General features: G+C 39.8%; 2 protein-coding genes across 2 annotated transcripts; both read left to right on the top strand.

The window, feature by feature from the left end:
* Positions 1 to 22759: 22759 nt before the first annotated feature.
* On the top strand, positions 22760 to 365698 carry LOC149154492 (uncharacterized). Its single transcript, XM_089438702.1, has 11 exons — positions 22760 to 23122; positions 23216 to 23310; positions 23709 to 23766; positions 39868 to 40062; positions 135196 to 135272; positions 205262 to 205344; positions 231765 to 231816; positions 300080 to 300148; positions 364836 to 364922; positions 365045 to 365109; positions 365206 to 365698. The coding sequence occupies exons 1-11, from the start codon at positions 22834 to 22836 to the stop codon at positions 365468 to 365470; spliced, it is 1335 nt and encodes a 444-aa protein (XP_089294828.1). The 5' UTR covers positions 22760 to 22833; the 3' UTR covers positions 365471 to 365698.
* A 206014-nt stretch (positions 365699 to 571712) lies between these two features.
* On the top strand, positions 571713 to 572435 carry LOC149154493 (uncharacterized). Its single transcript, XM_089444158.1, has one exon. It carries the CDS (start codon positions 571713 to 571715, stop codon positions 572433 to 572435), a length of 723 nt encoding a protein of 240 aa, XP_089300284.1.
* The last annotated feature ends 4281 nt before the right edge of the window (positions 572436 to 576716 follow it).

Below are 576716 nucleotides of genomic sequence, written 5' to 3' on the forward strand. Positions count from 1 at the left end.
CGGATAGGGAATCATATGGAGACAATTCTCTCTCATTAATGTATTGGGCATCAGACTTACTGAGGTTCGACACAGTAGCATTATTCTCGATTGCATGTGAGGAGTTGGGCCACTTAGGTGTATCTATGTAGATGAGGAGGTGTAGATCACATCATGGTGGGTGTACTAGTAGAGTGGTGGATGCATGAGCATATATGGGATGCCCTATGGTATATGGTGGCATGGCATTGAGTGTTGGTATTAGGTGGTTCATGGAGTTGTGCCACAGAGTTCAGTGCTATGTAGAGGAGTGTAGGGGTATGTATTTGTGTGCAACAGAGCATGGTGATGCTCAACAGGTTGTTGGAGTGTTGCTGCCAGAGAGATCTCTTGACGAGGGAATCAAGAACACCATTGGGTTTGGCACACTCAAATTTGGAGAGTGAGTTGATCATGTGGCTAGCCATGAGCTTCCATTTATCACTATCCAACATTACACACTAACACAAGGGACCTGGATATCATCTCTTGATGCTTTCGTTGCAAGCAATAGGACCCAGAAGGTTCATCTGAGATAGTTGGATGGGACACGGTGAATTGGGAGAGAGGCTTTCTAGCTGTGGCATATGGTCAAGGCGCAAGTTAGTGGATGCAGGCTTGGGGGCAATCCGATCTTCTGCAGAGGTGACGCTTGCACCACCCTTGAGCCCACACTCAAGGAGATGCATGATCCCTTTTGGCAAGACATTATAAGGTGTCTCAAGGTCATCTAAAGTGGTTGGTGGACCTTACTGTAGGCAGATGTTTAGACTCTAAGCAGTGTTGTGGAGCACTTTCTGGAGGCAGGATGACATATCCACTACATGGTATGGCCGACGCAGGACGGTTTCACATGCACCAAATTGGTTAGTGACGTATGGAGTACATATATTGATTTCACACAGGGACCGCATACATGGTACAGGTTGGAGCCAATAGTTATTAAGACTATGTCATATTCGTTATCGCTGTGGGATCTAGGGATTTGGTTGGTTGATTGGACACCATGTTTCGTGGTGAGAGGGACCAAGAAAGAGGATGACCCAGATCACACTTGGTTTGACATGTAGGGGAGCATTGAGACCTTTGTCGCATGGCAAGGTTGGTTTTCCTTATTGTTGCTACATATCAAGATGAGTGTTGGATGGGTAGGTCGTGACTTCGTGGAGATGCCTAGGCTAGATGTGTTGGGAGCCTATAGATATTTTTCCATTAGTTCCTAGGAGAGGAGGATATAGCTTGCACATGATGGGCATACCGTCATGGTCAAATTTGTGCAACAACAACATGGTGGCACCCTTTTTAGACTATCATGGGATCCAAGCATCATAGGACTTGGCAGTACAACTACCCTTGGGGATGAAATGATTTCTACAGGGGAAGATCATTCAGGTCTTCCATTAGGATTTTGTGTCTCGCTGATGGCATGAGGGACTTCATCAGCATGGCTAGCAGGAGGATATTAGGGGAAGCCCATGCAGGACAGTCATCCCTATGGGGATTGGGTTGTATCTTCGGGAGTTTACCCTTGGAGTGAAAGAGGTGGACTACTTGATAGGGAAAATTCATGGGGAGTTGGATAGAGTCCTACATTATCATGATTCTCTACTTATTGATAGTATGCAAAGAGCTTCTTGTACCTATACCTGGTTGGGCAGTGAGCGAAGCAAGGGGTGATTCATAGTTATCAGGATGGCTTAGGATTCGGGTATCGAGGGATTCCTTCATGGCCAGACAGTGCAGAGATCATGGATGACTAAGTGGCACATTTGGGACCCTAGTATTAGAGGTGGTGATAGTGGTCATCAACAATCAAAGGGAGTGCTTGTTCATGCATTGCTTGAGGATAAGCAATTTTTGGTGGGGAGGATTGTAATATCCCTAATTTTGATTTTCTACATTAGAGATGATTTTTGGAAGAGGAAGCAATTCCAACATTGGAGTTAGGAGGAAAAAGGGAAATCACAGCTCTAGTGGAATGTGGGGCCCACAAGAGAGAGAAATTTGGCCCAAGAAGGGAACTTGCACTCTTGGAGGGGAGAGAGAGGAGGGGGTGTGAATTGGGAGAGAGAAAGAGTGGGGGCAACCAAGGTAGAAAAGAACGCAAACAATTATAAATAAGGAGAAGAGGCCTTCATTTGTATCTTTTGTCAACTTTATTTTTGAACACAAGTTCTCTTGAGTTGTTTAGCCAATACAACTAGTATTGTTTAGCACAAGGGATTCCTAAGCAGGAATTCCACCTCTACCTTCGGTGAACTTCGAGTGTCACCTTAGGAGAGTATGGGGGAGTTTGTTTTGGGTGTTTGAGGATCTAATTTGTAGATCATTCATAAGCTTGGGCATGTTTTTGTTAGGGCGCAAAAAGGGGATTCATGGCTTGATAGGAGCCAACAGGAAGTGGAGATTGGGCAGAAGATTTTGCAGGAATTTATCCATTAGAAGAGCAAGTTTCCTCTTGGTATTTTGTAAGGTTGAGAGTGTTGTATCTTGGAGGGTCGAATTGTCTAAAATTTGGACCTGCGCAAAGATCACTAGACATCTACTACGCAACCATAGAGAGCAAGGAAATTTCATGGGAGTTGGGAAGGAGAGATAAAGAGATTTGGAGGAGTGGTTGCAGGGGTTGAAGGAGATTTTCTAGGAATTGATTTGGCTACCTACAACAAGATTCTTTCTGCATGGCATTTTTCCAGCCAGTTGGAGCCATACACACTTCTTGGGGGTCACTAGGGCATGTTGGATTCAACCCAAACCCTTTCTGGGTTTTTGTGGGCTTGGTGAGAGAAGGTTAGGATTAATTTTTAAAAATTTTCTGAACACTTTTGAGGGCAAAATTCCTAGTTTCGTTCAATAGTTAGCAACAAAAATTGTTGGAGGAGGGTGCAGTTTACCCTGGGACCATTTCCACCACTTGGGCTTGTGTGGTATTTCTGGGTTTGGTTGGAGCTGGTGTGGAGAGACTACATTTAATGTTGTAGAATTTTTGGAGTAGATTTGAGGTCCAAAATCTTAGTGTGCCTACAACAGCAGTGGCAGTTATTTTCTGGGTCAGCACAAAGGTTTTTTTTTTAGTGGAGTCATTCCAACGCTTGGGCATCATAGTTCCAACTTGGGTTCTTACCATAACTTGCAGTAGCAAGCCCAAGTTCCTCCGATATCATTTATTGTACTCATGTTTACTAGAAGTAATACAACGAGTTTTTGCCCATATTTTCGTGTTAAAATGTGTACGGTTGTGTATTTTTTTAATTTAGTAGTTGTAGCGAGTTCATTGCTTCTGTTATCTACAATATTTTTCCATTTGGAATATTACAAGAACCTACACACCCAGACCTAAGAGTTTCTTATTATAGAAAGAAAGTTGGCCAAGGAATTGCAACAAAGAATTATTTCCAAAGAATTGAATTGGTTATCCTAGTCTGCGACTTTCTTCCAAATTTCCTTCTTAGCTTGATTTTAAATACCTCAAGAAAATCACTTCAACTTTATCCTCTAAATTAACAAACAATCACTTAAACCAAAAAATTCAAATGTGAAAGGAGGAGTAATTCCAATTATCAGTATATTTCCTTTCCCATACATTCCACTACTTGTATCTACTCAATCGATCTCCACCATATCTGTCATGATTCCCAAGTTGCCACTGCTAATATTGGCAAAAAAAGGTATTGAGCACTAAGGAGGCCATCGATTAATGGATCCGAACACCAACCACCATAAAAACTACCATAAATGCACTTGCATGAACCATTTCTCAATCAATCTATTAAGTGTGTGGGATGTTAAGTCTGCAATCATCACTTCCTTGAACACTATTAAACCACTATTAACCATGACATGACTTAAAGTCACCCCAACAAGTAAACTTGTTTTTTATTTATTTAAAGAAGATAAGTTTTCAATTAATTAAAACTAAATCATTCCAATAACTAAAATATAATAGTTACTTTTCAATGGACAAAAAAACCAAAAATTAAGAGATTTTTTTTTAATTATATATATATATATATATATATAATCTTTAAATTATGATAAAATCTTTACCATTTCATAATAAGAGTGTCTTGCATTAATAAATAATAAAACTATTTCAAATAAAATCATATATCTGTTATAATATTTAACCTTAATACAATTTAACTTTATATGAAAGTAAAAAAAATTATTATATCATTATATAACTTTAACATTAAAATTACTTTTCTTTACATACACTTTTTTTAAAATTTTATATATGAAAATTTAACCCATTATTAACATCATTAAAAAAATGTTTAATAAGAAGCTTGTTGTCGTGAACTTTGAGAACACTCTATAGTGCCAGAATCTTTTTCTTTAATTTTGTGGGTGTCCACATGTTAAAAATCAATCTATTTAAGAACCAAAGTAAAGCACAATTTTGTATTGTTTGTAACTTTGACGTGCAAAAGTATTTATATTATTTTAGGCTTTGTCTTTTTTAATGTATTTTAATGATAGAAATTTAGTGAATTGTTAACTCAATTCAAAAGGGATTGCAACGCTATACTAAATGCTGGAAAGACATTGCAATTTTAATATTAAATGCTAAATCTTTGGCCCATTTTAAATGTTCAATCTTTTTCCGCATCTACAATTTAATTTATTTAAATAATTAATATTAAATTTATTTATTTTTGAATTTTACGCATTATTGTATTATTATTTTTTAAATTTAAAGAATTAATAAATTATTATTTTTTAAGAAATTTTGATATAATAATATATTTAATGAAAAATAAGATTATAAATAAGAATATTTTTCGGATTAATCACATCAATAAGATATAATTGACAATCACACTTATATTTAATAATATTAATAATGATTATCAAGTTAATTAAATTAGTAATAAAATATATATTTTTAAACTTCAAAAACTAATTATATTTTAATTATTTTAAATAAAAAAATAATAATTGATGCATAGCCAAAAAAATCAATACATATTTTTATTTTTATTTTTATTTTGGTTAAATAAGCATGGTAGTTATTAATTTAATTTAAGAACAAGCATGATAGTTGTTGGTTTTAGTTTAAGAATAAAAATGATATCTATGGTAAGAAAAATATAAAGATAATGAAAGTTATTTTTAAAAAAATTAAAAAGTTATTTTTTAAAAATTTGAATATATATTTATATTATGGTTTTAAGTTTAAGAATAAAAATGATATCTATCGTAAAATAAAATACAAGGATAATGAAAGTTTTTTTTTTTTTTTTTAATTTGAATACATATTTAAATTATTAAAGAAGGATTTATAATTGTAGAATTTTTATATTTAATTAATTTGTATTTATTAAATATTGATGATGATGATGATGATGATGATGATGATGATGATGATGATGATGATGATGATGATGATGATGATGATGATGATGATGATGATGATGATGATGATGATGATGATGATGATGATGATGATGATGATGATGATGATGATGATGATGATGATGATGATGATGATGAGAAACAATGGTCTATCGGACCTAGATGATGATGAACAAACAATTTATTTATTTATTTTGATTTAAGATTTTATTCCTATGCTCAAAAAGCTTGGAGAGAAGCCTCCCGAGCTCACTATAATTTTGACATTGTAAAAGGCTAAAAAGATCAGTGTTGTTACAAAGATTTAAAAAAAATTATTTATAAATTATTTATATATATATTTTATTTAGTAAAATTAAATTTAATATAAAAAATAATAATAATATATTAGTTTACTTTTTATATATTTCAATTTATTTAAGAAAATTTTTTTTGAATTTCACAAAATATAAATATTATTATATTATTATTGTTGTCATTTTAACTTTAAAAAAAAATATGAAACCATTGACACAGATTCAATTTAATGATATTAGTGATGAGTACAACGTTAATATTTAATGATAAAATATATGTTTTTAAACATTACAAGGTATTTGTATTTTAATTATTTTAAATAATTACATTTTAATTAACTAATACTATAATTATTGAAATATAAGTGTATGTAAAGCGAAGAAATAAATAGATGGAGACATGGTGGTAATTAAAAAAATGGGTTAAATACGCATGGTAGTTGTTAGTTTAATTTAAGAATAAGCATGGTAAAGTTTGGTTTTAAATTTAAGAATAAAAATTGTATTTTATTAAAATTGATATATATATATAAAAGGATAATGAAATTTATTCTTTAAAAAATTGAATTCATATTTATATTATAAAACAGATTTATAATTGCATAATTTTTATATTTAATTATTTCTTAATTTATAAATGTAATGTATTTTTTAAAATAAAAATTTATATTAAGTTTTTTTATTTAATAAATTTAAATTTAATATAAAAATTTATAATAAGATTGATTTATTATATAATTTTTATATAACTTAAAATTAAATGTTTATATCACTGGGGATGGATGGAATCAAGCGAAAGAAAATTGGGTTTTGATACAGGACCATGATTTTTGGAAAATTCAAAATGGATGTAAGGCTAGATTTTGGGATGAGGCATGGATGCAGCACCCCAAATTAAGCTTGGAGGACATTCTTTGGGACATTCAAGCTTTCACCACTCACTTAGGAGCGGAGAAAATAAAGGACTTCTGCCACGACACTAACTAGATGGCAAAGTGGCGACATTGGAAGTCTTCAGAGAACTGGTCAGCTCGCGATCCACCCTTCGATTGGGAGGCTCTCACTCTGATCCTTCGATAATGCCCTATTCTCAACAATGGGGAACCTTGCAAACTGTGTTGGGGTCATCTCCCAAAAGGTATGTTTTCTCTTAAAGAAGCTTATTCGATTCTATCCATTTGGTGATCACGCTTTGGACACCTTATGGAAATGAATCTGGTACTCAAAGTTGTGGCCAAAGGTTTCATTCTTTCTCTTGTTGATCAGGCAAGGTAAACTTCTTACATGGGATAAAATTAGGAAAAAAGGGTTTTGTGGTCCTTCTTAGTGCCCTCTATGCAGTAATGAGGAGGAAATAACTGACCATTTACTGAACTTTTTCTCAAAAGCACGAGAGCTCTGGGACCAGATAACCTCTTTGTTTGGGGCAAGCGACTGGTTGGAAAACAGTTTGAAAGAATTGCTTGAGATGTGGCATTGGACATTCTTTAAAAATCCCATCGTCAACAGGGCGTGGTGTATTTCTCAAGGATTTTTCCTCTGGAATATTTGGAAAGCAAGAAACTGAGTAGTATTCCACTTTAAAAACATACAGATTGACCAGGTGTAGCAAACGGTAATGAGAAATATCAAGGAAAATGTTTCTACTTCCTGCTGGACAGAGGAAGATTGGAAAGTGGAAAGTGGGGAACACGAAATTTTGACAGCGTTAGATATAAGTCCATACTCCACTGCTTCGGGACCTGCAAACCTCCAACATAAGAGGGATCAATCACCTAATTCCTTCCTTCGACTTCCTCGAGGATTTTACAAACTCAACTTTGATGGTACCTCCAAAGGCAACCCGTGACTGGCAGGTCTTGGGGGAGTAATCCATAATGACAGGGGGCAACTGGTGAAGTTATACACAACCTCGTGTGGAAGTTCCACCAATAATGTGGTTGAATTCCTGCATATGGAGAAAGGATTACAATTTGTTGTGGAATTAGGACTGACAAATCTACAAGTCACAGGCGATTCAAAAATCGCAATCACCATGCTGCAAAAATTAACCAATGGATCTCCCCCAGAAAGAGTGATTAATAGTTGGTGGCATGAGACTATTGGCGAACATATTCGCTCTAGGCTCCCCTCCTTTGAATATGTAATCACTGAGGACGTAGATCGAGAAGGTAACAAAGCAACATACAAACTTGCAAACTGGGTTAGTGTACAACAGGATCAGGAACTCATCCAGGGTTAGCCCCCACCCCCACAAGACGCCACCCTAGAGGAATTTAGAAGGATTGTGGCTTCAAAAGAGGCCTCCCCCATGGGGGTGATTAACCAAGTGGATATTGTTCGCGAAGGAACGTGTGGGCATTCATGAGGGGCGTGTGGCCACATGTGTGAGGATCTGTAACCATGCTAGTCATCAAAGGTGATGGAGGTTGGGTTTTCCGGAGTTGTTCCTAGAGGAGGAAGAGGACGAAAGGAGCATTGAACGTGCTCTTCAAAATGGGTCATCCAGGCCTCCAACTTCTCTACTTTCTCGGATAACATGTTCTGGCCCCGCTAGACCACCATTATGCGCTCTTAGACACGACATTGAAAATAGTGCATTTTGTTCAAAGCAACCATTAGCTCAGTGTGTTCCTCTTGCCTCACTCACTCTGAGGTTTCCAGGCATTCAAGAACTGATTGAAACAAATCCTGACAATGCTCAACATAGCAGGTCTGTCGTTACCCATGTGCCACATGATGAGCCATCCCTTGTCTCCCCAAACCACCGCGACGAGCCGACCCACCACGCTACTGACCCTGTAGTGTGCAACCCCCGTGTCCAATTATCAAACCACCTCGACTACTACCACCACAAACTTAAGAACCCACCCGACTAGAGCGGCCCACCCTGCCACCACCTCAACCACCAAGGATTACCTTACCCGAGCGACCACCTCTGTTACCTCCTCGCCTGGAGCTATTGGGATGGGACACCAATTCCAACGGTGAGAGACTCTCACCACCCACATAGTTGCTTGAATTGGGCTTAATTTGGGATGAGGAGTGGGCCAAATGGGGAATTGGACGCATGATGATCAACCCAACACCACAGGGATGAACAAAGGCTGACCAACGACGAGCTTTCCAAACCGTAATTATCATTGAGGAAAAACACACCACCCCCACCGATGTGATCACCGCCAACGGTCTAGAATGGACGCAGAGGACCACAATTTTACCACAACCACGTGCAATTCACCATCCCTCTCCCTGAGAAGAACCCACGCAGACCAGACCACCCATAAACTAATGTTTTGTTTGTTTACTGGTGTTTTTGGCCTCTCAAGTTATGGACTGTCTCTTGATGTTTTTATGTTTCTTTGTCATAAGTTGACAACGTTAGTCAATAAACCTAGTCGGGGTGAGACTACCTGCGCTCTACTATTGATGTACTCCTTTTTGGAAGAATGAATAGAATCTTGATTTACAAAAAAGAAGATTCAATTCGTCGTTAATTAAGTTAACTAAAAAAATTTACCTGATATCCAAAAACATTTTATAAAATTATTTTTAAATTTACTTTTAACAAATTTAATTCCAGTGAATTATAATTATATTTATTTATAAACATTAATGAAAAACTAGATTTTAATATATATTTTTAATTATTTAATTTATGAAAAATAAATTTGAAAACATATTGTTTATTTTTCTTAAAAGTTTATGGAATTTTAAATTGATGATTTTAATATAAGAAATTTGTTAATAATACATTTTATCAACAACTATTTTATATTACATCAATAAATATATTATATAAGTATTTTATATTAGATAAATAAAATATTATATAACAACCTTTATAGCCACATTATTGGTGGATTTGCCACATGAGGCTGTGTAAACTTCAGAACTTGCCCCTTGTCATTGCGGATTACTCCCTCAAGACCTGCTAGTCTCGGGTTGTCTTTGGAGGTGCCATCAAAATTGAGTTTGTAGAATCCCCAAGGAGGTCGAAGGAAGACATTGGGTGATCGATTCCTCATATGTTGGAGGGTTGCAAGTCCTAGAGCAGTGGAGTATGGACTTAGATCTAACACTATTAAAATGTCGTGTTCCTTGCCTTTCGCTTTCCAATCCTCCTTCATCTAGCGGGAAATAGAAACAATTTTTTTGATATTTCTCATTACCATTTGCCACACTTGGTCAGTCTCTATGTTTTTCGAGTGGAATACTACTCGGTTTCTTGCTTTCCAAAGATCTAGAGGATAGATCCTTGAGAGATACACTACGCCCTATTGACAATGGGGTTTTTAGAGAACGCCCAACGCCACATCTCAAGCGATTCTTTCAAACTATTTTTTGACCATTCACTTGCCCCAAACAGAGATCCTATTCGGTCCTAGAGCTTTCATGCTTTTGAGCAGAAGTTCAGTGAATGGTCATCTCTTTCCTCCTCATTACTGCACAGGGGGGCACCGAGAAGGACCACACAACCTTTACATAACACAATGCCATGTGGATAACTTTTTCATATTTTCTTGCCATAATTTATGGATACAGTTGTAATATTTGTTGACACCTAATCCTCTGAGATTGGGTGAATTTGGAATGTGAACAGTCATCAAGAAGATGAACTGATCAGTCACATTCATGTATATAACAATAGCTACCTAATGAAATCTATGAATCACTTTTTCTGCCAAGTCTGGAGTTACTCCTGGTCTGACATGGTACCAGAGCCAGTCCTAAAATAGTCGTAACTCCCTGCCACTGCCTCTGTCCTGCGTCTCTGCCAAGCCTGTGCTGCCCTGACGCTCTCTCACCTAACGTTCTCTCACCTAACGCTCTCACCGTCCACCAGTAGTTTCTTCACCCAACTCACTTATAATACTAATATCAATATCGCTATCACCGCTGCTCATTTCATGGCCGCTGTGATGAAAGACGCAATTTATGAATTTGTGGACCTTCCTAAGACAATTGTCACATAACAAATCAAAGCGAAAATCGACATGCATGTGCCTGCCTTCCTCGCCTGATATATTGAGGGCACGGAGTAGCCTCGACTTCATCACCCCGTTGCTCGAATCTAAAGCTCTCTGCAATTTTTTCTCTCAGCCTTATTTTCTCCTGCAAAGAATAAGGGTGATCACGTGGTGGAGAATAATCAGGCTGCGACTCTAACGGAGCTGTCAACTTCTCCATGGTGGGCTGCACTTTCTGGAGTTCTTTGAGATCAGGTGTTTGTATATGCATTGTTTATGTTTTGAACATGCTGTTTGTATATGCCTTGGACGCCGTCGGTTCAGCTATTGGATACATAATGTATACAACGTTGCTTGTATTGAATTTATAATGTATACAACGCTGTTTGTGTTTGCCTTGGACGGTGTTTGTGTCTGCCACCCGTCGCCATAAAAAATTTAATCCATTCTGCTGAGAATTGTTGCGGATTTCTAGTCTCCGGTTGGAACCGTCCGTGGCAAGAAGATCTCTCACTTGCTCATTATATATCTCTATCATTTGAACTCCAACCTGATACGTGAATACATCCGTCCTCTTTTTAGAGATTTCAAATAAGTCGTTCAGTGCTCTGTACTTCACTCCCCAAGTCTCTTAAGTAATTACATGTGGACCAGTCATGCGGCTTCTTGTGTTGGCAATCTGAGTTTTAATCAACCAGAGCGACGGTAATATCACAGCATATTGTTTGCGATCTATTTGTTCCAGTACCATGTCCCGCAGACGTTTGGGCAGCATTTAACACAAGCACTCAAATTGTTTATGCGGTGATATATATATATATATATATATATATATATATATATATATATATGTGGTGATATATGTTACAGTGGTAGTATGTTATCAGCATTTGTTTCAATGGTCAATAATATATAAATGGCGTAGCAGAATCAGAATCATTCTTTTAGCAGCAAAAGTTTTTTTTCCTCAAAAGCACATTCTTTTTGCCATTAGAAGTATTATTCTATCAGCAGAAGTAATTTTTTACAGAATGCATTCAATCATCTCTATGGTAGGAATAGTTCTCACTGGCAAGGAGAACTATCCTGAATGGTCCCGGATGATAAAACACACCCTCATCTTCAATGAGTTGTGGAAAGGAGTCTGTGTCGGAGAAGGAGAAAATGACCCAGTGCAGCCTACATCAGACAAAGAGCTCGTCATTTGGGAAAACAAGAACAGCAAAGCCTATGCATTAATCGCAGCATCTGTAAATGAAGAAGTAAGTCGCCATATTTCATCATATTCAACTGCCTTTGAAGCTTTACAAAAGCTGAAAGAACTCTATGACTCACATTCTGCACTTGAAGTTGTTCAGCTCATGATTAAACTCTTCACTCTTGAACTGAAAAATAATGATCCTCTTGCTCTTGCATCTGAAGTAAAGTCTATAATGCATGATATTAAATCCACTAAGGTTGAGCTGGATATCCCTCTTATTGCTTTTCTCAAGGCACTCTATCCTACTTACTCCAATTATCTTGAGTCTCTACAAGCAAATGGAAATCTTAAAGATATAACCTTTGATTCTCTTGTGAAAAAGTTTGTTGAAAGAGAGAAAGCCTTTGGAAAGAAGACAATCCCTGAATCTTCTGAAGAGACTGTTTGCCTTGCTCATAAAGAAAAGCATCATGCTCAAGACTCTACAAGAGGAAGAGGTGGACGAAGAGGAAGAGGAAGATATTTCAGAGGCAGGGGGGGCAGACATTCTCAAGGAGAAAAGGCAGATCTGCATTGCATTCACTGCAAACGAAATGGATCACATGATGCTTCTACATGCAAGCTACCATGGGACAAAATTGAGCAGAAAAGAAACCAACAGAAAGGTAAAACTGATGATACAGACAAAGGTAAAGCACCTGAATCCGCTCACTATATTGAGGCACAATGTAACATTGGAGTAAATGAAGATTTGTTTAATGCTTCACTTGCTTCTTCGAAAAATGATTGGTTGCTTGATTCAGGAGAAACCTGTCATATGACTCATAGGAAAGATTTTTTTGAAGATTTCACTGACAATGTTGATGGAGCAGTATACTTTGCAGATCAGTCAAAAATCAAGCCATCAGGGCTTGGCACAATCAGGCTTAAACTGCATGGTCTTCCAGACTTTCTTCTGGATCATGTTCTATATCTCCCACAGCTCAAGAGAAACTTGTTGTCCTTGGTCCACATCCGCCAGCAAGGTCACTCCATTCATATGTTTGATGGCAAGCTTGAGGTAAGAAAAGCATCTGACCACTCACTTGTCATGAGGGGAATAGAAGAAGAAAGGCTTCTCAAACTGCAAGGAACCTCTGCTCATGCACAACATTTCTCATATATTTCTCATCATGAAGAAGGTACACTTCCATCAAGTTTATTATGGCATGCTAGATTTGGACATTTAAACTATGACAGTCTCCGCTTATTGAAGAAAAATGGTGTTGTCGGTTTGCCTACAATTCCTAGGAAACATAAGCAATGTGATGCTTGCATTCTAGGAAAGCATAGCAAATAGTCTTTTCATGATTCACATTCAAGAGCACATAGGAAGCTTGAACTCATTCATTCAGATTTATGTGGTCCAATGCCTGTTCCTTCTGCAAATGGAAATAAATATATCATGACATTTATTGATGATTACACCAGAATGTGTTAGGTTTATTTATTGAAAAACAAATCTGATGCTTTTCAAACATTCAAGAATTTTCATAAATGGATTGAAAATGATGCACAATCTCATATTGGGTCTATTCGCATTGATAATGGAAAAGAATATACATCAAATGAATTTGAACACTATCTTCGCCAACATGGGATTAAACATCAAACAACTGTGCCTTATAATCCCCAACAGAATGGTGTAGCTGAAAGAATGAATAGAACAATCTTGAATATGGTACGATCCATGCTCTTTTTCAAAAATGTAAAGATAATGTTTTGGGCTGATGCTGTTCTATGTGCTGCATATATAAAGAATAGATGTCCATCTAATGCTATAAGAAACAAGACTCCTTATGAATTGTGTTATGGACATGTTCCTTCAGTAAAACATCTCAGGATCTTTGGTTCCACCTGTTATGCTTTGATACCAAAGGTACATAGAAACAAACTTGGTGCTAGAAGTCGTAAGTGTATCTTCCTGGGGTATTCAAACACCTCTAAAGCATACCGCCTCTATGATGAAGTAAATAAAAAGTTTGTTGTATCTAGAGATGTCATTTTTTTGGAATCATCCAAATCTGACAATGTTGTTGAGCAGCAACTTGATCGCTTGGATAGATTCGCAAAAACAAAATCATTTCAAGAATTTGATAATCAGATTCCACATCTTGAAAGGGGGATTCCTATACTAGATCAACATGTCGAATCTTCTTCTGAAGAACAATCTCCCCTGCATGAAACTCCAACAACGGATGATGCTTTAAGTGATGTAATTGATAGAATTGGGAGACTCAATCTTGATTCAGTCCCAACTCAATCAACAGAGCAACCTGGACCATCTCAGAAAGGTCCCCCAAAGTGGCTGACAAAGACACTTGAAAGTGTTCATCCTGATGAAATTGGAAAAACAGGAACCAGAAATACAAACCGACAAGATGGAGGTGATGTAGATGACTCTAATTCACTTGTTGATATGGATGTTACTTATGATTGTGAATTAAACTTGTCTACAGATTTTGAACCAACTTCCTTCAAAGAAGCTGCTTCTCATGATGAATGGAAAGAAGCGATGCAAAAGGAGTATGATGCCCTCATAAAGAATGGCACTTGGAAGCTGGTTGATCCTCCATTTGGAACCAAACCAATTGGCTGCAAGTGGGTCTACAAGAACAAATACAAAGCTGATGGCTCACTTGACAAGCACAAAGCTAGGCTTGTGGCAAAAGGCTTTGCACAGAAGGAAGGGGTCGATTATGAGGAAACTTTTGCCCCCACAGCAAAATGGGCCACCATCCGGACACTCTTTGCACTAGCTGCTCAGAACGGTTGGAAAGTCCATCAAATGGATGTAAAAACTGCATTCTTGAATGGAGATCTAAAAGAGAATGTTTCTATGTCCCAGCCTGAAGGATTTGCTGTGAAAGGACATGAACATAAAGTATGCAAACTTGTGAAGTCCTTGTATGGCCTCAAACAAGCACCACAAGCCTGGTATGAAAAACTAACTGAGCATCTTCTGAAACTCAACTTCAATCATTTTGATCTTGATGATGCAACTTTATTTGTCAAGAAAGTTGGCAAAACAGTTGTATATCTTATGGTATATGTAGATGATCTTTTAATGACAGGGAACAATGAAAGCTATATTGCATCCATAAAGAAAGAATTTGGAAAAAGTTTTGAAATGACTGATTTGGGCTATGTTCATTACTATCTTGGCATTGAAGTAACCCAACATTCAAAATCCATATTTCTTTCTCAAAAGAAATACATTGGAGATTTGTTAAACAGATTTGGCGTGACAGAGTGCAATCCTCTTTTTACTCCAATGGAACAAAACTTAAAGCTCACATCTATTGAAGGAAAGGAATTTGAGGATGCAACAAGGTATAGACAGCTTGTAGGAAGTCTCATCTACCTCACTACTACCAGACCAGACATTTCATTTACTGTTGGAATCCTCTCCAGGTTCATGCAAAAGCCTTGTGAGGGACATTGGTCTGCTGCAAAAAGAGTTCTAAGGTACTTGAAGGGAACTCAAGACCTTGGAATCAAGTATACACAGGTGGACGACTTCAGCTTGATTGGATACTCTGATTCAGACTTCGATGGAGACAAAGAAACTGGAGTATCTACTTCAGGATATGCTATGAGTCTTGGATCAGGAGCTGTCTCTTGGAGATCACGCAAACAATCAATTCCAGCAGATTCCACAACAGAAGCAGAATATGTGGCAGCAGCTGAAGCAACGAAATAAATTGTGTGGCTTAGGAAAATTCTTGAAGATTTGCAGGTAAAACAAGTACAATCAACTCCACTCATGATTGACAACACCTCTGCAATAAAGTTGGCCAAGAACCCAAAGTTCCATGATCGTACAAAGCACATCAATACTAAATATCATCTGATCCGACATCATGTTGAGGCCAAAACAATCCATCTCCGTCATTGTTCCACAAATGAGCAAATTGCAGACATCTTCACCAAAGCGCTTGGAAGAGAAAAGCTTGAAAGATTCAGAACGATGCTTGGACTCACCAACATCCCTTCAGATTAAGGGGGGGAATGTTGACACCAAATCCTCTGCGATTGGGTGAATTTGGAATGTGAACAGTCATCAAGAAGATGAACTGATCAGTCACATTCATGTATATAACAATAGCTACCTAATGAAATCTATGAATCACTTTTTCTGCCAAGTTTGGAGTTACTCCTAGTCTGACAATATTCATGTCATAATATTTAGATATTCGTGTATTGATTTTCATTGTTAAGCTTCATAGGAAAACCACCCAAAATTCAAATCCTTGAAAAGTCGTAGTCTAATGAGGCCACACTTTTGCCTGAAAACAATAGAAATTTTGGCATGATTTTGAGAAAATCCTACATAATTTTTTGGAAATTTGGGTTATAGTTGTTAAGCTTGAGGATTTTGGATGTCCAAGGGGTTCTTGAAAAATAATTCAAATACTCCCACGATTGGATTTCTTGAAAAAATTCTTGTCAGATTTCAACAAGAATTTCGTTGTGCAAAATTGTGGCCTCGTTAGACAATGCCCCTTGAAAATAGCTCATACTCATGTAAACAATAACATATTTACCATTACTTCCCACCATAATTTAAGCAAGTGTTTACGGGAAAAATGGATAGGAACAAAATGTATGCAAATAAGGCCTAGTTTGACTTATAAACTAAATGACTTTTTTATGAATTTTTTTTTTGTTAATTTTAATCAAAATCCATCAAATATTTTTAAAAGCTTGTGTCTGACTTATAAACTAAATGACCTTTTTTTTATGGTTTTCTTTTGTTAATTTTAATCAAAATCCATTAAATATTTTTAAAAGCTTGAGTTTAAGTTGTTTAATCTATAGAATTCCAGTGCCCCTGGCTTTTTTAGTGTGCTAAATCCATTTATGCACTCAATAATGTATTTTAAATAAAAATAAATCAATTTACACTTTTTTTGAAAGCATAAATTGTAACTTAAGTGGCAGGGACTAGGCTACCTTGGACTTATTTCATTATACATCTCACTACTTTTGAATTATACATCTCAGGTTGCTAAAATTAAAAAAATCATAAAAACTAACTAAACTAGTGCATATGCATTATCTATGATAAGCATCAAAACACTTACTTATGATACATATGACTATATCAAAATTAAAAAATAATAAAAATTAACTAAATTATTACTCCATTTAAATCATTATTATTATTCATCATAAAAAAATTAATATATAAATTAAATATTTATACATTTAAAAAAAGACATGCAACAAAATTCTTAACCATGGAGATTAACCCTCACATTACCATAGAGATTCCTAATTTTAAATAATCTTTGTTACAAGCCCCATTCCAAAATAGACACACGAGGAATTTACTCCACAAGTGTGGGGGAGTCTACTACTTGAGCCTTATCACAAGGGGCTAAAGATGTTATCCCTTGGGATTTGAAATAAAGTAGAGGGGATGATGTCCCATTGTGGCAACCACTCACTCATCCCATGAGGAGACAAAGATTGAAATTTATGAAATAAAAAAAGGGTGGCAGGAGGGGGAAGGGTACTCTATTACCTTGAGGAGGTTAAAGTGTTCAGGTACTCATGGGATCTTGGTCATATGCCAAAATAATCAAGCAGAAATATATGGTCTCTACTAGGGACTTTTGTTAACCAAAGAACATCAAGTGGACACACTTATGATTATGGGAGATTCTCTCATAATCCTAGATAAACAAGTAAAAGGTTCCTTCCCAAAGAATAAATATATGGAAAACATCATGAAAAGAATCAAGAAATTTGTGAAACATATACCATCCAAAGTATATTTCCATGTCGTAAAAGACTTCAAAATAGAACGAGACAAGTATGCTAACTAGGGGTGTAAATTGAAAATATGTGAATTAAAGATTAATGGCCAAATCAAGCCCATATAAAGTATGTATTATTTTTTCAAATTAAGTATATCAATAGAGCATTTTTTTTCTTTCAAATTAAGTATATCAATATAATAATGTTTGATCAAATAATAATCTTGAAATTAGATTATATTTTTTTATGATTATTAAAAAATTAAAATAAATTGAAAGTTGCAATAAATTTTGAATTTGAAATGGGCTTGGAGTATGCCCTAAAACTGCTTCTCCTTGGCGAAGAGCTCGTCTTTCTTGGACGTAAGGAAACAGGTTAATGACCCAAGACCCAAAGACTTCTGGTAGGAGTGAAAACCTACCCCCTTACACATCACCAACATGTTATTCTAGGTGGCGTGGTTTTCCTTGAATAATGGTGATGAGTCAGCTTGTATTCGCGAATAGTAGCCAGAGATGGTTGTCCTCAGTGTTGGTTTGACTACTAAATTATGATTTATTTTCCCACTTTATAAAAAAAAATTAAATTTGAAATATTAATTTTGATAATTCTATTAAATTTTAGATTTATTAAATTTCAATAATAAATAATTAAAAAAATAAACTTAAAATAATAAAATAAAATAAAATTTATAATGTGAAATTAAATAATTATAATTATAAAAACCCATCTAAATATAAATATATTTAATCTTTAATAATAATAATAAAAATTTAAAATAATAAAAAAATTATTTGTGCTTTGAGATATTTGATCTATATTTAAGATTAAGATAAATTCAAATCAATAAATGTCAATATAATGGCAATGTATATGTAAAAACTCAATTATGTTGAAATATAATAAATAAGATTAAGAATATTGTATTTTTGTTTTATTTTAACAAATATATAACTAAATTATATCAATATTGAAATGGCGATTTATATAAATGAATCTAAGAGGTTCTAACTTGTTTTATGTTAACCTTTTCTTTTCTTGTCTTGCAAGAATCTAGAAACATATTCATTGTAAGGAAACATCGAGGGTTAAACTTTGTGAAGAAGCATCAAGGGTTGAACTTAACATGAAGCGACTTTAAAAAAACCTCACACTAATTACTTCACCGAGTTAATGTATTTAGTTAGTGATTCTCCACTCCTTTCCACTTGAAAGGACAAAATTAATTAGATGAGAACATGTATATATAAAATTCTTAGTAGCTGGATATATATTATCCCTTTTTGACTTCATATATAATTCTTTTAATTAGATATATGGAGTATCCCTTTTAAACTTCCTATATAATTCTTGTTAATTGGATATGTTCACGTTGTTATCTACTAGTATTAGGTTTAATTTATATTTAAAATATCATTTTTTTTATTTAAAAAATAATTCATAATATTATTGTATATATATGTGGAAAAAATATATATATTTGTTTATGTTCAAATAAATATATTAAATTAATTAATATAAAATTGTTTAATTAATTTTTTATTTTTATATTAAGAGAATCAATAAATTTGTTGTTTATTATTAAGGAAGGGTGGGGTCGAGTTAAAGGGATTATTCTATATTTTTTGATCTAACGTAATCTCCCACAAGTACACTAGGTGAGTTAACTAAATTTCAAATATAGGCAAGACTCTAATATTGATAAGGAAACGATTTCTAGTGCAAGATGTCCAACATTCAACTTAGCTTGGTGGGAGAGAGTGGGTCCTTGTCCCACAAATGAAGCATGTGCTTCCTTATAAGAGGTCACAAGTTCAAACCAAAGCGGGGTAAAGTTTGTACATGTTGATAAATTAATATTGGCACATTATGATGAGACTCGAGAGGTAGACATCCTCATGGAGTGAGACCTATTGTCTTTAGATGTCTCAACCCTTTTCCAAGTCACAAATTATTACTAGTATTGGTTTTCAGTTTGTCAATACTAGCTCCACCCAATTTAATGGTTTTAAAAAAATGATCTTTGATTTGGTCATGACCTTAAAATTAAATTATTATTAATAAATTAAACATATTAAATTAATTAATATAAAATTATTTAACTATTAAAAATTATAATCTTTATTTTTTTTAAACTGGTAGAATCAACAATTGGTTTGGTCTTGTACTTATGTGGCATGATATAGATTTTGATCCTTATTGTTATAATCTCTAAATATACCAATATGACCCCTCACATGGTACACATGACTAATTAGGGGTTTGAACTAATAATGTCGAAAAGAGTACCTTCACAATATATTCTATCACTAAATTATCCACACCTTGATGACTTTAAAATTATAATCTTATTAAATTAATCAATATATAATTATTTAATATACAAAGTATTAAAAAAATATTTGTATTTTGAAATATTTAATCTCTATCAATATTTGATGATATATTTAAAATTAGGATGACTCTCTTGCATTAGTATACAAAACATTATTTAAATAGTATTGTATTTTTTTGTCAACTAAATTACATTGCATTATATTATATTATATTTAACATATATATAATTACATTATATTATATTTAACATATATCTATATATACTTACATTATATTATATTTAACATATATATAATTAAATTATATTTTTTTCATCAATTAATCTAAGATGTTATAACTTGCTAATATTAATTAAATCCTATATTACATCCAAATTCATCTTTATTTGAAAATAATTTTCAATGTTGTAATTAACTTAAGCAAATGCCTTTGGAGGACGGAGGAAAAAGCATAGAGCAAGAATCTAAAAATATATCCTTTATAGAAAAGCATCAAGGGTTGAACTTTAACATGAAGCAAGTTTAAGAATTTCACATTAATTAATTCGTAAAATTAATGTTTTTATTCAATCCATTTTCACTCCTTTCCAATTGAAAAAGAGAAAATTAGAATATTTATATATATACACTTTGTCCCATTTTCACTTCATCTATAATTTAATTCTGGTTAACTTCATCTTTAAACATCATTTTTACATGAAGAAGATCGCAAAGGAGTCCCCTTCCCAGAGCAAAAAACACTATTGTCATAAGAAACTTATTAATCCATTGAAGATGCCCACCTTCCACTACTCAATTGCCAAATAAGAAAGATCAAAATGCAAGGCTTAAAGTAGGGTGGCAGTGTGAGAACCAATAGCTGACTCCACAGTGAAATCCCACATTCAATGGGGTCCTTTACACCATAACACTTCATAATTGCTCCCTCCCTAATGATAATAATAAAGTGATGCAACCATATCTGTAAGGTTGGGTAGATGTACTTTGATTGTCCTTTACCTTGGTCGCCATGGTTTGTGAAATAAGGGGTGGCTTCTTTGCATGCATGCGTTTCCTTGGGGTTTCCACGAAGTCATTTGGGCCCCCCAATTTTCCATTTTTATATTTTCTTGTATCAAGCAATTTAACTAATTTTTTTAATAGACTTCATCCACCATTAGGGAATTATAGCAGGTCTGATTTGACCATTAATTTTTAATTCACCTATCTTCAATTTATACCCCTTGTTAGCATACTTGTTTGCTTCTCCGTTGAAGTCTCTCAGCGCATGGAAATATGCTTTGGATGGGATATCTTCCACAATTTTCCTAATTCTCTTCATTATGTTTTCCATAGGTTTCTCCCAGGGATGGAGCCTTTGACTAGATGATGTGGGATTAGGAGAGAATCTCCCATAATTGTAAGCATGTCCACTTAATGTTCTTTGGCTAACAAAAGTCCTTTATAGAGATCATATATCTTTGCTTGATTATTTCTCATGTGACCAAGACCCCATGAGTACTTGAACACTTTGACCTCCTTGGGACCAAGAGTACCCCTCCCCCTTCTAGCACCCCTAATTAGTTAGAATTAAATTAAATAATTAAATAAGACAAATTTCAACTTAAATTATACTTGTCAAAATTATTTTACGATCTTTAAAATACTCTCACAAAAATTATTTTTCAACTTTATATTTATTTTTGGATATGTGATATGTAAAATAGTTTCAAAATTTCACTGTAAATTTTATTATAACCTATATTTTTCAAATACAATTTTATATTAATAATAATATATATAAATATATTTTTTCCAAACTACTACTCTTTTTTTTTTTTTTCTATGGCTAATCTATGGAGATTTGAACCAAATATTTTTGTAACGAGTATTTTAATATAGACCCATTCATGGACACTTCAAAACATCTCCATTGTAACGAGTATTTTAATAATATACCCATTCATTGACACTTCAAAACATTGTGAACTAATATATATAAATAAGCGCAGTCTAACTATGAAATGACCTTTTTTCACTAGAATTTGACGATACAATTTCAAGCAAGATTGTGATTTTTTGTTGTTTAAAATACAAATTTTGAATGCCTAAATGGATTCAACGCCGTGACAAACCTTCGAAGCACTAGAATTCTATAGATTAAACAACTTAAAAAGTCAAGTTTTTTTATTTTTTATTTGCTAGATTTTGATTAAAATTGAATAAAAACAATATCTTAAAAAAAACTATTTCATCTATTAATTAAACTATACCTATATAAATATCTTCTATTATTAATATAATTATTATAAATGATATAATTAATACCCAATAAACCATCAATAAATTAACATAATAACTATTAAGTATATAATTAATATCAAACCATAAATGAACATAATAATTTTGAAATTATATAACTAATATAAGGTAATCATTAGATAACTCACCTACCTTTGACTTCTTATATATTATTGGAATATGCATTCCATCTTTTAATGGGGAAGTCTATTCATGGCCGGCCTTCACATAAGTCGTCACCACAGTTAGTCAATGGTGAGATTAGGGAGTTGTATTAGGGATTTGAGATGGATTAACAAAGTGACGTCACCTTAAGGCTTCCCACATCATCTAAATCTTAAGTAGAGAATGGTGAGGATGTATGTTTTGACATAAAATTAGGGAGTTGCAGAAGGGATTTGAGGTGGATTAACAAAGTGACGTCACCTTGAAACTTCCCACGTCATCACACCATAAAAATAGAAAATGGTATGATTTCACAGTCTAATTCTCGTCATCTCTGAGTTTCAATCACATCCAACGGCAGTTAACCCCCATAGAATTTCAACGTGGATCGCCCCGCCGTCCAGATGGACGAAGAAGCACTTCTGTTAAACACGCCTACTAAGGAATGCCCAATATCGCTTTCGGCCTCGGCTCAGAAATCTGCTTCAAAAGCGGTCCGTGTCGCAGGACCGGACTACGAATTTGATGAATTGCACTGCGAGTTTAGCAGAGTTTTTCGAAATTTAGAGCGCAGAATGGAAATTTGGAATCAACTCTGCTCCAAGAAGACATTGATAGCCCTTCTTCTGGGTCAGGTGGCTTCTCTGCTGATAACATCCACTGGATTCTCCTCGACTGAGCTTAGCAACAGAGGTTTACATAATTCTAGCTTATGCTTTTGGCTCCGCGTTTGGTAGAAAAACATCTACTTGAATTTCAATTTTCTTAATGCCGATTATACTGCAGGAATTGTTGTACCGACCTCACAGTCCTTCTTGAATTATCTTCTTCTGTCAATTGTGTTTGGAAGTCAATTAATATATCGCAGGAGACGGCTTCGGGTAATGCATTTCTCATCTTTTAGTAAATTTTCAGCTTCTTGACTTTTGTTCAATTTTCTTTTCTGTCAAAACTCTGACTGCATTGACAATTGACAATGCACTACAAAGCTTCTTGGATTTCTACAATAAATGATGTTCCTTATCTATGGAGAGTCCATGCAGACTCCATGCATAGTAAATGCTTGTATTCTCATGTTGAATTTCCAGGCACTTTGTAGACTTATTGTTCCTATATCTGCAGGGTTGCAACATTAGAGATTGCCAATAAATTTGTTTGATTTTCATTTTCCAGAACAGAAGAAATCATTTTATTGTAAAAAGAAACCTAAACAAGGTTCTGGTTAATGGTTGTTAATGTATCTGATAGGTACTTACCCTGTACAAGTTTCGTGTTGCAGGCTCGGTGGTACTACTATGTTTTGTTGGCTTTCGTGGATGTTGAAGCTAACTATGTCGGTACGTAATCATATTTCCATCTGTTTTTCCGTTTTCGAAGTGCTTCCTTTAAACTCAACAGAACCATTACGACTCGCCCCAAGAGGTCTACAAGCGCTTCTGGAAGGCTAAGCTCTCACAACAACAGGATACTATCGTGTTTAAGTCGCCGAGTACTTGCACTTGGACTTGCCTCCAAGCACATATTTGTGTATAGGGGAATTTAACTTTGGTGGGTGCCCTGGCATGCCATTGCCTTCACTGCTGAATCGCAACCCCATTGATCACATTTTTATCTTCAGTAACATCTCTTTCTGTCTTCTGGATATGTCTGGAAAACATGACGAAGCTATAAAGCTTAATCTCATGCTTTCGTTCATTTTAAAAACTTAAAACTTTTTGAATTTTTAGGGAGATAGCTATCAAAGGAAACTTTAACTACAGCGAAATGCTGGCTACTCAAATTTTGGTATTTTTTTTTCCTTTGAAAAATATGTTTTATTGAATCTCTTTAGCTAAGCGGCTGTGCTAAGAGGGGCGTATCTGTGCCGTCAAAGTGACCTAGGACTTGCACCTGGCTTCATCCATTCCCACTTGGGGGGTTTTGAACACAGGTCTCCCGATTAATGCAAGGCCATTCACCTTGTTGCTTGCTGCTAGACCACACTCTCATTGGTGGATTTTGGTACTTAAAGTTTCTGATTGAATTTGCTCCAATATGACATTTATAGTGTACAAACATGTCGAGTTCTTTGAATTTCTAGGACGTTATGCAACCTGGATTGTGCGTCTGAAACGAAGAGACTGAAGGTTGCCTTTATTCTAGAAAGATTTGATAAAATGCCTCCCCTTTCAATGAGCTTGGATTCCCGTGATTTTGCAACTGATCGCGTCCAGTTCTTTTCAACTGTGATTGGTTTGAAGATTTTAATTGTTATATTTAATTGTCTGTACCGCTTTGGAATGCTAGGTAAGTGGTCAAAGATTGTTTTCCACCACAGTTAGGCATCTCCTCGCCATAATATAAATTTTCTCTACTTGAAGATGCATCTAACTTGAGATGCTTATCTATGAAAAATTGAGCTACTATTTCAATAATGGTGAGATAGTAATTTTTTTGTTGCCAAATTGCAAGGTATCCTGAATTAGCTGAATATTGCTAATCTCAATCATGTGGGTACTGATCACAATGCTGATTTAGCGTTTCTGTTCTTCTGCTTTTCTGATTTATAATTAAACCATAGGATTGTTCTATTAGCTAAATTTTTGAATGAGATGACTCCTTATAATATAAAACTTTCATAAAATAGTTAAAAAATGTTCTGACGGCACCCCTTGTCACATAATGCTATCAATCTCTATAGTAAAGATTTCTTTCGTTTAGAAATAAATTATATGTTAATGACAATAGAAGCAATGTAAGAACAATAGATAATGTTAAAAGGGACTTTAGAAACATGCTATAACATATCATCCCTAAGCTTTATTAATGTTTTGGAAGATACGAAGCTCTATGGAAGGGGGTTCTCCCGATCCATCAATAGATTTTGTTGTTTAGGCAAGTTCTGCATTTGGGAGAGTCCTTGTACGTCTCCCACCAACTAAATGCATTCTTCTTCTACTCCTAGACATGTTCCATTATACATTATAGAGTATCATCATGTGTTAAAGCGAATTAGTATACATCTCGAGTTATGTTGTATGGAAAGGTTTTCAATCTTAATCTTTTCCAGTTAGTCATTTTTATAGCATTGGGCATTGATTGGCCGAAAGCCCTGAACAGCTTCCTGTAGGGTCTGTTAAAGAACTGTTTCAGTGCCCAGCCAGCCAAACCTGGCCCCAAAAGGCCAAACTTGACATGTCAAACTCAAAACATTGATGAAAAATCCCAAACCCTAATTTTTTCCATAAGAATTCTGCCATTCTGTTTTGTTGCTTGTTTCTTTCATTCTAAATTTATGTTTTCTTTGGCAATGAAGTGGAGAGCTGAAGACTATCTTTGAGCAAAGAGGAAAGCTGAGGATACTCTCTAGAATTTGTGCTGTAAGTGTGTTTTGAAGGAATTATAAGAAATGTTATCAGTACCATTGGACTGGATCAGAACTGGCCAGTTTAAAGCAGTTCACAAAAAAATAATCTGAGAACCTGTTGCCAAATCAGAACCTGATGCTGAATTTGCCCATTGGCTGGTTTGGGACAGAACTGTCTGAACTAACTGGTTTGACCCGTTCCAATCTGGACTGACCCTCAAAAGCCTGGGCCCCACCTGTTTGCCATCATGCCCAAAAACCTGGCTCTTGGACCCAGTTTTCTGGCTGGTTTTACCGCCATGCCTACAAATTTGGTTCTTCATCTTAGTTTCTTGACTGGTTTCATTCTGGTCTGTTTCTGGTGTTACCCTTAGCCAGTTCCAGTTCTGATCACATTGATTTTACGTGTTGTCTCTGCTTTTAAAAGTTGTGGACTGATGAGATAAGTTCCCAAATCAAAGCTAAAGGTCTTTTACTAGTACAAGATCCAAAAAATGTGTATTAGTGCATATTTAAACCTTATTGCAGCGCTGTCTGCATTAAGGTAACTGCACTTTAATTCTGAACATATTTGATTTTCTCAAAAAAGCATATTAGTACCACTAGTGGCCTTGGCAAAGAATGGGATGCCAGGTTGAAATTGCACATTGATAAGGAGACTTCATGTTAAGGGCATGATGCAAATGCTCCATTGACAACTATGCCTTCGAATTCCTTCATTAGTTGAACAGTATTAATATATTGAGATTTTGGTTTTCTTAAAGTTGATGAAATTATGTGCTACTGGTATCAGTCCACACAATGAATGGTTGGTCTTTCATCTTGTTCACCTATTGGGGCGTGAATGGAAATTTTCAATGGTTTGTCATGCTTTACATTTTTCATAGTTGCCTTTTTTTTGGAAAATACATCTCATATTTATAGAAAAATATTTACATGTATAGTTTAAGCCTTAAGGTCATTAGGAATATCTTGAACCTGCTCATCAAATTGTATAGTTTCATTCTCTCTTCTTACCCGTGCATTCAATACAAATCTATTATGCCTTTTTCCTGCCATCTGGGAAAGAAAGCGTTTTGACAACCATCCAAAGTGTTTATGCTATTATCATCCAATTGAAGAAACCATTTACGTGCATCTTTCTTCAAAGGTAAAGTAAATATAGCATTATCTCCATGGAATATAGAAAATTTATCAAGTGATTTAGGGATATTATGGGGTTGACCAGCAATAGCAAAAAATCAAAGGGCCTATAACAATACCTTAACCAAGTAGCAGTGTAATATTCCTAGTGGGAAATATTAAGTGATAACAACAAATAAAGCATAAACATGTAACCATAAAACTAACACACCAACATAATGACAAATTGCACCAGAAATTGTACCAAGAGCTGAGCCATTTTATTAACTAAGAAAACAAGGTACATATAAATGAAGAAGAGGAACCTGGGCTTGCTACAACAAGCTAGTCAAGTCCCAAGTGAAAATGGAGCTGCCCAAGTGCTGGAAACTGCTCTCCCCAAGTCTTTGCGCTGGCCCAGTAAATTCTGCTACTGTTGGATGGAATGGAATTGGTGTTTCGGCCCTCTAAACTGCTCGGAAAATTCTAGGAAATTAACTGGAGCCTCCTCACAAGGAACCCAGAATAACCCAGAAAAATCTCATGGACCCAAGTGGTGGAAATGGTCCCGGAGTGAACTGCGCCCTTCTCCAATAATTTCTGCTATTGACTGCTGACTAGAACACTGATTTTTGCCAGAAATACTGCCCAGAAAATTCTATGAAATTAACCCCAGACTCCTCTCACCAAACCCACAAAAACCCAGAAAGGGTTTGGGCTGAATCCACTGACCCCTGGTGACCCCCAACAAGTGCAAATCGCCCAATCTGGCCAGAAAATGCCCCACAATTTGATATTACGGAATTATGCCTAAATCTACCACTGGCTAAATTCTCCCTTGAGGTATACCTCCAATCTTCGACCCTTATCTCTCCACAATTCTTCTCGCTTCTTCCCTTGTGTAGGCTAAGCTGAAAACTCCTACGCACTTTTAGATGAAGAGAATTTTGTCCCACAGATTTGTTGCTCTATATCCTTGCAAAATCACCACAAAATTCTTGGGTTCAACTAGGAAAATCATCCCGCAAATAATGCAGACTCCAACTCGCTGTATGTTAGACCACAATGAATAACTTGAATTGCCTCTACGCTTAGGAAATACGCAGAGCAGGGAATACTATTGTCAATGAAGCTCTATGAAAGCCCAACAATGGACTCTCTGAATTCCCAACTAGGGAGGCACTCGAAGTCCTTCGAAGATGGGGTGGATTTCTGTCTGGATTCCTGTGCTAAACAACACTCTACCCTTGCGCCAAACAACTCCAAGAGAAGATGAAGTGTTAAGTGTAATAGTCAAAAGATGATCCACAAAATGAGTCCCTCCTCTTTTTATATTTTCTCTCTATCCTTCTAAACTATTTTTAATATAATTTTATTGGTGGGGGCCATTTTCCACTTAGTTACTTTTTCCACCATTTTAATAAAATAATAATTTGCCGCCAATCTGCAATACAATAATACTTGCCACCTTTCTCCAAAATACTAGTTGCCCCTTATAATTAATATTAACAATATTGGGCAAAATTCCCATGCTTACAAAATTGGGGATATTAACGTCCACCCTGCCAAAAATTGCTTGTCTTCAAGCAATGCCCGAACAAGCACTCTCTCTATCAATCGACCCAAATGGCTACTGCAAACACTACCCAGGTCCCAAATGTGACACTGAGTCATCCCTATCCCCAACACTATCGTGTTATGAAGGAGTCCCTCGATACCAGGGTCCCAAGCCATCCTGATCAACGTGAAACACCCCTTGCTCCACTCACTTTCCAACCTAGTACAGGCACCCGAAGCCCTCTGCATACTGTCAGTAAGTAGCATCATGATAATATAAAGTCTTGATCAGCTCGTTGTGCAACTGCTCTACTAAGTCATCCATCTCATGCACCCCAAGGGTGGACTCCTGAAGATACAATCCAACCCCGGTGGAGATGAATCCTCACTCGCATGATCCTTTCCTTATCTCCTCCTCTTGGTCATCCCTCCATGCTGGTGAAATCCCCCATGCCAACAACGAATCACTAAAATCCAATGGAAGGTTGGAATGATCTCCCCCAATCAAAACCAACTCATCCCTAAGGGTCGCTGAACTGTCAAGTACTGTGACGCCAAGGTCCCATTCCCATTGTAGGAAGAAAATGTCCTGCTGACCCTACCCCACTTAGGTCATGACTGATTGCCCAACGTCTTCGTACCAAAGCCTCCTGTCCTGTAACTCTTGGCCATAATATATGTGATGATCGAGGTTATGCCCAACCTGCCCAAGCGACTCAGCAATGCCAGAGCCTATCACTCCATGGTTGGCCCAAATCCTAAGCAACAACTTGCCTCGCCATATGATGAAGACCTCGGTGATCCCCCATGTGTCAGTCTGAGAATGAACCAAATCACCGACTATCCTGACCATACTCACTAAGAAATGGAGTGTCCCACCAATCAACTGGATCCCTAGATCCCATAACCATACTAGAGGTCCACAACTCCCAATCCTCACTTCCTATTGTAGTGACATGAAACTAGCTATTGGGACTCCTCTGTGCCTCGTATTTGACCCCTGTATGTATGCAATAGATGGGCACCAAGCATCAAGAATCTGTCCCGTGTATGACAAACTGCTATGCTCTTGCTAGACCACACAACGAAACTTGCTATCCCAACTCCTGATGTACTTGGATACTGCCTGGAGCCTAGGCATCCTCCTGCCAATGAGGACTACCATCCCCTGTACCTCATGCTCACATAACACCTCGGGCTGCCTGCCAATAGTGCACCTTGCAACTCCCTCACGATCACCTCCCCAAGCCTGCACCCATCAACTTGTGTCCTGACCAAATGCCACCACCAAGAAGTCTCTCCCCGGATACTCTCTGTCCCAACTAACTGTCTTGAGCGAGCCTCTCGTGTCCTGTTGCTCGTGATGAAGGTGTCAAGGGACAACATCCAACTCCTCTGTGCCTACAAATAATGTAGAAGTGAGAGAGGCATGCGAGTCCCCATGGATATCATCAAATGATGCTCATCCACGTCCTCATCGATCCTAGGTGATCGATACCCAATGGCATGCTTGTCGTCTCTATTAGGCGGTCTCCCTGGTGGTAATGCTCCAAAATCCCAATGGGAAGCATCACACATCACTACATACAACCAAGCATCCTGGCGCTCCCCAGCATAAGAACATGTATCTTCATGCCCCTTGGCACATGAATGCACCCAATTGCACACCTCTGTGCACTGCTGGACACCACTACCAGCTGCCATAACATCCCAAATCATCTGGTATCCCTCCTGTGACGAAGTAGCTGTCACTCCATGTGAAACCTCAAGGTGATGTGAATTGCTCCTCCTACTCCACAGTGCAAGCCCGCACAACACGACACTCCTCTGTGCACCTCAGTAGAACATTGAACTCTGTGGCACGACTCTATGCACCACCGAACACCTACGCCAACCGCTGCACCACCCTGCATCCTAGGCCATCCCACATGAGTCCATGCATTTGCTACTTTGCTAGTGAATCCACTACATGCTAACGGAAATGATACTACTGTGCCTAGCCTTAGTAGCTCCTACGTCCAATATGCCAATAAGAGAGCACAATCTCCATACAATGCCCTGACTGATGGCCTACTGATGGCACTTCCTCCGACTAGCCCCTGCTAGAGTATGTTGATCATCCTACAATCCCATGTACGCCCAACATCCCTGGACAACCCGCAAAGTCTGCCTGCCCCCCTGTCACTCCAACCCGATGCTAGTGCTGATGGAGAGCTGAAAGTGTGTGGGTGCTCGGTCACCGGATCCATCACACTGCTAATATATTCACTAACCAAGCCCATGCTGTGATGGGGAATCCCACTTGGATCCCAACAACAATCTGGCCCTCGTACTCCTCTAGTAATCCACGACCTCTATTGAAATGCGGCCATGGATGTACCCGACCACCTAACCTACCCCATCGGGTACCAACTCAGTACGTCTTGCCATCCAATCCTAAAGGAGGGATTGAATGTATAATCTCTCGTGTATGGGACAAGCCCTCCATGCCGACATTGTGCCATACTCAACTCAAGTCGTTGGCCCTTGCTGACTCGATCATCCCCTATGCACTGTCTCGACAACTATGCCTCTCTCAATCCAATGCATAAGGGTGAGATAATAATGTTGTGGACCCCATCAACGTGCCTCTGAAGCGAACTCTGTTGAAATCCCAACTTGTGCTGTCTACGCTGCCCTTTGTCAATGTCTAGCTCCAAGGATGGCTGCACATCCTCCTCCATCACGACCTCAACTTGAGCCTCCAACTGCTCCTCCATCGACAACCCATCATATAAAACATCCTCACTGGTCAACTGTAGATGACTGTCATCTGGCAACTCTCTCATAGATCTAAATGCCTCTATACCTATCGACTCCTCATCAATAATGGAGATGTCTCCCAGCACCTCATCAACCTGTGATGCGCTGCTATCACCTAAAAACTTGGTCACAACACTGGGTACTTCATCAACTGTCGACATCTCATCAACAAGTGTATGCTCAACTGTCTCCTTGCCATCCATGGCCCCTTCAAGTACTTTTCCATCTTCTGCCTTGATCCTCCTCATCATCCCTGCATAATTCCATTGAATTCCCGCTGATTTGTGCAGGTCTCTTAGTTCACCGAACTCCCAAAAGGAGAGGGATGCCTAAATGTCATGTCCCAATGTTTGGTATTCCCTCCAATTTGCTGCCAATAACTCCAAATCAGTTGCAATCATGTCTTACCATCTATTGATGGTGCTAGACCCGCCAACATTCAGGGGATCACCCCGGTATGAAGTCCCAACTAGACCTCACACCATTTGGTGTGGGAGTCCCATCCGGTATGATGGCCCGGTTGCCATTATCTTAAGGATTTGCCTCAACTCTTGCTTGTTAGCACAAGAGAGTGGTTCACTTTGTCTTCGAGAAGTGAGGTTCGTGTGCCTGGTGAGTGTAAGTGTACTTGTGTCAATGGTTCTTTCACTGTGAGGGGAAGAAGGTGAAGGTGAGTTCTAGGTTGAAAGGGATCAGTCCCAACTCGGCTAGGAACACACAACACAAAGGACATACATAGCTTCCGGTGGAGTAGTCCACTCGGATGCGGCAGTCACAACATACAAGGTAAGATAACACGTACAACACTCACGGAACAGTCCGAACGAGTGCAACGGTTGTTACAACAAGGTTCATGTGAAAGGTCTGTCTAATGTTCGGCAGAGTAGTCGACATGGACGGGACAACATTAATAGCATATACAACACATTTCCATTAATAGATTATGCATTACAACAAATGAATCAGTTCAGATGTAGAACACAGGTTAAATCAACATGCATTACAAGTGTTAAAGATCAGTCTTACAACAAATACAATACATGTGTGAAAATGTGCTGGCCTGTTAACAGGCTTCTGAATTAAGCGAAAGTTCCAAGACACATTGTTACACCATACATCACTAACCCCGTTAGCGGGGCGTTGGAGCCACTACTTACTCCTCAAAGAAAAGATTACAGACTCTCTTGGCTATGTGGGAGGAGCTGAGGTGAAAAGTCCTTTCATGTACAAATGAGGGGGGTATTTATAGCCAAGGGTGAAATTGACCCTTGTGGTTGTTCGACTACCCTCATGACCATTCGACTTCCATGACTTTTCGACTTACATGACTCTATGTTCAACAAGTGGGTCTCTTGGACTTCCACGTTACATCACATTGATTGACAACAAGCCCATAGTGGAGATGTGGGCAACATGACTCATGACTTGACTCGACATGACTTGACATGACAATGCTGGTACATTCGTGCTGCTGTTGGAGTGCATGTCGAGCTATAGTGCTGTTGAGTGATGGATGTCTTCATGGTGTATCATAGCTTCACCTCCGCATGGCGAAGTGCGCGGAGTCTTCGATGGTCCTTGGTTCGCTTGATGAAGCTTTAGCATGTTGTTCCTTGCTTTCATGCTGGAAGGCTTGACAGGCTCACTTGTTCGCGAAGGTGCATGTTCGTTGCGTTCATCTGCTTCGCATGCTTCATTTGTTCGTCTGTTGGTGAACTTGTCCATCTGCATGTGCTCCCTTTGTTCATCCCGTTCGTCATCTTGACATGTTTGTTGGTATACTGGTACCTGTAGTCACTCATGACACGACGACATCAAATCCAAAACCTCCTAGTCTACAAGGACACATGATCATTCAGATGCAGGTGACTGGGAGAGGATGATGGCTCCGAGCAACTGCGAATGAAAATTGTGCAAGAGTCACTGAGAGATGAAGACAGACAATCTGAGTCGACAGTGACTGTCTGCAAGGTCTGGCTCGGCTGGGAGGCAAAATTGTGCAAATTTTGGGAGGGATAGTCTGGGTTGCAGGAGGGCAAGGCAGGCATGCTTTGCGCATTTTCCGGAACGAACAGTCAGCAGGGGCTGGACAACTAGTTTTGTGCAATTTTCCAGAGGAACGGGCCGAGCTGCATGAAGGGTCAACAGGCAGGGATTGCACAGTTTTTCTGGGGAACTGCCTGAGAGATTGGCAGCTAGAAATACGCAATTCCCAGAGGAAACTGCTAGTTGGATGCTGGATCACTGGGAGATAGAACTACGCAATTCCCAAAGGGAACTGCCAGTTGGATGCTGGGTCATTGGCAGCCAAAACTGCGCAATTCCTATAGGGAACTGCCAGTTGGCTGCTGGGTCACTGGCAGCCAGTTTTGCGCAATTCCTAGAGGGAACTGCTAATTGGCTGCTGGAGTCACTGGTAGCCAAAACTACGCAATTCCCAAAGGGAACTGCCAGTTGGCTGCTGGGGTCATTGGCTGTCAAAACTTCGCAATTCCCAGAGGGAACAGCCAGTTGGCAGCAGAAATTGCGCAATTCCTGGAGGGAACAGACAGTCTACTGCTAGGAGCTGCTGGCTGGGAAAAACTGCACTGAGGCCGAGGCCAGCCTGTTGATCATCTCTGTGCAATTTCTGAGTTGAGCTGACTGATGGGCAGCAGAAGGCATGCTCATGAGCACTGCACAATTTCTGAGATGAACAGTCGATCAACTATCCGGATGGCCAGCATGAGAGTTGATTGGGTTGCTTGCGGGCAACACAACTTGAAAGGACTAGCTTGGTGCTTCTGCGCTGTTCTGGTTGACAGTCGATCGAGTCGAAAGTAGGGTGATGGTCCGGCTGTCAGTGAGGAGTCTGGTCATCAAAACTTCAGCAAAAATGACTAAGTGTGTGAACAGTCGAAAGATGTATAGGTGATCATATGAACACACACTTGCATGACTTGACGACGAAACGACCAAACCATCTAGACACACATGTTCAACATGACTGACCGACGGTGCAAGCGACAAGCGCGACACTCGTGATTGATCGTTCATGATCGAGACGACGCTTGTGCGACAGTGAATGTGACTCCGTGTGTGAGTGCGACAGATGCTTTCATGCGAACACAACAAACACATACGAAGCAAAGACTTTGAGCATAACCAGAACACGGTCGCAAGCATGACTTAGACATCAACATGCAGGGACTTGAATGCAATAAACAAGCAAGGCAAATGTAAAGACTCACACAAGCTCACGGAGTGAACCCGAGTGCGTGCAGTCATCAAGTGAAACTCTTCAGGGGAGGCTCCGAAATTGGTGCAGGCCAAAATTTTGGAGGGTGGTTGTAGCCGCTACAACACCATCTTGATGCATTAGTGGATTTGTTGTATAATTAGAATGGTCTTGATTCCCAATTGTGGTATGAGTCAACTACTCCCCCACATCAATCATCATTTGTTGCATCCTAATCACCTCATTCAAGGCTACTGCCATGTTGTTTGATTTTAACCTTTCTTTGGATCCCATGATTTCTTAGCTTTATATTCTGGTCTTGTCATCACTTGGCTTAAGGCCCATCGCCAGCGAAGATCATGGCTTTGATACCACTGTAATATTCCCAGTGGGAAGTGATAACAACAAATAAAGCATAGACATGTAACGATAAAACTAACACACCAACATAATGACAAATTGCACCAGAAATTGTACCAAGAGCTGAGCCATTTTATTAACTAAGAAAACAAGGTACATATAAATGAAGAAGAGGAACCTGGGCTTGCTACAACAAGCTAGTCAAGGCCCAGGTGAAAATGGAGCTACCCAAGTCCTAGAAATTGCTCTCCCCAAGTCTCTGTGCTAGCCCAATAAATTCTGCTAATGCTGGCTAGAATGGAATTGGTTTTTCGGCCCTCTAAACTACTCAGGAAATTCCAGGAAATTAACTGGAGCCTCCTCACAAAGAACCCGGAATAACCTAGAAAAATCTCATGGACCCAAGTGGTGGAAATGTTCCCGGAGTGAATTGTGCCCTTCTCCAATAATACCTACTATTGGCTGCGGACTAGAACACTGATTTCTGGCAGAAATATTCCCCAGAAAATTCTACAAAATTAACCCCAGACTCTTCTCACCAAACCCACAAAAACCCAAAAATTGTTTACGCTGAATCCCCAGACCCCGGTGATCCCAACAAATGCAAATTGCCCAATTTGGCCAGAAAACGCCCCACAGTTTGATATTACGGAATTATGCCCAAATCTACCACTAGCTAAATTCTCCCTTGAGGTATACCTCCAATCTCCGACCCTTATCTCTCCACAATTCTTCTCCCTTCTTCCCTTGTGTAGGCTAAGCCAGAAACCCCTACGCACTTCCAAATGAAGAGAATTTTGTCCCACAGATTTGTTGCTCTCTATCCCTGCAAAATCACCACAAAATTCTTGGCTCCAACTAGGAAAATCTTCCTGCAAATAACCCAGACTCCAACTCGCTGTATGCTAGACCACAATGAATAACTCGAATTGCCTCTATGCTCAGGAAATACGCAGAGCTGGGAATACTATTGTCAATGAAGCTCTATGAAAGCCCAACAATGGACTCTTTGAATTCCCAACTAGGGAGGCACTCGAAGTCCTCCGAAGATGGGGTGGAATTCTGCCTAGAATTCCTGTGCTAAACAACACTCTACCCTTGCGCTAAACAACTCCAAGAGAAGATGAAGTGTTAAGTGTAATAGTCAAAATATGATCCACAAAATGAGTCCCTCCTCCTTTTATATTTTCTCTCCATCCTTCTAAACTCTTTTTAATATTATTTTATTGGTGGGGGCCATTTTCCACTTAGTTACTTTTTCCACCATTTTAATAAAATAATAATTTGCCGCCAATCTGCAATAAAATAATACTTGCCACCTTTATCCAAAATACTAGTTGTCCCTTTTAATTAATATTACCAAAATTTGGCAAAATTCCCATGCTTACAAAATTGGGGATATTACAAGCAGCCATATTTTTTCGAGGATTAAGGGGCCCCAAGTTACTTGCAAACAAATACCTTATGTCTTGGATAGATTCAAACCCCAAATTATCTTTAACTTCTTTAACCTCAGGAATTTGCTCGTTCAATCTTCTTCCATAAACTCTTTCTGGTTTAGGGATTAGATCAACAAGTCCTTCATATGAACATCTTTTAGAATATCTTTTAGGTTAATTTTCTTTAGGTGAAGTCACTAGGTGAGATATGCAAAATTAATTTAAGGATTATGCTAATCAAAATAAAACACAAATTTAACTTCTTCAAACTTTTGGGAGATGGAATTTATCCCTAGCAACAATACCAAAATATTACCTCTTCAAATTGCATCTAAATGGAAAACTCCTACTCCTAATCCAAGGATGCAACCTAGAATTAAGCCTCAGACAAGTATCACTGTCACATCAATACACTCCTCTCATTTTTGGCAAGCTCTCTAAAGTCCAAGTGGGGTAACATTCTTTGTTGGATGATTAAATGTAAGCCTATAAATAATATATCAGTGAGAGCCTTGGACTTAAGATGTAAATCTGATTTATGATGAAATATGATGTGCAGGTTTATCCTTAGAAATATCACCAGTAAGCTAAACCTAAATAAAGATAAGACTTGCAAAGTAAAGAGGATTAACACTTAGAAGTATAATGGTGTGATGCTTCATAGAAGTAAATTCGGGCATTAAGAAACTAAAACATACACTAGTTAAATCCAATTATTTATAAGAAATTATATGTACATTGAACCTGTAACTCAAATCTGGTTTATGATATTTTTGAAGGTAATTTATAGATTTAAACGGGTGGTGAAAACCACTTGTTAAACCTATTTAATTATATGCAATAAATAATCAATAGGTAACTTGTCGAAGGAACTTAGCTTGAGTGGTATGGCACATGTTTTGTGTCCCCAGCTGTGTGGGTTCAAGTCTCCGGAAACACGCTGTAAGCTGGTCCTTGTGGCATTTATGAAATTGTTGTTCCACTTGGTGAAATAGTGGCAGCTGTATGTACGAAGTTGCCGATTCCACTAAGGGGAATGTATTCATTCCTGTTTGAAAAAAAAACCATGCAATTCTGATTTGTAGCATAGAAATTTAATTTACAAATTTGCTCCTCAAAATGGTGCAATGACTATGTAAAACCCTCCAACTGTGGCATGCATGGTTCCAAGGGTGAGACATCTCATCAAAACAGTGATAAGGTGATCCAAGTGTGGAATCCAATGTGTAATCAGCTCTCTAGAAAGTTGCCAATGATCATATACCATATAGTGAGGGGTCAAATTCTCCTCAAAACATATGTCTGTGTGCAAGAAGGGTCAATGACCTCATGAAGAAAGGGGATTGACCCATGAAATCTAGCAAAATATCCATGAAATATGATATGTGCCTCAACATGTGTGCCAAGAGAGGGAGTGCTCCACTTAGGATTATAAGTCATCCTCCCTCTAACAAACTACAATACAAGGGCAAAAGCTCTCGAAAAGGCTAGGTGCTCCTTGGTAGGCCCCCTCAACCATATAGATGCATCAAAATATGTAGAACAGGGAGGACGCTCCACATGAGAGTTTGTTTTATGATTTTTATGTGTCAACATGTTGCAATTAATACCCAAAGTGCTAGGGAACTCTTCACCCAAGCCAAAATGTGACATACATACATGGATCCATGCTTATTTCTAAAGGGGAAGTCTGCTCTAGGTACATAATATTTACAACAACATAAAACAAGCTTTAGAAAGACAAAGTGAAAAAACTTGGGGGAACTCTAAGCCATATGTCCCAGGAGACAGATCCCAAGAGTCCTACACACCCACCTTGCCCATAAATGATCACAATGAGATGATTAGAATGATCCATAAAGGTAGGTCTAACCTTGAAATAGAACCTAGAATGATGCGCCATGACTAACCACAAGGGTCTAGAGAAGCACCGAAGTGAAAAAAAAAACACTTTATGTAGTCCAAAAAGCATGGTTTGGCAAAATATACAACTGGTACATCATCACAACATTTGGCTCATCATGCCACACCAAATGACCCTTTGAAATCAGATAGGCACAATTGATCATGGATCCCTAGTCTTGGACATCTGCCAAAAAAGGACATGCAACAAGATAAACTCTAATGAACTGTGCAACAGGATTACCCTTATGCATTTTGATAGTTAGCAGATGCCATGTGCAAAACCACATGAAACCAATCCAAAAATGCTTGAACTTGAACCACACCACTTTGCAGATTGAACCAGGTATACACCATATGCTTCTAGAAACTTCTTCTTGTGTTTGATATTTGAGATACTCAAGCACATCCAAGATAGGGGAATGTGGATAGGATATAGTAGGTAAGAAGAAAGGAAAACATGGACATCAAAAGGAGTGTAAATTGGTTTATGAAAGCAGCCAATATTAATATATAAAGTTTTGGATTCCCATTCATATAAAAGCTGGTCTATTACAGAGACACAAATATTACCTCGTGGGTCAATGCAAGGAAGTTGGAAGGCTTTAATGGTCCTCTGAGATATGTAACATGGGATTCAAAGACTCCATAGACATCAAATGATCTTTTTGTGGCACCTGAACCGTGTTAAAGTCTTCAGATACTTGTTTCCCACCTTTTCACATGGTATCCATGCACATAAGGTAGCAATAAGTGACAGTTTTGCAGCCATCAAGAAAGGGATTGATAAAGCGTGGTCATGAATTTCAGCTTTTTATCCTAGAATACTTGAGGTGCCTCATGAGATGGAAGGCATGTTGTTATCTTATACTATTTAGAAAGTAGTATTTCTGATGTTCAGTTTGATATTCTGTTTCTCTGAGAAGTGAAAGTCACTGGGTTTTGGCTCTATTTGTTATTACATAGCTGTTGGAATGGATAATTTTGCCATCTAGTGCCCATGAGGAAGGATGGGGAAGAGTCAATGGCAAGATGGATTTCAAGACGGCAAGAATATGGGAGATGGGTAATGCTAGGACTGAAATCAACTAGACAAAGTGCATGCATGGTACACTCTTAAAGAAATAATTGGGTAGTTGTATGCCAAGATTTATTTACGATTATATTTAATATCAAATGTCATAATGTTTGCGTATTTGAGATACTTGGAGTTGTATGGATCAGTTGGCCCTCATGCATTCAATTCTATTCTCTCATTCTTCCTGCTTCAAGCATAGGACATTCACTACCTCAGTTTTTATTTGCTATTCATTCCTTGTGCACATTCAAGCATCAATATTTTGTTTCTTGCATATGCCTAACTATCCATTCTTGATTGGTCACCTTTGTGCACCATTTATTTCACATGCATCTATTATCCTTTAAAATTCACCTACTTACCCTGATTGATTTGTACCCTTTGTAGGACGGAAATGGTAAGATATGCCTAAAACTGAATATATTCATGTAGCCTTCTTGGGTTTTCACGGTTGCTTTATATGGATTGGAAGTATTACGTAGTTCCTCTGCTAACTTTTGTTGTGGTATTGAGTAATAGCTCTTATCACATAAATTAAAAATTTGCAAGTGCAATTAAAAATGATCTTATATTTCAGACACACCATTTAATATGTTGTCTTCAATCTGCATGCAGTGGTGAGGGCATATGACTATACATCAATAACAAGTGTCATGTTGCTGGACTGCTGGACAATTCCTTGTGTCTTGTTCCTTACATGGATATTCTTGAAGACAAGATACAAAATCGGACAGTTTATTGGTGTAGGAATATGTGTTGCTGGGCTTGTTCTCGTTGTATTTTCAGATGCGCATGCCTCTGATAGACAAAGTATGCCTCATACTTACTTTTGCTATCTGTTTACTTTAAACTATTCTGTGAATTGATTGTGGCACTTTCACTATGTTATTTAGATCATATTGTAAAGCACAAGATATGTAATCCTTTTGTGTAAACAGTTAAAGGTAATAACTCTATCAGCATACTGAAATGAAATTGTTAATTAGGCAAATAAGTTGTTATCACAATAGGAAACTATCAACCCTTTCTCTTCAACTTTAGGCTGGCTTTCTGTCTCAACGAGGGTATCCCTAGTAGGATTACTAAAGCTAAGCAATGAAATACAAGGTAAAGTGAGAGTAGCCTTAGTAAAACAATGTGTTGGGGTTTTTAGGGTTTTAGAATAGCTGATGGAAGGAGGTAGAGGTTAATGCCAAATCCAACGAGGGGAATGGAGTCAAGGTGAATGAAAGAGGCATATGGATCTGTAAGCACAAATTTCTGCACTGTATCTAGATTGGAATATTCAATAGCTTTCTAAATTCTGCCATGGAAATTAGTGAAACATTTAGGAAAATCTGTCTTTTGTGTCACATGCAAATTTCCCTCTCCATTTCAGCCGATGCTTGCTAGTGACACAGGGCTGTCCCCAGCCTCGCATGCATTGTTTCAACCTTTAAATCTGTAAATTAACAGAGAAAAACAAGCATGCAATGGTTGTTTTTGGCCAGCAATTTAGTGGCCAAATAAGTTGTAAAATGATTTGTGTTTGAAGTGGTGGAATTATCTCTGAAGTTAGCTTTCAAATGAAAAATAAAATAGACAAGGAATGCTTTAAATGGAGGATTTTTAACTAAAAAAGGTCTCAAAATTTTTACAATACTGCACAAGAAAACCATCATAATATTGACAAATTCAGAGAGACAGATTAGATCAAAACTGAGCTTTACTTTGCAAAGTCCAGGAGGCTGGATGTGCCAAGAAGATTGTAATATAACTGAGACACTGATGTTTCTGGTCAATAGAATAGCAGCTAGAAGATAGGAGGAGAAAGAAATCGAGAGTTAAAGAAGTAATCTGTTGCTGTCAAAGCCACTTGAGCCAATAGCCAATACCTGTATTTAATGATCCCTTCATCCTATGCACATTTGGGAAAGAAAGAGGTTGAACTCCTTATGCAAGACTAACCCATGCACATTGATTAGTGAACTGACCATCCAACTGCAGCTGCTTATAGTCCAAGTAAGTGTGAATTCTGTAATCCCAGAGAAAAGTGTCAAATGCTCCGAGTTAAAGCTGGGGATTGGTTGAGTCAATACAAGCTGAAGTGTCCTTGAGTACAGTTTGAGTGGAGTCAAGCTAGAGGAAGAGTGTTAATATGCATTAGTTTGATTAGGAGTCTGTTGACCATGTAATGTCAACAGTTCCAAGCAGCAGAGCACACAACAGTGGACAATTTTTTTGAGTGATTATCATCTTTGTAATCCCAAATTCTGCAGTTTTATTGTAAAAATGGTTCTAGTATGACTATGGAGCCATGTAACAACACCTAGGTAAGCCTTTGATTCTTAACAAAGGGTTTCACTCTAGGGAGTTTTTTAACCTCACTAAATTATTTGTGTTTCTGAACACGAATAATTTGCAGAGTTTTTCTCCCAAGCATCCTCCAAAGCTAGGGTGGAATCCTTTGTTGAGGTCCTAGTGTTATCGAGTCTATGTATTTTTATCATACTATATCACGTGTCTTGTGTTGCAGAATTTGGTTGAGTCTAAGAGGTTGCGTCTATTGTAAAATTCCCCTTCTATGGGTGATTATTGTAATATCTTGATGTAAAAAATACTTTGATGAATGGTTACTCATAGTTAGACACCATTGCCAAAAATATTTTAGAGGGTGAAAAAAACATATGTAATCCCCTCTTGAGTCTTTTATTTAATTTTCTGGCAAAAATAAAAATAAAATTAGCTGTAAATTGTCAAAAATTAAAATGAGAGAAAACTAATTTTTCTCCAAGTGGAAAAATTATAAAAAATTATTGAGGCCCTGTGCCAAAGGGAAAAATTCAAGTCAAAGTTAGAATGCCTCATTTCCAAGGCAGAAGGACCCAGTTCAGAAATTTGGTGGACCAGGGAGACTATTTTTCTAGCAAATCGATTTTTTTGGACCAAGTGGTCAACTATTTTGCACAAGTTACAATGATTCTATTTTTGAAGATTCTCTAAGGGACCAGATGCACCTAAAAATTTGATTTTGGCTCATCTAGCTCATTTCTCAAGGGGATTGATTTTTTGGAGATTTGTGCAGCAATTTGTGATATTCCCGCTTAGCAATTATTGCTAGGTGAGAATACAATTTTGCTCAATTTTGATACTTTTGATTTCCAACTTAAGAGAAGTGGGTTGGAGGACCCCACTTCCAATTTGTGGCTAAGGAAAGCACTCACATAGGGAGAAAAAGGCAAATCGAACACTTAGTGGGTTGTGGGGGCCACCCAAGAGGGAAATATGCACCCCTTGGGCAATTCGTGCTTTTTGGGATGAAGGAATTCGATGTATGGGTCCCACATGAGGAGGAGGCAACCCAAGGATAAATAGAGGAAGCACACCTCATTTTGCACCTTTTTGACACTTTGACAAACTCACTTACCAAGCACGCTTGAGCTGTTGAGCCAAGTCTGCAAGTGCTATTCAGCACACGAGATTCTCAAGCGAGTTTCTCACCCTTTGCTTCGGTGGACTTCGAGTGCCAGCCCAAGGAGGGAAATCGATACCATTTGTGAGCCAATTCCAGCGTTGCATGAGGCATTTCGTGGGGCTTTCTTCAACAATCTAGGCGTGGGAGAGGAACATGTATTTCTTGGGGAAGCTAGTGAGGGAGCATCAAACTTATTGAGTCTATCGAGGAAGCATTGGGCCTCTTATTGCTGAAGATTCAGGGTGATAGGATAGAAAATTTTTGTAGAGCCTTTGCTGTTGCAGAGAGACCATTCAGGAGGTACTTCTAGGCTGCACGTGGAAGCTGAGGGGGTGGCCATTTGGGGCTGGATTGAGATGGGAAATTGGGGAGTTCTCTGGAGGGGAAATTCACCAGCATTTAGCATCATTTTGGAGGGTCAAAACAATGCCATTTCCAGGAGGGCTGAAATGCCCAGCCAGTGGAGGAGCATGTAGAAAATGAGGTAAGTTTCGGGGATCAAAACTAGGCCAAACCCTTTCTGGGTTTTGGTGGGTTATTTGAGGGGAGTCCGGGATTAATTTCTCGGAATTTTCTAAGCACTGGAAGAGGGTAAAACAACAATTTCATTCTAGCAGGCAGTGTAGTTTTTTCAGGGCAGCGCAGGGCTTAGAAGAAAGCACATTTCAGCATTCAGGCATCTCATTTTATCACCTGGGACTTGTTTAGCTTGCCTTTGGCAAGCCTAGGTGCACTCACACCATACTCTCATTGTACTTTCATTGCATTATAATAAAATGGCTCAGTTGGGTGCAATTTTTGGAGAAATTTTGGGTGTTATGTGTTTAAATCTTATGTATGCATGTGTTGCAATCTATGTTGCAGGAAATGTGGGGGGGGGGGGGGGGGCGTTTCCGGCTGGAAACTGGGACGAAACGCGGAAACGCGTTTGGTACGGTCGGAAACGCGTTTCCCGGCCGTACAGCCCGCGTTTCCCAATTGAATTGTGTTTTTTTTAATTTTTTTTTTCAAATTTGTTTTTTAATTTTCTAGATGGGTGTCTAAAGCTATAAAAGTGAATTTTTGCCCTAGTGTTGATATGCAGTTCATGGTAATGTTAAATTCTTAAAGTAAAAGTGATATTCTCCTTTATTTTTCATTTTCATCCTTTTACTTAAATTTTTAACATTACCATGAAATGACTCAGGATGTTTGAGAGTGGTTTCGCCCTCATTGGATTTCATATGGAGAAAGTAGAATTTTAGATCTCACTCAAAATCCAGCAGACTTATTTGTTTTTCAGGATTTCAGGATTGGGGGGATTGCAATGTTTCCATTGGATTTTATCATGTACTAGGGTATGGAACTTGTATTTAATCAAGAAAACCAAGCCCTCTATGCAGGGGAAACTCCCAATAATCAAGATCATGTAGGGTACTAGGGTATGAAACGTGTATTTAATCAAGAGCACTAAGGTCGTTCGACTATGTAGGAGGAGACTTCCAATACAACAGTGGTCCTTCTAAAGAATGGGATGTGGATGTAGAAAATCCTGATTTGGATCTCTCTCTTGCAGCCTTATAGTCTTTACTGTACTTGCAGCCTCATATATTAATATAAATAAAGGCTGATTTTGAGATTTGGATATCTAATAAAGGTTGCTTTTGGATATTCCGATATTTTTATTTTCATTATGTGATCATTCATGAGTAAATGTGATGTAAATTAAATCTTAATGTTTAAGTGTAATAAATTATAATGTATCATTTATGTTTTATGATTGCACACACACACACACATATATATATTTAAATATTTTCTATATATATATATATATTCGCGTTTCCCCGTTTCCAAAATTTGGGGAGGTCGCGTTTCGTATCGCTTCCCGTTTCGGAAACTCGTACTCGTTTCGTGCAACTTAGGTTGCAATTGCTTAGTATCATTGTAAATTTTCCAATGAGAATATTACAGTGGTATTAGAGCTCTTATCTTGGCTCAACCGTGGAAATATTTCTATGACCTTGGAGGACAGACAGAACGTGAGCTATTGGAGGCAGAGGTACCGAAGTAGGGAAAGAGAGCTAGAAATCACCCCCGACACTGAGACCCCAAAGCAGGCAGTGGAGGGGGTAGATATGGAGGAGGCAACGTTTGATAGCCTCTTAAAGGCCCTAAATGACTTGGCCAGAGGGCAGAAGGAGATGTTGGAAGAAATCAAGTAGCAAAATCAGGACAAGGGCATACATGGAATTCCTATTTGGGGAAACTTCTGGGGCTTCCCACCAGTACGACCACCATTCACTAGTGACTCACCCACATGCTTTCAATGGGCCAACCAAGACCACTTTTCCCACGTTTTTCCCTCAGGACCAGGTGAGCAGGGTGGGCAGGACGAGAAGGGTAAGTGCACAGGGGGTTCCAATGCGCAAAACATAGAGCTACAACGCACCATAGGGAGGATGTACCTCCCCACATTCGATGGGTCGTTCAAGTGCACAACTAATGCTTGGGTGGAGAAGCTGGACACATATTTACAACTTAGCTGGAGGACAGAGGTGGAGGCCATCAAGATGGCCACTTTACACTTGGAGGCAGAAGCCCACGATTGGTGGTTCCACAGGTTGACTACGCTTGCACATGCAAGCGTAACTTACGAGGATTGCATAAAGAGGGGTGTGGAGTGTTTTGACAGGGGGTTCCAATGCGCAAAACATAGAGCTACAACGCACCATAGGGAGGATGTACCTCCCCACATTCGATGGGTCGTTCAAGTGCACAACTAATGCTTGGGTGGAGAAGCTGGACACATATTTACAACTTAGCTGGAGGACAGAGGTGGAGGCCATCAAGATGGCCACTTTACACTTGGAGGCAGAAGCCCACGATTGGTGGTTCCACAGGTTGACTACGCTTGCACATGCAAGCGTAACTTACGAGGATTGCATAAAGAGGGGTGTGGAGTGTTTTGACAGGAGGGATCCAGAGGCACACTTTAGAGAGCTCACACAACTCAAATAGACCGTCACCCTCAAGCATTACATATTAGAGTTTTTGAGGGTATCCGTGATGGTGCCATACCTATCCGAGGCTAGGAGGGTCTACACTTTTGTAGAGGGTTTGATTGAGCCTTTACGTGGGTTGGTGAGATCTTGCAAACCAACCACGCTGCAGGAGGCTGTGACTTGCACCTGGGACTTGTTGGACGCAATTCCCAAGTCTAGGGCACCGATTCCACTAGGAGCTCCCTTTCCTCCCAGGGGTCGTGGCACCAGGGCCCCACCACTGAGAGGTAATCAGGGGCGTGGACAGTTGGATGAGGAGACTAGGAGAGATCTCCAGAGGAGGAAGCTATGCTTCACCTGCTAGGAGCCTTGGGCACTAGGCCACAAATGCACTGCGGGCAAGGCCCATTACATTGAGGTCTTCTCTGATAGTGACCAAGACGCTGACGTAGAGCAAGAGGTAGATGGGGGTGACAGCGAGGCACGTGGGGCAAGGGAACCACCACCACCAGCACACTTGGGGAGCACCTTTCGCACCTGCTAGGGGAGTGCTTGCTTCATTGCGTGGGGTTCCTAAATTTTCGACCCTAAGGACCTGAGGCACAGTGTAGGGGCAGTGTGTCTCAATTTTGGTAGACAATGGGGCTACCCACAACTTCATTGATGCACAAATGGTGCAGAGGAGGGGCATTACTACAGAGGAGTTTGAGGGGTTTTCTGTCCTTGTGTCAGGGGATAGGACCATGCAGTGCACCTGATATGTCCCCTCTTTGACGGTGACCATGGGGAATTACTCAGTGACCGACCACTTTTTCGTGGTGGATGCACTGGACACCAACGTGGTGATGGGTGTCCAGTGGCTCTACTCTCTTGGGCGAGTGATTACTGATTGGCGGAAGTTGGAGATGGAGTTAGTGGGGCTGGATGGGAAGTTGGTTGACTTGAGGGGCATGCACTCATACCGACTGCAGACAGTCTTGGCACACAGGATGGTGGCCGACTTGAGGCATGGGGACATCGAGTGGGTAGTGGAGCTGAGGATTTCAGAGGGTGGGGGCCAACCCCACCTACGCCATCTAGATATTCAAGCCATTTTAGATAGGCACCCTGTAGTGTTTGGGGACATCCCACCAGGATGACCACCTGGTAGAGGGTTTGAGCACACCATTGAGCTAGAGCCAAGGGTACATGCATTCATCAAGCCCTTATGAGGAGAAGATCAGGGCCATTCGGGATTGGCTAGTTCCTTGGAATGTGACTGATATGAGGGGATTTGTGGGCATCTGCACATATTATAGGAAGTTCGTTAAGGGTTTCTCACAGCTAGCGGCCCCTCTCAGAGATTTGACTTAGAAGGGGGCATTTGCATGGACAGACAAGGCACATGAAGTATTTGAGGACCTCAAGGAGGTGATGAGCAGTTGTCCGGTGTTGGCACTACCTAATTTTACATAGCCTTTCACCTTGGAGTGTGATGCATCAGGTGAAAGCATTGGCACTGTTCTGTCACAGGGAGGCCACCCTATAGCTTTCGAGAGTCGGAAGCTCCTTAGTCATGAGAGGTTGTACTCGATCTATGACAAGGATATGTTGGCCATCATGCATGCATTGGCCAAATTCTGACAATACTTGGTGGGAAACAGGTTCAGAGTGAAAACTGATCACAACAGTCTTTGCCACTTTCTGGGGCAGAAGGGCCTCAATGATAGACAACAAAAGTGGGTCAGCAGGATCCAGGCCTACGACTTTGACATAGAGTATGTCAAGGGCAAGCATAATGTGGTGGCAGATGCCCTATCCAGGAGGCCAATGACACTTTCACTCATGAGCATCTGCCAGGATTGGAAGGCACAACTGTTGGTAGAGTACTCCAAGGATCAACGGGCGTGTGAGATCCTGGAGGGTACCCATGGAGATGAGCGTTACAGGGTGATGGCTGATGTCATTTATTACAAGGGCCACATATTCTTGGTACCTAGCTCGTAGTTGAGGGAGAGCATTCTCCATGCAGCACATGACTCACCACTGTTAGGACACCAGGGGTTCCTGAAGGCTTACAGGACAGTGAGAGAGCGTTTCATGTGGAAGGGCCTCAAGGGGGACATGTTGAGGCATGTGCAGGAATGTGAGGTCTGCCAGAGGAACAAGGGGGAGTTGACCCATCTTGCTAGACTACTGCAGCCGCTCCCCATTGTGGAGGGGAAATTGGAGAGCATCTCGATGGACTTCATCACAGGACTACCCATGGTACAGGGCCGTGACTGCATATACGTGATGGTGGAAAGATTGACGAAGTATGGCCATTTCTTCTCTATCCCCTTGAGGTACTATGCTTTGCAAGTTGCAGAGCTATTTTTGAGGGAGGTTTTTTGTTTGTATGGTCTTCCCAAGACCATAGTCAATGATAGGGACAATCGTTTTATGGGGGAATTTTGGCAAGAGCTCTTCATATTGGTGGGCACAAAGCTCACTCCCAGTACTAGCTACCACCTTAGACGGATGGGCAAATCTGTTGCTCCTGATGCCTACACCTACCTACAAGTTAGTGAGAAAAGCCTTCAACCCTACAAGGTGTGGTTTGTTAGTTTTTGGTAGCATCGAAAGTCCTCTAGCCTTGAAAATTGGTGGAGAGGCTAAGGCACATGAGTTCTAAAGAACCCAGAAACCATTTGGTGAAATTCCACCTGGATTGTATTTTATTAAAATAATTAATATTTTAAATGGAGTTCCTAAGTCTAAATTTAGGGAAATTAAAATATTAATGGGTATTAATCAAAATATGGGTGAGAATGATCTAGAAGGAGAATCAAGTCATGTTTTAATCTTAGTCATTAGTTAGAGACTTAATCTCGGTCGTTGAAGACTCAACAAGAAAAGTATAAAATGGAGGCTTGGGGTTCATTTGGAGATACACAGAGAGGTTGAGGAAATCGATTTTCTGAGGTGAGAAGTTCTCAGGAGGAAAATCGATTAGGGAGATCTTGCAGTTGAGTAGAGAGAATTTGGGAGAAGGACTTTCTAGAAAATACAGAACAGAGAGGCGGAGAGAGCTTGCAGAGAGGCAACGCAATAGCTGAGAGAGATGACGCTAGGCCAATTTGGGTCCACGCAGTCCTGACGCAGAGTCAGAAGGGCCAGCATAAAGCAAAAAAGTTGCCTGTCACGTAGAATCCAGAACTGTCGAAATTGCTGGGAACTGCCGGAACTGTCGGAACTGACGAGATCTGCCAGAACAGCCGGGAGAGTTGACACAGAGGGTTGAGAAGGTGACACAGGGCTGACACAGAGCCAACGCAAAAATACCCAGGGTTAGCCAGTCTTGTGCCGGATCAGCCGGAATTCTGTCGGGTGAAGTGAGGTAAAGCTCACTCAGATTTTCCACCAGTATTTTCTTTGTAAAGGATTGCTAGATGAACATCCTAGATTGTATTCGAATATTTACTGCCAATAATAAGAATCCTCAGATCTCTTGCACCAGTTTTCCCACATTGGGTTTTTCCCGGGACGATTGTCCAAAAACTAGTGTGTCAATGTGAATGTTCATATGCTGATGTTTCTCTTGCTGTTTAATTTTCAGTTCTAGTTTGTGAAGTCTGCAACTGAATTTATTTTGGTATTTACTGAAGTATTGGTAAATAAATTATCATAAATAAGTAAGATAAATAAATCAATTATTGCAACAAATTTTCACATGGTATCATAGCAAGGTTCAAGCAAGATGGAAGCAAAGAAAAAGGCATGGAGAACAATAGGGATCAAAATATTTCCAAATTAGCTTCCAGGCTAGAAGAGGAGTTTGCTTGCCTATCAAGTTCTGCATTAGCCGAGGATTGGTACATTGATAGCAGGGCTTCAACTCATATGACTGGAGAACGAGAATATTTCTCGAGCTATCAGGAGGAACAAATGAACTTTCAAATCACAATGGGTAACAGGACGAAGTGCACCCCAGTAGGAAAAGGAACCATTATATTCCAGACAGCAGCAGGAGATAGTCTTCAGGCCACGAATGTACTGCATGTGCCAGGTATGGGAATGAATTTGATTTCTGTCTCTCAATTACAAGATAAGGGATATGATGTATACTTCATTGGTAATAGAGTATATGTCAAGCATCCAAGGTGGAAAAAGAGGGCCCAGATTGGAACTCGAAGCAACAAATTATACAAGTTGCAACTCGAGTCTCCTATGGCATTGATAAGCAGTAATGTCGATGGAGAAAAATAATTAAATGAGTTGTGGCATAGGAGGATGGGACACTTACATCATGGGGCGTTACAGATGCTCAAGGAAACTATTACAGGGGTTCAAGTGCTTACTACCAAGCATTATGATACATGTAGAGGCTGCGTGCTAGGTAAGTATGCCAAAACAGCATATTCCAAAAGCAACAATAGAGCTAAGAGTGTATTGGGGTTAATACGCTTAGACATTTGCGGTTTGATGTCTAGAAGGGCCATTATTGGCGCTGAATATTTTGTTACCTTCATAGATGACCATTCTAGGAAAACTTGGATCTATTTTTTGAGAACCAAGGATGAGGTCTTTGATCGGTTTAAAGAGTTTAAGGCTCTAGTGGAAAACCTGATAGGAAGGAAGATCAAGATATTGTGCTCAGACAATGGCGGAGAATACACGGATAAGAACTTCATTGATTTCTGTGCAAGAGAAGGGATCCGAAGAGAATGGACAACACCCTATAATCCAAAACAGAATGGAGTCGCAGAAAGCGAGAACAGAACTATTGTTGGAGCACGAAAGACGATGTTATATGATCAGAATCTACCCAAGTTTTTATGGGCAGAAGCATGCAGCACAACTGTACACATTTAGAACAGGACTCCTCATAGGGATTTAGGAAAGAAGACACCAGAGGGAGTTTTCACAGGAAAGAAGCCAGAAGTAAGTCACCTCAGGATATTCGAAAGTGTAGCTTATTTCCATATTCCAGAAGAGAAGCAGAGCAAGTTAGAGCAGACTGCTGAAGTTGGGTATCTAGTAGGTTATAGCGAGACTTCAAAGGCGTATCAGATCTACATTCCGAGCAACAGAAAGATTGTAGTAAGGCGGGATGCGAAGTTCATGGAAGATAGAGCCTTCAGGAAATCTCGTGAGATGCCATTTGAAGAACAGGATGAGGATGCTCCTCTAGTCCAGCAACAGGGATCAAATCTGGCAGGAAGACAAGCATCTAGTTCAAGCACAATAACCAGTACTAGCATCTCCTCAAGAGAAGAGGAGCCAGGAGTGTCACAGCAGGTACAGGAAGAGGAACAGATGGAACCTCCCACCACCAGTGGAAGAACTAGCCGAGAAGTACGACAGACTCTGAGGGACGCAGAGGAATTCGTTGGAGCTCCTAGAGCCGAGAAAAGGCAACGTAGACAACCTGACAGGTACCAAGCATTGGTAGCTTAGGTCGAAGAACCCTCTAGTTTTCAAGAAGTCGTACAACACCAGGTATGGGTGGATGCCATGGTAGAAGAGTACAGTTCTATCATGAAAAATGATGTCTGGGAAATTGTACCAAGACCAGAGAATAGATTGTTTGTAGGTTCGAGATGGATCTACAAGATCAAGTATGCTGCAGATGGCAGTGTAGATAAGTACAAGGCTAGGTTTGTTGCAAAAGGATATACGCAAAAGGAAGGAATAAACTATGAGGAAACCTTTGCCCCAATAGCTCGATATACCTTTATCAGATCCATTATATCCCTTGCAACATAGATGGGATGGGAGATTCACCAAATGGATGTCAAGACAACGTTCTTGAATGGGGTGATAGAAGAAGAGGTATATATCGAACAACCAGAAGATTTTGAAACACATGAAAAGAGAACTCATGTGTGCAGGTTGAAGAAATCCTTGTACGGGCTAAAACAAGCACCCAAAGCCTCGTATGGTTGAATTGACAACTACTTGCAACAGTTGGGATTCATCAAGAGCGATGCCGATCACAATCTTTATTATTTGCTGGTAGAAGTGGAGCCGTTGATTTTGGTATTGTATGTGGATGATCTATTTTTGACAGGATCATCTAGACTCATAAAGGATTGTAAGAAGAACCTGGAAATTGAGTTTGATATGAAGGATTTGGGGTTAATGCACTATTTTTCTGGGATTGGAAGTTTGGCAACAAGATGGTGAGATCTTCCTTGGCCAAGGAAGATATGCATCATAAATTCTGAAAAGATTTAGAATGCAGGATTGTCGACCTATGGCTATGCCTATGATTACCAATTGGAAGAAAATGGATGCTTCGGGAGACAAGGAAGTGGACCCCACCTTATACAGACAACTCATTGGGTCATTTATGTATCTGATCAACACCAAGCCAGACTTGTGTTATGCTGTCAACACCCTTAGTCAGTTCATGGTGGAACCAAAAAGGGCACACTGGGCAACATCAAAGCACATTCTCAAGTATGTGCGTGGAATAGTAAATTTTGGATTAAGGTACACCAAGGGTAATGATATCGAAGTGAGTGGATTCACTAATGCAGATTGGACAGGTAGTTCAGTAGACAGGAAAAGTACCACTGGGTATTGCTTCGGTATTGGATCTGAGATGACTGTAGCTCTGAGTTCTGCTAAAGTTGAGTATATGGCAGCTAGCAAAGCAACATGTGAAGCTATATGGCACAAGAAACTGCTTATAAATCTATCCAGGAGAAGGATGGAAGCGACAAGGATCTTTTGTGATAATGAGAGTTGTATCAAGCTCTCTGAAAATCCAGTATTGCATGATCGCTCCAAACACATCGATATTCAGTGTCACTTTATCAGAGACCGTGTTCAACGTGAAGTGATACAGTTGGAGTACACTCCCACAGGAAATCAGGTGGCAAACATACTCATCGAGGCTCTAGGAAGAGCCAAGCTTGTTCAATTTCGGAAACATATGGGTATGTTGGAAAATCCCTTTCAATAGAACGATGCAGCATTTGAGAGGGAGCTGTAGTACAAATGTAGTAGTGGCAGTGGCAGTGTCATGGACAACAGTACAGTAGCAACAATAGCACAGTGTTGGTTGCAGCAACAGTGCAGAAAGGAGATGCTTCAGAAACAGAGCAGCATGAAGGTAGACATTGTTGCTAGAGCACTTTCCTCGCTAAGAGAGAGTGTTAGTTTTTGGTAGCATCGGAAGTGCTCTAGCGTTGAAAATTGGTGGAGAGGCTAAGGCACATGAGTTCTAAAGAACCCAGAAACCATTTGGTGAAATGCCACTCGGATTGTATTTTATTAAAATAATTAATATTTTTAGTGGAGTTCCTAAGTCTAAACTTAGAGAAATTAAAATATTAATGGGTATTAATCAAAATATGGGTGAGAATGATCTAGAAGGCGGATTAAGTCATTTTAATCTTAACTGTTGATTAGAGACTTAATCTCGGTCGTTGAAGACTCAACAGGAAAAATATAAAATGGAGGCTTGGAGTTCATTTGGAGATACATAGAGAGATTGAGGAAATCGATTTTCTCAGGTGAGAAGATCTCAGGAGGAAAATCGATTGGGGAGATCTTGCAGCTGAGGAGTAGAGAGAATCCGGGAGAAGGACTTTTCGAAAAATACAGAACAGAAAGGCGGAGAGAGTTTGCAGAGAGGTAGTGCAGTAGCCGGGAGAGATGACGCTGGGCTAGTCTGGGCCCACGCAGTCCTGACGCAGAGCCAGAAGGGCCAGCGCAGAGTAGAAAAGCTGCCTGTCACGTAGAATCTAGAACTGCCAGAACAGTCGGAACTACGGGGATCTGCCAGAATAGCCGAGAGAGTTGACACAGAGGGTAGAGATGGTGACCGAGGGATGATGCAGAGCCAACGCAGAAATAGTCGGGGTTAGCCAGTCTTGTGCCGGATTAGCCGGAATTCTGCTGGGTGAAGTGAGGTAAAACTCACTCAGATTTTCCGCCAGTATTTTCTCTGTAAAGGATTGCTATATGAGCATCCTAGATTGTATTCAAATATTTACTGCCAATAATAAGAATCCTCAGATTTGTTGCACCGATTTTCCCACATTGGGTTTTTCCGAGGACGATTGTCCAAAAGCAAGTGTGTCAATGTGATTGTTCATATGTTGATGTTTCTCTTGTCGTTTAATTTTCAGTTCTAGTTTGTGAAGTCTGCAACTAAATTTATTTTCGTATTTACTAAGTATTGGTAAATAACTTATCATAAATAAGTAGGAGTAATAAATCAATTATTGCAATGAGAAAAGCCTTCAACCCTACAAGGTGTGGTTAGTGGCAGGGAACTCAGAGAAGGGGTTGTCACACTAATCCCGACTCTCTTCGTTTAAGCTATCTCCTAGGTTAGCTATGGAGGGTGGCCCCTAAATGGAAAACTAAGTTAAAGAAATGTGAGGTTCTAGGAGAAGTGTTAAAGTGAAAGTGGATTACTTTTAAGAGATATGAGCAAAATATGATATGAGCAATAAAAATCATTAACATGATAAAACCATAAAACTAGTGCCTTAAGATAAATTGCTCAACAGAAATGAAAGATACATTTGCTCAAAACAAAAGTATAATGCTTTCAACAATGAAAGCAAAGCAATCCTGAAATGAAAAATGAGATGTTAGCACGATAATTGATACAAGATATAAAATGCTTTCAAAATATAATCAAAGCCTAAATCAAAGCATATAGAGATATCTTGCAAAAGGAAAAACAATTAGTGTTCTACTTGCAAAAGGAAAATGCTATAATGCTTGCCAACATAAAATACTCAACAATGACAAGTAGAATAGACAATTGCAAATAAAATCATAAGATGTATTAGCATGAGATGCACTTATAATAGATTTGGATGTAATTAGTCTTGGTTATTTTTAATCTAAAATGCCTAATCTAAGTGAGAAGTCCTCCTCTTGAGCTCTTACATGAGGGTAAAAATTGGGGTGACTGTAAGAAAGAGGGGGTGAGGACACGGAGGTGTCATTAACGATACCCATCCTCTGAGTCTTACGAGCCAGCATGTGCCTTTGTTCCTACAAGGGGACTAGCCACCTTCATAACTGCAGGGTCACACACTCTTACCTTACTTCATACCAGATGGAAGAACTTTTCAAGAAATCCTTTTTCCCTATACTTTCTATCAACCAAGCTTATGCTTGGAGGTTAATTTTAGTGAGGATGCAACTATACCAAAATGCCTAATATGGTATGCAAATAAGTTTTCCAAATAGAGATTTGCAATGCATTCAATATAATGGAAATAGTGCTCAAAGTAAATTGCAAAATGTAAACTCAATTGGAAAAGGAAATTAGTTTGCACATGAATTAAGTAAGATTACTAAATGCTTTGCTTCAAGAAAATGGAAATGTGCTCAAAAAGATAACTTGGATAGTTGCTCAAGATAATGCAAAATACATAAGCTTCATGAACATATAAGATTGTAAGTTACTCAAAATAATTATTTTGACAAATGATAAACCACCAAATAGAGCAATGAAGCTTGCAATTTATGTGCTTGCAAAATGAGCAAATAACTCAAATAAATGAGCATGTAAACAATGACCCTATTGTGAGGCCAACATGAAGCAAATGGTTAAACTTTGCTACTTGAAATTAGATGTCTTGCATAAAATAAATTGCTTCCAAAAGTAAGATTTAAAATTTTTACTTAAAAGCTAAACTTGAAATGGAAAATCATGAAAATAAGCAACAAAAAACCAATTCAGAAAATTAGCTTGTGAAGGTGATGTTGTGTTAATTTTAAGGCACACAAAATGAAAAACTTATAAAACAAAATCAAAGTCAAACCACCCACATGTTCCTCCTTTTGCCAAAAGGAGAAAAGGATGCCTTGGGTGAAAACCTAAGCTCCCACAAGAAAAACTAAGCTTTTATTAGATGTTACAAGATGAGAAACCTTGAAGAGGTCTCAAGTAAATTTTCAAGAAGAGTCTTTACAATTAATGTGGCTTCTCAAGTTCTAGATCTCCTTCTTGAAACTCAAATTCAGAAAATGAAGTAAGTATAATGAGGAAGCTATCAAGATTGAAGAAGCTAAGTGTCTGTTGGTGCCCCAAGGCTTGGCCTCCAAAGGTGAATGAAATGTTGCACAAAACAAGGAGTCAATCCTCCTCAAAAGCCCACGGCCTTGTCAAATATCAGCCCTCCTCTTTATGCACAGCTTCCTCAAAAATATCAACTTTGAAAGGGTAGAGATGTCCTGCAAGAAAAAGTGTTAGAGTTTGTGTGATTCTTTCTTGATGCTCTTATCACCAACACTCTACCTATGGGCTGCAAGATCAAGAAACAAATTATTGTAGAGAGAATATGAAAAAAATTAGATAAAATACAGATAATGTACAAGAAACCAAATCAAGTGATGGGAGTGAACCCCATCACTTGGTTTAGTTTAGAAAAACTCTCAAATTGTTACTATGAATCAATGAAGCATTATGCCATTTTTTTTTAAAATAATTGCTTATATACAAGCTATGCGCAAATTGTGAAAATTTGGAAGACCCAAATTTCTACTGCAGCAACTGATTAAGTATCTTCTACTGAACAAATTATTTACTGCATGTTATAACAAATACCAAAACTAATACACTGCAACCTTCACCAATGAAATTAAATGTGGAAACAAGAAACTGAGCAAGAAAGAAATACACAACACATGACACCGTTATTTTTGGACAAATGTCCTCGAAAAAACCCAATGTGGGAAAACCGGTGCAGCAACTGAGGGTTTTAATTATTATGCAGTAGTAAATCTGAGTACAATTTGTTGGATGCCCAACTGGCTATCCGATACAGAGAGAAACTGGCAAAAAGGTTAGTGAGAGAAATCTCACACTGTTCTGGGAGATTTGATTCTGATTAGGGGCTTGTTGACTGGCCCCACACTGCCTCTGCACAGCTTCTACGTCAACCCTATGCAAAACTGCATCACTCTGGCTGGGCTCTGCGTCAATCCCTCTACTGACCTCCTGCTGACTAGAAATTCGATCTCTAGGCCTTCTGGTCTCACACCCCGGCTTCCTGCACTGAATCTCGTCTCTCTTAGTTGGAATTCAAACTCCCTCTGAAGCTCTGTGTTGCCTCTGTGTGGCATTGTGCTGCCTCACTGAACTACTCTTTGCCTTCTCTACCTTGCACTCTCCGGATCTGGAAAGCTTCCTCCGGTCTACTATCCCTGCCCCTCACTGCAAGAAATCACCTTGATCGATTCTCTAGCAGCTGTTGTGCTGCCCTCTTTGAGAAATTTGATCTCTTGATCTCTCTCTGTTAAAATTGGCAACTAGGGCCAAACTCCATGTGGGTCATCTTATTTATGGCAACTGATATTTTTCTTGGATTCCTCTCATTGAGAGGTGTAGGATTGATCTAAAGATCACCCGATCCTGACATGTATTCATGGAGATATGAATTTATTTGTGTTATGTGACAATTCGTCAAGGTCAGCCAACAACCAAATTACCCCAACTTATCCTCAACGTTTTATTATAAATAGAAGAGGTCTTCAAGTCATTTTGACACTCATCTCTTGTGATCTCATTCTCCACTTGTTTGGATCTTGGTGGAAGGTAAGGTCTAAAGGATAGCCCTATATGCAGTCCTAAAGGAGGAGACATAGCCGCAGTCTTGGAGGTGCCCTAGCTGCAGTTAAATGTGCCCTAACCACAGTCAAGGAGGAGGCCTAATTAGCAGTGAAGTGCAAGCTCTAAACGCTGTCAAGAGAAGGCTTTGCTGTCTAAGGGAGCTTCAATGCAGATCAAAGGAGGCCCTAATTCTCTGTCCTAGAGGGAGACCTAGCCGCAGTAAAGGAGGCCTATTCACAGCTGAAGGAGAAGCTCTCTTACGCTGTCCTAAATGCCCTAGCCGCAAGTCATGAAGGGACCTTAACTCGTTGTCACAAGAGACCCTCAAACGCAGCAAAAAGGAGACCCAGATCCACACCACAGAGAGGCATCTATTTAGGGTTTGACTGCTACCTCAGATGGGTATAAGGAGCAAAAGAACCCGGGCTAGTCTCATGGCAATACGTATGATCTCAGATCTAAGGAACGCATGGCAAGAGGATGCAAGGAATTCTGTGCTAGTATCATTCTCGGCATACCTGTAAATTAAAGGTGCAGTCAAGATAGATCTCGAATGGATGGAGCAGAAAAGACTTCGGATGAGGACGCTGTATTAATATGAATTCTGGGCTCGATTCATTCTCAGCACAGTCATAATTCTTGTGATGTAGATCTCGACATTTCTGTGAATGGAGTTTTATCGTCTTGGCACAATTAGTCTCACAATATACGGATCTGCCTCCTTGCAATCTTGATATGTATATCAGTGATATCACAACAACTCTGCTAATAGTCTCTCTATATATGTGTGTATCTATGCTTCTTCCTGGTTAAAATATTGGTGAAAGTAAAGTCACAGTCCTAATCTCATTGACCATCACAATCTCAGTGCAATGAGAGGGAGCAGTATCATAGTCTGCTCCATAGATCAGTATTCTTACACGGTTAAGATGATTGCTCCTGTTGTTGTGTTGGTGATGTTTTGAAGACATTCTCTTCATTATTGCTATGTGTTAGGCCACAGGCCATAGCACCATAGCAAGGGTTACCTTGGGACTGCTGTCTTAGGACTTTTTAGAGATTGTTCAGATCAACCATTCATAACAGTCAAGGGAGTTTGGGGCTGCAACCAAAATTGTTGGAGCAGCTAGCAATTTGAGGAATGCTACATCATGATATGCTTCAGCATGATTGAAGACTGTCATAATGATGTACCTTCTACTGCTGTCATAAAATCTCAGATTTATGTATTTGTAGTATCTCTCTCTGCTGAACTATTGAAGAATATAAGAAGAATTGATCAAGGGTTTCCCCACATTGGGGTTTGTCCTTGGTTGGTGCCACATCTTGTGTCCTCGTGTCTTGGCTTGTCTTGTATTGTTTATGTTTATGGTCTATCTGCACTTTACAATCATGCTGACGTGATTGCTAATCTGGATATTGTCATTGAGCTAATATGAAAAATTGAAGTAAACTGCTCTAAGCATAGAACATACCTAAATTTAACACTCTTCGATGTGTTTTCCAAATGCCGATTGAAGTCCTTATTATAATTCTCCAGTTGAGTAATCAACGACCTTGATTAGATTCTAATCAATGGCTTAGATCATTTGGACTCGATCTTTGTCTTCTCCTAGAAGTTTCATCCTCAGTTTGATTAATACCCTTTAATTATTTTAATTTCCTAAGTTTAGACTTGGGCACCCATTAAAAATAATTAATTATTTTAATAAAACTGTCTCCAAATGGAATTTCCCAAAACAATTTTTGGGTATTATGGAATACATGTGTCCTAGCTTCCCTGCAAATTTTGAGGCTTAGAGGCTAGAGCACATCCGATGCTAGCAGAAATCAACACTCCCTCTTAGTGAGGAATGTGCTCTAGTAATGAAACCTGCTGAAGCATCACCTAGACTCTGTAACATCTCCCTTTGCGCTGTTGATGTCTGACATCACTGCCCATCGACCACTGCGTAAATGCTGCATCTGTACTATTGCTGACCCTACCATTGCCAACACTGCATCTGTATTGCAACCCTCATAAGTTCTACATCTGTGCTGCTGTTGGCACTGGCATTGCCAACACTGCATCTACATTGCACCCTTCTCCAACTGCTGCTGCTACTGCATCAGCAACGGAAAAGCATCCAAAATTACAGAACATGTGTTCAACATGATGCATATGTTGCTGGAGTTCTGACTGCTGCTAGTTTCTACACTGTCACTGAAGTCACTGCGTTGTCGCTGACTCTGCTTTGTGCCAAATGCACTGCTGCCAACTCTAGCTCTGCGCTGCTCAGACTCTGGCGCTCCTAGCCATTGCAGCTGTCACTTCGACACTCCTCTGCACCAACTGTCACTGGTCCATCCTGCTACTTCTAATCTGGGCTCCCGTAGCAAGGTATTGATTCGAGAGGTGGACTCCTCAAAGATCTTGCCCATCTGCAATTCTTTCGAACTACAGTACTAGATCACCCCACCTCTCCCCTGGAGGTATCCGGGCAATCATGGCAAACTCCTCCTCGATCTTTGCGGATGCAGCCTTCGGATCATGCTTCTTGTCCTTGTCCTTCTTCTTGAGAGGACATTGTGTAGTGTAGTGACCAAATTCAGCACCCCGAAAGCACTTTATCTTCGAGACGTCCTTCTTCTCCCTCCGCTGTTCTCGCTACTCCTTGGATGTAAGGGCTGCATTCTTTTCCTCCTCCTTGGGCTTCTTCCCACTGCTGCTGCAGCTATCAAGTTTGCATTTGACTAAGTCTCTCCTCATCTCTTCCTGCTGAAGAGTAGCCCACATTCCTTCCCAATTCGACAATATTTCTCTACCCATGATGCTCTGGACAAATACTTGCCATTCTTTTTTTAACAAAATTTAGGGCCAGCCTCACCATCTCAGTAGGTTGAGGTGTTGACCCCACAGCTTCCAACGAGTCTCGGATTTCCTGAAGCCTTGTCAGGAATGGATCAATGCCTTCCCCCTTCTGCATCTGCGTGGATCTCATCTTCTGCTCCAAGTAGATCTTCCGCTATTCGGAAGATCCTTCATATAGCGTAGCCAATTCTTCCCACATCTGCCGGGCAGTATCCTTGCTGGCAATGTGACACACTACGTGATCTCTCACTCCGTCGAGGATCAATCGCTTGGCCTTTGCCATCTCACCCTTGTACTTCTTGAGTGGATCTGGATCTGCGGGTACAACTACCACACTGTCGACATAGGTTTTGAGATCGTGCTCATCCAGAAGGCATGAGATCCTTGCCTTCCAGATCACATAGTTGGATGCACCATCCAACCGATCCTGATCTCTTAACCCACTAGCTGCCATCTCTGCCAACGAAATGTCAAACTGCCTCCTCTCTCCTCTGCGCAACACTAGGCTAGCCTACGCACTCCCTGCTAGAGTTAGTAGATCTGCTCCTCTCTGCTGCTGCTCAGCAATAGAGAAATCAAATTCCCTGGCTAGGAATTCTCGGAGGAAGAAATTCCCTCAACAATGTGTCCTTCTTCCTTCTGACGCTTTTTTGTCCCAGCGACTGCTGTAGAAAACTGCGTCTCACCAGAAAACTACTTTGCGCTGATGCCTTTGACATTGGAAAACTTCAATCGGGAAATCTTTTCTTTTTGTCGACTCACTCAGAGAGATATTTTCCCACAAAAATTTTGCCCTCCTGGCTTGGACTGCGCAATCCCTCTAGGGATTCAATTTGCTGCCTACACAACACTCCGAATTTCCTCCTTCTCTTCAGCGCTAGGCTCTTCCGGCTCTGTTGTCTTGCTTCACTTGTGATCTGATACCATGTGAAAATTTGGAAGACCCAAATTTCTACTGCAACAACTGATTAAGTATCTTCTTTTGTTAATTTACTGAATAAATTATTTACTGCATCCTACAGCAAATACCGAAACTAATACACTGCAACCTTCACCAATTAAACTAAATGCAGAAACAAGAAACTGAGCAAGAAAGAAATACACAACACATGACACTTCTATTTTTGGACAAATGTCCCCGGAAAAACTTATTGCGGGAAAACCGGTGCAACAACCGAGGGTTTTAATTATTATGTAGTAGTAAATCTGAGTACAATTCGTTGGATGCCCAACTGGCTATCCGATATAGAGAGAAACTGGAAAAAGGTTAGTGAGAGAAATCTCACACTGTTATGGGAGATTCGATTCTATTTAAAGGCTTGCTGACTGGCCCCATGCTGCCTCTCTACAACTTTTGCGTCAACCCTACGCAGAGTTGCGTCAATCCCTCTGTTGACCTCCTGTTGACTGGAAATTCGATCTCTAGGGCTTCTGGTCTCACACCCTGGCTTCCTGCACTGAATCTTGTCTCTCCTAGCTGCAATTCGAGCTCCTTCTGAAGCTCTGTGCTACCTCTGCATGGCACTGCACTGCCTCACTGAACTGTTCTCTGCCTCCTCTACCTTGCACTCCCTGGATCTGGAAAGCTTCATTTGGTCTACTATCCCTGCCCCTCACTGCAAGAAATCACCTTGATCGATTCTCTAGCAATTGCCGCGCTGCGCTCTCGGACAAATGCAATCTCTTGATCTCTCTTCGATATGTTTTCCAAATGGCCATCAAAATCCTTCTTATAATCCTCCAGTTGAGTAATCAATGACCCAGATTAGATTCTAATCAATGGCTCAGATCATTTGGACTCAATCTCTATCTTCTTCTAGAAGTTTCACCCTCAGTTTGATTAATACCCTTTAATTATTTTAATTTCCTAAGTTTAGACTTAGGTAGCCATTAAAAATAATTAATTATTTTAATAAAACCGTCTCCAGGTGAAATTTCCCAAAACGATTTTTTTGTATTGTCGAATACATGTGTCCTAGTCTCCCTACAAATTTTGAGGCTTAGAGCACATCCGATATGTAGAAAATCTTGTAGATTCACAAGCTTATGCAATTTACTAAAGCACAGGACAAGAATCTACTTCTACTTTCAACCAACGGAAGCTAATAGATCGATGAAAACAATAAGAACAAGAAGAAGATAAATCAATGGCACATAACACAAGATGTATATAGGGAAAGCTCATGCTCAAAACTCCGCTATCTGTATTGCATATATAAAAAATGTTAGTAAAGATACAAAGCTTGTTCTACTAGAACAATTCTGCACAAGTATGCTCAACTCTCTTAGCTCACAAGCAAGCTCTTGGACAACACTTAGCCAATTTTGCAGCTCTCCAAGCCCCTAATCTCTTGCATAATTCCTAGGATGAATAAACTGTATTTAAAGGGAATTCATGCTTCCAAAACTGCGCAATCCAAACATAGGTCCTTCTTTGATTGTATGCATGATCTATACAACTCAGTAAATCATACAACTGATAGTACATTGTTCCTGCACTCTAGTCTCAACTGGGCCTTTCTCAGAATCGAGATGCATGAGTTTCTGATGAGGGAATCTTCAGTTAACTAGAGTGACACTTGTGGATGCACTAGTGTATCAACTGACTGTTAACTCTGTATTAGTTCCACAAATAGTTTGGAACTAATTTAATTGAACATAACTCAATAAACTGAGTGATCTAATTTACAACTCACAATTAAACTCATCCTGGACCCCTAAAACTTAGGGAGAACATATACATGACTTTAGAAAGACTTCCAACTCAAAATTCCTAAGCTAATTAAGTTAATTAAACTTAATTAACTATTTACAAGTTGCTATGAGAATAGAATTCGATTTTAATTCACAGTTTAAATTCAAAGACAAATTTACATTGGAATTTCTTGTTGCCATTTCTCAACACTCCCTCTCAACAAGAAAGGGATTATCAGCCGCCTCGGTCCTGTCTCTGTGAAACTCGAATTTATATCTTGACAATGCCTTTGTCAAAATGTCAGCATCTTGCTCCTCCGTGGGAATGTACTCTAACAACATAATCTGCCTCAATACACAATCTATGAGATGATGATATCGGATATCAATATGCTTGGATCGATCATGAAAAACTGGATTTTTAGAGAGTTTGATACAACTTTGATTATCACAGTAAATCACAGTTGGATCCATCTACTGACCAAACAAACCAACCAGGATCTTCCTCATCCAGATGGCCTCACATGTTGCCTGACTCGCAACCATGTACTCTGCCTCTGCCGAACTGAGTGAAACCGATCTCTGTTTCCTGCTGTACCAAGAAACTGTCGCTGACCCAATACTGAAGATCCCTCCTGATGTGCTCTTTCGGTCAGATGGAATCCCTGCCCAATCTGCATCGGTGAAGCCTTGAAGCTTCACTCCCTTTGTCCGTCTGTACCATAATCCATACTGAGAAGTGCCCCTGAGGTATCTCAACACATGCTTTGCCGCCTTCCAATACAGCTTGGTAGGCCTAACCATCGCTTGACTAAGTTGGTTAACTGCATAGCACATATCCGGTCGTGTGTTCACCAAGTACATGAGTGAACCCACAAGCTGCCTGTAAACAGTAGCTTCCACTACTTCCCCTGAAGTAGCATCCTCCTTCCTCCAGCCACCTGCTAGAGGAGTCTCCATAGATTTGCTGCTCTCCATGTGGAATCTCTTGAGTATCTCATTGGCAGACTTGCCCTAAGACACAAACAACTCCTCATCTCCTTGCCATACCTCCATGCCAAGAAAGTAATGCATAAACCCCATGTCGTTCATCTCAAACTCTCTTGCAAGGTCCTCTTTGCAAGACTTGATCAGTTTATCACCACCTGTCAGTATGAGATCATCAACATAAAGTACAATGATCAACAACTTACCTTCCACCACTATGTGGTACAGGTTTGCATTCGCTTCACTCTTCGTGAAGCCCAACCCGGTGAAGTAGCTATCTATCTTGGTGTACCAAGCATGGGTTGCTTGCTTCAACCCATACAACGCTCTCTTGAGACGACACACATGCAACTCACGGTCAAAGGTCTCAAAACCTTCAGGCTGCTCTATGTACACCTCTTCCTCAATCATGCCATTAAAGAAGGCTGTCTTCATATCAATTTGATGTATCTTCCAACCCATCTATGCTGATAGTGCCAATATAGATTTGATTGACGAGTACCTTGCAACAGGAGCAAAGGTCTCATCATAGTCAATCCCCTCTACCTGTGAAAAGCCACGGGCCACAAATCTAGCCTTATGCTTCTCCACACTACCATTTGCAGCTTGCTTTACCTTGTAAAGCCAACGGGAGCTCACCATAGACTTATCCTCCGGTCTTGGGACCACATCCCAAACACTGTTATGAACTATGGAGTCATACTCCTCCACCGTGGCATCAACCCAAACCGGCTACTGCACTGCTTCCTTAAAGGAAGATGGCTCTGTCACAACACATTCGCCCATAAGAGCCATGTATCCAGTGTACCTCTCAAGTGACCTCCTTTGCCTACACTAAGAAGTGGGTCCTCCCACATTCTCTCGTGCATCATCAAACAATCTGTCAGCCTCTCTGGTGCGCTTTCTTCCCTCTCTGGAAGACTCTGCCTGTGTGGATGTCTCCACTCTCGGATCCTCTGCATGTGGCTGCTCCACATCAATCCGAGGCTCCTCAACCTTAGGAGGTAAAATCTCCTCATTCGCATGTAGCTCAAGCTCCCTCTCAAGGGAAACTCGCATGGCCTTCTCCTAATCAAATCTGACATCCTTGCGAACCACTATCATCCTACTGGTTGGCAAGTACACCCGATAGTTGTCAGGTGTATTAGTGTACCTCACAAATATCCCCAACTCTGCTATCGGCTCAAGCTTCTTCCGTTCATCTTTGGTCACATGGCAATATACCGATGACCCAAAAATCCTGAAGTGACCAACATCTAGCCTCTTACCGAAATAAGCCTCCTCAGGTGTCTTCATCTCAAGTATCTGATGTGGGCTATGGTTATGAACATAAACCACTCAGTTGCATGCCTCAACTCACAAGTGTAGTAGTAGGCCTAGATCATGCAACATCGCCCTTGCTGCCCCTACTATGCTTCTGTTCTTCCTCTCGGCCACCCCATTTTGTTGAGGGTTATGGGGTGCCGTCAACTCCCGTTTAATCCCTTCCGTTGCATAGAGGTTCTTAAACTCGTTTGAGACATACTCACCATCGTCATCACTCCATAAAGCTTTAACCTTCTTGCTGGACTCTTTCTCCACCAATGCTTTAAACTCACAAAACTTTGTGAAGGTTTGATCCTTTTTCTGCATGAAAATATCCAACATTTTCGAGAAAAGTCATCAACAAATATAACATAATACTTGTGTTTAGTCGTGGATGTTGTTGAGAATGGTCCACACACATTTGAATGGACTCGCTCTAGAATAGCCTCTGCTCGACTGTCTCTGTCGTGAAAGGAAGACTTGGTGTATTTTCCCAAAGTACACCCCTTGCATGTATCAACTTGCTCAAGCGTACCTTTGGGAAGACCGGTAGAGATCTGTTGCAATATCTTCAAAGCCCCATGATGCAAGTGGCCCAATCACCTGTGCCACAACTCGCCAACGTCTCGGCTTTGCACCCTTTCGGCTTTTGCGCTTAAAGCAGCACACTCTTCTACCTCCACCTTATAGAGATTCTTCACCCGAATCCCTATCTTCTTTGCTTGACCCGTGGCTATGTGTTAAAAGAACGCCTTTCCTTTCGAGAAGATCACATCATAGCCTCTATCCTCAAGCATGGCAACGAATACCAAGTTCTTCTTCAATCTGGGCACATACATAACATTCTTCAAGGTGAGTGGAGCCCCATGCTACCTCTAAAAAGTAATTGTGCCCAATCCAATAACACTATACTTCCCGTCGTCACCCATCTCGATATGCAACTAGAAATCTTTCTCCTACAGGGCACTGAATAACTCTTTGTCGCTAGTCATGTGGAATGAAGCTCCACTGTCTAAGTACCATACGCTTCCCATTATTGATGACACCATGCATGTAATGAGGGAAAAGTCCAATTTGAATTGAGAGGCCAAAGCCTCACCTGTCGCTCCTCCTGAGGACTTCTTCTTGGACTTCTTGAGTGGACAATTTGTAGCAAAATGGCCCAGCTCATGACAATGAAAACACTTAACTTTCGTCATGTCTTTCTTCTTACCTCCGTGATAAGAATCTGATCTAGAATGGAAAGCTTTTCAAATCGCTAAGGCACAATTCTCTTCATCATGTCTTTGATGAAGAGCCATCCCTGGTGTTCCTCTTGATCTCCTTCTACATCAAATCCGACCACAGTCGTTCCCAATCCGGCAACTTCTCCTGACCATTGACAGAGTCCTGATAACTATGCCAACTCTTTGGGAGTCCTAAAAGAGCAAGACTCACCATATCATCCTCGGGAATCATGATTCCAACACTTCCAAGTTCATCACAAAACTGAGTGAACTTGGTCAAGTATTTTGGAATCGTCTCGTATTTCTCCATTTTGATTTTTCGAAGTTTGTCCTTTAGTGCCAATTTCCTATATACAAGTTGCTATAAGAATTGAATTTGATTTTAATTCACAGTTTAAATTCAAGGACAAATTTAAATTGAAATTTCTTGTTGCCATTTCTCAACACGATGCTACCAGAAATCAACACAAACGAATCTTTGCAAGACACTTTTTGTTGAGGGTTATGGGGTGCCGTCAACTCTCGTTTAATCCCTTCCATTGCACAGAGGTTCTTAAACTCGTTTGAGACATACTCACCATCGTCATCACTCCATAAAGCTTTAACCTTCTTGCCCGACTCTTTCTCCACCAATGCTTTAAACTCACAAAACTTTGTGAAGGTTTGATCCTTTTTCTGCATGAAAATATCCAGCATTTTCGAGAAAAGTCATCAACAAATATAACATAATACTTGTGTTTGGTCGTGGATGCTGTTGAGAATGGTCCACACACATTTGAATGGACTCGCTCTAGAATAGCCTCTGCTCGACTGTCTCTGTCGTGAAAGGAAGACTTGGTGTATTTTCCCAAAGTACACCCCTTGCATGTATCAACTTGCTCAAGCGTACCTTTGGGAAGACCGGTAGAGATCTGCTGCAATATCTTCAAAGCCCCATGATGCAAGTGGCCCAATCACCTGTGCCACAACTTGCCAACGTCTCGGCTTTGCACCCTTTCTGCTTTTGTGCTCAAAGCAGCACACTCTTCTACCTCCAACTTATAGAGATTCTTCACCCGAATCCCTATCTTCTTTACTTGACCCGTGGCTATGTGTTAAAGGAACACCTTTCCTTTCGAGAAGATCACATCATAGCCTCTATCCTCAAGCATGGCAACGAATACCAAGTTCTTCTTCAATCTGGGCACATACATAACATTCTTCAAGGTGAGTGGAGCCCCATGCTACCTCAATCCAATAACACTATACTTCCCGTCGTCACCCATCTCGATATGCAACTAGAAATCTTTCTCCTACAGGGCACTGAATAACTCTTTGTTACCAGTCATGTGGAATGAAGCTCCACTGTCTAAGTACCATACACTTCCCATTATTGATGACACCATGCATGCAATGAGGGAAAATGTAACAACCCATCTCAAATCACGAACAACATGGCAATATTAGCATGCATGTGAGGCATGCATATGATAGCTACATATGCATGCATCATATACATTGCACTAGTATATGTATATATATATATACATCGACTATTCATGGAGAATGTCTAAATATAAGATAAATGAATTAATTATCAAAGGTGTAAATTAAATACCTAATTCTCGTAAATAGAAGAAATATACACTCAGTAAGAAATATAGTTGAGTTTATTCATATGTTTACATATATAACCCAAAATGTGTACTAATAAAACTAAACCCATAAACCTTATGATTAAACTTGATATTTTATAAGACATAAAATAATATGTAATATTTAAATCATCATGGTTTTATACTATTTAAATTAAAGTACCATCTGTCATAAATTAAAGTGACACCATCCGATGTGTGAAGATCTGATTCTATTAAAGGCAAATATCTTGACAAAGCGGTCACCGCCTAACAAAATCTTATCCTTTCATAAAGGCGGTGAACTGATGCGTAGAGAGGGAGGAACCTCTGCTATAAAAGGGGGGGTGTTCTATGTCTCAAGGGAGGAACAAGGTTGTATTGACTGTGAGTGGAAAAACTGGAAAAACTGAACCGGGGGCTGTTGAAGGAAGAAGGAGAGTGCTGTTGAAGGAAGAAGGAGAGAAAATTTATCCATACTGCTTATAATTCGGAACTATTGAGCCTTACTTGTTTGAAGTCTCTGGGCACGGGGGAACGGTATGCTTCGGTTGAGAGGCATACTGGATTGAGTATCCAGGTATACTTGGTTCGGCTGGGTGGTTTGGTCATTCGGTAACAAGAGAAGTTCTGCAGCATCCTCATCGCAACAGTCGTAGCAGATCATCGCAACAGCCGTAGCAGATCAGGTAAGTACTCCATCAAATCAATTAATACAGTTTCACAGTTTCAGTAATCTTTACAGTTTCGGTATGGACTCTTTAACTTAGGACAGTCATTACAGAAAAGTCCAATTTGAATTGAGAGGCCAAAGCCTCACCTGTCGCTCCTCCTGAGGACTTCTTCTTGGACTTCTTGAGTGGACAATTTGTAGCAAAATGGCCCAGCTCATGACAATGAAAACACTTAACTTTCGTCATGTCTTTCTTCTTACCTCCGTGATAAGAATTTGATCTAGAATGGAAAGCTTTTCAAATCGCTAAGGCACAATTCTCTTCATCATGTCTTTGATGAAGAGCCATCCCTGGTGTTCCTCTTGATCTCCTTCTACATCAAATCCGACCACAGTCGTTCCCAATCCGGCAACTTCTCCTGACCATTGATAGAGTCCTGATAACTATGCCAACTCTTTGGGAGTCCTAAAAGAGCAAGACTCACCATATCATCCTCGGGAATCGTGATTCCAACACTTCCAAGTTCATCACAAAACTGAGTGAACTTGGTCAAGTATTTTGGAATCGTCTCGTGTTTCTCCATTTTGATTTTTCGAAGTTTGTCCTTTAGTGCCAATTTCCTATATACGAGTTGCTATAAGAATTGAATTCGATTTTAATTCACAGTTTAAATTCAAGGACAAATTTAAATTGAAATTTCTTGTTGCCATTTCTCAACACGATGCTACTAGAAATCAACACAAACGAATCTTTGCAAGACACTTTTCGTAAGATAAACTAATTGAATCCGAATAACAAATGAGAGTTCCTTTGAATGATGCTCCAAGAGTGGGTTGGGTTCCCAAAGATTTCCCCACGCTTGATCCAACAAAAAATCTTCTACAATACTCAAATCAAACATTAGTCCATATATATTTAGATAAACAAACAATGAATTGAAACTTCTAGAAATTCCTTTGAAAATAAACTAAAACTTTCAAACTCTAGAGTCTACTTTCAAATCAAATGCTAATACAAGATAGATGTGCACTAGCAAGTTTACAAGAATATATGGAAACTGAAATAATTCAAAGCATAGAAAGATTATAACAATAGCTCACAATGCATCATGCTCAAAAGGAAGAACATCCATGAATGTGCCCCCAAAGTCTTTTTATTGATATTCTTGAAAAGTGCACAAGGTAGCAGCGCTTCTGCAAGCATAAGAGCTAGTAGACAAGTATACAATATGAGAGCCCATGGCTCCATTATATAGAAAGTTGGGAGCAAATCCCAGAAGTGGTTAAACAAGTGACATGAGGTGACAATTCCAAAGAGAAATTCAAATTTGTTGAATGGAGCTTCAATGTCAAGTGTACAAATCGATTTCTGGCAAGTGGACATCATTTTCTTCTTCCCTTATGTGCCAAATTTGAATTTTATGATGAAATAACAAGTGTAGATGGGTGGTAACCCATGTAGGGACAATTTTTCACAAAAATCCCCACCAAATATTCTCTCAAATCCTACCAAATGTACATTAACCTCACAAATTCGAATTTCCAAGTAAGCAACTTTCTCATTTAATGCCAGAAATTTTATTTTATTTGACCACATGTCCTTTCCTTGATTTTGGAAGTTCACATCACCTTGGGACTTCACTTTAACTCTTCCATAATTTTCCACCTCATTTCCACAACATTTAGCATGTGTGGATATTTATTTTCCTCCATTTATTTAATTTCTGGCTTAATCAATTGCTAGATTTCCCACTAAACTTAGGAAAAGTGGGTTTTGAGGGTTCGAAACACATTTTTAACCCCTCAAAGTGTGTCATAATAAAAATTTGAGTGTGAGAGGTGCAAATTTTATTACTCATACCCCATACAACTTCTCTAGACATCACTTATTACATTACAAATACAATTTTTATTGCAATTTCTGCCAAGGTTACTTGGTAGCGGGAGTGAAAACGGGGAGTGGGAGTGGGAACGACATTTCAGAAGCTCGCGTTTGGGAGCGATTCCAGGAGCGTTTTTATATAATATATATTTTTTATATTTTGATGCATATATGTCAACAAAAGCATGTAGAATGATGAATTAGATATAAAAAACATAGAACACATAGATTGAACCTGTTGACCACTACGTGTCAACTACCCATAGCAGTACACCCCCTTTTTTCGCAAAAGGGATAGTGCTTGATCGACATGTCCGTGCCATTCGACTGTCATCATCAGCCCGATCATGTTATGTTGTAAACCTAGTCTGCATGTGTAAATTGTAAATAATCAGAGCAGATCTGAGTCATGTATGTAAATTGCCTAGGCAAACCTAATTTTCTAGTGATAATCTATGTTCCGGAAGGTTTTTTGTCTCACCGATCCATGATCGGCAGAGTTTTCCTTCAACTTAACCCCAAAGTCGGAATGAATTTTGTCATTAGAATCTTAGGGGAATCCTAGTGTGTTAATCTGCTAGATTATAGTTGTGTCGCAGAATTGGGTGGTCTATGAGGGTCTATGTCAAATGGGTTTTCTCCCTTGAGATGTAAAATTGTAAAAGTCATGATGTAAAGTGTCTTGAGGGTTAGAAAATGTTTTAATCTCCTCATAAGTCCTAAGTCCTAGATCCTAGGTCCTAGGTGATTTTTCCGAAGGCTAAGTTTGAGGATCCAAAAATAAAAATATAAAAAACTAAAAAAAAATAAAAAAATTTAAAAATAAATAATAATAATAATAATAAATTTAAAAAATAAAAAATAAAATAAAATTTATAAAATAAATTAAAAAATAAATAAAAATTTATAAAATAAATTAAAAATAAATATAAATTAAAAAATAAAATAAAATAATAATAAGTCAAATTTTTGAGTAAATAAATGCAGAATTTTAATTGTTTAATATATTAAAATGCATTTAAAAATTCGACGGATGAGATTAAAAGAAATCTTGATCCTTATCGACGGTCGAGATTAGTTTGACATGGATCACTCGAACTAGCCGTTGGGAAATTTTCCTTTAAATAGGGTGCTAGGGGTCATTTGCGATCAGATTGGATCTGAGAGTCTGGTGCTAAAGAAAGCTCTCTTGTAGTCATCTTTTGTGCAATAAAGAAAGACTTTGGAGTTAAAAAATCTTGCGAGTGTTACTCTTCTGAAAGCGCTGTAAGATGATTTATTTTTCTGCATAATTTTATTTTCAGCCATTGATAATAGCTTGATGAAGATTGATTTAGGCACAGGTATCTTGTTTGATCTCTGGGGTTTGAATGATAGTTTAGATTCTGAAATATAGTGGCAGGTATCTCCATTTGATTTGGATTTCACTATTGTTGTCTCCCTTTATGTTAATGGTTGATTTTAAGCTGTGCGGGAAATCTTAGTTTTGAGTTTATCGGGCGTTAGGGGAAGTTCTCGGCTGAACCAGCCAACTTCCGGACTACATTTTCTGAAAGAGCCCAGCTAGTTTTACTTTCGGTCTTATCATCTGAAATTTTTATGAATGCATGCAGGGTTTTTCTGAAGCATCTCACATTAAATTAAATTTCTGAAAATATTTATGTGGCATAACGAGAAATCTGGCTATTTTAGAGCCTGCAGTTTGTGAATATTGTAATTATTTAGTTAGGGTTTTCAGTTTCGTTTCTTGCACATATTATTTTTTGGGTTTTCTGTTCTTTGTCATTGCAGGTTGCAGGTACAAGCTTTGAGAATTTTTTTAGGGTTTCCATCAGGCCATTTGGAGCAGGAAAGATTTAAAATTTTGGTCAAGTTTCTGGACTTCGGGTTTGCAAACTGCATTTTCATTTTTCACCGCTGCCTGGGGTTTTACTGTTGCAGAAAAATTTTAAATTTTTTTTTAGAGGCTGCAGTCATTGCTGCTCCCTTCAACCCGCACAAGTTTGGCTTATTCACCTCTCCACGTGACTCCCTCATCTGCCAACAACCTGAGCTTCATCACGCCCAAGCAATTTCTCTCTTCATCTTCACGCAACTCTCTCTGCGTATTCATTCCAGCACCCTCGTCCTCCAGCCAGCTAGCAGCTCTTTCAATTTGCGTCCAATTTACCCTCAAACGCAACACCATACCTCTGCTCTGCATTCTCTTTCTGCCGTCGAGCTTCTCTTCCCACTTGCGTCCTGCCTATCACATGTGTTTTCTATTTTTTCGCTGCTCCTCATCGCTTTTCCTCTGGCCTGAGCTATCACCATCTTTTTCACTATCCACGCATCCTTCTCCTCTTAAACCTGCAAGCCAAAACGCGCAAACAACAAGACAAACTTGGGTTTCTTCTTGTATTTACGCAACAAACAGAACCCAAAACGCTGCCATTCCTGTGTTACTTCCACGCGTAGCTCAAACGTCCTTCCTCCATTTCCTGCACCTGCAAAAAACGCTGCCAGAACTGCACTCAAATCCACTCCAGCTCCTCTGGCCATCGCTGCCCACGCTGTCTCCTCTTCAACCTGTAGACTCTAGTCACTCCACACACCTGCAAACAAATCAGTCGTCGAATGCCCTCCAACCTGCGTATGACAACAACAAGCAAAAAACTAAAAGAAAGAGGGATTGAAATTTTCTTTATGCGTTGTTTAGTTTAGGGTTAGAATGGTCAGATTCTTAGGTGAGAGTTTTACTTTTTTTTTTTATGAAGCGTGTTTTTAATGTGCACAAAGTAAAAAATAAATAAAAAATTTCGATTTTTTTATCTTTTGAATAGTAAGCATTAGATTTTTTAATAGTTTAGATTTATTTCTTTGCAATTTTAGTTTTGGTTAAATTTTGATTTATTTTTATAAAAAATTAAAAAAAAATTCATAAAAGATAAAAAGTTCAATTTTTATTTTTGTTTTTCATAAAAGATAAAAAGTTCATTTTTTATTTTGTTAGACTTTAGTTTAGTTCACGTATTAAAATTTTTGATTGGTTTAACATTTTGTTTAGGATTTGTTAGGTTCTATTTTCATTTAGATTTTAGTTTAGTTTTATATTAGTTTTAAATTTAAAATTTTAAAATTATAAAAATTATAAAAATAATAATATCATAAAAAAATTCTTTTCCAGGTCTTAAATTTAAGTTGTATTTAGAATTAGATTTTATATTGTTTCATTTTTGTTTTTTTTGTATATAGATTAGGTGTTAAGTTTTAGTTTAGATTAAATTGTAATTTTAGTTTTTTTGATTTTAAGTTCTAGAATTTTATATCATAATAAACTTTTAAAAATATAAAAAGATTCTTTTAGGATTTAGTTTAGTTTAGCATTAAAAAAAAATGCATAAGGAGTTTTTTTTTTTTTTGGTTTAGTTTTGGAATTAAATTTTAGTTTAGTTTAGGACTTTGATTTTAGAATTAGGTTTTAATAATCTTAAGTTTTATTTACTTTAGTTTTTTTTGCTTAGTTTAGTTCTGTTTTATGCAAAAATATAAAAATATATAAAAATTAAAATATTTAAAAAAAAAGCTTAACAAAAACTCAAAATTTTCATATTTGATGTCTTTATGTTCCATTTCTCTATAGTTAAACGCACTTAATGTTTATTTTGAAATTAACTATGTGAAAGTAGTAACTAGTCAGCATTTAAATTTTATGATCATTTAAAGCATTTAATTTTTCTTGAAGTTCAATTGCTGGATCATCATTAAAGCATTGTGAATTTACTGGACATCTTGCATCGCTTGAGTTATTTGACGATAAATGATTGTTAATCATGGAATTATAAAGTTCATGTTTTTGCAGCTTTTGATAAACAATCATTTAATCATTAACTCCATAAGGCACTGGTCTATTAACTTAATAAAATCAATTAAGTGCTTGTTTCCCCTCGTGTCTCCCAACCCAACTGGTCCACAGTTGGTCATCCATTGTCCCATAGGGTCTACCCCCCTTAGCCGCGGGAGACAGGCTTAAATGGAGAGATCGGGGATCAGGGTGACAGCCCCCAGTCTGAGCGTTGTCGTGACAATCTGTGCGACAACATTTTTTGGCGCCGTTGTCGGGGATACTTTATTCTCGGTGTTTCAACGACTCTTTATCTTTCATCGTTCATCTTTCTATCATTCATTTGAGCCGGCAACGCCAACATTTTTTGGCGCTGTTGCCAGGGAACGAGTTTTTCTATCCCTGGCGTTTCAACGACATTCATCTTCTCATTTCTCATCATTCTTTCATCTTTCTTATCTCTCATTTGAGCTGGCAGATTCAACATTTTTTGGCATCATTTGGATCTTATTTTTCGTCATATCGGTACCTACTCTTCGGTTCATTTTTTTGTCTTGGTGGCGACTCCATTTCTTTTCATTTATTTTTCCCAAACAAAGAAGCCTCTCACATATCAGCTTGTTTGTTGCTTTTTGGATCCTTGAATTAGATTCATTGTTCAAGTGGCGACTCCACTTCTTTCATTTCTTGATTTTCTTGAGCAGAGATCTCTTTCTATCATCCATTTGGTCCCTCGTTATTCATCATGGATTATTCATTTAAACCATGTCATTTTACTGATCATCTCCATGATATTCCGGAAGTGGCCATTTCTAAATTACCTTTGTTCTCAAGTGGTGATTCAGTCGTTGTTAAAAGACATCTAGGCTTGTTTACTCGTATAATGATCATATATTGTAGACCTCCTCAGTATAATCATGAAGATGTCAAAATGCGTCTTTTTGTCCTTTCTTTAGAGGGTGATGCTTTGAATTGGTTTAACAATTGTCCTAAGGATTCTTTCACTTCTTTACAAGACATTGTCAATGCTTCTAAAGATAGATATGGTGATCCAGATAGCTCGCCTTGTGTTCCTAAAATTGTGCAAAAGAATGAAAGTAATCTTATGAAAGGTTCAGCTGTCGGTGAAAGATTCCAAGACAATTCTTCATATCAGAATGTGCCATCCACCTGTACCATTACAGATCAAATCCATGATAGTGGAAAAGCAGGGACAAATAACAGTGAAACGGAAGATCAAAGCCAAATTATACAAGAACTAATGTTGCTGGTAAAAAATATGGAGATAAATCAAACTAATTACGCCAATGATGTGAGAACTTTATGCACCCACCTGGAAAAATGTAATAGGGAGATGGAGATCATGCAAAATCAGCATACTAAGGAAATTGAGGCCATGAAGACTAATCATGACACAGAAATTAATTTTATGCAAAGCAAGTTATCAGGCTTAGAGGAAAATATGACGACCATGAAAGCTAATCATGATAGAGAAATTAATTCTATGCAAAATAAGTTATTGACCATGGAAGAAGACCATGCCAGGGAAATCAGTGCTATGAAGGTTGAACACTCTAGTCAGATAGATGCCATTAAAATACAGGTTCAGAAGTTTCAACAATGGTTAGAAGATGAGAGAAACTAGGGAACGTCAATAGATCAGGAGCCTCCTTATCTGTTACAGCAAGCTCCATCATATTATGAGGTTCTTTGTTCCATTGAAAAGTGGATAAATGAAGGTGACCTGGATAAAAAGGAAATTAATAATCAGATTGTTGCTCACACGGTTAATCCACCAGTCATTGAAGATCAAGTTATAACTCATGGCACCTGTGAGATTGATCCATCATCCATGGCAAGGCAGATGAAGAATGAAGAAAGATGTGTCATGCATATCTTACATACTTCATCTGAGAGCTTTGAAGCAGAAAGTTCCACGTCATCAGTAATACAGCGTGCCATGAAGAAAAAGCGCAAGAGAAAGAAAATGAGAAAAAGATTTGATGCATCAGACGGCCGCGAGTGACTTGATTTTCGGATAGGGAAAAGTCCTACCGTATGCAGAATTGGAAATGGCACATCCAACAAGCAGCCAACAGATTTGCCTGAAAGTAGGCAAATGCTTAGTATACACTATATTGAACACTTCGGATGCCATGGGGCATCCTTTGTATTTCTAACCTTACTCCTTTTTTCAGCGTTTTCATTTCTGTTTTAGGATTAGATTTACTTTTCCAGATAGTTAATAAATGAAGAGCTTATATCTTTCATGTGCTTAATGTTATATGATGATTTTTTGGACGGATGCTACTTATATTTTGTTGTGTGTTGCATGGATGCAGATTTTGGATTCTCACATTCCTACAGTGCAGCAACGTGTCCCCAAGTAGAACCAGATGTTGACCACTACGTATCAACTACCCATAGTAGTACACCCCCTTTTTTCGCAAAAGGGATAGTGCTTGATCGACTTGTCCATGCCATTTGACTGTCATCATCAACGCAATCATGTTATGTTGTAAACCTAGTCTGCATGTGTAAATTGTAAATAATCTTAGCAGATCTGAGTAATGTATGTAAATTGCCTAGGCAAACCTAATTTTCTAGTGATAATCTACGTTCTGGAAGGTTTTGTCTCACCGATCCATGATCGGCAGAGTTTTCGTTCAACCTAACCCCAAAGCCGGAATGAATTTTGTCATTAGAATCTTAGGGGTATCCTAGTGTGTTAATCTGCTAGATTATAGTTGTGTTGCAGAACTGGGTGGTCTATGAGGGTCTATGTCAAATGGGTTTTCTCCCTTGAGATGTAAAATTGTAAAAGTCATGATGTAAAGTGTCTTGAGGGTTAGAAAATGTTTTAATCCCCTCATAAGTCGTAAGTCCTAGGTCCTAGGTGATTTTTCCGAAGGCTAAGTTCGAGGATCCAAAAATAAAAATATAAAAAATTAAAAAAATAACTAAAAAAAAATAAAAAAATTTAAAAATAAATAAAAATAATAAATAATAATAATAATAAATTTAAAAAATAAAAAATAAAATAAAATTTATAAAATAAATTAAAAAATAAATAAAAATAAAAAAAATAAAATAAAATAATAATAAGTCAAATTTTTGAGTAAATAAATGCAGAATTTTAATTGTTTAATATATTAAAATGCATTTAAAAATTTGACGGATGATATTAAAAGAAATCTTGATCCTCATTGACGGTCGAGATTAGTTTGACATGGATCACTCGAACTAGCCGTTGGGAAATTTTCTTTTAAATAGGGTGCTAGGGGTCATTTGAGATCAGATTGGATCTGAGAGTCTGGTGCTAAAGAAAGCTCTCTTGTAGTCATTTTTTGTGCAATAAAGAAAGACTTTGGGGTTAAAAAATCTTGCTAGTGTTACTCTTCTGAAAGTGCTGTAAGATGATTTATTTTTCTGCATAATTTTATTTTTAGCCATTGATAATAGCTTGATGAAGATTGATTTAGGCACATGTATCTTGTTTGATCTCTGGGGTTTGAATGATAGTTTAGATTCTGAAATATAATGGCAGGTATCTCCATTTGATCTGGATTTCACTATTGTTGTCTCCCTTTATGTTAATGGTTGATTTTAAGCTGTGCGGGAAATCTTAGTTTTGAGTTTACCGGGCGTTAGGGGAAGTTCTCGGCTGAACCAGCCAACTCCAGGACTGCGTTTTCTGAAAGAGCCCAGCTAGTTTTACTCTCGGTCTTATCATCTGAAATTTTTATGAATGCATGCAGGGTTTTTCTGAAGCATCTCACATGAAATTAAATTTCTGAAAATATTTATGTGGCATAACGAGAAATCTGGCTATTTTAGAGCCTGCAGTTTGTGAATATTGTAATTATTTAGTTAGGGTTTTCAGTTTTGTTTCTTGCACATATTATTTTTTGGGTTTTCTATTCTTTGTCATTGCAGGTTGCAGGTACAGGCTTTGAGAATTTTTTTAGGGTTTCCATCAGGCAATTTGGAGCAGGAAAGATTTAAAATTTTGATCAGGTTTCTAGACTACGGGTTTGCAAACTGCATTTTCATTTTTCACCGCTGCTTGGGGTTTTACTGCTGCAGAAAAATTTTAAATTATTTTTATAGAGGCTGCAGTCATTGCTGCTCCCTTCAGCCCGCACAAGTCTGGCTTATTCACCTCTCCACGTGACTCCCTCATCTGCCAGTAGCCTGAGCTTCATCACGCCCAAGCAATTTCTCTCTTCATCTTCACGCAACTCTCTCTGCGTATTCATTCCAGCACCCTTGTCATCCAGCTAGCTAGCAGCTCTTTCAATTTGCGTCCAATTTACCCTCAAACGCAGCACCATACCTCTGCTCTGCGTTCTCTTTCTGCCGTCGAGCTTCTCTTCCCACCTGCGTCCTGCCTATCACATGCGTTTTCTGTTTTTTTTCGCTGCTCCTCATCGCTTTTCCTCTGGCCTGAGCTATCACCATCTTTTTCACTATCCACGCATCCTTCTCCTCTTAAACCTGCAAGCCAAAACGCGCAAACAACAAGACAAACTTGGGTTTCTTCTTGTATTTACGCAGCAAACAGAACCCAAAACACTGCCATTCCTGTGTTACTTCCACGCGTAGCTCAAACGTCCTCCCTCCATTTCCTGCACCTGCAAAAAACGCTGCCAGAACTGCACTCAAATCCACTCCAGCTCCTCTGGCCATCGCTGCCCATGCTGTCTCCTCTTCAACCTGTAGATTTCCTCCAGTCACTCCACACACCTGCAAACAAATCAGCCATTGAACGCCCTCCAACCTGCGTATTACAACAGCAAGCAAAAAACTAAAAGAAAGAGGGATCGAAATTTTCTTTATGCGTTGTTTAGTTTAGGGTTAGAATGGTCAGATTCTTAGGTGAGAGTTTTACATTTTTTTTATGAAGCGTGTTTTTAATGTGCACAAAGTAAAAAAAAAATAAAAAATTTTGATTTTCTATCTTTTGAATAGTAAGCATTAGATTTTTTAATAGTTTAGATTTATTTCTTTGCAATTTTAGTTTTGGTTAGATTTTGATTTATTTTTATAAAAAATAAAAAAATTAAAATCCATAAAAGATAAAAAGTTCATTTTTTATTTTTGTTAGACTTTAGTTTAGTTCACGTATTAAAATTTTTGATTGGTTTAACATTTTGTTTAGGATTTGTTAGGTTCTATTTTCATTTAGATTTTAGTTTAGTTTTATATTAGTTTTAAATTTAAAATTTTAAAATCATAAAAATTATAAAAATAATAAAATCATAAAAAAATTCTTTTCCAGGTCTTAGATTTAAGTTGTATTTAGAATTAGATTTTATATTGTTTCATTTTTGTTTTTTTTTGTATATAGATTAGGTGTTAAGTTTTAGTTTAGATTAAATTGTAATTTTAGTTTTGTTGATTTTAAGTTCTAGAATTTTATATCATAATAAACTTTTAAAAATATAAAAAGATTCTTTTAGGATTTAGTTTAGTTTAGTATTAAAAAAAAAAAAATACATAGAGTTTTTTTTGTTTTTGTTTTTTTTATTTAGTTTTGGAATTAAATTTTAGTTAAGATTAAAGTTTTAGTTTAGTTTAGGACTTTGATTTTAGAATTAGATTTTAATAATCTTAAGTTTTATTCACTTTAGTTTTTTTTTTGCTTAGTTTAGTTCTGTTTTATGCAAAAATATAAAAATATATAAAAATTAAAATATTTTAAAAAAGCTTAACAAAAAATTGAAAATTTCATATTTGATGTCTTTATGTTCCATTTCTCTATAGTTAAATGCACTTAATGTTTATTTTGAAGTTAACTATGTGAAAGTGGTAACTAGTCAGCATTTAAATTTTATGTTCATTTAAAGCATTTAATTTTTCTTGAAGTTTAATTGCTGGATTATCATTAAAGCGTTGTGAATTTACTGGACATCTTGCATCGCCTGAGTTATTTGGTGATAAATGATTGTTAATCATGGAATTATAAAGTTCATGTTTTTGTAGCTTTTGATAAACAATTATTTAATCATTAACTGCATAAGGCACTGGTCTATTAACTTAATAAAATCAATTAAGTGCTTGTTTCCCCTCGTGTCTCCCAACTCAACTGGTCCACAGTTGGTCATCCATTGTCCCATAGCGTCTACCCCCTTTAGCCGTGGGAGACAGGCTTAAACGGAGAGATCGGGGATCAGGGTGACAGCCCCCGGTCTGGGCGTTGTCGTGACACTCTGTGCGACAACAGAACCATATAAAAACAATCATCTAGAAGTTATAATCCTCATCAACCACGTCCACAAGTTAGTAACATAGTAGCATACAACATGTTGAGTCTCATGATTCATCAATCTTAAAGTTTCAAGCTTTCAAAATTCAATATATAACATTTATCATCATTGATCACCAAAGTTGTACTTGTAAGCTAAGTGTAACCATTACAACAAAAAATATCTAACATGAAATGAAATATTATAAAATGAAATGAAACAACTTTCAACTTTCACGAAGCATCATATTCATAATTCATCACCAATGAGTTATAATTGCCAACTTCAAACTTCAAACTTATATTGTCATATATTGTTTACGAAAAATATCATAATAAATATGAAAGAGTCAACAATTATAAAAACTACTAGAAACTAGAAAAGACAAGTAAATCTATCATCTACATCTTCCTCTTGCCGCCACGAATAATGTCTAATTTTTGAGCAGGTCGTGGTGGCCTTCTAGTAGTTTCCTCCCGCACAATCTCACGACCAGAACCAAAAGGCAAATGCCTTCCACGTGTAGATGTACATGGAGGCGGCGACAACAAAGGAACAAGACTTGGAACTCGAGCACTGCCACTGGATGGTGGGGGTGGCATGGTTGTTGCTTCATCTTCATCTCTCATAACTTTTGCTTCCAGTTCTTCAAGATGTATAGTGCCATCCTCCAAATTGTTGACCTCTAGGTGGTTGTCCCAAATTTTATATGTTGGATCCTCATAAACCTGATCACAGTAATGACTCAACAACCTCAAGTTGTAGTGCACATAAACCAAGCTTTCTGCCCGGTTTCATTGAGTGTATTTCTTCTCATATTATGTATGAAGTTGTAGGTGCTCCAACACCTCTCTGCAGAAGAAATATTTACAGCCTGTGAGAGAACTTTTTTTTTCCAATTTTGGCAAAAGTCCCATGCCGCCATATGCTTCCACCATGTGAGAGCATCAAATCTGTCTCTATCTTCCATTGCATGCAAAGAACCAAACAAACCAGTGCAACTAAAGTATCTGCCTAATTCAAGACGCAGATTAGCACACTCCTCCCTGTCAGGTACCAACTTGTCTAATGCTTCCATATATCTTGTAGGTACCTCTGGATCTGTATGGGGTTTGACCCTAACCCGACCCCAGGTGCAGGTTGGCCCAACCAAGTTGGAGAGTAGTATTTTGGCATAAGGATATATGCCAAGGCATGTAGTGGAACATTAAGTTTATTCCACCCCGTACACACACAATTGTGAATCGGTGTATACAAGTTGGGATCACCTTTCTGAACAATATCTTTTATTTGCCCCAACATGGTATCCATCTGCTCATACACCTCCCCAATCACTGGTTTATTTGTATGGGCTTGGTGAATTCCAATACTTGCCTCACATGTGCCCAAAACTGACCATCAAGAGCGGTCTCCTCCACCTGTTCAAAACCTTGCTTGTCAGCTGCATTTGTAGCCCTTTCCTTTAATACCTGCCAGTGTGGACTTGATACCATGCTAGCCAATGACTCTCTTACCTTCAAAAGGTGCCTGAAGGTGAGGTAATAGCTAGCAAATCTAGTCTTCGCAATCTTCAACAACTCCAATCTTGAGTGACTGCGGAAAAGCCCATGGGTATTGCTATGATTTGTAATAAATTTTATCATTTGTTTTCCTCTCTTCTACAAATCACCAATCCGTTTGTATTGTTGGTTTTTGTTCTTAATAATATCATGCATCAAAAGGTTCATTGTGTGAACCAAACACCCAGACCAAAATATGTTGGGGTATTTATCCTCAATAATTGCTCCTGCTGCCTTACAATTCGCAGCATTATCAGTGATGAATTGGATGACATTGTATGGCCCAATATGTTCAATTGTTTCAAGTAATGGTTTTTCAAAGTTGATGCCGGTCTTGAACTTGTCTAAGTAATCATATGCTGAAAGAAAGATGGCACCACTAACAAACACATCAAGAACACTTATCAATGGCTTGCCTTTTACATTTGTCCATCCATCAGATACAATGGACACTCCATGCTCAGTCCAAGAATTTGTCATTCTACTCAAAGAATGTGATATTTTTGCTTTTTCATGGTCAAGTCCAACAGTTCTAGCCTTGTCATACCCAGGGCTCTTGTATCCTTTAGGGGCATCATTTATGGCAGAAACCATTTCATGTTAATAAGGTGAGCGAAGAACATTGAATGGTATCCCACATTCATAGAGAAACCGGTAAACTTTTGAATCCACATCATTTCTACACCCTTCATCAAGGAAATCTGATATGGTTCTATGCCTTAAAGAGATGTTTGGTGACCCTGTGCCTCCATATCCACTGCCATGGGAGGATGCTGAAGGAATTCTTTGTGCATGTGATTGTGAGCTTCGTTCAAAGAAACCCTTTGATTTTTTAGATTTGTATTGGGATTCCTCCTCTTCCCTTGTGTATTTGGCTCTATTTGCTGCTGACACACTCGCACAAGTTTTGATTCCTATTTGTTTATCTCCATCCCATGGCCTTTCCCCACAGAGGTGCCTTCTGGCACGAGTGTATGAACCTGTGTAATTATTGTTGCAATTGGGGCAGTGAAATTTAGTGGTTCCACCCCCCTTCCCTGCTTCAGGCCTATTAACATATTTCCACAATGGGGTTTGGTCTTGTTTATTTTTTTGGGTTGAATCATGTTCACTCTCCTCCTCCTCACCAAGGTACTCCTCTCCGGGGTTTTCATCAAATCCACTATAACCCACTTCTTCATGTTCGACCCTCCTTTTTCTACTCTCCAACACCATAATAACCAAAAAAGGAACCAAGAAGAAGAAAATGCCAAGCCATATAACCATGATGTTTGAAATTTGAAGTTTTGAATCTGCAAAAAAATGGAGGAATGGGAAATAGAGATTTTTATTTATTTAGCAATGAACATAAAAACAATGCTAGATTAGAGTGTAGATCCTACCTCTTTGGCTTCCAATCCCAAGTTCCAATCTCCCCTTGCAAGCTCCTCAAACTCCTCCAATCTCCTTTCTCACCAAGCTCCTCTCCTTGCTTCAAACTCGCTCCAAAATCTCTCTCAATGGGATGAAGTGAATAATGGGAGGGGAGAGGGTCTATTTATTCCCCCCCTTCCCTCTCTCATCTCCCATTTTCCTTACCTCTCCCCCTCTCTCTAAGCCACCGTCGCCCTCCCTCTCTGTCGCGCAGGCATTCCTTCTCGCCGGCCTAGGTTAGGTCTAGGTAGTCATTTTTTAATCTTTTAGATTTTTCGCACTGCGGAAATCAGGGTTGTAGGGGACCGCCCCTCCCCCCCTCACGATCCCACTCCTAATTCGCGCTCCCGACAAAAAAATTTCGCTCCCGACCACTCCCGCATTGGAAAAATCGCTCTTGGAGCGGCGAGAGCGACGCTCCTGACTTCGTTCCCGAAAAAACCAGGGAGCGAAATTTTTTTGTCGGGAGCGCGAATTAGAGTGGGATCGTGAGGGGGGGAGGGGCGGTCCCCTACAACCCTGATTTCCGCAGTGCGAAAAATCTAAAAGATTAAAAAATGACTACCTAGACCTAACCAAATTCCATAATTTTTTTTTTGTGATCTAGAGTGGTATATACATTAACTCTAGACCTTAATATGCATTAGGGGCTCAACCCTCAAATCGTCACTCTTGCTTTGGGGTAAAAAGTGAGTGAAAAAACCTAGAAAATTATCCGCCTCTAAAAAAGAAGGGATAATTAATCAGATGAAAAACACTCCAAGGTGTACTCGTTTGCTGATCAAGTCCCAACATTCTAGGCCTGTTACAGACTCAAAACTCATCATTACTAGTATCACTTTTTACAATTCCCCGCCGGGTGTGGACTCTGGGTATAAGAAAGATGATGAGAAATAGAAGTAGAGTTTAAAAAATCTGTTGACTGATGATATCCGATGGTACAAGTGTCCTTCGGATCATCCTTAGGTATGGAGTCTTCATATAATCATTAGGTGCCACTTCTGTGGTCAACAAGACCGAGATAGTCAACAAGTGGCTAGAGGGGTATTTGAGGAACTACGTGATAGGGCAACAACAAGCTTGGATGAGATGGTTGCACTTGGGGGAGTATTGCTACAACATGACCTATCATATGTCCCCTTTTCGTGCTTTGTATGAGTATGATGCTTTGTCTTTTGCTGACCTTGTTTTTGGACACAGATGGGCCCCAAAGGCTAAGGATTAGATTCAGGAGAGCCAAGACTTACTTGAGGCTCTCAAAGACAACCTTCAGATAGGTCAGAACCAGTAGAAGATGTACACAGACAGACACAGGATCAAGAGACACTTTGAGGTGGGAGACTTGGTGTTCTTGCGTCTTCAGCGATATAGATAGTCCACATTGAAGCAAAAGGGGGCCGAGAAGCTACAACCACGTTTTTATGGGCCCTACAGGGTGGTCAGGTGGATTGGAGAGGTGGCATATGCGCTGGAGCTCCCACCTGGGACCAAGGTTCATAAGGTTTTTCATGTCTCATGCCTCAAGAAGGTATTGGGACAACATGTGACAACGACCACTAAGCTACCCGCACTAGATGATGAGGGACATTTGGTACTTGAGCCGGAGGCCATTCTGGGGACGAGGGAGAGAAGGCTGAGGAGCAGTATTATTAGAGAGTATTTGGCCCAGTGGAAGAATTTGCCAGAGGAGGATGCCACATGGAGGGTGAGCACATCTTACAACATCCGACACTGCAGTTGCTTGGGGAAAACAACAATTGGGAGGGGAGGACTGTGATATTCCTACTTAGCAATTATTGCTAGGAGAGAATACAATTTTGCTCAATTTTGATAATTTTGATTTCCAACTTAGGAGAAGTGGGTTGGAGGACCCCACTTCCAATTTTTGGCTAAGGAAGGCACTCACATAGGGAGAAAAAGGAAAATCGAACACTTAGTGGGTTGTGGGGGCCACCCAAGAGGGAAATACATACCCCTTGGGAAATTCGTGCTTTTTGGGATGAAGGAATATGTATGGGTCCCACATGAGGAGGAGGTAGCCCAAGGATAAATAGAGGAAGCACACCTCATTCTGCACCTTTTTGACACTTTGACAAACTCACTTACCAAGCACGCTTGAACTGTTGAGCCAGGTCTGCAAGTCGAGTGCTAGCCCAAGGAGGGAAATCAATACCATTTGTGAGCCAATTCCAGCGTTGCATCAAGCATTTCTTGGGGAAGCTAGTGACAGAGAAACAAACTTATTGAGTCTACCGGGGAAGCATTGGGCCTCTTATTGTTGAAGATTCAGGGTAATAGGACAACCAAATTTTGTGGATCCTTTGCTGTAGCAGAGAGACCATTCTAGGGATTGTGTGTACCTGTGTAGGAGGTACTTTTGGGCTGCACGTGGGAGCTCATGGGGTGGCCATTTGGGGCTTGATTGAGTTGGGAATTTCGGGAGTCATTTGTAGGGGAAATTCACCAGCATTTAACATCATTTTGGAGGGTCAAAACAATGCCATTTCCAGGAGGGCCGAAATACCCAGCCAGTGGAGGAGCACATAGAAATTGGGGTCAATTTTGGGGGTCAGAACTAGGCCAAACCCTTTTTGGGTTTTGGTGGGTTATTTGAGGGGAGTGCGGGATTAATTTCAGAATTTTTTGATCACTGGAAGAGGGTCAAACGATAGTTTCATTCTAGCAGGGAGTGCGATTTTTCTAGGGTAGCACAGGGCTTAGAAGAGAGAGCACATTTCAACATTTGGGCATCTCATTTTATGACGTGGGACTTTTTTAGCTTGCCTTTGGCAAGCCCAGGGGAACTCACACCATACTCATTGTACTTCCATTGCATTATAATAAAATGGCTTAGTTGGGTGCAATTTTTGGAGAAATTCTAGGTGTTTACTTATGTGTTTAAATTTTATGTGTGCGTGTGTTGCAATTTCTTATTATCACTGTAAATTTTCCATTGAGAATATTACACAATTATCAATGGAATAAATTAATTTGGCAAGGATCAAGCCTTGGATCAGGTCAAACTAGTCATTTTTCCACTTGGAGAGAATCTAGAGCTCTCATTTTTCTAAGGAAACCTAGGGCTCCTCATTTAAGCATGATGAATTGTCTGGGTCTTGTAACGAAAAATCTGAAGCAAGCTATGAGTCAAGTTGCTGGATGTAATTTTATTTTGCAATAATAAAATCACAGACTTTGGGGGTTTATCTTGCGATGATGTTCCTTTTCTGCTTCTTGTGGTAATGTTATTCTAAATCGTGCTTTAATGCTCTATTGAATATAATTTCTGGGTTGTTATTTTATTTGCCAGTAGTTGGATCACCTATTTGCATAGGTATCTTGCATTAGTTACTGGGTTTAGAAAACCATTCTAGCTCACTCAACCTAGCAGTTATCTCTAGATCTTGAGGGTTTTAACGTGTATCTGGCCCCTTATGATCTAATAACCTCATTTCAAGTTTGTAGAGATACTTTAATATTCGAATCTTGGGTGTGAGGGGAAATCTTCGGTTGGACCAGCCGAGTCCCAAGACAAGAGGTTTAAAAGCCCATCATGTTAATTTTTCAAAGGCTTTGTTACCGCTCAAACTAGCACGGGAACTAAACGGGGCTTTTAAAGGGACAACTGCTAGGCCAAGGGCAACGATGGAGACTTAGCCCACTGTCACTTCAACTAAGACTCCCTACTCTTTACAGACTTTCATTGATGGGAGGAGACCTGATATATAGAAAGTCATTTGTGAAGGATGAATCAACAAATGGATGTGAAGTGACCCTAATGACCCTTTTCTTAGAAGAAGATTAAGAATGGAGCTCGCTTGCTCTTCAAGCAAGGTAAAAAGATTTATAGGAGGAGGTGAAGATTTGAGGGCTAGCTTTAGGGAATATTCCTTGTAAAGGAGTTTCCCATCCCTAAAATCCTTATTGAACTTTGTTTCCTAAGTGGTTCTTGAAGAATTAACTTTTCAAAGTTATGGGACCACACGGGACCATGTGGATCGAGCCTAGGTTAAGGGGAGGGAATTTAGCAAGCAATGATAATCTTAACCCAGACAAGGAAGGGGAAAGGATCAAACAAAAGTTTTCACTTAGAGGTGTCAAATTGATCCTATGAGGTACTGGCCTAGGGAAGACCAGGCCAAAGTTTGATCTCAGAGCTAGGGCTTGGGGTATATCACAATCCCATTGTCGAAATTTCTTCAAATTTGGAGGAGACTTTGAGGACACACCAACACAATAGAGGCTAGGAGATCAAACTTTTTTTATGGCTACTTTGTAAGGAAAGTGATGCCCTAGGTGGCCCAGCGTGGCTAGACCTAGAAAAGAGGGGAAAAGGTGAAGAAAAAGGTTTTAAGGTGATCACCTTATGGTGGATCAGTGCCTAATTCCTTTTGGGGATATGGAGTCAGGAAGAATTATGAAGAAGGATCTCGTTTCTAGCTCAAGGAGGCTCTAAGGGAAACTTCGTCCAATGTTAGGGCAAAAAAGAAAGTGACCTTAAAGCGTTTATACTTCGCTTGCAAATGAAGATGGCTTATCAAGATAACTTCGATCTCTAGGACAATTCGTTCAACAAACATGGCCCATACATAGAGATATGCTATATAGAAACATAATTCCACAATGAAGCAGTAAATGCATGCAACAATTAGCCCTAAAATAGCGAAAATCCCATGATCAATGTATGTGACAAAGTAAAAGAAAATAGCATCAATATCATACTTACATGTAAGAGAATATATCCAACCATCAATACATTTGCCAATAAAGAAGCTCCAAGATAAGAAAATCCAATCCAAACATCAAAATTCATCCATGCTCCAATTCGTCCTCCAAGAAAGAAATGCGAAATTCTCAAGAGAGAGAATGATCCAATCCAAGTGATGATACAAATGAATTCATGTCTCTCCTATTTATACACTCATTAGGAGTTCGAATTACCTAATTTGAGCCTACATTAGCCCATCAACTAAAATAATGTGCAAATAACTATCTATTGGTGACAAGCCCACCAAACTAGCTCATAAATAAAATAATAAGCCTCCCAAGAGGTCAAATGATCAATAATGCATGTCGTTGGGCTCTCTAAGGAGTCTGATGAAGTCCATAAGTGTAAAAATGATGAGTTGGACTTCCGAAAGTAATGGACAAGGGGTTGGCCCCTTATTCTCCACATAATAACCCTATGGTGCTCCCAATGGCTGTGAGGGCACACAAGTGACCTCATCTGTCTCCAAGTAAGTCAAATATTCCTCTAGACCATCGGTAAGGGCTCAGATGATGTTGTAAGTGATGCGACATCAACATACAAGTCTTGGGTCATCTGCCAAGTGCATGGTACAATTGTGGGGCAGGCTGGACAAAGGTGAACTAGGCGCATCTTCCTCCTCTAATAGGTGAATCTCGAGCAATCTCTGAACATCTCTGGGGATCCATGGAGTGTTGTCTACTGCTGTGGATGCCCATGACTCTCAACACACCCTACATGTGCCAATGTAGCCCTCTAGCATGTTAGGACCTTTTATAGGGAGACCAAACCCAAGATGGAGATAACCTACAATCTTGCATAAGATCCAATGCGTCCCCTAGCCTTCCAGTACAACAAGTCATCAAGGAAATCGAGTAAAACAACTTACAAACCATGGACAAGAAGTGGGGACTTCATAATGGCATGCCCTTCCATAACGGGCTTTGGTATGTGCTAATGTCGGCAAGCTTCGAATGGGGTTTACTAAGTATCCCATTAGGTGGTTTCTACTTCTAAAGGGGATAATATGTCTAGGGTACATCCTTTTAAAGGTGGTGGCAAGTGATAAAGAGATGAATGGAGTAGAGAATGAAAAGTGGCAGCCTTGGGCCACATGTTGGGGTACAGGGGTAGCTAGTAAAAGGGAAGCCCACAATTGGGTATATAATGTATAGGAGGAAGCAATCGTGGTACATGAGGTGCCCCGACCTTGACTTTTCCACCCTTCTTTATATGCCTTTTTCCTTTTATGATTTTTCTTTAACTAACTGCTCGGGGCTCAAGGGGTAAGAGCATGATGTGTGAGATATAGCAGTGGATATCTCTTTTAACATAGGGTGGTTCATTTCCCACCAATGTTTAGGACCATCATGGGATCCTAAATGATAAAGGAGGCTCATTTAGGGCCTGTAGGAACTAAGGTGATGACCATGAAGATGGAGTTGAGCTCATGTATTGGATTTTTCCCATGTGCTAAATGTGTTTGTTCCGTCCATCTTTTGCATTTTGTGGTACATTTTTCTGTTGAATGTGGCCAATTATGCTTTTACTTTTCTTTTTTAGTTGCATCAACCTCTGGGGCATCATTCCAAACCCAACCCAAGGTGTGGGCAAGGGGAGGGGGAGGCTAACCCTATGTGGACCCAATGGAGGAATGTGGACCCAGGTGGGAGAAATAATGAGTGGGGTTATAATGAGTGGAAAGGGGGCAATATATGCAGATGAGGGAGCGGGACCATGTAACCAAAATCAGGGTTTTCCATGAAGTACCATCCCTAAAGCCAAATGGTCAGTAAAAGAGATCCCATGAGACTAGAATCCAAGGTTAACATCCAAAAGGGGTCTAGGGGACAAGAGCACAAACCTAGCCCATTCTTTCCACCGAATCCCCCATTAATCCATGCCCAAAAGTATCCATGATAAGCAAACTACAATACTTAATTATCAAATGACAAGGCATACCTTTAGGTTTGGGAGACCCACCTTCAAACATACGATCATGGCAGATGGGTGAGGGACCACATGGCTGGCTTAGGTGGCGGAGAAGTGGCACAACGAGTTAGTTGGTGGCTGTTGGGGCTGCTGGCTACTGGTTGAGGACCATGTTGGAGAAAAAAATTCTCCTAGGGATATCACCCACAAAATGGTGGGTAACAGGCTTATCTGACGATTTGTGTGAAGAAACTTGGCCATGGCATTAAATTAAAAATCTCTTTTCCTCAAATTATTTACAAAATTAAATTGGGCAATAAAGATAGATCCGCTTATCTAGAGCTTGTGAATTTAATTTGCGAATATTGTAAATAATTTTGTAAAATTATTTTAATAACCCTTGCGTTTTATTTTTCTAGTGTAAATAATTAGAGGGGTCTTATTTTCTCAAATATGAATTGTAACTATAAATTTTGGAGGATGGCTAGCCTTTTCTGACTTTGTAGGTGTTCCATCATAAGATCAAAGGCTAATTCAAATTTGTGGAAGGATCAAGCCCTCACATAGCCTTGACGGCTAGGGTTTGGGCACCTATTCATCTTCAAGGTAGTCATCTAGCTGATTGGATGAGGCCGTCCAAGTTTTGAGGCCATATCTAGCCTCTAGAGGCCTAGATTCATTAGACCGAGGTCTCAATTCCTCAACTTCCAACCATTTTATGGAGACCACAAGCCCTAGAGGGGCTAACTTCACTACAAAATCAACATTTTAGCAAAGATTTATAACTTGAGGGTTTTACATGCTAGTATTTGTGGATTAAACTATATTTTTGTGGCTAAAATCTCACCTGAGTGCTTGTTAAGGGTGGTCGCAGGGGTTTTGGAGCTTATTAGGCTTCGCTGTAGGCATAATAGGCCTCTTCTAGCGTAGCTGCGGGCCTAAGAAGGCCTAAGAATCCTAGCTGCAATCCTTGTTGGCTCTTCAAGACCCTAATGCAGGCCTTGGAAACTTGATAATTCCATGTCTATTAATTTTTGGCACTAATATTTTGTGTTTGCAGGCCTAATCACAATTTTTGTAGGGGGTTTGAAGTGGTTTTTCTCATTGAAAGTTTGTCATTGCCTTAAAATTCTTGTTTTGTGGGCTAATCACTTGTTTTGCATGCCTAGTATTCATTTGGATGGAGTTTGTGGGTTTGAATTTCATCAATCTAGCCTCCTAGCCTTGGTTGTAAGGCCCAAAGGCCTTTTCCACCTTAGCCGCTAAGCCCTAAAGGCTTTCTAGCCCTGGCCGCAAGCATTTGAAGGTTTAATTCATTATCTAGGGCTAACACTTTTTTATTGCAGGAGTATTGTAAAGGATTAAAAGGGTTTTCGCACTTGTTTCTAGCCAAGACATTGCAATTTGGGACTTAACCTTGACACTTCAGTCATCTTAGCTTGGCCGCAGCCTTAGAAGGCTCTTCTAGCCCTAGCCATGAGGGTTTGAGGGTCTGGTCATATCATTTCAGAAGCTAACTATTGTGGTTGTAGGTGTTTGGAGGAGCTACATTGCATTTTTGGAGCCTAAACACTATCCTTTGGTGTCTTAACTTGGCATAAAAATGATCGGAGGAAGGATGCAAGGCCTTGTGGTTTTGTGTTGATCCTATCACCCATCTTTGTTAACTGCCAAAACATAATATGATCTGAAGCAAAATATACAATGGTCTAATCACAATAATATATAACAATAATAAGCCTAAAACACCTAAAGACATCACATATTAACTGTAAAGGCTTAATCATTGTTCTAGCTCTTGTCCTTGTTTCATTTGTGACTAATTTCTTGTTGACAGTTGGCTGATTGCAACATTTTAGAGGTCTGGTTTGAGGTTGCAATAACACTTCTATAATCTAGCAAAAGTCTTCTTAACATCTAGATTACTATTGTGCATTGGCTCCTCTATATTTGCATTGGTATCTAAGTGGACCATCATATATTGGTAAATAATCTATAGCAGTTTAATCTTTTGTTGACAGTGGGTTGATCTAATTGGGAGTAATATCTCTCAAGGTCTAGTGCATTCATCTTATCCCTAATTTGATCACTGTGTGCTAAGAAGTGTGTTTGCATTAGTCTTTCTCTGAGCCTGAGGATAACGTTGTTAGTTTTTGTAGCATCGGATGCGTTCTAGCCTTGAAGTTTTGTGGAGAGGCTAGAATGCATGAGATCTCCAAAACTTAGAAATTGTTTATGGAAATTCCGCCTAGAAATGACTCAATTAGATTATTAGTCAGTTTTTAAATATTTCCTAAGTCTAAACTTCGGGAATATGACTAATTAATCAAAATTAATTAAGGTGTGAATGTTCTAGAAACTCACACGGATCGACTTCAAGTTAATCTTAGCGATCGATTAAGATCTAATCTTGGTCGTTGAAGTCTTAACAGAGGATTATAAGAAGAAGTCGATGGGGCTTGGAGAAATCACTTTAGCAACTCGATTTCATGAGTAAATCGATTTCCAAAGTAGCAGCAGTTAGTTGCCAAAGAGAGACAAAGTGAGATTGAAGCAGTGATTGAGGGGCAGGGACAGTGAGCCAGAGGAAAGATTTTCTAGATCCGGGGAGGCAACAACAAGTGAGTCGAATTATCCTAGAGAGGCAGTGCTGAGGGACTGCGCAGTGCTTTAGTCAGGCAGATCGATTTGGTGAGGAGAAAAATTCGTTCTCAATTCCAGAGGTCGGGAAGGAGTCCCAAAGGGCTGGAGAGGCGATTTTCTCAGCTTCCAGAGGCAGAACGACTTCATTTGAGCCCAGTCTAGAGCAAGCCGTCCAGCCAGCTATGCAGAGCAGCGCAGAGGCTAATGCAGTGCTCCAGGAGGCCGAGTTTTGATAGGGAAAGTCTAGCCAGAGATTGCCTGTGGGAGAAGGGTAATTCCCTTCAGTATTTTACTAAGATTTTCTTGCTGTTTGGATTGCCAGTTGGGCATCCATAGATGTACTTAGATTTCACTGCTGCATAATAAAATAAACCCTCACTACTGCACTGGTTTTCCCAAGTTGGGTTTTTCCAGGGACATCGGTCCAAAAATAACTGTATAAACTTATGTGTGTGTGCTAGTATTTCTTCTAGCGTTTATTTTTTCTGCAGTTTTATTTGTGTAGGTTGTAGTGTGATTGATTCAGTATTTGCTATAGCAAATAGTAAATAAATTGTTAGAATTAATTTAACAATTAGGAGAATTATTTCCAGTTGCTGCAATAGGATTCGAGTTTCCAAATTTTCACATGGTATTAGAGTGTAGATGATTACCTGAAGAGCTCAATAGCGAAGGAAGGAGTTTCACTGTTTAGTGTGGGTAGCAAATCGAAACCCCAGAGGCAACACAGTCACCTTGGCGAAGAGGCCGAATTTCTTGAGGAGATCGATTTGTCTGAGTGTGAGGCAAAAAAATTCGATCACTCCAGATCGAGGGATTTTAGAAGCAGAGGGAGCAGCTAGTATTTTTCGCAGCGCAGATCTCTAGCTGGATGCAATAGTTTTGTAGCAGTTTGTTAGTGCAGAGCTAGCATCGGGTGGAAGAAGAGCACACACTGAGGGAAAATTTTCCTCAAGGAACCTCTAGTCTCAAGAAGTTCGATTTCCCTTGCAGATCAACAGTCGTTGTGTGCAGAGTTTCTCACTCCAAAAGGGAGTGCGAATAGCTGAGCAACAACTGAGTAGAAGGGAAGAGGAGATTTTCGACATTGTTTGAGATGGCCACTGCTAGTCTTCAAGATCAGGACATGTTGGATGGTGCTTCCAACTATGCCATATAGAAGGCAAGGATGCCCTTCCTTCTAGATGAGTATGGCTTGAAGACATTTATAGATGTAGTGGTAGCTATCGCCACAGATGTATATCAGCTGAAGGAGTACAAAAAGGAGATGGCATGGGCGAAGTGGTCGATCCTTCATGGTGTTCGGGATCACATTGTTTCACACATAGCTGGCAAAGGCACTGCCACAAAAATGTGGGAGACTCTCACCAAGCTGTACCAGGGCACTTTCGAGTAGCGGAAGATGTACTTAGAGGAGAAACTGAGATGCACCAGGATGCAGAAGGGGGAAGGCAGAAACCCCTTCCTCACTAAGGTTCAGGAGGTTCGAGACCAGTTTTCAACTGTTGGGGCAACACCTCAACCCACAGAGCTTGTCAGATTGGCACTAACAATGTCTCTGAGGAGTGGCAAGTCTTTGTCCAAAGCATATTGAGTAGAGACAAGCTACCAAAGTGGGGTAGGATGTGAGCTGACTTGCAGGAGGAGGAGTTGAGATGAGCTCTAGTGAAGAGCTTCATCAGTGGCAGCAATAGTGGATCGAAGCAGGTGAAGGAGGAGGAGAATGTGGCCCTCGCATCTAAGGGTCCTAGTCAGGGACGGGGGGAGCAGAGAAAGAAGAAGAAGGCCCTGTCAAAGGTCAAGTGCTTTAGATGTGGTGAGCTTGGTCACTGTTACTCCTGCCGACTACAGCTACCTACAAGTTAGTGAGAAAAGCCTTCAACCCCACAAGGTGTGGTTGGTGGCAGGGTAACTAAGAGAAGAGGCTGTCACACTAAATCCCTTCTCTCTCTGTTTAAGCTATCTCCTAGGTTAGCTATGGAGGGTGGTCCCTAAATGGAAAACTAAGTTAAAGAAATGTGAGGTTCTAGGAGAGGTGTTAAAGTGAAAGTGGATTACTTTTAAGAATTATGAGCAAAACATGATATGAGCAATAAAAATCATTAAAATGATAAAACCATAAAAACTGATGCCTTAAGATAAATTGCTCAACAGGAATGAAAGATACATTTGCTCAAAAAACAAAAGTAGAATGCTTCCAATAATGAAAGCAAAACAATCCTAAAATGGAAACAGATATGTTAGCATGATAATTGATACAAGATATAAAATGTTTTCAAAATATAATCAAAGCCTAAATCAAAGCATATAGAGATATCTTGCAAAAAGAAAAGCTATTAGTGTTCTACTTGCAAAAGGAAAATGCTACAATGCTTGCCAACATAAAATATTCAACAATGACAAGTACAATGGACAATTGCAAGTAAAACCCTAAGATGTATTAGCATGAGATGTACTTATACTAGATTTGAATGTAATTAGTCTTGGTTATTTTTAATCTAAAATGCCTAATCTAAGTGAAAATTCCTCCTCTTAAGCTCTTACCAAAGGGTAAAAATTGGGGCGACTGTAAGAAATGTTGATTTGGGGTAGCATCGAATGTGCTTTAGGCCTCAAATTTTGCAGGGAGGCTTGGGCACATGCATTCCAAAAGAACCTAGAAACCGTTTTGTGAAATTCCACCCAAAGATGATTTTATTAAAATAATTAATATTTTTAATGGAGTAACTAAGTCTAAACTTAGGAAGGGGCTTGAGGGTCATTTGGAAAACACACCAAGAAATCAAGAGATTGAATTTCTGAAGTGAGAAGTTCTCAGGAGGAAATTATGATCGAGGAGATTTCTTGCAGAGAGGGGCAATGCGTATCCGGAAGAAAGAAGTTTTCCTGGGCTGGAGAGTACGAGGCAGAGAGAGGGTAGAACAATGTCCAGAGAAAGGCAGATGCTGGTCCACGCAAAGCTAACACAGTGGCAGCGCAGGCCTTAGAGGGAAATCGAATTCCTGCTGAGGAAATCGAGTTTTAGTAGCCGGGAGCCAGGGTATAAGACCAGAGGTAGAGATTCAACTTTTCCAGCCAGCAGACTTTAGAGAAGGAACAACATGATACCCAACAGGGGTGACGCAGGAATTGCGTAGGAGTGATGCAGTTCTGTGTAGAGGCTACGCAAAGGCTCCAGTTCAGCGTGATCAAACTCAGATTCTCCTAGTGACAGGGTGAGATCATTTCACCATTCATTTTATCTAGTTTCTCTCTGTATCGGATTGCTAGTTGAGCATCCAAGAAATGTACTCGATATTCTCTTGCACAATAATAAAACCCTCAGATTTGTTGCACCGCTTTTCCTGAATTGGGTTTTTCCGGGGACATTTGTCGAAATTTAATGGTATCAATTGTGTTGTATTTTCTTTGTTGCTCAGTCTCTTGTTTCTACTTATAATTTAATTAAGTGAAGGCTGTAGTGGTATTTACTTCGATATTTTCCATAGCACACAGTAAATAACTTGTATGGATTAACAAGTAGGAGAAGTAACATCAGTTTGCTGCAGTAGGGGTTCCTGTTGTGGAATTTTCACAAGAAAGAGGGGGCAAGGGTACGGATGTACCATTAACGATACACGTCCCCTCAGTCTTACGAGCCAACGTGTGCCTTCGTTCTTACAAGGGGACAAGCCACCTTCATAACTGCAGGGTCACATGCTTTTACCTTACTTCGTACAAGATGGAAGAACTTTCCAAGAAAGCCTTTTTCCCTATACTTTCTATCAACCAAGCTTATGCTTGGAGGTTAATTTTAGTGAGGATGCAACTATACTAAAATGCCTAATATGGTATGCAAATAAGTTTTCCAAATAGATATTTGCAATGCATTCAATATAATGGAAATAGTGCTCAAATTAAATTGCAAAATGCAAACTCAATTGGAAAAAGAAATTAGCTTGCACATGAATTAAATAATATTACTAAATGCTTTGCTTCAAGAAAATGGAAATGTGCTCAAAGGATAACTTCGATAGTTGCTCAAGATAATGTAAGTTAATTGCTTTGACAAATGACAAACCAATAACCCACTAAAGCAAGGAAGCTTGAAGTTTATGTGCTTGCAAAATGAGCAAATAACTCAAATAAATGAGCATGTAAACAAATGAGCCTATTGTGAGGCCAACATGAAGCAAATGGTTAAACTTTGCTACTTGAAATTAGATGCCTCGCATAAAATAAATTGCTTCCAAAAGCAAGATTTAGAATTGTACTTGAAAGCTAAACTTGAAATGGCAAAACATGAAAATAAGTAACAAAAAACAAATTCAAAAAATTAGCTTTTGAAGGTGATGTTGTGTTAACTTTAAGGCATGGAAGATGAAAAACTTATAAAACAAGCTCAAAATCAAACCACCCACATGTTTTTCTTTTTACAAGAAAAAGGGAAAATGATGCCCTGGGTGAAAACCCAAGCTTTCACAAGAAAAACTAAGCTCTTATTAGATGTTACAAGATGAGAAACCTTGAAGAGGTCTCAAGAAAATCTTCAAGAGGAGTCTTTACAATTAATGGGGCTTCTCAAGCTCTAGATTTCCTTGAAACTCAAATTCAGAAAATGAAGTATGTATAATGAGAAATCTCTCAAGATTGATGAAGCTAAATGTCTCTTGGTGCCCCACGGCTTGGCCTCCAAAGGTGAATGAAATGTTGCACAAAACAATGAGTCAATCCTCCTCAAAAGCCCACAACTTTTCCAAATAACAACCCTCCTCTTTATCCACGACCTCCTCAAAAATATCAACTTTGAAAGGGTAGAGAGGTCCTACAAGGAAAAGTGTTAAAGATCGTGTGATCCTTCCTTGATGCTCTTGTCACCAACACTCTACCTATGGGTTGCAAGATCAAGAAACCAATTATTGTAGAGAGAATATGAAAACAATTAAATAAAATACAAATAATATACAAGAAACCAAATCAAGTGATGGGAGTGAACCCCATCACTTGGTTTAGTTTAAAAAAACTCTCAAATAGCTAATATGAATCAATGAAGCATTATGTCAAAGATTTAAAATTTTTAAAATAATTGCTTGTATACAAGCTATGCCCAAACGAATTTCTGCAAAACACTTTTCATAAGATAAATTAAGTGAATGCAAATAACAAATTAGAGTTCCTTTGAATAGTGCTCTAAGAGTGGGTTGGTCTCTCAAAGACTTCTCTTCATGTTTGATCCAACAAAAATTCTTCTACAATACTCGAATTAAATATTAGTCCATATAGATTTGTATAAGCAAACAATAAATTGAAACTTCTAGAAATTCATTTGAAAATAAATTATAACTTTTAAACTCTAGACACTACTTTCAAATCAAATGCTAACACAAGATAACTGTGCACTAGCATGTTTACAAGAATATATGGAAAATGAAATAATTCAAAACATAGAAGATTATACCAATAGCTCACAATGCACTATGTTCCAAAGGAAGAACACCCATGAACGGATCCCCAAAGTCTTTTTATTGTTATTCTTGAAAAGTGTACAAAGTAGCAGCGCTTCCGCAAGAACAAGAGCTAGTAAACAATTGATACAATATGAGAGCCCATGGATCTATTATATAGAGAGATGGAAGCAAATCCGAATGTAGAGTTATTAAACAAGTGGAATGAGGTGCAAATCCTAAAGAGAAATTCGAATTTGTTGAATGAATCTCCAATGCCAAGTGTAAAAATTGATTTATGGCAAGTGGACATCATTTTCTTCATCCCTTAGGTGCCAAATTCGTATTTTATGATGGAATGATAAGTGTAAATGGGTGGTAACCCATGTGGGGAAAATTTCGCACAAAAACCCCCACCAAATATTCTCCCAAATCCTCCCAAATGTGCATTAACTTCACAAATTCGAATTTCCAAGTAAGCAACTTTCTCATTTAATGCCATAAATTCGATTTTATTTGAGCACATGTCATTTTCTTGATTTTACAAGTCCACATTACCTTGGGACTTCACTTTAACTCCATAATTTTTCACCTCATTTCCACAACATTTAGCATGCGTGGATATTTATTTTTTTCCATTTATTTAATTTCTCGGTTAATTAATTCCCAGATTTCCCACTAAACTTAAGAAAAGTGGGTTTTGAGGGTTCAAAAGACATTTTTAACCTCTCAATGTGTGTCATAGTAGAAATTTGAGGGTGAGAGGTGCAAATTTTATTACTCATACACCATACAACTTCTCTTGACATCACTTATTACATTACAAATACAATTTTTATTGCAATTTCCACGGTGCGGAAAATCTAAAAAATAAAAAAACGACTACCTAGACTTAACCAAATTCCACGATTTTTTTGTGTGATTTAGTATGGTAATATACATCGGCTCTAGACACTAAGATTTTTTTAGGGGCCCAACTTTCAAACTGTCACCCCGACTTTGGGGTTAAAAATGAGTGAAAAAACTTAGAAAATTATCCGCCTCTAAAAAATAAGGGATAATTAACCAAATAAAAAAAACACTCCAACGTGTACTCGTTTGCTGAACGAGTCCCAACATCCTAGGCCTGTTACAGACTCAAAACTCATCATTACTAGTATCACTTATTACAATTCCCCGCAGGGTGTGGAATCTGGGTACAAAAAAGATGATGAGAAATAGAAGTAGAGTTTAAAAACTCTGTTTGCTGATGATATCTGACGGTACAAGTGTCCTTCAGATCATCCTTGGGCATGGAGTCTTTATATAATTATCAGGTGCCACTCCAGTGGTCAACATTTGGCTCCATGTGGGGATGCATGCTAGATACAAAATGATAGTGTGCAAGAACCTGGAATCTGCATCCACCGACAAAAGACATATAGTAGCAGTATCTATTGAAAATATCATCAAATGAAATCAAGTACAGAAAAGAAGAAATGGAAATTTATTCTAAGAGAATAAATGACCATTTATTCATGAAATAAAACTACTTAAACAAAAATGACAAGGGATAAGGTTAGAAATATGATACAAAAAGATGCTCCATGGCATCAAATATCCTCTATGAAATTCACGTTGAGAACCTGCTTACTTTCAGGGAGATCCATGGGCTACTTTTCTAATGTGCCCTGTCCAATTCTGAATATCTTAAGACTTTGATCTGTCCCAATGCTGTGTTGTACATGGTTATTAGATTTAACAAATCCTTTCCGCTTTTTTCTTTTCTTTTTAATAGATTGTGATGTTGATGTTGATGCAATCAAAGTAGACCTTTCTGCTCGATCTTGAAAATGCTTATATGAAAAATTTGAAGTATCCACGACTTCTTTGACCTTCCTTTCTCCATTTTGCATCTGCGCTAACATGGATGATGGATCACTCTCACAAGTATTAACTTGATTCCCATCAGTTTCCTTTTTATCCAGGTCACCTTCAATCAACCATTTTCCAATGGAATAAATGACTTCTTCATAATAAGATGAAGATTGCTTCAGTGGATTGGGAGGCTTATGATTTGTTTATTTGTTCTTTTTCCATCCGTCATCTGTCCTACGCTGGAATTTGAAAACTCCGTCATCTCATACGGTCATCCCTGCAGAGATGCAAAATTTGAAAACTCAAAACTAGAGGAAATAAACCTAAAAAATCTCCCTCCTTCCCTCTTCTCGGTCGTTGAATATGCTACTTGCACTCCCTTCTGGAGTGAGAAAATCTGCTAACAACAACTACCAATATACAATTGGAAAAATTTAGTTTTCGTAGCTAGAAACCCTCTAAGAGAAATTTCTTTTTGTGTGTGCTTTTCTCTTCCACCCGACGCTGGTTCTGCAACTGCAAACTGCTGCAAAACCCTCTGCATCCAACCAAAAATATGCTCAACGAAAATCTGAGTTGTTGCTGCTCCCTCTGCTTGCTGGAATCACTAACTCGGGCAACTCAACTTTTCTGCCAACTTGCAACTGAAAATCCAACCCTAACCCCAGTAATTCAGCTTGCCTGTCTGGTTATTACACAAATTCTGATAATTTCGGCCTGCTGCTCCCTCTGAGCAGCGAAATTCTCTTCCCCGCTTCTGAGCTTCCCGAATGACCACTCTTTCTCTGATACCTTGTGAAAATTTCATCTATCACAACAATTGGAAATTATTTCTAATTGTTAATTTATTTAACAATTTAACTGCTGTCTGCTACGATAAGTACTAAATGGTTCACACTGCGATTTTCACAAATAAATTGTGGAAGAAAATAACGCAGTAAACTGAGAAAATCTAGCACACACACACACATAAATTTTACATAGTTATTATTGAACAAATGTCGCCAGAAATATCCAACTTGGGAAAATTGGTGCAACAGTGAACTTTTGAGTACAATTTGGATTCCTGAAACTGACAATCCACAGCAAAAAAATCTGCCCGAAATTATCTAAGGGAATTTCCCTTCCTCCATAAGCAACCCCAGCAACTCGCATTGCCTGCGCTCGCACGACTGCCTGTTCCCACGCTTTTGCCCGTACTCGCGCTATTGCCCGTACTCAGACTTCTGTATGTACTCGTGCGACTACCCGTACTCAGACTTCTGTCTGTACACGTGCAGCTGCCTGTACTTGGGCTTTTGCCTACACTTGCGCTACCTACACTCGAGCTGCCTGCACTGGGAATAACTCGACCTCTTGCTGCTACCTCTCCGGATTTGGAAATCTTCCTTTGGATCACTATCCCTACACCTCACTGACAATGCGTCCCTCTCTGGCTCAAACTCTATTGCTACTAGCTCGATCTTTTCAAGAAACTGTTGCTCAAGTGTCTCAGGTGTATTCTCCAACTGCCCATCGACTTCTTATAATCCTCTTTTGGGACTCCAACAAGCAAGATTAAATCTTAATCAAGGGCTAGGATCATCTTGAAGTCAATACATGCGAGTTTCTAGATTATTCTCACCTTGACTTAATTAATTGTAATTAATTAAACAGTGTTCCCAAGATTAGACTTAGGAAACATTAAAAAATAGGCTAATAATCTAATTAAGTCATATCTAGGTGGAATTTCCAGAAACAATTTCTGGGTTTTGGAGATTTCATGCATTTTAGCCTCTCCACCAAATTTCATGGCTAAAACACATCCAATGCTACAAAAAATAACATAATATTGATTGAGCCTCCAAAACTAAACTGATCAATCAATATGCTGCAACCTGTGAATCTTGAGTGGATTCACCAAGGGAGAGAACTAGGTTCTCGCGTACTCTCATTGAATCACCCGAGGGTTTTTTTCCTAGGGCTACTATAGCAGAGAATTGAATTCTCTGATTTATACCAAAGACAAGAACTCCAAACCAAGATGTATCCAAATGGTCTCCTCCTCTTTTATAGATATGATGGACCCCTCTAGAAGCCTTTTTTTATTATTATTTTAATCACTTAGTACTTTTCCCCTCCTTTTATTCTAATTAAAACACCTTTTTATTGGGAAAATGGTAAATTGGCCACCATCCCTCCTCAGGCCACTGAAAGTCATTTCCCACCATCTCATATTGTAGATCTTCTCGTTCTAGTTCCAACGAGCTATTACACTAAGGTGTTTTGTTAATTATTCCTTTCAAAATGCCACCTTAAATGTAATTAATTGAGTTAGTCCCATTAATAACTCTGTTTTTTTAAAGTTGTCGGAATGCAACGGAACAAAACACAAATTGTGCGGATGAGGAATATGCCAAGCGAATGCCATAAGATCCCATAAAACTCCTCAAAACTCCTTCGCGACCTTGCTGACATAATCCTGCTCCTCTGACCTAGCCATCATGCGCCTTGGAAATCCACCCTTGCTGTACTGTAGAGGAAAATAAAAATAGGGACATGACAAAGAGTTTATGATACTTTATTAATGTACTTTTCATCTTCAATAACAATACAACTAGAATAAGTAGTTTCTTTATAATATGACATTTCCTTATCTTGTGGAAGATTTGTTGCAAGTCTTGTTGTAAATGCCTTTCTCAAGTTAATTGGCTTTATCTTGCTTTATAAAAGTAAAATTTGACTAAATTTGTTGTCTTCTAGGACAGAGAAAACCCATTCTTAGGGATATACTTGTTCTTGGGATATCCATGCTTTAGAAGAATTAACATGCTCGACTTTGTGTCTGAGTTTGAGCTTATAAATTGGAGCCTTTCCTATGATAAACATTTTTGTATATTTTCTTTTGTTAACATTCACGAGAAGAAGAAAAAAAAGAAGCAAGAGTGAGAAGAATTTTCTTTTACATACTGATAATATTTTGTCACATGACAGTACCAACACAAGACAAAAAGCTTCCTCTTATCCAAATAAGCACTTTATCCTGTACGGGCCCTATTACCGCTCAAACTAGCAGGGGACCTAAAGGGGATCCCTAAAGGGAAAATGCTAGACCAATGGAAACAAATGGAGACTCATCCCACTGGGTTCGTTGGGTGAAACCCACGAGGTCAGGGTTCAAATCACATTGAGTATATTGTCCTGCTATGGTGTGCAGCTCAAGGAGTGGGTTCCCTCGTTAGCGTCAGTCTTGGCTCTTGCCAAAATCATAAGAAATTAGTATATCTGGCTTGCAGGTTGTTGGATGTACTCTTGGTGTTATAGTGGCAGCTACGAGAATTGATCCCGGTCTTCCTTAAATTAGGTCTGGTAGTTACCGATTCATCACATTGTAAAAAAAAAAAAACAAATGGAGACTTGGCCAATGTCACCTCAGCTAAAGATCCCTACTATTTACGAACTTTCACTGATGGGAGGAGACCCGGTATATTATGGAGTCACTGATGAAGGATAAGTCAATGAAAGAATGTGGTTTGACTGAAATAATTTCATTCTCGGAATAGTTAAAAAGATAGAGCTTGCTTGATTTCTAAGCAAGGTACAATGTCTTCTAGGGAAAGCAAGGGAGAATTCAAGGGTTAGGTTTATGGGATATGACTTGTGAAGGAATTGCCCAATCCCTAAAATCCTTATTGAAATTGGTATCCTAGAAGGTTCTTGAAGAATTGTCTTTTCAAAGGAACGAGACCACACGGGACCAAGTGGAGCCAGTCTAGGGTAGGGGAGAAGAGTATGGCAACTAATGATTTTCCCTAACTTGGACAAGGTATGGAAATGGGTCAAAGAAAGAATATCCACTTAAAGTTTTGAATTGATCCAATAAGGTACTAGTCTTTTGGGATGCTAGGGCAAGGTTTGACCCCGAAGCTAGGGCTTGGATTTTCTCACAACACCATTGGAATGGGCTCAAAATTGGAGGTCTTGAGGAAACACCAGCGCAGAAGACCCTAAGAGATTGAACATTTTGGATGGGTAGTTTGCCGGGCAATGATGCCTTAGGTGTCCCAACTTGGTTAGACCTGGGGAAAGGTGAAAATATATGATTTTAGGTGATCACCTCTTGTTGATTTCGGGTAGCATCAGATGTGCTGTAGCCATGAAAATTGGTGGAGAGGCTAAAGCACATGAGATCTCCAAGTCCCATAAATGGTTTGGGGAAATTCTACCCGGTTAAGGAGATATTAAAATAATTAATATTTTTAATGGGTTCCTAAGTCTAAACTTGGGAAAATAAAAATATTAATGGGTATTAATATAAAACTGGGTTAGAAGTTTCTAAATGACATGGATCAAGCCAAATCTAATCTTCGCTGTTGATTAGAGATGTAATCTTGGCTGTTGAAGATTCAACAAAAAAAGTATAAGAGGAGGCTTGAGGGTCAGTTGGAGATACACCAAGATTGATCAGTCAGTTCAATTTTCTGGAGCGGGGTTTGCTGAGAAAATTCGAATAAGTGATTTGAGTTGCAGCGAGGGGCAGTGAGTGCATATCAGAGAGGGAGAGATAGTGCCAGAGGGCCAGCGCAGTGATTGAGGAGGCTACGTAGAGCCAACAGGAGCCACGCAGAGGGCTAGAGAGCTACGCAGAGGCTAGCAGTGCTGACGCAGAGCCTTGGAGAAGTGCTGGAAGGATTTTTGTGGGGCAGACTTGCTGAATATCTGCGTCCGAAGAGAGGTATTACTTCCAGATAGAAATCTCTGTTGGGTGAACCAGTTGGCACCCTAGTTGTACTCAAGAAAAGTTGTTTAATAATAAAACCCTTAGAACTGCTGCACCGGTTTTCCCAAGTTGGGTTTTTTCGGGGACAATTGTCCAAAAATAACGGTGTCTCTTATGTGTTTGTCTATTTCTTTCAGCTGTTAATCTGTAGATGGTTGAGACTATATTGTGTTTATTTCAGTGTTTATATGGTTAAATAACTTGTTTTTTTTAGACAAAGTTCGGGTGCTGTTCATTAACTGAAAAAAGATGAGGCTAAAGCCTTTACATAGGATGCTTCTGGAGCATTTTTGGGCCAAGGAATTACAAAAAGGAATTTTCCCTTGGTCCTTGCCTTAACTGGATTGCTACTAATGCTACTTAAGCTACTATAGATATTGACATACTGCTGTCCCCAAAATTTACATTTACAAAGCATGATTAGTCAATCTCAATGTGACTCATCTTTCTTGCTGTTGATCCTTCTGGGTCCATATCGACATCAATTGGCTTGATACTTGAGGAGGAGGTGGCTTCTTTCTTTTCCAGCATCTTCTTGAGTGCTTCAATCTTTTCTTCAGCATGGATGCATCTTTCTTCAGCATGGATGCATCTGTTGTGCAGATCGCTGTACTGTTCATGGAGGGTGTGGACCCTATGCAGAAAAAGGTTCATTTCTGCTCTATATTTATCATGGAGGATTTTAACTTGCTCTTCAAGCCTATTCTCCAAAATGCGGACTTTGTCTTCCATCCGATTCTCCATGCTGCGAACTAGGTCCTCCAATGCTCTTTGCTGGGCTCGGACTTCATTGAATTCCATGTTCAGGTCGCGGCAGTGAAAGCAATCCTCTGGGCGCTCCATATTTTCCTTTGTCTGAGTATTAACTGTATTCTTTTGCTTTTGTCCTTGGTGTTGTCGATTCGCTTGGCTGATGGTATGGATTCTGCTAAGACTCTCTGTGATGATGAGAGCACTTAGATGACAGCACGTTGAGTGCCTGAGACTGCCGCTAATACCTTTTGAGGATCGTTGAACATCAACAGCGCTCCCACTGTATAACAGAGTGAGAGCGAGACTTCTAAAATGCTCCACAGTCTCGCTTCTGTTCTGCTTACTAAGATGGCCTGCAAATTCGGCTTCTCTCTCGAAATTACAGTGGAAATTTTCAGATGTGAGTTGAAGCTTATGAGCTGAGGGGGTACTTAAAGAATTTCTGCGGTTACAATGGCGGGAGAGGGATGTACTCTTCCCGATGCTCCTCTGGATATTTCTGCGCATATCTTGACTGAGTTCAACATTCCTGAGACAAGGACGATTTCCTGGGCTGTGAATCTTGGTTCCCCTGCTTTGAAATGTGCTTCTGTGCCGCCTGCTGATACCAATGCTATCATTCTTATCTGTGCTGACCTGTGATCCATTGATTTGGTTGCTGTGGCAGGTTCTGTTGGATGGGATACCGCGCGAGTTGATTAGATGTTTGTATTTCATGGCAGCAGTTGGATGGATACGCGATCATTGCAGCGTAGCTGGCCTTTGGGTTGGTTACATGCTTGGTTGGCGTGGTGGTCCGCCTTTTTGTTGAGGCCCCTTAAGATATGAAAATAGTGGGCTTCTTCCAGCGTTCTGTGTAAAATTTGATTTCTATTATTGATTTGTTGCAATAGAATGTTTGGTGAAGTTCGCTTTTGCTCCATGAGCCGGATGATAATTGCTGAGTCACCAAAGACATTCACTTTCTTTATGCCCAGCTTGATCACCTGATTTAATCCTTGGAATAAAGCCAGCCCTTCAGCCCGATTGTTGGATAGGTCACCCAATCCCCATTCAAAATACAAGATAGTCTTGCCATTTGCATTGCATATGATACCTCCGGCGCCTGCGAGACCAGGATTAGATTTTGAGGCCCCATCGAAGAAGAGACAATATTTGTTGCAGTTGCCCAGCCAAAGGGCGAATTCCTCCTCCTTAGGCCTCAGCTTCCAGGCTGTAGCTGTCTCTTTTGAGTTTGAGTTATCTTTTTCTTGTTCATGGGCACTGATTACGCTGCCATAATTAATCAGATTTCTCTCTTCAGCACTGAAGCTGTTGAGATTGATTTTGCTGTGGGAGCGAATGGTCACAGCTTCTACAGCTAAGTTTATAGCTTTGTGACACATGTATCTAGAGTTGTGTCTTTTGTCTTGGAACACCTTCTTGTTTCTGGCTATCCAAATGCTCCAAAGCAGTGTTAATGGTAAAGTGCTCCATATCCTCTGAGATAATTTGATCTTCTTGCTCTTCCATGGGCAGAGTTTCTTCCAATTTTGGATTGCCTCTGCTATGCTTGGCTTAGGATTCCATTCTACTCCCCCTACAGATGCTATTTCTTTCCAACAATTGGCAGCCACTTGGCAGTCCATGAACAGATGCTGTATAGTCTCTTCTGCTTGGAGACAAATTGGACACCTAGAAGGGCCTAGGATGCCCCTTTTTTTGAGGTTTTCAGCTGTTAAGATCTTACCTTTCAGAAGGAGCCAGCAGAAGAATTTAACTTTAGGAGGGGCTTCCGCTTTCCAAACCAGTCTCCAATGACTCCATGTATCCTGTGGAAAGGTATTGGCGCATAAATGGTGGTATCCTACTTTGGCTGTGTATTCAGTGCCTGAGGGATCCCATCGAAAGCTATCTCTGTCTCCCTTATGAATAGGAGCCTTGCTGTGCAATTGGTCTTTTAGAGCGATGAAACTTGTTTCCAGATCCCTTGGGTAGTTCGGCAAAGCCCAGCCAATCCAAGCTTGGGAGGAGCTTCCCCACTTGGAGATTTGGGCTAAATTCCAGATTCCTTTGTTATTTAACCAATTTATAGCTGGGATTACTTCTGCTTTGGATTCTATGGGACTCTGGCCTAGGATTCTATCTTTAGAAATGCTGATGTTGCTTCCCTCTCCAGGTACTTTGGAGATGTGCTGGGTCATGATAGGGATAATTTTCTTGCACAATTTCCAGATGTTGGAGCTGTCTCTATTGGGTATGCTTACTTCCAGGAGCTTGTGCCTAGAACTGCTGAGGTACTTGGCTTCTAAGACTGATTTCCACCAGGCAGAGTCCCCAGTGATTAGTCTCCAAACAATTTTAGCCCCGAGAGCTAAATTCAAGAGATATGGAGACCTTATTCCGAGACCTCCTTTTTCTTGGGGCTGAATGACACTTTTCCATCCAACCAAATTGAATTTCTTTTTCTCTGATTTCCCTCCTTGCCAGAGGAAAAAACGAAGGGCCTTTTCCAATTTGTGATGGAAGTTCATTGGAGCTTGTAACAAAGAAAAACGATAGATGGGGAGAGAGATCAAACCTGATTTGAGAAGAACAAGACGGCCTGCTGGGTTCAGCCACATGGTTCCCCATTGTTGAATTTTCCTTTTGATTTTATCGAGAATTGTGTTCCAAGTTTCAGTCTTCAGAGGACCTTTGCTCACCGGCATCCCTAGATAGGTGAAATGGTTCCATTCAATCTTGTAAGAGACCTCTAAGATATTTGCAATACTTTGAATGGTGTGGGCTGGTGTATTCCATCCGTATATGCAGCTTTTGCCTTGGCTGATTCTTCCTCCAGAGCAGTCCATAAATTGGTCCAGGATCCTTTTGAAGCGCCTGGCAATGATAGTCGATGCACCACCCATCAGGAGGGTATCATCAGCGAATTGGGAGTGGTTGATATTCTTTGTGCCCTGCTCGAATTGGATACCTGTAATTAATCCTGTTCTTCGATTGTAATCCAATGCTTTGCTGAGGGATTCAGCTATGAGAATGAAAAGGTAGGGAGAGAGGGGGCAGCCTTGCCTGAGTCCTCGGGAGGATTGAAAGGCTGCACAGGGTCTTCCATTCACTAGGGGCGAGATCCAAGGATTAGAGATACAAGCTTTGACCATGTTAATAAAGGAAGCATTGAATCCTAGTTTGCTCAAAACAGCAAAAAGGAAGGAGTGTCTGACTCTATCGAAAGCATTTGCTAGATCAAGTTTAAGGATAAAACCTTTTTCCTTTCGACTTAGACTAGAGTGAATGGCTTCTTGTACCAGAAGGATAGAGTCGGAGATGTGCCTGTTGGCTAAAAAACCGCCCTGATTTTCCGAAATTAAGGAAGGGAGGAGAGGCTTGAGTCTTGTAGATAGGATTTTTGTGATTATTTTGTAAGCAGAGTTGCACAGGGATATTGGCCGGAATCTAGAGAAGGAGATTGGCCTATTTTCTTTAGGGATGAGGGCTAGAAAAGTTGAGTTGGTATAGCCTCCTAGTTTGCCTTTCCTGAGGACCCAGCGAATCATCTTGAGAATGTCCTTTTTAATCATTGACCAATATTCTCTATAGAAGCTGATTGGGAACCCATCTGGGCCTGGGGCTTTGTCCGGATGAAGGCTCCATATCGCCTTTTTGACTTCATCCTCGTCGACTTCTTGGGTGAGACTGATATTCATTTCTTGGGTGACTTCTCTGCTCATGTGTTGGAGGAAGTTTGAGAAGTCCTCCTCGTTGTTGTCCTCTGTCAAGAGAGATTTGAAGTGGGCGGTTGCAGCAGCCTTGATAGAGTCTTGAGTTTCATGATTGTTCCCTTCTCCATCTCTGATTGTATTTACTGTGTTTCTTGCCTTCCTGATTGTGGCTTGTTTATGAAAGTAAGAGGTGTTTTTATCACCTTCACGCAACCAGGTCTGCCGAGATTTTAATCTCCATTTGGTTTCTTCATCTCTGACTGTTTGGGTTAACTCTGCATACAGTCTGATCTCTTTTTGTCTTGCTTGCTGAGTGAGCCCTTCCGCTTCAATGCTTTGCTGTAGTTTTTCAAGGTTCTGTTTGATATCTTTTTTAGCTGTCTCGGGTTCCTTGTAATTGGTTTTTGCCCATGTTTTTAGCGCTTGCCTCGTTTGCTTCAGCTTTGACTCCCAAATGAATATAGGGGAGCCCTCCACGTGCTGTGACCATGCATGCTTGACTATGTCACGGGCTGCTGGAATTTGGTTCCAAAGGGAGGAGTATTTGAAGGGGAGGGGGCCGAGATGGCTTTGACTTTGCAAGGTAAGAGTGATGGGGAAGTGGTCCGAGGCGGAAGAATTGAGGATGTCAGACTGTCCGTTGGAGAATGAGGACAGAAAAGCGATATTGACAAGGAAACGGTCAAGACGTTCCATAATGTTTCCTGCTCCCAACCGCCTATTGCTCCATGTATATTTGCGGTTCTTGGGCTTTAAATCAACCAGATCTTTTTCTTGCATAATGCGTTCCAGCCGGTTTCGAAAATGATCAGCAGTGAAGTTTCCTCCCCTTTTTTCATTTGAGTGTAAAACCAGATTTAGGTCCCCTGCTAGGATGAGGTTGTTGTCACGATCTTCATCTAATTCTTCCTCTAAGGTGGTCCAGCAGACCTCTTTTTCCCTGAAGTGGTTGGGAGAGTAGATGTTGTAGATTTTAACTTCTGTGCCATTGTCCTTGTTTTCCAATTTAATACTTATCCAATGCTGCTGTGTTTTGACCACGCTGCAGCTCCATTTGTTGACGTTCCACATCGTTAAAATACCCCCTGAAGCTCCTCTAGCTTCGCTGGTGCAACCATCGTACTGTTTTTGTTGGCCAATGAGTCTGCTGATTTCGGACTGATTTAATTTTGTTTCTTGAACAAGTAAGATATCTGGTTTTTCGCTGTGGATTAACTCCATGAGGGCAGCTTTTTTGGAGGGGTGCCCTAGTCCCCTGCTGTTCCAAGACAGCACTTTCATCATGATTTACCTGTGGTATGCAGAGGTGCTCGCCTCTCTTTGCCTTTGATGTTGTTTTCCTTGTCCGAAATTCCTAATATGAAGGTTTCAATCGGTGTCTGTGATCCCATTGCTATGTCCTTTTGCGCACTTTCTTCTCTATGCTGTTTTGCCGACTTCCTTCCTGGTCCATGTTTTTTTTGAATCTCACTAGATGCTCCTAGATCCTTTGATAGGCTTCTTGTGATTCTTGTTGAGGTATTGTCCGGGGAAGGCTGAGTGGTATGGGGGGGTGAAGGGATATGCTGCTCAGATTCTTGAATGGGATCTTCTTCGGAAAGGGATGCAAAAGGGTTTGAGGACGGAGGGATGGAGGGGTCTGAGGACCGCGGGGGAGAGGAGGGGGAAGGAGGAAGTACTTGCTGAGAGGAGGAGGGTGGAGGCCCCGAACTGGATGGATGCATGGAGGGGGAGGGTGTTTTCGATGAGGGATCAGCTGAATCCAGGGGAGGGTTTGCCTTTTTTTTTTTCCGGACTATTTCCCATGCTTCCTCAGGAGCTTCTTTATTGCTATTATCTTCTGATCTAGATTTGCTGCATCTGTTAGCAAAGTGACCGTATTCATGACATACCTTGCATTTGAAAGGGAGCTGCTCGTAGTCTACTTGCTGAATGTGCGTCCACTGGTCAACTTTTAGTTTGATTGCCTCTGGTAAGCCTTTGCCTAGATCCACTTCTACGCATATCCTCGCACAAGCATACATATTCTCCTTTGGCTCCGATCTGTCTACATATTTCCCTACTGCATTTCCGATAGCGCGAACGGATTCATCTCCCCAACAGTGGAGTGGGAGATGTGGCAGACGAACCCATACCGGAACCGCGTTAGGGACATCCATTTCTGGATCAAAGTCAGGAGTCCATCGATTGAGATAAAGTCCTCTGGTGTCCATGAAATAGGGTCCGTTTCTAAAAATGAGGTTGCGATCTTCTACTGATTCAAAGAGGAAGGTAAAGAATCCCCTTCCACAAAATCTTATAGCGATTTTCCCTTGGACCATCGCATTCCAGTTTCGTTCCACCCAGCGTTGAACCGTGCGGGGGGAAGGCCATAACCCTGTGAACTGTCCGACTAATCCACGATCTGCAAGAGCCACAGCAGCTCTTCTTGGAAGTGCGGATGGAAGAGGGACCTCCGGAATTTCATCCAACTTTTTAACAAACTTTGAAGCTGTAGGACGGATCCTTTCCTTATTGGTCTCTGGAATGAGAGAAGCGAAAGCTTTCTCCATTTCTACTTGCTCTTGAGAAGGCTGAGCCATATTTCCACTCAGAGGCGCAGGAGGACAGCTAGGAGGACAAGCGGCTCGAGGGTGAAGAGGGCAGAAGGCCTTGGGGAGGAGAAAGGTCAGCAGAATACGCAGCCAGCCTCAGGGCTGCCGCGGGGAGGGCAGGAGGCCCGAATAGAGCGCCAAAGCCGGAGACTCGGGGAGTGAGCAGGAGGCTCAGGCCGAAGGAGGCCAGAGCAGGGAGCTGCGGCCCAGCAGCAGGGCTGCCAGGCACTGCGTGCTCAGGGGATCAGGGGCGAGCCAGAGGCGGGGGGATGCTGTCCATCGCCGCAGAGTTCTCAGCTAGCTAATTAGATTATCTCTATATGGTTAAAATAACTTGTTAGTAATTAAACAAATAGGCGAAACAAACCAGAGAATATAGATAAAATTTCTAACAGGTAATACTTAGAAATTTCAACATGGTATTAGAGGGTTGCAGATCACAGAAGAGCTGAAGGCACCAACTAATTCAGAGAATTTGCAGCAGAAACAATTGTCCTGATTGACAGAAGTTGTTCTTAGGCAGAAAGCAGCAGAGAAGGGTTGACGCAGAGGGCCTGCGTCATCAGCTCGAGCTAGAGAAGGGGCCAGCGTAGAAGTAGTGAGAGGCCCTCGAAGAGCCGCATCATCCTACTCTGCCAAGTAGGAGTGATGCAGTTGGCTAGTGGAGCGGATCAGTCACTGCAAGGATTGCGCAGAGCCTAGAGGCTCAGTTCTTGAGTTGCTGGGGCGTAGGAAGATGTGGACAGTTTGCAGAGAGCGAAGATGGTGGGGTTCTGTTGTTGTTGAGTCAAAATAGTACCTAACGGGATAGAACCAAGGTAGAGGGAGTCGCTACCTAGGCGTATTTCTAGCCAAGAAATCCAGATCAGTATTGCAGGAGCATAGGAGATCAGAAAGGTGCGATTCGATGGTTGGCAGGAGGATTTCTAGGAGGGAAATCAAGACTCAGAGGGAGTCTAGAAAAGAAGTTCCAGGAGGGAAGTAGAGACTTAGAGGGAGTTGAAGAAAGAACTTCTAGGAGGGAAGTAGAGACTCAGAGGAGTCGAAAAGAAGAGCATAGAGATGGCCATGAATGGACTGAGGGATCAGGACAGGCTGGACGGGGCATCCAACTTTGTCATCTGGAAGGCCAGGATCCTGTCCATTCTAGATAGACATCGCATCAAGGCCTTCGCCTTGAGAACTGTGGCTATCCCAGTCGACCCAACTGACAATGAAAGGTATGAGGATGTGATGGCCAAGGCAAAATGCATAATCCTTGATGGGGTCAAGGATCATGTGGTCCAGCATATTTCCGAGAAGAATACAGCAAAGGAAATGTGGGACACCTTGACGACATTGTATCAGGGCACTTCCGTGCAAAGGAAGATGCTAATGGAGAATCAATTGCAGTCGTATCAGATGCAGAAGGGGGAGCAGGTAGATCACTTTCTTAGCAGATTGAAGGAGATTTGGGACCAACTAACTTCCATAGGGGCCATGCCGGATCAGGGTTAATGGTAAGGACTGCCCTGAACGCAGTCTCGGAGGAGTGGGAGACGTTTGTCCAAAGCATTTTGGGCAGAAAGCATCTTCCAGATTGGGAAGAACTATGGGCAACTCTTCTTCAAGAAGAGATCAGATAGCTGACCAAGGTGGGAAGTAGTAGCAAAGGAGCCCGGGTCAAGAAAGAGGAGGAAGAGGATGCAACTCTGGTATTTGCAGGACAGCAGGGGAAGAGGAAGAGGAAGAAAAAGGACCTCTCCAGGATAAAGTGCTTCAATTGTGGGGAACTGGGCCATTATGCAAACTAGTATTCGAGGAAGAAGAATAAGGGAGAGGTGTCTGACTCCAAGGCAGTGCCAACAGAGGTGGAAAAGGAGGTAGAGAATGATGACGATTGTACCATGAGTGCTCATGTACCTCTAGAGAAGAGGTGGGGAGACATCGAGCTATAGTCAGGAGGACTACAGGAGATGAGGGGTAGGATCCTTGAGGTACCCAAACTCTTAGATCATACCTAGCTACGGGAGCCCCGAACTAACAGTAGCAGGATGACGGATGTCGGTGGAAGCGGATGTGGATGAAGCGACTAAGAGTGCTAGAGTGCAGTAGTCCCTGGCAGTGCAGAGAGGCTTGCAGCAGTGCGAGAGGCACAGAGGAGGTTGCAGCAGTGCAGGAAGGCACAGAGGAGGTTGCAGCAGTGCGAGAGGCACAGAGGTGTTGCAGCAGTGCAGAGGCAACAGAGGGAGCACATGATAGCGGTAGAGAGAGCTTCAACGTCGGGAGGGTTTCTAGCCTGAAAAGGATGTCAGTAGTTGGGTGGATCAGTAACTTACTTCTCAACTAAGTTGCAGGAAATGTTGGAGAATGTCACTTTTACTTAAATTTTTAACATTACCATGAAATGACTCAGGATGTTTGAGAGTGGTTTCGCCCTCATTGGATTTCATATGGAGACAGTAGAATTTTAGATCTCACTCAAAATCTAGCAGACTTATCTGTTTTTCAGGATTTCAGGATTGAGGGGATTGCAATGTTTCCATTGGATTTTGTCATGTACTAGGGTATGGAACTTGTATTTAATCAAGAGAACCAAGCCCTCTATGCAGGGGAGACTCCCAATAATCAAGAGCACGTAGGATACTAGCTTATGGAACTTGTATTTAATCAAGAGCACTAAGGTCGTTCGACTATGTAGGAGGAGACTCCCAATCAAGCATGAGACAAGAAATTAGAAATTTCTCGTGGCTGATTTTGGATATTGCTATTTTCATTATGTGATCATTCATGAGTAAATGTGATGTAAATTTAGAGACTTATAGTTTATGCATTGACAATTTAATCATAGTGTAATAAATTAGAATGTATCATATATGCTTTATGATTGCACATATTTCTTAAATGTCCTAATATATATATATATATATATATATATATATATTGCGTTTCCCGTTTCCAAAATTTGGGGGGGTCACATTTTGTATCCGTGCCCGTTTCAGAAACTCGTACCTGTTTCCCCGTTTCGTGCAGCTTAGCTTCTCAGTAGCTGAGTTGCAGTGCAACAATAGCAGTGGTAGTGCTATGGGTAGCATGATGCAGCATGATGAGAGAGAACTGCAGTGCAGATGCAGTGTTGGGGGAAGGACCAGCAGCAACACGGATGCAGAGGGAGTTGCCGTACAGATGTAATAGTGGCAGTGGTAGGGCCATGGGCAACAGTACAGGATGCAATAGTGCAGAGGATATTGGGCAGGAAGGCCTAGCATCAGCATAGGTACCAGTGTCGTATAATCAGGGTGATGCTCAGTGGTGGAGTATTACTAGAATACATTCCTCGCTAAGAGGGAGTGTTGATTTGGGGTGGCATCAGATGTGCTCTAGCCATGAAAATTGGTGGAGAGGCTAAAGCACATGAGATCTCCAAGACCCAGAAATGGTTTGGGGAAATTATGCCTAGGTGAAGGAGATATTAAAATAATTAATATTTTTAATGGGTTCCTAAGTCTAAACTTAGGAAAATAAAACTATTAATGGGTATTAATATAAAACTGGGTTAGAAGATTCTAAATGACATGGATCACGCCAAATCTAATCATAGTCGTTGATTAGAGATGTAATCTCAGTCGTTGAAGACTCAACAAAAAAAGTATAAGAGGAGGCTTGAGGGTCAGTTGGAGACGCACCAGAGTGATCAGTCAGTTCGATTTTCTAGAGCGGGGTTTGCTAAGAGAAATCGAACCAGTGATCAGAGTTGTAACGAGGGGCAATGAGTACGAGGCAAAGAAGAAGAGATAGTGCCGGAAGACCAACGCAGAGGCAAAGAGGAAGACGCAGAGCCAGAGGGAACCACGTAGAGGCCAGCAGTGACTGTGCAGAGGCCAGAAGGGCCTGCGTGACCCACGCAAAGGCTGCAGAAGTGACGCAGAGGGCCAGAGAGGCCACACAAAGCCTCAGAGGGCTGACGCAGAGGGTTTCAGGCTGACACAGAGGCCAGGAGGGTTGACGCAGTGGTTCAGATTGTGATAGAGAGGGTTTCGTGGGGCAGACTTTCAGAATATCTGCTTCCGAAGAGAGGTATTATTGCCAGATTATTTATCTCTGTGGGGTGAGCCAGTTTGGCACCCAGTGTACTCAAGAAAAGTTGCTTAATAATAAAACCCTCACAAATGCTGCACCGGTTTTCCCAAGTTGGGTTTTTTCGGGGATGATTGTCCAAAATAACGGTGTCCCTTATGTGTTTGTATATTTCTTTCAACTATTGATCTATAGATGGTTGAGACTGTATTGTGTTTATTTCAGTATTTATATGGTTAAATAACTTGTTAGTAATTAAATGTTGATTTGGGGTAGCATCGGATGTGCTCTAGCCACGAAATTTGGTGGAAAGGTTGGAGCACATGAGATCTCCAATACCCAGAAAGGGTTTGGGCAGATTCTAAACAGATTAGGATATATTAAAATAATTAATATTTTTAATGGAGTCCCTAAGTCTAAACTTAGGGAAAATAAAATATTAATGTGTATTAATATGAATCTGTGTTAGAATGGTCCAAAAGACATGGATCAAGCTAGATCTAATCTTAGTTGTTGATTAGAGACTTAATCTCGACCGTTGAGATGTTAATAGGAAAAGTATAAGAGGAAGCTTGAGGGTCACTTGGAGGATACACCAGATGATCAGTCATTCTATTCTCTAGAGCAGGGTTTGCTAAGAGAGATAGAATCAATGATCGGGAGAGCAGCTGAGGGGCATTGAGTACAAAGGAACAAAGAAGGCAAAGATTGTGCTGGAAGAGCAGAGCAGCAACTAAGGAGGGTGACACAGAGGCAGCCAAATGCTGCGCAGAGCACTAGAGGGGCCAACGTAGCTAACGTAGAGGCTCCCAGAGTTGACGCAGGGCCTACTGGGGCTGACGCAGGGCCAGCCTGAGACAGAGGGGCTGATGCAATCCAGATTGGGCAGATGCTGGGGTTGCAGGAGCAGTTTTGTGCTGAGGAGCTGCCGGAAGGGTTTTCTGGGGTTTCAGGCAGGGGATTTCTCTTAAACTGTGAGGCATAGCTGCTAAGGAAATTCTCTGTTGGGTAGTCCAGTTACGACACCTAGGTTGTACTCTGATATTGCTTAATAAGAAAACCCTCAGATAGTTGCACCGGTTTTCCCGCATTGGGTTTTTCTGGGGACATTGGTCCAAAAATAATGGTGTCATGTGGTGTGTTTGTTCTTGTTTCTTTTAGTTGATGGTCTGTAATATGTTGAGCATGCACTGATGTTTATTTTCAGTGTTTACTTTGTAAATAACTTGTTAAAGTAAAATAACAAGTAGGTAGGAATAAATCAGAAAAAGTGCATGAAGGGTTTCTAAACTAAGTAAACTTAGAAACTTCAACATGGTATCAGAGTCCCGAGACAGCGCGAGGCTAGCAAGCTGCAACAGCGCGAGAGGCACGAGAGTGTTGAACCAATGCAGGATGGCACAAAGAGGTGTGCAACGATGCAAGATGTAGGGAGTTTTGTAGCGGCACAGAGGTCAAAGAGGAAGCACTTGTCAGTGGCAAAGGGAGTTTCAACATTAGGAGGGTCTCTAGCCCAACAGGGAGGTCAGAGTTGGGAGATCAGTTACTTACTTCTGTTAAAATTGGCAACTAGGGCCAAACTCCATGTGGGTCATCTTATTAATGGAAGCTGATATTTTTCTTGGATCCCTCTCATCGAGAGGTGTAGGATTGATCTAAAGATCATCCGATTCCGATAAGTATTCATGGAGATATGAATTTATTTGTGTTATGGGACAATTCATCAAGGTCGGCCAGCAACCAAATAAACCTCACTTGTGTTCAACGTTTTAGTATAAATAGAGGTGGCCTTCAAGTCATTTCAACACACTTGGTATCTCTTCCTCTCTACTTGTCTTTGGATTTTAATAGGAGGAGAGATCCTAAGGGATAACGCTGCCCTAATCCAGAGGGCAGACGCCGGAACTGCCAGGAACTGTCGGGAATAGCCGGAACTGCCTGGAAAAGCCGGAATTGCCGGAACTGTCGGGAACTGCTGGGAAACACCGGAATTGCCGGAACTACTAGGAATAACCAGAGCATCTGTCTTTGAAGGAGAGAAGCATGCAAGGGACAACTAACTAACATTGGGACAGTTGTATGGTACTTAGTAGCAAATACACCAAGCATGCAATGTTATAGCTAGCATGCAAGGGACAGCTAGCATGCAACAGCAAGCATGCAAAGGACAACAAGCATGCTAGGGACAACAAGCAAGCTAGGAACAACAAGCAAGCAAGATGGAACTAGCACATAGGTCAGTATGGCACATAATGTAGTACAATGATGGGTACAGTCATGATTAATGAAGCATGATGAGATGCAGCATAGTGATGATGGGTGCAACATGGTGAGGTGTAGCATGATGATGAAATACAACACAATGATAGGTGAAGGAGTCACCTTGGAGAATCAGTTGAAGCAGCATGTTTTCAACTGATCTCATGTATAATCTTCTTAGAGATGATTTATGCTCTTATCTAGATAAGTCAAAGTGTTGACTTCTATTGTAAACGTACTATCTCTGTCTCTGCTGAACTATTGAAGAAAATATAAGAAGAATTGATCAAGGGTTTCCCCACATTGGGGTTTGTCCCTGGCTAGTGCCACATCTTGTGTCCTCTTGTCTTGGCTTGTCTTCTGCGATTTATGTTTATGTTCTATCTGCAGTTTACTTTAATGCTGATGTGATTGCTAATCTGGAAAAGATATTGAGCTAACTGTGAAAATTGAAATAAATTGCTCTAAGCATAGAACATACCTAAAATTAACATGGTATCGGAGTTAAGGTGAAGGAAATGCCCAAGCAAGAGTGAAAGAGTAATCACCGAAGATAGTTGGGAAAAAAAGGATCAATGTATTCCTCATCCCTCTTCCAATTCACCAAAGGTGAAGTCGAAGTAGAGAATATTATCAGAATGGCACAGCAGAAGTTTCTGATGGCCTACCTAAAGATCACTTCAATGTGAAGTCCGGATCTAAGGGTGGAAGGAAAGGCAGATGCCTTGGTTGTAATAAGTTCGGCCACTATGCGAAGGAGTGTCTGAGGTAGGGACACATCACTTGATGATGATAACAATCATTCCAGGGACATCTTCAATGATCAGAGGAATGACAGGTAATGCAGGTCATCAAGGAAACAGTCGACTCTTCAGAGAAAGCAAGGAACCCCAGGTATGAAGAATCAAATGTTGTCTCTGATAAGATAAATAAGCGTTATCTTGTATTGGCCCTCTCCTTAAGATTCTTTGGAATCTGGCTTATTGATCATAGTGCTTCAAGGCACCTCATCGGATAGAAGGGTGCTCTCTTGAATTTGGTAGAGACGGAAACAACTGTGGGATTATACTTGGAGTCGATGCCATCCATCTTGGAAAGGGTGTAGGTAATGTTACCCCTCAATTGAATGAGGGTAAACTCTATTCATTTACAAGAATATCTTTTATGTACTTAATCGCAAGAAGAACCTGGTGTCCATCTCGGAAAGGGAAGTCAAAGGTTTCAGGGTGGCATTCATCAATGGAAAGGTACGTGTTAAAAAATAGAATTTTCAAAGATGTTTTTTTCTCATGGGTTCAGGGTTGGCAATTTGTATCAAGTTGCAGGATGGTCCATTGGGGATCATGTCAATTGACATATCACATCTATAACACTGGAGGTCTACCTATGGGGCCCTACCTGATGTGAGTCAGATGGAGATAGGGATGCCTGAATTCAAGAAGAGCATGAAGGTACATGTCTGAGATGTACCGAAGGAAAATCTTATAAGGGGACCATTCCCCTCATCCAGCAGGTCCACAGGTTTGGAACAACCCGAGGAGTTTGAGATTCATGATCGAGAATCTCATGTATACAGGTGGAAGAAATCCCTCTATGGCTTGAGGCAAAACACCCCGGGCATAGTATGGGAGGATTGATAATTGTCTGATGAAGCTGAGATTCACTAGGATTGAAACAGATCCAAACCATTACCCGAAGGTTGTGGATGATAGACCTCTCATACCGACACCTTATGAGGACGACCTATTTTTGACAGTTGCAGACCCTCTCATTTGTAGAAGTAAGAGGGAGTTGGATTCTGGATGTGGAATGATAAACTGCAAGCATGTGACTACCTCGAGGATCTTAACTTTAAGAAGTTATATGGTAGTGATGTCGAACCAGATTTGGGAAATGCCTCTGAGTTTCATAAACTCATTCGCATTGATGTTCTTGGTGAACTTCCATCCGAACATATGTTTTGCAGTTAGCATGGTGAGCTCATATTTGGTTGAGCCTCACTGGATTGGTGCCAAGAATCTTCTGAGATATCTTCGGGCACAATCTCTCATGGATTGAGATACACTGCTAGAAATATGAAACTGCATGATTATTTGAATGCTGACTAGGCAGGCAGTGTGGAGGATCACTAGAGCACTTCTCAGTGTTGGTTCTCTTTGGATTCTGCTTCGATATCATGGATGAGTAGGAAGCAGAAGTCGGTTGCTATAAGCATCGCTGAGACCGAATACATAGCTACGAGTATGATCTCATGTGAAGCTGCATGGTTGCAGAAGCTCTTAAGTGAGCTGTTTGTACACATGATGAATACCACTGTGATTCTCTATGACAACCAGAGGGGGCATTCGATTATTGAGGAATCCCATATTCGATGATTGCTCCAGCAGATAGACATCAGATACTGCCTTATCTGGGATATGGTAAGTCGATGAGCGAGGAGGCTCCATCGCATTGAGACTGATGTACAGTTTGCAGACATTTTGTCAAAGCCCCGGGGAAGGGTCAAATCTGTGACTTTCCCGAACGACTTGGAGTCGTTGAGAGACTTTCTTATAAGGGTCCTGCATGTTGCATGCATTGAGCTCTGGGAGCTCTGGGGGGCTTGAGGTACTTACTGGAGCAACATACGACCACAGGGCAACTCACCCAACCCTGGTGGTGCGCTATGTACAAGATGACAGGTTCAACCTTCCCCTGTGATAACCCTTGGCGACTGTGGAACAGGATGATTAGTTCTCCTGTGGGTTGGGATGATTAGTTCTCCCGTGGCAACTGTGGAACAGGATGATTAGTTCTCCTGTGGGCCGGGATGATTAGTTCTCCTGTGGCAACTGTGGAATAGGATGATTAGTTCTCCTGTGGGTCGGGATGATTAGTTCTCCCGTGGCAACTGTGGAATAGGATGATTAGTTCTCCTGTGGGCCGGGATGATTAGTTCTCCCGTGGCAACTGTGAAACAGGATGATTAGTTCTCCTGTGCGCTGAGATGATTAGTTCTCCCGTGGCTACTGTGGGGCAGGATGATTCGTTCTCCCGTGGACAGGATGATTAGTTCTCTTATTGAGGCATCCTACCCATGCAATCTGGGACTCATGGGAAGTACCTCTCATCTGATCAATGAGCAGGGAAATGAGGTTAGGGACCATAGTAGTACTATCAATGGACGCATCGATGTATCTACCATACTCCCTATGCTAGGATGACCTCCATTGATCTGGGATCAATGACACTGATCTGGGATCAGTATGAGTGGTTTAAGACACTCTCTTGTGATATTGATTTGGGATCAATAAAACTGACTTCAGGCCAGTAAGAGTGATGTGACACACTCCCTTCAGATGAAACTAACTTCGGGTCAGTAGAGAATGGTATGAGACATTCTCGATCAATTCTTCTTCTTCATGGTTCAACGGAGCAGAGCAGAGCAGAGCTAAGTAGAGCTCGGTAGAGCAGAGCAGTGCAGGGCACTGATGGCAGAGATAGTACAGTCAGACATATGGATTAGCGGATAGAGTTCTCCCTAGTTGAGAGGGAGTGTTAAAATTGGCAACTAGGGCCAAACTCCATGTGGGTCATCTTATTAATGGAAGCTGATATTTGTCTTGGATCCCTCTAATCAAGAGGTGTAGGATTGATCTAAAGATCATCCGATTCTGATAAGTATTCATGGAGATATGAATTTATTTGTGTTATGGGACAATTCGTCAAGGTCGGCTAGCAACCAAATAGACCCCACTTGTGCTCAACATTTTAGTATAAATAGAGGTGGCCTTCAAGTCATTTCAACACACTTGGGATCTCTTCTTCTCTACTTGTCTTTGGGGTTTAATAGGAGGAGAGATCCTAAGGGATAATGCTACCCTAATCCAGAGGGCAGAAGCCAGAACTGCCGAGAATAGCCGGAATTGCTGGAACTGCCGGGAACTGTCAGAACTGTCGGGAATAGCCGGAATTGCCAGGAAAAGTTGGAACTATCGGGAACTGCTGGAACTGTCGGGAAAAGCCAAAACTGCTGGAACTGCCGGGAATAGCAAGAATTGCAGGGAATAGCCAGAGCATCTGTCTCTGAAGGAGAGAAGCATGAAAGGGACAACTAACTAACATTGGGATAGTTGTATGGTACTTAGTAGCAAATACACCAAGCATGCAATGTTATATCTAGCATGCAAGGGACAACAAGCATGCAACAAGAAGCATGCAAAGGACAATAAGCATGCTAGGGACAACAAGCAAGCAAGATGTAACCAACACATGGGTCAGTATGGCACATAATGCAGTACAGTGATGGGTACAATCATGATTAATGAAGCATGATGAGATGCAACATAATGATGATGGGTGCAACATAGTGCAACACGGTGAGGTGCAGCATGATGACAAAATGCAGCACAATGATAGGTGAAGGAGTCACCTTGGAGAATCAGCTGAAGCAACATGTCTTCAACTGATCTCATGTATCATCTTCTTAGATATGATCTATGCTTTTATCTAGATAAGTCAAAGTGTTGACTTCTGTTGTAGACGTACTATCTCTCTCTGTGCTGAACTATTGAAGAACATATAAGAAGAATTGATCAAGGGTTTCCCCACATTGGGTTTGTCCTTGGCTAGTGCCACATCTTGTGTCCTCTTGTCTTGGCTTGTCTTCTGCGATTTATGTTTATGTTCTATCTGTAATTTAGTTTAATGCTGATGTGATTTTTAATCTGGAAATGATATTGAGCTAACTGTGAAAATTGAAATAAATTGCTCTAAGCATAGAACATACCTAAAATTAACAACTTCTCAGTAATTGAGTTGCAGTGCAGCAGTGGGTAACACGATGCAACATGATGGAGGAGGTGCAATGCGGATGCAGTGCTGGGAGAAAGGACCAACAGTAGCATGGATGCAGAGGGCGCTGTCGTACAAATGCAACAGTGGCAGTGGAAAACCATGGGCAGCAGTACAGGATACATCAGTGCAGAGGATGTTGGGCAGGAAGGCCTAGCGTCAGCACAGGTGCCGATGTCGGATGATTAGAGTAATACTCAGTGAGGAGTATTGCTAGAGCACAGTCCTTGTTAAGAGGGAGTGTTGATTTGGGGTAGCATCAGATGTGCTCTAGCCACGAAATTTGGTGGAAAGGTTGGGGCACATGAGATCTCTAATACCTAGAAAGGGTTTTTGGGCAGATTCTAAACAGATTAGGAGATATTAAAATAATTAATATTTTTAATGGAGTCCCTAAGTCTAAACTTAGGGAAAATAAAATATTATTGTGTATTAATATGAATTTGTGTTAGAATGGTCCAAAAGACATGGATCAAGCCAGGTCTAATCTTAGCTGTTGATTAGGGACTTAATCTCGGCCGATGAGAGGTCAACAGGAAAAGTATAAGAGGAGGTTTGAGAGTCACTTGGAGGATACACAAGATGATCAGTTATTCTATTCTCTAGAGCAAGGTTTTCTAAGAGAGATAGAATCAATGATCGGGAGAGCAGCTGAGGGGCATTGAGTACAGAGCAACAGAGAAGGCAAAGGTTGTGCCGGGAGAGCAGCGCAGCAGCTAAGGAGGGTGATGCAGAGCCTGCAAGGGCTCATGCAGGGCTACGCAGAGGCATCCAAGTGTTGCGCAGAGCACCAGAGGGGCCAGCGTAGCTGATGCAGAGGCTCCCAGAGTTTCGTAGGGCCTCTTGGGGCTGACGCAGGCCAAGAAAGGTTGACGCAGGGCCAACGTGAGATAGAGAGGGGCTGACACAGTCCAGATTGGGCAGATGCTGGGGTTGCGGGAGCAGTTTTGTGCTGAGGAGCTATCGGAAGGGTTTTCTGAGGTTTCAGCCAAGAGATTTCTCTTAAACTGTGAGGTATAGCTGCTAAGGAAATTTTCTGTTGGCTAGGCCAATTACGACACCCAGATTGTACTCTGATATTGCTTAATAAGAACCCTCAGATAGCTGCACTGGTTTTCCCGCATTGGGTTTTTCCGAGGACATTGGTCCAAAAATAATGGTGTCATGTGGTGTGTTTGTTCTTGTTTCTTTTAGTTGCTGATCTGTAATATGTTGAGCATGCACTGGTGTTTATTTTCAGTGTGTACTTTGTAAATAACATGTTAAAGAAAAATAACAAGTAGGTAGGAATAAATCAGAAAAAGTGCATGAAGGGTTTCTAAACCAAATAAATTTAGAAACTTCAACATTAAACAAGTAGGCGAAATAAACCAGAGAATACAGATAAAATTTCTAACGGTTAATACTTAGAAATTTCAACATTTGCAACCCAAAATAATAGTACTTGAAAGTGAAATCAACCATTCATGACAATATGCAATTAAACCAAAAGATGAATCAATTTCCAAGTACAAGAAAAATTATGTGTTGCAAAATTAAAAGAGATTACAATGTTTGCATCCAAAGTGCCTCTTGAAATAAGATTTGCATGTGAGACTTTAAACCAAAGCAAATGTGATGGAATGTTGTTCTTGGTTCATTTTATTTTGTTAGTGTTAAGGCAAAGTTACAATTGAACTCTAGTCCTTAGATCTCATCCTCGCCCAAATATTTGGATCTCACAATGAGGAGTCAATAGAGGTAGAGGGTCCCTAAAAGTCTATTCAACCAACTTAAGTTGGAGGTAAGTTTTAGTGAGGCTTGGGGCTTTCCTATACTAAAATGCCTAGATGAAGTGCAAATTGTGTTAATTCCCCAAATTAAACTAATGCTTCAAAGAGAAATAGTTTGCAAAATTTGAGAGCGTATGCATGTGGGAATTTAAATACAAGATTAGTAAAATTTGCATGTGGAGTGAAATGTGTTGATTTTAAGCATGCACAATATGAAATTAAAAGCTAGAAAGCTAAGAAAAATTAAAAGCAAGATTATGCCACCCACAAGAATCTCTACTCTAAATGAGGAAGGGGGATGCCATGAAAAAAATCCCAAGCTCCCTTCAACAATTTCTTTTTTATCTTTTATTAGCGCTTAACGCGGGTAAAAATGTCTTTAAGAGGGAAGCCCACAATACAAGAGAGATCTTTACAAATATGGGACTCTAACAGAGCTAGACTCTCTCCCCAAAAAATATAACAACAACAAACTTGAAGATGGAAAAAACTCTCCAAAAGAGATTCACATGGCTGTAAAGGTCCACGGCCTAGATGAGTTTACAAATCTTTCCCAAGTGCTTATGGCCTCCCTAGAAATCAGTCTTTGGATAGTGTGAGGGGGTCCTGCATACAAACAAGTGAGTAGTTTTCCAAAGTTTCTCCTGCAGCTCCTTGTTGCCCAATGCTCAAGCCTATGGGCTGCAAAACACAAAAAGAACCAGTTGTTAGTGTGAAATTAGGAAAAAGAAACCAAAACTAAACTTAGAATTTAATTTACAAAGTACTGGCTCAAGTAATGGGAAGTGAACCCCCATATTTGCCTAGCTTTAGAAATGACTCTTGAATAGAAGATATAACTTTAAAAGAACTAGAATCAAAGAAGTATTTTGAATTTTAAATGGATGATCAAGTAGCTATAGAGTAAGAAAACTCCTTTTTGCTCTTCGTTGGATGGAAAACTTGAAGTGAAAATATGGCTGAGTCTTGGATCGTTGTGACTCAGGAGTGAGTTGATCTAATTGAGATTTCTCCCACTTCTAGATGGATTCCTGCACACAATACGAAAAATCTTTCCTACACACTTGAACACGTGTTAGTTTGCCAAGATTAGACAATATAATGAATAAGATAAACCAAACATTCCTCCTAAAATGAATTGGCAAGCTTATTCCTAGAATACTACTCTAAATCAATGATATGTGCAAGATAGCTTGTACACATCAATCCAAGTAAGATGACAAGTATAAACTAATATTAATTCAATATGCGAAAGAAATTAAACACAATAGCAGTAGCATGAAAGGACATCACCTCATAACGCCAAGAGAACACCAGCCAGATAGCCCCAAAGTCCTGATTGTATTAAGAAAGTATGCAAGTACAAAATGATAGAGTTTCCTCAAGCCCAATAGCATATTACAATGATGCTATATAAGACCAAAGGCTCATTTAAATAGAACTATGGGAGCCAATTCCAATGAAAAATGAAATGACAAGTGTAACTTGATGACAATCCCAAAGACCAGTCAAGTTTCAAGTGGCAATGTGACTGCTCCATGTGTTCCCAAACTGCTGGTGTGAATTCCTTGCTGGCTAGTACATACTTCACTTGTGTATCAAGTTATCAACGTGCTAGTTCAACTGCTGGTCAAGTGTAGACTTAACTGAAGAGTGTGGTAGACAAACTTTCTCAAAAATATGTGTTGGCTGCCACCACAGGCAGCGTATTTCCTTTTCCCATGTGCAAATCTATTGAGGCTACCATGTGCAATCGAGTGGGTAAGAAGGGGAGACACACTCCCAATGAATCTTCAACAAAGAACCATGCTCTGCCACCTCTAACAAACTGCTGTTCATAATCTCTATAGGCTGCTGTTTCACTGTGGAAGCTGAAAGGTCTGATTTGTTTTATTTCGCTAGCACTATTTAGTGGGGGACAAAGTCTGTCATATGTGTCTGTGATGTCTGCTAAACTCTGCGTACATTCCTAACTGCTGGTTGAGTGGAGTATTTAGTGGGCAACATATAATATAAAATGTCCACCACGTACCTTTAACAAATCCTTTCCAAATCTGCATATATACCTTTGACAGTTGCGTTAACAACGTGTAATCTGATTCCGCATATGAGTATTTGTTGTAGGAGACTGGCAATGTTGAGTTGTTAACTGACACATTTTTTTCCATCTGATTGGTGTAGAAGACAACTGCATATTAACTGAAGCAATTGGCCATCATGGAGTGTTCACTTTCTGCCCACAAATCTGCGTGGAATTTCCTCTTGTTGGACTGTGTAACATGTGAAACTTTAATTATAAACGTTTGATTTATGGCATATGCATATTTATCTCCTTGTTGAGTTATACGTATTCAAAGAAATGAGGTGAAGTGGGTCCCCTCCATTTCTTTTTGAACTTTTCACTTTAGATTTTAATTAACATTTGATTTGAATTAAAAATTTAAATCAAAGTCACTTCAAACATTTGCTTGTACGTACTTCTCATGAGCTCAATGTGGGCCCCTTTGACTTTGACTTGAAACTTTGACTTTCTTTGTGGCTTCATGTGGTGGGCCCCACATAATTGCCACATCATCTTTGAATTTTATTTGGAACTGCCATGTCATTTGGTTGACTTTCTTTGACTTTGGAAAAATTTAGAAAATTTCCCAATTATTGAATTTTTTTCTCATTTTTTGCCATTGTCACTAGGAAAATCGGCTTTTGAGAGACTATAAGTTGCCTTTTGACCCTCAAAGTGGGTACTAGGATAATGTTGGGCTTCTGAAGATGAATTTCGAGTAGTCACACACCCTAGACATTTCCTAAGGCCACTTATTTACATCATTGCATAGAAAATAATAAAAAAATTCCATTTTGCGGAAATTTTTAATTATTAAAAATCTTACTTAGACCTAGCTAAATTCCACAAATTTTTTTGTGTGATCTAGTATGGTAATATACATCGACTCTAGACATTAAGATGTGTTAGGGGCTCAACTTTCAAACCGTCACCCCGACTTCGGGGTAAATAGTGAGTGAAAAAACCCAGAAAATTATCTGCCTCTAAAAAAGAAGGGATAATTAACCAGATAAAAAAACACTCCAAGGTGTACTCGTTTGTTTATCGAGTCCGAACATCCTAGGCCTGTTACAGACTCAAAAACTCATCATTACTAGTATCACTTATTACAATTCCCCGCATGGTGTGGAATTTGGGTACAAGAAAGATGATGAAAAGATAGAAGTAGAGTTAAAAAACTCTGTTGACTGATGACATGTGATGGTAGAAGTTTCCATTGGTACATCCTTGGGCATGGAGTCTTCATATAATTATCGGGTGCCACTCCAGTGGTCAACAGGCCCAACTTGACTTTCCCTCACCAACTTCGCTCCAATGAGAGTGTGTTGCTGATGTGGGCTACAATTCTCTATGAGTGGCCCTCACGTACCACTAGTGGCTCGATTTTCTCCTCCATCCTCTAATGTTTGGGCTTACATTTGATCAAAAATATATGTGGGGCCTCTAAACCCACACTTCCTAAGTGTTAATGTGAATTAATTCAAAACTAGCAAAAAATTGATATTTCCCTTAGCAATGTTGCTAAGTGGGAATATCACAGTCCTCCCCATCAAAAATCGCTTGTCCACAAGCAATAGTTGAACACGCATCCTCTCTAGCTGCTGCTCTCCACTGTCACTACAAAATGTGCCACGGTCCCAAATGTGCCACTGAATCGCCCTTGACCTCGGTACTGTCCTAATGTGAAAGAATCCTCCAATACCAGGATCCCAGGTCATCATGTCCAACGTGAAGCTCCTCTCGCTCCACTCACGATCACGCCCAATGCAAGTACCAGAAGTCTCTTGCATACCATCAATGAGTAGGGGATCGTGATAATGTGGCACTATGCTCAACCCCTCGTGAAGCTGTCCTACCATGTAGGCCATCTCATGCACTCCAAGAGTATACTCTCGAAGATACCACCCAATCCTTGCACAGATAACATCTTGCTCACGTGAGCTTCTCCTGATATCATCCTGTTGGACCACATGCCATGCTAATGAAGTCCCCACTCCATTAGTGACTCGCTAAAGCCCAATGGAAGATCTGCGTGATCTCCCCCTATAATAGAAAGCTCATCCCTAAAGGTTATTAAGCTGTGAAGAGTTGTGATGCTCCAGTTCCCTGCTAGTCCTAGAGTGGTGTCACCATGCTGACACTACGCTACTCTGAGTATGACATACTCCCCATCCTGCGCTGATTGTATCCTCCCCTCTTGAGGCCTAGTGGCGAAAAATATGTGAGAGCCAAGCTCATCCTGCCCAGACATCTCCATGATGCCAATACCTACCCCTCCACTGCCAATCTCAACCCTTAGCCATAACAGGATAAGTCTGCCTTGCAATGCAGTGGAGGTCTTAGTGATCCCCCATGTGTCAAACCCAAATTGAATTGGATCACCTCTGCCATGACCTTGCTCATCACAAAATGTAGTGATCCACCTGCCAACCGGATCCCTGGATACTGTAAGACCCAGATTATTAATTTAGCCAATCCAAACAGTGAAATTTGATAATCGATTTTAACTAGAATGCAGAAGTGTAAGACCCAGATTATTAATTTAGCCAATCCAGACAGTAAACTTTGATATCTTAAATTAAATAGAATGTAGAAGAATACTTGAAAGGGTTTTGGACTGTGGTTGTTTCGACTATTGCAGTTACCAAACCTCCTTTATACCTCCCAGCTTATCTGAGGTCTACTTGTACGGTCCCCAGACCTAGAAGACAAATCTTTTGGCTCCCGTGCCCAAAATTCCAAGAATAACCAGGCTCAATGTCTCACTCAATTAGAATTTCTTGTCCTCTGCAAGATTCACCCTTAAACCTCCTCCCTGTTTCTCATAATTCTTTCTAACTTTCTAAAAAAAAATGCCCTCCTGTTATGGTCTTCTTCCTTCCCTTATATCCTCAACTCTACTGTCTCTCTACCTCCTCGATGTCGGCTTGCTTCCTCCACCATTTCCCTTTACTACTTGCTGTCCGCTTCCTTCTAATTTTCTCGACTCTTCTCCTCCTTTTGGATAGGGGCAGTTGTCCCTTTATTTAGATTTTGATAATATTGGTATTAAATTAAGTCTCAATTAATTAACTTGATTCCTTTATAGTTTTAATAAAGATTGATTTATGTTAATATTTAATTAAATGATTTTATTTAATTTAATTAAATAAAATTTCATATATATATTTTATTATCTTTATCCTATATATATATAGATATGTTTAATTTAAAGGATATATATATATATATATATATATATATGGGTATATAAGAATGGTATACATATCAGGACTCCACTTGATATATTTATCATATTCTGATGAGATAGGAATTAATTTTGATAATCACTTCATTAACCTAACTTAGGCATTTCCCAATGTTATCCAATATGTATACTAGTGCAATACATGTGGGCCCATGCATATGTAGCTATCATATGGATGCCCCGTATGTATGCTAATATTCATATTTTGTTTCTAATTGTAGGTGGGTCATTACAGATCCCCCAAACATATGGGGAGCTCATAGCTCCCACTCCTCATGGGATGTCGTTACGTAGCGCTGCTACCTGCTAGAACCCATCTATCCCTCATCTCTGACCCCTGTATGTATCCCTTGGGTGGACCCCAAGTATCAGGAGTATGTCCCATGCATGTGAACCTGCCCTGCTCTTGCCCGAGCACGCAGTGAAATCCGCTATCCCAACTCTTGATGATACATGTGGACACTACTCAGAGTTTGAATACCCTCCTGTAGACAAAGTCTACCATCCACTGTCCCTCAAGTGTGAGCCCAAGGGTGGAACATATGCTACCTCGACAATCAACCACGCCATCCCTAAGCCTGTATCCGACAACTCATGCACCTACCAAGTGTCTCAACTGGAGAGTCTCCTCCCAGCTCATGACACGCGGTGTTTCATCCACTTGTCGAGGGTGAGCCTTCCATGCCTTGCTGCGTGAATGGAGAGTGTCAAGGGGCAACAACCAAACACTTTGTGATTGTAAGCAACACTGGAGGATGATGGGTGGGTATGTCCCAAAGGGTATGATCAAAAGTCTGTCGGAATGCTCAAGAGTAATCCTACAGATGACACTCTCTTCACCTCGGATTTGCTGATAACCCCCTCGAAGCCCTATCTCCGCTAAACATGGTGTCCCCAGATGCTCAACAATGTCCTCATTGATCCTAGGTGAGCTGCATCCAATGGTACACCCAATGCCCCGGTCCATAAGTCTCCTTGGAGGCAACGCTCCAAGAGCCTGCTGTGCTGCATCATGTGTCACTGCATACCACCAAGTATCACTGTACTCCTCGACATGCCACTGTATGCCGCAACTTGTCCCTGTACACCACTGGCTACCTCGGCTATGCCTATAGCATCCTGAACTGTCCTGCGTCTTATCTGTGTCAAGGCACTAGTCACTCCCCGCGTGTACTCAATGTGATGTAAGGCACTCCTACTCCACAACGCAATCCAACACACAACGGTACACCATTATGCACCTCCATGCCCACCTGTAGTCCACTGCTCAATGTTAGATTCTCCCACACATCCTTGGATGTGATGGCCTAGAGCTGTGTCTCTACGTGTTGGCCCACACCTGATCTGTATCATCACCTCCAGCGTCGCATCACCATACTCATCGATGAATGGATCTTCACTCCAAATCCTCCATCAGGGATCTGAGAAGTGAATCTCCCTATGTGTCAGCAGTGATGCCACCACTGCTCTGCTCCTTTGCGTCCTCTGTGCCCCACACAAAAGTGAAGAGTCCCGAACTCCATACAAGGCACTGTTTGGTGGCCTACCAATCCCACCTCCTTCGATAAACTCCTGCTAGAGTATGTTGATCACCCCGTGATCCCGTGTATAGACGTCGTACCAAGACAACCAAACGCGTTTGTCCATAAACTGTTTGGTCACTGGTGTTGACCGAGACTCCCCTAGCGAATGTGCACACTCAACTGCTAGGTCAATTGTACCATCCAGGTTGTAGTCAACAGACATACCTAGGAAACGATAAGTAGTCCCACCCAGATCCCAATGGTAGTCTTGGCTTCCGGTATCCCTAGTGCCTCGAAGCTCCTGCTGAGCTACACCTAGGTCCACCATCATCTCCATAGCCCACTCCACAAGGTACCAACTCAAAATCTCTTGCCATCCAACCCCAAGAGAGGGATCGAATGCACGAACTACTGCACATAGAACAACCCCAACATGTGGATGCTGCACCCTATGCAACTCCGATTGTCTCATCCCACTATCTGTGTCAACACATGAGATCTGATTAGGTAGCTCTGTCTCTCTCTCTCCAATGGGCAAAGATGACCCAACAGTGCTGCTAACCTGGTCATCCCCTCTGGTATGTCTAGACAAATTTGCCTCTCTCAATCCAGTGCATAGGGGTGGGTTGATAACGTTGTAGACCCTGTCAGGGCGCCTCTAGAGCGAACTATGCTGAAATCCCAACGCGTGGTCTCTATGTTGCCCCTCATGGATGGCTAGCCCAGAGGATGGCTGCACATCATCCTCCATCATGGGCTCGACATGAGCCTTCGACTGCTCCTCCATAGACAAGTCAGCATGCACGACATGCTCATCAGTCAATGACAGGTGGTTGTCGCTCTGAAGCTCTGTCATAGACCTAGGTGCCTCATCAAGGGATACCTCAACAATGGATGTGTGCTCAACTGCCTCCACCATTCTGTCTACTGGGGCTAGCAAAGGAAACTCCAATAGAGATAACTCCCACGTCACACTAGGTGTATCCTCGTGCTCCTCCTACGTGCCATTAGCCTCATGCTCAACTGGCTGGAATGTATCTAGATGAACTCCCTCCTCAATGGGTATGTTCTCTCTCATCTCATCACTACCTTCGCCTCCCATCTTCATCTTTGCAGTATTGATACCCACATTTCGTTCAATAGTCATGCTCCTCTTATTTTCTTCATATGCAGGTCCACAACTACTTTTTCTTCTTGCTGCCCTTGCTGATATCCACTCTTCGAGCTGCCCCACTAGTCTCTCGAGGTTCTTGGTAACATTTTCAAATTTCTCCCGCTGAGACATTTTTGGGCACAAGTTTGATCTAAAGAATAATGTGGGACTAGTGTTTTAGCCTTTGGAATTCTAGCCCACAATAGCACTTGAGCATTAGCGTGATTTAGACCCACAGCTGACCAAAATCATGCTCTGATACCACTGTAATATTCCTAATGGAAATTTACAATGATAAACAAAGCAAACATAGAAAAAACACACATAAAATTACTCAAACAACAAAGCACCATTTTAAAGCCGAAAACTGCGTTGCTGAGCCATTTTATTGATAAATCATGAAGTACAATAGGTGCTTGGAAAGTATGCACCTGGGCTTGCCCTAGACGAGCTAGCTAAGCCTAAGTGATGAATATGGGATCTCTTCCAAGAGGACTAGCTGGTTCTCCTTGGCTCTGCGCTGAGATGCGCAGAAAGTGTGTTGCTGGCTATGTAGAATGGTTGCTAGGGCCTTCTCCGGTGCTCAGAAAATTCCGGGAAATTAACCCCGGGCTCCCCACCAATAACACACAAAAACCCACGAAGGAATTGGCCAAATGTTGACCTCGGAATTTCAACCCAAATTTCTCCTAGCTCCTTTAGCTGGTGGCTGAATTGGGATCCCTGTTAGACCTCTCAAATCTGCCCAGAAAATTCTGCCAAATTATTTCTATGGTCCTTGTCAAAAACCCAAAAAAACCCAGAAAGGGCTTGTTCTAGTTTTGATGCTCCAAAATTGACCCCAAATGCTTGGCCCTCTTCCACAAGCAGAAAATGTAACTTGCGGCAATTGTTGTGTTTGCTTCTCCCCCAAAGTGCTGGAAAATCCAACAAAATACTTCCCCGGACTCCACCTCAATTCTTAGCTGCAAAAATCACTTCATTCCTCAACCTCCCAGCATGCCTCCTCCAAGAACTGCGCAATCCTTGTGCTGCTGCTATTGAGCCTCTCCACAAACTCGCACTCCTTGCTGTTGGTATGAATTGGAATAGATGGAACTCCCTCCTTGGGCTGGCACTCGAAGTCCACTGAATCAAGGGTTGAGATTTCCGCTCAGAAACACTCGTGTGCTAAACAACACTTGCAGATTTGGCTTCCATTCAAGCGTGCTATGTCAAAGACAATTTTCTCAAAGATGAATGAATGACCAAAATGAGTGCCTCTTGCTCTTTTTATCAAAGAGCCTCCAAGATGCCCATGTGGGCCCAACTCAACTTTCCCCCACCAACTTCACTCCAATGAGAGCGTGTTGCCCATGTGGGCCGCAATTCTCTATGAGTGGCCCCCACCTACCACTAGTGGCTCGATTTTCTCCTCCATCCTCTAATGTTTGGGCTCACATTTGATATAAAAAAACTTCCTAAGTGCTAATGCGAATTAATTCAAAACTGGCCAAAAAATGATATTTCCCTTAGCAATGTTGCTAAGTGGGAATATTGCAGAAAAACACACAGCTTGAGGACAATAATCAATAAATACTTTCAATGCATCATAGTTCTTAGAAGTTAGAAGGCATTCAACAACTTCACTATTGCCTAGAGCCGACAAAAAACAAGTTTTGAGTAGTTAGACATTGTTGCATAGACACAAGATATACAGAAGAGAGTTGGAGACAATCTCTCCCCCTTTGGCTCACATTCAAATGAGAAACCCGACTTTTTGTTGCATGGATATTACTGTTAAAATATCAAAATAATTAATCCACCTATTTCTGTCTTTCGCTAACACAACTCTCCAAGTAATCGACAAGTCATTTTTTTATTAATTAGTACACAAAATAGTTCATCTATTTAATACCTAAAGCATTATCTGTGCACAAATATACTGAAAATGTTGATCTCCTCTCAATTCCCTGTACAATTCTGTAATATGAAAATCTCAAGGCCCAAGAGCCATGGTGCTTCAGTTCTGCCAGTCATAATTATGAGGACTAAGACTTTTCAGCTGTTGTGTTACTGCTATTGGCATTCTTATGAGATCTCTCCCAGGATTCGTTTTGTGGTCAGATGTAGATTAATCTCTGGTACTTATATAAAGAGTCATACATTTATACCAGGTTCCGCATAATTGATGAGATTTTGTGATGCTTTATACATGTATTTTGTATCTTCAATAACAATACAACCAGAATAAGTAGCTTCTTTATAATATAACATTTTCTTATCTTGTGAAAGATTGGTCGTAATTCTTGGTGTAAATGCCTTATCTGAGTCAATTGGCTTCATCTTGCTTTACAAAAGTGAATTTGATTGAATTTGTTGTCTTGTAGAGGGGAGCAAACCTATTCTTGGGGATATGCTTGTCCTTGGAGGATCCATGCTTTATGCAATAAGCAATGTTTGTGAGGTATGCAAGTCTCTTAGCCCCACAGTAGGAAACTGTAATGAGACTGATTTTTCTTCTGTACATTGCTGGTAAAAGTTCAGCAATCAAAATTTCAGTTCAATTTCATTGTCATTACATAGTGAATCAAAATACTTATGCACCAAGCATCATTTGTATACGTGAATCTGAATAAACCAGTTCAAAAACCAAAGAGAACTCCTTCCTACCTGATTCAGTGTCTCGCATGCATTAAGTCCTGTTTTTGAACTTGATTTTGGAAAATATTACATGCCTAAATATTCATGTTATAGATCTTTGATAATATATGTACAGATATATATAAGTTAGGTAGAAAGTCCTTTTCCCTTCTAGTCTGTTTATCCCTGTTACCACTCACCAGCAGGGGACCTAAAGGGGTTCCTAAGAGGGCAACTGCTAGGTTCAGGACAATGGTGGAGGCTTAGCCCACTGTTACCACAGCTAAGTCTCCTTGCTCTTTACGGACTTTCACCGATGGGAGGAGTCCCGGTAGTGTAGGGATCACTTGTAAAGTATATCTCAATGAATAGGTGGAAGGTGACCCTAGAAAACCCTTTCCCGAGGATGGAGTGAAGAATGGAACTTGCTTGCTCTTTAAGCAAGGGACTTGGTCTTCCAAGGGTAAGGGGTGAGGATTGGAGGGTTGAGGGAGAAGGAATAGACTTACGGACGAGGTTCTCAATCCCTATAATCCTTGGGAAACTTGGATTCCCAAATGGTCCTTGACAAATAATCTTTATTGAGAAGTGGGACCACACGGGGCCAAGTGCACCCAGCCCAGGGTCAGGGATGGAATGCAGCACCCAATGATATTCCTATCCTGGACAAGGTGAAGGGAAAGGACCAAACAAGAATATTTACTTCAAAAGGTTGAATTGATCCTGTTGAGGTCTAGCCTTGGGGATGCCTGGGCAAAATTCGATCCTAGAGCAAGGGCTTGGGATTCTTGGAGATTCCACCGCTAGAATTGCCTCAAATTTGGCGGAGAGGAAAGGGACCCACCAGCGCAGTAGCCTGTAGTAGATCGAAGTTTTTCCTTGGGTCAATTCCCGGGAAATTGATACCCTAGGTAACCTTTGAGGGCTAGACCTGGGAAAAAGTGATAAAAGGTGAGAAAGGTGAAGGGGATGACCACCCTTTTTAGGGATCAATGCCTAATTCACTTGGGGATATGGAGTTAAGGATGATGATGAGTAAGAACTTGGTTTATTGATCAAGGAGGCCGAGAAAGTCAACTTCATCCAATGTTGAGAGAAAGAAGAGAAAAGTGACCTTCAAGCATTTATACTTCAAAGCAAGCGATGCAAGCTTATTGAGACAAATAATCTCTGGACATTCCATTCATATAACATTGGCCCATACATTAAATTAGCTAAAACATGCTTAATTCCACATTTCAATAATGCAGCCACGAGCCCTAATTTTAGCAGTATGCAACAACAAGAATAATAACATCAAAATTTACATACAACGTTATAGAGTATATCCAACCAACATTTCATTTACAAGACAAAGCTCCAAGACAAGATAAATAGCCCAAATCCATACGTCAAAATTCATCCATCTCCAAAAAAAGATCCTCTAAGGAAAAATGCTCAGTATGCCCATAGGACAGCAGACTTTGACAAACTTCTCTCAGTTTTCTTCTCTCGACCTCGGATGTTAGGAGTAGGAACTGGACAGGAGACTCCTTCCCTGCTTCTTCTTGTTCTTCTCCTTCTCTGCTTCATCGCAGTGCTTTGTTTCAAAGCCGAGAGCTTCTAGCTTCTTCATTTACATTTACTTAGATTATAGATGTATTTTCTTCTTTTTAAAAGAAATGTTGAAAGTGACTGTTTGGTCCACCGGCTTGGCATGATGTAATCATTGTAACCGATTGTCTCGTTGACCTATTATGGTCATTTGTTGGACATTAATAAAATTATCTTATCTTATTTTATCTATGATTAGAGAGATCCCAAGTCAAGTGATCATCCAAATGAATGTCTAACATCAATATATAGCCTCCTAAGGAGTTCGAATTAGCCTATGGGCCTACATTAGCCCCTGATGATAAAATAATGTGCAAATAAAACCCCTATTAGTGACAAGCCCACCAAACTAGCTCACAAGTGTAAAAATAAGCCTCAGAAGGGGCCAAATAATAATATGTACATGTCATGGGGCTCTCCAAAAGCCCAATAATATCTTGAAGTGCCATATTGAGGAATAAATACCTTGGAATATGATGGACAAGGGAGTGGCCCCTTGTTCTCCAAGTAGTAGACATATGGTGCTCCCAGTGGGTCTGAGGGCACATAAATGACCCCATGGGTCTCCATATGAATTGGAGATGCCTATAGATCCTCTGCAAGGGTCCGAGTGGTGGAATGAATGCTGCCATGACATCGTACAAGTCCTGGGATACCTGCCAATAGTGTGGGGCTCCTGTGGGGACCTGCTGGGCATAATGTACCAAGCATATCACCATCATCCCAAAAGTGGATCGCTAGTAGTCTCTGAGCATCGATGAAGATCCGTGGAGTGTCGTCTGCTGCTATGGAGGCGAATGGTTCTCTATGCACACCTTATATGTGCCAAGGTAGACCTCTAGGGGTTAGGATCCCCTATAGGGAAACCAATCCCAAATGGAAACCACCTGCAATCCTGCATAAGATCCAATGCGTCCCCTAGGCTTCCAGTACAACCATTCATTAAAATAATCGGGTAAAAGAGCTTACAAATCATGGATAACAAAGTGGGCACTTCATAATGTTATGCCCTTTCTTAGTGGGCTTTGGCATGTGCTAGTGTCTCCAACTCCAATGGGGCTTAGCCAAATACCTTATTAGGTGGCTTCAACCCTTTAAAGGGGAGAGTATATCCAAGGTACATCCCTCTAATGGGGGCAGTTAGTGACAAATAAATGGAATGGAATAGGGAATGAGAGGGATAATCCTGGTCACATAGTGGGGCATATGGGTAGCTAGATAAGGGGAAGCCCACACCTGGGTATGTAATGTATAGGAGGGAACAATCGTGGTACATGAGGTGCCCCAACCCTGATCTTTCCACCCTTCTTCATATACCTTTTTCCTTTTATGAATTTTCTTAATTAACTGCTCGGGGCTCAAAGGACAAGAGCATGATGTGTAAGATATAGAAGTGATTACCCCCTTTAGGTAGGGCGGTTCATTGCCCTCCAGGGGTTGGTACAATCATAGTTTCCTGAATGATAGAGGAGGCTCATCTAGGGCCTATAAAACCAGGGTGATGGCCATGGATTGGGGTAGAGCTCATGTAATGGCTTTTGCCCACGTGCCCAAATCCATACGTCAAAATTCATCCATTTCCAAAAAAATATCCTCTAAGGAAAAATGCAAAGTTCTCTATGATTAGAGAGATCCCAAGTCAAGTGATCATCCAAATGAATGTCTAACATCAATGTATAGCCTCCTAAGGAGTTCGAATTAGCCTATGGGCCTACATTAGCCCCTAATGATAAAATAATGTGCAAATAAAACCCCTATTGGTGACAAGCCCACCAAACTAGCTCACAAGTGTAAAAATAAGCCTCACAAGGGGCCAAATAATAATATGTATATGTCATGGGGCCCTCCAAAGGCCCAATAATATCCTGAAGTGCCATATTGAGGAATAAATTCCTCGAAATATGATGGACAAGGGGGTGGCCCCTTGTTCTCCAAGTAGTAGACCTGTGGTGCTCCTAGTGGGTCTGAGGGCACATAAATGACCCCATGGGTCTCCATATGAATCGGAGATTCTTGTAGATCCTCTGCAAGGGTCCGAGTGGTGGAATGAATGCTGCCATGACATCGTACAAGTCCTGGGACACTTGCCAAGAGTGTGGGGCTCCTGTGGGGGCCTGCTGGGCATAATGTACCAAGCATATCACCATCATCCCAAAAGTGGATCGCTAGTAGTCTCTGAGCATCAATGAAGATCCGTGGAGTGTCGTCTGCTACTGTGGAGGCGAATGGCTCTCTATGCACAGCTTATATGTGCCAATGTAGACCTCTGGGATTTAGGATCCCCTATAGGGAAACCAAACTCAAATGGAAACCACCTGCAATCCTGCATAAGATCCAATGCGTCCCCTAGGCTTCCAGTACAACCAGTCATTAAAAGAATCGGGTAAAAGAGCTTACAAATCATGGATAACAAAGTGGGCACTTTATAATGTTATGCCCTTTCGCAGTGGGCTTTGCCATGTGCTAGTGTCTCCAAGCTCCAAAGGGTCTTAGCCAAGTACCTTATTAGGTGTCTTCAACCCTTAAAGGGGATAGTATATCCAAGGTACATCCCTCTAATGGGGGCGGTTAGTGACAAATAAATGGAATGGAATAGGGAATGACAGGGATAATCCTGGGTCACATAGTGGGGCATAGGGGTAGCTAGATAAGGGGAAGCCCACACCTGGGTATGTAATGTGTAGGAGGAAACAATCGTGGTACATGAGGTGCCCCGACCTTGATATTTCCACCCTTCTTCATATACCTTTTTCCTTCTATGAATTTTCTTAATTAACTGCTTGGGGCTCAAAGGGCAAGAGCATGATGTGTAAGATATAGAAGTGATTACCCCCTTTAGGTAGGGTGGTTCATTGCCCTCCAGGGGTTGGGACAATCATAGGTTCCTGAATGATAGAGGAGGCTCATCTAAGGCCTATGGAACTAGGGTGATGGCCATGGATTGCGGTAGAGCTCATGTAATGGATTTTTCCCAGGTGCTAATTATTTTTTGTGCCGGCTATCTTTTGCATTTTGTGATACAATTTTCTGTTAAATGTGGCCAATTATGCTTTTCTTTTTCTTTTAATTGCTTCAACCTCCGGGTGTAAAAATTGATAACTAGGGCAAAACTTCATGTGGGTCATCTTATTCATGGATGATAATATTTTTATTAGATTCCTCTCGTTGAGAGGTGTAAGATTGATAAAAAAATCATCTGATTCCGATAAGTATTCATGGAGATATGAATTTATTTTGATTATGGAATTATTATCAAGCCGACCTACAACTCATGTAGGCTCAGAAGCCCCACAGTCGCATCTATTCAAACACCAACATTGTGTATAAATACAGGACGACTTTTCCTCATTAGGACTCACTCATCTCATCACATCTCTCTCTCTCTCTACTGCGCAGAAAAGAGTCTCTTCTCTACTGTGCATAAAAGGGTCTCTCTCTCACACATGTGAAGCCAGAAGCTGTTGAACCTGAAGCTGCAACTGCAAATCCAAAGTTTGACTAGCGTTGACCATCAGATCTCCTCCTTAGAACTGCGTTGTAGGTCCATCTGGATCTCCTCTGAAAGTTGCAACTTTTGGTGGTGGAATCAAGTCAATCTGACGGACGGTTTGCAAGATATCCACTGCCCTAGTTTGAAGGAAGCTGTTGAAACTGACGCTGCAACTGTAGAAGTAAAGTTTGACCTGCGTGGACTAGAAGATATCCTCATTTGAACTGTGCTGTAGGTTCATCTGAACTTCCTCTGAAAGCCACAACTTTTGGTGGTGGAATCAAGTCAATCCGACGAACGGTTTGCAAGATATCGACTGCCCTACTTTGAAGGAAGTTGTTGAAACTGAAGCTGCAACTGCAGAAGTAAAGTTTGACCTGCGTGGACTAGAAGATCTCCTCATCTGAACTGCACTATAGGTTCATTTGAACCTCCTCTGGAAATCGCAACTTCTGGTGGTGGAATCATGCCGATCCGACGGTCGGTTTGTGAGATATCGTCTGCCCTAGTTTGATGATGAAGCCGCTCATGCTGATGCTGCTGATCTAGGGTTTTCTACTGCTGATATAAAGAAGATTTATTGTACTATTTCTCTCTGTTGAATTATTGAAGATAAAAGAAGATTTGATCAAAGGGTTTCCCCACACATTGTGGGGTTTTTCCCTGGCTAGCCGCCACATCTTGTGTCTCTTGTCTTGGCTTGTTTTCTGTCGATCGTTTAATGTTCTATCTGCACTTTACTTTATGTACATGTGATTGCTAATTTGTGGAATATAATAAGAAAAAGAAGTAAATTGTTATAAGCATAGAACATACCATATCTTAACATGGTATCAGAGCTGAGGTGAAGACAAAGCCCGAGCAAGAGCAAGAGCAATCACCGAAGAGAAGATTGGCGAGGCTATCCTAAAAGAACTATGGGGTCCTCAACACTCTGCCGAAGGCAAGCTTCGTGAGAAAGCTGACTATCACGGATGGAAGATGTCTATCGATCTAACCCTAGAAGATCAAGGAGTGTTGGACCATGTAAAAGGCAATATTGTTGAGCCTCCATCAAATGCATCCGCTGCTGCATGGAACAAATGGAAAACTGGAGAAGTCAAAACAGAAGATCATCCGGGACTCTATCGACAAGCACTTGGTGGTCTACATCTCTGACCTGAACACCTCCAAGGAAATCTACGATAGACTGGTGAGTTTATTTAAAGTTAATGATGCAAATCAAGTTTTGTTTCTTAGAAATAAGCTGAGGGAAATCAAGAAGGGTAAAGATGAGAGTATGCAAGCATACTTCTTAAGAATAACCGAGATCAAGAACGATCTCCTATCTATTGGGGAGGCTATTACTGACAGGGAAATGGCACTCACGACTCTTGGAGGATTACCATCCAAATGGTATGTGTTCAGGACTACTCTTCTGAACAATAATGTAATTCCTGGTTTCGAGGAATTAATGGCTAGATGCATTCAAGAAGAAACAAGGGAAGAAGAGCAAGAAATGCCCATGCCTAAAGGTCCTCCTGCTGCCTTTTCTTCTCATGCTAAGAAAAGAAATAATTCTGGGACTAAATAAAAAAGAAAGGCTGGATCTAAGGGTGGAAGAAAATGACGATGTTACATTTCCGATAAAGCAAGTCACTATGCAAGGGAGTGCCCTGATAGAAAGGACTCACACCGGGACGATGATCAAAATCCCTCTGATGGCAATCAAAGGAATGACAAATTCAATAGCAAAGGTAAGAGGAGAGCTGGGAATCAAGGAAGAGGACAACCATTCAAGAAGGCTAGAATTTCCAGGATGTACTAATGCACCTGACCTCCGAAAGAACCTGGTGTCCATCTCGGCAATGGAAGACAAAGGCTACAAGGTAACCTTCAGCGATGGCAAGGTACGTGTATCGAAAAATAATGCTAAAGATGCCTTTACTCTGGGGTTTCATGTTGATTCATTATATCAGGTCAATGGAAGTCCGCTAGGTGTCATGTTTTATGACACATCTCTTCAGTCTGAACTTTGGCATCGGAGGTTTTCCCCCCTTCATTATAAAGCTCTACCCGATGTAAGACAGATGGTAACAGGGATGCCCGAATTCCAAGTAGAAAAAGAATGTGTATGTTCAGGATGTGTCGAAGGAAAGCTCAAAAGGGGACCATTCCCCTCAAGCCTAAGCAAGACCTTCGATATATTACAGTTGGTTCACTCAGGCATACCTGAGGTTGGCATTAAGAGAGAGACTACTACACCACATACTCCAGAGCAGAATGGTGTGGCACCGTACGATTATGGAAGCTGTCTCTATGGGTAGATGATGTAACAATGCCTGATGTGGAAGAACCGATGGATCCTATTTATCTACTTGAGCCTTCCTCTTCCAGGAAGAGGCCTTCATGGCTTAGGGGGATACTTGATGATGCTGAAGGACATGCTGCACCCCAAGGAACCTTTCGTGAAAGTAAGAAACCTAACAGGTATCAGGGATACCTGACCATCATGAGCACGATCATACAAAATGAGCCTTCATCATTCTCAGATGTCGTCAAGCATCAAGTATGGAAGGATGCTATGACCGAAGAATATGAGTCTATTATGAAGAATGATGTCTAGGAAGTAGTTCCCAGACCCCAGGACAAGACAGTTGTTACTTCCAAATGGCTTTATAAGATAAAGCATGCAGCAGATGGAAGTACGGAAAAGTATAAGGCTCGTTTTGTTGCTTGTGGTTTCTCCCAGAAGGAAGGTATAGACAATGATATTTGCACCTGTTGCCAGATATATGACCATCTGCTTGATCATAGCCCTTGTGGCTTCACAAGGATGGAACCTACATCAGATGGATGTCAAGACCACGTTCTTGCACGGTTCGATCAAAGAAGAGGTCTGTGTGGAGCAACCCGAAGGATTTGAGATTTATGATTTAAAATCTCATGTATGCAGGTTGAAGAAGGTTCTCTATGGGCCGAAGCAAGCACCCCGAGCATGGTATGAGAGGATCGATAGCTACTTGATGAAGTTGGGATTCACTAGGAGTGAAGCCGATCCTAACCTTTACTTTCAGGTTGAAGATGACAAACCTCTCAGACTGATGTTGTACGTGGATGACCTCTTTCTAACAGGTGCATACCCTCTCATTCACAAATGTAAGAGGGAGTTGGCTTCTGAATTTGAAATGAAGAGCAAGGACTTGAAGTGTGGTAGAAGCCAAGGGAAATTTTCCTATCTCAAGTAAAATATGTGGTGAAGATTCTGAAAATATTTGGTATGATGGATTGCAAGCTTGTGACTACCTCGAGGATCTTAACTTTCAGAAGTTATATGGTAGTGATGTTGGACTAGATTTGGGAAATGCCTCTGAGTTTCAAAAAAACTCATTCCCGTTGATGTTCTTGGTGAACCTCCGTCCGAACATATGTTTTGCAGTTAGCATTGTGAGCTCATATTTGGTTGAGCTTCACTAGATTGGTGCCAAGAATCTTCTGAGATGTCTTTAGGACACAATCTCTCATGGATTGAGATACACTGCTGGAAATATGAAACTGCATGATTATTCGAATGCTGATTAGGCAAGTAGTGTGGAGGATCACTGGAGCACTTTTAGTGCTGTTTCTCTTTGGATTCTGCTTCGATATAATGGATGAACAGGAAGCAGAAGTCAATTGCCATAAGCATCGCAGAGACCAGATACATATCTACGAGTATGATCTCATATGAAGCTGCTTGGTTGGGAAAGCTCTTCAATGAGCTGTTTGAACACATACCACTGTGATTCTCTGTAACAATCAGAGGTGGGATTCAATTACTGAGGAATCCCGTATTCGTCGATTGCTCCAGCAGATAGACATCATCTGGGATATGGTAAGTCGATGAGCAAGGAGGCTCCATCGCATTAAGATGATCTACATGTCGATACACCTTGTCAAAGCCCCAAGGAAAGATCTAATCTGTGATTTTCCCAAACGACTTGGAGTCGTCAAGAAACCCTTGTACAAGGGTCGTACATGTTGCATACATTGAGCTCTAGGAGCTTTAAGGGCTTGCGGTTCTTACTAGAGCAACATACGACCACAGGGTGACTCACCCTCCCCTGGTGGTGCGCACTGGAACAAGATGATTCGCTCTCTTGTGGGACAAGATGATTCGCTCTCTTATGGAACAGGATGATTCGCTCTCCTGTGTAGCAGGATGATTAGTTCTCCTGTGAGGTCTGGATTGATGTGTTCTCCATGGCGATTGTAGCCTGGATTGATGTGTTCTCCTGTGAGGCCTGGATTGATGTGTTCTCCATGGCGATTGTAGCAGGATTGATGTGTTCTCCTGTGAGGCCTGGATTGATGTGTTCTCCATGGTGACTGTAGCAGGATTGACGTGTTCTCCTGTGAGGCCTGGATTGATGTGTTCTCCATGGCGATTGTAGCAGGATTGATGTGTTCTCCTGTGAGGATAGGATTGATTAGTTCTCCTGTCGAGGCATCCTACCCATGCAGTCTGGGACTCATGGGAAGTACCTCTCATCTGATCAATGAGCAGGGAAATGAAGTTAGGGACCATAGTAGTACCGATGGACGCATCGTTGTATCTATCGTACTCCCTACGCTAGGATGACCTCCATTGATCTGGGATCAATGATACTAGTCTGGGACCAGTGGTAGGAGTTGTACCATACTATGACACTAACTTCGGGTCGGTTGAGACTGGTCTGGGACCAGTGGTACATACTCTGAGACTGACTTCGTGTCAGTGCAGTACTGGTCTAGGACGAGTGAGAGTGGTACATACTATGACGTTGTCTTCGGGTCAGTTGAGACTGGTCTGGGACCAGTGGTACACTTTCTGAAACTGCGATACTGGTCTGGGACCAGTGGTACACTTTCTGAAACTGCGATACTGGTCTGGGACTAGTGGTAGGAGTGGTACTTATTATGAAGCTGACTTCGGGTCAGTTGAGACTGGTCTGGGACCAGTGGTACACTCTCTGAGACTGCGATACTGGTCTGGGACTAATGGTACTTACTATGAAGTTGACTTCGAGTCAGTTGAGACTGGTCTGGGACCAGTGATACGCACTCTGAGATTGACCTTGAGTCAGTGGAGGATGATACTGGTCTGGGACCAGTGGAGTTGTACTCACTATGACGCTGACTTCGGGTTGGTTGAGACTGGTTTGGGACCAGTGGTACATACTTTGAGACTGACTTTGAGTCAGTATGATACATCCTCGATCATTTCTTCTTCTTCATAATTCAGACAAAAGTAGAGCAGAACAGAACAATGCAAGAGCAGAGCAGAGCGAAGCAGAACAATACAGATCAGTACAGGGCAGAACAAGACAAAGTAGAACAGGCAGAATAGAGCAGAGCAGGGCAAGGGTCAGGCTGTACAGGGCAGTGCATTTGATGGATGAATAGTAACGACCGATAGACAGATTGCAAATGAAGTTCTCCCTAGTTGAGAGGGAGTGTTAAAATTGGCAACTAGGGAAAAACTTCATGTGGGTCATCTTATTCATGGCTGATAATATTTTTATTAGATTCCTCTCGTCGAGAGGTGTAGAATTGATATAAACTTTAAAGATCATCCGATTCCGATAAGTATTCATGGAGATATGAATTTATTTTGATTATGGAATTATTATCAAGCCGACCTACAACTCATGTAGGCTCAGAAGCCCAACAGTCGCATCTATTCAAACACCAACATTGTGTATAAATACAGGACGACTTTTCTTCATTTGGACTCACTCATCTCATCACATCTCTCTCTCTCTCTATTGCGCAGAAAAGAGTCTCTTCTCTACTGTGCATAAAAGGGTCTCTCTCTCACACATGTGAAGCCGGAAGCTGTTGAACCTGAAGCTGCAACTGCAGACCCAAAGTTTGACTAGCGTTGACCATCAGATCTCCTCCTTAGAACTGCGCTATAGGTCCATCTGGATATCCTCTGAAAGCCGCAACTTTTGGTGGTGGAATCAAGTCAATCCGACGGACGGTTTGCAAGATATCGACTGCCCTAGTTTGAAGGAAGCTGCTGAAACTGAAGTTGCAACTGCAGAAGTAAAGTTTGACCTGCATGGGCTAGAAGATCTCCTCATCTGAACTGTAGGTTCATCTGAACTGTAGGTTCATCTGAACCTCCTCTGAAAGCCACAACTTTTGGTGGTGGATTTAAGTCAATCCGACGGACGGTTTGCAAGATATCGACTGCCCTAGTTTGAAGGAAGCTGCTGAAACTGAAGTTGCAACTGTAGAAGTAAAGTTTGACCTGCGTGGACTAGAAGATCTCCTCATCTGAACTGCACTGTAGGTTCATCTGAACCTCCTTTGGAAACCGCAACTTCTGGTGGTGGAGTCATGCCGATCCGACGGTCAGTTTGTGAGATATCATCTACCCTAGTTTGATGATGAAGCCACTCATGCTGATGCTACTGATCTAGGGTTTGATACTGCTGATATAAATAAGATTTATTGTACTATTTCTTTTTGCTGAATTATTGAATATAAAAGAAGATTTGATCAAAGGGTTTTCCCACACATTGTGGGCTTTTTCCCTGGCTAGCCGCCACATCTTGTGTCTCTTGTCTTGGCTTGTTTTTTGTCGATCGTTTAATGTTCTATTTGCACTTTACTTTATGTACATGTGATTGCTAATCTGTGGAATATAATAAGAAAAAGAAGTAAACTATTATAAGCATAGAACATACCATATTTTAACATCGGGGCATCATTCAAGGCCTGACCCAAGGTGGGGACAAGGGGATAGGGAGGCTAGCCTTATGTGGACCCAAGTGGGGAGTAATGATGAATGGGGTATAATGAGTGGAAAGGAGTAATATATGCGGGTAAAGGAGTAGGACCACGCACCCAAAGTCGAGGTTTCCAAAGTAATACCTCCCTAGAACCAAATGGTTAATAAAGGAGATCCCATGAGACTAAGACCCAAGGGTAACAACCAAAAGAGATCAAGGAGACAAGAGTACAAACTAAGCCCACTCTTTCCACCAAATCTCCCCATCAATCCATACCCAAAAGTATCCATGATAAGTAAACCGAATACTCAATTACCAAATGACAAGACATACCTTTAGATTCGGGAGGCCCGCCTTCAAACATATGATCAATACAAGTGGGGGAGGAACCACATGACTGGCTTAGGTGACAAAGAAATGGCACAACGAGCTAGTAGGAGGCATCAAGGGGCTGTTCGCTGCCGGCTGAGGCTCATCATGGAGAAAAATTTCTTTTGGGGATATCACCCACAAAGTCATGGGTAACAAGCCCTAGATATTTATTTATTATATTTCTATTGTTATATTAGTATTTCCCTTATTGGTCGGTTGGGCCCTTTAACTGTAATTGTGCTTTGTCTTCTAAATATACCAAGAAGACCTAGTTTTATAGATCATCTCATTTTGTGCATTTGTTATATCCTAAAAGGAGGTTGCCCCCCCTCAAAAGGCTTCTCATTTGTTCTTTCTCATTCTTTGTAATGTCCCTAATTTCTTGAGCACAGAGTTATCATTCCCGCTTGCATAACTGTCTCCTTTAGGTTGGCACGAGGGGAAAATTATCAAGGAGACTAAGGGAATTTTGCCCAACTCACCTTGATATTATTATTACAAATAAAAAGGGGCAAAATTATTAATAAAAAGGGGGAAACGATCACTTAGAGGAAATAAGTGACTTCATCTTTAAAAAAATTAAAAGGGAGAATTATAGAAGCTTGGAGAAGATCCAGTGAAGCCTTTTAAAAGGATCTTGAAAGTCATTCCTCAATCATTCTATTTTGGTGATATTCTCATTGTGATTAAGTTTGAGCTCAAGCGAGTTTCAACTGGAGGGTTTCAAGCAAGATCCTCAAACTAGTTTTAATGGACATCTCTTGCCACCCTATCTAGTTCTTTTTAGATTTTGGGTAGCTTGGAAGGTATATTTGAGAGAGGAAAACCCACCGATAAGATGTTTGTTGGGCGATTTACCCAAAAGTGGCATTTTGGACCCAAGGTGTGTTGAAACTTGATGTTCTATGCTGAAGCAATTACCTAAAATTGAAACTCCTTCAAGCTCCAATATCAATTAAGCAATTGAAGATTGAACAAACACCATATAAACCATATGCAAAATAGAAGACAACCAAGAACACAATGAGACAAAGAGAATTCAGGTCCAATGACTAGGGCAAAATCCACAAGGGGAAAACCCAACCAAATTCTTCTTCTATTAGAAATCAATTGTTCAACAAAGAAACAAAATACAATGAGAGAATGGATACGTTCACTCAAATCTGAAGAAGATCTCTGATAACAACAGTTGATGCAAACACTTAATCACTTTGGCTCACCAAGTTCAACTCTTACTCTCCCTGTCTCTTTATCTTTCTCTCAATCCTTCTCTAGTCTCTCCAACTCTCTCTTTCACAAGTTTGAAGTCTCCTTTCACAATGCACAAGTGAGGAAGTAGTGAAGATGAGAGGCATAAGGAGTTTGAGCCTTGGAGTAGTAACTCGCATGCCATGAGGGAGAGTTGCATATGCCATTTAGGGAGGTACACATTCCTTTGTAACTCATGCCATTAAGGAGGTATGCATGCCTTTGTAACTCATTCCATAAAGAGCCGTACGCATGCCTTGAAGGAGAGAGTGTAACCTATGCATTGAAGAGTGCGTAAGAGGAATCTTTTATGACGAGTGTTTAATGCACGTAAGAGTGTAAGAGGAGTGCAACGAATCCATTAAGAGAGAGAGAGAGGGTAACACATCATTAAGTGAGTGAGAGAGGGGTACAATTTCAATCAAGTAGAGAGAGAGGTGTGAAGTGGCATGATTGAGTGCCAAGTAGGAAAGGTGACATGTATTTCCTTTTTAATAATAATATTATTGTATCATAAGGATAATAATAATAATTTTAATGATAATATGGATGATGAAGTAAAAATTGTGCAATTAGGATTGATTAAGGATAAGCAGGTGATTTTCCATCATCTATACTTGATTACCAATTGAAGCAGGGTGATTTACTATTTTTGGAAAGTCATGCTTGAAATGATAGACATGACATTCTATTTTTATAAAGTCACTCTAGAATAGTTAGAAATGAGATTTTATTCAAGGAAATTCATCCCTTATGTTATCACAAAATCATGTACTGATGGCTGCTATCAGTTAGACTCTATGTAACTATTTCAGACCAGACTCTTGACTAAGGATTAGCCTCCCTAGTCTGAGAGGGCTCTCTCAAAACAAACTATTGATTATGATTAACACTAAGAGGGCTAACTCTTGAAATGAAGACTTAATAAACATGCTGGTTGGACAGACAACATAAGATTTCTTCCATTGGGCTCATGGAGTCAAACACCATTTCAGTAAACCATAAAACTACTCATTCATGGAAGTCAGGGCATGTAATGTTTAAACACTCAAAACATTTCTCAAATGAACCTCAACTCATAAATACACACAGGAAATCTGAGCAGCTAGGTGAATTCAGAGTGATTGTGTATCTATAAAGCTGTAAAACATAAAGGATAAAACAAAGCCACATACATCTTGAGCATCTGAACAAAGTATGAATCCTGAGAAGAAAAAGTAGTCTTTTATATCACTGTAACAAGTCTTTACATAAGCCAATATAAACTCTGTTTCTTCAAAAACATCCAACCCCTTTTACATTCATCTTTCAGCTCTATATAGAATGCTTACTCTACCTGATTCGAGCTCCCTCCTCCAGCGTGAGGGAAGCTCAATAATTACCTATGATGACACCTACTAACTTTTAACTAACTAATAATTACAGCTGACCACTAATTGACAGCGCTGGAATCCTAAAGCAAATAAAATCCTAATTCTACATCATGCTAGACATAGCATTTATTACAATTAAGACTCGTTCTCTGCCAAGTGGATTACTACAGCGGTAGCTTTGATGGCTTTAATTACAATGAACTTCATTCTTTGACATCTGCTCTCTTTCTGTTTTGGTCGAGATATCTTGAAGGAGAATACACTGAACATGCTGGCTTTGGATACTGGCTGCGTAGATGGCTCATTAATTAACAAGATAAGTGCCCTGTTTTCACGGTCCTTGTCTCCCAACATTCTTCACTACTTAAAGAACATGTTCCCAGCTCTTTAATTCTTCAAAAACAACGAATATCACCATATTCCCCAATGAGCTGGAAGCCTTGTGGACTGAACAGGTGTGCAAACCAAAATCTCCGGTAACCTTAACCAGAACCCTAATAATTCGGTAATAAAGTACCTTTAACAAAGCTTTAGCTAAAAAACAAAATATTTCACCTTTTCCAAAATGCACACCTGTCATTCTCTGAATAGCTAGGAGAGTCTTATGTAGTTTCCCTTATGTTCTTGAGGCATTTCCTTCGAAAATTTGCTGATCCCATCATTAAACTCTTTGTTTTCCTTATAAAACAGCACCTACAGCAGTTTCGTAGCGCGCTACGAAACTGCTGTTTAATTTCAAAAACACAGTCTTGTAATATGCATAATAAATTCTACTGTATCTGTATACCTTATCTTCAGTTTCATTTCCTGAAAAAGGAGCACCAGATTTGTCTTGTCTTGACATCTGAACGAAACACTAAATTATCCACATTGGCCTTTCGCTCAGACTTCTGGTCTTCACTTATATCTATGAAAGCAATCTGTTGGTGTTTTGCTTTTACTTCACGTTCCTCTGCAATTAGCACAGCGAAAGATGAAGGAATGAAAGCAAAAGCAATGTTGACAATAATTGGAAACTCCACATCAATGATCATTTTTCCATGGAATGGCAATTCCACTTGCCAAACAAAACCCTCGCTGTTTTTGACCACCTTGTCAATTACTTCTAGATGTGTTAAAATCTGATGATTTCCTCCCACGGTCTGAATTTGAACCATAAATGATGCTATTGGAGGTTGCTCCTTCAACAGCTTTGAAGGTTCTGGAAAACATTGTACATATGATAACTTACTTCTTTCTATTGAAATGTGCCAATTCCACATCCCTATCTTGAAAGGATCAGACTTCCTGTAGAAAGTATAAGAAACCAAATTTTCTATTCTCCATTGGGCAAGCCTGGCTGCTTCACAGGTGCTAGACTTCGAAATACATCAATATCAACCTCTTCAAGTCGCTGAGAGAAATTCTTGAACACAAAGCGTTTTCCACTAGGCCCTTTGTTAAGACTCTTGATAGGCTGATTTTGTGAACATGCCATTCTATTTGATGAAAGAATCCAAACTTTTGTTTCAATCTTGAAATCCAAACATAATACCTCCAAATCTGACTCTTATCATGACACTTATTGGTAGAGATAGAGTAAGTAGATCTATCCAACAAAAAGGTGAATGGCTTGCTCTGCTCTCGAATGAAATTTTAATGCTGGACCCTTCAGAATGTGCCACAGTAAAGCGTCCTTCACGCTGCTTCATGTTTTCTTCCTTTAGTGCAGTCTCACAGCCACACTCTGTACTGTCTTCATTTTTTGTCTTCATAGATTTGTTCTTTGTAATCTCCATCTTTCTTACAAAAGTGAGGGTTATTATTCACAAGATTTTTCTTTGGCTAGTCTTTAAATACAATGAAGACATTACTATCGAAAAATCCGAAGGCAGAAATATGCTTATCATCGATGCACCATGACTAGCGGCATTACTTCGAGTAGCTTGATATTTCTCTTCATCATGACACTCGTGCCACTGCTGTTTTGGAACACCAAGCACATCGTTATGATGTGGATCTTCATTCCATATATTATTTTCTTGATTTTTGCTATTGTGTTTAATAGGGAAGCTGACGGAAATATCATCAAAACAGAGTCCATCCTCCCGTCTCCAAATGCTCTGTCACCTTTTACATGGTAGAACTTTTTAGCATTTCATATAAAACCTCATCCATTTCACTTATCCTTTTGAATGACCTTACAGCAATGGTTAACACTTATATAATTTTGTCCCTTATAAGCCTCTTCAAATTGCTAGGCGCCCTTCGAATTTTGAATTTGATCCTCAATACTCAATGCATGTCTTCAAATCTGAAAATAATCCTCTAAAATCACTGGTATTTCTGGACACCCATAAAATGTAGTATGCGATATGCTTCGGGTAATATTGGCTGTCCTTCTCGGCAAACTACATGATCTGCTTTCACATGCTGTTTCTTACGATGCTTTTGTTCATTGTGACGTAGGCCTTCAAAAGAGCTCAACACAAGCCGTCTAACCAATCTTTCAAATAGTAATCTGTCAAGCAAAAAGCGGGCCATTGAAACCTGATTGGGGCACTCTGTCAAGCCGGCCATAACCGGTGCCTTCATAGAGCGGAGCACCAGCACTAACATCGTAGTCTAGGTGTGCCCTCGAGTGCCTTAAATCTAGTTCTGTATACCTAGGAACATTATCCAGAACAGAATATGGACGTTTTGAACAAGAAACTCCACCATAAGCACGGCTAGGCGCATCCAAATAGCTATGCACTCGTTCCAGATGTCGACTATATCTATCATTAACTATCTTTGCATAAGATTGCATGTCACCACGTGCTCTTTTAATGTTTTGATGCTGTCGAAGTTATAAATCCACCATTCGACCGTTTTGCACCAACTGTAACTACTCCAGGTTCAATTGCTTGTTCAAGGATACTACAGGAACCTTTAAAAGGCGCCATAGAACAAAACCATTCATCTGATAGATTTTCACTGTTGTAACTTGGATCCAAAAGTCGCCAAATCACCTCCATAAAATCACGTCGGTAGCCCAGAGCTTGAGAACCAACATACAGTTTCCGCTTGGATTTGAACTTCTCAGAGTCTAGCTTAACATTCATTTTGGCATCTTAAGATTCTAAATCTCCTTCAACTTTGACTGTGTTGACCCCTACTGGTCAACTACCCACGCAGTGCACCCCGTCTTTTCTTGACAGAAAGAAGCAGCACCTGATCAGCATGTCCGTGCCATCCTGCCATCATCAGCAGTTTGATCTTTCTGATTGTAAACCCAGTCTGCATGTATTAACTGTAAATAATCTTAGCAGACATGAAGTCATGTATGTAATTTGCCTAGGTGTACCTAACTTTCTGATGATAATCTACGTCCCGGAAGGTTTTTTGTCTCACCGATCCACGGATCGGCAGAGTTTTCCTTCAAACCTGACCCCAAAGCCGGGATTGATTTTGTCATTAGAACTTTAGGAGAATCCTAGTGTGTTGATCTGCTAGATTATCGTTGTGTCGCAGAGCTGGGTGTTTTGTGAGGGTCTGTATTAAATGGGTTTGTCCCTTAAGATGTAATTTTGTAAAAGTCATGATGTAATGTGTCCTGAGGGTCGAGAAATGTTTTAAATCCCCTCATGAGTCCTAAGTCCTAGGTCCTAGGCGATGTTTCCGAAGGCTTAGTTCAGTGATCCATTTTAAAATGAATTAAAAAATTAAAAAATGAATAAAAATAATAAAATAATAAAAATTAAAAAATGAAGCAAAAACCCTAACTAATAAAATAATAATATTTTAAGTTAATAAATCGACGGATGAGATCAAGAGATGTCTTGATCCTCATCAACGGTCGAGATCATTTCTACATGGATCACTCGAACTAGCCGTTAGGATCATTTCCTTTATATAGGGTCTTAGGGGGTCATTTCAAATCATTGGATCTGTGAGTCAGATACTGAAGAAGCTCTCTTGTAAATCTGTTTCTGGTTAATAAAGGAAGACTTTGGGGTCCATATCTTGCTGGTGTTACTCTCTTGAAATGCTGTGAGATTGTTTTAATTTTCTGCATATGTTGTTTTCAGCTGTTAATAATAGCTTTTGTAGAGTATTGTGGGTACAGGTATCTTGCTCACTTGCTAGGGTTTGGGTGCTGTTAGGGTTTCTGAAGTAATGGCAGGTATCTCCATCACTTCCTGAGATCTAGCAGCATTCTTGCCCTCTTTACTGATGGTTGTTTCTGAGCTGTGCAGAAAAACCCTTGCTGAAGAAGATTTGGTGGGCGTTAGGGGAAGTTCTCGGCTGAACCAGCCAACTCCCACAAGCATTTTTTGCTGAGCCCAGTGGATTTGATCCTGGGTCTATCATTCGGTTTTATTTTTCTGATCTGCATGAGAGAATTTCTGAAGTTTTTTTACAGTGACAATCTGAAATTTCTTCTCTTTAAAATTTTCCTGTTCTTATTGTTAAATCTGGCAGTTAAGGGGCCAAAATCTGTACATTAATTAGCTGTTCTAGGGTTTCAAATTTTTGGATCTAGGGTTTCAAATTTTTGTACAGTTTTTATTAGGGTTTTGTCTTTTTTGTAAATGGCAGGATTGCCATCAAGGTTGACACGCCGACACACTCTGCAATAAGCTGCCAACAGGTGATTTATATCAAGCACAAGGCAATTTTGCCGTCATCCGAAAGCAGCTGGGTCATCCTCCGTCCATGGCTGAATATTGTCTTAGCCTGTGAAATTAGCGTCGGTTGCCAAGATAACGGGTGGAGCCGGCAGTCTAATCTGATATGCTGGTGTGTTAATTCTGTTTCATTGTGAGGCGTTGCTCTGTCCGCTGTCGAGATTGCCAGCTAGCTCCTTTTCACGCAGGGTATTTGCAGCTTCATTGTTAATCGTATCTCAGGCAAACTGCGTTTCAAATTCAATATTTAAAGGGGAGCCACCGCAGAATTCATATCGTGTTTATCGAAACTGCAAACAGAAAAGGGTGAACCCTTTCCTCCTGCTATCAAATGGTCAAGATAGCTGACTGCGTGTGATCGACGGCTATTCACCAGCATACCTGGCATCAATCCGAAGGCCAAGCAGCGAAACGTTCATATGGATCTGCACTCAGCATTCGAGTTAAAGAGTGGTAGCTAGTCTGCGTGGAGGCTCCAAGTATCATAGCAATAATCCAGGCCATCAACGCAGGTAAAAACGCTTCTATGCAGTCACAATAACCTGCAAACTCTCACCGAAACCCGCAGGTGAAATCAATTCGTGAACAGGTAATCAAAATCGATCCGGAACAGGTAATATTTCGCTGTTTTATTGTGTCACGATTTCATTGCTGTGGTTGATTTGCCATTTAATATCGGCGTTAGCGTAGGGTTTTCGATTTCGATATTTTGTGGTCATAGTAATGTGTAAGCTAGCGTAGAATTTTTTTAGGATTTCATTTTAGTTACGTATTTTAATTTATTAGATTTTAATTCTTTTTTTTATATAGTTTCATTTTTATGTAGGTTCATAAAATTAAAAAATTAAAAATGTTTAATTGTTTAGATTTAGCTTTGTATTAGATTTTTGTTTTAGTTTAGTTTAAAGTTCTTTTTTTTATATAGGTTCGTTGTTTTAAAAAAATCATAAAAAATATAAAAAATGTTTTGTATTTTAGTTTTGTTTAGTTATTTTATTTCATGTGTTAGTTTTTGTTAGATTTTAGTTTTATAAAAAAATAAAAAAATACAAAAAAAATAAAAAATCAGTTTATTTTTGAAGTAAATTTAGTTTTAGAATTTTAATTTTTAGATTTTTTAAATTTCCATAGCATCGAAAAATAAAAATTGAAAAAAGATTTAAAAAAAAAAAAAAAAAAAAAAAATTTCGAAATTTTTTTTGTGGGAAATTTTATTTTGGCCAGTTTCAGTCCTTTTATTCACGTTGTATCCTTCATGCTGAGATCTGGACACGAAATCCAATGTCTGGTTAACAATTCATGATGCTCATGGTGGTTTAAGGCATTTATCTCTTCAAAGCTTTCAGTTGCCGGATATCATTTTGGTTGCATGATTTAGCTGATGATAGATGGTTGCTGTTCAGGGTCCATGTTTCTTTATCATTTAAAAAGTAATCATTTAAACATTGACTCCACAAGGCACTGGTCTATTAAATCTCTAAATCCATCTAGTGCTTTTCATATCGTGTCTTGTGTCTCCCAACCAACTGTTTGGCAGTTGGTCTTCACTATCTCGCAGGGTCTACCCCCCTTAGCCGCGGGAGACAGGCTTAAACGGAGGGATCGGGGATCAGAGTGACAGCCCCCGGTCTGAGCGTTTTCGTGTCAATCTGCGCGACAACAGACTGCATCAGCCATCCCTGTTTGCTCAATAGATCCCACAACAGCAGGAAAAACTGCCTTTGGGGCATCTTCGCCTGCATAACCAACTTTACAAGTATGAGACCCCGGATCAAGAACTATAGCTGCGACTTCATCACCTCCATACATAGTGCCGAGCGCCTATAGATGAGATACACCTCAGCAGTTGTTTCAGCAGTATATAATTTCTAACCATCCCATCCCGCAATGCTTAACTTTGCATCCATTCGTTGATGAAGCTATGAAGATCCTTATGCATCAATTCTGTCACCAGACAGCACTACTTCTGTCTTTATCTACAAACGAGCTTAATGCCTGCAAAAGATTTGAGTGCAAAAGTTTAGACATTGCAGAGACCACCGCTTCCTTGAAATCACTGTCGCTACTCTCATCTGCAGAACTCTGTACAATAGGCATGCTAGGATTTAGGCCTCCACTGAAAACTCGAACAAATTCCCAGTTTCGTAGCGCGCTACGAAACCACCTAAACATGTAGCGCTGCGAAACTGCTAAAGGATTTCTGCGCTGCGAAAACACTTTGTCCTTAAGCTAGTCTGAGCAATTTTTGGAAACAGAATTTTCAGTGATAACAGTGGCTCCACTTGGGATAGTGTGCCCTTGTGGTACACTAAGAACTCGCAGTTCCAGTGCCTTATAAAATTTATTTGACAAACATCCTCTTTCAGCTTCTTGGGCCTTCACCTCGGGCTTTAGCTGGATGATCACTGTAGGAGAAAGAAAACTACATCTACTAAAAACAAAATGCTCAGTCAACCTTGAGCTTATTTGCATTTACCTACCTACCTACCCTAACAATTTCAACTTCTTTCTGCTCAATCAATATGAAATTTCCAATGTAGCCAATCCTCTGTTTTATCTGACATTTGAGTCCTTTGGCTGTGCTTGAAACAAAAATAAACCAGATACTGAAGTAACCGAGGCAGCATGAGGTGTAACTGTTCTTCAACATGAAAATATAACTGGAAGCCGCCTGAACAGTAAATCTTTTCCATGTATTCAGCTATAGGGTCAAAAAACACATGGTTAGTTTGCTGATTCTCAAAACTTTCTGTATCTTTAGACAACTTATCTTCAGCCACACCAAATTTATTTGATTTGCTATCCAACTGCCTAGCTGAAGGATGCTCACAAACAATGTAATTTTCCTCACTATTATGATTATTATTTGAAGACAGCTGCTGCAAGGAATTACAAAATTGAACAAGCTTATCCTCTGCCTGAGGGTCGTAAAAGCTATCTTCCAGTACTTCTTCTTGCTGTTTGCAATCAATTTCATCTTCAGAATACTACTGCATCTCTTCATTCATATCAAGGGATGAAACACGGTTTTCACAAGTGAACCCCTGCTACTCCTCATGCTGCGTTTCATGGGATGATATACTTTCTCCTTGGTGCTGAAATGCATTGTTATGGAGAGCCTCTAAAATTTCTTCATCCATAAATTCATCATCACCATAACAATCCTCCAAGTACTGAATAAGATTTAAAGAATGCCTACAACAATCTTTGAGCAGCAACAAAGAAGGATAACATTCTTTATACATTTCACAGAACACATCATGGAAATCAGCAAGAGAATATATTGAACCATTTTCCAGATTTTTATACCAAGACCATGCTTTTCCTTCTAAAGTGGTTATAAACATCTTCATGAGACAATCTTCAGGGAAATGAACCTTAAGACTGCGTACATGCATATGGAATTTAACCAAATGGAGAGCAGCATCATCCTTCTTTTCATCTTTGAATATTGGAAGATCATCTAACCAATCAACCTTTGGCATAGGATTTGGAAAACCAGGGATATGAGACCGATCCATAGGAGCATACCTGGCATTCATTCTTGCAGTAGAATCCATCTTGAAACTTCATCAAGCTACTGACCTTCTAGCAGTGGAGTCACCTTCTAATTTGTTATTTGATGTGTGGAGTCGCCAAGGTAGTTTTGCAGCCTCAAAAGATGTCTGAGCTCCTGCTACCTTCAAAAGTTCCGCTTCATAATTTCGGGAATGAGTAATCTTTAGGCTCCCGGCAGACACACCAAAATGTTATCACAAAATCATGTACTGATGGCTGCTATCAGTTAGACTCTATGTAACTATTTCAGACCAGACTCTTGACTAAGGATTAGCCTCCCTAGTCTGAGAGGGCTCTCTCAAAACAAACTATTGATTATGATTAACACTAAGAGGGCTAACTCTTGAAATGAAGACTTAATAAACATGCTGGTTGGACAGACAACATAAGATTTCTTCCATTGGGCTCATGGAGTCAAACACCATTTCAGTAAACCATAAAACTACTCATTCATGGAAGTCAGGGCATGTAATGTTTAAACACTCAAAACATTTCTCAAATGAACCTCAACTCATAAATACACACAGGAAATCTGAGCAGCTAGGTGAATTCAGAGTGATTGTGTATCTATAAAGCTGTAAAACATAAAGGATAAAACAAAGCCACATACATCTTGAGCATCTGAACAAAGTATGAATCCTGAGAAGAAAAAGTAGTCTTTTATATCACTGTAACAAGTCTTTACATAAGCCAATATAAACTCTGTTTCTTCAAAAACATCCAACCCCTTTTACATTCATCTTTCAGCTCTATATAGAATGCTTACTCTACCTGATTCGAGCTCCCTCCTCCAGCGTGAGGGAAGCTCAATAATTACCTATGATGACACCTACTAACTTTTAACTAACTAATAATTACAGCTGACCACTAATTGATAGCGCTGGAATCCTAAAGCAAATAAAATCCTAATTCTACATCATGCTGGACATAGCATTTATTACAATTAAGACTCGTTCTCTGCCAAGTGGATTACTACAGCGGTAGCTTTGATGGCTTTAATTACAATGAACTTCATTCTTTGACATCTGCTCTCTTTCTGTTTTGGTCGAGATATCTTGAAGGAGAATACACTGAACATGCTGGCTTTGGATACTGGCTGCGTAGATGGCTCATTAATTAACAAGATAAGTGCCCTATTTTCACGGTCCTTGTCTCCCAACATTTTTCACTACTTAAAGAACATGTTCCCAGCTCTTTAATTCTTCAAAAACAACGAATATCACCATATTCCCCAATGAGCTGGAAGCCTTGTGGACTGAACAGGTGTGCAAACCAAAATCTCCGGTAACCTTAACCAGAACCCTAATAATTCGGTAATAAAATACCTTTAACAAAGCTTTAGCTAAAAAAACAAAATATTTCACCTTTTCCAAAATGCACACCTGTCACTCTCTGAATAGCTAGGAGAGTCTTATGTAGTTTCCCTTACGTTCTTGAGGCATTTCCTTCGAAAATTTGCTGATCCCATCATTAAACTCTTTGTTTTCCTTATAAAACAGCACCTACAGCAGTTTCGTAGCGCGCTACGAAACTGCTGTTTAATTTCAAAAACACAGTCTTGTAATATGCATAATAAATTCTACTGTATATGTATACCTTATCTTCAGTTTCATTTCCTGAAAAAGGAGCACCAGATTTGTCTTGTCTTGACATCTGAACGAAACACTAAATTATCCACATTGGCCTTTCGCTCAGACTTCTGGTCTTCACTTATATCTATGAAAGCAATCTGTTGGTGTTTTGCTTTTACTTCACGTTCCTCTGCAATTAGCACAGCAAAAGATGAAGGAATGAAAGCAAAAGCAATGTTGACAATAATTGGAAACTCCACATCAATGATCATTTTTCCATGGAATGGCAATTCCACTTGCCAAACAAAACCCTTGCTGTTTTTGACCACCTTGTCAATTACTTCTAGATGTGTTAAAATCTGATGATTTCCTCCCACGGTCTGAATTTGAACCATAAATGATGCTATTGGAGGTTGCTCTTTCAACAGCTTTGAAGGTTCTGGAAAACATTGTACATATGATAACTTACTTCTTTCTATTGAAATGTGCCAATTCCACATCCCTATCTTGAAAGGATCAGACTTCCTGTAGAAAGTATAAGAAGCCAAATTTTCTATTCTCCATTGGGCAAGCCTGGCTGCTTCACAGGTGCTAGACTTCGAAATACATCAATATCAACCTCTTCAAGTCGCTGAGAGAAATTCTTGAACACAAAGCGTTTTCCACTCTTGATAGGCTGATTTTGTGAACATGCCATTCTATTTGATGAAAGAATCCAAACTTTTGTTTCAATCTTGAAATCCAAACATAATACCTCCAAATCTGACTCTTATCATGACACTTATTGGTAGAGATAGAGTAAGTAGATCTATCCAACAAAAAGGTGAATGGCTTGCTCTGCTCTCGAATGAAATTTTAATGCTGGACCCTTCAGAATGTGCCACAGTAAAGCGTCCTTCACGCTGCTTCATGTTTTCTTCCTTTAGTGCAGTCTCACAGCCACACTCTGTACTGTCTTCATTTTTTGTCTTCATAGATCTGTTCTTTGTAATCTCCATCTTTCTTACAAAAGTGAGGGTTATTATTCACAAGATTTTTCTTTGGCTAGTCTTTAAATACAATGAAGACATTACTATCAAAAAATCCGAACGCAGAAATATGCTTATCATCGATGCACCATGACTAGCGGCATTACTTCGAGCAGCTTGATATTTCTCTTCATCATGACACTTGTGCCACTGCTGTTTTGGAACACCAAGCACATCGTTATGATGTGGATCTTCATTCCATATATTATTTTCTTGATTTTTGCTATTGTGTTTAATAGGGAAGCTGACGGAAATATCATCAAAACAGAGTCCATCCTCCCGTCTCCAAATGCTCTGTCACCTTTTACATGGTAGAACTTTTTAGCATTTCATATAAAACCTCATCCATTTCACTTATCCTTTTGAATGACCTTACAGCAATGGTTAACACTTATATAATTCTGTCCCTTATAAGCCTCTTCAAATTGCTAGGCGCCCTTCGAATTTTGAATTTGATCCTCAATACTCAATGCATGTCTTCAAATCTGAAAATAATCCTCTAAAATCACTGGTATTTCTGGACACCCATAAAATGTAGTATGCGATATGCTTCGGGTAATATTGGCTGTCCTTCTCGGCAAACTACATGATCTGCTTTCACATGCTGTTTCTTACGATGCTTTTGTTCATTGTGACGTAGGCCTTCAAAAGAGCTCAACACAAGCCGTCTAACCAATCTTTCAAATAGTAATCTGTCAAGCAAAAAGCGGGCCACTGAAACCTGATTGGGGCGCTCTGTCAAGCCGGCCATAACCGGTGCCTTCATAGAGCGGAGCACCAGCACTAACATCGTAGTCTAGGTGTGCCCTCGAGTGCCTTAAATCTAGTTCTGTATACCTAGGAACATCATCCAGAACAGAATATGGACGTTTTGAACAAGAAACTCCACCATAAGGACGGCTAGGCGCATCCAAATAGCTATGCACTCGTTCCAGATGTCGACTATATCTATCATTAACTATCTTTGCATAAGATTGCATGTCACCACGTGCTCTTTTAATGTTTTGATGCTGTCGAAGTTATAAATCCACCATTCGACCGTTTTGCACCAACTGTAACTACTCCAGGTTCAATTGCTTGTTCAAGGATACTACAGGAACCTTTAAAAGGCGCCATAGAACAAAACCATTCATCTGATAGATTTTCACTGTTGTAACTTGGATCCAAAAGTCGCCAAATCACCTCCATAAAATCACGTCGGTAGCCCAGAGCTTGAGAACCAACATACAGTTTCCGCTTGGATTTGAACTTCTCAGAGTCTAGCTTAACATTCATTTTGGCATCTGAAGATTCTAAATCTCCTTCAACTTTGACTGCATCAGCCATCCCTGTTTGCTCAATAGATCCCACAACAGCAGGAAAAACTGCCTTTGGGGCATCTTCGCCTGCATAACCAACTTTACAAGTATGAGACCCTGGATCAAGAACTATAGCTGCGACTTCATCACCTCCATACATAGTGCCGAGCGCCTATAGATGAGATACACCTCAGCAGTTGTTTCAGCAGTATATAATTTCTAACCATCCCATCCCGCAATGCTTAACTTTGCATCCATTCGTTGATGAAGCTATGAAGATCCTTATGCATCAATTCTGTCACCAGACAGCACTACTTCTGTCTTTATCTACAAACGAGCTTAATGCCTGCAAAAGATTTGAGTGCAAAAGTTTAGACATTGTAGAGACCACCGCTTCCTTGAAATCACTGTCGCTACTCTCATCTGCATAACTCTGTACAATAGGCATGCTAGGATTTAGGCCTCCACTGAAAACTCGAACAAATTCCCAGTTTCGTAGCGCGCTACGAAACCACCTAAACATGTAGCGCTGCGAAACTGCTAAAGGATTTCTGCGCTGCGAAAACACTTTGTCCTTAAGCTAGTCTGAGCAATTTTTGGAAACAGAATTTTCAGTGATAACACCTTAGCTGCCAATTTTCAACACTCCCTCTCAGCTAGGGAGGAATTTCTTTCTAAAACAAGGATCTCTGCTCTAGAACAATGATGTTACAATCTAATGAAGAAGAATCATCATAGGGGAGATTCATCCATCACCCTATATTCACTTGGGGGGATTACCACTTGCCAACACATGGTAAGGATCTCGCACAAACAAGTTTGATCTCTGCTTGGGGGGATTACCACTTGTCAAGGATCACACACAACCAAGTCTCATCTCTGTGTGGAAATTTACAAGTCTAGTTGCAGCAACTGGAAATTTATTCTTCTAATTGAAAATTAATTATGCAGTTTATTTGCTACGACAAATATCGTATAAATCACACTTCAATTTTTCACCATAAAATTCAGAGACAATTTGGATGCTGAAACTAGCAATCTAATCTGAGAGAAATACTAGGAAAAATCAACTGAGGGAAATTACCCTTTCTCTAATGAGCATTCCCAAAACAAGCTGCCTCAGAAACTAGCCGTCCAAACTCTTGCGCAGGCCCTCTGTGTTGCCTTTGCGCAGGCCAACTTGCACTGCTCAGAATCCGCCTCTAATGATGACGTCTTGCCTGTTGTTGCCTCTGGAATTGTTCCTCTCAGCCTTCTGGAAATTTTCCCGGCCACTATAAGATGAATTGACCTCACCACTAGCTGAATCGAACTGCCACTTGAGGTTCTTGCAGAGTCCCTACGCATCCTCTTGGAGAAATAATACAACCTCCTCTCCTGACTCTTCGAAACTGGAATTCCTCCTCCAGAATCACTGTCTTTGCGTCCCCTCTCTGGATCAAACTTCTCTCTTCTGAATCATTGCAGTTGGGAAGCTTGATCTCTGCCAAGGAATTCGCTCTCCAAGTGTGTTCTCCATCAACCCCATCGACCTCCTATTATAAATTTATAATCTCTAGTTGAGACTTCAACAACTAGGATTAAATTTTAATCGATTGCTGAGATCATCTCCAAGTCAATCCATGTGAGTTTCTAGAGAATTCTCACCTTCTCAATTAATTCTTATTGATTAACCAGTTTTCCAAAGTTTGACCGACGAAAAATTTAAATGATGGTCAATTAATTTAATTGAGCTCTCTCTAGGCAGAGTTTCCAGAAATGATTTTTGGGTTTTGAATATCTCCTTTGTTTTAGCCGCCACAAAGTTTGAGATTAGAACACCATCTGATGCTACAAATACTAAAACTCTCTCTTAGCAAGGAAGGTGTTCTAGTGCTGCACTTGCCACTGCTACAACACCCTGTCTCTGCATCATCCTCCCATACACGTTGTTGATGTGTGACAATTGTAGCTACCTCCCACTGCCCATCAACCACTACGCTAACTCTTATTCATCTGCCACTGACTGTTGCTAAACTATGTTGCGTCTGTTGATTTGGGATAGCATCGGATGTGCTCTAGCCACGAAATTTGGTGGAGAGGCTGGGGCACATGGGATCTCCAATACCCAGAAAGGGTTTAGGCAGATTCTAAACAGTTCAGGAGATATTAAAATAATTAATGTTTTTAATGGAGTCCCTAAGTCTAAACTTAGGGAAATTAGACTTAGGGAAATTAAAATATTAATGTGAATAATGAAACTATGTTAGAATGGTCCAAAAGACATGGATCAAGCCAGATATAATCTTAGCCGTTGATTAGGGACGTAATCTCGACCGTTGATATGTCAACGAGAAAAGTATAAGAGGAGGCTTGAGGGCCACTTGGATAAGACACCAGAGTGATCAGTCATTCTATTCTCTAGAGCGGGGTTTGCTAAGAGAGATAGAATTAGTGATCGAGAGTTGCAGTTGAGGGGCATTGAGTATAGAGAAACAGAGAGGCAGAGATAGTGTCGAAAGAGCAGTGTAGAAGCAAGTGAAAGTGACGCAGAGCCAACCAGGGCTCACGCAGGGCCACGCAGAGGCAGCTGGGAGCTGCGTAGAGCCTCATAGAGGCCAGCATTGCTGACGCAAAGGGCCATAAGGCTGACGTAGGGCCTCCTAAGGTTGATGCAGACCCATTCAGGGTGACGCAGGGCAGCGCTGGGCAGAGAGGGGCTGATGCAGTCCAGAAAGGGTAGAGGTTGGGGTTTCTAGGGCAAATTGGAGCTGAGGAGCTGTCGGAAGGATTATCTGGGGTTTCAGTCAGGAAAATTGTCTCAAACTAAGAGGTATTACTGCCAAGGAAATTCTCTGTTGGGTAGGCTGGATTTGACACCCAGATTGTACTCTGATATTTCTTAATAAGAAAACCCTCAGATAGTTGCACCAGTTTTCCCATATTGGGATTTTCCGGGGACATTGGTCCAAAAATAACGGTGTCATTTGGTGTGATTGTTTCTGTTTACTTCAGTTGTTGATCTGTAATATGTTGAGCATGCACTAGTGTTTATTTTCAGTATTTACATTGTAAATAACTTGTTAAGTAACAAAACAAGTAGGTAGGAATAAATCAGATAAAGTGCATGGAGGGTTTCTAATTGGTAGACTTAGAAACTTCAACATGGTATCAGAGCGTGATTGCAGATCATAGGAGCACTGAGGACATCAGCCGAACAGAGCAATAGCAATGGAAAACAATTGTCCCAAGGTGAAAGAAGTTGTTTCTAGTAGAGCAGCAACAAGGGAAGGGTGATGCAGTGCATGCGTCATCAAGGGTGAGTCAAGAAGGGGCAGCAGAGAGGCTAAGGAAGGCTAAGGGAGCCTCACGCAGAGCCACGCAGAAGCTAAGAGGGCTGACGCAGTTGGCTGAGGAGGTCGGGTTGCTGGTGCTAGGATTGTGCAGAGCCTAGGAGCTCTCACCTTCAGGTTGCTGGGGTTTAGAAGGCTGTGGGGATATTGCAGAGTGGAGCTGGTGAGGTACTGTAGTTAGAACAGTACCTGACACGACAAGGCCAAGAGGAGGGAGTTGCTACCGAGGCTTTCTAGTCGAGAAGCCCGGATCAGTGGTGCAGTTGCACAGACGATCAGAGTAGGGGGCATCTCGACATCGGCAGAAGGATTTCCAGGAGGGAAATCGGGACTCAGAGGGAGTCCAGAAGAGAACTTCCAGACAGGAAGTAGAGACTCGGAGGAGTCGAATAGAGAACTTCCAGGAGGGAAGTGGAAGAGCATCATGGCACTACACGGAGTAAGAGACCAGGACAAGCTGGATGGAGCGTCGAACATCGTAGTCTAGAAGGCCAGAATCTTATCCATACTTGACAAAAATCGTTTCAAGAACTGCACCTTGAAGGTTATAGCTATCCTAGTCGACCCAAATGACAACGACAAGTACGAGGAGGCAATGGCGAGGGCCAAGAGCATCATCCTTGACGGGGTCAAGGACCATGTAGTACCACACTTTCCCGAGAAGGAAACAACTTATGAGATGTGGGAGGCCTTCAAGAAATTGTACCAGCATACTTCTGTGCAGAAAAGAATGTTACTAGAGACTCAGTTGAGGTCATATCAGATGAAGAAGGGAGAACTGATTGACACCTTCCTCGAAGGACTGAATGAGATCCGAGATCAGTTGACTGCTATAGAAGCCATGCCGGATCAGGAATTGATGGTGAGGACGACCCTGAATGCAGTCTCAGAAGACTGGGAGGTATTTGTCCAGAGTATACTAGCAGAGGTACACTTCCACCTTGGGATGAGATGTGGGCTGCTCTTCACCAAGAATAGATCAGATGACAGTCGAAGACGGGTAGCAGCAACAAGGGGATCAAAGTCAAGCAGGAGGAGGAAGATGTTGCTCTAGCATCTGAGGGAATGCAAGAAAAGTGGAAGAAGAAGGATCTCTCCAAGATCAAGTGCTTGCACTGTGGGGAGCTGGGTCATTATGCGAACCAGTGTCCAAGGAAGAAGAGTAAGGGAGAGTCTTCCGAGACTAAGGCAGCGCCAGCAAGGGCATAGAAGGAAGTGTTGACAGACGATGACTGTGCCATGAGTGCACATGCACCACTTGAGCGGAAGTGGGGAGACATCGAGCTGTAGTTAGGCGGACTACAAGTGATAAGGGGTAGGATCCTCGAGGTACCCAGCCTCTTGGATTAGACCTTGCTACAAGAGCCCCAAAGAGGAGTAGCAAGACTGGCTGAGTCGGGTAGAGATGGATGCGGATGAAGCGATAGAGAGAGCTATAGTGCAGGAGTCTCGAGACAGCGCGAGGCTAGCAGGCTGTAGCAGTGTGAGAGGTACGAGAGTGTTGAACTAGTGCAGGATGGCACAGAGAGGTGTGCAATGGTGCGAGACGCAGGGAGTTGTTGCAGCAACGCAGAGGTCAAAGAGGGAGCACTTGTCAGCGGCAGAGGGAGCTTCAACATTAGGAGGGTCTCCAGCCCAACGGGGAGGTCAAAGTTGGGAGATCAGTTACTTACTTCTCAGTAACTGAGTTGCAGTGCAGCAGTGGGCAGCACGATGCAACATGATGAGAGGAGGTGCAGTGCAGATGCAGTGCTGGGAGAAAGGACCAACAACAACTCAGATGTAGAGGGAGCTGTCGTACAAATGCAATAGTGGCAGTGGCAGAGTCATGGGCAACAATACATGATGTAGCAGTGTAGAGGATGTTGGGTAGGGAGGCTTAGCATCAGCACATGGACCGATGCCAGATGATCAAAGTAATACTTAGTGAGGAGTATTGCTAGAGCATAGTCCTCGCTAAGAGGGAGTGTTGATTTGGGATAGCATCGGATGTGCTCTAGCCACGAAATTTGGTGGAGAGGCTGGGGCACATGGGATCTCCAATACCCAGTAAGGGTTTGGGCTGATTCTAAACAGTTCAGGAGATATTGAAATAATTAATATTTTTAATGGAGTCCCTAAGTCTAAACTTAGGGAAATTAAAATATTAATGTGAATTAATATGAAACTATGTTAGAATGGTCCAAAAGACATGGATCAAGCCAGATCTAATCTTAGCCGTTGATTAGGGACATAATCTCAGCGGCTGATATGTCAACGAGAAAAGTATAAGAGGCGGCTTAAGGGTCGCTTGGAGAAGACATCAGAGTGATCAGTCATTCTATGCTCTAGAGTGGGGTTTTCTAAGAGAGATAGAATTAGTGATTGAGAGTTGTAGTTGAGGGGCATTGAGTACAGAGAAACAGAGAGGCAGAGATAGTGCCGGAAGAGTAGTGCAGAAGCCAGTGAAAGTGACACAGAGCCAACCAGGGCTCACGTAGGGCCACGCAGAGGCAGCTAGGAGCTGCGCAGAGCCTCAGAGAGGCCAGCATTGTTGACGCAGAGGGCCAGAAGGCTGACATAGGCCCTCCTAAGGGTGACGCAGGGCCATTGCTGGGAAGAGAGGGGCTGACGCAGTCCAGAAAGGGTAGATGCTGGGATTTCTGGGGCAGATTGGAGCTGAGGAGCTGCCGGAAGGATTATCCGAGGTTTCAGTCGGGAAATTTGTCTCAAACTGAGAGGCATTATTGCCAAGGAAATTCTCTGTTGGGTAGGTCGTATTTGGCACCCAGATTGTACTTTGATATTGCTTAATAAGAAAACCCTCAGATCGCTGCACCGGTTTTCCCACATTGGGTTTTCCGGGGACATTGGTCCAAAAATAACGATGTCATTTGGTGTGATTGTTTCTGTTTCCTTCAGTTGTTGATCTGTAATATGTTGAGCATGCACTAGTGTTTATTTTCAGTATTTACATTGTAAATAACTTGTTAAGTAACAGAACAAGTAGGTAGGAATAAATCAGATAAAGTGCATGGAGGGTTTCTAATTGGTAGACTTAGAAATTCCAATAGTGTCTGTGTTGCTACTGCCAATGCACTGTACATCCTGTACTACTTCCAAATTTACATTTGCACTGCAACTAAACTAACACTCCCTCTCACTGTTGTTGTTGTTGCTGCTGCAACTACTACAACTGAGAAGCATACAAAATACTGAATCAACTGTATCACTGTGTTGCAACTGTCTCCTAAGTTTTTGATTGCTACTAGCCTTTGCACTGTCCACTGGGAAATCTGCATTGTTATTGACTCTGCATTGTGCCTCCTCCATTGTTATCAGCACTGCTTTGCGCTTTTCAATATGTGACTGTAACTAGTCTGCAACTATCACTCTGGAATTGACTGCACCAACTAACACTAATCCTCCTGCTACTGAATATTGTGGGCCCCTGTAGCAAGGGTAATGATCCATATGAGTAAATTGCAATTGCTGCTCCTCTATGGACCGTGCCCAACGTTGTGCAACTCTGGAGTCTACAACTCGATGTCTCCCCACTGCTTTCCTAGAGGTATAACTGCATACTAGGTGAATTGTTTCTCCAACCTAGAAGACAATTGATCTATCTCTGCCGAAGCTGTTGTTTGCTCCTGCTTCTCCTTCTTGTCCTTCTTCCTTTGAGGACACTGAATACTATAGTGGCCAAACTCGCCACACCTGAAGCACTTGATCTTCGACAAATCCTTCTTCTTCTTCTTCTCTCCCTGTGAGCCTTGTCCCTGACTGGGACCTTTTGCTTTGCCTTTCGATGTAAGGGCCACATTTTCCTCCTCCTTCACACCCTTCGACCCTTTGCTACTATTGCCGCTGATGGAGCTCTTCACTAGAGCTCACCTCATCTCCTCTTGTATGAGATCTGCCCACATTTAGTCCCACCCCGACAATTGATTTCGTTCTAGAATGCCTTGGACAAAGGTATCCCATTCCTTGGTGACATTGTTGAGGGCCAAACACATAAGTTCTATAGTTGGAGCCTGGAGGTGACTCTCCTATGGCTGCAAGCTCATCTCGGATATCTTGAATCTTGGTGAGATAGGGGTTGATGCCTTCACCCTTCTGCATTCGAACATTTCTCAGCTTTTCCTCGGGAACATCTTCCGATGCTCGGAAGGGTTCTGGTATAGTGAGGCAATAACATCCCACATTTCCTAGGTCGTATTCTTGGCCACAATGTGTGAGACTATATGATCTCGAACTCCATTGAGGATCAACTGCTTTGCCTTTGCCATTTCCTTATTGTAATTCGCTAGTTGATAAACATCTATAGGTACAACTACAACTCTTTTACGCCCATCTTCAGACCATAATCATCTAGCAAGAATGCCATCCTGACCTTCCAGATACAATAATTCGTTGCACCCTCTAATCTGTCCTGATCTTGGAGTCCTGTTGAAGCCATTTCTACAAAAACTCGACCTGGGACAAAATTCTCCCTCTTTCACCTGCTTGGCTGCAAGCACTAATACTCACACTCCTTCCTGAGGTGAGAAAATTTTCTTGCTGCAACTAGAAATTTTGGATTTCTGAAACTAGAAACCCTTTGAGACAAACTCCCTCAGTGTGTGCGATTTCTCTTCCTCGTGTTGATTCTGCTACTGCAAACTACTGCAAAACCCAACTACAACCAAACGAGGAATCTGCTCTGCGAAAAATACGGGTTGCTTACCTTCTGCTTTCTAGAATCACTTCCCGGACAAATCGACCCTCCCTGCACTCTACAACTGGAAATTCAACCCCCTGTACAACAATTCACACTGTCTGGCTAGGCACTGCGTAGCCTTTGGAAAATTCGTGATGCTGCTCCCTTTGAGCCACGAAATCCTCCCTCTTCGTCTCTAAGCCTCCTGTCTGTCAACTGTGCTTTGATACCATGTGAAAATTTACAAGTCTAATTGTAGCAACTAGAAATTTATTCTTCTAATTGAAAATTAATTACACAGTTTATTTGCTATGACAAATATCGAATAAATCACACTGCAATTTTTCACCATAAAAATATTGTGGAAATAAAATGCTGGAAACTAAGAAATATGCTAGCGCACATAAAAATGACAATTATTTTTGGACAATTGTCCCCTGAAAAGCCCAATGTGGGAAAACTAGTGCAACAGTTGAGGGTATTATTATTATGCAGCAGTGAAATTCTGAGTACAATTTAGATGCTGAAACTAGCAATCCAATTTGAGAGAATTATAGGAAAAAATTGACTGAGGGAAATTACCCTCTCCTGAGCAATCCCACAACAAACTGCCTCATAAACTATCCATCCAAACCCTTGTGCAGACCCCTTTGCACTGCCTCTGCGTAGGCCAGCTCACACTGCTCGAAATCTGCCTATGATGATGATTTCCTGCCTGTTGCTGTCTTTGGAAGTGATTCTCTTGGTCATTTGGAAATTTTCCCGACTACTAGAAGATGAATCAACTTGACTGTTGGCTTAATCAAACTGCCTCTTGAGGCTCTTGCGCAGCCTCCTGGAGAAATAATACGACCTCCTCACTTGACTCTCCGGAACTAGAATTCCTCATCCAGAATCACTTTCTCTGTCCTCCACTGTGTCTGTGTCCCCTCTGGCTCGAACTTTTCTCTGTTGAATTGTTGTAGCTGGGAAACTCGACCTTTGCTAAGGAATTCACTCTCCAAGTGTGTTCTCCATCAACCCCATCAACCTCCTCTTATAATCTTCAGTTGAGACTTCAACAACCAAGATTAAATCTTAATCGATGATTGAGATCATCTCCAAGTCGATCCATGTGAGTTTCTAGAGAATTCTCACAATTTCTCAATTGATTCCTATTAATTAACCAGTTTTCTTAAGTTAGACTTAGTAAAAATTTAAATGATGGTCAATTAATTTAATTGAGCTATCTCTAGGTGGAATTTTTAGCAACATTTTCTGGGTTTTGAAGATCTCATGTGTTTTAGCCTCTCCACAAAGTTTGAGACTAGAACACCATCTGATGCTACAAAAAGTAACACTCTTCTTGGGGGGATTACCAGTTGTCAAGGATCATGCACAACTTAGTGTCTACCTGGGGGGATTACCACTTGACAAGGATCATGCATAACGAAGTCTCATCTTTCCATGGGGGGGTTATCACTTGTCAAGGATCACGCACAACCAAGTATCTGCTTCGGGGGATTATCACATGACAAGGATCACACACAACCAAGTATCTGATTTGGGGGATTATCACATGACAAGGATCACGCACAACCAAGTCTCATCTTTGTCATCCATGACCCCCCTCGAGGAAGGGTCACATCTGTTAGTCCAAGCTGCTCTCTTAAAACCAAGATCTTCCCTTTCGATAAAGGCTTGTCAAGTATGTCAACTATTTGATCATCAATCGCAATATGATGGAGTCTCACTGCTCCTCTCTGCACCATATCCCGGATATAGTGATACTTGATCTCAATGTGCTTGGACTTGTCATGGAACACGAGATTTTCAGCAAGTCAAATCCCACTCTCATTGTCACAGTAAATCACTGTCGTATCCAATACATGCTCAAACAACTCTCCAAAGAGCTTCCTTAGCTATACTGCCTCACAACTATCCATGCTAACAACAATGTACTTGACTTCAACCATGCTAAGGGCTATAGACTTTTGCTTTCTCTTATCCAAGATATCATGGCACAAGCGTACAACTTCTTTTCCAGAGGATCATGGAGATGAAAATGATAGGACTACATCTTCAAGATTATCACTATGGGTTGAGGAAGGCCTACCCTGCTATTGTTCTGGTCGAAATCTAGACGGGGATTGGTAGATTATGCCTTTTGTCAGTATGCCCTCGCAGGATAGACTTCAATGCTATAGAGTTGTGACGAAGCTTTATGAGAATGGATGAGTCAACAAGAGCACGAGAGGGTCACAGTTATGACCAGATTGACACAGAGCCCACATGGTGGTCTCACTTCGAGATAGTATGGGACCGTGGAGCTACAGGGATGAGTAGTTGGGTCATAGATTAGGGAGAGTGGGTTCCCACAAGGGAAGATCACCCAGATCTTCCATTGGGCCTCCATTTGGCAACAAGCATTTCACTTCTTAGGGACTTGTTGAGATGGGATAGCACTACGCTTGGGTGGCTATATGGCTAGTAGTAGATGGTTGTGATTGACTTGCGAGGATGAGGGATCTATTTTATGAGACTTGGGTTGTATCTTCAGGAGTTCATTCTTGAGGTACCCAGGATCGATTTCTCAACGGGATAGCTTCCGAGGAGTTGATAGGGGCTTGGCAGTATCAAGGTACTTTGCTTGTTAGCAGTATGTGGGAGGTCTCTTGCACCCATACATTTTTGGATTGTGCATGGAGCGAGGGGTGCTTCACATTGAGCAAGATGACTTGGGATCCTGGTATCGAGGGATTCCTTTATGAGAGGATAGTGCACAGATCTGGGGTAACTCAGTGGCACATTTGGGACCCCGATATTGCTTGCAGTGACAGTTTGGGTTTGTAGATAGAGAGAGCGGTTGTTCGAGCATTGCTCGAGGATAAACAATTTTGGGGAGGGAGGACTGTAATGTCCCCAATTTTTAATTTACTATCTTCTTTCCTACTAGCAAATTTTTGAAACTTATACCCCACTGAGCACCATAATTAGCCTAATATCTAAGTGATTGAACATTTTAAATAGAGAGAGCCCTCTCTAAAGCTAGAAGGGTTAGATTCCAGCTTCAAAGTGGTTTGTGGTTACCTCTAGATTTCCTTCCTACAACCTAAGGAAATTACATAGAGCTAACACAACCAACATGCCAGGACAACTCACGGAGTCTACATACTCCCCTGTCAACCCAAGTTGTCGTTAGTGTTGTCCAGAACTTGATGGAGATCTGAAGGTGAGTGTGTGCTTAGTCACAAGATCCATCACAGAGCTACTACCATCACCGCCCAAATCCATGATGTGATGGGGAATCCCACTTGGATCCCAATAATAGTCCGGCCCTGGAGCTCCCCTGGTAACCCATGACCCCTGCTGAGCTATGGCCGTGGATATATCAAGATACCTTGCCCGCTCCACTAGGTACCAACTCAATAGCTCTCACCAGCGAACCCTATGAGAGGGATCGAATGCAATAATATGAAAATTCCTAAACCCAGAATCCTACTGCAACAACTGATAATATTTCTTCTATTTGTTAAATTAATTAAACAAATTGTTTGCAGTTTCCTACGACAAATATTGAAATGTATATGCTGCAACCTTCACAAAAAAAATACTGCGGAAAGTAAATGCTAGAAAATTAGAGAAATTCTAGCGCACATAAAAATATTGACACAGTTATTTTTGGACAATTGTCCCCGGAAAAACCCAACTTGGGAAAACCAGTGCAGCAAATGAGGGTTTCTTTATTAATTCTTCAGCAGAAATTCAAGTACAAGAATTCAGACATCAGAACAGAGAAAAAACACTAAGAGAAATTTAGTGACAAATTTCTCACTCTCCACAGCGACTCCCTGACCCCGAGATGAACCCTCTGTCCATACGTTGGGTTTCTGTGTCACCCTCGGCGTAGTGACTGCGTAGAGTGCTAGTGGACTGCGTCTCTCCTCCTCCTGTCTCTTCCGAAACTTGATCTGCACTTCCCGGATCATTGTTGATACCCTCTCTCTCTCCCTTGCAACTCACCCTCTGGCTCTATCTCCTCTACGGAACTTTAGCCACTGAGAAAATCGATCTACCTAGGCAACTGCGTAGCTGCTGGTGTGTATTCTCCGAGCCCCATCAAATTTCTTCTAATAATCTCTCGTTGAGACATCAACGGCCAAGATTAAAAGATAATCGATGGCTAAGATTAACTAGAACTTGATCCATGTCAACTTCTAGAATATTCTCACCGTAACTTAATTAATACCCTTTAATTAATCATATTTCTTAAGTTTAGACGTAGGAAACATGATTAATTATTTTAATTAAGTTGTCTCTAGGTGGAATTTCCAGAAACAATTTCTAGGTTTTGGAGATCTCATCTATTCTAGCTTCTCCACAAAATTTCAAGGCTAGAACACATCCAATGCTACAAAAAACTAACAGTCCCTCTTAGCTAGGAATCTGTTCTAGCACTGCAACCCATTGAAGCAACACCCTGTCTCTGCACCACCTCCTGTCACTCTGCTGATGTCAGGCTGCTCTGCCCATCAACTACTGCGCAATTCTGATATGCACTGCATCTGTGTTGTTGCTAACCCTGCTGTACTGCTGTCAACCACTGCATCTACACTGCAACTCCCTCTCCTCTGCTGCTGCTGTCACTGAGAATCCATCTGTTTCTGCTACTGAAATGGGTTCTCCACCATACCCATTTGTTCCCTGAACTGGATGAATTTAGCTCTCCCTAGAGCTTTCATGAGTATGTCTGCTACCTGATCTCCACTCTGAACACTGTCTCTGATGAAATTACATCTGATATCAATGTGCTTCGACCTATCATGAAATATTGGATTCTCAAAGAGTTTTATGCAACTCTAATTATCACAGTAAACATTGGTCGCTCCCATATTCTTCTTGAACAAACTCACAAGCAGCTTCCTAAGTCATATAGCTTCACACATAGTTGTGTTGGCTACCATATATTCAGTTTCTGCTGAGCTCAGTGCTATTGACTTCTACTTCCTGCTGCACCAAGAGACCACCCCTGATCCAACACTGAAGTAGTACCCGGAGGTACTTTTCTTGTCCACTGAATTACCTGCCCAATCTGCATCTGTGAATCCACATAATTTGACGTGATCTCCTCAAGTGTATTTCAACCCTAATCCCATTGTTCCACACACATATCTAAAAATGTGTCTAGTTGCTGCCCAATATACCCTTTTTGGTTCTACTATGAACTGACTAAGGGTATTGACAGCGTAAGGGTATTGATAGCGAAACAAATGTCTGGCCTAGTGTTAACTAGATACATGAGTGTCCCAATGAGTTGTCAATATAATGTGGGGTCAACTTTCTTGTCCCCTAATGCATCTATCTTCTTCCAATTGTTGATCATGGGCGTCGTCATGGGCCGACAATCCTACATTTTGAACATCTTAAGAATATCTGTGGCATATCTCCCTTGCCCAAGGAAGATTTCCCCATTATTCTACCATACTTCTGATCCTAGAAAATAGTGCATCAACCCCACATCCTTCATGTCGAATTCTGCTTCAAGGTTCCTTTTGCAGTTCTTTATGAGCCTTGATGATCTTGTCAGAAATAGGTCATCTACATACAAAACCAGAATGAGAGGCACATTCTCCACCATCAAATAGTAGATATTGGGATCTGCATCACTCTTGATGAATCCCAACTGCTGTAAATAACTGTCAATCCGAACATACCATGCCCTAGGTGCCTGTTTGAGCCTGTTGTCGCACAGAATATCTAGGCACCGTGACAACGGCTCAGATCAATGGCTATCACAATGATCCCCAATCACTCCATTTGAGTTGTCTCCCAATAGTAGACTAACGGGGGTAGACCCTATGTAAATGGAAAAAGGAAAGATTAGTTGGGAACCAACTAACCTGGGAGACACAACTAAGCAACCAATACTTGTTTTAGATTGCACAAGATTTTAACGATTCAAAATGATTTGAAGAAAGTGATACCAGTGCCTTGTGGAGTCAACTATCTTGCAAAGAAAATAAGGTTCAAGTAAAGGATGTGAAACTATTGTTGAAAAGACTCGACTGTCTCACATGCAAATGCAAAATTTAAAACTTGTGAAATGCAGGGACTTGGTTAATTTTAGTTAAATGAGGGCCTCAAATTATTTATAAAATATGTCTTAAATGTTACTTAACTTAAGGCTCAGAAAGGTGGTGATCTAAATGTGAAAGTAGGTACTTATACTAGCACTGCAAAATGTAAAATCTGCACAAACAATCACTGAAATGCACAATTGTTAATTTTAGGTATGTTCTATGCTAGAGCAATTTATTTCAATTTTCACAGTTAGCTCAATATCTTTTCTTAAAGTAAATTGCAGATAGAACATAAATATAAATCACAGAAGACAAGACAAGACAAGAGGACACAAGATGTGGCGCTAGCCAGGCACAAACCCCAATGTGGGGAACCCTTGATCAATTTTTCTTTTATGTTTTTCAATAGTTCAACAGAGAAAGAGAGGAAGAGATGGTACATTTACAACAGAAGTCAACATTTTGACTTTCTATATCTATATGAGATCAGTTGAAGACATGCTGCGTCAACTGATTCTCCAGGGTGACTCCTTCACCTATCATTGTGCCGTATCTTGTCCATGCGCTGTAGCTCACCATGTTGCACTGTGCTGCACCCATCATTACAATGCTGGTCCTCATGCAGCTGCTGTCCCAGTGTTCATCATTGCTGTACATGGTGCCACTGCTGCATCGTGCTTACTGCTGTCCCAATGTCCTAGGTGCACTGTACTCGCTGTTGTCTCAGTTTTGCCATGCTAGTTACATAAACATCATTAATGCAACAACATTTAGGAGCAGCCTTCAATGCTTTCTTTCACTGTATCACTGTGGCTTACCAAACAGTCCTTAAGGCATATGATAAATACCTTCTTTTATCACAACAAACTAGCTGTCCTAAGGACTCCTATAAGTTGCCCATCAAGCTGTCTCAACACATACAAGATATTCTCCAGAATGTGTGCATTAGCTCACCGTTTGAGGGTAATTAGGCTGCTGCAATTCTGGACTGATTAGGGCACCCAACCATAGTCCCTAACAACCCTTAAACTGACCCAGAATTGCTTTCTCTTACTGCGGCTGTCCTCCAATAGGGTGCTGCCCTCCATGCTACTCTTTAAGGGAAGTTTCAAACCCAATGCACAAACCTTTCACCCCAGAAATGGCTGCGGCTTTCTCTTAACAGAACTGTTCACCTTTCAACAAGGCTCTGAGACAGTCCTTTCACCCTCAGCCTTCAAGATCAAGATTCTAGCCCGCAAGACAACACCTCAGCCTACCTAAAACAACGTTCCATTCCTCGCCGTCCTATCCTTTTCTTGTTGTGCGTATAGGGGTCTATTTGCTGTGGGATTAGAGCCTCCCTCTGGTTATGGATTAGAGCCTCTTTAGCTGCGGATAGGAGCCTCTAAGATCTGCGGCTAGGTCTTCTTTTGCTGTCTCCTTAGCTGTGTCTTTAGGCCTCTTCTAGAATTGCGACTAGAGCTTCTTTTGCTGCATATTAGGGTCTCCTCAATGGCTGCGGATCTAGCCTTACCCAAGCCTTTGTTGCAGATAGGGCCTTCCCTTTAGTTGCGTATGAGGCCTCCTTTACTGCGGCTAGATCTCCTTCAACTGCAAATAGGTGTCTCTCCCTTCAACTGTGGCTAAGTGACCTTAGTTGACTGCGTCTAGGGCTCTCTTAGAAGACCCTTTCCACTACGTCCTCCTTGAGAGAGGACAACCCAAACGAGTGGAGAGGAGAGATCAAGAGACATGAGTGTGTCTCAAATGACTTCAAGTCCTCTTCTATTTATACTAAAACATAGAGGTTGAATAGATATGACTGTTGGGCTTCTAAGCCTACATAAGTCACTGGCCGACCTGACAATTTTTCCATAATCAAAATAAATTCATATCTTCATAAATACTTATCGGAATCGGATGGTCTTTAGATCAATCCTACACCTCTCAATGAGAGGGATCCAATAAAAATATAAGCTGTCATAAATAAGATGACCCACATGGAGTTTGGCCCTAGTTGCCAATTTTAACACTCCCTCTCAACTAGGGAGAACTCCATCCGTTGATCCATGTGTCCGACTGTACTATCTTTGCCATCAGTGCCCTACACTGATTTGCTCTGCTCAGTTCTGCTTAGCTTTGCTCAGCTCTACTCAAACTATGAAGAAGAAGAAGTGATCGAAGATGTATCATACCATCCTCCATTGACCCGAAGTCAGTCACAGAGTGTGTACCACTTTCATTGGTCCCAGACTAGTCCTTTACTAACCCGAAGTCAGTTTCAGAGGGTGTGCCACTCTCATTGGTCCCAGACCAGTGTCATTAATCCCAGATCAATGAAGGTCATCCTAGCATAGGGAGTATGGTAGATACAAAGATGCATCGATCGGTACTACTATGGTCCCTATCCTCATTTCCCTGCTCATTGATCAGTTGAGAGGTACTTCCCATGAGTCCCACACTGCATGGGTAGGATGGCTCGACAGGAGAACTAATCATCCTATCCACAGGAGAGCAAATCATCCTGTCCACAGGAGAGCGAATCATCCTGTCCAGTGGATGCCACGGAGAACTAATCATCCTAGCCTACAGGAGAACAAATCATCCTGTTCCACAATCGCCATGGAGAACACATCATCCAGGCCCACAGGAGAATTAATCATCCTGTTCAGCATGCGCCACCCTGTGGTCGTATGTTACTCCAGTAAGAACCCCAAGCCCCCAGAGCTTAATGTATGCAACATGCAGGACCCTTTTACAAGGGTCTCTTGATGACTCCAAGTCGTTTGGGAAAATCACAGATTTGATCTTTCCCCCAGGGCTTTGACAAAGTGTAGCGACCTGTACATCATCTCACAGCGATGGAGCTTCCTCGCTCATAGACTCACCATATCCCAGATAAGGTAGTATCTGATGTCTATCTGTTGGAGCAATCATCGAATACAGGATTCCTCAATAATCGAATCCCACCTCTGGCTGTCATAGAGAATCACAGTGGTATTCATCATGTGTACAAACAGCTCACTGAAAAGCTTCCTCAACCAGGCAGCTTCATACGAGATCATAATCATAGCTATGTATTCGGTCTTGACTTCTACTTCCTAAGTGTCCATGATATCAAAGCAGAATCCAAAGAGAACCAACACTGAGAAGTGCTCTAGTGTTCCTCCACACTGCCTGCCCAGTCAGCATTTGAATAATTATGCAGTTTCATATTTCCGGCAGTGTATCTCAATTCATGAGAGATTGTGCCCTGAAGATATCTTAGAAGATTCTTGGCATCAATCCAGTGAGGCTCAATCAACTATGAGCTCACCATGCTCACTGCAAAACATATGTCTAGACCGAAGTTCACAAAGAACATCAACGCGAATGTGTTTATGAAACTCAGAGGCATGTCCCAAATTTGGTCCGACATCACTAGCATATAACTTCTGAAAAGGTAAGATCCTTGAGGTAGTCACAGGCTTGCAGTTTATCATTCCACATCCAGAATCCAACTCCCTTTTACTTATGCAAATAAGAGGGTCTGCACCTGTCAGAAATAGGTCGTCCTCATAAGGTGCCAGTATGAGAGGTCTATCATCCACAAACTTCAAACAATGGTTTGGATCGGCTTCACTGTGAGTGAATCTCAGCTTCATCAGACAGCTATCAATCCTCTCATATTAGGTCTGAGGTGTTTTACTTCAAGCCATAGTGGGCTTTCTTCCACCTGCATAGATGAGATTCCCGATCATGAATCTCAAACTCCTCGGGTTGTTCCAAACCTGTGGACCTGCTACATAAGGGGAATGGTCCCCTTTTAAGATTTTCCTTTGGTACATCTCAGACATGTACTTTCATGCTCCTTTTGAATTCAGGCATTCCTGTCACCATCTGGCTTACAAACCTTCGGTGCTATGTGTCAATAGACATGGTCCCCAATGGACTTCCTGCAACCTGAACTCAAAAACATCTTTGAAAATTCTATTTCCAAACACGTACCTTTCCATCGATGAGTGCCACCCTGAAACCTTTGACTTGCATTGCTGAAATGGACACCAGGTTCTTCTTGCTATCAGGTACATAAAAGAGATTCTGTAAATGAATTGAGTTACTCTCATTCAATTGAGGGATAGCATTCCCTACACCCTTTCCACGATAGGTGGCATCGGCTCCAAGTATAATCCCACGATTGTTTCCATCTCTACCAAATTAGAGAGTGCACCCATCTATTCGATGAAGTGCCTTGAAGCACTATAATCAAAAAGCTAGATTTCCAAAGAATCTGAAGGAGAGGGCCAATACAAGATAATGCTTCTTTATCTTATCAGAAACAACATTTGATTCTTCATACCTGGGGTTCCTTGCTTTCTATGAAGAGTCAACCATTTCCATGATGACCTGCATTACCTGTCATTTCTTTGATCATTGAAGATGTCCCTGGAATGATTGTTATCTTCATCAAGAGATGTGTCTCTGCCATTCGGACACTCCTTCGCATAATGGTCGAACTTATCGCAACCAAGGCATCTGCCTTTCCTTCCACCCTTAGATCTGAACTCCTCGTTGAAGTGATCTTAAGGTAGGCCATTAGAAACTTCCGCTGCGCCATTCTGATAATATTCTCTGCTTCGACTTCACCTTCAGTGAATTTGAAGAGGGATGAGGAATCCACTAATCCTTTTGTCCTTTCCCAACTATCTTTGGTGATTGCCCTTTCACTCTTTCTTGCGTATTGTGACTATTGTCTTCACCTCAGCTCCGATACCATGTTAATTTTAGGTATGTTCTATGCTAGAGCAATTTATTTCAATTTTCACAGTTAGCTCAATATCTTTTCTTAAAGTAAACTGCAGATAGAACATAAATATAAATCGCAAAAGACAAGGCAAGACAAGAGGACACAAGCTGTGGCGCTAGCCAGGGACAAACCCCAATGTGGGGAAACCCTTGATCAATTCTTCTTTTATGTTCCTCAATAGTTCAGCAGAGAAAGAGAGGGAGAGATAGTACATTTACAACAGAAGTCAACATTTTGGCTTTCTATATCTATATGAGATCAATTGAAGACATATTGCTTCAACTGATTCTCCAGGGTGATTCCTTCACCTATCATTTTGTCGTATCTTGTCCATGTGCTGTAGCTCACCGTGTTGCACCCATCATTACAATGCTGGTCCTCATGCAGCTGCTGTCCTAGTGTTCATCATTGTTGTACATGGTGCCACTGCTGCATCGTGCTTACTGCTGTCCCAATGTCCTAGTTGCACTGTACTTGCTGTTGTCTCAGTTTTGTCATGCTAGTTACATAACCATCATTAATGCAACAACATTTAGGAGCAGTCTTCAATGCTTTCTTTCACTGTATCACTGTGGCTTATCAAACAGTCCTTAAGGCATATGATAAATACCTTCTTTTTATCACAACAAACAAGCTATCCTAAGGACTCCTATAAGTTTCCCATCAAGCTGTCTCAACACATACAAGATACTCTCCAGAATGTGTGCATTAGCTCACTTTTGAGGGTAATTACGCTTCTGCAATTCTGGACTGATTAGGGCACCCAACCATAGTCCCTAACTACCCTTAAACTGACCCAGAATTGCTTTCTCTTACTGCGGCTATCCTCCAATAGGGTGATGCCCTCCATGCTACTCTTTAAGGGCAGTTTCAAGCCTAATGCACAAACTTTTCACCCCAGAAATGGTTGCGTCTTTCTCTTAACAGAATTGTTCACCTTTCAACAAGGCTCTGAGACAGTCCTTTCACCCTCGCCCTTCAAGATCAAGATTGCAGCCCGCAAGACAACACCTCGGCCTGCCTAAAACAACGTTCCATTCCTCGCCGTCCTATCCTTTGCTTGCTGTGCGTATAGGGGTCTATTTGTTGTGGGATTAGAGCCTCCCTCTGGTTATGGATTAGAGCCTCTTTAGGTGTGGATAGGAGCCTCTAAGATCTGCGGCTAGGTCTTCTTTTGTTGTCTCCTAGGTTGTGTCTTTAGGCCTCTTCTAGAATTGCGACTAAGGCTTCTTTTGCTGCGTATTAGGGTCTCCTCAATGGCTGCGGATCTAGCCTTACCCAAGCCTTCCTTCGTTGCGAATAGGGCCTTCCCTTTAGCTGCATATGAGGCCTCCTTTACTGCGGCCAGATCTCCTTCAACTGCGGATAGGTGTCTCTCCCTTTAACTGCGGCTAAGTGACCTTAGTTGACTGCGTCTAGGGCTCTTTTAGAAGACCCTTTCCACTACGTCCTCCTTGAGAGAGAACAACCCAAACGAATGGAGAGGAGAGATCAAGAGAGACGAGTGTGTCTCAAATGACTTCAAGTCCTCTTCTATTTATACTAAAACGTAGAGGTTGAATAAACATGACTGTTGGGCTTCTGAGCCTACATAAGTTGCTGGCCGACTTGACAATTTGTCCATAATCAAAATAAATTCATATCTTCATAAATACTTATTGGAATCGGATGATCTTTAGGTCAATCCTACACCTCTCGATGAGAGGGATCCAAGAAAAATATCAGCTTTCATAAACAAGATGATCCACATGGAGTTTGGCCCTAGTTGTCAATTTTAACAACAATGGACTGAAATGTAAAATGCTAGAATAAAACACCTTTAAATTCAAAAATTCATTTGTATGAAATACTCAATCAAGATCATTAGATGCATAAGTAAAAATAGATTAGTCCTACTTGCATAAGCATGTAAAAAACAAATGAACTTTAGAAATTAAACTAAATGTTTTAAACTCAGATCAGATTAATGAAATATCAATCTAGTAATCTGCTCTTACATGCAATGTTAAAATCAACAATATATTCTAAAACAATAGTTCTGTAACCATGCAATATTTAGAAATTTCTATGTATAACAACAGAAAATTTCAAATGACAAATTGGTAACTACAATTCAGAAAATTTCTGAGTTTAATTCTTTCTGATCTATTGATGTATTTGATCTAAAAAACTTAGAAATAAACTACTGAACATCAGTAAAACAATTTTCAAAAATTTGTTTGCAAAAGTTACTGAAGCTAATTTCTATTTCTGCAATTATACAACAATAAAAATGTAGATTAAATTTGCTGCTAAATTCAGTAAATTTCCGAGTTTAATTCTTTCTGATCTATTGATGTATTTGATCTAAAAACTCAGAAAATTATGAAAAAAACAGTGAAATAATATTCAGAAAATAACATGCAAAAGTTTATGAAAGTATTTATATTTCTGAAATGTAATGCAGTTAAAGATGAAAACTAATTTGTTGCTAAATTTCAGAGAACTAAAATTTTATGTCAGTGTTAATCTTACTTTCAATTAGATCAATGAAAAATGTAAGAGTTTAGAGGGTGTGCACTAGTCAGCCCCTAGGGGCTTGAAGACACTTGAAGATGCGTTGCCCAAGTCACTGAAAATTCTCTAATGCAAATGCCAAACTCATAAATTTTGAGAAAAAAATTGTTAAGTTTTTTTGGGGGGAAATCTTAGGAAAAATTTAGTGAGAAAATTATGGTGAAGGCGGCTACAAAGATGAGAGGCCTGAGGGTGGAATGATAAAGGCTGAGAATTAGGCTGGAGATGGCCAATGCTAGGCCTCAAGACCCTAAAAAATTTGCCCACGATCCTTATGAAATTTCTCCTCAACGTGCAAACAAAATAGAGATGCCCTCTGGGGCCCAGATCTCTCTTTGGAATCTACAAAAATCACCTACAATTTTCAGATTTTTCCTTGCACAAATAAAAGACAGAAAACCCCAAAGCATGTAATGAAATACCCAGAACCCCAATGAATTAGAAATTTGCTATTTACAAATCTACAATAATATTCTATAGATCTAGCAGATCTGCAGATCAAAGCCCTCTATGAGCCAGATTTAAACAACTTTTGCACAATATTTAAAAATAAATTTGAAAGTTTAAAGAGGCACAAGCCCAAGAAAAACCCTGTAAGTAAGATATTCTATAAAATGACTTCAGAAATTAAAAAGACAGTGGGCTCTTTTAGATTCTATAAATTGAGAGTCAATTTATCAAGCTGAGGACTTCCCCAAACGCCCAAATTCTGAATGATAACTTCTACACACTTAAATTTGCTTGTTATATTGATAGAGATTTAAAAAATGATCATAAAATTATCAAGAAATAGAGATACCTGTTACTTCTATCAAATTAAAATGATATTCTAAAAAACCCAGAAATCTGTGCAAGATACCTGTACACGAATCAATCTTCAAAGGCTATTAACCAAGAAATGCAAATAAAAGCATCAAAGTATTAAGAGCAATATTACCACATAAATCTGAAAGAGGAACACCACGATCTGAATCCCCAAAGTCTTTGCGTTTTATTAACCAATAAAAAAGTTACAATATCTTTTTTAGAGCAAGTACATGATTCAAAAATCGGATCCAAATAATGGAGAGAGGCCTCTCATTTATAGAAAAATTCTCCAACGGCTAGTTGGCTTGATCCCTGTCAAAGCAATCTCAACCGTTGATGAGGATTAAATGATCTTTTAATCATCACCGTTGAAATAAAGTTACTTTTTAAGGAAATTCGAATTTCACTTTTAATTAACTCAAAAATGATTATTTTGAGTTAATTTCTGCAAAAAGTTGACTTTGTCTTAACTACTATGGCCCAAGGTTTCAAATATTTTTGAAATTTTCAATATTCCCTTGGCCGGAGACTTCCAAAAATTAAAAACTTTAAAACCCACGAATTTTAAATGTTGGAGAATTTAATTTTTCCTAGGACCTAAATTAATTAAATTTTTCGCTTTAGCATTTTAATTTATTTTAGCTAGAAATTTTAATTAATCGACTCATGAGGGGATTATTAATTTTTTCAGCCCTCTAATATTTAGCCATGGTGTTTAACTATGAGGGACCATGCACTAAATATTTTATACATGAAATATTACATTTCAAACCCATGAAGGGGGAACACCCATTCGTTATAGACCGTCAATAATTACCCATTTCTATGCCACAAAATATGATCTAGTAGACTAAGTGACTTGTAATAAAATAATCTAATCAAATAGTTAGAATTATTCCCAAATCATTTTTACAGAGACTCGATAAATAACACTGGGACTTATTGTTGGCATTATGATGCATGTGTTGTATTTGATGGCAACCCGCTCGTAGAAGAACAACTCACTTATATATAACTAGATAAATCTACAGAAGAGATATCAGATGTGACAGAATACATGGGATGCAAGACAGCTCAAAGGAATCAGATGACAAGTTAGCTTTGCCATCAAGTCCAAAGGGGGAGATTGTTGGCATTATGATACAATTGTTGTCCTTGATGGCAACTCACACAGATGACAGATCATAGTGCAGTAGGTCAGTAGCAAAGAGTTGATGATCAAACTACAAAGAATGAAGAAAGGAGAGTAACTATGTACCAAGTCGCATACATATGCAGGTTATACGCAGGTTCACTATGTACCAAGTCGCATACATATGCAGGTTATACGCAGGTTCACTATGTACCAAGTTGCGTATATACGCAGGTTCACTATGTACCAAGTTGCGTATATACGAATGTTCGCTATATACCAAGTAGGGTATACACGCAGGTTCACTATATATAAAGGCGCGTATACATGCGGGATTGCTGATCAAAAGTCACGTATGCGTATGCACGCACTTTCATGCATGGAAAAGCGCGTACATGTGGGAAAGCTTATTTTTCGGTCCGTGGTATTTAGACCTATGGTTTTGGTCCTTGGTATTGCGTCCGAAGTGTTGAACCCAGGTATTGGGTCCCTAGTATTGGTTCTCAATGGTTTTGGACCATGGTATTGAGTAAGGCCTAAGACTATAAAAGGAGAAAAATATCATTAGGCAAAGGCATTGAGAAAGTCTTGAATATCTGATGAAGTATGAGATCCAGTATGCAGGTTATGGGTTCATGATGCTTTGCTTGATCTAAGCTAAGGAGGAATCTAAGCGGTTGATGGTGAACAAGATCTAAGGATAGATCGGGATCTAATGGCTTGGAATGAATCATCTCTATACGGTTTGATCATGCTTATTCTAAATCTGTATACTGACGCATGTAATGTTCTGTAAATGTTATGATCTGGGTATAACTCAAGTTTGGAATAGCTGCAAATCATGAATGAATATTTACAGACATATACGCTAGTTGACTATGATAAAAGCGTGCACATACGCATGTTAGAAACATCTAAGTAGCATATACCATATGAGCTATGATGTTATAGGTGTTTCTGGTTGTTGATGAGTTCTGATCACTGTTTATTGGTGTCAGTATTCTGCATATTCAGATTGGTTGATTATGTTTAGCTTCAGTGTTGATGGATGTGATCTATAATGGATTAGGATCAGAATGACTTATCTTTATGTGATCTGATGGACTAGATCTGGTTGCTAACATATGTATTATTCTTGTACATGTAATGATTTGGGTATGTCTGAAGTCAGGAAGTGCAACGAAGTTATAAGTAAGTATTTGATGACATATACGCTGGTTCGCTTTGGTGAAGTTGCGTATACACGCCGGTTCAGCTCTTCCAAGTAGCGTATGCACTCTGATGCATGATTTCTGATGATACAGTTGGTTCTAAATATTGTTGCAGAGTTCTGTGTTCTGCTCTGTGTTCTGGTGACTGCATTTTGTTGACAGGGTTTTAGTGATTCAGTATTGGGTGATTCAGAGATTGATGATGCTAGTGTTGATTGATTGTGTGCTTCAATGTTGTTGATGGGTCCAGTATGAAAATTGGATGAAACGTGGCCTTTTAGATTATGGTGTTGTGCTTCAGGAGTATCCAGTCTGAAAATTTATGAAACGTGGTACCTGGAGGAAGAAAGAGAAGGTTGTAGCCTTCTGTAGGTCAGCACCTACGTACTAGTACATCAGCTAGTACAAGAGCTAAGGGGGTGGTAGCTCCCTTCCAGTAGCAGCTGGAAAACGAGTAAAGGTTGGAGCATTTCAGTAGGCCGGCACCTACGTACTAGTAAATGGATCGGCTAGTACAAGAGCTAAGGGGGTTGTAGCTCCCTTCCAGGAGAAGTTGGAGAACAAGAGAAGGTTGTAGCCTTCTGCAGGTAGCAGCCTGTGTACTGGTATAAGATTGCACCAGTACAGAAACATTGTAAAAAGAAGTTTCTTATTAAAAAGAAGATTGAGACGACTTGCAACAGGTGGTTTTCACCCACATTGGGTTTCCACCTTACATCATGGTGTTCATGTGTGCTTCTTGTGTGTGATGATCTGTTCTATTTTACTGCTCCTGTTTACTGTTCATATGGTTAATAATGTTCTGATGCACTCATTAAGGATCAACTAACTGAATCATAAGTTTACTGGATATACGCTTGTTGCATTACACACAGTTGCGTATACACGCGGTTTGCCTTAACTGAAGTAGTGTATATGAATCTTAATATGGAAATGAAAAAGTTATATTGATTTGATAATACTGATTCACCCCCCCTCTCAGTATTATTTCCAACAATTGGTATCAGAGCAGGTCCTTTGGTAGAAGCTTGATCACTTGAAGGAGATCCATAGGTCAATAGGAAAGAAGCTTAAGAAGAAAGCGCCTAAGAAAAAGAAGACATCTCAGAAGAGCTATGACAATGGGAGAATTGATTGGGGAATATGTGGAAGAAGCACTTCAGATTCAGAATCACTTCAGAATGAAGATGAACAAGCAAAAGAACTATCAGGTATGAATTTGTTATCCTCTGGTGATACATTTATCCATCCATTTGAAAATGATGAAAGTGATAGCGAAACAACTGAATTTGCTCTTATGGGTGAGCAAGAAAGATATCAAATAGAGGCATAATTTGAAAGGCTTACAGACAAAATTAGAGATCAACAAAATCTATTGAACAAAAGGGAATGTGTCTTCAAAGAAGAAACTACCAAACTAAAAGCTCAACTAGAGGAAGGAAACAAGGTAAGGAAGTTATTTAAGGACAAGGAAGATCAATGTCAAAAGTTGCAGGATGAAGTGACATCATTAAGAAATGAAGTCAATGAAAGGAGCACAACAATCAAGAAACTCAGAGATAGATCCAGTTACTATGAAAGTCTTGAAGCTACGATCCTCTCGCTAAAAGAATATCTTGAAGAATCAAATAAGCAGAACAAAGAACTACTCCAAGCTCTTGAAAAACAAGAAAACGAAGTTATTGAACTAAGACATCAGTTGGAAGAAGGAAGAAAAGCTGAAGAAAACATGAAGAAGCAGTATCATGAAAAGGAGGAGCAACATCAGGTTGAGGTAAATATTCTAAAAGATAACTTAGAAGAAAAGGATAAGCTCTTACGATTTCAAGATAGTACTAAGATCTTGGATGATATTCTTAGTAGTCAAAAGTCTCCTGCTATCAAAACTGGTCTTGGTTTTCATGAATCTGTTGAAGGTGAATCTAGTTCACAAAATAAGACAAGGAACTCTAATGAGAAATCTAAAATAATCAACAAGGAGATGAGAGGACAACCCCATCAACAGCCAAGGAAAGAAATTCTTCAAAGAAAATCTTTTACTCCTCCGATGTATAATGTTGAATGTTATGTATGTCATAATCTCGGACATGTTGCAACCATATGCAAAAGAAGAATGGTTCAAGACCGTCACACAGAAAGATCATCACATTCCAGGCACTTTAAGGGATATTACTTTGCTTGCAATATGTTTGGTCACAAAGTTGTTGATTGCTACAGAAGCAATATGAAACATGTAAGATGTTATGCATGTAACAAGCTTGGACATACAGCAAAGGAATGCAGGAACAAAGTACGAGCACCATACCAAAAGGAGAAAACATCATCACACTTGAAGATATGGAAGAAGAAGGAAGTACAGTCAAAAAGATGTGGCACAGCACAATATATAGACATAACAGACTTAGGGGGAGCTAAAAGTGTAAAACTTCAGTGTCCTAAATCTCATACGCAAGTTTCATAAAGGGAAGTCGCGTATATACGCGAGTTAGACACTGCACAATCGCGTATATGTTAGTTTGAGGAAACGTAGTGAGACAAACTCAAGAAAAAGGGTCTGATATGAGTCAGTCCATTATTTGCTCTGTTTGATAATGATGTGTGGAAATGTCTTGATACTCGTAAGATGTTTAGAAGTGTTTTGATCCTAACGTGATGATGATAATGCCTTGATACTTCTTGCTGATATATGCATGATCAGATCTGACAATAAACAGATGGCGCAGGTTCAGGGGGAGCATATGCTTTTAATAATGCATTGTTGGCATTATGGTTAGTAGTCTTTGATGATGATGCTTATATGGTTAAATGATATATCTTGCTATGATATGGTTATGAGTTGTCCATGACAAAATCTCATATGATTCTTGGGGTTACATAGTTGATGTTCAGATCAGATTTGTGATGATGCATATATGGTGCTTACATGGTGATCTTTATAAGGATAAGGAGAAGTACAAAGCTTGAATACACATCTTCATTACTTGATGATGAGTCACTCATATGCTGCTATCGTCATATGCATAAAGATCATATAATACACTTATGATGCAGGATTCCTATAGTTCTTGGCGCTCATGTGGATGAGGATTACTGTTGTTGTTGATATCAAGAAGTCTTGACAAATGATCTTGAGCTCAAGATGCATAGTGCTGGATACATGAGTGATTACTCAAAGTTGCATTGTTGGAGACATGATGATGATGAGTTCTTACCTATATAATGATAGAATTCTGTTCAAAAGGATGAGTAGATGTAGACATACCTGTTATAGGTTATGAACATATACAGGTTGCTGGTCTAGATGTTGTCAGATGATTATGGAGCAGATCATACATTGTGTATGATAGTTGCTGATGACTATCATGATCTACTCAAATGTTTGGTCTCTGTTATAAATGTCATGTAAAGGTTATAACAAGTCTCATGTTGTAATAGCTTGTCTCTATCTATTGTAGTCATTTGATGAATTCCTTTTGGTCATATGATGTAATTTGTAACCCCACTATGCATGGGAAGGATGATGTAATATTTCAGTCATGTACAAACATTTGGTATCTGGTGTATCCCCACTTGGTTGGGTGGACGAGTCAATATTGTATATCCCCACTTGATTGGGATATGGATGTATGTATGAGTCCTTGGTGATAGGAAGGTCATTTATAATAGAGTCATGTTGTTCTTGTAGAACATCTTTGTGCAGACCTTGTTTACAGCCAGGGGGAGCATGAACAACACACTTCAGCAGAGCAGAGACTTCAACATGTACTCAGAGGGAGCATGGACAGATTGGTACACCTTGGCATATACAAAGGGGGAGCTCATTCAGAGATTTCAGCAGGTACTCAGGGGGAGTATGGACAACGGAATGTTTATCAAGGAAAGAGAATATCTTGGTCCGCCCTTTGCCCTTGATGTCAAAGGGGGAGAGTGATTTGGTGTTGTTGCCATTAAGTCCAAAGGGGGAGATTGTTGGCATTATGATGCATGTGTTGTACTAGATGGCAACCTGCTCGTAGAAGAACAACTCACTTATATATAACCAGATGAATCTACAGAAGAGATATCAGATGTGACAGAATACATGGGATGTAGGACAACTCAAAGGAATCAGATGACAAGTTAGCTTTGCCATCAAGTCCAAAGGGGGAGATTGTTGGCATTATGATACAAGTGTTGTCCTTGATGGCAACTCACACAGATGACAGATCATAGTGCAACAGGTCAGTAGCAAAGAGTTGATGATCAAACTACAAAGAATGAAGAAAGGAGAGTATATACGCAGGTTCACTATGTACCAAGTCGCGTATATATGTAGGTTTGCTATATACCAAGTAGGGTATACACGCAGGTTCATTAGGCAAAGGCATTAAGAAAGTCTTGAATATCTGATGAAGTATGAGATCCAGTATGCAGGTTATGGGTTCATGATGCTTTGCTTGATCTAAGCTAAGGAGGAATCTAAGCGGTTGATGGAGAACAAGATCTAAGGATAGATCGGGATCTAATGGCTTGGAATGAATCATCTCTATACGGTTTGATCATGCTTATTCTAGATCTGTATACTGACGCATGTAATGTTCTGTAAATGTTATGATCTAGGTATAACTCAAGTTTGGAATAGCTGCAAATCATGAATGAATATTTACAGACATATACGCTGGTTGACTATGATAAAAGCGCGTACATACGCAGGTTAGAAACATCTAAGTAGCGTATACCATATGAGCTATGATGTTACATGTGTTTCTGGTTGTTGATGAGTTCTGATACCATGTGAAAATTCCTAAACTTGGAATCCTACTATAGCAACTGATAATATTTCTTCTATTTGTTAAATTCATTAAACAAGTTGTTTGCAGTTTCCTATGACAAATATTGAAATATATACGCTGCAGCCTTCACAAAACAAATATTGTCGAAAATAAATGCTGGAAAATTAGAGAAATTCTAGCACACATAAAAATATTGACACAGTTATTTTTGGACAATTGTCCCTGGAAAAAACCCAACTTGGGAAAACTGGTGCAGAAAACGAGGGTTTCTTTATTATTTCTTTAGCAGGAATTCAAGTACAAGAATTCAGACATCGAAACAGAGGAAAAATACTGAGAGAAATCTAGTAACAAATTTCTCACTCTCCAAAGCGATTCCCTAGCACTGCGATGAACCCTTTGTCCATACGCTGGGTTTCTGCGTCACCCTTTGTGCAGTAACTGCGCAAAGCTCTAGTGGACTGCGTCTCTCCTCATCATGTCTCTTTCGGAACTCGATCTGCACTTCCCAGATCAGTGTTGATACCCTCTATCTCTCCCTTGCAACCAGTGTGGAAAAAGTTTGCAAAAAATCCCGATTTAATCCTTAAAATGCAATTTTTAAAACTAAACGATTTAATCCCCCGACTTTTTGGCGACTTTTTCAGAAAGGAAAAAATCGCGATTTAATCGTTATACTCCCGATTTAATCAGGAGTCGACCCAAAAACTCTGCCTCCCTCCCAGGCCGCGGATAAAGAGGCCGCAAAGGCGAAAATGATATAATTTTCTCCTGTTTAATCTTAAAGCAGAGAGTGGAATCTTTCAAACATAGCCCTAGAAATTTGGTGATAACGTTGTGCTATGCAATTTGTTTTGTTGTTGAATCTTAATTTCAAGCATTATATTTGGTTGGTGTTACTGAGAAAATTAATTGCTTGGTTGCTATATTCTGTTGAATGTTGAAACATATACGGCTATTATTGGTTTGCTCTTGCTGGATGTTATGTTTGCAAAACAATAGGGATCTATATGAGATGTGCAAAAAAATACAGAGAAGAGACATTAGCCAAAGGCTAAGCTATCAGAAGGCTGCTATAAGAAACTGAGAAGACTATGAAAAAGAAGTGCATACCTACCTCGACGAGCATGATTGTGAGACATAAGAGAAAGACGACAAGGAGTATCCAGACTAGCAAGCAAGGAAGTGTAAATAGCTGATGAACATTCCCAAGGATCAACACTGTTATGATCATATTTTTTGTGGATAATGTTGGAAAACATTGGTGATAAAATGCACTTAGAATGCAAACTGCAAGAGTGTAACATCCTTTTAGGGATCGAATTCACATGTAAAGAATGACATTGTAGTAAAACATTGAAAACACCTCTAAACTATGACTTCGACTCTAGATGTTAAAAAAAATAAAAAAATAAAAGAATAATTTTGTGTTTTTTTAATTTTGCCGACTTTTTCAAAAAACTCCCGACTTTAACGAGTTTTTCAACTTTTGGACCCTTGCCGAATTAATCCCGACTTCGACTTTTTCCACATTGCTTGCAACTCACCCTCTGGCTCTATCTCCTTTCTTGAACTTCAGCCACTGAGAAAATCGATCTGCCTGGGCAATTGAGTAGTCGCTGGTGTGTATTCTCCAAGCCCCATCAAATTTCTTTTTATAATCTCTCGTTGAGACATGAACGACCAAGAAAAAAACCAATCGCTAAGATTAACTAGAACTCGATCCATGTCTTCTTCTAGAAGATTCTCACCATGACTTAATTAATACCTTTAATTAATCATATTTCTTAAGTTTAGAGCTAGGAAACATTAAAAAAATGATTAATTATTTTAATTAAGTCGTTTCTAGGTGGAATTTCCAGAAACGATTTCTGGGTTTTGGAGATCTCATGTATTCTAGCCTGTCCACAAAATTTCAAGGCTAGAACACATCCGATGCTACAAAAACTAACAAAGAACACTTGTACATGCAACAAGCCCACCATGCCAATGTGGTGCCCTGTGCAATTCATGTCGCCTTGTCTCGCTAGCCTGGGCAACACATAAGGTCTGTCTAGGTGACTTTGCCTCTCTCTCTCCAATGTGTAGAGGTGTTTTTCTTCTCTCTCTGTCCAAGGAGTTCCACCAGTCACTCCTTTGCCATCCATGTGATCTTGGGGAAAGCTATAAAAAAGAGATCAATCCTCGTCCCAAAACAGTGTGAATTCAGATCACATCTCTGTGGTTTTTTTTTTGGTGGCTCACTTGTCACTCTCATTAATTCTCAGAAGTTCACATAACTCATGTATCTCTGAAATGCTAGGGCTCTGTGGTTCATATATATATTTGAGGTTATATTCTTTGTGGCAGGCTCACTATATTCTTTGTGATGGAACTCACTCTTATTATGTGATGGGTCTCGCTCTTACCATGTCACTTTGAATGTGACTCACATTCACTATGGCATCGCTCATCACTTTGGCTTGTGGTTTGTTTCTATGGCATATCCTAGCATCACATTACGTAATGGTGGCTCATTCTCTTTACTGTAGCTCCCCACCACACAATGGCTTGTATATATTAGAGGCTCGCAGTCTCATCCATGGTTCCAATTCCATGTGATTGGATATATTTTATGTGGCTCGCTATCAATTACAGAGACTTGCATTATCTTCTTTGGCTCGGGGTTGCATTCCTATGGCTCGCTCTATTTCTGTTTGATAGTGGCCCACATATTTTCTATGGTGACATGGATTAGTGGCTTGGGTCAATGTGGCTTGGATCAATGTGACCTGCATTAGTTTTCCTGATCACCGCATCAACAGTGTCATCAGTTGTATTGCAGTGGCATCCATCGTATTGTTGTAGCATCATTATGGCGTAACTATACTCTATCTCTATGCATCGTATTACAGTGACTTCGCCCTATATTATGCAGTGACTCATGTCGTCTGCATTGTCTACAGTGGACTCTTTCCTTGGTAAGGCTAGCATATTATGTTTTTTCTTGGTAATATTGAATGATTATAAGCGCTGCAATAAGGATCTGGGCATATGGCAATAACCTTGATATTATAACAACCCTGTTGCATATACATATGGTAATGACATTGATACACGACTAGGACAAGATCTATGACAAATATATGACAGTGATAGAGGCTAGCAATATGTTGGATATCAATGCCCTAATGTCATGTGACAGTAGGGCTGAATATATGGAAGTGACCAGATATGGCAATATTTGGATAACAGTGAACTCCACACGAATATGACAGTAGTAACCTTGATACAAGTAATGCCATTTTCGAGATGACTGTGACTTGGTTGTATGCCCACAACGATGACCTTGAGACAGTGTTATATGTGACAGTTTATGACTGCCTTTAACAATGAGACAGTGTTCTATATGACAGTAACCTTTGATGATTGACATGACAGTATGGCTGTGACAGTAACCTTAATGATAACATATCCTTGATGACAGTGATATCATGATGGATGACAAATGTGACAGTGTCTCTACAACAGATGTAATTTTGGTTTATGACAATGATATGATAGCAGCTCTCTTGGACTTGTCTTGTTTAGTTCACAAATGAAGTTGTGTACTGACATGGGTTGGCTCTAGGAGGCCTGATGTGATTGTTGTATCTTATTCTTATTGTACTTTGAATCTCAGCTGAACAATTGATGAATATCTAGTAGAAGAAGAATCTGGTTGGGTTTTCCCCTTTGTGGGGTTTTGCATTGCTCTCTGACCTAAATCCCGCTATCTCTCTTGTGCATGCTTTCCTTCTACTGTTCTTTATTATTCTGCTGCATTGTTGATGTTATTTTTCTCTCTAGATAATTGCTAACACTGATACGATGCAATGCAGTGAATGTAATGTGTAAATGATAAAAAGCTTTGAAAATGCAATTATCTATAGCAAGGAACAATCGAGCCCCAAAAATTAACACCCTTTAGGAAATACCCAAATTTTCACTGAATTTTTCCTGAGTTTAATGGATACTTTCTATAAGAGATATCGTCAAACACATTAAGAGAACACTGCTGTTGGTGTAGTTTTTGGTTTGTTTATCTTAGGCATAGAACATACAATGGGACAAGCGTACAACCAAACTTCAACCAGCAATTAATATACCATACAATACTCAGAAATAACACCATATATTGATAAACATGTACATTGTCAACAAGTTGGAAATATAGAGTCTTCACATACACTTCAGCAGATAAAATACATAGCAATAAATGCAACAGAGGAACCTGATATAAAATGTAGTAGTGAATCTCCCCTTTCAGTGTTCAGTCCTTTGAGGAATATCAGCAATAGAAGCTACAGGAGTTCGATCCCTTTATCATTAGTCAACAACCTCTGCTACAAGCATGCATATGCTACAGGAAGCTCACTGGGTGACTGATTTACATGCGCAGTAACACTGGTAACCAGAACTCATGTCTTTGGGCACAAATATATACATATAACAATTTCAACGCAGAGAATGTGTGAGCCACAGTCCAACAAATGCAATGCTTAGATGTGAAAAACACAGCCAAAGAAGGAAATGCCTCCCATGCACTTGCAGACAAAGGTATACAACGCAACCAGCCAGGGAATACGACCCAACAAAAAAATGATTCTCTGTCTTCAATACACAGTCCAGTCTTCAGTTAAATAAAGAGATTTGTGCCTCTTAAACTAGCCACAAGTACCACTAAAAGAGTATTAAGCTCACCCTTTATTACTGGAAAATACGTTGTCTTCTACACAGGGAATGACCAGCTCTCTAGATGACATTCCAACACCAAAACCCAGCTACAGACAGTCAAAAGAGAGAGGGAACTCGTGCTACAGTAGTTCAGATTCATCATTCCTTTCTCTTCCAGATTCGATCCTCATTCCAGTGATCTCGTCCAACACAATGTAATATCCCTAATGGAAATATTAAGTGATAACAATAGTGAAATCATAAACATGCAATAAAAATTGTACACATGCAGAAAAATCAGATTACACTAGAAATAACACCCAAAACGCTAAGCCTTTTTATTATATTAACTGGATGGAGTACAATGAGTAGGAACAAAATAACTTGGGCTTGTTACAGCAAGCAAGGCAAGATCCTAGGTGAATATGATGGTACCAAGCACTGGAAATGGCTCTGCTACACAATCTGCGTCCACCCAGCAAAATTATTGCTGACGCTAGAAAGTAACCACTGATTTAACCCTCCAAACTACTCCAAAAATTCTGAGAAATTAGCCACAGGCTTTACTCCACCCGCTCAACAAAACCCAGAAATATCTCACGAACCCAAGTGGTGGAAATGATCTCAGAATAAACTGTGCCCTCTCCAACAATTCCTGTTGTTGCCTACTAAACGTAGCTAGGAATTTTTCCCTCTGGAGTTCTCAGAAAATTCTGCTAATTAACCTTGGCCTTTCCTCAACAACGCTAGAAAAACCCAGTAAGGGTTAGGCCTATTTCCAACCTTCGAAATTACCCCCAATTGTGGCATGCTCCTCTAACTAATTCGACCCTCCAGGAAATACTCCTACTTGCTGCCTCCAAAATGCTGAGTATTCTCCCCCAATATCCACCTTATGTCCCTAAGCCAACTCAACCCCAAAATCATTGATCAACCCTCCACAATGAGTGGCTTTCTCCAATGATTGCGCATGCCCCAAACCATTCACTTCTGCGCTAGCCCAGAAGAGAAGGATTCAACCGGTAAAGTAGCCCCTCAAACCACCTGACAAAATTCTGCAAAAATGCTGCTAAACCCTGAGGGAATATGCTCCTAAATTCTTAGAAATGCTACTGCTATGTAGCTCGTTCTCCTCGGGAAAGCGTGGTACCTCTCTGCGCCCAAACTGTTATAAAATGCCACAAATTAGCTTGTAGAATTACCTCTCGAACAACTCCACAATAAAGCAAAGGCTCCTCTAGGGTGGCACTCGAAGTCCACCGAAGGAGTTGAGATTTCCCCTCGGAAACCTCGTGTGTTCAACAACACAATGTTGACTTGGCTCAAGAGCTCAAGCAAACAGTAGTATAATTTTCAGATTGATAAAAACTCCCAAACGATGGCCCCTCCTCTTCTATTTATGCTTATCCTCTTCCTTTTCTCGTGGGCCCCATTCTCCACTAGTATGCCTTCCTTCTCCTTCCTTCTCTCTCCACAAGTGTGTTTTCCTAAGGGAGTGCATATTCCTTTTGTGTGTGGCCCCCACAACCCACTAAGAATTCGATTTTCTCCCTCTCCTAAGTCAAAATACCCAAAATTGTTGCTAATTCCAAATTTGTCAAAAAGTGTAATATTTCCTAAGTGGCTTAGGAAAATTGGGGATATTATAGTCCTCCCCACGAAAAATTGCTTGTCTCCAAGCAATGCCCGAAAAAGTGTTCCCATATTTGATGGCCCAAACAGTCACTGTAAATAATACCAGGGTCCCCAATGTGCCACTGAGTCATCCCTGTCCCATTCACTATCTTGTCACAAAGGAATCCCTCGATACTAGGATCCCAAGCTACTCTGATCAGTGTGGAGCACCCCTTGCTCCACTCACTATCCAGCCAGGTGTAGGTACCAAAAACCTTTTGCATACTCTCAATAAGTAGAGCATCATGATAATGCAAGACTTTGTCCAACTCCCCATGAAGCGACCCTACCGAGTAGTCCACCTCATGCACTCCAAGAGTAAACTCTTGAAGATACACCCCCACCACTGTGGGGAGGAAGTTTCTCCCACATGAGCTTCCCCTGATATCCTCCTGGTTACCAACCTGCCATGCTGATGAAGTCCCCCATGCTATCAACGAGTCATAGAAGCCCAATGGAAGATCTGGATGATCTCCCCTTGTAGTAGCTAGATCACCCCTAAAGGGCGCTGAGCTGTCTAGTACTGCGATGCTCGAGTCCCATGCTCATATCAGGAAAGCACCATCACGTTGTTGCTGCGCCACTCCGACTTTAATAGGTTGCCCGTTGCCTGTCATGTGAACACTGCATCCTCCTCCCCTGAAACCCACTGGTGAAATATCGTCGAAGGCCAAGCTCATCCTGCCCAGGTATCTCTATGATGTCAATATCTACCCAACCATTGCTAATTTCAATCCTGAGCTGCAACTGGAAAATCCTGCCTCGCTAAACAATGGAGGCCTCAACGATCCCCCATGTGTCAACCCCAAAGTGAGCTAAATCATCCTCTGCTATGGTCCTGCTCTTAACAAAATGGAGTGGTCTCTCAACCAACTGAATCCCTAGATCCCCTAGTTCGACTTGTTGCGGCATAACTCTAACAACTGCTGGAGTCCATCTATGCCTCGTCCCTAGTCCCTGCATGCAATCAATATATAGGCCCCATATATCATGAACTAATCTGATGCATGCTAAACTTCCCTGTGCCTTCCATTGCGTAGTACTGATGACCGTTGGAAGCGACATGTGCCAAATAGTTATCCCCTGAATGCAACCAATAGATGGGTATTCGATACTCGCAATCGACTCCGTGTATGCGGATCCGCCTTGCTCCTGCCAACCATCATCACTGAGTCTGCCATCCGCCATCTCGATAATGCGCCAATACAATGTTTGGAGCCGGAACACATATTGGAAAACTGCCTCAGTCATACACGGTATCCTTTGCTCATGCATGGTCCCGACAACCCTATGGAAAGAGTGACACACGTCTCCGTTGTGACCAACTCCCCAAGCATAGGCTCAGTGATGAACAATATGCCACCCCTGTAGACGATCACCTCATCTCCCAACCTGTGGCTGTCAACTCGCGCACTGACCCAATGCCACCGATGAGAAGTCTCTCCCCTAGTGTGCTGAGTGTCATCCGAATATCTTGGGCGAACTCCCCGTCCCCTGCTGCTTGTGCTCAAAGTGTCAAAGGACAACAACCAAATCGCCTGTGCCTAAGTGATGTAGAAGAGGGACATGCATGTGGGTCCCCATGGATACCATCAAGTGTTGCTCATCTAGGTCCCTTTCGATCTCGATTCTCGGGTGAACTACACCCAAAGGTATGCCTGGTGTCTCCATCCATAAGTCTCCTTGGAGGCAACAATCCAAGACCCTGCGGTGCATCACCATACACCCCTGCATACCACCAAGCATCCCTGTGCTCCTCGGCATGCCACTGTATATTGCGGCCTACCCCTGTACAACACTGAATACCCCCTACTATTGCTGTACCATCCTGTACCGTCTCATGTCCTGCCTATGTCATTGTACCTGACACTCCTCGCGGGTACTCAATGTGATGCGAGTCACTCCTCTTGCTCCACAGTGTAAACTGACATGCTATGGCACACCATGCATCTCCATGCTCCTCTGCAGGGCACTACTCCTCTACAGGTCACTACTTCTCGCTGCATAGCCCTACACACCACTGGATGCTATGGTCTAAAATTAGGTCTGTATGCATTAGGCCACATCCCTCTATATAACACTAGACCCTACGACATAACTCTGTGCAGTCTTGTGTACCACTGCCTACTGTTGTACCACCTTATAACATATGGTATCCCGCATGTGCCAAAGTATTCGCCACTCTGCTAGTGAACCCACCATGACACGCGTCATGTCTCCTCATCCATCCTGGTAGACCTGAGTGACCTAACTCCACACCTGCTAGAGGGGATATCTCTGTTGTGCTGATCCTCGGTGACCCTTGAGCCCAATACCTCAATGGGAGAACATCGTCTCCATTCAATGCCCAGTCCGATGGCCTAGCCATGCCACCTCCTCCATCCAACTCCTACCAGAGAATGCTAATCATCCTGCTACCCCATGCGAAACCAACATGCCAAAACAACCCATGGAGTCTACTCACAAACTGCCTGGCCACTACTGTCGAATGGAACTCCCCTAAAGAATGCATGCACTCAGTCACTGGGTCGACTACCTTATCAATGCCATAGCCCCAATTGGATCCCAATGCCAACCTGTTTCTCCATTACCCTCAGTGTCTGAGAGCTCCCACTAAGCTTCACTTCGGACTACAACCATATCCATGAGTCCAACCCACTCCACCGGGTACCTACTCAGAATCTCTTGCCATCCAACCCCAAGAGGGATCGAATGCACTAACTCCTGCACATAGAACAAGCCCTCCATCCTGTGATTGTTGCACCTTGTGCAACTCATGTCGCCTCATCTCACCATCATGGTCAACACATAAAATTTGTTGAGGTGATTTTGCATCTCCCTCTCTGTTATTCAAGGGTAGCCTAGCAATGTTGCAAGCCCCATTATATAAGCCCAAAGAGCATTGCTGTCTGGAAGTACTGCAACTCTGTTGACGGTTTGTGCATCTGTCTTCTCTAAATTGGTAGCTGGCCCAAAAGATGACTACTCATCCTCCTAAACCATGGGCTCAACATGAGTCACAAACACTCCTCTGTTTTCTCCATGTTGCTATAGGTGGTTGCCATCTGGGAACTCAGTCATGGCTCCGAGTACCTCTGTGTCTCCTGGAACCCCATCTAGGAACGACACCTCATCAATAGATGGCTTTATGGGTGTATGCTCTATTGTCTCCGCCAAGGTGTCATTAGTGCTATCAAATAGGTCTCCAAAAATGATGAATCCTGTGCTACACTGGGTATATCAATGTGCTCCATACACTCCTGCGTGTCCTCTACCTCATGCTCAACCTCCTCCTCAAGCTCCTTATATCTAAAGCTATGTCTCCACCAGCAGAAGCGCCTCCTGGTCTCACCCTCTAACTGCACCTATCCTGCTTGCTCCTTTTGAGGAGATTTGGTGCCCTCAGTCGCTCGACTTTCCCCACATGGTGTAGATCGCTGCACCCCCACACCTTGTGCACCTCTAGTGTCTTTGTTGTAAGGATGAGGATGGGTCTAGTCTATCACCCTCCTCAATTGGGCCAACCTCTCATCGTTCCAATGAATTCCACCCCAGAATTCTTGCATATTGAATCTCCCTTGAGCCATGGGTTTGTCTACAATTTCACCTGTCATTGTGCATACATACCCAAATCTTCCATGATCTTGTTGGCTACCCATAACTGGGCCAAGATCAAGGCTCTGATACCACTGTAATATTCCAAATTGAAAACTTACAACAAATAACAGAAACATGTACAAGGAACAACAACCACAAACAGATACCACACATGCATATCAAAACACTAGGAAAATAAAGCAGAACACTGAGCCATTTTATTAATCTCGAGAATGATGAGTACAATGAGTAAGGAAAATGGAACTTGGGCTTGCTACTGCAAGCTATGCAAAAACCAGGTGATTTAACTATGATCTGGAGGAAATACTGGCCCAAATTGGTGTTGCGCACTACCCAGGAAATTATTGTTGCTGCTGCTACAATGGGACTGAGGATTTTTCTCTGAAGAATGCCCGGATCACCCTCAAATTGCAGCCACAGACTCCACTCCTCATACCCAAAAATACCCTGAAAGGGTTTGGCCCAACTCCAAGCCAAAACTGAACCCACAAAGTGATGCAAATTTACTAGCTAATCAACAACACACCAAGCTATAAGAATAAGGATTTCAAGCTTGAATATTGCCCATAAAATTCTGTAAAATTAGCCAGAGACTCTCAATAAACCCACAAAAACCGCTTCTTCACCACAAAATTTCCACTACCTCTTCAAGCCAAGTCGAGCAAATCACGGGTTGAGTCGTTGCACGATTTCTTTCGCTGCTCTACGACACAATGTTGTCGTCACCTGTTCAACTATCAAACCTGATCACGTGTTCGACTCTCGTGTTGGTCAGTTATTGATCGTCGACCTATGAGCAACTCGAATCACTGTCCACTGCCCGTTCCAACTTTCAGCCCTATTTCCTAGTATCGACCCGATCCAGTGTTCATGTGGCCTGACAATTGCGATCCCCGTGATCTACCTTTACTCAGTCACTGACCACTCTCTGACCTATGCACACCCTAATGGTGGCTCTGCAGTTGCCGCGATCTGGTTCATTGTCAGCCTTCTGCCTTGACCACACTTTCTCTTGGGCCTTGCTGGATTGTTGCCTTCCACAACTCAACTTGAGCTTTGCGGCGATCTGGTGGCTCGACCTTATGTTGGCTCGTCTTTGTGCAACCTGTGGGTACCATTGGCGTGCCTCAAATCTACTTTATCCTTTGTGGTTTTTGTTGGCCGTCTATCCTTGCTCAGTGTGAAAATTCCTTGAAATGTAGCCATTGGTATTAATTCTCCTAACTGATTGTTTAGTTTATTAATTTTCTGATTAATATCGAATTAATCACACTGCAATTTCTTCACAACATAAGATAAATGTTGTGGAAATAAAAATACTGGAAACTGAGAAACGTTAGCACAAACACATGAAAATTGACAATTATTTTTGGTCAAATGTCCCCGGAAAAACCCAATGTGGGAAAATCGGTGCAACAGTGAGGGTTTTTATTATTATGCAGTAGTAGAATTATGAGTACAATAAAATGTCGCCAAACTGGCGATTCTGTCCAAGAGAAATACTGGCAAAAATATATTGTGGGATTTTACCCTCTCCAAACAATCCCGACACCTGACTGCCTTTGAAAAGCAAGTCGTCCACCCTGCTCTACGTAGGCCCTGCGTCACTTTTGTGCAGACCCTCTAGCGCTCAACTCGAAACTCCTGCAAATCAAGCTGTCTTGCTTGCTGCTGGCTGGGAAATTGTCTCTCCGACTCTCTGGAAAATCTTCTCGACCTCTGGAACTGAAAACAAGCGTCTCCTCAGCCAAATCAAACTGCTTAATTGAGGCTCTGCGCTGCCCTTGCGCAGCCTCCTGGAGATAAATTGTGGCCTCCCCTTTTTGACTTTTTGGAACTGGAAACTCCTTCGGAACACTGCTATGTTGCCCCTCATCCACCTGCTACTCATCCATTGGCTCAACTTCTCATGCTGAATCACTTGCACTGCAAAATAGAATAGCCTAGGCAACTGAGTATCTGCCCTGGAAAATCGAATAGCCTAGGCAACCGAGTATCTGCACTAGTGTGTTCTCCATCTACCTGTCGACCTCTTCTTATAATCTTCAGTTGGGACTCAATTAATTAATTAATTAACAATTAATTACTATTAATTAACCATTTTTCCTAAGTTAGACTTAGGAAATTTTTAATTATGGCCAATCAGTTTAATTGAGCCTTCTCTAGGTGGAATTTCCAAAAACGATTTTTGGGTTTTGGAGAACTCCTGTGTTTTAGCCTCTCCACAAAGTTTCGAGACTAGAACACCATCCGATGCTACAAAAACTAACACTTAGTCGTACTCGGCAACCCACACTGTCACCTTGGTGCCGCTGCTACAGTTGGTCGGTTGGCTGGGCTATCGGCCACCCATGTCATCTCATTTTATTTATTTATTTCTCTTAAAAAACAACCCCTTATGTTTTTTTGCCCTTAAAAAAGAAAATTTTGCCCATAAAAATATTCCTTGGCATGAAAAAAAGAAGCATTTCAGCCTTAAAAAATTCCGATCCATATGACACTAGCCAACCTGGCTTCGACGATCCGATACAAACCTGAAACCTGCGATTTTGAGATCAATTCAGAGTTGGGGCTCTAATACCATGTTAGAAGTTTACCGTACACAACACCCAATATTTGGTTCGTAGCCATTATTAACTAAACAAATACATGGCCAGATTCCTAACACAAAAAATATAGCGAAAGCAAAATTACTCTATCTGAATCACAACGAGATACAAACAAATTTCTTCCTGATCGACAGTTCTTCATTAATAAATTAATCACAAAACTTACTTGGGTTCTCATCTTGGGATAATGGCCCAATTGAGAAAATATAGATTACAAAACTCTAGATCTGATCTGGAAGATCTGCTCTCTCTCGCAATTCTGGATCTCCAACCTCTCTACACTCTCTTGGACCCAATGCATGCTCACTGAGAAGCTGCTCTCAATCTTGTGCTGTTGTTGTGTGTGCTCTCCTCACCTTAGCCTTGCCTTTATAACTATGGAAATGACATGAATATCAATGGAACTAGGTAAATGCATCACCATATTAGATGTTAAGCTTGCAACACTAGGTAAAGGTGACTAGGATGTTACCCACATGATGAAGATTTGTGAAGGAAAAGATATATCCCTGAAGCAACCTCCACCAACATTGCAACCTTTGGAATAGAATGATTGCATCAATTTTCCCAAGCTCATGTTTACCATTCATGTCAAATACGATGGGTAACGATAGCCTTCGTTTCCTATATATACCAAGGAGACCTCTAGTTTTAGAGATCATCTCATCTTGTGCATTTATTATTTTGGAAAACGAGGTCACCCCCTTGAAGAGGTATCTCAATTATTCTTCTATCTCATTCTCAAGGTGTGGAATTACTTTTCCTTTTATTTTTATGCTATTTGGTGTTTGTTGCATAACATAGTAATCCCATTTGTCTTTCTTACAATGTTGAAAATCTCTTTCGCATCTGATAGCTTTTGTCCAGATTAATGTATTGACCCATTGTAGAAGAATATAGGCATGCATTGAACCCTATAACTTTCGAAAATTAATGTCATAAGTTGAGACACTAAATGTTATTTCTTTGTTTTTTTGTGCAGGAATTTTTTGTTAAAAAAGTTGACCGAATTGAGCTCATGGCCATGCTAGGAACATTTGGAGCTGTAATAGGTGCTTGTCAAGTGTATCCAAATATATATATGTTGACTATGCTTTGCCTCCTACGAAGCATTTTAAAAAATTACATCTACCTTTTAACTTGTGTGTTAAGATATCTTAGATCATTCTATGCAGGTATTTTTGCTTGAAAGTTGTCTCATTGTAAAAACATTTTTTTCATATTTGGGGATCCATATTCATTTATTAAAGCAAAATATGCTGTAGTTGGCATATGAAACCTTTCTAGTTCTTTGATGCTAAGATGAGCACATCATTACTTACATGTGTGTACATGATTACCAATATATTGGTTAACATGCTTAAAATGGAAGTATTACAGCCTTACCTTCAATGTATTTTAGTCCTACGTGAAAATAAAATTTTCATTGTATTAGAGAGAGAGAGAGAGAGAGAGATTAAATATCATTGTTTTCCCGATTTCTCAAATTTTCAGTGATATGTTTTGAAAACTTATGCCTGTTTCAGAAAATATGTCCATTTCCCTATTCCAAGTTACTTAGCTTGGAAGATTGTTTCTTTTCAAGTAAGACTAAAAATACATTGAAGGTAAGGAAAGGTTTACATTCAATACATTATTCAAAAATATAAAGGAAAATGTAAGAAGGAGAGATCCATAATGTGTCACAAAGAGTTTTGGACTATTCATCTTGATTTGACCTTCTTCTTTCTATAGCTAGATTTCATAGCCTTGTTGGATTGGCCTTTAGTAACTTAACTCTAAGATGCATCATCCTTGAGTATCTCTTGTTTATTTCTTATACCTTACCTAACCCTATTTGAGTGGGAAAGATCCATAATGTGTCACAAAGAGTTTTGGACTATTCATCTTGATTTGACCTTCTTCTTTCTATAGCTAGATTTCATAGCCTTGTTGGATTGGCCTTTAGTAACTTATCTCTAAGATGCATCATCCTTGAGTATCTCTTGTTTATTTCTTATACCTTACCTAACCCTATTTGAGTGGTAACTGCCAACTGGTTGTTCGCTAATATTCCCCCCTTCTTGAGAGAGAGAGATATGATATGATATGAATTTTATTAAAATGTCCACGAGGCCCACTTGCATATGGGATAGAAGGCTTACATTGGATGCAATGTTCCAATATAGAAAAATAAATGGAATGTAAGGAGGCAAAACCAATGTGTAGTTAAAAGAATTTTTAGGAAAATCATCTAGATTTGACCTTCTCTCTGAGGGTAGGCCACCTAAGCCCACTAGGTTGGCTTTTAATGCATGAGAAAGAGAGTTTGACTTTTTATTGAAGTCCATGAGACCAACTAGTCTATGTGACAAAATGTTACATTCCAATGGTGGAAGCCTTTTGCATGTAATAAATAGACACCCACAATATGAAGATTTCAAATTTATTAAATAAAGGGGGTGGACTAATTCCTGCTCTTGTAGAATTACTTATTTTTATGGTCCCCGAGGGGTGGGATAGATCTCCCTATTGTGTCTCTTAAATATTTGGTTTGGCGGCACATCATTATTGTCTCTCTTATTGTATTGTCCTATAGTTGGTTTGTTAATTTTTAGGATAACATATTCTTTGCTTAGGACAGTTGCTTCAATTCTCTTATAAGCCTAATTATTAAACCATCAAAAATCATGTGAAACATTATCATGTAGACAGTAACTGAAGAAAGAACATGTACAATAAATAATGAAGACAAGCCAAGACAAGAAGACCAATGTTGCACGAAGCGAGGACGTTTTTTGGAAGCGGGGATGCGGAAGCGTCATTTTCCAAAAATCCAGGAAGTGAAGCGTCTGCTATATATATATATATATTTATTTTTTTGCATTTATACTAGAAACAAACATCCCAAATACCAAATTAGTTGTAAAAGACATGAAAACATGCATATTTTTGCATAAATCAAGATAGATATAGCATCCATTGTACATTAATGATTAATTATTCGAGCATCAACCATTTAGATGCATCAACCATCTAGAATCTAGATTCTTCTCCTCTTGTCTAGCCTTTGCCTCTACCTCGATTGTCTAGGGATATTAGTCAACATTGCCCAATTTTGATCAAACTACCTAATTCGAGACTTAAAATATGGTAGAAAAAGCTTAACATGCTTGATTGATGATTTTGACTTGATTGAAAGGTAATTTTTTGCTAAGGGTGTGCCGCATGACAAAGGAGTTCAAAAATTAACACCACCAACACTAGGGTACATATAGGGCTTGGTGCTCTTGATTAAATGCTAATCACATACCTTCATACTTGATATAATCTAATGAAATGCCACAATCCCATTGATCCTGAATTCCTGAAAACTGTTAAGTCTGCTGAATTTTGAATAGGATATGAAATTCTATTTTCTCCATATGAATTGCAATGAAGCTGGAACCACTCTCAAACATCCTGAGTCATTTCATGGTAATGTTAAAAATTTAAGTAAAAGGATGAAAATGAAAAATAAAGGAGAATGTCACTTTTACTTTAAGAATTTAACATTACCATGAGGGAGCATCTGCTATATTTATATTTTTTTTGCCTTCATTCCTCACCCTAACCCAAGGTGGACCCACCCCCAACAAGCAAACTCACCTAAAAAAAAAATAAAAAATGATTTTCTAAACAATGCGACGCTTTTTCGGAATCGTACGGGGAGCGCCACACTTCGTACTGCCAGAGCGCCGTACAAAGGGAGATTCGGAAGTGCGCTTCGGAGGAAAGCTTCCGAAATTTTCAGGAAGCATCCAAAACAGGCGGAAGCGCGCTTCCGGGGATGCTTCCTAGACACATCCGCACGGGACGTGCTTCGGGCCTTGGAACCGTGGGGGGGGACACTTCTTGCAACATTGAAGAGGACACAATAAATTGGCTCAAGCCAGGGAAAAACCCCAAGATGTGGAAAACCCTTGATCAAATCTTCTTATTATTAATATAGAATGTTCAACAGAGAGAGAGAGAGAGTACATTAACTTGGAGTCAAAATGACTTGACAATTAGAAGATCCAACCTTCGACAAGAAGATGGCTCAAAGGGCAGTGATTCCAACACTTTGACATCGGTAGATACTCAAGGTCTGATTAGGGCTTCTTACAATATACGGCTGACTTGCTCAACTGTTCCGAAGCACCTCTAGATAAGTGCAGTTTACCTTGGCACACAAGGAGCTCCCCTTCGCTGGTCTTTGTGGCTGATCTGGGCTAGATTCAGCCCTCAAGCTTACCTTAAAACCTTCCTGATGTTAGCAGACTTGTGACCTCAGAACAAGCTTCTTTAGGCCTGAACCAAACTCTTGGAGCTGCGGCTCACCTGCACAGGATGGTTACAATACAAGACAACCCTAAAATGTCCTCCAAACAACCCTCAAATTTGCGACTACTCTCATGATGGATCTCGGTCAGCAAAGGATGAAAAACACAGCACAAAATTTCCCTTAAGGCCTGTAGCCTAACTTCAGGTTGGATCTCGGACAGCAAAGGTTAGAGAATTCTACCCAGAATTCCCTTAAGGTCTGTGGCCTACCTTATAGAAGAATCTCAACGAAGATGAAGAAGGGAGCCCCAAAACAAATAGCCCTTTTTCTTTCTCCAAATGCTCTGCTGTCTCAGACATAATGAAGCCTTTCAATGTGTGAAATGAGGGAGACGACACCTCAATATATACAATTTGTTGGGGTCAAGAGACATGACTATTGAGCTTATTGAGCCAACATATAGGTGAGGCTGACCTTGATAATTTTACGTGAGAGAAACATAAATTCAAAATCATACTTCTGCTTAACCAAATTTGATGACCTTTAGGTCGATTTTGGTCCTCTCAAAAAGAGGAATTCAATGCTACAATTATCTTCCCTAGAGGAGCTGTCCAAAGTGGAATTTGGCCCTAGTTGCCAATTTTAACACTCCCTCTCAACTAGGGAGAATTTCACTTGCTAATCCATCCATCATCATCGATCATCATGCCATTCTGTCGTCATGAACCATCTCTGAATCTCATCTCTACTTTGCTCTGTTGAACACTGATATGAATAATAAAGAAGAATTGATCGAAAGTGAGTCACAAGACCTTGTCACTCTCCACTGGCAGAAGTCAGTCCACATAATCAAAGGGGACTTGATCCCAAGTGATCAAGTTGAAGAATCATCATTCATCCTAGACATAGGGAGTACGACAGTACACAATGCGTCCATCGGTAGTGCTATGGCTTTTGAGAACTCATTGGCCAGATGAGAGGTACTTCCCATGTGTCCCGGACTACATGAGTAGGATGATGCAAGAACATCAACAGGGAAAGAATATATCACATCCTACTTACAACCACTCATAGGGAAAGGAGAAACCACATCCTACAAACACATGTCATAATCACACGTAGGGAAAGGATGAACCACCTCCTACAACCACATATCTCAACCATCATAGGGAAAGGATGATCCACATCCTACACGCATGCAAAACACTGAGAGTAGGGAAAGGATGAACCACATCTTACACGCATGCAAAACAACGAGAGTAGGGAAAGGATGAACCACATCCTACACGCATGCAAATCAGTAATAGTAGGAAGGATCCTTCACGTGGGGAAAGGATGAACCACATCCCACTGATATGTCAACCACATATCGTAGGGAATGAGCATCCTACATGTGGGGAAAGGATGAACCACGTCCCATCAACGTGTCAACGGATGCCTGTAAGCATCTCTCACTGGGGTATCCGCAAAAGAAGGTGAACCACTCATCCTATGCATATGTCATCAACAGTAGGGGAAGGTGAACCACTCACCTTGTACATTGCACACCTATAGGGGAAGGTGAACCACTCACCCTATGGTCGCTCATATCTCAATAAGTACTCCAAGTCTTCCAGAGCTCAATATACAGTCGAGACCCTATTAGTAGGGTCTATCTATGACTCCCAGCCTCTTTCTGAAGAAAGATAATCTTGATCTTACCAAGATAGTAGATCTGCTCACTCAATCAATAATGATGAAGCTTGGTGGCTCTTCAATGTACTGAATCAAAAATAGATCTTTCAATGACTTCCTCCCTTTCTTTAAAGGAATATATCAACTTCCTCTTATATGAGAGGATCATTATCTGTCAGATTTCATAAATAAACACGAACATCAAAAATGTATGCTTGTTCGGAGCATATACATCAAGCTATCTGCACCCTGCTATTCATCCTTCGGTCTATGCACCAAAGTCCGCCAATGCTGCTTCTTACGTAACACAAATGTCATCTTTAGAGTCATAAGACATCATATTATAATCAACTGTCATGAATCAACACCCTTTGACATGGATATATTTCTTGAAATAATTTATAGCTCACTCTGAAGCCTTACGTCAGATGGTCATCTAGCTTTCAATGATGAGCTGCTAAATGATTTCTGCCACGTGTATGAAACTACTCAATCTATTATAAGGATGATCATCTCATCTAGGCATTTATATCCGTATGACCATGACAAGTGACGTTTCTCCGCCTTTTGAATTGCATCATCTTCCTTCGAATTCTTAGGCCTAGAGGAAGTATAACATTAACTACTTTACGAGGAATAAATAATGTTGCTATAGTTCTAAATCATCTTCTGAGATGGGCAATTTACCATAACCTTTCCTAACCTGCTTAGCAACAAGAGTAAGCCTATTTCTTTGTCATAATGGTGATAGATGGACTATCCAGATCAGAAAGATTAGTAGTTGTTGAAGCCATATCGTTAGTACCAAGATATTCCTTTATGTTGTATTCCTCCAAAGACTCTCTGAGAAGGTGATATTTCTTTTTTCTATTAAAACTTGTCATACAACTACTTTTGTACTTCATCAAAAGTGTTGGAATATATCTGTCCTTAAATACACCAAACTGTCTAGAACTTACACATCTTGTTCACAACTTCGTTTGTGAACAAGATCCATTGATAATGCTTCTGTTCTTGATGACCTTCCATGCTTGATGTGCTAATGCTGAATTAAAATGTCAAACATACTATTGTTGTGATAATTGTGAAAATTCCTAGACTGAAATCCCTACTGCAGCAAACTGATGTTACTTCTCCTACTTGTTAATCCATTCAAGTTATTTATGATGTTCTACTGTAAATATCGAAGTAAATACACTGCAGCCTTCCCTCTTTAATTATTATATGCGGAAACAAGAAACTGAGCAAGAAAGAAATACAAAACACATCTACATAGTTATTTTTGGACAAATGTCTCCGGAAAAACCCAATGCAGGAAAATCGGTGCAACAACTGAGGTTTTATTATTATGCAGTATTAATTTTTGAATATAATCTTTGGATGCCTTCTTGGCTATCCATAACAGAGAATATCACTGACAGAGAGATAAGTGAGATTACCTCACACTATCACTGGAGATCCTGACTGATCCAACCACTGAATGAACGGCCCCTGGCTGCCTCTGTGTTGTCTCTGTGCAGTCACTGGGTCAGCCCAGAATCACACTGTTTGGGGTCTGCGTCACTCCTCCCGGTTGATCGATTTGCCTCTGAGATTCTGGCTTTTGCTCTCTCGGTCTCACATCCCGGCTTCCAGCGACAAAAATCAATCCCTTTAGCAAATTTCAGATCTCCTCAAGGCTCTGCACTGCCTCTGCGTCAGCCTACACTGCCTCTGTGTGGCCTTGCGTCAGCCTTGTTCGGCTCTGCGGTGCCTCTCCCAAATCTCTCTTTGCCTCCTTTGCTGAGTATTCCCGGATTAGGATAAATCTCCAATCGGAACTATCCTTGCCCCTCACTACAAAATCTCACTTCGAATTTCTCACCGACAACTGCTCTGCTTCAGAAATTTGATCTTCTGTACTCTACTTGATGTGTTCTCCAAGTGCCCATCGATGTCCTTCTTATAATCCTCCAGTTGAGAACCAACAACCTAGATTAGATTCTAATAAATGGATCAGATCATTTGGACTCTATCTCCGTCTTCTTCTAGAAGTTTCACCCTGTTGACCCAGCCACCTACACCTACCTACAAGTCAGTGAGAAAAGCTTTCAACCCTACAAGGTGTGGTTGGTGGCAGGGAAATCAGAGAAGGGGCTGTCACACTAATCCCGACTCTCTCCATTTGAGCTATCTCCTAGGTTAGCTAAGGGGGGTGGTCCCTAATGAAAAGTTAAGTTAAAAGATGTGAGTTTCTAGGAGAGTGTTATAGTGAAAATGGATTAATTTTAAGGATTTATGGGCAAATATGAAGTGAGCAACTTGAAATAACAATGCCAATCATTAATATGATTAAAAACCATAAAACCAGTGCCTTATAAGGAATTTGCTCAACAATTTAAAGATATATTTGTTCAAAGTAAAATGCAATGCTCTCAAAAGAGAAAACAAAGTAACCCTGAAATGTAAATAAGAATTGTTAGCACAAGATATGTAAGATACAAAATGCTTTTGAGATAATCAACTTTATAAATCAAAACATGTGAAACATATCTTGCCAAAACCCAAAAATTAGTAATTAACTTGGAAATGTGAAAGAAAGGAAGTGCTAAACCAAGACATCAATATGCAATTAGACTTTGAAACATGAAAATAAAACACTTGTTTGAAATGATTACAATACTTGCTTTTGGAATAGACTTTGCATATGAAAACTCAAACCATCAAGAGACAAATAAAGTAAATGTAATGAAAAGTGCTATTGCTTAATTTTATTAATTAACTCTACAACAAGATTACAATTTAATTCTCCAATCCTCAGATCTCACCCTTGCCCAATGATATGGATCTCACAGTGAGGAGTCAATAGAGGAGTAGAGGATCCCTAAGATGTCTACTTCAACCAACTTATGTTGGAGGTAAAATTTTAATGAGGTTTGGGGCCTTCTTACACTAAAATGCCTAAATGAAATGCAAATTGTGTTAATTCCCCAAATTAAAATAATGATACATGCAAATGCTTCAAAGAGATTGATTTGCAATGCTTGAAAATGAAATAGTGTTCAACATAAGTTGCAATTATAACTTCAATTGGAGGAATAAAATTAGCTTACAAGTGTTGCATGTGTTTCATCAATGAATTAAAATAATACAAGTAATTTGCTTGAAAGTAAAATTTGTTTCAAATAGACAATGACAATAAATTGCTCCAAGATTCAAGATAACAATGTAGCATAAAATTGAAACATGTATTCAAGTGTTCATGAAACAATTTACCAAGGTAAATGGAAACGAATCAAAATTTGTTAAGAATATAAAATGCTTGCATGTAAAGGATAAATTGCCCAAAGTAAAATGTAAGCTTGTAGCTCCAAGCAACAATGAGAAAGAAAATGCAAAGCTCAAATGAAATTGTAACAAACTTTAGCTTAATGAAATGTAATAGTGAGGTTGTGTTAATTTCCAATTAAAGCATGCAAGTGAATTAAGTATGAAAGCTTAAACCATGCAAATGTCAATCCACCCAAGAGAAGCCTCCCTCTAAATGGGGAGATAGGATACCATGGGAGAAATCCCAAGCTCCCACAAACAAGTTAGATCTTTTATTAATATTACAATGAGAAGAGGGCCCTTCAAAGTTCTCAACTATACTTGAAGGAGAGTCCTCACAAAAATTGCTTGAAACTTGGACACTAGACCTCCTTTTTTGAGAAAGTAGTGACAAGATATCACAAAACTTATGCAAGGGAAACAAGGTGTGACTTTCCTCCAAATGCACACGGCTTAAAGAAGAAAATGGGAAGCCCTCTAGTGAACTCGACTTGGCCAAAATAAGCCTCAAAAGGGCTCAAGACATCCTTGGAAATCGAACCCCCAACGCTTGCTGAAGGTCCTGCAAACACTTGTTAGATGTTGTGGGAAGTTACTCTTCAAAATCTGCCACACAAGGGTTAGCAAACAATCCAAACAATGGCTGCAAAATAAGTTAAGTATTAATGGAAAAATCAGCAAGATAAAATGTATATGTACAATTATAATTTACAAAAGGCTAAGCTAAAGAGTGAGAGTAAACTCTCGTTTTTGCTTAGCCATCTTCAAGCTATTAGATAGCAAATGAAAGAAATAAAGTACAATGTTTTTTTAAAAGAGATTTAAATTTAGAACTTCTCGGCTTGTGTATAAGCTATACGCCGAAATCCTTGCAAAACCACTTTGTAAGATAAGACTATGAAGGTTCAAAGAACAAATGGGAGCTCCTTTAAGAATGTATCAAGAGTGGATTGGTCTCTCCAAAGACTTCCCTTCACGCTTGATTTTGTAATCCCAACAAGATGTTCCCTCTACAAAATTTCAATCAAGAATTAGTTCCATATAGATTTAGCAATAAAGAATGATAAGAAACTCTAGAGATTTATTTAAAACCAACTAGAGCATTCTATACCTAGAGCATACTTCTAAATCAAATGTCAATGCAAGATAGCTCTACATTAACAAATCTACAAGAGCATATGGAAACAAATTAGATCAAAGCATGAGTAAAAAGAATTATACCAATACTCAACAATTCATCACACTCGAAAAGGAGGAACACCTCATGAATGAAATCCCAAAGTCTTTATTGATATTTTTGAAAGTGTACAAGGCAGCAATGCTTCCGCAAGCACAATAGCTAGTAACAATCTTATACAATGTGAGAGCCCATGGCTCTATTATATAGAGAGTTGGAAGCAAATCCCAATGAAGAATGACAATGACAAATGGCATTGGAGCCAATCCCAATGTAGAAGTGATTAAACAAGTGGCATGAGATGACAATCCTAAAGAGAAATTCAAATTTGTTGAATGGAGCTCCAATGCCAAGTGTAAAAATCGAATTTTGGTAAGTAGACATCATTTTTCTTCTTCCCTTATGTGCCAAATTCGAATTTAATGGTGGAATGACAAGTGTATATGGGTGGTAACCCATGTGGGAACAATTTTCCACAAAAATCTCCACCAAATATTCTCCCAAATCCTCCCAAATGTGCATTAACTTCACAAATTCGAATTTCCAAACAGCTTTTTCATTTGATGCCAGAAATTCGATTTTATTTGAGCACATGTCATTTCCTTGATTTTAGGAGTCCACATCACCTTGGGATTTCACTTTAACTCCTCCATAATTTTCCACCTCATTTCCACAATGTTTAGCATGTGTGGATATTTATTTCTCTCCATTTATTTATTTATTGGCTTAATTAATTGCCAGATTTCCCACTAAACTTAGGAAAAGATGGTTTTGAGGGTCCAAAACAAATTATTAACCCCTCAAAGTGTGTCATAGTAGAAAGTTGAGGGTGAAAAGTGTAATTGTAACTAATCATACCCCATACAACTTCTCTAGACTACACTTATTACAATTTAAATACAATTTTATTTGCAATTTTTGACCTGCGGGAAATCTAAAAAATTAAAAAATGACTACCTAGACCTAACCAAATTCCACGAAATTTTTTGTGTGATCTAGTATGGTAATATACATCAACTCTAGACACTAAGATGTGTCAGGGGCTCAACCTTCAAACCGTCACCCCGGCTTTGAGGTAAAACGTGAGTGAAAAAACCTAGAAAATTATCCGCCTCTGAAAAAGAAGAGATAATTAACCAGATTAAAAAAGCACTCCAAGGTGTACTCGTTCGCTGATCGAGTCCCAACATCCTAGGCTTGTTACAGACTCAAAACTCATCATTACTAGTATCATTTATTACAATTCCTTGTAGGGTGTGGAATCTGGGTACAAGAAAGATGATGAGAAGATAGAAGTAGAGTTAAAAAACTCTGTTGACTGACGATATCTGATGGTACAAGTGTCCTCTGGATCATCCTTGGGTATGGAGTCTTCATATAATCATCAGATGCCACTCCAGTGGTCAACACACACACTGTTTAGATTAATACCCATTAATTATTTTAATTTTGCTAAGCTTAGACTTAGGGACCCATTAAAAATAATTAATTATTTTAATAAAACTGTCTTCAGGTGGAATTTCCCAAAACGATTTCTGGGTTTTGGAGAATGCATGTGTCTAAGCCTCCCTGCAAGTTTTGAGACTTAGAGCACATTCGATGTTACCAAAAATCAACACTCCCTGTTATCGAGGAATGTGCTTTAGCAATGCACCCTGCGGAAGCGTTACTCTGTTCTATAACATCTCCTTCTGCGCTGCTGATATCTGACATCCTGCCCACCAACTACTGCGCAAATGCTGTATCTGTACTGCTGCTGGCCCTACCACTGCTAACACTGCATCTGTACTACAACTCCCTCTCAACTTCTGCATCCGTGTTGTTGCTGGTACTGCCACTGCCAACATTTTATCTGCACTACAACCTTCTCCAATTGTTGCTGCTAGTACATCAACAATGGAAAAGCATCCCAAATTACTAAACTAGTGTTCAATATGATGCATCTCATTGCTAGAGTTCTCACTGTTGCTAGTCTCTATGCTGTCCTTCTGAAGCCTCTACGGTGCTGTTGACCTCTGCTCTGTGCCAACTGCACTGCTGCTAACTCCAGCTCTGCGCTTCTCAGTCTGTGGCGCTCCTAGCCACTGCAACTGTCACTGCAACACTCCTCTGCATCAACTGACCCGGTCCATCCTACTACTACTGATCTGGGATCCTGTAGCAAGGTATTGATCCGAGAGGTGCGCTCCTCAAGGATCCTGCTCATTTGCAGTTCTTTCAATCTACAACTCTAAATCAGCCCACCTCCCTCTTGGAGGTATCTCCGTTGTCATGGCAAACTCCTCCTCCTCGATATTCGTGGGTGCAACCTTTGGATCATGCTTCTCATCTTTGTCCTTCTTCTTGAGAGGACATTGTGTTGTGTAGTGACCGAATTCACCACACTTGAAGCATTTAATCTTCGAGACGTCCTTCTTTCGCCTTTGGTGTTCCTGCTGCCCCTTGGATGTGAGAGTTGCATTCTCTTCCTCCTCCTTGGGCTTCGACCCACTGCTGTTGCTTCCATCAAGTTTACACTTGACCAAGTCTCTCCTCAGCTCCTCTTGCTTAAGAGCTGCCCACATTCCTTCCCAGTCCGACAAGTTCTCCCTGCCCAGGATGCTTTGGACAAATACTTGCCACTCCTCTGAAATTGAGTTGAGGTCTAGTCTTACCATCTCAGAAGAATGAGGAACTTGACAATAGAGAAATTATTTACCACGAAAAGAAACTAAGGAACTTTAGATGAACAATTTAATTATTCCTTAGGAGATGAATTTAATGTCGTAAAATGAAGAGACTAAATTTTTAATGTGACAAAAGTAAATTAAAAGGGTTAATAAATTGAAATTTTAATGGGCAATGGGCCACATTAAAATTTTTAATGTATTAGCGCAAATCCTCTTTTAATTTAATTCAATAGTAATCTCAAGTCACGGAAATGAAGATTTTTTAAACTTTAGATTTTTTTAATTTTTTAATTTTTTAGGCTTTTAAATTTTTAGATTTTTTAATGTTTTATATTTTTAAAATTTTTAAATAAAAAATCAAAGTCAAAATCATAAAAATCTTGAAAAATTTGTAAAACAAAATAGAATCAAATCAAAAATAAAAAAAAAATAAAAAAAACAACAGCCCAAACAAAAAAATCGAATCTTTGAATTAAAATGAAATTAATCTAACCAAAAAAAAATAAAAATCAAACCCAAATTTCAAATGAAACTAAAAAAAAAAACTATGCTAACCCTAAAAAAGTCTATGCATAAGAAATCAAATGAAAAAAAGAAGAAAGCGTTTGTTCTTTTTGCAGGTCTGGTGGCGAAATGGAAGTGCAACGAGAGGAGGCCGTGGATGGTAGCCAGCGAGAAGGACGCAGGGGCAATGGAGCAGCGGGCGTTTGATGGTAGTGATGGAGGGATAACGGGCTGGGATAAGGGAGCTATAACTGCGGACTACGTAGAGGATAACAACAGACAACGAGGAGGTGTGGGCAATGTTGGAAGAGATGAGGAGCTGGATCGACGACGGAAAGCGTATGGAGAGGAGAGAGTGCAAGGGAAGGTAGCGGGAGGAGAGGGAGTAGAAACAACGGAAGCGAGAGAGCTGCATGCAAATGGCAACAAAGGGATGGAGAAGAGGGATGCGGATTTGAGAAACAAATCGTAGGAAAAAGGGAGCATGATGACAATAATAAAGGATTACACATGGTTTGCAGCAAGGGTTTAGGAAGTTCATTTTTTGTAGGAAGGAGGCCATGAAGAAAATGAAAGCAGAAAAATGACTGCGGGAATGCTGCAATAGAAGGGTTTTAAAAAAAATTCAAAATTGCACAGTGAACCCCAAAAACCAGGCAAAAAATCAAAGAAACCAATTAGAAAAAATGTTAGCCCAGGAACTCTTTGAAAAAATCCCGAAAATCTTAACTAAAATGTTGAATCTACTTGCTTCAGATTTAACCCTGAAACCCTCATGAAAATTTCCAGATCTAAGAATTTTGGAACCTTTATAAAAAATTTCTAGATTTAAAACTCTTTAAACCCTTGGACTGCAATTTTTTTTCTTTTTTTGATAATGTCCTGGGAAAATTATTTTGATAAACCCCAGAGATCCAGATCTTACCCTCTAGGGCCTAGATCGGATTCTGCACAAATTTTCTCCTCAGATTTGTAGCTGCAAAACAACAAGAAAACACCCAAACGATATATACAATGATAAAAACTAAAACCCAGAAAAAACCCAAGTCAGAAAACCCATTTTTTTTTATAGATCTATGCACAAGAATGTTAGATCTATCAGATCTAAGGAGTATGAGTCCAACTCCGCTCCCAGATCTTGATAATCTAAGGCTCTCAACAACCAGATCTATCAGTTTCCCACATAAAATTTTTTTTTTTTAAATTTAAGGAGATACTAGCTCGAAACCTTTCATGCATCACCAAAAAAATCCTATGATAAGCCCGAGATTAATTTTACTAGGCTCCTCAGAAAACATGAATCAGGAGTTGGCTGATCCAACTGAAAACTTCCCCTAATGCTCGAGGATCTAAAAATCAAGATTTTCCTGCAACACTCAATCAAACCATTAAAATAGAGCGAGAAAATGATAACAAAATTTAGATAAATAGAGATACCTGCTATTACATTCAAAATTTAAATTATCACATAAACCCCAGCGACTGAGCAAGATACCTGTACTCAAATCACTCTTCAGAAGCTATCATTAATGGCCAAAAAAATTTTATGCATGAAAACAACACATCTTACAGTATTTCCATGAAGAGTAACACCAACTAAATTAACCCCAAAGTCTTTCTTTATTATCCGAAAAAAATTACACAAGAGTTTCTTGCTAAGCACACGACTCAAAGGTCGGATCGATTGACTGACAAATGACTTCCTATTTAAAGATAAATCCTCTAACGGCTAGTTCGAGTGATCGTCGTCAAAGTAATCTCGACTATTGATGAGGATTAAAATTTCTTTTAATCTCATTTGTCGAAATATTTAAATATTTGGGGAAATTTGAAATTTTCAATTAAATGCATTTTAATTAATTCAAAAATTAAAATTTTGAATTAATTTCCCCAAAATTTTGACTTTGACTTAACCCCAGGGATCAAAGGCTTAAAATTGATCAAAATAATTAATTTACCTTAGTCCCTGGACCCCTTAAAATTTAATTTTTAAGGATCGACAAATTTTGCCTTTGGAGAATTTAAATTTACTTAGGACCTAGAATTAATTAAATTTCTGGCTTAGGATTTTAATTAATTTTTGGTCAGAAAATTTAATTAATTAACCTATGAGGGGATAAATTATTCTTCCAACCCTCAAGACACTTTACATCATGATTTTCATATTTTTTACATCATAAGGGGGAAAACCCATTTGTAATAGACCCTCACAGACTACCCATTTCTGCGACACAAATATAATCCAACAGACCAAACAATTTGTAATAAAATAACCTAACCAAATAGTTAGGATTATTCTCAAATCACTTTTACATAGACTCAATCTAGAACACTAAGATTCGCCTAAGATCCTAGTGACAAAATCCATTCCAGCTTTGGGGTAAGACTGAAGGAAAACTCTGCCGACCATCCAAGAATGGATCGGTGAGACAAAAAACCTCCCGAATGTAGATCGTCGCCAGAAAAGTAGGTTTACCTAGGCAATTACATACATGACATAAATCTGTTGAGATTATTTACATCATATACATGCAGAATGGGTTTACATTATAACATGATGATCTGGCTGATGATGATAGCTGGACGGCACGGACACATCGATCAGGCGCTATCCCTTTTGGGGAAAAAAGGGGGTGTACTGCTATGGGTTGTTGACACATAGTTGTCAACATCTGGCTCTACTTGGGGACACGTCGCTGCACCGGAGGAATGTGAGAATCTAGAATCTACATCCACGCAACACACAATATAACATAAGTAGTGTCCATCCAAAAATCATCATATAATGTTAAGCACAGGAAAGAAATAAGCTCTTCGTTTATTAACTATCCTAATAACATGAAAAACATCTACCTAAAAAATTAAAATACTGAAATAAAAAGGGTGTAGGTTTAGGAATACAATACAAAGGATGCCCCATGGCATCAGATATGTTCAATGTAGTGTATGCTGACATTTGCCTGCTTTCAGGCAAATCTGTTTACTGTTTCTCAGATGTGCCATGTCCAATCTTGCACATGGTAGGACTTTTTCCTATTCGAAAATCAAGCTGCTCGTAGCCATCAGATGGATCAAACCACTTCTCATTCTCTTTCTCTTGCACCTTTTCGTTGTGGCAGGCTGTGATGTTGATGATGATGCAGTCGACGTACAACTTCTTTCTTGATCCGAAAAATGCTCGTATGGAAATTTTGGAATGTTCAAGACTTCTGTGACCTACGCTTCTTTATGAACTTGATATGTTATGACTGGTGGATCAAACATGTAAGCATCAACCTGATTCTTATCAATTTCCATTTTATCCGGGTCACCTTAAGTTAGCCACGTTTCAATGGAACAAATGACCTCCTCATAATAAGATGGAGCTTGTTGCAGCAGACAGGGAGGCTTATGATCTCTTGACGTTTCCTTGTTTCTTTCATCCTTTGACTGATGCTGAAATTTCTGTACCTATATTGTTATGGCATCCATCTGGTTAGAGTGTTCAACCTTCATAGCACTGATTTCCTTGGCATGGTTTTCCTCCATGGTTAATAACCTATTCTGAAGACATATCTGACCAGCTTCCATGTCATTTATAATTTTATCATTTTTTGCTTTCATGCCCATGAAGCAGTTTTGCATCTAGTTTATCTCTTTCTTATGATTTGCTTGCATGATAGCTAACTGATTATTATAATTGAATGTCATGATGGTCATTTTCCATCCATAGTTGTCAATCTGCTCTGAATCAAACTTATTTCTTCTTGATAACTTGCTTTCATGGTAGTTACTTGATTTGAATGATTGAATTCCATGATCGTCATCTGATTTGAATGATTGAATTCCATGATCGTCATCTTTTCCTTTAGGGCTAATAACTTTCTTTGCATAGAATTAATTTCCCTGGCATGATCAACCGTTAATGTTGCTTAATTAAGTTCCATATCTTTAATAAGTTGAGCCTCATTAACTTTTGCATTCTTGCTTACTTGAGCCTGATTTAACTGTATGTTTTTAACCATTTGAGTTAACTACTTGAAACCATTTTCAACTTCTATAGTTTTCTTTACTTCAGCTTTCTCTTTCACTTTGTCTTTATCTCCATATTTATCTTCAAAGGCATCAATGATTGATTGTAGAGAATCAAAAGTGTTATTAGGGAAATTAACATACCAATCAAAAGCATTTCCTGATAAGGTAAGAATGAAAATCTTCATCTTCACATCTTCATATTTAGAATATGGGAGACACTTGTTTATACAGACGCTGGCATTTTGAAGGTGATCTTCGGCAGTAAAAACATTGTTAACTTGAAAAGGAGGAAATTCATCGATGGCTTCACCAAAAAAGGAAGGACAACCATGCGGAGCTCCCTGAATATTAGTAAAATCACAAGGAGCAAACAAGTCATATTCCATTATGACGGGAAAAAGATGGGCCAAATGGATATCAGAGAGAGAGATCCCTACTCGAGAAAATCAAAACATCTACAAGAAGCGAGCTTCTAGCAAAAATTTTTGTAAGAAATGGAAGAAATGGAGTCGCCACTTGAGCATGAATCTCTCACAAGAGACTAAAGGTGAAACCGAAAAAGTTAGTGGATGGAGGCAGAGGGATATTCAGGGAGGGCTCCTTGTCTGGGATTAAATGAATGAATAAGTGGAGTCGCCACCCAAACAGGAAACCAACTGGAATGTCCAGGTGTAGAAAGTGAAGATGGGAGACGACGAGAGTTAGGATGGTGAGATATGAAGAGACGAAATGATGCCAGAAAAATGATATTAAAAGTTGTAAAGCCAAGGTCCAATAAATAGGTCCTTGGTGGCAATGCCAAGAAGTGTTGGCTTTGCCGGCATGAATGAGAGATGAGAAATGAGAAAAATGATGAGGAAATATCGTTGAAATGCCAAGAATAAAATATCCTCGGCAACGACACCAAAAAATGATGGGTTAATCAATGGTGGAAAAGATGAGATGAATAGAAAAATGTTGTGAGGACCAAGGATAGAAAAACTCTATCCTCGGGTCACCCGTGTGACAGGTGAGAATACTCACCACTATACTACAAAGTGTCTAGGCACCACGACAACGCTCAGAGTAAGGGCTGTCACCCTAATCTTTACTCACTCTGTTTAGACTCTCTCATAGACAAGTGAAAGGGGGTAGTCCCTAAGGTGAATGAACGAGAATAGCTTGTGAAACACAAGCTCTAGGAGACTTGAAGCTGGACAACCTGATGAATTTAGGACAAATCTTGGTCAGCTGAGATGAATAGTTTAAACACAAGACACAACCACATGATAAAAATGATTATAGACCAGTGCCTTAGTATTTGGTTAACCATAGATTAAGTAAAAAAAACAAGTTATACGGAGCAATTTACAAATGTTGGGAATAGTGACAATCATGAACGATTAAATGTAAACACCCAAAACTCTATCATGCAAGAGATTCTAGATTTAAAATGATTTTCATTAATGATCTAGATCTAGAATTAATTAACTTTCTCCTCTAGCCAATATAATTTTTAAAACATTAGTCGCACTTGACAATAGAGAAATTATTTACCACGAAAAGAAACTGAGGAACTTTAGATGAACAATCTAATTATTCCTTAGGAGATTAATTTAATGTGGTAAAATGAAGAAACTAAATTTTTAATGTGACAAAAGTAAATTAAAAGGGTTAATAAATCGAAATTTTAATGGGCCATGGGCCACATTAAAATTTTTAATGTATTAGCGCAAATCCTCTTTTAATTTAATTCTTTAGTAATCTCAAGTCACAAAAATGAAGATTTTTTAAACTATAGATTTTTTAAATTTTTAAATTTTTTAGGCTTTTAAATTTTTAGATTTTTTAATGTTTTAGATTTTTTAAATAAAAAATCAAAGTCAAAATCGTAAAAAAATTGAAAAATTTGTAAAACAAAATAGAATCAAATTAAAAATAAAATAAAATCGAAAAAGCAACAACCCAAACAAAAAAGTCGAATCTTTGAATTAAAATGAAATTAACCAAACCAAAAAAAATAAAAATCAAAACCCACATTTCAAATGAAACTAAAAAAAAACTATGCTAACCCTAAAAAAGTTGATGCATAAGACATCAAATGAAAAAAAGAAGAAAACGTTTGTTCTTTTTGCAGGTCTAGCGGCGGAATGGAAGTGCAGCGAGAGGAGGCCGTGGATGGTAGCCAGTGAGGACGCAGGGGCAATGGAGCAACGGGGGTTTGATGGCAGCGATGGAGGGATAACGTGCTGGGATAAGGGAGCTATAGCTGCGAGCTACCTAGAGGATAGCAGCAGATAGCGAGGAGGTGTGGGCAACGTTGGAAGAGATGAGGAGTTGGATCGACGACGGAAAGTGTATGGAGAGGAGAGAGCGCAAGGGAAGGCTGCGGAGAGGGGAGGGAGCAGGACTGAGCGGGAGGAGAGGAAACAGAAACAACAAAGGAGGGAGAGATGAACGTAGATGGCAGCAAAGGGATGGAGAAGAGGGATGCGGATTTGAGAAATAAACGTAGGAAAAAGGGAGCACGATGATAGCAGTAAGGGATTACGCAAGTTTGTAAGCAACAAGGGTTTAGGAAGCCCGCTTTTTTGCAGGAAGGAGGCCATGAAGAAAATGCATCAAAAAAATGACTGCGGGAATGCTGTAGCAGAAGGTTTTTTTTTTTTTAAATTCGAAATTGCACAGTGAACCCCAAAATCTAGGCAACAAATCAAAGAAACCAATCAACAAAAATGGTAGTCCAAGAATTCTTTGAAAAATTTCTGGAAATCTTAATTAAAATGTTGAATCCACTTGTTTCAGATTTAACCCTGAAAACCTCATGAAAATTTCCAGATCTAAGAATTTTGGAACTGTGAAAATTCTATCACTGCAACAATTGATTTATTTTACCTACTTATTTCTCAATAAGTTATTTATGAAAACCCTTCAGTAAATTTTAAAATAAATTCTGTTGCAAATATCACACCATAATACAGAAACAAACACATGCACAAGAATCAACACATCAACATAGATATTTTGGACTATTGTCCCCGGAAAAACCCAATGTGGGAAAACCGGTGTAGTAGAGGAGGATTTTATTATTCAGCAATTCTTCAGTACAACTGGGTGCCAAATTGTCTTACCCAACAAAGAAAAAATTCTCTAGCACTTCTCCCAGTCTCAGCGTCAGGCTTGCTGGCCTCTGCGCAACTCCCAGACCCTTTGCGTCAACTTCTGCCTCTCTGCGTCACCCATTCAGGCCCTCCAGTGACTATGCAGTCTGCCTCTCCAACCTCTGCGTCTGCCTGAGAGGTTCTGCATCTGCCTCTCCAACTTCTGTGCTGGTCTTTTGGTGTTGTTCTTGACTTTCTGTTCCATACTCGCTGCCTCTTGCTGCTCTCCAGACCACTAGTTCGAATTTCTTAGCTAACCCCGCTCCAGAAATCGAACTGACTGGTCTCCCTCAGTGTGTTCTCCAACTAACCCTCAAGTCTCTTCTTATACTTTTCCTGTCGGTCCTTCAACGACCGAGATTAAATCTCTAATCAAGGGCTAAGATTAGATTTGGCTTGATCCATGACTTTTGGAAGCTTCTAACCTAGTTTTATATTAATACCCATTAATATTTTATTTTTCCCAAGTTTAGACTTAGGAACTCCATTAAAAATATTAATTATTTTAATATCTCCCAAACTGGTTAGAATTTGCCCAAACCATTTCTAGGTCTTGGAGATCTCATGTGCTTTAGCCTCTCCACCAATATTCATGGCTAGAGCACATCCGATGCTACCACAAATCAACACTCCCTCTTAGCGAGGACTGTGCTCTAGTAATAGTCCATACTGAGCATCACTCTGACTATACGGCACTGGTACCTGTGCTGATGCTATGCCTCCCCGCCCAACATCCTCTGCATTGCTGCCCATGGTTCTGCCTCTGCCACTGCTGCATCCCTACGACAACTCCCTTTGCATCTGTGCTGCTGCTGGTCCATTCTCCCAACACTGCATATGCACTGCAACTCCCTCTGCATCTGTGCTGCTGTTGGTCCTTCTTCCCAACACTGCATCTGCACTGCAACCTCTTCTCATCATGTTGCATCGTGCTACTGCATTGCAACATCATCCCCATTTCTGCTACTGAAATGGATTCTTTATCATCCCCATCTTTTCCCTGAAATAATCAAACTTTGTTCTTCCAAGGGCCTTGGTGAGGATGTCTGCCACCTGTTCTCCTGTAGGAGTGTAGCTCAACTGTACTGCTCCTCGTTGGACACAGTCTCGGACAAAGTGACACCCGATATCAATATGCTTTGATCGATCATGAAACACTGGATTCTCAGAGAGCTTGATGCAACTCTAATTATCACATGTGATCTTGGTCGCCTCCATCTTTCTTCTGAATAGGTTCACAAGTAGTTTTCTAAGCCATATGGCCTCGCACGACGCTGTGCTTGCAACCATATATTCTGCCTCAGCTGAGCTCAGAGCTTTAGTGGACATAGGTCCGCAGATATCTGAGTGTATCAATCCTAGTACACTCTTGGCCCTGTTTTTACTTCTAGGAAATGCTGCTTTAGCATACTTTCCCAGAGCACATCCTCTGCATACATCATCTCGTTTCGTACTAAGATCCAGAACTCTTGTTACAGTGTTCCTGAGAATTCTTAGAGCCCCATGGTGCAAATGTCCCATTCTTCTGTGCCATAGTTCGTTCAAATCCTTGTCTCCATGATTGCCTATTAGTGCCATTGGTGATTCTAGTTGTAGTTTGTACAACCTGTTACTTTTGATCCCGATCTACACTTTCTTTTTCCAGCTCGAGTGTTTGACGTATACTTTCTCCTTGATGAAGAAAACGTCATAGCCTTTGCCTTGAAGTTGTGACACAGAAAGTAAGTTCATCCCCAATCCTAGTACATGCAACACATTGGTAGCACGGAACCGCTCTCCCGTTCTGTTTGAAAAACTATGGTACCCCTCCCTACTGGAGTACACTTTGCCTTGTTCCCCATGGTAATCTGAAAGTTCATCCTCTCCTGATAATCTGAGAAACATTCCCGGATTCCCGTCATATGCCAAGAGGCTCCATTGTCTATATACCATACGTCTGATGATGCAGAGCTAGTCACACAAGCCACTTCTTCTTCTAGCCCGGAAGCCAACATAGAGAAATCGAAATTACTGTCTCTTGTGCAATTTTCTAAAAATCTGTGCGAGTCTTCTGACATAGATGCCTCTGCATCATGGTCTCGACCCATAATTGATTTTCCCTTCCTATCTCTTATTACTCGCTTTGATACCATGTGAAAATTCTATTACTGCAACAACTGATTTATTTTACCTACTTATTTCTCAATAAGTTATTTATGAAAACCCTTCAGTAAACATTAAAATAAATTTTGTTGATATCACACCATAATACAAAAACAAACACATGCACAAGAATCAATGCATCAACACAGATATTTTGGACAATTGTCCCTGGAAAAACCCAGTGTGGGAAAAACAAAGCAACAGAGGAGGATTTTATTATTCAGCGATTCTTCAGTACAACTGGGTGCCAAACGGGCTTACCCAACTGAGAAAAAATTCTCCAGCACTTCTCCCAGTCTCAATGTCAGGCTTGCTAGCCTCTATGCAGCTCCTAGACCCTCTGCGTCAGCTCCTGCCTCTCTGCATTAGCACTAGGCCTCTCTGCGTCACCCACGCAGGCCATCCAATGACTGCACAGTCTGCTGCCTTTGCGTCTACCTGAGAGGCTCTGCGTCTGCCTCTCCAACCTCTACGCTGGTCTTTTGGTGTTGTTCCCGACTCTCTGTTCCGTATTTGCTGCCTCTGGCTGCTCTTTAGACGACTACTTCAAATTTCTCAGCTAACCCTGCTCCAGAAATCGAACTGACTGGTCTCTCTCAGTATGTTCTCTAACTGACACTCAAGCCTCTTCTTATACTTTTCTTGTTGGTCCTTCAACAACCGAGATTAAATCTCTAATCAACATCTAAAATTAGATTTGGCTTGATCCATGACTTTTGGAACATTCTAACCCAATTTTATATTAATACCCATTAATATTTTATTTTTCCTAAGTTTAGACTTAGGAACTTCATTAAAAATATTAATTATTTTAATATCTCCCAAACTGGTTAAAATTTGCCCAAACCATTAATGGGTCTTGGAGATCTCATGTGCTTTAGCCTCTCCACCAATTTTCATGGCTAGAGCACATTTGACGCTACCACAAATCGACAGAAACCCTTATAAAAAAATTCCAGATTTAAAACTCTTTAAACCCTTGGACTGCAATTTTTTTATTCGATAATGTCCCTAGAAAGTTATTTTGATAAACCCCAGAGATCTAGATCTTACCCTCCAGGGTCTAGATCTGGATTTTGCACAAATTTTCTCCTTAGATCTGTAGCTGCACAACAGCAAGAAAACACCCAAACGATATATACAATGATAAAAACTAAAACCAGGAAAAATCGAAGTCAGAAAACCCAATATTTTTTTACAGATCTATGCACAAGAATGGTAGATCTATCAGATTGGAGGAGTATGAGTCCAACTCCACTCCCAAATCTGATAATCTAAGGCTTTCAACAACGAGATTTATCAATTTTCCACATAAAAATTAATTTTTTTAAATTTTAAGGAGGTGCTAACTCGAAACTCTTCAGGCAACACCAATTTTTTTTTATGATAAGCCCAAGATTAATTTTACTGGGCTCCTCAAAAAACATGGATTAGGAGTTGGTTGGTCCAACTAAAAACTTCCCCTAATGCACGAGGATCTAAAAAGTAAAAATCAAGATTTTCCTGCAAAACTTAGTCCAGCTATTAAAATAGAGTGAGAAAATGATAACAAAATTCAGATAAATAGAGATACCTGCTATTACATTCAAAATTTAAATTATCACTTAAACCCCAACGACTGAGCAAGATACCTGTACTCAAATTACTCTTCAGAAGCTATCATCAATGGCTAAAAAAATTTATGCATGAAAACAACACATCTTACAATATTTCCATGAAGAGTAACACCAGCAAAATTTAACCCCAAAGTCTTTCTTTATTATCCGAAAAAAATTACAAAAGAGCTTCTTGCTAAGCACACGACTCAAAGGTCGGATCGATTGACTGACAAATGACTTCCTATTTAAAGATAAATCCTCCAACGGCTAGTTTGAGTGATCCTCGTCAAAGCAATCTCGACCGTTGATGAGGATTAAAATTTCTTTTAATCTCATTCGTCGAAATATTTAAATATTTGGGGAAATTCGAAATTTTCAATTAAATGCATTTTAATTAATTCAAAAATTAAAATTTTGAATTAATTTCCCCAAAATTTTGACTTTGACTTAACCCCAGGGATCAAAGGTTTAAAATTTATCAAAATAATTAATTTACCTTAGTCCTTGGACCTCTTAAAATTTAATTTTTAAGGATTGACAAATTTTGCCTTTGGAGAATTTAAATTTACCTAAGACCTAGAATTAATTAAATTTTTGGCTTAAGATTTTAATTAATTTTTGGCCAGAAAATTTAATTAATTAACCTATGAGGGGATAAATTATTCTTCCAACCCTCAAGACACTTTACATCATGATTTTCATATTTCTTACATCATAAGAGGGAAAACCCATTTCTAATATATCCTCACAGACTACCCATTTTTGTGACACTAATATAATCCAGTAGACCAAACAATTTGTAATAAAATAACCTAACCAAATAGTTAGGATTATTCCCTAATCACTTTTACATAGACTCGATCTAGAACACTAGGACTCGCCTAAGATCCTAATGACAAAATCCATTCCAGCTTTGGGGTAAGACTGAAGGAAAACTCTATCGACCATCCGAGAGTGGATTGGTGGGAAAAAAAACCTTCCAGAATGTAGATCGTCACCAAAAAAGTAGGTTTACCTAGGCAATTACATACATGACATGAATCTACTGAGATTATTTACATCATATATATGCAGAATGGGTTTACATTATAACATGATGATCTGGCTGATGATGATAGTTGGACGACACAGACACATCAATCAGGCACTATCCCTTTTGCGAAAAAAGGGGGTGTACTGCTATGGGTCGTTGACACGTAGTGGTCAACACGACCCTAAGTCTAAACTTAGGAAATTAAAATAATTATTGGGTATTAATTTAACTGTGGGTGTAACTTCTAGAAGAAGACGAGTATCAAGCAGAAATGATCTTAGCCATTGATTAACTTCTAATATGGGCAGTTGAATGTCAACGAGAAGATTATTTAAGGAGGCTTGAGGGTCTTTTGGAAGACACAGAGAGAGTTGATTAGTTAGATCGAATTGTTGAAGCTAGAGGCAGCGTAGTGATTTGTAGGGATCACGTAGTGAGCAGCAGAGGAAGGTTTCGCTGGAGGATCTTCTCTAGAGCCAAGAATACTTAGCAGAAAGGCTGAGAGACACATGGAGGAGGCAACGTAGAGGCCAGAGAGGGTGACGCAAAGCCAGGAAGGGCTCACATACGCCCCACGCAGAGCTTCCTAAGCAGAAGTCCGAAATTTGTTGCGGAGCTGGATATTCTGAGCCGAGAGGGTTGGGATCAACTCTAAAGGGCAAATCAATTCCCAGCAGAGGTGACACAGTGCCTTAGAGGCTAACGTAGGGGTAGCGCAGAAGTAGCCGGGGACTTGTTGGTTCCACTGCCGGATCAGCCGGGACTTGCAGTGAGATATAGACAAAAAGGTAACTAGACCCTTCTCTTAGTCATTTTCATTTTCAACGTAGTATTAATTTATGCATCTTAGATTATCAAATAGATATTCCAACTCCTAGGTTTATAAAGAGTTACAACAGATTGATATTTTGTCCCATGGATCTTAACTGTATTCTTTTATCCACTATTGAGAAAATATAAGCTTTATGGTTTATTTTTCATGTCCATGTCACCTGGAACAGGGAAAGCAGTATGGATTTTAGAAACAACATTTCCAAGTTTTCAAGAAAGAGGGAAGCCATACAAACACATGTATGCTTATAATTTTTTAAATACTTACTATAAAAATCATGAAAATGGTTGTAATAATGAATTTAATGATATAAATGTTGCATTAATAATGTACGGATATGATGATGCATAGCTTCTTCCTCATTTATACGGCTTCATATGTACGACTTCTAATCTAATAGTCAATTTTATACTTCTTGGAGCAAAATGTGAAAAGGTAGCTCCCTATAGGAATCTAAATGTGAGCGTATGAATTTATTTGACTCTATTATTATTTTTTTAATGCCCATATGGATAAAAGGAAATGACATTTTCAGGAAATGCTTGTGAAAAGTTTTCAGGCATTTCTCACACATTTTTGTATAAAAAATTGTTTTGATTACATTGTTTCCTAGAAATAGAAAAAGTACTGCGAATCACTAGCTATTATTGTAGCAAGCAAAATAATTTTGGTGCACTTACATTCTTGACTCCCTTTTTTGCCCCCTCTTCATTTTCAAGGTCGATGCAATCTCTAAAAGTAGAATGCATCATGAAAATCCCTTGTTGAAATTTATAGTGGTGTGTGATTTATTCAAGTTTAGATCCTTAATATTGGATGTAAATCTATACATGTTCCATTTGAAATTTTTTGACAATTTTCACAACATAATTTTTTATCATTTCTTAACCTTTCTGAATTAGTTTTCATTTTCTTTGCAATATTGCTTTTCATCCATGTTCAAGATGGCATATGCTGGTAATTTGTTTTTATTAGTCTCTGTACAAATAAAAAATGACAAATGTTAAGAAATGACTATGCATTAGATATTATTGGCTCTAAAAATAGTAAGAGTGCTGTTTTGTTTTTGGTATATGAAGCAGTCAAATTTCTCTTAACTTTTATTCAGAAGCATTTTTGAGCGTAATGCTCTTAGGTCAATTAACTGGAATGCAGGCGCTGTGAGTTTGTTTCTTACCTTTGGCTTACCCTTTTAATTAGAGATTGATGTCTTTTGCAATTGTATCACATGTATAAAATATTGAAACAATGAAGTTATTATGCTTGTTACTTCATGCTTGGAGATGAACAACGATTCACCCAGTAGTGTAGAACACATTTGAAGTTTTGTGGTAATGATTCTATTAATAATTCTTTATTATTGACAAAAAGATGCAATGCCTTTCAATTACGTACATTTTCTAGTAATAAAATGGTCAATAATAAGTTTCATTTGAAGTAGTAAGCAAAAGATTACAAGTAAAGATCCTATTATTATTTAGGAGAATGAGTACAAAGCATAGCTTTAATGTCATAGTCTACCTTCTTAAGTTCGAAACACAGATATAAGAAACTTGAATAATAAGGCTAGCATGAACCTAGATCTACTAGACAATCTAAAAAATTAAAGTCATCTAATGGTCAAGCACATAATATATGTGCAGTAGAAGGCTCCCTTGCTTAAAGAAAATATTATATGGTCAGTTAAAACCTCCTATTACCCCTCATAAAGCATGAGGAATTCAATCAAGATTGAAGAACGTACCCAAGCATGTTTTGTTTGAAGTATGATGACCTTTGAGCCATATTTTTGGTATTTGGAATATGTATGGAGTACCATTCAATTGGCATCTTGATCACACATGTCAAAGAGGTACAAGTAGTTTGATGGAGCACTTGACTTGAGGAGGGGCATGCTACTAGTACACACCTTTCCTAAACACTTCTGTTGTGATAGTATTTGTTGAATGCTAAGTGGGTGCTGAGGTGTTCTAGTGAGAATTGTCAACTTACACTCTTGTTCATCTCTCATTGTTGTCTCTAAAGCATGCTACCTTGGAGATGGTATGTTCATTTGATTATGCTAGAGCTCCTTCGTTAGAGGAGGTCTATTTCCCTCATTAGTGGATTCTTAATCATGTTTAATGGCTTGTCTAGTGGAGTCCTCCCTCATTTGCACATTTTCCCAGGTTGTTAGCCTTCCAATGGCTATATTGGTGTACATTTCATGACATTCTTTTTCTTGTTTGAGAAGCACTATAGTGTATGCGGGTATTCATAGCATTGGATGGTATATTTGAGGTGGTGGGGTCCTTGTTTGATGGAGTTTTCCTTGGATCATCACATATTGCCATATTTATGGAGGAAGCCTAACTACCTTAAACATTCTATTAAGTCGCTCTATTGTTTTCCCATGGTTTTTAAGAGGATTTGTTGGCTTTTTGCACATGGTTTCACATGGTGGTACATGGTTTTAATTACTTCATGCTTATATTTGAGGGCATGCCACCAGTCATGTTCATTCTACTTGGTTGCTCCACTTGTTGAGCATATTTTTGAGGCATAGCACCCTTGTGCACATGACACTAGAATGCCTACCTTATTTCATGAACTTGGGAGTTGGTTATGAGGTGGATACACATGGATTTTTGTTTTGGGCAAGTTACCCACTCGTGTGTAACCTCTAGAAGAAATTTTCCCCCTATTGTTTTAGCATGCCAGCCAGTAGCCCTATCATGTCCATTGATAGTCAACCTCATATGCCCCTCATCCACTCTCTGATTAATGCATTCTTTCATCTAACCTGTTCATCTGATGAAGGCATGCCATCTATTATGAGGCATATTAACCATTTTTGTATTCAAGTTCTTTCATTTCATGTTTAGGGAAATTCAAGCATGTATCATAGGTTGAACTGGATGATAGACTGCATTTGATTGTATATGTGTTCCCTTGCTTCAACTTGGTGGTTATAAATTGCCCCTAGTCAAATGTGACATTCCTTGAGGCCTTTGTTGCATTGTCCAGTAGAGGCACAAATAGGAGTCTTTAATGATGGTTGTTGAAGTTTCTAAGTTTACTTAGTTAGAAACCCTTCGTGCACTTTATCTGATTTATTCCTACCTACTTGTTATGTTACCTAACAAGCTATTTACAATGTAAATACTAAAAATAAACACTAGTGCATGCTCAACATAATACAGATCAGCAACTAAAGGAAACAGAAACAATCACACCATATGACACCATTATTTTTGGACCAATGTCCCCGAAAAAACCCAATGTGGGAAAACCGGTGCAACTATCTGAGGGTTTTCTTATTAAGCAATATCAGAGTACAATCTGGGTGTCGAAACTAGCCTACCCAACAGAGAATTTCCTTGGTAGTAATACCTCTCAGTTTCTGACAAATCTCCTGGCTGAATACCCGAATAATCCTTTCGGCAGCTACTTAGCACCAATCTGCCCCAGAAACCCCAGCGTCAGCCTCTCTCTGGATTGCGTCAACCCCTCTTTGACCAGCGCTGGCGCTGTGTCACCCCGGATGGGTCTGCGTCAGCCTTAGGAGGCCCTGCGTCAGCCCTCTAGCCCTCTGCGTCAGCAACACTGGCCTCTCTGAGGCTCTGTGCAACTCCCGGCTGCCTCTGCGTGGCCCTATGTGAGCCCTGGTTGGCTCTACGTCACTCTCTCCAGCTACTGCGCTGCTCTCCCGGCACTCTCTGCCTCTTTGTCTCTCTGTACTCAATGCCCCTCAGCGGCAACTCCCGATCACTAATTCTATCTCTCTTAGCAAACCCCGCTCTAGAGAATAGAATGACTGATCACTCTGGTGTCTTCTCCAAGTGACCCTTAAGCCTCCTCTTATACTTTTCCTGTTGACATATCAACGACCAAGATTAAGTCCCTAATCAATGGCTAAGATTAGATCTGGCTTGATCCATGTCTTTTGGACAATTCTAACACAGTTTCATATTAATCCACATTAATATTTTATTTTCCCTAAGTTTAGACTTAGGGACTCCATTAAAAATATTAATTATTTTAATATCTCCTGAAGTTGTGTGCCCCAACCTCTCCACCAAATTTCGTGGCTAGAGCACATCCGATGTGACCCCAAATCAACACTCCCTCTTAGCGAGGACTGTGCTCTAGCAATACTCCTCACTGAGTATTACTCTGATCATCCGGCATCAGTACCTGTGCTGATGCTAAGCCTTCCTGCCCAACATCCTCTACACTGCTGCATCCTGGACTGCTGCCCATGGTTTTGCCACTGCCACTGCTGCATTTGTACGACAACTCCTCTGCATCTGTGCTGCTACTGGTCCTTTCTCCCAGCACTGCATCTGTGCTGCCGCTGGTCCTTTCTCCCAGCACTGCATCCGCACTGCACCTCCTCTCATCATGCTGCATCGTGCTGCCCACTGCTCTGACCTCCCTGTTGGGCTAGAGACACCCACTGATGCTAAAGCTCCCTCTGTCGCTGACAAGTGCTCCCTCTTTGACCTCTGCGCTGCTGCAACAACTTCCTGCATCTCGCACCGTTGCACACCTCTCTGTGTCATCCTGCACTGGTGCAACACTCCTGTGCCTCTCACATTGCTGCAACCTGCTAGCCTCGCGATGTCTTGGGATTGTTGCACTGTAGCTCTCTTTGTCGCTCCATCCGCATCTGTCTCTACCCGACTCAGCCAGTCCTGCTACGCCTCATCGAGGCTCCTGTAGCAAGGTCTAATCCAAGAGGCTAGGTACCTCGAGGATCCTGCCCCTCATCGCATGTAGTCCTCCTGACTACAGCTCGATGTCTCCCCACTTCTGCTCAAGTGGTGCGTGTGCACTCATGGCACAGTCATCGTCTGTCAACACTTCCTTCTCTGCCCTTGTTGGCGCTGCCTTAGTCTCGGAAGACTCTCCCTTAATCTTCGTCCTTGGACACTGGGTCGCATAATGACCCAGCTCCCCATAGTGGAAGCACTTGATCTTGGAGAGATCCTTCTTCTTCCGCTTTTCCTGCTTTCCCTCAAATGCTAAGGCAACATCTTCCTCCTCCTGCTTGACTTTGATCCCCTTGCTGCTGCTATCCATCTTCGATTGCCATCTGATGTCTTCCTGGTGAAGAGCCGCCCACATCTCATCCCAAGGTGGAAGTGTCCCTCTGCGCAGTATACTTTGGACAAATACCTCCTAGTCTTCTGAGACTGCATTTAGGGTCGTCCTCACCATCAACTCCTGATCCGGCGTGGCTTCTATAGCAGTCAACTGATCTCGGATCTCATTTAGTCCTCCGAGGTTGGTGTTAATCGGTTCTCCCTTCTTCATCTGATACGACCTCAACTGATTCTCAAGTAACATTCTTCTCTGCACAGAAGTATGTTGGTACAATTTCTTGAGGGCCTCCCACATCTCATATGCCATTTCCTTCTCGGCAATGTGTGGTACTACATGGTCCTTGACCCCGTCAAGGATGATGCTCTTGGCCCTCGCCATTGCCTCCTCGTACTTGTCGTTATCATTGGGGTCGACTGGGATAGCTATAACCTTCAAGGCGAAGTTCTTGACACGATTTCTGTCAAGTACGAATAAGATTCTGGCCTTCCAGACTGCGAAGTTCGACGCTCCGTCCAGTCTATCCTGGTCTCTTACTCCGTGTAGTGCCATGATGCTCTTCTACTTCCCTCCTGGAAGTTCTCTATTCGACTCCTCTGAGTCTCTACTTCCCGTGTGGAATTTCTCTTCTAGACTCCCTCTGAGTCCCGATTTCCCTCTTGGAAATCCTTCTACTACTGTCAAGATGCCCCCTACTCTGATCGTCTTGTGCAACCGCACCACTGATCCGAGTTCCTCGGCTAGAATCCTTCGGTAGCAACTCCCTCCTCTTGGCCTTTCTTTGTCAAGTACTGTTCTCACTACAGTACCTCACCAGCTCCACTCTGCAATATTCCCACAACCTTCTAAACCCCAGCAACCTGAAGGTGAGAGCTCTTAGGCTTTGCGCAATCCCGGCACCAGCAACCCAACCTCCTCGGCCAACTGCGTCAGCCCTCCCAGCTCTTGCGTGGCTCTGCGTGAGGCTCCCTTTGCCTTCCTTAGCCTCTGTGCTGCCTCTTCCCTGCTCACCCTTGATGACACAAACACTGTGTCACCCTTCCCTTGTTGCTGCTTTGCTAGAAACAACTTCTGTCACCTCAGGACAACTGTTTTCTGCTGCTATTGCTCCACTCGGCTGATGTCCTTAGTCCTCCTGTGATCTGCAATCACCCTCTGATACCATGTTGAAGTTTCTAAGTCTACTTAGTTAGAAACCCTTTATGCACTTTATCTGATTTATTCCTACCTACTTGTTATGTTACTTAACAAGTTATTTACAATGTAAATACTGAAAATAAACACTAGTGCATGCTCAACATATTACAGATCAACAACTAAAAGAAACAAAAACAATCACACCATATGACACCATTATTTTTGGACCAATGTCCCCGAAAAAACCTAATGTGGGAAAACCGGTGCAGCTATCTGAGGGTTTTCTTATTAAGCAATATCAGAGTACAATCTGGGTGCCGAAACTGGCCTACCCAACAGAGAATTTCCTTGGCAGTAATAACTCTCAGTTTCTGACAAATCTCCTGGCTGAAACCCCGGATAATCCTTCCAGCAGCTATTCAGCACCAATCTCCGCCAGAAGCCCCAGCGTCAATCCCTCTCTAGACTGCGTTAGCCCCTCTCTGCCCAGTGCTGGCCCTGCGTCACCCCGGATGGGTCTGCGTCAGCCTTAGGAGGCCCTGCGTTAGCCCTTTGGCCCTTTGCGTCAGCAACGCTAGCCTCTTTGAGGCTCTGCGCAGCTCCCAGCTGGCTCTGCGTGAGCCCTGGCTGGCTCTGCGTCACTCTCCCCGGCTATTGTGCTGCTCTCCCGGCACTATCTTTGCCTCTTTGTCTCTCTGTACTCAATGCCCCTCGGCTGCAACTCCCGATCACTAATTCTATCTCTCTTAGCAAACCCCGCTCTAGAGAATAGAATGACTGATCACTCTGGTGTCTTTTCCAAGTGACCCTCAAGCCTCCTCTTATACTTTTCCTGTTGACATATCAACAACGGAGATTAAGTTCCTAATCAACGGCTAAGATTAGATCTGGCTTGATCCATGTCTTTTGGACCATTCTAACACAGTTTCATATTAATCCACATTAATATTTTATTTTCCCTAAGTTTAGACTTAGGGACTCCATTAAAAATATTAATTATTTTAATATCTCCTGAACTGTTTAGAATTTGCCCAAACCCTTTCTAGGTATTGGATATCTCATTTGCCCCAACCTCTCCACCAAATTTCGTGGCTAGAGCACATCTGATGCTACCCCAAATCAACAATGGTAACCTCCATGATTTCTATACTTAACACTTCCATCTTCCACCATATATCCACATCCCATCTTCAGGGTGATTGCTATTTGTTGCTAGTGTTGGTTCCCTGTTTTCATCATCATGTGAGTAGGGGCTTGGAAACTTTGTCCTAAGAGGTCAATGTATGTAGTAGAAAGAAAAGAAAAAGCATGAGCCAAATATTAGAATGCGAAAATGTGGCAGGGATAAAAGAAAGTGCATGGACAAATGCCTAGCTTGAGCTCTACCTTCCTCATTAGCCCTCACCTAGTTCCTCACTAAATCATGAACTATTTAAATGAAAGGAACTTTGGATATCCCAACCCCAATGAACAAAGAACTTTTTCATCTTTAAGGGGTTGATAATGAATGAAAGCTTGTAACCCAAGTTATATATGTAAAATAATGATGAGAAAGGTGCAAAAGAGGGGTGGTAAAAATAATCTGAGGAAAGGGGTAACTCAAGCCCCCATGTTTGGTCCCTCTTCACATTATAACACTCAAAGATGTTGTGAACTTCATAGCTCAATATAAGACAATGACACCCTCCATGAAGTATACCTTAGTTCATGACACTTTTACACGTATCTTCTTAAACCATTGGCCTATCAATTGTTCGTCCTCTTAAGGTTGACAACACCTAATAGGGCCTTGTGATATACCTCCCATACTTAAACAAGGTAACATGTTTACAAATCATAAGTTAGAACGACATTTGAGGATGATGCTTGTGTAAAGCACTTTGATGCCTTTTACATTAAATATGGCCTCCTCTGATAATCTTATGGTTCTTGCACCCATAGTGTTGGTCTCACTTGATTTTGTGAGTATGTGTTAGATGTTTACTCCTGCGTATAGTTGTTGTCTCATGAGTCATGAGGGATTATATGATGCTTCTTCGACATTTTAGAGAGCACAACCTACCCACTTGATGATTGCACAAGGAACCTTGATAGAAGACTTTGGACTCTTATTGAGGAACATTGACCATGGGATGCTTGAGCATAGTGGATGACACTGCCACCGACCTCCAAGACATTGGATGTTGCCCACTAGAGCTAGGACGTTTCCTTGAGCATTGATGTACTCTAGAGTTGATATGATGCTCCTAGGTTGGCATTGTACCTACTTGATGGGCGTTGCCCGTTTTTGAGGATGTTTGATGATGATGATGACATGAGACCCCTTTGGAGGGGATGGTACACTGTTATCCATGATAATGCCATGCCCTAGCATTATGGCATCCTCTTCATGATGCTGGGATTTGTTGGAATTTCTAAGTCTAAATATTAGAAGCCCTTCATGTACTTTTCTCATTTATTTCTACCTACTTGTTCTGATTAATTAATAAGTTATTTATCATGTAAATATTGAAAATAAATACAAGTACATGCTCAACACATTACAGATCATCAACTGAAGGAAACAAAACAAGAACACAAGTGACATTGTTGATTTTGGACCAATGTCCCTGGAAAAACCTAATGCGGGAAAACTAGTGCAACTATCTAAGGGTTTTAATTATTAAACAGTTTCTGAATACAATATGGGTGCCAAAACTGGCTCACCCAACAGAGAATAATCTCTGCAGTAGTACCTGTCAGTTGGAGACAGATGTTCCTGCTGAAACCCCGGATAAACACTCCGACAACTCTCAGCTCCAATCTGCCCCACGAAAAACCCAGCGTCAGCCTCTAGGGACTGCGTTAGCCCTTTTTGTCCCAATGTCTGCCCAGCGTCACCCTAGCTCGCCCTGTGTCAGTCTCTGGAGGCACTACGTCAGCCCTTAGAGCCTCTGCATCACCCATGCTGGCTCTTTGAGGCACTGCGCAGCTCCTGTCTGCCTCTGCGTGAGCCCTAGCTGGCTCTACGTGAACCTCTGGCTGGCTCTACGTCCCTCTCCCCCAGCTTCTGTACTGATCCTCCTGGTACTATCTCTGCCTCTCTGCTTCTATATTCACTGCCCCTTAGCTGCAACTCTGATCACTCTTTTGATTTACTCAGCAAGCCCTGCCCCCTAAAATCGAATTCTTGATCAACTCAGTGTGTTCTCCAAGTGACCCTCAAACCTCCTCTTATACTTTTCCTGTTGACAATTCAATGGCCAAGATTAAGTCTCTAATCAACAACTAAGATTAACTCTGGCTTGATCCCTGACTTTTGGACCCTTCTAACACAGTTTTATATTAATTCGCATTAATATTTTATTTTCCCTAAGTTTAGACTTAGGGACTCCATTAAAAATATTAATTATTTTAATATCTCCCAAACTGTTTAGAATCTGCCCAAATCATTTATGGGTATTGGAGATCTCATGTGCTTTAGCCTCTCCACTAATTTTCGTGGCTAAAGCACATCCTATGCTACCACAAATCAACACTCCCTCTGAGTGAGGACTGTGCTTTAGTAATACTCCTCACTGAGCATCACCCTGATCATCCGACATCGGTCCCTGTGCTGATGCTAGGCCTGCTGCCCAAAATCCACTGCACCGCTGCATCATGTATTGCTACCCATGGCTCTGACTGCCACTGCTGCGTCTGTACGTCAGCTCCTCTCATCACGCTGCATCGTGTTGCCCATAGCACTGCCAATGCTAACTGCTGCACTGCAACTCAGTTACTGAGAAGTAAGTAACTGATCTCCCAACTTTGACATCTCTGTCAGGCTAGAGACACCCTCAATGCTGACACTCCTTCTGTCGTTGACAAGTACCCTTTCTCTGACCTCTGCGCTGCTGCAACAACTCCATGCATCTTGCACTGTTGCCTCATGTTGTCCTGGGAATCCTGCACTGTAGCTCCCTATATCGCTCCATCCGCATCCATCTCTACTGACATTCGCCAATACTGCTACTCCTCTTCGAGCCTCCTGTAGCATGGTATAATCCAAGAGGCTGGGTACCTCGAGGATCTTGCCCCTCATCGTTTATAGTCAGTCTGACTATAGCTCGATGTCTCCCCACTTCCGCTCAAGTGGCGTGTGAGCACTCATGGCATAGTCATCATCTGTCTCCACTTCCTTCTCTGCCCTTGCTAGCGCAGCCCTGGTCCCGAAAGACTCTCCCTTGCTCTTCTTCCTTGGACATTGGGTCGCATAATGACCCAGTTCCCCACAGTGAAGCATTTGACCTTGGAGAGGTCCTTCTTCTTCCATTTCTCCTGCTTTCTCTAAGATGCTAGGGCAACATCCACCTCCTCCTCTTTGATTCTAACCCCCTTGCTGCTTCTTCCTGCATTGGTCAGCGTTTTGATCTCTTCTTGGCGAAGATCCACCCACATTTCCTCGCAATCTGGAAGGGCCGCCTGCGTGGCCCCTATGGAAGTCAGCTGATCTCGGATCTCCGTTAATCGATCGAGGAAGGTGTCAATCTGTTCTCCCTTCTGCATCTGGTATGACTGCAGCTAATTTTCTAGTAGCATCTTCCTCTGCACGGAAGTATGTTGATACAACTTTGTTAGGGCCTCCCACATCTCATTTGTTGTATTCTTCTCGGAAATATGTGGTACCACATGGTCCTTGACCCCGTCAAGGATGATGCTCTTGGCCCTCGCCATTGCATCCTAGTACCTATCGTTATCAGTCGGGTCAACAGGGACCACTATTGTCCTCAAGGCGAATTTCTTGAGATGGTTCCTGTCTAGAACAGATAAGATCCTGGCCTTCTAGACTACGAAGTTTGAGGTTCCGTCCAATCTGTCCTGGTCTCTTACCTCGTTCACTGCCATCTCGCTGCTCCTCTACTTCCCTCCTGGAAGTTCTTGGTGTGACTCCCTCTGAGTCTCGATTTCCACTCCGATCGTTAGTGCAGCTGCACCACTGATCCAGATTTCTTGGCTAGAAATCCACAGTAGCAACTCCCTCCTCCTTGGTCTTGCCCTATTAGGTACTGTTCTGACTACAGTGCCCCACGAGCTTCACTCTGCAACTTACCCATAGCACCCTAAGCTCCAACAAACTGAAGGTTTTAGCTTCTAGGCTCTGCGCAATCATGACACCAACAAAATCCGCACCTCCTGGACATGGGCGCCAATCCTTCTTGACTAAGAAAGATGACCGGGCACTGCGTAGGTCGAGTCTGCTCCCCTCTACCACTACGTCGATCCCCTTCCCGGCTCAAACTTGATGACGCAGGCACTACGTCACCCCTTCCTTGCTGCTTCTCTGCTAGGAACAACTTCTGTCACTCGAGACAACTGTTTTCTGCTGCTGTTGCTCTGCTCGGCTGATGTCCTTTGTTCTCCTGCGATCTGCAACCACGCTTCGATACCATGTTGGAATTTCTAAGTCTAACTATTAGAAACCATTCATGTACTTTTCTAATTTATTTCTGCCTACTTTTTTTGATTAATTAACAAGTTATTTACCATGTAAATATTGAAAATAAATACATGCTCAACACATTACAGATCATCAACTGAAGGAAACAAAACAAGCAAACAAGTGGCACCGTTGTTTTTAGACCAATATCCCCGGGAAAACCCAATGCGGGAAAACCAGTGCAACTATTTGAGGGTTTTAATTATTAAGCAGTTTCTGAATACAATCTAGGTGCCAAAACCGGCTCACCCAACAGAGAATAATCTCGGCAATAATACCTCTCAGTTGAAGACAGACGTTCCAACTCAAACCCTGGATAAACACTCCGACAACTCTCAGCTCCAATCTGCCCCACGAAAACCCCAGTGTCAGTCTTTAAGGACTGCGTCAGCCCTTTCTGGCCCAACGTCTGCCCAACATCACCCTAGCTTGCCCTGCGTCAGCGTCTGGAGGCACTGCATCAGCCCTTAGAGCCTCTGCATCACCCATACTGGCTCTCTTAGGCACTGCGCAGCTCCTGGCTGCCTCTGCGTGAGCCCTGGCTGTAAAAATTTTCTGTTTTCCCACCCCGGTTTTCAGTTTCACCTTATTTCTCCCATGTAGTTAAATGCCCATTCCCATAGCCATACATTTAACAGACTGAAAAAATAAATATTGCTGAAAACACAAATTCTGGAAATTTTTCAGAGTGCTGGAAATTGCAGAAATAAAAATCAACAATTAAAAACAGCGATTAAAACACATTTAAACTCAGTGATTTTTGGTCAACTTGACCCTGGAAAAACCCCCTACAACTCTTGGGGAAAACCAGTTTGAGAGCTCTTCTTTATTTCTGGAAAATGCCTTTTACAGAGAGAAAATTTTTCAGCAAAAAATCAGCAAAACAGAAATTTTTCCAGCAAGCAAACTTATCTGTTTTTCAGCTAACAGACAATATGGAAAATGGCTGTACGAGCTGTACGGACCGTACATATGTACGGACTGTACGGACGTACGGATGTACGAACCGTACGGACTGTACGGACGGTCGTACGGACTAGTACGGACAGACCTCGAAATTCGTGCAGAAAATCGCCTCCTCGATATTCGTGCTGAAAATCAATTTTTTCACTGTTTTGCTCACTAAATCTGCCTTTTTCTGCTTGTTCTTTGAGCTGTACGGATTTGCTGAAGTGCTGCCTTGGTATGTGTGCCAAACTGCTGCTTCTTTCTCCTCCTTGTCCAGAAATCTCCTTTGCTCTCTTGCTCTCCTTCTCCCAATCTGCTCATGAAAGAATGAATGATCTTTTTCCTCCTTTTCCTCCCTTAACCCAACCCTAAATGACTTTTGGGTGATCCCTAAATCTAATGGCTGAAATAGATTTAGATCAATGGCTGAGATTAAATGCTCATTTAAATCTCACTTTCTATTTTTTAATTCACCCCACTTTAATAAAGACCCACTTAGTCATTTATTTCCAAAGTCACTTTTCCTTTCTAATTTTTCATTGACTTTATAAAAGCCACTTTAAAATTAGACTTAGTAACTTTATCACTTAAAGTCACTTTCAAATTAGATTTAACTTTATAAAAAATTATAAAGTTACTTTAGGAGAAAAATTAAATTCTTTTGGACACTTTTCCCTAGGCCAAAGATCAAAGCCTTAGGGAACCACCTGTCCTCCAGTACTAAATTTCAACACTCCCTCTTACCGAGGAAGGTGTTCCTCACCACACCCATCTTGTCTCTGAAGTAGACATGCTTGCCCCGTGGTAAGGCTTTGGTAAGAATATCTGCAACCTGCTCATCAGTGGAAATATACTCAAGCTTCACAGCTCCCTTCTGAACATAGTCTCTGATGAAATGATATCTGATCCCGATATGCTTTGACCTGTCATGAAATACTGGATTCTCCGTGAGTTTAATGCAACTCTGATTATCACAGTAAATCACTGAAGGTCTCAACGGCTGACCAAATAAGCCAAACAACATCTTGCGAAGCCAGATGGCCTCACAACTAGCTAGACTGGCTGCCATATACTCTGCTTCCGCTGAACTCAGTGCTACTGACTGCTGCTTCCGGCTGAACCATGACACTACTGCTGAACCCAACCCAAAACAACACCCTGAAGTGCTCTTCCTATCAGAAGCACAACTTGCCCAATCAGAATCAGTGTATCCTGCCAATCTCACTCCATCTCCCTGCCTGTAGTCCAGACCATAATCCACTGTCCCCTGCAAGTACCGCAAAATGTGTTTTGCAGCCACCCAGTGAACCTTCCTAGGCTCACACATAAACTGACTCATCGTGTTGACTGCAAAACAGATATCTGGTCTAGTGTTGACCAAATACATCAAGGAACCAATCAGCTGCCTGTACAATGTGGGATCCACCAACTCGGAATCCGAAGCATGAAGCTTCTTCCAGTTGGTGATCATCGGTGTCGACATGGGTCTACAATCCTCCATGTGGAATCTGCTAAGGATGTCCACAATATACTTCCCCTGCCCCAGGAAGAAATGCCCCTCCTCCTGCCACACCTCCAAACCCAAAAAGTAATGCATCAAGCCGATGTCCTTCATCTCAAACTCCGCCGCAAGATCTCTCTTGCAGTGCTCTATGAGTCTCTCTGCACCTGTAATGATCAAGTCATCCACATACAGCACCAGAATGAGAGGCTCCTCACCAATCACAATAAAGTAAAGGTTCGGATCTGCCTCACTCTTTGTGAAACCCATCCCCTGCAAGTATGCATCTATCCTGGAGTACCAAGCTCTGGGAGCTTGCTTCAGGCCATAAAGGGCCTTCTTCAATCTGCACACATGGGACTCCTTCCCATGCACCTCAAAGCCCTGTGGCTGCTCAATGTACACCTCCTCCTGTATGAAGCCATTGAGAAATGCGGTCTTCACATCCATCTGGTGGATCTTCCAACCCATCTCTGTTGCTATCGATATAATGGAGCGGATCGAAGTATATCGAGCCACGGGAGCGAAGGTCTCCTCATAATCAACTCCCTCTACCTGGGAGAACCCTCTAGCCACAAACCTCGCTTTGAATTTCTCAATGCTGCCATCTGCAGCATGCTTTACCTTGTAAAGCCATCTGGAAGTAACCACGGATTTTCCCTCAGGCCTCGGCACCACCTCCCAAACATCATTCTTCATGATAGAAGAATACTCCTCCTGCATGGCCTCTCTCCAGACCTGCTGGCTAGCTGTCTCCTCATAGCTAGAAGGCTCAGAGTCAAGGATGCTGGTAACCATCGCCATATAACTACAAAACCTCTCAGGTGGTCTACTCTCTCTGACCGGCCTCTTCGGCTCAGCAACAGATGTGGCATCTCTCAAGGTGTCCTGAAGCCACTTGGGCTTCCTCTTCCCTGAGCATGCTTCTCCCATAGGAGAATGAAACTCCTCCTCCTCATCACCATCAGTAGCCTGAACTCCTGACTGTCTGTCTGCTGTCCTCCTGCCTGCACCTGAACCTGTAGAAGCTGAGGTACCGTGTGAACTGTCCATCAGTGGACTCCCTAGTGAACTGCTTTGTGAACTGCTCTGCATGCTGCCCTGAGCACCACCCCTCTGGCTCGGCGAGCCATTGCTCACTGATGGACCTGACATCCTCATAGATGTACCTCCGGATCCTCCTGATCCCTGCCCACTGGATCCCTGCGACTGACTCAACTGCTGCTGAGGGTCTGGCTGATCCAGATACTCTAACTCCCGTGACCTCCTAAAGGCCCTGTCCTCCTCGAACTTCACATCCCGTCTGACAACAACTCTCCTCTGTGCAGGAATGTAAATCCGAAAGGCCTTTGAGGTCTCACTGTAGCCCACAAAGATACCCTTCTCTGCGGTGGGCTCTAGTTTGGTTCTCTTCTCCTTGGGTATATAGGAGTATGTAATGCATCCAAAGATATGAAGATGACCAAGATCAGGCTTCTTCCCAGAGAAAGCCTCCTCCGGAGTCATGTGCCCCAAGGCACGATGCGGACTCCTGTTCTGCAAGTAAACAGCTGTGTTGCAGGCCTCTGCCCACAAGAACAATGGCAACCCCTGATCATGTAACATGGTTTTAGCAGCCCCTATGATGGATCTGTTCTTCCTCTCTGCAACCCCGTTCTGCTGGGGGTTGTAAGGAACAGTGAACTCCCTCCTAATGCCTGCCTCCGCACAATAGTCAACAAACTCTCCAAGGGTGTACTCTCCTCCATTGTCCGACCTCAGGGACTTGATCTTCCGACCTGTCTGTGTCTCCACAAGAGCTCTGAACTCCTGAAACCGCTTGAAGACCTCACTCTTGGTCTTCAAGAAATAAATCCAGGTCCTCCTGGAGTGATCATCAATGAATAAGACATAGTACTCATATCCACTCAAGGAAACATGAGACATCCGACCCCTCACATCGGAATGAATCAAATCAAGTATCCCCGTCGCTCTGCTGTCACTGCTGGGAAAAGGGGATTTGGCAAACTTGCCCATCGCACAACCTCTGCAAGTATCATGGTGATCAGTACTGAAATCTGGCACACCTGTAGTGATCTCCCGCAATGTCCTCAAGGCTCCATGAGACATGTGCCCCATCCTGCGGTGCCAAATCTCACACAGCTCAGAACTGCTAGCTCTGCTGTCGGTACTACTGCTCAATGCCAAAAGGGGCTGGAATGCAAACTTGTACACCTTTGCATGGCGTACACCTATCACTCTAGCTGAATCAGCTGGAGTGCCCTTGGGATACATCAACACCTGTCCTCCCCTGAACAGTACCTCATATCCTCTGTCCTCCAAAGCTGAGACGGATATGAGGTTCTTTCTCATCCCTGGCACATAAAGAACATCTGACACTTTCAAGGGAGGTCTGGACTCCCTCTGAAATGTCAGTGTACCCACCCCGACTGCTCTAACAACTCTGTCATCACCGAGTACTACCTCAATATCAGTGCCACTCTCTGAAAGCTCTGAGAAGTACTCCCGGACTCCTGTCATGTGGCGTGAAGCCCCACTGTCCACATACCAGATACCTGTAGATGCTCCACTAATCGAGGGAAAAGCATGCTCCCTCTGAACCTGTGTGGCTGGTGATCCTGCACTAGAGGACTCACATGTAGTGAATGCAAAATCCTGGTCAAAACGACCTGCAAAGTCCTCAATCTTTGCTGAAGCTGCCACGTCCTGGTTCTTCCCCTTCTTCTTCTTCTTCTCCGGACACACAACTGCATAGTGTCCCATCTTCTGACAATTCCAACACTTCACCTTGGAATAGTCCTTCTGTGAGTTACCCTGTTTACCTTTACCTTTGCCTTTGCCTCCACCACCGCTTGTGGAAGCCTGCTTCTTCCCTTTGCCTTTCTTGCCTCCTGCCACCAGTGCTACATCCTCATCCTGCTCAACTGGCTTGGCTGCCCCAAGCTGTCCTTTCCTGATCCCTGTCTGAATGCAATCATCCCAAAACCTCTCCCATGTGGGAAGGGTCTCACGTGCACAAACCCCATCAGCAAAGTTCAACCATGAACGGGGGAGGCCATTCACTGCAATACGCACCAACTCAGTGGATGGAATGGCCTCTCCAATCGCTGCCAACTCATCTCTCACATTGGTAATCTTTGTGAGATATCCAGCTGCACTATCATTCCCCATCTTAATGTTCTTCAGCTTCTCCTTCAGGACCATCTTCCGGTTCTCATTGGTACTCTGGTAGAGATTGGACAATGCTGTCCACATCTCATGGGCATTGCTCTTTCCTCTCACATGAGGAATGCAATGGTCTTTGATTCCGTCTAGAATCAACCTCTTACCCTTGTTGTTCTTTTTATTATAAGCTGTCAACTGAGTTGCATCAGTAGGCACAACAACAGGGTGCTGTGCTGTATGCACCATGATATCCCAGACTTCTGCCTCCTCAAAGATACTCTGCATTCTCTCCTTCCAAACGCTGTAATTTGTATGCCCATCCAACCTATCCTCCACCCTCAATCCCAATGACATCTTGCTGTCCTAAAACTGAAAAATAGCACTGCTGTGGTAAAGATAAAACTGCTGTTTATGAAAAATCAGCTTGCTGGAATTTTCTGAGTGAAAAAATCAGCAGCTGTATTTTTTCCTTTTGCTGTCCCAAACTGCCCTTCAGCACTCAAGCTCTGATACCATGTAAAAATTTTCTGTTTTCCCACCCCGGTTTTCAGTGTCACCTTATTTCTCCCATGTAGTTAAATGCCCATTCCCATAGCCATACATTTAACAGACTGAAAAAATAAATATTGTTGAAAACACAAATTCTGGAAATTTTTCAGAGTGCTGGAAATTGCAGAAATAAAAATCAGCAATTAAAAACAGCCATTAAAACACATTTAAACTCAGTGATTTTTGGTCAACTTGACCCTGGAAAAACCCCCTACAACTCTTGGGGAAAACCAGTTTGAGAGCTCTTCTTTATTTCTGGAAAATGCCTTTTATAGAGAGAAAATTTTTCAGCAAAAAATCAGCAAAACAGAAATTTTTCCAGCAAGCAAACTTATCTGTTTTTCAGCTAACAGACAATCTGGAAAATGGCTGTACGAGCTGTACGGACTGTACGGACTGTACGGACGGCCGTACGGACTTGTACGGACAGACCTCGAAATTCGTGCAGAAAATCGCCTCCTCGATATTCGTGCTGAAAATCAATTTTTTCACTGTTTTGCTCACTAAATCTGCCTTTTTCTGCTTGTTCTTTGAGCTGTACGGATTTGCTGAAGTGCTGCCTTGGTATGTGTGCCAAACTGCTGCCTCTTTCTCCTCCTTGTCCAGAAATCTCCTTTGCTCTCTTGCTCTCCTTCTCCCAATCTGCTCATGAAAGAATGAATGATCTTTTTCCTCCTTTTCCTCCCTTAACCCAACCCTAAATGACTTTTGGGTGATCCCTAAATCCAATGGCTGAAATAGATTTAGATCAATGGCTGAGATTAAATGCTCATTTAAATCTCGCTTTCTATTTTTTAATTCACCCCACTTTAATAAAGACCCACTTAGTCATTTATTTCCAAAGTCACTTTTCCTTTCTAATTTTTCATTGACTTTATAAAAGTCACTTTAAAATTAGACTTAGTAACTTTATCACTTAAAGTCACTTTCAAATTAGATTTAACTTTATAAAAAATTATAAAGTTACTTTAGGAGAAAAATTAAATTCTTTTGGACACTTTTCCCTAGGCCAAAGATCAAAGCCTTAGGGAACCACCTGTCCTCCGGTACTAAATTTCAACACTGGCTGGCTCTGTGTGAACCTCTGGCTGGCTTTGCGTCCCTCTCTCCTGATTTCTGCAATGATCCTCCTGGTGCTATCTCTGCCTCTCTGCTTTTGTATTCATTGCCCCTCAGCTGCAACTCTGATCACTCTTTCGATTTCCTTGGCAAGCCCTGCCTTAGAAAATCGAATTCTTGATCAACTTGGTGTGTTCTCCAAGCGACCTTCAAGCCTCCTCTTATACTTTTCTCGTTGACAATTCAACGGCCGAGATTAAGTCCCTAATCAACGGCTAAGATTAACTATAGCTTGATCCATGACTTTTGGACCCTTCTAACACAGTTTTATATTAATTCACATTAATATTTTGTTTTTCCTAAGTTTAGACTTAGGGACTCCATAAAAAATAATAATTATTTTAATATTTCCCAAACTGTTTAGAATCTGCCCAAACCATTTCTGGGTATTGGAGATCTCATGTTCTTTAGCCTCTCCACCAATTTTGGTGGCTAGAGCACATCCGATGCTACCCCAAACCAACAGGATTGATGATGTGGGCACATTTGTGGAAGATGTTTAGGTGACAGATCCTTGCTTGATGATTAGACATTCATTTGATGAGGAGATGTGACCTTTGGGATGAGATGCACCCCTTGGGGCCATCCATTGCTCCTTTCTTGAAAAGACACCTTTTGGAGGAGGATGTCACTTTTGGAGGGAATTTGGCTCTCACATGGGAGCTAATTGAGGCTATTTTTATGTTTTATCATGAAGTTAGCTATATTTGAGGGTCACCTTGTAACCTATCCAACTTGTCATCATAATTTAATATTATTTTAGGGATTTTTTAGGATAAAATAAGGAAATTAAACTTGGTTGCATAAATTTTATTGTAATAAAAAAGGTTGTAGTTGAGGCTAGTAGCAATTTACGTAGCGCTGATCCAAGGAGTCTTCCACAAACCTAGACATTTGTTCAAGGACACAAAAAGGAGCTTACAACATATTAAAAATTAAATATCCTACATTGGCCTACATGTGATTTGTTCCATATAAACACCTAGCAAACAAATAGCACATAAAACATTTTAGTTAACATTAAACTTGAGCACTACATGGTTCTTCTTTCGCATCATAAGTCTAAGGGGAGCTATGTTTCTCAATATCCAATCTTTCAGTTAGTGAACTATCTCGTCCTCCTTAAACTCACCCAATGCTGAATTCTCTGTGTTCTTATTGTTTGATGCCATTCATAAAGATTTCTTGTGAAGATTAATTGCTAGGTTGTGAAGCATGTTGTACTCTGCTTCAAGGATGTCAATTCTTTTCGTCTATTACACTAACAAGCTCATGAAATATGTTTATTGGCTGAAGCTTAAGTGCTTGTTTATAGTGTCTTTAGAAAAAATCAAGAGCGATTCTCTTTAGTGTTGATTTGTGGTAGCATCGGATGTGCTCTAGCCATGAAAATTGGTGGAGAGGCTAAAGCACATGAGATCTCCAAGACCCAGAAATGGTTTGGGGAAATTCCACCCGGTTAGAGAGATATTAAAATATTAATGGGTATTAATATAACACTGAGTGAGAATGTTCTAAATTACATGGATCAAGCCAAATCTAATCTTAGCCGTTGATTAGGGACGTCATCTCGGCCGTTGAAGACTCAACAAGAAAAGTATAAGAGGAGGCTTGAGGGTCAATTGGAGACACAACAAGATTGATTGGTCAGTTCGATTTTCTGGAGCGGGGTTTGCTAAGAGAAATTGAACAAGTGATCTGAGTTGTAGCGAGGGGCAGTGAGTACATAGCAGAGAGGCAGAGATAGTGCCAGAGGGCCAGCACAATGATTGAGGAGGCTACACAGAGCCAACAGGAGCCACGTAGAGGGCCAGAGAGACTGCACAGAGGCTAGCAGGGCCTGCGTGGGTGACGCAGAGGGCCAGAGAGCTGAAGCAGAGAGGTAGAGGACTGATGCGGAGGGTTCCAGAGCTACGTAGAGGTTAGCAGGGTTGACGTAGAGCCTTGAAGAAGCGTTGGAAGGATTTTCGTGGGGCAAACTTGCTGAATATCTGCTTCCGAGGAGAGGTATTACTGCCAGATAGAAATCTCTATTGGGTGAGCCAGTTTGGCAACCTAGTTGTACTCAAGAAAGCTACTTAATAATAAAACCATCATAACTTCTGCATCGGTTTTCCCAAATTGGGTTTTTCTGGGGACGATTGCCCAAAAATAACAGTGTCCCTTGTATGTTTGTCTATTATTTCAGTCGATGATCTGTATATGAGTTGACATTGCATTTATGTTTATTTTCAATATTTATATGCTTAAATAACTTGTTAAGGAATAAACAAGTATGTGAAATAAAGCAGATAATGTAGTACGAATTTCTGATGTGTTAGATTCAAAAAAATCAACATGGTATCATAGGATTGCAGATCACAGGAGAACTGAAGGCACCAGCTAAAATCAGAAAATTTGTAGCAGAAACAGTTGTCCTAAGAGACAAAGTTGTTCCTAAGCAGAAATCAGCAGAGGAGTGACGCGGAGGGCCTGCGTCATCATTTTCGAGCTAGAGAGAGGGTTAGTGCAGAGGCAAAGAGAGGCAGAAGAGGCTCACGAAGAGCCACGTCATCCTACTCAGCAAGGTAGGCTTGACACAGTTGGCCAGAGGAGAGATTCAACCTTGCCGGGATTACGCAGAGCTAAGAGTTTCAGTTTCTTCAGCTGCTGGGGCCTAGGGAGCTGTGGGCAGATTGTGGATTGGGAAGCTGGTGGGGTGTTGTTGCTGTCGAAGCATAACAGTACCTAACAGGACAGAACCAAGGTAGAGGGAGCCGCTGCCTTGAGGGATTTCTAGCCAAGAAATCCAGATCCGAGTTGCAGTTGCAAAGAGGATCGGAAAGGAGCAGATCGACAGTTGGCGGGAGGATTTCCAGCAGGGAAATCGAGACTCAGAGGTAGTCTAGGAGAGAACTTCCAGGAGGGAAGTCGAGACTCATAGGGACTCCAATAGAAGAGCAGAGATGGCAATGAACAGACTCAGGGATTAGGATAGGTTGGACGGGGCCTCCAACTTTGTCATCTAGAAGGCTAGGATCTTGTCTATTCTAGATAAACATTGCATCAAGGGCTTCGCCTTGAGAACCGTGGCTATCCCAGTCGACCCAGCTGATAATGAAAAGTATGAGGATGCAATGGAGAAGGTAAAGTGCATAATCCTTGATGGGGTCAAGGATCATGTAAAACCGCATATTGCCGAGATGAACACAACAAAGGAGATGTGGGATACCTTGACGACATTGTATTAGGGCACTTTCGTGTAGAGGAAGATGCTGTTGGAGAATCAACTGCGGTCATATTAGATGCAAAAGGGGGAGCAGATAGATCTATACCTCAGCAGGTTACAAGAGATTTGGGACCAACTTACTTCCATAGGGGCCACACCGGATTAGGAGTTCATGGTGAGGACCGCCCTGAATACAGTGTCCGAGGATTGGGAGACATTTGTCTAGAGAATTTTGGGTAGAGCTGATCTTCCAGGATGGGAAGAGATGTGGGAAGCTCTTCGCCAAGAAGAGATCAGACGGTTGACCAAGGTGGGAAGTAGTAGTAAAGGAGGTCGAATCAAGAAAGAGGAGGAAGATGTGGCTCTGGCATCTGCGGGACAACAAGAGAAGAGGAAGAAGAAGGACATCTCCAAGGTGAAGTGCTTCCATTGTGGCGAGCTGGGTCATTATGCAACCCTGTGTCCCAGGAAGAAGAACAAGAGAGAGGCTTCTGACTCCAAGGTAGCTCCAGCTAAGGCGGAGAAAGAAGTCGAGATGGATGATGATTGAGCCATGAGTGCTCATGCACCTCTAGAGAAGAGGTGGGGTGACATTGAGCTGTAGTTAGGAGGACTACAAAAGATGAAGGGCAGGATCCTTGAGGTACCCAAACTCTTGGATCATATCCGGCTACGGGAGCCTTGAATGACAGTAGCTGGATGACAGGTGTCAGTAGAAGCAAGATGTGGACGGAGCAACAAGGCAATGCTAGAGTGCAGAGGTCTGTAGCAGCGCAGTGGGGGTTGCAGCAGTGCAAGAGGCACAGAGGTGGTTGCAGCAGTGCAAAGAGGGACAGAGGACGCTGCAGCAGTGCGAGGGGCACAAAAGTGTTTGCAGCAGCGCAGAGGCAGCAGAGGGAGCATAGGATATCGGTAGAGGTAGCTTCAGCATCAGGAGGCTTTCGGACTGACAAGAATGTCAATATTTGGGTAGATCAGTTACTTACTTTTCGGTAACTAAGTTGCAGTGCAGCGGTTAGCAGTGGCAGTGTTATGGGCAGCATGATGCAGCATTTGAGAGAGAGTTGCAGTGCAGATGCAGTGTTGAGAGGAAGGACTAGCAGTAGCATGGATGCAGATGGAGCTGCAGTACAGATGTAGCAGTGGCAGTGGTAGAGCCATGGGTAGTAGTACAGGAAGCAACAGTGCAATGGATGCAGGGTAGCAGGGCAAGCATTAGCACAGGTACGGTGCTGGATGATCAGTGTGTTGTTCAGTGGTGGAACATTACTAGAGCACATTCCTCGCTAAGAGGGAGTGTTGATTTGTGGTAGCATCAGATGTTCTCTAGCCATGAAAATTAGTGGAGGCTGAAGCACATGGGATCTCCAAGACCCAGAAATGGTTTGGGGAAATTCCACCCGGTTAGAGAGATATTAAAATAATTAATATGTTTAATGGAGTTCCTCAGTCTAAACTTAGGAAAATATTAATGTGTATCAATGTTACTTGGGAGCGGGAGCGGGAGCGACCATTTTCAGAAGCTCCCGGTTTGGGAGCGAATCCCGGAGCGATTTTTTTAAAATATATATATTTTTTATATTTTTTAATTTTTGATACATATATGTCAACAAAAACATGTAGAATGATGAATTAGATATAAAAAACATAAAAAAGCATAGATTGAACCATATAACAACAATCATCTAGAAGTTATAATCTTCATCAACCACGTCCGCAAGTTAGTAACATAGTAACATACAACATATTGAGTCTCATGATTCATCAATCTTAAAGTTTCAAGCTTTCAAAATTCAATATATAACATTTATCATCATTGATCACCAAAGTTGTACTTGTAAGCTAAGTGTAACCATTACAACAAATAATATCTAACATGAAATGAAATGTTATAAAATGAAATGAAATGAAACAACTTTCAACTTTCATGAAGCATCATATTCATAATTCATTACTAATGAGTTATAATTGCCAACTTCAAACTTAAATTGTCATATATTGTTTAAAAAAATATCATAATAAATATGAAAGAGTCAATAGTTATAAAAACTACTAGAAACTAGAAAAGAGAAGTAAATCTATTATCTATTTCTTATGCTTGGGCCTCTTGCCACCACGAGAAATGTCTAATTTTTTAGTCTTGTTGCAAAATTAGGATCTTTGTCATTAATATCACCCTCCAAGCATTAATATCCAGAGGTATCTTTGTCATTACCTTTGTATCTGTATAGGGATCTTTGTCATTAATATCACCCTCTAAGCATTAACATAAGATAGAAAAAGCATAGCATGTCAAGTCAAGATTTTGTTTGAGTGATGCGTACATTTTTAGAAGGGTCATGATAGAGGAGTTCGACAACCAATGTCACTAACATCAAGGTACATAGAGGGATTGGTACTCTTGATTAAATATGAGTTCCATACCCTAATACATGACAAAATTCAATGGAAACATTGCAATCCCCCAATCCTGAAATCCTGAAAAACTGATAAGTCTGCTGGATTTTGAATGAAATCTAAAATTCTACTTTTTCCATATGAAATCCAATGAGGACGAAACCACTCTCAAACATCCTGAGTCATTTCATGGTAATGTTAAAAATTTAAGTAAAGGATGGATGAAAATGAAAATTAAAGAAAATGTCACTTTTACTTTAAGAATTTAACATTACCATGAATAGCATATCAATACTAGGGCCTAGACTTGATCATTAAGTTGCCCCACTCAAAAACTATTTGTTTCTTTCAAAAAAAATTGCATTTCGAACATTACTACAAAAAAAAAAATGCAAAAAAGGCAAAACGCTCCCGAAAAGGCAGGGAGCGAAATTTTTTTTAGGGAGCGCGCTCCTAAAATCGCTCCCTTTTCGGGAGCGCGCTCCCGAGTCGCTCCCGCCCGGAGCGCGGATCGGGAGCGGGAGCGAGGGGGGGGGGGGCGCTCCCCCGCAACACTGATGTGTATTAATATAAAACTGGGTGAGAATGTTCTAAATGACATGGATCAAGTCAAATCTAATCTTAGCCGTTGAAGACTCAATAGGAAAAGTATAAGAGGAGGCTTGAGGGTTAGTTGGAGACACACCAAGATTGATTAGTCAGTTTGATTTTCTAGAGTGGGGTTTGTTGAGAGAAATTGAACAAGTGATCTGAGTTGCAGCGAGAGGCAGTGAGTACATAGCAGAGAGGCAGAGATAGTGCCAGAGGGCCAACGCAGTGATTGAGGAGGCTATGCAGAGCCAACATGAGCCACGCAGAGGGCTAGAGAGACTGCGAAGAGGCTAGTAGGGCCTGCGTGTGTGAGGCAGAGTGCCAGAGAGTTGACGCAGAGAGGCAGAGGGCTGACATAGAGGGTTCAAGAGCTACGCAGAGGCTAGCAGTGCTGACACAGAGCCTTGAAGAAGCGCTGAAGGATTTTTGTGGGGCAGACTTGCTGGATATCTGCTTCCGAGGAGAGGTATTACTGCTAGATAGAAATCTCTGTTGGGTGGGCCAGTTTGGCACCCTAGTTGTACTCAACAAAGCCGCTTAATAATAAAATCCTCAGAACTGCTGCAACGGTTTTACCAAGTCGGGTTTTTCCGGGGACGATTGTCCAAAAATAACGGCGTCCTTCGTGTCTTTTGTTGAAAATAATACTGAGAAGGGGGGTGAATTAGTATTATTAAGTCAAATTCCTTTTCAATTTATACAAAGATTTATATACGCTACTTCAGTTAATGGAAACAACTTGTATACACAACTCTGACTAATGAAACTCGCGTATAACTTCCAGACTTATAATTTAATTTATTCTTCAGATGTTGATCATTAATCTGTGTCAGAACCATATAACAGTAAGCAGGAACAGAAAAGTAGAGTAGACAATCACACAAAAGAACACAAGATATAAGGTGGAAACCCAATGTGGGTGAAAACCACCTTCTGCAATATGTCTCTATCTTCTTTCAATTTAGAAACTTCTTTTTATAATGATTCTGTACTGGTGCATTCTTATACCAGTACGCGGGCTTCAACCTGCAGAAGGCTACAACCTTCTCTTGTTCTCCAGCTTCTCCTGGAAGGGAGCTACAACCCCCTTAGCTCTTGTACTAGCTGAGGTACTAGTACATAGTTGCTGACCTACAGAAGGCTTCAACCTTCTCTTTTCTTCCAGGGATCACGTTTCATAAATTTTCAGACTGGATCCATGAATATCAATCAAACATCAAGTAGATCTGCAACAACCAATATCCTTTATACAAATACTGAATCAACCAATAACTTCTCAGAATGCTGTAACCAGAAAATAGTACCAGTAACCAGACACCAATTCTGAACTCAGAACACTGCAGCAATAAACAGAAGCAGCTAAAACATATTTCAAGAGACGTATGCTACTTCACCAATAGAAACCTGCGTACATATGCAGCCATTCCAAAGCCAACTAGCTTATACGCAGTATTCACTTGCTTAACCTGCGTGTATACGCGCCTCCGCTATGTCGAACCTACGTACAGATCTATAAAAGATAATTTATTCTTTTACTTAATCAGACATCAGTTATACCCAGATTATCAAATTTGTGGATCTTATCATGCGCCAAATATAATAGATCAAAATCACACAATGATACTACTATTCAAGCCTTGAGATCTCGACCCATCAATAGCTCTTAACCATCGTGTAATGCTCAGGTTCCTCCTTGATTCAAATCCAGCTGTAACTCACCAACCAATCACCAGTATTCCAAATCTTGCTCCTCTCAAGATATTCAACACATAAGTCAATGCCCTTGCCAAATGATCTCCTTCCCTTTTTATATTCTTAGGCCTTACTCAAACCATGGTCCAAAACCATTGAGAACTAATACTAGGGACCCAATACTTGGGTTCAACACTTTAAATGCAATACCAAGGACCAAAACCATAGGTTCCAATATGTCGGACTAAATACCATGGACCAACCATAAGTTTTCCCACATGTACGTGCTTTTCTTTGCATGAAAGTGCGTGCATACGTATATGCGCCTTTTAATCGGTACACCCACGTGTATACGCGACTTTGTTACGAGAAACCTGCGTATACCTCATTTTCTTTCATTCTGAGGGCCTGAACTATGATCTGCCATTTGAGTGAGTTGCCATCAAGGACAACACTTATGTCATAGAGCCAAACCTGTTCCAAACTTGTGTCATAATGCCAACAATCTCCCCCTTTGGACTTGATGGCAACCCAAAGTCACTCAAATTCATTCTCTCCCTTTGACATCAAGGGCAAAGGGTTATGCTCCCCCTGAGTCCATGCTGAAATCTCTGCTCTGTTGTGCTGTCCAAGCTCCCCCTAACTTGTAGGCAAGGTCTGCAAGAAGATGTTCTATAAAAGAAACATGACTTTATACATCATAAATGACCTTCCTATCACCAAAGACTCATACATACATCCATCTCCCATCCAAATGGGAATATACCAGTATTGACTCATCCACCCAACCAAGTGGGGATACATGATAAAATAAGAACATTACATCATTCATCCCAGGCATAGTGGGGAAACCAAAATAGGCCGTTACATGACCTTGATAAAAGAAATATAAGACATAGAGACAAAATATCTATAGCAAGACTCTGACAGTTATCAACAACAAACATCAGCAGCATTTGTCAATCATTATTCAGAGTAGCAACCATAATCTCCCTCTCCACCTGAAACCAAAACAGTTGTGAATGTAAACCAAGATCTTCTAAGATAATGCCAACAATGCATTATTAGAAGAATATATATGCTCCCCCTGAACCTGTGCCAAATGGTCTCTGTCAGACCCTTATCAGATCCTTTCATCCTGAAGCTAGCCCACTGTTTTTCTTTAAACCAACATATACGCGACTGTATCTTCATAGACCGGCGTATGTACGCGGATCCTCCTCATGAAACTCGCGTACAACCACTTTTCTATGAAACAGACTAGATTCAACAACAAGATGATGCATCAGCTACCCCCAGCTTCTGTCTGAGGTATTCAAATGTCTCCCTGGGCAGTGGTTTGGTGAGGATATCAGCAATTTGTTCCTTAGAGGGAACATACTCCAATTTGACCTTCTGTTCAAGCACTTGTTCCCGGAGAAAATGATACTTGATCGGTATGTGCTTAGTCTTTGAATGCATGACAGGATTCTTTGAAATACTGATTGCACTTGTACTATCACAAAAAATGGAGATAGGTGGAGTACAAGTGATTTGAAGGTCTTGCAATGTTTGCATCATTCAAAGGAGTTGTGTGCAGCAAGATGCAGCAGCTACATATTCTGCTTTAGCTATAGATAATGCAATAGAACTTTGTTTCTTGCTGAACCAAGATACTAATCTAGGACCCATGAAGAATGCACCACCACTAGTGCTTTTTCTGTCATCCACGCTTCCTGCCCAATCTGCATCTGTATATGCATGAAGTGTGATATCTGTACCTCTAGGATACCATAAGCCATAGTTTTGAGTTCCTTGAAGATACTTGAAAATTCTCTTAACTGCCTGAAGATGAGTTTCCTTTGGATTTGCCTGAAACCTTCCTACTATTCCCATTGCATGCATAATGTCTGGTTGGGTACCTGTTAGATAGAGCAGACTACCAATCATGGATCTATTGGTTGGTTCATGTACTGCTGCCGATTCATCATTTGCGCTGAGGCTGCATCCTGTTACCATAGGGGTACATACTGGTTTCGAATCCTCCATCCCATATTTCTTCAAGATCTGCTTGAGATACTTGGTTTGTGATAGAAAAATGCCGTCTTTGTTTTGTTGGACTTGTAAACCAAGAAAATATGTGAGCTCACCAAGCATGGACATTTCAAACTATTTCTGCATCACCAAGGAAAATTTTTGACTCATGTCTTCTTCATTGCTACCAAAGATGATATCATCAGCATACACAACAAGTATTAGCAACTTATTATTGTCAATTTTTATATATAGATTGCTATTAGTTGATCCTTTTATAAAACCTTGTTGATGGAGGTATTTATCCAACCGATAATACCAAGCCCTTGGAGCCTGTTTAAGGCCATAGAGAGCCTTTTTGAGTCTACATACAAGTTTTGGATCATTTCCAAGAATAAACCCATCTGGTTGTTCAATATATACTTCTTCATCCAAGTCTCCATTCAGGAAGGCAGACTTCACATCCATTTGAAATACTTTGAACTTCTAAAAGCTAAAAAGAGCAAGGAACATTCTTATGGCCTCAAGTCTAACAACTGGTGCAAAAGTTTCTTCAAAGTCTATCCCTTCTTGTTGAGCATACCCTTTGCAAACAAGTCTGGCCTTGTTTCTAATCACATCTCCATTTTCATTCAGCTTATTTTTGAATATCCATTTTGTTCCTATGAAATTCTTACCTTTAGGTCTAGAAACCAACTCCCAAGTGTTATTCTTTTCAATCTGCTCAAGTTCTTCCTCCATGGCCTTGACCCAGCATTCATCCTTGCATGCCTCTCTTACATTTTGTGGTTCAATGGAGGAGAGCAATACTAGATAGCTTGAAGCTTCTGAAATGGTTCTTCTTGTCTGTATACCTGCCTCTTTCTGCCCCAAAATTTGAGATTTTGGATGATTCTTCTGAACGTACCTGGATGGAGTCTTTTCTTCTATCCTTATCTATTCTTCTGATGCCTCATGGGTTTTTTCTTCATCATGAATCTGATTTGATGTTGATGGATAGTCTTCATCATCTTCGAAATCTTCAAATTTTACCTGCCTAGGAGTGTTTCCTTCTTCATCTACCACTACATCAATACTTTCAACAATTTTTCCAAGTCTTTTATTGCAACACTTGTATGCTTTGCTCTGGGGAGAGTAACCAAGGAGAATGCCTTCATCTGCTCTAGGTTCAAACTTGCCAAGATTTTCATCAGTCTTCTTGATATAGCATTTGCTTCCAAAAATTTTGAAGTATTTTACCATGGGAGTCTTACCATACCAAAGTTCATGAGGAGTCTGAGTGCTGTTTACCCGGATATTTGTCTTGTTGAGAATGGTAACTGCAGCAAATGCGGCTTCACCCCAGAAGGTTGCGGGAGTTCCAGACTCATCAAGCATAGCACGAGCCATTTTTTGAACGTTCTGTTCATCCTTTCCACTACTCCATTTTGCTGAGGAGTCCTTGCAGTAGAGAATTCCCTTCTTATTCCATGTTCTTCACAAAAATCGAAAAATTCATTCGAGGTAAATTCTCCTCATCAATCAACCTGAGGCATTTGATTCTGCGATCTGATTCGTTCTCCACCAAGGCTTTGAATGATTTGAATTTTTCGAAAGCTTCATCTTTATGCTTCATAAGTCCTATCCAACACATCCTGGAAAAGTCGTCAATAAACAATATAAAGTATTCTTCTCCTTGAGGTGACCTTTTCCTAGATGGACCACATACATCAGTATGGACGAGTTCAAGTGGCCTGCTAGCTGATCCTTCCTTCCCAGGAAAATTAGTTCTGGTTTTCTTACCAAATTGACATAATTTGCATATTGTATTTTCTGGAATTCTGATGTTAGGTAGATCACGAACTGCCTGATATTTGCATGCTTTCCTTATTTGTGAGAAGCATAGATGCCCCAATCTTCTGTGCCATAGCCTGTGTTCATCATTCTTGCTTAGATAGCATTGTTGTTGTCCTCCCTTGAGTATATATAAATTATTTGGAGTTCTTATGCCTTTGATCACTGTTTCTCCTGTATCAAGCTCACGAACAATGCATCCATTTGATCGAAATATTACTTCATTTCCTTGATCACACATTTGACTGACACTTAATAAATTATGCTTTAAGCCATCAACATACATAACATTTCCAGCCTTGACCTTTTCTTTCAAAAGAACAGAACCTTTACCTTTTATGAGTGCAGGGGTGTCATTTCCAAATGAGACCTTCTTTTCCTTTTCTAAGGCACTATATGACTGAAGTTTATCTTTATCACCTGTCATATGTTTTGAGCATCCACTATCGATGTACCACTGATTTTCCTGTCCTTCTGCATATAAGGCTATCCCACATCTTTCTGGTTGCGATTCTTTCTTTTTCCATGTTTTGGGACTCAATGAAACTTGCTCCTTCTGAGTTGTTTGCCGAAACCTGCTCCTGCATTCAGAATCTTCATGACCGAAGTTGTTACAAATAGAACATTCTACTTCATTCTCAAGAGCAGAAAAGTTATTGTAGGTCCTTTTCATGATCCCAGTCATACTCCTTTGTTTTTGAGCTTCTCTAGTCATGATTGTCTTGTAGGCAACACATTGAGTTGCTTTGTGACCAAAGTTATGACAAGAGAAACATTGGCCATTGAAGAAGCTCCTGCGATTATCAAATCTACCAACCAAATGATTGTAGTTTCTATCCATTCTTGAGGCAACTTGAAAATGATTTACCTGTGGTTGGTTGTAGCTTATGTTCATCCTTGAAGTAGATTGCCCCCGATTTACCTGGTAGTCTTTGTTCATTCTTGAGGTAAATTGTCCCCGACTTACGTGGTGATCTACATTATGCTTTTGCTGCGGATTGTCAACCTGTTCACTTCTCCTTGTTGCATCAAGATAACTTTTGGAGGTGGATGGATTTTGTGCTTGCTTCTGTGCTTGAGATGCTTCTTCAGTATATCCAAGACCTGTCTTGATTAGAGGAGAACGCTGCACTTTGATAATCTCATCTAAAGTTTCAGATCCTTTAGCAAATTTAAGATTAAGAGCTTTTGTTTTCTCAATATCTTTTCTAAGTCCCACAATTTCACATTCTAACTTTTCATTGTGTTTTTCTCTTTCAACAAGTTGGAATGTCAGAGTATTTATAATCATATTCTTTTCCTCTAAACAAATTTTGAGTTTAGAAATTTCTTCATAGAGACCTTCTTCATCTATAGCATCCAAGAAATCATCATCTTCAAAAGCCATCGAAAGTCTATAATCATTACGTTGTTCATCTTCATCACTAATTGAATATCCATCACTGTCTTCATGTGTATAACAATGCTTCTTACTTACACTCTGTTTTCTGTTCCATCTAACTGGTTCCTTGCCTTTGTCAAGTTTATCTTTATGAGGACATTTGGCAGCATAATGACTGACTCTCCCACAAGCAAAGCATTTGAAAGGCAGCTTACCTTTGAATCTTCCAGTTCCCCGTTGAAGGTTCTTGACAAAATTAGATTCTTCCTCTTCTTCTGACATATGTTCTGACTCAGTGTAATCTCCTTTTCCTGAGGCTTTGAATGCAGCTTCTCTCCTATCTGATGGTCCACCTTTTCTCATTTCGTAAGCAGTTAGGATTCCGTGCAACTGTGACATGGTAAGGCTCTGTAGATTCAGCTTTTCTTCTATGGCAGAAACTTTTGAATCAAACTTAGGAGACAAAGATCTTAGAACCTCTTCAACCAAAACAACTTCTTTTATTTCTTCACCCAAGTTTTTCATACATTTAACAATCTCATCTATACGAACGAAATAGTTAGCCACGCTTTCATCATTGTACATTCTGAGATTTTCATACTGAATTCTGAGAGTTTGAAGTTTTGCTCGTTTTACCTGATTGTCTCCTTCATAGCTCAGAATGATCTTGTCCCATATTTCTTTTGTGGTTTTGAGCTGCATAACCTTGACGAATTCTGATTGAGATAGACTCCCTAATAGGGTATTGACAGCCTACTGCATTTGTGTTTATTTTCAGTATTTATATGTTTAAATAACTTGTTAAGGAATAAACAAGTAGGTGAAATAAACCAGATAATGCAGTAGGAATTTCTGATGTGTTAGATTTAGAAAAATCAACATTTAGATGGATTGGATGAGGCCTTAATGTCTTTTAATGACTCTTCTAAACTCATGCATGTCCATGTTCAACATACTAGCTAGACCTACACAATAATGATGACGTGGAAAGACATAGACAAGATGATAATTTTTTTCCAAACAAACAAGGACACAACCATAACTACGAAGACCCTAGAGGTTAGAACACATAGTAACAAATAAGAGATTACTGAGCTTAGAAACAGGCATTGCTTTTCCAACATACAAGGATGGTGAGATATTTTCATCCCTATAACTAGGGAAGAACCATATTACCTCAACAAAGGAATTTTGTAATATTCCTAATGGAAGAATTAATAGTAACACTCAAACATGCGCTAGGTACAACAAGCAAAATATGAAATCAAAGCACTCAATTTAGAACACTAGTTATTAGAAGTAGAAAATCTAGGCCATTTTATTAATATGGGGAAAATATGCGTACAAGTGTGAGAACAATGGAACCTGGGCTTGCTTATGCAAGAAATGCAAGACACAAGTGAAAGATTGAAGACCCAAGCACTGGAAAAGATCCCCACAAAATCTGCTATATTTTGTCAACTACTGCTGGAATGGAATTGGATTCTACCCTCAATATTCCCCGAATCAATATGAAATTTTAGCCATAAGCTCCTCTCCTAAAACCCATAAAAGGTTTGGCTCAACTCCAAGCCAAAACTGAACCCACAAAGTGATGCAAACTTCCTAGCTAACTAGCAATACGCCCTGCTATAAGAATGTAGGATTCTAGCCCAAAATCCTACATTAGGGTGTGTATTTCCTTGAGGGGTGGCCCCCACAACCCACCAAACTTTTAATTTTTACCCACTTCTTCTAAGTCTAGCTTCCAAAATTGTGTTAACTCCAAAATTGCAAAATTGTAGAACTCCCCTAGCAGAATTTATTGAGAAGGGACAGTACAAGAATCCTTTGTGTTGGGTCAAAGAAGATCAATGTCCTAGGTCTTGGAGGTGCTCTGGGACATGCTTCATCTGCTCAAGTCATCGCAATGCCCAACGCTATGATGTAAGTGGGAAATGTTGCATTTGCCAAGTCATCGATGACTCTGGAAGGCTTGGGTATTTGTTGAGTGGGTGACCACAAGGCTTGGGGTGTTGTGGACCACCTGAGAAGACCAACAAGAACTCAAGTGAAAGAAACCATCCATTAATGACATAAGATCATATGAGCATCTAAGAGGACCAAACTTGTATGTTAAGGGCATATTAATACTTCAAATTGAGATCACCTTTTGATATCTAACTAGACGAAGTCCCATAAAGGTGTTCCCTACCTTGATAGAGGTGCCTAATGGTCAACCCTATTAGGTGCTTCCAACCTCAAAGGGGAAGTGGCATTTCTAAGGTCAACCCCTCAATTAATAGGTGTTAGTGTAAATGGGTGACAATGGAGGGGAAAAGGCTTCATGGCCAAGTGCCATGTTTAAGTGGACCCACTGATCGGGAGTCCACATCTTGAATGTATAGATGTAAAGGAGGGAGCAATCATGGATGCATGAGTTACCCTACTTAGCCTTTTTTTCCACCCCTCTAGTGCACCTTGTAATGTGCCTTCCTAATTATTTTCATAAGGTGAGAGGAACAATTTTGTCAATTTTGTCATTTTTGGTCTAAGGCAATTTTTGGTGAAGAAAACTTAGGAAAAGTGGGTCGATGAGCATCTTAGTGGAATGTGGTGGCCACTTACCCATAAATAATACACACCCCATGGTAAGAAATTCGATTTTCCTAAGTGAGGTCGAAATTGGAGATGGGGCCCACATGAGACTCAAGGCCAACAATCATAAATAGGAGAAGAGAAGCATCATTTGGGGCCTTTTGATAATTTGAAAACCCATTGTTGCTTTGGCTGTTCAACTGAGCCACAATGTGCTGGTTAGCACAAGAGCTTCCCAAGGAGTGAAGCTCACCCTTTCTTCGGTGGACCTCAAGTGCCACCCTAGAAAGGTTTCCTTTTCATTTGGAGACCGAGAGAGACATATCATACAGGAAATCACGTTGCTCTAGTTTAGCAAGGACACAGTAGAGAAGACTACGCAGTCTTGGAGGAGAAGAGGCGTTGGGGATTTAGTGTGAAGTGTTGCCGGAGTGTCTCTTGACTAATTTCCAGCCTTGAGGAGTGAATCTTCAGTAGGAAAGAGAGCATAACATTCAAAACACGTTTTTGTGCTCAAAGACTGCATCATCACCTATAGGACTGCGCAGTCATTGGTGTGGGTTGTCCGGAGAGAGCCTTGGCCGGAGGATTGAGGAGTTGGGTTGCTGGGATTTTGGTTACAGGCTTATTTGGAGGTGATTTCTAGAATTTTGGGAGCAAAAAATGACAGACTCAGCTACAGGTGTAGATTTCTGATTTTGGAGTAGGGCCAAGCTGTGGGAGGCCAAATTTGGAGGGTCAAAACTACGAGGAACCCTTTTTGGGTTTTTCTAGGTATTTGGCAAGGAGTCAACCCCTAATTTCACAGAATTTTCTGGGTAGTTTCGAGGGGGAAAAATCAGGGTTTGAAGTGAGCCAGTAGTGAAGAAACATAGGGCCAACGTAGTTCTCTGGAGAGCAGTACTTCTACAATAGTTGTGCACTTTTGTACCGATCACTTGAGGCTTGAGCTTGCCTTGTGCAAGCCCAAGTGCACTCCTTCCATCTTCTATTGTGCTCCAACAACTATAATTAATAAAAAATGGCCAATTTGATGTTCTAGACAAAATTTCTGTTTACATGTGTGTTTACTGAGTAAATTTTGTGTTGAAATTATTGCATCTTTGTTATCACTGTAAATTTCTATTTGGAATATTATAGTGGTATCAAAGCATGTTCCTGGCCAGCGTGGGGAACAGGACCTGGTGATGCCACCTAGATATCAAGGAGTAATCTTCCATAGAGGCTGTGGTAGAGGTAGAGGTAGGGGTCGAGGTAGAGAAGAAGGCCCATATCCGTTTTTAGACATCGAGGTGGAGAACCTTAGAGGTGGGATGGACAATTAGGAGCACAATGAGCAACCCAGGCAAATGGGCTAGAACCAAGTTTTGGAGGAGTTGTTGAGGACTAAACAACAGATGTTGAGGCAAGGGAAGCTCATGATGGATATGATGCAGTAGGTGATGGGGCTGCAGATGGGTGGAAGGCCAGAGGGAGAGCCTCAAGGTGATGGGGGTTCCAGAGAAGGAGGGGGAAACTGTACTTATCAACCCCCACATACTCCCCAACGTGGGCAGGTTGGCCGTCCTACTTTGCCTCATTTTGTGGATGAGCCCGAGCCAGAGAGGAAGCCAAACCCAATTGCAAATTTGATCCACACAGTTGCATCTGGTATTGATGAGTATAAGGGGTTGGATGCCCAGATTAAGCGGGTGATGTCTTTTGGGGAGTGCATTCACCTCAAGGAGAGGCATACTACAGGGGTTGGGGCCCATTATAGAGGGGGAACATCCAACCAGGTTGTGCAAAAGATAGCAGGGAAGGCTATACTCCCAAATTTTGATGGGTCGACAAACAGTTCAGTAAGAGAATGGATCCAGAAGCTTGACACATATTTCCACCTAAACCCCATGAGGGAAGCCGATGCTATACAGTTTGCTGCTCTTCATTTGAAGGGGATGCCCAGGAATGGTGGTATCATGGGCTAATCACCTTGGGACACATGCATATCACCACTTACACATAGTTCACCTGGAGGCTGTTGGAGAGATTTGAGAGGAAAGACCCAGAGTTGCATTTCAGGGAGTTAGCCCATTTAAGGCAGACTGGCAGCGCAAAGGCTTACATTATGGAGTTCTAGAGATTGGCAGTAATGGTGACAGACATCTCAGAGGCCCAACTGATTATGCTATTTGTGGAGGGGCTTGCTGAGCCTTTGCGTGGTTGGGTGAGGGCTTACAAACCCACATCACTTCCGGATGCTATCTCCAGGACCTGGGATATGATTGATGTAGTGCCCAAGACCCAGGCTTTTGCTCCCACTAGACCCACGACCCCACAGGGGAACCGAGACACTAGGCCACCTCAGAGGGATGGAGGACGTGGCCAGATGGATGATGAGACCCGGAGAGACCTAAGGAGGAGGAGGTTGTGCTTTACATGCCAGGAGCCTTGGGCACAAGTGCACCAAGGGCAAGGCCCATTTCATTGAGGTGTATTCGGATAGTGAACTAGATGAGGAGTCTGAGTAGGGAGATGAGGGAGGATAGTCATCTGGAGGGCCAGCACCACCACCACCTAGAGGAGGACCGTTTGCCCCATTAGGAGGAGTCCTTGCATCACTACGGGGAGTGCCGAAGTATTTGACACTTAAAATTTGAGGGACCGTATAGGGGCAGTGAGTGTCAGTCCTAGTGGACAGTGGGGCCACCCACAACTTTATTGATGCCCAGATGGTGGAGTGTAGGGGCATTCAGACAGAGACATTTGAGGGGTTCTCTGTGCTGGTGCCTGGAGACCGGACCATGCAGTGCACGAAGTATGTCCTCGAGTTGACTGTGAAGATGGGGAACTACTCACTCACTGATCACTTCTTTGTAGTTGATGTCCCAGACACCAACATGGTGTTGGGTGTCCAGTGGTTGTATTCATTGGGGAGGGTCACCACTGACTGGCAGAAGTTAGAGATGGAGTTTATGGGGCTAGATGGGAAGCTAGTACTATTGAGGGGAATGCACTCTTATCCACCCCAGACAGTTTCAACTCACTGGATGGAGGCAGATCTACGACATGGGGACATAGAGTGGGCAGTTGAGTTGAGGATATCGGAGATAGGGGCTCCAAAACAGCCTGTGCACCCAAACATATTGGCCTTGTTGGAGAGGCACCAGGGGGTTTTTGGGGAGATCCCACCAGGCAGACCACCAGATCGTGGGTTTGAGCACACTATTGAGTTGGAGGATGGGGTGAACGCAATCATCACCACCTCGTATAGGCACCCAAAGGCCTACCGAGATGAGATAGAGAGGGCCATCTAGGAGCTGCTGAGGTTGGGTCACATCAGGCCTAGTTCGAGTCCCTTCGCTTCTTCCATGGTGTTGGTGAAGAAGAAGGATGGGATGTTGCGCATGTGCATTGACTACAAGGCCCTCAATAAGAAGACATTGAAGAACATATATCCCATCCCGCGCATTAACGAGTTGATGGAAGAGCTTAGAAGGGTGAAATACTTCTCTAAGATGGATTTGCGCTCGGGGTATCATCAGATTCGGGTGAGGGAGAAGGACATCTGTAAGACTGCCTTTCGCTGCCACTATGACCATTTCGAGTTCTTGGTGATGCCCTTTGGGCTAACCAACGCTCCAACTACTTTTCAGTCATGTATGAACCACGTGTTTCGTGGGCAGTTGAGGTGCTTCATCCTTGTTTTCTTTGATGACATACTCATTTATAGTTGGACTTGGGAGGAGCACCTTCAGCATTTGGAGGTAGTTCTACACATACTTGAGGAGCAACAACTATATGCAAAGATGTTCAAGTGTGAATTTGGACTAACAGAGATGTTGTACCTGGGGCATGTGATTGGGGAGGACAGAGTGAAGGTACACCAGGAGAAGATCAGGGCCATTTTGGATTGGCCCACACCCAGGAACGTGACAGAGCTGAGAGGGTTCCTGGGCATTTGCACATACTATAGGAGATTCGTGAGGGGATTTTCATAGCTTGCAACACCTCTCACCGATTTGACAAAGAGGGGGGATTTTGAGTGGACACAGGTGGCGCAGGAGGCCTTTGAGCGCCTTAAGAAGGTGATGAGCAACTGTCTCGTATTGGCTTTGCCAGACTTCACACGGTCGTTTGTGCTGGAGTGTGACGCTTTTGGGGAGGGAGTTGGGGCTGTGTTGACACAGGGGGGCACCCTATTGCATTTGAGAGCAGGAAGCTACAACCCAAGAGCGATTGTACTCGGTATATGACAAAGAGATGTTGGCTATGATGCATGCATTGGCCAAGTTCAGGCGGGTATTTGGTGGGCAACCGTTTCAAAGTGAAGATTGACCACAACAGTTTTAGGTTCTTCCTGGAGCAGCAGTGATTGGAGGAGCGACAACAAAAATGGGTTGGCAAGTTCTAGGCCTATGACTTCGAGATTGAGTACGTCAAGGGGAAGCACAACGTGGTAGCAGATGCACTTTCTCGAAGACCTGCAACATTATCTTTAATGGACGTTATTCATGACTGGAAGGCTCAACTCTTGGTTGAGTACTCCAAAGACATGCAAGCTTGCGAGATTTTGGACGGCACACACAGGGATGACAGATTCTAGGTGATGGATGACATGATCTACTACAAAGACAAGATATATTTGGTGCTATGATCTTAGCTTAAGGAGAGGATTATGCAAGCAACTCACAATCCCCCCTAACAGGACACCCAGGCTTCCTCAAGACATATCGTGCTATTAGAGAGAGATTCTCATGGCGGGGGCTCAAGGGAGACGTGTTGAGGCACGTGCGGGAGTGCGTAGACTGTCAGAGGAACAAGGTGGAGTTGTCACATCTTGCTGGTTTATTACAATTGCTTCCCATTCTGGAGAGGAAGTGGGAGAGTGTGTCCATGGACTTTATCACGGGGCCCCCAACTGCACAAGGGCGAGATTGCATTTATGTGGTGGTCGATAGATTGACCAAGTTTTCCCATTTCTTCACCATCTCATCGAGATCTTCAGCCTCCCAGGTGGCTGAGTTATTCTTTCGGGAGGTCTTTTGATTACATGGTCTTCCCAAGACCATTGTTAGTGATAGGGATAACAGGTTTATGGGGGCTTTCTGGCAGGAGTTGTTCCAATTGGTGGGGACAAAGCTTACACCCAACACTAGCTATCACCCCTAGACAGATGGGTAGACCGAGATCGTGAACAAGTGGTTGGAGGGGTACCTATGCAACTATGTGACGACCAGCAGAGAGCATGGGTCAAGTGGCTTCATCTAGGAGAATTCTGCTACAACACCACTTATCACATGTCGATCAATATGTCTCCTTTCCGAGCACTTTATGGATATGATGCACTCTCTTTTTCTGACATGATGTTTGGAGATAGCAGGGCCCCAGGGGCAAAGGATTGGGTTCAAGAGAGCCAGGAGATTCTCCGAGCTCTCAAGAACAACTTGCAGGTGGCTCAAAATCAGCAAAAGATGTATGTTGATAAGCACAGGGTGGAGAGACAGTTTGAGGTAGGGGACATGGTCTACCTACGCTTGCAGCCATATAGATAGTCTTCACTTAAGCAGAAGGGGGCAGAAAAACTTCGACCCCGGTTTTATGGGCCGTATAAGGTGGTCAAGAGGGTTGGAGAGGTGGCTTATGAGTTGGAGCTACCTTCAGAGAGCCGGATCCACAACGTGTTCCATGTCTCATGCCTGAAAAAGGCGTTGGGGCAGCAAGTTACAACAGCGATTGAGTTGCCTCCCTTGGATGATGAGGGGCATTTGGTTTTGACACCAGAGTTCATATTGGAGACTCGGGAGAGGAGGTTGAGGAACAGGGTGATCAGGGAGCATTTGGTCGAATGGAAGGATTTGCCAAAGGAGGATGCTACGTGGGAGAGTTGCAGCATCCGACTTTGCAGTTGCTTGGGGACAAGCAACATTCAGGAGGGGAGGATTGTAATGTCCCTTCCTAATTATTTTCCTAAGATGAGAGGAACAATTTTGTCAATTTTTTCATTTTTGGTGAAGAAAACTTAGGAAAAGTGGGTCGATGAGCATCTTAGTGGTATGTGGGGGCCACTTACCCACAAATAATACGCACCCCATGGTAAGCAATTTGATTTTCCTAAGTGAGGTCGAAATTGGAGATGGGACCCACATGAGACTCAAGGCTAGCACACATAAATAGGAGAAGAGAAGCATCATATGGGGCATTTTGGCAATTTGAAAACTCATTGTTTCTTTCGTTGTTCAATTGAGCCACAACGTGCAGCTTAGCACAAGAGCTTCCCAAGGGGTGAAGCTCACCCTTTCTTCGGTGGACCTCTAGTGCCACCCTAGGAAGGTTTTCCTTTTCATTTAGAGACTGGGGGAGACATATCTTATAGGAAATCACATTGTTATGGTTTAGTAGGGACGCAGTAGAGAAGACCACATAGTCTTAGAGGAGAAGAGGTGTTGGGGATTGGGTGTGAAGTGTTGCCAGAGTGTCTCTTGACCAATTTCCAGCCTTGAGGAGTGAATCTTTAGCAAGAGAGAGAGCATAACATTCATAATGAATTTATGTGCTCAAAGACTGCATCATCACGTACATGACTGCGCAGTCATCGGTGTGTGTTGTCTAGAGAGAGTCTTGACCGGCGGATTGAGGAGTTGGGTTGTTGGAATTTTGGTTGGAGGCTTATTTGGAGGGGTTTTCTAGCATTTTGGGAGCAAGAAACAACAAACTCAACTACAGATGTAGATTTCTGGTTTTGAAGGAGGGCCAAGCTATGGGAGGCCGAATTTGGAGGGTCAAAACTAGGGGAAACCCTTTTTGGGTTTTTGACAAGGAGTCCACCCCTAATTTAACATAATTTTTTGCACAGTTTCGAGGGGGAAAATCAGGGTCTGAAGTCAGCCAACAGTGCAAAAACATAGGGCCAGCTCAGTTTTCTGGAGAGCAATATTTCTACAACAGTTGGGCACTTTTGTACATATCAACTGAGGCTTGTAGCTTGCCTTGTGCAAGCCCAGGTGCACTCCTTCCATCTTCTATTGTACTCCAACAATTATAATTAATTAAAATTGGCGAATTTGGTGTTCCGCGCAGAATTTCTATTTACATGTGTGTTTACTGAGTAAATTTTGTGTTGAGATTATTGCATGTCTTTGTTATCACTGTAAGTTTCTATTTGGAATATTACACACCTTTTAGTCTTTTATAATAATTCTTTTTATTTTGGGTGCATAGCTCAAGGGTTAGAGGTTACTCTTAAAGATGTAGCATTAGTTTTACCCCTTAAAATGAAACAAATCATCGTTGATCAAGGTTGGGACATGCAAGGGTTCCTTTTGATGGAATGGAGCATCAAGTGCTGAGGAACTGGGGGATTGCCAAATGAGGAGGGTAGAGCCCTTTTATTGTGGCCATAGTATGCTTTTTCCTTATTTTAGCTACATCAACCCCCATGGCAATGTTTCTCGACCTTACTCAAGGAGTGTGGACATGAAGGTGTGTAATGTTCCTAAACAGGAATTTAAGTGATAATCCAAATAAACAAACAGTACACTAGTGGAAAATTAAAATTTTTTATCAAACACCCATGAAACACTGTAATACTGGAACTGCTGAGCCATATATTATTAAATATGAGTGCAAGAGTACAATATATAAATGAGTGGTGCACCTGGGCTCGTCTCAAGGACAAACTGGACCAAACCCAGGTGTTAGAATAGCTTGAAAGATGGTTGTTCAGCGGCTGCTCCACTATGATCTGCGCTGTCCTAGTAAACTGTTAATTTGTTGACTTCGGCCTGCTGGAATGTGCCCAAAAACTGCCCAAAAAATTCTGCCATTTCAGCCTTAGACTCCTTGGACAAAACCCATAAAAACCCAAAAGGGAATTTCTCTGATTTTGACTTTGGACTTTCGGCCTCTTGGGAGTTGCTCTCCAGCTACTGCTGCCAAATTCGATTTGCAGAAAACAGCTTGCAAGTCCACCTGGAAACACCCCTCAAATGCTGTTTTCACCTGTACTAGCTGATCCCTTGCTTCCCGGATGGTCCTTGGACCTGATCGCTGCTCAATCAAGCCCCATGAATTTGCTACTAGAGACCACTGCATAGTTTCTCTGCCCAGAAATGTATATTGCTGCGTGTACTGGCTGGCTGGCTGCAAAACACTGATAAACTACCCTTAGCCCTTTACCTTCCTTGCTCCCGAAACTCCCAGCAAGTTGGGGGCCTCTTGGCTGGCTAAATCAACCTCTACATATTTCTAGCTGCCCAGAAAACACGTAGTTCCTTCCTCTGCGTGGCTGGGTGAGCTGTGAATCGTTGCTAGAAAATCCTGCAATCTCTGTGGAATAGCCTCCCTAGGGAAGGCAGGGATAGTCCCCTGAAGTAGAGGTTGAATCTTCCTTGCGGAAGACTCATGGCTAAACAACCAGTAGACTCGCTAAGCAGCAGAGCGTACAAGAGAGTTTGTTTGTCAAATATTCAAAATGCTACAAAATGAGAGCTCCATCATCTTTTATCACTTTGGTCCCCCTCTAGCATCTTGTGGGACCCTCCTTCCACTAGCTTGAATTCCCTCCGACATCCTCCTTGGCCAAATTCGAATTATGCATGTGGTGGCCCCCACATTCCACTAGCTACTAGAAATAAATCGAACTGCCTATAGTTCCTAAGTTTCTGCGTGTTGGTCCTTCTCCTAAACCAAAAATTCTACCAAAATTATGTTGCTTCTCCCCATGACTAATTCTTTTGAGAAGGGACATGATAGTTCTCCCCTCCCAAATGTTGCTTGCCCTTAAGCAACCTCAAAGTCGAGTGCTCTAGTATGTGCTCACCCTCATAGGTGGCATCCTCATCTAGTAAGTTCTTCCAGTGTACCAAGAACTCCCTAATGGTTCTGCTCCTTAGTCTTCTGTCCCTGCTCTCCAGTATGGCGTCTGGTTCCAGCACCAAATGACCCTCATCATCCAATGGGGGTAGATTAGCTGCTACGGTCACTTGTTGTCCCATTGTTGATTTTGGGTAGCATCGGATGTGCTCTAGCCATGAAAATTGGTGGAGAGGTTAAAGCACATGAGATCTCCAAGACCCATAAATGGTTTGGACAGATTGTACCCGGTTTGGGAGATATTAAAATCATTAATATTTTTAATGGAATTCCTAAGTCTAAAGTTGGGAAAAATAAAATGTTAATGGGTATTAATATAAAACTGGGTTAGAAGGTTCCAAACGTCATGGATTAAACCAAATCTAATTTTAGCCATTGATTAGAGATTTAATCTCGGTCGTTGAAGGACCAATGAGAAAAGTATAAGAGGAGGCTTGAGGGTCAGTTGGAGAACACACCAGAGTGATCAGTCATTCTTTTTGCTAGAGCGGGGTTGCTAAGAAAAAGTGAATCAGTGATCAGCAGCGAGGGGCAGTGAGTACGAGGCGGAGAGGCAGGGACAATATTGGGAGACCAGCACAGAAGCAGAGAGAGGGAGAGCAACAGTCAGTCTAGGCTACACAGAGCCTAGTAGAGGCAACACAGAGCCCAGAGAGATTGCGTCATCCATGCAGAGGGAAGAGAGAGTGACGCAGAGTCTCCCAGAGGCTGCGCAGTGCCTTAGAGGGCTAACGCAGAGGGTCCCGAGGTTGACGCAGGTCAATAGGAGGCTGATGCAGTGGCTAGAAGGGCCAACACTGAGCTTTAGTTGTGCCAGAGAGGGTTTCGTGGGACAAGTTTTCTAAATACCTGTTTTTGGATATAGAGGTATTGCTGCCGTATATTTTTCTTTGTCGGGTGAGCCAGTTTGGGCACCCAGTTGTACTCAGATAAACTGCATAATAATATAACCCTCTCAATAGCTGCACCGGTTTTCCCGCATTGGGTTTTTTCGAGGACAATGGTCCAAAAATAATGGTGTCACTTATGTGCTTGTTTTCTTTCAGTTGATGATTTGTAGATGTTGATATTGTACTTGTGTTTATTTTCAGTATTTACATTGTAAATAACTTGTTAAGTAATTAAACAAGTAGGTGAATTAAACCAGATAGTACAGGAAGAATTTCTAATGGGTTAGACTTAGAAATTCCAACATGGTATCAGAGCGTGGTTGCAGATCACAGAAAAACTGAAGGCATCAGTAGAGCAGAGGATTTGCAGCTGATTCAACTGTCCTGAGTGATAGAGCTGATCCTTGCAGAAGGTGGCAAAGGGAGGAGTGATGCAAAGGGACTACGTCATCATTCTGGGCCAGAGAAAGGCAGCGCAGAGGCTAAGGGAGGTAGAATCAGGCTCACGTAGAGCCACGCAGAGGCTAGCAGGGTTGGCGCAGTTGGCTAGGGGAGTTGATTTGCCGGTGCCGGGATTGCACAGAACCAGGTGGCTCAATCCTTCAGTTGCTGGGGTTTAGGAGGCTGTGGGTAATTTGCAGAGCAAAGCTGGTGGGGTACTGTGGTCAGAACGGTACCTAACAGGGCAATACCAAGGTGGAGGAAGTTGCTGCCAAGGTGGATTTCTAGCCAAGGAATCCAGATCAATGGTGCAGTTGCACAGATAATCGGAGTGGGGCAACTTGATGTTGGTAAAGGGATTTCTAGAAGGGAAATCGAGACTCAGAGGGAGTCGAACCAAGAACTTCCAGACGGGAAGTTGAGAGACTCAGCAAGAGTCAAACAGAGGACTTCTAGGAGGGAAGTAGAAGAGAAGCGAGATGGCCGTGAATAGGCTGAGAGATCGGGATAGGCTGGACAGAGCATCCAACTTTGTGGTCTGGAAGGTTAGGATCTTGTCCATTCTAGACAGACATCGCCTCAAAGGCTTCGTCTCGAGAGTGATAGCTATCCTAGTTGACCCGGTAGCTAATGAAAGGTATGAGGAGGCAATGGCTAAGGCTAAATGCATCATCCTTGATGGGGTCAAGGATCATGTGGTACCACATATTGCCGAGAAGGAAATGACAAAGGAGATGTGGGATGCCTTGAAGACATTGTACCAGCATACTTCTGTGCAGAGGAAGATGCTCCTGGAGAATCAACTAAGGGCATACCAAATGTAGAAGGGAGGGCAGATAGATGTCTTCTTCGGTTGATTGAAGGAAAACTATGACCAACTAACTTCCATAGGGGCCACGTCGGATGAGGAATTGATGGTGAGGACCGCACTGAACACAGTTTCTGAGGATTGGGAGGTATTTGTCCAGAGCATACTGGGCAGGATGAGTCTTCTAGATTGGGAAGAACTATGGGCGGCTCTTCGTCAAGAAGAGATTAGACGGCTGACCAAGGTGGGGAGTAGCAGAAAAGGGGTCAGATAGTACAAGAAGAATTTCTAATGGTTAAACTTAGAAATTCCAACCCCTAGCACCTTCTTGAGGCATGAAACATGAAACACGTTGTGGATCCTGCTCCTCGAAGGCAGTGCCAACTCATAGGCCACCTCCCCAACCTACTTGGTCACCTGGTAGGGCCTATAGAAGCGTGGTTGTAGCTTCTCGGCCCCCTTCTGTTTCAGCGTGAATTATTAGTAAGCCTGCAATCGGAGGTACACTAGGTCCCCCTCCTCAAAGTGCCTCTCTAGCCTGTGCCGATCCACATACAGATTTTGTTGATTCTTAGCTTTTGCAAGATTATCCTTGAGAGATTTGAGGATATCTTGGCTCTCTTGGACCCAGTCTTTGGCCTTTGGGGCCCAACTGTCTCCGAAAATAACATCAGCAAAAGTTAGATCATCATAACTATAGAGGGCACAAAAAGGTGTCATACCAATAGACATGTCGTGCATGGTGTTGTAGCAGAACTCGCCTAAGTGCAACCACCAAATCCATGTCCTCTATTGACTTGTCACATAGTTCCTCAAGTACCCCTCCAACCACTGGTTGACCCTCTCTGTCTGGATATCCTTTTGAGGGTGGTAACTAGTGCTAGGAGTAAGCTCCGTCCCAACCAACCTAAAGAGCTCTTGCTAAAAGCCACCCATAATCCTGCTATCTCTGTCGCTAACAATGTTATTAGGGAGTCCATGTAGTCTGAAAACCTCCTAGAAGAACAACTCGGCAACATAGGCAGTTGTGAATCTAGTGGGGATGGCAAAGAAATGGGCAAATTTGGTCATCCTGTCGATCACCACAAATATGCAATCCTTCCCCTGTATTGTGGGGAGACTAGTGATGAAATCCATCGAGATATTTTTCCATTTCCCTCCTGGAATGAGAAGTGGCTGTAATAGCCTTGCAAGGTGAGTCAACTCCCCCTTGTTCTGTTGGTAGGCCTCACACTCCCTTACGTGCTACAACATGTCCTCCTTGAGGCCTTTCCACGTGAACCTCTCTCGAACAACCATGTAAGTCTTCCGGAACCCCTAGTGTCCGGACAATGGTGAATCGTGAGCTGCCTGGAGTACGCTCTCCCTCAACTGTGAGTTGGGCACTAAGTAAATGCGCCCCTTGTAATAGATGATCTCATCCATCACACAGTAATGCTCATCTGCATGTGTCTCCTCTAGCACCTTGCAGGACTTCCTCTCCTTGGAGTACTCAACCAACAACTGAGCCTTCCAATCCTGGCAGATGCTCATAAGAGATAACCTAACTGATCTCCTGGATAGAGCATCAGCCACCACGTTGTGCTTGCCCCGCACATACTCAATATCAAAGTCGTAGGCCTGCACCTTGCTGACCCATCGATGTTGCTTGTCATTGAGGCCCTGCAGCCCAATGAAATGTCGAAGATTATTGTGATCAGTCTTCACTCAGAATCAGTTGCCCATTAAGTACTGGCAGAACTTGGTCAATGCATGCATGATGGCTAGCATCTCCTTGTCATGTATGGAATATGACAGCTCGTGCGGTAGGAGCTTCCGACTCTTGAAAGCTATGGGGTGCCCTTCTTGTGACAAAATGGCTCCAACTCCCACCCTTGTTGCATAACACTCCACCGTGAATGGCTGGGAAAATTTTGGGAGTGCCAAGACAGGGCAACTACTCATCACCTCCTTGAGGCGATCGAAAGCGGCCTGTGCTCCCTCAGTCCATGCGAAAGTGCCTTTCTTAGTCAAGTCGGTCAAGGGTGCTGCCAGTTGCGAGAACCCTTTAACAAACTTCCTGTAGTAAGTGCAAATTCCCAAGAAGCCTCTCAGCGTAGTCATGTCTCAGGGTACTAGCCAATCTCGGATGGCCCTGATCTTCTCCTCATGAACCTTCACCTCGTCTGCACCAATGATATACCCGAGATAAAGCATCTCTGTCAATCCAAACTCGCATTTGGAGAGCTTGGCATAGAACTGTTGCTCCTCTAGAATGCGCAGTACCTCCTCCAAGTGTTGGAGGTGCTCCTCCCATGTCCGACTATAAATCAGAATGTCGTCAAAAGACACTAGCACGAACCTCCTCAGCTGCCCCTGAAAGATGTGGTTCATGCAAGATTGAAATGTGGCAGGAGCGTTGCTTAGCCCAAACAACATGACCAGAAACTCAAAGTGCCCATAGTGACACCGGAATGCTATCTTTGGGATGTCCTGATCCCGAACTCTGATTTGGTGGTACCCGAACACAGATTGATCTTAGAGAAGTACTTGGCTCCTCTAAGCTCATCCATTAACTCATCAATGCAGGGGATGGGGTACTGGTTCTTGAGGGTCTTCTTATTAAGGGCTCTATAGTCTATGCACATCCTAAGGGTCCCATCCTTCTTCTTCACCAACACTACGGAAGAAGCAAAAGGACTGGAACTATGCCTGATGTGACCCAAAGCAAGTAGCTCCTGAATAGCTTTCTCTATCTCATCCTTGCCGATATTTGCCGATATTTTGTCAATATTTTCGCCGATATTGCCGATAAGATATTTTCTGGACCCTCGCCGATATTTTCCCGATACCGATATTATCAACACTGGTTTCTAGCAGAGCAACAACAAGGGAAGGGTGACGCAGTGGCTGCATCATCAAGGGTGAGCCCGGAAGAGGCAACGCAAAGGCTAAGGAAGGTAAAGGGAGCCTCACGCAGAGCCATGCAGAAGCTAGGAGGGCTGACGCAGTTGGCTGAGGAGGTCGGGTTACTAGTGTCGGGATTGCGCAGAGCGTAGGAGCTCTCACCTTTAGGTCGCTGGGGTTTAGAAGGCTGTGGGAATATCGCAGAGTGGAGCTGGTGAGGTACTGTAGTCAGAAAAATACCTGACAGAGCAAGGCCAAGAGGAGGGAGTTGCTATTGAGGGTTTCTAGACAAGGAACTCAGATCAGTGGTGCGGTTGCACAAGACGATCAGAGTAGGGAGCATCTCGACAGAGGCAGAAGGATTTCTAGGAGGGAAATCGGGACTTAGAGGGAGTCCAGAAGAGAACTTCCAGACGGGAAGTAGAGACTCGGAGGATTCAAACAAAGAACTTCATGGAGGGAAGTATAAGAGCATCATGGTACTACACGGAGTAAGAGACCAGGATAGATTGGACAGAGTGTCGAACTTCGCAGTCTGGAAGGCCAGAATCTTATCCATACTTGACAGAAATCGTGTCAAGAACTTCGCCTTGAAGGTTATAGCTATCCCAGTCGACCCCAATGATGACGATAAGTACGAGGAGGCAATGGCGAGGGCCAAGAGCATCATCCTTGATGGGGTCAAGGACCATGTAGTACCACACATTGCCGAAAAGGAAACGACATATGAGATGTGTGAGGCCCTCAAGAAGTTGTACCAGCATACTTTTAAAGTTTTATGTAGAGAAGAATGTTACTTGAGAATCAGTTGAGGTCGTATCAGATGAGGAAGGGAAAACCGATTGACACCTTCCTCGGAGGATTGAATGAGATCCGAGATCAGTTGACTGCTATAGAAGCCACGCCGGATCAGGAGTTGATGGTGAGGTATTTGTCCAGAGTATACTAGGCGGAGGAACACTCCCACCTTGGGATGAGATGTGGGCGGCTCTTCGCCAAGAAAAGATCAGACGACAGTTGAAGACAAGTAGTAGCAGCAAGGGGATCAAAGTCAAGCAGGAGGAGGAAGATGTTGCCCTAGCATCTGAGGGAGAGCAGGAAAAGTGGCAGAAGAAGGATCTCTCCAAGATCAAGTGCTTCCACTGTGGGGAGCTGGGTCATTATGTGACCCAATGTCCAAGGAAGAAGAGTAAGGGAGAGTCTTTCGAGACTAAGGCAGCGCCAACAAAGGCAGAGAAGGAAGTGTTGACAGATGATCACTGTGCCATGAGTGCGCACACACCACTTGAGCGGAAGTGGGGAGGCATCAAGCTGTAGTTAGGTGGACTACAGGCGATGAGGGGCAGGATCCTCGAGGTACCCAGCCTTTTGGATTAGACCTTACTACGGGAGCCCCGAAGAGTAGCAGGACTGGATGATGTGGGTAGAGATGGATGCGGATGAAGTGTTAAAATTGGAAACTATGGCCAAAATCCATGTGGATCACCTTATTTATGGCTTTTGATATTTTTCCTGGATTCCTCTCATCGAGAGGTGTAGGATTGATCTAAAGATCATCGGATTCCGATAAGTATTTATGGAGATATGAATTTATTTTGATTATGGACAAATTGTCAAGGTCGACTAGCAAACTTATGTAGGCTCAGAAGCTCAATAGTCATGTCTATTCAACCTCAACGTTTGCATATAAATACAAGGAGCATTCTCCTCATTTGGACAATTCAATTCACTCATCTTCTCCCTCTCTCTCCTACGCATAAAGGGGCCTCTCTCTCTCACACATGTGGCTGAAAGGAAGATGTCCTAGGGCAAAGAATACGCAGAAAGAAGGATGCTAGGGCAGCAGGTCATCTCTTTTACTAGCGTTGACCAAGCGTTGACCTTCCAGAAGTGCAAATTGGTTGTGGTTGCCCCTCCTAGGTAGGTCACAATTTTTGGCACGAAAATCGAGGTGATCTGACCTTTGGTTTGATCGGTATTGACTGCACTAGTTTAGGGCTGTAGTTGACTTTATAAATCTGCAAATTGACTGAACTTTTGGGGCTATTTCTTCAAGCTGTTCGAGGACAAGTTGATCGGAAATTGACCAGGTATTTTAGAGGTCAATTTCAGCTAGTTTGACCAAGTTTGACTTCACTGATCTAGGGCTTGTTGCTTCTGATATAAAATTACAGAATTCAGATTTTGTACTATTTCTCTCTGTTGAACTATTGAAGATAAAAGAAGATTTGATCAAAGGGTTTCCCCGCATTGGGGTTTGTCCCTGGCTAGCCGCCACATCTTCTGTCTCTTGTCTTGGCTTGTTTTCTGTTGATCATTTAATGTTCTATCTGCACTTTACTTAATGTATATGTGATTGCTAATCTGTGACTAATAAGAAGAAAAATAAGTAAATTGTTGTAAGCATAGAGCATACCATAATTTAACATGGTATCAGAGCTGAGGTGAATACAAAGCCCAAGCAAGAGCAAGAGCAAGAGCAATCATCGAAGAGAAGGTTGGCAAGGCTATCTTAAAAGGAAATCATGGGGTCCTCAACACACTTCCCTACTGAAGACAAAATCTGTGAGAAGTCTAACTATCACAGATAGAAGATGTCTCTCAATCTAACATTAGAAGAGCAGGAAGTGTTGGACCATGTGAGAGGCAGGATTGTTGAGCCTCCATCAAATGCATCTGCTGCTGCTAGGAACAAATGGACCAAGGGAGAAGTCAAAGCAAGGAAGATCATCCGGGACTCTATCGACAAGCGCTTGGTGGCCTATGTTTCTGAGCTGAACACCTCCAAGGAAATCTACGATAGACTGGTGAGTTTATTTAAAGTTAATGATGCAAATCAAGTCTTGTTTCTTAGAAATAAGCTGAAGGAAATTAAGAAGGGAAAAGATGAGAGTATGCAAGCATATTTCTTAAGGATCACCGAGATCAAGAATGATCTCCTATCTATTGGGGAAGTAATTCCTGACAGGGAAATGACTCTCACAACTCTTGGAGGACTGCCATCTGAATGTTATATATTCAGGACTACTCTTCTCAACGATAATGTAATCCCTGGATTTGAGGAATTAATGGCCAAATGCATTCAAGAAGAAACAAGGATGGAAGAGCAAGAAATGCCCATACTTAAAGGTCATCCCTCTGCCTTTTTTTCTCATACTAAAAGAAAAAACAATTTCGGGGCTAAATTCAAAGGAAAAGCTAGACCTAAAGGTGGAAGAAAAGGATGATGTTACAATTGCAATAAAATGGGTCGCTATGCAAGGGAGTGCCTTGATAAAAGGGACTCACACCGGGACGATGATCAAAATCCCTCTCAAGGAAATCAAAGGAATGGCAGGTCAAATGGGAGAGGTAAAAGAAGTGTCGGAAATCAAGCAAGAGGACAACCATTCAAGAAGGCAAGAAATTCCAGGTATGAATCTAACACTGTTAACAATAAGCAAGATGAATATTATCTACTACTGCTCCCCTGGACTCGCTGGGAAATTGGCTTATTGATAGTGGTGCCTCAAGGCACTTCACTGGTTACAAAGAAGCTCTCTATAATCTGATAGAGAAGGAAACCAACTTGGAAATTGTTCTTGGAGATAATTCAAAATATCCGGTGAAAGGCGTAGGAAATGTCACTCTTCAGTTGAATCATGGTAATACCATCCACTTACAAGATGTATTATGTGTACCTGATCTCAAAAAGAACTTGGTGTCCATTTCAGCAATGGAAGACAAAGGCTACAAGGTGGCTTTTAGTGATGGCAAGGTACGTGTATGGAAAAAGAACTTTAAAGATGCTTTTACTCTTGGTTTCGAGTCGATTCATTATATTAGGTCGGTGGAAGTCTGCTTGGTGTTATGTCTTGTGACATATCTCTTTAGTCCGAACTATGGCATCGGAGGTTTGCTCACCTTCATTATAAAGATCTACCCGATGTAAGAAAAATGGTGACCGGGATGCCCGAGTTCAGATTAGAGCAAGAAGGTGTATGTCCAGGATGTGCTGAAGGAAAGCTAAAAAGGGGACCATTCCCCTCAAGCCAAAGCAAGACCTCTAATATATTGCAGTTGGTTAATTCAGACATATCCGGTATGATGCCTGTGAACTCCTTGGGAGGATATTTATATTACCTCACTTTTATAGATGATTATTCTTGCAAGATTTGGATATACTTCTTGAAAAAGAAGGATGAAGTGTTCTCCTGGTTTCGACACTTCAAAGCCTTAATCAAGAATCAAACCAAAAAGAAGATTAAGATCTTAAGGACTGATAATTGGATTGAATATGAATCCAATGAGTTTCATGACTTTTGCAAAGAGGTTGGCATTAAGAGGGAGACTACTACACCATATACTCCTAAGCAGAATGGTGTGGCGGAAAGGAAGAATTGTACAATTGTGGAAGTTGTCCGTGCTATGCTCCATGATCAAAGACTTCCGAAGTTTCTATGGGCCGAAGCTGCAAATACCGTCGTATATGTACAAAACCGATGCCCTCATCAAGCATTGGGTTCCAAGACTCCCGAAGAAATGTTCACCGGTAAGAAACCTGACGTATCTCATTTTATAATTTTTGGAAGCCCTGTATATTTTCATGTGCCGAAAGAGAAAAGGAATAAATTGGGTGCATCTGGAAAGAAAGGAATCTTCGTGGGCTATAGTAAAATACTAAGGGCTATAGAATCTATGTAGCTGGTCAAAGGAAAGTCGAGATTAGTCATGATGTCACCTTTGACGAAGATATGGCTCTTAGCAAAGTAGACAATCTTCCTACTTTAAGGGGATCTAAAGAGGTTGACACTGGGGAACTGAAGGAAAAGGAAGATGAGACGATGCTCGATGTGGAAGAACCTATGGATCCTATTGATCCTCCTCCGCAAGAGCCTTCCTCTTCTAGGAAGAGACCTTCATGGCTTAGGGGGACACTTGATGATGCTGAAGGACACATTACACCTCGAGGAACTTTCCGTGAAAGTAAGAAGCCAAACAGGTATTAGGGATACTTGATCATCATGAGCACGATCATCCAAAATGAGCCTTTTTCATTCACAGATGCCGTCAAGCATCTAGTATGGAAGGATGCTATGACAGAGGAATATGAGTCCATTATGAAAAACGATGTTTGGGATGTGGTCCCCAGACCCCAGGACAAAGTAGTTGTCACTTCAAAATGGCTTTACAAGATAAAGCATGCAGTTGATGGAAGTGCGGAAAAGTATAAGGCTCGTTTTGTCGCTTGTGGCTTCTCCCGGAAGGAAGGTATAGACTATGACGAGATATTTGCACCTGTTGCCCGATATACCACCATCCGCTCGATCATAGCCCTTGTTGCTTTGTAAGGATGGAACCTACATCAGATGGATGTCAACACTGCGTTCTTACATGGTTCAATCAAAGAGGGGGTCTATGTGGAGCAACCCAAAGGATTTGAGATTTATGATCGAGAATCTCACGTGTGCAGGTTAAAGAAGGCCCTCTATGGGTTAAAGCAAGCACCCCGAGCATGGTATGAGAGGATCAATAGCTACTTGATGAAGTTGGGATTCACTAGGAGCGAAGCCGACCCTAACCTTTACTTTAAGGTTATAGATGACAAGCCTCTCATACTGGTGCTATATGTTGATGACCTCTTTCTAACAGGTGCAGACCCTCTCCTTCACGAATGTAAGAGGGAGCTGGCTTCTGAGTTCAAGATGAAAGACCTAGGACTTATGCACTATTTCCTAGGATTAGAAGTCTAGCAGAAACCAGGGGAGATTTTCCTATCTCAAGGAAAATATGTGGTGAAGATATTGGAGAGATTCGACATGGTGGAGTGCAAGCCCGTAACTACCCCGATGGAGATTGACTTCAAGAAGTTAAGCGGTAGTGCTGCTGGACCTATTTTACAAAATGCTACCGAGTATCATCAACTCATCGGAGCATTAATGTTCTTGGTGAACTCCCATCCGGATATATGCTTTGCAGTCAACATATGGTTGAGCCTCTCCACTCACATTGGATTGGTGCCAAGAATCTGTTGAGATATCTTCGTGGCACAATCACTCATGGGTTGAGATACACTGCCGGAGATGTGAGACTACTTGGGTATACTGATGTTGATTGCGCAGGCAGTGTGGTGGATCGAAAGAGCACTTCTGCGTGCTGTTTCTCTTTGGGATCTGCCTCGATATCCTGGATGAGCAGGAAGCAGAAGTCGGTGGCTTTGAGCACCGCCGAGGCAGAGTACATTGCTGCTAGCATGGCCTCTTGTGAGGCAGTTTGGTTGCAAAAGCTCTTCAGTGAGCTGTTTGGATTTACATTGGATACCACTGTGATTCTGTGTGACAACCAGAGCGGGATCCGTTTATCAGAGAATCCCATATTTCATGATCGCTCCAAGCATATTGATATCAGGTACCACTGTATTCGAGATATGGTGCAGCGAGGGGCAATAAGGCTCTAACATATCAGTACAGATGAACAGGTCACCGACATTTTGACAAAGCCCCTAGGAAAGGTCAAATTCCTGACTTTCCGGGAACGACTTGGTGTCGTTCAGAAACCCTCTTATGAGGGTCGAGTATGATGTATTGAGCTCTGGGAGCTCTAGGGGGGGGCGCGGGGTACTTCTTGGAGCGACATGTGACCACAGGGCGACTCACCATCCCTTGGTGGTGCACTATGTACAGGGTAAAGGTTCAACCTTCCCCTGTGACACCCAGTGGCGACTATGGAACAGGATGATTAATTCTCCTGTGGGCTAGGATGATTCGTTCACCGTGGCGACTGTGGAGCAGGATGATTAGTTCTCCTGTAGGCTAGGATGATTAGTTCTCTGTGGCATCCACTGGACATGATGATTCGTTCTCCTGTGGACAGGATGATTAGTTCTCCTGTCGAGGCATCCTACCCATGCAGTCTGGGACTCATGGGAAGTACCTCTCATCTGATCAATGAGCAGGGAAATGAGGATAGGGACCATAGTAGTACTATCAATGGATGCATCGCTGTATCTACCGTACTCCCTATGCTAGGATGACCTCCATTGATCTGGGATCAGTGAGAGTGGTTCACACTCTGAGACTGACTTCGGGTCAGTGGAGGATGGTATGATACATCCTCGATCATTTCTTCTTCTTCATGGTTCAAGCAAATCAGAACAGAGCTAAGTGGGGTCAAGCTGTATAGGACAGTGCATTTGATGGATGGATAGCAGCGATGATCTGACAGATTGCAGATGAAGTTCTCCCTAGTTGAGAGGAAGTGTTAAAATTGGAAACTAGGGCCAAACTCCATGTGGATCACCTTATTTGTGGCTTCTGATATTTTTCCTAGATTCCTCTCTTCGAGAGGTGTAGGATTGATCTAAAGATCATCAAATTCCGATAAGTATTTATGGAGATATGAATTTATTTTGATTATGGACAAATTGTCAAGGTCGGCCAGCAAACTTATGTAGGCTCAGAAGCCCAACAGTCATGTCTATTCAACCTCAACTTTTGCATATAACACAAGGAACATTCTCCTCATTTGGACAATTCAATTCACTCATCTTCTCTCTCTCTCTCCTACCCATAAAAGGAGCCTCTCTCTCTCACACGTGTGGCTGAAAGGGAGACGTCCTAGGGCAAAGAAGACACAGAAAGAAGGATGCTAGGGCAGCAGGTCATCTCTTTGACCAGCGTTGACTAAGCATTGACCTTCTAGAAGTGCGGATTGTGTGTGGTTGCCTCTCCTAGGCAGGCGCAATTTTTGGCACGAAAATCGAGGTGATCCGACCTCTGGTTTGACCGGTATTGACTGCCCTAGTTTAGGGCTGTAGTTGACTTCAAAAATCTGCAAATTGACTGCAATTTTGGGGCTGTTCAAGGGCTGATTCTTCAGGCTATTCGAGGACAAGTTGACCAGAAATTGACCACGTATTTTAGAGGTCAATTTAAGCTAGTTTGACCAAGTTTGACTTTGTTGATCTAGGGTTCGCTGCTGCTGATATAAAATTACAGAATTCAGATTTTGTACTATTTCTCTCTGCTGAACTATTGAAGATAAAAGAAGATTTGATCAAAGCGTTTCCCCGCATTGGGGTTTGTCCCTGGCTAGCCGCCACATCTTGTGTCTCTTGTCTTGGCTTGTTTTCTGTTGATCATTTAACATTCTATCTGCACTTTACTTAATGTATATGTGATTGCTAATCTGTGGCTAATAAGAAGAAAAATAAGTAAACTGCTTTAAGAATAGAACATACCATAATTTAACATGAAGCGACAGAGAGAGCTACAGTGCAGAGGTCCCGAGACAGCGCGAGGCTAGCAGGCTACAACCGTGCGAGAGGCACAGGAGTGTTGCACCAGTGCAGAATGATACAAAGAGGTGTGCAATGGTGCGAAATGCAGGGATTTGTTGCAATAACGCAGAGGTCAGATAGGGAGCACTTGTCAGCGGCAGAGGGAGCTTCAACATCAGTGGGTGTCTCTAGCCCAACAGGGAAGTCAGGTTGGGAGATCAGTTACTTACTTCTCAATAACTAAGTTGCAGTGCAGCAGTGGGCAGCACGATGCAACATGATGAGAGGAGGTGCAGTGCGGATGCAATGCTGGGAGAAAGGACCAGCAGCAGCATAGATGCAGAGGGCGCTGTCGTACCGGTGCAGCAGTGGCAATGGCAGAACCATGGGCAGCATACGACAGTGCAAAGGATGGTGGGCAGCAGACCTAGCATCAACACAGGCACTGATGTTGGATGATCAAAGTAATACTCAGTAAGGAGTATTGCTAGAGCACAGTCCTCGCTAAGAGGGAGTGTTGATTTGGGGTAGCATCGGATGTGCTCTAGCCACGAAATTTGGTGGAGAGGTTGGGGCACATGAGATCTCCAATACCTAGAAAGGGTTTGGGCAGATTCTAAACAGTTCAGGAGATATTAAAATAATTAATATTTTGAAAATAAAATATTAATGGATTAATATGAAACTGTGTTAGAATGGTCCAAAAGACATGGATCAAGCTAGATCTAATCTTAGCCCTTGATTAGGGACTTAATCTCAGCCGTTGATATGTTAACAGGAAATGTATAAGAGGAGGCTTGAGGGTCACTTGGAGAATACACCAGAGTGATCAGTCATTTTAGTCTCTCGAGCGGGGTTTGCTAAGAGAGATGGAATTAGTGATCGGGAGTTGCAGTTGAGGGGCATTGAGTACAGAGAGACAGAGAGGCAGAGGTAGTTCCGGGAGAGCAACGCAGTAGCTGGGGAGAGTGACGCAGAGTCAACCAGGGCTCACGCAGGGCCATGCAGAGGTAGTGGGGAGCTACGTAGAGCCTTAGAGAGGCCAGCGTTGCTGACGCAGAGGGCCAGAAGGCTGACGCAGACCCATCCAGGGTGATGCAGGGCCAGCGCTGGGCAGAGAGGGGCTGACACAATCTAGAAAACGCTGACGCTAGGGTTTTTGGGGCAGATTGGTGCTGAGGAGCTGTCGAAAGGATTATCTAGGGTTTAGCTAGGAGATTTGTCTCAAACTGAGAGATATTACTGCCAAGGAAATTCTCTATTGGGTAGGCCAATTTCGGCACCCAGATTGTACTCTGATATTGCTTAATAAGAAAATCCTCAGATAGTTGCATCGGTTTTTCCGGGGGCATTGGTCCAAAAATAATGGTGTCATATGGTGTGATTGTTTATGTTTCATTTAGTTGTTGATCTGTAATATGTTGAGCATGCACTAGTGTTTATTTTCAGCATTTACATTGTAAATGACTTGTTAAGTAACATAACAAGTAGGTAGGAATAAATAAGATAAAATGCATGGAGGGTTTCTAACTAAGTAGACTTGAAACTTCAATAGTACATCCTCCCTATAGTCCTCTGCAACTCATAGTTTTGGGTTCCCTGTCCTCCGTACCCCTTGTTCCTCTCACTCTGCTTGAGCTTGCAGTAATCTGTGAAGGAGAGGGCTTCTTTGAAATCTTTGTCCATTGCCTGCCACTCTTTGAAGTAGTCCTCCATCTGGGGAGTGTCCTCCTCTCATGCTAGTTCAATTTGTGCTATGGGCACGAAAGATGGTAGTGTAGCCCTAGTGGGTAGAATCACTGAAGGGCGCTACGCTGCTGGTGAGGGTTGATCAAAAGACTGAGAAGCCCCTGAAGTCTCTCCACACAAGAACCCTCTAGGCGTGGCTTTGTCCTGGTTTTGTGATTTGATTTCTTCTAGCATGTCTTTCTACCCCTTGGCCAAATCACTCAAAGCCCTCAAGAGGCTATCGAAAGCCATCTCCTCCCTGCTGTTGGGCTCTGTCATTTCCTCCTCTTCGGTCACTGTTTTCCCTCTTTACTCTGTGTCTGGTGTAATTTCCAGCTCCCTTTCTCTCCTCCTGTACCTCTGCCTTCGGTAAGTGATGTTCTCTTGGTCTTCCCCTCTCATAGGAAACCAACCCCACAGCTGAGCCAAGAATTAGGCTCTGATACCACTGTAATGTTCCTAAACAAGAATTTAAGTGATAATCCAAATAAACAAACAGTGCAACAGTGGAAAATTAAAAACATTTATCAAACACCCATGAAACACTCTAATACTGGAACTGTTGAGCCATATATTATGAAATATGAGTGCAAGAGTACAATATATAAATGAGTGGTGCACCGGGGCTTGTCTCAAGGACAAGCTGGACCAAACCTAGGTGGTAGAATAGCTGGAAAGATGGTTGTTCAGCTGCGGCTCCACTGTGCTCTACGTTGTCCTAGTAAACTATGGATCTGCTGACTTCAGCCTGCTGGAATGTGCCCAAAAACTGGCTAGAAAATTCTTCCCATTCAGCGTTATTAGACTCCTTGGACAAAACCCAAAAAAACCCATAAGGGAATTTCTCTGATTTTGACTTTGGATTTTCGGCCTCTTGGGAGCTGCTCTTTGGCTACTGTTGCCAAATTTGATTTGCAAGAAATAGGCTGCAAATCCACCTGGAAACACCCCTCAAACGCTGCTTTCACCTGTACTAGTTGATCCCTTGCTTCCTGGATGGTCCTTGACCCTGATGGCTGCTCAATCAAGCCCCACGAATTTGTAGCTAGAGACCATTGCGCAGTTTCTTTGCCCAAAAATGTATATTGTTGCATGTATTGGTTGGCTGGCTCCAAAACCCTGATGAAATACCCTCAACCCTCTACCTTCCTTGCTCCCGAAACTCCTAGCAAGTTAGGGGCCTCTTGGCTGGCTAAATCAACCTCTGCGTATTTCTGGCTGCCTAGAAAACACGCAATTCCTTCCTCTGCGTGGCTGCCTGAGCTGTGAATCACTGTTGGAAACTCCTGCAGTCTCTGTGGAACAACCTCCCTAGGGCGGACACGGATAGTCCCCCGAAGTAGAGGTTGAATCTTCCCTGCGGAAGACTCATGGCTAAATAGCCAGTAGACTCGCTAAGCAACAGAGCGTACAAGAGTGAGTTTGTTTGTCAAATATTCAGAATGCTGCAAAATGAGAGCTCCATCCTCTTTTATCACCTTGGGCCCCCTTAGCCTCTTGTGGGCCCCTCCTTCCACTAGCTCGAATTCCCTCCAACGTCCTCCTTGGCCAAATTCGAATTATGCATGTGGTGGCCCCCACATTCCACTAGCTGCCAGAAATAAATCGAACTGCCTATAGTTCCTAAGTTTTTGCGTGTGGGGTCCTCCTAAACCAAAAACGCTACCAAAATTGTGTTGCTACACCCCGTGACTAATTCTTTTGAGAAGGGACATGACAAGGTGCCAAATCCCAATGAACGAATGACAAGTTAGTCCTGAAAAATGGAGTTGGTATAATGGGCTTGTAATGTGGCATGGAAAGTGTCAAGTATGATGTAGGGGAAGATGAACACGCTATCTCAATCCAGGTCATTAGAGTAGTGCCCCTCCCATAACCCTATGGCCTTAAGGAAAGTCCCATTGGAGTAGGGCTAAGGATCAGCCCCCTGGTAAGGTGAGAGAACAGATTTACAACCAAGATCGGTCAATCTTCTAGATCACCCTTTTATCCATATTAAACGCCCAAAAAAAACAAGTATAAGCACGCAATTGCAAAATGATCAAAGTACCTTAACACCAACCCACCTTCATCCAAGAGGAAATGCGAGGTGGTGAGAGGTATGTGGTTGGTGTAAATGGAAAAGACACATGGCGTATCATCATCAAGAAGAGAATATCAGGGGTTTCTTGCTGGTTGTCTATCTAGCTGCCTGTCCAATGTAGGAGAAAAGTTTTCTCTTGTGGGGTTAACCATTTTCATGGGTAACACATACCAAATGGCCAAATCATCAAGTATAAGCACCGACTTGCAAAATGATCAATTTACTTACTAAGTAGCAACCCACCTTCAGTTAAGAGGAATGTTGGATGGTGAGAGGTGCATGGCTGATGCAGATGGCGGAGGCATATCATCAAGAAGTGAATGTCATGGGATGTTGGCTATCAAATGTAGGAGAAAAGTTTTCTCCTATGGGATTACCCATTGTGGTGGGTAACAATTACCATAGCATACCTGTTTGTGTTGGGTTTGTTGTTACAATAATATCACTCTTCCAATAGTGCAGTTTCTAGAGTCCATAATAGTCGAGCTCATAACAATGCCATCTTCTTTATTTTCTTTTCCTTGTTATCTATATTGAAGGCCAATATTTGTGATAGCAGATTAATTAGCAACATCACTCTTATTATAGTAGGATCCCTGGTATGCTAATTTGTCATATTTACTGTTGTAGCATAGTGTTGTTGCACAGAATGTCTAGGGACCGCGACAACGGCTCAGATCGGGGGCTGTCACCCTAATCCCCAATCTCTCTGTGTAAGTTGTCTCCCTACAACAGGCTAAGGGGGGTAGACCCTATAGAAAAGTGGAATGAAGAAGAACTAGTGTTCCCAACTAGTTCGGGAGACACTGTGAAGCGATCAAGTACTTGATTAATATTTAGCAAGACTTATAGGATTTGATTAGATTTTAAGTGATTGATACCAGTGCCTTATGCAGTCAATGATCTTGCTAGGGAAATTAAGACCAAGTAATCGATTAGCAACTGCTGCTTAGATAAATGACTATTTTATATGAAATGCAAATCCTAAAACTAATGTGAGATGCATGAATCTTGGTTAATTTTAGTTAAATGTCTATTTAAATGTGAACTCTTCAATCCTTTCTGTATTGAGCCTGATTTCGTAGTAGTTGGCAAAGAGAAGATCAGGAGAAGCACACTAAGGTGTGATTAATGATACCTCTCCTGGAATTCTAACATATCTTGGTGCCTCTGGCGCTGCAGAAAATTGTGGCTCTAACGACTACAAGGTCACTGTTTTAAGTACTATTAAAACAAGCTTCTCAAAAAAAGACGGATGGAGATCTATCTGTCTGTTGACCAAGCTTATGCTTGGAAGTAAATTTTATCTATGCAAAGTTAACTTATATGCAAATGCACCTGAAGATGAGATGAAGTTAGACTCGAGAATGGGAAAACACTTATGCCGCAAAAGCCGTCAACTACCCAAATGAAATGCTCACCCTTTTTTTTAGATGAAGACTTAGAAAATAAACTCTTGAAGATACTATAGTTAAAACACCAACTTATTTCAAATCTTCTTGATACAAATTAGCTCAAAGAGAACAAAAACAACTTTGCAATTCGATATCAATGTCAACAGATGCTGAAAAAAAATACTCAGTTTATGAAACAAAGGATATGCATTTTATCACAATTCCATAACAGATTACTTAATTTTCAGAAATTAATTTTTAGGACAGCAGTAAGAAAAACTTTATGACAATAGCAATACGACAATGAAAACAGTAAGCTATCAATGATATCTTTATGCCAAAAAATTTACCGAAATTTTTCCAAACTTGCCCTTATGAATTATCAAAAAATTTCATCCTGTTATGATGTGATTTCCAGAATTATATTAGATTTGATATACTTATTACAACCAGCAATTAAAACATGAAATAAGCCTAATGATGAATGCCCAACTCAAGAAATTAATTCCTTAATGTATTAGACAACTTAAGAACTGATTTTAGGCCCAACCCACATGAAATTTTTCCATTGTTATATTTCAGACTTAAGAAATAGAATTATTCAGAGATAACAATAACCCAAAATGTAGATCTAGGCCAAATTCTTGATACACATCAAACATAAATGACTTATTAATGTATTTAACAATTTTTTAGTTAATTTCAAACCATTTAGATGTGTTTTTCACCACTATTAGAAAGGTATATGACTGTTGTAACAAATAGTGAGGAAAAAATGGTTTAGAGATCAAACTCTTAGGCCCTAGGCCTTGAAGATCACTTGCCCAAGTTGCCAAAAAAATTTCAATATCTGAAACACAATTTTTTATCAGATTTTATGCAAAATCTACCAATGATTAGTTTCAGATCAAATATTCAAATCAGAAATGGAGGAAGGTAATCTAGGGCTAATGGGAGCTAGCACTAGGCCCAATAGAACTAGCGTTGGGCTAGGAGAAGGCAGATCTGAGCTTAGGAGCCCAAAAACTTGAAACCCTTGTTCTGAAAAAAATTATTTTGCTTCAGATCTTCAGATTTATTGCAAAATCTTTAATGGTTGGCCTTGTAAAAAGAATAAGATATTGCCCTCTAGGGCTTAGATCTGTCTCAAAACCCCCAGATCTGCTTGAAAAATCTCAGATCTAAAGATTTAATTGGCTGATTTCTCAAATCTATTCCTGCAAACAATCTTTGAGCCCAGATCTTGCCCTCCAGGTTCTAGATCTAGCTCAGATCTGAAGATTTACTTGGCTAATTTCTCAGATCTATTCTTGCACACAATCTTTGAGCCCAAATTTTGCTCTCCAGGGTCTAGATCTAGCTCAGATCTGAAGATTTTCTTGGCTGATTTCTCAGATCTATTCCTGCACAAGTGAAAAGAGAAAAACCCAATACCCAATATGTACAAAAATAGAGAAAATCCAAAAAACCCAAGTGTTAAAATTCAAAATTATGTTACAAAATTTTAGATCTACACAAGTAAATAACAGATCTACACAAATAATTTACAGATCTATACAAATAATTTACAGATCTATCAGATCTGAGGAGTATGAGTCCAACTCCGCTCCTAGATCTGATAATCTAAGACTTTTAATAGCCAGATCTATCAAAATTTCCACAAAATATTTAAAAGATTTTGAAATTTTAGAGAGGTACTAGCCCAAAAACACCCTGCAGAAAAAAGATTATTGTTAGATAAATCCTGAGGCTTATATGAAGTAGACTCTTTAGAAAATATGTGTTGAGAGTTGGCTGATCCAACCAAGAACTATCCCCAAATGCTCAATAAGAACCTGAGAGATCTTCTACAAACATTAGATCAACCATCAAATCAAGTAGAGAAATAGAACAACAATAAAAATATGAAGAAATAGAGATACCTGCTACTTCAATCAAAATTAAAAATGTTACCCTAGATCCAACAAACTGAATAAGATACTTGTATTCAGATTATTCTAAGAGAGCTATTGATTGATAGCTTTCACATAATATTAAGCAAAAATTAAAACAATGTTACCATAAATTCATGAAGAGGAACACTACAGCACGTTGAAACCCCAAAGACTTTTGCATTAATTCAAAAAAGTATACAAGAAAGCCTTGTACACGATCCAGAGATCAGATGCGACTGATTGACAAATGACCTCCTATTTAAAGATAAATCCTCCAATGACTAGTTCGAGTGATCCTTGTCAAAGTAATCTCGACCGTTGATGAGGATCAAAATTTCTTTTAATTTCATCCGTCGAAATTTTAAATATTGAGAAAATTTCGAATTTTTCAATTAAATGCATTTTAATTAATTCAAAAATTAGATTTTTGAATTAATTTCTTCAAAATTTTGACTTTGACTTAACCCCAGGGACTAAGTTGCACAAAACGGGAAAACACAATATATATATATATATATATATATATATATATATATATATAGGGACATTTAAGAAATATGTGCAATCATAAAGCATATATGATACATTCTAATTTATCACATTATGATTAAATTGTCAATTGTCAATGCATAAACTATAAGTCTCTAAATTTACATCACATTTACTCATGAATGATCACATAATGAAAACAAAAATATCCAAAATCAGCCACGAGAAATTTCTAATTTCTTGTCTCGTGCTTGATTGGGAGTCTCCTCCTACATAGTCGAACGACCTTAGTGCTCTTGATTAAATACAAGTTTCATACCCTAGTAACCTACATGCTCTTAATTATTGGGAGTCTCCCATGCATAGAGGGCTTGGTTCTCTTGATTAAATACAAGTTCCATACCCTAGTACATGACAAAATCCAATGGAAACATTGCAATCCCCCCAATCCTGAAATCTTGAAAAACAGATAAGTCTACTGGATTTTGAGTGAGATCTAAAATTCTACTTTCTCCATATGAAATCCAATGAGGGCAAAACTACTCTCAAACATCCTGAGTCATTTCATGGTAATGTTAAAAATTTAAGTAAAAGGATGAAAAGTTCATCCTTTTACTTTAACATCCTTTTACTTTAAGAATTTAACATTACCATGAACTGCATATCAACACTAGGGCCATAGGCTTGAACATTCGGCTGCCCCACTCAAAAAAATCCTTTTTTTATAACTTTAGAGACATCTAGAAGCATCTAGAGGATATTTGAGTCGCTCAATAAAAAATTAGAAGCGAAAAAAAAAAAAAAAAAATACAAGAAAAAGTCAAGTTACAAGAGGAAACTCCGACGTACGGCCCGGAAACTCGTTTCCGACGACACTGGCCACATTTCCTCTTCGAGAAACGTGCCAGTATGGCCGGAAACGAGTTTCAGGGCCGTACCGTACGGGTTTCCCCGTTTCCGTTTCGTTTCCATATGGAAACGAACCTTGGACCCACGTTTCCTACAACTTAGCCCAGGGACCAAAGGCATAAAATTTAGCAAAATAATCAATTAACTTGAGTCCCTGGACCTCTTAAAATTTATTGTTTAAAGGACCCACGAATTTTGCCTTTGGAAGATTTAAATTTACCTAGGACCTATAATTAATTAAATTTATGGCTTAGGATTTTAATTAATTTTTTCCAGAAAATTTAATTAATTAACCTATGAGCGGATAAATTATTTTTATAACCCTCAAAACACTTTACATCATGAATTTTACATTTTTTACATCTCAAGGGGGAAAACCTATTTGCAGAAAACCCTCACAGACTACCCAGTTCTACAACACAAATATAATCTAGTAGATCAAGCAATTTGTAATAAAATAACCTAACCAAATAGTTAGGATTATTTCCAAATCACCTTTACATAGACTCAATCTAGAACACTAGGACTCCCCTAAGATCCTAGTGATAAAATCTGCTCCGTCTTTGAGGTAAAGCTGAAGGAAAACTCTGCCGACCATCCGAGAATGGATCGGTGAGACAAAATAACTCCCGGAATGTAGATCGTCACCAAAAAATTAGGTTTACCTAGGCAATTACATATATGACATGGATCTACTGAGATTATTTACAATTTACATATGCAGAAAGGGTTTACAACATAACATGATCAGGCTGATGATGATAATCGAACGACACGGACACGTCGATCAAGCGCTATCCCTTTTGCGAAGAAAAGCAGGTGTACTGCTATGGGTTGTTGACACATAGTGGTCAACATCTGGCTCTACTTGGGGACACATTGCTGCATTGGAGGAATGTGAAAATCCAAAATCTGCATCCACGCAACACACAACAAAACATAAGTAGCATCCATCCAAAAATCATCATATAACATTAAGCACAGGAAAGATATAAGCTCTTCATTTATTAATTAGTCTAACAACATGAAAAACCAAATCTAACTACAAAATGAAATACTGAAATAGCAGGGCATAAGGTTAGAAATGAAAAACAAAGATGCCCCATGGTATCAGATGCATTCAATATAGTGCATACTAAGCATTTTCCTGCTTTCATGCAAGTCCGTCGGCTGTTTCTCAGATGTGCCATGTCCAATCCTGCATATAGTAGGACTTTTTCCTATCCGAAAATCAAGCTTCTCGCGGCCATCTGATGCATCATATCGCTTTTTCATTCTCTTTCTCTTCCGTCTTTTCTTTGTGGAACGTTGTATCACTGATGACGTGGAACATTCTGCTTCAAAACTCTCAGATGAAGTATGTAAGATATGCGTGACATGTCTTTCTTCATTTTCTATTTGCTCTGTCAGGAATGATGAATCAGTTCCATAGGTGTCATGAGTTATAACTTGATCTTCTATGACTAGTGGATTAACCATGTGAGCGTCAACTTGATTCTTATCAATTTCAATTTTGTCCGGGTCACCTTCAATTAACCACTTTTCAATGGAACAAATGACCTCCTCATAATAAGATGGAGCTTGTTGCAGCAGATAAGGAGGCTTCTGATCTGCTGATGTCTCCTTGTTTCTTTCATCCTCTGACCGATGCTGAAATTTCTATACCTGTATTATTATGGCATCCATCTGGCTAGAGTGTTCAACCTTCATGGCACTGACTTCCTTGGCATGGTTGTCCTCCATGGTCAATAATTTATTCTAAAGACATATCTGAGCAGCTTCCACATCTTTTATTACTTTTTCATTCTTTGCTTTCATGCCCATGAAACAATTTTGCATATAGTTTATCTCTTTCTTATGATTTGCTTGCATGGTAGCTAACTGGTTATTATAATCGAATCTCATAGTTGACAACTTGTTCTGAATCGCACTTATTTCTTCCTGATAACTTGCTTCCATGGCAGTCACTTGATTTGAATGATTGAATTCCATGATCGTCATATTTTCCTCTAGGGTTAATAACTTGCTTTGCATAGAATTAATTTCTCTACCATGATTAGCTTTCATGGTTTCCATTTCCTTCTGCATGTCGGTCCTCATATCCTCCATATTCTGAGCACACTTTTCTACTATGGTGGTTATGTGATCAGAGTGTTTAATTTTCATGATTTCCATCTCCTTACCACGTTTTTCCAGGTGGGTGTATAAAGTTCTCATATCCTTCACATAATCAGTTACAAATTTTTCTTGATTAAGCTCCATATTTTTTACTAGCCGCATTAGTTCTTCTATAATTTGCTTATCATTTTCCCTTTCATTGTCAACACTGATTTGACAACTTGTCTCCGTTTTCCCACTGTCGTGGATTTGATCTGCAACGGTACAAGTGGATGGCACATTTTGATATGGAGAATTGTTTTGAAATCTTTCATCGACAGCTAGATCCTTCACAAAATCACTTTCATTCTGCTGCATAATTTTAGGGGCACAATGTGAGCTACCTTGATAACCATATCTATTTTTAAAAGCATTGACGATGTCTTGTAAAGAAGCAAAATAATCTTCAGGACAATTATTAAACCAATTCAAAGCATCACCCTCTAAAGAAAAGGCAAATAGACGCATTTTGACATCTTCATGACCATACTGGGGAGAACTACAATATATGAGCATTGTATGAGTAAACCTGCATAGATGCTTTCTAACAGCGATTGAATCACCGCCCGAGAACAAAGACAATTTATGAATGGCCACTTCCGAAATGTCATGGAGAAAATGAGTAAAATGAAACGGGGTAAATGAATCATCCATGATGAATTGCTTGAAGGAATAATGAGAGACCAAATGGATGATAGAGAGAGACCCGTGCTCAAGAAAATCAAGAGATCCACAAGAAGCGAGCTTCTAGTAGAAATTCTTGTAAAAAATGAAAGCAATGGAGTCGCCACTTGAACATGAATCTAACTCTAGGATCCAAAAGGAAACAAGCAACCGGATATAAGGGATGGCTTCTTGTCTGAGAAATAATAAATGGAAGAAGTGGAGTCGCCAACCAAACAAGAAACGAACCAAAATGTCCGGGTGCTAAAGGTGCAGATGAAACGATTAGTGAGATGACGAAAGATAGGGCGATGAAAAAATCAAATGATGCCAGGAAATGTAGTGTCGCTTGACCGGCTAATGAATGGCGGAAAAGATGAGATGATTAAAACGATGTCGAAAAAAACAAGGACATAAAAAACTGTCCCCGGTGGCAATGCCAAGGAGTGTTGATTTTGCTGGCTCGAATGAGAGATGAGAAAGATGAAAGATGAATGTCGAAGAGCCAAGGCCCAATAAATCGGTCCCCAACAACAGCGCCAAAAAATGTTGCCATTGCCGGCCCAAATGAAAAGATGAGAAATGAAAAGTCGTTGAAACGCCGAGAATAAAATATCCCTAGCAACAGCGCCGAAAAATGTTGGTTTACCTAGGCAATTACATATACGACACGAATCTGTTGAGATTATTTACAATTTACATATGCAAAAAGGGTTTACAACATAACATGATCACGCTGATGATGATAGTCGAACGGCACAGACACGTCGATCAGGCACTATCCCTTTTCCGGAAAAAAGGGGGTGTATTGCTATGGGTCGTTGACACGTAGTGGTCAACACATAGCATACCTGGCTGTCCCAGGCATGTTGTTACAATAATATCAATTTTCTGTTAGTGTAGTTCCTAGATTCCAAAGCAGTTGAGCTCATAACATTGTAATCTTGTTTATTTATTTTCTTTCCCTTTTATCTAAATTTAAGGCCAACATATGTGATAGCAGTTTAATAGAAACATCACTTGAGTTGCTAGAATTTAAGAAAGACAACATCCTAAAGACTAAATTCAAAGGGAAAACCTATATTTATGAATCTTATAGTGAAAGTAAAACATAAACAAGCATATTCGATTTAAATATATCACATGTTGGCTGCATAAATCATTGTTGTGCAGTATTGTTGGGACCTAAGTTTGATTTTACAATATGTTAATATACTTCTTTATTATTTAATGACCAACAGAGCATGGAGAACCCTGACAATTCTTTTCTGATGCAGATTTTACCATTTCTTGGATATGCTGTTGCACTGTTTTCTTTCTATGTTCTAGTTCCTATCGTGCTAAAGGTACAAAAAAATTGAGTTTAGCAATTTTGTTATTTTTTTCCTAAAGGTAAAGAAATTATGGACTTTTTTTCTTTCTTTTTTATTCTTTTTCTCCTTCGGGAAAATGTTGCATATATTATTATTATGAATCAAGATACATATACATTAGAATAATTACAACTAGGTGCTGGAGAGTACTTAGAGAAGGGACCCCTTCTTATATAGCCAAGGATAGCTAGCATGTCTTCTGTTTTCACAATCTGAAGACTGTCTACATCTTTTCTAAAAATAACATTATTGGCTGAGAGATGAATAGCTAAATATGATCTAAAGAAAATAGCAAGTTCTTCCAAGTTGAACAAAGTATTCACCTCATGAAAGTCCCCCAACAACATTGGTTCCATAAGAAAGAAATGTCTGTTAGGTGGATGGCATACAACAAAGCCCTACCTTCCTGCCAAATAGTCCATCTGTCCCCAACAAAATGCATTTCCAGTGCGTTGTCGCCTAAAATGTACACCTCAATGTGCGCAAAATCCCAATCCCACCAGGTGTAATTTTAGAGGCACAACCCTCAGAGTAGGGGCTGTCACCTATTCCCTACTCACTTTGTTTAAGCTCTCTCCTAGACAAGCTAAGGGGGGTAGTCCCTAAAGATGGTTAGTAAAGGGAAACTTGTTGAAACAAGAAGTTCTAGGAGACTATGGGCAAGGAAACTACCTGTTTAAGTAACTTGATTTAAGATTAATTAGCAAGTGAAATTATTAATGAGCAATGTATATGTTTAACAAGATTGATTCCAATTAGATTAATATGGCAAATAGCAAGATAAATAGATGAAGACCAGTGCCTTATAACAATGCTCAATAAAGATTATATCACTTGCACAATGAAATAAGATTTCAAGTCACAAGATAAGCAGTGTTGCAAAACAAGATCTTAGTACAAGAAACCAATTGATTACAGGCAACTAGAATATGAGGAATAAGACTTGAAATATGACTTGCAAGAAAATATAAACTTGTACTTCAAGTAAAAGAGATGCTTAACAATGATATAGTATTCAAGATACAATAAGCATAGAAGTAATAAGTACAAGAATGAGAAATAAAGCTTGCAAGTGAAATCTGTCCCACAATTCTAGCTACAATAACCAATTGAGAGTTGAATGAGATGCAAGATCTACTTATGTGGAATGCAAGAATCTTGGTTGATTTTAATTAAGATGCTTAATCTAGATGAAATCCTTCTTCTCAATTGTTTTGAAGCAAGTCTTAAACAAGGTTTTAGAAAAGAACTGTTGGGGAAGAAGGCTAAGGCCTCATTAACGATACCTACCCAAGAGTTCTAACGACCCAAGTGCCTTCTTTCCTACAAGGGATTGCCCACAAGAGAACTGCAAAGTCACTTGTTTTAACTTTTAACTGTTGAGTAAGGGTCAAACTTCTCAAATTGGATATGAAGAATGTGGTCCTAACTCTCTATCAACCAAGCTTATGATTGGAGGTAAATTTTAAGAACGTAAATCTAAAACTAAGATGCAAATGAAGATACAAATGCTTCACTGAGATACAATAAACAACACAATGCTTCAAGGAAAGAAATACTAATTCACGATATGATGATAAGCATTTTAGAGCACAAGATTGAATTGCACCAATGACCAATGAAGCATATAAGAGTTATCAGCGAAACAGGAGCAGTAATAATAAAAAGAGTTAAATGATTAACAACTCAAGTGCCTTTAGTTAAAGATGTTGGTTAATATGATCTTCAATTATATTAGACAGTAGAAATTCAAATAAGTAAAGAATGTTCGATGAAGTCACATTTGATAAATGGCAAATGAGATTGCTAACAAGAAGTTAGAAAACACTACTTAGATCCAAAATTGCCAATGAGGCAATAGACAAGAAATACTTCAAATGCGCTTAGATCAAGTAGAAAAATCAGAAATGCAAGTCAAAAATCAGATCTATGATGCAATGGGACTAGTAATGCAAGATGCAATGTAGCAAGTTAGCAAGAAGAGAATTAGCAGTTAGATCTACTCTAAGTGAGTTAGAATGTTAGTAAATTCTCCCTTTTAAATCAGGAGAAAGGATGGCTTAGAATGAGATTCCAAGCTCCCTCAAAATAACAAATGATCTTTTATTGTTATGGGGTGACAAGTGTAAGAAGCTCTTTAAGACAAGGAAGGAGGACTCTTCTCCAGCCCAAGGAGACCCACAATGATAAGAGAAAAACAATAACAAGTTTCCCCTTAAGCTTACAATATTGATCTACAAATATAATTAGAAACCCCTCAAAACAAGGGATCAAACCCTCTTAAGATCACTGCCTCCAAAGAGATGAATGACAGTCAACAAGCGCTCACGGCTTAAGTGATCTAGGAGCAGCAAATTCCTCAATCCAAAACTCAGAGAACAATGCTTGATTTCTGCACTTAGGAAGGACTAAATCTTCAGTGATGGATTCTCCTGCAAACAATAAGATCAAACCTTAAAATTGCTTGCTCCAGTGATCAAAATTGCTCACAGCCAGAAGGGAAATGAGCTTTAAAATTTCTTGAATTCAAGCCCTAGGCGATAGCTCAAAATTTGATGAGACCTTCTCTGCAAACAACAAGATTAGCCCTCAAATGCAATCAGACCAGATAATGAATATGCCATCGGCCAGCAAGGAAAAAGGCTAGGAAAATTTATGATAAAATTTATGTGATAATTATAAGGGTTCTCCAGCCTTAAACTCCTTAAACTCTTTCAAATTTACATGAAAACCCTCCAAATAATTTTCTTTCAGATCAGAAGGGTATGCAGCCTCTTCAAGCTCACGGCTAGGAGGAAAGAGGCTTCAAAAGGTCTTGCAGCTAGCCCCTAAAATTTAACAAATCAAGACCAACCTCCAGATCCAATTTTTTGACAAATTTTTGCCTTAAAAGATATGATGAAACCCTTCAAAATTTGTGATTAATATCTGCAACAAATCTAGGTTAGTATTTGTAGATGAATGACAAAAATTCTAAGCCTTTCTGGACTTGTGGCCAAGATAAATTGGCCTCTAAAACCCTGCGGCCAAGCCCAAAAATTTGTAGAATAAATCTGGGTTTAGAAATGATGAATTGCTTCTAAAAAAATTTATATAAAACCCTTCAGAAATCTTCGGATCCTTTCTGCAAAAAACTTAAAGGTTAAATTTTAAAATCAAATGACAAAACAAGCTCAAAAGGCCTGCAACTAGGCTAGAGTTGGCTCAAAAGGCTAGAGGCTTGCCAATGGAGGACATATGATCAAGATCTGAACCACAAACAAGGTATATGAGCCTGCAAAATTAAAACCCGAGGCAAAATTTCAATAAAAAAATGGAGAAATAACTTGAAAATCTATTTATAAAATTTTAAATTAAAACCCTTGCAGCTCCCTTGAAAGAAATTTTGCTGATGAAATGAAACCACAAAATTTTTGATCGATTCCTAGGAGTGGTCTAAACCCTGTGGTTCTGAAGAGAAATAAAAAAGGGTAGACGAGCCTCAAGAAAATGAAATTTTGAGCCCCCAAACCCTAGTCATATAGGTTAGGTGACGGTTAAGCCCTCCACAATTCAAATCCCCTTTGGTACTTGATTTAGATCAACCTGTGAACAAAAATAAAAAAATGATACCCTAGACGTCTCTTCAGATATGCAAGAGAAAACTCATGAAAACCCCAATTGATATATATATACAAGATGGATAAACGACGGTTAGAAGAAAATATTTACAAAATTACAATTGCTAGATCAAAGGATTATGAGTCCAACTCCAATCCTTGATCAATAAATAAAAGCTCTCACTAGTAGATCTATCATTTAAAGTGCAGTAGATAAAAGAGTTGATAAATAAATAAATTAGATAGAGCATTAGCCTAGAAGCCCTGTTAGAAATTGTTCATTAGATAATTCTTGGAAATTCAATCAAGTAAGCTCTTCAGATCTTGTATCTTGGGAATTGGTTCGTCCAACCGAAGACTTCCCCTCACGCCCAAGATCTGAATATGAAATAGATCTCTATACACTTAAGATCAAGTTGTGTTAAGTTATGGTATGTTCTATGCTTATAACAGTTTACTTCTTTTTCTTATTATATTCCACCGATTAACAATCACATGTACATAAAGTAAAGTGCAGATAGAACATTAAACGATCGACAGAAAACAAGCCAAGACAAGAGACACAAGATGTGGCGGCTAGCCAGGGACAAACCCCACAATGTGTGGGGAAACCCTTTGATCAAATCTTCTTTTATCTTCAATAATTCAGCAGAGAGAAATAGTACAATAAATCTGATTCAAATCAGCAGTAGCAAACCCTAGATCAGCAGCATCAGCATTAGCGGCGTCATTATCAAACTAGGGCAGACCATATCTCACAAACCGACCGTCGGATTGACTTCATTCCACCACCAAAAGTTTCGGCTTCCAGAGGAGGTTCAGATGAACCTACAACGCAGTTCAGATGAGGAGATCTTCTAGGCCACGCAAGTCAATCTTTACTTCTGCAGTTGCAGCTTCAGTTTCAGTGGTTTCCAGCTTCAAACTAGGGCAGTCGATATCTTGCAAACCGTTCGTCGGATTGACTTCATTCCACCACCAAAAGTTGTGGCTTTTAGAGGAGGTTCAGATGAACCTACAACGCAGTTCAGATGAGGAGATCTTCTAGGCCACGCAAGTCAATCTTTACTTCTGCAGTTACAACTTCAAATTCAACAGCTTCCGGCTTCACATGTGTGAGAGAGAGACCCATTTCAGCGCAGTAGAGAAGAGACTCATTTCTGTGCAGTAGAGAGAGAGAGAGATGTGATGAGATGAGTGAGTCCAAATGAGGAAAAGTCCTCTTATATTTATACACAACGTTGGTGGGTGAATAGATGCGACTGTTGGGCTTCTGAGCCTACATGAGTTGTAGGTCGGCTTGATAATAATTCCATAATCAAAATAAATTCATATCTCCATGAATACTTATCGGAATCGGATGATCTTTATATCAATCCTACACCTCTCGACGAGAGGAATCTAATAAAAATATTATCAGCCATGAATAAGATGACCCACATGAAGTTTTGCCCTGGTTGCCAATTTTAACAAGTTGTTAGATCAATAAAGATTAGATAGCAAAATAATTCTTTGTTGATTTCTGGTAGCATTGGATGTGCGCTAAGTCTCAAATTTTGCAGGGAAGCTTGGGCACATGTATTCCAAAGAACCTAGAAAGCGTTTTGGGAAATTTCACCCGGAGACAGTTTTATTAAAATAATTAATTATTTTTAATGGGTCCCTAAGTCTAAACTTAGGAAATTAAAATAATTAATGGGTATTAATCTAACTGTGGGTGTAACTTCTAGAAGAAGACGAGGATCAAGCAGAAATGATCTTAGCCATTGATTAGTTTCTAATCTGGGCCGTTGAATGTCAATGAGAAGATTATTTAAGGAGGCTTGAGGTCATTTGGGAGACACACAGAGAGCTGATCAATCGGATCGAATTGTTGAGCTAGAGAGCAACGTAGTAATTTCGTAGTGATCACGCAGAGGGGCAGAGAGTTTTGGCTAGACGTTCTTCTCCAGAGCCAAGAATACTCAGCAGAGAGGCAAAGAAACACGCAGAGGAGGCAACGCAGTGCCTAGAGAAAGTGACGCAGAGCCAGGAAGGGCTCATGTAGAGCAGCACAAAGCCTTCATGTAGAAGTCTGAGATTTGCTGGGGGTTTGATGTTCTGAGCCGGGAGGGCTAGAGTCAACTCCTGAGAGAAAATTGATTCGACAAAGAGGTGATGCAGGGCCTTAGAGGCTATGACACAGGGCCATGCAATGACTGCGTAGGGGCAACGCAGAAGTAGCTGGGGACTCGTTGGTTCAGCTATCGGATCAACTGGGACTTGCAGTGTAGAGTGAGGTAATATCACTAATTTCTTCTGTCAAGTGATATTCTTTGTAATGGATTGCCAACAAGGCATCCAGAGGTTGTATTCATAAATAACTTCTGCTTAATAATAAACACCCTCAGATCTTCTACACCAATTTTCCCGCATTGGGTTTTTCCCTAGACATTTGTCCAAAAATCGTTGTGTCATCTGTGTTGTATCTTTCTCTTGTTCAAGTTCTTGTTTCAACATATTGTTTTAAATGGTGTAGGTTGCAGTGTATGTATTTTAATGTTTGCTGTAGAAAACTGCAAATAACTTGTTTATGTAAATTTACAAGTAGGAGAAATATCATCAGTTGCTGCAGTGGGGATTCCTGTTTAGGAATTTTCACATGGTATCAGAGTTGTAGGTGAGACAAAAAGAGAAGTGCCAGAGAACCCAACGCTGAGCAAAGAAGGAGATCGAATAGCTGCAAGAGGCAGTAGTTCAAATCCCCAAAGGGATTGTGCAGTCCAAGCTAGGAGGGCTGAATTTTTTAGGAAAGTCTCTCTCGGAATGTGTTGACAGAGAGGAAGAGCTCCAGATCGAAATTTTGCCGTGCCAGAGAGAGCAGTGCAGAGCTTCATTGTGAGGAAACAGCTGGTGGGACACAATTTTTTTTGTAGGTAGTTTGCTGGGTAGAAAATCATCAAAAGAAAGAGAAGAAGCACAATAAGGGAATTTTTCCTCAGTAGACTTGCCGCCAAGAAGTCCATTTTCTTATTGCCTGAGCAGCAACAGTAAGAGACAGAGAGGAGTAGTTCGACATTTTCATGGCAGAGATGGCAACCAGTGGACTGAGAGATCAGGACAGGTTGGATGGAGCATCCAACTATGTGATCTGGAAGGCAAGGATGTCGTGCCTTCTGGATAAGCATTTTCTCAAGGTCTATGTCGACAGCGTGGTGGCTGAGCCCGTGGATCCAGATTAGTTGAAGAAGTACAAGGGAGAAATAGCAAAGGTCAAGAAGATGATCCTTAATGGAGTAAAGGATCATGTGGTATGTCACATCCCTAGCAGGGGGACTGCTAAGGAGATGTGGGATGCCTTGGCGACGTTGTATCAAGGATCTTCCGAGCAACGGAAGATGTACTTAGAGCAGAAACTAAGATCTGCACAAATGCAGAAGGGGGAGCTCATTGATCCGTTCCTCACGAAGCTTCAAGAGACCTGGGATGAGTTAGCAGCTGTGGGGTCTGCACCTCAAGGTTCCACGATGGTGAGACTGGCCCTAAACTCTGTCTCAGAAGAGTAGCAAGTCTTTGTCCAGAGCATCCTGCGCAGGCCAGCTTTGCCAAACTGGGATAGTATGTGGGCAACTCTCAAGCAGGAAGAGCTGACGAGAGATCTAGTCAAGTGTAAGCTTGACAGAAGCAGCTGTTGACATTTCTAAGTCTAACACGTCAGAAATTCTTCCTATATTATCTGGTTTATTTCACCTACTTGTTTATTCCTTAACAAGTTATTTAACCATATAAATACTGTAAATAAACACAAATGCAGTCTCAACTCATATACAAATCATTAATTGAAATAATAGAGAAACACACAAGGGACACCGTTATTTTTGGGCAATCGTCCCTGAAAAAACCCAACTTGGGAAAACCGGTGCAGCAGTTCTGAGAGTTTTATTATTAAGCAACTTTCTTGAGTACAACTAGGGTGCCAAACTGGTTCACCCAACAAAGATTTCTATCTAGTAGTAATACCTCTCTTCAGAAGCAAATATTCAGCAAGTCTGCCCCACGAAAATCCCTTCGGCGCTTATCCAAGGCTCTGCGTCAGCCCTGCTAGCCTCTGCGTAGCTCTGGAACCCCCTGCGTCAGCTCTTTGCCTCTCTGCATCAAGTCTCTGGCCCTCTGCATCTCCCACGCAGGCCCTGCTAGCCTCTGCGTAGTCTCTCTGGCCCTCTGCGTGGCTCCTGCTGGCTCTGCGTAGCTTCCTCAATCGCTACGCTGGCCCTCTGGCACTATCTCTGCCTCTCTGCTCTATACTCACTGCCCCTCGCTGCAACTCAGATCACTCGTTCGAATTTTGTTAGCAAACCCCCCTCCAGAAAATCAAACTGACTAATCGATCTTGGTGTATCTCCAACTGACCCTTAAGCCTCCTCCTATACTTTTCCTGTTGAATCTTCAACGGTCGAGATTAAGTCCCTAATTAATGGCTAAGATTAGATTTGGCTTGTTCCATGTCATTTAGAACCTTCTCACCCAGTTTTATATTAATACCCATTAATATTTTAATTTTCCTAAGTTTAGACTTAGGAACTCCATTAAAAATATTAATTATTTTAATATCTCTCCAATCAGGCGAAATTTCCCCAAACCATTTCTGGGTCTTGGAGATCTCATGTGCTTTAGCCTCTCCACCAATTTTCATGGCTAGAGCACATCCGATGCTACCACAAATCAACACTCCCTCTTAGCGAGGAATGTGCTCTAGTAATGTTCCACCACTGAACATCACACTGATCCTTCCACATCGGTACCTGTGCTGATGCTGGGCTTGCTGCCCTACATCCATTGCACTAATGCCCATGGCTCTGCCACTGGCACTGCTACATCTGTACTGCAGCTCCCTCTGCATCCATGCTGCTGCTAGTCCTTTCTCCCAACACTGCATCTGCACTACAACTCTCTCTCAAATACTGCATCATGCTGCCCATAGCACTACCACTGCTAACTGTTGCACTGCAACTCAGTTACCAAGAAGTAAGTAACTGATCTACCCAACTACTGACATCCTTGTCAGTCCGAAAGCCTCCTGATGCTGAAGCTACCTCTGCTGCTATCCTATGCTCCCCTTTGCTACCTTTGCACTGTTGCAAGCACCTCTGTGCCTCTCGCATTACTGCAACCTCCACTGTGCAACTTGCACTACTGCAAACAACTCTGTGCATCTCGCACTCCTGCAACCCCCACTGCGCTACTATAGACCCCAACACTCTAGCACTGCCTTGTCGCTCCATCGCATCTTGCTTCTATCGACATTTGTCATTCTGCTACTGTCATTCGGGGCTCCCGTAGCCGGATATGATCCAAGAGTTTGGGTACCTCAAGGATCCTGCCCCTCATTTTCTATAGTCCTCCTAACTATAGCTCGATGTCACCCCACCTCTTCTTTAGAGGTGCATGAGCATTCATGGCATAGTCGTCATCAGTCTCGACTTCTTTCTCCGCATTTGGAGTGAGAAGCCTCTCCCTTATTCTTCTTCTTGGGACACTAGGTTGCATAATGACCCAGCTCCACAATGGAAGCACTTTACCTTGGAGATGTCCTTCTTCCTCTTCCCTTACTGTCCTGCAGATGCCAAAGTCGCATCCCCCTCCTCTTTCTTGGTTCAGCCTCCTTTGTTACTACTTCCCGCCTTGGTCAACCGTCTGATCTTTTTTTGGCGAAGAGCTACCCACATCTCTTCCCATCCTGGAAGATCATCTCTGCCCAAAATGCTTTGGGAAAATGTCCCTCAATCCTTGGAGACTGCATTCAGGGCGGTCCTCACCATGAAATCCTGATCCGGTGTGGGCCCTATGGAAGTAAGTTGGTCCTGAATCTCTTGCAACCTGCTGAGGTATAGATCTATTTGCTCCCCCTTATGCATCTGATACGACCGCAGCCGATTCTCCAACAACATCTTCCTCTGCACTAAAGTGCCCTGATACAATGTTTTCAACATATCCCACACTTCCTTTGCCGTGTTCTTCTCGGCAATATGTGGTATTACATGATCCTTTACCCCGTGAAGGATTATGCACTTTGCCTTCACCATTACATCCGCATACCTTTCATTATGAGCTGGGTCGACTGGGATAGCCACGGTTCTCAAGGCAAAGCCTTGATGCGATGTCTATTCAGAACAGACAAGATCCTGGCCTTCCAGATGACAAAGTTGGAGGCCCCGTCCAACCTGTCCTGATCCCTCAGTCTGTCCATTTCCATCTCCGCTCTTCTACTGGACCAATGTTGCACGAAGCGCCCCCCCCCCCCACGGTTCCAAGCCCCGAAGCGCGTCCCGTACGGAAGCGCCTAGGAAGCTTGGCCGGAAGCGCGCTTCCAAATTGTTTGCCGCTTCCTGGAAATTCAGAAGCGTGGTACGGAAGCGCCAAAGCGCGCTTCGTACGACGCTTCGGGCGTCGGATGCGTGGCGCTTCAGAGGAGGAAGCGTATGCTTCTCGTACGCTTCCGGAAAAGCGTTTAGAAAATCGTTTTTTTTTCAATTTTTTTTTAAATTTTAGGTGAGTTTGCTTGTTGGGGGTGGGTCCACCTTGGGTTAGGGTGACGAATGAAGGCAAAAAAAAATATAAATATAGTAGATGCTCCCTCATGGTAATGTTAAATTCTTAAAGTAAAAGGATGAAAATGAAAAATAAAGGAGAATGTCACTTTTACTTAAATTTTTAACATTACCATGAAATGACTCAGGATGTTTGAGAGTGGTTCCAGCCTCATTGGACTTCATATGGAGAAAATAGAATTTCATATCCTATTCAAAATTCAGCAGACTTAACAGTTTTCAGGAATTCAGGATCAATGGGATTGTGGCATTTCATTAGATTATATCAAGTATGAAGGTATGCGATTAGCATTTAATCAAGAGCACCAAGCCCTATATGTACCCTAGTGTTGGTGGTGTTAATTGTTGAACTCCTTTGTCACGCGGCACGCCCTAAGCAAAAAATTACCTTTCAATCAAGTCAAAATCATCGATCAAGCATGTTAAGCTTTTTCTACCATATTTTAAGTCTTGAATTAGGTAGTTTGATCAAAATTGGGCAATGTTGACTAATATCCCTAGACAATCGAGGTAGAGGCAAAGGCTAGACAAGAGGAGAAGAATCTAGATTCTAGATGGTTGATGCATCTAAATGGTTGATGCTCGAATAATTAATCATTAATGTACAATGGATGTTATATCTATCTTGATTTATGCAAAAATATGCATGTTTTCATGTCTTCTACAATTAATTTGCTATTTGGGATGTTTGTTTTGAGTATAAATGCAATATATATATATATATATATAGCAGACGCTTCCACGCCCCCGCTTCCAAAAAACGCTTTCGCTTCGCCCCCGCTTCGTGCAACATTGTACTGGACTCTCTCTGAGTCTCGACTTTCCTCCTAGAAGTTCTCTCCTAGACTCCCTCTGAGTCTCGATTTACTTGCTGGAATCTTCCCGCCAACTGTCAATCCGCTCCTCTTCGATCCTCTTTGCAACTGCAACTTGGATCTGGATTTCTTGGCTGGAAATCCCTCAAGGCAGTGACTCCCTCTATCTTGGTTCTGTCCCGTTAGGTACTGTTCTACTTCGACAACAACAACACCCCACCAGCTTCCCAATCCACAATCTACCCACAGCTCCCTAGGCCCCAACAGTTGAAGAAACTGAGCCTCTTAGCTCTGCGCAATCTCGGCAAGACTGAATCACTCCTCTGGCCAACTACGTCAAGCCTACTTGACTGAGTAGGATGACGTGGCTCTTCATGAGCCTCTTCTACCTCTCTTTGCCTCTACGTTGGCTCTCTCTCTGGCTCGAAATGATGACGCAGGTCCTCTGCGTCACTCCTTCTCTGCTGCTTTCTGCTTACTAGCAGCTATGTCTCTCAGGACAACGGCGATTGTTGCAAATGCCTCTGATTAAGCTGGTGCCTTCAGTTCTCCTATGATCTGCAATGCTCCGGTACCATGTTGAAATTTCTAAGTCTAACACGTCAGAAATTCTTCCTGCATTATCTGGTTTATTTCACCTACTTTTTTATTTCTTAACAAGTTATTTAACCATATAAATACTGAAAATAAACACAAATGCAGTCTCAACTCATATACAGATCATCAACTAAAATAATAGACAAACACACAAGGGACACCGTTATTTTTGGACAATCGTCCCTAGAAAAACCCTACTTGGGAAAACCGGTGTAGCAGTTCTTAGGGTTTTATTATTAAGTAGCTTTCTTGAGTACAACTAGGGTGCCAAACTAGTTCACCCAATAGAGATTTCTATCTGGCAGTAATACCTCTCTTCGGAAGCATATATTCAGCAAGTCTGCCCCACAAAAATCCCTCCGGCGCTTCTCCAAGGCTCTACATCAGCCCTGCTAGCCTCTGCATAGCTCTAGAACCCCCTGCGTCAACCCTCTGCCTTTCTGCGTCAGCTCTTTCGCCCTCTACGTCACCCACACAGGCCCTTCTAGCTTCTAGGCAGTCTCTCTGGCCCTCTGCTTCACCCACACAGGCCCTTCTAGCTTCTAGACAGTCTCTCTGGCCCTCTGCGTGTCTCCTGCTGGCTCTACGTAGCCTCCTCAATCACTGTACTGGCCCTTTGGCACTATCTTTGCCTCTCTGCTATGTACTCACTGCCCCGCGCCCAACTCAGATCACTTGTTCGAATTTTCTCAGCAAACCCCGCTCCAGAAAATCGAACTGATTGATCAATCTTGGTGTATCTCCAATTGACCCTCAAGCCTCCTCTTATACTTTTCCTGTTGAGTTTTCAACGACTGAGATTAAGTCCCTAATCAACAACTAAGATTAGATTTGGCTTGATCCATGTCGTTTAGAACCTTCTCACCCAGTTTTATATTAATACCCATTAATATTTTAATTTTCCTAAGTTTAGACTTAGAAACTCCATTAAAAATATTAATTATTTTAATATCTCTCTAACCAGGTGGAATTTCCCCAAACCATTTATGGTCCTTGGAGATCTCATGTGCCTAAGCCTCTCTACCAATTTTCATGGGTAGAGCACATCCGATGCTACCACAAATCAACAGCAGCAGCAGTGGTTCGAAGCCTAAGGAGGAGGAAGAGAATGCAACCCTTGCATCCAAGGGGTAGCAGGAGCAGTGAAGGCGGAAAAAGGATGTCTCGAAGATCAAATGCTTCAGGTGTGGTGAGATGGGTAACTACGCATCACAGTTTCCTCTTAGGAAGAAGGAAAAAGATGAGAAGCATGATCTGAAGGCTGCAGTGATGAAGATCGAGGAGGTAGAGTTTGCCATGACAACTGAGATACCTCCAGGAGGGAGGTGGGTTGATTTAGAGCTATAGTTCGAAAGAGCTACAGATGGGCAAGATCCTTGAGGAGCCCACCTCTCGGATCAATTCCTTGCTACGGGAGCCCAAATCAGATATATTAGGATGGACCAATGTCAGTTGGTGCAGAGGAGTGTTGGAGCAACAGATGCAGTAGCTAGAACGTCAAGTTTGAGCAACGTAATGCAGAGTTGTAGTAGTGCAGGGAGGCACAGTGCCGTAGCAGTAGCAGCAAAGTGGCTTCAGAGGATTAACGTAGGACTAGCAACAGTTAGATCTTCAACATCAAGATGCATCTATGTTGAACACTTGTTCAGTAATTTGGGATGTTTTTTCGTTGCTGATGCAGTAGTAGCAACAGTTTGCATCGCAGATGTAGTTGGCAGTGGCAGTGCCAACAGCAACACAGATGCAGAAATTTAGAGGGAGCTGTAGTACAGATGCAGTTTTGATAGTGGCAATGTCAACAACAGTACAGTTGCAGTAGCAACGCAGTAGTTGGTGGACAACATGTCAGATATCAGCAACACAGAGGACGATGTTATGAAGTCAGGGTGATGCTTCAATGGTAGCCATTGCTAGAGAACATTCCTCGCTAAGAGGGAGTGTTGATTTCTGGTAGCATCAGATGTGCTCTAAGTCTCAAATTTTGCAGGGAGGCTTGGGCACATGTATTCCAAAGAACCTAGAAAGCGTTTTGGGAAATTCCACCCAGAGACAGTTTTATTAAAATAATTAATTATTTTTAATGGGTCCCTAAGTCTAAACTTAGGAAATTAAAATAATTAATGGGTATTAATCTAACTGTGGGTGTAACTTCTAGAAGAAGACGAGGATCAAGCATAAATGATCTTAGCCATTGATTAGCTTCTAATCTGGGCCGTTGAATGTCAACGAGAAGATTATTTAAGGAGGCTTGAGGGTCATTTGGAAGACACACAGGGAACTGATCAGTTAGATCAAATTGTTGAGCTAGAGAGCAATGCAGTAATTTCGTAGTGATCATGCAAAGAGGGGTAGAGAGAGTTTTGGCTGGAGGATCTTCTCCGGATCCAAGAATACTCAACAAAGAGGCAAAGAAACACGCGGAGGAGGTAGCACAGTGCCTAGAGAGGGTGATGCAGAGCCAGGAAGGGCTCACGCAAAGCAACAAAGAGCCTTCACGTAGAAGTCTGAGATTTGTTGGGGGTTTGACGTTCTGAGCCGAGAGGGATGGAGTCAGCTCCTGAGAGCAAATCGATCCAACAAAGAGGCGACGCTGTGACGCAGGCCCACACAGTGACTGCGTGGGGGCAATGTAGAAGTAGCTGGGGACTCGTTGGTTCAGCTGCCGGATCAGCCGAGATTTGTAGTGTAGAGTGAGGTAATCTCACTAATTTCTTCTGTCGAGTGATATTCTCTATATTGGATTGCCAGCAAGGCATCCAAAGGTTGTATTCATAAATAACTTCTGCTTAATAATAAAAACCCTCAGATCGGCTGCATTCCTGCATTGGGTTTTTTCGGGGACATTTGTCCAAAAATAAAAGAATATCGAATGAATTAATTAGAAATGAGCAAACAGCTCAATGATAATACAAAGATATTTACAATAATAGAAACATCAGGTTTCTATGTAGAATATGGAAACAAACAGTTTCATCTAAGAAACTGCTAAAAGAATAAAAATAGCAACAGCTAAAAGACTGAGCATTAAATACTAAATATGAATATTATTCTAATACCCTCCCTTAATGCTCAATCTATTTACAACACCAATAGACCCTCGAAATTTTACAAATTTATCAGGACCAAGAGGCTTGGTGAAAATGTCGGCGGGCTGCTCTGTTGTGGGAACATATTGCAACTGAATTGAGCCATCTTCAACCAGCTGGCGAATGTAGTGGCAATGAGTTTCCACATGCTTTGTTCGTTCATGAAAGACTGGATTCTTGGCAAGTTTGAGCACTCCCTGATTATCACAAAACAAAGAAGTAGGCCCTGTCTGGAAAACATGCATATCTGCAAGCATACGACGAAGCCAAACTGCCTCACAGGATGCCTTAACTGCTCCCCGATACTCTGCTTCTGTTGAGGAGAGAGCCACTGCCTGTTGCTTCTTGCTAGTCCAAGTAACAGCACCACATCCTAGACTAAATACATACCCAGCTGTAGATTTACGGTCATCAACCGAACCGGCCCAGTCAGAGTCAGTGTAGCCACTGAGAATAGGATTGGAGCTGCGAGTATATAAGAGGCCATAATCAGAAGTACCACGCACATATCGAAGCACCCGCTTTGCTGCTATCCAATGATCAGCTTTAGGAGTTGACATAAAGCGAGAAATGTAGCTTACTGCAAAATTGATGTCAGGTCTGGTACCAGTAAGATAGATGAGACTGCCCACTAATTGCCTGAATAAAGTTTCATCCACAAGGGGAGAGGATGATTGTGCTGAAAGTTTGAGCCCTGGTTCCATAGGAGTCGTGGCCGGTTTGCAATCCTGCATTCTGAACCGTTCCACAAGATTTTTGGCATACTTGGACTGAGAGAGAAAGATCTGATTTTCAGTCTGCCAAACTTCAACCCCCAGACAGTAATGAAGAAGTCCCAAGTCTGTCATCTCAAAAGTTCTGCATAGATCTTGTTTGATCCCATGGATCAAATGTGCAGAGCTGCCAGTAATGATAAGGTCATCCACATAGACAACCACAAACAAGATATCATCACCAGTATACTTGATATACAGGTTTGCATCAGATGGACTCCGCTGAAAACCCTGATCTGTCAGGTACTGATCAATTTTCATGTACCAAGCCCGAGGAGCTTGTTTCAATCCATAGATTGCTTTAGCTAACCGACACACTTTCTGTTCTTGACCAGGAACCTTAAATCCTGGGGGCTGCGTCATGTAGACTTCTTCTTGAAGATCACCATTTAGGAAAGCACTCTTTACATCCATCTGATGGACTTTCCAATTGAACTGAGCTGCTAGGGCAAGGACAAGCCTTATGGTACTCATCTTGGCTGTAGGAGCAAAAGTCTCCTCATAATCGATGCCTTCCTTCTGTGAGAACCCTCGAGCCACAAGACGAGCTTTATACTTGTCTATGGTTCCATCAGCTTTGTATTTCACTTTATACACCCATTTGTAGCCTATGGGCTTTTTTTCGGCAGGAAGATCAGAAAGTGTCCAGGTGTGATTCTTCTGAAGACTCTGGAATTCGGCTTCCATAGCCTGCTCCCACTCAGATGTACCCTTAGCCTCTGAATAGGTTTGAGGCTCAAAAATACTATGGAGGTTAGCCATAAGAGCAAAATTGACTGTAGATTGTTGTTTGTTCTTATGTCGAGAAGTTCTACCTTCAAGGAGCTCATCATCCCGGAGATCACCAATGGTTTTAGCCCACCATTTAGGCCGAAGAGAAGAAGAACCAATATCAGGAGGAGATGGAGAAGACTCAAGAGCAATAGGGACAGCAAGGGGAGGGTTAGCTTCTGGAGAAAGCTCAGATAGAGTATTATCAAATACTGATGCTACATCATCCCTCCCATCAGGTGGACCGACCGGAAGAAGAACACTGTGAGACTGATCCTCAGAACGCTGCTCAGAGGACGAAGACTGAAAGAATCCTCTGTCTTCATCAAATACTACATCTCGACTGAAGCTAAGACGACCAGTGGCTATATCTATCAGCCTATAGGCCTTGTGATGATCACTGTAACCTGTCATCATGAGTTTCTGGCTTTTGGAATCCAACTTAGAGCGCTTAGCAGATGGAATCCAAACATATGCAACTGAGCCAAATACTTTGAGGTGACTGATCTTAGGTTTACGACCAGACCAAACTTCTTCAGGAGTCTTCCCTTTAACAGCCTGAGTAGGTGATCGGTTAAGAAGGTAAACAGCAGTAAATACTGCTTCAGCCCAGAATTTGTTTGGAACACTCCTGTGTTGTAACATGGAACGAGCCATTTCAACAACCGTGCGGTTGCGACGCTCGACAACACTGTTCTGCTGGGGAGTGTAAGGGGTGGTTAATTGACGTTTGATGCCATGAATATCACAAAAGTTGGCAAAAGCTAAGGAACAAAATTCCCCACCATTGTCGGTCCTAAGGGTCATGATATTACAACCAGATTCTTTTTCAACTAAGATTTTAAACTTCTGAAAGGTACTAAGAGCATCAGATTTATTTTTTAAAAAATACACCCACATCTTTCTACTGAAGTCATCTACAATAAGTAAAAAATATTTGCAAGCAGTGATAGAAGCTGTATTCATAGGACCACAAATATCAGCATGAAGTAACTGAAGTACCTTAGATGCTCGCCAAGATTCTCCATTTGTGAATGAAGACCGATGTTGCTTTCCTGCTTGACAGGCGCTGCATACCCCCAACTGCTGAGTCTGAATATCAGGTAATCCTGACACAAGTCCTTCCCGAGAGAGCTGAGAGAGATACTGCATATTTAGATGTCCATATCGCTGATGCCACAGAGTGCTGATGGGAGAGACACGTGCTGCTAGAGCCACTTCTGGAGCGTCACCGGTGTCAAGTAGCCTGTATAGGCCATGGTCCTCTAGCCCAACTGTTAGACTGGTCTCCCTGTCAATGATGGAGCACTTGTGTGCACTGAACACAACATCAAGCTGAGGAGAATTCCTCATAATCTGGCTAACAGATAGCAGATTAATCTCCATACCAGGAACATAGTATACATTCAGAAATATGAGTGTGCGTCCACCAGACTGAATTTGAACTGTACCCCTGCCAGCTACAGTATACTTTTCACCTCCACCAAATACCACGGAATCACTGAACGGTGAGAAGTCAATAAACCAGTCACGCCTGTGAGAGAAGTGGCGTGATGCACCAGAATCAATGTACCATGCAGAGGAAGGAACATGTTCTGAAGACCTTTTAGCCATAAAGGCGTAAAAGGCAGAATCTGTCTGCTCGGAATGTTCTGCAACATTGGCTGTCTGATGTGGCCCTCCCTGTTTCTTCTGTTCAGAAGCAATCCTCTGTCGGCAATCTTTCTTCATGTGACCGAACCTGTGACAGTAATTACACTGCACACTTTTCTTCCTAGCAGGATCCAAAGACTGAGAAGAGCCTTTCTGCTGAAAGGACTGAGAGGACTGGTATTTTGCAGTAAATGCATTTTCTGAGGACACTGATGAAGCACCACTACCAAACTGTTGTTTCCACCGATCCTGCTGCAGAAGTTTGGTACATAAATCTGGAAACTTCAGATCAACATTTGTGGTCGTAATGTTGAGAGTTTCTATGAAGTGTTCATAAGATTTTGGTAGACTTTTCAGAGTAATGACTACCATATCTTCTTCCTCCATGGTCCGACCAATGGCTTCGAGTTGATCTCGAATGTCTTTAATTTTGTTGAGATGTTCCTGTAAAGACATATGTTCATCTATCATGATGGAGAACAACTGATTTTTGAGAAAAAATGCTCTGCTTTTGTCAGATGTCTCGTGCAGTTCTTTCAATTGTTGCCAGATTTCGGCAGCGGTCTTGCCAGAAGGAATCTGAGGTAACTGATCATCAGCGACAGAGAGCTTGAGAAGCATAACAGCTTCTCGATTTCGATCATCAAATTTATATTGATCGGTACTAGCTGTACTGGGACGAGACTCTTTGCCCAAAATGTGCTGATCAAGACGCCTGTATTAAAAAATGGTCAGCATTCTTTGTTTCCAAATGTTATAGTTGCTGCCATTAAAGCGTTGATTTCCTTCTAACATCAGATTGGTGAGCGTGGCCATTTTCCCAAAGAAGACTGAAGAAAAAAATAATATAGCTGTCTGCTTAAAATCCCTCTTTCAGAATGACTGTACCAAACCTTAACAAATTCTGATTTGAAAGAAAATAGGCTTTCACAATGACTCAGATCTGTACCAGATTAACACACCAGGCCAAGATGTCACATGTATCGATATACACGCTGATAATATATACGCTGTTCTGTTCAGATTATATATATATGCGTAGACTGAATGCGGGAGATATATATGAGGTTATATATGCGTGATATATATACGCTGAACTGGAGCCGTGATATATATACGCTGAACTGGAGCCGTCACTATAATCTGGAGTAGTGATATATATATGCTGTTATAGCCGTCACTGGAACTGAAGAAAGCCGTCACGTGATATATATCTGAACTTGAACTGGAAAAAAATGTCGTCACTGTAATGCCGTGCAGAAATGCGTAACCATATTAATGCCGTCACTGTAATGCCGTGTTTCGGTCGATGCCAAACTGTAATCTGAGAAATGCGTGATCCCTTTTGAAACAAAAATGCCGTCACTGAAAAAAAATGCTTTACGTGGTGAAAACGGCACTGTAATCTCGATCTGTCGAATGAGCCAAAACTTCGTGAGCAAAAGGTAAACGATTTTCCGCTTCTGGTTCTGAACGCGATTTCCACTGACTCTTTTCCTTTACATATATAGTGACCCCGAGCCTTTTGCGTGAGATTCGAGTCACGATAGTGGCATCAATGGCCCCGAGAGCCGAGAAGAAACCCGCGGCTGGAAAAAAAACGGTGATGGGGAATTCGTTTTCAACAGAAAAGAAACAGAAAACGCAGAGGCTGGCTATTACAGCGAGGGTAAAAAAACTGAATACGGGTTTTACACTGTTCCTTTCAAAACAATTTTACGATTCCGAGCACTGCTACAAAATTCCTCATAAAGCGATAATGCAGGAGAAGAATCCCTTTCTGTATCGAGATTGACGACTGTAAGCTTTTATCACAGTGAGCAAAGCCGAGGCTAAGACTCAGTGAAGGCTACCTGGCTTACAGAGGGCTCGACCTTAGAAAGGAATGAAGGAACTCAAGAGGTTAGGATACGAAGAGGATAGCTAATCAAGAAATCTACAGATCCTGAGAGCAGTTTCGAAATGAACTACTGAATTTTTCAAACTATGAAAAATTATTTCGAAAAAAATTCCTGTGCTCTGATACCATAAAAGAATATCGAATGAATTAATTAGAAATGAGCAAACAGCTCAATGATAATACAAAGATATTTACAATAATAGAAACATCAGGTTTCTATGTAGAATATGGAAACAAACAGTTTCATCTAAGAAACTGCTAAAAGAATAAAAATAGCAACAGCTAAAAGACTGAGCATTAAATACTAAATATGAATATTATTCTAATAAAAAATAAATGTCATTTGTGTTGTATCTTTCTCTTGTTCAGGTTCTTGTTTCGGCATATTTGTTTTAAATGGTGTAGGCTGCAGTGTATGTCTTTCAATGTTTGCCGTAGAAAACTTCAAATAACTTGTTTATGTAAATTTACATGTAGGAGAAATATCATTAGTTGTAGTAGAGATTCCTGTTTAGGAATTTTCACATTCTTGAGAGCTAGAGATACCTGCTAGATCAGTTTAATTAAATTGTTTCTCTAAAGCTAATAACCAATGAAAGATACCCGTGCAATAAATTACTCCACAATTGGCTAAAGAAATACGAACTCTTGAAAAAATTATTCAATAAAGCATTAAGAATATGTAATATCTCGTTTGGAAGATGTCCTCTAACACCTCTATTCTCTCTAAGTTAAGTAAGGTTTCCCAACGAGATATTTTGTCAAATGGTTAGTACACAAACTGCTGTAGGTGTATATTTGTGCTTCCCAATAATTTGACAGAATTTTTTCCAATTTGATTTCAAGCAAATGTTTCCAAAATATCAAAGGTAGCCTTTAACCTTAAGTTGCATGATACGGGGAAACGGGTACGAGTTTTCGAAACGGGCACAGGTATGAAATGCGACCCCCCCAAATTTTGGAAATGACGAAACACGATATATATATATATATATATATATATATATATATATATATTAGGACATTTAAAAAATGTTATGTGCAATCATAAAGCATACATGATACATTATAATTTATTACATTTAAGGTTTAAAAATTATGATTAAATTTACCACATTTACTCATGAATGATCACATAATGAAAATAGCAATATTGGAATATCCAAAATCAACCTTTATTATATATCCAAATTTCAAAATCAACCTTTATTATATATATGAGGCTGCAAGTACAATAAAGACTATGACGCTGCAAGTACTATAAAGACAAAAGACTAATCCTCATAAAAATTAGAAGTAGAAGCATGCTCAACAGTGGATGGTGGTGTTGAAGAAGATGATGGGCCATTCCCACTTCTACAATGGACCTCAATATTTAGGGCAACAAGAAAGAGCTCCAAATCAGGATCCATATCCCATTCTTTAGAAGGACCACTGCTATATTTTGGACCCCTACGAGATGCAAAGCGAAGGTTGGAGTGCACATAAATAAGATCCTCTGCCTTCTGTGAGCCCAACGTGTTGCGCTTCACAGAATGAATAAAACCATATGTGCTCCAATTCCTTTTTGTTGATGAAGAGCTTGCCACTTGTGAAAGAACACGAATGGCAAGGTTTTGCAAATGTACACCATTTGCTCCATGACAAATCCACCACCTAGCTGGATTCATGGTGCTTCCCTCCTCCAAATTTGATATATCTTAACAATCAACTAATTCTGCAGCAAAACTGGAAAATTATTCCTTCACCTCCCTGTGTAGATGAGATGGAAATATTCTCATAAGGGTTTTTTTCACCCCATTAGCCACCTCTCTATCCTTATGGGGTTACTTCCTCTTCACATTGCTTTGAGAAATAAGCTCCTCATCATAAAATTTGGGGTTCAAGGCATGTGCTAAAGTGTGCAATGGAGTGTTGAAATTGTTCCACCTATCGACAATGATTTTCTTGACTAAATCAACAAAATGATCATCAACAAACAAAAGTTGTGGAGACTCTCGTGAAATGATTTCCATAGTATTCTCAACCATGGAATCCATGCCATCACATACCTCTCCTAAGAAAGGTTGGTCTGTGTCAGCATTCTGAAGAAGCTCAAATGCAGGGGTTGTGAACTTTAGCAAGAAATCTATCTTGCCCCACCTGTCCTCATCAAGGCACAATCAACGCATCATATATCCCCACTCTAAATCTGCTTGTCTCCACTCAGCCCAAAGTTGACTCACCACCATGGGAACTAATGCTTGCTTAACCTCAACAAGGCGGCACAACATCAGGAAGTTTGAGGCATATCTTGTCTCAACAACTTTTAACAACTCCAATTTGGAGTACTCTCAAAATATTGCCTGAGATTGGTGGTGGTTGGTGATGAATTTAACAATCTCCCTTGCTTTCCCTGTGATTTCCTTTATCCATGAAACTTTGTTGTCGATCTCCTCTAAGATTAGATTCAGATTATGGACAATGCAGGGTGTCCAAAAGATGTGGTCATACCTCCCCTCAATAATTAAACCTACAACTTTGCAAACTGGTGCATTATCCGTGATAACTTGCACCACCCTATTAGGCCCTATTTGTTCAATAGATTTTATAATAACATCAACAATGAACTGTGCATCTTTTACCTCTCCTGAGCAGTCTTCCAATTTTAAAAACATTGCTCCTTTGGGGGAAGTGGCAATCCATCTATCTGAGACTATTGTAACCCCAAAGCTACTTCAGCAAGAACGAATTGGTGATAAGATATCCTCCACAAGCTCCTTCTCATTTTTCAAAAGCTGACTTCTGACTTTCTCATAGTTGTGCCCCTTGTACCCTTGAGGAGCTTTGTTAATTGCCCTTATCACAGTGTTGCAGGAACCGTCGCCCCCCAAGGATCCAAAGGCAGATCCGTGTCCCGTACGCATCCACCATTGATCCTTCGGCGGAACCGCGGATCGGAAAATCAGATCCGTGGATCGTCTTTTTTTTGGCGGTTCCTGCAAAAATGGATTCGTGGGGCCCCGATCCGCAGCTCCTACTGCTCGATCCATGGTTCCTATTTCCCGATCCACGGATCCAGAAAGGATCGGGTGTGGATTTGTGGAGGTTTGGTCGTGTATCCACCGCGGATACAAGAGAAGGTGGACGGTTCCGCGGGGTTTTTTTTTGTTTTTGGAAATTTCGAACTATTCTGTGAGGAACTACACTTTTTGAATACTCTCAAGGTGCTCCCTAATAGTAATGTTAAATTCTTAAAGTAAAAGGATGGAAATGAAAGATAAAGGAGAATGTCCTTTATCTTTCATTTCCATCCTTTTACTTAAATTTTTAACATTACCATGAAATGACTCAGGATGTTTGAGAGTGGTTCCAACCTCATCGGACTTCATATGGAGAAAATAGAATTTCATATCCCATTCAAAATTCAGTAGACTTAACAGTTTTTAGGATCAATGGGATTGTGGCGTTTCATTGGATTATATCATGTATGAAGGCATGTGATTGGCATTTAATCAAGAGCAACAAGCCCTATATGTACCCCCCAGTGTTGGTGCTATTGATTGTTGAACTCCTTTTTCATGGCCTTAACAACTATGTACCCTTCACTCAAGTCAAAATCATTGATCAGGCATGTTAAGCTTTCTCTACCATATTATAAGGCTTGGATTACGCTGTTTGATCAAAATTAGGCAATGTTGACTAAAATCCCTATAGAATTGAAGTAGAGGCAAAGGCTAGACAAGAGAAGAGGAATCTAGATTGTAGATGGTTGATGTTGGAATAATTAATCATTGATGTACAATGGATGCCATATCTATTTTGATTTATGTAAAAATATGCATGTTTTCATGTCTTCTACAACTAATTTGGTATCTTGGATGTTTTTTTAATATAAATGCAAAAAAATAAAATATATATATATATATATAGTAGACGCTTCCGATATGCTTCGCTTCCTAGATTTCTGGAAAATGACGCTTCTGCGTCCCCACTTCCAAAAAACGTCCCCGTTTCGTCCCTGTTTCGTGCAACATTGCCTTATCATATCTTGCCAGTAAGGAGAGCAAACAACATTGAATGGGATACCACATGCATAGATGCACCTAGCCACTCTGGAATCAGTGTCTTCTCTCGCTTGCACATTCACCAATTTAGCAATTCTGCTATCTTGAACTGAAGCAGATGCCCCTCTGGTATTTTTGGATGGTGGTTGTTCATGTTATTGAGTGGCACTAGCTCTCCTCTTCCTTGCTTCAACTACAATCTTTGGCTCAATGTTTGGTGGAGCTTGAGGAGTAGCTTGACTAAGCTCTTCATGCCTTCTTTTAATTCCATCTGCCTCATCTTGCTCTCTTTGATATGCCCTCCTTGCCAATGGGTCTGTTGTTTTTGTGCAACCTGCAATCCCCTGTCCTCCTCCATGCAAAAGATGTGCCTTCACTCTTCGGTAGGAGCCCCTGTACGCATTACTGCAAAGATTACATCACCATTTCCATGAGCCACCACCTCCACATTTTTGAAGCTTCTGAACATGCCTCCAAAGAGGATAATATTCAGCCCTTGGGTTGGACCTGGGGCTTGAACTTGCACCTTGGTTGGAAGCCATTGCTGCAAAAAAAAAATAAAAAAACAAATCTATAAAGAAAAAATGTTTTTCATATATTTGGAAGCATAAACCCTCGAAAAATAGAAGAAATAGTAAGAAAAAACTAAGAAAATGAATGCTTCTTGTTAGTTTTTGGTAGCATCGGAAGTGCTCTAGCCTTGAAAATTGGTGGAGAGGCTAAGGTATATGAGTTCTAAAGAAACTAGAAACCGTTTGGTGAAATTCCACCCAGATTGTATTTTATTAAAATAATTAATATTTTTAATGGAGTTCCTAAGTCTAAACTTAGGAAAATTAAAATATTAATGGGTATTAATCAAACTATGGGTGAGAATGATGTAGAAGGCGGATCAAGTCATGTTTTAATCTTAACCGTTGATTAGAGACTTAATCTCGGCTGTTGAAGACTCAACAGGAAAAGTATACAATGGAGGCTTGGGGTTCATTTGGAAATACACATAATGATAGAGAATTGATCTGGAGTTCAATTTTTCGGGCTAGGAAGCTGAGAAATTTGAACTAAGTGATCATTCAACAGCAGATGATCTAGGTGGATATTGGTGGCCACCCACCTATTCCACTTGGACCCCCACCATTGTTCCTTTCAGTTTTTCAGTTTCCTTAATTGTAGCACAATTTACTATTTTTGGCAGTTTTTCAGAACCTGAACTTCCGAAGCTGTTTTGAGGCCCTAAATGACGTTCTTTTGGCAATATTCCTCCAAGCAATTTTGTTGAAATCATGTTTTCAGTTGTAGTCCTCGGAGAGATCTTTCCAACGAGGTATCATGCGTGTCAAACGAAGATAATATGACCAAGTTATGATCCCGGGAAGTTGGCTGCCCAACTAACCCCAACGGGGCCCATAAACTCTTGGTGTTAAATCTCCTCGGGTTAGGGTTTTGGTTGTTTAGGGTTTTCTCTTATTGTTCAATAATAAAAAGGCCGTTGAGCCTCATTGTAACTCGGTTTAGAGGCATGTAGCTGCCACATCTCTTCTCAGAGATAAACTACCATCACCCAAGCTAGTCTCATTTCCATTATGTTTGTAAGCATATTTTATTATTTTATATTAATGAAAGGAAGTGTTATTTTTGCTGCATCTCTGTATTTATGGTTATATCAATAATTTGTTGCGTTCCTGTTTAAATTCAGATCAGTAGAGGAGTAGTGAGAATCTAGAAGGAGGACTTTCCGGAGAATATTGACACAGAGGTGGAGAGAGCTTGCAGAGAGGTAGCGTAGAAGCTAGGAGAGCTGACGCTAGGCCAGTCTGGGCCCACGCAGTCCTGACAGAGAGCCAGAAGGGTTAGCGCTGAGCAAAAAAGTTCCCTGTCACGCAGAATCCAGAACTGCCATGAACTCCCTGAACTGTTAGGAACTGCCAGAACAGTCGAGATAGGTGACGCAGAGGGCAGAGAAGTTGACGTAGAGCCTACACAAGGCCAGCGCAGAAATAGTTAAGGTTAGCCAGCCTTGTGTCGGATCAACCGAAATTTTGTCAGGTGAAATGAGGTAAAACTCACTCAGATTTTCCACCAGTATTTTCTCTATAAAGTATTGCTAGATGAGCATCCTAGATTTGTATTCAAATATTTCTCTTGCATAATAATAAACCCTCAGAACTGCTGCATCGGTTTTCCCGCATTGGGTTTTTCCGGGGACTATTGTGTCCAAAAATAAGTGTGTCCTATGTATCTTTTTTTTGCTCTGTTTTCTGTTTCATGAGATCAAATATTTAATTAGTGTAGGTTGCAGAAGTAATTTGCTTCAGTATTCAAAAGAATAACTTGATGAATGTATTTTAAAAATCAAGTAGGTGAAGTAGATTCAGATTTGTTGTTGGAGTTCCTTCAGTAGTTGGAATTTTCACATGGTATCAGAGCATTGATTTTGAAACATGAAGAGCAGATCCAGTACTGAGTAATGAGGCCGAAAGCTGCACTTAGCAGCAATTCAAATCCCCTTGAAGGGATCGCGCCATCCTTGCCGAGAAGCAGATCCGAGGAAATCTCTCTTTGAGTGAGATGACTGAGAGGTACGATTTTCAGTTCGTGAGTTCGCAGAGGTAGTGTGAGTGATGTAGAGCCTCAACATAGTGCTTGAAGGGTGTAGGAGTTCCTCAGAGAACTTTTCGCTAGAAAGTTCGAATTTCTCACTTGTTGAGCAACTGAGCAGTGACTAGAGGAGTCAGTTCGATAGATTGGGTGAGATGGAATCACATAGGCTCAAAGATCAAGAAAGTTGGACTGTGCCTCCAACCATGTCATATGGAAGACCAGAATCTTAGTTGTTCTGGAGGAATATGATCTCGAGGCCTACATTAAAAGTGTTGTAGTTGTTCCTGCTAACAACGATCAAAAGAAGAAGTACAATGCCGAGCAGGGCAAGGCAATGAGGCTCATTCTCAATGGAGTTCGAGATCATGTGGTCTCACACTTGCAGGGAAAGGATACAACCCGGGAGATGTGGGAAGCCTTGTCTTTTTTGTATGAAGGCTCTTCTGAACAACGAAGATGTATTTGGAGCAGAAGTTGTAGCAGACTTTGATGCAAAAAGGAGAAGGGGTGAACCTCTATCTTCAATGTCTTTAGGACTCTAGAGACCAGCTTGATGCAATCGGGTCCACTCCTTAGCCAACCGCGATGGTGAGGATAGCCCTAAATGGGGTCTCGGATGAATGGCAAGTTTTCGTCCAAAGTATGTTGGGCAGAGAAAAACTACCTTCACGGGAGGAGATGTGGGCGGCTCTTCAATAGGAGTTAAGGAGGGACCTTGTGAAGGTCAACCTCAATGGCAGCAGTGGGAGTGCCACAAAGACGAAGGAGGAGGATGAGAACGCAACTTTAGCATCGAAGGGACAACAAAAGCCGAAGCGAAAGAAGGACATTCCGAAAGTGAAATGTTTCAATTGTGGCAAGATGAGCCACTATGCATCCTAGTGTCCTTTGAAGAAAAAGGACAATGATGAGAAAGATGATCCTAAGGCTACTTCAACAAAGATTGACGAGGATGAGTTTTCCATGAGTGCCCACGCATCTCCAGGCGGGAGATGGGGCAATATTGAGCTGTAGTCGGGAGGACTACATGTGGGTAGGATCCTTGAGGAGTCCACCTATTGGATCAATTCCTTGCTACGGGAGTCCAAGATTCAACAATAGTGAGATGGACTTAGTGTTAGATGATGCATTGGAGTGATTGTAGGACAGATGCAGTAACTGGGGACGAGAGACTAATCAGCGCAGAGCAAGGTTGGCAGCGGTGCAGTTAGCACAGTGTAGGAGTCAGCAGCAGCACAGAAGATTCATAGGGTCAGAATCAACAACAGCTAGATTCCAACATTCGTTGTATTATGCTGAACACAGTTAAGGTAAGCTAATTTTGGATGTTTTTCAGTTGCTTCTCTTAGCAACTGAATTGCAGTACGGATGTAGTGTTAGTAGTGGCAGTACAGATGCAGTGTTAGTAGTGGCAGTGCTAACAACATAGCAAATGCAGTGTTTGAGAGGGAGTTGTAGTACAGATGCAACAGTGGCAATGTCATGGGCAACAATACAGTAGCAGCAGTAGCACAGTGTTCGTGGCAGCAACAGTGCAAAAAGGAGGTGCTTTAGAAACATAGCAGCATGCAGGTGGATGTTGTTGCTAGAGTGCTTTCCTCGCTACGAGGGAGTGTTAGTTTTTGGTAGCATCGGAAGTGCTCTAGCCTTGAAAATTGGTTGAGAGGCTAAGGCACATGAGTTCTAAAGATCCCAAAAACCATTTGGTGAAATTCCACCCAGATTGTATTTTATTAAAATACTTAATATTTTGAATGGAGTTCCTAAGTCTAAACTTAGGAAAATTAAAATATTAATAGGTATTAATCAAAATATGGGTGAGAATGATCTAGAAGGCGGATCAAGTCATGTTTTAATCTTAGTTGTTGATTAGAGACTTAATCTCGACCATTGAAGACTCAACAGGAAAAGTATAAAATGGAGGCTTGGGGTTCATTTGGAAATACACACAGTGAGAGAGAATTGATCTGGAGTTTGATTTCTGGGGCTAAGAAGCTGAGAAATTCGAACTAAGTGATCATTCAACATCAGAGGGGCAGTGAGAATCTGGGAGCAGGAATTTCTGGAGAATACTGACAGAGAGGCAGAGAGAGCTTGCAAAGAGGCAGTGCAGAAGCCAGGAGAGCTAATGTTGGGCTAGTCTAGGCCCACGCAGTCCTAGCGCAGAGCCAGAAGGGCCAGTGCAGAGCAGAAAAGTTGCCTGTCATGCAGAATCGAGAACTGTCGGAACAGCCGGGATAGTTGACACAAAGGACAGAGAAGCTGACGTAGAGCCTACGTAGGGTCAGTGCAGAAATAGCCGAGGTTAGCCGGTCTTGTGCTGGATCAGCTGGAATTCTGCCGGGTGAAGTGAGGTAAAATTCACTCAGACTTTCCGACAATATTTTCTCTGTAAAGGATTGCTAGATGAGCATCCTAGATTTGCATTTAGATATTTCTCCTACATAATAATAAACCCTCAAAACTGCTACACTGATTTTCCCGCATTGGGTTTTTCTAGGGACTATTGTGTTAAAAAATAAGTGTGTCCTATGTATCTTGTTCTTTGCTCTGTTTTCTGTTTCATGAGATCAAATATTTAATTAGTGTAGGCTACATAAGTAATTTGCTTCAATATTCAGAAGAATAAATTGATGAATGTAATTTAAAAATCAAGTAGGTGAAGTAGATTTAGATTTGTTGTAGTAGGGGTTTCTTCAAAGTGTAGGAATTTTCACACTTTTTACCCAAATAAATTTTTTGTAGCTGAAGCTACTCCAAAATGCCAGAAAAGATGAGAAATATGGTTGTAGCTGAGCCAAAAACCAAGAATGCCGTATCCGGAAACTCTACACTCCAAATTTGCTGCTGAAATCTCTTTCTCTTGCTGCTGAAATCTCCTTTGCACACTATTGAAAACGACCTCGCTGAAATCACTGCTCTCTTCCTCTTTCTCCTTGCTAAAATCATCCATCTCCAAGTAAAACGACTTGCTCAGTTCATGTGATGAGGGAATGAGGCGAGAGTCTTTTTATAACTTGAGAGAGCCATCTAGAAGCATCCAAAAGATATTTTGTTCCTCCAATAAAATAATAAAAGCAAAAAAACTAAAAAAATATTGGAAAAAACATAACTTAAAGTGGAAACGCCGCCGTACGACTTGGAAACTCGTTTCCAGCCGTACTGGGCCACGTTTCCCCAATGTGAAACGTGACAATACGGCTGGAAACATGTTTCCAGGCTGTACCAAACGTGTTTCAACATTTAAGTTTCGTTTCAGGCCTGAAATGCCCGTGGGACCAGCGTTTCCTGCAACATAGCCTTTAACACATTTTCACAATAATTGAAATACTAATTCAGAAAATTTTAACTTCAATAATTCACACATGCATTTTGTCAAACAATTGGTAACAAGCTGGAAAGAAAGCAATCTGAGGCAAAGACTGATTTTTTATTGAAGGCAAAATTCAGATTACAAGTTTACTGGAATTAGGACACCTGGAATAAGCTCCACTAATGTGATCTTGAACTCGATGATTTAAAAATATTCCTGGAACCAATTCGGCCTCTTCTAGATAGGCTGCTACAGGCAAAAGAGAAGAAGGCACGACCTCAATTGAGCACTTCAGATCTGGAATATATCAGTGCTGATCTCATGCAACATACCACTACGTCTCTTGAGAACCATGCCTGGAAATTGCGCCCTCTTTTTCTAATAATTCTGCCTTTGTTTTATTGACAGAGATAGATCCTTTTGAGGCACTGATTTCTTGAGTGTAATGGATATTTTATCTTTGGATGGAGATAGAAGACTCGACCTGCTCTTAATTATCTACCCTGTCCCCCACTTAAATCTGGAAATTACAATGTATTTCACTGAATTTCTTTAGTCCTGGAAGATGAGGTTCAGAATTAGATTGAGGTTATGGATCAGTCATATTCCGATGCTCCAATAAATTAGCCACCTTTGAAATAAGAGGTCTGCTACAGCAACAAAAACACAGCCTAGTGAGACACCAATTATGGAGCAAAATTACCAATCATACTCACATTCAGCCCTCCTATCAGATGCACAATTCGGCCTCTTAGCTTCACTGCTGAAATAAAATAATTCGGCCAGCCTTCTTATTGAAAGGAATTTTGGAAATATTCATGGAGCGATGACACTTGGAAATATTTAGTCAATATGGCATTAACCAAATCTATTCGGCCCTCTGATTCTTGAGATGAGATGTATGCAATATGTCCTTGAAGAGACTCCAGAAATTAATCACTAAACCCTTGCTATTCGGCCCAAATGATGGATACAAAGTCAGCCTCTTGGTGATGGTAAATCTCTGCAATAAACCCAATTGGAAGATCTGAAATAATCCTCCCCAAAAACTAACTAGGGTGGCACTCGAAGTCCACCAAAATTAGCTATTGAGTTTTGCTTGAAACTCGCTCGAGTTTCTCCTCACTGTCAAATTGAAATGATAGGAATAGAATGTCTTTCAATTGAGTCCAATCCTCTATTTATAATTCTCCATTGAGCCTCCTTCTAGCTTCTAGATTCTCCTTTTTCCCTATTATTTTATTGGTGGGGCCCATTTTCCACTAGGAGACTTTTTGCCGCCATTTTGAATAAAATAATAATTTGCCTCCTCAATAAATATTATTTTGCCACCATTCTCCAATAAAATAATAATTTCCCTTCATTCTCCAATAAAATATTAGTTTGCCGCCATTTTTGATTAAAAATAATAGTTTTCCTTCTTCCTTCAATAAAATATTATTTTGCCACCATCCCATTAAAATAATAATTTCTCCCTTCTCTCACAAAATGATATTTCCCCTTTTTAATATTTCCAAAATTTTGCAAAACTCCTAAGTGATTTTTGCATGCACAAAAATTGGGAACATCATAGAATAGCATCCAGAAAAATATTACCACAAGAAGCAGAAGAGAAACACCGCATCAATGAACCCCAAAGACTTTTGCTTTATTATTCCAAAGGAAAGGTATTATAGAGAGAGAGCTTCCAGAGCCAATTACACCATCCAAAGATGTTTTCAATGAGGAGCCTTAGGCCCAAGTTATAGAAATGAGAGATCTAGATCCCCCTCTAAGTGGAAAATGGTAGGTCCAAGGAAGTGCACAAATTTGACTTGATCCCGGAAAATAACAACTAATTGAAGCTTGATCCATGTCAAAATTTAATCATATCCCTTGATCTGGAAGAAGAAATTCGAATTTGTTGAAGAAGGCTTTGATCTCGGTCCATGTGAAAATTTCATCTATCATAGCATCTGGAAATTACTTTCCTAATTGTTAATTTTATTTAACAATTTATCTGCAGTTTGCTGCGACAAATATCAAATAATTCACACTGTGATTTTCACAAATAAACTGCAGAAGAAAAATAGCGCTGGAACTGAGAAAATACTAGCACACACACATAAAAATTACATCGTTATTTTTGGACAAATGTCCCCAGAAAAACCCAACTTGGGAAAACCGGTGCAACAATGAGGGTTTTTATTATTATGTAGCAGTAAAAAATTGAGTACAATCTATGGATGCCCAACTAACAATCCAAACAACAAGAAAATCTGGGCAAAATTATTTTAAGGGAATTACCCTTCTTCCACAAGAAATCTCGACACAACTTCCTTAAGAAAACTCGGCCTCCTAGACCCTTTGCGTCAGTCTCTGCATTTCCATGCGCAGAGCCTATGACGTCAAGCCTCGAACTTGTCTCTAATGAAGTCATTCTTCCTGTCTCTGCTGAGGAAATCGCCTCTCCAGCACTCTGGACCCTCTGCCCAACCTGTGGAATTGAGAATGAATTTCTCTCCAGAAAATTGAACTGCTTTTGTGAAGCAACTGCGCAGTCCTCTGCGCTGCCTCACTAGGAATAACTCGGCCTCTTGCTGCAGCCTCTCTGGATCTAGAAAACTTCCTCGGATCACTGTCCCTACCCCTCACAATCTATGTTGCCTCACTTAAGCTCAAATTCTCCAATAATTGACTACTGCTACTCTAGAAAATCGAATTCTCCAAGTGACTGGTGCATTCTCCATCACCACATCGATCCTTTCTTATATCTTCCTGTTGGGACTCCAATGGCCAAGTTTAAATCTTAATCAATGGCTCAGATTATTTCTGGATCGATTCGTGTGAGTTTCTAGAGAATTCTCACCTTGACTTAATTAATTCCGATTAATTAACCATATTCCTAATAATCTAATTAAGCCATCTCTCAGTGGAATTTCCAGAAACAATTTTTGGGTTTTGGAGATCTCATGTATTCTAGCTTTTCTACCGATTTTTTGTGGCTAGAACACATCGATGCTACAAAAACTAACACTCCCTCTTAGCGAGGAATGTGTTATGGTGCTACACATCTTGCCACAACACCCTATCTCTGTATCACCTCCCGTCACGCTGCTGATGTTTGGCTGTTGTCACTACCTGCCACTTCCCACCAACCACTGCGCAACTCTGATGTTGCATCTATGTCGCTACCGACCCTGCTATACTGATGCCAACACTACATCTGCATTGCAACTCTGTTGTTGCTACAACCACAACATCTGCAAGTGAAAAACATCCAAAATACTGAATCAACTGTGTTCAATATGGTGCATCTATCTCCCAAGTCGTAACTGCTACCAACTTATGCACTGCCATTGAAGAATTTGTGCTGTTGCCGACTCTGCTACTGTGCCACCTACTTTGGTGCCAGAACTGCACTGCGCTTCTCAGCATCTGACTGCAACTAGTCTGCAACTGTCACTCTAGAATTGACTGCATCAACTGCCACTTATCCATCCTGCTACCAAATACTGTGGGCACCCATAGCTAGGTAATGATCCATGACGTGGATTCCTCAAGGACCCTACCCAATCTCTGTAGCTCTCTGGGGCTAGAACTCCAAGTCACACCACCTCACTCCTGGAGGTATGCGGGTAATCATAGAAAAGCTTGATCTACTCATACTGCGGCTGCTGCAACTAGAGAAATAATGAGTCTGATCTCCCCAGATCCTTAAGCACAAGCTTCCATAGGGCTACTCCCTCTGAAGCTACACTCCCTCTTGGGCTTTTGTAGCAAAGGTGATGGCCCCGCTGCAACAATCTAAAACTGATCTAACTAATCTCTTTGTTGCAAATGCGTTGGACCCTGCCCATCTGGCACACTGGACTCTCATACTCCTCCTAGATTTGGTGCCCCACTATCTCCTTTCAAGCCTAGTCCCTGGTTGGGACCCTTCCTTTCTTTGCAACTCACACTTATTCCGGCATTTGCTTTCAGACTCTGGGAGTCGATCTGTTGCCCAGATTTGCATTTTGGCTAACTCGCATGACCTCCTCTGGCAATCTTGTACGGTCATCCCTGCATAACTGCAAAATCTAAAAACTCAAAACTGGAGAAAATAAACCTCAAAAATCTCCCTCTTTCCCTCTGCTCAGTTGCTGAATCTGCTACTCGCACTTCCTTCCGGGGTGAGAAGATCCACTCACAACTACTGCCAATCTGCAACTGAAAAAATTTAGATCTCTAAAACTCAAGATCCCCTGAGAGAAATTTTCCCTCTGGTGTGTGCTTTTCTCTTCCACTAGATGTTGGTTCTGCTACTGCAAAACCCTTTTGGGTCCAACCAGAAATCTGCTTAGTGAAAACGTGAGCTGCAACTACTCCCTTTGACTGTTGGAATCACTCTCCTAGGCAAATTGAATTTTCTACACCCTTGCGACTGAAAATCGAATTGTTGGCCTAGTAATTCGACCTACCTATCTAAGCACTGCGCTGCGTCAAGAATTTCAGCCTGCTGCTCCCTCTGAGCAGTGAAATTCTTTCCTTCGCTTCTGAGCTTCTCAGCTAATCACTCACGCTCTGATACCATCTAAAAATTTCATCTATCATAGCAAATGGATATTACTTTCCTAATTTTTAATTTTATTTAACAATTTATTTGCAATTTACTACGACAAATATCAAATAATTCACATTGTGATTTTCACAAATAAACTGCAGAAGAAAGATAGCAGTGGAACTGAGAAAATACTAGCACACACACATAAAAATTACACCATTATTTTTGGACAAATGTCCCCAAAAAACCCAACTTGGGAAAACTGTTGCAGCAGTGAGGGTTTTTATTATTATGCAGCAGTGAAAATCTGAGTACAATCTATGGATGCCCAACTGGCAATCCAAACAACAAGAAAATCTAGGCAAAATTATTTTAAGGGAATTACCCTTCTTCCACAAGCAATCCCGACACAACTTCCTTCAGAAAACTCGGCCTCCTAGACCCTTTGTGTCAACCTCTGCTCTGCTCTGCGCAGACCCTATGACACCAAGCCTCGAACTTGTCTCTGATGAAGTCGTTCTTCCTGTCTCTGCTGAGGAAATCGCCTCTCCAACACTTTGGACCCTCTGCCCGACCTCTGGAACTGAGAACAAATTTCTCTCTAGAAAATCGAACTGCTTCTCTAAAGCAACTGTGCAGTCCTTTGCGCTGCCTCACTAGGAATAACTCGGCCTCTAGCTGCTGCCTCTTTGGATCTGGAAAACTTCCTCCGGATCACTATCCCTGCCCCTCACTATCTCTGTTGCCTCACTTAAGCTTGAATTCTATGGCAACTGACTCTTGCTACTCTAGAAAATCAAATTCTCCAAGTGACACTGGTGCATTCTCCATCACCACATCGATCCCTTCTTATATCTTCCTGTTGGGACTCCAATGGCCAAGATTAAATCTTAATCGATGGCGAAGATCATTTTTGAATCTATCCGTGTGATTTTCTAGAGAATTCTCACATTGACGTGATTAATTCTGATTAATTAGCCATATTCCCTTAAGTTTAGACTTATGAAATATTCAAAAATCAGCTAATAATCTAATTAAACCATCTATAGATGGAATTTCTATAAACAATTTCTGGGTTTTCGAGATCTCATGTATTCTAACCTCTCCACCAATTTTCGTGGCTAGAACACATTCGATGCTACAAAAACTAACAATCCAAAAATATTTTTTTCAAATTTTTGTTGTTGAAAAATCCCCCTTCAATTAACCACCATGGTCCAAAAGTTTGATTTTTTTTAAATAATTTTTTTCCTTTAATAGAGGGCCTCATAAATATTTTCGAATTTCTTTCCTCGTAATTCCCTCATTCAATTTAACCACTTGGAAAGAATTTTATTCCTTCTCATTTTTTATTTTTTAACCATTTTCCGGCTAATGTTTTGCTAGAAAAATAAAAAATAAAAATAATTTGAGGGGATAGACATAATTTCAATCCTCAAAAAGTGTCTGATGAGATTCTAATTATGAGTGCTCATACCCCCATCAACTTCTATAAATATTACATTTATTACATTCTTGACTTGTGGGTAATTTTAATAATTAAAATTAGACACTTAGACTTTACCAAATTATGCGGGTCTCAAGACATGGTCTAGTATGATAATTTACATTGACTCTATATACTAGGACTCACTTAGCAGATCACCAGCGAGCCCCACCCTAGCTTTGGGGTATGTTTGGGAGAAAAACTCTGCTAATGCTTTGATGTTTAGGAAAAACACAAATAATTAGTTGAGGTTAAAAACTCCCTAGAGTGTAACTCTTTGCTGAAAGTTCTTAAGCTTACCTAGGTGTGTTACATGGCTTTATAAACATACTAGAATCATTTTTACAATGGTTGCAGAATTTGGATACAATTTTGACAAAACTATTGAAAGATGATGATGATCTCCAGATGGTTGACTATTTGAACATGATGGAATGCTTTGAAAAAATGTATGTTGCAATAGGGTAGTTGACATAAAGTGGTCAACATCTGGCTCCACTTGGGTACACAATGCTTCGTTGAAGGAATGTGAGAATCCAGAATCTGCATCCAAGCAACACACGAGTTTATATCAATAGCATCCATTCGAATATAATTCAAAAACCATCATATAACATTAAGTACATGAAATAGAAGCTCTATAAACAAAGATTATTTAACTAACATGAAATGTAAATCTATTTTAAGAGCAGAAATAAAATCTAATCTATGAAATAGAAATGTTGAAATGAAATCTACTCTAATAACTAAAATGACAAGGAGTAGGGTTAGAAATACAATACAGAGGATTCCCTATGGCATCAAATGCGTTCGGTGAAATCCATTTTGAGAACTTGCTTACTCACAGGTAGATCCAAGGGTTGTTTGTCTGAGGTGCCTTGTCCAATTCTAATCATCTTAGATGTTGAATTATTTCGGTGTTGTGTTGTATGTGGCCATTAGATTAATCAAGCTTCTTTCATTTTCTGGAAAAAGCTCTGACGGACGATCTGAAGTACCCAAGCTTCCCGTGCTATGCCAAACTTTATTTTGAGTCTGTACTGTCACGGGTTTCAGGAAATTTGTTAACATTGAGTATGAGAGATCCACTTATAGTCATGTTGTTCGACTTCTTTGGATTTTCAACATGATATCTCCTCTCTAATTCTTGATTAAGGCTGACAAAAGTTTTATCTGGCATAGGGATGGTGGCATAGGATAGATCCAGTTGAATGCTGCCGCCCAAATCTGCTACCCATTTCCTTGATAGTAACATACCCCACACATCAGGTACATCTATTACAACAATATCCATGGCGAACACTCTGTCTGGATATGATGCCAAATCTACATGTAAATCTTTTACTAATCCCATAAATTCTATATGCTTGGAGTCCATGGCAAAAATGTTATGGTATGGTCTAGATATCCTTAAATCGAGTTGTTCCATGACCCTTTGTGTCATGACATTAGCCAAAGCACCTGAATCAAGCATACAATTGTGTAGAAGGTGACCATTAACCATCAAAGAAATAACTAATGGATTGTGGAAATTTCTAAATGTAACACATCAGAAATCTCTACTGCATTATCTGGTTTATTATCTTCTACTTGTTCTTTCCATTAACAAGTTATTTATTAATATAAATACCGAAATAAACAAAAATGCAGTCTTCACACATATACAGATCAACAACTGAAATCACTGAGACAACAAAAGGGGCAGCGTTATTTTTGGACAATCGTCCCCGGAAAAACCCAATACGGGAATACCGGTGTAGCAGATATGAGGGTTTTATTATTATGCAGTTTTCTGAATACAACTAGGGTGCCAGAAATGGCTCACCCTTCAGAGATTTTCCTTGGAAAAAGTACCTTGCTTCGGAGACAAATATTCCGGCTAATCAGCAACCGGATGATGAAACCCATAGTCACTTCGACAGTTCCTTAGCTAGATAGCGAAAGCTGCTCCAAGCTTCTCTCTGGAACTGTGTCACCCTCTATGGCTCTGCGTCTGCCTCTCAGCTCTCAGTCTGCCCCACGAAAACACCACAGCGCAGCTCTTTCTGCCCAGCATCAACTCTGCTAGCCTTTGCGTCAGCTTCTTGGCCTCCTACGTCCTTAGCGCTGGCCCTCCAAGCCTCTGCGTCAGTTCTGGTTGTCTCTGCGTCAACCCAAGCTGCCTCTATGTTGTCTCTCCGACACTATCTCTGCCTCTCTGCTATGTATTCTTGGCCTTCTGCCGAACTACCCCTCGCTGCAACAGATCACTAACTTGATTTCTCAGCAAACCCTGCCCCAAAAAATCGAATTCTTGATCAACTTAGTGTGTCTCCAACTGACCCTCAAGCCTCCTATTATACTTTTCCAATTGGGTCTTCAACGACCGAAATTAAGTCCCTAATCAACGGATAAGATTAGAGTTGGCTTGATCCTCGTCAATTAGAACTTTCTCACCCATTTTATATTAATTCACATTAATATTTTTATTTTCCTAAGTTTAGACTTAGGGACCCATTAAAAATATTAATTATTTTAATATCTCTTCATCTGTGTGGAATTTCTCCAAACGATTTCTAGGTCTTGGAGATCTCATGTGCCTTAGCCTCTCTACCAAATTTTATGGCTAGAGCACATCCGATGCTACCAAAAATCAACACTCCCTCTTAGCGAGGAATGTTCTCTAGCAATGCTTCACCATAGAAGCATCACACTGATCCTCTGCCTTGGTCCTCTGTGCTGATGCTTGGCCTGTTGCCCCACATCCACTGCACTGCCGCCCATGACACTACCACTGCCACTGCTACATCTGTACTACAGCTCCCTCTCAACATGCTACATCATGCTGCCCATAGCACTGCCACTGCTAACTGCTGCACTGCAACTCAGTTACTGAGAAGTAAGTCACTGACTTCACCAAAACACTAACATCCTGGTCAGTTTGGAAGCCTCGTGATGCTAAAGCTACCTCTGCTACTATCCTGTTCTCCCTCTGCTGCCACTGCACTACTGCAACCTCTTTTGTTCCTCTCGCACTGCTGCAACCTCCACTGCGCTGGTATAAATTTTTGCACTCTAGCACTGCCTTGCGGCTCCATCACACTTTGCTCCACCCGACACTTGTCATCATGCTACAGTGTTTAAGGGCTCCCATAGCCAGATGTGATCCAAGAGTTCGGGCACCTCAAGGATCCTGCCACTAGTATGTAGTCCTCCCAACCACAACTCGATGTCTCCCCACCTCTTCTCTAGAGGCACATGAGCACTCATGGCACAATTGTCATTAGTTTCGACCTCTTTCTTTGCCTTAGCTGGAGATGCCTTTGAATCAGAAGCCTCTCCCTTGCTTTTCTTCTTGGGACACTGGGATGCATAATTTCCCAGCTCCCCACAATGGAAGCACTTAACCTTGGAGATGTCCTTCTTCCTCTGTTGTAGCCCCTGCTCTACCGCAGATGTGAGAGTTGCATCCTCCTCCTCTTCCTCCTCCTCCTTCTTGACTTTGACTCCCTTACCACTACTCCCTACCTTGGTCAACCTCCTGATCTCTTCCTGTCAAAGAGCTGCCCACATCTCCTCTCAACCGGGAAGAGTAGCCCTGCCCAAAATACTTTGGACAAATGTCTCCCACTCCTCGGAGACTGCATTCAGGGCAGTCCTGACCATAAACTCTGGATCCGGTGTAGACCCTATGGAAGTAAGTTGGTCGCGAATCTCCTGCAACCTGAGAAGGAATGTATCTATTTGCTCTCCCTTATGCATCTGATATGATCTCAGCTGATTCTCCAATAGCATCTTCCGTTGCATGGAAGAGATTTGGTATAAGGTGGTCAGGGTGTCCCACATCTCCTTTGCTGTGTTCTTCTCAGCACTATGTGGTATGACATGATCTTTGACCCCATCTAGGATCATGCACTTCACCCTCGCCATTGCCTCCTCATACTTCTCATTCTCAGCTGGGTCAACTGGGATAGCCACTACTTTAAAGGCAAAGTCCTTGATGTGATGTCGATCTAGGACTGCTAGGATCCTGGCCTTCCAGATGACAAAGTTGGAAGCCCCGTCCAACCAGTCTTGATCCCTCAATTCTTTCACTGCCATTTAAGCTCCTCTTCTAGACTCCCTTTGAGTCTCGACTTCCCTCCTGGAAATCTCCCTCTGAGCCCTGATTTCCCTCTTGGAATTCTCTGGCCAGCTGTCGAACCGCTCCTCTCCAATCTTCCTTGCAACTGCAACTCGAATCTGGATTCCTTGGCTAGAAATTCGTCGAGGTAGTGATTCCCTCTACCTTGGTTCCGCCTGCTTAGACACTGTTCTGTGTCGATAGAAACAACTCCCACCAGCTCCTCAAATCACAATCTGCCCACAACTCCCCAAGCTCCGACAACTAAAGAAACTGAGCCTTTCAGGCTCTGCACAATCCCGACAAATGTTGAATCTGCTCCTCCATCCAACTGCGTCAATCCTACCTGGCTTAGCAAGATGACGTGGTTCTTCATGAGCCTCTTTTGCCTCACTCTGCCTCTGCACTAGCCTTTCCTTCGGCTCGAAATGATGATGCAGGCTCTGCGTCACTTCTTCTCTTGTTGCTTTTGCTCTGGAACAACGCTGTCTCTCGGGACAGCTGCTTTTGCTGCAAATTTTCAGATTTCTGTTGGTGTCTTCAGTCCTCCTATGATCTACAACACTCCGATACCATGCGAAAATTTGTAAATGTAACACATCAAAAATCCCTATTGCATTATCTAGTTTATTATCTTCTACATGTTCTTTCCATTAACAAGTTATTTATTAATATAAATACCAAAATAAACACAAATGCAACCTTCACACATATATAGATCAACAACTGAAATAACTGAGACAACACAAGGGACACCGTTATTTTTGGACAATCGTCCCCGAAAAAACCCAATGCGGGAAAATCGGTGTAGCAGATATGAGGGTTTTATTATTATGCAGTTTTCTGAATACAACTAGGGTGCCAGAAATGGCTCACCCTTCAGAGATTTTCCTTGGCAGAAGTACCTTGCTCCGGAGACAAATATTCTAGTTGATCAGCAACCAGATGATGAACCCCACAGTGACTTCTACAGTTCCTTAGCTGGATAGCGAAAGCTGCTCCAAGCTTCTCTATGGAACTGCGTCACCCTCTACGGCTCTACATTTGTCTCTCAGCTCTCAATCTGCCCCACGTCAACACCCCAGTGCAGCTCTTTCTGCCCAGCGTCAGCTCTGCCAGCTTCTGTGTCTGCTTGCGTCAACTCTGTGTCAGCTTCTCGGCCTCCTGCGTCCTCAGCGCTGGCCCTCCAAGCCTCTGCGTCAGCTCTGGCTATCTCTGTGTCAGGCCAGGTTGTCTCTGCACTGTCTCTTTGACACTATCTCTGCCTCTCTGCTATGTATTCTCGACCTTCTGCCGAACTGCCCCTCGCTGCAACATATCAATAACTCGATTTCTCAGCAAACCCTGCCCCAAAAAATCGAATTCTTGATCAATTTAGTGTGTCTCCAACTGACCCTCAAGCCTCCTCTTATACTTTTCCTGTTGAGTCTTCAACCGAGATTAAATCCCTAATCAATGGCTAAGATTAGAACTGGATTGATACTCGTCACTTAGAACTTTCTCACCCATTTTATATTAATACACATTAATATTTTTATTTTCCTAAGTTTAGACTTAGGGACCCATTAAAAATATTAATTATTTTAATATCTCTTCATCTTGGTGGAATTTCTCCAAACGATTTCTAGGTCTTGGAGATCTCATGTGCCTTAGCCTCTCCACCAAATTTCATGGCTAGAACACATCTAATGCTACCAAAAATCAACATGGATGATGACCTTCATTCGTTATATAGCAATTCATACTTTTTAATATAATTTTTTCATCTTTTGTGATGTCCCTAATTAATAATTCTGCTAAGGGAATTTTCAATTTTGCAATTTTTGGTAGTTAATAAATATTTGGCATATAAACTTAAAGTGGGTGAAAAAGGAAAATTTATAAAGGTGCCACCCCTAAACATTAAAATTGCCAAGAAATTTGATGGGAAGTGGAGAGTGGGGGCCACTCCAAGGGAATATGCACCCTTTGGAGGAATTCGAATTGGGTGAGAGAGGGAATTTGATGGGTGAAGCCCACAAGGAGCATGAGGGATGGCTAGCTATAAATTGGAGGTGAGACTCTCATTTTGGGGACTTTTGACAATTTGACAATAGAACCAAGTTCTCTTGAGTTGTTGAGCCAAGACAACTAAGTGTTGTTCAACACTAGGGGATTCCAAGCGAAGATCTCCACTCTACCTTCATTAGACTTTGAGTGCCACTCTAGGGGAGACATATTCACACTTCAGAGTTGTTCCAAGAGGAGTTTGCGAGCACAACCAATCATCATGTGGAGTTGTTGGGACGTAGAACAAAAGAACGCATTTCTTGGGAGAACCATCTTGTGCTGGGATTGGTTCTGGGATTTTGTGGGTTGATTTCCCTTGGTATTTGCTGGAGATTTCAGGTAAATTGTGGCACTGAATTGGGGCTATCCATTGTGCCAAGTTTTCCTATGCAGGGCTTGCACACAAGAGCTTCTGGACTACGTGGTTCATAAAGGGGAGCTAATTGTGGGGAAGACTTGATTGGGAATTTGGAGTTGGGCTTGCTAGGAGGAACAAGGAGTGTTGAGGGAATTTTCCTAGCATTTTGGAGGGGATTCAGTGGATAAATTCCTGTAGCTTGAATTACCCAGTTAGTGGAGGAGTTCACAAAGATTAGGGGTGAATTTGGAGGGTTGGAATTAAACCAAACCCCTTATGGGTTTTTATGGCTATTTGGAGGAGAGGTCCAGGTTAAATTTGTAGAATTTTCCAGGTAGTATTTAGGCCATAAATTCTCTTTTTTTCAGCAGTGCGTTTTATTACTTAGCTAGTAATTTGCACCATTTTGTGCGTTTTCCAGGTGGTTAGTCTGAGGCAGAGTCCTTTTTGGCTTTGGTTGAGTATTTTTGGGAGAAGTTATAGCTGCATTTTCAGGTGATTCTGGGCACTGCAAAGGGTCATTATCAACATTTCCAGTGCAACAGCAGTTGCCAGTTTCTGGGTCTGTGTAGAAGAATATTGGGCTTGTTAAAAATATGCAACTGCGGTCAAATTCCACGTTGGATTACTCATTTGATGGAGATGATGATGGCATTGAGTTCCTCTTTTCGAGAGGACCAAAATCGACCTAAAGATCACCTCGTTCGGACAAGAAGAAGTTGGTTTTTGATTTTGTGCACCTACTCGTGAATATTGGCTCAAGTCAGCTTCACTCTCATGCAAGTTGGCCTCAACATCAAATGGACATTGTTGGATACTCTAGAAGCCTACAAATACAAGTGACCTAGAAGCTCATTTGGACATCACAACATCAAGCATCTTCTTCTCTTCTATCTGATTTGGTTTGGCACATTGGTGAAGAAAAAGGTCATATGGAGGTCCGAAGTCTCAGATCCGAAGGTTGCACAAAATTAGGGTTTCTATTTCGGGTGCTGGCATAGAACTGTGAAATTTCGTCCCTGGACGCATGCATGCTATGGTCAAGACAGTGTCCAGGAAGTTACAGATGCACCTATGCTAACTTGAAGGGAGCATCCAGGGGTTTGACTACAGTCATTCGAAGTTTTTTGTAGTTTTCTGGAGTCTGAATCAAGTTGTCTCTGATATATTCTGCCATTGTAAACTGGTTTTTGAAGTTGGGTTGTATTGTTGATCATATTGTATTGGGCTCATTGTACTCTCTGTTGAACATTTTACAACAATCTAATAAAAGAAGAATTTCAAAGGGTTTTCCCTTGGTCTTTGACCAAATCTAGTGTCTTTTGTTGATGTGTTGATTGTCTTCTTTTTCATTGCATATATTGTTCTATCTTCAATTACTGTTGATGAATGGAAAGACTAATTGTAGTTTGAAATATTGCTAATTGAGGTTTGGAATTGGGCTAAAGTAATTGATACAACATAGAACAATCTGAAAATTAACATGGTATCAGAGCTAAGGTGAAGGACAAGTCCAAAAGGAGACAAGCCTTAAAGCACGCATCTTTGGAAAGCTGAAAGAACCAATCTAGTCAAAGTCGAGATGACTTCCTACTTCAAGAGTGATGAGAAGCTGGGTGACTCATCTAATTTTGCTGCATAGAAAGTTAGGTTGGAGATCATAGCTGATAACAATAATGTTTTGGACAACATTCAAGGAAAGGTACTTGAGCCTCCGGAGAATGCATCCGCTTCTGCCAAGAACAAGCACAAGAAAGGTGAGTTGAAAGAAAAACAAATTATAGCTGATGGATGACAAGATAATCTACTTGCATATGCTGGGAAATTAAGAAGGTCTAAAGACATGTATGATAAGGTAGCCGACATGTATGAGGTCAACAATTTGAATGAAATCCTCACCTTGAAAGATCAACTCAAAGACACCAAGATGAACAAAGGAGAGTCCATACAATCCTACATAAAGAAAATCTCTTGTATTAGAGATCAATTGCTAAGAGTTGGAGAAGTTGTGCCTGATAGGGAACTGGTGGTCGTGACTCTAAGAGGTCTCCCTCCTATTTCGGAAACATTTATCACTACTATAAGCAACACAAATGTCCTCCCTTCATTTGATGAAATTGTTAGAAAGCTCACTCAAGAAGAGTCATGGATGACAGCAAGAGGAAGGATTCAAAATCACGAAGAAGGAGAATCCGCTGCATACATTGCTCATGACAAGAAGAAGAAGAAAGGGAAAGGAGGTCCATCAAGAAATCCTCCTCATTGAAATTCTGGTGGGAGAAAGGAATATGTGAATGTTGAATGCTACAATTGTCATAAGAAAGGGCACCATGCTCGAGATTGCGCCGAGAAGAACAATGGACGACGTTATAATACTAGAAGCAACAACTACAGGGTCAATGATCAAAGGAGGAGAGATGAGCAAAGGAATGACCGCAATGGAAGAAATAATAGAAGAAGAAAAGATGCTACAAGTAACCATGAAGAAGATCGTCGTCCACAAAAGAAGTCAAAATTCTCCAAGTATGAAAGTAATGTTGCGAATCAATCTGAATATATTCTTATTTCCGCTCTTACTATTTCATCTCCTCTAAATTCATGGGATAGTTGGTTGGTTGATAGTGGGGCCACTCATCACTTCTCTAGTTACAAAGAAGTTGATAGAGAGGGAAGTCAAATTTGAAAATCATTCTTGGAGACAACTCCACTCATCCCGTTAAAGGTTTTGGATCTGTCAAATTTCATTTAAATTTTGGGGAATCTATTGTACTACATGATGGAATGTATGTGCCTGGGTTAAAGAAAAATTTGGTATTAATATTCACTTTGGAAGACAAAGGGATGAGAGTTGCTTTCATCAAAGGAAAGGTTCTTACTTGGCCTGTTGGATCACTTATTAAAGATGCATTCACTTTGGGAACAAGATATGAAGGACTCTATAGAGTCACTGGAAGGCCACTATTGGCATGGTTCATAATACAAATCATCTAAGCAAATTATGGCTCTGAAGGTTGGCTTATCTTCATTATGATTCTCTTTCGAAATTGGAGAACTTGGTCTTAGGGATTCCAAAGGTTCAAGCTCAACATGATGGAGTATGTCCAGGATGTGCTAGTGGAAAAATGACAAGGGGACCATTCCCCTCTAGTGAAAACAAGACCACTGACATCCTCCATCTCATTCATTCCAACATATGTGGACTGATGTCCGTGCGCTCTATTAGTGGATTTTTCTACTACATCGCATTCATTGATGACTTTTCAAGAAAGACATGGATATACTATTTGAAGCATAAGGATGAAGCCTTCGAAACATTTAAGGAGTTCAAAGCATTGGTTGAAAATCAAACAGGGAAGAAGATCAAAATATTCAGGTCCGATAATGGTGGAGAATACATGTCAAATGAATTCATTGACTTTTGCAAAAAGGAAGGTGTCAAGAAGGAAACAATTGTGCCATATACTCCCAAACAAAATGGTCTAGCTGAAAGGAAGAATAGGTCTATAGTAGAAGCCACTCGAGTGATGCTTCATGATCAAAAGTTGCCTAAATTTCTTTGGGTCGAAGCTTCACATGTTGTCGTATATGTTCAAAACAGGGTGTCTCATCAAGCTTTGGAAAACAAGACTCTCGAAGAAGTATTTACGAGTGTGAAGCCCGACATTAGTCATCTCCACATATTTGGATGTCCCATATATTTCCATGTGCCAAAGGACAAAAGGAAAAAATTGGAAGCTACAGGAAGAAAAGGTATGTTTGTTGGGTATTGTGAAAATTCTAAAGCATTTAGAATATATATTCCTGGTCAAAGGAAGGTCGAAATTAGCAGGGATGTTACATTTGATGAAGATGCCGCTCTTGGAAAAGCAAGAGACCTTCCTCCGCCTCCTCCCGAGAAGAATGGTGATATGGATATCTTGGATGGCCCGTCCGTGCCTTAATACTAGACTGATATTGTTGATGATCCCATGGAGCCCATGGATCCCTTAGATTCTCCTCCTACTAGGAAGAGACCACTTTGGCTCCATGACACTCTTCAGGACGTTGATAGTCATGTGCCTGTCTGAAGATCGTTTAGAGAAAGGAAGAAGCCATGCAGGTACTAGGAATATGTTGCAGCCATGAGCACTATGATTCAAGCCGAACCTTCCACATTCAAAGAACAAGTTTGGAAAGATGCTATGGCTGAGGAATATGAATCTATTATGAAGAATGATGTATGGGATGTTATGCCGAGACCGAAGGGGAAATGAGTGGTAACTTCGAAGTGGATATTCAAGATCAAGCATGGAATTGATGGAAGCATTGAAAATTGCAAGGCAAGTTTCGTGGCTCGAGGATTCTCCTAGAAAGAGGGGGAAGATTATGATGATATATTTTCACCTATGGCTCGATATACAACCATTTTTTCGATAGTTTCCCTTGCCGAAAGTCAAGGATGGACCCTTCATCAAAATGGATGTAAAGACCACATTCCTCCATGGCATGCTACAAGAAGAAGTATACATTGAACAACCATAGGGATTTGAAGTAGAAGATCGAAAGACACACATTTGTAGATTGAAGAAGGCATTGTATGGTTTGAAGCAAGCCCCAAGAGCATGGTATGCCCGCATAGATAGTTATTTGGTGAAGCTGGGATTCACAAGAAGCAATGTCGATCCCAACCTCTACTTCAAGGTAGTCCAAGGTATGCCGTTGATTTTGGTTTTATATGTTGACGATCTATTCTTGACAAGTAGTGAGCCTCTGATGATCGAGTGTAAGAGGGAGTTATCCTCTGAATTCGAGATGAAGGACCTTGGACTCATGCACTATTTTCTAGGTCTTGAGGTGTGGCAAACGCCCGGTGAGATTTTCCTTTCACAAGGAAAATATGTTGGGAAGATGTTGGAAAGGTTTGGAATGATAGAATGCAAGTTCCTACCCAGACCGATGGAAATGAACTTCAAGAAGCTATGTGGAGAAGCTACAAGACTCGATTTAGCGAATCCATTCGAATATAGACAATTGATTGGGGCTCTGATGTTCCTTGTGAACACCTGTCCAAACATATGTTATGCAGTGAACACGTTAAGTCAATTCATGACTGAGCCTCTCCATGTACTTTGGACTGATGCTAAACACATTTTGAGATATTTGCAGGGGACGATTACACTTGGTTTAAGATACTCTGTCGGAGATGTTCGACTTCATGGATACACTAATGTTGACTAGGCGGGAAATGTTATCGATAGAAAGAGTATGTCAGGATGTTGTTTTAGTCTTGGATCTGCCATGATATCTTGGATGAGCAGGAAGCAAAAATTCGTAGCATTGAGTATTGTCGAGGTAGAGAATATTGCCGCTAGCATGGCTAGTTGCGAAGTAGTTTGGTTGAGGAAGCTCTTTGGAGAGCTATTTGAGTAGGTCCTAAACACTATAGTGATATATTGCGACAACAAGAGTGGGATCTGTTTGGCAGAGAATCCTGTGTTCCATGACAAATCCAAGCACATAGAGATTCGATACCACTTCATTCGTGATATGGTACAGAGAGGAGTTGTTCGATTCCATCACATATTAATAGATGAGCAGATTGTAGAGATTCTTACCAAGGCTTTGCTGAAAGGGAAGTTCTTGGTCTTAAGAGAGCATCTTGGACTGATGGATGTGACCCCTCCTGATAAGGGGCACCACTGATCGAGGACACTGAGCCATACTCTCCCCCCTTGTCTGATATACTAGGGTGAGGAATTGAAAGAGAGGGCTCCTGGGTTTGAGCGAACTCTGGAAAATAGGGTATCACCCCTATCTATTACCCATAGGGTTAGAGTAGTAGTTCACCCTATCTTGGTCTTTGTAGAGTATACCCCATTTGGCATCATACCCACAAGCTAGGCTGGTTGGGATTATCCCTCCCCGTCTGGCGAACGAGTGAGGAGGCTTGGGGGCGTGAGATCCTTAACATTGGTAAGTCGGGTATCTCGCCCAAGCTAGGATTATGATGCAGGTGTTCTACCACATGACTCTTAAGGGTCATTGTTGGGAAGATCAATAGGCAATAGGATGGGTTGAGTAGTAACTCCCCTACATCACCTATTGCTCGATATGGGTTGAGTTGTAGCTCCCCCATGATATTCCGGGTAGTAGCCCAATGAAATATTTCCGGGTAGTAGCCCGATGACATACTTCTGGGTAGTAGCCCGATGACATATTTCCGGGTAGTAGCTCGATGACATATTTCTAGGTAGTAGCTCGCTGATAGATATTTCGGGTTGTAGCCCGTTGATAGAGGGTGGTAGCTTTTGCTCCCCATGATTCTTCTTCTTTAGATTCGAGAATGTTTCAGCAGATAGAGTTGAGCATATTTGTACACATGATGACAGGATGACACATTGATCGATGGACAGGTTTTACAGGTGGAATTCTCCTTAGTTGAGAGGGAGTGTTAAAAATATGCAATTGCAGTCAAATTCCACTTTGGACTACTCATTTGATGGAGATGATGATGGCATTGAGTTCCTCTTTTCGAGAGGACTGACCTAAAGGTCACCTCGTTAGGACAAGAAGAAGTTGGTTTTTGATTTTGTGCACCCACTCATGGATATTGGATCAGGTCGGCTTCACTCTCATGCAAGTCGGCCTCAATATCAAATGGACATTGTTGGACACCCCTAGAAGCCTATAAATACAAGTGACCTAGAAGCTCATTTGGACATCACAACATCAAGCATATTCTTCTCATCTATCTAATTTGGTTCGGCACATTGGTGAAGAAAAAGGTCGAACGTAGGTCCGAAGTCTCAGATCCGAAGCTCACACAAAATTAGGGTTTTTGTTTCGGATGCTGGCATAGAACTGAGAAATTTCGTCCTTGGACATACGCATGCTATGGTCAAGACAACTTCCAGGAAGCTACAGATGCACGCACGCTAACCTGAAGGGAGCGTCTAGGGGTTTGACTACAGTTGACCATCATCTGAAGTTTTCTGGCGCTGTCTGAAGTCTGAATCAAGTTGTCTTTGATATATTCTGCCTTTGTAAACCAGTTTTTGAAGTTGTTGGGTTGTATTGTTGATCATATTGTATTGGGACCATCGTACTCTTTGTTGAACATTTTATGACAATTTAATAAAAGAAGACTTTCAAAAGGTTTTCCCCCTTGTGGGGTTTTTCCCTAGTCTTTGACCAAATCTGGTGTCTCTTATTGATGTGTTGATTGTCTTCTTTTTCATTGCATATATTTTTCTATCTTCAATTAATACTGATGAATGGAAAGACTAATTGTAATTTGAAATATTGCTAATTGAAGTTTGAAATTGGGCTAAAGTAATTGATACAACATAGAACAATTTGAAAATTAATAGGGCCAAAGTTTCCTAGATCATGGGGTCATTTCTTCCACCTGGGTTTGCTGCAACTTCCTTATGCAAGCCCAGGTGCACTTGTTCCTTGCTATATGTGCTCCTTACAGTTCATAAATTAATAAACTGGCTCAGCTTATTTGCCCAGTTTCTTGGTGTTTTGATGGTGCATGCATATTTTTTATTTTATTTGCTATAACCTAGTTCATGTGTCTGTTATTAGCTATAAATTTCAATTTGTAATATTACATGTTTTGGCTCATCATTTTGCATAGCAACAATTTCCTTTTGATTAACTCCAATGGCATTTAGCAATTTTTCCCTTTGAGATGGGATCTTCATAAGTTCAGATGCTTGGATGGGAATCTTTGCGTTATGTATCCATCCTCCCCAGTCAATATTGAGGCGAAAATTATAAGTCCTAGAGGCAATCTGATTCTCTCTTTGTTCCTTATTTTTTCGTTGATAAGTTAATTCTTCATCTTTTGCAATCTCTAAGACTTGTTCTGGAGAAGGTTTCTCACCATACAACTTAGAAATCTTATCCTTTTCATCACTAAAATTATTCACGCTATAAGAATATTGGATTGTTTTAACATCATGACTATTGTCTACAACCTCCATCCAATCCTCCATAGACAAGTGATATTCTTTACCAACAATGTTTATCTAATTGCTTGTCCCCGCCACTCCATTATTCAGGATTCCTTTCACAATAGCGCAAGTAGCATCCCCATAAAAATTATCACAAGGTCTACAATATGGCACAGATTGTTCAACAACATTTGTAAACTCAAGTGGATTTGGCGCCCTTTGTTCGTTAAGAGGGCCCCTTTTCTGCCATGCATTATTATTTCTGTTATTCTGAAACTTATTTCCTTGAGACCTCTCCAACTTAATTATACGATTCTGAAGAGTAGTAATTTGGCTAGAATATTTATTCTCCATGGCACTCAATTCCTTTGCATGATTTGATGTTAACTTTGCTTGATTGAGTTAGATATTCTTAATTATTTGTGTCAATTTTTTAATAGGATCATTATCAGTTTCTTTAATTTCTTTTCCTTTAGATTCACGAGACTTACTTGGACCCCTATCAAAATCTGGAATCTTAGATTTCCCATACGCTTTTCTACATTGCTCCATTTCTTCAGCTAACGTCTGAGCCTCCTTATAATCATTAGGCTTAGCGCATCTCAACTCATGAGAAGTATCAACGTTAAATGCATCGATATAATATTCCAAAAAGGCACTTGTCGATAGGTTTATAATCTTGATGTAAGCTTTTAACAATATCATTGAATTTCTTATTGAATTCCTCCAAAGTCTTATTCTCATTCCTCATAGTGGTGCTAATAGCTCTAAGCAAATGTCTTTCTTCCTTCTTATCTCGATACTTAACTTGAAAGGCATTAATAATGGATTGCAATGAATGAAACGAATTCTCAGGCCTTTTCGTAAACCAATCCAAAGCATCTTCTTCCAAAGAAAGGACAAAGAGCCTCATCTTCACATCTTCATGATTATAATGAGTATTGCCAGCAAATTTACCCAGGAAAGTTTTAAAAGCCTTGAGACGAGCTTTGGCACTAATCGCATTGTTGCCTTGGAAAGAAGGCAACTTGTCAATGCCAATGTCTAGAAGATCATGCAGATTATTGTAATGTTCCTAATGGAAAAGTTACAGTGATAACAAATACATGCAACACAATTCAGCACAAAAATTTTACACCACACATCAAGAAACTAGAAATGCTCCAAACAAAGCCAAAAGAGTCAATTTTATTATATAAATCTGTGGGGGTACAATATGAAATAGAAAGTTTTCACCTGGGCTTGCACAAAGCAAGCTACAAGTCCCAGGTGGATGAACTATCAATGCCCAACTGCTGCAAGCATTCCCCAACAAAAATCTACGCTAGCCCTTGTAATTTTGCACTGCTGGTTGTGTTGAAACCCTTGTTTGACCCCTCAAAACCGCCCAGAAAATTCTGCCAAATTATTTCTAGAATCCTTGTCAAAAACCCAGAAAACCCCAGGAAGGGTTTACTCTAGTTTTGACGGCTCCAAAATTGACCCCAAAACACTGGGGCCCTCCTCCACAAGTAGAAAATGAGAACTATAAAAGACACTAAGTTTGTTGCACCACAAAGGTCTAGAAAATTCCTCACAATACCCTCCAATCCAACTCCAAACAACCCCAACTCCTCAAACCGCTTCACAAGCCACCTCACAAGTTTCCTCAACAAAGCACTGCACAGTCCTTTGACAGAATGATGTACGACCACCTATAGGAATTCGAATCGCTATGGTGTGATGCTCTCTGCCCCTGCAAATCTCCCTCCTTTGCCTGAAAATTGGTCAAAGTGTGTCCCAACAACAATACAACCCCTCACTACATCTCTTCACTCCTCCAATCACTACGTGGCTCCTTGAACTGTGTCCCAAATAACTCAGAATTCATGCTACCTAGTGAGGCAATTTGGGGAGCTCAATTCAGAGTTTCCATTGGGCATATTTGCAAGTTATTTCAGCTGGTACGTTTTCTTCCGTCGCAGAAGTTCAAATTGTTTGTGGGGAGATCAATTACAGAGGAGCATAACACCGAAGGATTTGCAGGTGTGTTTTCCCCTAATTTAGCCAGAGATTTTGTGATGATTAGAAGGGTTGAGTTGAGAGAGTTATTTGGGGTCGAAATTCTACATTTCTGGAAGTGCACAGGGGCTGGAGGAATAGAGGTTGAAGAGAGATAAGGGTCGGAGATTGGAGGTATTCCTCAGGGGAGAATTTAGCTAAAGTTGGGAGAGATTTCTAGTGGTGGATTTGGGATTAATTCAGCAGTATCAGTTTTGTGGGGCGTTTTTTGGCCAAATGGGCAATTTGCGCTTGTTGGGGGTTGATGGATTCAGCCCAAATCCTTTCTGGGGTTTTGTGGGTTTATTGGGAGGAGTCTTTGACTAATTTTACAGAATTTTCTAGGCGATATTCAGGCCTGAAATCCTAATTCTATAACAGGGCGAATTGCTAGTTAGCTGGGGGATTTGCACCATTTTGTGGGTTCAACTTTGGCTTGGAGATAGGCCAAACCCTTTCTGGGTTTTTCTGGTTTTTTGGTGGAGAGCTCAAGATCAATTTGGCATAACTTTCTGAGCACTTTTGGAGGCTCAAACAAAGGTTTCTTCCAACCAACAGTTGCAGAATTTCCAGGGCCAGCGCAAAACAATGAGGAGAAGTCTTTCCTCTGCATCCAGGGAGCATCTTTCTCACCTGGGATTGTTTAGCTTGCTTTGTCAAGCCCAGGTGCACACATTTCATGCATTGTGCTCTCCTCCATATATAATAAAATAGCTAAATTTTGGTGCAGTTTCGATGTAAATTGTGGGTATTTGATTGTTGTTCAAATATTTCGCTGTTGTATGGTAATGTTAAGTTGTTTATCATTGTTATTTCCTTTTTGGAACATTAGAGATGATGTAGCTTATTGCCCATCGGGGTTGGTACATGCAAGGGTTCCTTTCATGATGTATAGGAGCAATATGGTGCTCAAGAACCAAGTGATGGCTATCAAGGGTGAGGTAGAGCTCATGCTAGGCTTTTGCCCACGTGCTAATGTGTATGTCCCAACCATCTTTTGCATTTTGATATTCTTTCTTTTATTTTTCTTGTGGCCAATATATGCTTTTTCCTTTTCTTTTAGCTACATCAACCTCCCAAGGCCAAGTTTCAGGCCCTACCCAAGTATGAGGATGTATGGGTGCCAAATCCTAGAGAAACAATGATCAGTTGAACCTGAGGAATGGAAGTGGAAAGTGGTAAGTATGGAATCAAGATAGATGGAACATGCTATCTCAGTCAGGGCTTCTCAAGTAGTGCCCCTCCTATACCCATTGGGCCATTAAGGGAGGTCCCACTAGACTAGGGTTAAATATTAACCCCCCATTTAAGGTGAGGGAACAAGGTCATGGTCAAAACCTCTCATTCTAGGTCACCCCATAATCCATTCCAAAAGCCAAAATACAAACAAGCATAAGCACCTGATTGCAAAAGTATTTTTTGATCAGAAGCCCACCTTTATCATGTGCTCTTGTAAGATGGGTGAGAAGTCATATGGTTGATGCAGGTGACAGAGATGAATAGTGGCACATCATTGGCTTGTGGTCGTCGTAAGGGTTTGCTCGTTGGTCGGCTAGATGTGAGAGTGGGAGAAAAAATTTCTCCTAATGGCGTCACCCACTTTTGGTGGGTAACAGGTCCCAATGACCTACTTTTGTGGTCATTTGTCATATACTAATACAATTATATTATCTTATCCTATCTCACTTGGTGTCAATGTGTTTGCTAAGGTTGTCGGGAGCACTCCCAAGGGAATTCTTGTGATTCAAGGCTTCAATCCTAGATTTTTGTGGTAAACAACTATTATCACAAGTCTACACCTAGAGGCTTTTATATTGAAGTGTGAACTATAGGGAATTTAGTATTATCACTTGATAAATCCATCTTCATTCAGGTTGGTGCTTTTCCAACTATGAGGAGCATCCCTTAGATGCTTATATGTTTTTCTTTTTTCCATGATAAAATTTTGTAACTTCATAAGCAATTAGCACACAAGGCTTCTCCACAAACATTGATGATTGTCATAAGCCCTCCTCCATCCTTCTCCAACAACCAACAAACACAAATGAGGGGGAAAAGCCCAAAAAAAAAAAAAGAAACCATAGTTTGCGCCATCTTGGGTGATTTTCGTTGTCGTGGTGTGATTTTTCGGAGAAAAAATATCACAAGTTTTTGGACGAACTCATGAGTTTTTGAAAGTTGAAAAAATTGTGATTTTTTTAGGTTGATTTTTCAGTAGCCATATTATCTCGCAAATTTTTGGGACATTGATGAAAAATCGTTGACATTATCAACATTCCTCACCATTTCCCCACAACAAGATTTCCTTCAATTCATGCTCATACTCAAACCAAGATTACATCAAAAAACCTTGTCCTTAACAACTTGGATCTAAGGTGATCAAGGTGTGATACCAACTTAAATTAAGAAAAAGGTATAGAATACACTTCCCACACTAACCAATAAGAGAAGAATGTGCAGGAAACTTTAAACGAAAGGTTGCATACTAAGTTACCGGAAACGTCCCTCCCAACCCCCAGAAATGTCGTTCAACATTTCGAAAATGGAAATGGGTACAAAACAACATTGAAACATTTCCAAACCATTTTGGTTTTTTTTGGAAACTCAGGATCCTTTTTTTGAAATGTTTCAAGCATTTTTAAGGGTTTGAGATCCTTTTATGGAAATCCAATATAGATTCGAGAAAATCGTGATCCGTATCCAAATTTCTGGAAACAGATCCACGCGGAAAAGCCTTGAGAGATTATCATTGTTTGGAGGAGGACGTCTCAAGATCCTTGCATTCTCAAGAAAGAATTTGAAATTTCAGCATCACGACTAATCCCGAACAATAACTAATGGCCCCTGAGACACTACCACCTGAGACATAGGCAAAGGTATAGAACCACAAGAGGCAGGGATTGTTAACCTTGTAGAAGTCAACCTGATAGTTTCAACAATCTTCAGATATACAACTCTTCCTCTTCTTTTTGTTTCTTTGTTCAGTGCTCAACTGTCCTTCAATTTCCATGCCACCTTTTTGGGCATCCATCTTATCATTAGTGCCAACCCAAGAAATATTCCAATCATAGTAGAAAAAGTAGAAGAAGCCAAAGGTATGTTCATTTTATATGGCACAAAAAGTGCTACCGAACTCCCATTATTAAGGGTTTCATGAATAGGTTCAGGCACAACAAAGAGAGAAAATGACGATTCATACTCGGATTTTGTTTGAATTACCTAGGGTAATGATGGAGTGCAAGAAGTCCAATAAGTTTTGCTTCCCATTACACACTTTCGAGGTTGTGGGGCTAAAGAAATATGCCTTGATGGAGTGATTTTAGGAGAATCCAAGTAAAGGTTCCTTGCAACATTGGTTAGTTGAACTCCCTCATGGTCGTTCTCAATTGACATACTCCATACAAGAGATGGTGAATTAAATGGAGATGGTAAACTCATACTGGTTGATGGATTATCGATATACCCAACCCTTCCCATATTAGGAAGAGCTTTCCAATCTACTAACTGAAGAATGACCTTTTGCAGCTGCCAAGTGAACTGACTTCATGCCCATAACTTCTGAATTAGACAAACTCATGGCAGGGTTTACTATCCGCATACCACCTTCAAACATAGTGCTAGCTAAAACTGATGACATAATCAATAGTGATGTTTTGGGAGTGTGCACCTCACAAGCATTACTATATATTTTCCCATGAACTTTCTCTCAAGACCCTTGATGATTATGTATTTTTAAATATAGAATCTAGATTCTAAAAGATGAATGGTAATATGAAAATTTTATTTTTTTCATATATATGTCGTTTCCTTCTTGTATCGTATCGAAACTTTTGAAAATTCGTCGTATCCATTTCAAACTTCATTTTCGTATTTGTTCCTGTACCCGTTTTATTTTATAAGGCACAAAAAGTGCTATTGAACTCCTATCATTAAGGGTTTCATGAATAGGTTCAGGGACAACAAAGGGAGAAAATGACGATTCATACTCAGAATTTGTTTGAGTTACCTAGGGTAATGATGGAGTGCAAGAAGTCCAATAAGCTGTGCTTCCCATTACAGACTTTCGAGGCTATGGGGTTAGAGAAATATGCCTTGATGGAGTGATTTGAGGAGAATCCAGGTAAAGGTTCCTTGCAACATTGGTTAGTTGAACTCCCTCATTGGAGTTCTCCATTGACATACTCCATACAGGAGATGGTCAACTAAATGGAGATGGTAAACTCATAATGGCTGATGGATTGTCGATATACCCAACCCTTCCCATATTAGGAGAGATTTCCAATCTACTAACTGAAGAATGACCTTTTGCAGCTGCCAAGTGAACTGACCTCGTGCCCATAACTACTGAATCAGACAAACTCATGTCAGGACTTACAATCCTCATGCCACCTTCAAACATAGTGCTAGCTAAAACTCATGACATAATCAATAGTGCAGTTTTAGGAGTGTGCAACTCACAAGAATTACTATATATTTTCCCATGAACTTCCTCTCAAGACCCTTGATGATTATGTATTTTTAAATATAGAATCTAGATTCTAAAAGATGAATGGTAATATGAAAATTTTATTTTTTCATATATAAATATTGTTTCCTTGCCGTATTGTATCCGGAACTTTTGAAAATTTTTCGTATCCATTTCAAACCCCATTTCCATATTCGTTCCCGTATCCATTTTAGTGCAACTTAGGTTGCATATGATAAGCAAAAAACAAATTAAAAAATAGAAAACCATTACTGTAATATTTCTAACAGAAATATTAAGTGAATAACAAAAACATGCACTATTACAACAACTAGGAAATGTATGAGTATGAACTCCTTCTTACCAAAACTCTGAGCCATTTTATTTATTTTTGAGCAAATAGAGTACAAATGAGTATGAAAGAGGAACCTGGGCTTGCTACAACAAGCAAATCCAAACCCAGGTGATGATCAAGCTGCCCAAATGTCAGATGAGCTCCCCACCATGATTTTGTGCTAGCCTAGAAAATTATTGCCATTGTGGTTGTAGGTGAACTAAGATTTTGGCCCTCAAATCTATTCCAAAAATTCTACAAAATTAAATTTAGGCTCTGCACACCAGCTCCAACGAAACCCAGGAATATCTCACAGACCCAAGTGGTGGAAATGGTCCTAAGGTAAATTGTGCCCTCCTCCAATAATTTAAATTTTATGTTGCTCACTGTTGAATGGAACTAGGAATTCTGCCCTCAAAAGTGCTCAGAAAAATTTGTAAAACCAATCTTAGCCTCCTCTCACCAAACCCACAAAAACCCAAAAAGGGTTTGGGCTAAATCCACCGACCCCTAGTGACACCCAACAAGTGTAAATTGCTCAATTTGGCCAGAAAACGCCCTACAGTTTAGATACTGCTGAATTTGGCCCAAATCTCCCTCCAAGAAATCCTCCCTAACTCCTGCAAATTTCTCCCCTCAATCACCAAGCATAGATCCTAGTTCGAATGCTCCCCAAATTTTGAATCTCTGCAAGTGCACAGAAGCTGCCAGTAAACCCCTACGCAGGCCTTATAATAGATAAATTCGGTCCTCCAAAATGCAGCACTCTCGGCCCTGCAAATCCCCAAGTTAAACCTTGTCCTCCTTATGGATAATTCTCTACAAATTCTCTTGCCAAAACTCCATTGTCTGCTAGCTTCTCTCAGTGCCTTCGAATTCCCTTTTGTGCCCTAAGAGAAGCACACTTTAGCTGGAAATAGTATGCAATGTAGCTCCTATAGAAGCCCTGAGATGGGGTCCTTCTTACTCCCCTAGGGTGACACTCAAAGTTCACTGAAGGTAGAGGTGGAATTCCGTTTGGAATTCTTGGTTCTAAACAACACTTTTCTTCTTGTGCTAAACAACTCCAAGAGAAGATGAAAGGTGAAATGTAATAGTCAAAAGATGATTAGAAAATGAGTCCATCCTCCTTTTACAATTTATCCCCATGCTTCTAGACTCTTTTTTTAACTATTATTTTATTGGTGGGGGCCATTTTCCACTAATTGACTTTTGCCTCCATTTTAATAAAATAATAATTTACTGCCAATCTCCAATAAAATAATACTTTCCACCTTTCTCCAAAATAATATTTTCCTCCTTTACTTAATATCACCAAAATTAGGCAAAATTCTCATGCTCACAAAATCGGGGATATTACAGTGCTCCTCGCCAAAAATTTCTTTTCCTCAAGCAATGCTGAAACAAGCGCCCCCTCTGCTTGCTAATCACCACTATCATCAGTAGTAATACCAAGGTCCCAAATGTGCCATTGATTCACCCCTGATCTCTGCATTGTCTAATCAGGAAGGAATCTCTCAATACTAGGATCCCAAGGCATTCTGATCAATGTGAAGCACCCCTTGCTCCACTCACCGTCCAACCAGGTATAAGCTCCAGAAGCCCTCTGCATACTATCAATAAGTAGAGCATCATGATAATGTAGGACTCTGTCCAACTCTCCATGAAGCTGCCCTACCAAGTAGTCCACCTCATGCACACCAAGAGTAAACTCCTGAAGATACAACCCAATCCCTGTGGGGACGAAGTCTCTCCCACATGAGCTCCTCCTGATATCCTCCTGCTGACCAACCTACCATGTTGATGAAGTCCCCCATGCCATCAACGAGTCACTGAAGCCCAATGGAAAATTTGAGTGATCTCCCCCTATAGCAGCCAGCTCATCCCTAAAGGTCATTGAGCTGTCTAGTACTGCGATGCTCGGGTCCCATGCTCATCTCAGAAAAGCACCACCATGTTGTCGTTGTGCCACTCTAACTTGAATAGGTTGCCCATCCTGTGCACATTGTAGCCTCCTCCCCTGAAACCTAGAGGCGAAGTATCAATGAAGGCCAAGCTCATCCTGCCTAGATGTCTCTATGATGTCAATATCTACCCACCCATCACTAGTCTTGAACCTGAGCTACAACTGAAGAAGCCTGCCTCGCCAAACAATAAAGGTCTCAGTGATCCTCCATGTGTCAACCCCAAAGTGAGCTAGATCACCCTCTGCTATGGTCCTTCTCCTCACGAGATGGAGTGGCCTGTCAACCAACTGAATCCTTGGATCCCCTAGCCAGACATGCTGCGACATAGCTCTAACAATTGTTGGAATTTGTATGTTCCTCGTCCCTTGTCCCTGCCCGCAACTAACATATAGACCCCATATATCATGAACTAATCTGATGCATGCTAAACTGCCCTATGCCTGCCACTGTGTAGTACCGATGACTGCTGGAAGCCACATGTGCCAAATAACTACCCCCTGAAGGCAGCCAATAGATGGGTCTCTGATACTCGCAATCGACTCAATTTATGCGAACCTGTCCTGCTCCTACCAACCATCACCACTGGGTCTTCCATCCACCTTGTCGATAATGTGCCAATACAATGTCTGGAGGCAAAACACACACTGGAAAGTTGCCTCTGTGGTACACGGTATCCTCTACTCACGCATGGTCCTGACATGCCCTATGGAAAGAGTGACACATGTCTCCCTCGTGACTAGCTCCCCAGGCATAGGCTCACTGATGAACGATATGCCACCCTTGCAGATGATCACCTCATCCCCCAACCTGTGGTTGTCAACTCGTGCACCGACCCAATGCCACCGCTGAGAAGTCTCTCCGCTAATGCGTGGAGTGTCATCCCAATATCTCAGGTGAGCTCCCTGTCCCCCATTGCTCGCGCCTAGAGTGTCAAAAGACAACAGCCAAATCGTCTATGCCTGTAAGTGATGTATAAGAGGGACAGGCGTGTGAGTCCCCATGGATACTTTGGAGTATCGCTCATTTGTGTCCCTGTCGATCCTGGGTGAACTACACCCAAAAGAATGCCCGATGTCTCCATCCATAAGTCTCCTTGGAGGCAACCCTCCAAGACCTCGTTGTGCAACACCATATGCCCCTGCATCCCACTGAGTATCCGTGTACTCCTCGACCTGGCACTGTACCCTGCGGCCTATCCCTATACACCACTGGATACCCAGTGCTACTACTGTACCATCTTGTCCCGTCTTGTATCCTCCCTATGTCACTGTACCTGGCACTCCCCACATGTACTCAATGCGATGTGAGTCACTCAATGCAAACCAACATGCTACATCAAACAACCACGAATCTCCATGCTCCTCTGCAGGCCAGTGCTCATCACTGCATACCTCTATACAACACTGGATGCTAGGGTCTAAAATTGGGTCTGTATGCATCAAGTCACATCCCTCTGCATAACACTGGACTTTGCGGCATATCTCTGTGCACCCCTGGATACCACTGTCTATTGGCGTACCACCCTGTATCATATGCTATCCCACATGCACCAATGCATCCACCACTTTGCTAGTAAGCCCTCCACGATGTGGGCTACATCTCTCCATCTGCCCTGAGAGACCTAAGCAGCCCGACTCCTCACATGCCAATGGGAATTACACTACTATGCCTGTCCTCAGTAGTTCTAGTGTCCAATATACCAATGAGAGAGCACCATCTCCATGTAATGCCCTATTTGGTGGCCTACCGATGCCACCTCCTCCTACCATCTCATTCCAGAGTAGGATAATCACCTTGTGACTCCACGCATAGTCAATATGCCAAGACAACTCATGAAATTTGTCTGCGCCCCTGTCAAACCACCATCTCACTAGTATTGTCTGAGGCTTTGATGGAGATCTGAAAATGTGTGTGTGCCCAAACGTCGAATCCATTATGTAACTACTACCATCACCTACAGACTCTATGATCTGATGGGAAATTCCACTTGGATCCCAACAATAGTCTGGCCCTCGAGTCACTCTGGTAATCCATGGCCTCTGCTAAAATGTGGCCATGGATGTATCAAACTTCCTAGCCTTCTCCATCGAGTACCAACTCAGTACCTCTCGCCATCCAATCCCAAAGGAGGGATCGAATGTGCAATTCCCTGTGGAAGGAACAAGCCCTCCAAGTTGATGCGGTGTCATATTCAGCGCATGTCGCTCGGTCTTGCTAACCTAACCATCCCCTCGGGTATGTCTAGATAATTCTGCCTCCCTCATTCCGATGCGTAAGGGTGGGCTAATAATGTTGTAGATCCCGTTAGTCTGCCTCTGAAATGAACTGTGTTGAAATCCCAACGTGTGGTCTCTATTCTGCCCCTCACCAATGGCTAGCCCAAATGATGGTTGCACATCCTCCTCCATCATGGACTCAACATGAGCCTCCAAATCATGGAAAATTTTAGGGGCTAATATTCGCAGGTGGGCTAGTTTTCCATGCTTTTTCCAAAAAAAATATTTGTCAATTTCCATTTTTTTCTAAAAATGGTTCGCCCAAATTTTACAATATAAAATTATTTTACCTTTAAAATCGCAACATTATATGGAGACTATATAAAATCATTATAAATTGAATACTTTTACAAATATATCAATAAACATTTTATAGTTTGCATATTAGGGACTACTAATATTCGGTAATGTTTTTAAACTTCAAGATAATTTTCCATCCTTAAAATTTTCCCTACTCCAAATGCTCCTCCATAGACAACCCGACATGCAAGACATACTTTCCAGTCAGTTGCAAGTGATTGTCGTCCGATAACGCTGGCATAGATCTAGATGCCTCCGTACCTATTGGCTCCTCATCGACAATGGATATGTCTCTCGGCACCTTATCAACCTGTGGTGCACGGCGATCACCTGAGTACTCGGTCACAACCCCGGATACCTCATCAATGGATACCTCGACAACGGATGGCATCTCATCAACGGGTGTATGCTCAACTGTCTCCTTGCCAACCATGGCCCTTTCAACTACTCCTTCATCTTCTGCCTTAATCCTCCTCATCATCCCTGCATAATTCCATTGAATTCCCACTGATTTATCCATGTCTCTTAGTTCACAGAACTCCTAAAAAGAGAGGGAGGCCTAAATGCCATGTCCAAATGATTGGTATGCCCTCCAGTTTGCTACCAATAGCTCCACATCAGTGGCAATCATGTCTTGCCATCTTGATGCATTATCCATAATTTTGGGGATAGTGGATTTGTTGTATAATTGAGAATGGTCCTGACTCTTGATTTCCAATTGTGGTATGAATCAGCTGCTTCCCCACATCAATCATCATTTGTTGCATCTTAATCACCTCATTCAAGGTTATTGCCATGTTGTTTGATTTTAACCTTTCTTTGGATCCCATGATTTCTTAATTTTTTTTTCTATTCTAGTCTTGTCATAGAATGAAGGGTTTCCCATAGGTTGAGCCAAGATTGTAGCTCTGATACCACTGTAATATTCCTAACGTAAATATTAAGTGAATAACAGAAACATGCACTATGACAACAACTAGGAAATTCAACACATATGCAAGAAATCACAACATGAGGAAATGCACCAAAACTCTGAGCCATTTTAGTTATTTCCGAGCAAATAGAGTACAAATGAGTATGAAATAGGAACCTTGGCTTGCTACAACAAGCAAATCCAAAACCAGGTGACGATCAAGCTACCCAAATGTCAGATGAGTTCCCCACCATGATTCAGCGCTAGCCCAGAAAATTATTGCCACTACTGTTGTAAGTGAACTGAGATTTGGCCCTCAAATCTACTCCAAAACTTCTACAAAATTAAATGTAGGCTCTCCACATCAGCTCCAACAAAATCCAGGAATATCTCACAAACCTAAGTGGTGGAAATGGTCCTGGGATAAATTGTGCCCTCCAATATTTTAAATTGTATGTTGCTAACTGTTGAATGGAACTAGGAATTCTGCCCTCAAAAGTGCTCAGAAAAAATTTGTAAAACTAATCCTAGCCTCCTCTCACCAAACACACAAAAACCCAAAAAGGGTTTGGGCTGAATCCACAAGACTCCCAGTGACACCCAACAAGTGTAAATTGCTCAATTTGGCTAGAAAACGCCCTACAGTTTAGATACTGTTGCATTTGGCCCAAGTCCCCCTCCAAGAAATCCTCCCTAACTCCTACAAATTTCTCCCCTCAATCACCAAGCAAATCCCAGCTCGAATGCTTCCCAAATTCTGAATCTCTGCAAGTGCACAGAAGCTCTCAGTAAACCCATGCGCAGGCTCTGGAATAGATAAATTCGGTCCTCCAAAATGCAGTGCTCTTGGACCTGCAAATCCCCAAAGAAAAACTCGCCCTCCTTATGGATAATTCTTCAGTCAAAACTCCATTGTCTGCTAGCTTCTCTCAGCGCCTTTGAATTTCCTTTTGCGCCCTAAGAGAAGCGCGCTCCAGCTGGAAATAGTATGCAGTGTAGATCCCAGAGAAGCTCTAAAATGGACTCCTTCTTACTCCCCTAGGGTGACACTCAAAGTTCACCGAAGGTAGAGGTGGAATTCCACTTGGAATCCTTGGTGCTAAACAACACTTTTCTTGTGCTAAACAACCCCAAGAGAAGATGAAAAGTGAAATGTAATAGTCAAAATATGATTAGCAAATGAGTCCATCCTCCTTTTATAATCTATCCCCATGCTTCTAAACTATTTCTTTTAATTATTATTTTATTGGTGGCGGGCATTTTCCACAAAGTGACTTTTCACTCCATTTTAATAAAATAATAATTTACCGCCAATCTCCAATAAAATAATACTTGCCACCTTTCTCCGAAATAATATTTGCTCCCTTTACTTAATATCACCAAAATTAAACAAAATTCTCATGCCCACAGAATTAGGGATATTACAATTACACTATAATTTTATGGGGAAAACCTGTTTTGAATAAAACCCAACTCCAATTCAATGTGTTATTCAACAGCTAACATATAGTTACAATACATCATGGAGTTCATACTCTCAACAGGTATATTCAGCAGCATAAAGGTTCTAGAGAAATCTCGGCAGCGTAACAATCATTTGAAACACTTGCCCACATTCCTCCAACCCAAGCTCTCAATAAATAGCCATAAGGAAACCATGTATGGTTTTCCAACTCCACATGCTAGAAACCAGCAGCAATTAATTGGCCAACTGTGATTGCTCAGCATTAATTGCCTGCTACTGTTCAACATTCATTACCTGTTATTGGTCAGTGTTTATTACCTGTTATGCTCAGCATTTCTTTCCTACTGCTGCTAAGCATTTATTGAGATAAATTGCTTTGTTACACAAATGAAAGATGTATCACACACCTGTACCAAAAATTCTTGGTTTAATTTCATTGTTTTCCTGCATAATTTAGTGGCATCTGGATGCTTGAGAGATATGTATAAATTTTCACTGGGCCTCGCTCCTATATTAATTTTTAAATCAATGTATCTAGCTTGATGATCCCACCCTAAATATCTCACATGGCACTTGTGTTGAGTGTCTCCATGCTGCCCAATTTTACTGTACAATAATTGTACTAGTTCCTAGTAAATTATAGATATCTCTTTCGTTAGCATTTCCTCTGATTTTTTTCTTTTATATCTGTGTTTACAGATGAGTGGGGCCGCCCTTTTAAATCTTTCTTTGCTTACATCGGATATGTGGGCTGTTTTGATTCGTATCTTTGCATATCATCAGAAGGTGGGCTTTACAGCTTCTTTATTGCCCTCTGCAATTTTTACCTCTTGAACACAGTCAGTGTTACGAGAAGCCAGTAATCATTTTTACTTTGAAAGATGCTCGCCTGAACATTTTAACTGCAGGTTGACTGGTTATACTTTTTAGCGTTCGGAGCTGTTACAGTTGGCATCATTATTTACTCTTCATGGTAATGTTCCTCACTTCTGGCGTTTTTGTATACGAAACGGTTCATGCCATCCAAATTTTAATATTTTCTGAAATTGATCTTGTTGTCACACTGCAGTGGTGAGGAAGATAATATTGGTGATCAGCCAGGGGAAGATAATATTGGTGATCAGCCAAAGGAGGATGCCTTGCTGAGCAATAATCGTAACAAACCTGTTGATGAGGAAGCAAATTTAGGAAATTGTGTAGAAGGACAGCTCATTTTAAGAGAAAAGAATGGTAATGGCCATTCAATTGCCAGTAACACTTTTCAGCATGAAGTCGCTGAGAGTATGATACAATTGAAGAATGTAAGACCAGAAGGACTTGAGTCACGAAAGTAACCAATTTTCTGCTTTGGTAGCATTTAGCAGGGAGTAGCTTTACACAAAAAATCAATGAGTCGAAATGATCAGGGCACCGTCTTCTTCAATAAGATCACAATAACTCGAGTTTATTTTTGCTCCAGAGAAGATTTGTTCTCTGAAGAAGTAAATATTCTTTGTAATGTAAACAGAAATCAGAGTCAGTTCCTTATCAGATGTGTAAATTATAAAATATATTGCCAAGTAGATTATTGCATTTACATAACCCAGAAGTAGATTATTGCATTTATATAACCCAGAATGATAATGATGTGACTTAATCAAGTAAATAATGCTGACATCTTTATTTCAGATAAATATAATGCTTATCATAAAATAATAATAATAATAATATATGTCAATCAAATTTTTCCATGTATATGGATGAGATTTTATATATACACTTAATATAAAATTTGCCATATTAAAAAATATTGAAAGGGATAGATATGGAATTACATAACTTCACATAAATAAAAAGTAGCCTAAATATTATATTAGTTTTTATTATTATTTAATAATTTTGGCATTAAGATGGATTGTTATAATTAATATTATAAAAATCAAACATATAAAGATATTAATTTTTTAAATAAGTCATAATGAATATTAGTTTTTACTATTATTTAATTATTTTAGAATTAAGATGGATTGTTATAATTAATATTATACAAAATCAAACATATAAAGATATTTTAAATAAGTCATAATGAAGTTAAGTCAATTCACTCTATGAATGTGGATAGATTTAAATATTTAATTAACTGTATTAATGTTAAATCTAATATGTAATTAATTATTTTTAAGATAATAATTATTTTAATAATCACATAAATATATTGTTAAATAAAATATTTATTAATTTGATTTAAATTAATTTTGTTTTTAATTGAAAAAAGTAACAATTAGGTTGGTCTTTTATTCGTATGATATGGGGTCTATTCTAATCACTATTATTATGACTTCTAGGTGAATCGCACCACCTTGTTTTCACAGTACTTTATATTTTCACGAATTTGCCAAGTGAATTTTCTATTTAAATTAATTTAAATTATATTAAATGTTATTAATAATTATTAATAAAAGTTTGTCCACTACATTTCAATATATATTAATACCCTCACTTATACTTTATAATTATCATTTGACATTTTTCATATTAATAAAATATATTTTTAGCCACTTTGGAGCACATGGCTTAGTGCTGCTTTTTAATGGAAGCTCCTATAAGAAATAGTGATATTCATTACAAAATGTTTATACAAGTTAATTATGTATTACATGAATAGTTATGGTCAAACTAAGAGGTAGTTCTTGTTTGGAAAATGTGACTAGGTTCAGTGTTCATAATTATCTTTGTACTTGCATCAATATATATTTCCTTTAAAAAGCAAAAAAAAGAAAAAGAAAAATAATATTTATTATTATTATTTTTCTAGTCAAGCATGTTATTCATGCTTCTAGGGTTTATAGAGTCAAGAAGAAAATTTATCATGTGTTGAATTCTCATTTGAACTATTCTGTATCAAAAGAAAAAATTTATTTTTGAGTTTGAAAGAGTCATTTTGACCCCCAAGACCAAGTCGGCCCTCCCTGGAGAAGTCGGCCTAGAAGAGGCGCAATTTGACCACATGGATGGCTATAAAAGGAAGAGACTTCGTCCTCATTTGCACACTCATAGACACAAGTTCGATCTCTGAGCAAGAAAGGAAGAAAAGAAGTGTGAAGGCTAAGGAAGAAAGAATTTTTTATTTTTTGCTTGTTTCTACCCACACATGCAAAATTTTTGGGGTTATTTTGCGAGCTACAGGGCTTAAGTTGCAAGGTGGAAATTCTTTGTTTGACTTGATTTGGTGAAGTTTGACCAGTGTTGACTTTATGGACTTTCACTTGTTTGAGGAAGGTTTTGAAGGAGGGTTGACTTGGTGCTTGTTGAGGTCTTGGTCTTGGATGTCTCACTTTGATCTGTTTATATAAGAAGAGAAGTTATTTGAGTTTTCCCCCTTGGGTTTTTCCTGGCTTAGTGATTATATCTTGTGTTCTTTGTGTTCTTGTGATCTTCATGCACTTTATGTTTTTGGTAATTGCTTGATGAAGAAGATATACTAAAGTAATAAAAGCCAACAAACTCTCACAAGTAATTATGAAGTAAGAGGAATCAACCCTAATCTACAAGTACATTGATTTCTCAACATGGTATCAGAGCTAAGGTGAAGGAAGGGCAACTTGAGGTTCACTTTTGTTGGCACTCATTGGAAAACATTCTTGAAGCAATTATCTATTCTCTCTCCCTCTTCAATGACAAGCTATATGAAGAAAGGCCTCAAGACTCTTAGGAGTATCTTTGAAACTATCAAAGGTTGCATCATTAATTTCATCTCTAAATTATCTAAAGAAGTCATTGATGGAAGTCTCTTTTCCACTCTCATAGGTACTTTTGAAGATGATAGTATATGGGTAATCGACAACAGAGCCTCAAGACATATGACAAAGGAATGTGATCAACTCCAAACCTTATCAAAAGGAATCTCTTCGTATTCAGTTGAACTTGGAGACAAGAAGAGTTACTTAGTCAAAGGAATTGGATCTACTTCTTTGGATCTGGAAACCAGTGGAAACATTCATCTCGACAATATACTTTATGTTCCAGGTTTGAAAAAGAACTTGCTCTATATTTTTTGTTTATAAAGAATATAAAGGTGATAGGGTTGCATTTGTTGATGGAAAAGTTATCATATTGGGTAAGGGATCTGGTATTGAAGATGCTAAGACTATTGGGATTCGTGAGGGGAGTTTGTATAGGCTTCTAACATCGCTTCATCAAATTGTAGTGCATTTAAATATTGACCCTTGTGAATTATAGCTTAGAAGTTATGACCACCTTCATTATAAGATATTTCCATCATTGAATCATATGGTTATGGTATCCCTGAACTGAAAGAAGAGCATGAAGAAGTCTGTAAGGGATGTATTCTTGGCAAGAATGTGAATAAACCTTTTATAGGCAGTGATAAAAGATCCAAGGAAATTTTGGTTTTCATACATTCCAATGTTTGTGGGCCAATGGCAAAGAAGTCTCTTTGAGGTCATCAATACTATGTGACATTCATTGATGATCACTCTAGAAAGACATCAATATATCTCCTCAAATCTATAAGGATGAAGTGTTTGAGAAATTTCAAGAGTTCAAGGCGATAGTAGAAAATTTGATAGAAAGGAGGATCAAAACCCTAAGATCAGAGAATAGTGGAGAATACACTTCAAGAGAACTTGTGGATTTTTGCAAGGAAACGAGAATTAAGAGGGATCTAATAGTTCCCTACAATCCTTAACAGAATGGTGTAGGTTGAAAGAAAGAACAAATCAATTGAAAAATGTGTTAGAGCCATGCTACATGACCAAGACCTACCCAAGTTCCTATGGGGAGAAGCAGTTGTAACAACATTATAATATATACAAAATCAAAGCACTCATAAAATTCTCAATGACATGGCCCCAGAAGAAGATTTCACAGGAAAGAAGCCAAGTGTTAATCATCTCTGAATATTTGGATGTCCCATATATGTTCACATTCCCAAGGACAAAAGAAAGAAATTTGACCCTTCAGGTATAAGAGGCATCTTTGCTGGATATAGTACTTCGTCGAAAGCTTATAGGTTCTACATCAAGGAAGATCGACGAATTGAAGTAAACAGAGATGTTAGCTTTGATGAAAGAATTGCATACAAGAAATCCAACAACATTCCTATTAATTTTAATGAGGAGGAAGAACCCATCTTTGAAGAAATCTCAAGGCATGACAATATTCAAGAACCTACTACTAATTGTGAAGAAGTTGAAGGACCAAATAAACTCGTGCAACAAGTCATCATTCCAGAAACTCGCAAGATGCCATCTTGGTTGAGACAACTCTACAAGAAGTCGAGACATGCAGCAACAAAGGGAACTTTTAGAGAAAGAAAGAAGCCTAAAAGATATCTAGGTTATGCAGCTTACATTATTAAGCTTATTGAAGAAGAACCCACCACCTATGAGAAGGCAGTCGAACATTGAGAATGGAGGAATGTAATGCAAGACGAATACCATTCTATAATGAAGAATGATATCTGGGAAATTGTTCTTAGACCTAGTTACAAATTTGTTGTCACTTCCAAATGGGTATACAAGATCAAACATGCAGTTGATGGAAGCATTGATAAGTATAAGGCAAGGTTTGTGGCAAGAGGTTTTTCTCAAAAGGAAGGAATCAACTATGAAGAAAAGTTTGCTCCAACAACTAGGTATACAACCATTAGATCACTTATCTCTCTGGCTTCTACTATGGGATGGAACATTCATCAAATGGATAGTAAAACAACTTTTCTAAATGGGACAATTGATGAAGAAGTTTACATTGAGCAGCCTCAGGGATTCAAGGTTCATGATAAGGAGACACATGTTTGCAGATTAAAGAAGGCCCTATATGGCTTGAAGCAAGCCCCTAGAGAATGGTACACAAGGATGGATGCATATCTTCTAAGACTTGGTTTTGTTAAGAGTTTTGCAGATCCTAATCTCTATATCAAGGTGGTTAAGAATGAACATGTGATCATACTACTATATGTGGATGACTTACTAGTTACAGGTATAGAGCATCATATTCAAGAATGCAAGAAGCAGTTGGCAATTGAATTTGACATGAAGGATATTGGGCTTATGCACTACTACTTGGGATTAGAGGTATGGGAAAAACCTAGTGAGATCTATCTTGGCTAAGGGAAATATGTGATCAAGAGAAGTTTGGCATGATGGACGATAAATCGATGACAACTCTGATGATCACTAATTTGAAAAAGTTGAAAAGTTCCAGATCAAGCCTTGTTGATCCTACATGCTACCAACAGTTGATTGGCTCCTTGATGTACATCATGAACACTAGGCCTGGCATATTCTATGTAGTAAATGTTCTATTCAATTTCAAATGGAGCCAAGGCATGATCATTAGATAGAAACTACATATTTTGAGATATGTTCGTGGGACTATACATCATTGCCTGAAATATGTTGGTATTGAGATACAATTATTGGGCTATACATATTAAAATTAGGGAGGCAGTGAGATAGATGGAAGAAGCACTACTGGTGGATGTTTTAGCTTGGGATATTCTATGATCTCTTAGATGAGCAGGAAAAAAGATTCATTTGCCTTAATTAGTGTTGAAGCTGAATATATTGCAGCAAGTGAAGTTGGTAAAGAAGTTGTTTGGTTTATAAAGTTGCTATCAGATTTGTTTGAAGGATTGTTGGACCCTACCATTATATAGTGTGACAACCAGAGTTGTATAAGGTTGACAAAGGACCCAGTTTTTTGTGCTAGGACAAAGCATATTAATAATAAGTATCACTATATTTGAAGTTTGGTACAGGATGGTGTCGTGAAGCTACAATATATCTCCAGAGACAAGCAAGTAGTTGATATATTGATGAAGTATCTTCCGAATAAGAAGCTTAAGTATTTGAGAAACAAGCTTGGACTTGTATATATATCCTCGCTGGTTAAGAGGGAGTGATGTGGGACATTGTATTCTCCATGTGCCATGCACTAGGCCAGGATGAACAATTGTAAGTCTAGTGAAGGAACTGGTAGGTAGAATGGAGGATTGGGTAAGCATCTGAGACTGATACTTCTTGAGGATTGGGAATCCAAGATAGAAGTAGTCTCATGGACCGATTCTCTTTGAGGATGAGGTAGGCACCCAAGATTATTATTTTTCTAGTCAAGCCCTGGACAAGATTATTATTTTTCTATTCAAGCATGTTCTTCATGCTTATAGGGTTTATTGAGTCAAAATTAATTTATCATGTGTCAAAGTCCCATTTGAAATATTTTGTATCAAAAGAAAACTACTATTTTTTAGTTTAAAAGAGTCATTTTGACCCCAAGACCAAGCCATCCCTGCCAGGAGAAGTTGGCCTAGAAGAGACCCAGTTTTACCACATGGATGGCTACAAAAGGAAGAGACTTCATCCTCATTTGCACACTCACACACACAAGTTCGATCTCTGAGAAAGAAAGGAAGAAAAGAAGTGTGAAGGTCAAGGAAGAGAGAGAAATCCAAGGAAGAAAGAAAAATATGAATTTTTGCTTGTTTCTTCCCACACATGCAAAATTTCTAAGGTTATTCTATGAGCTGCTGGGCCGAATTTGCAAGTCCAAACTACAGATTTGAGTTGCAGGGCTAAAATTCCAAGTTTGACCAGATTTGGTGAAGTTTAACCAGCATTGACTTTGTGTACTTTGACTTGTTTGAGGAAGGTTATGAAGGAGGGTTGACTTGGTGCTTGTGGAGGTATTGGTCTTGGTCTTTGGGTCTTGGATGTCTCACTTTGACTTAATTCTATAAGAAGAGAAGTTGTTTGGGTTTTCCCCCTTGTGGGGTTTTGCCCTAGCTTGGAGCCTCTATCTTGTGTTCTTTGTGTTCTTGTGATCTTCATGCACTTTGTGTTTTTGGTAATTTCTTGATGAAGAAGAAATAATAAAGTAATAAAAGCCAATAAACTCTCACAAGTAATTATCAAGTAAGAGGAAACAAGTACATTGATTTCTCAACAGTTTTATGATGGAGATTGTGAAATCACACTTAGTTATGTTTAATTATATTGAAGTTTTCATATTCTTAGTATAATGTCTATTAATATATTAATCACATTAACAAGGATAGTATTCACACTCTATACATGAGATGAGTTATTTTATATTTACATTTTAAATGAACAAAATTTATAGAACTTTCGATCTAACCGTTTTATTGTGGAGCATCCACAATGGTTTTCAAATAGTAGCAAATGCTCTACATTACCAACCAAACCATTACTTCTTGAAATGAAAGTCCTAAAGTTCAAGTAAGACACTAGGTGCATTAAATAAGGGTTATCCAATGTCACCACAATAGCTCCTTCACATGCTTTTGGCTTAACCTCCTCCTACACAAGAGGTTTCCCTAATAAACCTTAAGTCACTTAAAATATAATAAAAAATAGGGATATAGGTTTAGGAACATGAATTTGTAGTCTAATTTTATTTTTTATTTTCATATTTTAAAACAAAAAATGAAATATTGAGTTATTTATTTTTCAGGTTTGGTGGAGAGAAATATTAGTTTATAGATTACAGTGGGGCATATGGAGTCTATAATGTAGCCTATATAAATTATCTTGTTGTGATAGTTTATGTTATGAATCATGTGCCTTCAAAATTATAAGAAGCAAATAATTACAACCTACTTTGAGGAGGTTTAATAAAATGTACAAGACAATATTTGATTATCCTATGACTAGGTCTCCTTGGTATATATATAAAAACAAAGGATACAATTATAATGAAAGGGTGAAATGAAAGGTTCTAGCCTACATAACAATAAAAAAATATAGTTGTAATAACTCAATATGTAGGGATTAATAAAGGATTTTATGGTTAACATGGGGCTTGTCTAGGGATTAACATGCCCTCCACTTCAAACAAGTGTTGTCCTCATAGCTTGACTAATTGTGGCTATTTCTACATGAACAACTCATCTTCCCATGTCACCTCTTGCATTGCTAGGTTTCTTCCATTTGATGAGGTGCTTATTAATTGCTCAATTTCTTAGCTATTTAATTCTTATTTCTAGGATTATTTGTGGTTCGAGTATGATGTTCTCTTCTTCGTTAATCTCTAGTAAAATAATTTGGATTGGGATCTTGTCATTGATTGCCTTATTTTAACAATAAGCATAGAAGATTGAGTGTACACATGAAGGTGGAGGTAACTCCAATTTGTAAGCCATACTTCCAACCCTTTGTGACACTTTGTAGGGGCCATGATACCTAAATGCTAATATATTGTCCCTCGTTTGTTGCTTGAGGGGCATCTATTTTAATCATGAATGGAGATTCAACTTAGTAAAGAAATTTAACCATGCAATTTATCTAATAATTCATTAATGACATGAATGGGAAACTTATCTTTGATTGTCATTTTGTTGAGTTGTCCATAATCTACACATATACACTATGAACCATCCTTTTTTTATAACCATCGTCGCTAGTGAATAGAAAGCACATTGGTTGGGTTGAATGATGTCAACCTCTAACATTTCCTGAACCAAATGCTCATTCTCACTCTTCTGTGCATATGGATACCTATAAGGCCTAATATTAGGTGGTACACTTCTAGGTTAGAAATGAATAACATTACCATAATCTTGAGTCGGTGGAAGACCCTACGCATATCTCTAAATGCCTTAGAATGATTGTTGATAACTTTTGGAGATCTAAGGGAGAAGAGGATATAGATGTTTGAACATCTAATGTACATAATTGTGCAATTACACCATGGTGTCTCTTTTTGAGTAATTTTGTCATGCTATTAGAGCTTATCACTTTAGAGAGTTTCCCTTGGGTACCTCTAAGATCCTTGCCTTATGAGGAAAATCTCATGAAAAGATCTTGAAAATTAAGGGCCATTGTTCCTTATGATTGTAACTATTAGACCCTTGATACAACATCAGCACCACCCATTTGGATTTCATTCTCAGTACTATTCAAAAAATACTCCCCTATATCCAACTTAATACCATGGCACTTTCATGAACTATTTATGGCACCTCCATTTGCAATCATTACTTGAAATTCTGGGATTGAATATACAAAGAAATTGAGAAGTTTTCCAATTTGTAATTGATGATGTTATGAGTACCACAAAAATCGATCAACATTGTTACCTTTTTCTTTTTGATATATCCTTATGTCTTGACAATTTGTGGGGTATTGATGTCGACCAATGCATGACAAGATATTGTTGGAGTAGTCTCTTCTAGCTTTAGATATTGTGATGGTTCCAATTCTAGATATTCTTCCTCTTCATAGTTGATGTAGAATAATATCTTCTCAAAGCATCTATGCCCCTTACTAAACTTCTTGTCACAATTTAAACATAGTTCCTATGCACTTCTTTCATACATTTCCTGAGGTTTCAACCTTATCGATTGAATGAGGTTAGGAGAGGGAGCATTATGTTCTCTATAGTTGTTATTGATCACTGTTCTAGTAGCCATATTTTTACGTTCGGCTTTTCTTTCTAGACTAAAATTATACCCTAGGTATTTAGGATCAAAGAGGCATGCCTCACTTTGGATGCTTTCCTTTAAAGTTTCCATAAAAATGTCTAACAAATTATCCTTTGAAATGTTCTTTCTCTTGAGACTCAACTTTTGGAATTGTTGAATATTATCTATAACTTAACCTTTTGTCAAAGATTTACCAATTGACAAAATAATGTATTTCTCTTAATATCTCCATAATGTGCTATCAATTCATCCATAAAAATGGACCAAGATATTTCGTTTTGCAAATCTATTGACACCATACAAATTGATCTGGTTTTAAAAACATGTATGCAATATTTATGTTTTGTAAGGTCATCCTTTAGTGTACATCAAAGTATTGCTCCATCTGGAGTATCAATGTTATAGGATCATTACCATCAAACTTACTTGTGTCAATCTTTGAAATGAAGTAGTTCCTTGATGTTACATTGAATCCTTAATGATGTGGATCTTTAGGTGATGAAAAATCGTGATTTTGGGAATCAATAATTTTTCCTCCACATTTTCATGATTTCCTTGTATCTGGATATCTCCTTTAGGAAGTTTCTCCTCCTAGGTAGATAAGAGGAGTGTCGACATAAATTTTTTCAAATATTCCATATTCTTTTCCATCTCATCCATTTTTTTTCCCAATTTCTTTTCCACCTCTACAATATAGCAAGAAATTTCTTCTCTTTGTTCTTGAGTCATAGTAAATCTCTTTCAGGGTTTAGTTGTAGTATATTTTCAAGAAAGGTTCATGTGGGAAAAATAAGAATACTCCACTTTTTCCTCTTTACCACAAATTTTGAGTCACCAAAAATAGAGCTTCCAATCAAAATTTTCGTGACTTGTGAGTTACATATCTTTAAGACCTTAATTTTAGAGAATATTTGGATGATTGATATTTATCCTAATATATCTCTAGGACTTGAGCCCCTATGAGTCTTAAATCTCAGCCTATAGTACAATGATATTTTTTCTCAACAATTTCACTAGTTTGACCAAAATTTGATGTGTCAAGTGAAAGTTATGATAACTGTTAGAACACTTGTTGATTTTTTACATTTTTGTTGATGGTGTTGGATGTTTCCAACCTATAGGGGGTATCCCCGATGTGAAGTCCCAATTAGACCTCACACCATTTGGTGTAGGAGCCCCATCCAAATATAAGGTTTGACCATCATTGCAAGTGATCTTAAAATAATTCCTTGATTGCAAAACATACATAAAAGATCACACACATAACTTTGGGGTAGCAAGTATGTAAGATTTCTGAGGCATCAAGTGTCAGGTGTAAAAGGAGTTTCCATTCAAGCGAGATGAGAATGAGCCTCTAAGAGAAAAGTATTAATACTATCCCAAAAGAGACACACTAGAGAAATTGAGAATATTTGTTGGTTAACCTGCAAATTAGTTCACGAGATAGCAACAATCATATAAACACAGAACAACACCCATTCAACAAGATTCATATCCAAAGCAATGAAATAATTCATTATCTTTAGTATGCATGACACAACATATACCACAAACATCTAAAGAATAGTCTTACAACATTTATGATGCATGCATGAAAAAGTGTTGGGTCCAATAGCTTCTGATAATTAATGGAAGATCCAAGTACATTGTTACATTGATGAAACACTAGCTCCAATAGTGGAACATGAAGCTACAACTTGCTTCTCCAAAAGAATTATCTTCTCCCTTATGCACAACTAGAGAAGCCAAGGCCAAATCTCTAAAGGTCCAAGCCCTTTTCTTGAGTTATGAGGGCTTATTTATAACAAATTACAATGACTCTTGAGTTTCCTCATGACTCTTTGACTTCCATAACCTATGGGCTTCTATGTGACTCTTCATATTCTACATATATCTCTTTACATTCCACATGTGTCTCTTCACATTCCACGTGTGTTTGTTGGACTTATTTTACATTAAATTTATTCATAAGAGACAAAATAACGTCAAAATGGTGGCTATATAGGAAAAAAATCTAATAAAAAAAACATTCCTCATTAAGAAGAAAAGGACAAATCAGTAGCTTGAGCATGGAGTTCATTTGTGATATAGGAGTGTCATGCTCTAAACTCTATTGCGATAACTTTAACTTTGATTGACATCTCTGCAACATATCTCATCTTCATCTCCAAAGACTCCGATAATATGGATTTGGAGCTTGATTGTATGTTATTCCACGACTAGGATAACGTCATGCGAACTTTAGTTGGCTCAATTACATATTGAAGAATAATGTTACTAGTGATCTCCAAGACTTCTTGATATGTTTCCTGCTTGATTTTTTCAAGAAACTCCCTTATCTGTTGCATGATGGCATCCTTACTTCTTATCTCTCCAAGTCAACCCATAGAAGGTACATTTCTTTCTATGTTAGGGACTCTAAACCACTATGTAGTCTAACATAAGCAACAATGGTGTTGGTTTCTTGTTCACTAGGTTGGGCATAGTTTTGAGTATAAAACCTTAACTGTGCTCTATCCACCTTGGCAGCTATCCTGTACTTCCTAGCCAACTTTTCAGGAACATCAAAATACTTGATGCCCCAATCTTGTATCAAGTCTACAACTTTGCTTGTCACCTTAGCAACTTTAGGATCTCTTGAGATTTCTTCTAAATTTGAACTAGGGGTGCCACTATCTCATGCAAGAGAATCATCTCATTGTACAATTTCCTCATGGTGTCTTCCATTGGTTTCAATTCTTCATATATGTCTACCTGTAGTTTTCTCATGTTGATACTAGTGAACGACAATCATTGATTCTCTATGGTAAGATGATCAACCTGTTGTTTTGCAACAACTAGCTCCTTGCATAATCATGCTACTTCACTCATAAGATATTGTGTTATCTTGATTTGTTGTCGCAAACACCATGTTCGCTGCCATGACTTCCCTAGGATTTATCTTGCTAATAGATGTTATCACCTTCTCTGTGGATATGGAAACTGGATGGTTAGGATCACTGAGAAATTACCTTCACCTTTCTTGTACAATATTCTTCTTATTCTAGTCGAAGGTGAGGCTGGATACATCCATGACCCTGTCGTCTGGTGGAGGAGCACTTCCCATTTCACTAAATGGGAGATGGCGACTAGTGAGAGGAGACTTTGGCTGAGTGTTTGGTTCATCTGCAATTGGTTCAGTGGCATCCTCCTCCTCCAACTCTGCTTCTAATTCATGGGCCATATGTTCTTCCTCCATTATTTGTGTGGATTCTTCCTTGTGTATGTTCTTCATTTTTCCTTCTTGTGACTACTTCTATAGTTCCTCTTCCGTTAATATTCTCTTCTCCTCCTCTTCTCTCAGCTTAAGAAAGTCATCTTGCTTCTTGTTTTCTTCTTTTTATTTCTATAAGCGCTCCTCTCATTTGTGCTCTTCTTCTAATATTCTCTTCTCCTCACTTTGTTTCCTCTGTGTTAGTTTTTATAGAATCAGATGGTGTTCTAGTCTCAACGGTTTTCAAAGAGGCTAAGAAACACTAGGAATCCATAACGCAAAAAAGGTTTTAGGAAAATTCACCTAGAAATGCCTTAATTAATTTTAATTAGTAATTAAATTTTTCCTAAGTTTAACTTAGGGAAAATGATTAACTAAAAGGAATTAATTGAGGAAGGAGAAATTGTTATAGAAACTCACACAAATCGACTAGGAAATAATCTCAACCATTAATTAAGTTTTAATATTGGTCGTTGGAGTTCCACAATGAGATTATAAGAATAAATCAATGGGTAGATGGAGGAACACACTTGAGATCGATTTCCTTGAGCAGTTCGATTTTCCAGAGAGAAGCAGAATTCTATCGGAAGAGTTTGAGCTAGAGAAAGGAAGTAGAGATGGAGAGGGGCAGAGACGGTGAGTATGGAGGAAGTATTCTAGTTATGGATACTAGCTCACAGAGAGGTTGATGCAAGGGTTTCGCATAAGTCTTTATAGGAAAATTCGATTTTGCTGGAGAGAAGCTATTTTCAGTTACAGAGGCCGAGAAGATTTTACAGAGTGTGGGATAGGCAGTTTTTAAGTCAACAACAAACATGATGGCTTGAGTAATAGTTGTTCCAGGAAGTGCATATTCCATTTCTATGCTAAGGTGACACAGGGTCTATGCATGCCAACTTGGATAGCTCACTTGGAGTTGGCAGTGAGAGCCTGGATTGCTTGTGGGGTGAGGAAAATTACTCATAATATTTTTTCTAGTAATTTCTCTATAGGATTGTCATATTTTGGCATTCAGTTGTACTTGTTGGATGGTGTTGTCATTGATGTCAACCCATGAGTTGACTGGGTTTGACTTTGACTAAAAACACCAGTCATTAATGTTAAATGGTTAATGAACGGTTTTTAGTAATTGTCAAATTACATCAAGATGGCAGTTATATTGTTGGATGGTTGAAAACCCAAGTCCTAGGGTTTGGGTTCCCTGGACTGAGGATGTACTCCGACCTTGTCGATGGTTTTTGAAGGGTCAAACCACTGATTTTTTATTGAATGTCTAGGTCATTAGATTATTCTCAAAGACATGTTTCTGTTGATACATGGTACACCCCGTGGATCCTTCTGGTTTGAGAGAAAATTGAGTTTAAATTTGAAGACCCAGTTTTATGGGCTAAAACCCTAGGGGGTAGAGACATGACACCTTATTCACCAACACTTGTCAATAGATGACAGGGATTCTCACCGTAATCTCACCACATAAAATTTGAATAAATTCAAGATCCAAAGGTAGTAAACCAATCATTGACTTCACATTTTAATAGAGCTTAAGGCAAAGAATTTTATAAATAATAATAATAATAATAATAATAATAATAATAATAAAGGTAATTATATAAATTATTAATATTATTAATATTTAGTCTCCTCTACCATTAGGAAGCTCTTACTAATTTATAATTTTACAAGCCTATTCTATACATCATGAAAGGTAGCACACATTTTCCTTAGGGAATAAGAAAACTTGTTCGTAACACTTATTAAATAAATTTACATATTAATAAATTACTTAAGACCAAAGACTCCTCCAATGTCTCACTTTAAAAGACCTCCTTAACATTATAAAAACACACAAAATTAACCCTCAAAGACATAACAAATCACAACGATTCCTTATGTGTCTCTCTGAAATTTTCGGCCTAATGAAGGATCTTTCAAGGCATTTCAAGGTTCATTCCTCCTGAAGAAGCTAGGGTCGCAAAGATTCTATTGACTAGACGAAAAAGAAAATTTTCCTCTTTGCCTCCAAGGTAAGTTATATTAGTAGGCAGCCTGTGTTTTGATTATGCTTCTTAGGCGTTTTTTTTTAGACCCTCGGCTCTCCCAATAAAACTTTGTTGCAGATCTACAAAGTTGACTATTTGGCCTTTCACTTGGAGAGGTTCAAGCCTAACATTAATGCCTCATCGTGACATTTTAAGTTGTTTGTCTTGATTTGACTCTTTTAATCAACAATGACAACAAACGTAGCGGACTGCAAGAAAATTAACCTCGCCTTGTTTGAAACAACTACATAACCATTGGATTGTTAACTTGTAAGATCATGCAGTAATCTTGACTTTGACCCAACACAATACCTATGAAACAATGAAATTTTAATGAAAAATGACCTTGTACAGTGATATATGAGACCATTGTTAGAGAGGTTTAAGATAAGGGTATTGACTTGTAACCTTCCACAATACCTTGACCTAAATAATGATACTTTGATCATGACTTCGTGTGACAGTTTTATTGATCCTTGTATTGGAACCGTGACTTTACAATTAGAAGATAAGTATCTTGACCTTGACTAACTTTGACTATGAATATTGACTTGACAAGTTGTAAATTGTTTGAGCTATGACATGTTAGCATTTGACAAGTGACATGATGGGTCAGCAAGTGACATAGACCTTGACTTGAATTTCCACAACTAGGTAGTGAGACATGGACAACAAGGTAGATGTGATTGTGATTTCTTATACAGAGAGGAGATAATCTACAGTAAGACCTTGACATCAGTTGCTTTCTTTGAAGTGATTTTGAAAGTGACCTCAATTAAACTTGAATTTGACTTACATGACAGTTCTTGATGTCTCAACATTACAATACTTTGATTATGAAATAAAAACAATGAAAATGTGACCTACAACAACCTAATATATTTCATTATCATCACAAGTAGTTTGTCTTTAAATTGTTAGCCCATAGTCAAGGAAATTGCCATATAATTTACTGGTTTGTTAGGCAAAGTACATTGATTACAACATTTTTGGACAAAGTACTTTGTGACAACATTTGGTAAATGATACAGCTGTGACTTGACATATCGACATACCAAATTTACACATAGACCTAACATTAATGTCTTACCATAAAAATGTTAAGTCGCTTGCTTTGATCTAACTTGTTTGACTGCAATATTGACATTGACAACATTGACAAGAAATGTAATGGACAACAAGTAAAATTGACTAATAGTGATTGACTTAGTGAGAATTCTATGATGTTTAACCTTGACTGTGTTAGACTCCGTCTTATGTCAGTATGCGATTGATTCTTCTTCAAAACCCTGTTTTGAAGAAGAAATCATTAAATGTGTTGTTTTAGATTATGTAATTTATTCTCCCGCTCTTCAAATGGCAGCAGTTTCATCAACTCCTATCTCTGCAAAAACACAAACAAAAGAAAACAAAATATCATCAGCAATCATGTCTATTTGTTTGATCTGGTCTAGAAGCTGTCTTGTCACAGTTGTCATTTGGTTATACAGCTCTTCATACATTTGGTTTCTCAGATCTGGTTACTTAGCCAAGGAATCGCTGGAATGAAAGGCATACTTTAATCTCTTGACAAACATATGCCTGCGGCCTTGTTACTTAACCTCTGCTTCAGGAAACCTATGAGCTTTCTCAGTGCTTTTTTCACAAGGAATGGATCATGGAACAATGGGAGACAAACTATTACATAAGTGTAATTGCGGGTGCCAACAGTGGGGGTTCCCTGTCTAAAGGCACACAGTACGCGCAGCAGTCTTGCAAGGTCAGTGATTCTTTTCCATTTAAATGGATAAACAAAAAATGGAGAGAGGGATCCTATGTTACTTCTATGGCTTCTGCAGGGAGTAGTTGGAGTGAGATCGGCTCTTTCAGTGTCGGCCAGCTGATGACAGGCTTGGTGGAACTACATAGTGGCTATATGTACTTAACTTCTCAAGAAGGCCATCCGATTGCCACCTCTACTAATGCTCTATTGATAACAAATACATCCGGTAGCCCAAAGCTTATGACTGCTGTGGAATCAAGTCACCCTATCATTAGGGCTGGTTCAATATGGTTGCAAAAGAAGTATGGAAATAGGTTATGTTTCAACAAAGGGGATACAAACTCCATGCTTTGAAGAGCTATTGCAAACATTTTGGGATACAAAATCTGAAAAGCGATCATAACATTTCTTGTAAATGGAGAGGAGTTTAAGGCACAATTCCTTGGCATTATTACAGAAATTCTACTCCCTCTAGATTGCAACTCTGCTCCCTCCCGAAACTTGAGTTGGGATGCACTCGACTGACTCTGAGGACCAAGGGAGAATGCTGATTGATTGAGAAGTGTTGCTTGGATAGTATAAAGATGCTCTTTTACATCTCAGTCTGAGCTCAGCATCTGCTAGGGGACTGCGGGAGTGGACCAGTTCATCATAAAAATACAACTACGAATAAAGGCATCCTTCATGGTGTAAGCAAAAATCAGAGGTGGCACTATGTAGGGGAGGTATACAGTAGCTGGCTGCACCTGGTTTCCAAGCAGTGGTCACTGTTTATAGTTTGGGTTGAAATACCTTTTTGTAAATGGAATACATTTGTTCTCCACGCAAAATATTGAGCGGTTTGAAATCAGAAAAAGGACTCATCATTCTTCAATCATGTACTGCAATCTTCTGCGCTTACCTCATTCAAAATATACACGTTGGAATGAAGGTATAACTGTTGGAAGTGAGATGAAGGTTGCTGTTGGGTTATACCAGTTGTTCATGTATTATTTTTCTTGTATATATCACTCAAGGTTAGATATCATCTTTTCTCATCATCAAAAGATGAGGCTTATTACAGGCTATATTATTCACCAGGAGAGACGTCTCAGCATGTGTGTGACTGATTAAAGAGGTTTATTGTATCATTGTCTCTAGAGTTGCTGTTGGGATATACTAGTGCGGAATACCAGAAGCCCTCTTACAACCATCAATTGAGCAAATTCCATTGATTAAATTAAATTACAAGTGTTTTAATTAGCATATGCAATCAAATCGAAATTAGAACTGGGAGGCATCGAGTTATAGAAGATAAATTCATGAGACAAAAGGCTCAGATGTTACTAGATGAAGCTGCGACATGGTCATTTGTTTGGTATTTGTTTGGTAAAGATACTGAAGACAACCTGGGGGATATTTTTGTGTCTCCATCAACTTCGCAACAAGTGGCCTGTGACTTCGTCATGACAGATCACACGGCACAGCTATGCCTTCGGATTGTTCAATGGCTGGAAAATCTTGCATCTAAGGCAGTTGATTTTGACAAGAAGGTAAAAGGATGGTATACTGGTTCTTATCTTCACAAGTCAGGTGTCTGGCATCAAACACAGCGGCTATTAAGAAAAGGTTTGGGAGTTCAATGCTTGTCCACCTTCTGCAAACATGTGTATGTCAAAAGGGGCCGGGGACATTTGGAAAGAGCAGTCTTTGCCGTTTCTCATTCAACAAACGACACAAATGCCTGGACGCATAGATTCATGTGTTAGTTTCATCGGTACTGTACCATGCTCAACAGATATGCCCATCATTATTGGATAAGAAAGATTGTAGGGGGATCTGGATTCTGTGTTGTGGAAATTGAATACTCCGGCATTCAATCTGATATATGCGGTGGATTTACTCCAAATCATCAAGATCCTTTCCTAATTTCGGTAAACCGGCCAACACATTTCCAGAGATTTGGGGCGCAGTTTGCAAAGTGGCATGCAAGATTCGATTGCCTGTGTTTATCTTCAGTAAATGGGATGGACACCTGTAATGCCACCTCTTCATCAGATTTAACAGATTCGAGTGGAAGGAGCGCTATTCTCTCTTCAGAAGCGCTGAGTGTTTGTTTTTTTAGTTTTATTTATTAATAATGAAAAAACAAATCCCTTGTCTTGGGGGTCGATTTGTTTTTTTCTTAACAGATTTTTTATTTAATGTATTAAAAACAAAATCATTTGTAAGAGAGAAGTGGGGGGAAGAGTTCTGAGTGCTGGAGAATAGAGAGCTTACCATGTACAGTTTTTGGCAGAGAGTTTAATGAAAATACAGCTCTGACTTCTGAGATTCCTGTGGTATGATAATTTAGCATATGTTTTTCTTGTGTTTCATATGTGATCTGTTATGTTTCATTTCACTACATGATCATTTCTAATTGAACAAATGAAGTGTTTAGGTAGAATTCATAGTATTATATGCTCTGCCTATAAGTTTGTTCATATTTAATGTTTTCCTCTGTTTGACAAGGATTCATCTCCTATGCCCTTGTCAGCTCCTCACCAGTCTTGCCATCTCATTTAAACTAAATTTGGTGTTAAATTTCTTGCCTACCTTGCCTCAGTCGATAATCTGTGTTTTTTATTATATTTCTCTGTTCAAGCTGTTACTTTGCCCATGCAGCCCAGAAAAACCCCGTCATTTTATTAAAAACCCCAAATCAAACTCTTTTATCAGTTTACTAGCCTAAAATCAGTATATCCCTATTGGTCATCTCGCTCTTTGAAGATCTTTACTGAGATAGACCGGAGAGAGCCCTCTCCTGCCCCGTAGGGCTAGCTACGAGGCTAAGTGGTTTGATGTGGCCTTGAGGTTTACCTTTCTCAGCCTGAGGTGAAATTTCAAGCGCTAACAGACTGTTTGTGACATGATAGTAATACCTTGACATAACCTTAATTTGACATCTTAACCTTGACATAATTCCTTAAATAAGACTTAACTTTGACATATGGTTTGGGAAGTGAGTTTACATCTAGCTGACAAGTATTTGACTATACTTGACCAAGATACTATATAACAGTATTGCAGTACTGTTGAAGACATTGAAATAGGGTTGACACGTTAAACTTGGTATGACTTATTGACTTTACCTATAGACTAAAGCGCATAGACATATCACAATATTGATCTAGGGTTTGTCTCATAGTATGACCTAGGTATTTGTGTGCAATGACAAAATTGTAATCTTGCAGAGCATAAAGTGTTGAAGGCATTTTTCATCCAATTGTACAACATATTGAAGTAAGAACGAATAGTAGGGCTTGACTAGCCGAGTAGAAGTGTTTACACATATGCTAGTAGCTCTCCGAGGACAAAGCTTGAGAGCACTAATTGAAGGTCATCAGGATGACCTGAGGCACCTTGGATTGTGTCATTATTTGATAGCAGTACCAAATGGTTGTAGCATCGAGTGCAGCCTCATACAATGATGACTATTCATTCATGAGCAGTAACATGCAGTGACAACCAAAAATTGTGGAGTGACAGTGATATACAGTGTGCAGTGACAGTGATGTGCAGTTGAACAATGATAGCTTGATGTGTAGCATTGTGCAGTAATCAGTTTGGAGGAACAATAATCAATAGCTACCAAGATTCGACATTTAGTCTACACATTTCTTAAAACTATTCTACATTGATTCAAAGTACATGAGATCCAGTGTGAAAATTGTGAAACGTGATCTACCGACTCTTCTCGATGATTAGAGTCACCTTCAGGTTGTGGCCTGAGAACATTTTAGGGTGGAAGGGTGGTGCTAGGTCAAGTTGTGGCTTGAACAGGGAATTGTGGCGTCCATTCAGTTGTGGTTGATAAATTAATAGGGCAATGAAACATCCTTTCTGACAACAAATGGTAAAGAAAGTCTTCGGGCACTCATAAGGTTGTGGCTTGATCTACAGGGTGTTGGGGCGTCCTTCTGGTTACAATAGGATATTAGGGTCTATTAGCATCCTACGGGTTGTAGCCTATGAATTAGGGGTTTGACGCCTCCCTTAGTTGTAGCTGAAATCTTGATGTAATCAATTTTCATTTAACACGGAGAAGAAAATTACTAAAGAAGCGTTGTGGTTTTTTATCCGAAAGGGGTTTTCCACCTAAAAATCTTTGTGTCCTCTGTTTTATCTTTTTGCATTGTTGTATGGTGTTGTCTATTGTTGATTATTATTTATGATCATCTGAAGAAGAAGAACAATAATAACTGAAGATTAACTAATGCTCTGAAAAAAGATTAAAAAGTGTTAATTGCTAAGAAATATTGATTCACCCCCCTCTTAGTATTTCCAATAGTACTCATAATTTCTCACTATTGCTTAGTAATAAAAACCCTCTATTGTTGCTCTCGTTTTCCCACATTGGGTTTTTCTAGGGAGTTCTATCCAAAAATAATAGTGTTATATTTTTGTGCGTGTGCGCCAGTATTTTCTCAGTTTTCAATTTATCTTCTACAATATTTTATTTGTGAATACTGCAGTGTAATTAATTTTTTTTTTTCATAGGAATAAACTACTAAATTAATTTACAGTTAGAATAATTAATTCAAGTTGTTGCAATATAATTTCAATAATGAAATTTTCACACTATGTTGCTTTGCCTCAATCGCACTTTCCTCATAGGATCAGCCTTGAAATTTCTAATGCTTTTTGTCGTTGGATCATGTTTTAGCTTCTTCCTGGGTGCTATAGTGTTCACTTAAGCAATTTATTCCTGTTGAATCTCCTCCATTTGAACATCGGGTACATGTGGAACTTAGAAGGGAGCTGTCTCATCTCCTGGTCGATTCTGTCTCAGAGCATTGTACCAATTCTTAATATTTTCATCTTCTGGTATGGTCATAAGTTCATACATCCAAGTATATTATATCTTTTCACAGTGTTGCCTGCACAGTTTTCTAGGATTGTATTTATCAAAGCTCATCATTCTAAAGTGAAGGTGGTTGAGTTCTTCAATTTTACCATCGACCGACTTAAGCCTCTTTATCTCATACAATCTAATATATAAAGGAAGAGTTGGCCAATGATCCTTTTTCCTTCTATGGAGTTGTGCAGACAATCCATTATTCAACTGATAAGCTACCTCCTGCAAGACCACCTTACTGGTCACATACCTCGGCATAAGGCGAGGGGTTGTTTGGAACCCAAAACATCTGATGTATGTGTCGTACAGTGAAGCAAAATAATCATAAATATCATACAATGTCTCCTTCACCTCATATGTCATGCAAGGAGGTTTTGTCTTAAAGATCATTGTGTACAACACTGCAAAGAAGTGCTCTACGAGTTTTTCATAAACTCCTTGAAAAATAACTTTTGATAATAGTCTGCAATGAAAGTAGACAAGTAACTTTTCTTGTGGGATCCAATTCCATTTCATCCCAGTGAACTCATAGCAGGCACAGATACAATCCAACAGATAAGAGGACATGTAAAACTCTGGTGCTTCCTTAACTTGTAGGGTTGTCTTAGCCTGATGTATCTGAAACTGCAGTTCATGAGAGAGGATATTTGTGCCCAGTTGAAAACTTTACCTCTTGAGACAACCATGTTGAGAAAGAAAATCTAGTTCTCCTCAAAGTATTCTGCATTATTCCATATATACAACCTATTTCACATCACTATGAGATACTGGTAGACCTTCCTCAAATATTTAGTTTGATAGATCACACTTTCTCTCTAGAAGAATCTTGCAGGCTCTTGGCACCAGGATTTGAAGACTTCCATGGTATTGAGATTTGCCCAAGTTGAGTAAAACTGAGTGTTCACATATTTCCTAAGCCTTACCATATTGTAATAAGAATGTATATCATGTGGATGGTAAGTGACAATCTCGTTCCTGCTTTTACTATGAAGGACCAAATTTGTATTATCCATGTGTCATAGGATCCATTCGATGGCTTCTACACAAGGCATCACTGTGAATTTGCATGCAACTCTATGTATCGTGGACCTTTTGATGTTGATATAAACTTCTTTCTCTTCCAAGTCTTCTGGGAACTGATTTTGCATGAAAGCATATTTTATGTCCTTCCATGAGACTTCCAAGGATTTTTCTATGAAACACTGTGTATCCAAAGGAATAGGAACTATTGGACTGTTCATTTCCGCCGCCTCCTCGGTACTAGCTTTGGATATTTCCTTGATGTAGCTTGACGGGTGTTAGGAGGCATTTCCTTGGCATATCATGAGAGAGTGATGTATGTTGTATCTAGATCAACTACAAGTGGAATTTCACTCATGGTGAACAACAATCAGTTTCAAGAAATTTCGTAACTATCATATGCAAACTATTCAAAAGGAATTGATTAAGGGAAAAATCGAGAAAAATGGGTGCACAATCCTATCACAAATGAGACAAGGTGACTTAACTAGCCACTGGAAGTGGGCACTGCACCATGGAAAAGAAGAGGGAGCATGTTGGGACAACAATGGATAGAAGAGGCCTGCCTGAGGCTTGAGGATGTGTTATGTGTTCATGAAGAGAGGGAGAGACTGCTTGGGAACATACGCCGTGAGAAGGGACAAGGAGGAAGCACATTGTTGCTTGACAGTTCGTTGTGCACTTTGGAGGAGCCACTGAGGGCATAGGACGCAGTAACAGTGAACAAGGATTCCAACTGTTTCTTTTCAATGCATTATACGCTCAAGAGAGGAGCTTATTGCTTGTTGAGTGCAATTTTCAAAGAAAAAGGGTCCTTGTTTCTTAAAAGTGTGCTTTAAAGCAAGCCTCTCCTGCTGGGTGTTGTTTGGTGGATAGAGGGTCCTTGTTTTCTAGAAGTGCGCTCTACTCAAAGATGGGCTCAAAACAACTAAGTGAAGGCCAACAAAAAGAGCTAAACATAGTAACACTGAAATAAAAGAGTTGCAAGTGTTTATAAGTTTTGTCACAGCCATGACTAGAAGGTGAGAGGTCAGGGGATGTGAAGAATCACAAGAAACTCCGCGACACTTGTACGAGGAGGTATGGATGAAAATGCCACTTAATTAGTGAAAAAAACTGAAATTCCACTAAACACAACAAAACAATAAAAAAACGACAATGTGCAAAACTTACCGAGAATTGATGCACTTGTAATCAAGATTCAAGAAAAACCCCTTGTGATGAGGGAGTGCGCTCAGCCCAAAATGAACAGTGATTGTGAGAATGAGTGATGAGTTGGGATTGTTTATAAAGAAAACCTATATGCAAAGCAAGTTCATGCATGATTTCCACTTGTTAATTGATGAGTGAGTTACTTACAAGAAGTGGAGTGGCCTCTTATTTTATAGGAGTGTGCTCAATATGAAAATAGAAGAAGGGCGTTGTTATAGCTACATTTACCACCCTTGGTATTTGTGATGTTTGGTTTATGGCCTATGGAAACCCCTCCTTCCAGACTTGGTCCAAATATTTTAAAAACAATGTTTTATTCCTTGTACGCTACTTTGCCCTGAGATAAAAGCATGTATACGCGGGTTAGTCAATACCCAACCCACGTATATGTGTTAAAACACTTAAAAAAATTAAATTTCCTTAATTATGGACGGAGTTCACGGGTTTTACCTATTGATTACCTCCTAGTGCTCGTGGCCCAACTGTTTCCCAACTAAAAAACTAATTGGGAGAAGTATAAATAGACTTCTATGGGAAGGCCTTGAGAAGAGGAGATAGAATTATTATACTGAGATTATCCCTGACTGAGTCTGAAGTATCCTTGTGCTTCAAGCACTTCCCCAAGTTTTAGGAAACCCTTGTTTCCTTGAGTGTTGATATTCTCCCACTTGCTTGAGATATCATGGTATTGGTTATGGAAGGAGGTTGTTGAAGACTGGGACTGGACGGATCTAGAGGACGGTTTCGCTTGGAGCCAGAAGAAGAAGAATCAGGTGAATTCTCTCTGTGTTAGTTATAGCTTTCTACAATAAAAAGAAACATTGTCTTGTTCTTGAGATTAACTTTGTTTATGCATCAGATATTGTTGTAATTCATGTATGAATGTTATTTTGATGTATAACTAATCATTTGCTTATATGATATAAAGTTAGTTTCATTAAAATGCTTTATCTATATGCTGCTATGTATGTTTGAATTGGTTGATTTGCAGATTCGAAGATCATCAGGAGTTGCAGAGGGTCCGAACCCTGCTGGAACTACCCAAACGAAGGACATCCGGGTATGGTCGCTATCGCATAGTTTGTTTATATAAGCATGTTGCTTGAGTTGTATGAGTGTTTCTTACTATAGTTTGCTCTTGCTCTGTTGGGGTTCCAACCCAAAGCCCTAGGGTACTTAATCCTGTAACAGAATTGGCGAATCCACCGGGGATAACAATCTTGTTATTCCTAGTTTGGGTTATTCAGTGTCAATTAGGGCTCAATTCTTGGTTTGCTTGCTGTGACAGTATTGTTTGGTCCAGTAGAATCTCAGACCTTAAGTCTAATCTTTTTGATTTGGCTTTATTTTTTATTTTTCTTGCAAAGCTTTGTATACGCACTTTTGTCTGTTTACAGTAGCGTACACATGCTTGTTTCTGTGAAGTGAACCCGCGTATATGCGAGTTTCCTTTATCAGAAGTGCGTGTACACACCTCTGTGCTTGAACACAGTCACGTATACCATTTTTTGCATTGTTTTTTCAAATCTCTCTGCCCAGAAAGATTTGTTTCTTGGTCTGTTTGGTCTCTGAGTGGTCAATTTCTGTCTTTAGAATTTTATTATTCAGTGAGCTTACTGTTTTGAATTCTCTTCCGCTTTGAAAAGTTTTGGCCTAGGTTTGCTTTTGAGTGAGTTTTATGATTTGTGTTTTGACACACAAGACTTCTTATAGAGGTTCTTGATTGTTTTGGTCCTCCAGAACAACAGATTGTTTTCAATCTTAGTGTCAAGCTTGATTATTGGTCTATTTGCTTTGTTTTCCGTCATTTCAAGGCCTTACACCTATTCTTGCTTTTTGAAAGTTTCTTTTTGACAAATTTGAAAGTGTTTCTTTCCTAACTTCTTGGTTAGTTTGTCAAAGCTCTTTGCTGCCTTTTGGGTTGTTTAGTACAAGTTGAAGCCCTTTTTGTTCAAGTTTTCATTCGTTGTCGAATTTGTGACTTGCAAAGTTTCCTTGTGCTCTTCTTTCGGTCTTTGAGTCTTTGGTGGCATTTAGAGTGCTTTCGAAAGGTTGTTTTCATTGCTTCTTGAAAAAGAAAGGTTCTTAAAAAACATTGTTTTTGTCTTCTTTTTCCAAGTTTGATTTTGGTTTCTTTTGATTTTTTGAAAGTGAATTGTGATCTTTTTGGATTTGTCCTTCTTGTTTGGAAAAGATTTTGTATTCAAAATTTGTATTCTTTTCAAACACTTAAGTTGGCTTATTAATAAGTTATAAACAATTGCTTTCATTCTTTTTAGAGTAATCTAGGATCTTGCATCTTCATGTACACCTTGCATTAGGGTAGTTTTGCATTATTAAAGCATCAATAGTCTTTTTAGTTTTTGTGAGTGTGAAGTGTGCTTTAAGAAAAGAAAAGAAAAAGTTTTTTCTTTATAGAAGTTTCGTAGAACCCAAGTAGAATTTTATTTTCATCGAAGAACAAACAATTGCATTCATATAAGTTAGTTTTTCATTAATTTCTTTTGTGTCACACAAACACCATTAGTTTCATTTCCATTTATCCCTTTGACTTAAAATAACAACCATTTAAAATAAAGCACTTAATAAAATAAAATAGAACTTTTTGTATTGTCATCAGAATACACCAACAAGTTTAGGTTTATTTAGGGCCTTGGATTAGGCGAGAGGAGAGTAAACTCTCCAAGGCCGCTCTAAATTGTAAAACATAGAAGTCTGATTAAAGAGTGAAATCCAATAGCGTTAGGGAGATCGGGAAAGCTCCGTGACTGGGAGTTAAGCACGAGGGTTCGTGAAGATAAGGACGAGAGATACCCCCTCTCTTACTTGTCGAATCGTACCTCACAGTTGTTCCGCCCAGCTTCTGATACGAGTTTTTGTCTATAGTTGCCTATCCTAGGAATCCACGCAGGTGGTTACGGAGGGGAATCCTGTGGCACCTAAGGTTGACATTGTATCACGCTCAACAACACTTCTGGAGGGCACCCTTGCAAAGCTTGGGGGCTTGCACTGGCAAAGGCTATTGTCTGGAGGTCAGTGTAACTACCTTTGATACCTTCGCTAGTAGGCTTGGGGCATAATTACCCCAGTCTATTTTCGGAAGGCCCTTATTATTAACTTTCTTGTATTTTAGTGTCCAGTCCTAATCACCCGGAGTGGAAATACTTGGAAGTTGTTTGATTGTTGATATCTTTAGGGACATTTTAGTGAGTGTTCTATGCTCCTAGTCAGCCTAGATTTTAATTTTCTTGAGTCTTTAAGTAGATTTTATAAAAATAATTCAAAGTGGCTGACCGACCATCTCGACGGTCTCGGAGACTTCATGGGCTTTCACCTACAAGTCCAAAGCCTTCTCCTAGAAGGCATAGGAGCGATTCTGCCAGTGGTTTTCAACCAGTGGCAGCAGGCGCATCGGAGATTGATCCTCCGCTTGGGGGCATTAGTTCACAAGATAGACCTAGTACTACTATAGAGTTAGAGAGGAACACACCAATTCTTTCTCGAGTACTCTTCCAGTCGGAAAATAGTATTGAAGTAGAAGAGATTTCAGAGTCGGTTGCAGCTCTGAATTCTCCTCCTTCCTGATCATCCAGACGTTTTGTTATACGTTGGAACTCCGACTCACAGGCCTTCGAGCCCAGATCCACATACATCTATCCCTTTGATGACCACTGCTGGAAGCATGGCATCCACGACGAGCGTTGCGAGCATGAAAAATCCCATATCTGTGCAAGGGGGAGGAACTATTTCCATCCCTTTTAACACTCCCAGCACATCCTTATTTGGGTCTACTTCCATTCCATCGATGAGTGGAAGTTCTCAAGCTAATGCATCCAGTTTTGGATTTTTCCCTTTTGGAATGCCCTCTCAAGGTATTCCTTCAATTCCTTTGAATATACCATCAACCGCCCATACATCCATGATGAGTGGATCGGATTCTTTTAAGGGTTTCCCATTTGGAAGTGGTCATATACCACATTCCAATCCGACAATATGGTCAATGCCTTTTCCTTTTACAAGTCAAGGTAGTAACCCATTTCAGAGCTGGAAAAACCCTGCGGTTAGTGGGATAAGAGTTGGGAATCAATTTTTTGGCCAACAAGGGAATGTGTCATATTCCTCGGTTAATTCATTTAAAAAAATTTCACCCTTTGCTAACACTTGGAACCCTTATTAGGGGCTGTCAGCTCCTTTCAATACTTCGGTAGGGTGTAACTTCACCGATTACGGAGGATTTTCGGCAGGAGTTGATCAAACTCTGAATTTTACTAGACCACAGGGTCACCCTTTGGTTCAGTAGGCTCTACGAGCTACTTTGGGAAACCTGGTGCCTTTCAAAATCCGGGTCATTCTTTTCAGACCTATGGGAACCGCGCCCAGTCCGGATGGAATTCCGAAGGTCCTCCACGACTTCCTTTTCTGGCCACGCTTAATTTTCCAAACTTGACTAAATTGACAAATGATCCAATTAGGTACAATCTAGCTTGGCCTCCGGTCCCAACTAAACTTCCATCGAATATTCCAAAATTCGAAGGGAAGAATGGTGAAGACCTAGGAGACCATGTGACCACATTCCACTTATGGTGCTCATCCAACTCCCTGATAGATGATTCAATCAGGTTGAGGTTATTTCACCACACCTTAATAGGGGATGTGACCAAATGGTATATAGAGTTGCCAGGGGGAACCTTTACTTCTTTCGCCGATTTGGCTAATATTTTTTTGAACCATTTTCAGCTGCCTATCCGCTATGAAGCCGGAACTAAGCTTTTGGCCAATTTTCATCAAGACACGACAATGCACATTTCAGATCATATCTAGGAATAGAGATGGAGAAAGAGGCTTATCAAAGCCAAAATTCCACCAGAGTTCCGTCTCGAATGGTTTCTCAAATCTTTACAACTTGAGATCTCCAAGGATGTTTCTCTTTCCGATGTTTATTCGGAAGAGAAGGCTATTTTTCGAGCCCAGTAATTAGAACTAATATATTCTCAGTTTGGGACTCTTCAAAAAATCCTACCTGACGCTCCTAAATCCAAGGTTGATTTAGCCAAACCGAAGCCAAGTCCTCACACCGATGGTATAGTTGGATCAATTGACACAAATACGGTGAACCTTTTGAATCAATTGCAGCAGTTGTCTCTACAAACTACTTCTTCTAGCCAGGTAGCACTGTCTACACCTTCGCCCTCCCAACCTACCTCCATTAACACCGTCCAAGCTTCTAACCCCAAAGGAAATCAACAATCCGATGGGAAGAAGAAGGGACGAGGTAAGAAGAAGAACTAGGAACGGAAGGGTAATGCGAACAAGCCCGACAACAGTGCCAGTGAGGGTAGAAAAGAGTCTAAGAAAAAGGTTAAATTTCCATGCAAGTTATGCAATGGAGATCATTTGACTCACCTTTGCCCCAAGATTCAGGATGCTCAACGCTTGTTAGTGTAGCAAGGGTCCTCTAGCTCCCAAGCTGTCCTAACTAACCCTTTTCCCCAAGGGCAACAATTACTTGCTGGCGCGAACTCAAACGCTGGTACCTCCGTAGGGGGAAACCAGGAAGGGGAAAATTCCTCAAATGTTTATATGATGAACTCTCATGTCGACGTTGCCACACGAGCACACGATTATGGTGAAACGGAAACATCTAAGGCAAAATATGTTCCCAAAACCACAAACCCACTTCATATTGAGCGACCCTCTGCTGATTCTATACCTCGGATACCAAAAGGTTCCGCAAAGCGCTCGACTATTAACCCTAATACTAGGGTAGCCCAGAACTACTCGATTGTAGAAGATATGGCTCAAAGTCCTTGTGCTATGTCTACATTGGAGGTACTCCAATTGTGTCCTGCTCAGAGAAGTGCTTTGCTTTCGACAATCGAGGCAGTAGATCCAAAAAATTCTTTAGTGCTCACTTTTGATATGTTGAATGCCAAAAAGAGACTTCCTCACCATATGGCTTTCCAGATAAAGTCTACTTGCCGAAAAACTAATATTTTTCAGACAATTATAGATGAGAGAGCTTCCACATGCGTAATGTCTATGTCATGTTGGAAGGCCATTGGATCAGCTTCAACTGTTCCTTCACCGACTCTCTTAATAGTATTTGATGGTCATTCTCATAGGCCACACGGAATTATCTCGGCTTTTCCTATATGTGTTGGAGGAAAGGTCGTTAATATTGAGATATAAATCATTGATGCCAACCTGGATTACAACCTCCTCTTAGGAAGGAATTGGATTTATGAGATGGATGCTATAGTTTCATCTCTATTCCACATCCTTTGTTTTCCTCATGAGGGGAGAATTGTTAAAATTGATCAGTTAGATTATTCTCCAGGTGACTCTCGAGCAACTTCAGATTCTACCATTCCATTGGTGGATAATCCTCGTCAACCTATAGAGAATTTAGGAGTTGGGATGTACTCTTCCTTGATAGGTATATTTGACCTTCCCCCTCCTACAGCTAGAATTGATGCAATTTCATCCTCCAAGGGGCCTTCAGACCCTTGGACCTTACCTTCATCTACGACCACATTAGATGGAGGGCAGGTTGGTGGAATGGCATTTCCTATGTCTGCAGAAGAACTTAGCTATCAATCTATCATTGACTCTACAGACAACCATCCCATTCCTTTTTTAGAGGAGGAGTTAGATGGTGATGTGGCTCGAGCTTGGACCCTTGACTCTACTTCTGCTCTGGATTGCTTAGATACGATTTTACCATCTAAGGAAGCAATTTCAGAAGCAATGACGATTGTAGATCGACCATGGGAAGATTTACATCATCGTTCATATTTTCTTCCTCCATTGCGTGAAGTTGAATCCAGGTTCTCCAATATGCTTACTAGCGATGTTTGTATAGTTCCAAACCCTTTAGCTCCAGCACAATGATCTACCGAAGGTCATATGTCGATTAGCTCAAGAACTGTACGTATAAACATCTCTAGGAACAAGCTGGCGAAGCACTCAGATGGGCTCTACCTTAAGAAGTATTTTGCTTAGGTTCTGGCCGAGCAATTGCTTGTTTGTATATATTGTATTTTTTGTACATATTTTTCGGGCATTTTGTGATATCGACATTTTTTTTTTGATCTACTTTGGCAGGTGTTGATGGATGACTTGATATATTTCGGATTCGTTGATGGTGCTAGTCGGCACACTCAGAATCTTGCTTCCGCAGCTTGGGTGATTTATTATCCATCTGGTTAGTTGATGGCGTCGAGGGGAGTATGTATTGGTCCTGCTTCAAATAACATTGCCGAATATACTGTCGTTATTAATTTACTATCCGAAGCTATTTCTTATGGAATTGATTCGTTGGTAGTTTATCTTGACTCATAGCTGGTAGTGTCACAATTAAATAACATTTATCGGGTTCGGGATCCTTATTTATATCGCCAATTTTTGAGAGTGAGAGTGTTGCAACAATCATTTGTTTATATTACATATGTGCACATCCCACGATCTGAGAATTCATTAGCAAACTCTATCTCTAATCAAGCATTAGATTGGCATATCAATCATTCATCAAATTAAACAAACATAAAAAATTCGGGTTTGTAGATATCATAAAATTGCTTGTGTATACATAAAGTGTTCAAAAAATAATATACAAAATTGGGACTAAATGCCCATAATCATGTCCAGTCTGTCTATCAACCCAGCTCAAGATGTTCGGCTAAGAAGTTAACTACTGCATTGGCCACATGCCAAAGTATGCGGACCCAGTCTCGTGGTACTCCTACCACGCGGTGCTGCATCTCCTCAGGTAGGTCCTCTATGGCTATCATCGGTACCTGGTGATTCAATCTCACTAAGTTTCTTTGGATTGCATATAGGACCCTCTCTGTCTCAGCTGCTGCCTCTCTGGCACCTCTTCCGTGACCCCTGTGCCTCGAGAATCCATCTGGTCTCTTTGGACCCACATCTGGAACATGATCATTTTGTCAGTATTTTGTCCCATCAAAAATATTTCTAAGTTCATTTTATATTTAAAATTAAAAAAAAAATCTTAAAAATTTACAAAAACTTAAAAAATTGTTACCTATGTCTCCCCATGCTGTGTTTGGTGGCAACACCAAGTATGGATCTCCTCGGAAATCTATGCCATCATATGGGTAGCCGTCGACTGTGATGATCTGTTGGTCCCACCAGGTGAAAAACTCATCATCGAAAGTTGTCCTCGGCACGTCCCCGCCTCCAAGGCGTTTCATCAAGTCAGCCCATCTACCCATCCATGGATCTCGCGGGCTGCTGATAGAGACAGATACCTTGGGACGTAGCCCAGGTACCTTCTCGAAGAAGAAGGAGCATAAAATAGTCCCATATCCAAAGTTTTTTTTCTAACCCTTCTGAATGGAGGTCAACTGGCTCTTCATGTTGGTCAGAAGAGGTGTGCACCAGTCGAAAACCGTGGTTAGGCATTCCACTACCAGGCTCATGGACACTCGTGAAGCTTGATGCAGTGAAGCTGATATGTTTACCCTCGCAATGGTAAATAGCAGAATCCTTAGAGATAAACTATCCACGTGTTTGATTGGAATCTGACTTCCAATCTTTTCTGGATGCCCAGGACAGTATATATGTACATAGTCTTCTACTGAAAGACTACTCCTTGTCTTGTCGGTCGAATGCACAACCTCCCCTCTTCGGGAGAGACCTGTAATAAAGTAGATGTCTTCCACCTCAATCCTTAGAGGCATCTGATCTATCATGAAGGCATCATCCTCTACACTCCAGTAGTGGATCAGTAATTCGAGCAGGCGTGTGTTGGCTTTCATGTTCGACATTTTGAAGAATTTCAACAAGTCGCACCCTCTCAATGCATCTAGTGCATTTTGGTCATTCATTACCTCATTGTCAATTGTGGTATGCTCTCTCTCTCTCCATGTGATGGTCATCTTGAAAAAAAATGAGTTTCAACCGTTAGATTTTATGTTTGAACTTCAACTCACGTACACGTGGGTTCCCTTTACACATAGTCGTGTGTAGGGTCGTCGTATACGCGAGTTGATCACAGCCAACCCGCGTGTATGCAGAGTTGGATTTTTTGGCATGAATTCCCACGGTCAAATCTTAATAAAAACTTCTAAAAACTATCACAAAACATTGCAAGCATGATTTGAGGGTTACCTAGTAACTTTGGTGTGATTTGAAAGGTCGAATTCTTCAGAGGCAAGTTTGCTCCTTTTTTATCCACAGCTTTTTTCCAAATAGAAATGAAAAATTTGTGTCTAAAAGTCAATATATAGCTTTGAAATTTCAAAAATTTTCTCAAAACTTGATTTTTCATCTCATGAATTTTTCGACTTGTGGGCTTGGATTGTCAAGAATGGGTTATTGTTTCAGGATATTTTGGACACTCCTTCGAGATCCTATTTTGCTCCCATGACCGCTGACCCGTCATGGCAGGTATCGTTCACTCACTGGCATATAGGTTAGGGAAAACCATTTTTTCCATTACATCTTGCATACTAGCCTCCGTTCAGCAATACATTAGCCATAGGGTCGACCCCATCATGTCTTGGTTAGCAAACCATGTTCACTCGCCAATTTTTTAAATCATGATGCGATGGTAGAGCCATCCTTTACATGGGCATCTTAGTTAGAACCTCACTGACATTGGTTGCCCATGCTATTATACTGAGTAGATTCGGGAGTCCTCTTTAGTCCCGCCATGACTTGTGCGTTGAAGACACATTCTCTTTGCTTCTACACTTATTTCCGGCCTTATACCCTAGAGGCTCCTTTGTGTTGAGTTGTAAAGCTGCATTTCATTTTGACTATTTGCACCTTTTTTGCCTTGAGCCAGCTTCACTTGGACTCGTGTTTAAGCCACTTATTTGACCATGTCTTCTGCAAAATCAACCATGCAATCAGTTAGCTTCTGTGACTTGACATATCCTTTGACCCATGGAAGGAACATCCCTTTGAGTGTCCTTGACCAGTTTTGCCTCTCTGCATTGAGAATAGGATTGTTCCCATCCTAGGAACTAGATCATCTGTTTCTCTGACACTCGTTCTTTCCACTGTACTATAACATTCTTTTATTCTTTTTCCAGCTTAAATAAAAAGACAAAAAAATTATATATTCCAAAAAGAGCAGGAATGGGACAACATTTCCATATATTGTTGGCAGCTAGAGTCAGTCGTGTCGCCCTTGAACAAAGCACTCAAAAGAAAGTCTCTCCTCCATTTTGGGTGGGATTTAGTTTGACTTAGGTATGCCTTAACCTTGTTATTGAGTCAGTTCTCCTCCAATTGGTTACCTCTTCCAATCATATGGAGAGTTTGCTCGTGCCTCCTGCATGACGAACTTATACAGAGTTATCATATGCTGCCATATAGTCATCATTGAGTCATGCTTTTGTTCAAGGGAAGTAAGCCTGAGTCAGCCTCTCTGCGGTGTCTCTTGACCTATTTTTCAGTCGGCCATCCCTGGTTTTCAGTGTTGTGTTTGTCACCACATCAGTTATATTAGTCCTTTACTCGTGCTGGTTTGATAAGGTCTCCATCGACTTCTTGCTAGCGGGTCTTGTCCTTATCGACGATGACATATTGCTCTGAGGGCAGGCCTAGAGTCGCACCCTAGCCCTATTTTCATTATTGATAGGTCACCTTGTGCTCAACATCGATTAGTATCATGGGTCTTTGACTAAGTGGTTTCCCTTGTGTTTGACATCAGCTTTCATTATCGCACATTGGGATTCGTGCAGTGCCTTGTTTTCCACATGACCCTATTGGTGGATTCCTTGCCTCTATGACAGCTTTCATTTTTGGTTGGTTCAGAGGGTTTCTATTGTGCGCTAGCTACATCTTGTGTACACCGGAAACGTGCTTTGGTTGGGTTACTACATCTTTTTCTTCCGATTCCTTCCACATTATTGGCCTATGGGTTACGCTCACACTAGATTAATGAAGGATGCCTTAATGCCTTCCTTCTAGCGGATCTTTTCCTATCGACTATGACTCATTGCTTTGGGACAAAGATCTAGAGTCCATTTGGCAGTACCTTGGGGTTTGCAGTCATTAGTGGTAGATTCCTTCGCTATCGACAGTAGGAAACCATCATTGTCCCCTGATTGATAGATTCTTCCAAGTGTTCGACTTCAGCTCATTCATTCACACTTGTTAGATTGTATTGGGTACCTTGACTCTCATTATCATTATCGGTGAGTAGTCTCGCGTTTTTTAACAGTATGCATCAATGACTGGTAATCAAACGATTTCTCACGTGGTCGACCTCAGATCATTTATTCCCATTATGTAGAAATGTACCACGACAGTCGGTGAAGACCTCGGGTTGCATCAGCATGTTTTGGTTCACTTGTCAGTTGCTCCTGTTACTGCTAGTTGACACCATCCACCCTATATGTTGTAGTCCTTCACAACAACATCTTATATGCTGGCATCCGAGTTGTGATGTAGTATCATTTTATTCCATCATGTTCATTTGGTACTATTGGGATCAGTTTTTGACATCAGTGATCAGCTTCATTGATCATCTTCTTATATGTGATATTCAGACATGTACTTTTTTGATCACGATCAGATGATCCATTATGTACTTTCAGTTCTTTATACTTGTATACATAGTGGATCTGCTTGTACTTGATATGTGGACATGCTTTACTTTCTCTGAGCATGGGTATGCCCGCCTCAGACAATAGTTTCTTTCTGATCTCTTTTTGATGGCTTGGCAGGCTGAATTCTGGTGAAGTCCTTCTCAGTCTCAATAGGATTCCTTTCCATATACTTAATACATTTCAGCCATCATGTACCCCTTCTAACCTCATATATTAGGGGCATCTGTTATAGCTCCATTTACCACCCTTGGTATTTGTGATGCTTGGTTTATGGCCTAGGGCAACCCCTCCTTCCAGACTTGGTCCAAATATTTTAAAAATAGTGTTTTATTCCCTGTACGCTACTTTTCCCTGAGATAAAAGTGTGTACACGCGGGTTAGTCAATACCCAACCCACGTATATGTGTTAAAACACTTAAAAAAATTAAATTTCCTTAATTATGGGTGGATTTCACGGGTTTTACTTATTGATTACCTCCTAGTGCCCGTGGCCCAACTGTTTCCCAACTATTTCCCAACTAAAAAACTAATTGGGAGAAGTATAAATAGACTTCTATGGGAAGGCCTTGAGAAGAGGAGATAGAATTATTATATTGAGATTATTCCTAATTGAGTCTGTAGTATCCTTGTGCTTCAATCACTTCCCCAAGTTTTAAGAAACCCTTGTTTCCTTGAGTGTTGATATTCTCCCACTTGCTTGAGATATCATGGCATTGGTTATGGAAGGAGGTCGTTGAAGACTGGGACTAGACGGATCTATAGGATGGTTCCGCTTGGAGCAAGAAGAAGAAGACTCAGGTGAATTCTATCTGTGTTAGTTATAGCTTTCTACAATAAAAAGAAACGATGTCTTGTTCCTGAGATTAACTTTGTTTATGCATCAGATACTATTGTAATTCATGTATGAATGTTATTTTGATGTATAACTAATCATTTTCTTATATGATATAAAGTTAGTTTCATTAAAATGATTTATCTATATGCTGCTATGTATGTTCGAATTAGTTGATTTGCAGATTTGAAGATCATCAGGAGTTGCAGAGGGTTTGAACCCTGCTGGAACTACCCAAACGAAGGACATCTGGGTATGGTCACTATTGCATAGTTTGTTTATATAAGCATGTTGCCTGAGTTGTATGAGTGTTTCTTACTGTAGTTTTCTCTTGCTCTGTTGGGGTTCCAACTCAAAGCCCTAGGGTACTTAATCCCGTAACAGGCACATGTAAGAGAAACAAGAGGGCGTAGTCACTAATGTCAAGGAGTGTGTTATGAATAAAATATTCATAACCATATATATAATAAAATAATAATAAATAAATATAATTAAATTAAGTTTCCCAATTAGTTTTGAAAGGACACTTATGTCAAATGAACGTGTCTTTAGGCTTGTGGCCAGTCAACTCTTATCAAGGAGAGCCACCCAAGCCTTGTAAATCATCATCGAATATTGAATAATGATATATATATATATATATATATATATATATATATATATATATATATATATATATTGTTATACACATAATTGTTAAATTACATTGAGCAATAATCTATCATATCAATGGTATCAAAGCCACATCACCTTCTGTTTCCCTTGTTGAACAATCATCATTCTCCACCTCTCCTGTTTCTAGTTCCATCTCTCATCATTCTCCACTCATGCATGTTATTATAATTGTGCTCCCTCCACAAATATGCACATTCACCCCCTATTGTTGTGTCACCCCAATTTGCTGCATGTTCAAAGTCCCACAATCATCGTCTGTGCCTGCTACTGTGTTGTCGGTTGGCTCCTCATCCAATCCCCGCTGCTATTGTCGGCATATCACCCTTTCAAACAAGTCGTCGACCGCTCGTCTGTCCCACCATCATCTACTACTAAAAAAATCAGACACGACCATCTAACGACTGGTCTAACACCTTCGCTCCCCCAACACTATCTTTCATTAGGTAGTTGACACACTTCTGATTAGGGTTCCTTACGTCCGCTTTTGTTTCCTGTTGCCGCGAGTCAATCAAACAAATTAAAGTGTCGCGACATTTGATTTGGCCATCAATTATATAACTATATAATGACGTGCCATTTAAAAATGGATTTTCGGCCCATTAACTATATAACACATATAGTTACATTGATATAATAATTATTTAAATATTATTTAATTAAAATAAATAAATAAATAAAATGGGTCTGCTAGGAAAAAAATAAAGCCAAGATGGGGAGTAATAATGACGAAAATTCAAAGAAATTTCAAGAAGAACTCAATAGAATGTGCAAGCTCTTGGACAACGTCGAAAGGAAGCAGGATGAGTTCAGAAAAGGTCAAGAGAAGATAATCAGTACTCAAGACCAAATGGTAGATAATATCAAAAGAATAGAAAGCATGATGAACCAATTTATGGGAGGAGTCAATCCACCCTTTAATTCATCAATCAGACAAAAGTCACCACAAAGTCCCAAAATGCTAGAAGGCGAAGGTTTTCCAAGTCATGAATTCTCGTTGATGCACGAAGTCCCACAAATATTGCATATACATTTCGAAGGAAGTCCCACGAATATTGCATATATAGGAGCTCCATTGTGTGGGTAAACAAAATGGACACCATTTTCAGAGCAAACCCACCAATAGGTGAACAAGAGGTCATGACCACATCCAACAACCTAGAGGTTGAAGCATATGGTTGGTTCCTATGGTGGTCCAATAGATGTGAGGCTCGTTTGTTCAACTAGAAATTTTTTGTAAACGCTCTGCTCAAAAGGTTCCATGATGAAGAAGAAGACGATGCTTATGAAAAAATCTTTCACCTCAAACAAAAAGGATTTGTAAGCAAATACACCCATGAATGGGAAGTATTAGCTATAAGACAACGAGGATTCTCTAACGAATAACTTCTAAACATGTATAGGTGTGGGCTTAAAAAGTATGTTCGAGAAAAATTAAAAATATATAAACCTAAAACCATTGAAGAAGCGAGGCATGCAACAATAATTATTGAGTGAAAATATAAGCTCCATAAAACACCACATGCCAGTTTTGAAAAATCAAACAACTACTCAAAAGGGAAGACAAGTAAGTTGTCTTAAAGAAAACACTGGTAAGTACATTCCCCCACCAATGTGTGAAGGAGGAAAGAAATAGTAGAGTTTTGAAAAGAAAAAATATGGCAAATTTTGGACATGCGGATATAAATATTCTCCAAGCCACATATGCACTACATAAAAACTTACAACTGCGAAGTAGAACGAGAAGAGGAATCTTCAGAGGATAGATATGATGAAGAAAATGAAGAAAACGAGACTCCTAATCCAGATCCAGAAGAAGAGAATATGCCAAGAATTTCTCTGGAAGCTATCACAAGGATAGCTCAACCACAAACATTGAAGTTTAAAGGGCATATCAAGAAACAAAATGTTATCGTTTTAATAGATTCAGGAAGTACACACAACTTTATAGATGTTAATGTCACAAAAAGACTGAACATTTTTTCCTATCGTGTAGCAGATTTAAAAGTTATGGTAGTAGATGGAAAATGAATAGATGGAGTAGGAAAGTGCCATAAAGTTAAAATGCAACTGAACAAATACGAAATGGAGTCCAGTTTTTATACGGTCCCCTTAGGAGGTGTAGAATTCATCTTAGGAGTACAATGGTTGGAAACACTAGGGACATATTCTGCAAACACCAAAAATAGTTCATTAAGTTCAAAATGGTTGGAAGGAAGTATAAGTTGTTCAGATTCCAAGCTCCACCTACCCAAGTCATTTCTGCTCAGCAAATGAAGAAGCTTATTCTCAAGGGAGCCCCAGAGTTCATCACACAATGTCAATGGTTAGAAATATTATTGATGGAAGGGATTCACCAATAGTCTAAAATTAAATCCCTAATCCATAAATATGACAAGGTTTTTCAAAAATTACCAATGAAATAACCCCCTGAAAGGAAAACTGAACATATCATTGAAGTCAAACCAAATTCAACACTGGTAAATATAAAACCATATCGCTACCTCCGTCATCATAAAACATAAATAGAAAGACTGATACAAGATCTGTTAAATCATGGAGTCATTACGAAAAGTAGAAGTCCATATGCTGCACTAGTCATATTGGTCAGGAAGAAACATGGATCTTTTCGATTTTGTATAGATTATGGAGGATTAAACAAAATTACTATTAAACACAAATTCCCTATTCCATTCATTGATGAGATGCTAGACGAACTCCATGGTGCAAAATATTTCTCAAAATTAGATTTGAGATTAGGCTACTATCAAATTCAAGTGAGATTAGAAGATGTTAAAAATACTGCCTTTAGGACACATGAAGGACACTATGATTTTAAGGTAATGCCATTTGGTTTAAAAAATGCACCGGCCACTTTCCAGGCAACCATGAACAAAATCTTCCATTAATACTTGTGAAAATTTGTATGCCTTCTTTGACGATATCCTCATCTACAGCAAAATGTGGAAGAAGCACCTCAAACATCTAGAGGAAGTACTTTTCATATTGGAGAAGAATCAATTTTACGCCAGGTTATCAAAATGTAGCTTCGGGAAAAAGGAAGTTGAATACCTAGGACACATCATTTCCAAGGAAGGAGTCAAAGTGGACCCCAACAAAACAAAGTGATTAAATAATGGCCCAAACCCAAGAACATATAAAAATGAGAGGATTTCTAAGGTTAACTATGTATTACAAAAGGTTCATAAAGAACTACGCACATTTGGCTATGCCACTAACAAACTGGTTAAAAAAGAACACTTTCCAATGCAGTAACTACGTAGATGAATGCTTCAAGAAACTAAAAGAAGTAATGTCAAACACACCGGTACTAGTAACTCCAGATTTCTCTAAACCATTCATAGTCAAATGTGATGCTTCGGCATTTGGAATTGGAGAAGTTTTAATGCAAGACAACCATCCTATAGCCTTCGAAAGCAAGAATCTTAACAAAAGGGAAAACTTGAAATCGACTTACCAAAAATATATTCTTGCCATCACACACGCTTTAACTAAATGGCGATAGTACTTACTCAGAAGAAAGCTCTCAATCCGAACCGATCACAATAGTCTTCAATTTCTACTTCAACAAAAAACATTATCAACAGAACAGAAAAAGTGGATGGAGAAACTTTCGGCATTCGACCTAGAAATACTACACAAAAAGGGAAAGGAAAATGTCATAGCTGATGCACTCTCATGAAAATATGAGGACAACACAACATGCATCACCTTGGTAATTGTTCCTCACTGGTTAGACGAAATATGAGCTGAGTAACCAAAGATTTGGATTGTAGTGCTATGATTGAAAATATTAGTCAACATGCCAAATCTGAATGGAAAAATAACATATTATGGTACAAAGGTATAATTTATATAACTTTGTCATCCAAATTTAGAATGAAAATTCTATAAGAATCTCACAGTTCCCCAATAGTCGGGCATGTTAGATTCTTCAAAACCTACTACAACATTCAACAATCGTTCTACTGGAAGGGTATGAGTAAGGAAATCCAAAACTATGTCGTAGAATGTGATGTTTGTCAAAGAAATAAGGGTGAAAATATCCCAACTCCTGGTTTATTACACCCATTACATATTCCAAAAAAAAATGGGAGTATATCTCGATGGATTTTCATTGAAGGACTACCTATGTTTGATGGTAAGGACAAGATATTTGTCATAGTAGACAAACTCACCAAATATTCCACTTCATGGAAATCAAGAAAACAAACATAACTAAGAAATTTGCAAAAGTGTTTTGTACAAACATTTACAAACTACATGGTTTTCCCAAGGTTATTGTCAGTGATAGAGACGCAAAATTTAAAAGCAATATTTGGAAGGATTACTGCCACCAAGAAGGAATATCTCTCAACATGAGTTCAACTTATCACCTCTAGACAGATGGTTAAACTGAAGTTGTAAATAAATGTTTGGAAACATATCTCCATTGTTTCATCACCGACAAACAAAACAAATTGTCTCAGTGGCTACACCTGGCAGAATGGTGGTACAATACCACCTATCATACTTCAACTAAAATGACCCCCTTCCAAGCCCTATATGGATATGAACCACCCAGGTGGAAGGATTTTGCGCTGCACAATTCTAAGGTTCAAGCAGTAAGGAACCACTTAGAAGAAATCCAAAGAATTATTAACTTGTTAAAAGAAAATCTAACAGTGGCACGTAATAGAATGAAGCAACAAGCTGACCAACATCGCACCGAAAGAGAGTTCGAAGAAGGAGACTGGGTATTTCTTAGACTTCAACCCTATAAGTAGTTATCATGAAAACAACAAGGGAAAAATAAGTTATCTCCTAAATATTATGGACCATACCAAATAATCAAAAAAATAAGTAGCGTGGCTTATGGACTGAAGCTACTAGACAATTGTCGAATCCACAACACATTCCATGTATCAAGTCTCAAAAAAGTACTGGGGAAAAATCAAACAACTCAAACAGAGATACCTGAGACTGACGAAGAAGGAAGGATCATCTTAGAACCTGAAGGCATACTCACTACCAGAGAGAAGGTACTACGATCCAATACTATTAAGGAGTACCTTATCAAATGGAAAAAACTACCAGAAGAAGATTCATCATGGGAGACAAAACATTTTCTCCAACAACACCCAACATTGCCTATGTTGTGAGGACAAAGAATTTTAAGAGAGAGGCAATGTTATGAATAAAATATTCATAACTATATATATATATATATATATAATATAATAAATAATAAAATATTCATAAAATATTAATTAATAATTAATAAATTAATTAAATTAAATTAAGTTTCCAAATTAGTTTTGAAATTGAACTTATGTCAAAAGGATGTGACTTTAGGCTTGTGGCCAGTCAACTCCTATAAAGGAGAGCCACCCAAGCCTTGTAAATCATCATCGAATATTGAATAATAAATATATATTGTTATACACATAAATGTGTCTTCAATTGGTAAATTACATTGAGCAAGAATTTCTCGTACCAGAGTGTGCTGGCATTAAGGATCAGAAGGGCACAATCGTTAATAACAAGGAGTGCACTCTCCTTGTGGGCTGAGACTACTCTCAACTTAGTGAAATAAGTGTGCTTTACTGAAAGTTTGAAATGCACTCATGCTTGGGAGCGCACAATTTCCTCCAACAGTGGCTTTTGTGACTACTATATTTAGAAACTGCACTTTTTCTATGAGAAAAGTTGTGCTTTCATGCTTTTGTGTGATATGCATGTCAAGTGAAGAAAAGCTAACACTAAGTCAAATAAAACTAGTGTTTTTCCTATCTTTAAAAAGACGACACAAGTGCTTCTAAAGTTAAGAAAAGGACACTTAGGAAACTTTGGCCTAGGAATAAAAGCAACACTTATGAATATGCAAGGGTGGTCGACACTTAGAAAAAAATGAACTAACAACAAGATGACACAAGATAACTTAAGATGACATTTCATGTAGGATCCAAATTTGACTAAGGAAACAAATTTGGAGGGTCTTTATCACAGCGACAACACTTGGTGACACACTTGAAGAACTCTAGCTTCTCTACTTAGGTCTTACCTTTACACATGCAGTATCGGTCCTTTAGGAAGTATTGATTCAATCAGTGGATTTCCTCGACTTTCCCATTCAACCTGGTTATACATAAAGTCTCTTCAATTCCCTAACTCAGTCAAACACATTACAAAGTTTACAAATCTCAATTGGTTCAATCCAAGAGAGGGTAATATAGTAATTTTGAGTTAAGATAATTAGAGTCTTAGTTTTCATCTATGGTTTTTCTCCATTGCAAGCAAGCTTGTTTAGTACACTGACAGAGTCACTACATGAAGCACAAGCATCGCTTCGCTGTGAGCGAGCCTATTCAGTACCCCAACGAAGTTGCTTGCTTCACCTCTCTAAGCAGGAAGCCTTTCTCTTCTCACCCTTTATTTTTATTTAGTTCATATGTGCTTAGGCAATTAATATTTTGCAAGGGTGAAAGAGGGATCTTGACTTATTGAGAGTAGTAGAGGTTTCTCCTTCAGATAAGGTTATATATACCTCTGATATTGGTTTACTCGCTATTAGTTTTCCCCTTTCCTTTCACTACTTGATTGAATCAGTAAGAAGAACACAATCAATTAACAAACCAAGTCTAGGAATAAAGATCCTAAATAGATGTGGGCATCATGGTTATGCTTATGGTTTTCCAATTGACATGAATGATATTTTTCATCAAGACATCATCAACTATGAAAGATGTAAAGGCCTAATAAAAGAAGAAAAGTAACAAGTTAGCCAAGGGTTGCACATCACTACAATTTTCCTTTCCCAAAGTTCAACCACATCATCTCTAAGCTTATGAAGCAACTTCCATGCTTAGTCTTATTACAAACAAAACATGAAGTAGAAAATAGAAAAAGACAAGAAAACATGAGAAACAAAAGGAAATAATGCAATGCATACTAACTAAATGAAACTAACCTAACCTAAACTAATAGTTGGTAGATCAGAACTAGGTGAAATGGAATTTCTAATTCAGCCATAGAATTTTCTCCCGACCCTTGAGTCAAAAGATATCATCGAGTAAAAGCAACATGTCATAAAATGCAGTAAGAATCATAAACAACCAAAACATCTACACGAAAACATGAAGGCATGAAGTGCAAGCATAATGGTGCAAAGTAACTGACTTCTCTCTCTAATAAAAGACACCACAACAACACTTCTTCAACTCATAGCAATACAAAACTTGATTGAATGCATGAAGGTACTTACTATGAGCCATTGAACTCATCAAGTATGATTGTTCTAACCAATATGCAATAGGGTTGTAAAAACAACCATCTTGAAAGCCTTGCAAAGACAAGTTGACAATAGACATATCAACATCAAATGCAAGATCAAGATCAAATTGTGAATCACATGTAGATTGGCAATGGTTAGTGTTGGTGTGTGGGTCAAGCTTTATGATGGATGAAGAAGGAGAGGTATCAAATTGAAAAATTTGACAATCATCAAGCACACTCTTTGTTTCCAAGTTCAAGATCAAATATTTGCATGAAGGAGGATACAAAATTGGAGTTCATGCATCTTATAGTAGATTCTATCTTGATGGTTAAAGAATTAAACATGAATATATCGAACATCCCTTAAGAATGAATCCACATCCCATGAAAGAATACTAAGAATGGACTTTTGTGAAAAAAATTAATCTGACCAAACTCAAAAGTTTCATCAGGGTAGTGGGGTCCTAACATAACCATCATTGTAGGCTCAAGTGCCCCGAATTCCCGACAAGACTTAGAATTTTCAAAAGATGGAAACTCACTCATTGAACACACGGTTAGTTGTACATCCGAACAACTCTCATTATTTTCATTAACAAAAGGGACTAAATTAGAGTTGCCTAAATTAGGAGATTCATGGAAAGGTTGGTTGAGAAATTCATAAAAAGACTTGACAACTAACATGTCATCTTCTTAAGTGGGGACAGATATACTTGAAATAAATTCTTCAATGATCAGATTTGACTCCACTTGAAAGTTATGTAAATCTAAGTCTACTTGTGAAAACAAAGATTCATCCATAAAACTTGGACAATCATTTGGATGCATAGAAACGAGAAGATCACAACAATGTTTATCCAAGGATTCAACATGATTAAAGGATTCAATATCGACAAGTTGATTAACAATATCATGAGATGAATGATCAATGGGACAAGAAGAACCATAATCTTGAGAAAGAGAAGAAAGGAAAAGTGATTCCTCATCAATAAACTCCTCAACATTAGGAACAATTATCGAATCAAATTCATAGATTTTATTTTCAGATTTCTGAATTTGAAATGGAACAACATAAGATATATCAAAAGGGGGGGGGGGATAAGAAACAAAAAGAGTTGTAGATTCCTCCTCAGAAGATTTGGGTTCATCTTGGAAAGGACTGTGCATGGGATTTGATTGAAAATATTTCCTTAAAATCCTAACCAAGTATAGAAATTTCTCATCTAAAGATTCTCAATATACATCCTCATCCATAAATTTATAACACATGTGAAGAAATCAATCAACGAATTGTTCCAAATATTTATCTAATTTCATCCTAAGTTGATCAATTTTATGGAAAACATCTTGATAATCATACTTGTCAAAAACTTGACAAAGCGCATTAACCAGTTGTTTGAAAGAATGGATAGAAGAAACATGTAGAGAATAACACCATTACTTGACATGACCATCTAATGCAAGGGTGACCAATCAGGCAAGAATATATTTAGAATAAACTCTGCTTAAAAAAAAATTGAACAAATTGAATCACACAATCAAGAACAATTGTTGGGCCCTTTCCATCAAATTTACAATGTGACAAGTTATGTAAGAATTCTGCAAGGATTGAAAGATCCAAATCTTTTGAAAAGCACCTCAAGATTATGATTTGGGATGAATACATTTAAGATAAGAGATTCAAACAGACTTTACAGGCTCATCTTGTCATTTGGCCCTTCTTCTAGCGCCAGGATGTTGACAGTGTTGGATGTCGCCAACATACAGGGGAAGTCCTCGATGTGAAGTCCCAATTAGACCTCACATTGTTTGGTGTAGGATCCCCATGCAGATATAAGGTCTAGCCACCATTGCAAGTGATCTTAAAAGAATGCCTTGGCTGCAAAACATACACAAGAGATCATGCACATAACTTTGGGGTAGAAAGTATGTAAGCTTTGTGAGGCATCAAGTGTAAGGTGTAAAAGGAGCTTCCATGTGAGAAAGATACTAACGGACCTCTAATAAAAAATTATTAGTGCTATACCAAAAGAGACACACGAGAGAAATTGAGAAGATTTGTTGGTTAACCTACAAATTAGTTCACAAGATAACAATGATCATATAAACACATAACAACACCCATTCAACAAGATTCATATCTAAAGCAATGAAATAGTTCATTATCTTTAGTATGCATAACACAACATATACCGCAAACATCTAAAGAATATTCTTACAACATTTACAATACATGCATGAAAGAGTGTTGGCTCCAAGAGCTTCTGATAATTAATGGAAGATCCAAGTACATTGTTACATTGATGAAACACTAGCTCCAATAGTGGAACATGAAGCTACAAGTTGCTTCTCCAAAAGAATTATCTTCTCCCTTATGCACAACTAGAGAAGCTAAGGCAAAATATCTAAATTTCCAAGCCCTTTTCTTGAGTTATGAGGGCTTATTTATAAAAAATTACAATGAATCTTGAGCTTCCTCATGGTTCCTTGACTTCCACAACCTATAAGATTCTATGTGACTTTTCATATTCCAAATATATCTCTTTACATTCCACACGTGTCTCTTCACATTCCACATGTGTCTCTTGGACTTCTTTTACATTATATTTATTCATAAGATAAAAAATTATATCAATGTGGTGGCTATATAGGATAAAACTCTAATAAGACAAAACATTCCTCATGAAGAAGAAAAGGACAAATCAGTAGCTTGAGCATGGAGTTCATTTGTGATATAGGAGTGCCATGCTCTGAACTCTATTGCGATAACTTTAACTCTGATTGGTAGCTCTGCAACATATCACATCTTCACCTCCAAAGCCTATGATAATATGGATTTGGAGCTTGATTGTATGTTATTCCACAACCAGGATAACTTCATGTGAACTTTAGTTGGCTCAATTGCATATTGTAGAATAGTGTTATTGGTGATCTCCAAACCTTCTTGATTTATTGCATGCTTCATTTCTTCAAGAAACCCCCTCATCTCCTGCATGATGACATCATCGCTTCTTATCTCTCTAAGTGGGCCCATAGAAGGTACTTTGTGTTTCTATGCTAGGAATAGTTATGAGTATGAAGCCTTAACTGTGCTCTATACACCTCAACAACTATCTTTTCCTTCTTGAACAACTTTTTAAGAAAATCAGGATACTTAACACCCCAATCGTGTATCAATTCTACATCTTTTCTTATCACCTTGAGAAGCTTCAGGATCTCTTGAGATTTCTTCTGAATTTGAACCAAGGGTGTCACCATCTCATGCAAGAGAATCATATCATTATACAACTGCCTCATGGTTTCTTCCATTGGTTTCAATTCTTCATATATGGATACCCGTAACTCTGTTGTGTTGATACTAGAGAAAGACAATCGTTGATTATCTATGGTAATATGATCAACCTATTGTTTTACGATAATTAATTCTTTGTGTAATCATGCAAACTCACTTATAAGATACTTTGTGTTATCTTGATTTGTTGTTGCAAAGAATAAGTTCTCTTCCATGACTACTCAGGGATTTCTCCTACTATTAGATGTTACCACCTTCTCTGTGGATATGGAAACTGGATAGGAAAGATAATTGGGAAAGTGTTGAGGCCTCTAAAATCGTAGCAACAACATTGGGGATAACCACACGGTCCGGACCTTAGTACAACTCCTTTTCCGTTTGGGATGGTGGCTTCGACTGGGGGTTATGGGGCCAGTTTCCCAATAATGTGTGATTTAATGAATGAGTGTTTTAAAATGTATATCGAAGGTGGTAGATGGTTTTATCTATGACATTAAAATATACAAATATATCTACATAACCTGGGTAATCTTATAACAACGCGACTCTTGATAATTCCTAGCAGACAAACAATCATATAGATGATTTACTTATCCATAGAAAGATGCATTTAAATGATGATTACTTTGTTTAAGAAATTAAACAAAGTAATTATAAAAACATATTGCATGACATCGTAATATTTATTGCTGATATATATCTTTAATGCAACAATTATAAATCATTCAAAAGTGACTCAATATAGAATTGCTTGAAATGTGTGAATACATCAACAATAGAAAATTAAATGAAATGCTAATTAAATCAAGACAAAAAGAACAATGATAGAAATACCGCATGCATTTGAGTCTTGATATGTAAATAACATTCCGGTTCCACCTCTTTATTCCAAAAACTTCCAAGAGATACAAAAATGCAGGTCTTGAAAAAGTTCTTTCAGAAAAATCTGAAACCTTGATCCATTGCTCATAAAAAAATAAATTTAGAAGTGCAGAAATGCAACTTCTCAAGTCTAGTTTTTGTACAAATTGAGGACCCCTTATTCAATAACATAAAATGGTTTATATAATAGAACTAAAACAAACTGTCAACAAAAATCGCTTAGAGTTGTTGGAACTGTAAACATTAAAATCTGGGATTTGAATTGCAAAAATAGTAGTGCGATTGCCTTTGAAAATATTCATTGTATCTATTTCTTCTCCTATATCTGCAATTGACAAATTGAGAGCATGTTTTGAATTTCCGGAGGATGACTCATCCTGGAATGTAGTTGTCCCGTGTACATGGCATCTGAAAGCTCGGGCACCATGCGATCAACAACGTCGGCAAGGCATTTGATGGTCATTTGTTGACTATGCGGCTTGACCAAAAAGGACCAATATGCATCCCAAGTAAGGCTTTGTACTCTGTTGAGTTGTTCTTCTTTGGTGGCCAAATCCTGCTTCCATTGATTTTCTAACATTTTCACTTTTGGGAGCTTTCCAGGGGAATAGTCAGAAATCAAATTGACTCCATATAAATTATCATTTACTAGCTCTATCACATTGTTCATTATAGCTCTGGCCCTGGAAGTAGCCCTTTCTGCCTTTATTAACTGTGTTTCCCATTCCGAAAACAATACTTCTTTATGCGACTCTTGAATTTTCAGTAGATTAGCAGCTCTGCCTTCCACTGTGCTTTTCCATTTGAGGAAATTTGTGACCTTGTCATCTGCGTCCTCAAATTCTAATCTGGTATTAACTGCCTGATCGATCAACGATGTAGTTATGATGCATAATGGGTCGACAAGCGATATTTTATGGCAAAGGAGATTGAGTTGTTGCGATAAGGCCTTATTTGCTTCTAGGGCTTCCTTCTTAAATTCCTCAACCTTAGGATAATCTCTGAACTGTTTTGTATATAGTTGTAGCTGTGAGATTTGCTCCTCTTTAGCCTTCATTCCTTGTTGATGTGTCAATTGAAGTTGTTTGAGCTGTTGGGAAAACTGCTGTTGTTTCTGGATGGAATGTTGGTTAATATTTTGTTTCTCCAGGTTTAATTTCACTTTAAGCTGCTAGTTCTTCTGTTTTTCTTTGGCCAACTATTCCTCAAGCCGATTAATCTTCTGTTTTTCTACTATTGTTTTCTCTTCAAGCTGAGTAGTCCTTTGATCTTTTTCTTTGATTAATTGGTTAACTTCAATGGCCTTATCAATTGTGGCAGTTGTGCAAGACCCTACATATTGGGATAACTTAGTTAAATCCTCGGAAGGATTGACCTCTGAATCCTTCCATATAACATTCATAAATTTATATTGAGGAGCTATGGATGATGTCTGGTCAATTTTCCTCTTTTTTCTCTGTTTCCTGACTACAACCCTGTGCTTTGGGCTGTAAAAGACATCCAAAGGTGGTATTTCCTCAATATTTAATGTTATTTCACCTGAAGGATTTTTAGGGATTATTTCATTCTCTTTCTAAGATATCTCTGTATTGGGCGTCCCTTCGATCGCGTTCTCAGTAATGATGGGCTGTTGTGTTGTGTATGCGATACTATTTTGGGGGTCGCTCTGGCTTTTGATCTGCTGATCAAATTGCTCCCATTCTTTTATCAAGATGGGGTCAATATTAACATTTGTGCTAAGGGGTTCACTGGTTTTTTCAATTGTTTCCCCTTCCCTAGAAATCTCTTCAATAGTCTGCTCCTCGTTGTGCTCTACTTGCTGAATAGTAGGGGTAGTATTCAATAAATCTAGAGGCAATGTCTGTAACCTCCGTGTCCTGTATTCCATGAATTTATCCATCTTTGCGGCTCCTAGTTTGAATCTTGCCAGATGAGTTACTTGTGAGAATAACTCTGCAGAAGTGAATAAATCATCAAACTCATCCTCCTCATGGATAAATTTGCTAATTTTCACCTGACTGGTGAAATTGTAAGCGACCTTGTTTGGATCATACTGTCTCTTAGGAATCACTGCTAGACTCAGGTCCTTAGTTTTCTCTGCCTCTTTCTCAGCATGTTTAAAATCATGCAATGTATAAGTGCCACAGCGGAGGGGAAATGGAGGCCACACTTGTTTTTTAGAGTCTTTAAGGTTTCTAGTCATCCCCTTTTCCACTATCTGGTATGCTATTTCCCTTGCTAATAGCTTGTCTGGAATATAGAGTGGAAGGACATGAGGGTCTGTGATACTCCCAAAAACCCTAATATAGGTGAAATTTTCCTCTCCGAACCAACTGTCAATTGAAGTTAAGTCAATGCTGGCTTCGTCAGACACCCGAGGAGTAGGTTTGTTAAAAATGGCTTGATGAATAGGTAAAACAAAGCCATGGAAAATTCTGTATATATGATTCTTGTAGTCGGACTTCCATAGATACTTATGATAAATATGAATGGGGGTTGGATCTTGAATAGTCCATTTCCAACCCAGAATGGGAAAGTCAGAATTAAAACAGATTGTGTCCATTATGTAGGCGCTCATATAAAATGGGGGCACGACTCGGGTGGTGACAAATCTGTTTCTTCTATAATCTAATATTTGACTGGCCATTTTATCTGATAGAATGGTTTCCCAATCCATAATAAAAGAGTTGACTGTTGCTTCTATTAATGGGACCATTTCTATAGAAAACCTAGTAGAATCTGGGCTTCCAAAGAGCCTACATACCATTGCAGCAGCATAACAATACGGAGATGCTAAGGAGTCCACAGAGTACATACCCGAGGATTCGTGTTTATGCTTGTTTGGAAAATGTCTCCACTGTTTGATAGGGTCTGACTCTATGTCATTCTCTTTAGCGAAAGCTTCCAGAAATGCCTTGTTGTAGTGCCGCTGGGGATCTGGCAAATGATACATCTTCTTGACATCTTCAGGCTTGAATGTCCCGAACATCCTCCCATCGGCTGTGAAAAAAGCTCTATCTATTATATTAATACTTTCGATTACCCATCTCACTAGATCATTATATGGTAACACTTTGGCTCGGGCTACTATTTTATGGAGGAAGGAGCTGGCCAAATCATTGAGCGTGCTTTCTGTTTGATCGGTTCCATCCACTGTTGCTTCTTCTTCTATCTCCATTGGATCTTCTGCTTCGAGTAAAGCATAGATGCCTTCCCATGAGATTTTACCAAGGCCTAGACAGGTAGTATCTGCAATTACCACCAATTTTGCTGGTGCTTCTTCCACTACAATGGGGGCCTTTGCCTTCCAAGATTTCTTAGACATCTTGCCTAATTTTGTGATTCTCAGTCAGCTCTGCAAAATAAGAAAGAGGAGCGTAACAGTCGAAAAACTTGAACAGAGATAATACAAATTATAGACCAAACATAGTTAAGCGCATTAGATGCATGAGATGTTATATTGTACTTAGCTATCTCAGATGAAATCTTCAAAGGACTTACCCATAACTGCTCCTTAATGTTTTACCATAACTTCCAACATGAAACTTTAATGTTGAAACCATATGTCGCGTCGCAAGTCTTGTAACGGTCTTTTGTAGAATAGGTGTCATGACTCTGCAATTTGCGATCAGCGATTGCATTATTTTAATATTTGTGTAATAATCGCGTATCGCAAATTGGGAGTTACAAGCGCCACACTCAAAAGGTTTGTTTGCATAGTTGCGATTGCGATGAGTGCTGAGTTGGCATGGGGAGATAGCAGGTTTTAATCTTGGCAAATCACGTTATTTCTTTGTAATCGATTTATCCCTTTACCGCATGTATTCATAATATTTATCACTTTATTTTTATCGAGAGCGCGACATGTGATAATTAAATCGCATTGCGATTCTTCAATGCAGTGTATTGGATGCTTCCTTATGAATCAGCGATATGCGATTGCGATAGCCTTATCGCATCGTAAGATTTCAATGGAGTTTTTTGGACGCTTCACTATGAATCAGCGATATGTGATTTGCGATAGCCTTATCGCATCACAAAGTTTCAATGCCGCTTTAAGTCATTCCGTGGGATTAATGTTGTGCGAGATGCGATACTTTTATTACATTGTGTGCATAAAAGGCTTACCTTGATAAAACTTTGCGATGAGGGTTTTGTTATGACTATTATCGCATCGCAAGCTCTCCAAATGGATTTTCACGGGTTCTAAAGAAATGCGATTTGCGATGAGTGGTCCTAAATACTCTAAAAGCAATTTTCATATGACTTTTATGGAAAATCTATTATACTCAAAATTTTATTGCTTTTATTTATATTCTAAAGGGGACCCATTTCTTATTTGGCATTTTAAGACTAAGAGTTTAAAAATTGAAATGGGGGGGGTTGTTGTATAGCACAACAATTGGCGATTCACTGGGAGAACCAGTTATCTCTGAAAAATAATGAAATTTCTAAAACTTTCTTATGTAGAATCAATTGAGGAAAAAGACAACTATCTAAGAATTGGTTAGATAAAACTTTACTCTAAAATAAAAATATATGAATTTTGCAACTTCTTGTACAAACCCTTATGATAAAATAAAAACATTTTTTTGGTTTCTTCAAGCTTTGATTGGTTGTTAAAGATAAAGTAGGGGGCTCTTCCAACTTAGCTTTTTAAATTTACTCTTTTGTCACAGGTAGTGCCTCTGCTGCTAGCAAACATCTATAGTCTTGATAGGGTTACCTTTTAACCATCAGTCATTCATTGTCCCATCCATCTAAGAGTATAACTTTTTGAAAGATAAATCCAAAAGATATGTCTACATGTATTTTTATTCTTTTTTACTTTTTTATTTTTTAGATAAAAGCCATTGTCCTAGTTTGGGAGCCAGATGATGACAATGCCATTCACTGGTTGTAATTGAACTGAACAAGCTGGCTCGTAATGAGACCCCTTGTCTTATGATTATAAGCCATTACCCTGTTTTGATATGAAGTATTGGTAATGTCAGTTTAATTAGTTCCCTATGATCATGGTAAGCAAGCTCGTCATGAGACCTCTTATCTTTTAAATCAGATATATTTTAGAATTACACTCTAAAAAATCATAAACCTAGTGGATGGGGTGAATGACTTACTCCTTAAGAGTTTGTGGATGAAAATTTTAGAGTTGTGGATGCTTAGCTGGAGAAAGTCTTTACCTTTTTGTAAATAACCTTTCTTAACTTTATAAAACTTCAAAATGATTTACTATATTTTCAAGGTTTGGAAGATTTCACAAAATTAAAGAGGTTCTTAGAGTTTCATGTTTTATCTAATTTCCAAAACTGTAATCATTTCCTTAAAAGGTTCTATTTTTGAAAGCAAGTATTCACAATATTCTTTCAAAGAGATTTTCAATAGTGAAAAGCCAATGGGAGACTATTTACAACATTATTTCCTAAAAGAAACTAGCTTGCATAAAGAATATGTACAGGTAAGAAGGGGTTACCTCCTTAGGAGAAGAATTTCTTTAAGATAAGCCCATTCACAGGAAGAGAATCTCTCTTTCCTGATAAATCTTGCAGTAGAAATGTTGATGAGCCTATCTTTTCAATGATTTGAAATGGTCCAAGCCACATCTTTTGAAATTTGGTATGCTTACCTTTGTCTTCATGTGCTTTATCCCATTTCAAAACGAGATCACCGGTCTGTAATGATTTTGAGCCGACAGAACTTGCATCAAAAGAAGATTTAATGATTTGTTGATGTTTAGAATGAGTAATTTTGGCCTTTTCTCTTTCCTCATCCAATTTAAGGATTTGATCAAACCTCAATTGAATAGAAGAAGAAGGGATTTCTTCAATAAATTGCACTAGGGCTAGAGATGGGAGTGCTAAATTTGGAGGTATTACAACTTCTTTCCCATACACTAAGTTAAAAGGAGAAGTACCTATTGAGGCCTTCTGAGTTATGCGATCTGCCCATAATGCAAATATCAAAGATTTATGCCAATTCTTCTGGTTTTGATCAACAGTTCTTTTGATAATCTTGATGAGATTCTTGTTAGTTGACTCTGCTAAGCCATTTCCTTGAGGATAGTAATTTGCAGAGTATTTTAACTTAAAACCTCTCTTAAGAGCAAATTCAACTATACTATTTCCATAAAAATAAGATGCATTGTCAAAAATAAGCGCGTTAGGTAAACCAAACCTTGTAATGATGAACTGATCAATAAATTCAATAATTGCATCAGAATTGGCTACCTTTAGAGGAATTGCTTCTACCCACTTTGTAAAGTAGTCTGTGGCCATGAGGATGTATTTGTGTTGCTTGGAAGAATGTGGAACAATCTCTCCAATAATATCAAGTCCCCATTGTTCAAATGGTTGCTCAATGTTTACTGGTTGCAAAGGAAAGGCTGGTTTCCTTTGTCTTCCACTAGCAGTTTGGCATATCTTGCATTTCCTTACATAGTCATGGGCATCTTTAAACAAAGTCGGCCAATAATATCCAACATGTAGTATTTTGTGAGTTGTAGTGTCTCCTCCAAAATGTCCACCTACTGGGCCATCATGTAATTCCTGCAAAACAGTTTGCACTTTAGTTTTTTCAAGGCATCTTAATAAAATTGAATCATAATTTCTCCTGAATAACACATTATCAATGATTTCAAAGTGTTTGGATTTTAATCTTAAGGCACGTTTGTTCTTGTAACTGAATTTAGGGGGAGCATATCCATTTTTCAAGTAAAAGATTAGATCAACATATTGAGATTCCGAATTAGTGATACTTATCTCATTTACTTGTGCAGTATTATCTAAATCTTCATGATCTGGAATATTGGAAGCTCCTGCCAATAACCTGCAAAAACCTTGCCCTCTAACAATTTTCACTGGTTTAATATCAATATCATATTCTTGTAAAGTTGTTACCCAGTTAGCTCTCTTCTCTCCTACTTCTCTTTGAACTAGCAATTGTCTCACTACAGAGAATGGGACTATCACTTTAGTGTGTGTTTTTAGGAGAAATGGTCTAAAGTGTTTGATAGATTTAAATACAGTGAAAGCTTGTTTTTCAACTTCTGAATAGTTGAGCTCAGCACCTTGCAAATTAGAACTAAAGAAGGATATGGGTTCTTTTGTTTGTTGGTCATTGATCTGTGTTAAAACATCAGCGTAAGATATTTTAGTGGTTACAATATACAAAATAAAATGACTAGAAAAATTCAGAGTATTCAATGCAAGAGCATTAATGATTGCTTGTTTGATCGAGTCAAAAGCTTCTTTTTCGTTATGTCCCCATTTGAAAACTGAATTTTTCTTAATCATAGATTGCAAGGGTAAAACTATCTGAGAAAAATCAGGGACAAATCTTTTCACAAAATTTATCTGTCCCAAAAATGATTGCATAGATTTCTTGTTATGTGGCAAAGGAATATCAAAAATCTCTTTTATCCTATCCAGATCAATGTATATGCCATATTTGGATACAATAAACCCTAAGAGCTTACCTTCATTAAGAGAAAAGAATGATTTCTTGGGATTTAAAGAAATCCCATATTTTTTACAACGTTCAAAGATCTGTTTTAAATCATGCAGATGATTGGTCCTTTTCTTAGAATAGACAGTTATGTCATCTAAGTAAACAACGACTATTCTATTGATCAAACCTTTGAAGGCTATATCCATGGCTCGTTGGAAAGTAGCTCCAGCATTTATCAAACCAAAAGGCATTTTCTGATAAGCATATGTTCCCCATTTAGTCCGGAATGTAGTCTTTAATCTGTCATCTGGATGTACTAGTATCTGATTATATCCTGAAAAACCATCAAGAAAAGACATTAACTTTGAGCCAGCAACTGATTGAAGTATTTGTTCCATGGTTGGCAATGGGAAATTATCTTTCTGACATGCTTTGTTGAGATTTCTAAAATCTATACAAATCCTAATATCACCATTCTTTTTCCTTACAGGTACTAAGTTTGAGACCCATTTAGAATGTCTAACAGGAAAGATTATTTTAGCCTTAAGGAGTTTATTCAACTCTGCTTTGATTTGACTTTCAAGATTTGGGTGAATTTTCCTTAGCTTTTGTTGTACAAGTTTCTCATCAAAAATCATTGGAATTGTGTGTTGAATGATAGAGGTATCATAAGTTTTCAGATCTTCGTAATTCCAAGCAAAAACATTTTTGTATTTTTTTAATAATCTGATGAAAGCAAATCTTTCGTCTGATGAAAGTCCAAGTCCTAGATTGACATTCTGGGGTTTGGCCTCAGTGCCAAGATTTACTAATTCAAACCTTAAAGTAGAAATTTTAAGTTTTGCATTAGTAGCCTTTTTGAATCTATCCTTAATATCATAAAGATCTTCTAGCTTGACCACAAATTTAGGAATATGATTTTCATTGAGTCTTTGTTTTAATTGAAGATCATGATCGCTTTCATCGATAATCTGCTCGTCATAAGATCCTTCAGAAGTCAGGAAATTTAAGATATCCTCATCGTGATTAAATACAAACCAATTGGTGACATTATCTGGGACAGATGGTCGAAAAATTAATTCAATTGAAAATCTATTTGGACTATAATCCTCGGATGGAAGGAGTTTAGAAGCAATATTAACCAAAATATCGACTGCTGCATTCTATGATCTAGGAATAGGAGAAATGTCAAATGCCAGAAAATGAGTGATGAGATCTTGAACAAGTGATTGATAATGTTTAAGATGACCCGAGAGACGATGGATAATATTTCTTACTTGTTTAATGACAATTTCAGAATCACCAAATACTTTCAGATATTGGATATTCAGGTTTATTGCTTTATAGAGCCCTTGAATCAATTCCTCATATTTTGCAGTGTTATTAGTACACTCAAATTCTAATCTACATGATAACATGGTTTTTTCCCCTTCTGGACTAACTAAAATACATCCCGCTCCTGCACCGTCATTGGATTTTGATCCATCGAAATACAAAGACCAAAATAAAGGCTTATTTACAAGTTCATCTGCAACACTAACACACTTTGAGGTATCAGCATGAGAGAAATTTTCAATTTGCGATAGGACACTATTAACAGGAAAAGGAGATTGTTGAGCATTAAAATTCCCAAAAAATGACTCAACCGAATAATTTCTGAGAATATTATTATTGAAGGCTACAGGTTGATTCTCTTGTTCAAACTCAGTTACTGTATGAGTCAAATGTTTTTTGTGATCTATTCTGATTTGATTTGGTTTCCCATTATAGGGAAGCCACATGTGAGACCAATTAGTCGAAATGTAACCGTGAAGTTTTTCAGACCAATCTCTGCTAAGGATCAAACCATAAAACTCAGGGATGTCAGCAATTAATATATCAATTCTTTGGACAACCTTGGGATCAGCTGCTAATCTGATAGTAACTGAATTTATCTCTCCTAAAACCAAGGATAATTTTAGGGGCGAATGTTCGCCCTTTGGCGAAAATAAGGGGTTTTAAATTTTTAGTGGGCGAATATTTTGTATCATAGTACATTTTTACAAATCACCTCAAATAGCCCACCTTATTTTAAGGGAGAGGGTAAAAAAGGTAAATTTAGCCCTTGAAATTAGGACTTACAACCTTCCATTCGCCCATTTTCAAGAATAGGTTTTATTTAAGTGAATCCATTCGCCCATTTTCAAGAATAGGTTTTATTTAAGTGAATCCTATGGGCCAAATACCATATTTATAAAAGAGGTATGGTAAATTAATAAAAATATAAATAAATGAGAGGTATGGTAAATAAATAAAACATTTTTTATATTTACTCCTTAAGTCACCTTATATACATGTAAGGTTGTAAACAAATAAAAATATAAGTAAAGTGGAGGTATGGTAAATAAATAAAACGTCTTTTTATACTTACTCAAAAGGTATGGTAAATAAATAAAAATATAAATAAACTAGACGTATCGTAAATAAATGAAACCTCTTTTTATATTTAGTCCATAACCCTCGTTCTATTTGTGAAGGCTCAAGAAAGAGGTTTTATTTAAGTGAATCCTATGGGCCAAATACCATATTTGTAAAAGAGGTATGGTAATTAATAAAAATATAAATAAACGAGAGGTATGGTAAACAAATAAAACATTTTTTTTATATTTACTCCATAAGTCACCTTATATTTACGAACACTCAAAAAATGGGTTATATTTAGGTGAAACCTATGGCCAAAATACTATGGGACAAATACCATGGACTAGATTGTTATTAATACCATGAAAAAAACCATTATTAACCCTAATATTAGAATTAATAAAAATAAAAATGGCACATGGTATTGACCCATGGTATTCACCTGGAATGTAGCCTATTTAAATGGGGGAATTAAACCAGCATGTAGCCTATGCTAAGATTCACTAGGACTTTACAAAGTTTTATTATTTAGTGAAATACTCGCCAAGATCTTACAAGATTTTATAATTGAGTAAAATATTCTAATAAAAATAAAAATGGCACATGGTATTGACCCATGGTATTCACCAAAATGGCACATGGTATTGACCCATGCTATTCACCTGGAATGTAGCCTATTTAAATGGGGGAATTAAACCAGCATGTAGCCTATGCTAAGATTCACTAGGACTTTACAAAGTTTTATTATTTAGTGAAAGACTCGCCAAGATCTTACAAGATTTTATAATTGAGTAAAATATTCGCCATGCCTGGTGAGAGATTCGCCAAAAAATTATATATACATATTATATTATTGATAAAATCGCCTTCCATTTTTCCTATATACCATGGAGATTCGCCCATTTATTATATTTATAAATTTAGGGGGGTTCTTAAAATTTTCCCTGCCTAAAACTTGTACCTTACTTTGATCTAATTGAACAATGTGAACTACGGACTTCTGGGGCTCAATATTTAATTTGGAGCAAACGGAGGCTGGCATTATATTCGATGAAGCCCCTAAATCTATCAAGCAGATATGAAAATTTCTATTGTAGATCTCATAAGTCAAGAGAAAAGGAGGATTATGAGAATTTGACTTGTCCTCAATTAAAACAACAGCAGTAGCATCTACCTTATTAGATGGTGGCTTACCTGATCCTTTAGCAGCCTTGGATAATACACTAGTTGGAAGAGGAGAAGAAGGCACGACATTTAATTCTTTAAGAAGCAACTTTTGTTGATGTTTGAGCTTGCTAAGTTCATACAAAGAAATATTTTCTCGAGTCTTCTCATGTCTTCCACAATGTTATAATCCATAGAGTCTGAAACTAATAGCATTTTAGATGATGAGGGAGGATTTGAAGATGATGGTTGATTGTGGGGAGGTGCAACTGGAGTTTTCTTTATGGGAGCTTTGTCTTTAGTAACAGGACTTGACTTTTTCTTCTTAGAATTTGCCTGATTAGGCTCGGCTATACTTTTTCTTCTGGTATTTACTAGGAGAGCTTCATGTTCACTTTCGTTATCAGAATTGGGTAAGATAAAGTCCCACATTCCATGACATTTAAATGTTTCATATTCCTCTGTTTCTTCAGCTGATAAAATTGTATCTTCATCTTCATCATCTTCCATATCAGATTCGGCATTAGATATAGCATTAGGTGGTTTAGGATCAGTTGACTGATTTCTTTTAAAGTTCCTAAAAGGCTTTTTGGTAGAAGTCTCAGCTACCTACTTTTTTATTTCAACCATTTCATTAGACATAGTTTTAAGAACTTTTTGTAAACCTTCCATGTCATATGGATCCTTGGCTGCTTTCTTCTTTGAATCATCTCTAAAGGTAACCTTTTTGGATTTCCTTTCTTCTATAGCGTTTTTCTTTTCCAAAGCTAGGATACGTTTTTCAACAACGATTGCTTCCTTCATATTTTCTGCTAATGTTGGTTTAGCAGCCCTATCAACGAAAATGGCTATGTTTGAAGGCAAGGCAGAGATATACCATTCATTTTAGACTTCCTCACTAGGCTTGGATGTCACAGGAATTTTATTCAACAGCTTATTGAAGCATGAGTTGAAGTCTTTGATGGGTTCCTTTGATTCGGATTTAAGATTGGAGAGATCATTGATCAAAGTTGTTGTAGACCTATCATCTCCAAACTTAGTTAGAAATTGCTCCTGGAAAGCATCCCAACTATTGATAGAACCTGGTGGCAACGAAAAGTACCACGATCCTGCTGCTCCTTGTAGAGTGTATGGAAATAGTCTAACAACAACATCTTCTTCCATTACTCCATTCAAGTTGATTGATAACATGAAATTATTTATATGTTCTTCTGCTAATAGGCCAATGTCAAGATTAAATTTTGGTAACCATTTTTCAGGATGAGCTGGCAATTGGCTTAAAGGTGCAAGCATTCTAACTGCTCCTGGATTGGTCCATGGCCTTGGTTGGGGTTGATTATGTGCCATCATGGAGCTAACAGTAGAAGAGGGTGATGAAGGGGTAGAAAGTGATTGGGTAGAGGATGTTGAAGTTCCTGTACCTGTTTGGACTATGATTTGAAGTTGGGAAAGGGATGAATGATCTTGCAATGGTATGGATGGAATAGATGATGAGGAGGACAAAGTCTCACTGTGAGATTCTGATGGTGTCTTCCTAGCCCTTTTTCGACTTGGTAGAGGAAATTCAACTGGTGGAATACCGAGTTTTTCACTCTTTGCTCTAGTAAGCGGTTGCGATGGGATATATTGTGAAGTCACACTACCTTGGGATAACTCAGATTCTTCTTGGGATATTGAAAACCCTTGGAGTTTATGAATCAAAGATTGTACTTCAAGGGGTTCAGGAGAAGAATTATCTGGTGTGTTTAGGATTTCAGCAGTGGGTGTTGTATTATTCTTTTCAACTTCTCGCTTAGGAATAGGAGATTTAGAATGTGAAGGAGAAGTTGGAGGAGATGGTGAGGGAGTTTTACTCTTAGAATGGCCTGTGGATTTAGATTTACTCACCATTCACAGTTAGGCCCTCCTTCTAGTGCCAAAAATGTTGATGCCTCTAAAATCGTAGCACCAACATTGGGGGATAACCACCTAGTTCGGACCTTAGTACAACTCCTTTTCCGTTTGGGATGGTGGTTCCGACTAGGGGTTATGGGACCAGTTTCCCAATAATGTGTGATTTAATGAATGAGTGTTTTAAAATGTATATCGAAGGTGGTATATGGTTTTATCTATGACTTTAAAATATACAAATATATCTACATTACCCAGGTAATCTTATAACAATGCAATTCTGTATAATTCCTAGCAAACAAACAATCATATAGATGATTTACTTATCCATAGAAATATGCATTTAAATAATGATTACTTTGTTTAAGAAATTAAACAAGTAATTATAAAAACATATTGCATGACATTGTAATATTTATTGCTGATATATCTCTAATGTAACAATTATAAATCGTTCAGAAGTGACTCAACATAGAATTGCTTGAAATGTGTGAATACATCAACAATAGAAAATTAAATGAAATGCTAATTAAATCAAGACAAAAAGAACAGTGATAGAAATACCACATGCATTTGAGTCTTGATATGTAAATAACATTCTGGTTCCACCTCTTTATTCCAGAAACTTCCAGGAGATACAAAAATGCAGGTCTTGAAAAAGTTCTTTCACAAAAATCTGAAACCTTGATCCACTGCTCATAAAAAAATAAATTTAGAAGTGCAGAAATGCAACTTCTCAAGTCTAGTTTTTGTACAAATTGAGGACCCCTTCTTCAATAACATAAAAGGGTTTATATAATAGAACTAAAACAAACTGTCAACAAAAATCGCTTAGAGTTGTTGGAACTGTAAACATTAAAATATGGGATTTGAATTGCAAAAATAGTAGTGCGATTGCCTTTGAAAAGATTCATTGTATCTATTTCTTATCTTGTATCCACAACTAACAAATTGAGAGCATGTTTTGAATTTCCAAAGGATGACTCATCTAGGAATGTAGTTGTCCCGTGTACGTGGCATCGATCAACAACGTCAGCAAGGCATTTGATGGTCATCTGTTGACTGTGCAGCTTGACCAAAAAGGACCAATATGCATCTGAAGCAAGGTTTTGTACTCTACCGAGTTGTTCTTCTTTGGTGGCCAAATCCTGCTTCCATTGATTTTCTAACATTTTCACTTTTGGGAGCTTTCCAGGGGAACAGTCAGAAATCAAATTGACTCCATATAAATTATCATTTACCAGCTCTATCACATTGTTCATTATAGCTCTGGCCCTAGAAGTAGCCCTTTCTTCCTTTATTAATCGTGTTTCCCATTCTGAAAACAATACTTCTTTATGCGACTCTTGAATTTTTGGTAGATTAGCAACGCTGCCTTCCATTGTGCTTTGCCATTTGAGGAAATTTGTGACCTTGTCATCTGCGTCCTCAAATTCTAATCTGGTATTAACTGCCTGATCAATCAACGATGTAGTTATGATGCATAATGGGTTGACAAGCAATATTTTATGGCAAAGGAGATTGAGCTGTTGTGATAAGGCCTTATTTTCTTCTAGGGCTTCCTTCTTAAATTCCTCGACCTTAGGATAATCTCTGAACTGTTCTGTATATAGTTGTAGCTATGAGATTTGCTCCTCTTTAGCCTTCATTCCTTGTTGATGTGCCAATTGAAGTTGTTCGAGTTGTGGGGATAGTTGTTGTTGTTTATGGATGGCATGTTGGTCAATCTTTTGTTTCTCTACGTTTAATTTCACTTTTAGCTGGTCGTTCTTCTATGTTTCTTCAGCCAACTGTTCCTCAAGCCGATTAATCTTTTGTTTTTCTACTGCTATTTTCTCTTCAAGCTGAGTAATCCTTTGATCTTTTTCTTTGATTAATTGGTTAACTTCAGTGGCCTTATCAATTGTGGCAGCTGTGTAAGCCCCTGCATATTGGGATAACTTAGTCAAATCCTCAGAAGGATTGACCTCTGAATCCTTCCATATAACATTCATAAATTCAGATTGAGGAGCTATGGATGATGTCTGGTCAATTTTCCTCTTTTTTCTCTGTTTCCTGACTACAACCCTGTGCTTTGGGCTGTAAAAGACATCCAAAGGTGGTATTTCCTCAATATTTAATGTTATTTCACCTGAAGGATTTTCAGGGATTATTTCAATCTCTTTCTGAGCTATGTCTGTACTGGGTGTCCCTTCAATCATGCTCTCAGTAACGATGGGCTGTTGTGTTGCGGGCGATGTTGATGTGATACTGTTTTGGGGGTCGCTCTGGCTTGTGATATGTTGATCAAATTGTTCCCATTATTTTATCAAGATGGGGTCAATATTAACATCTGTGCTAAGGGGTTCACTGGTTTTTTCAATTGTTTCCCCTTCCTCGGAAATCTCTTCAATAGTCTGCTCCCTGCTATGCTCTGCTTGCTGAACAATAGGGGTAGTATTCAATAAATATAGAGGCAATGTCTGTAACCTTTGTGTCCTATATTCCATGAATTTATCCATCTTTGCGGCTCCTAGTTTAAATCTTGCCGGATGAGTTACTTGTGAGAATAACTCTGCAGGAGTGAATAAATCATCAAACTCATCCTCCTCATGGATAAATTTTCTAATTTTCACCTGACTGGTGAAATTGTAAGCGACCTTGTTTGGATCATACTGTCTCTTAGGAATCACTGCTAGACTCAGGTCCTTAGTTTTCTCTGCCTCTTTCTTAGCATGTTTAAAATCATGCAATGTGTAAGTGCCACAACGGAGGGGAAATGGAGGCCACACTTGTTTTTTAGAATGCTTGTGGAACCTAGGAGGGACTTTTCACATCTCTTGGTCAATTCTTTCGTAGATAATTGTACCAATTATTAATCTTTTCATCTTCTGGTACAGTTATAGGTCAATACAGTTAGGTATATTGTATCTTGTCACAGTGTTTCCTTCACACTTTTCTAGGATCGTATCTATAGAAGCTCATTGTTTTAAAGTGAAGGCGATTGAGTTATTTAGTTTGAGGATCACCCACCTTAAAGCTCTTTAGCTCATACGGTCTAATATGTAAAGCAAGAGTGGACCAAGGAGCCTTTTTCCTTCTGGAGTTATGCAGAAAATCCATTATTCAACTGATAGGCTACCTCCTGCAAGACCACCTTATTGGTCATATACCTTGGCATAAGGTGAGGGGTTGTCTGGAACTCAAAACATTTGATGTATGTTCCCTATGGTGAAGAAAACCAATCATAAATCTCATTCAATTCCTCCTTCACCTGATATGTCATGCGATCTTCTGTCTCAAATATCATCGTGTATAACACTAAAAAGAAGTGCTCTACGAGTTTGTCATAAACTCCTTGAAAACTAACTTCTAATAAGAATCTACAATGAAAGTAGACAATTAACTGTTTCTGTGGGGTCTAGTTCCATTTCATCCCGATGAACTCATAACGGGCACAAATACTATCCAAAAAATAAGCGAACATGTAAAACTTTGGTTCTTTATTAACTTGTAGTGTTGTCTTAGCCCGTTGTATATGAATTTGTAGTTCATAAGAGAGGATATCCACCAAGTTGAAAACTTTACCTCTTAAGAAAACCATGTTGAGAAAGAAAATCAAGTTCTTCTCAAAGTACTTTTCATTCTTGCATCCATTCAACATGTAGCACATTTCTATGAGATACTGGTAGAACTTCTTGAAAGATTTAGACTAATCGATCGCACTTGGTCTCTAGTGGAATATTGTAGGCTCTTGGCACCATGATTTGATGACTTCCTTGGTATTGAGATTTTCCCAAGTTGCATAAAATTGAGTGTTCTCACACTGCCTAGTGATGAGCAAAGGTATTGCAACAATAATGTTGCAACTCCCAGGGCTACGAGCTTTACTTATCAACTCGGGGTTCGTACAAACTTGGAGGTGACAGTGCTATATGCACAAGTAGAAGTGAAGGTCCTGCTTATTGTCATTGTTTGTTTGGCAAGAGACCCCAAGGGTTCCAAGCCAAGCTTCTATAGGGTCAGAAGAAGCTTAATTATTTGATGGAAGGAGAGCAAACCTATTCTAAGAGATAGCTACTCTACTGCGGTAATGAAGAAGATAACATGAAATGCTAAACTTACAGCATAACCTAACTAACCAATTAAACATCTATGTTAAGAAGAATTGCTAAATTAACACTAACCTAATGCTAATTATCTAAGTTGCAGAAGTAAAGAGCATCAAAACTAGACTAAGGTGTAATAAAGAAACTTAGGCTAAATCGAGTTTCAAGCGGAAAAAGCAATCAGAGGTCAAAATTAGTGAAAGGAGGAAGTGAGGGAGCAACAGTGAATAAGAACCGTTGGATTAGTTGGGTGAAAGACAAATGAACGGCGGAGATTGGATCGCAGGAGGTTACGTAGATAGATGGGCGAATAGGGTTAACTAACAAGATGAACGGTGGAGATATTATCGTGAAGGCTTAAGTGAATGGATGGACGAACAATGGAACAAAGCAAATGAACGGTGGAGATCATGTTGTGAGAGATTAGGTGAGTGGATGGACGAACGAGGTTAATAGGAGATGAATGGCCGAGATCTAATCGCACGGATGAAGTCAAGAGATGGAAGGAGGAGGCTAACAGGAGCAATGAATGACTAAGATCTTATCGCGCGGGTGAAGTCAAGATATGCATAGCGGAGATCATATCACGGGGAAAAGAAATGTGTGGAAATGAGGGAGCAGGTTTCTAAGACGATAAGTAGTTTCTCGTGCACCCTTCAAGTTATAAGCAGTGTTTGGAAATTTCACACGATTAGCCTTAATGCATGACACATAGTACGAGAAAACCACTTTTCTCGTGTGCTCTCAGGCGGATAACGTTCGTGCACTAATCCGCGCGATATTTCATGATAGCCATTGTATCAGGTAGGGCTAATCAACGGTGGAGATCGGTCAAGCTAGTTGGCAATCAGGTGAAGTGACAGCCATCAGATCAGGCAAGGCAGATCGACGGTGGGGGTTTAAAGCACCTAAAGTGATCGGGTGACACGATAGCCGTCGGATCAGGTGAGGCAGATCGACGTTGGGGACTTAAAGTTCATAAAGTAAGTGGTGGACTCCATGTGAGGCAGCAGTTGGAGAAAATAGTGAATCAGACAGTGATTGTGAAGGTTTGTTGGTGATCAGACGGTGAGGAAGCGATGTATGAGGAACGTGCTGGAGGTGGTTTCAAATGAAAATAACAGAGAAAATCAGTGCGGGTGAACAAATAAATGCATTAGACATCGAACTCCATAGCCCATGCGAGAACCAGAAACTATATTTTTGGGGTTTTTGAAGGGTCTCTTCCTCAAGTCATGGTCCCAGAGGGAGGAGATGAGGCCGAGACACCTGCGCACAACCTGATAGTGATATTTTACCTCTAACTAACCTGTGAACTGAAAGAAGGCACAAATGGAAGTAATCTACAGCACAACTGATCTACTCTATGCTATTGTAATGAAAATGCAGCTACCTAAGCAAATAACCAGAAAAACCATGAATCCTACTTAAGCAACTGAACAGAACTAGGAAGCTATTTAAACAAATAAACAATGAAAACCAGGAAAATATGCTAGCATACATGTACAGTAAAGAGGAGCTTTGGCTGCTTGGGTCAGGCCCTAACCCAAGAGCTTCAATCCTTGGAGTTAACTCAAAGTTGGCTTAAATAGAACTCATTCTTATTATAAAAACCATGGGTTACAGAGCAAACTGTCACAAGTCTCTTGTAGCTCAGAAATAAAAAGAGTTTTACAATAGAATTCTGAATCCTACTGAGGTCCTAAGCCTCTCTATTTATACATTTGAAGTCTCTAACGACTTCCTTCCCATTAGGGAGGCTTGGCCTCTAACTCAAGAAAAATTGGTTTCTGTCCTTTTCACTTGCTCGGCTATCTTCTAGTCTTCAAAGTGATGGTTGTTTGCACTCCGAGCTAATGGAGGAATATTGGAATGGAGGGGTAGTAAATGAGGAGGATTTAACTCCTATAATTACTCTCCCTTGTCCCATTCTAGTTTTACCAAGGTCTTTGCCATAGTTCCTTGCTTTTATCCTTTATACCTGCATTTTCCTTGCTTTTATCCTTTATTCCTACATTTCATGCACATTAGACCACAAAGTAACATATCCAACTCTAACTCATTTCATAAACAAAATATAATCAAAAGTATGCAATAAGTTGTGAGAATAGTTGGTTTGACTAATCTAGGAGGTGAATTAAGGCCAATTAAGGCCCATATAATTACCCAATGATGAGGCTCATCATCACCCCCTACTGAAAGTGTTTCTCATCCTTTGAGAAACTTAGTCAATGTCCATGTCCTTCAAGGCTCCCGTAGCCTCTCTGACATCCCATGCTTCTGTTGTGTTCTCTTCTTCTTGTTGATAAAAGCCCGTTTTCCTTTCTACTTCTTCCCACTGCCTCTTTTCCTCTTCTTCTTTTCTCCCTTCTAGCATCCCTAGGAGTAGTGGTGGACTGAGTTTTAGGCCTATTCAATTGACCTTCAACCTTTGCATTGATTTCTTATACATAGGTGTATGTTGAGTGCCTATCTCAACCTTTGAGGGAGTGATATTCTCTGATCTTCAAGTTGTGTGGCAGTGTGTTCCATTTCCTTTAGCGGGCATGTGTATTATCATCTCTTAGCAGCCTAAACATATTTTCAAAATGTGAAAATTCTTGCTCTTGGGAAGCAAGATATCTAGGTTCCAGCTGAGGATCATTTGCCATTAGATTATGGGTGCTGATTAGGGCCATGGGATTTGATTGTTCAACTCTGATGAAAAAGAGGTTCCTTTTGCTCTTTGGCCAATATTCTTTTCATCTCTATAGCCCTTGACTTCTCATGGTTCATCCATGATGCCAAGACCATTAATTGTAGATCTTCTAGCTCTGCATTAGGATCCCAAATATTCATGTCTGTGAGGGCCATATTGTGCAAGTAAAACTCAGCCATTTTGGCCCTATCCTCTAATGCACTTTGATCACAAAGATCAATAAACTGTCTACAATCCTGAAATGGCACGGTGCCCCTTTATGCTAGTGTTTTAATCTGAAATTGCAGCCATTGTTCTATGAGGTAAAGAGCATAGGATTTAGATGGCATACTACACTGGATGTTCTCCAAGGAGAGGTTGGCCATATATGCTAGTTGGTCTTTCTTTTCCTACACCTGTCCTCTTTGTTTTTCTTATCTTCTTCCTTTTGATGTTCTTTTGCATCTCCATTAGTTTCTCCCTTTGTTTCCTCCTCTTGTTTCAGCATCATCCTCCTTGTCTTCTTTCAACATGTTCCTCTGTATTAGTTTCTTCTTCACCCATCTCATCCCCATCTAGCTCTGTATCTTCTTCTTCTTGTTTTGCCTCCTCCTCACTGACAGAAGGACTAACATCATAGGTGAGGGTTTTGATTTCATCCTCTACTGGTAAGTTTCTGAAGACTGGCCATGTTATGGGGATCCTGAGGCTTTGGAGGGCATCCTTAATGAGGATCCTGATCAACCCATGGTGAACTAACTGCTGGGAATTTCCTTCCTTTACTTTGTTGTTGGAGTCTATGAGTGATTTCATCAAGAAATAGGGTATTCTGAGTCTTTGGTGAGCTAGTTTTTCTATCCCAAATGTTAATTCTACAAGCATTCTCAAATGGTTGCCATAACAACACTATATCTATGGACACTTGTATTCCGTTTTGACTTATTAATGATTTTCCTTTTCGCCACCTTTTCACTTATAAACCAACTACCTCTTAACCTTTACAACTTTTCATCAAATGATGCATATAAGTGAGTGAGTAGGATACTTACTTGCGGTCTTGATGCCATGCTGCAATTGTCAAAGATCAGAGGCACTGCTGATGGTCATTCTTCTTCCTTCTCTGTTGTCTGCTGATGGTTTCTTAGATTTTGGAGGTGTCTGTGACTGAAGATCTACAACTGTTGCTATGGAGCTCCTGGATCTGATGTTGTTGCTGCTGTGGAGCTCCTGGATTTGATGTTGCTGTTGTTGTGGAGCTCCTGGATTTCCACTTGGCAATGTTTGGTGTCTCCCTTAGAATTTCTTGATCATGTTGCTGGATGGTGCTGTCAGGATGATGTAATGAATGGACAGAGGGAGTAGGAGTGTATGTGGATGTAGGGATGATGGTAATGGTTGAGGTGATTCTGGTAGAAAACACAATCTTCACCTGAATTGAAGTAATGAGGTGAAAAACAATGGGATTGATGGAGGGATGCATGGTAAGGAGTGGAGGAGATGAATATATGTGAGATAGGGTTCCCTTTGGATCTTTTCTTTGCTCCTTGCTTGTCTTTCTCGCCCACTTGCAAATAAAAATTATGTTTTTTCTTTTATTATATATATTTTAAAAACACCTAGGCTGCCTCAAAGAGGTTTTCACCCTAGATATTTGCCCTGGGCACCTCAAGGAAGGTTTTCACCCAGGGATCTTCTTACTCTTTTTCATTTCTTCTCATCCTTGGGCTGCCTCATGAGGTTTTCAACCCAAAGATGGGACTCAGGCGCCTCATTGAGGTTTTCACGTGAATCCTTATTCTTTTTTCTTTTTTAGTGTCCTGATGAGGGGGGAGCTAGAACTTGCTCCACCATCATCATTGTCTTATTGATATTTTCAATGAACTCTTGTTTCGATAAAGGCCTTTTGTACATTTTCAATTGGTGTCCATTAACTAGCAATGGAATGGATTCTTTATCAACAGTTTTGATTTGCACTAAACCATTGTCATGGCATATTTCCACCACATAAGGTCCGAGCCATCTTTTCCTTAGCTTTCCCTTGAAGTCTTTATACCTTGAATCATATAACAATGCCTAGTATCCCTCTTTAAATTGGTTCTCCTTGATATGTTTTTCATGCTAGATCTTCCTCTGAAGCTGAAGTATCTCTGTATGTAGGAGGACCTGCATTCTGAATTCATCCAAGCCATTTAAATGTAACAACCTTTCTTTCTGTGCATGAATAAGATCCAAATCTAGTTGGGTTCCCATCCTCAATGTGTTATATTCAAACTCAATGGACAACAAAGCCTTTTTCCCATAGACCAGCTCATAGGTTGTAAATCCAGTGGTGGTCTTCCATGTTGTATTATAGGCCCAGGTGGCCTCAACTAGTCTTTCTGCCCAATCCTTTTTGTTGTTGCTCACTACCTTGGTTAAGATGTTCTCCAGTGCCCTGTTGGTCACCTCCACTTGCCCATTAGCTTGTGGATGATAAGAAGTGGAGGTCCTATGCTTGATTTTGTGATGGCTGAGCAGTTCTTCAATCATGTTGGAGGTAAACTGGCTACCTTGGTATGTGACTAGCTCTCTAAGGTACCCAAATTTGTAGAATACATTCTCACTTAGGAACTCAGCCACCTTCTCTTCTGTTGCTATCTTAATTGCCTTGGTTTCAGCCCACTTAGTCAAATAATCAGTGCACACAATGATGTGTTGTTTTTTCTTTGAAGGAGGGTTGATAGGCCCAATGAAGTCCATGCCCCACTTGTCAAATGGCTCGAAAGTCACTTGAGGTTGTAGGGGCATTTCATCTCTTGGAGTAGGCTTTCCCATCCTCTGGCACTGATCACACTGACTAATATACTTTTTCACATCCTGATGAAGAGTAGGCGAATAATAGCCTGCTTGCAACACTTTGAATGTTGTCCTCTTTGCTGCAAAGTGACCTCCACAAGGCCCATCATGACAGGTCAGAAGGATTTCAAAGACTTCCTCTTCCCTTACACACCTTCTCAAGATTTGATCTGGGCCAAGTTTGAACAGAATTCCCCCAATCCAGGTGAAGGGGGCACTCTTTCTGACTATCTTGCTCTTTTCTTTGGAGGGAAAGTTTGGTGGGAACTGTGATGATACCAAATAGTTTGCTATATCAGCAAACCATGGGGAGAGAACTGAAATAGCAAACAAATGCTCATCTGGTAACTGGTCATCCACCATTTCTTCTTCACCTGCAGGCATATTCATTCTAGATAGAAAGTCAGCAACAACATTTTCCTTACCATGCTTATCAACAATAGTTAGATCAAACTATTGTAATAAAAGCAACCATCTTATAATTCTAGCATTTACATCTGGCTTGTTCATTAAATATTTGATTGCAGCATGATAAATATGCACAAATGTTTGATAGCCTGTAATGTAATGCCTAAATTTGTTTAATGAATGCACAAAAACTAGGAGCTCCTTTTCAGTTACAGTATAGTTTAGCTCAGCCTTTGACAGGTTCTTACTGATAAAATAGATGGTATAGGGCAATTTCTCCTCTTCCTGACCTAAGGCTGCTCTTATGGCTTTGTGTGAGGCATCATCATGAATATGAAAAGGGAGGGCCCAGTTTGGGCCTCTAAGGATTGGTGTATAGGTTAACTTATCCTTTAGAATTTCTATGACCTCTTGATAGCTCTTTGACCATATAAACTCAGAATATTTGGCCAACAACCCGAACGAAGGAGAGGTCAACTTGTTGAAGTCCTTTATGAACCTCTGGTAGTATCCATCTAAACCTAAGAAACTCCTAACATCTCTCTGCTTTTTTGGAGGTGGGACCTTTGGATTATTACTATTTGTTTGGTTCCACCTGCAGTCTTTGCTGAGACATTAAATGATCTAGCACAATCCCTTCAGTCATTAAGAATTCACATTTTTTTGGACTGAGATACAAATTCATTTCAATGCATTTGTGTAATACTTTGCCTAGGTTAGTCATGGCTTCTTGAAAACCACTGTAGATTAAACTGATTATGCAATATACTAAAGCAAAATACTTAATCTACTTCTACAATCAAACTTGTGGAAGCTTAATTGATTTTGAGCAAGATCAAACATAACACATATGACAGAGAAGATTCAACCACACATGAAACACAGAAGAATACTGTGGGGAAAGCCTCAGCTAAAAACCCCGCTATTTGTATTATCATATAAGGTGGAAATACATCAGAATTATACAAAGCCTTAACTCTCACAGCTAGCCAGCTCTCAGTACAATCCTCCTGGATGCTCACAGGCAAACAAGGCTTCTCACAAACCTTCTCCTTTGCCCTCCAAGCCTCCTATTTCCTTGCGTTGTTTCTCCTGGGTGATCCTACTGTTACCAAGTGTAACACTGATCACTCACACTGATCTCACACCCTGTAAAACTGCGCAATCCTCAAGGAACCTTTTTCCTTCTGCATGGATAAGTTTCCTTTATAGGAAAATTCCTCCAACTGATAGTACACTGTCAGTCTTTAATCTCAACTGGGTCTTTGTCTGAACTGACATGCATGAGTTATTTATGAGAGAATATTCAGTTATCTGGAGTACACTAGTTTCATGCATGCATGCATTAACTGACTGAACTCACAATTAGTTCCTCCAACTGTTTGGAACTAATTTAACTGGACTTAACTCAGTTAACTGAGCTAACTAATTACAACTCAAATACAACTCATCCTTATCTCCTTAACTAAGGGATAAATTCCTTAATCAAAGGGATAACTGTTGCATGTCTTCACAAAGACTTCATGTTTGAATTTCACCAACTAATTAACTCAAGATGAATTAATTAATTATTTTTCAAATAGCTGGTGAGACTAAATTTGAAATTTTAATTCTAAATTTTAATTCAAGGAAAAATTAAAATTGGAATATATCCTGAAATGCTATCTATAGAAATGTTATTTTTAACATTTCTGTTTTTAGCATTTCTTGTTGCTATTTTCAACACTCCCTCTCAACAAGAAAGGAATTCAACTCGATCCCGATCCTGAACCTTTGGAATTTTCTGCATGCAACACTTCTCTCAAGTGTTATTGCTCCAACAACTCTAGAAACAAAAAAATATCCAACCTAAATTAGAATGACGCCTATGTCATCAAACTCTTTGACTGCTATTGCCTCTGTCGACTGAAAACTCTGCACCTCTATGCTCTTCAGTATCTGACTGCTCTAGCCTCTATCACTTTGATCTTTGATTGCATCAATCCCACTGATTCCTCCTACTGCATTCGTGTTGTTGCTAGTCCTTTCTCCCAGCGCTGCACCTCCTCTCATCATGTTGCATCGTGCTACCCACTGTTGCGCTACAACTCAGTTACTGAGAAGTAAGTAACTGATCTCCCAACTGACCTCCCTATTGGGCTAGAAACACCCTCTGATGCTGAAGCTCCCTCTGTCGCTCCATCCGCATCTATCTCTACCCACTCAGCTAGTCCTACTACTCCTCGTCGGGGCTCCTGTAGCAAGGTCTAATCAAAGAGGTTGGGTACCTCAAGGATCCTGCCCCTATTTCGGCCTTCATGGAACTATCACTTCACGTCGCCCCACCTCACACCTGGAGGTATGGCTGCATGTAATCCCTCTGTTGACTTTGCTTGAAATTTCCCCCTACTAGAGGTCTCTGCATGAGTGGATGCCTCCACTTGGTCTCCTCTCAGCATCTCCAATTGTGGCTCCTCCACAATTGTCTGAGACTTCTTTTGGGACTGCATGTTGAGAGGTACTCTCACTCTCAACCACCAAGTCTCTAATATTGGCCTTGCTCCTCAAGGCTTTGCATGCATCTTGAACCTCAAGAGCATACAGGTTCTATACCCGTGAACCGATCTGTTTCACCTGTCCCGTGGTGATGTGTCTAAGGAAAACCTTTCCCTTATTGAAGACAACATCGTAGCCTTTGTCCTCCAACATCACGATCGATACCAAGTTCTTCTTCAGTCTAGGCACATACTTCACATCTGTCAAGGTGATAGAAGCTCCATGCTCCCTTTGAAAAGCAATCGTGCCCACTCCTGAAACACTATACCTTTCATCGTCACCCATCTCTATGAGTATCTTGAGGTCTTTCTCCTCCAAGGTACTGAATAAACTTTTATCGCCGGTCATGTGGAATGAGGCTCCACTGTCAAGAAACCAACCACAACCCATCATCGATGAAACCATGCATGCGATGAGGGTGAAGTCCATTTCGAACTGAGAGGCTAATGCCTCACCTTCAGATCCATCCGAGGATCCCTTCTTGGACTTCTTCGATGGGCAATTAGTCGCATAATGACCCATCTCATGACAATTAAAGCATCTCACTTTAGATTTGTCACCCCTCTTCCCTCCATGAGAAGAACTCGAATTGGGATGAGAATCCTTATCCTTCCCTTTCATTGCCTTACTCGCTAAGGCCAGATTTTCTTCATCCTCTTTGGATGAAGAACCATCTCGTGTGCTCCTCCTGATCTCCTCCAGCATGAGATCTAACCACAGTCGTTCCAAATCTAGCAATTTCTCTATTCCATTCACTGAGTCCTGGTAGCTATTCCAACTCTTAGGAAGACTGAGGAGATAAAGACTCACCATATCATCATTGGTTGTTGTTATTCCTACACTTCCAAGCTCATCTATACAGGTGGTGAGCTTGTTTAGATATGTAGAAATAGTGTCACCCTTTTCACACTTGGTTTTCCGAAGCTTGTCCTTGAGCACCAGCTTCCTCTGGTTGCTACTGTTATGATATAGGTCCTTCAATGTCTTCCACATTGAAAACGGAGTCTCCTTCCCATGGAGACTTGAGACAATATGGTCTCGAACTCCCTCTGGGATGATCCGCCTCACCCTCGCCACACACTTCTTCCATTCAGCCAACTCTTGTGCATTAGCTGCAGCTGGCTTGGGGATTTCTTGATCAATGAAGTCCTTCAAACCATTGTCTTCTAATACCGCTTCCATGCAATCCTTCCATGCTTTGTAATTCGAGCTGCCATCCAGGGCATACTCGAGTCTCAAGCCATTGAACGCCATTGGTGAACTTTGGATGTGATAAGAAATCGATTTTGTACCTGCAATCAAGAACTTCAACCTTCAAAATTTTCCCTTCTCAATATGCTATTCACAGCTCTGATCACCTTTGCTTTGATACCATGTAGAAATTCCCACTGTAGATTAAACTGATTATGCAATGTACTAAAGCAAAATACTTAATCTACTTCTACAATCAAACTTGTGGAAGCTTAATCGATTTTGAGCAAGATCAAACAAAACACATATAACAGAGAAGAAGATTCAATCACACATGAAACACAAAAGAATACTTTGGGGAAAGCCTCAGCTAAAAACCCCGCTATCTGTATTATCATAGAAGGTGGAAATACATCATAATTATATAAAGCCTTAGCTCTCACAGCTGGCCAGTTCTCAGTACAATCCTCCTGGATGCTCACAGGCAAACAAGGTTTCTCACAAACCTTCTCCTCTGCCCTCCAAGCCTCCTATTTCCTTGTGTTGTTTCTCCTGGGTGATCCTACTGTTACCAAGTGTAGCCCTGATCACTCACACTGATCTCACACCCGGTAAAACTATGCAATCCTCAAGGAACCTTTTTCCTTTTTCATGGATGAGTTTTCTTTATAGAAAAATTCCTCCAACTGATAGTACATTGTCCTTGTCTTTAATCTCAACTGGGCATTTGTCTGTGTTGACACCTAATCCTCATGATTGGGTAAATATAATGTAAATAGATAAATAAATAATATGAACAGTCATTGGGAGATGAACTGAACAGTCTCTCCCTCATGTATTTAATGAAGACCTACCTGAAGGAATAAACATGAATCAATTTTTGGTTGAGGAGTTACTGCCTGGCTTGACATGGTATCAAAGCCAGCTCCTTTTTTAGCTTTTATGCCCTTTGTAACTCCCTAGTCTGCTCCTCTGCTCTCCATTTAAAAGCGCTACTCCATATAAAAGCACTGCTCCTCCATACAATAAGCTATCCATATAATTCATTGCCCATATAACGTTGGTGTCAGTGCCTAACATTTTCTCTCCAACCCACCTGTACGCTTGTCTGCTACACTGCCTTCAACCATTGACTGCGCCCTCTGGCTCTCTGGACTGTCCATAAACGTTAGTGACCTGAACGCTGCTCCGATGCAGTAGCCTGAACGCTGCTCCACGCAGTCACCAGAACGCTACTCCACGCAGGTTATCAGGTTCCTCTGCTGAATATTCCTGCCGACCACAATTTCTTTCTTTTCTTCATTTCCAAAACCTTGGCCATTATCAGAACAGCTACTAACGCTGCCATTTTCGTCCCCATCGGTCTCAACCAGATCAAATTCCTTGGGGAGAGGCTCGACCCAGTCACCTCAAGGTCATAAGCCTTGCAGCTCTGAACAAGAATGAAGCTCTGAATGGGGGAGGTACTTTGTTCATTCAGAAACATCCAAATTTGAGAGTGCGAGTTGTACATGGAAATACCTCGACAGCAGCAGTCATTATTAATGAGATCCGTCCTGATGTCAAGGAGGTGTTCTTGACAGGAGCAACTTCCAAACTTGGCCGTGCTATTGCTCTTTATCTTTGCAGAAAACAAGTTCATGTGTTGATGTTAACTTCTTCAACAGAACGCTTTCAAGTGATTCAGAGAGAGGCTCCGGTCGAATGTCAAAAATTGTGTGGTAACGTGCTTCACGTACATGATACTTTTTGGCTCCATTATATGTGATGCTTTTAATGGGCATATATTACATTATATAAAATTACCATTGGAGTAGTATTTGTATATAATGTTGGATGCATTTGTATTAAACATTGGAGCATTTAATATGTTGGGTCATGAATGTAATATGTTGAAGGAATTAGTATGTTAACACATTAGAGGCATTTGGATCAAATACGTTTGGAGAAAATATGTTGCATAAAGCTGTAGCGTGAGGTATTGGCGCCCATATTGGTACATGTTGAGTCTTGAAAATGTCATTAATTTCCATTACACTTTCACTATTATGTCCATTATATCACCTCCATTTCACTACTATATCACTACATTCATCCCACTTTCATTATCATTGGGCCACATTTATGTTTTTCCAAACTTTATTAATTCTTAGCCTTTTTAAGCGAATTTTTGGTTAAAAACTAGAAAATAATGTGCATATGCTTATACCTAACAAGTGGGTTGAGATTGTTGACATGTGTAGGTTAAAAGGAGGCTTCTAGAAGACTCTTATGTGGCATTCTAAGGCCAAATTCGAATTTGAGTGGAAAGAATCATGGGATCATGAGGATGTGTCACATCTACTAATTGTATTGTAACTCTAAGAAGACATGTGTCTTATCAGTTCCTATTTTGATTAGGACTCTAGAGGTAGAGGGAGAGATTCATGGACTCTCATTAATGAGATGGATTCTCATCTTTTTGTATAAATAGGAGATCTCTCTCCTTCATTTGTTATTTTTTTTTAGAGATTGTTAACTTGTGAGTCTTAGCTTAGCTTGGAGTTTGTAGTTCTTCCTTGATGGCTTTTGAAAGCTTTGGAGAGCTTTGTTGTACTTTGTGATTTTGAAGACTTTGAATAAAGCTTTGATGTTCTCAATATGGAAGGAGATGTGAATTAGATGTTATGGAGCACATTAGAATGTAAGGTAGAGTAGATTTTATTTTGTAATTTTGCTTTGATTTCATTATGTCATTTGATTGCTTTCAAGTTTGATAGATTAGATTTTCCATTCATGCAATTTTAATTCATGTAAGTGTGTTCAATCGGTTGATTGTAGATTAGTTTTTCTTTACATGTTTTTGCATCAAATAGTAACATGAGATTTGCCTCTCAGCTGACTTTGTTTTTTAGCTTTTCAAATTCAGTTATGCTTTGATTTCAGTCTTATTCATTTGCTTTGTTAGTTAGTTTAGATATCAAATTCCTCATATCATTGACGTTATCTCCTAAAGCCATAGCTTAGACTACCTGGCGAGCTATCAGACTATGAATGATGTGATTTGATTTTAGCTTTATTTTTCTGCAATTAGATATCAAATTCCTCATATCATCAACGTTATCTCCTAAAGCCATAGCTTAGACTACCTGGCGAGCTATCGGACTATGAATGATGTGATTTGATTTTAGCTTTATTTTTTCTGCAATTAGATATCAAATTCCTCATATCATTGACATTATCTCCTAAAGCCATAGCTTAGATTACCTGGCAAGCTATCGGACTATGAATGATGTGATTTGATTTTAGCTTTATTTTTCTGTAATTAGATATCAAATTCCTTATATCATTGACGTTATCTCCTAAAGCCATAGCTTAGACTACCTGGCGAACTATCAGACTATGAATGAAGTGAATTGATTTTACTTTTAGTAGTTTGCAGTTTTTGATTTGTTGAGTGCAATAGCTTAACTTTTATTTTTGTATTTAGATAATCAGCAGAGATAGTGATTTCATGATCAGTAGTTCATCATTTGTTTGATTTGAATAGCAGCACATTTCCATTCTTGTTTAAGTACTAATTTCATTAATAACATGTTTTGAGATCTTTTAAAGTGCTAAGTTTTGGAAGTTACCATTAGGGACATAAACCTTATCTTGAAATCTACATCCATACTTGACCTTTAAAAGTATTCTTAAGACCTTAGAATAGAATTTCCATTTGCATTAGACACTTTAGGAGATCAACAAGAATAAATCCCCAAAAACAACATAAACTATAAAACAACGAAGTAAGAAAAAAGTTAACTAAGCACATATGGTGCACCACACTTCATCAGTTTACGATACCCGGATTGATAATTTATGTAGAGCAATTTAAGACGTTAAATTGACTAGACATTTTGGCGCCGTTGCCGGGGAAGTGTAATTAGGAGACCTTATTTCTTACATCTAAAAAAAAATTTAATAATCCTTGAGTATGCTCTCCTCCTGCACTTTATGTGATTTGGAGGATCAGAAAAAGAATTGTTATAAAAAATTAATAATTCTTGAGTATGCTCTCCTCCTGCACTTTGTGTGATCTAGAGGATAAAAAAAAGAATTGTTATGTAAAAAAAAAAAAAAAAGAGGAGACAAAATAAACTTCATCATTTCAATTGATTCAAAAAAAAAAAAAAATCCAAATGCTTTGATAGGTTCAACTGTCCAAGATTGACTGGTTATGGTTTGTAATGGTCCTCAAAACACTGTATCCTGTTTTAATAAGATTTTGCAACTTAGCTGCGGAATGTGGCCTGATTCCACAGCTAATTTTAAGGTTTAGCAGGTTACAGGCATCCAATGAAGAAACTGACCACATGGGCATCTCCGGAATTGTCCCGACATGGATCTCATCCTAGTCACCCAGCCCAGATTGATAAAAACTCAGCTTAAGACCTCAGTCAAAGTCTTGTTTTTAGCATGTTTTACTTGAAGTCTTTGCTGCCTGAAATTGAAAATCATTAATCCTTCTTATAAAATTTCACAATTTCAGAGAAAAAAAGAAAAAGAAATTAATCTATGGCTATCTTCAATCCTAGCTTCCACTGTGGCTTCAATAGAAATCTGCATTCCTGTTTGAGCTTTAGCCTTGAAACAAACCTGCAAAAACATTTAAAAAAAAAAAGGTGCAAATTCAATATATCAAATTGCATGGACTGTTGTAAAGAAAATAAGATGAGGCCAATTGAAAAAAAAAAACCCTTTGTGTGGCTTTCAAAAGAGTGTATGCGGTATCCAATTTATGTGGAAATTTTTTGAAACCTCCCAATGTCAAAATCTGAAAAATCTGCATACACATTGATTTGATGTTTTGGCCTCTTCGTGATTTTGTTTCAGTGCATCCTCAGCCCTTTATAAGTAATCCATTTGCATTAATTTGGACTGTGTATCTTACTCATATAGAAAGCTTTTGGTTTTGGAACGTTTGTGGAAAGCCAACATAGGAAATTTCTCGATGATAACAGAATTTGAAACCTATGGATGGCCTACATAAACTGTGCAAATGGGTTAGAAACAGAGGCTTAAGGCGTGCCGCAGTCACCAATACTCCTAGAGAAAATGTTGAGCTCACGATCTCTATTGAAGGCCTCATAGACTTCTTTGAGTCCTTGGTTATTGGCAATTCGCTCGTTCACCATATTTGCTGTTGATTGCATCTGAAAACAATCTTTCCTTGAAATCGATTTTACAGAGAAATCCACTTCACGAATTTCATTTACATTCATGAGGCTAAAACCAAATTATGTGTTTCAACATTGTGCATACTACTGCTGGCAAATAAAGGTGTATCGTCCTACCTCTGATTCGAAAATTTTACAGCCGAATGCACCAATTCACAAAAACGCAAAATAGTAAAAAAATGTCAAACTTTGAATGCACGATTTGGCCAAATGGAGGCGAATTTGGAAAAAAATAAAACATTGGTTTTTTTCAAATAGGGTCAATTAGATAACCCAGAAACGGTTTTTAGAAATTCGTGGCGATTTGAGAGAATTTCTCGGTTATCTAAAGCCTCTTTTTGCCTGCTGCGTGAAGAAAAACGGATTTTAATGAACAGGTTGTGATTTAATTCGGGAAGGGGAATTCTAATTTGATTATGTGCTGGAATTTACTCCACCACATCTCCCGCCTTTTATTGCCACTCTTCTATAACTCATTAACACTTGTTAACAACAATCCCAATTGAAGACGGCTCTGTTTAGTGATTAACTCCATTACGTGAACCCGTTGAGTACGCCTCTCCCAGACTGATCTGTCAATTTCAATTGAAATTCACTACTCCACCTGTTTAAACAGCTATCCTTATGTTCTTTTCATAAAATGCTCAATGCTTTACTCAGATGGATTTCATTATTTTCATAGTCACACGCCTTGCATGATTCGTAGAGATTTGAATTGCAGCAACATTCTCATGAATGGCAATATTGGATTCTTATGAATCGTAACCTATTTGCATACGACTCTCAAACCCTGATTAGTTGTTCATTACACTGAGTTTTTTTTCCCTTTTCATATCTTCACAGCCTCTTTGCATATTCAGTCACCTTGTTTTCACACAGTCTACGCATATATTCACTCTGTCTTCACATACTCTATACATATAATTGCTTTAGTCACAGTCATCTGCTTCCATGTACATTTTCATTCCATTTCCATATCCATAAATGTATGATTTCTATCCATGCAATCACTCCATTTCTCAGACAGTAAAGGGAATTCTGAAGAGTAGTCGAGAACAAAAATGATGGGGCTCATTGGGAGAGCTAAATCAGTTGAACACAATTGGACTTGGACTTTCTTTAGCTAGATCAAATGGGCAGTCAGGGATATGCATCAAACGGTTTCTGTAGGAGTCAAAGCTGTTGAAAAGATCATACATTTCCATTACTCTGATATATTTTCATCATTAAAATTGTTCTGCTTCATATACCATTTACAATTTTTTTATTGTTTAGGCAAACAATGAAGAATTCTTTTTGAAAAATAGCAGAGAAGGTCATGAATAATTGGTCTTGTGCACCAGCTGTGATCTTAGGCTCTCTCTCCCTGGTACTTGGCTGCATAAAATCTCTTTTCCAATAACTTAAATCAGAAAACTGATGGTTGATTGTCTTTTAGCTATGGAATGCAGCTTGATTCCGCAGCTAACTGGCAATTCCGCAGCCATTTTCATACTTCTATAGGCTATAGGTGTCAAGAGACGAAATGAACCACATGGGTAGCTAGGAAAATGTCGGTACAAGGATGGTGTCCTATTCATTTGATCCAAGTCGATGAAAAAGACCCCGGTCAAAGGGAAGTCAAGTTGTGTGTTATCACTAAGTCGCCACACTAAGTCGCCGCATGTCAAGAAAAAATAATAATTTTGAATCAATGAAATGAATAAGTTATTTGCTCACTTTTCTGAAGGTATTGATTAATTTTGGACTGATGATGAAAGATGAATGGCTAAATTTTTATTCAAGATTTTTAGCTACAAAAACCGTTGACATTCCGCAACTAAAGTCCAATTCCGCAGCTGAAAAACCTCATTGTTCAAATCAACCTAACTTTCTCATACAAAATCAGATTTTGATGATTCAAGTATCGTTGGAAAGATCTCAACAAGATCTACACAATGAGAAATCCATCATTAGAGTTTGAAATGGAAAATAATTAAATAAATTGCTGAAAAGAAGCAACATTCAACTTGGGGCACCAATTCCAAAGCAGGTATAAATTATTTTGATTTTTTCCTTTGAGAACTTGTTTCGTTAATACAAATTCTTAGTTTTGTGTGTAAATATCATAACTAGAGAGATTGATCACCTCTCTTCTTTGATAATTTTACATTCCATTGCAGAAGAAGTATTAGTTTTTTTTTGCAGGTTCTAGGAGGAAGGACAAATGACTACAAGAGAATGGTGTCTCTCTAAGAGACCAATTTGTTTCATAAGAGGATGATCAACAACAAAGAGGAAATATGCTGATGCAAAATCAGATCCAAACACTTGAAAAACTTTCAGATACTGTTGTCTCCATCACATCCATGACTCATAATAAACCATTCACCCCATTTCACTTCATATTTTCCATTTACATTCACATCCACTTTCCATCTTTTTTTGTCCATTCATAACCCACAAATAAAAGCAAGAGGCTCATTCACATGCTTATTGCCCATTGCCATTTCTGCTCTCCATTGCCATTTTCCATTTTCATCTTTCATTTCCTGTCATTTTGATTTTGCAAATAAGCCCTGCTTCAATGCAAATTATTGAGTCCATAGTCCTTTGAGTCTAAGTTCTTTGTAAAAACACCTTGAGGCTTGCATGCCTTAATGGCAAGTCCTCATGTTGACAAACAATGGGAATACATTAATGTCTCTTGTTCATCAGATCTTCTTATTTAAGTACTAATTTCATCAATAACATGTTTTGAGATCTTTTGAAGTGCTAAGTTTTGGAAGTTACCATTAAGGACATAAACTTTATCTTGAAATCTACATCCATACTTGACCTTTAAAAGTATTCTTAAGACCTTAGAATAGAATTTCCATTTGCATTAGAAACTTTGGGAGATCAACAAGAACAAAACCCCAAAAACAACATAAACTATAAAACAACGAAGTAAGAAAAATGTTAACTAAGCACATATGGTGCACCACACTTCATCAGTTTACGATACCCGGATTGATAATTTATGTAGAGAAGTTTAAGACGTTAAATTGACTAGACAGTACAAGAGGAAGAGGTTTGAAATCTTTTGAGAATGCCTAGTTGATTTATGTTTTATATTTTCATTAAAGACAAAGATAGTACATGGAAAGAATGCCTTTCTGAAATGTAAAAAAAAAAAATTACCATCAGAAGTACAATTTTACTGTATATTGGCAGCAATATTTTTCTATCAGTAGAAGTTTTTCTTTACAGAATGCATTCAATCATATCCATGGTGGGAATAGTTCTCACTGGCAAGGAGAACTATCTTGAATGGTCCCAGATGATAAAAAAACACCCTCATTTTCAATGAGTTGTGGAAATGAGTGTGTGTTGGAGACGGAGACAATGAATCAGTACAGCCTACCTCAGACAAAGAGCTCGTCATTTGGGAAAACAAGAACAACAAAGCTTATGCATTAATCACAGCATCTATAAATGAAGAGGTGAGTCGCCATATTTCGTCATATTCAACTGCCTTTGAAGCCTTACAAAAGGTGAAAGAAATCTATGACTCACATTCTGCACTTGAATTTGTTCAACTCATGATTAAACTCTTCACTCTTAAACTGCAAAATAATGATCCTCTTGCTCTTGCATCTGAATTAAAGTCTATAATGCATGATATCAAATCCACTAACGTTGAATTGGATATTCCTCTTATTGCTTTTCTCAAGGCAATTTATCCTACTTACTCCAATTATCTTGAATCATTGCAAGCAAATGGAAATCTCAAAGATATCACATTTGACTCTCTTGTGAAAAAGTTTGCTAAAAGAGAGAAAGGTTTTGGAAAGAAGACAGCCCCTGAATCTTTTTAAGAGGCTGTGTGCCTTGCTCATAAAGAAATGCATCCTGCTCAAGTTTCTACAAGAGGAAGAGGTGGTCGAAGAGGAAGAGGAAGATATTTCAGAGGCAGGGAGGGCAAACATTCTCAAGGAGAAAAGGCAGATTTGCACTGCATTCGCTGCAAAAGAAATGAATCACATGATGCCTCTACATGCAAGCTACCATGGGACAAAATTGAGCAGAAAAGAAACCAACATAAAGGTAAAACTGATGATACAGACAAAGGTAAAGCACCTGAATCTACTCACTATGTTGTGGCACAATGTAACATTGGAGTAAATGAAGATTTATTTAATGCTTCACTTGCTTCTTGGAAAAATGATTAGTTGCTTGATTCAGGAGCAACTTGCCACATGACTCATAGAAAAGATTTTTTTGAATATTTCACTGACAATGTTGATGGAGCAGTATACTTTGCATACCAATCAAAAATCAAGCCATCAGCGCTTGGCACAATCAGGCTTAAACTGCCTGGTCTTCCAGACTTTCTTCTGCATCATGTTCTATATCTCCCACAGCTCAAGAGAAACTTGTTGTCCTTGGTCCACATCCGCCAGCAAGGTCACTCCATTCATATGTTTGATGGCAAGCTTGAGGTAAGAAAATCATCTGACCACTCACTTGTCATGAGGGGAATAGAAGAATAAAGGCTTCACAAGCTACATGGAACCTCTGCTCGTGCACAACATTTCTCATACAATTCTTATTATGAAGAAGGTACACTTCCATCAAGTTTATTATGGCATGCTAGATTTGGACATTTGAACTATGACAGTCTCCGCTTGTTGAAGAAAAATGGTGTTGCTGGTTTGCCTACAATTCCTAGGAAACTTAAGCAATGTGATGCTTGCATTCTAGGAAAGCATAGCAAACAGTCTTTTCATGATTCACATTCAAGAGCCAATAGAAAACTTGAACTCATTCATTCAGATTTATGTGGTCCAATGCAGGTTCCTTCTACAAATGGAAATAAATATATCATGACATTTATTGATGACTACACCAGAATGTGTTGGGTTTATTTATTAAAGAACAAATCTGATGTTTTTCAAACATTCAAGAATTTTCATAAATGGATTGAAAATGATGCACAATCTCATATTGGGTTTATTCGCACTAATAATGGAAAAGAATACACATCAAATGAATTTGAAAAATATCTTTGCCAACATGGGATCAAACATCAAACAACTGTGCCTTATAATCCCCAACAGAGTGGTGTAGCTGAAAGAATGAATAGGAAAATCTTAAATATGGTACGATCCATGCTCTTCTTCAAAAATGTAAAGATAATGTTTTGGGTTGATGCTGTTCTGTGTGCTGCATATATAAAGAATAGATGTCTATCTAATGCTATAAGAAACAAGACTCCATATGGAATGTGGTATGGACATGTTCCTTCGGTAAAGCATCTCAGGGTCTTTGGTTCCACCTGTTATGCCTTGATACCAAAGGTACATAGAAACAAACTTGGTGCTAGAAGTCATAAGTGTATCTTTCTGGGGTATTCAAACACCTCCAAAGCATACTGCCTCTATAATGAAGTAAATAAGAAGTTTGTTGTATCTAGAGATGTAATTTTTCTTGAATCATCCAAAACTGACAATGTTGTTGAGCGACAACTTGATCGCTTGGATAGATTCGCAAAAGCAAAATCATTTCAAGAATTTGATAATCAGATTCCACATCTTGAAGGGGGGATTCCTATACTAGATCAACATGTGGAATCTTCTTCTGAAGAACACTCTCCCCCGCATGAAACTCCAACAACGGATGATGCTTTAAGTGATGTGATTGATAGAATTGGGAGACTCAATCTTGATTCAGTCCCAACTCAATCAACGGAGCAGCCTGGACCATCTAAAAAAGGTCCCCCAAAGTGGCTGACAAAGACACTTGAAAGTGTTCATCCTGATGAGGTTGGAAAGACAGGAACTAGAAATTCAAACCGGCAAAATGGAGGTGATGTGGATGACTCTAATTCACCTATTGATATGGATGTTTCTTATGATTTTGAATTGAACTTGTCTACAGATTTTGAACCAACTTCCTTCAAAGAATCTGCTTCTCATGATGAATGGAAAGAAGCAATGCAAAAGGAGTATGATGCCCTCATAAAGAATGGCACTTGGAAGTTGGTTGATCCTCCATTAGGAACCAAACCAATTGGCTGCAAGTGGGTCTACAAGAACAAGTATAAAGCTGATGGCTCACTTGAAAAGCACAAAGCTAGGCTTGTGGCAAAAGGTTTTGCACAGAAGGAAGGGGTCAATTATGAGGAGACTTTTGCCCCCACAGCAAAATGGGCTACCATCCGGACACTATTTGCACTAGCAGCTCAGAACGGTTGGAAAGTCCATCAAATGGATGTAAAAACTGCTTTCTTAAATGGAGATCTAAAAGAGAATGTTTTTATGTTTCAGCTCGAAGGATTTGCTGTGAAAGGACATGAACATAAAGTATGCAAACTTGTGAAGTCTTTGTATGGCCTCAAACAAGCACCGTGAGCCTGGTATGAAAAACTAACTGAGCATCCTCTGAAACTCAATTTCAAACATTATGATCTTGATGATGCAACTTTATTTGTCAAGAAAGTTGGAAAAACAGTTGTATATCTTGTGGTATATGTAGATGATCTTTTGATGACATGGAACAATGAAAGCTACATTGCATCCATAAAGAAGGAATTGGGGAAAAGTTTCGAAATGACTGATTTGGGCTATGTTCATTACTATCTTGGCATTGAAGTAACCCAACATCCGAAGTCCATATTTCTTTCTCAAAAGAAATACATTGGAGATCTGTTGAATAGTTTTGGCATGACAGAATGCAATCCTCTTACTACTCCAATGGAACAAAACTTAAAGCTCCCATCTATTAAAGGAAAAGAATTTGAGGATGCAACAAAGTATAGACAACTTGTAGGAAGTCTCAACTACCTAACTACTACCAGACCAGACATTTCGTTTGCTGTTGGAATCCTATCTAGGTTTATGCAAAAGCCTTGTGAGGGACATTGGTCTGCTGCAAAAATAGTTCTAAGGTACTTGAAGGGAACTCAAGACTTTGGAATCAAGTATACACAGGTGGACGACTTCAGCTTGACTGGATACTCTGATTCAGACTTCGATGGAGATAAAGAAACTGGGGTATCTACTTCAGGATATGCTATGAGGCTTGGATCAGGAGCTGTCTCCTGGAGGTCACGCAAATAATCAGTTCCAATAGATTCCACAACAAAAGCACAATACGTGGTAGCAGCTGAAGCAACAAAAGAAATTGTGTGACTCAGGAAAATTCTTGAAGATTTACAGGTAAAACAAGTATAATTAACTCCACTCATGATTGAAAATACATCTACAATAAAATTGGCCAAGAACCCAAAGTTCCATGATCGAACAAAGCACATCAATACTGAATATCATCTGATTCGACATCATGTTGAGGCCAAAACAATCCATCTCCGTCATTGTTCCACAAATGAGAAAATTGCAGACATCTTCACCAAAGCGCTTGGAAGAGAAAAGCTTGAACGATTCAAAATGATGCTTGGACTCACCAACATCCCTTCATATTAAGGGGGGGAATGTTGACACTTAATTCTCATGATTGGGTGTGTTAGAGTCGGTCTAGTAGCCCTCCACCAGAGATCAAAGCTCTTTGCATTCCATGATTAGGTGTCTCATCAGTGTGATCATGTTGCATTCCGTTAGGCATGCCATAACCCTGGTGGAGGAAGTTTTTGCCTTTTATTCCCCTCCTGTTTGGCACTGCTGGTTCAGGTTTGCTTAAGTAAATAAAATCTTCATAGGGTCATTCATCTTGTTTTAAATTTCAAGGTCTTAGGTCTAGGGTTGAGTCAATTTTTGTCTTGAGAGGTCATAAAGGACCAGCAGGCCAGAGGGATGTCCTTCATAAAGCATCATTTCAATAATTCTCATCATTGTACAGTTAAATTATCACCTTGTTTTCAAAACTCTGTTTTTGAAAAACAAAGGTCATTATCTCGTTTTTGTAAAAATTGTCAAAATTTCAAATTCTCCAAATGTTGAAGTGCAGCCTTGGTCTCCTTTGCCAAAGCATCTTAGAAGCCATCCCTGCAAAAATTTTCAGAAGAAATCATCATTTCAACCAATTTTTTTCAAAAAAAGGAAACCAGAAGTCAGAGCCAATTAATTCAAAAAGTGTTAACACTCAAACATTATAAAGTGGGTTTTGAGCAAATAAAAAATCTAAAGGGAGCCTATAAAAGCACATCACTCTTCATTAGCAACTCATTTGCCTCTCACAAGCCAAGTGAATCCTTGCAAAGGCGATTTCAAGAGTCATTGAGCAAATTGGGCAGTTTCAGGGGCGCGCTACGCATCAGGGTGGACGCGCTATGCGTCAGGGGCGCGCCACGCATCAGCGCGATTTTCTCAATGTAATTTTGTTCAGGCGCTACGCACCAGAGGGGCGCTACGCGTTGGGTTTTTCGCCCAATAAACTGCCAGCAAGCTACCAAATCCTCTTTTCTCTCAAGCAAATTTCAGGTAGGCCTCTCCTCCATGGCTAGTTTTGGTTTTGCAAGATAAATGAGAAATTAATATGTTAAAATGCCATGAAAATGAGAAGTCAAAACCCTACATTGCTGTGGAAGATTTAAAGACTTAATGGTGCTAGGGTTTCAAAATATTTTGTTGTCCAAGGTTGCCCATTTTTGATCCCTCTTTTCCCTTATCTTCATCAACATTCTCCTTCAAATTTTCCCATAAAATTTTATAATCTTCCTCTCTAAAATCCTTAAAACCTACTAAATTCCCAAACCCTACTTCCACCTTAAAGTCCCACAATATTATGATTTCCCATGTTGCCTTCCCTAAATTCCTTATTTTTGTTTATTGTCCCTAATTCCCTCATGTTCCCCTATCCCAAACAATCCCCTTGTATTTATGTCCCCTTGGTGACAGCATTTGAAAAAGTCAAACAACAGTTAATTGGGTGCAAAGTGAGCAATACATTTCAGCCATCTTGCCTTCAAAACCATGTCAGAAACCGAATCAGATTATGAGCAGAGTTATGACAGTGATTCAACACCAGAGGTAGAAGTGCCAAAGAGGCATCACAAGGGTGGTAAAGGTGGTCGGCATGTCAGGGAGGAGCCCACTTCTTTGGCTCATTTGCAAGCTTTTCCACTTGCAATGACATGTTTTCAGTATCAATCATGCTTTGGATATTGTGAGCGGATCTCACAAATTCAACATCACAGAGAACTAGTCCGCTTGTTTGTCCTACATTTACACAATGGTCATGTGAACCTTGCAGGAGTAGACTTCACCCTATCACCCGAAGTTGTTGCTCAAGCCACCGGGATACCAAATGTTGGGGAGGAGTGGAACAAGCGCCAACAGCTAGACAGATTTCATTATCAACCATATATCAAACCCGGGTGTATGAGACACCTAACTGCTGTTTTTCCGTTCAGATTCCTAAGGGATGAGTATGCACCATTGATGAGGCTCATTATGCGCTATTTCACTTGTGAGGGCATATTTTCACGTTTATATTCGTACCATATCCGTTTGTTGATGCATTTCACTCAGGTACGAATGATGAACATCCCATTTTTCATGTGCCGAAATATAGAGAGGATGGTGCCCTTAGTGCAAAGGAAGAACCCCGCACAGCAACACAAGAGTATATATCATTATGCATTAATCGAGATCATAGTGATGCATCAGTTGGCACAGCAGGGTATTGCTTGGGAGGATTTCATCTCTCGCGACTTCTTCACGGTGCCACAGCCACCCCCTGAGATTGTCCATGATGAGGGAGGGCCTTCACATCAGTTTCACATTCCAGAGCCCGAGCATGTCAGCACTCCAGCATGTGTTACATATCAGAGAGGCCACAGGGCCTTATTTGCATCTGCACGGCGAGTATTATCTCCATACTAGGTGGAAGGGGTCTCGCCTTCTTCATCAGCACAGCGAGTGTTATCTCCACATCAGGTGGAAGGGGCCTCACTTTCGACAGCAGCACAGGTACAGGAGAGAGGCAAGCAACCCATGATTGATGAGGGGCCATCAGGTGATCCGGACATATACATTATTGACTTTGACATCAGTTCTCCTAGCTCAGAGCTAAAGGAGATCATTCAGCAACAAAAGGCTGAAAATCACTTGTTGCAGCAGAAGTTGGAAATGGAAAATTGGACAATCAACTACTTAGATCAACGCAACAAACAGTTAGAGGATGAACACACTCTTGATGAGTTGCGGAGGATCCGAGAAGACCAGAACTTGGCTCGCAAGAGACCCGGTGATTTGACACCTATTGAGCAAGGGTCTATGCTCATTCAGGTGAACACTCATTTAGAGAAGTTGCTAGCCAAGGCAAACAGGGACAAAGATATGCTCCGCCACATGAAGAATCATTATTGGGCCCGCATGCATGTGTGCAAAGCGAAAATGAAGGTACTCAAAGGACGATTGGCCAAGGCACTAAAACGGAGGAAAAGGCCCGATCCACTTCAGATTTTGGCTGAAGCCTCCTTGAAGGAGCATGGTGCTCAATGATACATCCCCAGCTCAAAATTTAGAAAATTTGGAGCAATTTTGGTCAATTTTGAATTTTTTTTGCTAAAAACAGGTTTTTGCTCTCAACGCGTAGCGCGCCGCGTGCTACCCTGAAGATGGGGAGGTCCATTTCACAAAAACTCTGCATTTTTGGATTTTTCATGACAAATTACACTTGCTCAGCCACTGCCAAGACATTTCATTGAGGTTTGGGCCCCCAAAAGGTCAAAAAACAAGCAAAAAATGACCTTCTGCCACTTTTTGGACACACAGGAAGCAGTCTTGGGAGATTGCATTTTTAGAGGGGCAAATGGGCACCAAATTGAGAAATTCCACTTGGGCTGGAGAGTAGACATCTAGACCTTTCCAACAAGCCCACTTGAGCCTCATTTGGATGCCGGGAAGTGCCCCAAAAGTGGGCTCAAAGGCGCGCTACGCGTTGAGAAATGGCGCGCTACGCATCAAGGAAATTTGCCAGTTTTTCATCTACAGCTCAGGACAACGCAACTTTTGACTAGTTTTGACTTTTCATGGGATTTTTCACCCTCTTTGATGTAACTAATGTATTTTCATGATGACATGACACTTTTTTACCTATTCTAGAAGGTTCATTCATAAAATAGCAAAAAATTAATGAATGAATTGGTTTCCTAACTTATAGAGGCAAGTTATTTTGATTGCCTAGATTGTAGTGCTCAGTTTAGAATTGGTTGAAACAGCTCCTAGGATGATGAGCTCGACCCCTAGAGGCAAGGGAATGTGTTAGCTTGCCTATATTATGTATTTTCTTAGTCATTTTCATGGTTGGACTCTTGAGGGATAAGCTTAGACTGTATTACTCTTTGTATCTCTGCAATTTTGGCAAAGGAAAGACCAGGGTTTTGCAGCACTATTTGGGATTCCTGTGGTGATTTGTGTTGATGGTGTGTTTCTCTCATGTACTTGTAAGTTTGTTATGTGTATCATTTTCCTACTCTTCTCTTCTGCAAATTAAGTAAATGAAGTGTTAAGGTAGAATTCATGGTTTCTATGCTCTGCCTTTAAGTTTGCTTAATATCTATGTTTTCATCTGTTTAAGGAGAACTCCTGATGGTTTCTTTCTCTCCTTAGCTCCTCACCAGTCATACCTATCCATTCACTTCCTTCAAAGGCATCAAGACAATCTCCTACCTTGCCCCAAAAAGACCTCTACAAAAACTGTGTCTCATCCCCGCACCCAAAATTTTCGTGCTCAGTTTTCCAACAAAACCCTAAAAATTTGAAATCAAACTTTCCTTATCAGTTTACTAGCCTAAAATTAGTGTTCTTTATTGGTCATCTCATCCCTTTGAAGACCTTTTGCCGAGATAGACCCGGAGAGAGCCCTCTCCTGTCCTCGTAGGGCTAGCTACGAGGCCAAGTGGTTTGATGTTGCCTTGGATTTTGCCTTCTTCAGCCTGAGGCCAAATTCGAGCGCTAACATATTGGCGACCATACTGGGGAGAACAACTTGTTTGCGGGTTGATGTGTTTATTTCATAAGTCTTAGACGGAGCCTGAAGTTATGCCAGGTAGCCTTCGAAATGCTTTTGCTTTGCATAAGCGGAAGTAGATAAACGCTGCTTCAGTCAATCTCCGTGAGCTTGTGAATACAGCACTTCATTTGCATTTTACCCCAGTACATTTGTAAACTCTGAACTTTTGATGATAAGTTGAGAGTTTTCACAGGCTGATTGGCTATTTGTTCCTTGATATTTTAAGAATAACAAGCTGGCTTCAGATCCTAGTCATATATTTAAATCTCACTCATGTCCAGTTGTTTTTAAGTATTTTGAAGACATTGATTTTGACGAGAGCTTCGAGTTGTCCCTGCTCAAAACCAAATCTGAAAGTGCACTTGATTCTCTAGTTCCCAACCCTGATTTTGCTACTGCCCTTGAAATCGAGAGACACAATAAATTGGTTGAAAATTTCATCCTAAGACACCTTCAGATAGATATCCAAGTCACTAATCTTGCTGATTTCCTTGAAACTGTATCTGTTATTATTGGATCTACTATCACGGCTTCTGTTCCGCACGAGCAGACCAATCCTCCTTTTATTTCTATTTCCCCTATAGTCACACATCCTGAATCTACAGTCAATTCTCCCTCTTCATCCCATATCGCTTCTCCTCTGCCTACACCTCCCTATACCCCTCATACTACAGCTACACCTACTACTCCTAGACCCAATCTACCTAAAGCAATGGCTGCCCGGTTTGCCCCTCTTGCTCTTCCTCAAAATCTGCATGATATGCCAGCTGATTATCAGAGTAAAATTCCCATGTTTGATGGCACTCCTCAAGGTGTTTCCGCTCAGCAGCATATAGACAAAATGGCAAATTTCTTTGATCTATATGAGATAAATGAAGAAGATGTAACTATGCGTTTGTTTGTGCAAACATTCGGAGGAGAAGTAAGAAAATGGTTCAGAGGTTTGACAGCTAGAAGCATACCCACATTGGATGAACTTCAGAAGCAGTTTCTAGACCGATGGGAAATCAGAAAGGATCCACTTCAGATCAATGCCGAGTACAACAATCTCAAACACAATCATGGTGAGTCTTTCCAAGATTACATTATCAGATTTAACACAGTTTACAATGCTATTCCAGACGATTTAAGACCATCTAGAAAATCAGCTCTTCTCAAATTCCCAGATGGATTTGACCCGGAGATGGCTTATTCATTGCGAGATAGAGATCCGCCTACCTTGGAGGATATGCATAAAATCGCTGTTAGTGTTGAAGCGAATTTGAATGATAAAAGAGCAAGGATGAAAGCCGAAAAACGAGTGACAATCAAAGAAGAAGCTTCTACATCAGATTAGCTCCTTCGCAAGGTAGAAAAGGTAGAAAGGATGCTCGAAAAGGCTCATCTCGACAAGCCGGAACCGCAGATTCACAATCCTAATTTCCGAGGTCCGCAACAGCCACAATACAGAATTAAGCAGCGTGAAACAAGGGCACAAGAGTCAGCAGTTCAGCAGCAAATAAAACCTCCTCTTCAGCAGAATTTTGTTAGCCAAGAATCCGAAGATGAAGGTGATACTATAGGGGAGGAAAATCACTTTTTCACTCATGTTGATCTGTCTACCTATATTACAGAAGAAGAAGAAATTGGGAGAAACTCCATCATCCATCAAGATGAGAATTATATCTTATCAAATGATGCAGCGCTTGAGGAAGAATTAGAGGAGTACCAAAGAGGATATCTCAATGCTTTGTCCGCTCAGTAGAAACAATTAAGAAATCGAGCTGTTCCCATAAATCCCATTCAGAAGAAGAAAGATACTTCAGCAAAAAATGATTCAGCTTCCCCACAGAAAAAAGGAAAAGAGATAATTGATCCCCTAGCAGGTCAATCATCTTCAGCAGATAAGGTAAATCAGCCACCAAGCACAATGAGGGATAAAATTGAAAGAAGAGAAGTTCCGGCCAAAGAAGGTGAAAAGGTTTCAGCATTTAGTTTGGAGAATGAAATTTCAAAGCTAAAAGTGTCTATTCCATTGACTGAAATCATGAAAAACACCAGCTACCGAGGTCAAATTTCCAAAATTCTGAATATTGATCCAATGCTTGACACGGTAAATGTAGAAGATGATCAGCCGGAATTAATTTTTGGGCCTGCTTTAGATGGTGAGTCTCCTGAAAGTGATGTTCCTCCCTTCTATATCAGTTTGAGGTTGCACGAGTATGTTTTACATAATGCTATGTTTGACTCGGGTGCTTCACACAATTTGATGCCGAAAGCAATCATGGAAAAGTTGGGATTAGACATCACAAGAAAATATCATGATTTGTATTCATTTGATTCCAGCCGGGTAAAGTGTATCGGATTGATCAAGGACTTGGTGGTAAGCCTAGATCAAATTCCAGCTAAGAATGTCTTGATGGATGTGGTTGTGGCGGATATTCCTCCGCGTTTTGGTATGTTGCTTTCAAGGTCTTGGGGAGCTAAGTTGAAAGGTACACTTCAGCTAGATTTTTCTTATGCTACAATTCCAGTCTTCGGTCAAATGAGAAAGTTATATCGGGAGCAAAAGATGAAATACATGATAACTAGCAAAGAAAAGCCAATAAATCATCCTGTAAATTATGTACATACAGATTTGGAGTCGTTTGTTTTGTTTGCTGATAATTTTAATGAGATAGATAGTCAGTTAGTTCAGGCAGAGGATATACCAGAGATTACTGAAAATTTTAGAGAAGTTCTGCAAAAGGAAAGAGAAGAAAAGCCAGCTGCCATGAAGCAAACAGCTGAAGCTAAGGGGCAGCAAACAGAAAAAACAGAGGCAACACAGTTTCAGCAGTTGGAAGAAGATGAAGATGGTCTTTGGACCATGGATTTTGATGGTGCTGTGGGCAGCGATGGTGCTGGTATTGGCGTGTGGATTCGAAGTCCCTTTTCTGCCCGAGACAAAGTCCCAAGCAAGGTGAGAGTGTGTTCTTATAAACTAGCATTTGATTGTTCAAATAATGAAGCAGAATATGAGGCTCTCATTGTTGGCCTTAAAATTCTTCGCTTCGGAAGCTGAAAGCAAAGAAGATTGCAGTCTATGGTGATTCTGAGTTGGTGATAAAGCAAGTTAAAGGTGAGTTTCAGGCCAAGCATCCTCATATGAGGGCATATCGAAATGCTTTCCTAGATATTTTGAAATTATTTTCTGAGCATACTTTGACATGTGTTCCCCGCATACAAAATGGTGTTACGGATGCGCTGGCCAAGGCAGCAAGTAACTTAAAAATTCCAATGAATTCCAGCAACAAATTTGAGATTTATGTGAAACACCGCCCCACAGTTCCAGATAATCAACGATGTTGGCAAGTCTTCCAGGATGATGAAGAAATCAAAGATTTTCTGCAGATTGAAGGTGAGTTTAAGGACATCTCCATAGATACTGAACTAGATGAAGTAAATCAAATGGATGCACTGCAACTTAAGTACAATTTTATTCCTAAAGGATTGATTCCTTTGGAAGAGTTGTTTGATCAAGATGATGTGGCCCGCAAACCGACATTGATACCAACTGAAGAAGGTGTTGAAGAGGTAAACATTGGAGTAGCTGAGAATCCCAAGATGGTAAAGCTATCAAAGTCGTTGCCACCAAAGGTAAAGAAGGAGTATGTCAGATTGTTATCTTCGTGTTCTAATGTCTTTGCATGGGATTATTCAGATCTGAAAACATATGTCACTAATATCATTCAGCATACTATTCCTATAAAGCCAAATCAAAAACCTTTCCGTCAAAAATTGAGGAGAATCAATCCTAAATTGCTGCCATTGATAGAAAAAGAAGTGAATAGGTTGTACAAGTTTGGGATCATAGTGCCTATCAGATTTTCCGATTGGATATCAAATTTGGTGCCCGTAAGAAAGAAGACTAGTGAGATCCGTTTATGCATTGACTTCAGAAACTTGAATAAGGTGTCTTTAAAGGACAATTATCCGCTGCCCAAAATGGATCATATATTGCAGCGAGTAGTTGGAGCATCAAGGATGTCGCTACTCGATGGCTATTCCGGGTACAATAAGATTTTGGTGCATGAGGATGATCATGACAAAACTGCATTCACTACTCCATGGGGAACATTTCATTATGCAAAGATGTCGTTTGGTTTGAAAAATGCAGGTGCCACTTTTCAGCGTGCGATGGACATGGCCTTTGCCAATGAGAAAGATGTCTTTTTGGTTGTTTACCTTGATGATTTGACTGTATTTTCGAAATTTGATGAAGAACATTTATATCACTTGAAAATTGTTTTTCAAAAGTGCAGAAAATATGGTATTTCGCTGAATCCAAAGAAGATTCTTTTCGCCATGAGTGAAGGCAAGCTCTTGGGTCACATCATTTCCAAAGACGACATCCGTATAGATCCTGCACATGTTGAAGCTATTCAGCAAATCGAGCAGCCTCGGAAAAAAAAAAAAATACAGTCCTTTAATGGTAAGTTGAATTTTCTGCGTCGCTTCATTCTGAATCTTGTCGAGCATCTTAGAGAAATCACAAACATGCTGAAAAAGGACAGCTAGCTAAAGTGGACCGAAGAGGCGGTAAAATCTTTCAATTTGGTAAATTTGGTTCTATCTTCAGCCCCTACTCTAATCAGTCTGGATTACACACAAGATTTTATTTTATTTTCATTTGCTTCTGAGCACACATTGGCAGCTGTACTAATGCAAAAAAGAGATGGAGTTGAGAAGCCTATTGCTTTTTTCAGCCGTATTATAAGGGACGGAGCATTGAAGTATAACATCATCGAAAAACAAGCGCTTGCGCTTGTGAAGGCCTTGAAGGATTTCCGTGTGTATATATTGAATTCCCACATTATCGCATATGTTCCTAACGCAGCAGTAAAGGATGTTTTAGTACAGGCAGAACCGGAAGGAAGGCGGGGTAAGTGGATTGCTGCATTATTAGAGTATGATGTGGAAATTAAACCCACTAAGCTGATCAAAGGTCAAGGTCTTGCCAAATTGATGGCTGAAACAAATCTACATGTCCTAGATATCAATTTGATGGCTGCCATGTCCGATGAAGATGAGGAGAATTCAGCACAACAGGTATCTGACATCTTTGTTTCTTCTCCTTGGTATGCTGATATTTTATATGTACTTCAAAATTTGTCTTCACCTCCCGGGATGCCTCGAAATAAAAGTAGGACATTGAAGTTGAAAGCAGCCAAGTTTTGCATCCTCAAATCTACACTATATTGGAAAGACCCCGGTGGAATATTGCTGAATTGTTTGGTCGAAGAGGAAGCCAAAACAGTTGTGGAAGATTTTCATAAAGTTGACTGCGGGGGCCATTTGTTTTGGAAGACTACAGCAAATAAGATCCTAAGGGCAGGTTTTTATTGGCCTTCATTGTTTTCAGATGTATATAAAGCTGTCAAGAATTGTCATGAGTGCCAAATTTTTCAAGGGAAACAGAAATTACAACCATTGCCTCTCAAACTAATTGAAGTTAGCGCACCATTTCAGCAGTGGGACTTGGATTTTATCGGCGAAATTCATCCGCCATCGTCAGGACAACATAGATGGATATTGACAACTACAGATTACTTCACAAAATGGATTGAAGCCATTCCTACCCGGCAGGCCACGGATACGGTAATTATTTCTTTCCTTGAAAATAATATACAGGCACGTTTTGGTTGTCCAAGTAAGTTAATTACAGATAATGCAGCAGCATTCAAATCAAAGAGAATGGTAGACCTTTTCTACAAATACAATATCAGCTTGGGGCATTCTACCGCCTATCATCCACAAGGAAATGGGTTGGCAGAATCTTCAAATAAGTCCTTGGTAAATATCATTAAAAAGTTGCTGGAAATCAATAAGAAGAGCTGGCATAAAAAGTTAGTGAATGCACTGTGGGCTGATAGGGTAAGTCAGAAAAAGTCAATTGGCATGTCTCCTTTTGAGTTGGTGTACGGGACAGACGCAGTGTTTCCTACTTCGCTTGCTATTCCGGTGGTCAAATTGCTTCAAGAAGCTGGTAGTGAGGAAGATCCCATGTAGAGGCGGATTAATCAAATGATTCATTTACAGCAGACACGGGAGGAAGTTCTTCACAATACTCTCAAGTTGCAAGAGAGCATAAAGAAGATTTATGACAGGAAAGAAAAACCAGATGACTTCCAAATAGATGATGTGGTTTTGAGGTGGGATGCTCGGAATGAAGACAAAGGGAAGCATGGAAAATTTGACAATTTATGGAAGGGTCCCTACAAGATCGCATCATATCATGGCCAAAATGCTTTTCTTCTCAAGGAAATGAACGGAGATGATTATCCCGGAGGGTCGGTCAATGGTCGGCTGCTAAAAAGGTACCATGTCTGAGCATTTTCTGCTCTTGTCATCATCATTGTACATACCTTTTTACTTCTGTTTTATCGCATGTGTGTACTGATCTTCCATCCTCAGTCTGGGGCCCGCGGTGAAGGCTATAATTCTGAAGATGAAGATTAGTTGGTTTGAGGTTTGTCAAGTTGGTTTTATCAGTTCATTTTCTGTCCAAAATTGAGTTAGTTTGGGTCAAAGTTGTGTCCAATTTTCAGTCAAATTTGTAGTCACCAAAACTGTCAAAGTTTGTGTCAAATGAGTAAAATAATGACTCCATCGCCCAATGGTTCAACGCACTGATCTGCTCTCCCAGAGGTCTGAGGTTCTTGGCATCTCCAAGGAGCTACCATCCCCATTGGAGCCAATGTTAGAGTCGGTCTAGTAGCCCTCCACCAGAGATCAAAGCTCTTTGCATTCCATGATTAGGTGTCTCATCAGTGTGATCATGTTGCATTCCGTTAGGCATGCCATAACCCTGGTGGAGGAAGTTTGTGTCTTTTATTCCCCTCCTGTTTGGCACTGCTGGTTCAGGTTTGCTTAAGTAAATAAAATCTTCATAGGGTCATTCATCTTGTTTTAAATTTCAAGGTCTTAGGTCTAGGGTTGACTCAATTTTTGTCATGAGAGGTCATAAAGGACCAGCAGGCTAGAGGGATGTCCTTCATAAAGCATCATTTCAATAATTCTCATCATTGTACAGTTAAATTATCACCTTGTTTTCAAAACTCTGTTTTTGAAAAACAAAGGTCATTATCTCATTTTTGTAAAAATTGTCAAAATTTCAAATTCTCCAAATGTTGAACTGCAGCCTTGGTCTCCTTTGCCAAAGCATCTTAGAAGCCATCCCTGCAAAAATTTTCAGAAGAAATCATCATTTCAACCAATTTTTTTCAATAAAAGGAAACCAGAAGTCAGAGCCAATTAATTCAAAAAGTGTTAACACTCAAACATTATAAAGTGGTTTTTGAGCAAATAAAAAATCTAAAGGGAGCCTATAAAAGCACATCACTCTTCATTAGCAACTCATTTGCCTCTCACAAGCCAAGTGAATCCTTGCAAAGGCGATTTCAAGAGTCATTGAGCAAATTGGGCAGTTTCAGGGGCGCGCTACGCATCAGGGTGGGCGCGCTACGCATCAGCGTGATTTTCTCAGTGTAATTTTGTTCAGGCGCTACGCACCAGAGGGGCGCTACGCATTGGGCAAGGCGCGCTACTCATTGGGTTTTTCGCCCAATAAACTGCCAGCAAGCTACCAAATCCTCTTTTCTCTCAAGCAAATTTCAGGTAGGCCTCTCCTCCATGGCTAGTTTTGGTTTTGAAAGATAAATGAGAAATTAATATGTTAAAATGCCATGAAAATGAGAATTCAAAACCCTACATTGCTGTGGAAGATTTAAAGACTTAATGGTGCTAGGGTTTCAAAATATTTTGTTGTCCAAGGTTGCCCATTTTTTATCCCTCTTTTTCCTCATCTTCATCAACATTCTCCTTCAAATTTTCCCATAAAATTTTATAATCTTCCTCTCTAAAATCCTTAAAACCTACTAAATTCCCAAACCCTACTTCCACCTTAAAGTCCCACAATATTATGATTTCCCATGTTGCCTTCCCTAAATTCCTTATTTTTGTTTATTGTCCCTAATTCCCTCATGTTCCCCTATCCCTAACAATCCCCTTGTATTTATGTCCCCTTGGTGACAGCATTTGAAAAAGTCAAACAGCAGTTAATTGGGTGCAAAGTCAGCAATACATTTCAGCCATCTTGCCTTCAAAACCATGTCAGAAACCGAATCAAATTATGAGCAGAGTTATGACAGTGATTCAACACCGGAGGTAGAAGTGCCAAAGAGGCATCACAAGGGTGGTAAAGGTGGTCGGCATGTCAGGGAGGAGCCCACTTCTTTGGCTCATTTGCAAGCTTGTCCACTTGCAATGACATGTTTTCAGTATCAATCATGATTTGGATATTGTGAGCAGATCTCACAAATTCAACATCACAGAGAACTAGTCCGCTTGTTTGTCCTACATTTACACAATGGTCATGTGAACCTTGCAGGAGTAGACTTCACCCTATCACCTGAAATTGTTGCTCAAGCCACCGGGATACCAAATGTTGGGGAGGAGTGGAACAAGCGCCACCAGCTAGACAGATTTCATTATCAACCATATATCAAACCCGGGTGTATGAGACACCTAACTGCTGTTTTTCCCTTCAGATTCCTAAGGGATGAGTATGCACCCTTGATGAGGCTCATTATGCGCTATTTCACTTGTGAGGGCAGATTTTCACGTTTATATTCGTACCATATCCGTTTGTTGATGCATTTCACTCGGGTACGAATGATGAACATCCCATTTTTCATGTGCCGAAATATAGAGAGGATGGTGCCCTTAGTGCAAAGGAAGAACCCCGCACAGCAACACAAGAGTATATATCATTATGCATTAATCGAGATCATAGTGATGCATCAGTTGGCACAGCAGGGTATTGCTTGGGAGGATTTCATCTCTCGCGACTTCTTCATGGTGCCACAGCCACCCCCTGAGATTGTCCATGATGAGGGAGGGCCTTCACATCAGTTTCACATTCCAGAGCCCGAGCATGTCAGCACTCCAGCATGTGTTACATATCAGAGAGGCCACAGGGCCTTATTTGCATCTGCACGGCGAGTATTATCTCCATACCAGGTGGAAGGGGTCTTGCCTTCTTCATCAGCACAGCGAGTGTTATCTCCACATCAGGTGGAAGGGGCCTCGCTTTCAGCAGCAGCACAGGTACAGGAGAGAGGCAAGGAGCCCATGATTGATGAGGGGCCATCAGGTGATCCGGACATAGACATTATTGACTTTGACATTAGTTCTCCTAGCTCGGAGCTAAAGGAGATCATTCAGCAACAAAAGGCTGAAAATCACTTGTTGCAGCAGAAGTTGGAAATGGAAAATTGGACAATCAACTACTTAGAGCAGCGCAACAAACAGTTATAGGATGAACACACTCTTGATGAGTTGCAGAGGATCCGAGAAGACCGGAACTTGGCTCGGAAGAGACCCGGTGATTTGACACCTATTGAGCAAGGGTCTATGCTCATTCAGGTGAACACTCATTTAGAGAAGTTGCTAGCCAAGGCAAACAGGAACAAAGATATGCTCCGCCACATGAAGAATCATTATTGGGCCTGCATGCATGTGTGCAAAGCGAAAATGAAGGTACTCAAAGGACGATTGGCCAAGGCACTAAAACGGAGGAAAAGGCCTGATCCACTTCAGATTTTGGCTGAAGCCTCCTTGAAGGAGCATGGTGCTCAATGATACACCCCTAGCTCAAAATTCAGAAAATTTGGAGCAATTTTGGTCAATTTTGAATTTTTTTTTGTTAAAAACAGGTTTTTGCTCTCAACGCGTAGCACGCCGCGTGCTACCCTGAATATGGGGAGGTCCATTTCACAAAAACTCTGCATTTTTGGATTTTTCATGACAAATTACACTTTCTCAGCCACTACCAAGACATTTCATTGAGGTTTTGGCCCCCAAAAGGTCAAAAAACAAGCAAAAAATGACCTTCTGCCACTTTTTGGACACACAGGAAGCAGTCTTGGGAGATTGCATTTTTAGAGGGGCAAATGGGCACCAAATTGAGAAATTCCACTTGGACGGGAGAGTAGACATCCAGACCTTTCCAACAAGCCCACTTGAGCCTCATTTGGATGCCGGGAAGTGCCCCAAACGTTGGCTCAAAGGCGTGCTACGCGTTGAGAAATGGCGCGCTACGCATCAGGGAAATTTGCCAGTTTTTCATCTACAGCTTAGGACAATGCAGCTTTTGACTAGTTTTGACTTTTCATGGGATTTTTCACCCTCTTTGATGTAACTAATGTATTTTCATGATGACATGACACTTTTTTACCTATTCTAGAAGATTCATTCATAAAATAGCAAAAAATTAATGAATGAATTGGTTTCCTAACTTATAGAGGCAAGTTGTTTTGATTGCCTAGATTGTAGTGCTCAGTTTAGAATTGGTTGAAACAGCTCCTAGGATGATGAGCTCGACCCGTAGAGGCAAGGGAATGTGTTAGATTGCCTATATTATGTATTTTCTTAGTCATTTTCATGGTTGGACTCTTGAGGGATAAGCTTAGACTGTATTACTCTTTGTATCTATGCAATTTTGGCAAAGGAAAGACCAGGGTTTTGCAGCACTATTTGGGATTCCTGTGGTGATTTGTGTTGATGGTGTGTTTCTCTCATGTACTTGTAAGTTTGTTATGTGTATCATTTTCCTACTCTTCTCTTCTGCAAATTAAGTAAATGAAGTGTTAAGGTAGAATTCATGGTTTCTATGCTCTGCCTTTAAGTTTGCTTAATATCTATGTTTTCATCTGTTTAAGGAGAACTCCTGATGGTTTCTTGCTCTCCTTAGCTCCTCACCAGTCATACCTATCCATTCACTTCCTTCAAAGGCATCAAGACAATCTCCTACCTTGCCCCAAAAAGAACTCTGCAAAAACTGTGTCTCATCCCCGCACCCAAAATTGCCATGCTCAGTTTTCCAACAAAACCCTAAAAATTTGAAATCAAACTTTCCTTATCAGTTTACTAGCCTAAAATCAATGTTCTTTATTGGTCATCTCATCCCTTTGAAGACCTTTTGCCGAGATAGACCCGGAGAGAGCCCTCTCCTGTCCTTGTAGGGCTAGCTACGAGGCCAAGTGGTTTGATGTTGCCTTGGATTTTGCCTTCTTCAGCCTGAGGCCAAATTTGAGCGCTAGCAGGGTGAATATAATGTAAATATATAAATAAATAATATGAACAGTCATTGGGAGATGAACTGAACAGTCTCTTCCTCATGTATTTAATGAAGACCTACCTGAAGGAATAAACATGAATCAATTTTTGGTTGAGGAGTTACTGCCTGGCCTGACAGTCTGAACTGACATGCATGAGTTATTTATGAGAGAATATTCAGTTATCTAGAGTACACTAGTTTCATGCATTCATGCATTAACTGATTGAACTCACAATTAGTTCCTCCAACTGTTTAGAACTAATTTAACTGGACTTAACTCAGTTAACTGAGCTAACTAATTACAACTCAAATACAACTCATCCTTATCTCCTTAACTAAGGGATAAATTCCTTAATCAAAGGGATAACTATTGCATGTCTTCACAAAGACTTCATGTTTGAATTTCACCAACTAATTAACTCAAGATGAACTAATTAATTATTTTTCAAATAGTTGGTGAGACTAAATTCAAATTTTAATTCAAGGACAAATTAAAATTGGAATATATCCTGAAATGCTATCTATCGCAATGCTATTTTTAGCATTTCTTGTTGCTATTTTCAACAATCATAGCCTTAAGGTGTAAAGTCATCCATATAGATTTCCACAGCATCATGTACTAATTCAACAAAAATACTCAAGACTTCTCTATGGAAAGTGGCAGGAGCATTGCATAGGCCAAAAGGAAGGACCCTGTAGGCAAAGTACCCCAAGGACAGGTGAATGTAGTCTTATCCTGGTCTTCTGGGTAGATTTGGATTTGGTTGTACCCACTGAATCCATCTAGGAAAGAAAAGAACTTCTTCCCTGCCAGGCCATCTAGCACTTGGTCAATGAAGGGTAGGGGGAAGTGATATTTCTTTATGGCTTTGTTCAACTCCATATAATCAACACAAATCCTCCACTTACCATTTTTCTTGGGAACTAACACTAAAGGAGAGACCCATTCACTGTCTGAGATAGGGTAAATGAATCCTGCATCTAGTAGTTTTTGCAGTTCTTCTTTGACTATGTCTTTAAGAGCTGGATTCATCCTCCTTTGTGGTTGCTTGATTGGCTTGCAACCTTCTTTGATGCGTATGAGGTGAGTACACATTGAGGGGTGTACTCCCTTCATTTCCTTGTAACTCCAAGAGAAGGCTTCTAGGTTCTCTCTCAACATGTTGCATAGCTTTTCCTCTTCTAAAGCAGAAAGAGATGGATTAATTTTCAAAGTTTTCTGTAGGAAAAATTATATGGTTTTGACACAGAGTGGGTTGGAATTGGCCAAGCATAAGTCAATTGGATGATTGTTTTGGGTTTCCCTTACTTCCTCTTCTAATGGCAGTGAACTAGGAGTTGGACTTTGGAGCAGTTTTTCAATTAAGTCATCCTCATCTTGCTGTCCTCCTCCTATGATTGTTTCCAAAGCATAAAGTTGGGCAGAATAAACTTCATCTTCTTCCTCCTCCTCTAACCATAAAGGTAAATCATGCTCTAGGGTAGGTTGATCAGGAGGGTATTGGACTAATTGTTAGTGTCAGTATTTCCAGCCTTCCTTCAGTGATCAAATATGCTCTTACAAAGTGATTTTGAAGTTTCAAGGTCAAATTTTGTCATTTCAAAGAGTTTTCAAGCAAAATTTGGTCACTAGGCATTAGGTCTAGGGTTTGCTTTAACTCCTTCTAAAGTTGTCCAAATGCCAATCTATGTCACTATTCAGCTGAGTCTATCATCATTCATAGGGTTGTCATTATCATGTCAGTGTCTAATGAGTCATTTTACATCTTGTTCATGCTTCAGTTGTGCTTTGGCAAGTTCATTTCCGTCTCCTAGGGTTTTGAAGGCAATTTCTCTTGGATGGTCAAATCACCGGCAAAACTTGTTTCCTGATGTTCATACACCTTCCCCTATCCTTAAAGTACCTTATCAAACACTTCCCATCCCTTAGATCCGCCAAATTCCTCATTTTTGCACAAACCCTAGTTTCTAGCTACAACCTGGCAATTTTCTAGGTTTGGCATGTGTTTTGCCCTTTTCAACCCCTTCCCCTCACTCAATCTCTGAGATTCCACTTTCCCCTACTTCCTAACATCCCTCCCCACTCCCAAAAATTTCCCCAAGAATTTAGAAGCCCCCTATCCCCTTCATTTCGCTCCATTTCGACAAAATCCCTTGTTTCACACATCGGGACAAGTTGCACTCAAATGATGTTTCAGAGCAATAAAAGATGAATTTTGGAAAACTGAGAGAGGTTTTTGTCCATAACATGCCAAAGAAGAAAAAACTCCTTCACTTTTTGCACAGGTGTCATGGTTTTAGAGAAATGCCAAAATTACAATCGCCGAATCCAAGGAGTTTGGCCATGGCACAAAAAAGGAGAAAGAAGACCAATACACTCCGTATCTTGGCTGAGGCATCCCTAAAAGATCATGGCACTCACTAGCATCAGCTACAGCACAAATCCCAAAATTTTTTTAAGAATTTTGGGTAATTTTGGTATTTTTGGGAAATTTACAGGTTTTGGCTTCTCAACGGGTCTCACCCCCGGTGAGACCCTTTGTCATCGTAGCTCCGTTTTGCAAAAACTCAATATTTCTAGATTTTTCATGCAAAGTCACACATGCCTATGGATGGAATTGAGTTTTTATGGGGATTTGGGCCTCCAGAAGGTCAAAATACATGCAAAATTTGACTTTTTGCCCCTTTTTTGAGTTGCAGAAGTAGTCTTGGGAGAATTGATTTTTGACTGGGCAAATGACCTCCAAATCCAAAAATTCCAGTTGGTTTGGAAAGTAGACTCAGAGACCTTTCCAACGAGCAATCCTGCACCTAATTCTGACACAGGGAAGGCCTCCAAACAGAGCTCCAAAGTGCGCGACCCGTTGAGGAAACTTTGCCAGATTTGACCAGTTCAGCCCAGAAAACGCAGTTTGGCTCCAGTTTGACTTTTTGAGGTGGATGGTGGTCCTCTTGGATGTAATTGTGACACTTTTTGGATATTTTTACTCTTGTTTAACTCTTCTAGAAGATTCTTGCATGTAAAGGGTAAAAATTGAATGTATGAACTGGTTTCCAAGTTTATAGAGGCAAGTTGTTTTGACTGCCTATTTTCTAGTGCTTAGTTTAGAAGTGGTTCAAACAGCTCCTAGAAGGATGAGCTCAACCCCTAGAGGCAAGGGAAGAGGTTGGCTTGCCTATATTATGTATTTTCTTAGTCATTTTCAAAGGTTGGAAGGTTGGACTCTTGAGGGAGAAGCTATCATTGTATATTTTCATTGTATCTCTGCAATTTTTGGCTAAGGAAGACCAGGGTTTTGCAGTCATCTTTGGGATTCTTGTGGACTCATGTGTTGATGGTGTGTTTCTCAATGTTCTTGTAAGCTTTGTTATGTGATTCATTTCCTTTCTTTGCTTCTGCTTATTGAACAAATGAAGTGTTAAAGTATGAATTCATGCTAGCCATGCTCTGCTTTTAAATTTGTTTAATTTCAATGTTTTCTACTGTCTAAAGGGAATTCAAAGTCATTGTTTGCTCTCTTTAGCTCCTCACCGGTCTTTTCCATCCACTCATCTCAAACAAAGGCATCAATACAGTCTCCTACCTCGCCCCAAAGAACCCCCTGCAGAAACTGTGTCAAATCCCCGCACCCAAAATTACAATTCCTCAATTTGCCACCAAAAACCCAAAAAATCCCAAATCAACCTTTTTAATCAGTTTACTAGCCTAATATCAGTGTTACCTTGTTGGTCATCTCATCCCATTGAAGATCTGCCGAGATTGACCGGATAGAGCCTTCTCCTGCCCCGTAGGGCTAGCTACGAGGTTAAATGGTTTGATGTAGCCTTGAGGTTTACCTTTCTCAGCCTGAGGTGAAATTTCAAGTGCTAACAGGTTGATCAGGAGGGTATTGGACTAATTGTTTGGACAAATGCCCATTCTTGATGGTCATATTCCCAGCTCTGCAGCTAATGTAAGCATCAGTTGTGGCCAACCATGGCCTCCCAAGGATGAGAGGGTAACCAGTAAGCTTAGCCTTAGGCTGGAGAACTAGGAAATCTGCAGGGTATGCCCATGAGTCAATGGAGACCATCACATCCTCCACAATTCCATCAAGCATGACTGTGGAATGATCTGCAAGTTGCAGAACTGTTATGGTCTTCCTTAATGACCCTTAGAGGTTGATCTTGAGCATGGTGTCCTTAGTCATCACATTAATGGCAGCCCCAAGATCAATGAGAGTGTGTGGGACAATAGTGCCATTGATGTGCACAACTACTACAGAGCTTCCAAGGTCCAAATATTTTGGACATATTACCTGCCCCAGCATTAAGTTAGACAATTTCCCAATGACATTAATGTTAGGGGCATCCCTTTTTCTTCTTCCTAGATGCTTTAAGCACTTCTCCTTAATCAATTTATTGTAAATGGTAACATCTTTGATTGTCTGGAGAAGGGGGATCTTTATAGATAGATTCCAGTGGTTGGGCTAATATCTCAAGAAAGGGTGGATTTATTTTAAGGTTGTTTTCCTCTCTTTCTTCCTCATCCTCCTTGTGTGGAGAGGGAGGTTGGTTCTATGGGAGAATCCTCCCAGATCTTAGGTTGATCTCCTGGATTTCTACAGCATAAGCTGGGTATGATGTCTCTCCATTGTATGCTTGTTGAGCCTGCCTATTGTTTGGGTTCAGATTTGGCTGGGCAGGCATCTGGGGTTTCTTAGGTGGAGCAGAGTGCAGGAGTTGTGGTTGGGTAGGTGGTGGAGGCAATAGGGCTGGAACATTGTTGAATTGGGGCCTCCACCCCTGGTGTGGGGTATTCCACTGATGTTGTGGCTGAACATAAGATTGAAATGATTGACTGGCTGGCTGGGATTGATATTGAGATGCATGGGACCAAGGAGGGGGTGTAGACCAGGAAGGATGAGCAGGGGGTCCCCAAGAAGGTATATTTGTAGCTTGGTTGGGGTTTTAGTATGTATGGGGTGGCCCTTGCATACCCTGCTGGTATGGTCTAGGCCCAGGAGATACCATTTGGTTGATGTAGAAAAGTTGCTCAGTGACCCCTTCAGCTCCTTGATATACAACTTTGAGTCCAGGTAAAGAAGGGCACTTGTCTGTGGAGTGGTTTTCTTCACAGACTGAGAAAATCTTAATACAGTTTAATGGACATTCATTCCTAGGATGCCTCTTGGTGCATCTAGGACAAAAGATGGCCAAGGCTCTCTCTACGTCCTCTTGCTTCCTTTTGATGTTCATGGTGTCCAATTGCAAGGCAAGGGTTTTCAGCATATCACTTTTGAAATCTTCCAGCATGTTTCCAATTTCACCCTTGATGGATAAGTTAGAGGATGATGTACTGGCCATAGGTTGACTACTCCTACCCTTTTTCCTGGTTGCCCTAGAATGGTTTCTAAAGACAGTCTTAATATCCTCATAGGGTAATTGGTAGACATCTCCTCCTGTTATCATATGTAAGGTATCCAGAATATCCTCCCTTACTCCTCTAAGCACGACTAGTTTTAGTGACTCAGGGTCAAGTGTGCACCTGGCCCTTTTGTAACTGAGCTGGAATCTTTCTTCATAGTCTTTTAAGGATTCATCCTGGCCTATGGTCATCCTGAAAATATCTTCTTTAGTCCTTTGACCTACAGTAGTCCCTATATTTGTTGTTAAAGGTTTGTTGCATCTAAGCCGATGTTGTGATGCTATCTCCAGGTAAACCCATGAACTAGCGTAATGTTGCATCCTTGAGGGTAGATGGGAATAGTTTTAACTTTTTCTCATCATCAGTATAGTCATAGGTTTGACATATAACAGAAAACTCAAATAGGAAGGTGTCAGGGTCCTTTGTGGTCAGGCCATGGAAATGAGGTAGAGCAGAGGGGCTTATATTCTTCATCTTAGTGTTCCCATTGGTTTTCCTGATGGGGAAGGCACCCTCAATTCTCTCTCTATTTCCTCTATCATTTTAGTTTTTAGCCATTGGTTTAGTAGGAATGGGTTCTTCCTCTTCTTATTCCTCTATAGGTTCCTCAAATAGGTAAGGTTTCTCACCTAAAGGGTCTTCCAATTCACCATCGCTAAAGAAGAAAGAAGGTTGACTGTGGGATGCAGTGGGGATATTTGACAAGAATTTACCTAAATTGTCCCTATTCCTATGAGGCATGAAAGGAAATGTTTTTGGGTTGGTTTTTGTAAGATTTTGTCAAAGCTAGAAAGTACTTGCAGAATGGAAAGGAAAGCAGATAATGACAACTGAAATAAAGAAAGAAACTAGATTAATTTTGCAGAAACAAAATAATGGAAGAAAATTGAAGACTAGAAGTAGAAGAAAAGCTAGTTGAAGACTAGAAATAGAAGAAATCAATAATTACTTCTACTTAGACACCTCCCTAGTAATGGTGCCAAAAATTGATGAGCCTAGGTATTACAACAATAATGTTGGAACTCCCAGGACTACCATCTTTACTTATCAACCCGGGGTTCGTACAAACTTGGAGGTGACAATGCTATATGCACAAGTAGAAGTGAAGGTCCTACCTGTTGTCATTGTTTTTCTAGAAAGAAACCTCAGGGGTTCCAAGACAAACTTCTATAGGGTCAGAAGAAGCTTAATTCTTTGATGGAAGGAGAGCAAAACTATTCTAATAGAAAGCTACTCTACTGCAGTAATGAAGAAAACAACATGAAATGCTAAACTTACACCATAACCTAACTAACCAATTAAACAACTATGCTAAGCAGAATTACTAAATTAACACTAACCTAATGCTAATTATCTAAGTTGCAGAAGTAAAGAGCATCAAAACTAGACTAAGGTGTAACAAAGAAACTTAGGCTAAATCGGGGTTCAAGCGGAAAACTCAATTGGAGGTTGAAAACAGTGAAAGGAGTATGTGAGGGAGAAACAGTGCATAAGAACCATTGGATCAGTCGGGTGAAAGGCAAATGAACGACAGAGATTGGATCGCAGGAGGTTACGTAGATAGATGGGCGAACAAGGTTAACTAACAGGATGAACGATGGAGATCTTATCGCGAAGGCTTAAGTGAATGGATGGACGAACAAGGGAACAAAGCAGATGAATGGCGGAGATCGTGTCGCGAGGGATTAGGTGAGTGGATGGACAAACGAGGTTAACAGGAGATGAATGGCTGAGATCTAATCGCGCAGGTGAAGTCAAGAGATGGATGGGCGAGGCTAACAGGAGTGATGAATGGCTAAGATATTATCGCGCAGGTGAAGTCAAGAGATGGACGATGGAGATCATATCACGGGGAAAAGAAATGTGCAGAAATGAGGGAGCGGGTTTCTAAGGCGGTAAGTAGTTTCTCGTGGGCCCTTCAGGTTGTAAGTAGTATTTGGAAATTTCATGCGATTAACCTTACTGCACGACACGCAGCACGAGAAAAACATTTTTCTTGCATGCTCTCAGGTGGATAACGTTCGTGCACTAATTCACGCGAGATTGCGCAATAGCTATTGGATCAGGCGGGACTGATCAACGGTGGAGATCGGCCAAGCTAGTTGGCAATCGGGTGAAGCGATAGCCATTGGATCAGGCAAGGCAGATCGACAGTGGGGGTTTAAAGCGCCTAAAGTGATCAGGTGACGCGATAGTCATCGGATCAGGCGAGGCAGATCGACGGTGGGGACTTAAAGTTCATAAAGTAAGTGGTGGACTCCACGCGAGGCAGCAGTTGGAGAAAATAGTGAATCGGATGGTGATTGTGAAGGTTTTTTGGTGATCGGACGATGAGGAAGTTATGTATGAGGAACATGCTAGAGGCGGTTTCAAATGAAAATAACAGAGAAAACAAATGCGGGTGAACAAATAACTGCATTAAACAACGAACTCCATAGCTATGCGAGAACCAGAAACTGTATTTTTGGGGTTGTTGAAGGGTCTCTTCCTCAAGTCATGGTCCCAAAGGGAGGAGATGAGGCCGAGACACCTGCGCACAACCTGATAGTGATATTTTTCCTCTAAATAACCTGTGAATTGAAAGAAGGCACAGATGGAAGTAATCTACAGCGCAACGGATCTACTCTACGCTACTGTAATGAAAATGCATCTACCTAAGCAAATAACCAGAAAAACCGGAATCCTACTTAAGAAACTGAACAGAACCAGAAATCTATTTAAACAAATAAACAATGAATAACCAGGAAACTATGTTAGCATACATGTACAGTAAAGAAGTTCTTTGGTTGCTTGGGTCAGGCCCTAACCCAAGAGCTTCGGCCCTCGGAGTTAACTCAGAGTTGGCTTAAACAAAACTCATTCTTATTATAAAAACCATGGATTACAAAGCAAACTGTCACAAGTCTCTTGCAGCTCAGAAATAAAACAGAGTTTTACAATAGAATTCTGAATCCTACTGAGGTCCTAAGCCTCTCTATTTATACATTTGAAGTCTCTAACGACTTCCTTCCCATTAGGGAGGCTTGGCCTCTAACTCAAGAAAAACTAGTTTCTGTCCTTTTCACTTGCTCGGCTATCTTCTAGTCTTCAAAGTGATGGTTGTTTGCACTCCGAGTTGGTGGAGGAATATTCGAATGGAGGGGTAGTAAATGAGGAGGATTTACCTCCTATAATTACTCTCCCTTGTCCCATTCTAGTTTTACCAAGGTCTTTGCCATAGTTCCTTGCTTTTATCCTTTATACCTGCATTTTCCTTGCTTTTATCCTTTATTCCTGCATTTCATGCACATTAGACCACAAAGCAACATATCCAACTCTAACTCATTTCATAAACAAAATATAATCAAAAGTATGCAATAAGTTGTGAGAATAGTTGGTTTGACTAAGCTAGGAGGTGAATTAAGGCCAATTAAGGCCCATATAATTACTCAATGATGAGGCTCATCACCTAGGCCTTAGCATCTTGTAATAAGAATGTATATCATAAATATGGTAAGTGAAAATCTCATTCAAGCTTTTATTGCATAGGACCAAATTTGTATTATCCATGCTTGACAGGATCCATTCGATGCCTTCTGCATAAGGCATCACTAGGAATATTCATGCAACTCTATGTATCTTGGACCTTTTGATGCTTATATAAACTTCCATGTATTCCAAGTATTTTGAGAATTGATTTTTCATGAAAGAATCTTTTATGTCCTTCCATGAGAGTTTCAAGGATTTGTCTATGAAGCATTGTGAATCTGAAAGAATAGGAATTGTTGGCTTGATTATTTCCATCGCCTCCTTAGTACTAGCTTATGAGATTTCCTTTGATGTAACTTGATGGGTGGTAGAAGACATTGTCTCGGTAGATGATGAGAGAGTGATGTATGTTGTATCTAGAGCACCTGTAAGTGGAAATTCACCCATGGTGAACAACAATTAGTTTCAATAAGTTTCCTATCTATCACATGAAAATTACTCAAAAAATAATGATCAAGGGCAGAACTAGGCAAATTGGGAGCACAAGCCTATCACAAATGAGACAAGGTAACTTAACTAGTCACTGGAAGTGAGCACTACGCCATGGCAAAGAAGAGGATTCATGTTGGGACAATAGTGGACAAAAAGGGCCTGACTGAGGCTTGAGGATGTGTTATGTGCTCATGAAGAGAGTGAGAGACTGCTTGGTCGAAGGGACAAGGAAGGAGCACAATATTGCTTGAAAACCATTGTATGCTTTGGAGGATCCAGTGAAGGCACAGTAATAGTGGACAAGGATGCTAAATTTTGCTTGTCGATGCACTATGCACTCAAGAGAGGGGCTTGTTTCTTGTTGGGCACAATTTTCAAAAATAAAGGGTCCTTGTTTCCCAAAAGTGTTCTCTAAAGGGATCTTCTTATGTTGGGCTCCGTTTTGGTGGACAAAGCATCCCTATTTTCCAGAAGTACACTTTGCTCAAAGATGGCCTAAAAATAGCTAAATGATGGCTAGTAACAAGTGTTAAACATAGTAACAATGAAAGAAAATAATTGCAAGTGTTTATAAGTTTAGTTGTAATCATGAATGGAAGGTGAAAGGTCATGGGATATGAATAATCACAAGAAACACCACTTGCGATAGTAAGACAATACTTTTATGAGGATGTATGGATGAAAACAAAACTTAATAAGTGAAAATAAATTGAAATTCCACTAAGGAAAACAAAAACACCACTAAACACAACAAAGGAAATCAAAAGATACAATGTGCAAAACTTACTGAGAATTGACACACTTGCAATCAATATTGAAGAAAAATCCTTATGATGAGGGAATGTGCTTAACCCAGAATGAAAAATGATTGTGAGAATGAGTGATGAGATGGGCTTGTTTATAAAGAAAACCTACATGCAAATCAAGTTCATGCATGATCGCCACTTGTCAATTGATGAGTGAGTTAGTTACAAGAAGCGGAGTGACCTCCTATTTTCTAGGAGTGCGCTCAACATGCATACAATAAGGGTGCATACAAGAGAAACAAGAGGGCATAGTCACTGATCTAAAGGAGTGCATTGGAGTTAACATCAGAATGGAACAATCACTAAAAACAAGGAGTTCACTCTCCTTTTGGACTGAGAGTGCGCTCAACTGAGTGAAAGAAGCGCACTTTACTGAAAGTTTGAAGTGCACTCATGCTTGGGAGGGCACAATTTCGTCCAACAATGGCTTTTGTGACTTTTATCTTTACAAAGTGCGTTTTTTATGAGAAAAGTTACACTTTTGTGTGATATGCATGTTAAGTGAAGAAAAGCTAACACTAAGTCAAAGTAAGGTAGTTTTACTCCTATCTTTAGAAATACAACACAAGTGCTTCTAAAGATAATAAGATGACACATGTGCTTCTAAATATAAGAAGACGACACTTAGGAATTGTTGGCCTAAGAGGAAAAGCGACACTTAGGAAATGCAAGGATAGTTGACACTTAGAAAAACATGAACAAACAACAAGATGACACAAGATAACTTGAGACGAAAATTCATGTAGGCTCCAAATTTGAATAAGGCAAAAAAAATTGGAGGGTTGTTGTCGCAGCAACAACACTTTCCTAAGAGTGAGCTTGTAAATTGTGCCACATCTCCAATTTTTTAAATTGATTTTGAAATTTCTACCTAAGGTAATTTGGTATGTCTCTTCAAATATCTTAAATATTCACAGTTTGAAGTGTCTCAGAAAAAATAAATAAATAAATTATAAATAAAATGCCAAGATCACTCATGATTTTAAGACCATTCATAAACACTAACTTCTACAAGGTATATTTATGAAAGTATAGGGAATTTGAATATGAAATTTTGAGAAGATGTATCATGATATTGTTCCTCCATATGGTCAAAATCTCACAGTTTGAATCTTACTAGAAAACAAATTATAGAAAAAATGCCAAGATTACTTGTTTGAAACTTATTTTAGGACCATTCACAAACCCTAACTTTCACATGATATATCTCTTAAGGTATAGTGAAATTGAATCTGAAATTTTGATTAAATATTCCATAACATTTCTTCTTAATATTCTCAAAATTTAACCATTTGAAACTTCTCAGAAAAATAGTTATGAAGAAAATGTCAAAACACCCTTTTTGAAGCAGCAAAACCCTAGGTTTGTATGCTCTTATATTAAATGTTATGAACCATGCACCTTAAAAATGATAAGAAACCAATAACTAAAGTCCACTCGTAAGGGGAAGCCTCCTTTTACAATGAATACAATGTGTAAGACAAAATTTAATGTTCCTAAGACTAAGTCTCCTTGGTGTGTCTATGTGTGTGTGTGTGTGTGTGTGTGTGTGTGTGTGTGTGAGAGAGAGAGAGAGAGAGAGAAAGAGAAATGGTGCAATTATAATGAAAGGGTTGTGTTGATGCCTCAAAAATCGCTGCAACAACATTGGGGATAACCACCCGGTCCGGACCTTAGTACAGCTCCTTTTCCGTTTGGAATAGTGGCTCCGACTGGTTTAACTAGGTCCAGTTACCTTCTCTCAATCTCCGATGACTTAAAATATGACTTTCATTCATCAATGGAGAAGAGACATCAGATCAGCTCTCTTGCTGATTAGGCAAGAAAGTGATCCTTAAGCTGATTTGGGGCTCAGCTAAGCCACGACTAAGTTATGACTTACAATTAGCGTAACTATTCTAACCTAACTGACTTTATAGTATTATGTTAATATTAATTGTTAATCCTAAATGACGCTATGATAATATTACACTATTGTTAATGTCTTTATGTTAAGTATTAAAATACTCCTATTTATCTCATATCTCAAAACTAAACCAATATATCCTATGTTATTATGCTAATTAACTAACTATACTATGTAAATAACTATACCTTATACTATAATATATTCCTAAATATCACTAATATAGTTCTAATACTAATCATAAATATTTAATCTAGTTTATTATGAGATTATAATATATCTAAGATAAACTATAAAATGAATGTTAATAATGTTATTATTATTCTAAGAAAAATAATTAATAAAATTTTAGTTAACTTATACTACCATATTAAAGTTAAAACTATTCTAATTACCTTAAGTTAATATTATTTATTGAAAGTAAATGTTACAAATCACTGAGTAATTAGTATGTTAAGGCTATATCTAAAAAGAAAAAGAAAAATGAATTCTAATGTTATTTGTTATTAATAAATGAATTAATATACACTATATTACATTAGTATTTATGATTGATTTCTTAATGTTTTGGATAAAGATTAAAATCAATCAAAAAGTTGACTAATATAAAAATTTGAATTTGTGAGAACCAAAATTGTTTGCCTTTAACTGAAAAGGAATTTATGTAGATTTCATTTACAAATATAAAATTAATCCTAAAACAAAAATCCTATCTCGGACTAAGATGGGATAGCCCTCTCTTAATCCGAGAGCAAATGAAATAAAAATAGGGGGAAAGACTGGTTTATGAGCGAATTCACCATGTGATTTCCATTAATCAAAAGAAATAGTTCATATTAATTAATGGAATAAAAAGCAAAATACATTTGCGATTAAATGATAAATAGTTATCATTTATCTCATATATACTTCAATGAATTCATTATAGATCCCACCTCATTCTGCCTTCTGGAGATAGCTCTCAGTAAAGCTTCAACAACATATCAAAATTGAACCAACAATAGTGTTAGATATCAACAAGAAATATCATTTAGAATAAAAATTGAAATCAATTATAAAGTTTTGACATAAATATAAAAATTTAGCATTCCGGTAATAGTACACAAGAATGAGAATTTATTTAAAACAATGCCAAAACTTCATACAAAATACGCAGTCTTTGAGAATTTCAGAACTATGATCTTACTGCCTGCAATAGTACAAAGCAATTAGTCATAGCCAACAAAACTCTCTTCGAATCCTTACAATCACCTCCTCTACGCAAAACAGAAGTGCATAAGTGTAGATTGAATGACAGCAAAGAATCCCCTTGGCTGGAACGCAGCTTCCCTTGTGCGTAGATCTGAATCGCCCCTCCGCGCCATACAATAGTGCAATAGCCCAGATTGAAAATCTCTGTAGCGTGCCTGCGTCCCTCCTCCTTTATGCTGGATTAATGTTCTGTTTAAATAGATTCTGATGTACTTCGAGGTTCTTCTCCCCTGTTACGAATTCTTCCAGCATTCACCTTCTTAGAGGTAGAGCGATATCTCCTCCAAATTCTTTGTGCAATTGTTACATATTTGGGGTCTGGCGAAAATTCTTCTAAAAACTTCTTGGGCTTCCCATAATAAAAACTTGTTTTGAAATTACCTATGCCTCATTCCAGTCTTGAAACTTGGAATGTTTCAATGTTTTAGCCAATTGCCGAGTGGTAAGCTTGAAATCTTTTCCAATTTTGGATACGACAAATCTTGGTAGTTACGATTGAATTAATTCCTTCATGATCGCTTTTGACTAATCACAAAATGTTCCACAATTACCTGCAATCAGAACAAACTGTTATGAAATGTATTGAAATCAGAATAAAATAAAAATGCATGTTTTGTTTTCTTTTTTTTGGAAAGCGGTACTTCTGATCTAAAATTTTCAGTTATTGGGCAGCGTTGGTTTTGATGAATTCAACGCAAATATGAGGAAAGATAAATGGGATTGAGATTTTATTTCATTATCCATGCGTTAATTTTAATTTCAATTCCATTATTGAGTATCGGCTAACACTGATTTGATTGTATTGATTCGCAGGAGAAGTTTCTTGTTTTGAGGCGAATTTCTGGCCTTGATTGTGTTGGATTTATTAGTTACATTGTCAAGAGTGCTGGGATATTCGCATTAATGGCCAAGCCACATGGTGAAATAATCAAATATTTCTAAATCTGTCACGCGGATGCATTAGATTTAACCTTCCTTCAAAGAGTAAAGGTCTAAATATTGATTATCTTAGCGTGTTGACCGGGATCCTTGTACCTGCAAATGAGCGGAAAATCAAACAAAAATTGCGTTTAACATAATTGTGATAAGCTTGCTATCATTACGTTGATGGTCGATTTTGCAGGGATTATGAAATTAAATGAGAATTGAAGCTGGCATATATTTTCCCGCGATAGAGGGTAACCAAAACCATAAGTGTGTGAATATTGATCTGGCACGGCATTTTGCAAATTCGGCGCTCAACTATGTAGTGAGGTTTGTTGATGTGAAAGTCAAAGCTTAAATCAAGCATTAATTATGTAAACAAAAACGTTTTTTGTTTTCCTTTGGAATGTGCTCGGTCATGAGACGTTTGAATTGAATTTATATTTGGGATCTTTAAATAATAATACAAAAGTTTTTTAATATTACAATGTTAAATGTTTAGTCTTACACTATAATGGTTTTCACAATGTTATTTTATTTTGTTTTTGTTTTAATTGTTAATGTGGAATGTTTAAAATAAAGAAAAATATAATTAATCTAATTTTTTTACAAATTATTAAAGTTATGAAATTATATTTATTTATGTACAAAAAATGGAAAAGATGATAGATTAATTATTTACTCCTTTATTTATGGATATGTCAAACCAAGTGAAGGAGATAAACAATCGATGTGGAATGTGAAATGATGCGCTATGTCATGTGGAAGAAATGCCAACTAGTGCGATCAAATGCCAAATACGAGGTGATGTGACAATCAAATGTTCTTCTTTGTGTTTAATTGATCAATGTGAAAATCTTTCCATGCATGCGAAAGAAAGCAAGGGGGTGCCAAAACATACGATCAAAACCATGAGGCAAGTGATAAAGTTTCAAGAAGTCAAGAATTCTTTGAAAATGCCAATAAGGAAGGGAGTTGGAAAATGAAGGATCCCTAAAATTAAACAAATACAAAAAATAAAAAGCCTTCAAATAAGTACATTTCACAATGACTAATCTGAATGAGGTCAAAACGAATTAATATAGATCAATAAGAACAAATTGAACCCATTTAGATCTTTCCTCATTTTCAATTTCTATAGCAGTACTATCAAGTTGATCGTTTAAAAGGGTCCTCATTTTTCATTTTTAAGTGAAAAATGGGGGGGTTGTGTTTCACCACAACAGGTTGTGAAAATTCCTTGAATGCAATTAACTGGAGATTTATCTTCTAACTGTTAGCACTTTATTTGTATTTTGTAATTTACTTATGAAAAATAATGGTAAATTCACAATTGCATTATTCACAATAAAAACATTGCGGAAATATAAAATATGGACTTGAGAAATAGATTCAAAAAAAAAAAAATTAACATTGTTGTTTTTAGACAATTGTCCTTGGAAAAACCCCAAAGGGAAAACCAGTGTAGGAGATAAGGGTTTATATTATTATGTCGAAATTTGGGAGAAATTGTATAGTTGGTTTCCTAACTAGAAAACCTTAGACAATCTATTGGAAAAATATCTAGAAGACACCCTTTTCTCCCTCTGCAACTAATTTGGCCCTTTCCTAGCCACTCGCACCCATGTCTCGAATTCACACTTCGTCAAGAATGCATAAATATGGATGTAAGAAAATTGTATAGCCCTAGAACCACCTCCAAGTGAGTTTTCCTACCTCCCTCTACCTCTAAAACCAAATCATTATGCATCCAGGACACTAATCTAGCCACTGGAAACTGAAACGTGGCTTCTTCCAGTAACTCACACTTGGAATCTGGCTAACTCACACTGTTGTATTTGGCCTCCTATGCAAAAAACTCGACCTCCTCTTTCCTATCACCTGGACACTAGAAATACTGAGGAGATCTTCCTCTGGAATATCTACTCCCAAATCTCTTTTGCAACCCTTGCTCTGATGTTTTCCCTAGCTTCAATTATGCCCTTGTTGAATACCTACAATTAGGTAGTCAAATTTCTCAACTCATAACTAATGTCATCTCCAAGCCCTTCAACTTGTTCTTATAACGTCTCATTGGAGTCGCAACAACCACAATTACATCTCAAACGATGGCTAAGATCATCTTGACTTCATCAATAGAAGCCTCTAGAGTGAAATCAAACTTCCTTAATTAATTAACTTTAATTAACCACTTTTCATAAGTTATACTTAGGAAATAATTAAATTATGGAAAATTAATGTAATTAATGCATCTCCAATTCATTTCTCACGAAACCTTTTCTGGGTTTTGGAGAGCTCGTGTTCCTTAGCCTCTTTGACATCATATGAAACTAGAAACCTATTTTCTTCTACAAAAACTAGCAAGGGTACAATGCAAGGTTCTAGCCTACATAACAATAAAAATATATAAATGTAATAACTGAATATTTATGTCTTAATAAGGGAGTTTAGGGTTAATATGGGGCTTGTTTGGGGCTTAATAAAATGAAAGCATATAACCCAAATGAGCAACCTATAATAAACATATATTGTTGGCCACTAAAGTAAAAATTTCTAGAGATGAACTCAAACAAAGAAAGACCTCCAAACATGCTAGGGGGTGTATCTACTACAAGAGGATGCAAATTACAACAAAATTGAATTAAGAAAGAAGACACATAATTATACCTTCTAGTGACAAACACAAAGAATATAATGAGAGAATGAACCACAAGTAAAATTATTCTAATAAAGGAACATAATTACCCATATTACAACCCATTAAAATACAATTGATCTAAGTAATCTTAGCATTAGTCTTCAAAAATTAGGCTTCAAGCTCCAAAAGAACTACAAACAATAGTTCGTAATAATTCTTCAAACTTTCAACAACCTCAAACAATATCAAGAGCTTCTATTATATAGAAAACAAGCTCAAAATCTCTTTTACATAAAATAAGAATATCTAAAATTGAGATCCTATATCTATCTTAGGAAAGCATAACCAAATAGTTTCTTGTAATTTAATTCTAACTGACAAGTCATCATAACAAATTAGATAATGAATTCCAAATAGAGTGCAATGTTTCATGATCTACAAGTGGGATTAGTCCTCCAAATATAGTTTTTTAACAATAAAAATCCAATTAAATAAGGATTTGTGGATGCTTTCTTAGGGTTTGCTCCTCTAGGCCAACAGTCAAGTGTTAATAATATGTTAAAAATATTTTTTTATGGTTCATAACTCGACTTGTAAGGTGGATGTTTATTCTCCTCCCCACTCAAGTTCAATCCTATAAGTGAAATGTTGGCTTGTTGTGATTAGGCTAAAAGGGTAGACACTCCCAGGATAGAAATCCCCTCTATGGTGTGCCTCAAGACGCCACAACCCTTGCTAAGTCACAAATTATCAGTATATCCAGCTTGCATTTTTTTGGATATACTCTTGGGTTATAGTAGCAATAAATAGGCTTGATCTTGATCTTATGCTAGATCACTCCAACGAGTTATTGATTCCCATCATTGAAAAAAATATGCTAAAGATAGCCCAAGGTTTAAGATAACCTTCTCAACAACTCCATAAGTTCATCCTCTAATAGATAACAACCCTTGACGAATGTGCCAAGTGATTGATACATGGTATAGGGGGACATGATAACATAGGTCCATGTGCAAGGTCATTTTAACCAACTCTAAGTCAAAAAGGGAAATGAAACACCCCATCAAAATTTGTGATGTGTACTGATGAGGCCTCAACACATGTGTCTTCATCCAAGAACAAGTGGAGTGCCCATGAAATGAGGTTTGAACCAAGTCAAAGATGTTTTTCCCATGCTAATAATAGGCATACAATGGAGGGTACACCACCATGAATGAAATCAATGTATTAAATATGCATTATATAGTTGTTAGGAGGTTAGACCTCATGAAAGTAAGTGGCCAAAGTAGGAGCACGTTCTACAATGATTAGGAACAATGTTAAATGTGCCATGAAAGTGATAGTAATGCCCATATGTCTTCGGGTGTTAACTATATCCATGTAGAATAATGTGCAAAGGAGGAGAAGCCAAGAAAAATGTGCAAGGTGATATCCACATGCCTCCAAATATGTGTTAGAAATTAATTAACAGAGAAATGAAATACACAAAATATTGCGGAAACACAAATACAAAAACACATAAAACAAGAGAGACACATATATACGTGGTTCACCAATTTGGGCTACATCTACGGAGAAACAACCAATCCTTCGTTTTATATTATCCAGCAAAATGAAGAGATACAACCTGCAACAGATTTGTGTTTCCTCTTTTCTCTCACATAGTCTCCTCTCTCTTTCTCACTCAGAATAATCATACATAGCCACAATACAATTCCATCATATATACCGAGGGTTTCCTTCTAGGGAAAAAAATCCTAAACTAACATAACTTCTACCATCAGATCATCTGTCTATTGAATGCCCCGAATTGACTACAAAATTACAATATTTTACAAGGCAAAATTTTCATCTATTTTTAGCTTTGAGGGTGCTACCCCCGAACCCTCGCCAGGGGGGGCTCATAAAAGTCGTTGTCGTCCCCCTTGGACCCCCCTGATGGTGATTAAATGAGAAGCGTTGTTGCACCATTAGGAATAGGGATCCAACGCGGCTGAAACAAAAACCTATGAACAATCAGGAAGATAATCGGGCTCCACACCCAACAATCTCCCACTTGGAGACTGATTATAGAAACTCCACCACTTCTTCACTTTCTAGATAATTCTTCCGCTTTGGACCTGGTTGTTTCTCATCTCCATCATCATACTTGAAGACCTATTGAAACTGAGCAAAATCTCAGTTTCTCCCTGGTTACAAATTTTGTTAACATATCTGCAGGATTCTAGCTAGTGTGTACCTTTTCCAGCTTCAACTGTTCATATTCCAACACTGATCGTATGAAATGGTACTTGATATATATATGTTTAGTCTTGGAATAAAACACTGAGTTCTTTTCAAGATGAATGACACTTTGGCTATCAATGTATAACCTTCCCATGTCCTGCTTCTTTCCCAACTCATCCATAAACCTTTGTAACCAAATGATTTCTTTACCAGCCTTTGTAGTAGCAACATAATCTAATTCTGTTGTTGAAAGTGAAATAATGTTTTACAACTTTGAAACCCAACTGAAATTTTTTCCACCCATAGTAAACACATGCCCCGTGGTTCTCCTCCTATTATCTCTATCACTAGCCATATCTGCATCAACATATTCCTATAGAGCAATGTTTGAACCTCTAAAGCATAATGCTTGATTTGTGGTGCCTCTCAAATACCTGATAATCCATGTCACTTCCATCCAATTCTCTTTTCCTAGATTGTTCATATACCTGCTTACAAGTCCCACTGCATGTGAAATATCAGGGTTTGTGCAGACCATTGCATACATTAAGCTTCCAACTGTTGATGCATATGGAAATTTACACATGTAATCCATCTCTTCTTGGGTCTTGGGACACATCTCCTTATTTAGTTTGAAATTGCTAGCTAAAGGTGTACTAACAGGTTTTTCATTCCAAATATCAAATCTTTCTAACACCTTTTCTTTGTACTCACTATGAGACAATGTTAATTTGTGACTTTTCTTGTATCTAGTTATTCTCATACCAAGGATTTGTTTTACAACACCCAAATCCTTCATTGCAAATGAATTTGCCAATTTTATTTTGAGCACATTTGTTTCATGCATGTTAGACCCTGCAACAAGCATTTCAGCTACATACAATAGCAATATAATATAACTTCCATAATTTTTCTTATTAAGATAAACACAATGGTTAGAGTGACATCTAGTATAACCTTGTTTAGACATAAACCTATCAAATTTTAGATACCACTGCCTTGGAGCCTGTTTTAAGCCATACAAGCTCTTCTTCAATTTTCACAGTAATTTCTCCTTTCCTTTGACCTCATACCCTTGTGGTTGTTTCATATATATCTCTTCCTCCAAACCCTCATGGAGAAAGGTTGTCTTTACATCTAACTGCTCAAGCTGCAAATCTTTTTTGTTTCTGCTAGACTTAAAATAGTTCCGATTGAAGTAATTTTAATAACAAGAGAAAAAAAATCATCAAATTTTATACCTTTCTTTTGTGCAAACCCCTTCACCACAAGCCTATCCTTATACCTATGTTTTCCTCCATCTTCATCCTTCAACTTGTAAACCCATTTATTCTGCAATGTTTTTTTACCTGCAGGCAACTTGACTAAGTCCCAATTATAGTTATGCATCAATGAGTCCATCTCTTCTTCCTGGTTTCTATCAACATTACTTCTTCATATATTTCTGGTTCACTAGAACCAGTCAACAATACATAACATAATGAACGAGAGTACCTTTTAGGGGGTCTACTTATCCTAGTAGATATTCTAACACCACTTTCAGGTGTTTGAGGTGCTTGTTGTTGTTGTTGTTTATACTATTGTTGTTGTGGTTGTTGATCATTATGATTTTCAAGCACCTTTACGTTTTCTGTGATCTCATCAAGCACTGTATATTATTTGTTTTCCTTTTCCTATTTCTTTTCCTGCATCTAGTCTTTATATGACACCTTTTCATTGAATATGACATCTCTTCTCCTAATGATTTTGTGATTTTCATAATCATATAAGCGATAACCAAAATCATTAACACCATATCCAATAAATGTACATTTCTTTGATTTTGCCTCATGTTTTGTTCTATTTTCTTTATTAATGTGGACAAAGGCTTCACAACCAAAAATATTTAAAAATGAGTAGTTTACCTTTTTCCCTTTCAATGCCTCCTTTGGAATACCACCATCCAAGGAACTTGAAGGCCCTCTGTTTATTAGATAAACAATAGTATCTACAAAATCTTCCCAAAATTGTAAGGGAAATCTTGCATGCAATCTCATGCACCTTGCACGCTCCATGATTGTCCTATTCATCCTTTCTGACATGCCATTTTCTTGTGTCATTCCTGGATTTTTCTTCTCTCCGCGAATTTCATGTTCTGAACAATAGTTATTAAACTCTTTGTTGCATTATTCACCTCCATTTTCTAATCTGAGACACTTCAACTTCTTTCCTATCTCATTCTCAATCAAATCTTTCCATTTCTTGAAAGTATCAAATACATCAGATATATTTTGAATACAATAAATCCAAGTTTTTTCTAGTTGCATCATCAATAAAAGTAACATAATAGCGAGAGCCACCAAGAGATGATACTTGAGTTGGTCCCCATACATTTGTATGCACAAGCTCTAATTTTTCTCTCTTATTTTCCTTCCCAACTTTAATAAAACTAACTCTCTTCTATTTTCCATAAACATAATTCTTACAGAAATTCGATTCAACATGCTTCAAACCTAACAACATTTTTTTTGAGTAAAGAATTTGCATCCCTTTGTCACTCATGTGCCCGAGCCTATGATGCCATGGAGGTTAAGTCATTAACAAATTTAAAAATACCGTTGCATAAATACAATGTACCAACCTTTTCTCCTTTTGCTATTACCAGGACTCCTTTAGCGACCTTCCAGGTTTTTTCTATAAAAATAGTTACACAACATTCACCTCCCAACTTCCCTATTGATATTACAATTTTCTTCAGATATGGAACATGCCTTTCTTTATAAAAACCTTACCCATTCCAATGATTTTACAGGGTTTATCATCACCCAGACAAACCTGTCCAAAATCTCCTTGAACTTAGTCATGAAAATGTTTCCTATCAGGTGTGGCATGGAATGACGCCCCTAAATCTACTACCTAGGCATCAATAATGTTCTCTAATGAAAGAATCAAAGCATCTTACAATGCATCACCTGTCAGATTTGCTTCATGAGTGTTCTCTTGTTTCCCATCTCCTTATTTTCCCTTCTGATATTTGCAGTCTTTCTTCAAGTGTCATTTCTTCCCGCATTTCGAGCACACTATCCTTGATCTAGATCTGGATCTACCTTTTCTTGACTTACTGCGATTTCCTGGGCTCTGTTATGAATATTTTTATTCATAACTTATATCTATATACATAAATCTTAGTTAAATAAAAAAATAAACAAATGATAAGATCATAATAAATAAATAGTAATAATTAATAGGTTAATTTAATTAGTGATAATTAATTATGAAAAAGAACTTATGTTAAGAGACATGATTTCAAAGCCCTTATGGCTAGTCAACTCCTACAAAGGAGAACCACCCAAGGTCTTGTAAACCATCTTTTGAATATCTAATAATAAATTAAAATGTTTTATAAATGAGTATCCAAGTGATAAATCTAGTGACAAGTTTTGTGTGTTTCAGTGGTATCAGAGCAGTCAATCCCCCGACCCGTGAATGTACCTATTCCACCTGTTCATCTTCTCACCATGATTTATTCCTATGTGCTCACCGTGTTGTGTTCTTGTGTGCTCACCATGCTCACCATTCGCTTCCCACATGACACCTTCCACTACTGACCTACATTCTGCTACCCACATCACACACTCCGCAATCCCTTGTCACACTCCATGCCCTCCACCCCCGCAGTGCTTCCCATACATTCTGCTATGCCTTCCCCCCGACAACTCCCACAGATTGTGTTAATCTCTGACAACTGACAAGTAGCCACACACACACACGCCGATTAAGAGGGGTTGGTGGCCCCACCGTCAAGTGTTTTCTCCCCAAATATATCATACATCATATGTCACAGTTCTTGGTGATACGTTACGTTAGACAAAATTGATATATGGTCAGATATATATATATATATATATATATAGATCTGCGTTAATATATACTTGGGACATAGATACATTACTATAGTGATAATAACTAAATTAACATTTAATTAATTAAAATTTCTTTATATATATATATATATATATATATATAAAATTTAATTATTAAAAAAAAAAATTGGGTCGACTAGGAAGAAGAAGAACAAAATGGGGACTAGCAGTGATGATGTGAATTCAAAAAAATTCCAAGAAGAGCTTGATAAGATGCATAAGGGCCTTGACTATGTTGAGAAGATAGTTAGTATTCAATACCAAATGGTGTATGATATCAAAGAATTAAAGAACATGATGAACCAGTTTATGGGAGGAGCCAATCCACCCTTAGCCACACAAAGTCCCAAGACTTTGGAAGGCTGAATTTTTCCAAGTTGTGAATTTTCATTGATGCAAGAAAATCCATGAGTACCACATATAAAGTTTGAAGGAAGTCAGTACCATACAAATTTTCCCGACAGGGACTACCTTAAAATTAAAATAGAATTACGTAAGTGTTATGGTAAGGATCATAAAGGCTCCATTGTATGGGTAAATAAAATGGACGCCATTTTCAGAGAAAACCTACCAATAGGTGAACAAGAGAAGGTCATGACCGCATCGAACAACCTGGAAGCATAAGAATATGATTGGTTCCTATGGTGGTCCAACAAATGTGTAGCTCGCTCGTTCAATTGGGAAAATTTAAAAACGCCCTGCTAAAAAGGTTTCATGAAAAAGAAGAAGACGTTGTTTACGAAAAAATCATTCACCTCAAACAAAAATGATCAGTCATTGAATCCACCCACGAGTGGGAAGTATTAGCTATAAGGTAAAGGGGATTCTCAGACAATGAGTTGCTAAAAATGTATTGATGTGGCCTTAAGGATTATATTTGGGAAGAATTAAAACTATATAAACCCCAAACCATTGAGGAAGCTAGACATGCAGCAACAATTATTGAGCAAAAATATAAACTCCATAAAGCGCCATATGCCAGTAATGAAAAATCAAACAACTACTCAAAAGGCAAGTCAAGTAAATTATCTTTAGAAAACACTAGTAAGTACGTTCCACCACCAATGCACAATGGACGAAAAAAATCAAATGTTGAAAGAAAAAGGGATGGAAAGTGTTGGACATGTAGAGACAAATATTCCCCAAGGCACAAGTTCACTACGAAAAAACTTTACAACTGCGAAGCAAAACAAGAATAAGAATCTTCAGAGGATAGCTCCGACAAAGAAAATAATGAAGAAAACAAGTCCCCTAATCAAGATCTAGAAGAAGAGAATATGCGAATAATTTATCTGGTAGCTATCATAGGTATAACTCAACCACAAACACTAAAGCTTAAAGGACATATCAATAAACAAAACATCATCATTTTAATAGATTCAGGAAGTACGCACAACTTTATAGATGCCAATGTCGCAAAAAGATTGAAAATTTGTGCTTATCCTGTAGCAAATTTAAAAGTTATGGTGGCAAATGGAAAATGAATAGATGGAGTAGGAAAGTGCCATAAAGTCAACATGCAACTAAATGAATACAAAATGGAGTCCAATTTTTATACGGCCCCTTTAAGAGGAGTATACATCGTCTTAGGAGTAAAATGATTGCAAACACTAGGGACGTATTCGACAAATCACTAAAAACAGTTCATTAAGTTCAAAATGGATGGGAGGAAGTATAAGTTGTTCAAGTTCCAAGCCCCACCTACCCAAGTCATTTCTGCTCAGCAAATGAAAAATATTATTCGCAAGGGAGCCCCAATATTCATTGCACAATGTCAATAGTTAGATTTATTATCGATGGAAGGGATTCATCAACAGTCTAGAGTTTCATCCCTAATCCAACAATATGAGAAGGTTTTTCAAGATCTACCAATGAAATCCCCCCTGAAAGGAAAATTGAACATATCATTGAATTCAAACCAGATTCAACACCAGTAAATGTAAATCCATATCGCTACCCCCATCATCATAAAACATAAATAGAATGATTAATACAAGATCTGTTAAAGCATGGAGTCATTACGAAAGGTATAATTCCATACGCTGCACCAGTAATATTGGTGAGGAAGAAAAATGGATCTTTCCAGTTGTGTATAGATTACAGAGGATTAAACAAAATTAATATTAAACACAAATTTCCAATTCCATTCATTGATGAGATGCTGGACGAACTCCAGTGCGCATATTATTTCTTAAAATTAGATTTGAGATCAGGTTACTATCAAATTCAAGTGAGATTAGAAGACATCAGAAAGATTGCATTCATAACTCACGAATGGCACTATGAGTTTAAGGTAATGCCATTTGGTCTAACGAATGCGTCAACCACCTTCCAGGCAACCATGAATGAACTCATCCACCCATACTTGTGAAAGATTGTATTAGTCTTCTTCGACGATATTCTCGTTTACAGTAAGATGTGGAAGGATCACCTCAAGCATCTAGAGGAAGAAATATTTGTATTAGAGAGGAATCAATTTTACGCCAAGTTATCAAAATGTACCTGTTGTAGCGGTTGCAACACCCCCCAAAATTTTGGCTTGCATCCAAATTTCGGAGCCTTCCTTGGTTTTTCCTTTGATGGTTGCAAACACTTGAGCTCACCCCATGAGCTCTTGTGAAGTCTTTTCACCCATTTTCTTGTTTGACCAAAGGTCATCTTTTGGCATGTTGATTGCTTTGTCATGCTTGCGATCTTATTCTGGAAACTTTGAAGGTTTGTCTTTGTGTGTTTAGGTTATCTTCACTATGTGAACATCCGCCGTAGTCACACACAAAGTTGTAAGCATTGTCGTGCAAGTGTCGTCACAGTCGTCTGAAGGTCTATCCCAAGTGTCACACTTATCGCTCTCAGCTCTAAGACAGTCACACTGAGGGCACGTTTTGTCTTGTTTTCCTGGTGGTCTATGTTGTCTCATCATCAAAGTATGCTAAGTTCATGATCACAATGTAAAGTTTGCACAAGATCACTTGCTTTTGAAACTTAGACATTTTCCTGAAAATTTGTCCAATCGAACAACCCTCTTCCACCGGACCTTAACTTAGCTGCATTGCTTAGTTTCAACCCTCAGTGACCTTGCTCTGCTGCCCCAAACTGCGCAGTGCTTGAGGTTGTCCTCCAAGTCAGCTGCACTATGAAATCCTAGAATTCAACAGGATGTTTCTTTCCCAGAACTGCGCAAAAGACTACCTCCATGTCCAAACTGAACTGTGCATTTCTCAGGCACAGTCATCAAGCCTCCTTCTCGACTGTCGGAAGTCTAAACTACTCTGAGACATGGGGTTGAATTGTCCTTCAAAACTGCGCAGACATGCCCAACATGTCCTCTATTGCCTTGCTCTACACTATTCTCCAAAACTGCGCAGACATGCCCAGTTGACCCTCTAATTCCTATCCTGCACTGCTCTCAGAAATTACGCAGTCATGTTTAGCATGTCCCTTGCATCCCTATCATACCATGCTCTCAAAATTTGCGCAGACATGTCTGGCAGGACCTTTGCAGCCCTATCCTGCACTGTTCTCCAAAGTTGCACAAAATTACCCAGTAGGCCCCCTGCAACCCTGTCCTGTCTTCCCTCTAGGAACTATGCATAAGTGCCCCCCTTAGGGTCCCACCCTATAGCTGCCACTGGTGTCATTCCCTATGAAATTCTGCCTCCCAGTAGTCACTGTGCGGTTTTTCCCAACAGTGCAGGATATACCCCAGAGTTCCTCATTCCAGTCTAAGTTGCGCTCTGCGCTGTCTCATTGAGTTGTCCTCCCTCCCTGTCACCCGGGACACGAGAACAATGCATCATGCTAGACTAGGAGGTTTTGGATTTGATGTTGTCTCATCATGAGTGAATTGTAGAAACAAGTACATTAATATATCATGGCAAGATGATGAATGAGATGAAGAAGGAGCGCACATGCTAGAAGACTTGCTTGCAGCTGGACAGACGTACCAAGCATATCAAGCAACAAGCGAAAAGAACATATGCATTGACCATCATGAAAGACCAAGACCATTGAAGACCCTGCAACACTATGCCATGCAGAGGAGAAGATAAAGCATAATAAGAGTATATCCATCACTCAGCAGCACAAAACCTTGACACGGACACCACAGCCAGCCAATACATGTCAGAAGTCTCATGTCAAGTTTTGTCATGAGCTGTCTTGGCCACATAACCACTATGGGCCATATCCATTGTAACTCAATGTAATGTAAAGTGAATTACAATGGAAACACACAAAAAGTTGAAGAATGTCAGTTGAAAAGTCATTGGAAGTTGAACAGCCATGAGGGTAGTCCAAGAGTCACAAGGGTCAAGCATCACCCTTGGCTAGATATACCCCTCCCATTGTATGAGTAAGGAATTTTCACCTTGGCTCCTCCCATGTAGCCTTGAGAGTTTGCAGTCTATTTGTTGAGGAGCGAGGAGTAGCTCCAATGTTCCACTACTGGGACTAGTGATGTATGATGTACATATGTATCTTGGGACTTTTTCTTAATTCAGAAGCTTGTCAAGCCCAACACGTTTTCACTCATGTTTAATAGATTTTTGTAAGACTACTCTTTAAACATTTGTAATGCATGTTTGCTTAACCTCTACTAATATAGTTGAACTACTTTGGTTATTTTAGTACTTACATTGTTGAATATGTGTTGTATTGTTTATCACCAATGTCTCATCCCTGTGGACTCCTCTGCGAGATACTAGGTAGACTACCTTTGTGTATTGGTTATCACCACTGTCACATCTTTGTGGACTACTCCGCAGGATACTCGACAGAACATCTTTTTTTATAGTTATAATGACCATCACATCCATGTGGACTACTCCGTTGGGTGGTGTACGTGTTGTCCCCTTCACCTCGGTTTTAACAACTGTCGCATCCACTATGGACTATTCCGTTAGATGCTAGACAGACCCTTCTTGGTTCGCGTGTGTATCTTCCTAGGTGGTACTACTACCTCTCATTTAGAGGCTCACTTTAATATCCCCCTTTGTAGTAAGATAACCTTGACACAGTTACATTACGCACTTAGCAAGCACACGTACCTTGTTGATTGAAGATACCAATGTAACACTCTCATGTGCTGACAACTAGAGCCAAGGTAGATCTCTAAGTATATGGAAATCATGCCTTCATATCGGATGGGACTCCTACACCAAATGTGTGAGCTCTAGCTGGGACTTCACTTCAAGGAGATCCCCTTTGTTGGTGGGTGTAGCACCGTCAACAAAAATGGCGCTATAAGGAGGGCTAAACGATAGGTTGTGCCCGTAGAATCTGGTTTGAATCTCTTATTTAAAAATGGCTCTTCCTGACATCATAATCTTGGATGTCTTTCTAAAAAGTTTGAGTGTACCATCCCCGCAGAAGTTATCCATGACCTGTCCAAGTTAAATTTTAGTGGTGAGGGTGAACCATATTTTCATTTGCATGTGCACCAAGTTATAAAATTTTGCCTACGCCACAAGATAGAGTACGAAGATGTCTGGACTGTATTACTCACCCTCACATTCAAAGTTCATGCTCAACGCTAGTGTTACAAATAACCCTTTTTCTCTATCGATTCATTTGGCCAGCTTCCCGAAATGATGATTAAAACGTTCGATGAGTATAGCCACCATGATCTCTGTAAACAAATCTACAATTTAGGAATGGAGCCTGACGAATCAGTTGAGTAATTTATTGATCGCTTCCTTCCCCTCTGTTGCGAAATTCTTGAACAAATTTTGAACTCGGATTTACTGAGACAAGAGTTTAGACACGCGGTTCATGTTTCCCAATATGGTGAACCCCTTGATTTACCTTCCTCCCCAACTCTTGTGGATCATGAGGCACCTTAGATTGTAGAGGAAAATCGAACCACCCCGTGTGTCCCTTGTCCTCCTCCTTTTTCGGTCCAGATATGGGTGCCCCCTTGTGGTGATTACGAAGCTAATAAATATGCATAGCATGTCCCCAACCCATCTCCTCATCCATCTCCCACTTCACTGGAGGAAATTCCAAAATGGCTCAGGAAGCCTGCAGCCAAGACTCACTCCTCCATTCCACAAGAGGACGTCACTGTTCATAACTCAAGTCTTGAATCTGATCTGCATTTTTGCCACCCCCTATCATCTACAAGCCATGACTCCTTGTACCATGACTAGCTTGATCAACCCACTTCACCAGCGAGTTGTTTGCATTCTCTTGATTCTCAAATTGCGATTAGGTTCAAGGCAATCACATTACACAAGCAAAGAAGCACAAAGGTGAAGACACTATCAATCTTCCCTATTTGTTTCAAAATTGTGTGCATGAAAACAATGAGCTTCCATTCTTGAATGATTATCAATCTACTAATATCAATGGAACAAATTGTATAATTAATTCTTTCGATCAACCCCCAGTCTTGGGAATTCATCACTCCCATGCTTCCATCTTCTGTGACAAACACCCAAGCGCATCATGTGATCTTTCGTTTTCTCATGAAGACTCTAACTTAGATCTAGAATGTTCTCCAGTCAAAGAAGTCGTGCATATCGAAACTTCCTCTTCACCTCACTTTCCTGTGTGTCCTACCATTCAAAATGCATCCACATGTGTCGAAGATACTCCCAATTCTCTTGTTTCTTCATCCGATGAGTTATCTCCTCAATTGACACAAGGTCGTGAAGCTATCCATGATTAAGTTGAAAACAGTCTAATCATAGAGCGTACTTCTGATTCCCATCATCTATTCTCTTGCATGAATACAACTCTTCTAGTCAATTTCCTGAAGCTGAAAAATCTGGTGCAACCTGTGACAGAGATGGTTGCCATCCTGAGAAAAGTTTTGAAATCAGCAACAATAGCCATCCTCAAGCCATGCATGATCTGGTTCAAGCTTCAAAATATGATTTTGCAATCCTGGAAATTTTCGGGACGTACCAGGGAGTCGAGGACACTTTAACATCCGTTGATGGTTATGTCAGAACCTCGTGACTCTGGTAAGCCCCTCGAACCCAATCATATCTAGTTTGTCATGCCAAATCCATCTATTTGCATTGTTTCACTCAGTGTGGATCCCCATGTAAAAAGTGTTTGGTATTCCAGGTGTGATCTTTCAAATTTTCAAAATTTTACTTATGATCGAATCCATGAATATGTTACAGCACATCCGTCTTCATGCAAATCTCTCACGTCGAACTCGGGTTGGGAATGTTCATCTATCATGAAATCATGGGATTGTGAAGTTGATCATCTCAAAGACTCTCTTTTCCCACAATCATACTTATCGAATTCCCCTCTTCATGATCAGCTCCTTGACCTTCTTGTGAACCTTGCACTACAAATCTGTCCATCATATCTAGCTCACAGTGAACTTGGTTCCATTATTCAGAGCATTTGCAAGATTGTTCAAATGGATTTTTCTTTGTTCATTTCAAAATGGGAATCTGATGTTTCAACCAACTCATCTGATCATTCCTCTATCTTGAGTGACTTTCATTCCGTTCATCATTTTCCCAAGAGCACATCTAATGACAGTTGCTATGTGCTCTCTGATCTTCATTGTTTAGCATCTTTCTCCTTAGATTTCTATCAAGCAGGTGAGGCACTTCAGCCTGCATTGATGGTTATGGAAGGTCCTCATTGTCTTGGCATGACTGTTGAGAATGATCAGATTTATTTTTCATTATAAGATTCTCATCATAATCCCATTTGTCAAATTGATAATTCACCCTTTCACAGATCATGAGGTTATCCAAATAGCCATTATGCATTTCACAACCCAATCATTGAATGGCCAAAACAATCTTACTTGGCAAGCCATGTTGCAGGTAACAAGCTTCAATCCTTCCCTGCGCTTACTAAGAAGCTCGGTGCAGATAAGGACAAACTCGCAAGAAGCTTCCAAGGTTTGTTGAAAAGTGATATCCATCAAAGAGGTAAGCACGTGTATTGGGTGGTTGTGATACATATTTCTGCCCACATGCAAGGCCTTTCTTTTCGTGTGCATCTTGTTCAATTTTTTGTATTTTCTATTGCACACTACATTCTATATGTTTTAATCGCATGTATATTTGTGGATGTAGGTTACTACGATAGCTTCACTGGAAATTTCATTTCACGTAACCCCAACCATTTAGCTGTTAGGATAGGAGTAGGATTAGTTGCATCTCAATTTTCCCTTCCTTGCACTCATAGTGCGTCATGGCTTTACATATTGTTTCTTTACTCATTTTTCTTTCTTGTCTTCTAGTTTTGTTTCCTTGTTGGGTACGCCTTTCCTCTCATCTTGTTTTTACTTTCGTGTTGAGTTTTTCATTTGTTTGTACTGCACAAATAAGTGTTGTGCCTACACTCTGTTCTAGTTTCTAAATGGGTATGTGGCTGAAGTTCAAAGAATCTTATGACACTATAGCGCTTGGCCAGTCATATGTCTATCTTCTTTGTGCTTGGTTGTAACTTCTGGTCGATGAATTCTTGACTGAAAATATGATATGCTTGTAAGGAAAGTTTTGGTCGAACCATGAACCCATGTTCAGTTTGGGAAACCTCATTCCTACACTCAATTTTCTTCTCTGGTGTGTTCAAGCTTATCCATCTAGTAGAAACAGAGAAGGGGGAAATCTAAACAAGAAAACCTGAATCGGAGGTCTTTACATGCTTCCTTGAAGGAACAACCTCTCATTCTCTCAATAAGTTGGGATCCCTCTTCCACCCAAAAAATAAAGAAGTGCCTATGCACAGTTCTCTTTCAAAAAAATAACAAAGGTGAAAGAAGAGAAGGGGTTCCTACGCGGAGAGGTGAAGTAGGCAACTCCACTGGGGTATTGTCCAAGCTCGCTGGTAGTGGAGCAATGCTTGTGTTCCTGCATGAGTCCATCAGGGTACTGTCCAGGCCTTCTCGCAGCGGAGCAACACCAGAGATGAAAAACTATACTCTGAAAATCTTAATCTCACGAGCTAAATAGCCCTTCCCGATTTGAAACACTGTGATCTGGTTGAATTTTGTGTTGTGTTCAACTGAGTCGGTACAAGGTGAACCATGTCTGTCCATGGGGTAAGTGGGGAAGTTGAAGTGATATGCAAAACGAATCAATGCTCCCTGAAAGGCCAAGGCCCTGCGTTGAAATGAACCAAAACATAGAAGTTGGTATTCAACCAGTGTCTCGCCAAGTGTTTTAGTGGCTGCAACACCCTCCAAAATTTTAGCTTTCATCCAAATTTCAGAGCATTCCTTAGTTTTTCCTTTGATGGTTGCAAACACTCAAGCTCACCCCATGAGATCTTCTGAAGTCTTTTCACCCAATTGCTTGTTTGACCAGCGGTCATCTTTTGGCATGTTGGTTGCTTTGTCATGCTTGCGATCTTGTTTTGGTGAACATCTGTCGTACTCACACACAAAGTTGTAAGCATTGTCGCGCAAGTGTCGTCACGCTCATCCAAAGGTCTATCCCAAGTGTCGCACTTGTCGGTCTCAGCTCTCAGACAGTCTCACCGAGGGCATGTTTTCTCTTGTCGTCCTGGTGGTCTATGTTGTCTCATCATCAAAGTATGCTAAGTGTATGATCACAATGTCAAATATGCACAAGTTCATTTTCTTTCGACACTTAGCCATTTTCCTGAAAATCTGTCTGACCGAACAAACCTCCTCCACCGAACCCAGATTGAGTTGCACTGTGCAGTCTCAGACCTCAGTGACCTTGCTCTACTGCCCGAAATTGCATAGTGCTTGAGGTTGTCCTCCAAGTCAGTTGCACTACACAATCCCAGAATTCAACAGCCTGTCTGTCTCCCACCACTGCGCAGAAGACTGCCTCCATGTCCAAACTAAACTACGCATTTCTCAAGCACAATCATCAAGCCTCCTTTTTTACTACCGAAACCCTTCACTACTCTAAGACATGGGGCTACACTATCCTCCAAAACTGTGTAAACATGCCCAGCAGGTCATCTACTACCTTTCTCTGCAATGTTCTCCAAAACTGCACAAACATGCCCAGCTGACCCTTTGCTCCCTATCTCACACTTCTCTAAAAAATTATGCAGTCATGCTTAGGAGGTCCCTTGCAGCCCTGTCATGCCTTTCTCTCGAAAACTGTGGAGACATGTCTAGCAGGCCCTCTGCAGCCTTGTCCTCCAATGTTCTCCAAAATTGTGTAGAACTTCCCAGCAGGTCCCCTACAGCCCTGTCCTGTCTTCCCTCCAGGAACTGTGCAGAAGTGCCCCGCTTAGGATCCCATTTTACAGCTGCCACTAGTGTCCTTCACTGCGCAATTTTGCCTCCTAGTGGTCACTGCGAAGTTTTTCCTGACATTGCAGGTTATCCCCAGGAGTTCCTCATTCCAGCCTGAGTTGCGCTCTACATTGTCTTAGTGAGTTATCCTCCCTCCCTGTCAGTCAGAACACGAGAACAATGCATCATGCTAGACTAGGAGGTTTTGTATTTGATGTCGTCTCGTCATGAGTGAATTACAGGAACAGGTACACTGATAGATCATGGTGAGACAACGAACAGGATGAAGAAGGAGCGCACATGCTAGAAGACTTGCTTGCAGCTGGACAAACGTACCAAGCACATCAAGCAACAAGCGAAAGGAACATATGCATTGAACCATCATGCAAGACCAAGACCATCAAAGACCTTGCAACACTATGCCATGCGGAGGAGAAGACAAAGCACACCAAGAGTACATCCATCACTCAATAGCATAATAGCTTAACACGGACACCACAATTAGCCAATACATGTCAGCAGTGTCATGTCGAGTTGTGTCATGAGTTGTCTTGGCCACATCACCACTATGGGCCATATCCATTGTAACTCAATGTAATGTAAAGTGAAGTCCAATGGACACACACAAGAAGTTGAAGAGTCATGTCAGTTGAAAATTCATTGGAAGTTGAACGGTCATGAGGGTAGTCCAAGAGTCACAAGGGTCAAGCATCACCCTTGGCTATATATACCCCTCCCATTGTATGAGCAAGGACTTTTCACCTTGGCTCCTCCCACATAGCCTTGAGAGTCTGCAGTCTATTCTTTGAGGAGCGAGGAGTGGCTCCAATGTCCCACTACTGGGACTAGTGATGTATGGTGTACATATGTGTCTTGGGAATTTTTCTTAACTGAAAATCATGTTAAGGCCATCACGTTTTTACGCATGTTTTGTAGATGTTTGTAAGACTACTCTTTAAACATTTGTAATGCATGTTTGCTTAAATTGTACTAAGATAGTTGAACTACTTTGGTTATTTTAGTACTTACATTGTTGAAGATGTGTTGTATTGTTTATCACCATTGTCTCATCCTTGTGGACTACTCTGTGGGATACTAGATAGACCACCTTTGTGTATTGGCTATCACCGTTGTCACATCTTTGTGGACTACGCCGCAGGATACTCAACAGACCATCTTTGTTTTCTTGTTAGAACGATCATCACATCCATGTGGACTACTCCACTGGGTGGTGTATGTGTTGTCCCCTTCACCTCGGTTTTAACGACTGTCGCATCCGCATGGACTATTCTGCTAGATGCTGGACAAATCCTTCTTGGTTCACATGTGTCTCCTCCTAGGTGGTACTACTACCTCTCATTTAGAGGGTCACTTTACTATCCCCCTTTGTAGTAAGAGAATCTTGATACAATTACATTACGCACTCACCAGACACACATACCTTGTTGTTTGAATATACCAGCATAAATCTCTCATGTGTTGAAAGCTAGAGCCAAGGAAGATCTCTAATTATATGGCAACCGAGTCTTCATACCAGATGGGACTCCTACACCAAACGGTGTGAGGTCTAGTTGGGACTTCACATCGAGGAGATCCCCTTTTTTGGTGGGTCCATCACTATCAATAGTACATTTGGGAAAAGGGAAGTTGAATACCCGGGACACGTTATATCCAGGGAAGGAGTCAAAGTGGACCCCAACAAAATCAAAGCGATTGAAGAATGGCCAAAACCCAAGAACATATCAAAACTAAGAGGATTTTTAGGTCTAACTAGGTATTACAAAAGGTTCATAAAAAATTATGCACATTTGACGGCACCCCTGACCAACTTGTTAAAAAAGAGCGATTTTCAATGGAATAACTAGGCAGATGATTGCTTCAAGGATCTAAAAGAAGTGATGTCAACCACACTAGTACTGGCAACTCCAAACTTCTCCAAACCATTCATAGTCGAATGTGATGCTTTAGGGTTCATAATTGGATAAGTATTAATGCAAGACAACCATCATATAGCCTTCAAGAGAAGGAAGCTTAACATAGGGAAAAGCTTGAAATCAACTTACCAAAATGAAATGATTTCCATCATACATGCTTTAACTAAATGGTGACAATACCTGCTCAGAAGTAAGTTCTCAATTTGAACTGATCACAATAGTCTTCAATTCCTACTTCAACAAAAAACATTGTCAACAAAACAACAAAATTGGATGGAGAAACTTTTAGCATTTGACCTAGAAATACTGAACAAAAAGGGAAAAGAAAATTTTGGCCTGATGCACTCTCATGTAAGGATGATGAAAACACAACATGCGTTGCCTTAGTAGTTGTTCCTGATTGGTTAGACGAAATGCGAGCTCAGTATGCCAAGGATTTGCACTGTAGTTCTATGATTGAAAATATTAATCAATATGCCAATTTTGAATGGAAAAATGACATATTTTGGTACAAAGGTAGGATTTACCTAAGCCCGTCATCCAAACTTAGAATGAAAATTATAAAGGAATATCACAATTCTCTTGCAACTGGGCATGTCGAGTTCTTCAAAACTTACTATAACATTCAAAAATCATTCTATTGGAAGGATATGAGTAAATAAATCCAAAAATATGTCCGTGAAATGTGATGTTTGTCAGAGAAGTAAGAGTGAAAATATCTCAACCCCTAGTTTACTATACCCATTACATATTCCAAATAAAAAACGGTAGGAAATCACGATGGATTTCATTGAAGGACTACCTATGTCTAATGGTGAGGACAAGATATTCATCGTAGTCGACAGACTCACCAAATATGCCCACTTCATGGCAAGGAAAAAATCTGACACAACTAAGCAAATCGTTGATGTGTTTTGTAAAAACATTTACAAACTACATGTTTTTCCCAAGGTTATTTTCAGTGATAGACACGTAAAATTTAAAGGCAATTTTTGGAAATATTTCTGCCACCAAGTAGGAATATCTCTCAACATGAGTTCGGCTTATCACCCCAAGACAGATGGTCAAACTGAAGTTGTAAATAAATGTTTGGAAACATATCTCCATTGTTTCGTCATTGAAAAACAAAACAAATGGTCTCAATGGCTACACCTACCAGAATAATGATATAATACCACGTATCATACTCCAGCTAAAATGACGCCTTTCCAAGCCCTATATGACTATGAACCACCCAGGTGGAAGGATTTTGCGTTACATGATTCTAAGGTACAAGCAATAGAGAACCACTTAAAAGAAAACTAAAGAATTATTAACTTGTTAAAAGAAAATCTAACAGTGGCACGTAATTAAATGAAGCAACAAGTCGACCAACACCGCTTTGAAAGAGAGTTTGAAGAAGGAGATTGGGTCTTTGTTAGAATCCAGCCCTATAAGAAGATATCATTAAAACAACAAGGGAAAAACAAGTTATCACCTAAGTATTACGAACCATATCAAATAATCAAAAAAATAAGTAGTGTGGCTTATGGATTAAAGTTACCAAACCATTGTCGAATTCACAACACATTTCATGTATCAAGCCTCAAAAGGGTACTTGCTCAAAACCAAAGAGCGCAAACAAAAATACCTGAGACTGGAAAAGAAGGAACAATCATATTAGAACCTGAAGGCATACTCGCTACCAGGGAGAAGGTACTACAATCCATGACTATTAAAGAATATCTTATCAAATGGAAAAGGCTACCAGAGTAAGATTCATCATGGGAGACAAAATGTTTTCACCAACAACACCCAACGCTGCCTATGCTTTGAGGACAAAGCATTTTTAAGGGAGAGGCAATGTTATGAATATTTTTATTCATAACTTATATCTATATACATAAATCTTAATTAATTAAAAAATTAAGAAAATAGAAAGATAATAATAAATAAATAGTAATAATTAATAGGTTAATTTAATTAGCACCCATTAATTATGAGAAGGAACTTACGCCAAGAGACATGATTTTTAAACCCTTGTGGCTAGTCAACTCCTATAAAGGAGAACCGCCCAAGGGCTTGTAAACTATCTTTTGAATATCGAATAATAAATTATAATGTTTTATAAATGAGTATCCAAGTGATAAATCCAGTGACAAGGTTTGCGTGTTTCAGGTTCCTTCCTCTTTCCATTTTTCTTCCCCTAGTCTCTAGAGCCAAAGCATTACTTAATGTCTCACCTGAGCTTTTCCGTCGCATTTTCTTGCTAAGGATAACACCAACAACATCATCAAACTTTAAAGTACTAGATCCAACGACAAAGTTACTGATAGCGATAACTAAGCCATTCCAACTTTTTGGCAATGAGCATAGAAACAACAGTGTCCTAACTTCATCATCAAAATTTACCCCTACAAAACTTAATTGACTGGTAACGATAGATCCACCTTCTGACATCTTCATATTAAATAGACACTTCATAATAAATAACTTATTTGAGGCCGAGGTTTTTTCATATAGTTTTGCTAATTCCGTCATTAAACCTTCTATTGTCGTTTCCTTTGAAATGTTGAATTCCACCGATCCTGTCAGACACGACCATATTGTTCCTAGTGCCTTTTTGTCAAGAATCTCTCATTCTGCATCTGGCATATTCATCGGCTTCTTTGTTTTTCCACTCAATGGTAGGTACATATCTTTCTGATACAGATAATCTTCCATCTGCATCTTCCACAACTGGTAGTTTTGGCCATTAAATTTCTCGACCCTAAACCTACCATATTCCATCATTGCTCCCACTCGAACCAGAAACCCTTCTCTCCTACAAGTTTATTAGCCAAATAGATCTTTGACTTTGATACCAGTTATTAGAAATTAATTAACACAACAATGAAATACATAAAATATTATAGAAACACAAATACAAAAACCCATAAAACAAGAGAGACACAGATATACCTGGTTCACCCAATTTGGGCTATGTCCACAGAGAAACATCCAGTCCTTCCTTTTATATTATCCAGCAAAATTAAAAGATACAACCTACAACAGATCCATTGAAATTTCCTCTTCTCTCTCACACAGTCTCCTCTCTATTTCTCGCTCAGAATAATCATAGACAACCACAATACAATTCCCTCATATAAAACAAGGGTTGTCTTCTAGGGGAAAAAACCTTAAATTAACATAACTTCTACCGTCAGATCATCCTCCTAATGAATGGCTTGGATTGACTACGAAATTACAATATTTTACAAGGAAAATTTTCATCTATTTTTAGCTTCAGGGTCATTGCCCCTAAACCCCCGCCAAGGGGGGGGGGGGGGGGGGGGGGCACTCATAAAAGTCATCATCGATCCCATGAGCCCTTGGACCCCCCTAACGGTGATTAAACATGCAGTGTTTTTTCCCCATTAGGAAAAAGGATCCAACGCGACTGAAACAAAAACCTCTAAACAATCAGGAAGATAATTAGGCTCCACACCCAACAATATGTGAACAAATGACAAGGGAGCGCTTCATCTCTTCATGAGGCCCATTTCTAGGAGAACCTAACTCAATATTAAAATATCCATATCCTTTAAGGCATTCATGTACCAAGCATGATATCATGACATAGAAATTCCATGTTGTCTCTAAACACTCAATTGCTAAAGGAAAGAGAGTTATTAATAATGTACCACCATAGTCATTGATGGCCCTCAGTATTGCAACAACAATGTTGCAACTGTCGAGAGATCTAAGGCAACTTAGTTAGGGTTTATTTCAATCATATTTTTCTTTCCTTTGACAATTATTTGTGATATTAATTACCTTCTTATTCTTATGTGTGTCATCATTAAATAAATGTCAATACAAAGAAGATCACAAAGAAAATAAATAACACCAGAGATGGGCTCCAAGCAAGAGCAAAACCCCTCAAAAGGGGAAAACCCAAAAGAAATTCTCTTCTTATAGAAAAAACTTCAAAGGAGACTTCCAAGACCTAAGACCCAAAAACAAGATTCCCTCCAAGATCAATCCAACCACCAAACAAATCTTCTTCAATGCCAATAGGGCAATATCCTTCAAAGAAAAATTTTCGTTCTTCAATTAAGGTCTGCAACCATCCTTGTACTTTTCAGACCCGTAAAAACCTTAAAGACCTAGGCCCTATTTACCTGTGTGGTACTAACAAGACATACTCTCTTCCTTTGCTAGATTATTCCTTGTCTTCTAAGGATCTTGGACTTATGTTTCTATTGCAGATCAAAATCAAAATGTGAGTGTGTCCATCTACTCCTAAGAGGTCAAAATCCTCTTCTTTATATTGTCTTTGTATGGGCTAGAAGGGCCTCTCTAGGCCGACTTGAAAATGGTATGCCAACTTGATCTTGGAGGTTCTCTAGACTCGTTTAAATATAAAAATAATATTTAGTTTCTTGATACAAATGCCGAATGGGGAATTTTACATAATGACAAGTGATTTTGACTCAAGACACAAACCTTAGAGCAATCAACGGGTGCTTTTACCTATGACCAAATACATTGAGCATGAAACCCATTCTTTAATAATTTTTTCTTTTATAAACAAATTTTCTTTCTCTTTCTTTTGAATTACATCATGTCATGAGAAAAATACAATTATGAAAATTGATACTAGTTACATTCTTCAACACTCCCTGTTAACTATGGAGGTATTCATAATTGACCAATGGTACAAGGACAATACTCACTTTGAAAAGTTCTTATAAGAAGAGTATCAACATACACAATGCTAGGGATACCAAAACTGCCAAAGTATCCAACACATTAAAGATCCAAGTGTTAATGACATTATTTCAAGGATCCATCAACTCAAGGATCCAAGTGTCATTTCCAAGACACTAATCCAAGGATATAAGACACTCACAGGGACTAAGGTGTTATCAAGGCAACTTTCCACTATAGATGCCATCCGGATACAACCATGGTATCAATCAAATAGGATATAGATTCTGTCTAGGCCTCCATGCCCTGACACCAACCCTCACAAGGATCTAGGTATCATCAACAAGGTCAATAGTAAAATGAAGCTCCATAAGACCAAGATACCCTCCCACACTGAGATCCAGACATCATCAAGTACAAACCAAAACATGAGATTTCAATACTAACCAAACCAAGATGTCCTCCCAAGTACCATCCTATGGGAAGTTTTGTGGTACTTGTCTCTCCCTCTTTTCAAAATCATAGATATTCACCCATCCAGGTATGCTTATCACTTATTCAAACTTCTCAAGGAGAGATCCACACATCAGCTACATGTTCAACCATTAGAACATCCAGTAGCTTCACAACCCAAACCAGTACAAGAACTTCATCATCAATTAATTATCATAAACTTTGAGGTCCTCAACCATTATGATGTTGTTTAGGTCATTACGATATCCAAACACATCTCAACGAAAGCTTCCCTTTCCAATCTTCTTCAGTAGAACCAAACTCAGCTTCAACACTTCTTCAAAACATCCAACCATGTTCATGACACATAAATATCATCTGCCAACAATGCTTTAGCTGTTCTTCGATCTCAATTTTTCTCATGGTGTTCACATTCTGTTATCAACTATGGGGAAGAGTCACTTTCCTTTATCCAAACTTCTTCTCAACTAGGGGACAAGTTCATCAACAAATTTTCTTTCAGTGATACAAGCTTTTTCTTTCGCTTCATCGTATCATCATAGAACTTCGACATTTCAAAACTTCATCATGATTCTTTATCTTCATATATTAATAAGGTCATATTATTAATCATTTATGTAAACTTCGATGTTGTCAGGGTTCTTACAAATCTCTCTTTTCATCATGATCATCATGATCATCGTGTCATCATCAATTATGAGGTAGGTAAGCATCTTCAACATCTTGAAGACTATGTACCTACAAATCTTTGACAAGAAGTAAAACCAAGCACAAATCTACAAGAGCATGAAGTTAACTTTATCAATAAAGGGTTATTAACATGTTATCATAATGAGAGCATCTAGGGTTATCAAAGTTTTGAATAAGAATTCCAACTTTTAGATATCCAAAACCTAAATCTAGTTAGGTTTACAATCAACAAGGGTTACACCTTTGGTACCCTAAACTCTTACAACAAATTTTGTTATGGTTTTCTCACAAGCTTTGTATTTCATCATCAAAACTAAACCTTAAATACCAATAAATAGATCAAGTTAGGATTTCAATCATAGAGAAATCATTTTACATCTAGGGTTTCATTATCATACCCTAAATTGTATATCAATCTCTACTAGGGTTTTGTCATTAACTTTAGATACAAACATAAAAAATTTAACAACTCAACCAAGCTAGGGTTTCAATTATACAAAAGCATATATACCTAGCGTCTCATTCCTAGGATCTTACATTAACTATTGCAAGGGTTTTGTCATAACCCTAATTCATCAAACCCTAAAAAACTAGGGTTTCATTAACAAACCCAAAGCATCAAAAGGCTAAGGTTTTTATAGTGAACCCTAAAGGTTAGGGTTTTATCAAAATAGCAAAAGATAGTAAGATGAGGGTTGATTTATTCTATAGATAAATCGCCCTAACACTATGAGAATATTTTATGATTTTGTAGCAAAACCCTAGACATGAGAGAGTTAGTAATATAAAGAAAACTTTTAAAGACAAAATGATCATACCTTCTTATATGAAGAAAATCTGCTACAACTCTTTATACATAGCTTGAGTTGCTTCTTTCACAAACCTTGTATGGTTTCCTATTGAAGGTCTCCCTCTGTAACAAATCTTCTTACAAGTCTCTTGTTGTAACTAAATCTTGTAAGGCTAGCAGTCTATTCATTGGGCCTCTAATTTTGCAAGATTAAAATTGTATAATGTTGAATTTGGAAGAATTTTGGGATTTAAAAGGCATTTTATTGCTCTTGGCCTGCTGTACTTAGCAGTTGTTTTTATTAAAAATAATGGCCTGAGGCCCAGTCTTGAGGCCCTAATGCGTTGCCATAGATATGCCCACAAAGTTCTCAACAAATTACCAAGCTTTTGTAATAGCAATTGGGAGACATTTTTAGAGAAAAATTCTAAACGTAGCAATAAAAAGACAAAAACTAATGATTGCCAATACAAGGGACTTTTGGATACTATATGGAAGAACGATCCTTCGTAAATTTGTTATTCCAACAAAGATTCAAATTCTTTCAGCATAGGAATGTCTAAAATTCCAAAATTTGAACTTGGGAATTTTGTAGAAGCTTCACTTGGAACAAGCATCATCAGGGTCTTAAAATCATAAGTTTTGAACATTGGGAGCATGGTATGCTTTCTACATTAATTTATCAAAACATGGGCACTGGTGCATTGGCTTGAAATGTGGTTAGTTTTGGACCCTGCACATTTAAAATCAAAGCTCCTTCCCAATGGGCGATTCGATTAAGAACTCCAGTTCAATCTAATTGACAAGTTGTATTAAGGCTCGATTCGATTAAGAACTCCAGTTCAATCTAATTGACAAGTTGTATTAAGACTCAGATAGATTAGTGACTGAATGAAAATATTCATTTTTTTTTTCTCTAAAGAAAGAAAATGCAAAGGGACTGGAATAAGGTAGAAAGTTGGAAACTGAAGTTGAAAATTACTCTGGCTCAAAAAGAGGAAACATTGCTTTTTGTAGGATGATTTGAAATGTGATTATAAATTAGCATTGGAATGGCATATGTTCACAAATCCATTTGCTTCAATATTGCAACAATTTGAAAAAAATTGTCACACTGTGGCATTTCCAGAGAATGTAAACTATCTAGAATTCAATCCCATAGAACTTTATGAATACTACAATGCTCGTTTTTAATAAAGATCACTTTTGGAAAAGTATTGGAGTTGGAAAACATGCTTGACTTTCGATTAAAAAGCAGGGTTTTTAGACATTAGATTTTAAATGTACTTTCTGAACAAGCAAAATTTCAAGATCTGGGATCTGGGTTTTTTGGGGAAGAACCCAAATTGAGTTTATTGCGGGCTGTTTACAAAAATGGAGAGTATTTTCAGAGATTTTGTTGGTTCCTTCAATAACATTTTTTGTAAAAATGCCCTGCAAGTTGTGGGTTTGCGAAGAGAACAAAATAATAAAGATGAAGGTTTGGTGATTAGAGTAAAGCCAAAACCAAGGCAATCGGAACAAAAACAAAGCATGGGAAAGGATTTAAAGAAAAAAAAGGACATTTATTATCACAAACCCAAAAAGGCATGAACCATCTGGAGGTGAAGAAACTGTTGCTACTGTCCTAGCGCCAATCCCTTCCTTTTAAAAGCAGAAGCTCGTTCTGCCAAACATCAAGTGATTACTCGTCTTGAGGAGATACCAGATTTCTTGGATAATATTCAACCTTGTTAACAACATATTTGAAAATCTGTTGTGGGCTTTATCTTAGTTGAATATTTTATGTCAGAATTCAAGACAAGAGCTCGTCTTGAGGAGATACCAGATTTCTTGGATAATATTCAACCTTGTTAACAACATATTTGAAAATCTGTTTTGGGCTTTATCTTAGTTGAATATTTTAAGTCAGAATTCAAGACAAGAGCCAAGTCAAATCAAATATGGAGTGAGTCAAGTGAAATGGAAACTTGTTGAACATCAAGTTTTGGTTGAGTGACAAGACATGCCAAAGAAGAATATACAAAAGTCTCCTTTATTAGAATTTGAGCGCATATTTGTTAAAGAATCAAGAGAGTTGTTCCATCCATGTTATATTTTACCAAACACCCTCATATGAAATGAAATGGATATTTTAACGTCCACGAGACTAAAAATAGTCTATGGGACCATTGGTTTCTTGCTTTTTGCCTTTTGCAATTTAATCATTTTCATATTCAAATTGATGATGAGCTGACCCAACCTTCCAACAATCCCCTCACTGAAAAGACAATGCTAAGAAACCGATGCCAACATATTTCCATAACTTTCTCTGATGTCTTTGAACGCATCTTTAGGCCTTATCCACCGTCTTGTTTCACACCGAAGTTGATGTGAGTTGGTTCTTAATTAAGCAATAAGGATCTTTTCCCTCCACGGAATGCTAGCTCCAATGAACTTTTTTTATTGTAGATTACACGTAGGCTTGAATTCTTCAATGTAGTACTTATTCTTTCTACCTAACTCTTTTCCCCATACCCATTTACGAAACTTCTCCATAACAAAATTCTTTAGCTCCTTGCTATTTGTGGGATAGACATTGAGGTAGATATTCCATTTTTGCATCCGTGCGTGGTTTTGTCTCATCCATGTTTTCTTTCTTTCACTCATGCCTTCATTGAACATAACATTGGGCCATCTACCTACTCCCATTTGCTCAATTCTTTTTAGATATCTTAGGAGCTGCACCATAGCAATTGCTTTGATGGAAGTTGCTCCTGTTTCACTTAACATTATCTCATAAGGTGCCGAACTTCTTATTTTGAACTTGTTCATGATCAAGCGTTTTTGGAATTTCTCAATTTGTTTCCATTTTGAGACGAGGGTGTTGCTAGCCCACAATTCACACCCATATAACATCACTGGACAAACTAGGAGTCCAAAATGTATTTTAATGGTTTTCCAATCCCATAACTTTGCCTCTCTACATTTGTTTTGAAGAGCATATAATTCTTTCCACCCTCCTAAAATTCACTTCTTTCTACAGTCCTCCCAATTAAGTTTGTTGTTGAAATCAATCTCGAGGTACTTGTACTCATTTACTTCTTCAAGAATGTCGCCTTCAAAGAAGAACGTATACTGGTTCTGCTTCCTTTTATTAGAGAAAATCATTATTTTGGTCTTGCTACTATTGACTTGCATCCCCACTGCTCTACAAAAACGGTCAAGGGCATATAGGTGCGTCTGCAATCCATGGGCCGATTTAGAAATCAACACAATATCATCAACATATAAAAGAAGCTTTACCACAAACTCCCCCAACTGAACACCATCTCCACCTTGTAGATTTAGCCACTCTTCTAGTTTATCAATATATAAATCAAAAAGAGTAGGGGATAGAGGGAAACCTTGTTTGACTCCAATGTCAATTCTAAAGCTTTCTAAAATACCTGCTAAGGTTCTAATTTTTACTTTCACCTCTTTATAAAGTCTATGGACAACGACTCTATAATGGAAAAGAATTTCAAGTTCTTCCATTCTACGGCATAACTTATCTCTAGGGACTGTGTCAAATGCCTTTTTGAAGTCAACAAAGCAGCATAATACTTCTTCTTTTTCCTCCGAAACCTTTTCAATAATGTGTCTCAAATCAATACCATGATCCACTATAGAATGCTTCGGCCTAAAACCCGATTGTCCTTTTCCCTCTTTTATTTTACTTATACCCACTTACTGATTCTATTTTCTAACATGCTGCCGAAAAGCTTTGCAAATGAACGATGATCATAATGGTTCTATAAATGGAAGGACTATTAATGTCTCCAATTTTAAAAAGGGGTATTGGTAGGCTAGTTTTCCAGTCTCTTGGGAATCCTTGTTGAATGATGGTGTTGAAAATTTCCATGATGTGTGGTGCAAGAGTGTTCATTCCCCATTTTAAATACTTTGTCTAAAGTTCAACCAAGTCCTTTTCCTTTCATGTTTTCAGTTCCTTAATTCAAATCTCCACCTCCTGCAACGTTAAGAGATTTGTAGTTGTGTTGATCCTAGGCGGAGACTTTGCCTTTGATTCTTTCTCATAGAGTTGTCTTTCATATTCAAACCATTGATTGACTGTGATATTGTTTTCGGTTTGCTTCTTCCTTGGTTGAAGTTAATGCCAAAAAAGTTTTGGGTTATTCTTGCTTAGATATATTAACTCTTGTCTCTTTATTTGCATGAACTCATCTTTTTTCTTTTTTAATATTTGCTTATATAACTTTACATTCATCTTCTCCTTGCCTACCTTTTTCAAGGCCATTTTGCATTCCTCATCAAACTAAGCGTTTACAGGAAAACAATTTAATTCTGATTTCCTATTTTTTGCTCTTTTGCACTTCTCAAGTACACTTTGAATTATATATGTTAACTCATGATTGTTGAAGCTTTTGAAACCATTTTTCTCCTTCTGAATTAATCTCTCTAACATTGTCTCGAAGATAGTACAATTTTCTTGTATTAGAAGAATTTTGCCCCTTGATAGTGATTGCCGAGAGCATTGGGTTTTCCTCTTATGTTGCCTTTTTTCTAACCATGATAACCTTATATAAATTGGGTTATGGTCTGATTTTAAGTTCCAAATATGCTCTCTAGTCTTAACTTTGTCATTCTTTTTTATCAAGCTTTGTGAACAAATCACATAGTCAACGACACTTGCCCCATTGTATGTGTTGCAAGTGAAGTTCCCAGACCTTTTCCATCTATCGAGACCATTGCAGATATTTAAGTTGAAAGCACCACACAGTGTAAGCAACTCCTCTCCAAAATGATTGCTAACTTTGTCATCTTCTGAACACCTCACCCATTGGGGATTCTCCTCTTTAGTGATCCAAATAGGATTATTATCCTCTTTGCAACAAATAATACTAGCTTGTTGATTTGTTGTTCTAACATTGAAATCTCTCATTAAAAGAAATTCTCCCTGCTGAGAGTACACGACAATATCTTGCTTTAAAGCTGAATGTGGAACCTTGTTGTCTAGCCCCTTATTTTTGTAAGTTTTTGAGGCTTGAGGGGAAAAATAGCATGATGCAATTCTTATGTGATTCTCATTCTCTGATATTTTGAACCATAAATATTGTTTATTTGCATATTTTTTCATTAACTAAATGTGACGGTCTTTTTCTTTCACTAAAACTAGTATTCCCCCATACCCTTTGCCATTTTCTGCTACCTTGTTCCAAACTGCTAACTTCAAATAACTGTCAAACACATGAGTTTTGTAATCATCATGTTCATGAGTTTCCGTGAGACAAACTTAAAATGCGCCAATATTGCTTTGCATTTACCCAACTCCATTTTCTTATTTTGTCAATTGAAACAATATTGACTTGATGAAAATGATTAATTTCCACAAAAGTAAAGATTTCCTTGCCATTTTAAAATTGATTTGCGTTCCATTTTATGATGTAACAAAAAGCTAAAACTTGTCTGAAAACAAATCGCGAGGATTCTTTAAACCAATTTAAAAAACCACAAGGCTGCTGCCCTTGATAAACATTTAAGAGATTGACCCACAAACTGAGCGCTTCAGAGCCCAAGAAATATTCCAGCTTAGATTTAACACTATAAGCTACACATTCACTTCTGAAGTTCTTAACGTGCTACAGGATCCGAGTCATCTGTAGGAACTCGAGTCTGCTGCGGAAGTCTACGAAATTCAACAGCTGTTCAGCTTCTGATTTTTCTGCATAACCCTAGCTCTGACACGGGATTTTTCTGCATATGCTTTCGTCGGCAGGGGATCAGGGCACAGTTCTCCGTGGGTGTCCGCCACTTGTGTCCGCTGGTTCATGCACTCTCGACTCTGAATGTACTCAGAAAAAACCGGGTTAGTCTTTCCTCTATATTTTGATGCTAGGCTCAACTTCTTCCACTGTGGTTGCTTTGATTCTCCACGCTCGAGAGCGAAGGTATAAGTTAGGAGTAAAACTGAAATGGCGGTGTGTCCTCTGGCTTTGGTACACGCTCAAACGATATAATCTGCACCTTTTTTTCTTGACTCTTAATTAGGGAGACGATAGGTGATACGCAAATGAAACTTGAGTTTTCTGCGATGTGATGGAATGGAAGCCGGAGGGAAGCTTGGATTTCTTTGGTAAATTTCTTTGAAATTGAAGAATACAAGTTAGTTTGATTCTACTTTTGGGGTAATTGCATAATTGTTTTTCTTTCTCTGTGTAATAATTTATTTGCGTTTTTTCTATATTGGTGGTGTGAATATATTGTTGTTGGTTTATTTAAGTTGAATTTATGAATTTACCTGTAATAAATGATACTCATTTTTTAGTTTGAATCCCTTAATATGCGCTCTACCATGTCAGGAACTCATCTATTCATCTTCTTCTTTACATCATCTCTTCTATAAAGACAAAAGTGAGATTCATAAGTGCCTCAATTATTAGGCCTTGTTTTCCTTTATGCTTCTAATCACTTCTTGAAAACCTCCAAAGCTCTACAACCCTCATCTATCTTGACATCTATCTTGGCCAACTTGGTTTTAAAGATAGATTTCAGAACTAGAAGATTCATTGCAAATCCTCATGGTCTGTCCCTCCAGCCACAAATTTTAACAGTTTTTCATCAATATTTAGATATCCCGAGCACTGGTTCCCTCACAACCAGGAATTGTCTCCTGTGAAATAACATCTCCCTTTGAATACTCTCTTTGAATCTTGTCACAATCCTTTTTCTTTAGAATATACCTACAAGCTTAGTCTTTCTAAGGAAAATACAAAAGAAAGGATAATAATCAAGTAACAAGGATAAAGCTAGATATTTATATAGGAAATAAAAAATAATATGTATCTTTCGTGAGAAGGTGAAAGCTCCCTTTGGTAGGACTCCCTCTCACCATGAAGTATTGACATCCTTGTTTCTACATGTACCTGCAACATTCATTGACAAGTACTACCAAAATTATACAAGTACAAGAGTATGATTACAAACTAGGTATTTTATATCCAAACCCTAAGTTATCTTTCAAAATATCAATTCTAGGGTTTCAAATCCAATTCTATACTTACTAGAGTTTCCAATTTGACCCTAAGCTAACTACAAACCCAAAAGCTAGGGTTTCCATGGGGGAAAAGATGGAATAGGGTATGGTTTCTTAACTAGGGTTTACAAAAACTTGAATGTTGGCAACCTCCAACATTACACACCCTAGAACCAAAAATGAGATTTCAAAACCCTAATCTAATAAGGATTAGACAATTATATGGATAAAAACAATTATACCTTCCTCAAGGACTACTTACCTTAGTCCTACATGATCACAATAAGCCTATTGCAATGGTTTCTTCAAGATCCATGAATATTTCAAGAGCTCCTCAAGATAGCATATATCGTGTGGTGAAAACTGTCATATAGATCCGAATGTATCATTGTTGTATGGTTTATTTGTAGTTATGTATCACAGTCTCAACTAGCCATATTTGTCTTATAAGACATAGATTCTTCTTATCCTTTTAGGTTGGATTTTCTATCAGTGTTAGAGCTCAAACCTTATATATATGTGCACAGGTCCTTTGACCATAGACCACAGAGACGACGACGACTTTGTTGACTTACAAGGCTTGAAACAAGAATTATGGAATTCGGTTTTGGCTCCTTCTCCAATTAGATTCTTTTCTAGAAAATAGGACTACCTCTAGTCCACAAGAGACGCCTTCGAAAATGTAATTTGGTCTTATAAATTTTGGATCTCTATGGAAATTTCAGACCTTAATATTCATGTACATAAACTTATAATCTTAGTGTTTGGTGGTGACTTTTGACCCCTTATGTTTAGATCTTCGCTCTCTATCATAAGGAACCTGACCTTGTTTAGGCTAGTTTCCTAGCCTTTTGGATCCTCGATCCAATTCTTCTCGGCTCCCTCTAAGTGCTTTGGCCTACTATCCAAGGTCTGTGGCCTGATTGCAGAGGTGTAGACTTGTAAACAAACCCAAAAATGTGTGTTTTTTTTTTAAGTTCAACTTTCTTTCTAGATAGTTCAACATTCAATATTAGGTTTGAAACCTCTTTATTTAAACACATAAGTGATCTCCTTGTTGCCTTTTACCATTGTCCATTGCAGATCAAAATCAAGATATGAGTGTGTCCATGTACTCCCAATAGATCAAAATCCTCTTCTTTATATAGCCTTCGTATGGGCTAGAAGGGCCTCTCTAGGCCGACTTGAAAATGGTGGGTCGACTTGATCTTTGAGGTTCTCTAAACTCTTTTAAATATAAAAATATTTTTTTTTTTGATATAAATGCCCAATAGGGTCTTTTACATAATGACAAATGATTTTCACTCAAGACACAAACCCTAGAGAACTCAATGGGTGCTTTGACCAAATACATTGAGCATGAAACCCATGCTTTAATAATTTTTTCTTTTATATATATATATATATATATATATATATTGACAAGTACAATAATAATTACATCATGTCATGAGCAAAGTACAATTATGAAAATCGATACTAGTTACATTCTTGAACAACAACTCCCAATGATCTCAACTTTAATTGTCAACTTGGGGTTCATACAAACTTAAGAGGGGCCAACACTATATGTGAAACAAGAACTATCTCTTCCTTTTTCTGAATTTTATGTAGGTGGAAAAACTAAAATGAAATCTAGATGTATAGAGGCCAATCTGACTATTCTATGCTACACGAAAATTGAAATTTTAAGCAATAACTAACTGGAAGAGACAATATGTAAATCTAGGCTATTTGCAATAAAGGAAGTAAAAATACTCTATCTACTACGAAATGAAAGTACACTTATTCTACCTTGCAAGAAAAGCAAACACACAACTGAAATGAAATGTGGCAAATAGTAAACCCTAATTTCGTAAAAAAACAAGCAACTTTTATAGCAAAAAAATAAAGGAATCTACAATGTATCTCTACCTCTAAGTTCCATTCTAGTGGTTCTAGGAGCATTGCAATACATCAAGGAAGGAAAATCATGATTTTTGTGCAAATCTGAATGAGTTTAGAAGGCGGGTTGTAAACTACTACAAGAGTCCTTATTTTGTTACAAGAGACAATACAATGAGCAAGTGAACACGCTAAATGCGAGGTTGGAGGGAAAGGAAGCAAAGAATAATATGGAAAATGACAAAGTACACCTATCCAAGGCATCACAACAACTTTTGGTAGGGTTAATCTATCAAAGGGCAAGGTTGTAGGGTTTCATGTAGCTGCAAAACAGGGTACAACACAAAAACAACAAATAGCAAATGATGGATAACAAATAAACATAAAAAAGGAAATGAATTAAATGTCAAGTGAACATGCCATTCAAATAATCTAATTACTATAACTGTTATCACAAAATGTTAAGATACAATATTTCTCATTACATTATCTAATTAACCATGCAAGAAAGTAACCTTCAGAAATAATTTGCAAAGATAAACAAAATCATGAACAAAAATGGTACAAGAGGGATATTGAGCATCTGGGGTGGGCCCTAACACAAGGAAGCTCATAACCCTTAGAAGAAAGCTAGGCTAAGACCTGAAACCAAATATCACATCCATTAATTGAAAAGTAGCTCGTACATGGCGAAGTTACAAAAATTGCTTGAAATATAAACTTCTCCTATTCTTCACATGCTCTACTATATTTTTCTTTTTCTCCTACTAGGCTAATTGAGCCTCCTATTTATAAAAAATGGGTAGTGGGTAGCCTCCTTGACGGGAGGACTAATTTACATCCAAAATCCCTAAAAAAATGGATCTTGTTTCCTAGGTCATCATGCAGCAGCAAAAGGGAGGATCTGATGTCCTCAACTAGTCGAGTTGGGATTCTCATGTAGTAGGGAGAAAGCCCCATGAATATCTATGGTTGGATCTCCTCGAAATCTATGCAAAATTCTTTCAATATCCTGCACAATAGTCATGTTATGCACATAAAGTAATAACAATCTCCTTTACTCTCCTAAGAACTCATTAAGCTAAAAAAATGTCATTAAATGCAAAAAGGAATGTTTAATATAGCCTTTATGTGCCTAGGAGTGGCTAGATGGGCCTTCTGTTTTACCTATTTGGGAGGCCCATTAGTAATTAAGGGGCTGGACCATCATAGAGATCAATATATACATGAAATATTTAGCCAGGATAACCATGAACCATGATGAAAAATCCATTTACGAAGAAAATAACCATGATGAAAAAGTCGTTTATGAAGAAAATCGACATCATCTAACTAAGGAATACCACTATAAACCAATAAATAGATCTCCTCATGATGATGTGCGCTACGGAGTAGGAAGTAAATAAGTTTCCAAAGAAAAAAGTTCCTTTAGACATATACACACCCACCATATGGTGGTTGACAATGTCACAAGGGAAGTGTTAAGGAGAGCATGTGTAAGAGTCAATAATGCCCCTATGACAAATGCATGCCCCATCAACTTGTAAATATTTGACAAGCATGATGAAAACCACAACTATCATTATAAAAGTCACGAATATAAAACCTCAAACTATATGAGGGGTAAAAAATGGTTCCAAATGGGGACATGTGATTTGAAAAGAGGAGTGCATGAGGAATCTAAAATTTGTAATAACTAATATAGCTCGCACAAAAATGATCAAAGCATGTGGCATGGTAAGTCAAGTATTTTCCCCAAACCACGCGTATGATAACTAAAAAATAAAAAAAATTGTGCATGAGTTCTAATGCAATGCAATACCTCAAAAAGTATCTTTAAAAACAAGACATGAGCTAAAATTTCAAAGGGAACATGAATCTAAATACTACTCTATTACCCTACCAAAGTTTTTTTTCATATTCTCCTACTCAAGAAAGCTTATTCATCCTATTCTATTAATCTATTTATGGCACTACATGCCATAAGAGTATATATATATATATATATATATATATATATATATATATGATAATTCCATATTTTATCCATCAGGGTCTAAGGTGGAAAGAATTTGCTTTAGAATTTTCCTTAATCTTGTATGGATCTGACCATAAGTTATCAAACTTACCATTCTTTCCCAACTTGTCTCTCATTTTATCCAATCAAAGTAATAGATCTCCTTTTTCTAGAACCCTTTAACAAGCCATTCCATTGATGTACCCTCAAACTTTTTTTTAACTTGACCAAATGATCTAATGCCTTTTGTAAATTCTCATCAAGTTAAACATGTTGATTCATCGTAGCTTGAACTGCGTCTTGGTTTGTAGTTAAATGCTATAATAATTAATACACTATGGTACAATCTACCCATAATCTATGTTTAATCTTACAATCCCATGACGTCTTATTGTCACCCACAATATTCTTAATTAATTGTCATGAGATTATTATAATTGGATCTTGTCAAACCATTCCCTAGTGGGTAATAATTAGATGAGTAGATGAGTGGAATAGGAAGTTGAAATACAAATTTGACAAATCTATTGAATTTCTATAAGATTATTCTGGATATAAATCTTGTGCACAATTAATATCCAGAATACACTTATAGAAATATGGTCAAGTATGAAAATATGCATACTGGAAAATCCATTGAACTAAAATATTTGGCATTAGAAATAATATTTTTTATTGGAACACCAAATCTAGAAGTATCTTATCTTCTAGCTCTAATACCACTTTATATGTCACCTTCTTCATGGGCATTGCCTCTACCCACTTGGTGAAATAATCATTGGATATAATAATACATAAAAAACCATTACTCAAATTTTGTTTGAATTTCTAATGAAAACTAGACCTCGTTGAAAAGTCACCTCTACAATCATTGGTTGCAAGGATAAGGCTACTAAATAATACTTATCTAGAAACAACTAACACGAATGATATGATTTGAGAAAATAGTGAACATTAGCAAACGACCTTGGCCAATAATAACCTACTCATAAATTCTTGTCAATGTTTTCCTAACAACATAGTGTCCACCATAGAATCAATCATATAGCTTTATCGTGAGTATTTTGGACTAATTTTCAGCAACATATATGAGCACTAATCCTTTAGAGTTATTCCAACATAAAACTCCTTGAATGAAACAATATTTCAATGTCTTTAAAATTAGTGTGTTTCTTTATGATTAATTAGATGTTTTGGAAATGGAAAATTATTCAAATAGTATACAATGCCCAAATACCAAACATGGTGCTCTAACTCATCTAGAACAATGGAACCCATATCTAGATGACTAATGCTCAAAGTCTTTTTAATTACCTTTATTGAACATACTTTCTAATCCTTGCCCACTAATTAAGTTAGTTGGCCTAATTTTCAAATCATGATCCTAAAGTATCAAGACACACTTTCCTCCGATACCTAAACAATCTTGTGGCACCAATATGTCTTTGCCAGTTGCATGAGGAACATAGGCAATAATTATTGAATATTTAATATAACATTTGAAATGCTTCGATAAGTAGACTAACAAATATGTTTTTTTCTCCATAATTGAATATTTCAACTCTAAATCTCTCAATCATAAAAGTCATATTTCAATCATTTCTCTACAACAATATTCCTACAATATCCTCCAATGCAAGTGAAAATATCTTAAAATCCTTAAATCAATCAAGGTTTATCAACACAAGAGTTGACATAATGGATTCTTTTATTTTTTGGAAAGTCTTCATGCTTTAATCCTCCCATTTAAATTCACACCATTCTTCAATAGATTTGGTATAGGATTTGTTATTTCTATGAAGTTTGGGATTAATCTCCTAATAATATATATCTTTCCAAAAAAAACTTGTTCTTATTATCTAGCAATGGGATTTTCTTCATATACTTCTATCCTCTCAAAATTTTCTCTTATACAATCCTTTATACTTGGCGCTCAAGGATCTTTCTTTAGTTAATATCAACATTAACCTCCTTAAATTTAAGTATTCCATATTTCTTACATGTATCAAAGGATTATCTAAGATTCACATGAGCACTTATATCCTTTGAGAGCACAATTAAAAAATCTTGAAATATTTCAATAATTTTACCAATGGTATTCCTAAAAGAAAAATACACGACTCTTTGAAAAGTGGATCTAACATTTAACAAACCTAATGGAATCCTAGGATATTCAAATGTTTCGTATGGTGTAGTGTTAACGATGTTTAATGTTGACTTTACCCCTTTACCAAAACCTGATTGTATCTCAAAAAACCATATAACATTAAAAAAAAAAAACAATACTTGATTCAAATTATGATTCTATTGAATAGTTTCTCCATTAGCAGATAGTTATCTTTGAGGAAGTGTTGATTAAAATTTCTAAAGTCAACACATAATCTGATATCAACATATTTCTTTCTTACCACCACCAAATTTTCCACCTAAGATTAATGTCTTATGGGAATAATATTCTAAACCATTAACGTCTTCTAAAGTTCCTTTTGAATGGGACCAATTTGGGTTGATATGTCGTCGCTTTGACCTGAATGGCTTTACATCATTTATCAATTGGATTGTATGTTGAATTGTATCCCATTTATAAGCTTTAAGGTTATCATATGTCCAAGTGAAAACATCCCTACACTCCCTATTGAGATTCTCTCTCTTCCTCCTCTCATCTATTGAAGTATTCTTTCCTATCCAAATGAGCTTGAGGCATTCCATAGATAAAAAAATATTTTCATATTTTATTTAGGCTTGCTTTATTTTCTCTTCTATTTGTACATATTATGTTTATTGAAAGCTCTCTAAAAAAGGATAACACCTTGGGATGTCTATTATATTTCAATTCCTTAATTTTCAACTCTTCTTCATTTTCTCCTAGAAATTTTATTTAATGTAATGAAAACTCTTACAAGTTGTTTAAGAATCTCAACATTTGAGCACCATTATGAAAGAATTATCAACGTTCATAGTTATAAGGAATACAAGTTTTGTATAGAATTCCCATATTATGTTCTCTAGAAATCAATTCCTTGTAAGGTTCAAGATTGGAAACTACTACTAATAATGTCTCCCCTTCAGGTTGTGTTCCCATAGGATCACATTGATATAAAATGCATCAAATAATTCTATGTCCCATAATACATTCCCATATCTCTTTAATTTATCATTCTTAGTAACAAATTGACCCTTAAATTACATTACAGCAAGATCTAAATCTCCTTTAACTTTTAACACCATGATACCCCATATCGCTTGTCACTTCCAAACATAAACATAGTGCTTCATATTATACAATATTGTTCATGCAATCAAATTTAAATATGTAAGAATTTTTCTTAATATCACATTGAGGAGATGTGAAAACAATTCTAGCTCCACAACCTATCATAGATTGAGCTCCATCAAAATGCATTTTCCAACTAACTTCACCCTTTTCTATAAGAACTTCTTCAACTAGTAAATATATCTCTAGAACTAAGGTGATAATAGTAGTCATCTTCTCATTTATTAGGGATATATCATGGCTATATACTCTACCTAATTAGTCCTATTTGGTACTTTATGATTATCGTATGAGTACCTTATACGAATAGGGGGAACATGGAAAATCACCATATATAGGAATAAGGCAGGTCCATGGTAGATAATATACATGAGCCAAAACAATGTAATTTCATAGATCCTCTTCTTCACAAATAAGTTCATTCATTGGGTCATTTGGATCTTCAACATGATATCTCAAAGGTGGTTCCTTATACAATGTGATTTATGTTCCTCCACATGTACGTATGGTGCCATAAGATAAGTGTACTTGAATACTACTTGCAAGGCTTGCAAAGCACTTTCCATATAAGTGCATACCCCACGGGTTATGAACATGATGACTAGTACATCCATCAATAACAAGATGTTTGGATATGCAACTAACTCAAGAGGAAGATTATTTATCAAAGCTCATATTGTTATCTCTCTTGAGTCCATAACGCACATATTCTTGTATGGACAAGGAGTTTTCAAACCAAGTTGATTCTTAACCTTATGAAAATCCTTAATCAAACTACATTTTATCTCTCTCCAATCTATAACATACACATTCTTGTATGGACTAATAGTCTTAATACCAACCTTATTCATAACCTTCAAATTGATTACATTTGTGGAGGCTCCTGGACTAGCATACAAATATGAAGAAGAAAATTGGTTACCACCAATTTAATAAAAATGAGCATGACTTTCATTTTGGTAAACTTGTTAACCATTTCAATGCCAAATAAAAATCCAATATCATTTCTTAAATAATAACCTTTGATGGCTCCATCTATTGTAATGCATTGTCTATTAATCTAGGGTCTCTCAAGATTATGTCTCCCTAGTTAAGGAGTTGTCTATTAATCCAAGGTCTATGAGGAATTTGTCTTCCAAGTTGAGGCTTCTATGTTCAAACTCGATTTATTCTTTAATATGTATTTAGACTCATTTCCCTAACTATATTTATTGTTTCCTCCTAAGTAGGCATTGGCCCATACTTCCTTTTTAACATATTTGATACATTAGATACAACATGAGTTTTATATTAAATATTGCAAACGAAATCTTATTCTTCAATATAATTAAGGATACCAAGACTACTTGGATCTTCATTATTAATTTCTCTTTTTGTTGTAGGTGTAGGGCATGATCCTTCATCATGCGAGTCTTAACACTTTCTACAACCAGAGGAGTGTTCATCAATTGTTATAATAGATGGGCGCATAGGAACTAGGATTCTTTGATTTTGGGGACCTCTATTTCTTTTCCAACTTCTGTTTCTTCTTTGAAACTAATTTAATATGGTTCTTTCCTATTAAGAACCTATTATTTGTGTTTGTAATTGAGTAAGGTTAGTAGTTAGCTCTTTAGGAATCTCAACCAAAGTAGCATGGCATTATAAGTTGGATTTGCAAAATTGAAGGCTCTAGGTTTTGTTTCAACTTTTAATATTGATGCAATAGAAGAGCCAAAAAGATTTATTCCACCAAAAGCAATAAAATTTGCCCCTATATGATCCTCCATTCCTTGTGTTGACTTCAAATATTTGGGGGCTTTGTCTCTTAAATAAAAACTAAAAGTACCTTCAAACATAGTTACCAATCAAATGAGAATTATTACCTCAAAACGGGTATTTAGCCAAAAAACCCAAAAAAAACATGAAAAAACAACCAAAAAACGAAAATTGTGTATGCCACAACGATGTTTTTTTTAAGGGTAAATTTTCATCATTTTTTAAAAATCAAAGTAAAAACCATTTTTTTTTGTAAAATGGATGAAAAAACACCCTAAAAAAAAATAAGTTGTGATGTTGGAACAAAAAAAATCAAGTTACAATTTTGACACTTTTTACAATGGAATTAAAGATAAAATATCAGGGTTTTGAAAAATTGTAAAATTCCAACAATTCTCGGACATGATGTTAAAGATAAAATAACATGTCTCAAATCCCGATAATTCCAACAATTTCCATCCAGTTGTTAAAGATAAAATATCTTGATTCTAAAAAACCTTGAAATTGTAATTGTTTTCAACCATAGCATTAAAGATAAAATATCACAGCTTAGAAAAACATTAAAATCTTGACAATTTTTCAACCATGCAATTAAAATCAAAGATTATGACTACAAAAAAATCTTAAGTTTTCAAAATATTTCAAGCATGACATTATGGAAAAAATTTATAACTAAAAAGACTTTAAAAATGAACACCTCAATGAAAGAGTTACTATACCAAGAGTAATTTATTTTTTAAATTCTAAATATATAGCGATTTTAAAATCTTAGTCTAAGACAACATGATACATTGCAACAAAAATTTGAAAATCAACCATCAAATTGACACACAATGTAGGTGAATTCGACCCATTGTAATGAAAACTTAAAGACCAACCATGAAATTGACACAATGTAGAGGTAGACTTGATTCATTATAAAGAAAAATTTAAAACCAACTATCAAATTGCACATAATGGGATTGGGTTGCTAGATGAGCATCGACATGAACCATGCAAAAAATAATAATAATAAATAAATAAAAAAAAAAAATAAATATATATATATATATATATATATATATATATATATAAAGAAATAAAAATGCAAATTATAAAAGAAATCAAAATTTCAAATATTGAAAAAAAAATAAAAACAATAAAAAAAACACACAAAATAATATAAAAGAAAACAAAAATTCAAATATTGATAATAAAAAAGCACAAAAAATAATACAAAAGAAAACAAAAAATCAAATATTGAAAAAAAACAATAAAAAAACACAAAAAATAATACAAAAGTAAACAAAAATTCAAATATTAAAAAAAATAAAAAATACTAAAAAAACACAAAAAAATAATACAAAAGAAAACAAAAATTCAAATATTGAAAAAAAAACAATAAAACAAAAACACTTTTTTTTTAAAGACCAAAAAAAAATCTATAAAAATGTAAAAGAAGAAATCAAAATTAATTTGTAAAAAAAAAAAAAACATACAAATTTAAGGAAAAAAAAATTAACCCAAAAAAAAAAAAATTATTTATTTTTTTAAGTTAAAAAAATTATATATATATATAAAACAAAACAACTAAAATTAAAAAAATTAAAAATTAAAAATTAAAAGTTAAAATTTAAAATAAAAAGACAAAAAAACCCGCCTAGAGGTGGCATGGTCGATTCTCGGAATCGGCCCTTCCACCTTAGGCGGGGTGGGCAAGGAGGCAATTGCACTAGCTACCTCCTTGCCCACTCCGTGGCCCAACCCGCCCAGGGGTGGCAGGGCCGATTCCGGGAATCGGCCCTGCCACCCCTGGGCGGGTTGGGCCACGGGGTGGGCAGGGAGGCAATTGCACACAGCTGCCTCCCTGCCCACCCCATGGCCCAACCCACCCACAGGTGGAGTTTTTTTACGATTTTTTTAATTAATTATTATTATTTTTTTTAGCGGTTTTTTTAAACTTAAAAAAATGTAGTAGATGTGTTTTTGGTTAATTTTCAATTTTTTCTTTAAATTAATGCTTTTTTGATATATATATATATATATATATATATATACTTTTTTTTTTTTTGATATTTTTTTATTTATTTTTCATAGGTTAATTTTGTATTTTTTTTACATTTTTATGTGTTTTTTTTTTTCTTTTTCTTTTTTTATATATGTTTTTATATTGAGTTTTTTTTTGTCATGTTTGTTTTGTTTTTTTTTACCTACATGAAAATCACCAAGATTTAAAAAAAATATATCCATACTTAATGCACTAGAAAATTTAAAGTGTAAAAAATAAGCCCTTTAAACAAAAAGGTTGAGGTTGCATCAACACTTTTCAAAATCAAGATGCAAGTCACAAATATTTAAAAAAAAATGTTCATACTTGATACATAAACAAATTTAAAGTGTAAAAGATAAGCCCTCTAAAAAAATGTGTTGATGTTGCATCAACACTTTCAAAATCAGCATGAAAATCACTGACATTTAAAAAAAAATGTTCATACTTGATACATAAGAAAATTTAAAGTGCCAAAAATATGCTCCAAAAAAAATGTGTATTCTGAATCACCACTTTTCAAAATCGGGTGATTTTTTGCTACCTCAAAAAAATGGGTACTAGGTAATTTTCTCGTGCGATCGATAACTATGTTCTTCAAAAGAACTTGTAGACTATGTTTCATTTAGTTTTAATTATGTAAGTATATTGTCTAATAGTCATTGGAACTTCGAATTAAAATCCTCCATAGTTTCATTTTTTTAATTTTTTATCTCGTGGAGTTCATTAAGTAGAATGCTATCGTCCTTCTTTAAATCTAATATTCTAAAAATAGACCTTAAAATCATCCCAACTTTTATTAGTAGCAACATCCAAATTCTCGAACCACATTCTTGCATCTTCTTCTAAACACTAAAAAAAATCTATCATTTTCACATCATTTCATTCATTTTCTTCCATTGCTTCTTGAATATTTTCTATATAAACTTTAGTTGTTATGACATTATTACCAAAGTATTTTAGAATCCATTTGTTGTACTTTTCCAACATGTCATAAGGAGTCCTTGGATCGATGATATATTTAATGCTCTATGAAAGTTAATGTTTTGTCGAGCCATGGTTCTTTTGCCATTTGTTTCGCTAAAGTATCGAGTATTGCAATGCTCTTTCAAACTGAATATTGAGATGCCTTCCTAAATATCCATTGGTAAACCCTTTCCATATTAGTGGATGTGGGGGGAATATTGAGATGAACTCCTTTTGAACATCTCCAAGATGTACTTTCTTCTTATAGATTCACTAGATGATTTTTTAAAGTATATCTTTAATTTTTGACTCATTAAATGTGTTGAGACATCTTCTTATACATCGAAGGAATGGAATGTATCCCTTGCAAGTGCCAAGATGTTAACACCCACACCCTTACTTCTTGAGAGTCTCAAAGCTCAAGTAAGACCCTAGGAGTACTAAATAAGGGCTACCTAGTGTCACCTAAATAGCTCCTTCACACAATTTTGCCGACCCTAGTCCAATACAATGGAGTTTTCCCCTAAAAACTCTAATCCACTTAAAATTTAATCAAAAGAGGGGGAATACTATATAAGGAACATGAATATGAATTCTGATTTTATTCTCTATAATTTTCATCTTTTCAAATTTCAAAGGAAAGATTGACTTATTTAATTTTTAGGATTGGTTGAGAGGAATGTGATTTCCTAGAGAAAATACCAAAATAGGATGTCTTCCATTAAGCTTAGAATGATATTAATACAATAGCTAAGTGACTCTTGGTACTATCTTCCAAGAAGTTTGCCTAATTTTTTATATTCCATCCGTTCATATTCCTAACAATTACAATCATTTATAATGACAAAAAATTCTTGTAGGATTATATGTCAAACATTCCCCCCTTTAAGCCAAAGGGGTGTTTATGAGGCCAAGAATCAGTCTAGGCTTTGCAAACATTTCTCTTCTAAGTGCTTTGGTGAGGATGCCTGCAATTTTTTTGTTTGTGGAACAAAGTCTCAAATGAATAGTCTTGGCTTCTACATGATGTTGAAACAAATGATACTTTGTGTTGATGTGTTTATTTTGATCATCAACTGTAAGATTCTTGGCCAACATGATTGCAGATGTATTGGAAACTAGAAGAAGACTAGAATTCACTTGTTTATCCTACAAATATTCAAGTGTTTTCTTTAGCCACACAATCTACTTTGTTGCTTCTACAACTACCACATGTCCTACCTCTATTGTGGAATCTATTGAAACATATTATTTGTGTGACCTCCATGAGACATATGTTAATCCAAGACTCATCAAATGGCATGAAATCAATACTCCATTTTCTTTGTCCTTGTAAAAGTTTTAATCAAAACATCCAATCAAGTTGAAATCATTCACATATGAATATGAGAGTCCAAATTAATGAGTTATCTTTAAGTATTTTAGAACTCCTTCTGCAATAGACCAATTTCTTCATAATCTTTTCACATAAACCTAGAAAGAATCCCTGCAAATAATGATATCTGGCCTATTTGTGGTAAGGTAGATAATACTTCCCACAAGTTGTTTGTACTTGGTTGCATCCTCAAATTAATTCATTTATTTTGATGTGAACTTAATTATATTCCATTGGTATAGAAAAGGGTGGCATTCAACCATGCCAAACTTATTCAACAATTCTCCAATGTACTTCTTTTGGGAGATGAATATGTAGTTTGGATGTCAATTCGCTTCAATGCGCAAGTAGCAGTGAAGATGTCAAATCTGTCATCTCAAAGCCATTCTTCAACTCTTTCTTTATGGACACAATATATATTTCATTGTTCCCTGTCATCAACAAATCATCTACGTATACTACAAGATATATAAACATTTTCCCATATTTCTTGACAAACAAAGTTACATCATCAAGATTAAAATATTTGAAATCCAAATTCAAAAGATGTTGAATTAACTTTTTAATACCAGGCTTGTGATTCTTGGTTCAAGCCATATAAATATTTGATGAGTGTACATACCTTTTTTTTGTCGCTTCATAACAAAACCTTCCAGCTAAGACATAAATACATTTTATTGCAAGTCTTCATTAAATAAAGTGATTTTAACATCCAATTGATGAACTTTCCATCCATTTTTTGTTGCCAAGGAAAAGACAGTTCAAATTATGGCCCATTTTTCTATTGTGGAAAATTTATCCTCATAATGAACACTTTCTTTCTATACAAATCCTTTTTCCATGAGCCTTGATTTATGTTTGTCAAGTAAGCCATTTGATTTATACTTGTTACTGTAGACCCACTTGCAACCAATTGGTTTAGTTCTAAATGGAGAGTCCACCAATTCGATGTCCCATTCTTGATGATAGCATCATATTCCTTCAACATTGCTTCTTTCCACACATCATGAGAAGCGACTTCTTCAAATAAATTTGGTTTAGAATTAGAAGATAAATTCAACTCACAATCATATGAAACATCAATATATCTACATCACTTGAATTAAAATTATATATGTCACCTTCATCTTATCTAGTGGAACCTTTAGTTCCTATCTTTTATTCCTCATAAATATGAGCACTTTCAAGTGTATTGATTAGCCATTCTGGTGGAGCTTTCTGAGATGGTTCAAGTTTCTCCAATAATTGAGATGGTTTTCAAAGCAAGATTTAGTATTCCAATCCTCTCAATCACATTATTCAAAGGATATTCCTAATTTGATGAAGTGGTATGGACTTCATGAGGGGGAGATGGTGCTTCAAAAGGATTCCAAAGATTGATCCTAGATAGGGATATCCCCTTCAATATGTGGAATATAATAATCAAATTCATGATATGTCTTTACATGAGTGAATCTAGTAATATGATTAAGTTGTCGATCAACAATTTTGTCAATATTAAAATATTCAAGAATAATTACATCTATGGAAAGAATAAATGTATTGTTTCCTCATTGTAAAGATGATATGCCTTAGTGTTATTTGAATATCCCAAGAAGATGCACTTCTAACTCCTTGCTTCAAGCATGTTTCTATGCTCCTTAGAAATTAAGGCATAATAGGTTGAACCAAAGACTCTAAGATGCCTCACTAAATGAATGCAACCATACTTCATTTCATAAGGAGTTTTATTTTTAAGAGAATGATATGGACACATTTTTTCACATATAATGCACATATAACTACATCAAGCCAAAACATCAACTTTGCATTTTTTTAAAACATCATGGCATGAACCATATTCAAGATAGCCTTGTTCATTCTTTTCCCTGCACCATTTTGTTGAGGATTGTATGAAACAATAGTTTGAGGTTGAATCCCATGTTGGTGAAGATATTTTTCAAATTGATTTTATTTATATACTCTTCAAATATCAGTAGGAAGATATTCAATATGTGAGTGTGCTTTAGTTTGAATCCATACATGAAAATTTCTAAAAGTATCAAAAGATTAAGATTTATCTTTCAACAAGTGTCCCAACACTCCCTGGTGTAATAATATATAAAAGTTATCATATATTTATTTCCGTTTACAAATAGAAAAGGCATGTATCCACATAAATCAGAATGTATCAATCCAAGTTTCTACATGTTCTAGAAGTTGAATCATGGAGGGGATGTTTATTATGTTTCCACGGATATATGCATCACATTCTTTAGTTTCCCAAGAATAATACAAAAAGAAAAACACCATTCTTTTTCAGTAATCACATGTTGTAATAATTAATATGTCCAAATCTAGCATGCCATAGAAGACTAGATGGAAATGTACCTTCATTGTGATGAGATAGGTATGGAGAATCATGTGCATGAGTAGATGTCCCTTTCAGATTTAACAAATTTTCATTCTTCACTCCATTCATAAAAATTAGGTTGTGGAAATACTTCCTTATTTCTACTTTTCCATCAAATATATGAATGGAGTGGCCTTAACGTTGAATGTGCAAAAGGGATAGGAAATTATTTATGGCTCAGGAAGATAGAGTACGTCATTGTTGTCTAGGTAAATCCTCTATGTGGACAGAGACGATCCCCCTAGCCCAATGAGTGAGTCTAACAACCAAAGTGACAATCTACTAGACACTTTCCAAAGTTTCAATTGGAAAGAGAGATGAAGAAGATGACCTACCTTGTTCTGATGCTATCTCCTTTGTTGAAGACCTTGAATCGCTTATGCCACAGGCTTGTTCCTGATGCTCTCAACATTTATACACCTGCACAAGAGATCAAGACACAACAAGGCATGCAAATACAAATAGCATATTCAAAAGCAACCTACTTAACTGATCAAGGAATGTTAAGCTAAATGATACATGAGCATACACACTTAGGGAAAATGAACCAGCAGTTGTATATTAATAGAAAAATAAGGGGAAGCATACAACCAAGCCTTGATGTTGATAGGCTCTCCCTGAATGAATATCCAAGTCCAAGCTAAGCTCTCCAAGCACTCCTCCAAGCCAAATTAGTAGCATATAGGCACAATCTTAGCATAAGGGTGCAAATAGGCATAAACCAACCATTTGGGAATGGGAGAGGATGAATATATAGGCTGGGAAAGGGACTTCGGAACTCTCCAAAGATAGGATTAGGCCCTCATCTCAAGGAGATAGTTCATAGGGATAAAACCAAGAGGCCAAGTTGGGAGAATTTGACCTCATCTATGCCAAACAACCTCTAGCTCGTCACTCTGGAAGCTTCTAGATCACAAAGCTTCTCATCCTCTTAAGGAAAGTTTCATTTTTGGGATCATCGTGGGTATACAAGGGAATGGAGCAATACCATCATGGGTCAAGTTTAGTGCAATAGGCGATCATCATTTCTTCGAGTCTCATAAGCACGATGATGTTAAAATTAGGGTTTTAGAGCTATTTCTTCTAGGGAAAGATCAAGGCATTTTCCAATCAATGACTTAGGAAGGATCGGAGCTGCATATATGAATGAGTACACTACATAATGGTCATGTTTCGATCACTTTGAGGTATGTCACAGGGAAGTGCAAGAGGTGTGACAAAACACTGTGTAATAGATGCCCCCTAAAGAATGAAGGCAGAACGAGGAGTGATGACTGAGATGTTTTATGAGATTTTGCAAGGCCGAGGACAATCACCATTAGGAGACTTGCAAATCAAGGACGCACATACATATACATATCTGATATCATGAATCCATGGTATGGACGCATCCATCCGGATGATAAGGAATATATGGAAAGATCCATGGTATGGGCGCAACCATCCAAAAAGAGAAGTATCATCTGTGAATCTAAGATCCAAGGTATGGTCGCAACCAACCGATATAGAAGGATCACCATAAATGTAAAGTCCCATGGTATGGTCACAACCATCCGTATAGCAAAAACATGTGTACAATCAAGAATAACATATAACTCCATGCAACTTGAGCCATATCAAACAAGACTCGGGGTCTTGCGCTCCATCCCAACTCGATCAAAGTACGATTCCTAACATGTTAATGAATGTGTCGAAGTCAAACACACTATAAAACCATTGATTACTGGCCAATGATATGGACCATTAACAGGCATGAGAGAAACCACTAATAATGACAATGGCTCTCAAGGTATGACAATACAATTCGTGAATGTGATAATGAAGCTAAAGTCGAACACTTGTGGAATCACCTGATCGAAAGCCAATGATGAAACCTATCATTAGATGTGAAGAAATTGTCATTAGGGCATGCAAGCTCTAAGGTACTGAAAGGGAGTTTCTAAGTTGTCTTCCTGGATGATGAGTTGAAGTCGACAGGAAGCGACTTGTCAAAGGAGGGAAATGATGAGTCCCCCATCATCGACATGAAACAAGGAATAAAGTGGAATGAAATGAATGAGATCTGAGACTGTAAAAATGGGTCAAAAAATGTATAAGTAAATAACCGTAGATAAGACTTCTCTTGAACACTGGCGACATGACTCCGAAGTGTGGTAGAATTTGACTCAACATAGGACTAAAAGTCATGATGACAAAGGGAATAGTCAAATGAGAGGCAAAAATGGAAATCCCAAACCTAGGAGGATAAGTGACTGAGTGAGGATATCCCAAACCTGACACGAAAGCAAAAGAGTGTCATGTTCAAGAGCGACATGCTGCCTATACAAAGGATGTTTCATCTTCATTTTTCCCAGCTATTTCTAGCCAGTACCCCAATTATTTTTATCAAAAGCTTGAAGGGGATACAATATGCTTGTCATGTAAGTTCATTCTTCAAATGAATCCATCCTAGTAAGTTTCACGAGCCTAGGAAGGAGAAAATCGGTCTCATCATGGTGACGAGTCTTTCATTGTAAAATTTTAACGAGTCCGACATAAGAACAACTCGATGTCTTTTTCACATTTAGAGAGTTTGAAAAAGAGATGAAAAAGAAAACAACATCATGTCCCTTTTCATAATTTGTCTCTCGAACCCGAAAAGGTAGAAAACAATATCCAAGAGAACCTCTTGGCCATGTCGACCAAGGTGTACCTTTTTCGTAAATAGTCAATATCAACCTGAAAAGGGGGTAAATGTATACTGAGGTGACATCGATTCATTTGATTTAACGAGTTCGAAACGACAAGTACTGGGCGATCTTTTTAGTTTTTGAGAGTCAAAAAAGGGCTTAAAGATGAATCCAGGGGGGTTCCTTTTTCGTTTATTTTTAACGAGTCTGAAAAAGAGATAAAACAACAACTCATGAGAATCAGTAAAAAATAATCACTGTCCATCGAAGGCACCTATAACTTCACAAAGAAATGCACCCATCACTGATATCAAGATACAATAATAAAATATTATTAAAGTATTGACAAAAATGACTTCAAAACTTATAAATAACCAAAAGTAACATTATGTTTTACCATTTTTACCATGGTAAATTCTGAAAGTGCATTTGTGCCCTAATTTGCTTGATTTTCAAGTGACCATTGCGGGAGATTCAGGGCGTCATTTCACGAATTGTTTGCAGCAAGTAAGTGGTCTATCCTTGCTCTTGCATTTCATTAGATTTTCATGCATTTTTTAATGAATTTTTATGTGCTAAAAGGGAAGATTTTAAAATTTTTGAGCGAGACGATCATTTTGGGTTTAGTAATCGGACCCATGATAATCACTCTTTCTCTCAAAAGTTCCCGCGATGACATCACTCTATTTATAAAAACAAGTACGATGGCACCGAGGCAGAATTTTTTGAAGAAAAAATTCTTGATTTCAATCCATGAAAAAGGTTCTAATTGTTATTAAATGATGTTTTGCAGGAGATCATGGTCCTGGAATGGAAAGAAAGAGGCCGTGAGGCCAAAGATCACGAAGCAACTTAGAATCTAGAATGCATCAATGCCTTGAGAGATTTTGGGTTGCTAAAGCTCTTCAGGACCATAAGACTAAAGGCTTAGGTGGAATTTCTACCTTATTTGATTAGTCTTTGGGATGTGGAGCGAGGGATCTTTATCACCAAAGGCCAAGAACTGGAAATAGAAGAATCAAACATCTATTTTATCACGGGATTTTCCTGAAGAGGAGAAAGAGTCCAGCTCTTTTGATCTCGCCCAGGTGGTGAGAGTATTAGTTCTCTAATTAGGAGGCATTTCCCAAGTGCAGAGATGACGAGGGGTGGGAAGGTGAAGATTTCCACAATCACCAACAACTTTCCTTTACAAACCATCCTATTCAATATAGTTCGCATATCCGAGACACAACCCCTGCATGAGAGTTCAAAATCCAAATTCCAATATGGAGTAGAGTGTCTGACCCCCACCATATTCAATTGGTGTGGAGGCCTCCTAACGAATATGAAAATACAACTGACCAAAGGGAAGCAAGGAAACCTGAGACAATTCAGGTTCGATTCGATACTGGTGACTTTCTTCCTAGAGCGGATACCCCTATTCTGGTATCAGTGGGTGGAGGTAGCAGATCCTGCCCCCCAAGACCCAAGGTTAGTGAGGTGGAGTCAAATCATGCCTCGAGGAGGGACGGGTCAGCATATGCACTACAATCCACAGTTCTTTAGTTGGTTGCAGTGCTTATTACACGTGGTGGATGATTATGCATATGTTGGCACAGATTTCCGATGGGATCCAGATCTACCTTGTCCACCGAGGGAATAATATACTGATGCAGGTAAAGTCTTGTTTTTTGGATTTTTCAAGTCTTATGATTATTTTGTATAAGTGTAAACTGAGACTCGACTTATGATAAACGTGAAAATGTAGCACTCGAAATACTACTTGGAATTTAACAAATAGAACGACGAGCTACTCATTTAGATAGTGGGCGTTGACTATGAGGAAGTGGCAGACCCCTTAACTGAGATGGATTGCAACCTAGAATCGATTACTCGGGGAGTTTCAGAGTATGCTACTATAGACAAGGTGCCACTACGCTAGCAGAGACACACAGTGGAAGTATCCGCGAGATTGCGTCGACTGTTAGGCCGAGTGATCAGAGCAGTCTCATGCTATCATGAGCACCGTGCAGGGTGATAGCCTTTCTAGCTCTTTTACACATTTTGTTGGCTTTGAAAGTCAAGTGTCCTAGAACACTTTATTTTTTGAGATTTTGATGTAAAAATTTCGACAGACTATATATATATATATATATATATATATATATATATATATATATATATATATATATATATATATATGCATGCTTTATTTCCTACTTATGTGTCCAGAATATGATTAGTTTTATAAATGACACAAATGTTGATCAAGAACATAATTGGCTAATGCATTTGTTAATGTATTCAAATTGCGTGGAATGTGTTGATATGTGATAAAATCAAAATTTCTTTCCAGTAATCGAACACATAGATATATACGCAATATTTGTGGATTTCTCACTGAATAATGATTGTTTAATTGTAACACAATGAGCTGTGAATCAACTAAATCTCTAATGCCAAGAGCAACTGCTTCTGACAATAGTTCAATGATTGCACTGTATTCAACAATATTGTTAGTTGTCTGTCTGATGCATATATCTTGTAAGTCAATCAACTCACCATCAGGGGAAAAGAGTGCCCAAGATGCGGAGGACAAATTCCGTGTGCTATGACAAGCACCATCAGCAAACCGACATAATGACTTGACGACATCTACAAATCAAGTGGAAGATAAGGTAAGCAGAAAAAAACATGTCTGCAAAGCAAACAAAAACACCAAAAATAAAAAATCCCACACTAATTAATTCACACACTAATGTACAAAAAGTCATTACATGAAGGACCTCACGTAAAAAGTTCAGATGGAGTCCATTTTCGGACTTGGGTAATCAATCAACAGAGAATAAAACCGGAGTTTCACCATTGACATAACATGTAAGCATCGAATCGGCCAAATAATAGAGTAAAATTCATAGAAGATTATGCCCCCATCCCCCCCGGGCGAGTGAGGGTTACAAGTCATAAGATGAAAACCCCATTGCAATAATGGGAAAATGGTAGAGACTCGGTGAAAAAAATCTCATGAAATGAGGCAAGAAAAACTTGATCACATGAGGAAAAGGTGCCCCCAGTTGAAAGATTTTGACGATTTCAAGATGGGCTGAAATGTCAGTGGGTAGGGTTGCAATAATGTTTCCCATATTACCTTTAGACAAGACTTCGTGCACCAAGACAGGTGTTTGAAGTGGATGTATTGGGTAATGAGAAACAAATGCTTCAAAACATGATGGCATCTCACCAAGGCTGGGAAGAAATGAAGAACTATGATGGAGACCATTCCAAGGAGTTTCTTTCAAAGACATAACCTCAATGATACTCTCGTCGATGGGGAATGTCTCGTTCAAAGGATCTGGAGAATCCCAAGAACCAAACCAAGGAGATGGCACATTAGTATCCAGGTTCATACTGAAGACAATATGACTTTCTGAAGTGGCCATTGAAGCCAAGACAATTTTTTGATAATTCTGCTCCAATGGACTTAAAGGCATAGAATCACCAAATGAATCAATTTGATTTGCTGTAGGAATAATCCAAGGATCTGTAGAAACTGAGATCATATTGATCGAAGTAGCATTTGGAGGTGGGACAGTAAAAGTACCCATTAAAGCAGAGTCTTTGAAAAGACTTGCCCCCACACTCTCATAAGGAACTTCAGTATTTCCCACATAAGGGACATTGTTGTTCGATGAACCTGAAGAGAAAAAATACATTTGGTTGACGGTGACAATTTTTCCTTTGAGAGGAAAACGAAGCACCTAGAACAAAGAAGAAACCACAAAAAACATAGTGTGGGTCCAACTGTGCCCAAGAAGAAGGTTGTAGTTTATATTCACATCTACAACTTCCACTTCTATCTCAACGGTCTTTCCTTCCAACGTAATCGACAAGTTTGTGAGAATACCGTATGGACAGGAGCCTTTGCCATCAAAGGCCTCCAAAGTGTTCGGGCATTGGTTAAGAGAAGGAGAGCCAATGGCCTTCCAACATGAAACAGACATGATGCAGGTGGAATCACCTTCATCAATAACAGTCCAATGAATCATCTTTCCTTTAATGAGAACCTGTATCATAAATGCAATCTGATGAGGAAGATCAGGAACATGGTTTTCAAGATCAAAGGTAATTAAACTCGAATCGATGGGATCAATAGCACCAATCGCAGACAACAATGATTTCTGCTGCGTTGGACAAGTTTGAATAACCTCCAAAGCAGACATCACTGAAGGTGCTTCAGCTAAATCCTAAACAATATTATAATGTTGTGTAGCTGTAGCATTCATATTATAAGATGATTTTTGAAGTACACCTTTGGGAGTGTTATCACTCAGGTTGTTCCCTTTGACTCCTAAGGGAATACGACCGAGGTAACCACAAACCAATCTTTGGACTACAGGTTCTAGCCCACCTGTAATCAGAGAGGGCTCTCTCTTTAGGATTTAGCTTTGTTTTAAGGGATTTTAGGCTAGCTATGATGCACTGAATTTTGTTTAAAGTTTGGTTGGATGATATCTTCTAACAGAGGGGAATGCAACGTTCAGAGGGTTTTAGTCCATTGGGCATTGGGGTCAGTGATTATGTGTTGCTTGAGGTATTTGGTGAGAATGATGATACTGCAGAGCCAGATGGGCATTCATGAAATAAACCTTCAAATTTGGGAAGTATGGATTGCAATCAGTCAGTGAGAGGCAATTAAGGTTCTTTCACTATGCTGGTGAGATGGAGAAATGAAATATTGCTCAGGAGCAACTCAGAATTCCTGAATAGTATTTACCATGAAAGATTCAGTGTAAATGTGAGCAATTAAGAATTTCACATTCATAACTAATTCTGAAGAAAACATAATTAACAGCAGAGATTGAGCTTAGGGTATTTAATAAACAAATCCTGAACTATTCTTTTTCTCTGATGCTAAGGCCATTAAACATACAACATATGCCGGTTTTGTAAGCGAAGAGAACATAAAGACACGGTTCAGAAAACTTATTGTATCATGAAATAACGCAGGAATCCTACAGCAGCAAGCAATCTCATCACAACACATCAAACAACGCAGAACTTCAGGAACTTCATCAGCTTCTTGTATTCAAAGTCTGAAATTACGGTGTAGCTCTTCAGAAGAAAAATCAACAACCCCAAATGCGTTCTGCAAGGGGATATATATACAAAAGGTGGATCCAAAATATCTGAAAGATGAGTCATTAACTCATAACTTTCCTTACCAGCTCTTTACGAATAGTAGATACAAAAGTTATTGCTATTGAAAAGATTAATAAACAGTTGTTTATCTTTGTTAGAGATCCTTGACTTTGGAACCAATTGGGCTGGCCGACTGATGCGCATTCATTGTGGGAATTTTTCGCTGCTTTGCCAAGACGCTGCTACTTTAGCCACATTACTTGTACTTACCCATTTGTGCCTAGTCACCATCCTTGTCATTCAGTTGCCTTTTTTATTGCCACTCCAGGTAGACTAAACATATGAGTCATTTGAAAATGCTGATTTGTGAGTGATCCAAGGATTTTGATCAACAAACTTGTTTTATCAGAGTAATGTTTCTATCATGCCTTTCCACCACTCTTCTGTAGGCAGTTGGTGCCTCTGTAATTTAATTAAAGTCTCATTAGCCTCAGTGTATTTATAATAATTTGGTGGCACTTCAAAAAGATGTATGATTTCATGCTCAATAAAAAATAAATTCTCCAGCTTATCATAAAGACTTTGTCCAGATGGGGGCCCTGCTTCCTCTGAGGTGCCTGAGGATGTTGTGATTTGATTGGTGGCATAATTGTTGACCCTCTTGGCATAATGTTCGTGTGATAATAATCTTCCTGCACTGGTTACCAAGCTGGGAAGCCCTCTGCTATGTAATGCTGTGATTTTTGCAATAAATTCATTCACCTCTGCCTGCATCTCTTGGCACTTTCTGTCTAATGCTTGTACATAATTCCTCAGGGTTAGCACCCTCTTTATTAGCAAGATGGTATCTGTCCTGTTCCTGATACCCATTTTTGCTAGTTGAGGGCCAGTGCGATTGTTGAGGACTTGGATCATTCTGTTGGCTAGCTCAGGCATATTCCCCAAAGATGCTCTGGCTTTCTGATTTTCAAATTGAGCCTTGTTTATGAGATCTATTTGCTCATGGATGGTCTCAATGGATTGCCATTGGTCTGTGATGGACTAACCAATTTTGGCCCATAAGATTTTCTTGACTTCAATTAAATTTTTGTCAAGAGTAAGCTCCTTTTCTAATTCTTTTATCCTTCTTTCAAGAGCCCTTACCTCTCTTGTCTTCTCAGCTATATTCTGTTTTGATTTGTCATATTTTTCTTCAAGCATAGCCAATTTCTCTTTAGCCTCCTTTAGTTCTGCCATCTGTGCTTCAAGAGCTTCTAGTTCTTTCATCATATTTTGCATGTTAAGGCTAGGTGTCTGCTCTAATGTTGTTGTCTGTGCTGTCACTTCTGGAGCTGGTGCTGAGCCTGAAGGGCTTGCCTCTGATGTTTGTCCAGTGGGAGGACCTGTTGAAGTAGTTACAAGAGGCACATCTTCAATGGCTGTAGATGTCTGTGCTGGCTAAGTTGGTAATTCTCCTTGTTTTTCTTTTAATGCTACCTCCAAGGCACCCTCTGTTTCCACCAATCTCTTATGTAAGGTCAAGAGTAGAGCAATCACATCCTGATCCTTCTTTTGCTCTCCAACACCTTCAGTTTGAGGGTGAAGGGTAGCTGGTAGCTTGATTTGCTTTCTCAGGGCTGCTATATCCTCATCTTTTTTCTTCATTAAGGCCTGCACATCTTTAGGGTCATTGGGATCGTGTCCCAGATCTATGATGATTTCTTCCAAGGACTTAATTCTGTTGTCCTTGGCCTGAGATGATGCCTTTTCCAACTCCAGCTGAGCAGCAATATTGTGTAGAGAATTTTGTAACCTGTGTGCCAATAAAGTTTTGTCAGCCAAGGTAGAGTACACCATCTCCCCAGTTTGCTTATGCAGCTCAATCTGATCCATGGGGTGGATGTCTTTAGCAAAAACCTCCAAATTGGTTCTAATATAGTCAGCAGCTGATTGAGGTTGCTGCATAGTAGGCCTAAAATGGCTAAGAGTCATTTTTCCTTCTTGAATATCATAGGTTGACATTAGCCTCTGCTGATTAGTTGGTGCCATCCTTAAGAGTTGATTGTAGAGTTGGTATCTAAGTGGCTCATTTCTTGCCTTGATGTCTGTGAACTGCTTCTTGATACTAGAGTCTGACTTGGTTCGCTGCCTTGAAGAACTTACTTTTGCCCCTTGTTGCATTTCTTGCTCCTGCTGAAAGGAGCTGGTTGATGCTTCCGTGCTAGGAGGAATCATGCCCTCAGTTGGTCTTTCTGGAATTTGCTCCTCAGAGAAAGGATTAAGTCTCTGCCTTTTTTCTCCTGGCTGATCTGTTGAGGCTGTAAGAGGAGTTTCCTCTTGTCTATCCCTTTTCTTCATTCTTTCTTCATTGGCCGGTGTTTACAATATTGGGATTTCAACTGTTGTTTCCTGCATTGGAGGGGCTTGCCCTTGAGCTTGCTGATCTGTGGAAGCAGGTTGATCAGCTATTTCTTCTTGTTGTTCCACATTGGGGAGCTATTCTTCTTGATGCATTTCTTTCCCTTTAGCTGTGGCTGTTGCTTGGACAACTGCTTGGGCAGATTGCTGAGGAACGGTGGAAGAGGAGGCGCTTTCTCCAAGATGCCCAGGGGCTGAGGAAAATACTTGTCCAACATACTCTAGGTCAACTGCTTTTTCAAGCCCCTTAATTGCTTTTTGTGTTAATTCCTCTGTAGAATAATCTTCAACTAATGTACCTTCTACCCACTCTTGTTGGTTAACATATTTTTCAATTTGTGGAATGCTAAAGTGGTCATAGCTAGCAAGCCTGTATTTGATTCTCCTAAGGCTTATGAAGTGGTTGGGGTCATATGGTGCCCAATAGAAACTTGTTTTCAGCTGGAAACTTTTTAGGATTTTATCTGCCTCTTCCCAAGCTTCCTCTCCCTTATTAAAAATGAATGGACCTAGTTGGTGCTTAATTTTGAGCTGTGCTTTCTTATTTTTGCTATGGAAGTGAACCATGTCTGCATTGCCAAATTGCTGAAAGTATTCCAAGGCAAAAAGCCTCATGGGGACATACTTGGGCAGTCTGTATGGGGCTAGATCACAGCCATATACCCTGATTACTGTGTGATCTTGGTAAAAATACCAATCTCCAATGCTATAGTTCTTTGAGAGCTGGAGAATCTTCTGCATTTCATCTGTGAGTCTAGGAGGAGGAGAACTCATCAGCAAGGACAGGGCTGGGTGGATGAACAGATCAATAAACTCACAGTAGGTGTATGGAGAGTAAAAGATATGGTGAATGATTGATGACCAGAATATTACAGATCTTCTGTTTCCCTTTGCATCTAACTTCTTGAGGAAAACAAGAAAGCTATCAGGCTGATTGTACAATAGCAAATGATATATATAGGAGGTGTATTTGAATACCCTCTCTCTCTCCAAATTCATGAACTGTTCATGAATCTTGTCGGCTATAAATGTAGCATAGTCATACTGGACAGCAGGAGGCCTTCCTGGGGCAAACATAGATAGCATGACCAAAATTGTTTCATCCACATATTCACTAGTGTTGTACCCCAAGATGCAGGACATCATGTTCATTAGGAGTTTGCCTATGTCATTGAACCATACATGCAGGAAAGGAGGAGGCTGCTGAGGTTGGGAATCTGGTCGCATGAACAACTGAGCAATTCTTGTAATTTGTGAGCTAGACAGCTTGGCACCTTGCTCCAGCAAAAGTTGCATAGAAAGAGGAGTTAGTGGCTTTTCTGAATGAAATTGTAGCATTTGGTTGATGGCTTCAGGAGTGATATGGAATAATATAGAGCCTGAAGGACTCAGAACAACCCTTTGATTGGGATCATAATTTTCACAACATTGGTGAATCAAATCAGGGAAAACATTCACCTGAGGGAGATAATAGACTGGTAAGTGGGACTTCCAGATTCCCAAGATGTCAGTACCATTTCTGTGTCTTGCTCTTATCTCAGTAATAACTGGAACATGATATCTGCTTGATAATTCAATTACTTCCACCATCTGGTAATCCCTGTCAGCAAGGGATAACCATTCTAGACTCTTATGTGGGGCATTTAGAGGGGCAACGTTTAGAACCATAGGAGTCTCCATTGTTTGATTATGACTTAGAATTGAGTTACGCTTGGATTTCAACAAAGAGCAGCATTGAACAACGGTTTATGAGGGGTGAAGTGATTTACGGAAAGAGAAAGGGGTGAATTAGGTGAACAGAGGGCAACAGCTGCTGAAAAAGGTGGAAAGAGCGAATGCTGGGAATGCATGCTGCTTTTACAGTGGAATTTGTCTGCTACTGGTTTTTTAGTTGCAAAATGCAAGAGCAGCTATGGGAATTGAGCAAATTCGAACCTGGGACCTCCTTCAGATAAACTTGGGGCTGAATTAGCAGATAGAGGGTCTTAGTACTCAGGAATTTGACCAGTTATTATGCTTTTTTTAATGCAGAAAACTCGGAAGACCAGGGTACGCAGAGGAAATCGGTAAATACCTGGTAATTGTGAGGCCGAGGGTGTTGAAAGTTGATGAATTTGTAGCGGCAGCAGCTCAGGGATTGAATTTTGCAGTTGGCGGACAGACGACGTAAAACAGCATGCAAGGGAGTACAGCAATTGACCAATAGAAATGCGTAAAACAATGATTTTGTGCGAAAATATGTGAAAAATGGGACTTTGGCGCCTTTTTTGCGAATGACGTCAGCATGACGTCACTGGTCGGGCCCGAGTACGGTGGGATGACATGGCGACGCGTGACTGGGCTGACTTGGACGGATGATGTGGTGGCCATGTCGGATAGACAGTGAAATGGCAGTTGACGTGACTGCTAACGTGATCGGGGACGTAGGCGCGGGAACAAACGGTGGTAAGCGGTTTTATCGGACCGCCCTTAGTACGGGGCTGGTAATTGTCAGTGGCCGCCCGACGCAATAGAAAGCGGACACGCGTCCCTGGCACAACGTCATCCCACTGACAATTTCGGGAGGTAAAGGACGGATGGCGGAGGGGTTCCGAAATTCCCGAGAACCGTCGGATGGGAGGGCCCAGATCCGACGACGGACGGGAGGACAAGCCGCCAGCGCGATAACAGCGGGACCCGCCCATTTAAAAATATTCTTTGGTGAAGCGCGGCGAAATGAAACCTTTGTTAAACGGTAAATGTGGGTTTGCGGGAATTTTATACAAATGATGCGGAAAAGAGGGAAATGACATTATAAAGTGTATAGCGGGTGAGGGTTATTAAATTAACCAGATGTCAATTTAAATCCCAAACATAATATGGACAACTATATACCTGAGTCCTTGATTTTGTCACACTTTCCGAACTTTAGAATATATGGCTATAATGCCCAAGGGGGGGTATGTACATATTTTTTGGGTTTTTGCATAAAATGCTATAATAGTAGGGGGAGGGGAACACTTAGGGAGCTATATCATAAGGTTATAAGTCAATATGAATCTGAGATGTGAAAGAGGAACAGAGAGCTAAGTTTAAGGAGTAAACTTAGATTTAGAAGCAGATCAGAGTGAGAAATGATTTTACACAAGAAATGTGGCTTTCTTGTGTGATGGAAACCAACACTTTGGCTTAATATTTCACAAAAGATAAGGTGATGCTAGGACTCATTGGGGAGATCTCAATGGTCCATTGGAGGGATGTTAGAAAGAGATTTACTGGGGAAAAAGGGGAAGTAAGACATGCTTCCATATTTTGTCATCAAAATGCTGCATAGATACCTCTGCGAGTGCCAATATGTGCCTTCTTGATCAAGGCCAAAACTGAAGAGAATCAGGCTTCTGCAACTCCTGGCTACCTACCCATCTTAACATTCCTAGCATTTTTTGTTACTTTAGGGAGGGTGCACTTAGACTTGCAAACCCTCATTTGCTCTTTTTCTTTTTCTTTTTCAAATGACTTGCTATCTAAACCACCCTTATTACTTCCAAGGGCTCAGATTAAACAGTTGGGCGCTTTTATTCTCTACCTAACTACTAATCTGCCAAGCTTAAACTATTTGGACAGATTTTCTTTCTCTATTCTACAACATCAATTTAAACATGGCATGATCCAGATTGAACTGTTGGATCACCCATTTAACAAAAGGAAGAGTACCAAAACCATTTAGGAATGTGTTTGTGCACAAAAATATGGAGTCTTTGCAGCATCAAAGCTGAACATATTTGGAACTTCCCATGTCAATCATGAAAAATGAAACCTATTGGTATAGGAGGCTAATAGTGGCTTCACTTGGGGATGGTTTTTCTCTGTGAAAGACCAAGAACAGCAGGTCAGAATACCTTGGTTTTTGACTTTTGCTGGAATCTGAAACTTCCCTCTTTTGATGATCAAAACTGGAGCTTTGCAAGGCAACACAAAGATCTGAAGTAGTGCATTTTCCTTTGATCTTTTCCAAAATTTGTTATGCTGAGTCCTTATTTAACTGCTGAAAACAAACTGCTGAAAACAAACTGGTAATGTACAAGGCAATGCTAGGTTATATTCATGGGAAGTAATCAAAATAGTGCTTTAGCATTCGGCCATTAACAAGGCCCTCTTCAGCCTCAGTGCCATCTGGATTCTTTAATAAATATGTGTTGTTTCCTTGCACCGCTTGAATAACAAAGGGTCCTCTCCAAAGGAAATCAAACTTGCCATGCTTTCTTTTATCTTCTCTTCTTGAATCCCATTTGAGACTTTTATTGCCTATGAAGAAATCCTCTGCTTTGGTTCCTTTGTCAAAGATTTTCTTGAGCTTTTCATGAAAAATCTGAACTCTGTTGTATACTTGCTCTTTGGTCTGCTGTAAATGGATAGTTTGGTTTATCCTTCTTTGGATATCATTGGGTTTAGCCTGGACTTCTTGTAATAACTTGATAACAGGTACTCCCAGGGATGAAGGAAACTTGGCCTCCATTCCATAAACCAACTCATACCGGCTTGTTCCAATAGATCTTTTGGTTGTCAACCTGTCTGCCCATAAAGCATTTACAAGTTTTTGGTGCCAATTTTTCTTGTTCTCCTCTAATATTTTCTTGATGATGTTAATGAGGCTCTTATTAGATGATTCCGCAAGACCGTTACCTTGAGGATAGTAGGCCGTGGAGTGACCTAAGGTAATATGCAACTTATGGCAAAAATTGATCATTTTCTTGGATCTGAAAGCAGCAGCATTGTCTGTGATGATCTTTTCAGGGCAGCCAAATCTGGATAAGGTATTGGTTTCAAGGAACTGAATGATGGTAGAATCATTTGCCTGCCTACATGGGATAGCCTCAATCCACTTGGTAAAATAGTCTGTAGTTGTCAGAATCCACTTATGCAGGCCTGAAGATGATGGGTGAATTTCTCCAATGAAATCTAAGCCCCATTGTTGAAAAGGCTTCTATGTAGAAATAGGCTTGAGGGGTAGTGGCAATAATTTCCTTTTTCCTTCAAAGACCTGACACTTGTGACATGAAATAACAAATTTCTTAACATCTGCAAAGAGAGTAGGCCAATAGTACCCAGCCCTTAATATCTTGTCCACAGTGGATTTCCAATACAAATGCCCTCCACAGTCCCCTGCATGAAATTCTTTCATAACATTGTCAGTGTCATTCACAGTTAAACAATTAAGCAGTATGCCTTCATGATTTTTCCAAAACAAGGCACCATCTGCAACACAAAATTTTGAAGCTTTCATCTTTAAAAATCTTCTTTTAGTTCTGGACAATCCTGGGGGAGCACACAAGTTTTGCAGTATAAAACAAATATCAGCATACCAAGGGGATTGTAAGAAGGCTACATTGATTTGTGGAGTCGCCAGCTCCGGTTCATTGTCCAGTTCATTTATGTCTAGGGCCTGAAAATTTGTTTCGGACATTAGTTTAGCCAAACCTTGCCCTTTTATCAGCTTAGTGGGTTTTATCTCAATATCATACTCAAGAATGCTAGCAATCCACTTACCTCTTTTGCCTTCTAACCCTTCTTGAGTCAATATGTCTTTCACAATGGCATTTGGCACATAGGCAATCACATGAGAGTATAGAATGTAAACCCTGAAGTCTTTGATGGCCTTAACCAGGGCATAGGCCTGCTTTTCCATGATCTGATATTTCAAGGGCGCATCTCTAAGCGCTCTGCTGAAAAAGGCAATGGGTTTCTCACTCCCTTGATCATCCTTCTGCAATAAAACAATAGCAATAGTATGTTGGGAGGTGTAAGGACCACATTTTTACTATATATTTTTTTTTTTGTTAACAACAGCAATGACAACCAGAAAAGAAACGCATTGAAATTCAAATTTATTTAGCACACACATTCCTGCCACTCATTTCAGGAACATACCATAACATTTTCATACCTTTAACTAAGATCAATAGTAATGAAATACATATGTATCGTTCACCAGAAGGCGAGACTCCGCTTGCTCTGCTGTTGCTGGTATTCCCTTGTAGCTGGTCACCTCCACGAGTGAATGATGACGCACTTGATCTGAATGCGAAGACTCACCGGTTAACCTCCCAGCCTACTCCTTGGGTACTCTTCTTCCCCGCGGACCCCTGAGCTGCAATGGGGTGGTACAATGGAGACAAGCACTAGCTAGTAGAGGAGAGCACACCTTGGCTCAAGAGTCCCCTCTCTAAATCCTCTACCTCACCAAACTCACTATAGCTTCGTAATCACTGCTCTCACAATATCTCATCCATCCAACAATAGGGTTCCCAAAAAGTCCCTTCTTCCATGGCTTGCCCCTTCTTTTATAGGAGTCCTCATAGGTGACACTTGTCATGTCATGCATAATTAATTAATTTTTTATAATTCAATAGCTTGATTATTCACCCACCCATGTGTCATTCTCACATCAAGGGTCTCCCAAAATTATTTACTTAAATTTTTATTTAAAACTAATATTTTCCTCACCTCAACAAGATTCCTATTTCTTCTCCTAGTTGTCTATTTATTCCCCCCTTTTATTCCTTAATTTGTGTTCATTACTTGAAGTCAATTAATGAGTCAAGATTTTATCCCCAATCTACTTCCTAATTTAACTCAGGTTATCTCCTAGATGGATATTCTTATGTTGGTTGTTGACACATGGAGCTTCTCTACATTTCTATAAATTTAATTTATTATTCTCATTTTAATTCACCTTCCCCTTTTCTTAATTAGGTTTAAATTAGTTTAGGATTAATCTTTATCCTTACCATTATGTTTGTCTTTCCCCTTTTTCCTAATTAAACCACATAATCTTCCTAGTATTTTCCAAAATGGGAAGTGTTACGCAGTAATTTGTCACTGTCTCCCTGTCAGTCTCCCTACTGTCCCATGAAATCAAATGCACCATGCTCATGCTCTCTAAACTGGCCAAAAGACCCACTTTGCCTAAGTTTATTGCATTAGCGCGTCTGTTATTCAAATAACCGCGCTGACAGGCGGCTAATAGTGTAACTGATACGCTGCCAGCGCGGAAGCACACGGGTTTCCCGCGCTGGTCGAATTTTATGCGCCAGCGCATCCTATGATAATATTAAGCCGCGCTGACACAGCCTTCTCTGTTACTGTGATGCGCTGTCAGCGCGTCAGTTCAGTGTTACACCCGCGCTGATCCAGTTTGGGCGAATTTGTTCCAACAGCCAGCCTTCCAGATGGTTCCAGACTTGGTTGTTGGCCTTGTGAGTATCGCCCTCCCTTCTATGGCATGTCTGTTCGTCATTTGGAACCACCTTCCTTGAAGATAAGCTTGTCCTCCCACCATTCATGGAGACTCCTTCTCCTATTTAAACCTCCACCATTACCATGAGCAGCTAGTTTGGATAGTGTGGAATTCATAGTGCTTGGATTGCTGCTGTTAGTAGGTAGTTGGTGTGACAAGTGTGGTTTTGCTAGAGGAAGCTTAAGGAAGGTTGTGAGTATTGCTTGTGTGAGAGAGAGATTTTGTGTTGGGAGAATCTACTTCCAAGGGTGAATGCTTAAGAGACTTGCTGGCTGGACCCTCAAGAGAAGGACTCAGCGTCAGAACATTGGTTGTACCTTTCTCTGTTATTGATTTAATAATAGATGACTACTGTTATGGTTCCATTCTCATTTGTCTTTGTAATGGTTAATGTGAATTACATCCTTTCTGACTGATGTATAATTGCTTTTATTAGATTTCACACTTGTGTTTGTCTTTCTCTTCGTGTGTGCAGGTATCTATTCACGGGGATCGTGGAAGTTCGTGACCGGCCAGAGTGAAGGAGCGAGAGCGGCATCTCTTCATCAAACAATAGCGTTGGAATCCAAGTAGGTGTTCTTTGCCTCCCTTTTAATTGCAATTAGGAACTTGCACAGTAGCATTGATTGATTGTTGCTAGACCCATTCTGGGCTAGTAGGGATCGCCTCTATCCGTAGAGGGGATTTACCTCTCCAACAATTTGGCGACTCCACTGGGGAGCCGGCCTTTTGTCTCTTTTGTCCATCTTTGTGTTTGAGTTTGATTGTTTTCTCTTTTCGAAATTGGGGATTAGTTCTCTGCTTTTAGACTTCTTGGTTCAGTCTGGGAGGTGTATAAATTGTTTAAAGAGTTCTGGCCTTGGTTTGGGAGTTTTTGGCTTGATTTTGCCTTTTTTTTTCCTCAGCGCGGTTTATATCAAAACAGTTGCGCTGACAGCGCATAACTGTTTCTTTAAACCTGTTGTCATCGCGCTTGTATGTAAAACAGTCGCGACGGTTCTGAAATCGAACCAGCGCGCTTAAGTCGTGTCCTTCCGCGCTGACAGCGCCAAGTTGCTACGCGTGACCTCGTGTCAGCGTACAGTTGCTGAGCGCTACCCGCGCTGATCCTGTAAAATTGAATTTGTTTCAATTTTGCCTCCTGAGCCTGTTGGTTTGACTATCTCCAGCTCTTTCTACTTGGTTTATGACTTGATATTTATTGTTTGAACTGTTACACACTTGCTTGCGAAGTCTTGTCGAATGAATTTCGTTTTTGTGCCCCGTGACCTAGTGCCATCATCCAGCTTCTACTGGACTGTCCTTGTTTTATTCACTTGTTCACTTGTTCGCAAAAGTTCGTTGCTGCTTGCCTTTTCTATTGCGGAAACCTTCCTCTTTTTTCTTTCTTTGCTTGTTTGTTTGAGGTGATTGTCATTGAACCGATCCTCGGATTGTTTCACTACCCAAGTCACAGATCACAGTTGCTAGGGTTCAATCAACTCTTTTCACGCTTGTTGTGTTTGTCATTGAGTGATTTTACTTCTTTTCGCTCGGTGTTGCTGTCTCTCAAAATTCATTTTAAAGTGCATAGTGCCATTGAAAAAGAAATCAAACTAATGTCTTTTGCATTCAATAGTTAATGAAAAGAAGAGCATTTCATTGATTTGTGTTCTCAAAAGAAAAATTTCATTTCTTTGTCATTAGCTGCATTAGATTGTTTGAGTTCGTTTTGTTTGATTGAAAACTCTTAACCCTCTCGTAATTAGAATTCATCGAACGAAATGGTATTCTTTGGCATGTAGTTTGCATCTAGGAAATTGTGAGAGATCACACGATAAGGCCTGAAACCGAAACTTAATTCAAGATCAACCATAAAATAAACTGAATAAACCTAAAAACGCATTGGAACTTAATGCAAACATCTAGAGGTCTAGGTTAGAGACGTGTTCCGGCGTCTTTAAACGTAGTCACTATTGTTTCACATTACGGTTGGGTGATTCCTCCTTCTGTGACTCGATAGTGGTCTAACACGGACTGTGCTCCCACGTACCGTCGCGTATATAGGGAGACCCCACTAGGCTTTTATCCTTGATCCATAGGAAGCCGAGTCTGCCGCCCTGCGAACCGTAACGCACTGAACACAGCATTCGGGAAGATTGACTGCAGTACGGAAAGTCCTTGGTTCTCATACGATTGCCAAGGTGTATAAGCAGTTTTACGGATTGCTTGGTAAACCCTTTGCCTAGAATCTCCAGAGCAGTCACTTTTGATCCTTTTCGGACTCCCTAAATGAAAAGGTGCCAGTGAGCTTCTTGTCACTTCGTGCTCATTAAACATTCGAAGGAGACTAGAGTCATCTTTTCGTCCTTTTCTCGACTCTTGAAACATGAAAAGGTCAAGTTCAGTTCCTATGTCTTAAAAATTATTCGGCCACGATAACATCACCTGGTTAGATTTTGTATGCGTTAGTTTTGAGTAGGGTCTTTGTCGTTAGTTTCCTTTAGGGTTTTGTGTGGGGTTTTTCATCCTGGCTGACCCGTCAACTCCCGGTACAAGTGATCAAGGTTCTCCATCTTCTGTTGCTCCTGAGGTTCCAGTTGTAAGCGGTACTCTTCCGATTGTCCCGAGTATCCAGCCTATCAACGTACGTGCCCCGGGCGACGAGGATTACGAAGAAGATTGGAACCCTATCTGGGAGCCTGACGAGGACGATATTCCTGTTACCCCTCCAGTATGTCGTCTCCGATGTCAACTTCCCAAATTGATGAGACATCTCCCAGCATAGGTGAGACACCCGTGGTGTCAAATGTTGAATCTCCCATTCCAGCTACTTCTCCACTCCCTCCACGGTATCAGTCAATGAGGGATAGAATAGCTGCCAAAATGCCTTCTACGACTATATTGGATCCTAGTCTCATTGCCACCACGGAACCTTTTCTTTCGCAACCCCCTAATACTCCTGTTACCTCAGTTCCCACAAATCCAACTGTTTGTGTGGCATACTCAACTCCGGTCGTCAGTGCTGTGACAGCATCTTCATCTACAAACCTTGGGGCTGGTCCCTCTCACAGTCAAGTGAGCAGTGGCCAACCAGGGGTTTCGTCTGGAGTCATCGATCCTGCACAAAGTGCTCAGCCCTCTTCTGGTCCTGTTCCAGGAGGGGGGCCGTATGATGCCCATGGGCAACCCATTGTGGACCCGAATTACCAAGGTCCACTCTTTTATTATGATTCTAACGGTCAGTACCTCGATCACGTTCAATCTGCGACTCTTCAACATTTCGTTGAAGTCTCGACACCATTAAACATTGTTTATGATCCCGTTACTCATTCCTTTCATGGGGGCCAGGCAATTCCTGGACAGCCTCAAGGACCGCCTAATCTAGGCCAGCCACCTTATGTGCAAGCCCCCCAAGGGCAACCACTTTACGGCCAGTCTTACCCAGGACAATCTGGGGGCCCACAAGGACAACCCTACCCGGGACAACCTTTGGCCATGGGCGGTCCATCTTTTTCCTATCAGAGTCAACCTTCTGGTTACCCAGGGCAACCTGGTTCCCAGCAAGTTTATCCGTTTGGTCAGCCAGGGCAGCCTTACATCCAACAAGACCAACCTGGTTTCCAGCAGGGTTATCCCGCTGGACAAGCTGGGAAAAATTATACTCTTCAAGGTCAACCAGTAGTCCAGCAGGGGTATCCTTCTGGGCAGGGGGGGCAACCCTACGTACAACAGGGCCAACCCCCTGCTCAGCCTGTGAATCCTCCTGGGCAAGGGGGGCAACCCTACGTACAGCAGGGCCAACCCATTGCTCAGTCCATGCAACCTTCTGGGCAAGGGGGGCAACCCTACGTACAGCAGGGCCAACCCATCGCTCAGCCAGTACAACCCTCCGGACAAACGGGCCAGCCCTCTGTGCAACAAGGCCAACCCACTGTCCGTCCTACTCATCCAGCTGGACAGGCTAGCCAACCGCAAGGTCAACCAGCCATCCAGCCAGCTCGGCCATCTGTTCCGCAAGGACAACCCTTGGTTGCTCAAGGACAACCTGGCACCTAGCAAGTACGTCCTTCTGGGAAAACAGGTCCATCCCAAATTCAACCAGGCTAACCTTCGGCCAGATGATCCAAGCCCAGCCAGTTCAAGGACATTATTCTGGGCCTTAGACTCAAATGGGTTATCAAATGCAAGGCGGGCCACAGCCGCAGCCTTCCTACCAAGCGCAGCCTGCTTATCAGGCCTAGTATGGAGCCCAGCAAACGTATGGCTACCAGCAACCCCAGGGGCAAACTCAGTTTACCCCTTACCAAAATTATCAACAGATGCAGGTCACGCCTTACCAAAATTATCAGTATGCTGCACCTGCGGGTCAAGTTGCTAATACATGGGGTGCTGGGGGGCAGACCCAGGGTCAACTGTCTGCATATGGACAGAACCCCTACGGACAAGGTCCCTATGCGCCAGGTCCATCGGGACAAGGTTCCTATGCGCCAGGCCCTTTTGGGCCAGGTCCATCTGGACAGAGTTCGTGGGGGCAACCACCACCCGGTTGGAACCCTAATACTGCCTCGAATCCACAGCCACAAATGTCCTTCAACCCTCAGTTTCCATTCTTAGCGACGTTGGAACTTCCGGATGTGTCCAAGTTAACGAATGATCCCATTCTGCATAATCCGTATTGGCCACCAGTCCCAACTAAAATACCCGGTGATTGTCCAAAATTTGATGGCAAAGCTGGTGAAGATCCTCAAGCTCATGTTATGACCTATCACCTTTGGTGTTCATCGAACTCATGGCTTGATGACTCTATCCGGCTTCGCCTCTTTCAGAGAACCCTCACCGGTTCAACCGCTAAATGGTATATTGAGCTGAATCGCGGCATGTTTCAAGATTTCAACTCGTTGGCTATGGCGTTTTTAACTCATTTTCAGTTACCCATTCGGTACGAGACAGGGACAAATCTCCTCACGTCTCTTAAACAGGACACGGCTACGCACATATCTGATCATATACATGAGTGGAGAAGGCGTCGTCGCTTGATCAAATTCTGGATTCCTGATCAACTCCTGACCGATTGGTTCACAACTTCCTTTGTCCCTAAAATTGCAAAGGACATCGCTATGGGAGCTTGTGTAACTGAAGAGCAAGCGATCGCGCGAGCTCAATACCTAGACTTAGTATACTCTCAGTCGGGTACTCTATATGATTATTTGCCAGACGCCCCGAGGCCTGGACAGACCAAGGCTCCGCCCAAACCATCTGTTGATGGAGTCATTGGCTCTGTGAACTCGTCATTGAAGAAATCGGCTACAAACCCTGGGAAGCAAAAACAGAACGCTTCTAATGAAAATGATTCTCAGGGCCAATCTAATCCTGGAAGTACCTCCGAGGTAAACGCCGTCCAGTCCACCGCGGCGGATAAATCCTCAAAAGGGAAAAAGAAGGGGAAAGCTAAAGATAAATCTGGACAGCCAAAGCAGGATGCCCCTAAACCTCCACCCGAGGAAGGAGCTAAACGAAAACCTAAGTATCCTTGTCTCATCTGTGATGAGGATCACTACACTAAGGATTGCCCAAGGCGGTCCGAAGTTAGTCGGTTGTTGAAAGGTGCTCCTGGGACTCCTGCTGTGCTCAAAGAGCCTTTCCCTTCCCAGCAGACCCAAATGGTGGCAGACCCGTCTCAACCCTCTTCCTTGTTCGGTTCTCAAGTGTTCATGGTCGGCACGATCCCCATCCATGTTTCAACTCGAGCGAAAGATTATCCATCTCGTGCCAGGAAAGAGCCGGAGGTTCCCTCCAGCGCTCCTCCGTCTAGTTCTGGTCCTCTCCACATCGAAAGGCCCAGCACTGAGACGATCCCCCGACCCCCTCCAAAAGGTGTACTCAGGAAGTCATCTTACAACCCTAATGCTCCTGCTGCCCAGCACTATAGCATTGTTGAGGACTTAGCTCAGGCTCCGTCTGCTATGTCCTCTCTAGAAGTCCTCCAGAGCTGCCCCTCCCAGAGGAAGTCCTTGCTATCAGCTATTGGTGGCATCGACCCGGCAGATTCAGATTTGATTTCTTTCGATCTCGAGGGTTTTACACAGAGACTGCCTCACCAAGTCGCTTTCCTTATACAGGTCATCATCAATAGCAGAACGATTCACCGTATGGTTATTGATGAAGGTGCCTCAACCTGCATCATGTCTGTTGCTTGCTGGAAGGCGATTGGTTCCCCTGCTCTGAGTCAGTCTCCTACGACGTTAGAAGCTTTCGATGGAAGAGAATCTCGTCCTTACGGTATCCTCCAACGCTTACCTATCTCTTTGGAAGGAAAGACCGTAGAAGTGGAGGTCGAAGTTGTCGACGCCAATTTAACCTACAACCTCCTCCTCGGACGGAGCTGGACATACGCCATGCAAGCCGTGGCTTCCTCCCTGTTCCGTGTCATTCGTTTCCCTCACCAAGGGAAGATTGTCACGGTGGACCAGCTCTCCTTCTTCGCCTCTTCTTCTGAAGGTAATGTGCCATTCGTGGAGCATACCTCAAAATCACTCGTAAACGTGGGTGCTGGACTCTTCAAAGATCCCACTTTAATGGGAGTCTTTCCCCACCCACCTCCAAATCTCGCCCCTATCAACATGATCTCTGTACGCTCTGATCCATGGGTTCTTCCTCCTGCTAATCAGGAAGACTCTTGGGGTGATATGATGCTGTTGAGTCCTGCCGAACTCAACTACATCGAGATTGTCGCTGCATCGGCTCCCCCTGATGAACCTGCTCTCTCGAGCAGTGTTCCCGATTCATATGATCATTTCCCTTGGCTAGGAGATGAGGCTACGTCGGATCCATTGAAGGAAATATTTCCCTCCGACGAAGCCATCATCGAGACCATGTCTCTCGAAGAGCTCCCTTGGTTAGATCACCACCATCGCTCTTCGTTTCTCCCTCCCCATCCGGAAATGACCGCATGTCTCGAGCGGTTTGCTTCATGTGTCCCATCCCCGCCCCTCCAGACACCCATTCAGCTTTATCAAGTGTCTTCAGAGGGCAATATGGGAAATATCACGCAAACCCAACCGATCGACATCTCTGTCAAACCAGGGATCGTCGAACACATTCATATCGGAGTCACTTGCACTCCTGAGGAAGTTCAACTCTATACTGCTCTATTTCGCGAATTTCGTGATGTCTTCGCATGGTCCTATGAGGAAATGCCTGGCATCGATCCTAGTATAGTGGTGCACGAAATACCTACATATCCGGGTGCTAAGCCTGTCCGTCAGCGCTTGCGCCCTGTGCACCCCCGAAAGGCTGCAGCCATCAAGGCCGAAGTCGAAAAACTTCTTAAAGCTGGTTTCATTTACCCCATTCCCCTTACGGATTGGGTATCTAATATAGTCCCTGTGAATAAAAAGCAGGGCACTATCCGGGTCTGTGTTGACTATCGTGATATCAATCGTGCCTGTCCAAAGGATAACTTCCCTACGCCCTTCATCGATCAGCTTATTGATGAGTGCGCAGGAAGTGAGATTTACTCGTTTATGGACGGCTTCTCTGGCTATAACCAGATCAACATTGCACCCACGGACCAGCATAAGACAACTTTTATTTGTCCTTGGGTCACCTTCGCCTATAAGAAGCTTCCTTTCGGTCTTAAGAATGCCGATGCTACATTTCAACGTGCAATATCTTATGCCTTTCATGATATTCGCCACATTGTACAACCTTACTTGGATGACCTTCCGGCTCATTCAGCTAAGCGTCAGGACCATCCCTCTCATCTTCGCGAGATTTTTCTCCGCTGTCGACACTACCGCATAAGGCTTAATCCTCATAAGTGTGTCTTCTGCGTAGAATCTGGCCGACTGCTCGGGTTCATCGTCTCCCGAGAAGGTATCCGTCTGGATCCCCTCAAAGTTGAGGCCATCCTGAATCTTCCTCCCCCTGCTTCTTTGCAGCAATTGCAGAGCCTGCAGGGCAAAGCGAATTTCCTTAGACGATTCATTCTGAATTATGCCGAGGTGGCTAAGGATTTCACACAGTTATTAAAGCGAGACACACCCTTTCGTTGGGATGCCATCGCCCAGGAGTCTTTCGAGCGACTCAAGGATCTCCTTGTCTCGGCCCCACTCTTAAGACCTCCGAACTACCACCGTGATTATTCTCTCTATCTAGCTGCCGCTGACACCACCATCGACATGGTTCTGGTGCAGGATGATGATGATGGCAATGAACACGTTATCTATTACCTTAGTCGCAATCTCTTGGATACAGAAACTCGCTACGCGTATGTCGAGAAGTTGGCATTGGCAGCTGTCTACGCCGTCCAACGATTCCGACACTATATCCTATTGCGCACTACGACCGTGATTTCCGACTGCAACCCCATGACCTACATCTTGTCGCGTCAGCTACTAGGGGGCAAGTACTCGAAATGGATTGTCATCCTACAAGAGTTTGACTTGGAATTTACTGCTGCCAAGTCTAAGAAATCTCTGGTCTTCGCCGAATTGCTCTGTTCTTTGCCATCCCCTTCTGCACCATCTCGTTCGGAAGAGCATATCCCGGATGAAGCATTGTTTCTAATCAGCACCCTCGACCCTTGGTATGGGGACATCATAGTATATTTGCAGACGTCTTCCTTCCATCCTGATGTATCCAAAGACGCTCGATGAAGGATTCGTCACCAATCTCAACCCTATCGCATTATTGGCGATACCCTGTACCACCTCGGCGTTGATTCTGTTCTCCGCCGCTGCTTGACTCTCGAGGAGGCTGAACGGGTATTGAATGACTGCCACTCTGGTGCTTGTGGCGGCCATATGTCCGGATATGCCACCGCCCAGAAAATCCTCCGTGCTGGTTATTTCTGGCCTTCTATCTTCAAGGATTGCATTCTTACCGTCCGTGCATGTCATGAATGTCAGGTCTACCACCGGAAAATGCGTGCACCTCCTGCACCACTGCACCCTGTTGTTACCGTAGGTCCATTTGCCAAATGGGGCATCGATTATACGTCTTGTAACCCTCGTTCGGCCGGGGGGCATGGATATATCATCGTTGCCGTGGATTACTTCACCAAATGGGCCGAAGCGATGCCTACATTGAACGAAGACGGTTACACAGCGGCGCAGTTCTTGTTTAATCATGTCATTACTCGGTTCGGAGTCCCCCAGGCTATTGTCACAGATCACGGAAAACATTTCCGTAATCACATGATGACGGAACTAACGACCCAGCTAGGCTTGCGTCAAGATAGCTCGATGTCGTATTACCCTCAATCCAACGGCCAAGTTGAAGCCGTGAACAAAGTTTTGATCACAATGCTCCAACGTACCGTGAATACGCACAAGTCTAACTGGCATCTGATGTTGTTCCCTGCCTTGTGGGCTTACCGGACCTCTGTGAAGGATGCCACCGGTTTCACTCCTTTTTAGCTTGTTTATGGACTGGAGGCCACCCTTCCTGTTGAGTGTGAGATTCCTTCATTGAAATTAGTTGTCGAGTTGCTTCCCAACACCACTTCGGTGGAGGAACGGCTTCTCTATTTAGAGCGGCTAGACGAGACTCGTCGCTTAGCCTCTCTAGCTATTGAAGCGCAAAAGAAGAGGGTTAAGGCCCACTTCGACAATACCATTCAACCTCGTTCCTTTGTTGAGGGAGATTTAGTACTGCTCTATGATCAAGCTAAGGATAAACTGGGGGCAGGTAAACTCGAATCCATGTGGCTAGGCCCCTACATTGTGAAGAGAGTTTTGCAAAAGGGGGCATATGAGCTGATTGATTACGAAGGAAATCCTCTTGACAAGCCCCGCAACGGGCTCTATTTGAAAAAATATTATGCGTGATTTCGTGCACCTAGTTTGTACATACGTGTGTTCTTAGCAAGTGTGTCATGTGTGCATGATTTCTTGTTTTGCTTTGGTGTGAAGGCGTGTTTGCCTCTTATTTTGTTTTCTGCTTCTTGTGCAGATGTCTAGTACACCTTACGTTGGCTTCGCCGATGGCGCCTGCCGTAGTACTTGTAATTTGTCTTCTGCGGCGTGGGCGATCTACGATCCTCACGGCGAGTTGCTAGATCTTCAAGGCGTGTGCTTGGGCCGTACCACCAACAATGTTGCCGAATACAGTGCTGTAATTGAATTACTAGCCGAAGCAGTTGATCTTGGCATTCGTGCATTGGTGGTAAACCTGGACTCTCAACTTGTCGTCCATCAACTCAACGGGCGATATTCCGTCAGAGACCAACGCATTCTAAGGTTGTATTTACGTGTGAGATTGCTAGAAAGAAATTTTGATTATATCACATATCAACATATTCCGAGACGATTAAATACGTTAACTGATGCATTGGCAAACCATGTGTTGGATAGACATTTGCGTAATAGATAAACATCATACAAGAAGAGATAGAAAACATAATAAGACCATAGGATAAGCATATGTAAATAATTTCTTTTCCGAAGCATATAGTGTTGCATGTGTGCTTTCAAGCTTGCTTAAAAAATGAAAATACATGGGTCGTGTGTTGTGCAAACTGATACATTAGATCACATTTGTATTAGACATTTGCATAGCATATAAAAACATCATCACATGTGAAACGATCCATCCAAAAACATATATATATATATATATATCGTGTGGCGCACTGAGGCACTCAAAAATAAGTGTATATGTCTGAAGTAAAGCCGGTGTTCTCGGTACATCCGAGACAGGTGTCTCTCAAGAAACATCAGTGGAAAAAACCTAGATAACTACTGATCTGGGTTATGCTCTCTATAGCATACTACTGCCCGTGCCACCCGCCTCAAAAGGCGGTGCACCCTGGGTGCCACCCCCACTGTGTGAATCTGATGAGCTATGGGGACCTCCTCGACCCCCTGGTAATCTGGCACCCCCTCCAGCAAACCCTCGAGGTTGCGAGCTATAGTCTTCGATGTGTCAACTCCTGGAGGAACTAGGGCCAGGGCTCCAGCTCCTTGCCCCTCTCTCCGTGCCGTTGGGGCTAGGCCAATGGGTCTCACGGGTCCCACATCTGCACACCGTGACATCTATCAAGACATGTACATGAAAAATCAAAAACATTAAAAAACATTCAAATGAGATCAAGTGTCATACCTCCATCATCCCAATGCTCTCCCGCGGGCAGTGGCATGTCGGGATCGTTGCGGAAATCCATACCGGCATATTGCCAGTCCTCTACGATAACAACTTGCCGATCCAGCCACTCTCGGAAATACACTCCCCAAGCCACTGGGCGGCCTCCACCTCCACGTGGCATGACGCGGGCCCATCGACTGGCCCTCGTCTCCGGGGACCTCTAGGTGGATCCACGGCCATGGTCTGTAGCTGTAGGGCCGGCACCTGCTCCAGCATGAGCGGAAGTAAGAGCGACCCATATGCAAACTGCTTCGACTCTCCGCGTCGGCAGTTGCTCAGTTGCCTCTTCATGCTAGTCGTCACAGCAGTTGCCTAGTTGAAAATGGTGGGTTGTAAGCACTCCAGAGCCAGTAGTAGTTGGGTCTTTGAGGCCTCATGATTGGCCAAAGAACCCGCTGCCCGTGTCACCAGAAAGAGTATGGTGCGAAGAGGCATGTCGTTCACCGTCGGGATACCAACCTTCCCGCTCCGTGTTTTAACAGCTCCTGGGCACACTCGAGCCATCAGCTGGTCAAGAGTCTCACCGCTGGGTCGTTGCCCCTCCAGGATGGGCATCTGGCCCCGGCGTGATAATCCAGTCAAAAAATAAATATCCGTGGAATCAAACTCAATGTCCTGGCCACGGATCGTGAATTTTCCATCCACTGGGTTCCAAGCTCTGATTAAGAGCTCAAGCAAGTCAGGTTGCGCCCTCAGGCGCGGAGTAAGGAAGAATTTCAAGAACCCGCATGCCCGCATTGCATTTCGGCATTCGGCAATTGCATAAGCGGCTATATCCTCATCATCGTGAGCTCTCTCTTGCCAAACAAAAGACATTTTTCCCTGCAAGACCATGAAAAAATATTAGGATGCTAACCGTTGAGATTTGTACGTTCATTTTCTTAAAAACAAATCTTTACGGCGCCAGCGCGACTATTTTTAAAACAGTCGCGCTGATAATGGCGCACCGTTGTTTTTTCCTTGGGTCAGCGCAGAAGCACACGTGTTTTCCGCGCTGACCCATGAGGTGGTACGTGTAAATGTAAATCGATCAGCGCGGACCCGACCGGGACATCCGCGCTGACCGAGAGCGCACCAACGCTCAAAAAATTTGCCCAAAGGACCACTTCCCACCGTGGAATTGCTCCCAAAAAGACTTAAATTAGAGAGCAGGGGGAGGAGAACCTACCTGGAACAAGCTGCCGGATGAATGGTGTCTGTATGGGCTGGAAATCGCTCCGTCAACCTTGCAGCTCCTCAACGTTCTTCACAACTCAAAATGGTAACAATGGTAAAAAATGACTTTTACCCCCCTATTTATGGTAAAAAATTCATAATTAGCTATAGTTTCTTATCAATGTGGTTTTTTGTCGTATTTTTACCATGGATTTAGCACTAATGTCGCTGTATTACACCTTTATGCATGTTTTACTATGTTTTTATACATATCGAACAGGTTTATGCGGGTGGTGTTCTTGTGCAGGTACTAGTAACCGGCGCGGTCATAACGTTTCTTCGTACACTTGGTCCCAAAAAATGTCGTCTTTAAGCTCTTTTCCGACATGAATCAAGAAAAGATGGCCGAGCTTCCTTTCGGCTCGTTAAAAGGAACGAGAGGCGGTCGTTTTTAAGCTCTTTTTCCGACCGTTTAACTTAAAAAGATTGCCGGGTGTTTGTCGTTTCGCACTCGTTATTGGCTCTAAAACGACGTGCTTCCGACCGCTTTTTTACTTTTTCGGGTCGAAGCTACTATTCACGAAAAGTACTCCTCGATCGTAATGGTCGGGCGGTTCTTTCGAGCATTGTTTTATACTTTTTCGGGCTCGAGAGACACAACTTTACGAAAAAGGACCCCCCTGGAGTTTCCTTTTCCGCTGTCTTTTCAGACTCTCTAAATAGGAAAAGACGCCGAGCTCCTCCTTTGTCAGGCTCGTTAAAACTCAATGACATCGGACATTGTCAAAATGACGCCTCTCCAAGCATATGCTATCCCCGTCAAGCTTGTCATCCAAAAATAACCGGGGTACCTGCCAGAAATGGTGGGGAAAATGAAACTGTAATAATGGTCGTGTCGGCAATATGTCGCTCTTGAACATGGCACTCATCTGCATTCGTGTCTGGGTGGGGATTTCTCATCTTGTTTCACACTAGTCTCCGTGGGTTTGGGCTATCCTATTTGACCTCTCATCTGCTCATTGCCATTGTCACCATGACCTCTGCTCCTTTGATGTCAGATACTGCCAAATCCGCTGTTGTGATGCCGATATGTTCAAGAGAAGTTGACCTCTGCAGGATTACCACCTCCCTCTGATGTCTCACACAAAATCTTTTATCCTTCTCTGTCTCGTGTCGATGATGTGGGAAACATCATGACCCACCTTCGATCAAGGTTACTTCCTGTCGACTTCAGCTCATTATCCAGGAAAGTGACCTAGGGACTCCCTTCAGGTGCCTTAGAGCCTGCATGCCTCAATGGCAGGTTCTTCGTGTTCGACGTGAGGTTTTCATCATTGGCCTCCGATCGGATGAGTTTGCGGGTGTTCGACGCCAGCTCATTGATTCACACGCCGCTGATTGTACCTCTAAGTACCTTGAGGACCATTGTCATTATTGGTGGTACCTCTCGCGTCTGTTAACAGTTTTCATCATTGACTGGTAATCAGACGATGTTCATCCATGTTTGACTTCAGCTCATGTATTCACATGCTTGAACTTGTACTTTGATCGGATTGGGATGGAGCGCAAGACCCTGGTTTTTGTCTGTTAGGAACCAGGCTGCGATTTTGTGGATTGTTATTACATGACTCATTGATGGATGGCTGTGCCCATACCTGAGTCTTTGGGATGGCTGCGACCATACCCTCTTATATTTATGGTCTCTTCAGCTGGGAGGCTGCGTCCATACCACAGACCTTCTTCGTATGTCTTTTGGATGGCTGCGCCCATGCCTAGACTACATGTGATCGAGACATCAGTTGTACATTCATGCAGGTCCTTCCTGGTGGTGTTCCAGTTCAACAGTTTTGTAAAGCATTTCACCCCTCCCACTCTCTCGGGCTTCATGCTTTAGGGGGCATCTGTTACGCAGTAATTTGTCACTGTCTCCCTGTCAGTCTCCCTACTGTCCCATGAAATCAAATGCACCATGCTCATGCTCTCTAAACTGGCCAAAAGACCCACTTTGCCTAAGTTTATTGCATCAGCGCGTCTGTTATTCAAATAACCGCGCTGACAAGCGGTTAATAGTGTAACTGATGCGCTGCCAGCGCGGAAGCACACGGGTTTCCCGCGCTGGTCGAATTTTATGCGCCAGCGCATCCTATGATAATATTAAGCCGCGCTGACACAACCTTCTCTGTTACTGTGATGCGCTGTCAGCGCGTCAGTTCAGTGTTACACCCGCGCTGATCCAGTTTGGGCGAATTTGTTCCAACAGCCAGCCTTCCAGATGGTTCCAGACTTGGTTGTTGGCCTTGTGAGTATCGCCCTCCCTTCTATGGCATGTCTGTTCGTCATTTGGAACCACCTTCCTTGAAGATAAGCTTGTCCTCCCACCATTCATGGAGACTCCTTCTCCTATTTAAACCTCCACCATTACCATGAACAACTAGTTTGGATAGTGTGGAATTCATAGTGCTTGGATTGCTGCTGTTAGTAGGTAGTTGGTGTGACAAGTGTGGTTTTGCTAGAGGAAGCTTAAGGAAGGTTGTGAGTATTGCTTGTGTGAGAGAGAGCTTTTGTGTTGGGAGAATCTACTTCCAAGGGTGAATGCTTAAGAGACTTGTTGGCTGGACCCTCAAGAGAAGGACTCAGCGTCAGAACTTTGGTTGTACCTTTCTCTGTTATTGATTTAATAATAGATGACTATTGTTATGGTTCCATTCTCATTTGTCTTTGTAATGGTTAATGTGAATTAGATCCTTTCTGACTGATGTATAATTGCTTTTATTAGATTTCACGCTTGTGTTTGTCTTTCTCTTCGTGTGTGCAGGTATCTATTCACGGGGATCGTGGAAGATCGTGACCGGCCAGAGCGAAGGAGCGAGAGCGGCATCTCTTCATCAAACAATAGCGTTGGAATCCAAGTAGGTGTTCTTTGCCTCTCTTTTAATTGCAATTAGGAACTTGCATAGTAGCATTGATTGATTGTTGCTAGACCCATTCTGGGCTAGTAGGGATCGCCTCTATCCGTAGAGGGGATTTACCTCTCCAACAGGAAGGGTAGAGTTTTTAAGGTACTCTATTTTAATTCTTCCTATGATCCTCCTTATTCCAAGTTTTATTTTTGATTTAATTACATTGGTTTCTAATCATCATTTACCCTTGATGTAAATTTACCTCGTTTTCATTCCTTGCTTATATTTATTTATTATTATTTATTTTTAATGATTCCGAGGATGCCAAGTTTGGTTGTGCCCTTCAAGAACTTCCCTAGAAGTTCCAAGGGTGCCACACCTAATAGCTTATTTGTGATGTCAAGGGTGCCAGTTTGGTTGTGCCCTTCAAGCAATTCCCTAGAAGTTCCAAGGGTGCCACACCTAATAGTTTATTTGTGATGCCAAGGGTGCCAAGTTGGTCGTGCCCTTCAAGAAATTCCCCTGAAGTTCCAAGGGTGCCACACCACTTGCCCTTCAAGCATCTAGTGATTACAAGGGGAAAGTATAATGCAACGTCATAGACCACTATCATCTCTTATGTTGCCTTCTATAGTGAGACTAATGGTGTCGGGGATCAAGGAATCCGCCTTGATGTGCGCCCCCCGGTAAAGTCCTCATGAGCGACCCAACTTTGGAACTTGCCCTCATGGCATCGTGATCTTCGAGGTGAAGGTGTTTCAACCCTTCCAGCCCAAGTCACGGCGGGAGTGCTAGTGGGTGGGATCAGGGACTCTGTCCCACCCCTCCCATGTAGTTCCATCCACTTGTACAACCCCATCACCCATATGTGAGTCATTCGGTCAAGCAACTAATTTGTGCCTGCAACCATTAATATATCATCAGAATATAGTTAAACATATATGGCAGATTCTAAGATCGACTTATACTTTCAAAGATAAAATAATATGAATTTTCGTCAAACCAGGTGTCATCAACTCGTCATATGTGAGTGCCTCTGATGGTTCCCTGCCATACTCAATAATCATCAGTAACACGGTTTCTCAATGTTAGTCAATTATCATAATAGCATCATTAACAATTCCTGGTCATTCACATCATTGTCCATTGTAAGTCTGAACTAAAGGAAGTAGGTAACATAGGGGACACATCCCTCATGGCTATCATCAATAATCATCAATGGAGACATACATATTCATTAAGCTATCAACACCGTAACATCGTAGAAATATACCTATGCATAAAATTTATCCTCATTATGCTTTTAGTAGAGACCAACTTAACTATTTAATATTGAAATCATCAGAATACTGATAGATAAGATACATAACCATTCATGCTACCATAATATCAATGGAAAGCATTCATAACATCACAACCATGAATATCTCAATCGCTAATAATAGTGTCATGGGTCCAGATCCTCAATCTGAGGTCCTCGAAGAATAGAGTGTCTAAGATAATGTTGTATTAGGGTCAGGAGACTAGAGTGGGCACTACATACACCCCCTCTTAACAATGGACTTTGTCCCGAAGTCCTTAGAACATAAAGGAGAAACGGCGACACATAATCTTAGGAACCCTTCTTGAAACTCTTGCCAACCTTCTGGTGGGCAGGTTAAAATTTTCCCAAGGTATCTATAACACGAATTCCGTTATAACTGAAGGACTATATATGGGGAACATTGCAACCCACTTTTTGTATAAATGTACAAAACATACATTATAGATATTATTAAAATTAATAGTTAAAGGAAGCGTCATACATAAACTTTTCCAACAAAATCATCATAATCAAAATCACAACTATTTAAAGCAACAATTATTAACACCCGCCTTCCTTCAAATGACAAATTGACTAATTTAGGAGAAATCTCTCTAGTTTTATTCATTCAATCATGCAATTAAGATAGCAATAATTTTGTATTAACTCAAATTCATAGGGGATGCCTATGCCTTTTTCATAGGAGGAACTACCCACCTTAAGCTTGGACTTCAATATTTGTAATGGTCAATAATAATTGTGTTAATTATTGTTTGATATTTCACCTATGACGTAATCCACCTTTGTTTACCATGTTCTAAATCTTCAATTTTGTTAGGAACTACAATTAGTACTTTGAAAATAAACATATGCCACTGCTTGCTAGGGGGACCTAACAATGCCTACTACACCTTCTTAGAGACATGATTTACCTTCATGATCCATGTTTTGAAAGTTCAATGTTGTACAACTACCATTTGCACTTTAAAATAAATGCATACCACTCCTTTCTAGTGGATACCAAGTGGTACACACTATCTAGAGATAAAAAGATGTTAACTACATAGAACGTAATCATCACTTGAAATGAATGAGTAGTCCAAACCTTCATCCCTTCAAACCCAACTACCCTACTTCCTTCCGCTAGGGTAAGCGAGTGAGGCTATCTGGGACCTATCTTCATTTAATCCTACTGAATCTAATGATAAGGAGTGCAATATTGTTGCAATCTTTAAAGTTGTTGTGACTATTAAGTCTCTTAATTTCCTGGTGACGATGAATGCATATTCTCGCAGTTTGGCCATCCAAGCTAATGGAAGACAAAGCATATAGCAAGCTTCACTAGTGACCAAAGATGGCAGGTAGACATCATTTACCAGTCTCTTGCTTGATTCCAAGCAGAACTAAAAACTATATGGATTGAAGCCAAAGATATGCACAAAATGTAAAATAATAGAGAGAAACCCATGTCTAAAATGATCATTGACTGTATCGAATGGCATTGGTAGAAGTATGGTGCTCCAGATAACCATAAACCAATACTATAGCTCTATTTCTGCATTACGAACTAGCAAAGAATCCAAAAAGTCATAAAGGAAAAGTTTTCTTGTTACAATACAAAACATTGAACAAAGAAGTCAATCAAATCAAACAAAGAGAAGCTCAAACTCCCTGTGAGATTACAGGAAGAGAGCATAGAAAGAACGACTAAGTTTGGCATCTAACATTCAAGGTGATGTAATTGAAAATCTGCTGCCTATGGTGGACAATTTTGAAAGGGCCAAAACACAGATTAAGATATAAATCATAAATATTACAATGTATAATATTATCATGATTGTAATATGCTCCTATGTTGCTTCTTGTTGTTCTGGTCCATTTTCAATTGTTCTAATTGGAATTAGTCTCAGTTAATCCTTTACCATTGATAAACAATAAGACCTATTTAGACATTGCATGTACATAATCACTCTTTGCTGGATCATTCTTTGTTGTTGGATAAATTAAATCTTAAATAAGGCTGAACTCTTGGAATCAAACTTCATCTACCAGCAAGGGGTTTATTCCATTATAAATTTGATAAATTCTTTATAGAAGTTTCAAGAATAAATATAATTCTATTACTACTATTATGATTTAAGTTTATATATTAGATTACTTTTTATTGTATCAATTTATATGGAACCAAAATGAGCAAGCTAAACATCACGAAAAAAATCACAATAAGTCAAGAAAGTTGAATACTTAATAGAAACTAAAATAATTAGAATTATAAAGTTTTATTAGAAATTTTATTTCAATTAAAAATAATACCTTCAATATATCTCACTTAAATTCTCCATGGCAAAACAACCTGCTCGAAAACTTTAAAATATCAAATAATTTACAGACCAAAATACTCGACCAACCGCACAAAATCCATAAAATTGTAAATGCAATTGAAATGGAAAATCGTTGCAAGGAAAATTGCAATGCAAATATCGAAGAACGATATTTTAAATATTCTAGATTTACCCAATTTTAATGAATGGAAAATGTCGAATGTATATGATTACATGTTCCAGGTTTTAATGAATGGAAAAGGCTTCTGAATATTCTTCCACAACTTTATTTTTCTTTGCCAGTAAAGCAGAGAAACAATATATGTAGGAATTAACTGAGAGTTCTACGACACCATATAACTGGTAAACCCAGAATACAAAGAGATATATGTTCAAGAATTCCTTAAAAAGAAAGCCAGTAAGATGGCTAATGTCAGGATATTGGAAAATTGAATTGAAAATATAGAAACTGTTTAAGATATGCCTTAAACTTTTTTATCAATTATTTTTATAATTCTTATTATTATTTTTATGAACCCCTATACGAAAATAGTTTAGCAATGTAGGCACGAAAACAATTTAGAAATGAAGGAGTCGTCAATCCTATCATTCCAATTTACTTTACAGATTGGCTTCCATTAGACGCTAATAATGCTCCTAATTTGCCTGGAGTATTTATAAACAGTTCGTAGAATCATGAAAGGATTTAATGTTAATGTGGTCAATATTGTTGGAAAACCATTTGATCCCATGCTACACGAAGCAATTATGCGTGAGGCTGAAGGCTGTCACTGACTACCATTTTATGTACAATATCTCACTTTAAGTTATGACAAATACAATCACCTCCCTTAAAATTGATAACTGCCAGATCTACCAACTTCTTACCCTCATTGGGCCCTAAAGCACTGAACGTTTTTCTCCATTTGTCCAAAACAAATTTGCATAGATCTTGAGCATTGAGTCAAATCAAACACTTAACAACCAAAGCTAGACAGCGCTTTGTTGTAAATAACGAATTCATAATGTTCTCTCTTCTCAGAAAACGTGTTGAATGTCATGTGCTAGACCATGGAAGTAAAGCTATAACCTTGTCCTCCAAACCTATTGGAGTTCATCGACAAGAACATCCTTAAAAACAAAACCATGTGAGCAAAAGAGAGAAGGATTTAAGGCAGAACAAAACCATTTTTTATATCTAAGGGTAGATGAATGCAGCATATATTCAGATGCCCTCAAAATTCTGGAAGGCTCACCAATTCAAAAGTCACCTCAAGTTCACAAAGCACAATGTGCAAAGTTTATATGAAATTCTCGAGATCATCTAGGACAAATATATTGAAACAAATAATGAGGAGTGAACCACAATTCAGACTAAATATATATGTTTTATCACTATTAAATAATAATAATAATAATACCAAATCTACTCAACTCACAGAAATTACAATTCTTTTTTTCAAAAATAAAAATGTGAGGCTGAATATAAGTGTGAAAGTAATATAATGTGTGTAAGGACCACATTTTCTTTGTTGGCATGCCCCCAACAAAAAAAAACTTCCCATATATCCTTTAACCTGATCTCTCTTATTATATTTCATCTTAATCAGCCTTATTTCTGAGAAATGTCTCACCGTTTTGTGATAACTTCCCTGAAAAGAGAGAATTCCTGCATCTCCAAAAAGACCAAATGATGTAAAATAGAAGGGATCTATGTTTCTTTCGAGTCAAAAACCAAGAAGATAAATAGATCTCCATCAATTGTGACCCCATAACCAATTTATACTTAATACTTAAAGCAGGACCCCTTCCCAAACAACCACAACAAATGACATCCTATGGGCCCAGTTTACAGATAGGGCAGATAGTTGGTCCATTGAAACCTCTTCGCTGATGGTTGTTCCATGTCAAAATTCTATCCGGTAGTGCTAGCGATCCAAAACAAATACGAGCCCATTACTGAGTCAGTATTTCTCCAAATGCAGGAGAGTTGTGACAAGTCCCGACCAAATCTCATGCTTTCCTTGGTAGTATAGGTGTTGTCCACTCTTGAATATTCACCTCAGCAAAAACGAAATATTCCAATTTCCAACAACAGCTGGCAAAGAGAAACGAGTACTAAGACGCTGGGATTTCTAAAGCTCGGCAACAATTGCAGGAAGCTAAGGAGAGATTCACAAGATAATTTTTTGAAAAAGAATAGGACTGCAAAGCAGTGTTTTCTGATAAACAAACTCTGGAAACTAGTGTTTAGCAGTTGACAAATAAAATTAAGGTCATGTTCGGCGATTTTGAAGGCGCACTTAGAGCTTGGGAACTGGAAAAGAATGGGTTTTTCTTATAGATTGCAGTAACACGATAGGAGATCACTGAAAGTAGATTAATTGCAGAGAAAGCATGGAAGGCGGATAAAGGAGAAACTTTTTTTTTCATTAGGCGGAACGCAAGACATATAAGAAACAAATTGAAGACATGTCTGCATTGAACCAAAGGGTTTTTTTTTTTTTTTTCAATTGAAAAGATTTTGGAATTCCAATTGAATGAATGAATCCAAGGAAAGGACAAGGAATTTTTTTTGAATTTTTTTTTTTTAATATGACAGACATTTGTGGGATTCCAAAAAAAGCGTTTGCAAGCGTTTGGTGATTGATTTCTGCATTTGCCTGTAAAAACTTTCAGGGATTCAACCAGAACTCTAACATAGTTTACTGCTTTGCATTTTGAGTCTTGTTCTTGAAGACAATATTGGAATTTCAATTTGCTCAAAATGGCTGACAATTCTGCTAATAATTGCATAGATCTTAGTGTTCTTTCTGAATCTAATGTCAACGTGCCTGTTGATTTTCACATTGTGGAAATCCCTGTGAATGTCAAGGATGAGAGCCCCTCTGATATTTCCTGTCTGCCTTCTTCTGTGAAAACCCCACAACATCCATTAGAAGAAACCGCAGATAGCAGCGACCATCTTCTACTGTTGAAGCTGTGGCAGAGGGATGAGGAAGTTATGACTCGCCGCGTTGAAGTGAAGGAATCAAGGATTGACAGTATCGGAAAAGAGATCTTCCATCTCGCATGCTTGTATTTTTCCTTCCATGGGATCGTTCTCACTCTGCTTTTCACTGCTGCCACTCAGGAGAATGCCCATACTTGTAATAGATGGTGGATTCCTTCTACCTTGTCTGGCATTACGTCTCTTGTTCTCATATGTGCCATTCAATACAAGCTCATTCTCCAAAGAAAAGTTATGAAGATGCTGCACAAGGATATAAACGATTCCAGGGCTCTAAGCAGATGTGTTCAGGAGCTTAGAATGAAGGGTCTAAGCTTTGATCTGTCGAAAGAGCCTCATGTTACCAAGAAGATGAAAAGCTCTAGCGTGGAGAACAAATTCAGCCCTCTCAGATGGTGTTCTCAGTTCTTTCTTCCCTTTGCATTGACTCTTACCTCGGGTTTCATCCTCTGCTCATGCAAGCTTATTGCCTGTAGCTAGTCAGCTGTAAATGCTATAATTATGACTTCTTGACAGACAAATAATTGATTGAATTGCTTGGGGTATCCCAAATAAAGCCGTAATGCACCCCTGGGATTTCGGGGACAGGTAAAGAAAACTCCCTATATGCATGTGAAGGAACTCGATGGCCGATCTTTGCTTTTGTATTGCATTACAGGGTGGACACTGGAGACCACTGAAACAGAGGACATGAATGAATATCTTCACTTCAGACCTATCTGAGAAGTGCTTTACTCTTCATGAGTCTGAAATCCACTCACTCTGGGCAAAGCTACAGAGCTATGAACGAAGATTAATTCTAATGGTAGTGAAGGCAGATTGCTCTGCCAGAAGAATAGAGTGCCAAGTGCTGAAGTTTCGAATTTAAATTTGTTTCAAATCCACGAAGGCTCAGTGGATCCTTAAGGCACTGCGTGATCGGCTGCTTGTTTAAGCCTAGAAGATTTTTGAACAAAAACCTGTAGAGAAGACAGGGGTCAAGTCCCGAGTCTCGGCTTATGGTTAAGACATCTTCCCCCGCAGTGTACCTTGCAACATATTGGCGAACTAAATGGGGTTTGGAGAGCTTGGGGTAGTCTGATCGGAGGCGGCGAGATTTCTCCTGTGAGGAGATGGCAATGAAGGTGTCCAAGGGAACGAAAGAGAAACGATCCTGGACGAATACGAAAATATTTGGGTTGGTATCATTCCGGAGGAGAAGGGTTTGAATCTTTTCGTATCCAGATGCCTTCATTTTTCGGTGCAATAAAAAAAAAATAGACATATCACAAAAATCCGTAATAAAACTCTGCTCAAATATTTTGGCATACATGTGTAATTTTTTACATGAGTTTATCCACATAACCTCCTTACTAAGCTGGAACCAACAAAGGGGCCGATGCCCTATTAAATCAACTTATTCAAATGCAATAATAAATCAAATCATTTTGAAATCCTTCATCCATTTTCAACCAACGAAAAGCTACACTGAACATGACAGTATAAAATGAAGCTGTTAAAATGTACTGAAATAATTTTCACATTTGACTAAATCACGATGAATGAGATAAATGCTTAATGAGTATTCAATTTTCCATTGTATTTTATATATACGAACAAGTGTATTCACAGAGCACAACGGTATGTAATCTCAAGTTTATTTACCTGGCCAAAAATGTTTTTTACATAAAAGAAAGCAAACATCATATAACCTAGACGCATTTTTTCCCAAGCCTGGTACTGAAACCTCATTGATGTAAAAGCTTCTAGCCTTTCTTTCATAGTTAGGTTCTCCTGATCAATATGACAAAGTTCTCCTCGACAGTTTGACCTCGACACATTGTTAATCTCAAACATGGTTCCAAAACCCCACTGATGTAAAAACTTCGAGTCTCAGAAATTTGGACACGTTTTTAATCCCGAACCTAATTCGGAAACTCCATTGAAAGTATGTTATTTTCATTTCTTTCACAGTAAAGGCAAAGCCCTCCCCTAATCAATATAATAAAATTCTCCCGAACAATTTGAAATCTGACACCATATTTTGCAAATCATTCTCTTGTACATTATACAAAATTTTAGGGTAGAATGTTGTAGAATTTAATCAAAACTAGTCATGGGTCCATAGGTCTCAAGGGTTTAACCTGGCTCTGATACCAAGTGTAAGGACCACATTTTTACTATATACTTTTTTTTTGTTAACAACAGCAATGACAACCAAAAAAGAAACGCATTGAAATTCAAATTTATTTAGCACACACATTCCTGCCACTCATTTCAGGGACATACCATAACATTTTCATACCTTTAACTAAGATCAATAGTAATGAAATATATATGTACCGTTCACCAGAAGGCGAGACTCTGCTTGCTCTGCTGTTGCTGGTATTCCCTTGTAGCTGGTCACCTCCGCGAGTGAATGATGACGCACTTGATCCGAATGCGAAGACTCACCCGTTAACCTCCTAGCCTACTCCTTGGGTACTCTTCTTCCTCGCAGACCCCCGAGCTGCAATGGGGTGGTACAATGGAGACAAGCACTAGCTAGTAGAGGAGAGCACACCTTGGCTCAAGAGTCCCCTCTCTAAATCCTCTACCTCACCAAACTCACTATAGCTTCGTAATCACTGCTCTCACAACATCTCATCCATCCAACAATAGGGTTCCCAAAAAGTCCCTTCTTCCATGGCTTGCCCCTTCTTTTATAGGAGTCCTCATAGGTGACACTTGTCATGTCATGCATAATTAATTATTTTTTTATAATTCAATAGCTTGATTATTCACCCACCCATGTGTCATTCTCACATCAAGGGTCTCCCAAAATTATTTACTTAAATTTTTATTTAAAACTAATATTTTCCTCACCTCAACAAGATTCCTATTTCTTCTCCTAGTTGTCTCTTTATTCCCCCCTTTTATTCCTTAATTTGTGTTCATTACTTGAAGTCAATTAATGAGTCAAGATTTTATCCCCAATCTACTTCCTAATTTAACTCAGGTTATCTCCTAGATGGATATTCTTATGTTGGTTGTTGACACATGGAGCTTCTCTACATTTCTCTAAATTTAATTTATTATTCTTATTTTAATTCACCTTCCCCTTTTCTTAATTAGGTTTAAATTAGTTTAGGATTAATATTTATCCTTACCATTATGTTTGTCTTTCCCCTTTTCCTAATTAAACCACATAATCTTCCTAGTATTTTCCAAAATGGGAAGGGTAGAGTTTTTAAGGTACTCTATTTTAATTCTTCCTATGATCCTCCTTATTCCAAGTTTTATTTTTGATTTAATTACATTGGTTTCTAATCATCATTTACCCTTGATGTAAATTTACCTAGTTTTCATTCCTTGCTTATATTTATTTATTATTATTTATTTTTAATGATTCTGAGGATGCCAAGTTTGGTTGTGCCCTTCAAGAACTTCCCTAGAAGTTCCAAGGGTGCCACACCTAATAGCTTATTTGTGATGTCAAGGGTGCCAGTTTGGTTGTGCCCTTCAAGAACTTCCCTAGAAGTTCCAAGGGTGCCACACCTAATAGTTTATTTGTGATGCCAAGGGTGCCAAGTTGGTCGTGCCCTTCAAGAAATTCCCCTGAAGTTCCAAGGGTGCCACACCACTTGCCCTTCAAGCATCCAGTGATTACGAGGGGAAAGTATAATGCAAGGTCATAGACCATTATCATCTCTTATGTTGCCTGCTATAGTGAGACTAATGGTGTCTGGGATCAAGGAATCCGCCTTGATGCGCGCCCCCCGGTAAAGTCCTCATGAGCGACCCAACTTTGGAACCTGCCCTCATGGCATCGTGATCTTCAAGGCGAAGGTGTTTCAACCTTTCGAGCCCAAGTCACGGCGGGAGTGCTAGTGGGTGGGATCAGGGACTCTGTCCCACCCCTCCCATGTAGTTCCATCCACTTGTACAACCCCATCACCCATATTTGAGTCATTCGGTCAAGCAACTAATCTGTGCCTGCAACCATTAATATATCATCAGAATATAGTTAAACATATATGGCAGATTCTAAGATCGAATTATACTTTCAAAGATAAAATAATATGAATTTTCGTCAAACCAGGTGTCATCAACTCGTCATATGCGAGTGCCTCTGATGGTTCCTTGCCATACTCAATAATCATTAGTAACACGGTTTCTCAATGTTAGTCAATTATCATAATAGCATCATTAACAATTCCTGGTCATTCACATCATTGTCCATTGTAAGTCTGAACTAAAGGAAGTAGGTAACATAGGGGACACATCCCTCATGGCTATCATCAATAATCATCAATGGAGACATACATATTCATTAAGCTATCAACACCGTAACATCGTAGAAATATACCTATCCATAAAATTTATCCTCATTATGCTTTTAGTAGAGCGCATACATATTCTTTACTACCCTTGTCATAATTTCAAATAGAGACCAACTTAACTCTTTAATATTGAAATCATCAGAATACTGATAGATAAGATACATAACCATTCATGCTACCATAATATCAATGGAAAGCATTCATAACATCACAACCATGAATATCTCAATCGCTAATAATAGTGTCATCGGTCCAGATCCTCAATCTGAGGTCCTCGAAGATATAGTGTCTAAGTTAATGTCGTATTAGGGTCAGGAGACTAGAGTGGGCACTACAGGAGGCAAAGGAGAAAATAATGAAATCTCTGTCAAATTGGGGGCTTGTCAGGACTGGTGTTTGAGTCAAGGCAGTTTTAATGCCTTCAAAGGAATGTTTGGCCTCCAGTGTCCATTTTACTTTA

Source organism: Pinus tabuliformis, chromosome 9 (genome assembly GCF_031772625.1).
Source record: "Pinus tabuliformis cultivar Carrire ecotype Pingquan chromosome 9, CPIR1, whole genome shotgun sequence".
In the NCBI taxonomy this organism is placed as follows: domain Eukaryota; kingdom Viridiplantae; phylum Streptophyta; class Pinopsida; order Pinales; family Pinaceae; genus Pinus; species Pinus tabuliformis.

Bases quoted from the DNA above. Each gene is read 5' to 3' on its own strand.
- LOC149154492 (XM_089438702.1), top strand. From the start codon at position 22,834: ATGGACGAAGAAGCACTTCTGTTAAACACGCCTACTAAGGAATGCCCA. The intron at 40,063-135,195 runs GTATGCCTCATA...GTTGTCTTGTAG, and splicing joins GCATGCCTCTGATAGACAAA to AGGGGAGCAAACCTATTCTT. The intron at 365,110-365,205 runs GTAATGTTCCTC...GTCACACTGCAG, and splicing joins ATCATTATTTACTCTTCATG to TGGTGAGGAAGATAATATTG.
- LOC149154493 (XM_089444158.1), top strand. From the start codon at position 571,713: ATGGCTGACAATTCTGCTAATAATTGCATAGATCTTAGTGTTCTTTCT.